The sequence below is a fragment of the Homo sapiens genome, chromosome 2, assembly GCF_000001405.40.
Source record: "Homo sapiens chromosome 2, GRCh38.p14 Primary Assembly".
Taxonomy (NCBI): domain Eukaryota; kingdom Metazoa; phylum Chordata; class Mammalia; order Primates; family Hominidae; genus Homo; species Homo sapiens.
In genome coordinates this window covers 212,786,270-213,273,652 of record NC_000002.12, presented here as the reverse complement: position 1 = coordinate 213,273,652, position 487,383 = coordinate 212,786,270, and the positions used below count along the sequence as shown (strand labels likewise).

The following is a 487,383-nucleotide window of genomic DNA, read 5'->3' as shown; positions in this document are numbered from 1 at the left end:
CGGGCACAAGATAAAGTCTTAAATTAGGAGCAATTTCATGATTTTTGCTAGTTTTCCAGGGCTGAGACTATTAGAACAATGACAGCTAAAACATACTGGATGCTGTATCTGGAATGTTTTATTTGATCCCACAATATAATCCTTTGAAGCAGTTGCTGAGGGAGCAGTGAGAAAACTCAGATGCAGACAGAATACATATCCTGCACAAACTACCTTGTTTAGGCAGTGCTGACTAAGATGTCTTCACCCCTAGGGCAAGCAATTGTCTCTGATGCGAGAGGATTAGCCTGGTAATGAAGCTCACCAATATCCCTCCTCACCCTTTCCATCTTGGAAACACTTTTCCTCTTACTTTTGGTCTTTGCATACAGTAGAGAAAACCGCTCCCTTGGAAATAACCTGTTCCTTTGGGGTTAGGATGTTCTATCACATTAATCTACACTAAACTCTAAACGAATAAGAGAGTGGTGATTCAGTTTTTCTCCCTCTCAAGAAATTATCTCTTTTCTTCATAAAAAACATGTTTCCCATTTTTCATTTGGCTTTTCAAATATATTTTGCTATAAAGTATGTATAGTAGACCACCAATTGTGTAAAGCAAAGTAATATGCATGCTTGTATAGTCTTGTATACTTTTTCTTTTTTCTTTTTTCTTTTTTTTTTTTTTTTTTGAGACAGAGTCTCGCTCCATCGCCCAGGCTGGAGTGCTGTGGTGCGCTCTCTGCTCACTGCAACCTCCGCCTCCCAGGTTCAAGCAATTCTCCTGTCTCAGCCTCTCAAGTAGCTGGGACTACAGGTGCGTGCCACCACGCCCAGCTAATTTTTTGTATCTTTAGTAGAGACGGGGTTTCACTATGTTGGTCAGGCTGGTCTCGAACTACTGACCTTGTGATCCACCCATGTTGGCCTCCGAAAGTTCTGGGATTGAAGGCGTGAGCCACCGCACCCGCCTCTTTCTTTCTAATTGAAGCTGATCAGAGTGGAAGGGTCAAGAATGTACCACACACTCTGCAGGAAATGCTCCTCCTCAAATTTTCTGTGTCTGGAATACCTTAACCCAAATTATTGTTGATTATTAAAACTTCTCTTACACACATACTAAAATATTTACCATTTAGAGTTTTATAATTAGATTAGGTTTTAAAATGTTAAAAATTTAAATGTAACACAATTAAAGTTTCAGAGAGAATTCTGAAATACTCTGTAGAAAAACTTGTCTTCTTGTTTACTTACTGTTAGTATACATGGATGCACTTCTTCAAAGTAACAAAAAATCATTACCTTTTAAAAAACAAATGCTTAGATTGTAGTGATTGACCAACATTAATTAACATAAGTGTAAAAATTATTTATACCTTTAGCAGAACTCTTTTTGTACCTACCATTCTTTGGAGCAGCAATGAAACTCCAAAACTGTAATAAGGGAAGACATGTATCTTTTCAATACTGTCACATTTCTAAACCAACTGTTATATCACTGAAGGTAAGCATCAATGAGTCGGCATAATTTTTCCTGCTTTGTGATCTTTGGCATAGTCACAATATGCAGAATGTCTGGTGTAGAACAATGGCTGCAGCTAAAGGTGAGGATCAACAATCAAGCAGGAATTATATGTGGAAGTCACTGCAAGTCATATTTAGGCACTACATATAGACCTTATCCTAAAATCAATAGGAAGCCACTGAAGTATTTAATTTACAGATTAAAATGGCCAAATACCAGGGGTTGTAACCTTAAAAAAATTATTCATAACTTATACTTTGAATTAAAAACATAATTATACATAAATGTATATACATATATACATATATTTGTGATTATGTGTTTATTAAATGCAGTTTTTTTATTTCTTTTTTGTTTGCTTCATTCTTCTACATCTTCTCACCCTTCCCCCTACATCAACTCATTCCCTGCAAAGTCAATTGTTTTGAAAATATGATACATGTTCTATATTTTTCTCCATGCTCCTTTGCAGCTCACCATGGCCCCTAAATATCACTTCGTGTTCTTACTAAGTAGGCTAGATTGCAAGGCTTATCAGTTTTCTCACACCAAGCAGTTTCTCTTGTCACATTTGTAACAACATAGGTCAAGGAGACCACGGTTTGACTCCCTATCACAACTTGACTATCTATTGGGTAACTTTTTGCTCCCAGCAAAAGGGGGACTAGCTTCTTTGCTGCATACTATGGTTTTTGGTTTGCTCAAAAAGTACAGGACTCTTGGCTCTATCCATTCTACAATGCAACCCTCTTCTTCTGCAGATGTCAGGTGGCTTTCCATGTCACCCCTGTAAGACTCCAGGGCAAAGGGAACTATTACAAATATGAAAATGATCATTCTGTTTTCTGTGCCATGAGTAATAAACCTCTTAGTTTCTGACCCAGGAGTCTCATGTTTTCTATCAACATCTGTAAAACATAAGAAGGCTAACTTGTTAGTTTGCAAATAGAATAAAATCTCAGACCCTTTGCAGTATTGATATTCATATAATTCAAATATGCCTATTCAGATAGAAATAAAGGGCTTCTTGGTTATTTTATGTTTTACAAAAATGGATGACATTATATTTATCTTTTCTCCTCTTGCTTTTCTTACTCAAAAATGCCTTATAGAAAAGCATCTAAGTCAACTTGCATTAATACAGTTTATTTTTGGTGGCTATATTTTATTCTTTGATGTACATATAATGGAATGTATTTAATCTTCCCTGTATAATGCCACCATGAGCACTATCACAATAAAATTCATGTACATGTAGTTTTAATTAATGATGCTTTGCTTTTTATAGTAAAGTTTCTGAGAATTACAGAAGAGCTGGATCAAAGTATGTGTTTGTTTTTAATTTCAATGGCTATTGCCAGATTGCTTTCCCCAAAAAACTATAAAACCTCACATTTTTATCTGTAATATATACACGTACAGCTTTCTCTTTAATTTTTCACTCTTCTTTGGGGATAACCTGATATCTCAATATTACTTTAGTTTTCATTCCTCAACAAATAGTGAACTACAGTGTCATTTTTATGCTTGTCATTTCAATTTACAATATTGTAAAATGTCTTCTATCATTTTCCTATTTTCTTTCTTTTTTTTGTTCTCTCCACTATTCAGTAGGGAATTCCCAAAACATAGACTTTCTTCAATTCCTCCAAGTAAAATCACAGAATTTTAAGAAATCTATATATATTTCATTTATTCACAAATTTTATACTGACTTTATACACACTGTAAAACTCAGAATTGTTTTCAAAAGCTAGTTACCCATTATTGTAATTACTCTGTGTATATATTTTTTTTTTTTGAGACGGAGTTTCGCTCTAGTTGCCCAGACTGGAGTGCAGTCATGCAATCTCCACACACTGCCACCTCCGCCTCCTGGGTTCAAGCAATTCTCCTGCCTCAGCCTCCCAAGTAGCTGAGATTCCAGGCATGCACCACCACACCTGGCTAATGTTTGTATTTTTAGTAGAGATGGGGTTTCACCATGTTGACCAGGCTGGTCTCGAACTCTTGACTTCTTGATCCTCCCGCCTTGGCCTTCCAAAGTGCTGGGATTACAGGTGTGCCACTGCGCCTGGCCTATTTTCTATAATATTCTTGTCAATTTGTAAATATTGATATTAGGCCTTGGCCTATCAATTCTGTTACAAATATTTCTACAATTACCATCTTGTTATTGACTTTATTTCTAATATTTTGTGAAAAGAAATAGCTTTCAAATTTCCTGTGGTCAATTGTGGCTATTTTTTAAAAATGTATACTGAGTTTACAATCTTGATTAAGAATATTTTGTTAAACCTTAGATTGTATAAACACATTCCTTGATATTCTTGCAAGGTTCTTGTATTTTATTTTTCCATATTTATGTCTTTAATTCATCTGGAATTCATTTTTGTGTAAAAGACAAAATAGATTCCAATTTCTTCCAGGTGGATAGACAATAATACCAGAAATGTTTTTAAAATAATTTCTTCCTTCTCATTGACTATCTCATTGTGTACATTAAATTTTTAATTTTATGAGATTTGTTTATGAAATATTTGTTCTATTCTTATAATCTATTCATCTGTTTCTCAACAGTAATACCATATTGATTTGTGTTTAGTGGTTTTCAGTTTTGATATTCTGATAACTGGAAAGTCAAGATCCTTTTCTTGGTCCTTTTGCATACCCTCTTCAGCTCTTTCAGGCAATAAACATTAATATTATTGTATACATTTCCCCCCCTAATGAAACATTTTGGGATTCTATTAATAACTTAATTAAGTTATTAATTTTAGAAGGAGTGACTTCCAAATGATAGTAAACCTTCCTAAGACATATTAGGCCTTCCTATTTATTCAATCTTGTTTTATGTCTTTCAATAAGATTTCATATTTTTATATCATGAAATATTTCCATTTCAAACATATATTAGAATAATAAAAATCACTTACTATATACCTTTTACAGAGATTAAACAAGGATTCTCTCACTTGAGAAAATATATATAACTGCCAGTTATTTTCATGAGTTCCTTGATATAAATCAATTAATTTTGTCCTATGAAGTATTCTCTACTACTTCATTTCATTTGACTTGTTTAATAGTGACTGGATTTAGCCAGTGTCCTCTAAAAACTATTTTCAGGTAAAATTCTATTTAATTTTTAAACTCATTTCTAATCAATATATCTGGATTGGTTGCTTCCTCTTGATATATTGTGCTATAAAACACCAAATAAATAACAAAGAAACATGGTACATTCAAATAAAGGAATTAATAATTTAAGATCCTGATTGATTCAGGTTTAATCATTTCATACTACCTTCTCTTCCTACAGACCCCTATAGGCTTCCATTCCTCTCTTCCTACTTTCTTCATCTCCCCGTATTTAAATTTCAGATGATTTAAACTCTATATGTGTTTTTTATGGTCTTCAGAAAAAAGAAATAGAGTCAAAAATGTAATAATATTTATTCAATACCTATGTGTTTATTTTATGTACAATACTCAGTGCTACGCATTAGTTATAAGAGGGAGGTGGGGATTTAAAGATGAACGGTATATGGTTCCTTGTGTCAGAAAGCTTACATTCTAATGATTACTTATCCGAAAAATTACTCCAGGAAGTTGCCGTTTTAGTAATATATAGTAACCATAAAATCAGACAAATGTTACCAAAACAATGACGGAGAGGGGAGACACAGCTTGGGTTGAGAACAAAATGAAGACTAACAAGGAGGAAAACAATCCCAAAAATTAAAAGAAGAAAAGCGAATTCTACAATATATAATGACATGCAGCTATATAGAATACATTTTGAAAATAAATTTTAAACTTTATGATATCATAGTTTAGTTTCTATTTAAAACTGTAATACTGATTTTATAATTTCAAGGTCAACTATCTTTCTCTCAAGTGGCTCTGGAAAGTTCTGTAAGTTTAGTGCTCAGACCAGCAGCAGCAAGATCACTTGGAAACTTGATAGAAATGCAAAATTTTATGTTTATTTCACTAAAATCATTCCTGTATTTTTATTTATATCTGTTTTAAAATAGAAGATAATTCTTCCCAATAGATCTGAAATCTTAGCAAGGAAATAGTTTAAAAACAGAAGGTTATCCAGGAAAATGATAGTTCCATACTTCACAAATAAGTATATGCAAATTCAGTGAAACTGTCAGTGATTTAGCAAATATACTAGTTTAACATGCATTTAATCATTCTCAAAATATTTGAAAACCCTTGATTATCTAATCATTAAATCAGAATTGTGAATGATAATTTGCAGTTCATCAGCTTATAGTCTAGAATTTTTGAGACCACAGGAGGTATCCATTTATCTTCCTGAGAGTCAAATTTTTAAAAATTTTAAAAATTTTAAAGTTTTTAAAATTTTAGATTTTTAAAAATAGTATTATTTCTACTTCATTTCCATTTGATATTTAAATAAATGTGTGAGCATAAACAATATGTGGTAGTAAAAGGCAAATGTACTTAAGTAAAACAAAAAATGGAGTATGACATCACCAAATGGGAATTAGTGGTTGGTTTTGTAGAAGTTAGTATGCTGTTTTATTTATTTTAAAATATGTTTGTTCTCAAACTATAACAGCAAAACAGCAAAAGAATTAACAGGCCAGGCGCGGTGGCTCACACCTGTAATCCCAGCACTTTGAGAGGCTGAGGCAGGCGGATCACCTGAGGTCGGGAGTTTGAGACCAGCCTGAACAACATGGAGAAACCCCGTCTCTACTAAAAATACAAAATTAGCCAGGTGTGGTGGCGCATGCCTGTAATCCCAGCTACTCAGGAGGCTGAGGCAGGAGAATCACTTGAACCCAGGAGGCGGAGGTTGTGGTGAGCCGAGATCGTGCCATTGCACTCCAGCCTCGGCAACAAGAGTGAAACTTCATCTCAAAAAAAAAAATAGCTAACTTCATTTTTGTTTAAGGGGCCTTTATCTATTCCTGTACATAGGCAAGGATAACTTAACTTTAGAGCACTGAGATACTACACAAAAACAACAAAATATAGTTTTTTAAAACTAACCCTGGAATTAAAGGGTAAGTATGTAAACAACTATGTTTTGTTAAATATTTATAGGAACACTGTGACCCGATCAAGGACGAAATGATTCCCAACCTCCTTAGAGCCTTGCTGGTGCCGAGATGTCTGTGATCATCAGTCACCTCTTCATCCCAACTCCCTTCTATTCCCCCCACCCTTAACATAAAAAGAGCCTGAAATGTGTACTGACTTATTTTAGGATGCAAGTCCACCATCTTCTTGGTTTACTGGCTTTCCAAATAAACTGGTTGTTTCTCCCACCAACTCATGTCTCTCGTGTTTAGCTTTTGAGCAGTGAGTAGCTGAATCTGGGTTTGGTTACAGTTTTATGGCACCCAATGTGGGGCTGTGTGCCTTGGGTGTCCTAGCCTGCGGGATTTCCAATGGATGGAGCAATCGGCCACAGCAGTGTCCCAGGAATTACCATTCACACTATCAGGCAGATCAACAACCAGTCAAGAGTGCCAGTTGCTCATGGCTAGCTGACACCATGACTGGAATTCCAGAGACATCCCAGCAGCTGCCAATAATGCTTTTGTCTCAGAGATTCTCCCTTCTTTCTTCCTTCTTCTTGGTATCAGCTGCCTGTAAAGCTTTGCTGGTGCCAGGAAAAGAAGTATTGACAGGCTCCAAGACTGGTAAGTCACTCCAGTGTGTGCAACCAAGAACTGCCTTCCCTTCCATGTGGGCTTTTCCTCAGAATTCACTGCTTTGTTTTTGTATTTGATCGGGGTATCCTGTGGGAGAGGGAAATAGTTGTTGGACTTTTACCCAATCTGAGAACCAGGTCATTTGAATTTGTCTGTTGTTTTTTGTGGGCCCTGGGCTTACACTTCAAAGGCATGCCAGGTTTTCTGGGACTTCAGCGGGTTACATATTGTGGACTGTTTTGTGCACATTTTAAAACTAATGGGCAAATTGCAGTAAGAAAAATTCAGAGCTCAAATTGTCAATCTACAACTATAAAGTTAAGCAGTGTCTTCTAAAATTCTATTTTTCTCTTTTCTGCCTAATTTGAATCTGCTGTTATTAAGCTACTGATGTTGATATAAAACTCACAAATTTAAGGTTACTTGGAGATTTTGGTTTTCTTATAGTGTTCAACCAGTTCTAGCTAAAATGGAATCATTAACTCATTTAACTGCTCTGCCCAGTAATGCAAACAGTTAAGTCCTGGGACTCTGCCGTGGCTAATTGCTCCACTGCTGTCGGAAATGGGGCAAGCTAGAACATCCAAGACACACAGCCCCATGCTGGGCACTATCAAATTGTAACCAAAACCAGATTTGGCTACTTGCTAGTCAAAAGCCAAACACGAGAGACAAGAGTTGGTAGGAGAAAAAGCAGGGTTATTAGGAGAGCCAGCAAACTGAGAATATGGTGGACTTGTGTCCTAAAATACCATCTTAAGTCAGTACAAATTTCAGGCTCTTCTTATGTTAAGAGTGGGCAGAAGAGAACACGGTTGGGATCAAGAAGTGACTGGTGATCGCAGAAATCTGGGCACCAGTGAGGGTCCGAGGAGGGTGGGAACTTCTTTGGCCTTGAACAGGTCATAGTGTCCTATAAATCTTTACCAAAACATAGTTGTATATGTCCTTACCTTTTCATGCCAGAATTAGTTTTTTAAAACTACATTCTTGTGGGGGCCGGGCGCGGTGGCTCATGCCGGTAATCCTAGCACTTTGGGAGGCCAAGGTGGGCGGATTGCCTGAGCTCAGGAGCTGGAGACCAGCCTGGGCAACGCGGCGAAACCCCGTCTCTACTAAAATACAAACAATTAGCCGGGCGTGGCAGCGTGTGCCTGTAGTTCCAGCTACTCGGGAGGCCGAGGCAGGAGAATTGCTTGAACCTGGGAGGCAGAGGTTGCAGTGAGCCGAGATCACACCACTGCACTCCAGCCTCGGCGACAGAGCGAGACTCTGTCTCAAAAATAAACAAACAAACAAAAAAACAAAAACTATTATTGTTAGTTTTGCATATCATGTTAGTCTTTAAAATTATCCTTGCCTATGTCCAGAAAAGTGTAAAAGCCCCTTAAACAAAAATGTAGTTTTACTAGTTCTTTTGTTGTTTCACTGTTACAAATCTAACTCAACACTAGATCTATAGAGCTACTCTAATGGTACTTATAAGGTAGTACTGTTATTAATCAGCTTGTCAGAAAATATTTTATAATTATAATGAACTCGAAAAATAAATTGTTCAAACTATTGTTAATTGAAATAAATCAATGTTATGTTAGAAATATATCAACCTTTTTCTGGTTGATGAATTTTTCCTTTGGACACAGCCGTTATTATTGTGCTAAGAAATTTTAATTTGTAAATTCTAAATATAAATTTTTTCCTTCTTCATCCATTTTGTCCATCATCTATTTGAGGGTTATAAGTTGTTTTCTTTACCTCTTCTTTTTTATTGTTTATGTATTCATAGTGCTAAGTGGAGCAATAGAAGTTTGAACTCTTACTATTTAACAGTTTCTTATAAGTTGTTTAAACACCCTAGTTATTTCACATATGAAAGATATTGCAGTTAAACTGCCAAAAATATTAAAAGAGTGCAAAGCCTCACTTCAAAGTGATGTTCTAATGTGACCTTCCTCCAAAAGACCAGACTATTTTCTGCTAAGGCTATGGAATCATTACAACTGGATCACAAGGTGTAATTAATCTGTATTTTATTTATAAGAAATGAAAGTTTTTTACTTAGAAGAAAAAAATCTCTTTCAATTGAATTTACTTCCATAGCAAACATAGATTCAATTAAAAATGTAACATTTTCCTATTTAGAGTTGACCTTTGCTAGTGAATAAGATTCTCCTGATATATTTGAAATAATGAGTTTCGAAAGAAAAAGAGGAAGGTGGAACTAAAAATAAAAGACAAAATTTTATTCTTACCAATATAAAAATATTAACTGCTTATAAAATAGTAAAGAAATCTATATGTAATAAAATCTTGAATCAAAAAAGTTGGGTTTAAAACCAAGAGAGAGCAAATCAGGAAAACATTAGAGAACATTTCAGAAAGCTAAAAATTGTAAAACTCCAGCTGTCTAGAATTCTTTGAATAACATTATTTTGCATAGTCAGATTTTATAGACATATGATGTTTTACCTCTAAAAGTTAAAAAGCAAAATTTTGGTTTGTAAATGTTTCTAAAATATATTATACGTTTATCTGAATCCTTAAATAAAAAATTCTGCTGAGAATGTAAGTCTGCATCCAGATGGTGAAACATGATTATTATGAACATCTGCTATTTCACTATCTGTATATAAAAAGTGCATAAGACTGACCATTTTAAATGTCTCCAGACTTTGTACTTTGTGATCATAATAGCTACTTTTCATAATTATGTGGTTTCCTCCATTGTGGATAATCTGCTCTCTTACTTCTACATTTATCACTGTACCTGCATATAGCATCACTCTACAGTTTATTTTGTTGTTTCTAGTCTATATAAGACATGTTAATATTGTGTGCAAAATAATATTAAATATCCTCTGAGAGAAGACCTAATGAAACAAGTTGTCATCAACTTATGTGGAATTTCTTTGGCAGGAGGCTTTTTTGCTTACCTCCTGATGGTAGGTAGAACTTCTATTCAGGATAGACAATATTGCTTGCCGGTGAATTCTAAATAGTTGAAATGTTATTATATGAAAATACAATTAACATAAGGGAAATAATATATTTAGATTCAGACTCTTAGTGTAAACCACTTTGTGTAACCAAAAAAACCCTTTAATTTAAAGCATTCATTATAACAGTGTTTTTAAAGACATGCTATCATAGATTCCTTAAAGGAGCCATAATAAAATAATCTTATTTAAATTTTTACAATTTGTGCACTTCCTATTAAGAGATATTTAAAAAACAACAAACTGTTCCAGTAATTTTTTTACATGTGTGTTTGAAAACTTCAGAATCTTAGAATCATAGAGTTTTAGACCAGGAAACTTTCAAGATAATCTTTCTGATCCTTTTCCTTTATAGATGATAGCCTGATAAATAGACCAATTGTGCCAGTTCATAGTAGAACAAAAAGAACTGGAAGCCAATAAGTGCACATTCAGGATTTTGCTATTCTTACTAACACATGCATTTATTAATGCTCAACAAAATAATTCTAAGGTATGTCAGCTGTCAATTCTTACACGAAGACCACCAAAAAACTGTTGATCAAGTAAAGCTGAGTGATCTTTTTTTTATTTTTATTTTGAGATGGTGTCTTGCTCGGTCACCAGGCCGGAGTACAGTGGTGTGATTTCGGCTCACTGCAACCTCCACCTCCCGGGTTCAAGCAATTCTTGTGCCCTAGCCTCCTGAGTAGCTGGGACTACAGGCACGTGCCACCACGCCCGGCTAATTTTTGTATTTTTTCAGTAGAGTAGGAGTTTCACCATATTGCCCAGGCTGGTCTCAAACTCCCGACCTCGTGATCCACCCGCCTCAGCCTCCCAAAGTACTGGGATTACAGGTGTGAGCCACTGCAACTGGCCAAAGCTGAGTGATTAAATTTACTTCAGCAGGAAAGAATATCAATTTGACAGTTTGAGTCATCTCTCAAAGGTAGAGAGGTTAGGGAAGAACAGGAAGTTTTAGAGTTTGTGCTCATGGGGTATAAACCAGGTCTTCAAGAGGGCAACTAGTTAGAATTGGCAAAAAGGGGAACTAGTTAGAATTGGCCAAGTTAATGCCCTAATAGTTTAGAATTTGAATTGAAAGTTTTAAAGTAAGTCTTAATAAATTAATTAATACCCTGATAGATGATGTTTGTTCAGGTGACCAAACTAATGTTCTTACTAGTTATTTGCCCAGATAAGAAAACTATTTGCCCAGAAAAATTGCTTTGCAAAAAATTTTCTGAAGCAAACAACCAAGATGTTTATTGGTGTAGAGTCTTATTTAAAATGCCCTGGCTCAAGGTAAAGTAATGTTGACACAGGTGGTCTCAGATTATTTTCTGATGTTTGGTCTGATCTCAGGCACATCACTTAATTAGTGTTTCATTTTTCTCATTAGCACAATGAAGCTAAAGCTGTTACTAAGCAAACAGAACATCTTTCATCCTTTATCAGTCATCTACTGCTACAAAAACGTGGTCTTACAAACCACTCCAAAATTCAGGGCAGACAACATATGCGTATGTGACTCAGCTGGGGTTCGGCTGATTTAGGCTAGGTTCAGCTGGCCTTGACTCCAAACTTCGAGTTGAATACAAGTATTTTCCATGTCTTTCGTCATCCTTGGACAAGGCTACACAAAGCATGTTCTTCTCTAGCAGAAAGCAACTGCACAAGAGAGCAAATATAACCACTCAAGCATATTTCAGGCCTCTGCACATGTCACACCTACTAAAATCCGCATTGACCAAAGTAAAATTCAAAAATCAAGTCTAAAAATCACCTGCCATGAGGCCATTTCAAGGACTGAAGAATTGGGGCCCAGGAATTCAATCTACCAAACCTTAGGAAAACATTCTTAAGTTTAGCCTTCCACCAGCCTGAGAGATATAAGAAGACTGACTAAGGCAATATGGTTTGGAAAATGAGAAAGACTCTATGCAGGCATAGAAAAGTGCTTGAATACAATTAACATGGACAGTTTCTCCCTGATATCATTCATTATATCATTTCCACAAATCAGTTTCTTGCCTGTTAGAACTAATGAAAATTTTGGCATTGTGCCAATCAAGAAAATAGAAAATATTGAAATTCTGATTTTGCATGAGATTGCTTCCATGTTAAATTACTTAAATGTACTCAATAAATCTATCAGTTTATAATGAATATGTAAGACTCTTACAGAGTTTACAGAACTTTTTCTATGAGATAAAACCGCTCCAGTGCCCTTTGATTATTCAAGTAGCCCCAAAAGAGCTATCACTGCTCAAGTTATATCCTTCCTTCTTTATTTCTAAATTCTCAATTGCTGTTCTCAGAACTACAATGTCCTTTTGTTCCCATGAGCACACACTATGTTTTTGCTATAACTACTATAAAAAATAATGAGTACAGGATGCATTATAAAATACAAAATAAGTATTCAAAATTCACATTAAAGTAATTATTCAAGTACAAAATATCAATGCACAGTTACCGTTTTTTTTTTTATTTTTGAGATGGAGTCTCGCTCTGTCACCCAGGCTGGATTGCAGTGGTGCAATCTCGGCTCACTGCAACCTCCACCTCCCAGGTTCACATCATTCTCCTGCCTCAGCTTCCCGAGTAGCTGGGACTACAGGCCCGTGCCACCACGCCCAGCTAAGTTTTTATATTTTTAGTAGAGACGGCGTTTCACTGTGTTAGCCAGGATGGTCTCAATCTCCCGACCTCTTGATCCGCCCGCTACAGCCTCCCAAAGTGCTGGGATTACAGGCATGAGCCACTGCGACTGGCCTATAGTTTAATTTTTATTTTTAAGGAAGGCAATCTTGTAGTGGTATTGGCCATAAGTCCAAATGTCAGCCTAAAAAGGATGAGGGTGTCAATATCGTACCCACAATCTACCTATGGTCGATACATAGAACAAGCACAACTCATGACCTGGTGACAAAGCACCATAAGCTTTTTTTTTTTTTTTTTTTTTTTTTTTTTGCCAGAGTCTCAGTCTCATTCTGTCACCCAGGCTGGAGTGTGGTGGTGAGATCTCAGCTCACTGAGATCCCAGCTCACTGCAACCTCTGCCTCCTGGGTTCAAGCAATTCTCCTGCCTCAGCCTCCTGAGTAGCTGGGATTATAGGCATGTACCACCACGCCCAGCTAATTTTTGTATTTTTAGTAGAGATGGAGTTTTACCATGTTGGCCAGGCTGATCTCAAACTGCTGACCTCCCAAAGTGCTGGATTACAGGCATGAGCCGCTGTGCCACCCAGCCACACCTTCAGCTTTCATGACAATGGCAGAAATTTATTAACCCCAGTTAATGAATAAATACAAAGAATAGATTGGAGAATAAGCAATATTGCTGAGATACAATCTCGTTTAAAAAAATAACTTCTGAAGTGACGTTAATTCTAAAAAGTTTAATGGAATTTGTTAGCCTTATAAAACAAATAACATCATTATTTCCACATTGTACCAGAATCTTATAAAAATTACTCATATCAAATGTGAAGACAGGAAAGGATGGTGTGTCATGACTACTTTTTATCCTCTTCACATGAGTTACTATTTTTAAACCTTATACAGTATTTCTATTACATGTTAATAATACTAATAATGAAATACTCCCTCATATGTTAGGATGGCTATTATCGAAAAGAAAAAAGATAGGTTCTGGCAAGGATGTGAAGAAATTGGAAACTTGTACACTGTTGGTGGGAATTAAAATGGTGTAGCCACACAGAGACAAATACTGAATGACCTGCCTTATAAGTGGAATCTAAAAAAGGTAGAACTCATAATGACAGACAGTAGAAGGATGATTACCAGAAGCAGGGGAATGGGGAAAATGGGGAGATGTTGGTCAAAGGCACAAACTTGCAGTCTTAGGATGAATAAGTTCTGGAAAACTTAGTATGGTGAATATAGTTAATAATAATGCATTTTATACCTGAAATTTGCAAAGAGAGTAGATTTTAAGCAGTCTCACCACAAAAAAAGGGAACTATGTGAGATGATAATATGTCAAACAGCTTGATTGTGGTAATTATTTCACAATGTGCATATATATATCAAAACATCATGTTGTACACATTAAATTTATATACCATTTTAATTTTTCAATTATACCTCAATAAAGCTGGGGAAAACAGAAATTACTCCAGAGTTACTTGGTATGTCATCAGCGACTGGATTTCTAAATAATACTCAATTAACTCTACATACGTCTGGTTGTATCTAACACACTTTATGAACTAACTTTACATGAAACTTTCCTTTATGTAAATACTCAGGTTACAGAGTATTGCTGTTTGCAAAACTACAATGTCCTTTTGCTCCCATGAGAATACACTGTGTTTTCACTATAACTACTATAAAATTACTAAATTTGTGCAACTAACTAAAATCAGGCCCCTACCTACTTATTGTACACTTGATAATAAAATGAAGAGAGAGACACTTTAGCTTGCAAAAATTAAGGATATTTTACTGACTTTGTGATTCCCAATAGTCTCCTGGAACCGGTTTCTGCAATGCCTCTGTTCTTGCTAAAAGAAATAATTTTCCATGGAAGCTTATATGAACAGGCCCTTTTTCTCCTAATCATAGTAGCTTCTTGGTTTCCCTCTCAACCCAGCCCCTTCCAGTACCATAACAACCTATTTTCAGGCAGTGTCATTACCAGGTGAGGCAGAATTGGAGCTTTTGGTGTTTTATGTTCTACAGCAATTAGGCTATAAAAACTCTAGATGCATCACAGCCCCAGATTGTTTTGTGTCTGAGTGTGCCATTACAATTCCATGTCTTCCCCCGGCTGTCGAGAACATCACAACAAAATTCTAAATTACATAAATCTCACAGAGTGGCTGAGGATAAAAAGATCTCCTTCAACGTATTCCCATAAACATCAACCAGGTTGTAAAAAAAAAAAAGAAAAATCTCCTTGAGGGATTTTGATCAAGTGAGACCACGAAAATTTTAGGTTACAGGGTAAAGTGTTCTTCAGCATAAAGGCATGGAGAAACAAAGAGAAACAATCCCATTCAGTTATAAAATACCTTGATTATGCAAGTCAGTTATCAAATGTAACTTGCCCTGTTCTGTTTGAATATCAGGCTACACAAAATCTGCTTAAACAATATGCTTCCCTCATATAAGCAATACTTTAAAAATATGAATATGATTTGGAAATAATGATAATAACGGCACCACTAGTAAAAGCAAACCCTATGAATTATAGGGTTTACCTCAGCTTTACAGGAGAGGAAACTTCACAGAGAAGTTAAGAACTTTCCTAAGGACATAAATCTACCAAGTGATGGTGCTGGAATTAGAGAAGATCAGGCACATTCAGGGTGGTATGGCTGGAAACAGTGCTGGGATTAGAAACCCAAGAGTTGGCTCCAAACAATGTGCTTCTTAGTTTGCATCTAGAAGGTGACCAATAATCCCAGTGACGACAGCTTCAATCTTCATCTGTCCTAGAGAATGTACTTGGCTAATGATAACTGTCTTTATTGGATGTATTGAATTCTTTCTGTGTATTGTACATCTGTATGGATTAGACTCATCATACCCTATAAATAGACAGTAATGTCTTCCATTGTACAGATTAGAAAATGGAGGCATAAAGAAATTAAGCAATTTACTTGTGATTCTTTTTTTTTTCTAGTTTAGGCTATCTCTTTTATTCATAGAACTATTAGAAAGTAAAAAACATGTCACATTTCTCAGGACTTAAACAATTTTGAAAAATAACCCAAACTTTTCCCCTTCCACATGTAACTAATATAAATTACCTCTTAGAAATGGAATGGCTATTTTTTTTAATACTTTAAGTTCCAGGATACATGTGCAGAACGTGCAGGTTTGTTACACAGGTATACATGTGCCATGGTGGTTTGCTGCACCCATCAACCCATCATCTACATTAGGTATTTCTCCTAATGCTATCCCTCCCCTAGCCCCCTACCGGCTGACAGGCCCCGGTGTGTGATGTTCCCCTCCCTGTGCCCATATGTTCTCATTGTTCAACTCCCACTTATGAGTGAGAACATGTGGTGTTTGGTTTTCTGTTCCTGTGTTAGTTTGCTGAGAATGATGGTTTCCATCTTCATCCATGTCCCTGCAAAGGATATGAACTCATTCTTTTTTGTGGCTGCATAGTATTCCATCGTGTATATGTGCCATATTTTCTTTATCCAGTCCAACATTGATGGCATTTGGGTTGGTTCCAAGTCTTTGCTATTGTGAATAGTGCTGCAATAAACATATGTGTGCATGTGTTTAGGGTAGAATGATTTATAATCCTTTGGGTATATGCCCAGTAATGGGATTGCTGGGTCAAATGGTATTTCTAGTTCTAGATCCTTGAGGAATCGCCACACTGTCTTTCACAATGGTTGAACTAATTTACACTCCCACCAACAGTGTAAAAGCATTCCTATACTCCACATTTTCTCCAGCATCTGTTGTTTCCTGACTTTTTAATGATTGCCGTTCTCACTGGCGTGAGAAGGTATCTCATTGTTGTTTTGATTTGCCTTTCTCTAATGACCAGTGATAATGAGCTTTTTTTCATGTTTGTTGGCTGCATAAATGTCTTCGTTTGAAAAGTGTCTGTTCATATCCTTTGCCCACTTTTTGATGAGGTTGTTTGTTTTTTTCTTGTAAATTTGTTTAAGTTCCTTGTAGATTCTGGATATTAGCCCTTTGTCAGATGGATAGATTGCAAAAATTTTCTCCCATTCTGTAGGTTGCCTGTTCAATCTGATGATAATTTATATTGCTGTGCAGAAGCTCTTTAGTTTAATTAGATCCCATTTGTCAATTTTGGCTTTTGTTGCAATTGCTTTTGCTGTTTTAATCATGAAGTGTTTGCCCATCAAAAAGTGGGTGCTCTTAATGCAGTGGGAATGTACCCTGTGTGTCATAAGGGCTACAAAATACTGTTTTTCTATGTAAGTTTTTGACGGGGGGGTTTATTAACTTTAAGGTAGAAAATAAAACTTCTTTGTTGACTAATGCTAGGAAATTTTCCCTCCCATTTTTTAGAAAATAAGAACCCATAATTCCCTGCTTGTTTCCTGTAACCCAATATAAATATCCTGCCTAGGTATTCTCTTATCCTCTATCTCCCCCATTGTTTCCCCCGTAGCAGCAGCTATGGTTAAACGTGTTTGCTTTAAATCATTAGTGTTAATGTTTCAGGGTTCCTCATTTACACGTCACTTCCATGGCCCTAGATGATACCTAGGAATGTATTTGTACTGAAATAAAGGTTTGAAAATTTTGCAAAAAATATGATGTTTTACTGTCAATTAAGATGTCTCTGTCCATTCTAATGTCCTCTCATGACAGTTCTATCTTGTATAATGGGATATTAAGGTGGTCACCAGCATTTTTGGTGTCCTATGCCCACTCCATTCCCTTGGTGACTTACCCAGGATTGTGCCAGCAATGTGAAAAGGTACAGGTTGAATTTCTATATGAATATGTCCTATGGTGCTGAGAACCAAAAGAATGTGTGGAGTGGAAGATGAAAATGGTTTGAAATGTGTGGACCCAGAAGCTAGCCCATAGAAAATTCTTCCAAATATCAAGCCTGTAAAACTGTGAGCAAAGAATTTTATTTTCATAGTTGACAAGTGAAAACAGAAATATTCTCCTGTTATGAATAAACTCGATAATGCAACATTTACTATTATAAACACTATAATAGGTAACTATAAATCACCTATTCCCTCTGTTTTGAAAATATTAAAAATTCATCACATACACAAAAAAGTTATTTTAAAAAATCATATAAATGTTTTTTAAACATACAAAATAACATTTTTATTGAAAAAATAGGCAGCTGAAAATGTAGGCCATAGGTGTGTTATAAACAGCTGAATTTTAAAAAATTGTATTTTTTCTGAATTTCGTGATAGTTGTGTTTGTCAGCTTTTCAAAATTTGTTATTTATTGTAATTTCTTTTTTATCATTCAAAATAATTATTAAATTTTATGCTCAGTTTTATTATCATAATTTTTTCTTTTTGTCTGACAGTACCCAGAATGATACAAATTTGAAGTCCTACAAAACTGGATTCTCAAGTAAAGAATAGAAATAATACTGGAGCAGTGAAATTACAGATAAAAATCCTATGCAGTATTTCTTAATGGGAGGTGGGTGATTTTGCCCTCCAGGAGACATTGGACAATGTCTGGAGACGTGTTTGGTTGGCCGGATTGGAGAAAGTACTACTGGCCTCTAGGAGGCAGAGGTCAGAGATGTTGCTAAAATACGCAAGACAGTCCTGCACGACCAAGAATCATCTGATCTAAAGTGTCAATAGCTCCAAGATTGAGAACCCTTGGTCTGTGTACTGAGAACGCCAGACAGAAGATATCAGTGCTGATACAGGATATAACCATTCTGACATGAACTGGAATAAATAAAAAAATTAGATGTAGATTATCCCTAATTGCAGGAGCAGATGATTGAGAACAGGTATGATGGCAGGAGACAACGAAACCAGAATTAGCAAATCTATTTTCCTAACATTTCTGCCTGAAATTTTGACTAATATCCCAGTAAGAGAAGACTGATAGGTAACATTGAATTTACACTGGCATCATGCTGCTCTGTAATATGCTGTTGCTACATCTTTGTCTTTCTAAGTCCACTTGGAAACAGGAGCTAATAATCCTTTATAGAGGTATTACAAAGATTTCAAAAGTCCCCAGTACTCGTTCCTTATAGAGTTCATTATACTGTGTTAAAACTGGGATGGGCCGGGCGTGGTGGCTCAGGCCTGTAATCCCAACACTTTGGGAGGCAGAGGCAGGCGGATCACGAGGTCAGGAGATCGAGACCATCCTGGACAAATGGTGAAACCCTGTCTCTACTAAAATGTACAAAATTAGCGGGGCATGGTGGCATGTGCTTGTAGTCCCAGCTACTTGGGAGGCTGAGGTAGGGGAATCACTTGAACCCAGGAGGCGGAGGTTGCAGTGAGCCAAGATCGTGCCACTGCACTCTAGCCTGGTGACACAGCAAGACTCCATCTCAAAATAAAAAAGCAAAAAACAAACAAACAAACAAAAAACAAAAAAAATACTGGGATGGTATGAGAGGCATTAGTTGAAGTGCCTCCTTCCCATCTCATACTTCCACACAAGTATGTTACCCTAGAAGGCTAACAATCAATGTCTGAAGGAGAGAAACTATGTAGAAGAGTGCCTATGGCGGAAGGTGTTTGCTTTGTTTTGCTTTGCTTTGCTTTTCACCTTCCTCTTAGATCAGGTAAGAGCTTCCAAGAGGAGTGGAAGAAGAGAACCTACGGAGTCAACATTGACAGAATGTCACCCTGGTATGGGAAGACTTGGGTCTTGTTCTCCTTTAGGTCAAGTGGGTGATGGAGCAAGGAAGGTAGAGAGAAAAGTAGTAGACCGCTACATAAGAGTGCTGATCCAAGACGAAAAAAGAATGGCCCACTGCACATCTGGAACTCCTAGAAGCAGTTGCCTCGCATGTGATCCTAGTGCCAGAGTGCAATGGAGCTGGAGAATAGAGATGGCAGCATGAGATGCAGGTCACAGTTGGGTAACCTGAGGCAACCCCAGAACTTTCTACAGCCTCATGATTTAAAATCCAATTCAGACAGAAGGGAGCAAGATGAAACCCTGAACTTAACTGAGTTTAAACCTCAAATGCTTGAGAGAAACTTCAGAAATAACTAAAATCACCTGAATGTAAATAAATCACATTTTCAAGTTTATAGATTGTAAAAATCACACACTACACATGTATGGTTTCTGTACTTCTCAGCTAATCTTTTGTATTGTCTTGCTGAAGTCTCAAATTAAAAAATAAATGTGACCCAGCAACAAGAATCTTCAGGTATTTTTCAAAGCAAGGCACAAGTAGAACAGAATAATATTTTTAGGAAACGTCTTGGTCCCTAGAGAAGGTGGAAGAGAGAATCAATGCCCTGCTTAAAAGACAAGCTGACTGAGTAGTCCCTGGCAGATTAAACTTTGAAGAGCAAATTGTCAGGCTTATATAGCCAGCTGTCCTATTTAAAGCTTTAACAAATAATTTGCTGAACGACATACTAGCCTGTATATGGCAGCATACCAGGAACAGGACACAAAGAGGTATAAGAATGTTGCTCCACTCCAAGGTACACACACGAACCTCTCCTATTTGAATTACAGTATAAAGCGCCTAAAACACCTACAGAGATAATATTCCTTGTCTTACATGGATTCTAATGAAAACAAAGAGGTCAAAGCCTTGAACTTGATAGACTTGAACCAATTTGAAATAGAAAGTAGAGATAATTTTATCTCAATAGCTCTAATAATAAGGCTGAGGCATTCAGCACCAGCTGCAAGCTATTTTGCCGCTAATACCAACCATAAATACAAAGAATAGCAATACCTATAGAATAGTAGAGTTGACTGATGCCAGGCACCTAGACAAAATGCAATGTCGGAACTCTTTTAATCTTCCTGTAAACATGTTCCACCTTTGTTTATACCATTTCAGTTTAAATACAAAATTTTCAAATCACTTATTTAAATTTGGCTTTTTCTTGGCTCTAGTAGTGGATTAAATATAATGTATAGAGGAATCATAGAGTGTACCCTTTATGCCCAAATTACTTGGACTAAAAATGTCTTTGTAACAGATAAAAGACACTCCTAGTATGTTGAAGAAAATCACAAACATGTACACAAGATCAAATATAATAATTATCTTTCACTTTTTTGAGTTAAAGGAAAGCACAATAGCAAATAAAACAAAAACAGATAATCACCCTAGAATTGCTTCCAAATAATTCCTCTATCAATGCATTATTTCACACCATTAATCAACTATGAAAATCCTTGAAAGGCAGACTAGATCCCCAAGATTGAAGCAAAATGAAAATCCTAGAATTGCAAACCCTATTTTTTTGATTGGAACAAAAACAAAAATTGCAAAAGAAGATTGACATGCCTAATTGCTCCCGTGAAAGGAACAATAGCAAGTAGTTTTAGAGAAATGCTTAGAAATCCATTTGTGCCTGTCAATAATATCCACCTTTTCAAGCTGCTAATCCATTAGTCACTAATGGCTGACTTGGTATTAAGCTGGACAATACAAACAGCCCATTCATTGCAGGGAAAAGTAAAGAACTAAATTTTTGTTGTTGTTGCTATTATTGTTTTGCTTTTTTTAGGATAAAAAGTAGCAGTAAATGGATTTGGGATTGACAAAAAGAGCTGAGGGAGGTAATTTCAACAATTTGCAAGAAAATGTAAACACAGATAATCTTCCCCATAAAAATTAAGTTGACTCTAACTTTCATGATCACCGTTACGTTATACATGCAATACTATTAAAGAGGGATAAGAAATATCAAAGGTGAGTAAAGAGTTTTAGTATCTTTACCATGAAGAGATAGATTTTTCTTAGCATCATTTATGTAAAATGTTGTTCTGTTGTGCCAGCAAAAGCAATACAATATTTAAAATCAAATTACACATCGAAGAATTTTAGACAACCACAAGAGAGCAATTAACAGTAGAGGTGTGAAGGAAATTTTGTTCTTTTAAATGAAAGAGTGGCGAAAGAATAAAACCTTGGTGTCATTTCCAATGAATAGTGACTTCCAAGATTGATTCTTGGATGGTAGTCCTGCTTTAAAAGAAAAAATGTGCGTCTTTTGAGCTGAGCCCACTCTGACTCAGCACATTGTTAGAGAATAACAATAGTGCCATCTACTGTCAAATTATGGTATCACTTATTTCAAACTGACTTAAATAGGGGGTTCCATCCAATACTGTAAAAGAAATCTTAAAATTATATAAGTAATATTTATCTAAAATATTCAAGAAAATGAAGAGACTCTTTCCACATAGGCAAGAATTTCGTTCTGTGCTTTCTTCCACTAGTTATTCTTCATGCTCTTATATATTACTTAAAGCACTGTTTTACAAGCGTTATAAAAAATAAATTGAAAATGTACCTTACATGGCAGCAGTAAAGATTTCATGGATAATTTTGAATTAATTGTCCCGTATTTCTAAGTTTATTTTTTCATTAGTTTCCGGGCTGTTTCCTAAATCTAATTAGCAATGTAATTTTCCTTGTTAAATTTGGAGAATTTGTTTTGGGAGACAACTGCACAAAGCAAGATAGTAAAAGAAACATATAGATGTGTTTATAACATTATGGTATTGCTGCTAAGCACTGTCAATAATGAGTTTTAAACGGTAATTGTGAATCCCTAATGTACTTTATATATTAACTATCCTATAGAAGAAAGTTTGAAGTCACAGAATAAATAGACCCCATACATGTAATTCTAATTAAAAGGCATACAGATTAATTGCATTTGTTATGGAAGTCACGAAGACCTTATAGACCTAGACAATGGCAAAAATTAAACAGGCATAGAAGAAAGTAATAGGCTTTAAGTCAAAGAATATTTTTTAAAAAATATACAATATGACCAGAAGCAGTATACATGTTTGCTAAAGCTATTGATAGCATCATTTTTACAGTTGGGCAATTGATAAGGAAATTGGTTGGTTGCAATAGTTAAGCTTGGTTTTTAATTTAGAATCAAGAATACTCTACCATAGTTTTTAAAATGCAGGATATTTTTATGGACACCAAGTTACCAAGTGATTGTGCTGAGATTAGATGCGACTAGGCACACTCAGGGTGGCATGGCCACAGGCAATGTGAGTATTAGACCCCTGAAGTGGGCTCCAAACAACTTGCTTCTCATTTTTCATCTAGGAAAGTAACCAACAGCCCCAGTGACTGGAACCCCAGTCTCAGTCTTTCCCCAGAATCTCTGTAGCTGATAATAACTCTCATTATTTCACGTATCAAATGCTTTCTATGTATCATGCTAAACAACCCTCTGTATGGTTTAGACTCATATCCTATAAATTAGACCTTAATATCTCCATTTTATAGACTAGGAAATGGAAACATAGAGAAGTTAAGTAATTTACCTGTGATATTCCCTTAAAAGTATGCTTGATACATGACTCAAGTACTTAAGTTAAATGAATATGGCCACAAAAGTTATAAACACACAGCTATGCTCCTTACTTTTTCTAGTTTGTTTTGTCTGTAAGGAGCCAGTAGGAACACCATAAGAAGCCATTATTATGAAAGATAAGACATTTTCTTACGGTGGTGCAGCAGATCTCGAGGTGAATGGGAGGGGCAGGGTGTAACTACATAGGGGTGTTGCTGACATGGAGTAGAATGTCCCATTTTTGCTCTCTAAAGATACGTTTTACTTGGATGCTCTAGGAATTATAAAACCTCTCCAACCATTTCAGACAGTTTTACCTTTCTCTAGGGATCCCTAAAGTTCATTTTCTTCCTTTATTTTACTCTGACTTCTTCAACCCCAAGCCAAACCATTACTCAGGAATGCTGGATTTGTGAAGACTAAAATTCATTTTCTTTGGGTTCCCTCAAGACTCTCCCCTAGTCCACCAGTCACGGAAGTCAACTTAAATTAGTGTGCTCGGTTAACTTTATTTCTTTCTCAAATTTTTCTGTTTACATTTTTGCTCCTTCAAATTATCTTCTGTGGTTGCATATATCTGTCCTGAACGACAATAGAAACTAAAATGCAATCCTATTTTTTGTTTCCTATCTAGTCAGTTTTTTTCCTACTACAAAGTGAAGTCTAGCTTATTTCTTGGTGCATTCACTGACTGTGAGCATCAGCACAGCAATTAACTTGTTTGAAATACACCTCATTTCAAAAAAATTCAAATGCGGACAGCAGACAGCGCAAACATGGATCGTAACTGGCTCCTGTTAAGTTAATAACCTGTACCCTCGATCAACGCTAAGGTCAGACTGTCAGCTTCAGAAAACAATGAAAGAAAGATCTGCCTCAAAACTGGGCAACAATGAAATAACCAGGATATGGAGAGGGGAATCTTTCAGATGACAGGGCATAAGAAAATTCTGTGGTTTACAGGAGAAAGATCCTGTGATATGTTTTGAAAGTGGAAGTAAACTGTTTTCAGAGTTGTGTTTTTGTTGTTGTTGTTGTTTTTGAGACAAAGTCTTGCTCTGTCGCCCAGGCTGGAGTGCAGTGGCGCCATCTCAGTTCACTGCAATCTCCACCTCCTGAGTTCAAGCGATTCTCCTGCCTCAGCCTCCCAAGCAGCTGGGACTACAGGCGCCTGCCACCATGCCTGTCTAATTTTTTGTATTTTTAGTAGAGACAGGGTTTCACCGTGTTAGCCAGGATGGTCTCAATCTCCTGACCTCGTGATTCTCCTGCCTCGGCCTCCCAAAGTGCCGGGATTACAGGCGTGAGCCACCGTGCCCGGCCAGAGTTATGTTTTTGATAGATGATGAAGTGGAAAAGAGGAATGTCAGGGTGTGAGCACAGATAAGAAAATAACCCCATGGTGTTTGTGGCAGAGCCCAGCATGGCCTGGGAAAGGTGAAGAGGCCACACTGAGAGACAAGCAGTAACAAGCTGGTTAGGTATCGGTGCCATGCACACGCTGTGGAAGTCACGTTAGTTCAACAAGATTGGGTAATCAAGGTACAGGTCAGGTATGGGAGTGGACTGGGAAGTGTCTGCATCCAAGGGAGTGATTCAAGTCAAAAAGTTTAGCAAGTATCAGAATCCACAGGCCCCAGTGAAACCAGATGACAAACAGGTTAGTGAAGTCAGAACATAGATCAGAAGGCTCAACAGTAAGTGAAAAGGCAGGGCGTCAAGGGTTCATATAACCTACATGATTCAGAAATGCTGGTGGCAGGCAAGACCAGGCAGCAGGAATCCTGAGCCCAAGTTGAGTCTAAACAGCAGAGTGATCAACATTTATGCAACTAACTCTGCAGTAGTCTATCCACAGCAAGAAAATTCTGAGTGGAAAAAAAAAATATTAACTATATTCAGCCTCATCTCTGACGACTTTAAGCCATTTTAACTTCCTGATGCATAAATCATGAGTGAATCCAGCCCAGGTTCCCATACATCAAAATGCATATAAATTTGTACATGATAATAAATGGACAGGTGTGGAGTGGAGATAAATGTTACCATAAAAGGAGTACATTCTGGAGGGCTTTGAAATCTCAGAGAGATCTTTGAAGGTCTTCAACAGGAAAGCAGGCTGGGCGTGGTTGCTCACGCCTGTAATCCTACCACTTTGGGAGGCCGAGGCTGGTGGATCACCTGAGGTCAGGAGTTCAAGACCAGCCTAGCCAATATAGTGAAACCCCATCTCTACTAAAAATACAAAAATTAGCCGGGCATGGTGGCGGGCGCTTGTAGTCTCAGCTACTTGGGATGCTGAGGCAGGAGAATCGCTTGAACCCAGGAGGCAGAGCTTGCAGCGAACCAAGATCATGCCACTACACTCCAGCCTGGGCAACAGAGTGAGATTCTGTCTCAAAAAAAAAAAAAAAAAAGAGAGAAAAAAAAGCAGTGGATGAGGAATTCAGTCTGACACCAGCAGGCTGAGCCACTGGAGAAAAAGAGTGCTAGGAAATTGTTCCTGAGTAAGAAAAAAAATAGGTTTTTAGAATACTAAAAAACAGTTTTCTGGTTTAGTTTGTAGGCTTCTCTCTGCTTCCTTCATAGTTGTCTTTCACAATAAAGTCAAAAATATCGCTTAAGTATTAATATTGGAAGACAGAATTCATGCTTGGCATATAAGCTCATCGTGCCACATGGGAATTCTATTGTTCAACAGGAGGGATACTTTGACTCTTGCCACGTGGGAACGTGTTTAATCCTGAGGCATAACAAGACTACACCAGGGACAGGGTGCAGGGGAGAGGGAATGATAACTCTCCTAATCTGCACTATTGTAACATTTTTAAATTCACTAAATTGCATGTCCCTTGAGAATAAGGGACATTTCTTCTTTATTCATGAAGTCCCAACACTTTCTGCCTGAAAATAAAAGATATTCATAATGTTTATTGGATTAAATACTATAGATGACTTCCATATTTGTATTTTAGAATACTCTTTCATTACAAAGAAATGGAAGTTTTGGAGAATAATTAACTATTTAAAATCTAAACTAAGTAAAATATGTATCTCCTCAAGTTCTGAAAGCTACCACAATTTCATTTTAATATTTGTCAACCTTGAGCACATTCTAAACTTGAGTTTTATAAGTAAGGAAACAAATGAAGAATTAAATCTGTTCAGACTCATTCACACTAATAAGAACAATAAATGTTATTTTTGTTCTGATAAAACTTTTTATAGAAAATAAACTATGCATCAGACATAGTTTTAAAATTAGACATTGGAAACATTTAATCTTTCCATTTAACTAATCTGCACTGTAAAAATAACCAATTGGAAAACTCAAGTGACCTCTCTAGAGAAAAATATTTTCAAAGGAAGAGAACTCCTTACTGTGTTGTGGGCATGCAAAAATTGCTTAGATGGCATAGAAAGCAGTTTCTATTACTATCACTATAAATCATAGCATTTATTTCTTTTTAAAAAATTGGCTGATAGCAAATGATTTCAGTATATATATGTATATATAATTGCCAATTTGACGTTAATTCTGAATTACACCATTTACAACCATGGATCACTTGCACCGCCTAGTGGTCATGCGTAAGTATTTCTTACTCAAGGTGTTGGCATACCTAAGATAATATTTTAAAGGTTTGAAGTACTTTGTTTTGAATATATTATTTTAAACCAAATTCGAATAAAATATTCATTCCTATGTAAATATGGAGTATAAGATAGACACCCAAGTATATAAGGACATGTCTATATTGTACAATATACATATGTAAATAGATCTCAAGAAATTATGTGGTTTATATAAATGTCCATAAAATTTGTGTAAGCCTGAAGCACATCTCTCAAGATTATCTCTTCTCTTTTCTATCACATGAAAAATTAAACAGAGGCTTTTCAGCTCTCAACAGCCATGATTTTAAGTGTGTTCTCAACCCTAACTCCATATTAGAACTGCAAGGGATATTAATAATAATAATACAATGTCTAGGTGTCAGCAAAGAGCATTAAATCAGAATTCTTGAGTATAGGTATGGGAACTTACAGTTTTATAGTTTTTATAGGTGACTCAAGATACACCCAATGTTTCACACCTCTGATCTAAAGGGTGCACATAAAGATTCTTCAGTTGAAAGAGAACACACAAAATGAAAAGATGAGTCCACGTTACCTGAAAGTGTGAGGATGGTGATGTGTTGAATCACTTAGCTCTGCCTGGTTCTGCACAGGGCCTATTATTGTAGAATTACAAGAAGAAGGACACTTGTTTCCTCTCCTAGAGATTTCAAAACTTTTTTTTTTTTTTTTTGAGACGTTATTGGCATACCTGAGGTAATATTTTAAAGGTTTGAAGTACTTTGTTGCCCAGGCTGGAGTGCAGTGGCGTGATCTCGGCTCACTGCAAGCTCCGCCTCCCAGGTTCACGCCATTCTCCTACCTCAGCCTCCCGAGTAGCTGGGACTACAGGTGCCCGCCATCACGCCCAGCTAATTTTTTAAAATTTTTTTAGTGGAGACGGGGTTTCACCATATTAACCAGGATGGTCTCGATCTCCTGACCTCGTGATCCGCCCGCCTCGGCCTACCAAAGTGCTGGGATTACAAGCATGAGCCACCACGCCTGGCCGAGATTTCAAAACTATTATACAAATGCACCAGATTCACTTATTATTTGATAAAATACATTATTGTGCAGTATACTGCCATTGTCCAAAATATATTTTGGAACTCACATTTGTGAACTGCTTTCTATGCTGGAATAAATAGAGATTATATAGAAAAAGATGTGGAAGGATTATTTTTTCATGGAAAAATCACTATCAGATTTGCGCAAGATCTTTTACCATATTTTAATCCATCCCTAGGCGTATGGACAGCTGTTTGTCTTTAAGATACTCAGGTAATTAGTCTATAGTTTGAAACATTGAAAAAAATCAGCATTAAAATCTTGGATGTTTAAAGGTGTAATATGAACTTTTGGGCCATGTGGGAAAGCCAAGCTTTTTAAATGAAAAAGCTAGTTTTACTACCAGTAGACACCTAAAAACATTCTACAGTTCATATTAATAAGACTGAATGTAATTGAATGTCAGCAGATATGGTGATTTATAAAGTATTTCATACCCTGTGTATAATAAAATCCCTGGCACTGAGTCCTAATATTTGATGAAACATGATAGTGGCTTTATTTCCAATAGAAAACTTGATCTAGAACCTTCTATCATTTTTATAGTGAAGTACTTTACCTGTTTCTATCTGTACTCAAGTTTTCATCTTAAATTAAAGAAAAAAATTACACAATATGGATTTTAGCCAATTTCCTTTTTGAGCTATTTCATACATCTTCAAGACAATAAAATAAATATTTTAACAAATATATCAGAATTACATATGTCTAAATGAGTGTAAACTTTTTGAAAACAGACGCTTGAGGAAATTGACATTTACTTCACTGATACTGACTGCCCTTGTCCAAAATATATTTTGGAACTCACATTTGTGAACTGCTTTCTATGCTGGTAGTACATTTTCGAATATCTGTTTTATGAGAAAACTTTGTTTTTGATGGTGGATTTGAATTTTTTAAACAGCATTAAATGACATTTGCAGCCAAGACTAATGGGTAATTGTGTTAAGGTGGATGATGAGTAAAACAAAACAAAATAGAATAAGATGTGTGGGACTATAAAGTAAGCACGGGGGGGTGACGGATGTCACACTAAAGACTATTTTGAAACTCTCCTTAAACCACCAATGAGACATTTCCCAAATAATATCAGCGATATCAGCACTTTGGGGATATGCATAAAGTCTCACAAAACACCTGCTTTAAGGGTAGTAGATGTGCTGTCTTGGTATAGGTTTCTTTTATCAGGGTAATGTTTACTGAACTATTTATTAAATGTTCATTAAGTTGAAATATTTATTGAATTGGAAAACAATTGTAATTAAAATGTTTTATATACACTCACAAAATTGTATATATATCATGAACATAGAGCTTGATTAATTAACACACAAACTGAACACACTCGTGTAACCAGATCAAGAAAAAGAACATTGTCAGGTTTGTAGAGTATTTAAAACAAGCTCAGTGCTTTGTATTCACACATTTATTTAAAATAATGTTGTAAAAGAACAGCATCATCCAGCCACAAAACTTAGGAAGAAATGTAATTTCAACTTAGAGAGCAGGCTCATAGTTCATTTTAATCAATTAAAAATTAAAATGTTTTAATATGATAAAACACATAATGGGGTGCTTTTAACTAAACATGCTTTATAAATACCTTGATAATTTTATAAGAAGAAAATTGAGAGAAGTAAAACAGATTTTGATAAGATTTCTAATATTTATTCATCATTTTAAAATGTGAAATTTGAACATTAAATAAAAATTTCCTAGTAATTTTGATAACTTTAAATGTATATTTCTATTCATGTTGATGTTAAAAAAAAAAAAAAAAGGTTCCCCAAACTTTACTCTCAAATCTGAATGTGCATTCTACCAGCCTGGAGGCTATTGTCAAAATGCAGATCTTGGTTTGATCTTTCTAGGTTGGGGCCCAGGAGTCTGCGTTTCTGACAAGTTCCCATCTGGTGCTGATGTTGCTAGTTCTTGTGCCACACTTTCAGTAGCAAGGGTGTAGACTTCAACTTGGATATATTTAATAGATATCATCACGTAATATTTTGTCGTCTTTCTAGCTCTTTCCCAGTCTCTGGACGTGCCATTTATTTTTGACCTTTTCTTTTCTTCCCTGTTTTTGGTTTGTAAAAAAAAGCAAAAAAACTCCTATTACTGTGAATTGTCTGACTTCATATTCTCAGTGGCGGAAATTCCCTCAAAAACCTCTCCCTTCCCCTTGCCTTGGCACATTCTCCTCCCACTCCCCACACCTGCAGCTTCCTGTAAGCACTTTGATTTTCAGAGGTTAGTTTCTACCTCCGTCTAAGGTTCACCTTAATTCTTCAGTGTGGTTCTGTGTAGTAAAATGAAACTGTAATATCAATGTCCTGGACCCATGAAGGCCAGAAAGCTCAATGATTCAACAGTTTAAAAAATCAATTCTGCTTAAAAACAAACAAAACCCAGAGATATCTAAGGCAGCTGGGCTGTAATACTACAGTTCATCAGCTGGTACCACTATCTGATAAATTTTGTACAATCCTGAAATATTACTGGTTTTTATGTTTTGATTAATGCAAAAAATTAGTTCCTTTATATCAATTCTGCAAGACTGAAGTGCAATAATTTCAAGAATGAAAACAACAGTTGGCGATTTCCAGTATGAAAAAAGGGTCTATGATGCTAACTTTAAAGGTTATAAGACAAAAACAGAACATAAAATTATAAATTTAATTATGACTGGATAAAGCATAAATAACTTTAGATAATGGTTGATTTTCAAATAATATAAGAATTTATCCCATATAGACTTTTAATTCAAAGACTTCGTAAATAAAGGCAATAAAAGATCAATAAAGTTTAAACCAAGACACAAAATCTCCAGAATTCTTTAATATCAACTTTGTATAATGAAAGAAAGAAAAAGAAAAACCTATCAGTAAGATGAATATATGAAATTATGTCTTATTCAGCAATTTGCTGGTAATGGAATTTTCTGACCTGAAAATCACATAATTATTAACCATCTATAATGAATCCATCTATATTCAACTCATTGAGATGTATAAATAATAATCAGAAAAATCAGTCAATTCTGAGCCTTTGCAAGACAAATGTATATATATTTTACAAGATAGGTCTATGAATTACTTCAATTTATCTGTTCCATAATCTGATCTAAATTTTTAATTCTCTTTGCAGTTATGAAACAGTAGTGACAAATGAACATATCAAAAACAATTAAATATATCTATCTGCATTTCTGATTCATTCAGATCATGTTCTAATGAGCCCTGGTGTGAGAATTGAAAACTTGGAATCTAATTTTGTCCCCAGCACTAATTAGCTTGTGATCTTGAACAGGTCAACTAAATTCTCTGACTTCTAGTATCTGATATTGGAACAGATCTTTGGTGCTAGACAGGAAGATTGTAAGAATCCCAGGAGTAAGCTCAGAATCAAGTCTCATTCTGACCTTAAACCCAGCTTCTAAAACTTAGCTTCTTGACACTTAAGACCAGATATTTTGTCCCCACTCCTGGTCGAGGATTCTGGTCTCTGCCTTTCTGCCCATACTTCTGCTTTGGTTCTCATCCAGGATTGTAGTTGCTCTAGGACTAAGATGCAGACTTATTCTTCTAACACTTGCTTAATACTTCAGATTTTCTTCTAAGCCCCAATGTCCATAGCTACCTTCTTCCCTTTGACTCTTACACTGCATAGATTTCTGGCTAATGTTTCTTGCCAAAACCCTCTTGATTCTGAGATTTGCCTATCTACCTGGTCTCCACTTGCTGCTGAATCTCTCCTCATCATACAGCCAGTGTTTTGTAGGGTCTCCACGTCCCGCCCTAGCCTTCGCGAACCATGCAGTTGTTGAAATAACATTGACTTCAAATATCAGGGTCTACGCATGGGATGATGGTCTGCGGGTATAAAACTGAAAATGTTGTTGCAACAAGGCAAACAGGTCAGATGGGGGGAAAAGTGATGAAGTGTTGCATCACTTCAATAGTATATTTTCTTGACCAAATATAGTTGTCATGAAAATTAGCAGATTCAGAGAAAAAATATAGCTTAGACAACTGCTTGCTAATATCAGTTCTAAAAGCATGGTAAAAGTTTATTTCCCATAGGTCATTCAATGACATGTGCTTCTAAGTTAAGTGCCAGTATCTGTAACCAATATCTGTTCTAGGAGCTCTCATTTAAACAAGTGAAAATACATCAAAAGAACTGAAACAAATCAGCAGTCACCATTCAGGATTTATTTGTATTAATCTACTTAACTCAAAACACTTTTTTTCTTGATCTCTACTGTTTACTGCACCTATATCTTAAAAAACCATAAGCCATATACAACAAATACAATAGATAGGAATGTGTATAGCTGGCCAATATTAAAACATCAGGATTGCTTCACATCTGATACCTCTTATTGCAGCAAACCCTGCATCTTCAGTCACTTGCCAGTCATTTCTGATTGATTATTTTTAAAGTATGTATCTGATTTTTTAATCGTTTGTATATTTTTAACAATAGATTCTTAGAAATATAAACTTGTCTGTGTCTAAAAATATGGGTTCCTGGGTCTACAGAGTTAGAATATCCAAGCATGGATGAGAATTTGCATTAACAAACTAACCAAGTCATTCTGTTCTTATCTTTCACAGAGGTCACTGTAGAACAACTGTTGTTTTCATTTAGCCCCTCTGCCTAAAATGTTAGGAAAGCAAAACACTGGTGAACAGTGTTTGAGAAAAATGTAGACTAAATTTAAATACCTGTAAGCAGAGTATACCAACCTCTCATCTCAATTCCCACACCAACTTAGCAACTGCAGAGGTTACTTACATGCCTGGCTGCAGAGGCACTGGAATTTGCTACTGTTGACCTCAGTTATTAGGGGAAAATTATCATTACCTGTTGTAGAAAGATGCTAAGCATATAAGGCAGACAAGGTACTGTGCTGACTTATATTATTTAATTAAAGTAAGCTTTCTTTTCTTTATGTTCTGGAGATCTCCATAAGTTGGAAAGGCCACTGGTCAATGTTGTTTAAGAACAAGGATCATCTTTCAATTAAAATGTTTTCAATTATAGATAGACTGAGCTACATTGGCACAATGGTTTTAAGATAAAAGTAACACAGTTTTAAACACTAATCCATGAGATCTGAAAATAAATAAAATCACTCTTAAATGTTAGGCACTATTTTAGTATGTCAAACTTAAGTATGTTTATTGAGTTTTGAATATTCAATAAACTTTTTTTAATATCTACTATTTTTAGAGATTCAATAACCAAATAGTGTGGCAAAACAAATTCAAATGAAAAATGCATGCTATTTTTAATTTCTCTTGGGTTGTTGGGAGCGTATATAAATATATAATATATGTGTGTGTACATGTGTGTATAAATATATGTTTCACTTTTAAATGACTATTGATTTTCACCTAACAAATATTTCTCCAATTATATATTTTTTACGATGTCTTGATGCATATCTGTATATTCTATGCAATATGTATAAATAGGAGCCTTACAAAAATAACGATATTTTAAAGTATAAGTGTCCAAAAAGAATAGCCTGTGAGTACTAAGCAATGCTCTCTCAAAGGAGAGTTTTTTGTCTGTTTGTTTGTTTGTTTTTTGAAACGTAGCTTTGCTCTTGTTGCCCAGGCTGGAGTGCAGTGGTGCGATCTCAGCTCACTGCAACCTCCACCTCCCAGGTTCAAGAGATTCTCCTGCCTCAGCCTCCTGAGTAGCTGGGATTACAGGCATGAGCCACCATGCCTGGCTAATTTTTGTATTTTTAGTAGAGACGGGGTTTCACTATGTTGGTCAGGCTGGTCTCGAACTTCTGACCTAGCAAACCACCCACCTCAGCCTCCCAAAGTGCTGGGGTGACAGGCGTGAGCCACCGCACCCAGCCTCAAAGGAGAGTTTTACCTTTGAACATTCACTTATTTTGCAGGCTTAGTATTTTTTTTAAGTTAAAGTTAAAGTTAACCGAATGTTATTACATAAAGTCATATAAAAATAGAGCCAACAACTAACTAATAGTATTTGTCTTTTTTATTCTATTTTAAAATATGTAATTATTCTTAAATCAAAACTAAAATCCTGGCAACTAATATTGTTCTGTTATAAAAATAAGCCTTCATACTTGTTCCTGATTTCAAAATATGTAGAGTAAGAAATCCACCTCGGTTTTGTACCTATGTGAGAACTTGGTGTTTACATCTGTTTCTTTCATTTATTGACAACACGCATACTAGGAACAAACTGCTTCTCTTCTTTATGTGGATAGTTCATTCTAATCTGTGTAATAAATATGACCATTTTGTCTCATTTCATAATATTCTGAAACAATCTCCATTTTTCTAGTGTGAGTTATTTCTGGCTGTCCTTGTGTCAATAAGGCACATGATGGCTTGGTTTTAGAAAAACTAAACTTTCCAGTTTGGTAACTATAGAAAAGTTTAAAATGGAGTTATCTCAGGAGAAGGAATTACTTGTGTATTTTTGCAGCTTATGAACCTTAAGTGTGAATGAATTTGATATTCTGCCTTTAATATTATGGCACTTAGTCTTGAATTCTTAACATGGCTTTGGCAACACCCCAAGTCCCAGTGCAAAGGGTATTACACGTTTATCTGTTCCGATTTTAGGTTGAGCAACAAGACTGCTTTTGTTCAAAGAATAACTAACAGATGAGTAATAAAGTCACTTACCCAAAACCAGATTCCATTGTCAATAAGAGGAGATTTGGATTGTACAGTTTCATCTGACAACTATGTTGGAATTCAACTTTTTAGCAGAAGTCAGAAAGCAACTGTTCTTTCAACCAAACTGTTTTTTTCTCAAGAATACACCAGCAATCTCTGAAGCATTTTCATTTGACCACTTTTTTTAGAAGGGGCTCGTAAGCTTGTGTTATACTAAAGCTTAGCTCCTCAAGCAAACTGGTGTTTTCCCTTTTTGTTATCAGTAGAGGACTTTCATTGTTGCTTTTTTTCTTCAGTAGAGTTTTTGAAATCTGCAGGGGCTTTTCTGTTTTTCTTTTGTTTTGCTCTTTTTTGCTTTTTTTTAAAGAAAGTTTTTAAATGTTCATTTAGTAATGGAGTCAAAGTGGAACCAGGAAGGCAATTCTTAAAAAAAAAAAAATTGTCCAAAACTAAAATTCCTGACCTTAATGGAAAATAAAAAATTTTACCATTAAATCATGAGACAAATGCAGTTAGGATATATCAGCTATCAAAGTGCAGAAATCAAGTCTCCATGAGAAATAAACCTTTGCTGCTGGGTATGTAATAATAAATTTATTTATATTATATATTTATTTCTCATGAAAATGCCTACTGCTTAGATAGGGGTACATTGATACTAATTTCTGTGTAGCACTCTTGGTGGGTTCCTCCCAATTCGGCAGACTTAGCACTTCTCCTCAATATAGGAATAAATTTTAAGATAAAATAGATTAAAATATTTTCAATTTTTCTTCTCTCATGGAGACATCTACAATGCTGCCCATGTAGGGCAGCTGGTTAGGAATACATGTTTACTAGACTTATATTTGTACAATTCTCAACTTCAGTTGTTACAGTAAATTAACAATTGCCCCAGCCAAAAAACTATTTTCTCTGTTATGATTTTTCTGTACTTTTTAAACAGATTTCTCTGCCTAATTTTATACACATTTTCTGTTGCCTTCCCAGTCATTTTTTCTTTTTTTCCCAGAAACAATTCTTTCTAATAAATTTTGACTTTCACATAATTATGCTGATTTGGGGTGTCATGTTTCTACAAGGTACCTTTCTCGTGAACTCCAGCATCCACGACAGCCTGCTGTCTTCTCTCCATGGTATTCTGAACAAGTCACCAACCTTGGTCTCTGATAAACAAAACTGAGGCTTAAACTGCCTTTTATTTCACTTTTATTTCACTTTTATTTCACAAAAGGCTCTTTTTAGCCTAATTCCTTATAGTCCATATTCTAATATTATTTCTCAATTTTAAACCTTTTCCTATAATCCAGAGTCAAAGTATTATTTCCAGTTTCTAACTATAAAGTAACTCTAATTGCTTTTTTGCATATGCAGTAATTAGGAAGTGTTTAGAACATGGTGTTTTAGCACATATGATGAAAATTTAAAAACAATCTTGACTTAAATCTAGAATGTTTTTCAAGACAAGTATAACAGAATAGTCACTAATAAATTTATGATGAGGGTCAGAAATGGTAGATCAATGTATGAGTAAGAACATATGCCTTTCCTTTTTTCCTATAACCACGGCACAGTTAATCTAATAGTTTTTCAGTATTCTTTGAACCCTCAGTTAATGACTATAGCTAAAGACAGCACATTAGGTCATCCAATTATCTGATTTATTTTTATATGTTCATGTTTATATTTTCAGATTCTTTCACTATGATGGCAGAAAATCAAGACTTGGAGGAGACTGTTATATAAAGTTTCTCTAACATTCATTACATTTATCTAAGGACTCTATCAGATACTTTCAGTGTGGTCTCTCCTAAGTTCATTGAAATTCAAAATAATTAATTGAAGTAAAGCCCTGCATTTGTGCATGCGTTCTGAGCAATTAAGTGGAGTGAAACACATGTATTGCTAATCTTGCATGCTGTGATTAAGATAGAAATGAAGACGTCCATCAAACGAGATTACTTCTTCATCAACAAGGCTCAGAAATGTTTCTACAGCTGTTTAGATCGTTTTAATTGTATCAGAGCCTCTCACATCATGGTTTAAGTGAGGCACTATTTCCCCCCATTAAAAAAGAGAATATGAAGATATGAGAGTATACTAATCCGCATGTGAAAGAAATCACAATGCATTTAAAGGTTTCTTTACCAATAAAATTAGATTAGCTAAAGAAACAAAAGGCATTTGTGTGTTTATGATCTATTTTCATACTTAACTGCACAAACACGGAGCTGAGAGGACCAGCTGGGTCCCACTTTTCATTATCAAATATTCCTGGATTATTCCCTCTGGCCACTCTAACTCCTTTATTTGAAAAAAGAACAGGGAATGGTACTACCTTCCCTATGTAAAAGTAAATCTAATTGATGACTCACACACAAAAAAACCATGATACTTGTTACCATTTCCTCAATTTCCATTCCTCCTTCCAATAGAAACATAGTTTTTTTAAAGCAACTAATTATTCCAAAAAGAAAAGAACTCACTTATTCTACCAATTTTTTGGTTAGTTACTCAGAATTATTCCTAGTAATATAGACTTGGATTTTGAGTCCCTCAATGGGACTGAAGAATAAGACCAAATGTTGTCTCAGAATAATGAATGATTTGACTCAAAGTGATTTCTTAAAAGCCAAAGTTACCATTTCAGAAAATTCTTTCTCTTGTGGTTCAGCGAGCTATGAAGGAGGTGAACTGAACAGAATGAGAATAAATCAAGATTGGACTTTTCATAGGTATAGAGCCCTTTCTTTGGCTATCTCAAAATACTACAAGTAGTACCACTGTCATATCTCTCATGTAATTAATATACTGAGTTTCATCTTAAAAACCAAGTGCAAAACCATGAACTTGAGTGATTTGAGACAGAAATATATGTATTTGTATTCATAAAAGCTTGAACCAGCAAAAATACCTTTCTATCTAATTATATTACTTTAGCAATTAGTTGTGAAAAGAAGTAGTTTTAATTAACATTTATTTTTTTCACTGTTGTATATTTTAGGATTTCAATTCATTTTGATAGATCTTCAAGTTGAACATAAAAGAAACTCTCAGACTTTAGGAACCTATAGGTCAGAGTGGTTCAACTGAAAAAGCAAAGAGAAACATGCAGACCCGTGGTGACAAATGGCTGAACCCTACACTTTACTGAAATTGGACAAGCAAATGTTTATATCACTAAAAAAAAAAAAAAGAAAAGGAAAAATAAAAAAGAAAAAACCTGGACAAAGTATTAAGTAGTGATAGTGAAAATGACATGCTCTTATAAACAGAATTCAAATATTAAAAATAATATTTTTATGCTTTACAACTTCAATTACAATCACTAAACCAAATGGCAGTGTTAATAACAAATACACTGAAAAAATATATGTTAAGTTAGGAAAAACAAAACAACAGGAAATTGGAATGTCCTATAATAACTAAAAATGCTGTTGTTAAAATGCACTTATTGACATAGAAAAACGTTTACGTTATGCTAAATGTTTAAAGTAAATTATAACAGTGTTTATATTGTATAATGTAACATAATACATAAATAACATACTACATATAATAATATTTAAATAGGTAATATCATCTATTATTCTATAAACTACATATTCCAGAAGAATATACGATAAAATTTTGTGGTAAGGATGTATTTATGACTTTGAATCATTTCTGTCTCCTAATTTTCTTCAATAAACATATGTTACTTATGTAAAAACACTTTTCCATTTAATTCTAGAGCCCTTAGGTTCACTCTAGCAGTTAGTTAACAATATGTGACTCAGTCTCCTCTGTCTTTCCAGTGAAATATTTTCCAATGAAATACTAATAGAAACAAAACAGTATAATTTCTCATCAGCAAAGAAATTAAAGAAGCTCCATCAGCTAACAGCAGGAATTACTTGAAGGAATTACTCCTAAGTACAGTATGAATGAAACCAATTGAGAAATTATGAGGATCAGCCAATCATAAGAAGATTTATCCCTCTGCATTCATTACCCCTGCCTCCAAACACACCTACAACAGAGATGCAGAGCCTCAGACCAGAAAAACCTAAATACTATATTATTCACAAATTGCCTGCTAAGATTGTCAGAATCATCTCCTATTCTTGCATCAGGTCTTCTTATTTTGTAAGTATTTGGCAGGCTGTGCTCACAGTGACCTGACAAGGCCAGACACACAAGAGGAACAGCAGGGAAAAGTAGGAAAGAAACAGGAAGAATACCTGGAGAGTAAGAAAAGGGAATATCAACAATGAATTAAAGAGAAATCCAGGCCAGTCAGAGCACTGTCCCTGCTCCTTGGGGGCAGAAGAAAGAGCGGAAGCTGTTTTCCCTTGGGAAGGGAAGGGAGCATAGAATTTTCCTCTCCTGCCCAGTACTCTTCATTGTTCTTAAAGCAAACCCAATGAGGTAGAAATAATTGTGTCTCTTTCACAGGGAGATCAACAAAGCTCAGAAAGATAAATACTTGGCCCCAAATCACATAAAGGAGATCTTAAAATTCTGAAGCTTCATAATCAACCTTAGTACTCCAAATAATAAAGTCAGTGTTTTTAATTACAAATGCCAAAGATGAAATTAATCCAATGGCAGCATCCATAACCAATATAAATTGAAAGAATATGTGCTTTTATTCAGTCTGTTTTCAAACTAGCAATTTCTTTATTTAACTAGTGGTTCTGATGTCTTTTAAACTAGTAAAAGTAACAAAATTATCATGATTATTACTTTTTATAGTCTCAATCATTTTTGAAGGCTTATGATTTATAACAATGTTATGATTTATTAGTAAGACAAACGACAAGTAAATAAATAAAGCCAATAACTTTCTGGATGTGCCTCATCACCATGACCTACCACTGTTTTCAAAATAAGTTGATGGTGGGATTTGATTTGTCTCTAACTTATAGTTTTTTAATGATTTAGGAAGACAAATAATACCTGTAACCACATAAACTTCTCATATCCTGTTTTGCATACAATGTGAACTTCAAAGTATTTTTAACAGAAATTTAATTAGTCCTGGGTAGATTAGAGATAATGGTTGTGGGATCCTTTTTATTTGCATGACTTTTAAATTCCTTCTGAAATTTCTACTATACATGGTAATTCTACTTAAACTCCTTTTGATAGAAAAATCAGTGCTGTCAACCAAGGACAACATCCTTTCAATTCATACCAAATAGAGATTTAAGTACTGCTAAATCCACTGCCAGCTAAGGACAACCATAGATAAGGCAAGGTTGATTTGAATCACTTTCCACTAACTAATGGAGAGCATTTTTATTTTACACAGGATAATCTTTGGCTGATAATCTAATATGCAAACTTAGTGTGCAATTTATGCAATTATGTCATTATTAAAGTGTAGCATCCTATATCTTCTGCAGATTACTAAATATGCCCCCTCATCTAGCAATCAGAGACCTGTAAAAAAGATGAAATTCGTTTCTATAAGATAGGTAGAAAAGTCAGTTAGCCTATGTTTTTCATCAAATAGCCTTTGATTTGATGCTTAATATTAATTGTTTTTAACTGTGTGAATGTTATGTTATTTAGTGTGTCTAAACCACAAATGGCTCCTGGCAAGACCTCATACCATTAACAATGAGATTAGCAGAGGAAAATTCAAAAACACTCATGGGGATTGTTTGTACTGTTTTTTGTTGGGTATGTTTTTGCTCTGTGGGATAGAAGACAGTTTAAAACAGCACTGCATGAAAAAAGAAGCGACTGACCGCAGGTTGCAAGTATGCTTCAGTGAAGCAGAAGTTTCTACAGCTCCGTCTCAGCAAAGGGGAGGTTTCTAACGGTCCCCTGCTGACTTCAAATGTGTTCACAGCCTGCACGCAGCAGCCACAGTGGAAACTTACCGGTGTGATAATAATCACTTAGAGTGAGACTGTGGTGCAGACCCTCTTCCCCCAACCAGAAATCCCCTGAGTAAAAGCTCTATCCCCTGGGGAGACACAGAGATGTAAAGACTTGAAAACAGGTGTACCTTTCCCTGACATTCAGAAAAATTGGGTATGAACAGCTTTTCACTCTTCATATCCTCAGAGTCCCAAAATTAGCCCAAGCACAGTGTTTCCTAATCTTTAGGCATCTAAGAAATGCCTTAAAACATTTGTTGGGACCATTTTTCACATGTAAAAAGGGACAATTTTTGTTAAAAGAAAAATAAGCCTCTGGTGAGAGAGACAGAGAGAGTGTGTGTGTTTGTGTGTGTGTGTGCATATGCATGTGTGTTTTTCTATATAAATACAGTCCTGGAGTGACACACAGTATATGTCTCTGTAACATGAGGTACAGGATAGAAGGGCAACTATTCCTTTTATTTTTCATATTTCTGCATTGCTTGCCTTTGTTACAATTACTGTTTGGTAGGTTTATAATTATTTTTAAAACTTGCTTTCACAGTTATTTTGAACCGTCTCCTCGGATGAAGGTGAACTATGTACACTTTCTAAAAAAGCGAACTTAACTTTTTGCAAAAGGTGTGGTATGCAAAATGTGTGCATAACAAACTGTTGTGCAAGGATCAACATCTTATGATTCATTAAATTCATGAAGGTGATTTTTAATTTGATTCCACTTTTTTTTTTATTATTTACAGATTACAGAGTGCTTTGCCCACTCCTGGCCGTATGTTAGGCAACCCCATCCCCTCTCAAGAACATATCATTTTTGTTACATTATAATAACACTTAAGATATTACAATGAGTTATTATATTTAAGGAGTAATATAATAAAAGCAAACCTAAAAATATCAAAGTTCAAGAAAATACTTCATAAAACACAAATATTTTTGCTACATTGAACTGAGATATCATGTACTGCTGTCAAACCATTTTCTAACAAGAACTCTAAATGCTCGCACTGGTGTATTAAAAATTCACTCAGCAGGTGGGCAAATGTTGTAAGGATCAAGCAGAACAAGAGAACACAAAAGCAGTTCTAGTTTGTACATAGGTGGACATGGTGATGGGCCCTCAGGAATCTAGATACTCTATTAATTATCTCCCACATTCTTATTTTTCTACTCTAGCCAAACTCACATAAGATTGGAAAACAGAATTTCTGGGGAATCAATAGCATGTTCTTTCTCCAGCTGTGCCTGCTAATACTAGAGAAAAGCTAACCTTACCTTTAGAATTAAAAGATCTATGAAAGCAAAAAGACAGCTTAATTAGGGACACATTTTAGAGTCACCTGGGGACCATTTTAAATGCATAGCTCCCAAGGCAGGCTAACTGAACAGAATTTGTGGGGACGAAGCCCTAACATGTATATACATATTAAATATATTTTATATTTAAACCTCCACAGATGATTAGAATGTCTGATTATCACATATTTGTAGAGGAACCTACAATATTTATCCTATATAATACAATTATTATATAGGATAATAATTATCCTATTATCCTAGGATAATAAAAAGTAAAAGAATCTAGTGGTAAAATAATGTAAAAATCTTTGCTCATTTATCTAATTCCAAAGTTGAGAATTAAGATCATTAACCATTAATAAAATGCATTTAATAAGACAAATGAAACAATTAATTTAAGTCCTTACATAATGTTAATCTAACTCATGTCTGCCTTAGCAACGTGAAGTCAACATGGTGATGTAAGGTAGGTATTTTCTAAATTTCTTTCATCAGTGTTCAATAATTTTTAATTTTAAAAAAGTTAAACATCATTTAAACAATATATTAAACATATTAAAAAACTCAAAAATTCACAAAAAAGTAAATTTCCATTAATAAACACGGTTTCCTGTTTATAAGCATAGCTTTTCTGTCACCAAAGCACTTTTTTAACTGAAACATATATGACCTAATAATATAAACCTTTCTTATATACACTGCTTACTTCAAGAGAACTCAGAGATCTATGGATGCTATATCATCACTTCAAAATTTCTATAAGGAGTTAGTTTTATACCTATATATAAGAAATTGAGGTATACACTTATTAATAAACTCACAGGAGCCTATAGCTAGACCAGAAATAGAATCCAGGTTACGTATTTTTAGACTAGTGCCTCTTTAATTTTCACACACAATATGATACCTACCCATATGCTTCAAAAGGACGCAGATTTTAACAAGGAGAATAGCAGGAAAGAGAGAATTTGAATAACCCTAGAAGTGAATAAAAATCTGCATGGTGTTGCCATAAGCATTATTGAAGTCTTCTCTTTAAACCACCCATGGCTTCCTTCAAATCGTTATTTTTTTATTCTAAGTTCAACTCGCCACTTTTCCTTACTCTAAGGACACATATAGCTCTCTCCAGGACATAACAACAATCATGGGAATAGCTGCTTATTCTATATTCCAGGCACCTCCTATATGCCAGACAGTTTCAGGCATCCACTGAGGCTCTTGGGACATACCCCCAGCAGATAAGTAGGGACTGCTGTACACATGTTAGAGAAGAAAACGTTAAGGAATTCATCAAGAGGCAATAGAGTATAGTATCAAAGTATTAACAGATACTCTGAGATTAGACTGCCAGTTTTAAATACTGGCTCTGCAATTTGTCACCTTTTTTTTTTTTTTTTTTTACCTTGGGCAAATTCCTTAAATCTCATTAGGTACTTGACACAAATTTTATTTAATGGTCGTAACAACTCTATAAGTTAGTTATTACTACCGTTAATAGGCGAGGAAATTGAGGCTCCATGTTTTACCAAATGAAAACTTGAGTTATTTGAACACATTCGTGGGGAAAATGAGAAACTGATATTTCAATTTTTTCTATTTGATTTTGTGTTTACTTCAATTTACTTCAGGTGAGCAGCCAGATAAGGAAGGGAAGGATAACTCAGTGGTGACCAATGGTCACCCTTAGGTTCACTCTTAATACAGTAGTTTCCCCTTCTTGGTGGTTTTGCTTTTCATGGTTTCATTTATCCATGGTTCAAAAATATTCAACTGAAAATTCCAGGAAAAAATAATTCATACGTTTTAAATCGTCCGTTCTGAGTAGTGTGATGAAATCTTGCATGGACCCATTCTGTCCCAGCTGGGACGTGAGTCATCTCTTTGTTCAGCATCTCCACATTGTTTATGCTATATGCCCGTCAGTCACTGTTTAACTGCCTCGGTGATCAGAACAACTGCTACGGTACCACAGTGCTTGGGTTTGGTACTATCCACAGTTTCAGGCATCCACTGGAACTCTTGGGACATATCCCCAGCAGATAAGGAGGGACTGCTGTACACACGTTAGAGAAGAAAATGTTAAAGAATTCATCAAGAGGAAATAGAGTATAGTATCAATGTATTAATAGATACTCTGAGGTTAGACTGCCAGTTTTAAATACTGGCTCTGCAATTTATCACCTTTTTTTTTTTTTAACCTTGGGCAAATTCCTTAAATCTCTGTTATTATTTCATCTTCTTTAAAAATGATACCAATTTTTCCTATCTCAAAGAGTTTTGTAAGGATAAAAAGAGACAATAATGCATTTCAATGTTTAGTTTTCCACGTGGCTCATAACCAGTGCTCAACAAATATCAGCCACTGCTCTTCCAGAAAGGCTAACACTGTTTGAGACCCTGGTGAGGGCCCCAGCACTACTGATTCTGATAATCTCTTTGTTATCAATAACAGCAGACAGCCAATCACAAAACTGTCTCTGGGCAATCACATTTCCCCAAATAGGATATTAATATTTGCGGTAGTAAAAACAGAGATTTTCTGCACATTTTATTTAGACCTAAGTTGGTTTGGAGTTGTTAAAATACCTACCATTTAAAAATACCACTTACTATTATCCAGGCTGTAAGTGTATTATTTCTTTTAATTCTCCAAATCTTGCTATGAGGAAAGACACTATCATCAGAGATACGAAGTAGATGCATAAAGAGGTTATATAACTTTATCATTTAACAAATGACAGATAACGGGTTGTGAAGCCAGGACTCAGATCCAGATATCTAGGCCATATAGTGCTCACTTATGCATTTTACTATAGTGCTTCTCACTATGCTATATATTTGATTATTTTATTCCCATAACTCTGCTTCACAGAAGTCATCTAAGACTTGCTTTATCACTCCCCATTCCCAGCATTTTAAATCCTTGAGTTCTTTTGTGATATGGATAGGCATCATCTAGGCTGAGTCATGAAAGAGGATGCAGGGTGATCTGATTTCTTATTACCTGACAGGACCTTTGCTTTGGGATTATAGCATTCCAGAGTTCCACACCTGATCCCACCATTTGCTGCTATGTGCTCCTTATGTCAAGTCAGCACATTACCAATGTCTTTTGAGTATTAAAAATTGAAAAACAGTGACCATAAAATGTGATACTGCTCATTAAATTAAATGTAAAATGAAAATCTTGCACAAATAAAATTTAGTGTTAATTCTTTCTGACTTGAAGGGTAATATATTAAGAATAGTGTGTGCATTTTAACACGGTGCAAGAATGTCGACATTACAAGTCAGGCTCCTGTTTGGATTGTATGGGGGCATCCTCACCAGGATTATCGTACAGGTTCTCCATGAAAGAGTGCTGCAACTTAATCCAAATTTCCAGCCACCTATATTATGTAGAAAAAGATTTGTTTCAAGACTTCCAATCTTATCTGCAGTTTGTTGATCATAGAGAGTAAGACTTTATCTGAATAAAGATTGTAATTATCACTTGAACCTGAGAGGTTAAAGTTGCAGTGAGCCGAGATCATACCACTGCACTCCAGCCTGGGTGACAGAGCAAAAAAAAAAAAAAAAAATTATAATTAAGTACTCTTTCTTATGAAGCATGCATGCATGTGCAGACACACACACACACACACACACAGAGAGAGCTAGAAAAGATTTCTTACACTGTGTTCTTTACATAAACACAAGGCCTTAGCCTAATTTTTTCCCCTCAAACTTAAAAGTATGTCTCATCCCTGGGACAGCCAGGAGGAGCTTATGGTGGCCTAAGTAGTCTAATCCCTTTACTCCACCGCGATATCTTATACATTGTTATTTTCAATATGTATCATATGTCCTAAGTTTGGGGAGTACCAGTGAAGACATTGTTCAGTGCTCTCAATGTATAGGTAGAGTCTATATTAATCACCAGTGCACATACTTTCAGTGAACAATTGGTATAGTTTATAATTAGGGCTTTATATTGTATGTCTAGATTTGCTGTTTATTTTTCAAATAATTCATTATTATTATTTTACAAAGGTATCTGCCCATGATGAAGTTGGGGAAAAATGGTCCTTTAAACATAGTTAGAGAGGGACATGCTCCAGGCTACATCTATCTCAATAAAAGTAAGGTCATTTCCTCTGCTCTTCTCCAGTGCTGGATTCCCTCCCAAATGCTTTTTTATACTCAAGAAGAATTGATTTTAGTTTCTCAACACTCAAGCCAGGACCCACACCTGCTCCCTTGAGGTTGGAGGAGTCATAATCACTTCCTGATGGCAAGTGCACTCTTGCATGAGACCATGATCCTGGTGTGGTCACCAACTGCAAAGGCCTGGTGTTTATGTGAAACCTAGCTAGTAGAAAACATACTTCATTTGCTTCCATATGGTTAGCACTAGGGTAAGTTTTCCTTGTCTGCTGAACTTTCCCAGGGCTGCCAATGGTAAATACCATTTCTGCCCATTATAGTTTTCTTAAACCTTGACTGTCATGCCCTTTTCTCATGTTACTTGGGTTGCAGTGTTTGAACTTACTAGACTGCCTCACATAACCTGTTCCCTGGTTAATAGGGACAGCATCTATTCTGTATCCTTCATGGATTATATTGCCTCATTAATTCAGAATCGTGATTCTCATTCACCAACATGACCTGGTGTAGGAGTCAGCCCAACAGCCCCATTTCTTCCTACGTTTATGGTAACTTTATCTTAGAGAGAAATTGCCTTTGTATGTTAAAAGACATAGGACAATGCTAATCCCAGCAATTGCCACAACTTTAAATCTAATGTGGAAGAAGTTTAGGGTCTTTATCCCTTTTCTACTAAATAGCAGCTGGGTTTGATCATCTCCTTCCCCAGCAGGCTTCAAGCTTTCCTCATTAGTAGTAGCTTTTGCCAAAGAATATACACCACATACACTAATTCCGCTTCCCCGGAAACTCCTTTACATATTTTTCCATTTTTGTTCACCTTAACATTTTTCATACATCACAGTTCATTTTAGACTTTAGTACCTTTGACATTATCCTGACAGTCAGTATCATTGTAATATTTAAGTAGGTAGCCTTTCTTCTTGTGTCTCACCAATTTAAAATCTGATCTTGTCAGCTGTTTCCTGGGGAGTTACACTGGTTTCGTTCAGTACATTGCCCTGTATTGTGTTTCTTCCAGACGATATGAAAATGTATAGGCCAACAGTACCAATTTCCCTAATAGCTTTCTTCACCTTTTACTGGATGAAAACTATCAGTGAGATAAAACAAGACCTTATCAAATGCTCAGCTTTCAAGAAATTAGATTTTCAGTTAAATGTGCACTTAAAGTCCAACTTGTCATTTGCACCAGGTGAATATTATCTATTCACTTTCTTTGGTCAAGTTCTCTCTAATACTCTTCTACAGTGATAATAATAATTAATTTTTATTGAGCACCTTCTTTATGCCTGGAGATTTGCGTTTAATCTTATTTAATCCTCACAATAACCCTATGTGGTAGGTATTATCATCACCCACATTCTACATATACGGAATTTGAAGGACAAAGAGATTAAATAAGTTGTCCAGGGTTCCACAGCTATAAGTGACATATTCAAGATAGGAGCCCAGGCAATCAACTTCAAAGTTCAGCCTGGTAACCACTGGGAGATACTGCCTAATTTTGTTTCTAATCTCTTTTTAGCCTCACACACATACCCTCCACAATTCTATAGATTTTCCTGAAGGAATATATCTTCACCGTACTGCTCTACCATACCTTTCTTAATAATAGTTCTGTTTCTTTTGAACCCAGGATCATCATATCCTATCATAGTGTATTCTAGTAGTGAATTTCCTCCTTCATGCCCTCTCGTGTCACGTGAACTTCCTTATGTCACAACCTCAGTTTCATTTTGTTTATTAATCATGTTTTTCAACTACTCTGGCCCCTAGGTAATACAAGTAAAACAGACGATCTGACCAGATGAATCTAATTTACTTCCCTCAAAAGTATATGAAATTTTGACAAATACAGAGAGGAGCATACCCTGATAGTTCCATTACTTATCTTAGATAGTTTTTAAGTGAGAACATTAAAAGAAGGGTTATTTATAAGGTTAAAGTTGGAAGAGATTTTGGAATTCATCTAATTCGACACCCGCTTTTACCTTTTAGAAAATGATGCTTTGGTATGTTAAATGATCTGCTTACAGTTAAAGCAGCTAGTTTATATATTATTTTTTCCATAGTAATACTTTCAGTAAGTTATCAACAGTGAAAAATATACTCCTTTTTAAATGTATTTATATTAACTTCATGATTATTTAACATCTTTTTCCCCAATTTAATATGTAGTAAACTTAAAATACACCCTTTTATCACTTTGTATTTTTAGTTAAGAAGGTTATAGTTATTTCAATTAATGTGTAGAAAACTAGATATTGTTATGTAAAAACTTCTACTTTAATTAGGCAACACATATTTTGGAAGACACATGTGATAGCCACGTACACAAAAATTTCATAGTATTTCTGATCAAAAAAAATTCTAAAACGTCAAATATAAAAAAATTGACCAGAAATTATAATGACAAGAACATGAAATGTCTTAATTAGTGACACTAATTAAGTGTCAAAATAATAAAAATAGTATACAAGTTATAAAAGTAATCTCAGAGAAATATACATTCAGTGGAGAAACATACAGCGACATTTTCTCTGTTTTCTTTCTCCCTCCTCAGAGATTTAACGGGTTGCTTCTCTCATCCTAGTAACACTGGATTTGATAAGTATATAGCAGTTACCTATGGTTGTTTATTTCATTATTTTGCCATAAATGTTATTTACTGACACATGTTATAAAACTATTCTGGTTTTAAACATAAGCATTATTTAAAAAATAGTGGAGCATTATGAAGAAAAAGTTTTCAAAATTTACAATTTGATGATAAAAATCTGCATGAATAGGTCAAACTGGATATGCAGGAAGTCTGAGAAAATTAAAAATTGTGGAAAAACTCAGAAGTTTCAAATGTGATTTAGCTTTAATTATAACCAAACTCATATCCTTTCATACATCTGATCTTCATATTAAAAATAAAATTCAAAGGTAATGTGGAAACTGAATTTCATTGAACATTATATACTTCATTTATGAGAATACAAGTTTGCAGACAAGGGCTTGTGGGGTGGTGTGACAATGATATAATGGAGAAGTAATGATCTCAACACAAAGGAGCGCATTTCTTTTCAGCTTTTATTCTCTGTGTGTGTGTGTGTCTGTGTGTGTGTGTGTGTTTTGTAATAGTAGTCAACCTCTCTACCAAGCTTCTCCTCCTTGTAGGTCACATGATATGTAGGATTCACCTCCTCCTCCTGTTCCACTAAAGGCTTATCCTTTGTAAGTAAGAGACTGGTAGCTGACTAAAGCGACTCACCTACATTTAAGACCTATGATTACAAAATTGGGAAGGGTTATGTTTCAAAAAGTGAATAGTTTACTTTTTCAAATACAGGATTAACACATTTAGTGTTCTGGTCACAACAAGCAACCTGGCTTCACAGCCATCCTCAGAAAAGTCGGGAGTTCCACTGAGAATAATATTTCCAAACTAGAAGTGCTTGAGCTCTAGGGCCTAAATTGTAACTTAAAAAAGTGCTAATAAATTGAGGAAAGTCACTTATCCTCCCTGTTCTACAGCATTCTTATCTATGAAAATGACATGATGCTAATTGTTGCACAGTCTTAATTGATCATTTGTATTAGTTTTATGTGTCTATTCATACCTCAATTTCATCTGAAAATAAATTTGGGACAGCTTCTAAAATAAAAGGAAAAAGATTAGGTTAAAAAGTTAAGTAGGAAGATCAGAACAAAAGGAAATATAAGGAGAGAAACAAAAAAATCAAGTCAAGGAAAGGATTGGTAGACAGTTTGCATGACTTTACATTTGAATATTAGCTTCTCCATAGCCAATGACTCTCATCTTAGTGTAAATTGATGTCCTCATTGTCAGAGATAAGCTGTTGATAGTGAGAAAGAGTAGAGAAAGCATAAAAACCCCAACTGCCTCAGGCACATAGGATAAATGTACATTTTTAAATTATATTACAGTTTTGCCTACACTAGAGCACACCCGAAAATAAATAAGATAATTTCTAAAATTTAAAGTGGGTCAGTATTGTTTGGCTCTGGCTATGTAACCAAACTGCTATATAATCTTTGGGAGGCCGAGGCAGGCAGATCACGAGGTCAGGAGATTGAGATCATCCTGGCTAACACGATGAAACCCCGTCTCCACTAAAAATACAAAAAAAAAAAAAAAAAAAAAAAAAAAAAAATTAGCCGGACGTGGTGGTGGGCGTCTGTAGTCCTAGCTACTCGGGAGGCTGAGGCAGGAGAATGGCGTGAACCTGGGAGGCGGAGCTTGCAGTGAGCTGAGATGGCAATACCGCACTCCAGCCTAGGCGACAGAGAGAGACTGTCTCAAAAATAAAATAGAATAAAAAATAAAATGAAAACATCATAATTCCGGAAGTTGAAAGATCTTTTAATTGATGCTGACATAGGAAACAATCCTATAAAATATTTGCTTTTCTGATACTATCATCACTAAAACATGTAAAATCGTCATGGGTAACTGACCCTTGCAAATATTTTCTTTCATTTTTTGCCACTCTCCAATTTTTGTCTTCCTCAACTCCAAATTATGGAAGCAGTTTTCGAGGTCTTACAGATGCATTTCCTTCCAATCCAAAATAAGCCTTAATGATGTTAATGTCAGAAATTAGTTCCATAGCAACTATTATAGGAGCTTTCACATGCACACACATTTCTAGAGAAATGATGTTTGTAATTCACAATAGTACAAAGAAACTTAAACTAAACTTATCTTTTGCCTCTGGTACAAGAAATAGGAGTACTTCAAAGATCTCGAGGAAGTTTCTTAAGAGCTCTCCCTAGGTCAAATAAGTTGTATTATTTTGCTCCCAAGCTCATGTTATTTTAAAGCAAGATCCAGAGCCTGGAAGTGACACTAACTCTTCTATCAAAGTGATTTAAATGATCATACTTTCCGAAGATTAAAAAACTAGAATAATTTTGCCACTGTATTTTACAATTTCCTTTCTCACATATAAAATAATTTTATTATTCTAAGAAAACCTGCTGAGTTAATATGGGAGACATTTCCACTACAAGTACTAAAAAATCAGTCACCCTTACAGTTCATAGAAAGAAAATCAAATTCTATTTTAGTGAAGTTTTCATAACAGCCTTTTGGTAATAATGTTGAAGAATCATGATATATTTAAGAGATATTAATTCTAGTAATAGTCATTTATCTTTGATGTCAGAGAGAGACAAAGGCTTGGGAAATAGAAGATTTACGATGACATATTATAGACTTACTTGGTAGATGTTGGATTTTTTACTCTTCCTCTGAAACGACAGATAATGAAGCTTTATCAACTTCCTTTTATTAAGGCTAAAAATATATCCTATAATAGGATCATAAACATTTGATGAAAATCACAGCTGTACTGAATTTTAAAATTAGGTGAGGATGGGCAAGTAGTTCATAGAAAAGTAAATCAGCATAACTCTCATACACTATGAGTTTACAACCCAGCTTGTTTTAATTTAATATATCTCTGGCTCTGACCTCTTTCCTGTAGTCCAGATATATATTGCCAATTTCCTGAATGAATCTGGATGTCCAAAATGAGTTGATTTTCCTCCCAAGCACATCTGAGACATGTCAGTGGAGAAAGCTCAAATTTAAGAAGATAGAACAGGATGACTGATCTTCCCTTTATTCTTCCCATTGCTTTCTGGGAAGAAGATTAAAATTCTTATTGTTATATCTCTGCCTTAAGTTGTATTCCCCAGAAACAGACTCTCGGAAGATGACTCATGTGAACACGATTAATAGAAAATTTTCCCAGGAAAATCAGGGGCATGGGGTGTGTAGCAAGGAAATAGGACTAGTAAGGTAAGAAGGCTAAGGAGGGGTATATTATAAAGCAAAGTTTCATGGAGGGTAACTTTGTCTCTGTCCCATAGAGGATATCTCTAAACAGTGTGGATCACACCTCAGACTTATCCTGATCAAGCCACAATGGCTGAAATATTTAAACCCCTGAACCTATCAGTGATTGGATAAGAACTACTCCTGGAAGGATATAAGTCCCCAAATACTTCTACCACAGTGGAAAAAAGTAGATTCCGGCAGTCAGGGGCCATCCCTGCAATAAAAAGACACAGTGCTGTCAATGTGAGAATAAAAACACACGTGGAGACAGAGAGCCTGGGAATGTAAAAAATTCAAGCAAGCTATGGCAGTGCACTGACTGTCTGCTTTAATCTACATACTGGTCACAATGTAATCTTATTTTCCTAATACCTACCCCTTTATCACTTTCCATTTATTTACTCATTATTTTCTTCTCCTTTATTCCTTCTATGTGCATCCTGCAGGTGGGGTGAGGTCCTGGGACATCAATGTCTAGCAGTAGAGTGCCACCATAGGTTGGCACCAAGGTTGCAATTCCTTCCTTCCTCTCTGTTCTACTGCTTAATAAAGTCAGGAGATATACATCGTTGGCCAGCTCAGTATTTTAAAAACTTGAATATGAATGCCTTCAGATGAGGTCTTTTTTTTCTAGTTCACCAGAATCTCCTAACACTATCAGTTAGGATTTGATTCAACTGCATGTAACAAAAAACCCAAAGTAACAGTCATTCTCAATGTAGGGTTCACGGACCAGTAGTATCAGCATCATGTGGCAGTCAACAGGTACTACAGTTCTTTTAAGTCATGAAGAACCCAGTCATCTCTCAGCTTCATGGCATAAGAACGCTGCTTTAGCAGCATCCATCACCTCCCCATTCCAAGCAGCAGGTGTGGAGGAAGATGCAGGGGAGAAGATGCAAGGGACTCATGCAAGATGTTTTTTGTTTGTTTGTTTGTTTTTAAAGAGGATAACACTTTCCAATTGGTTCATTGTGCAGAACCAATAGTGTGCTGGAAACATTTGACAAATAGGCCTCCAATCTTCATTGTGTAAATATACCTGCTATGGCTGATTTCAAGCTACCAACTCAACTTCACTGAACAGTGATGGAGAGAGATGTGCACAAGTGACTCTCCCAGCCAAGCCAGCTCCAGCAAATCACTGTCCATGACTAACATATAGCCATCCCTAAATACATGGCAAGTTTCAAAAAGAAGGCATTATTCCAAGGAGTTATGTGCTCAGAGTAAAATTTGAGTATACATTGTTAAAGTTGAAAGGAGGAATGGCTATTGTGCAGACATTGGCTCTTTCTGCTGCAAGATTGCTGTCCTATAGCCAACTTACATTTGTTTGTATCCATCCTTCTTGGACTCTGTAGAAATATATCTTTGTCTGAGATAGCGCCAAAATTCTAGTCAAATGGCTTTCAAAGACAAATACAGTTGAACCTCAAACAACATGGGTTTGAACCGTGCAGGTCCACTTATACACACATTTTTTTTCCAACCAAATTAGGATTGAAAATACAGTATATGCAGAATGCAAATCCCACACATAACCAAGCACTGCCTTTTCATATACTTGGGTTTAGCCTGCTGATTGCAGGACTTGAATATGCAGATTTTGGTATATGCAGGGGGTCCTAGAACCAATCCCTGTGTGTTCTGAGTAACGACTGTAACTGCTCACAGAAATTGCTAGGCAATATATTATAGATGCCAAAATAGCTCAAAATACATTGCATGTGATCACACATGAAAAGCAGCAAATATCTGTAGATAGATGAAGCTTATTCACTAACTAAAAGGTCATATTTTTGCAGTAGGAAAAAATAGAATATTAAATTGCCCATTTTGTGATGCTGTGATGATTCATGTGGTGTGCTAAGAAGCACCAGCTCTGTTGACTGGCAGACCTGGTTCAAACCACAACTCTTCCACTTAGACTGTACAATGTATTCATATTCTTGAAACTTGTGTCCTCATATGTAAGTAAATAACTACTTAAGCAGAGGAAGAAACATAGTATTGGGTACATATTTAGTTCACATATATATATATATAGATAAATTGCTTATAAGAAGGAGCAGCACTAAAAAGGGATGCTCGATACAGTTGCATAGTAACTTTCCAAACTAAAGTTTACTGCTGTTCTGTATATTTGTGAGGTCAGAGTATGTTATGTTAAAGGGCTTTCACTAGCTCACTCTAGTTCAAGAATTTCCTCATAGAAAATGAAGCTATTAGAGCTCTCCTGCCTCTTCCTCCTCAGAACATTTTTACTAGTTAACACTTGGAGCAATTTGTAGTCCTCTTTCCTGCTACCTGTCTTAGTGATGGTGGTTCCAAATCTCACAATCTATCTGAATTTCATCTTTTTTCTATGACTGTGGCTAAATTACTTCTGTCGTGGTTATACTACTGGGCTCTAAATTCAGTCTAGCTGAATTTGAAGTCAACTCTGCCACCTACTATTTAAATTCCTCTAGAAACCTTACTTAATTTCTTTTGTGTCTGTGTGTTCCAACGAAACTGTACCCTTTTTCAAAAACAGCGTTATTGAGATATAACTCACCTACCATTCAATTCACCTACTGTAAAATTCACCTACCCCACAATTCTTTTAACATTGAAAGAGTACGATTCAGTCTTCAAATATATTCACAGAGTTTTGTAGATCTGACAATCTAATTGTAAAACATTTTTTCACCCCAAAGACAATCTATTAGTAGTCAATCCCCATTTCTTCCCTCAACCCTCCCAATTTTTGCAGCCCTAAGCAACCACAAATCTACCTTCTGTCTCTGTAAGTTTGCCTATTACATACACCATACAAATGGAATCATATAATGTTTGCCTATTACATATGTCGTACACATTGAATCATATGTGACTTTTGTGTCTGGCTTCTTTCACTCAGCATAACATTTTCATGTTTCATCCAAATAGTAGCATTATCAATACTTCACTTTTTAAATTACTGAGTAATAGTTGTTTTTTATTACTAAGTAATAGTTGTTTTTCTGTCTAGTTGTTCTATTATTGAAAGTAGAATTCAAGTTTCTAACTATTATTGTTGAATTTTCTATTTTGTCCCTTCCAACCTATCAGTTTGCTACATATAATTTGGAGCTCTGTTATTAGGTACACACACATATATATGTACACATACATATATGTACACATACATACATATGTACACATATATATCTACACATACATTTATATATATGTACACATACATATATATATATATACACATACATATATATATATATACACACATACATATATTATATATATCCTTCTGATAGATTGGCCCTTTTATTATTTAGTGACAGTTTTTATGTCTAGTAAAATTTTTTGTTTTAAAGTCTATTTTCTCCAATATTGGCATAGCCACTCCAGCTCTTTTATGACTGCTATTTGCATGGAGTATCTTTCTCCATCCTTTTACCTTCAACCCATTTTTTAATCTTTGAATCTAAATGGTGTCTCCTGTAGACAACATATAATTTGATCTTGGTTTTGTTTTGTTTCTTTAAATCATAGCTCTACAAGTGATTACAGGGGCAGATGGTGGCTTCCCCTTGTCTTCTTGGTTTGATCTTCTCAATATGGAACTTCAACCCTATGAGTGAGCTGAGCCTGGGGAGGGGTATGCAATCAAGGCCTCGGTATGTCTATGTGTGTGTGGGTTAGGGCTTCTATGTCTAGTGTGCCTGGGTTAGAGCTTCTGCCCTACAGGTGGGGCCTGCATGGGGAGTAGACCCTCAGTCCACTCAGCCACACCTGCTTTTACAACATGAAGTTGAAAGGAATGAGAACTTCTGGTAGCCTACTCCTCATGGGAAGATATTGTAGCCCTGGACAGGGAGTTGGAGAAATAGGGAGTTCCTGTATTAGGTGCATATGCTGAGGTAGAGCTTCCACAACACCAAGCTGAATAATGAAGGAAGTCACAGTTCAAATGCCACATACTCTTATTGTTCTTACTTAGATTTAGTGCATTTTCTTAAATGAATATTTCTACATTTTTTGTATGTCTGTAAAACAATTTCCGGATATTTAAATGAATGCTTTTTATACTCTTCAGCAGTTAAACTGTTTCATGGTGAGACTTTCTTCCCTTATTGTGGAGATCCTGCTCTCTAACCTCTTTAAGCATCACTTTTCTCATCTGTAGCATTTAGCTGATAATAATATTGGTTATATGAAGATTAACTGATATGATGCTATAAATAATCAGAATATGCCACTCCAATCTATAAAATTTTGGCATAATAATTATTTTGAGCTGAAGGCAATTAAGAAAAGGCAACAGAAAAGCACTCTGCCCTTCCCCTACTTGCCTAAAATCTGAGTATATGTCTCCCTTGGGAAGGTGTCTCCTTCTCTCATACTAGGAAAGAAAGAACAATTTTATCACCAGAGATGGAAACAGAAACAAGAAAAATTTGCATAAACAAAATCTTATTAAATAGCCTTTGTCTTCCATTAATTTCTGCTATATATTTACTGCCTGTAAAAGTCCAAATTTATTTTCCTTTGTTTTATCACTTCTTCATAATTTATTGACTTTTGTTAGGATATTATGTAATCCTTTCCATTTCAACCACTTATTTGATCATTATTTCTTTCTATGAAGGCCTCTATGCATATCAAAATTAAAATGCTAACATCAAATAAAATTTGTATGCCTTCTCTCCTGTTAATCTGTGTTTTGTCAGATAAAATTAACGAGTCTCAGCTGCTTAATATTCTTCCTCTATTTTAACAAAATTATCTATCAATACTGTTTTTATTTACCAAAGAATCAACAGCAATGTATTACAGAATAGAAAAAAATAGAAGATCTGCTCCTCAAGCTATAGAATGTTCTATGTGTGTATATACTTGAATTTTAATTTCAGTTCTGTTTCAGGAACTCCTAATGAAATTTTGAATACTCTGTTTTACTGCACAAAATCACTCCATATTTGGTCTTGTTTTTTAACTTCACATTGTACAAAATGATCAAATATGGAACTTATTCTAATAAAGAAGCAGCTTTCTCAAGGGACAGTACTGTTTTCTTTATGTGAAAGGTAATAGAGAAAATAGTCTTGAAACAAATTCCTGGCACACGATTGAACTATATGCATCAACATATGTGACATCGAGACAAAATGTTCTACAACCAGGAGGTAGTTCCATCTCGCTTCTTGGAATGCTAAAACTCTATTTGACCCTGGAACGAGATGGAATGGAAAACAACCAGTTATTTTTTTAAAAAAAGATTCACATTGTAGCTTCTCGTGACTCATTTAGCAATTGAACTTGACCAAACTGGTTCTGGCTGTTCCTTTTTTTGCATTAGCAAATCACATCCAAAGTAAGCTGGTCTTGAGTTCTTTACTAGACTAAACTTGTTATTTTTAGTTATCTAAATGAATTTGTACTCATTCATCTGCAATTTCTTGCACAAACAACTTATATATGTTTGTAACAATACAATCTGAGCTAGAATGAGTTAGAAACATTCCATAAGAACTTTATGAAAATTATTTTTGTAGATGTACTCTCAACTTTTAAAACAATTTTCATGATGTTTTTGAGAAAATCTGTTTAAAAATCCTTCACCAATTTTACTGTGTTTGATACATAATTTATCTGACTTTAAACCATTTGCTCTTATTTCTATGCAAATAATAGTGGAAGAGGTATTGTATTAAGCTATGGTGAGTTGTGAACAATTTAGTTTATTGTATTATTTCCAATCATGCAATTGTTCAGAGAAGTCTTTGCTCAATTAAGGAAGTGATTAAGAGCAAAGGAAATTGAGAATAGTAGTCAATGGACTGGTCTTTCAATATAGGATAAATGGCATCATGGAAGATTATATAGACTCCAAAAAGAAAAGTAGGAATTTACCCTCTCACAACTGTCTTAGTTCAGGATGCTATAACATCCTCCACTCTCCACCAAATTCATATGTTGGAATTTCAACATATGAATTTGGTGGAGAGGGGAGGGCACAAACATTCAGTTCATAACAACAACTGTCCCTATATCAATATAGAATCTCAGCTATACCACATTAAAGTTTTGAAGTATATAAAGTATTTGAAGATATATCAAAATACCTCACTAATGTGTACGTCCAAAAAGCCTCTATGATAGTTTTTCAGGGGCATTGATGCAGTGCGATTTAAAGAGAACCTGACAGTTCTTTAAAGCTTCAAAACAAACATGAATAAAATGAGTAGCATCGAAGAACCTAGTATAAGACGTAGGATTATTTTTCAACGGTACCTTCATAGGTCAACAAACACACATAGGTCAACAAACACGCATCATTTATTTATTCTAGTTATGTCCCCATTTTTATTTCTAACACTGGTTATTTGTACCTCCTGTTTTTTGTTCTTAATAAACTTTGCCAGTCTCAACTAGTTTTTTGTTGTTGTTGTTAATCTTCATTTTTTATCATTCAATTCATCAGTTTGTACATTTGTACACTGTTTTCCACTTTCTTGATTTTATTCTACTGCTTTAAATCTAACTTTCTAAGTTCAATGCTTAACTCATATTTTTCTGTCTTGTTTTCTCTTAGATACGTATAATGAGCTAAAAATGTCTCATTAAGAAATTCTATAATGGGATCCCACAAATTTCTAGTGTAATGTATTCACTGAAATTCAATTCTAATGTCATAATTTACATTACTATTTCTTCTTTGATCCAAAGTTGTTTATAATTTAATTTTTTAGTTTGCCAAGATAAGAGTAAGATCTTTCTTTCCTTACTTATTTTATTTATTGGTTGCATTTTGGTCTAGAAAATCATTCTACATCATATCGATTTTTTATTATATATAGAGATTTCCCCTGAGGGTGATGGGTAGATTATTTTTGTAAATATTCTATATGCACTTGAAAGAATATGTATTCTCTATTTCTTTTGAGAGCCTATAGATTGACCATTAGAATAAGCTTTTAAGTGTGTTATTTAAAATTTCCTAATCATTACCACTTTTGTTTAGCATAATTTATTGATTTTGAGCAAGGTGTTAAGTTATCCAATTGTATTTTTTTCATATAAACCTGTCCATTTTTACTTTATATATTTTGAACCAACATTGTTATATGCCTACAGACTGAGAAATATTTTATATTTCTGGTGATTTGAAAGTTATTATAATTACCGGAGTCTCTGTGAATCTGCTGTGATTCTGGAATCTTCATTGCTCAATTAAACTCCTTTAAATTAATTTGGCTGAAGTTTTTTTTTTTTTTTTTTATCAGAGGGTGTCAGAAGCGGGATCTGAAGTGGAGCTTCTAGCGACCCCAGGAGCCCTGAGTGAATATGCAAGGCACCTGCAGGACCCACTGGTGTCCATTGATCTCTCAGAGCGCTGGAGATCGTGGGTAAGCTCCCTCGTGGATTTCGCAGCTCCACGGATTCCTGTTTTGAGCTCTCCGAGTTTCTTTAAGCAAATTTCTGATCCAAACTGGGTTTGGAGTAACGACAGAAACTGGACTGGATCCAGGAATGGATTTGATTTGGGAATTAACTGGCTTGGATCCAGTTAGAAGCCTCTTACGTCTGACTGGGTCAGAAAGGAGTTGGTAGTAAGCAGCAATATTGCAGGGATTATAACATTTGTCTTTTGAAAATTCACAGGGATTTTTGAGTTCTACCCCTTTGTTTCATTTTTCTTGCACGCTTAGGTAGGAAAAATAATTGGCTAAGTTAATTGAGAGAACCTGAGAGTAAAGCCAGTATTTCAGGTAAAAATGAGACCCTTAATTTCTGGAAAACTGAGTTCCTTCTGGCTTATACATTAGGCCTGGGAGGCAGTGAAGTCTTACAGAAACAGCAAAATCCTACTGAAGATAACTTACTGTGGAACATTCCAAATTAACAACAACGCATTAAAGTACATTTAAAAAATGAGGGCGCTCGGTAAAGTCCCTTTTGGCTAAGAATGAGTTTGGCACTACAGCATGTCAACTGCTATTCTGTTTGGAATAATCTGCCTTGCACTCTTTGCTGTCAGCTGTGGGTGACGGGATTAGGCATGTACAGGATCATGGGACATGGGGAGCTTTTTCATCCCTAAAAGGGGAAATCTGAGAGATGATGGGACTGCTGGAAAAGATCCCTTTGCTACCCAGAAGCAACCGCCTGAACTTTTCAGGGTCGCTGCAATGGGTGGGTCTTTCTTTGGCCTCCCTGATCATTTCGCCTTCCCCACCCTGCCACAGGTAATGCTTTTCTCTCTCACCTTTCCCTTTCTTAACTTTTCTATTACTTAGGGCAATCATCTTGTGTAGACACCACGTGTTGAAGCTCCTTGTCAGAGGTTGGGTTAACAATGATGGGGCCTAACTAGGGGCAAATTTAAGCCTTGCCAGTTTGATATTGGGTGCTAAGGAGAGTGGCTAATGTCTATGTTTTATCACACATATTTTACTCTGGCCAGAAGAAAAAGTTAATTTTCCTTTATGATGCGGTTGGCTCCAGCACGATAGTGTGGCAAGCTGAGTCACTGGGGCCGCTCGGGGAAAGGGAACCCAGAAGCCTGGCATGCCGGCAAAAGGGTAGGAATTTCTTGCCAGTCAGATTCTGGCTTCTCTCTCTGTGTGCAAATGGTTGAATGAATGGTAAAAATCACTGTTTATCTCTTCTGTAAAGTTTTGATTAATGCAAAAAGTAATTCTGAGGCGAGCCTTAAACTGATGTATTTGTGTTCTTTTTTCTGGGTCGAGGGGTACCTCAGGATAAAACATGGGCTTAGGACCACATAAGCTCACTGATCAATTTGGCACAGCAAGCTGGTCAATAATAAACTTTCCTGCAGGTCCCTGAAACAAACCAAAAAAACTGGATGGGGTCTCCATCTTGTTTTATGTCCTTGAGAACGTAACCTTGTAACCATGTGGCAGTATTTTCTCCTGGTCTCCACCTTCCATAGCACAGGAATTTTTGGGTTTATGTCATAGTTAGCTGTAAAAATTATCTTGAGTAGTTAAAAGCCTTCGCAAGCTCAAAATTAACTACTCTAGACTCCTTCTGGGAAAGACAATAGATATAACCCTGTGCTATAGCTCAGTAGCTATGATTTTGGCCTTGTACACTGGTGGTCCAGGTTTGGTTCCCTGCTTAGGAAGCAAGTCCATTTTGGTTTAATATCTGCATAGCCTTGTCTAGTCTCTTCTCCTCCACAGACTATCTTAAATTTTCCTTTCTCTGAGCACCTGGAAGGTTACATTTGGTAAAGTTCAAAAGCCAGAAATATCAGCTGTTTGGCCTGGCTAAAATCAGGTAATAAGAAATTTTGAAAGGACTTCATTAAAGAGTGCTATGGTTAAAAGTCAGCTTAATGAAAAGTGAATATTCAAGCTCTAACTTCCTGGAAGAACAGGAGGCAGCAGAAACCCCTTTCCTGGCCCTGTTCTTCCAAGGGCTCCACCCAAAAGCCAATAACCAATTAAGAAACTTAAAAATTGGCAAATGAAAAACCTTACAATTACTGTACTAATCTTCTTCTGTCTGTCTGGGTAACTATATATGTGTTGTGTGTAATGTTTATATAAAATAGCTCTAATTAATGAATTGACTTAAACAAAAATAAGCACTTAAATAAAATATCTTGCAAGCAAAATAAAACTGTAATGCCTTTTAGTTCATGTAACTTTAGTAATTTTGGGGAAATAAAAACAGATTTAAAGATTATTGATAAAATAAAGACATTTTTATCTAAATTATGCAGGTCAGATATGAGGTTTGCTAAATGCTCTAAGGTCATAAACTGCTTCAACTTTTGAAAATTGTTCAATTTATTTTGGAGACATTAAATTCTAAATAAGTCCTGGGGATATATGGAATTAGCCATGGCCCTAGCTATACAAAGAAGGTTATAAAGAAAAGAGATACTATATAAGAAAGGATGTTGTATGGTAAATTCTTGTCCTAAAGTAAAATGACTGATTGTTTAAGAAGAGGGATGTTTAGAGCAAGTCAGAAAGTCTAAACATGTCATACATTGTCTGTGTAAGTTATGAAAGAATTTATTAAAAGAAATGTATCCCAGAAATGTCGTACAAGTTAAAGGTGATTATGCTAAATGCTTCATAGAATGCCACTGTGACTCTTAACTATACAGCTTGCCTGTTTTACAGCTAGGTAAGGCCTGCAACACGTGGAGTTAGATGCTGGAAAGAGTCAGACCTTATCTGCATTTCTGCCTGGGTCCTAGGCTCCACACCTAGTACATAATAAAAATCCCTTATTTACCAAAGTTTTCACCAAAAGTAAAAGTCACTAAGAGTTAACATTGTAACATGTAATTGAGGCTACTGAAAAAATAAGTTTACATGCAAGGTGTGTAAGGAGAATGAACTGTGTTTTTTGTAAGAGATTATAAGAAAGTACAGAAATGTAAATGTTTGCCTGGGTTAGAGAGTTAAAGGATTGTTTTAAATTAAATAAAGTTTGAACAAGTTGTGGATGGCTTATAAAAATTAATTATAAGAGATTCTGTGTATGAACATTTTGGCTAAAGTTAAAATGGCATTATTCAGGTTTTTTCCCATAAATTGGAAATTGGAATAGAAGCACAACAGAGTTTTCTTAGAACATTGCTCTGCTCTGAGAAAAAAATTGTAAAGGGTTATAAAAGGTTTATAAAAATCTTACCTTATGGTCAAACGAATTAAAACTGAATAGATTTATAAAATGTTATTTAAAAACTAGCTTTAACATGAAAAATACACTAAATGGAAACACAAAATTTGGTTTTCTCTTTTAAAAAGGATTTGTATGTCATATTAAAAGATAATGAAAGATTTTTGTTTACCTTTTAAGTAAACTACAAAAGAAAAAGGGGGAAAGGGAAAGAAAGGAGACAGAGTCAGTTGGCTTCGTGCTATCTCCACTTGGTCTTATTTGGAAAGCTGAGTCTCCTCTCTATCTGAATAATGTTTTCTCCTTTTAAAAGTTTTCAAGTTATCATTTTGGTTAAATGAATGACTTTTGGTAACCTAAGATTATATTTTGTAATATCCAATGTTTTATACTTTTGGTATTTAACAAACCTTTCAAAATCAAGCTCTAGATTATCATGCTAAATCAGCCAATACTAAAATTGTTTAAATATACAATTTGAAGGAAGTTCATGGCCTGTCAAATTACCTGCAATAACCCATTAGTTAGCAGTGCTATGCACCTAAATTGGAGAAGCAACTGGTATTCAAGAGGATATAAGTCCAGTGTTAAGCATGGACTCATGAAGAATGAGGATGGCTGCCTTGTCCTTCCTGAGTCCTTAAAACTTTTGTTATTAAAGGTTCTACATTCCATGACCTGTCATGGAAAAGATAAAATAATCCAAATTGAATATATTGATGTGGTGACTTATAAATTGCAGAGATGGTTTAAAGCCAATGTTTGGTTCCATATTCCTGGGAAGACAATCAAAGCTTCAGGTACATTTAGCTATCTCATGGGCCATTTTAACATTTATAAAGGGATTTCATTCAATTATCATTTTCAGTGCATGTTTTCTGGTTGTATGAAAGCTTTCTCATGCAAGAGGGCTGATGTTATAACAGTAGATTATTATGATACAGTGTATTTTCACCAGGTAAAGAAAGCTTTCTATGGTACACTGAGGACAGTCCTTTCACAATCTATAACCCAAAAATTGGATCTTCTGAGAACATCAGAGAAAGACTGTCCTTGCCGCCCACACTACAGCAAAACTTTGGAGTTTTGAACCTTGGGTTCATAATCTCACAACTGAGGAGCGTCCCTCCACACTCCTGGAACTGTAAACCCATTGGAACCCCTAAGTTAAAACTAACCAGGAAAGTTTTTACCCAGAAGAAGATGGCATCCTTGATGTGAACAGCTTTTCCCAACATCACGGATCAAAACTTGTACTATCACAAGACTCTTATCTTTGAATATTTTTTCCTTGTTTATGTGTCTATGAACGATAGAAATGAAAAGGGGGTCTATTATGTGCACTTATAGGGCATACTTTTATTTGTGAAGAATTTTGCAGACAGCCTTATACATAAATAAACATATATATAAAAAACACTTACATTTAAGTTTATTCATGAATATATAAAGTTTATTCATATATATATATATATATATATATATATATATATATATATAAATTTTTTTTTCTTTTTTTGAGATGGAGCCTTGCTCTGTCACCCAGACTGGAGTGCAGCAGCATGATCTCAGCTCACTGCAAGCTCCGTCACCCGGGTTCAAGCGATTCTCCTGCCTCAGCCTCCCAAGTAGCTGGGACTACAGACACACACCACCACGCCCAGCTAATTTTTGTATTTTTAGTAAAGACAGGATTTCACCATGTTGGCTAGGATGGTCTTGATCTCTTGACCTCATGATCTGCCCACCTTGGCCTCCCAAAGTGTTGGGATTACAGACCTGAGCTACCATGCCTGGCTTAAACTTATATTTTAATAGATAAAGGATGAAGGCCCAATATGGGTGAGAAACAGGTGGCACAAGCATTGCCTCATAATCAGTCAAAAATCCTCTCAACCCACATCATGGATTAAAGAGAACATTGTCAGGAGGCCTTCACTCTTCTAAAGTACATCATTTGTTAGGTCCTTTTTCCATCGTTTAGAATAAAGGACGCAATAATAAGAAATGTCACCCTCACAATAGGTTCTACAGCAAATTCTACTTTAAAGGCTATAGATACACAATAGACTTTAAATTATCTTGTGAGAGTTATGCTAAATAATAGAATTGGCTAAACAGAAAAGTATCTGCGCAGCTGCTGACACTTGTGGCCTATGGAGAAATACATCAAATGTAGATGATAAAAATTCAGTTGAAGGGGATTAATGAAAAGAGCACTTAATCAAGTGAGTAGACTCTTCATCTGGCTCATTCTTTAATCTATTTAATTTTATATGGTTTGGTTTATGGGGAACCTGGCTAAGGAGCATACTCCAAACTCTTGGTATTATCCTCCCAATAGTCATAATAGTCTCCCTGGTGCGCTTTATTCTCTCAAAGGTTTTAAATGTTTGCATGCAGCCATCTGTAGAACGTCAAATGGTCTCCAACTGGAACAACAAAAGCTGAAAGAAAAGTGTGATCACAAATACACCATAACCTATGAATAATGTGCTGAGACTGGAAATCCAAAATGATGGTAACTGAGAGTGGGGCTAAGGCCCTAAATTTTGGTCAGACTTTCATCTGAGAACGTGGCCAAAAAGGGGGAATTTTTTAAAAAACAAAATTATGGGAGGCCTTTAATTTGGACTGAGCTCATGCACTAGTTCCCAACAAACTAAACAAAACTAAAATGGAGTCACTCATGCTAAATGTGATATTAATCAAACTAAGACTTTAAGAAAACACATAGATCCTAGAATAGACCAGGTTTTGTTTTTCTTTTCCTGTAAACAGAATGTTGCAGCGTAAGGAGCTACTCTCTACTCAGTCCTTATTCTCTCCTTGCAAAACCCACTGTTCTACTGTTTCCCAGTGAGTTTCAAAACCATGTAAGTACATTTACAATAGTGATAGTAACATCAATGACTAAAGTTTCAGTCAGTCTCTCAAAATTGAGAAAATGACCAAAAGGGGGGAATTGTTAAAGCAAACTAAATATGACCTGAAAAGGACTCCGTACTTCTATATTTGAGTCCTTGTCGATGTACTGTAAACTAGCTTAACAGTCAGACAAAATTGAAAACCTAAGTTAATAGTATGCACCTGTAACAATGGCTGAGTGTTGGCCACCAGCGGCCATACTTCAACCACTCATAGACTGCTGAATGCTCAACCTGCATTCAAATAAGGCAAACGCTGAGCTGTAACCAATCTCACTATTTCTGTACCTCACTTCCGATTCCTGTACATCACTTTACCTTTTCTGTCTATAAATTTGTTCTGACTATGAGGCACACCTGGAGTCTTCGTGAATCTGTTGTGTTTCAAGGGCTGCCCAATTTGCAAATCATTCATCGCTCAATTAAACTCCCTTAAATTATAAAAAAAGAAAGTTATTATAATTACATACCCTATTAACCCTAATAATTTCTTTTCTTAAGGTCTGTTTTCTCTGATATTAATATACCTGTGCCAGATTGTTTTTGATAATTACTTTGTGGTATCTCCTTTTCTATTCCTATACAATTATATTTTAAGTGAATGGTTTATGCAGTCAAAGTTTAAGTGTCTCTCTTATAAATATCATGAATATAGCTGGGCTTTCATGAAACTCTAGGTTGAGAATCTGTCATTTAGTGAAAAAATTTTACCAGCATACATTATCATGGTGCTATCCAGTGTATTTGGATTTATTTCTAATATATTATTTGAACTTTCCATTTACCATGCATTTTTGTGCCTCTTTTTTCCACCCTTCTTGCTTTCCAGTAGGCTGATAATTTTTATTTCTTCTTTTTTTACTCCACTTATTGTTTAGACGTGTATTCGTTCATTCTCATGCTGCTAATAAAGATATACCCAAGACTGAGTAACTTATAAAGAAAAGAGGTTTAATTGACTCACACTTCTGGGGAGGACTCAGGAAACTTACAATAATGGCAGAAGGGGAAGCAAATATGTCCTTCTTCACATGGCAGCTGCAAGAAGAAAGAGTGCCCAGCAAAGGGGTAGGCCCCTTATCAAACCATCAGATCTTGTGAGAACTCACTATCACAAGAACAAGATGGGGCAAACTGCCCCGATGATTCAATTATCTCCACCTGATCCCTCCCAAGACGTGGGAATTATGGGAACTACAATTGAAGATCAGATTTGGGTGGGGACACAGCCAAACCATATCAAGAGGTATATTATTTTTCTATACTTTTAATGTTTATTCTTAATATATAACACGTTTACTTGCTTAATAATGTTTAAAGGTAATCATTATACAGAGGGGATACTTAGTTCGTTTTTATTATTTCAAGCAATAGATTATTAGGTAGTTCTATATGTACTACACTTAAGCAGTCCTATATGTTCTGATACAGAACAATCTCTAATTATGGAGTTCAATAAGAAAATTCAAGGAACATTTGTGTGTGTGTGTAATATGTTACTTTTTTGCATAGATATATATACACACACATAACTATATGTGGAAATAAATGTATAGGAACAAAATATCTCTCTAAAAGTACACCTATGAAACTGGTAGCAGTGTTTCATTGGGAACAGTGTTTGCTTCTGGAGGGAAGAAATATGTGCATATGGGACCAGTGTAAGAAGGAAAATGCTTCTCACTGAATACCCTCTGTACACATTGAATTTTGTATAACATACATATATTACATTTACAAAAAAGGCAATAATAATTTTTTACGAGTTAATATTTCTTCTCCAGAATAATTCGGGGGACTTAAAATGTTTTAAGCTCAATTTTTCTTACTTTTACATCCTTCTTAGTATCTAATGTATCAGTTAGAGATTGCTGCTTATCTGCAAATCACAAAATCCCAGGAGCATTCAACAAGAAGCAATCATTTATCACTTTTTGGCTCAGCTGGGCTAGGCTAGACATGGCTGGACTGAACATTGGGTCCAAACTCTGCAATGGGTCCAGGTCTGTTTCCAATATCTCTCATCTTCCTTGAACTAGTGGTTACCTGAATCATACTCTTATTGCAGAAAGCTGAAGAGTAAGAACAAACGCAACAGATATGCACATTTCAAGCTTTTTTTCTCTCAGTACTTCTGTTAACATCCCATTGACCAAAGCAAGTTACAAATTCAAGTCCAATATTTATGAGTCAGAGAACTATATTCCTCCCATGGCTATGAAGGGTGGAGAGTGAGTGAATACTTGCTGAATAATAATCAAATCTATCACACCTGGTATTATAGCTCTTCTTTGCTTTGAAATATCCCCCAAATTAGTCTCTTTTCAACACTTGATATTTACTTTGATTTTTCTAAATCTTTACCAATCTATTTGCCCAGGATTGCTCCTTGCATTCTATTTTTTTTTTTACTTTATTCAATTTCCTTCTTAGTAAAATAAATATTTTAGTACAAAGCCTTTTCCTTGAATCCTTGAGTATTAAACTCTCACTGTATTTGTCTAGAACTATGTCTTGAATGATTACTTAGCTACAAAGCAGAAATGGCTAGAACTTAGACTTAAATAATTAGGTAGGTAGTTAATAGTACTAAAACATAACTTGAATTCATAACACTGCCAACTTCTTTGTGCGAAAGTTAGACGTAGGGAATGAATGAACCCTAGAACATGAAATAAACACATCTTGGTGTACTCAGACAAATCTGGGAACTTGAACCCTGTCAAATTTCTCCGAACCTCCCTTCCCAGCAGAAACACTCACTTCTCTCCTGTCTGAGAAGACAACCATTATTTTGTTTCTAGGCTTTAGTAACATCACTAGAGTAGTTACTTTGCAAAATAAAGCCCATTCTTCTCAACACTTACCTTCCAATAGTCTTCATTGCCTCCAGACCTATAACTAGAGGCAAATCCAAGCATGCCCCAGGGGAAAGTACAAAGTGTAACCACACCTAATAATGTCTGAAATTTTGCTAATTTATATTAACGAAGTTCTGAGGAATACAAATTCTAACAATGTCAGGCAAATGAAATGAAACAAAACACTGGACCAGACCGAAGTTATCAGTATAATTTATGTCTCAGAAATTCTGAGTGTAATGTACAAGCTTCAACAGCAGATTCTAAAAGTCAGATTTTTTTAATTTTTAATTTTAATTTTAATTTTTGCTTAACTGAAACTTGGATCCTTGACAGATTATGGTTAATGAGGGTGAGATTCTAGAACTTTTCTTTCATAATATAGAGGAAATAATTGAAAAGCTTAGGAAGATGGGATGTGGAAGTACATATGTTGTATGTGTCTTGCATACCCACCTTTCCGTGATTTCTCACAGGAGGGCCCAGAGCATGCTCCCTTCTTTAAGACATTGAGAAATGCAAGAGAGGAGATCAGTGGCATCTTTGAATAGCTCTGTAAAATCTGGCCTATGGAGGCCTTGGAAAATGGTGTAAATGCCATCACTGTAATGTACTTCCTGATTTCAAAGGGTATAGTGGGATCTCGAAGTGCCAGATAGGTACAAATGCCTCAGAGAAAGCAAAGATACAGATTGGGTGGCCAACACCAGACATGCATCTTATATTTCAAGACCCCTGAGAGTTTTCTTAACAAGGTACCATGACCCCAATACACACACACAGTCTGATTCTCGCTATTAAGATGGCATTCTTGACCCTGTTACTGATGTGAAAAATACCTCAAAGGAAATATTGAGACAATTTGGCAACTTGTAATAAGATCTTAAGTGGTACCCTCTCTGTTGCCCCAAAACTGGTAACGAGGACCCAAAATTTAGGGGAAAAAAGCCTTAAGTAACCTTATTCTCTAAATATCATAGCAATAATTGAGTCCATTGTAAGAACTAGATACCCATTTTGAAGATAAGAGGCAGCTGAACCAGCAATCCTCTCTCTTCTCCCCAACTGTTATCCCTGCTGCATCCTGCCTCATGATCTGTATAAACAGAAAACACAGGAGGATTGAAGCGTGGTGGCTTTCATGTATCCTCCCCCACCATAGGTGGAAGAAGACAGTGGGATGGGAGGGGCGTTTACCTTCCCAAAGGCCAACAAGAGAGGAATTCAAGAAAAATCACTCATGCAAAATTAGAAATACTTGCTGGAAGTAGAAAGTGACATCTTAACCAGTTTAGTCAATGGATTTGTTGTTTTTCCCTGAGCCTACCAGAATCAAGAAAAAATATTATTGGAAAATAATAATAATAGGTTAGAGACAAGGAGGCAACATATCAGCCAGCTTTTCATTTCATTTCTTTTCTTTTCTTTTTTCTTTTTTTTTTTTAACTGTTTTTCATGGCAGGGATGCCTAAATTTCCTGAATCAAGAAACACAAATAGAAGATAGCCAGGTTCGAACTATCTTACTGGTGTATAAGAAAACCTGCCAGATGGGGGGACTATTAGCTGAAAGCGGTCATAGGGGATAAACATGGGCACTGATCAATGTCAGTGCAAGGAGCTCCAGAAGGATGGAAACTTCTCCAAATGTCATTAACACTTAGCAAAGTTTTGACCATTAGTTGAAAGCAGTGATTCAAAAAGAAAACTTTTTTCTTTTTTTAATGTTTGTGCCAAATTGACTTCAGAAGCTTCTGCTAATACATTGTAAGTCTATAGAATGTTGAAAGTGAGTGAGATAGAAAAGAAGTAAAGAAGAGTCTGAGTATTCATATTTGAGTGATTTGGAGAATGATGATTCTCCTGACCAAAGGAGAGGGAGGGAGAGGCCTACTTAGGAGGGGACTGGAAAAAGTTGGGTTTTAGACATTTGACTTCAAGGAGTGCTGAGATATCTCCTAGTGGAAATATCCAGAAAGTAATTGGAAATGTACTTTTAAAAGGGGTAAAAAAGAGGTCAAGAAGGACAGATATGGTAGACATTCAGAAAGAGATGATCACCAAAAATATAAAAGAGAATAAAATCTTCATGGTAAGGTGCTCATTAAGCACACACAGACATCTCTCCAAGTCATAATACAGGGTTCCTTTTGTCTCCTTTAGGACATAACAGAAAATTAAAATATTTAAATAATGCATTAATGATGGAAAAATCAAAACAGAGTGGCCTGTACCCTTTAGCTATTCTGATTACTTCATTAATGAAACAATAAACTATTAATGTTTGATGATGGGTATTGTGTTCATAATAAAATCTCCCGCTTGTTATGAAAAGGACATGCCTTTCTTTTCAAGAAAGCCAAACTTTGTTGAAAGATCCTGTCACTTGATAACTCCAGTTTTGCTATTTAAACAGCCTGGATTTGTCCTTAATGACCAGACAAAGGTCTATCACTGTAAAATTAGGCAAGTCAAACTTTTAACTTTTGGAAAGTTCAAGTTAACTTCCCGAGAACCATGCTTCACAGGACTGAGGGGACAAAATGGATAAGGGCCTAATTTCCTAGACATATAATTTCTCTCCACCAAAGATGTTGTATTTATTTTCTTCTGTAAATTTGGCTTATATGACTTGAACTTCATTCATAAAAACTAAAAAAGATTAGGGTGTCCATTCCAAACAGGACAAGTGTGTGCATCTGGATGTTCATGAGATTTAACAAAGCATGCCCTAATGTGAATAAAGAAAAAAAAATCATCTTTAGTCTGAAAGCATGGGTGTTTTCCCCCCTGTGGCACTTTATGACACTTGGCAGCTCATTATCACACTTCACAGAGTCTCGTGTCAGCGTGTCAGATTTCTCTAAATTTTGACAGAATTAAAGTAGTGCCGTTTGATATAATTGATATTGTACAGTTAATCAGGCAGTGGCTCCATCACAGAGTAACATTCTCAAAAGGCTTAATTACTGAACTGTGAAGATTTACTGCCATCTGGAAGTTCCTTCCCAAAGTTCTGTTCCTGAATTTTATGTAGAGTTCACAAAAATAACTTGGTCCATTTAGAAATCATGCCCTCGATTTGGAAATTAAAATTGTTATTTTTGGAATCTCATTTGGCCTAGAGATCATAGAAGCCTTATGAAAAATAAAGGAGCAATGGCAAATGAGAAAAAAGGAAAGAAAAGTGGAAGCTCTGGAAATTATTTTCTTTATGTAACGTTTAAAAGGGCAGACACTGGAGCCAGATGGCTTGATTTCAAACCCCATTTCTGCTACTTACTAATCATGTGACCTTGGGCAAGTTAGTTAAACTGTCTGTAAAATAAGGATATGAATAGTGCCTACATGATAGCATTAGAGTCACAATTAAACGTATTAACAATTGAAAAGTAATCAGAACTGTGCCTGGCACGCTGTAAGAGCAATGTTAAGTGTTTGCTGTCATTATTATTAAGGCTTTTAAATTACTTTGTCCTCAAGATTGTTCTCACTTTAAGAGACAAACATATCATTTGAAAAACTTCTCCTGAGATAGTAAACTTCTTGTGACTGAAGACTAATAAATTAAGTGTAAAGCAGCACCATCATTTGTCAGGAATCTTATAGCTGGGGTTTCTTTTGAGTAAAAGGTTGAATTGGATTCCCTCTAAATTCATCCTAATCTAAGAGTTTTTGATTTTATAGACTCTGTAAAATCAATTATAAGAAATAAGGTAACTGATAAGAAATTTCAGAAATAGAGGCTTTAATCCAGAAGAAACATTTATTCATCATCTTCTATTCTGTGAATCAATACCTATAAAGAAGGAGGAGGAGGGGGGAGGAAAAGGAGGAGGAAGAGAGAAGAGGAAGGAGAAAAAAAGGAAGAATCAGTGTTATGATGGGAGTTCTCTATTGGTAGGAAGGTAGAAATAATCCCTAGAGAGGAAATGATGTCTTTTATAGCCTGAGTAGAACCCCAGTAGAATATAGTGAGACATACAGAAAAAAAGAAAAGATAAAAAGAGGTATATAAAATTTATTCATTCCCAATAATGAGGAAAATATTGATTTAGACAAAAAAGAATTGGTTTTATAAAATCAGGTCATATATTGACAATATCGCCAGATTTGTCCATTTAAAATGCACTGTGAATATTTTGGTATCATTATATATTCTTCTATTGTATTATTATTATTATTTTGGTTAGGGATTCATAGTGTTTCATTGAACAGACATACCACAACTTATTTAACAAATCCTGAATTGATGAAAATTTGCATCATTTTTATTAGTTTAGTGAGATGAATGTTCTTATGACTATAATACCGGACACCTTTTAAGTACTCCTTTAGATCCTCTTGACCTTACATGTCTTTATTTCAGACACTTTGTGACAATCAATACTGCAAAAGCTCTGACCAGCTTCTTGGCTCAGGCACCTATGATTAACCTCTTTCCCCTCATCCCAGGAATTCTCCATTGACTCAAAGACATTAGATTCTAGGGAACCAGTAGGTGTCCACAGCCCATGGGGTGGAACTTTGACCAATGGGAATGAAAACTGAGCGATACATGCTTATTACCTTTCTCTCCTGGGATGGACAGACCTGATATGCATTTTATATGGTTTCTCAGATGGTCCCACTGGATTTAGCAACATATGCATAAAGCCCTTGTTTCAGGTTCTTCTCTCTGGGGAAAACAGATCATGAAAGATGGTACCAGGAATAGCCTTGGAAAGCAGACCCTCAGAAAAGGGTTTTGAAGCTGGATTACTTAATGGTTAGACATTAATAAGAACTCCCTCCTCCCCTACTGGTGGTAAGAACCTCTGTTATTCAATAGCATCACAATTATTAAGACTTTCTCCTTCAGCTGATTAATATGAGGTATAGGTAGAAGGTGAGACATCTGAATGGTATGGGAGCCATGATAACTAGAGTGATTATAAGGATTTTGGTATAGGCTAGTTTTTGTTAAGTGTGTTGGAAGCCTTGAAAAAAAAGAAAATGAAGTCTCAGAAGAGCCAATCATCAAGGCTAAACAAACTGTGAAACCCAGAGGGCCTATGTGGAAGCTTTGAAGGAGAAAGTCATCTCCTTCAGCTACAGGGCAGAGTTGACTGAAAATTGGGTTTGGAACACAATCATAAGAATGGCAGAGCTTAAACTGGATTAAGATGCAGCATCTGGATAGATCTTCTAGATCAGAGTCAGATGCCATATAGGTAAAGGGTTGGACTTGAGAACTGAAATGAGGACTTTAGGGTGGACAAGCCCAAGAATCACAAACTCCAACATTCTCCTGAATCTTTCATTTTGCTGAAGTAGGCTCTTTGCCAGAAGAGAGGAGGTTCCCTTGCATGGAGAACTTGCAATGACCTCATCTGAGGCTAGTGCCTTGCAAGATGATGCAAGACTTACCCTTGAAATACCTCATTGCCTCCAGGCCAATGACCAAGGTCAAATCTCTGAATAATTACTATGTGCAGTCTCTGCTCTTGGAAGAAATACCTTAAATAGCATGGAATTGCAAGAACTAACTAATAGTATTAGCAGGATTTAGGAGGCCATGTATGAATGGACAGTTAGTGTAGATAATGAGAATGTTGGAATAAAAGTCTAGATAGGGGAGAATTTTTTGATCTGGGATTTCTCAACTATAACTCAGGATTCAATGCCATGTCAGAACTTATGGACATGATCCTAATACTCTTCTGGGATGACTCCTTGAAACTTGACCTAGAGCAAAAGAGATAATTGTAGAAGCCGGAACTTCTTGGAATAGATTGAGAAAGTGGTCCAAAGGTTCATGGAGGTGGGACTGTAAGAATGGATATTTACTATGAGTCCAGAGAATGCATGTGATGATTATATTTTTCAAAGATAGCCACAACATCATATCTTACCTCACAAGTTATTCTACAAACTTACCACTCTCTCATCAAGAAGTGGAGTCTAATTCTTCTCCCATTGCTGGCATTTGCCTATTTCTATTAATAGAACGCAGAAGAATTGACGCTATAAGATTTCTGAGGTTAGGTCACTGGCTGATCTACTATAGAGATGACATCACATTAATTGGACCAGGTGAGCAGCAAATGGCAAGTGACTTGGACTTCTTAGAAAGAACCATGGATTGGGAGGCCGAGGCGGGCGGATCACGAGGTCAGGAGATCGAGACCATCCTGGCTAACACGGTGAAACCCCGTCTCTACTAAAAATACAAAAAATTAGCCGGGCGTGGTAGCGGGCGCCTGTAGTCCCAGCTACTCGGGAGGCTGAGGCAGGAGAATGGCGTGAACCCGGGAGGCGGAGCTTGCAGTGAGCCGAGATCGCGCCACTGCACTCTAGCCTGGGCGACAGAGCGAGACTCCGTCTCAAAAAAAAAAAAAAAAAAAGAAAGAACCATGGATGTCAAAGGTTGCCAAAAAAACTCCACAAAAATTCAGAAGGCTACCACATCAGTAAAGTTTGTAGGGGCCCATTGACCTGGGCATGGTGGAGCATCCTCTTGAAATAAAGATATGAACATGTGGCCCAGACACTCCATCTCAACCACTCTGTTGTACCAATACCCTTTATCGTTAGGTTAGAGTGATATTTTAGGGTTAGTTAAGAATGCACTGGTGCTGCATTATAGCATGGCTTGGGGATGACCCAAATTTCCCAGTGGTAAAGGGAAATTATCCAAACGGGAAGGCTGTGAATGGTACATTTGGCATTCAATTCATATGGAAGGAAAAGAGATCTAGGATAAGGATATATATATGGAGCCCTAAGCATTGGCAAATGGCGAGGCTGGTTTTTGGTGATCTAAAAAGAACAAGATTATAAAACCAATGACAAATCTGTGAAAAAGGTATGTGATTGGACCTGTCACACTGGGCACAAAGCATGAGGATTTGTGTCTAACACCTGTGCATACCAGAGCATATCCACTACAAAGAACAGTATGACTTTTCCTGTGGATGTCAACTGACCGACTCTCTCTTCTTAGCCATAGTAGTGCAAAAATGATAATTGTCATGGTGGAGTCTGTACATGCACTCAACCGTATAGCCTCCCTCTCAGCAAGGATGAGGATAACTACTGCCACTGCTGAATGATCAACCTGCCAGCAGCAGACATCAACACTTGATACAGCATCATTCTTTGGGGAGATAAGAAAGCCATTCTTGATAGGTTGATTACATTGGATCTCCTCCATTCTGGGGGCCAAGTGCTGGCCAAGAGTAAGGAAAATCTTGAATTGATATTGAAGGAGGCAAACCGTAAATAGTAATTACAATCTCAGGAGCAGCTGTATCTGTGGAGATGGTAGGTTTCTGTTTTGTTTTGCTTTTATTTCTCACTCATCATCTTATGTTAAGTCTTTGCAGAGACTGTGGCTGTCCTCCATCTTGAAGGAGACTCTGGCACATTTGACTTGTACCTCTCCTCTTTCAGGGAAGAAGTGAAGGAAACTTATTCTGACCAAAAATGAAGGCTCCATTACATAGTAAGGGAGATGCACGCAAATGAGGGACACAAACCGATCATTGTGTTGCAAGGGATGGACTTTATTGGATACCTCATATGCACCACTTCAGATCCTCTCAGTCTTGTATTTCAGACACCTCAAGGGCATTGATGCATTCTAGACATGTGCAAACTGACAGCACCTCACATCAGACTCAGAATGACCCTCAAGCAGACACGTGGGATACTGTGAAGTGAGGGATAGGGAGGAGCTGTTCCTGTGTAACCAGGAAATGTACTAACTTTTGTCCAATGGGGATGAGAAGAGGTACATAAATGTGCCCCTTTCTCCTTCAGATGGAAAGCCTGAGACACATTTCCTATGACTTCCTGGACCATCCTGCAATAACAGGCAACCTCTTGCCTATGATGGTGACTGAAGTGATAATGCACCCTTTCTGGCTCTCTCCTTCCTCATTTTGCTTCCCTGTCCTAGTGCTTGCTCCTTGGGGTTGACATTCCAATATAGGACTCACCCATGTGGCTTCGTTTCAGGTTTGGCTTTTGGAGGACACAGGCTAAGAAACTAAATTTCTTCACAAATGTATGTTTCTTAGGATAAATTCCCTAGATCTGGAATTGCTGAGTCAAAGCACATTTTTAAGGCTTTGATGCATATTGCCAAAATTGCTCTCCAGAAAGATTTTGCAGTTCCCTCTCATGTGTTTGCTATCATGAGGAATATATAAAGTGGCCATTTCCCCACATACTCGTTAATGATTGGTGTCATTTTTTTACTGTTCTTTAATTCAGGATGTTTTAAAATGGTGTAATCTTGTGGTAATATTTATAATTCTGCATAAGAATGAATTTGAACTTTATTCAGTATGCTTATTGCCCACTTGTTTATATTTAGAAAAGTTTATATGCTTGGTCATTGTTATATCCAGTTTTCATGTAATTTCAAAAGATCTTTTTAAATTAAAGTTATGAATAAACCCATTATCTTTCCTACATGTTGAATGTGTTTTTCCAGTTGTTTGCCTTTTAATTTTGCTTATGATGTTTTTAGACATACAAAAACATATTATTGTTGCTGTTGTTTTGGAGATCTGACCCATAAAGCTGGCTCTTTCTACATGAGAATCATATTATTTTATTATGATAGTGGTATGGTCATTATATTTTAATATAATGCAGGCTTCCAATATGCTTTGTTCATTTTAAGAAATATTGATGGCTATTCTTATACAGTTACGGTCATCTGATATGCTTTGTTTGTTTTAAGAAATATTCAAGGCTATTCTTATACAGTCATCCTTTTTTAAATCCCATTAGTTTGTTGAAGTTTAGCAATTACTTTGGATATCTGACATAAGTGTTCACATGTCATTTTCATTTTGACTTATTTACATTGTGAATTATAGAAATATATCTCCAGATTAAATAACATTTTAATCTCTTGTATAAGCCCAACAGAGTCTCTTTCTATTTCTACTGCTGCTACTTTCGTTTGGAACTTTAGCATCTTGTTTATTTGGAATTTTAATATCTGGTTTATTACACTATCATCTCTAAAAGGCTGAATACCCACAATGCCCCCTCTCCAAACCATTCAAATAGTCAAATATGATGTGTCTGATGTGTTTTTCTGGTTCTTGATATTCTTCAGTGTGAGGTCCATTTAATATAGCACCCAAGGGTCTTCATTATCTAGCCTTTTCGATATCTCTGGTACCTCATCCCTTGCCATTTCTCCTGCACTTTCCAACCCCAACTCCAAGTGTTGTTCCCAGGATGGGCAATATAGCCTGTCTCTGGTGCCATGCCCAGGCTGCTCTGCAAACACTATCACATCCTTTTACTGCTCATCTTTACCTGTCTAATATCTATTTATGATACTTGACTCAGGCCTCACCTTCTCTGAGATGCCTTTCTTGACCCCATTTTGCATGTGTTTTCTTTCATATGTACTCTCTGTACACCTCATATTTACTGCTATCTTTACAATGCTCATACTCCGTAGCCACTGTTAATGAATCTTTAAAGTCTGTCATATAATAAAAAATCAGTTGAGGCCTGGCACAGAGGTTCACACATGTCATCCCAACACTTTGGGAGGCTGAGGATCACTTGAGATTATCCTAGGCAATGTAGTGAAACCCCGTGTCTACAAAAAATACAAAAATAAGCCGGGTGTGGTGGTGCGCACCTGTAGTCCCAGCTACTTGAGATGCTCAGGTGGGAGGATCACTTGAGCCTGGGAGGCTGAGGCTGCAGTGAGCAGTGATTGTGCCACTGTGCTCCAGTCTGGGTGACAGAAGAAAAATCTTGTCTCAAAAAAAAAAAATAATAATAAAAGGTCAGTTAATACATGGTGATAGATGGAATGAATAACTCAGCATCCACACATAAAAAATGAGGATAATATTTCAAATGAACATTATATAATCCTAAAATCAGATAAATATATGAGAGGGCTTTAAACACTGTAAATTGGTATATAAATACAAAGTGAGAACCAAAGAGGAAAAGTTATATTCCCAAATGATTGGAGTAATGGAGCTTTTACTTCATAGATTGAAGAAGAAAATGTAGTGATTTACATATTGAATTCTGTTTAACCCAGTGATACTCAGGAACAACTTTGAGTTTTTAAATATTTCATTTGGGATTTTTTTCATTGGTACTTGGAAATGTGCTTATGATACATAATCACAGTTATTTCTACCTAACCTTTATATTTTGTGACATTCTCAAGTTTAAAATTTTTCTTTTGTTAAAAGGTTATATTTTACCCTTTTTATAAAGCAGTTTTATCAACTATCTTAAAGGAAGAAATCATAATTTTTTTTTACAGTCTAAAAATTGTAGATATCTATATTCACTTGAGAATGCCTTTAAAGGGCAAGTGTGCATCCTAAATAACAAGTTAGGTATATTAAATGAGTATAGTAAAAGTCAGAAAGACCAATCATAAATGTCTAAAGTTGCTGACATTCTTACCACATAAAAAAAGAGCATTCAGTGGAAAGCTTTTTAAGTGACTCATTAAAAAGCAGTTTATAAATGGATTCGGAAACTGTGATCTTCTGTAACTTAAAGACAAATTTTTATGTTAAAAAATGTACCAAACTGATCTATGAAGGCCATTCCATTTAAATGTTTTTATTTAAAAATATGTTTAGCTAGGTGCAGTGGCTCATGCCTGTAATCCCAACTACTTGGAAACCTGAGGCGGGAGGATCACTTAAGCCCAGGAGTTTGAGTCCAGCCTGGGCAGCATAGCAAGACCTCATTTCAGATATATATAAATGTATATCTTAATATATATACCTTTACATATGTATATTTTTATATATCTTTATATACCTTTATATATAATATTTATATACCTTTATAAGTATATATATATTTATCAGTTTATCAGTTTTGAAACTGATATACATATTAGGAATAGACTTCCACTTTAAGAGATACATATAAAGATATATAAAGATACATAAATATATATAAATGTATCTCTTTACATTTGTCTTAATATAATATAAATTTTATTTTATAATTTTCAGTTATTTTAATGCAAAATGGTTGTAATAAATTTACCAGCGGTGAGGTTTATTTAAACACTAATATGTATCTTAAGAAATAGGCAGAGTAATCTGAATCTTGTGCTCATTTAACTCATATTCAATTTATTGACTAAACGTATATCTAAATATTCACAAAATTTTTGTAAGTGCTCACTTCCAATTTTATTCAATTATAATCTAAAAGTATGCATGTTTTAGCATATTAAATTATTTTTGGATTGCTTAAATTACTGTTCTAATTCTGCATCCTTTTTAATTTCTTAATACTGACACTTAAAAAGCCAACATTGCTTTGATTTCTCCTGAATACTTTTACTAATTTTAAATCTATATAAAATATATTTAAAGACAACTTTTTTCTTTCTTAAAAGTAATATAAATATATAATGGAAATTTTCAGTACAGTGCTTGACTCATAATATCATGAATTAAATAACACATTCCATAAAAAAAAGCACTTCTGTTGGATGTTTGTTAGGGAAAAAAAATGGCAGTAGTTGCCTTTAAGAAGCGTTTGAATACAAAACTTCCCTTGTACTTAGCAATTTTCACCTTTAAAACATTTTTTCCATTTTTTGTTTGTTTTTATTCTTCCGGCTTCCAGGGCTGGAAGTTCACCTTCCACAGAGCCTATACTCCCTTCGCACTTCATTCTCTCTCTTACAAAGTTCTCAGCTCTTTCTTTCTGTACCCTTAGTGCCAAAACTCTTCATTCAACAGATACAAAAGCAAAGTGAAGGTGAGGCTCCATACCTGCATATACCATGTTTATAAAGGAAAACAAAACAGATGGGATGGTATGGAGTAGGACATGTGACCAAAATCCAATAATCATCCCTTACTTGTTGATATTGTTCTTGACACTAAATGCTAAAGTCATACATGTTGGTGCTTAAATGGACTCATGATAAATGAAAATATATTTTTTCATCTTTTGGCACTAGGCTTGTTGAAAGTTGTGCAGTATGCTGTTTCACTCCCATTTGAAATGCCAGCCTAGAATTTTTAGCATCATGAGTATGTTGTGGGATCAACACAACAGACTGAGTATTGAGTTTGTAAAAATTGAACTTTGCGTATTTTAAAATACACTTTTTACTTGGTAGGAAGTAAAAAGACAAAAAATAAAATTAAAAAAATCACATCATATTAGGTATAATACAGATTGTCAGCAAAGAACTTCCTATGCCATAAGTAGTATGAACATATTTAATCTTTTAAATATGTCCATTAAAGTGTCCATTAAAAAATTAAATGTCTATTTTAAAAAACTAAACAATTCAGAAGCAATGCTTTATGTAGTGAGAAAACAATACTTCATGCATAATGAAAGAGAGAAATTACTTAAAACTTTCTTTAATCCTAAATTGTTTATCAGTTTTGAAACTCTGCACATAGTAGGGATAGACTTCCACTTTAAGAGATACATTTTGGGGACAAAATTTTAGTTTGGCAGGGTGTTCCTCTTCCACTATCCACATGTTTCTTAAACTCTTTTTCGTCAAGTGTCGAGGGGCCCTTCTTACTTACGACATTCCATCTTCAGACAGCTTAAAACTTTCCCAGGAAAGCTCTAAGTCCATGTTTCCCAAATGTTTAAGCTGATAGATATTATAAGACTTCTTTTCCTCTATTTTCTGAGCCCCCTCATCAAGCAAATGTATTTTATCTATTCCCATTTTATGTTATTTTTTAAATATGTATTTCTATATATGGAATATGCTTTTCATTTCTACAAATGGTTGTTTTTAAAAATGAAAATAGCTTGCCTTTCTGATTAGCAAAATATTCTATGCTCAGTGTAAGTAATTCAGATCATATATTACTACTTTTCATCATGTATACTTCTATTTATATTTTTTACATAAATGGGAACATACTATAATTTATTTTTTTCACTTAACATAACATGTTAAAGATTCTAGGTCCATTCCCGGAAAACTGATTTACTATGTATTTCCCTAATGACTAAAAAGTATTCTACTGGGTAACTGGTATCTTAATTGGCTGATCTAATCCCCTATTTACTAACACCAAATTTGTTTCCTATTTTCATTATCTGATACAATTTTACATTCTTGCACATATATTTTTACTCACCCGTTGGACTACTCCTTTAGGATACAAATCTAAGAAATGGAGAGGAAACACATTCTTTTAGTATGTTACAAAACCCAAATTGCCCTGCACAGTATTTATATCCATGTTCTGTCCCACCAACAGTGTGGGAGAGTACTTATACTGCCCTGTATCCCCATAATCTTACTTATGCTAAGACATCAATTTTTTAAAAATCAAATCAATAAAAAATGAGATTTGTATTATTTTAAACACCTTTGATTTCTAGTAAGATCAATGACTGGTCTGTCTTTGAGGTGATACTTAGAAAATACTTCCTGTTACAGACTGAATTGCATCCCCCAAAATGTGTATGTTGAAAGCTGAATGCCAGTGTGGCTTATTTAAAGATAGGGGCTTTAAAGAGGTAATTACAGTTAAACGAAGTCTTAAGGGTGAGGCCCTAATCCAGTGACTGGTGTCCTTATAAGAAGAGGAAGAGCCACCAGGAATGCATATGCTCAGGGAAAAGGCCACCTGAAGACATAGGGAGAAGGTAAAAGGCCTCAGGAGAAACCAACCCTGCTGACACCTTGACCTTGGACTTCCAGCCTCCAGAACTGAGAAAATAAATTTCTGTTAAGCCACAGGTTTTTTTTTATATTAATAGCAGACCTGGCAGACTAATACACTTCCCCATTTCAAGATTGTAGCATCGTTAATCTGAATTTTCTCCTCATATTTTATAATCTTATTCTTTTCATTCAAATCTCTGTTCTGTTTTGTTTTGTTTTGTTTTTCTTAAAGACAGGATCTGGGGCCGGGCGCGGTGGCTCACGCCTGTAATCCCAGCACTTTGGGAGGCCGAGGCGGGTGGATCATGAGGTCAGGAGATCGAGACCATCCTGGCTAACAAGGTGAAACCCCGTCTCTACTAAAAATACAAAAAAAAATTAGCCGGGCGCGGTGGCGGGCGCCTGTAGTCCCAGCTACTCGGGAGGCTGAGGCAGGAGAATGGCGTGAACCCGGGAAGCGGAGCTTGCAGTGAGCCGAGATTGTGCCACTGCAGTCCGCAGTCTGACCTGGGCGACAGAGCGAGACTCCGTCTCAAAAAAAAAAAAAAACAAAGACAGGATCTGGCTCTGCTGCCCAGGCTCTAGTCTAGTGGGTGATTATAACTCATTGCAGCCTAGAACTCCTGGGCTCAAGGGATCCTTCCTCCTCAGCCTCTCAAGTACCTAGGACTACAGACGGCACCATCCCCCTGGCAAATTAAAAAAAAAAATTTTTGTAGACACAGGGTCTTGCTATGTTACCCAGACTAGTCTTGAACTCCTGGCCTCAAGTGATCCTCCTACCTTGGCCTCCCAAAGTGCTGGCTTTTCTGGTTTACAGGTGTGAGCCACCGTGCCCAGCCTTAAATTTCAAAATATAATTAAGTGGGAGGCAGGGTTCTCTTATATTTTTGCAAACACTAGCCATTTGTTCCAAAACATTTTTTTGGAAAACCCATTCAGTACATTGATTTGAAATATCACCTCTAAATTCCCAGGGACTTACAGCTATGTTTGCTTCTTTACTTTTTAATCTCTTCCATTGATCTGCCTGTTTACTCCGATGCTGTTACTCAAACACTATCACAGTTTCAATTGTCACACCTTAAAAATATGGCTTAAGGCCAGGCGCGGTGGCTCACGCCTGTAATCCCAGCACTTTGGGAGGCCGAGGCGGGCGGATCACGAGGTCAGGAGATGGAGAACATCTTGGCTAACGCGGTGAAACCCCGTCTCTACTAAAAATACAAAAAATTAGCCGGGCGTGGTGGTGGGCGCCTGTAGTCCCAGCTACTCGGGAGGCTGAGGCAGGAGAATGGCGTGAACCCGGGAGGCGGAGCTTGCAGTGAGCCAAGATCGCGCCACTGCACTCTAGCCTGGGCGACAGAGCGAGACTCTGCCTCAAAAAAAAAAAAAAAAAAAAAAAAAAGGTTTACTACACCACAGGCAAATTCCTACTTGTTTCTCTTTTTTTCTCAGAATGTTTCTGGATATTCCTACATTTAGTCTTCCAAATAAATGAGAGTTATGTTGTCATGTCAAATACAAAATGGATCTCTGTGTTATACTTACAAATAGTTTGCAGAAAATTTACATCTTTACAGTATCTGTCTTTCCAAAAAGACATGTCATGACTCTCCATTCATTCTATTAGTTTAGGCCCTTCATTTCGTTGGTTGGTTTGTGTTTTTTCCTTCATACAGGTTGTGTATATTTTTTGTTAAATTTATTCTTAGCATCCTTTGTATCGGGCCTGGACTTTGCAGAGGAAGATAAGATGCCCTGCTGTGTTGGTTTAAGCCTGAAACTCATCCCTCCTTCTAAGGCTTGGCTTATTTCTAAAAACACCATTCTCGAACTTTGATAGGCTTCCAATCAATTTTGTTCTTGCGAACTCCATGGTTTAAAATACAGAACCAGAAATCTTGAAATGAGAGGCTTCTCCCCGCATCGCTACATCCACCTTGTCACTGATTCTCAATAGCTGCAAACGTGACCCGAGAAAGCTTTAGTCGCTTAGCAACAAATGGGACTAGCTCCTCCCCTCCCCATTCTTCTAGAAAGAAAGGCTTAAGCCTCAAGGCCCTGAAGGGAAATATCAGTCAGAACTCACAGTAAAGGATCTTTCTTCCTTAATCTGCCTTTGCTTATTTCCAAAAGCCAGCGCTGCATTCCAAGCTTTGGTCACAGGATGGACTTAAAAAGGGATGTCTCCTCACGTGTGGGAGGGAGCTTGCATTGGTAACTGCCTCAGAGAGGCTCGAGTGCCAAGAATTCTCAGCTCCCCATCCTGCAGGATAACCTTATTCACTGTCAGGATCCCAACCTTATCCTTAGAAACATAGCTTAGTAGAAGACTCTACTGCTGTCATTGAGGGCTCTGAGGGCCGAAATCAGGGGCAGAGACGGCTTCCTCTGCACAGATACCTAACACCTTTGCAGATCCGGGTCTGTTTCCCACCAGGCAGCCCAGGGCAAGCTTGAGTTCCTGTGTTCCTTTTCCCGCTGTACTTCATTTAAGGCTACAAAGAGTTACTGATTCACACTTCCGTTCAGCTCATTTATTTAATTACCCAAATTAAAAAAAAATTTGATCCTCACCAGAGCCTTTTTCTGCCGGGACATAAAGCACAGCGTGACTGTCCTTGGTCAGGTGTCTGTCCTTGATCCAATCAGCTGTAGCCAGAGGTGGGGTAGAGTCAGAGGAAAAAGAATGTGGCCTTTATTCCTGTCTTTGGATACTATTACAAGGAGAGAATGTGACTAGGCAATAGTGATTAGCGTTTCTAGCATAATGTCCTTTGCTATTACCTTTTGAGTTGCATTATTTCAGCTCTCTTTTACATATCATATGGACGACTTTTGATGTCATTGGAGTTTTTGTCTATTAAATAAGTTGTTTAATCTCACTTTTATGTAGATTTAGTAATAGCGATATTTAATTTAATAACAAAGTAAATGTATTAAATGACTTAATTTAATAAAAGCAATCAGCATTTACAGAACTCTTGGTATGTGCCAGGTATTGCCATAATCCCTTGTTATATAAATAACATATTATCTTTTAATTCTTACATGCATGTTATTATCCCCATTTTATAGATGAGAAAACTGAGGCACAAACAGGTCAAGAAACTTGCTCGGTAGCACATACCAAGTAAGTAAACAGTGCACTAGGACTGGAACCTGGGCTAACTGCTTGCAGAGTGCAAGCTTTCCCCGCTCACCTTAGTTTCAGTCTTCTGTTATTTATGCTGTTTCTTCAACTTTTAATGTTTTGCCTCCTGTGGTCTCCTTGATACTGTTCCTGTCCACTTCAGACCTCCCCTCTTCAGATTAGGGTTCTCCCTTCCTTCATCTGAGGGAACTTGGTAACTACGAAAATGTCAGATCAGAGAAGCAAAGTGAGGAGGGGCAGAGTGCTCACTTTACATTCCAGAGATGCCAGCATGGCCTAGGAATGTTGTTGAACTCTGGTGGGAAAGAGGCTCAAGGCCCCGTCATTCCTCAGAGCCTGCCTGCAGCGCCAACCTTTGTCTCTCTAATATTAGGATTTCCCAGAATTTCCTCACTTTCCTATAAGTCTGTGCTACCCTGGAAAAAAAAAATGGTATATGGGTTCTAAATGCTGCCATATTTGGAAGAACTTCTTTAAGATTTGTGGTCTGTGTTTGGTATCATTCCCGACATCAGTATTACTCCCCTGTGCACCCTGCATCCCACTGCACTGTACCTGTCATTGATTTACTTCCAATCAAAGAAGTACATTTTTGTTCGGGGGTGGAATATGTGCCCTCATGCTGCCATCTTTCTGGAATTGTTAACTTCCTTTTGATTCATCCTACATTCCAACAACATGAGGAAAATTTTTCAGCTATCCACTATAGCCATTGAAACTAGGCCTAAATATTTTAAGAATAAACAACCAGCAAAAATTTATTGTTTCTGTACATAGGCTGCACTTAACTGGGGTGCATAAAAAGTAAATTTAAAGGAAACTAAAAATAATGATAATAATAAGCAGTAATGTTAATATTTTATGTAAGAAAATCATTTAGCATATGTCTCTAGTGTAAGTGAATAGCTATCTACCAGGAATCTAAATGTCATTATAAATGCTATTTATTTATAAAAGAAATCTTATTGAAACCAGGAAAAACATTAAAAGAACATTACCCTGCTACCTGGTACAAAGTTCATCAGTTTCTCGTTTGTAGTTTGTATTCTGGGATGTAGCAATGAATTAGATTCTGGATGTCTGACAAAATTTCACAGACTCGAGTAAAGTCAATGGAAGTTTTTCATGAGTCAGATCATGTTCCTTAAGTTATTTAAACCCGAAGTATGGATTTGGACTAATAGATGGATGAGAAATCAATTAAGGTCAAGCAGTTTATAATTAATGTCTAGGCCAATGAACATTGCAGAAAGCTCATTCCAAAAATTATGCCAAAGTAAGACAAAATAATTTTTCAAATAACTGAGAGAATGCTCATTGAGTCTTACATTTTATTGGGAAAGGTAAACAAAATGGAGCAGTAATGTCTCCTTTTAAAAGTAATTTAAAGTTCCCATGCTGGGATTATTACACATTGTACGCCTGTACCAAAATATCTCATGTACCCCGTAAATATAATATACCTACTATGTACCCACAAAAATTAAAAATGAAAGTAATTTAAAGATTAGCTGAAAAATCTTTATATTCCATGAGAATCATCTGTCACATCTTTCTTGAAATCTTACCAATAAAAGTAAAAATGTGTGTGTTTGTCTTTCATTAATATTCCACAAACTAGTATAAGAAAAAATTTCTGAAGTATTTTTTCTGCTACAGAAAAAAGTCTAAATATAATACCTACTAAAACTCATGAAATACAAAATCCTTTCTCACTGCCAGAGTCCTATAAGGGGGATGCAATATGATCAGAATTATTTCTGGTTTTGCAAACATCAATTATGAAAACCATTAGGATTGTGTTTTTACCAGTAACTGCTTACCACATATCTGGGAATTTGGTATACTTTTCACAAATGAGGGAGCTAATGCAGTTTTATGTTATAACTTACCTCAAAATAGTACCATACCTCTCAAGGCACATCCTAGGTCTTGGAGATACTGAGTGCCCCACAGGAAATTGTATCTATGCTCTGAGGGAAAAAGAAAAATATCACAAGACATGTAAACTCATGCAAAGGAAGGGGGTAGAGCAGAGAGAACAAAGAGAACAGAGAAAGGGATAAAAATTTTAAAAGAGGAAATTATGACTGCTATTTCACTACAAAGTAATGATTCTGGTTTTAATGTGAAAATTTTTATTGCTTTTTAGTTATACTACATACATCTTCTAGAAAAGAAAAAAAATCGTTTAAAAAATTATGGCATATGGTTGAAAGCTAACCTTATGCCCTCAGTGAGGGGGCAATTAATTCAGTCAGTGTTTAGCATCCAGTTGTAACCCTGTGACCCTTACAATCCCTTCCTGACAATTCTGGTTCGTGGGCTATTCAGTGTATAATCTTTCTACATTCAATCATTTCTGTAATAAATTTTGTGGCTCTTTTTATTATATATGAAATTATCACTTTACTTTAAAAAATTAAGATAAAATGAGTCTTCTTTACCATATTTTGAAAAAAAAGGATTTTGAAAATGTTTTGACCTTTTGCTCTCAACTTTGAGGACTGATCAAAACTAATATACTGATATTCATTGCATACTGACATTGCCTTCTCTAAGAAGATGCCAAAAACATGTATATTATTATTCAAGGCAACCTGGTAATTTTCCCTTGAAAACACAATTCCTGAGCACCCACAACCCAGCAGCTACATGCAGTGTGCCAGCTTCACAGTTCAACAAGAAGAAATTTTAAAATTTCAAGCAGATGAAGAATAATCTTTATTTGCATTGAGAAATATCTTTAGAAAGTAGAGTATTTTCCAGCTTGTCCTTTCTCTGCCGTGACTGACGTTGGCCTGGATCTAAGGAAGCTGGGACTAATGATACATGATTTCATCTGCCATGTGACATTTGAGACAAATAGCTTGTAATAGAGCATGGAGTAAATAAATAAAATGGAAAGAACCTAGAAAGAAGGACTACTGCTGATTAACAAACTCCAATGTCAAAGAAACAGACCAGTAATGTAGATGAGTGACAAGGGCCCATGTGAGTGCAGATGGATAGCTGAGTGGGTAGAGGGGACCCTGGCAAATTACAGTGAGTGAGTCCTGTCTAGAGGGATAGAATAATCTGCTGATATATATACATATGTATGTATGTATGTGTGTGTATGTTTGTGTGTATGTATACATATTTTTAGAAGAGAGCAATTCCTTAAACATTTATTAGCATACCCTGATCAACACTTGTTCCTGAGTATCCTCACTCAGCCCACGGCTTTAAAACCATATGCAAATAACGGACAACACCAAACTATTCAGCTGAACTCTATACTTTCATACCCAGCTTCCTGTCTGATATTTTCACTTGGACATGTACCAGCCATCTGAAATAGCACAGGTTCTTGATTCGCTCCATTGAAATCCAAATATTAATAGGATCTTCTCTCATTCTTTCCCCTCTCAATGAATAATGCCAGCAGGTGCAGTTTCTCAGGTCAAAACCTTGAAGTCATCTTTCTCTTTTTCCTATCTTCAAATCCATTAGGATGACCTGTGGCTCTACATTCGAAATATGCTCATTCAGGCAACTCCTCACCATGTCCACTACTACAACTTTAGTTTTATATCTGCCCTAAAGAATTGCAAATCATTCTCTTAACTGCTCCCTTGCTTCCACTCTAGCTTCCCCATAGTCTCTTCCACAAAGCAACTAGAGATTCTTTTAGATAATAAAAATTAATACATTTTTCAAACATAAAGTGCCCCAGAAATATTTAGCTTTGAGATGATACTACTGCAGAAAATAAAAGGCTATTTAATACACCTCCACCTTGAAGACTTACCCCCTTTTTTCCGTATCTCTGAATACTACTAAATATGCACATCAATTTCATCACAACCATCACTCCAGAGCATTTTATCATCATCTGAAGTACTATACTTCTTCTTTTGTTAATTATTTTGTGCCTCTAAAATAAAAGTTCCAGAAGGGAGGCTTTGTCAGTGTTCACTGCTGTATCCACAGAGGCAAGAACTATGCCAGGCACAAAGTGGTTACTCAAAAATGAATGGATGGATGGATGGATGGATGGATGGATGGATGGATGGATGAATGAAGAGTTCAGATTTAAATGCAGGCATATAATCTCAAAACTTATGCTTTTGCCAGTAAATAAGTTGACTCCTAGGATGGTGCTAGGTCAAGAAAGGCAGTAGGAGTCACAACAAAGAGTTTCAATTCTATTCTCAGAGCAAGCAGTTATTGAAGGGTTTCAAATGAAATAATGGTGCAATTATATTCACACTTAGGAAAGATTGCTTTGACAGCATCCAGGAGAATATTTTGGATGAAGGAAAACCAATAATTCAGATTTGCAATAGCCTAAGAAAGAGATGCTGGGGACTGGAATTGGATTGTGGCAGTAGAGATTAGAAAGACGGACCACTAAAAAGTTATTTATAAAATAGATTCATCAAGGACTGGTGACTGACTAACTGTGGGGAACAAGCAGACTGGAGTTAATGGTAATTCACAGGTGCCATTCTCTGCTCTAAGTACTAGCAGGTTTGGAGAGATGATTAGTTCAGTGTAGACAGGTTGAGTTTGGATGTTAGTAAGACATCCACTTGGAAGTATCCTAAGGCCAGCTGGATACACTCAATATAGAGATCTAAAGTCTTGTGCCTTATGTTTTTTATTCAGTAGATAACTTATAGTTGGAGATATTGAAGAAGAGTTCATCTAAGCAGACCATGAAGATTAGGAATTGAAAAGAACGTAAGATAGAATCATAAAGAAAACAAGTAAGAGATAGGCAGAGGAAGAAAATCTTGCAAAAGGCAGTAAGAAGGAGTAATTAGTGCATAAAAGCAAAATCTACTGTTGTCTGCCCAGAAAAAACTAAAGCAGCTTACTGAAGTGCCTAACATATTCTCAAGAAGTAGTATGCACCAGGAGACTCTGAATCCAATTACAATATCATTCAAAAGAGCTAATGTGTAAAGCCATCAGAATCGAGTAGATGGACAAGCTGGAAAGACATAATGGGTTGATCAATACAATGTCATGCTTGGTATTAAATATGGTATATGATAAATAAGCAATAACAATAACAGATAGCGAGGTGCTGGGAAATGTCTAGTAGAGGAATGTTGACAGAGGAGATAAAAGAGAAATGAAATACCATACAAAGCTAACAGCTTATATACCCATTCTACCTCAATTTTCCCTCTATACTCAACATTTACTTGTAAAATTTAGCAAAACTCTGAAATCTCTGTAGATTGCCCTTCTCAGCATATATTTTAAAAACTCACTTTAGTTAGCAAACTTTTATGAGTTTCATTCTATTGTACATAGCCAGCCATGTTAATCACTGTTAATTCTCATGATAAAGAAGTAATTCTAATGACAAAACCAGCTAATTGTCCATGGTTATCTCTGAGTATTATAGCAAGATCTCTTATATTGCTGTTTTAACAATTATGAAAGATTTTTTTCAATATAATTTTATATATCAGGGTGGGTACTCAGAATAAAAGTTGAGATTGCGACTGAAAATATGTCTTATTTAGTAATAGCTGACATTTATTGAAATAATTATTATATACTTGGGAACCTTTTAAGTGAATTATGCATATCAGATAATTTAACCCACACAACAACTAGAAAGTAGATTCTATTATTATTGTCATTTTGCACATGTGGAAGCCAACGCCCAGAGAGTTTGAATGTTTTGCTCATCAGAGCCAGGAGCTCTTGCCTTCTGACTCCAACACCTAAGATTGTTTTCTTTTCAGTTATTTTGCTTCCAATATTTTATCATGTTGGCCATTCACTTAACATTTATTTTGTGGTTAGAGCTAAATCTCATACAAAGACTCATCTCTGTCATTTTATATGATGTAGTACTAATTTTTCACAATTTACAATAGAAGCAAATTCTATTGTGTTGCTATTTGAACTGAACAATCATACAGAAATTGAACTCAATAATGAAGCACTTACATATAGATTTTGATATGAAATAAATATAAAATTCTGATCAATATTTAATCTCTTGCAAATAATGGGCTTATTTCCATTTCCTGGTGAGAAAACCTCAAGAGATCTGATCAGCTGACAGAGCAGATGACTGGGAAGGGAACACAGCTAGGTCAAGTATCTTCAAAGTAGTTCCTGAATACCTAGTCCCTTTGCACTGAGATTATTTAAAGCACGCACAGCACACCTTCTGAGTTCATCTTGCCACATTTACCCTTTGTTATCATAAATTTCCAGTTTTCTGTAATTTCTTATACCTTCATCAATATACTTGTTGACTGATAGGCATTTCTGACTAATTTTACTCTTAGAAGACATTAACAATCTAGAAATAATTTTATTTTTAATACTTATATTTATTTTAGCATTTTATATTTAAAATACAAATAAACACCACGTGTTTATATTCTAATATTTTCCATAAATGGACTTTAATGTCATATACATCTGATGAACATAGGTAAAATGCTATATATAAATGGTGAAATTAAATCTTGGAGTGACCGAACCAGACAGCAAAGTCACGAGTTTGATTTAATAATAATGAATAGATTCTTATAATTCAAATAAATGACAATGGAGCATGGAGTAAGTAAATTAATGAGACTTTGTATTCTCAATTGCATTCTAGACAGAAAGATAAATAAGTATACAGATGCTACAGTAATATATATACAGGCACAAAGATACACAGTCAGTAGGGCATGTTAATGAGTGTTGCTCAGGGAAATTTACATCAGAAGTGTATGACCATTAGCAAATGAACCTGGACCTTTGTAAGCTAGCAGTGGAAATAGCAAGCAACAAGAGTGCTTGATTCATAAGGATTTTTTTGGTTTGTTTTTTATTTTTTTAAAAAACACAACTAATTTTTAGTTCAAAAAGTAAGTACAGAAAGGATGAGAGGTGGGTGTTGTGTTGGAACTGTTCAGTATCTTGACTGGCAGATACAGGCATAAACGCAGGAAACGAAATTGTAAAGAACTTCACACACGTATGTACACAATACACTCATGCATACGCATGAACTCACAAATGAGTACAAATAAAAATGGGAAGTCTGAATAAGATTGCTGGATTGCATCAATATGGTTGTAATATTATATTACGGTTTTACAAAATGTTAACATTGGAAGAAACCAAACAAAGTATACAAGGAATATTTATGTATTATTTCTCACAGTGTCATGTGAGTACATGTACAATTATCTCAATGAAAATTTCAATAAAAAGTAATTATATAATTCTAAATTAACTTTATTAAACAGTGAGTTAAAATGAAAATCAAATTAATTTTTTAAAAAACTACTTTTTTAACATGAAAAACACTACAAGTATTTCTCAACTTGGATGATAATAATAATAATATCACAACAATATCATAGAAGAACAAGAAAAATTGCCAGCTCTTGTTAAGTATTTAGTATATCTGACATTGATGTAAGTGTTTTGGTTTTATTAACTCATTTAAACCTTATAACAATCTTATAAGATTGATATTATTTTTATCACCATTTTATAGATAAGAAAACTGAGAACAAGAGAAATGAATAATTCTACCCAGATCAAATATACTAAGATGCATATATATGATATATAAGGTAAATATGGTAAGATATAGTATATCAAGATCAAATATAAGTGTCAAGACTTGAATTAAAAGCAAGACAAATTTCTTTCTTTATTTTTATTTTTTTTTTTTGAGACTGAGTCTTGCTCTGTCGCCTAGGCAGGAGTGCAGTGGCGTGATCTCGGCTCACTGCAACCTCCGCCTCCTGAGTTCAAGTGATCCTTCTGCCTCAGCCTCCCCAGTTGCTGAGACTACAGGCGCCTGTCACCACACCTGGCTAATTTTTGTATTTTTAGTAGTGATGGGATTTCACCATATTGGCCAGGCTGGTCTTGAACTCCTGACCTTGTTATCCGCCCACCTCGGCCTCCCAAACTACTGGGATTACAGGTGTGAGCCACTGCGTCCGGCCGGCAAATTTCTTTTGGCCTTTGACTATCTTCAATGTACCCAAATCTTAATGCAAATCCCCCCTTACTCAAGATAACAAAATTAAACAATAAAACAATAATGTTTTTATATTCAGTTTATTCAACAGTTTTAAATTATTAATATGTGTTAACTACAACATGGTGGTAGTGAGATCAAATGCACAAGTTCACAAGTTTGATTTACTCATTCTACAAATGTTCATTAAGCATGGCTATACACAAAGCAACATCACGAAAGCTAGGAGAAATATGAAAATATGTAAACTACAGTCCTTGCCCTCAAGGAGCTCAAAGTGTGTGAGAAAAGATAAGAAATATAAGTAAATAGATTTAATGCAAGACAACATGTGGTAAGATTGAAATAAATGGGAAAAATAAAATATTTAGAAAAATAAAATAAAATATGAGTACAAAGGTAATTCAGAAAGGTGTCTCAGTTATGATATTTAACTGGTTTCAAGTCAATAAAAGGTAATTTATGAACTTATAAACTTAAAAGGTCACTAGTGGTGGAAGCTGCAGGCAAGGCTTGATCCAGCAGCTCTATGATATTCACCAAGGAGCAGTTTTGTTTCTCTAAGTTTCTTTCTATTGTGGCAAGTTTATTCCAAGGCTGGTTAACCTTGTCGTTGTAGAATGACTAGCATTTTGGAATACGCAATTTTGCAATGACATATTGGAATGACAACCATGATAAGAGGGTAGGTGGGCATGAGAGAATGAGAAAATGGTTGATAGATTAAATTTCTTACCCAAAGCATCAACTAAAGTCTTGGGCTTCCTTCTAACTTGACCACATAAGCCCTGTGCTGACCCTTGACTAATCTCTTTAACCAGGAGAATTCTGTGTATTAAGTTGGCTTACACCCTGATTCACATGTCCTGTCTATGAACGTATCTCTACTGTAAGGGGGCCTGTGACTGTGTCAGTCAGATTGGCATCAGCTAATCAGGATTCATCTTAGGGTAACTGGATGGCTTAATTCCACCCAAAATATGCGGCTGTTTGACAGTGAGGGTGGTGTAGAAGGGATACTAGTGGGCAACCAACTATGTCCGCTGCAGCTCTCTCCATGCATCCATACATACCCTCCTTCCCATATGAAGGCCTTCTTGGAAGAGGTGGCATTTGAGGTGACTGTTGAACAGGAAATAAATATACAATTCACACTTTTCTCGGTGATTTCAAGAAGCATTTCAAGATCTTTTAGTAAATTAAGGACATAATTATATTAAATTTATTGAAGTGAAGAAACAATGAAATGTTGGTTATTCAAATCTCCCAGATGAGTATCCTGTTTCAAATAGAGAAAGCTGTTTCTAGAGGCAAAGTTGTTTTGGCTCCTACATTCTATGAAGAATCTCCCCTTCCTCTTGCCCTTTCCCCAACTAACATCTGAAAGTCAAGTTTTCAAAACTGAAACATGATCAGTTTCATGGATGAAGGTGGGTGCTTAATTCATGGGGAGACAGTCTATTCCAAATATTGAAATGGATTTATATGTTCATGTTTGTGGAGAGGCTTGATATCCCTTGCCTGGAAATGTCTTTGATGTTCTGCAGAGGCCTCTCAACCAGCTTCTCCTAAATTCCTGTTATTCATTCTTTCTAGCTGAGGTCTGAAGTTCCCCTGCTACTGCTTCCCAACTCCTAAGTTTGAGTTTACCCTTCTATGTTTCTGTTTCCCACAGTGAGTCCAGTTTTTCTAGTATGTCTTGTAAAACTTTTATTTCACTTACTTAAACTCCCAGCATAGTTCCTTATTTATAATTGTCACAAAATAAATGTTAAGTAGATTGGAGTCATCATTTTCTGATCTTATTTCATTACTCACTCTCCTTAAATGAGACTGGATTTCCTCAGAAAATACCACAGTACATATCTAGTCTGATAGAAACTATACCTTTGCTTGCCTTTCTCATGCCTACTTGATGGGGAAAAGAGAAAATAACTGATTCTTGGATCTCCAGATTTTTCACTCACACTTACTATTCCATTTTTTTCCTTTGATGTTTAGATATCACAATATACCACTTTTTAGCCCTTTTGCATTTCTACTTTTCTCTCTGTCTCCACCCCCCGGGAAAGATTGGCTCTTCCTCGTTATTTTCAGAATTTCATAATCTGCCTCATGTTTTTCTCCTGTTATTTAAAATTTGGTTGCTATCCTCAACAATGTCAAATCATTGGTTGAATCTTCACATGATATAAATAATTTAAAATTCTTGGCTTTCCTTAAATCCACCAGGCTATGTGTCTTCTCCATAACGTCTCTCCAGCAATCTGACCAACTCCTTGCAAATGGTATCCTCACAAGGTTCAGATTCACTAAGATTTAAGCCTTAATCTCTTTCCTCTTTGACCATAAACTTGCCTACTGCCTGTCTCTCTTCCACTGTACTGTTCTCCCTCTCCATACAGAGCTTCCATCATTTCATCCTTTCCACATAAAACTTAAATATTCAGTTGACACTTCTTGCTACAACTTCCTAAGTCTGGAAACTACTCCTCAATGCTTCAATCTCAAAGAAACTAGGTTTCCACAGTGCAGCCCCCTACCTTAAAATCCCTTCTGTTTTTCTTTTTCCCATCTCAATTTCTTGACCCCATCTTATATACAAAACCTGTTTCATGGGGAGTACTGCTTAATTTAAGGCTTTGCTCATCCAAAGTCTACAGTGATTTTCCATTACCTAAAATGATACTAGGTTTGTTGAGCAATCACTCAGTGAGTGCCACACTATGCATATTATTGATAATGCACAAGTCTGACACACAAGTATGAGGAAACCACAGCTTTGGGAGAGGTTTAAAAGTTTGCCTAGTGTTCCATATCTAGTGAATGCGGCTGCTGAAAATCAGCCCCAGGTCCTGTCCTTTGTTCCACAGAGGGAAAGCTTTGGCTGACCCTTCCAGGCTTTCTGTAATCTGTTTTGAATTTTTAATTTCTCCCTCATTACTCCTCAGTATGAATTATACATTCAAGTTAAACTGGTTTACTTGCAACCCCATGGACAAATCAGTGATTATTTTCACCTTGTATTCTTTGTTCACCCTCTTTCCGATAGAAAAAGTAGGTGTAGAAACAGTTTACTCTTACTTCTGTATTTACTCAAATCCTTCTGAATTTCTAAGGATTCACTCAGCTTTCACCTCCAGAAGACTTTCTGCACACAGTGGTTCCTCTCTCTTCTGAATTCTCACAGCACTTGTCTGTATAACTCACTTGGAACTTTATCATGTAGGTTTTATATTCAAGTTGTCATATGCATATATGGGCTCTTATTGTTAAGAATATATGATCCCTGAGAACAGAGTCTGTGTCTTATGTCTTTGTGTCTTCCATACAGTGCTAAGTATATGAGAAGGTCATAGCACAGAATGTTGAATAAAGTAAACTTAAAAAAAAAACAAACTTGGGTCTAAGGTGTTTTGCTTCTTGGCCTGTGTATGTATTTTCCCTGCAGAAACACAAGTTTAAAAATAGGGTGCTTGTGATGATTAATTTTATGGGTTAACTTGACTGGGCTAAAGGATGCCCAGATAGCTGGTAAAACTTTATTTTTGTGTGTGTCTGTGAGGGTATTTCCAGAAGAGATTAGCATTTTTGTAAGTAGACCAAGTAAAGAAGACCACCCTCACCAGCCTGTTGAGGGCCTAAATAGAACAATAAGGCAGAGGAAGGGTAAATTCTCTCTCTCTCTTTTTGAGCTGGGACATCCATCTTCTTCTGCCCTGGGATATTGGAACTTCTGGTCCCTAGGCCTTTGGACTCTAGGACTTACACCAGCCTTTCCTCCTATCCCCAGTTCTCAGTCCTTCAGACTCAGACTAAATTATAGTCATCCCTTGGTATCTGCAGAGGATTGGTTCCAGGACTCATAGAAAGTACCAAAATCCACAGATGCTCAAGTCTCTTACATAAAATGGAGTAGTATTTGCATATAACCTGTGCACATCCTTTTGAATATTTTAAATCACTTATAGATTACTTATAATACCTAATAAAATGTAAATGTTATGTAAATAGTTGCTATACTGTATTTTTTAAATTTGTATTTTTTAAAATACTTTTCTTTTCTGAATATTTTCTATCCATGGTGGATTGCATCCATGGAACCCACAGATACAGTGGGCTGACTACACCACCAGCTTTCCTGGTTCTCCAGCTTGCAAACAGTAGATGGAGGGACTTCTTGGCCTCCATAATCAAGTGAGCCAATTCCCATAATAAATCAATATATCGATGTCCTATTGATTCTGTTTCTCTGGAGAACCCTGACTAGTAAATTCAGTGCTAGAGCATAAATTTCTTCTTCCTAAGCCTTCTCTGTTTTCTTGGCAACTCAGTGGCCACTTCTCACTCTTTATGCAGAGTAAAAATTACCAAATTTCTTCAGAGTCAATTAGTTAACAAATATTTGTTGAGCACCAATGTAGTTTCTTTGTGGAGTTTTAGGACTTCTGCTTCCAAGGGCATGGAGTTTAAGTGTTAAAGGGGCAGTCACACTCCCTCATTTTGAGTTTGTTCATTCTCCTCTTTGGGTTATTGGGCAACAAGCTTCTAAGTTACTATAGACTCATCCAAAGACTGGTGACCTTCTTAGACTTTAAAATGTTGTTCTACTTGCTCATCAAGATGTACCTCCTTTTTTGTCCTGGAGTTGACAAGGAACTTCAGTGGATTCTGGGTTCATTTTTATTAAACAGTAAATAGAAATTGTCAGTCACTTGGGTATATTGATGACAAGCTATATCTTAAGTGAAGGTAAATGCTCATCAGCCCCTAAAATATTTGCCCAGAGGGCAGCTTTAAATTCTCCTGTATTTACTTAAGAAGACCGGAGGTCATGGCTCTGAATTCTTATTCTAACTAAGCAGGGTGTTTTTATTACCCTAAATCCCTGGAATATGGCAGTGTTATCTCCCTACACAAATCTTGGGATTATTGCCCTGAAGTAACATTAAATGCATGTGGTTTCAAAAAATGAAAAGCAAACCAATCCCAACAACCAAACAAGTAAAAAAAAAAAAAAACTTTGAAGGTGGTTTTGGAACTGAGAGTGAATTGTAGAGTTCAGTTGTACAGTTTTTGCAACTTTTTTCCTGTAAATCTAAAACTAATCTAAAAGTAAAAGTTTATTTAAAAAAATAGATTCTAACAACAAAAAAAGGATAGAAGACAGCGTAAATGTCATTAGTCTCCCATTTTAGTCTTTCAAGTTTCAAATTTCAAATTCAAGTTTCAAATTCTTTTCTTACTATGACGACATTGGAGTAGGAACAGAAAATTCTATCCATTGTATCAATTGAATTGTAAGATATTTCTACTTTTTCTTTTTAAGACCTCTTGCTTGATTTGCTGAGAGTCAATCAGATAAAAAATAAAAGCCATTCCAACCTTCATGAGAGATAAAGACTTAAGTGAATTGACATAATATATTGTCCTTCATATATAATCATAAGGCTGACACACTGTCAATAGCAGTCAGTTTCGAATTAAGCAGTGATGACATGTTGCTGCTGAGCTATTCACAAAGAGCTAGAGGACATATTCAGTGGAAGATGGGCCTGGAGCTTGGTTGGAAGTGGTACTGGGACTAAGTCAGATTCCAGGACACCTGGATGAAAGTCAAAATAGTGCCTGAGGCAAATTTTGCCCACAGCATGAAATTCTTCCCACCTTTGGCCAGGATTATTACCAGGAACTGGGCTAGAACAAAACTTGCCAATAGTGGTCCAATAGTGCACATTTCAGCCCAACAGCCTCAAAAGTGGTATACCCTAAGAGGTCTGCAGAAAAATCCCTCAGGTTAAAGAAAGAAAACATTAGAACTTGTACTTCTATTTATTTTTATCTAAAAAGAAATACATTACACTTTATTGATATTTACTATATGAGTTGACCCTGGTATCCTCACTAGATCTGCTCGTTAGCCAATCTTCAGTAGAAGGGAACATGGTTTTCACAAGCCTTGTTTCTATTAGAAGGGACTTTACTAGGCAAAGTCTTGGTCTTTCTACCCCTCCAACCCGATACTGTCAGTCCTCTCCTTGGACTACTGGAATTCTGTCCTCTCCCTGGGGGACACCTGCCTCTCTATAGCAACACCTAAATGGATTGGGTAAATTTGCTATATCTGGGGTCTTTGTAGCAGGCCCATCTGGTACTTATATTAAGCTACATTCTTTAATCTAGATTTCATAATACTAAACATGAGAATTTGCCTTCATATGTTACATGTTGCTTCATTTCTCAGTTTGTTTAGAAAAGAGGCCCCATTAGAGACCCTAACAGTCTTTTCTCACATGTGATTATATGAGGTTTTTTGAGGGAAATGGAGGAGTTCCATAACTGGAGGGCTTGACAAGGGTAACTTCATTCATTTATTTACTTTCAGTCTCTTACAGTTCACCCATGTGTGACTGATTTTATGTGTGTCAGATATCTTTCATTGGCCCCTCTAGATTTATTTTTCACTCCTTCTTCTTAGCCCTGAGAAAGGGCTCTCTTGATTGTCAGCTTCTGGTTGGTGACATTTTCTGTCATAGCCAGTGGCTATACTGCCTAATAGATACCTGCAAAAATATAAATAAGCAATTCCTTAATGGTAGAGGTAATATTTTAACAATAAGTGAAACAGTAATTACTTTCAAAAAGAATATACATTTTGAAAAGGGATTTTGGGGATGGTGTCTACTAGAACATTCTTTTACAGCTGAAGCAATGTAAGTAAATCTGCCATCTTTAAAAACACTTTTCATATTCTGATAGCTAAAAAATTTAAATACAAAATTTTCTGACATGCCAAAAATATTACAGTATGTTTGAAGTACATTTGTCAAAAACAAACTAGCCAATCCTTTGATTACTTTGTAAGAACTACTAACATTAAGATGGAAATTGAAATTTATAAGTAAAATTTCAAAATCATCTTTGTATAAATTGGTGAGTAGGACTGAAAACAGAGTATTATGATGTTTTCAGTGCAGACAAATATATATTTCTTCCATTTAGTTCTGCCTCTGATTGTAAGGAGTCTTTAACTATGACAAGCACTAAATCTAAGCATTACAATAAACCAAATTACTTGTTTATTTGTTTTGAGACAAGGTCTAGCTCTGTCACCCAGACTGGAGTACAGTGGCGTGATCCTGGCTCACTGCAACCTCCACCTTCTGGACTCAAGCGATCCTCCTACCTCAGCCTCCCTATAGCTGGGACCACAGACGCACATCACCACACCTGGCTAATTTTTGTATTCTTTGTAGAGACCAGGTTTTGCCATGTTGCCCAGGCTGGTCTTGAACTCCTGAGCTCAAGTGATCCATCCACCTCAGTCTCCCAAAGTGCTGGGATTTCAGGATTGAGCCACCATACCCAGCCAAACCAAACTTCTAAACAGGTCTTTTAATTGCTGCAACTAAAAGTTTTAAACCAAGATTTTCAAAAATATAAGTTTTGGTCATTCAAAATAAAATAAAGATGGAAGGAGCCTGGTATTATAAACTCACAGTAATATGTTATGTCAATAGAAATTAACTATTAGTATATTAAGGCATTGAGATTTTGGTGTTTGGTTACAGTAGCTATTCCACCTTGCTAAGTACAGAAATTGGTACTTTGACATGTGCTACTATAATCACAATATCCAAAAATAAGTGGCATTAATTTAGTGGCTGGCCAACAGAAAGTGAGGCTATGATAGAGCAGCCTGGCTGTTTGGAGAGTTCTGCTGTGTCTCAGCAGGTTTTCAGTAAAGCTGTCATGGGAGAGCTTGGAAAGCAGACCACACATCTACTGAATCTGTGGCTCTAGGGCAAGTAGTTGGAACTGTCAGAGGGTTAGTGAGTTGGCCAGAACTTAAGCAAGAAAGATATGCACTCAGGTGAGCTCGAGCTGATTTCCAAGCAGAGAATGGACAGAAGAAAGTTCAGAGATCAAGGGCCTTACATGGTTGAAAAGTTGATAGCTTTTGGACCCCAAATAAAAAATGGTCCTGAGTGACAAAGAGCCGGTGAGATTTCTCAAACAACTCAGCCCTTCAGTAAACATCAGATTAAGAGAGATACTTTTCCACTGTAGCATATTGTTTCAGATAGCCTCAAGGTACCTGCCATCAAGCTGAAGAAGAAACAGGACTAGGAAACAAAGAGTAAGGAGAGTTGAATAACTACATCTAATAAAAACCTTGGCACATGGAATTAACTGGAAGCAAATAGATCAGAAGCTTACTAAGAAATTTTTGAAGAAATTGTAGTGCCAAAGAAATCATGTGTTAGGCTAAAAAGGCCTTAAAAATAACCCATGGGAAGGAAGAGAGATATGAAAGCTGTGCAAGCCCCAAGAAGATAATATTCCCCAACAATTATTTCAGATATTGCCATGGAGGGCAGTAATGGTTAAGAAAGAAACTGAGAGACAGTAGCCAAGAGCCATGGGAAGAAGAATCATGAACAGACAAGAAACTACCTCACATTTTGGGTAGTTGCAGTGCCTACACAGAAGGATTTAATAATTTCTATGGGTCATTGACTGCTCTGTGTATCCTATTCTTCCTTTTTCTGAATGGAAGCTTTTATTACAGTTATGCCAGGGAGACAACATAGATCACCCAATCGAGGTCTGGCTAAATAATTTGCAGTTCAAATTGAAAATGTAAGAACTCTAGTTCAAAGAAGCAAAGAAAATGTGCCATTAAAAGTACTAAAATATAAAACTTTCTCTTATCTTCTGTTGTATGTTTTGAGTGGTAATGGTGTTTTATATTTGTTACTTATTGCCATTCTAAATCAGGGAAAATCTGATTTTAATGTTCATCTTTATCTTGTGCAATGCCAGTTTTAAATACAAACACAATAGCACTAACTTGCATGTAGAATTACTGAACTTATACAATTTGTATTTCTTGAGCTTATACATGCCTACACATTTTGTTTTTCCCGGAACAGTGGAGATGCTGCACACAACTAATTTGGCTATTTTCATTTTGCTTCACAATGTGTGCATAGTCTAGCAATGCTCTCTACCTTTGGCTTACGTTATTCCTTCCTAAGGCAGGAATAAAAGGAGAAGGAACTATGATTGCTCTATCATTCCCTTTCTTTCCATGACATCATTTTAGTGTAAATGGTTGGCAAATACAGGGAAATATAGCAAAAGATTATTTGGACTTTTGTGCTTCTTAGAATGCTACTGCCTTCTTTTTGTGTCTGAAGCATGTTTTCGTCCCAATGGAAAAATGTGGTTTCTCGAAGCTGTCAGTGTCCTGCTCACTCAGTCGTAGAAGTCACATGGCTACCTTGTACTCCTTTTTTTTTTTTTGAGACAGGGCAGTGGCATGATCACAGCTCACTGCAACTGCCACCTTCCTGGTTCAAGCAATCCTCCCACCTCAGCCTCCCAAGTAGCTGGGACTACAGGCGCACACCACCACCCCTGGCTAATTTTTGAATTTTTTTTTTGTAGAGATGGGGTTTCACCATGTTACCCAAACTGGTCTCAAACTCCTGAGCTCAAATGATCCTCCTATCTCCACCTCCCAAAGTGCTGGGATGACAGGCATGAGTGACCGTGGTTTTCATTTGCTAAACTCCCTAGCATCATAGGTCTACTGGAATTCTGTGCTCATGGGACATTAAAAATGCTAATATATGAATGGGACAGCAAGGAACAGCGGACATACTTATTGCAGATATCTTTTCTCACATGCATACTCCGTTATCCCATCAGATTTGATTAAAAAAAAAATGAAAAACAAAAAACAAACAAAAAACCCCACAAGCTTAAAGATAAAATTATTGGCCAGGCACGGTGGCTCACACCTGTAATCCTGGCACTTTGGGAGGCCAAGACAGGTGGATCACCTGAGGTCAGGAGTTCGTGACCAGCCTGACCAATATGGTGAAACCCCGTCTCTACTAAAATTACAAAAATTAGCCAGGCATGGTGGCAAGCGCCTGTAGTCCCAGCTATTCAGAAGCACAGGCAGGAGAAATTTGGAACCTGGGAGGTGGAGGTTGCAGTGAGCTGAGATCCGTGCCACTGCACTCCATCCTGGGTGACAGAACGAGACTCCATCTCAAAAAAAAAAAAAAGATAAAATTATTAGTAATTTCAAGACATTGATAACAGAGCATTAAACCAATTCCAAGGACCCACCTAAGTAGGCCCACCTGATGATTTCACTTGGGTTGAGGATAAGTAAATTCTTTGTGTGGACAAAAGAGTAAAACGGATGTTTTAGGTGAATAAAAAGATTAAGACTTTTGACTCACCAAAACCTATTTCTTTTTTTCCTTCAGAGCACACACACCTATTTGCCAGTCCCCCTGACCCTTCTCTTACTGTTAGGTATGCCATGTGACTGATGCACGGCAGTTCCGTGCTGGACCCCTAGAAACTCCCCCTATGATTCTCTGCTCCCTTCCCTCCTTTGTCTGACAAGTTTATGCAGAGGGGCCAGGGGAGGATTCAAATCTTCCGAAGAGACGATTGATCAACAGTTCAGAAAGGTCCTGAATCTCTCTAAAAGCTTTGGGCACTATATTAAGAGATTTAGGGGCTTATTTGTAACAAATACTAGTTCTCTCCTTACTAGAAGAAACCCCCACCCTCCTAATATGTGATTTGCAACTCAGGAACTTATCACTGAGGGCTTAACTGGCAACAAGGCAAATCAGATTAAGGATGTCAGCTAACCTTGGAAACTGGACAGACATATGAGGTAATTCAGGAGTGTAAAGGAGATTTTGGTGGTGAGAATCACTTGGTGCAGGGGGTGTCACTGGTTGATAACAAAACCTGGGAATGGGGCTAACCCTGGATATATGTGTTAAGTAGCTGTAGTTTTAAATTTGGTGGGCCACAGAGCTGTGGGTGGAGGGTGAGGTAAAGAATATTTTTTAACCAATGTTATATTCTCCAAGTGGCCTTAGCATCCTCCATAGCATCCTCCACCCCATTGCTTTATTCCTTTTCATGTCATATTTGATCCATGACACATAATACACATTGTGATTGTACATGCATTTGTTGAATTAATTATTCATTTTCTGTTTAACCCAGTTTAATGTGTTTCATAAGGTTAACTTCGTCAGTTTTATTCAATCCCTGTGTCTAATAGAGTGTTTATCACTGAATGACCAAATAAATTAAAAAAAAAAACTGGCCCTCCGTATTTATGGGTTCCATATCTGTGGGTTCTGCATCTGTGCGTTCAACCAAACATGGATTGAAAATATTCAAAAAAAATAGAATGTTTGTGTCTATAATGAACATGTACAGACACTTTTGTTGTTGTCATTATTCCTTAAACAATTATTTACATAGAATTTACATTGTATTAGATTTTTTTTAGTAATGTAGAGATAATTTAATGTATCTGGGATGATATGCACAAGTTACATTCAACTACTACAACATTCTATATCAGGGACTTGACCATCGATGAATTTTGGTATTCCTGGGGAGGTCCTAGAATACCAGGATACTGAGGGACACCTGTATATGAATATATGCACATACTACGCTCACCCATTGGGACGTTTACTAATTTAGACTGTTGTCAATTGATTCCTGTCTTGTCCCTTGCTACCACGGTGAATGGATACTCTACTTCTGAGCTCAATTTTCCTTGACTGGGGCCCTGATTCCTGCAACTGGACTTTCCAACACTGAACACCCCACTGCTTAGATCTCTTTCATTTGCCTGCCATTTTGACCATTGCACAACACCTGCCCCACCTCTCCTTAGATAGATCACCTGGGCTTTCTTCCCTTGATTTGGATGGTTTGTCCTTGTTCCTCATGCTGATCCTCTCATTTCTGACCTTTCTTGAGACTCACAATTCCGTGTGTTTGTTACCTCTATCACCGATATTGGCTTCATACTCAGGTCCAAGATCACATATCCAATTGCTGCCATTCTGAATGCAAGTAAACCCAGTCAACATCTGCCTCTGAGTTCTGTATCTCCAGTTGTTCTTAGTATTCAACACAAAAGAGCTTACTTAGGCCCAGCTAACCAACTCTCCTGAACTAATTGTGGTTCATATCAAACATGTACACTTTTAAAAATAAAATGAAACAATTTAAAGGAATAAGGATTTAATTAAAAATATTTTGGTAGTGCTGGAAAAAAAATAGTGACAGGAATAATTAGACATTAATCTCAAAGAAAGGCTTAGGAGGTCAGATATTGTGTCTATACTACTGTTATTTCACACATGACCCCCAATACAAGTACTCAATAAATACTTCTTTATGGATTGCTTGACTATTGTATCTAAAAATTCATAATTTTAACAAATACTGATGTAGTAGAACATGCTACAAAGTCTATTCCTAGTTCCGGTGCTTTTTACCAGCCTTGGCTGTCTGGCTATCCAAATGATTATGTTCTCAGGTCTTTCACAGCCACATTTCATCACACTAGTGACACTACTAAAGTGGTTGAGTGAATGTAGTGCCTGTTCATAAAATCATTTCAAGTAAAGGGCTTCAAGATTTTTCCAGATGTTATTCAAATCGATATAATTATTTACAGTAGGACATAAAACACCAAGGTCTCACACATTTTTTTTCCCTTAGTGAACTAAGCAAAGCCATGTGACAGGGCATTAAGGTACAATAAAATTGGTCACTTCAAAATTTGTTTCCTCAAGCATTCTAATTTTTCTCTAAATTGTGGATAACAGGAATTGACAGTCACATGAACTTTAAGGGAATTAAACACAATAGGCTAAAGCTTTGGTGCCTTGTAATGAATGGGCCACACACAGTGGGTGCAGATCACTAAGAAGTTATTATGTATCTGTTTTGAGATAACCACTTTGCTGCTGCTAATGTTCTCTAACTTTTTATTACATTTTCAAAGCAAGTAAGCCAAACTGGTTGCCATGGAAATGATTATGATGTCACAGAGGATGATGACTTCTCCTAATCTATAAGCAGCAAGAGCAGATGTGCTTGTAAGAAACAAAGATCTTGTTTTCATACAAATGCGCTCAAAATAAAACACAAAGGAAGAAAAATACCCAGAGCACATAATGCAAAGAACAAGAATTGCTTCTAAATAGAATGTTTTACAAAGTTTTCCATAAAGCCTCAGCTGCTCCTCAAGCCACAACCGGCTTGAACATGGATGGCAGACATGAAATTACAGTATTCACAAAATTAGTATTCAGTTTGCAGAATCTCTCTTTCCAAAGCCTTCAGGCATACTTTATGCATGCACAATTACAGAAGCAGGTAATGAGAGAGATTCTGATTTCTTCCTATTGTAGTTATTGTACTTAGCTAGATAAGTCTTGATAAAAAATTGCTTTGTTAAAAAGAAATCTAAGCAATAATTTATTAATTCTATTGAAAATATCTTTTGGCTCTTAGTACAAGATATACTGGATGATTTCTCTAAAACACACATTACTGTGTCCATGGAGACGGGTGGTGACATATCAACTTTTAGTAACGCATCAAAAAGTTCCATAACAATTAATAATCTGCAAGCTACACTAATTTTTTTTATAATTTTATTATTTCATATCACAATTAATTTCACTTCAATTATTAGAGATTTTAAAAAAGGACATTCACAGTTTATGACTATGACCTCCTGAAATACATAGATATGATAAACAATATATCAAATGAATGGGTTGTGTCAAAATATATTACAATGTTTTCATTACATCACATTGAATTTAATCTTATATGCCTTCTAGGTCATTGAGACTCTCCTAAATTAATTCTTTAGATTCTCAAATATTTCTCACAGTAACTTCAACTATTCTTAGAATTAATCAAAGTTTAAATGACAAAAATGAATGACTTATAATAAAATTCTCACTCCCTGCAATGAAAAATAAACTTCCATCCAGTTTGCAACATGGATTTGCAAATAAGAATTTTAAGTTCTGCTATAACTAAATGAGAGATTTGAACTGAGTGAAAATGAGATAAGTTAACTATTTTGATGGCTCCTAAGATCCTGCTCCTAAAGAAATCTACCACCAAATAACCTTTTACATGAAAACATTAAACATTAAGACCAAGATACATTGTGCTACAATTCTGCGTTACTGTTAAGTGTATGTATGTCCAATTTTACATTCAATTTACTGTCAAAATTAATTTTTTATTTAGAAATAAAAAATATTATGAGAATTATATGATAGAAAAACAAGTAAAAATAAACAAGAAAAAAGTAAAAGTTCACTATGTTCTGTAGCCTGAGTTAAAAGAAATTGAGAATAAGTTAACAGGTGTTTCTGAATGCTAGACTTTAATCCTAGTTTTAGTTCTGCTATCATATTGAAGTCATATACTATTTTAAGACATAAGCTCACTTTTTTTAAAGTACATAGTATGAAGATAGTACTCTAAATGAACACCAGTGTTTGAGTTGTATATTAGGAACTGAAAGACTATGATAATATAAATTCTGAAAAGAGGCTAAAAACACTTGACAGCCTTTTTATAAACACTGAAAAGATTTAAGAGACACCAAAGAGATGTTTGTTTAAGAACTACAGAAGACCATAATAGCTTGGTCAATTTAGACAAAGTGCAAAGGCCTAAATTTAAAAAGAACGTCGGTATTTGAATTTAGAAAAAGAGAAAGGAAACTGCATTGAAAGTGCTTTTTAATGAATGAATGATTAGACAGCAGTGGAATATTTTATAACACTTTATTGATGAAGGGTTTTATCTCTATGATAATTTTTATTACAAATATAGTACCAAATCTGTTTAAAGCACTGTATTAAGAAATAAGAGCACTATAAAAACAGTTGACTGAGTCTTTCTCTAAAATTGCTCTAACATAGCAGTGTAGATAAGATACACATACAAGAAAAAATATATTTTATTGAGATAAATGATAACATTATTGATGTAGATAGTAGGTGCTAAATAAGTTAACCTAAAGGGAATCACAAAGCATTCATTTATAACATATGGTATCAGCATAGTTCAGGGGCAAAAATAAAAATGTGGTGTAGCAATTTAACAGAATTAAAGCTGTATATAAATAAAGTGTAACAGACTATATTGTCTTTCCATATACATAGGTTTTTGTCTATAGTTTTTTTGAGCATATTTGATCTGATTTCATTTAAAAATGCTTAAGCAAAAATTTTTCATTTTAAAGACTCCCAATGAGGGCAAACAAACAAAAACTAGGCAATTTTTAGTCCTTGGAGGAGAAAACTTAGTTGGCAGGTTGTCCTAAACTTTGCACTCCCTATGTAAGCATAGGTTAGTTCAGCTGATTGTTGCTATGTGAGGTTTTTCTAGGCACTTACATTATACAAATGCTCTAATTTAGAGTTGACCAAGGTCTGGATAGAAAAATTTGAATCTGATATATGTTATTTGGGGTACTACATTTTGAAGAGCAAGCGTAAGAAATAGGCACTCTGATGTGGAAGAAAATATGTTTTTCATTAGTTTGATTTGTTCGTTTAAAAAAATGACATCAGACATTTGGGAAAAGGTTTTTAAATATTGGGAAGGAAATCAATATAAAGTTAAGGTACAAGCCTGAGCAACATAGAGAGACCCCCATCTCTAAAAGAGTTTTTTTAGAAATTAGTCAGATGTGGTGGTGCACATCTGTAGTCCCAGTTACTCGGGAGGCTGAGGTGGGATTATTGCTCAAGCCCAGGAGTTCGAGGCTGCAGTGAACTATATAGTCACAACACTGTACCCCAGCCTGGGCAACAGAGAGCTATCCTGACTCTCTTAAAAAAAAAAAAAGAAAAGAAAAGAAAATTAAGTTACAAAACAATGATCAGCTTTTATGTCACTGCAATAATTAACTGTAATAATTTCAATCACACTAATTTAAGAATGTTCTTTGTAAAACTGCTATTTAGAATATTCATTTGCTTATCAAAGAAATGCAAATAAAACCCTTAGCCATGAATGAGGCATTGCTCTAAGACTTGATTTGATCAACTATAAATATTAACTCATGTAAACCATATTAAAAACAAAACTTAGGTAAGTTTTATTATTTTCATCTACTATTAACAGATGAGAAAACTGAGACTATTAAGAAACTTGTCCAACTGTTAAGTAACAGAGTAAATCATAGGAGCCTGGATTTGACAGCAGGCCTTCTGGATTGAAAGATCTTGATAATTATATAGCCAATGGTACTTTTGCCAGTATCCCCTGGGTCAAATTCCTCTTGGAGTACTGACCTGGAATTTTTTTTTTTTTTTTAATCTGGGCTGATGATTTCACAGCCTTCCCAGACAATATGAGCTATGTAACCAACACTGTGTTTCCTCTTTTATCTGATTACTATGTTTGCAGAAGTAAGTTTTGTGTTCAATTGTGGCTTTTTCATAACCAAGATTTCTTGATATTTTTCTTTCCCCTTTGCATCTTAGTTTCTCTTATTATTTTCTGAATTTACCCTGAATTCGAATTCTTGTAGGAAGTACTGGTGGATAAATCAATCAACCAGCTTCAAAAGTAGCCATAAATCACTCTTAAAAATAACTATTTCATGTTTTCCCATTTATAAATCAAAGGACTAGAGGCTACTATCAATTATTTAAGATAAAACATAGCTAAACTAAAGGTTCACTTGACAGTGATCTTCACTGCTTTTAAAATTTAACGGGGAAAACATATACACATTCGATTATATTTGGCCTTTTCAAAATATTCATTCTCTCCTTCAGTAGCATAGGTCACAAGGCCCACTTCATATAGTAAGATGAGGATAATGGTAATCTCTTGATTTTACCATCCTACATAAAATGATGCCATGTCCTTTTATCTTTCATCAAAGGCATAATTACAGGGTAGAGAATGAAACACTATGATTCCAGATGACTTCTCTCTATCTAGCCTGAGTTCTACCATTAGCTAGCTGGTTAACTTTGAGTAATCATTTAAATTCTATGAGTTAAATATTAGATGAGTAAATATTTTCATTACACAAATCCACTTCTCCTTCCAGCCTGACTCTTTGATCATTCTCTGGTATTATCCCTTCATTTCACATAGGAAGAAACAAGGACAAGAGCAATGAAGTCACCCAATCAGAGTAAAACAGTCAGGTAATGGCAGAGTCAGAATTAGAATAAAGGTCTCCTGTCTTCTAGAATTGTGTTTATTAAGAAATCAAACGTTGCAGATGCATCTCATCCTCCTCTCTTTCACCCTGGAGGTTACTGCTATTCCAAAAGTGGTGTCTTTCTTTTATAATACTTTTACTACATATACATATGTACAAAAACAATACATATTGTTTTCTATGTTTTTAAGTATTAACAATTTATATGAGAATCCTTTAACAATTCACTTATCTTACCCTGTATAATATTTTAGGGATTTTTGTGGTGGTATTTATGTATTTATATATGTATTGATTTATGTAGTACATATATATGTATGTGTGTATATATATGTATTTGTTGTAGTATTTAGTTGCTGTGCAATATTTCAATGAAATGATACACTTCAATTTGTTTATCCATTCTCTTGGCCAGTAGCTTTCAGTCTTCTTTTGACCCTGTAATCCATAGGGAGTAAAAATAGCTTTTACATGGTGAGCCAATTGATAGATAGATAGATATACCTCTGATACAAAAAGTTACCTTTTATTTATCTTTGTTGTGTGTGATAAACGTACTGTATTCGATTCTATTTTGTTTTTAGATGCTGGTTATGACTGACTAAATACACACAGCCTGCTAATGGGTTACAACCAGGCATTTGAAAAATACTGTTCTAGGGGGATAGTTTTCAAACTGCTATAACATTTCCAATACTCTGATATTCCTGCAGAACATAGTGGGAAGCTAGTGGGGGGTGACTCCAGCTTAGAATTTTTTCTGTCAATGAAAGATGGAATTAAATAGGAATATCTTTAGCATGTGGATCATTTAGGTACAGAAAACAAGTTTGAACCATGGTTTTAAGCAGTGAGGCTTATTATGAGGTAATTCTAAAAAAATGTGTGCAGATTTTTAAACAAATGATTCACATTTTGAATTCATGCTGCTAGCTTACTACTTTAAGAATTCCTATGGACAGTCTATTTGGAAACTGGAAAGAATATTTTTTAGAAAGTGAATAAAAATCCCCCGTTTTAATTTATTTGCCACGGTCATTGAAGAATATCCCTAACTCAGAGAAATGGCTTTACCTACATTTCCATAAAGTACATCAATAAGCTTTATGCCTTCATTGCATTACAGTAATATATTATTTGCAGACTAAAATACAAATGACCTCATTGACTTAAAGGTCTCCTGTGATGATGTTGTAATGAAGATTTCTGTGTTTAGTGAGTTGGGATCATTTCGTTTTAAAAAAGGAATCTTCAATTACAATTTGGTTACATGTTATACTGCTCTTTGAAGGTGCATTTTAGCCTATGGTTGTGACTAGAGACATAAGAATATTTTGCTTTTAGCAAGGGTGGTTAATTTCTGCTTCCTTTTTGGCATTGGCATCTGACTTGAGTACTCTAATCCTTTCGTCATCAGCTCTCAGTGTACAATGCTTGGCAAAATCTAGTGACTTCGATGAATAAACCAGTCTTCATATGATCCAGAGGCCTTAAGCTGCCTTGTTTTTTTACCCTGATTTTGAAGCAAGTAATGGAGTTGGCAGAGACAGAGCTGAATCTGCCAAAGCTCAGAATAAAGAACACTCAAAACATAAGTGCAAAAGAAAGCAAATAGTAGGAGGTTATCATCTCAATTAGGAGTCATTGTACGGCAGTGATCTGGAGGAACTTGGACTCTGGTAAACGTTTATAAAGTTTTCTTACCTGTATCTGTCAGTTTGCAGTACAATAACTGCTGCAATCACTTGCAACAATGCAAAGATATAAATAATAGTAGGCATATTTCACCTATGAAGGCTTGATTGTCCACTTGACTCCAGATGGAAAGAATGAGAAAGTTGACACAAAGATTGAAATGGAAGATGGGAGCTAAAGCTGAGGTTAACCCCTTTCTTCTGCACTTTCAATTACAACACTGCTTAGAACCTCCTTTCTCCTGAATCAATATCTCACTGCTCAATATGCTCTCAAAGCTTTTTCATTATGGCCCCTGGAACTCCTCTTTTAAGAAAAAAAAAACCAAAAACAAACAGGTAAATCCATCTATAGCCTCCTACCTCTTTAAAAAAAAACCATTGCCTAGGCTGGGTGCGGTGGCTCATGTCTGTAATCCCAGCACTTTGGGAGGCCGAGGAAGGTGGATCACTTGAGGTCAGGAGTTCAAGACCAGCCTGGCCAACATGGTGAAACCCTGTCACCACAAAAATTACAAAAATTAACTGGGATTACATGCCTGTAATCCCAGTTACTCAGGAGGCTAAGACAGGAGAATCGCTTGAACCCTGAAGGCGGAGGTTGCAGTGAGCCAAGATTGCGCCACTGCACTCCACCCTGGGTGGCAAAGTGAGACTCTGTCTCAAAAACAAAAACAACAAACATAAAAACAACATTGCCTAAATGAAAAAGGTCTTCTTTGAGGTCATTACTCCTTCTCATCTAGGATGAATATGTAATGTCACATAGAAACCAAGACACTTAAGAATAAAAGGGGGTACTATTAATAATGATGCCAGGACCACAGGTGTAAACTGAGACAGTTCTTGGCAAACCAGCTCATATGGTCAACTTACCCATAGTCCTCTCAAGTGAAGGCTTTTCATTTTCTACTGATTCACCTTGCTCAAGTTTAGACTAAGGAGTCAGCATCCCCTATGTAGTCCAAAGACATTTTCAGAACATATACACTTTCATGTAAAATCCCGGTTCCTCTGATGTTCATGCTTTCCAGCTACCACCTCACAATTCTTCCTCCTCGCTTTTATTTATCAGTTTTCCAGGGATTCATTCTTCATAGACTTTTGCACCTAGTTCAGTATTTCCCTCTCTTCCCCAAGAGCTACATCTCCCGATTATCCTTTCATGTTTCTGATATTCCACCCCCTAGAGGCCATGACTTCTCAACCTCCATTCCGGATTCTGGCACCTTGTTCTCCATCAGAAATTTCTGTTCACAATCTTCTATACCTTCCTATCTCTCACTATTCCCTCTTATGCAAATTATTTAACCTCACTGGGACCCAATTGAGGTCTCTGTACCCCTCTACTTCTATCTGTCAGTACCCTCTCTGTTTTGTATAGCTTACTTGATGATCCATTACTCCAATCCATTTCTTTAAGTCAAGCTCAACTTCTTTGATTCAATGTCTTCCAGCTCCGCAGCCAGTGGAATTTTTTACACTGGATCAATCCTGTGGTTCATTCTTTTCAAGATTCTATCTGGGCTGTGAGCCCAGTTACAGTTATAGCATTGAGCTTATTGATGGTTTATTTGTGGTCACCAGCCTCAACTGGGTCCTCTATTCGGCTTGCCTATTTTTCTACATTTTTTTTCAGTTAGCCTCTCTCTATTTTTATAAAAGCAACTATTTCAAACTTATTCACTCTTCTTACATTTTCAATCCAGTGGCTTTTCAACCTTAATAAATAACATTGATACCTTCTTCATATCTTTCCTAAACTTCCCACCATGACAACGCACAAAATTACTTACATCTTCAACCTTCCTTTCTTACTTATCCTAAGCACATGAGGTATGTCCTCTTCTAGCTGAAGCTACTCCTGCCAGTTGCGCAATAGATTCTTTTCTTTCCTATTCCCTCAGGGACCCCACTTTACCAATTTTCTCATTAGCACTGAGATATGTCAAGGTCTTACTTAAAAGACAAAAGAAAACAAACAAGAAACTTCCCTCAATCCCACATCTTCCTGTAGCTACTAGCTTCTACCTCTCCTTTTACAGCAAAACTTCTTGAAATTACCATCTATACTGACAGCCTCCATTCCCTCACTTATTCTTTTCTCAACAACTCTGCTGTCATTATTACAGGCAGAATTTGATGGTGTTAATCTCTCCTTTTCTCATTCTTAGATCTTTTGGGTTTCCTCTCAGATCTCTGCGGGGCTCCATTGAGTCAGGCTGTTTCAAAAATACTGCTGTCCCTCATGAATCAACTTAAGAAGGCTGTCTTGCTTATGAATCCACTGACATTCTAAAGCAGGTAGAAGGATGGTGGCCATATTCTCGAGGGTCAGGAGAGAAGTCTGGCCAGGTGACAGGGACAGTGCCGAATGGCATGACCTTAGTGAGCTCCACTTTCAAGAGACTGGCTATTAGCCTTCAACTCAAGTTTACAGATGCAGTACTGTACTGTTCTTAGAAAGGAAAACCATGCATTTCTAAACTCATAAGAAATAGGTGGAAAAAAACCAGAAATATCATTTGTTTTTAAATAAAAATATAATGATCATGTATATTCCCTTCACATAGGAAAATCACATGGAGAGTGAAAATATCAGAAAGTCGCTAATGTTGGGCTTAGAACTGATCAAAGAGTTTTGTGTACGATAGACTGCCTAATGGTACCAGGCCTGACAGCCTGCAGTGTCCCCCTCACATCAAGAATGACCTCTGAAGGCAATATTTCCAAAGACTTGCGGGTAAGGTACTCCTCTGTCTTCCATATTACGTTGTGAAGGAACATCATTCCTTCCTTTTTAAATATTCAACCAGTCTGATGCCAAACATTCATCTAACATAAATATGGGAAAATGTTAAACAATATATTTTGAACATACCAGATACCATATTCATTTTATTTGTTGGCTACTACCTGATGTTTTAGGAAGCTCTTCTGGGTTAGGTTATTCAAAATACCCTTAAGCAGAGTTCCCCTAAAATCACTGATTGGCTTTTCAAGTAAATAGTGTCTTTGTTATCAAATAAAAGCATTATTTCTTTTTGTTCTTAGAAAAAATAACCTGTAATGAGAGAGCAAATATGTAACTTCTACACGCATGGGATAGGAAATCCTAATTAAAATAATATAGTTACGTTTCTCTACTCCAGTATTCACTGTATTTGTAAATTAAAAACAAGAGAAACATTCTAATTTCACAAGCTTCATGTATAAACCCTAGCAAAATGTTCAACTTGACTTTTACTATAAACTGAGAGCTGTTCTCCACTGGAAAAAAAATCTGTTTCCTGAGAAATATCGTTTAAGAAGCCGTAACCATTTACAATTACAGTGTTTATCACAGAAAGCCATGCACTCATTATTTACACATGTAGGTGAAGTATGTCTACAAAAGGCAGCCGTATGATCCATCTGTTTCTGGGAGTAATAAATCTGAAATGGTCCCCTTTGAAATAAAATGTGCAAATATGCTTGGTGACCCAGACTTTAAAGTTATGTTCTTATCTGGATCTCTGTGTCACCATTGATTGTTACTCAACTCTTCATAGGGTGACTTTCTTTCAATTCACTCTCAGTGATTCTCTCATGTCATTCACTTATTGAGAAGAGCTCTAGATATTAATAAACATCTGATATTAACATACTAAATGCCAAATAGGTAATGTTTCACACATAGATAAGTTCTGGGTTTGGTAAAAAGTTCTATGTTGATACCACATTCAATTAACCTTCTTAAAACACCCTGGACATTCAGTATGCTTTCAAGAGATACAACAGTGGACTGCGTATTACTCATAAGGCTGGATTTAACTACAGTAAGACGTCTGTATGATTGATGAAAATAATTGGCAATTTAGAGAGACTATAGTATGATGGTTATGAATATGGGCTTTCTAGAACTTAAAATATGTGTTTGACACTGTCTAGCTCTGAAACTGTGGGACCAGGGACAAGTTAATACTGTCTCCAAGCTTTCTTCATGTGAAAAATGGGGTAGTATTACCTCTCTTAAAATGACAGTGGGTGTTAAATGAGATAATGCATGTAACATGCTTACCATGGTATCTGGCACGAAATAAATGGATATAATTATAAAAATGATATATGTGACTTTCCTAGTCCCACTGATACTCTAACTTCATTGAAATCAGTTATATCATCAATTTAAAATGCTATAGATTCTTCGTATGGATTTATTTCTCAATAATAGTACACTTCAAAAGTACAGTCTTCCAATGTGGCCATTTCTGCAATATAGTTTACAGGACTTAGAGTGATATTCTTAGTCTACTGAGTGGGACTTTCCCAGGTGTCTAGTACCTCACCATGACGTCAGGTTTTAAATACTTTTGTGAAGCTTTGGCACAGCTGCTGGGGGAGATACACTGATGGTGTTACTCTCTCCTTTATCATGTCTTACGACAGTTCAGAATGCCACACTAAGTTCTATATTAAGCTAACCTTTTTCTAAACCACAGTCATGAAAATTGGGGGAGATGACATTTGACTTTACTACTTGTAAATGACCTTTCTTTGATTCAATTCCCTTTTCCATAGCTCACGCCCTCTTTCAGAGTTATAAAACAGAAAATGGCTCCCCAGTTCTATCCCTATATGGTTCTCAATTCCCTAGGTTGTAACCATCTGGCTATAAAAATGGGGAAGGTGAATTCTCTGGATTATTTCCTTTACTATCTGTTGGTAATGTGTTCCTCTATTTTTTTTTTTTTTCAGCTTAACAGGATTGTTAAGCAAGTGATTAGACTTTGCTTTACTGTGAAAGAATTTTGGTTTATAAAGAGTTGAAGCTTCTCACAAACACTGGGTATGTACTTCCACAAGCTTTTCACAGGATTAAAAAGACAGTATCATACTGCTATTGGCACTGGTTTAACCACCAAATGTTTCCCTTGAGATGCAACCTGTCATCACTCTGCTTTAGAGTATGGATCTCTCTTGCAGAATCCAACCTTTGATATCACAGATCGTTAGGTTAATCTGTCCTATTTTCACCTCCCAATTCCAAAGTCAAATGATTATGTTTGGTTTTCCTGCTGGTCCCCAGCAAAATAAGTTTCTTTTTAATCTCTTGCATGTAGCTGCGGAAAAATATTCCAAATAATGAGTTTTTTTTTTGTCCTGTATCTAAATTAATGCTCACCAGGCGTCTTCTCCTTTGTTACCCTCTTTTGGTAAGTTATTTCTTTACAAAGTTGAATCATATCTTTTTCATTTCTTGAATTAACACTTCATTGAGGATTCCAATAACTTCCCTGTACTTTTTGTGCTCTAAAATTTTAGGGTTTCTTCTCAATCCTTTTTAGAGTTGACTTTGAGCATCACCACTTGACCCAGTTCAAAATTCCCTTGTTTTTGCATTAATGGAACTCATTTTATCAAATGCTGAACAAATCTGCATTTTAAAAGCAATTATGGTGGGTTTTAATGACATCTTTAAAAATGTGTGCTTTCATTTTTTTCAGGAACCTCTCTGGTCCTCACCCCACTGGTTTAACTCCCGTAATTTATCATTCTCATTTGGGATAGAGTTAGCTTATCACCTGCTCTACAGCAAAACACTCTCTCTGGAAGAAATCTGATAGTATTCTATCAACGTGTGAATTTAAGTCATAATGTTACCTTTTTTAGGGACATGAGTATTTGCATAAGAGCCTTATCTCTAATTGCAAAGTGACACTCTTAAGACTGTTAAAAGAAACTATTGTTCAAGGTAGATGGAATTAGAAGACCCTCAGCATGTGGGACTTATATGCCAGCTGAATAGACCCCAGACTATCAGTGCACTCAGGGAAGTAAAGTTTGACAGTATTTATATGCTTTACTTATGAACTGGATTTGGTATCTTAGAATATTTTCTTTGAAAAGGTAGTTCCATTTTTGGCTTTCTTGCTTCTTCATAGTGCCAATCTAGGTCAACAGGAGTAAGTGAGACCATTGTTCCATATCCCGCTTAAAAAGAGAACACTACTTCAAAGACAAGAACAACATCACCTGACAAAAATAAAAGAAGTTATCGGTTTTAAAACATTGTGCTTATGTGTGCCTGTTATTCTTAACTTTTTCAGGGATTCAAGTTATTTTAGGGTACCTATTCTGGTTGATTATATATCTAGCACAATAAAGCCATTTAAATAAAAAAATATAGAATTCATTTCCAAAAATTTCTTCTTTGATTTTAGGAAAGAATTATAATTTTCCAAATTGTCCCCTCCCACCTTCTGCTAAAAAGACCCCCAAAACTTAAAAACGTACAATTAATTCCTTGAGCAAACAAAAGGGGATTTTACCCAAATTCCTTTAAAGGGTACTTAGGGCTTTTAAATCTAAAATAGATAAAACAAACTACCCAAAGAAAACAAAACCAATACTCCACAATGTACCTTTTAGCTATATTGCCTTGTAAAATTTTTCTTTTGCTGATTACACTTAGTGATTACAAAATTAAACCTGCTGCATTTCTTGATAGTCACCCTGGTTCATGAATTGTCAGGTGGTAACAGGAAATAATTCATTTTTGAAACAGAGGCATTACATAAATGTATTTTATTCCAAATTGCATTTTATATACAATGTTAGCCACTTTTCATATTTATATTTGCAAAATTAATATATAAATGTTAAAAATATATATTTATATATAATTTTATTTTTAATTTATGTAACATTTTATTTTATATACATTTTGTAAATATAACTGTTATCTACCAAGAGGTTCAGATCCTTTGTGTGGCTTGTAAGCCAGAGCTGACCTGTTAAAGATATTTGTAATATGACTTATGAGCCAAGATCTGACCAAATTCTTTATGAAATCAGCATGTATCTTGGAAATGGGACCCTTTTCGTCCTTTGAAAATAGAGTTTAATACATGAAAGCCAGCTGAGTACATCATTTCCTCCATATTCATTCATTTAATAAATGTTTATTGAGTACCAACTTGTACCAAATACTATTCTACTTCTGAGAAAACAATGTTATGAAGGAAATATTCAAGGTGCTACAATAGAAGTTGGTGCAGGAAAATGTTTGGGTAGGATGGGACAGAAAGGATGAGAAAGAACCAGCTACGTGAAAAATGGTAAGGGCTGAGGGGTCTGTTTCCTCCCCACCCTGCCACTTCTTCCCTAAAGTAAAAACTTAACTCTCCAAACTGGATACAGTGGCCAAAGAACATGGTACTCCACTTCCCTAGTGGTATATTTTAATGTACAGTATAGTTATATAAGTACCTTAAAAAAATGTGTACAGTCTATGTCTTCTGGCAAAGGACAGAAATAAATGCACCCTCTAACTATCAAAATACTACCCAGAGAGGCCAGGCGCAATTGCTCACGCCTGTAATCCCAGCACTTTGGGAGACCCAGCACTTTGGGAGATCACCTGAGGTCAGGAGTTCGAGGCCACCCTGGCCAGCATGGTGAAACCCTGTCTCTACTAAAAAATACAAAAATTAGCCAGGTGTGGTGGTGGGCGCCTGTGATCCCAGCTACTCAGAAGGCTGAGGCAGGAGAATCGCATGAACCCAGGAAGCAGAGATTGTAGTGAGCCGAGACGGCGCCACTGCACTCCAGCCTGGGTGACAGAGTGAGACTCTGTCTCAACAAAAACAAAACCAAAACGAACAAACAAACAAAACTACCCAGAGAAATTCTGAACAAAGTGAATTACAGTTTATGCAAGGGTTCTTTCCCATGAGTGGATTGCATTGTGAATCTTAGGACTATAGACTCCACAGGCATGAAATAAAACCCCCAATCTTGGTATGAAAACATAATCTTGATTTCTCTGGATGAGTTAGATACACCATAACCTGCAAATAAGAAAGGAATGTAGGATGTTAAAAAGAGGGAAACATTTGCCAAGATGGTCCAATTCTCCCAGGTGGTCATGAGATCTTTGTTATTCTAAAATCTGGGATCCATTCAGGGGGAGGCAGGGTGACAGAATGTAGTGTCTGAAGCCTTAGCCACTAGAGGGAGAAAGTGTGCCTCTGGTGACTAGGCAGCCAGTGAAAGTTAACTCTTGAAAAGGACCAGCTTCAAGGAAGCTAAATTAAGCTTCAATAAACCAGGGGCAAGGACTACATCAACTTGGTAACTGTGAGGATGTATCTTTAAGATTTCACAATGGATCCTCTTCTACCAAATAATTACATTGTGTAAACTATCAGACATTTCATCTTAATTTCGATTATCTTTATTTCATATTTTCAAGGATCTCTGTAACAGTACAGATACCTAAACACTTAGGTTCAGTTTTTAGGAAGGACTTATGACAATTTCGAGAACTTATGTTATCCTTTACATATTGTGCATTTACATATTATAAACGACATACAGATTTTTTGAGGTAATTTAAGACTAAAATATTTGCTCTCTGTTGGGATGATTAGAGTGACTTACTGGTTCTCTACTCAGACTTTCCCAAATACGACTTTAGGAAAACTAATTTTAGCAACTAAGTGTTTAAAAATCTGCCTTATCAATATATAACTCACAGGAACTGCAATTTTTCTTAAAATCATCATAATGTTATTGCAAGCCTGAGCCCAAATAATTTCTCTCCAACGAAAATTTGTTAATCTTGTTTGCTGTACCACACTATCTACCATTTTCTATAGTTAAACAAAAAGAGACTATCGTTACAATTGTTTAATAATACATTGTATAGGAAAAAAAACTTTCAAGAAGTAATTCATTATAAAAGCTACAGTATCACACAAGTTATATGGTATCCATTACTTCGTTTGTGTCGATGTGAATTAATTCCTTCCCTATATCAAAATGTAAAGAAAAGACACTATCCAAAATTACCTACAGAGTGGTGCTTAAGGTACTGTTGATGACTTAATTTCCAATATATCTTTTTTTCTCAGCAGAAAAAAAAAACCTCAACAACTATTTCTGGGATTCTTCAAAGGAGTAAGAGTACGGTGCCTGTTCCGACTCTTCTAGCATTGATTTTCTTCACAATCTGTGATATGGTTTCTCAGGAACACCGTTTGGCAGTCCTGATAATTTCATGTGTTTTCAAATTTCAGCCATCCAGACTACACAGTTCACTATTTTCAGCTCCTTTCATTTTCCTTTTCCCTTTAATTATAGAAGTCTCTATTCCCTCTTTTCGCAAATGTGGTCAGGAAAGATACTAAATGCTACTATTTGTAGAAAGAATATGCATTTGTTTTTCTCTTGACGGTTCACTTAAGTTCTTTCCAAATAAACAAGCTGTGGTTGATAGTGATAGGTAACACTTCAAGGGTAGCAACTTTTTGTACTCATCCGTTCCTTTGACTTTGGAAGACGTGGCACATGCCCCGGGGGAGAAAAAGCAAGTCAACACTTTAGTTTTTAAACTTGCACTGTTAAAGCACTTTCAAAATAGTAATAGTTGAGCTTCATCTCAGACATGAATGTCTTTCTCAGTCTATTCCCCAGGACCCCTCTTATCCCGCTTCAGGTCCCGGTCAATGCGGTGCGCTTTCCGAAATGGGGCCGCAGAGTTGCCGGCGGAGACCAGTAGGTGGGAGGCTCCACGCACACTCCCCGACTCGGCCGGGACGCGGCTCCCGGACTCCGCGCAGGGCGCCAAGATCGCCGCCCCGCTCCCTTCCCCCGGCCTCCCCACCAATCCCAGTTTGAAAGAAAACTTCACGCGGCCGAAATGAACGTCACCTCACCGCTCCAAGCCTCCAGCCGGCAGAAAACGTGAGATTTATTATGACACGGGGAGGGGAGATGGGGGTCGCCGTGGCACACTCGGAAGCGGGTTACCTGGCCCCCGTCGGGGGCGGGGTCCGCAGTCCGGGGACCAACGGGCTGGGGGCGACGCGGCCGGGCGCGCGGGTGGGCGCGAGGGAGTGCGCGCGTCGCGGAGCCTCCGGGGCAGCACTTGTCCTGTAATCGATTGCCGAGCGCGCCGAGCGGCTTAGCGCGCAGACACGCGCACACGCGCCCGCCAGCCCGCGCGCGCGCGCACACGCGCTCTCATACACACACGCACAGGCGCTCGGGCCCCGCACACACGCACGCGCGCGCACGCACGTCCGCTCGCCCGCGCCCGGGGCTCCGCTGCCCGCCGCCAGCCGCCCGCCGCCGCCGCCGCCGCAGCCGCCGCCAGCCCGCCCTCCGCCCGCGGGCGTCTGCGCGAGCCCGGCCGGCGGGGGAGATGTGCTCGGGCTCCACCGGATCGGTTTCTCGGGGTTTGACCAGCTGTCCCGGGCTAACCCTGCTCCTCGCTGAAGATGGAGGAAGTAAAAACAGGATTACCCTTAGCTACAGATCCACTGCCTTAGTTTCCACCACCAACTGCAGTGCACAAACACACGTTAGGCACAGGAAAGAAAGAAAGACAGAGGACACATTAACAGTAAACACAAACAAAAGGGTGATGGGATTATTTTACTGCATGCACTGCTGAGGTAAATCTCCGCTTGGCTTTTGCGTGGTGAAGAACAGCTCTTGTTTTGTCTTCTGATTCATAGATTATATATAAATATGTGTATGATTTGCAAAGGGGGGAGTGTTTTCAAAGTTAAGTGTAATTATATAGCATCTCGTTTTGCACTGTGATGTGATCAAATGACTTGTTGCTGTTAACCAGTAATAATAATAATAATATAGGTATTTTTCTCTGGGAGGGATGGATTGTGGTTCTGATTAGGGTAATGATTTTTGTAAAGGACGCTCAGGGAATCGGGTTGAAGATGATGTCCTCTGCCTTAATTTATCGTCCCCTCCTTGTAATCTGTTTCTGGGATGTTAATCGATTAATCAGTTCTCATCTCTATAGCTGTCATGAATTTGGACTTGTTTTGCTTTGTTTTAACTTGAATTCCAAGAAGAAAGATTGGGTAGGCTGGAATAAATTGAAGCTGTCCAGATAGAAGGTAATATCCAGATCCTGTTGGAATTAAAAAAAAAAAAAAACCAAAAACCCTGGTATGACACATGTAAACAGGCAGCAGTTAAATCACTTTGACAGGTTCTAGTATGGGCGAAAGAGATGGAATTAAGATTTATTTATTTTTTTTCTTTTTTGCCAAGGGCCAAAAACAGTCCTGTGAAGTTGGCCTGGGTTCCTAGCTGGGTTCTGCCTGACTGTCCCTCCCCTCTACCCGCCCCCCCCCCCTTTTCTTTCAGTTTTCTTGTCTTAGCTTTTGGTCGATTCTTAAGGAACCGGTGGATCAAGTTTTTTCTCTTGTTAATCGCATTGCTATAGCACTGACTGACCTCTCTCTCTCTCTTTTTTTTCCTCTTTCCTGAAAGTACGTGGTGCCATTCCTGAGTGACTTTTCCTACTAGACCATCCCTAAGGGACGAGGGGGAGGGGTGGAAGGAGGAGGAGGAGGAGGACGAGGAGGAGGAGGAGGAGGAGGGGGGTGTTCTTCTCTCTCATTTCTTGGTTTTGTTTATCAGCCGATCTGTTTGCTGGATTTGGGCTTGGAATGACCCACCTGTAAAGTGCTTTTCCTTCCTCCTCCCCTTGAACTCTGCAGGGGGCTTGGCTTGGAGGGGGCAAGGGAGGGAAAGAGAGAAGGGGGAAACACAAAAAACTTCTTTCTTTCTCCCTCCGTTTATCTTCAGCCCGACATTGTCACCTCCTCTTTGAGGGGTTAGAAGAAGCTGAGATCTCCCGACAGAGCTGGAAATGGTGATGAATCTTTTTTAATCAAAGGACAATTTCTTTTGTATGTACATTTCGTTTCTCTTTCTCCTTTTTCTTTTTCCTTCTTTCCTTCTCTGAGGGTTAATAACCATTTCATTGATGGGGCAGCCTTCTTTCGCTTCTCCCTGACGTTTCTTTCTTTTTAATATGTGTGTGTTAAATGTGTACATTTTTAAAGAGATAAGCTCATTTGTAAAATATCCGAAGAAACTGCTCCTCTTTTAAACTTTACGGATCTCTTTCTTTAAAGCCTTATGTAATCATAATTTAAAAGAATGTGATAACAGTACAGCAGGTTGAAATTTAAGTGCTATGTAGTGACTGAGTTGGGAATTTGATCTGATTATTCCATAAAGAAAGAAATAAAAGTTTTTTTTTGGGGGGGGGGTAAGGGAGTGTGGTGGTGAAGAAGGGGAGGGGAGGGAGAAGGGAAGTGGTTTTGGAGACAAGAAGTGAAGCTGCCTGTTTTCCAGTAAGTAATGGAGAAATTCCAGGAGCCAGGGCTAAATATACTTGGCGATCAATACAGAAATGGCTCATTGTGAATAATTTAGCTGCTGGTGCAGTGAGAGTTTTGAAACTAAAGGCAAAAAGGACCAAGGCCAAAGGGGGAAAAAAAAGTAAAAATCTTCTCAGGACTTGTCAATTCTTAAACTTTTTTCCCCACAGAATACAGTTAGATTATCGATCTTTTCATTATGTGAATCAAAGCTAGGGGGTGTCATCTCATACAGTTTACTTTTGTTTCTGAGAATTATGTTCTGTTGTGTGGCGTTTGTGCATGAGAATAATTGCCCAAAGTTTTTTTTTTTTTTAAATGATTCTCTCTAGCACAACCAAAGTTTATGAAATTTTCAAAATCAGACTGTATTAAGTAGGCTTGGCATTTGTGTCCAAGCATGGTCTGGCAGGAAATTAAGGTTACATTGAACAGGTGCTTACACAGAACTTGGGGTAGGTTAAAATGTCAATACAAGTCAGGGAGTTGGCCAACTGCTGTAGAAATCTTCAAGACACCGTTGGGCACTAAGTTTTTTGTTTTGTTTTGTTTTCTTATGTTTGTTTGTCCTCCCCCTCCCTATTAGAACATGATGAACCAACTTGCAACAATTGTGAATAGAGCTATCTGTATACTGGGGAAGTCCTCAAACTGCAGTGTGATTGTGGGAAGTAGTGAATGGTAAAACACTTAAATCCCAGTTAAAGCTGACACATTTGAGCTATACCCCCTATTTTTTCTTAAACCCAATAAATTTTGATTAAGAGAGTCATTCCCTTTTTGCTCTAGCCCATCTCACAGCACACTTATCTTTCCTATCCTATCTCCAGCAGGAATCAGATCATTTGCAGAAAGAGTTCAGTGACTTGCAAATGAGCACATACAGTACACTGTGTATGTTTCTGGGCACAGGTGGCAGCAGCAACATGGACTAACTGCTTGGAGCTTCAAATAAGTTAAGAATTTAATGGCAGATACTGAAAGGAATCATTGTATTAAGGGTATAATCTTTTGTTTTGCAGCATTGCACTTTGACTATGGAAACAGAGGCTATTGATGGCTATATAACGTGTAAGTATTAGTTTTCATTGATTTGTTATTGGTAATAAAGTTGCCTTTGTATTACCTGTGTTTTAATTCCTGGATTATGAAACTTTATTGAGAATTCTGTACTCTTTTTTCTCTCTGTTCACAATTTCACCTTTGAATGAGTTTGAGAAAATGACAGCACTGAAGTGAAATAAGAAGGAAATATAGAAACATACTAAGTTAAGTAGTGTACTTAAATCAATAGTAGCTAGCAGTTCAACACTTTCCTACTTTTTATAATTTACTTTGTTGTAAGTTGAGAATAGGCCAGGTTTCATATATGTCTATTAATATGGTGTGTACTAAATATTTACTTCTCTGTAACCTAATTTTTCAGACATATTATGTGAAAGAGAATTAGCTTTCCTAACTTGACATTTCTTTAGCTACCTGTCTTTTCCATCCTCTCTCTGATAGCCAGCATTTTGGAAAATGCTCATTATAAATTCTGTGTGCTTAACAATTAAATTAGATGTTAAAAGAAAAGTTATTTCTTTCAACTGAAAGATACTTTAGAAATCAACAACTTATGTATTGAGATAATAAAGTTTTGTTAATTTTTTTTATTGTGGGTTGATTATGGCTTCTCATCATTTCATTCAACTGTATATTTCTAAATGATATTTCCTTATAGTTTCTAAGGGAAAAATGTATTACCTTACAGTTTGAAGGCTATGCATGCCATTGCGTGTATAAAGCAAAGTTAGTAATTACATCTTATGTGACAATGAATAGAAACCAAAAGATTATATTTTGTGAAAGCAGGTGACAATGAGCTTTCACCCGAAAGGGAGCACTCCAATATGGCAATTGACCTCACCTCAAGCACACCCAATGGACAGCATGCCTCACCAAGTCACATGACAAGCAGTAAGTCTTCATTTTATGATTTTTTTTTGTGTGTGTGTGTCTCTCCAGCAACAGACTTTAATTTGTTAGGTCTGTGGGGTCCTCTCACATTGTGGTATAGCTACTGTTATAGATTTTGCTAAAGAAAGAACAACACAGATTTATTCCTGTTCATTCTAGTATTATAAAACATGAGCCTGCTTACTAGTCTGAACTATCCCAAGGTGGCATTTGGGAGCTGGTGCTTACCTGTATCAGGTAAGAAAGGTTAGAATTTGCTGGTTGTTGTTTTGACTTGCCAGGTTTATGACTGGATTTTTTGTTGTTGTTGGGTAAAAAATGTGGAAACGTCACTTCCAAAGGACTCTTCACAGTTAAAAAATGAAATAATTTTATGTTGCCTTGGTAGAAAGCTAAACCGTCAGTGATAAAATTACAGTGTTACTTGCTTTTAAAAAATGTGAAAGTTTCTTCTCCAAAGCATTGGAAGTGAAGTGTAATTGAAAATTTATAGAACTCATTTATATCCATTTCTGTAGCAAAGTTGAAAGGCTTTTGTCCAGAGAAGAACTGATAAAATTTGGAAAGATGTTTTGAATTTGTAGGAAAAGACAGTTTTGGCTACTGTTTTTGATAAAGGGTCATTTACTGATGTAATATACATTGTTTTTATGTAATAAGATGCAACTTACATGCTGTCAGTGACAGAAGACAAAATACTTTATTAAGAATATGGTTGCTTTTTTCTTAATTATAATATTTTATCAGTTTAGTTATCAAGTGCAAGTGCTTTATTACTCTTACTCAAAAGTAATTTGAAATCTTGTTTTCTTTATACTTTAGATTTATATTTTATTCTTACATGTTATAGAAAGGACATTGGACTTACATGTAAATATAATTAAATTTACAAGTTTTCTGTTTTGGCAATATGTGAAGGAAAGGCATTCTCTTTCCTTCCCCCCCCCCGAAGATTTAATAACTAAGAAAAGTGAATCATGTACTTAATTATGAGCATATTTGTAAATGTATTCTGACTATCCAGAGAGAGCAACTTTTTCTTTTTACTTCTAACAGCTCTCGAAACTGTAAGTTATTATAAAACTGCAAGCTTAGTAATTAGTAAATACTACTGAAATTTAAGCAATTTATATAGAATACCATTGAATACATTTTGCAATTTATTAACTTTAAGTAATTTTAGCTATTGACTTGAAATTATGATTGAGTTTGAATTTGCTTTATTTATTTAAAAGTTGTAATTCTTTTAAGTAATGAGCACTTCCTAAGAAAATTTAATTATAGAAGCAGTCCTTACAATTCCCGTATCATTTAGAAAGAAAAAACTAGTAAAGTTAGCAGGTGAATGTATACTAAATTATCATACTAATCTCATAATGAATCTTTTGCATTCATGTTTTTTGCTAGTTGATTTGATAAAAAATATACTATGACTACAATTTAGGCAATAGAATTTTTACATTTCAATATACTAGTTATTTGGTGTAATGTTTTTATTTCTCAGATAACTCACACAATTTCCTAAAGAGTAAAAAGAGATAATATGTAGTTTCTATTAGTTAGCTATTGGCTTTAGAAACATTGCATGTATAGGGTAGGGAGTAACTGTTAATCAGAGACTTGACTGTCATCCCCTAGACACAACCACAGGAAAATGCTTGTCAAGTGGTTAATTGGCTGCTTTATTTCTGAATTTGATTCTGGTTTTGCAAGTACTTGCTTCAGAAAGGCAGTTCACTCATCTTTTTAAATAAACAGTGCAGAGTGTAGGCATGATCAATTTGAACAAATAAGAACTGTGCTTTTGACATTTGAGCTTTTCTCACCCAACAACAGTAAACTTATGTTTGGTAGAGAGTTTTTTAACTTACTAGCCTGTGGCAATTCCATGTTAGTACAGGTTTTGGCTAAGATGCACGTGTTTTCAGGTTCTTTTCCAAAGAGTTGCAGGTTAAATATTTTGGCTCTCACTTCAGAGCTGTCTCTTGCATCCTTTATGTAGCCTCTATTTACAGTATCTAGGTTACCCACTTAGGTGTTAGATGGAGAAGATACCCATTTTTCCTCTCTGTTAGATCTAGGAGAATATCAGCATTTTAGATTGCCAAAGCAAATAGTGATAGAGAGGAACTCTCGTCTATTAATTAGAACAAGAGACCTAGAATTGGTCACTCTGATGTTTTTCTGTGACTTGGAATAATTTTTTGTGTGCATCTGGCCTGTCAAATCACTTGTGTCTGAGATCACCGGTTTTCCTAAATCCCTTTACATGCATTGTTGACTTTGTTTAATGAAAAGAACTTATTTATTTTCTGCATTTTTTAATATCTTCAAATATACTTCCTGGAGGGTGCCTGCTTCCAAAAACAGAATTGCAATTTTGATTGAAAGTGTTAAAGCTAAAAGTAAATGTGAAAACCTTTAAGACAGTTTCTAGTAGCAGGAAGGAGAGGATGGGAATATATGTGTAAGGAGGAAAAAAGTTATTTTTAAACAGTTAAAAAAATAAAATAAGTAAATTTTTTTTTTTTTTTTAGTAAAACAGCTAACATTCTGGCCAGAAAAGTATCAATAAGGCATGAGAGCTCACTTATTTTGGCTTTAGGAAGGTGGTCAGTACTACTGTAAGGTCCCAGCATTTGTTTAAGCTATTTGGTAACTCTTCTAAGATGAAGGGTTTCTGTGCAACTTGCTGCCAGCTATTGTATAAAAATAATGACGGCAGCTATCATTATTTGACAGTGCTAGAATAGAGCACTGGTGACTTGGGAGGGAGAGAACTAAAAATGTTATAATGCCTGACAGTTTTTGGTTTTAAAATTTAGCATCTAAGATAAACTTAAGAAGAAGTAAGAGGTATTAGTGATCCTAACATTTTATAATGACTACTTCCTATGGTTTTGAATGAATTTTCTTAGAGAACTTTAAACTTTTTCTTCTGGAATGAGGATGTCTTTGTTAAGAAGATGGACATTGTTGCCTGAGATCATTAGTGTACATATTGAGTCTGCTGACAATCTTCGGTGTCAGGGATGACAGTATATGCCTTGATGGCTATTGGAAATACACAGTGTTAAGTGATTTTTAAAAATAGAATCTGGGACTTAAGAATCTGAGACAGACATCTCAGACAGAACAATATAAAAATAATCCATATTGTATTTCGGCCCATCAGATGAAACTTACTTTGTGATTCCTTCTGTTTCTTGGTTAGCTCATTTCCAATTCTTGCATAGTTGTTCAGTATTGGTTTCAGACTGTTCTATACTGGCAGGTGACTATTTTGAAAATTGTTTAAAGTTCAAAATTTTTAAATTAATTTTATTTTTCTTATCTATTTTTTTATAATGTTTATGTATAAATTTACTTTGCAGGTAGTTACTTAAATGGGTATGAAAATACATCATGATGCAAAATTTGTTTCTATTACTTTAAAGCTGTTAAGTGGATCAACTGTACAGTCAATGCTATTTATCAGTCTGATGGCCAGGTGGCATGTATGGAATCGGAAGAAGTAGTAAGTCTAGTTTTACAAGGCTCTGACCAATAATCAGGTCAGGGAATCTAGTTTATTCTTTTCAGAGTACTTCACATTAATTTTTTTCTTAGCTAGTTTCCATTTTTAGAACCTAGCGAAGCAGAAGTATATTATGATTTCTATTTTTCATATGTGGAAATTGAGGCTTGAAGAAATCAATTTACCTCTTAGAGAACTTAGCAGAAAGATGAAGTTATCAGGATTGGGACATAAAATTGTGATATTACCTTGTGGGTTAGTTAGATAACTGCTATCTCTACAATGTCACCTTCTCAGGGTGTCTGCCGTGTCCAATACTGGCCCATATTTTTGTGACAAATATCTCAGAAATAGAAGAGTTATTATGAGGGTGGAGTGATATCAGATTATCTTTTCAGGCGGGTGTTCTAATGCACTTTTTGAAATAGAGCCTATATTATGGGACTTACCAGCTTTCTGAGTTTTCTTCTGTAGCTTAGTTTGGCAGTCACCCTTGCTTGGATTTCTGTAGGACACACCCTAATATAACACCAGATGGGCTTGATAGAAAATCTTCTGTTTTAAGTCGCCATACTTAGGTTTGTGTATATACCCAATGTACTTTACATTTAGTTCTTGTTTATTAGGGAATTAAATAAAAATAGTTCTGATTTAATTTCTTTACAGGTATCAGAGATAAATGTCATAACTATGTACCAAAAGAGAAAAAAAGGGAAAAAAAAGGAAAGTAAAAGAGGTATAGATTTGTTGGTAATCAACAGCAAAAGTGCTGTAACTTTTTCTTTGCACCTCATTCCGCTCCCAACTCCCTATCTTTTTAGTCTGCTTAGTACTGAGAATTAAAGTCCGTTTTCAAAAAACAAAACAACGTATGGCAGAAAGATTATCCTTATCATCTCTATCTTTGTTCAAAATCTGTCTTTCCCACTAGAAGTACTTTTTTAAAAAAAGGTAACACCATTGATTGTGTTCTATTGAGAGTCTTCCTGTAAGCCATAATGAATTTTCATCTCTGGGTTCCGTGCTCTTCTCTCCTAACTTTTGACATGTTGATATATTTTGAATATTTACATATTTTTATCATATTTGGAAATATCAATAGCAGAGTTCCAGTCCTAAAATGAGGTAGAATATGTTGTTTTTCTTTACTTTTTTCCCTTCTTATCTGTTTATGTTAAATGTATTTGTTGGCCTGTTGGTATTTTCCTTTTGCGAATTAATTGAGACCCAATATACCTCTGTTTTGATATAGGTAAGGAATATTTAGGGATGGTTTCCTTTATTATAAATGTTATAATCACCACTAGAGCGAGAGAAGGTAGAGGGGCATCCTTTATTGAGTGCACTTAGTATGCTAGATGCTTTACTTATTATTTCACTTTGTCTCCACATCAATTCTGTGAGGTAGGCATGTAATTACTCTATTTTATAACACTTAAAACTGAGGCTCAGAAGCAGTAGACTGTGAGTGGTTAAAAATATGGGCTTTGCAATTATGCTGGCCTGGGTTAGAATTCCTGCTTTGCTGTGTGACCTTGGCCATGTCACTTCACATCTCTGAGCTCCAGTTTCCTTATCCGTAGAATAGGGATAAGCAATACCTACCTCAATGGGCTGTTGTGAGATTTCAATAAGGCAATACATGCAAAATGCTCAGCACAACTTCTGGCACATGCTAAGACTCAATAAATAATCACTGCTGCTATTACTCAGAGCAGTCAAGTTACTTTTTTATGGACCTATGACTTGTAAGAAAAAGGGTTTGTTTTCAAATCCAAGTCTATTTGAAATCTGGGTCTTTTGCTCTTTTCTGTATATTGCACAGGTCCAGGGAAGAAAGATAGGGATTTCTGATAATTTAGGGTAAAAATTGAAGCAGGAACCCTCCGTTATTTAAAGCATCTATGAAGATTTTGGTTAAGAAAGAAATAGAGTTTGTCTATATGTCAGAATTGGGGAGGGGGGTGGCGCTCAACATTCCTGAGTATAGTTTTGTGGTTTTGATGATATGTAAAGCAAATCACTGCATATTATTGGTGTTCCAGATATACCAGTCATTACAAATAACAAAAGAAAAAAATTCCCTTAATAGAGTAACCTATTCCTACAGAGAATCAATTCTTAGAGAGTCCTCATCTAAAATCTAACCTCATTTGATGCTTCTGGTAGTACCATAAATTCTCACTTGATGATACCTAATAAAATTGTTGGTTTAATTGTTGATTGTGCACTTCGGGGGTAGTAGTTTAGATGTTCTAAATTTGAAGTAGGCTTAAATGCAATTATTAATTATAAGCATTTGACATTTTGCTGTTCAATTCTAGTTGATCAATTCAATAAATATTTGTGGGATACCTCATATGTGCCAGGTATTGTAAGGTGAATCCAAAGGTGAATAAAGAGTATAGAGTCCTTTTCCTCCAGGAACTCATACTCTAGTGGGACAGACAGACATTAAATAGGGCATTTTACTGTAGTAAGCTTAGTGTCTTGATTATTACGGGGGATGAGAGGTGGTGCTCATTTGGAAATATTTTTTAGAGGGGGAGACTGCTTGAGCCGAGACTTATTAAATGAATAGGATTTAGGAGTAACTGGAAGGCCTTTTCAATAAATAATATATCCACAATAAGAGGTGAGAAATAGCATGCAATATTCTGGGAAATACAAGCAGATTGGTATTTCTAGACTATAAAGTTGGAGTCTAGGAATTCGAGGCCAGGAATGACTTTGGAGAGTTAATCAAGGCAGGATAATGGAACATCTTGTATGAGAGGAAACTTGGCTTTTATTTTCATGGAAGTCAATGGTTTTAACGAAGTAGGTGACTTCAGTCTTTTGACTGACATGGATCGATTTGATTACAATGTGGGGAAAAAGATTGTGGATGGGGACCAGTCTCTAGGCAGGTGCATATTTAACAGGCTGTTTCAATGATTGAGTGAGAAGTCATGCAAGCTAGCAGTAGTGGGATAAAAAGGAAGGAGAAGGATCTAGGTAATATTTAGCATCTTAAAGTAGACAGTACTTGGGTAGTAGAATTAAGGAGACAATAGAGTCAAGGATGGCAACCTTTAAATTACGGGATAGATGGTGGTGGTAGGTTCTGTCAGTGAAGATAGCAAATACTGGAGCAGGTTTCCGGGAAAAGATTTAGCTTAGTTCAATTCTGGTTTGAAGCACCCACAGGGTACAATTTGGGAGAGGGATAGCAATTAGGCACATGGATATAGACTGAAGTATGAATTTTCCTAATTAGTGAAAACTAATATTAGCCCATGGTTTGGTTACTTTTCTGCCCATATTACTTTAACAGTAGTTTAATACCATATTTTGAAAACATTCATGTCTAAGTAATTCTCAGTATTTGATCAGTGGCCTTATTTCCTCAATTGCCCCATTAAATCAAAATTCTATATTGAGTTTTATGTGCACAGGCTTTAATAAACTCTTTGCTTAATGGAATCCTTTATACTGGTCTCAGAAGTTGAATTAATTGATGTGATTGACCCACTGATTTTTAAACAAAAAGCTCTTCAACATTTTGTGGTATATCTAATATCATAACTTCTGTTTTTTAAAAAAAATCATAAGATTAATGTATGCCATATACTCCAGTGCCTCTATTCTAATGATCTGTCTTTATTCTGTAACCTGTTTCCTTATAAATAAATATGCTATTGAAAATATTACATACTTATTACAGGTTGTTAGCTAAACATTGGCCAGTTCTGCCACATTAATAGCTAAGGAATTTAATACTCCTCACCAGAGCCTTTTTGAAGACTTTGAGATAAATATGCAGATACAATATATATTATTTTAAAATGATTTTGTATAGAATTAATATTTTAAAAATATAATATCATACCCCTTGGGATGAGGTTACCTAGATGGGACAGTATAGCATAGATAACATCTTAATCAGCATAATTATTCTGAAATATTTATTACAGAATTCCATCTTAAAAATGTAAGCGCTGACTACCCAAGACACCATAGAATTCCAAATGAATGTTAATGCTAGAAACACTTCTTCTGAGATTTCCTGTATGTGGAGATTCAGAACTCCTTAGAGAGATATTTTTCATCTTTCGATCATTGATCCAGCAAACATTTATTAAGCACTTACTGTGTATGATGCATTGCTGGTGCTGGGGCTCAAAAAATAGGTTTGGGGTGTTTTCTAGAGAAGGATGGTATCTTCAAGGGTCCAAATGAATTGATATTTTGTGTGAGATCGTAATACTGCTTATTGCATTTAGAAGTAAATGAGTGTGATGTGCTAACTGTGACTTACATCCATTATAGATTAATGAGCTGCTTCTCACCTTTTACCTCCAAGAGTTTTTCAAATGTGTGTAAATTTGAGGATGTACAGTGAAACAGACAAAAGGGCAACAAGCCACTTAGATAGGTTCTCAGAGGATAACATTTCCCCACAAAATTATTTATAATGCAGGATTTGGCACTCATCCTTGCAAGTTCTGAAACTAGATTTGTGGCACACTTAGAGTGGATCTGTATCTCAAGGTTGACTGACATTAAACAGGTTTACAAAACTGATATTTAAAATCAGAATGCCAATTTATGTTTAGATATTGATTAAAAATAAAGCACACACACACACACATGCAACCAACAAACATAGGAGCTGGATCACTCCAGTTGGCTTGACTAGATCATTTTGTTCTTGTGAACTGACCTATATGGGTAATCAGTAAAGGTCATTTACTGAGCAAGGAATCTGAATAAAGGGAGTTAGTTATATAATTCAAATGTTTAATGGCATTAGACTAAGAGAACCTAATATATTCAGCATCACAATAGAGATAGCATTGCTATTTGGATAATTATGGTTGAAGTCCTTTGTCCAGTTCCCTCTCCTTTTAATGGACATGGATTTAGATTCCCTAGTTCAACCAAAATACTTCTGAGATTCATTTTTTTTTCCCCTTGGCTTCCTAGGCTAAATCCCCCAGATTCAGTCTGTAACCTATATTAATACATACAATCAGGTTACGACGAGTTCTTTCTGGCCTGAGATCCATTCATTTTCTTTAGTGTGATTTATATTTCTGCTTTAATTTGTAAAATGTTGATTTTATAGCCTAACTTTATGAAGACAATCTTATAGTGCCCATAAAGGATACTTCCTTCAACTACTATTGCCATAAATTCGAACTTCCATTCACAGAAATCTCGACAGCTGATGTGGTCAGCAGTTTAAGAGTTCTTAATATCTATTTTAGATGAAGATGGAAAATAGCACTACCACCTAGGAAAGATCCTTAAGTTAGCTGGTGATATAGAGGCACTTCCAGTTTATAGGTCAGAAGGAAAAAAAACACCAAACCAGTCTCATGAAATTATTGAAGTGATCTGACCGCATCAAATGAGATTTTATAGCAAACTGTTGTATTTCATGTTAGTTAGTAGGAAAGCTGTCTTAATTACTGAGTGTGAATTAAGTAACTTTTCAAAGCATATAGATTTATTTGTGGGCCACACCTTGATTATAAAGAAATTAATCAGGTTTTCCAGATGTGAATCTTTGGGGAAAATGGTCATATCTCTTCATCCCTAGCATATGCATTGTATGCATTGTAGGAGCCCTGTAAATATTTGTTGAATGAAGAAAATACTTAAGATTAGCATATTACATATGTCTGTTTAAATAGTATGCTTCTGATCTACTTGAAAAAATTTGGAAACTTGATTTCTTAGTTGTTGAAATAATCCAAAAATCCTAATTTACTTGTGATTTTCTCTGTTTGGGGATGTGTTATTTTTATAATGTCTCACTCTGAAAAAGATTTTGTAATCTTCAAATTGGTCCCAAAAGCTGATCTCTAAGTTTCTAAACAGTTCTTATGTTTTCTGATTCTATACAACCATGTTCAGTGGAATCCACATGAATGTTAATGTAGATGTTTCCATGACACCACCATCATCATCTTCATTACTACTATTAATATCTTGATATAGCACATTTAAGGTTACAGATTTAATTCCATATACTTGTAATTTTAAAGCCAGTTCTCCATCACTTAAACTGTTTTTAGTAGCATGTACAAGATGGAATGCTTCAATTAGCTTTTCTTATGCACTCCAGATATTTTGATGAGTGTATAATTAATCAGTGTGAAGTCACGTTCTAATAAATTAACATTCTGGGTGTCTACACTTTTGACGTTTTTGTCATTGCTCTCATTATCATTGAAGCTGTAGTTCTCCTTACCCTTGTCTATGTCAGCTCTACCTACTTCTTACTAAGACATTCAACATGCAGGACTTGATCTTATTTTGAAGTGCTAGGGTACTACGTTGCTGTGTTTTCAGTTGAATTAACAGTGAGAATTTCTGGTTGAGTTCTAAATAGGCATAATTTCTTCTACAAGTATATAAAACATTTTCTTTCATGGCCATTTTCATAAATATCCTTGTTTTGTTGTTTAAAAATACACATTTTAACAAGTAATATTTACATATGGAAATATCTTATAGGTCTTCTAATCAGACTTATGCCAATATGCTTATTATTCAGATGGTCTGAAGTAGATGACTTTATTTTCAATACATCTGTTACTTTTTAGACTGAAAAGTGGCATTTCTATAGTTTTTAGGGCTGAGGATGTATATTTAATTCGTGATTGTAAAAGGTCTATTTCTATTAGAAATGCTTGCTCAGATCACCCAAATATCATCTAAAGCTTGAAAATTGAGCTATTCAATAATTTTTAGGTACTAAAAATAGGTGGTACCTAATCATTTTTGTGTACTGCTTTAAAATGACTTACGCCTTAAAAACACTGACTCGAATGTAGTATTTGGAAATGTAAAATGACTTCTATTACATTATTACATTTTTGAAAACTACTTGAAAGCAGCAATAGATTGTGTCTGGACATAACTGAGAATTATAAAAAGAAATATGAGATTTTTCTGTGAGTCTGCTGTTTTTAAGTTCTCGAAGCATGAATTTACACACTGCCATCTGTCTGAATTATGACACATTAATGACCTAATGATAGTTTTAGATTTAATTTTTTTTTGGAAATAAAAACAAAAAGAAACACCCCCGTACCTCAACAAAACACAATTTAAAATAAATTATTTTTTACATAAATAAATCATAGTAATGCTGTTTGCATAAAGTTTTGGGGATGCATTTGAATAGTTTTAGTTGGTGTTACATTTTGAGTACAATACCTGTAACAAATTTGAAGAGATATTTTTTCAGCCAGAGAAGCTATAGTTAACTAGACAATTGATTTCATACAACTCTATGTATATGATAATACCATTTATGTTTTTAAAAGCATATATGTGCATGTGTATGCGTGTGAATGTGTGAAAACAAATAATAAGAACAAGAAGGAAACGTCAAAACTTGATATAGTTGACTTTGGGATATCGGAGGGTAAACAGGGTGTTTTATATTTTATTCTAAATAGTTCTACATTCTTTAAGTCTCTTACAAAAAATAAATTCATATATTATTTGTGTAATTTAAAGAAAAGACCAATGAATTCAGTCAACCATCCTCTAAAAGAAAGTATGGAGCCAGAAAACTGATAGTAGCTCTGATTACATCCATTTAACTTTGAAATTTCAATAAAATTATAGACTCATAAAAATGATCAGCTGTCATCAATGATAAATACTGAAATCAGGCATTTTCATGTACAAATGATATCTTCAGATTTATTGAATACTATTTTACTATAGATTTAGTCAAAATATAAGGTATTTTCTTTTTCTTTTATTCTTTCTTTTTTCTTTTCTTTTTCTTTTTCTTTTTTTTTTTTTTTTTTTTTGAGACAGTGTCCCGCTCTGTCACCCAGGCTGGAGTGCAGTGGCGCGATCTTGGCTCACTGCAACCCTTCACTCCCAGGTTCAAGCAATTCTCCTGCCTCAGTCTCCCGAGTAGCTGGGATTACAGGCGCCCATCACCACGTCCAGCTAATTTTTTTATTTTTTAGTGTAGACAGGGTTTCACTAAGTTGGTCAGGCTGGTCTCAAACTCTTGACCTCGGGCTATCCACCTGCCTCAGCCTCCCAAAGTGCTGGATTACAGGCATAAAGCCACTGCCCCCGGCTCTTTCTTTTCTTTTTTCTTTCTTTCTTTTTTTTTTTTTTGAAACGGAGTCTCGCTCTGTAGCCCAGGCTGGAGTGCCGTGGCGCGATCTGGCTCACTGCAACCTCCGCCTCCTGGGTTCAAGCAATTCTCCTGCCTCAGCCTCCTGAGTAGCTGGGATTACAGGCATGCCACCATGCCCGGCTAATTTTTTTTTGCATTTTTAGTGGAGACGGGGTTTCACCATGTTGGTCAGGCGCTCTCGTACTCCTGAGCTTGTGAGCCACCGTGCCCGGCATTGTATTCTTTTCTTTTCTTTTCATCTCTTGTCTTGTCTTCTCTTCTCTTTTCTTTCCTTTTCCTTTCTTCTTTCTCTCTTTCTTTTCTTCCTTTCCTTTTTTCCTTTTTCTTTCCTTTTCCTTTCCTGAGATGGGGTCTTGTTCTGTTGTTCAGGCTGGAGTACGGTGTCACGATTATAGCTCAGTGCAGCCTGGAACTCCTGGGCTCAAGCAATCTTCTCAAGTATCTGGGGCTACAGGTGCATGCCACCATGCCCAGCTAATTTTTAACAATTTTTTTTTAGAGTCAGGGTCTCACTATCTTACTGTGTTGTCCAGGCTGGTCTTGAACTCCTGGCCTCAAGTGATTCTCCCGCCTCAGCCTCCTGAGTAGCTGAGTTTACAGGTGTGAGCCACCACACTTGGCTAGGTTGTTTACAGTGGCATTTCCAAATAATGTTATATACTCTGAATTGTTTTATGAGTAATATTCATTCATAGCATGAAGTGTCATACACTAAATAATGTACATATAAATATTAAAATGACATATCAATATTAAGGAGACATTGTGGCATCTGATGGCAAAAGAAATCTGAGTAGAATGAGTTAAAACATAGATTTTCAATTCTATCTTGCATGTAACAAACAAGTTTACTTTTAAAAAAGAGCCTTAGTCTCTTTTTCATATTCATCAATTTAAAATTCCCTCGAATGTTGCTAATTTTTTACATTAAAACTATTAAAGAGAAACTATTTTTAGCAAGACAATTCTGGTATGTTGCTAATGGAGGTAGGACCTGCGAAAATAACTTAAGGCCTATAAAAGAAAGAGCAGAGCTGTGAAGTATAGAGAGCATAGAAGAAAGCTGGCAAGAAGAAAGAAAGAATAAAAATAACAGATTCAGAAGTGGAGGACAAGCCACAGACTCCACTTGAGTTAGTAGATCCACTGGAGAGAGCAATAGAGCAAATGAAAAATAGCGTCTTTTCCTCCCCTTTTTCTTTCTTCACAAAAAAATAAATAAAGAGAAATCAGAATTTATAAGTGAATCAAGGAAGCTGCCTGCTTAAGTGATGAGGAATGTGGCAATAAGATTAGAATGGTTTCTGGTAGAAGCTAAATGAATAAGCATTTAGATTCGGGAGAAAGAAGCATACTTCTTCAGATATTTGAAAGCCAGGGAGTAGGAGATGGGGGTAGATTGGTTAAAAGAACTGGGTCCTAAGGGATTGATTCTAGAACAATTAGCCAATTAAAGCAGGATAAAAGTTAGTGGTGCCTAGTTATTAAGTTATATTAGTTATAAACCAGTGCTATTATCAGTGGCCATCTTGGACTAATCTATTGCTTTTATCTTTTGCAAAAATGATTGTGTACTATACTGTGTGTGTAAGAGATATCCTAACTGGTCGTATTCCTAAATTATCGTGGATGCGGTAAACTTTGATCTTGCCCCTCAGTTGTCTTTTTACTTTAGTTTAGTGGGAAAGGAGATTGGAAGGGGGTTAGGGAGACTGTAAGGCTGCCAGAAAGAACTTTCTCTGCTTTTTTTCCCCCTCTTGGGAGATGGCAATGAAGAAGGAACTTGATATTGAGCAGATGAGATGAGGTTTTGCATCCAGTTTTTGTCCTCTGATCGCTGGTTTTTCCATTTTCCTCTCGAAGTGTCTAAGACACAGGCACTGAGGGTTCCAGAAGACTTTCTTGAGATCATACTCTGTTATTTAGAAGGCTCAGGTTGGCTTTTACCCATTGAGACATTTTTAAAAAATTAATCTGCTTTAATACTGTAGTAAAAATTTATCAGTTGTGAGATAAACTTTACATGTGTATCATTGTTGAAGAAAAGGTTTACTAAGCCCATAAATAACAATAATAAAAAGATCAGGGTATATGTTTAACTTGCTTAAAAAAACAAATTTTAAGTCTACTAAGAATACCATTTTATTTGTAAGGTACTTTTTTCAAAATGCTTTTACATCTAGCATAGAATGTGCTGATCAAAACTTGAGCTTAATATTTATGCAACCAGTGTCAGAGTAATCTACTCTTTTTGATAGTACTTAGCATTACTGGAAAATAGTGAATATTTATTTTATTTATTTATTTATTTATTTATTTATTTTTTCGAGACGGAGTCTATCTTTGTCGCCCAGGCTAGAGTGCGGTGGTGCGATCTCGGCTCCACTGCAACCTTCGCCTCCCGAGAAGCTGAGATTACAGGTACCTGCCACCATGCCTAGCAAATTTTTGTATTTTTAGTAGAGACTGGGTTTTACCATGTTGGTCAGGCTAGTCTTGAACTTCTGACCTCAAGTAATCTGCCTACCTCAGCCTCCCAAAGTGCTGGGATCACAGGCGTGAGCCACCGTGCCTGGCCAGTAAACATGTTTTTAAAAATTACAGAATTGAGCAAGTTTTCCTGTTTCTCTCCCTCTGTGGTATATAAAGAAGTGGGACCTAATATATGTCAAATGTGAGGCCCCTAGACAGATATTTTATCTCTTGGAAGCTCAGCTTTATTTGTAAAAAGGGGATATTGCTCTCTGTCAGAGGAGTGGTAAGCATTAGACACAATATATGTAAAGCTTCCAGAACAGTGACTGGCTCATGGTAAGTTAGCCAGAATGATAGCTCCTATTTTATTGTTAGATAAAAAGAATATGAGAAAAAAGTTGAATTACATAATAACTAAGAAACAGGTCCCACAAACATATATCAAATAGTCTTCTAGGAAGGACATGCTTTTAGTCCGCTTTTAATCAACAATAATTTTAAAAATTAGTCCAAAGCATTGCATGGAACATAACATATCTGGATCACTTACTGAATATTTCTGCTTTTCATCTGTTTGAGTGCTGTCAGGTAGACAGACTCAGAATTTTTGTTTGAAAAGAAATGTGTATGCAGATATGAGACAATTATTAATTCTGTTGTATTCAAATCAATTACTGAAGAAATGAAAGTAAAATTACCTAATTAAATTGAATCACACATAAACCTACTCTGTTTGTGACGGGTATAATTGAAATGGTAATTAAGTGGTAGTAATGCATTTCATTTGAGGATGGCAATTCAGAAGATGTGTTTGCTGGCAGGTCTTGGCTGCTTGGTGTACCTCCCTAGGTGACCTTGTCCAGAGTGAGTTTTTAGGATGGACTTATTTACTTGTATAACTAGATGTGTTGGTGAATGAATTCCTAGTATAGCTCTGAAATTTTATTAATTTCCATACTTATGGTGCTCTATGTGTTATATTAAATTCATGTCTCTGTTGCATATCTGGAATTCTCAGAACCACATATACATACCCCAGCAGTGTTCTTTTTTTCTCTCTTGTGTAGAATCAAGGAGAAAACAGAATATTCAGTTTAAAAGGATTTCACATTAGAGTACACATAAACAGACATTTTCCTGAGTGAAGTTTCACCTTTTTTGGGTCAGAGTTACTATTGTCATAGGCACAGGACAGTCGATCCCTAATTCCAAATGATCTTTTTTTTTTTTTTGGATGCCTTTATCACCTCCTATCCTGTTTTATCATTGCTTAATTTCTTGAGTACATCTTATCTCCTTTGTGTGACTGGAAACTCCTTGAGGGCAGGGAAAATGACTTTGTAATCTCTGCAGCCTGAGGGTAGCAGACAGAATATGACTTTTAGCACCTAACCGACTGGGATAGTATCTTTCCTATGCTGTGTTTTAGTTACCTCATTTGTAAAATAGGGAAAGTTAGTGCTTGTCTCTTGGAGTTGTTGTGAGGGTTAATAAACTTAGTAAAGCTTTTATCACAGGGCCTAATACATTTTAAGAAATAATTTAAGAAATATTCATTTATCTTTTCCACAGAAGCTAACACAGTGCCTTATACATAGTAGTCTCTCAATTAAGAAGATTTGCTGTTTATTTTAAAATATATTGTGAGTTAATATCCCTATGTGTTGGTTATCTGATTGACTGAATGCATTAGAGACGTCTCTCAGTTATTCCAGACATTATTATTCAGATTAACCCCACAGGTTACTTCAGTTATGCTATCTGTGTTGAGGATACCAGAGACCAAATCACCCAGCTAGTCTTACCCAGAAGGCAGTTTTAAAATAAATGCTCTAACGATGGCTCTAGCTTAGACAACTTTTAACTCTTTTCTCAACACTCATTCAAACAATACTACATTGGACTAAAAGCTTCTCAAGTACATGACTTCAAAAGCTTCACATGGCTTCAAAATATACATCTTTTCAGCCAGTGTCACTCTAGAATTTAGAGATGGATTTTATAAAACACTTTAAGGGATACCTAGAGAATCTTGAAATGTATATACAAACAGGTCAGAGGTATTATTGGAAAATCTTAAAGATACAATTTAAAAGTTAGTGTTACTATTATTATTTTGAGTAATGAATATTTCTGATCTTTATGATCCAAATCTTTCAAGTCATAAATCAGTCATTTAGTAGATATACATGAAAATGACATGTAATTCTAATGTTGTTTTTAATAAACTTTAATCCAGTAGCTAAATCTCAAAGATCATTTAGAATCCTATGAATCAAATGGCTCTCCCTTAAAACTGTTAAGACAGTTCTGTTGATTCCAGATTGTGAGCCAGACCTCCATTTTCTTAGAGGAGTTGTGATAATTATCACATTTGTCTACAATTATTGTAACAGTACTTGGGTTCATATACACAATCTTTACAAAAGATATTTCCCCCAGTTTTATCCCAACATTTACATTCCCCCTCAGTTGAATTCTTACTAGAAATATTTGCTTAAATATGTCCAAGCAATTTGTTACATGAGCAATCATTATCTAGTTTTACAAGCATTTGTTTGTAATCATTCCTATAGCTGCAAGAAATAAGGCAGTATATTTAATAGCTTGAAGAATACCATGTATTCTCTTTGTTTACATTGTAACAGATCATCTTCTTAAGAAGTAATCTTTTATTGTATCTCTTTCACTGTTTTCTTTAACGTTACAAAAAAATTTTGTGTTATTTGGAAGCTCATGAAATATAATTTGCTTGGCGTATGGTTCTGTGAATTAAGCCCATAATATCTAACTGGCATATATAGGAAAGCAATGTACTTAATCCTAACTGAACTGAAAATTCAAGCTTGTATCCATATATTTTTAGTAGCAATTTAATGATAATCAAGTCATATGCATTTATGTGCCAAAAAGAACTGTTTGTGGTAATCAATCTGTAATTTTCTGTTTGACATTTTTTTCCTTTGAATTACTGTAAAATACTTTCAGCTACTAGTAAGATTATTTTAAATCACAATTAAAATTGATTTTTCCCTGCTTGGGTGGGTCTTAAGGTTGGTGGGGAACTTCAGTGCTCCCCCAAATGCTTCCTTTTCAAGTGTGAAGTTTACGGATATTTTGGATCTTACTGTGTTCTCAGGATCATGTCTCTAGGTAGGCACAGCTTTGATGACTGATGTCTATTAATTGTGTTTGTCAGTTTATAACAAAGCATTTATTGCTCTAAAATGCTCTCATGCTTTGGTATTTTGACTTCTTTCCTGCCTGTGAGAGACCCTAGCTTAGTGATTAGTTTTTGTTTCTGAGTTTCTGTTTTTACCAAGTGTTTTTATTTTCTAGATTACTGGCTATTGGGATAAAGGAAATGATCCAGTTAGAGGACATCAGAAAACTAGAAGCTTTTGATAGAACAACAAGATCTAGTGTCCCTATCTAAAGAGAAGAAATAGAGAAGGTGTGCCTTCATTAGAAGTGTTACAATCAATAGCTGCCAATTACTTAGTGAGCAGAAAACATCTGGTACTCACCTTCATCTATTTGCAGCCTGTATATCTTTATGTACAGGTCCTCTTCTCTCTTTCTCAGTTTATTTCTTTAGATACTGTAGATGCTTTCATGACTTTCAACTCTGCATCTAGCACTGTTTCTTTCCTCAAAGGAAATCCCACATCCAGTCTATCAGAAATCCTTGGCTCTGCTTCTAAAATACATCCTGAATTTAAACAATTCTCACCAGGCCCGCTACTGTAACTTTAGTCTATCATCATTTCCTAGTACCTTAAGCCTAAAATATTGCAACAGTTTAACCGGTCTTCCTGCTTCCATTCTTGCTTCTCTGTAGTTTGTTTTCCACACAATAGACAGAGCCTGACTTTCTAAAACCCAAATCAGATCATAACAATTCATTGCTTTAAACACAAAAGCTTTCCACTGAAACTAGAATACAACTAAAATTCCTTTCCAAAGTCTGTAAGGTCCTAAAGGCTGTGGCCCTGCCTCCATCTCTGACTTCCTCTTCTCTATTCTTTCCCTGTTCACTGAACTTTTAATACCTCTTCCCTTTTTCTTTTCCGGGACATGGCAAGTTCGTTCCTGTCTAAGGACCTCTGTACTTGCTGTTTCTTTGGTTTGGGACACGTTTTCTTCCTTGTTTTGCATGAAAGCCTCCTTCTTTTCTTATTTCCATTTAACTGTCGCCTCCTTGGCGAGGCTTTGCCTGAGCATCCTAGATAAATAAGCCCCTCTCCAGGCATTCTATGACATTATCCTGTTTTATTTTCTTTATTATACTTAATAGTATCTGAATTTACTTAATTTGTGTATTTATCTCTTCTCCCAACACACAGTTGAGGAACATTTGGCTTGTTCATTCATGTAGTAGGGCCAGGAATGTAATAGACAATAAATGTGAACTCACAGATGAACTGACTCCTTGTTCTTTCCCTTCCATAAATAGAATTCTCTGTGTGTGTCTATAAAGCAAACAAAGTGTTTTACACTGTAGTGTTCATTCTAAACCCTCTATTTTAGAAACCTGTACATTGAGGCGAAAGTCACATGGGGAGAGAGTAGTACAACAACGATTAAAAAACCTTATCTTGGCCAGATGTGGTGGCTCACGCCTGTAATCCCAGCACTTTGGGAGGCCGAGACGGGTGGATCACCTGAGGTCAGAAGTTCGAGACCAGCCTGGCCAAAATGGTGAAACTCCGTCTCTACTAAAAATACAAAAAAAAAAAAAAAAAAAGAAAAAAAAATTAGTGTGGTGTGGTGGCCTGCACCTGTAATCCCAGCTACTCTGGAGGCTGAGGCAGGAGAATAGTTTGAACTTGGCGGGTGGAGGTTGCAGTGAGCTGAGATCATGCCACTGTACTCCATCCTGGGCGACAGAAAGTGAGACTCTGTCTGAAAAACAACAACAACAACAACAAAACCTTATCTTCTGACTCTTGGCTTGGTGTTCCTTGCTTTACATGATACACTCTTATGTTTTGGGGTGAGGCCCTGTAGAAGTAGTTAAGAGTACTGATTTTCATATTACATAGACCTGGTTTGGAGTCCTGGCTGTGCACCCTACTTTTGGGTTAAGCCGTAAGGGATTACTGACACTCCATTGTTTTTCAACCTAATAGCTGTGTGACCTTAGGAATGTTCCTTAGATTTCCTAAATTTAGTTCCTTCAGCTGTAAAATGGTATAATAATAATAATACTTGCCTTAAGTTTTGAAGAAATAAATGTAACAATTGCATAGAGCACTTAGCTCATTTTTTGGCACGTTTGCTGTTGTGATTTATAGACTGCAAATATTTGCATATAGCTTTTTAATATTTATTAGATAAGGCTTCTAGGGTTTGAAAATTAATGAATACCAACCCCATTCTAAAGTTACCACTTGCATTCTAGGAAATACATTTGTTTTGCCTTGTTTTAAGATTTAGAATACCTTTTTTATTAAACAGACAAACAAAACAAGTTTGCATCCTCACATTTCACCATTTCACAAATCTATTGTGGTATTTCACAAATCTATTTTATTTTATAATGGTAACTTTATTTAGCTTTTTCTATTTGCTTTTATATTATACTTAATAGTATTTTAATTATTATGGTTGATCATCATGGTAATTTAATAGCCTCTTAGGAAGGGAAATGCTTTATAAAAACAATCAAATCTAATTTCTTTAGTTCCTAGGATATTTTGGAAATACATGTATTCTTAAGTTAGTTAATTGGGTGGAAAAATTGCAGTTATAATTCTTTAGAAAAGAATGTTGACATATCTAACCAAAAATTCTGATGATAGATAGGACTTAAAGAGAAAATGTAAACAAGTGTGTTATTGATTTCAAATTACTTTTATTTGGGTTGGATTAGCTGTCTTTATGCTAGGACTATTTGTGTGTAATATAGATCAAATAAGGTGTTCAGAATGGGATGAACTATCTGGAAGGAAGTGGTGTTATCTATACTACTACAGCTGGAAAATATGACAATTACAAACTTAATTGATCAATACCGTATCACATCATTATTCAATGATTAAGGACTGCTAGGTGAAACTGACATAATGGGGTTTTCTTTTTGGAAAATAGTATCTTAGTTGTATTGGTATTCCACTGGATATTTAGTAAAAGTGCTATTTACTGAGAACATCCTTAGGATTTAGAAAGAGAACTATGTAGTTTTATAGTTACAGAGATTCTGGTGCAGATTTGGGAAGAGGTTTGAAATTAGTATGTAAAGTCAGAACAGCATGACCTCAACTAATGTACTGTTTGCCCTTGACCCCTTCTCCACAACCTGCCACTAATGAAAGGTCTTTGATAAGTGTAACTGCCTTATACCCATTTTATTTACAGTTTTCATAGCTAATGAATAATAAGAAAATTCCACCAGGACCTGATTGTTTACCTCTCTAATAGCAATTTACAAATGGTGTATGCTGTGGCTGTTACAAACCGTGTCCTGTAATAGCATTTGATGTAAGTAGCTGCTCACCATTCCATATTGTGGTTGGAGCTGGAGAAATAGAAAATTGGTCATTTCCCGGCAGATAGCAGTAACTTTCAATTCAGTCAGAATGCTGTATGGGCTGTGATAGGTTTATAATTATTACCCAAAGATTGATGGTTTTTTGGTGTGTGTAAATTTGTGCAGCAGTAATCCATTAAGAAATCAATAATCATTCCATTCTGATGTGTAGTTCCTATTCACTGTTATAAATGTGTACCGTGAGCTGAAACCAATGTGTTTTGCTTTGTTTTTTGAAATTGTATTTGACAGTATTGGAAATGAGGAAATTATTATAATATTTTTTCTTCAATCAAATTTCTTTTTCTTTGTGTTCCCTTGTACCATATGACGTACCTATTGCAAGTCTGCATTTTTCTTTGAAAAATTTTATTTAAAACTATTTCAAATGTTTCTGTCTCCTTTTTACCATCATTTACTTTGTTGTTTAATAATTACAAATTATTTATAAGCTTAAAGCATCTCAGTGTTTCTTTCTGTAATCTGGAGGTGATTTATTACCAACTCTATATGGTCAGGAAAGTAGGAAATTCTTCTCTTGTAAAATACAATTTTAACCTTAAAACGATAATCTCATAAAAAACAACTCTAATGTTTATTTATTACCGGTACCTCCTAGGATGCCATTGTGGGAAGCTAGGATTAAGGCAGCATTGACCCTACTCTCAAAGGAGCTTAGATTTTAGAGAAAGAAAGGCAGAAATCAACACACATAACATAAGGGTGTGAAGAAATGGGAAAAGTGGTAGGGGAAATGTCAACCCTGAAACCATCCATTACGTAAGTTCTGAACTGGAACTTTGGTGTTATGGCATGATAGTGCTAGGGATGATGGGGTGTGGGTGATAAACTTCATCCCACAGGGGATGTGGCCAGCATTACAAAATTCTGACATAGTGTGGGGCTAAAGAGCAGTCTAAATAGAGATTCTAGGTAAAAATGATATAGGAACATAGTATAAAGTTAAAACGGTAGAGAAAGATATAACATGAAAAGTAAAAGCTCCACCACTCAAGTACCCTAGTCCTCAGTTTCCTGTGCTACCAATTCCTTAATTATCTTTCCATAATTTTTTGGTATATACTAGTACAAATCATGTGTCTACATATTTTGTTTCCTTTCCTATTAATAGTACAAATAGGGTTGCATGGTACATACTTGCCCTATGACTCAATTTTTCATTTAGGATTTTTTTTTAATACCAACGTTGTTCTTGGGTGCATATAATACCTTTATACACTGATGATACATGGTGATTTAATTTGCTCCTCATTCACTGTTGGACATTTAGGTTGTTTCTATGTTTTTGTTATTATGTAGACATTGTTTCAGTGATATTCTTGTTCATTCATTTACCTTCTTTACATCCTTAGGATAACTTAGCTGTGTATTTGCTATGTCAAGAAGTCTGTGCAATGAATATTTTAGTAGATAAAGTGTGGCCAAATTGCTCTTTGGAAAGTATAACAATTTACACTACAACTAGTAATATGTGAGTGTCTGTTTTCTCCCCTTGACAAAAATGCATTTTATCCATTTTGGTTCATCTGAATGGGGGAAGATGGTATCTACGTATGTTTGACATTTCTTAATTACGGTTTTTTAAACATAATTTCAAATGTTTGTTGGTTGGAAATTCTGTATTTAATTTTTGTTCCTGAAGAATATTTCTGCTTCAGTGTCTGGGAGAAATTATAATTAAAAACTCTATTAGGAACTAGGAGAAAGAGAGAAAAAAGATTTTATTCGTGATTCATGATTTGAGGCATATTTATTAAAGGATAATGGCAGGGAATGGATGATTTGATGTTAAGTAGAAATTTTCAAATGTTATACACTCTAGAACAGAAGATGTGACTTTTATTTCTGTATCTGCTCTAATTTCACTAGTTATCTTGGTAAATCACATAAGAAACCCTTCCAAAGTATTTAGCATAGCAGTTCAATGAAGTTCAGGGGTTAATGAAATCTGAATTCTTATATCAAGAAACCTTGTCATCCATATAGCCATTCTATTAGGGGAAAAGATTGTGTATCTAATAAGAAGTAGCAAACAAAGAATACAGAAAGAAAAATAAACCTTTACTTAAAAATTATACAATTAATTACATTTAAGTTGCTAGGTGAGGTATAAGGGAATAGATACCTTGTGCAGGATGTAAGGAATAAGGACCTGATTTCTTTTTCTTTCCTATTTCAAGACTGGTAGAGAACTCTGAGTTTGTCAATTGATTAGCAAGTTGAATTCCTTGGAAACACATAGGCAAAGCCTACCCTTGAGAAAAGATGAAACCTGGTACTTTGTTGTTGTTGTATACTTATTCAGGAAATAAGTTGTATACTTATTCAGGTTTAGACTCACCCTGTACTTTCTACACATGGGAAACTGAAATACTCTTGAGAGCAGAGAAAGTTCATTGCATGACATATCCACTTGTACGTGAAAAATTATGCATCCAAGTGTGTCGTGTAGTTTTGTAGCTCCTGGTCTGTCCCGGGAACGGGATGGTTTGCAGACTGTTAGAGAGTATGCTGAAGGTTACCTAGGACCTGGGTTTGTTCTTTGACCTAAAGATAATCCCTAGGCAGAAGGCTTGTACCTGTATCCCTTTCCCCCTTCTGCACAATGGCAGTTTCATGACAGAGCTGATTGATCTTCTTTGCTTTTTGCCTGTAAAATCACATTTAAAAATATCAGGCTTCCAAGTTCTTTTGTGTGGCTGTGTGTGTGTGTGTGTGTGTGTGTGTGTGTGTGTGTGTGTGTGTGCGCGCGCGCGCGAGCGCATGTGTGCGTGCACACAAGGACATGCACCCATGCCATTCATCTCACTGAAAATAATCCTTGAATCAGTTACTTAAAAGTGACCCCAAAGGTCATTTAGAACAACTTCCTTAACAAAGCAAGAATATCCTTGACAGCATGCATGACAGGTGGTCTCTGGGATTTTGCTTGACTGCTTCAAGTGCTAGAGGAAAGGAAGTTTACTGTTCCATTGCTGATCAGCTCTAATTCTTAGAAAGTTCTTCCTTATATTGAGCCCTCATCTGCCTGTCTGAAATGTCACTGCTTTTTTTTTTCACTAAGACTCAAGCTAAATATCTCACAAGTTTTAGATGCTTTGTTATGTATTAGTGCTTGTAGAGCAGGCTTTCATGTAGGTTTTTAGAGTGTTTTGCATTGGCCCTTGTATTTAGAATACTATCATCATTTCTTCTGAGGAATGATGCTCTAGGTGTAGTGCTTAACATATATATTATGTCTTTTTCCACCTTTGTACCAACAGCTGCAAGTAAAGCATGTTAAGTATGGTAAATAACAAAACCAAACCAAACCAAACCCTGAATTTATTTTCAATAACTTGTATCTTATTGTTACTTTTAAGCACTTTACTCTTTTAATTTATTTATTTATTTTATTATTATACTTTAAGTTCTAGGGTACATGTGCACAACAAGCAGGTTTGTTACATATGTTTACATGTGCCATGTTGGTGTGCTGCACCTATTAACTTGTCATTTACATTAGGTATATCCTTTTAAGTCTTTTATTCGACAATTCAAATAACTTATGGTTAAAATAAAATTTTGTACAAAAACTATGCCTATTTTGGAAACAGAAATCCATTGCTTATGTTTCCATTTACATATACAATTTTGACTTTGTGCATAGAATTTTGAGCAGATACTATAAAACCTGATGCTTTGAGGCTTAAAAGTAGGACATAAAGTGAAGAAGGCTATAGGGAGATGTTACAAAACTCACATGAAGGAAGTATGATCATCTTTCAGGATTTTACTTTGCTTAGGTTGTGGAAATTCATCACGGTTTTCCAGCTGACATTTCTTAAGAAAGATTCCTAGGTGAAAAAGATAATATGGAGTCTACTGAAAGTGGTTGTAGGCATCCACATTTCTTCCTCTGAGGATATTAGCAACACTTGAATTAGCTTATGACTTCTTATTTCTCCCTTGCCTGAGTGGCAGTTTTACTGTGCCTTTATTGGATTTACTGTTGTAATTGGATATGGAATTGTGCCGGGAAGCATATATTTCAATATGTGCACCTTAGCAATCTAAATCGTTAGGATGGTGACTCACTCACATTTAACAGGGAAATTAGCTGGCTTCGTCTTTGTGTGAACATTTGAGGAGGAGCTGACCCTAGCTGCAGAAATATCACGTGTTCCAGGTCACCTGTGGCAAAATCTAGCCATGTGAAGGATTGGAGTTTCTTTTGATTATCTAGGCTAGATTTTGTCATCCACCTCTTTACTTTAGTTTGGAGAATTATTTAAGTAGGAGAATCACTGGCTGAGAAATGATTGGATATAAATTTAAGAGCTATGTTAGCCCATTTAATTATGTCACTGCAGATTTGGTAAGAGTGTTTCAGCAAGGTCACGTAGTACTTTTCTGGTCTGCCATCATGGCAAGAGACATTATGAAATTCTTAGGAAAGAATAATCCTTAAAACCAATTTATTTTTAAAATAGTTATGTCATAGGGTCTTTTTCTCAAACTTGCTTGATCGTAAGAATCATCTAAGATACTTGAAAAAAATAAACAGTCCCAGACCTCAACTCAAGTATACTGAATCAAACAAAGTGTTCAAGGGAGGAGGAGCCTGCGACTCTAATTCTGATAATCAGGCAAGTTTAGGAAATACTGTCAGATAGTATATGTGCAGGGACTTGGGAAAGAAAATAGTGGTTGCTCCAAGGAGCTAAGATATTACAGCATTTTACCATCAATCACTAAAATAGTCTCTGCTTTTCAGAAGATGGTAGAAGAACGTGACTGAACTGCATCTTTAGGGTTGGGTGGTAGGCAGGGAGAGTTGTAGCTCTTCTCAAGAAAAAACTAAAAATGTAAGCATATATGCATAATTTTATTATTGTGGTTTGCCCTCTCTCTCTGTCTCTCTGTCTGTCTTTTCTTTTCCTCTACCTGCCTTTGATAATTTTTCCTTTGCTTGGCTTTCTAGGTCTTTTTGATTGAGATGTTTTATAAAATCATGTGAATATTTTCACACTGTATTTTATTACACTCTCTATTATTTATTTCTGCACTTCTCTCTCAGTTGTATTCCTTCAGCCTGTTGACACAAAATAGACACATGTTCCTGTTTCAGCCAGGGAGTTTGTGCATCTGTTGACACTTCAGAAATAATCAGTTTAGATTTCAACAGCTGATTAGTGTGCTGTTCTAACCAAACTGAGAAGGAACTCTTCAGAATGGAAACAGATATTATTCTATTTAGTTTTTTGTACAAATATGTAATAATGGCCATTTTAAACCAATGCTGTGGTTATAAAAGGCCTTTGCTGAAGTTTTGTTTTTCTTTATTGTACCTCAAAGAGGCTATCAAAATGTTTAGTGACCAGTATTCCACAAGTTGTAATATGCCAGGGGTAATCACAAACATTTCATAATGGTCCTTGTATTTATAGCAACTCAATGAATGTTAGAAAGAATATTGGTAGAATTCCAGGAATATCATACATGATCTGCTAACAGTTTCAGAACTCCAGCTTCCACATTGAATTACTACTGAATGTAAGAAATATAGCTAATGGTATCAGTGTAGCACCCAAGTACTGATTTGCCTAAGATAGGAAGCCATATCTCCATGAGCTGGAGCCAAAAGGAAAGAAGAGCTCAACATTTTAAATGCGCTTGTACAAATACTTACCTGGTTGACCTTATATTTCTCCAACAGTCTGAAGAAATAGATCAGAAATAGGATCAGGGAGCATAATAGAATCAGTAGAAATATTATATAATAGAAACGGAATCAGAAAGCATAAAACTAGTTTCTAGAAAAGATCCTATAGGATAACTATTATGCATCTTGATCAGTCAGCAAGTATCTATTTAGTACTTTATGAAAAATATTGTGTATAGGACAGAGAAGAAGAATGCATTTTTTCCTTTAAAGAGAATCAGATTTCACAGTTACATCATACATAAATAAAAAAATTAAATAGCAGTTTAATATTTTAGATGGGAGTTTGAGACATTAGGCAAACATAGTAAAATTATTTTCATATAATTAAAGTACAGCAGCTTGGGCAACATGGCAAAACCCTGTCTCTACAAAAAATACAAAAAATTAGCTGGGCGTTGTGGCACGTACCCGTAGTCCCAGCTACTTGAGGGGCTGAGGTGAGAGGATCCCTTGAACCCAGGAGGTTGAGGCTGCAGTGAGCCAAGATCTTGCAACTGCACTCCAGCCTGGGTTACTACGAGACTGTCTCAAAAATAAATAAATATATAAAGTGCAGGATAAAGTGATTTCTTAGGACTAATTGTAGGTCATCTGCCTTCCAGTTAGAGTTATAGAATTAATCATTGCCTTTCTGTAGTTTTGTCACCTACTTCTATTACAAAAATTTGTTTGCCATTCTTTTTTCTGAATGACTCCCCTTACCTGAGGAATGCAGTCTAATAAGCTCTTTAGCATTTTATACTACAGCCTTTACTAAACAGCCCAATCTATCTTTTTGTCTTCATCTCCTGAAATTCCTTTTCACATATACTGTGCTTCAGCCACAGATACTTGCCATGTCTTGAATATAACATATTCTTTCAAATTGCCTTTTCTTTGCATGAATCCTTCTCCTTTCCTTGGATTTCTGTACTTTTTCTCAACCAGGAAAACTCTCAATCCTTTTCAAAGGTCCAGTGTAACTGCTTATTTGAATTTTTAGTTATTCCCCATATTTCTATAGCACTGAGTATGTACATGTATCTATTATAGTATTCACCACATTGTATTGCTATTGTTTTATGTCTTTGTCTCCCATATTAGATTTTGAGCTCCTCTGGGGCAGACTATGTCTTGTTCATCTGTGTACTTATAATTTTGCCACTGTACCTGGCAGAGAATAGGTGTACCACTTCCCATTGTTTTATGAACAAATGACTAAAAGGAGAGTGAATGAACTTTCATGAAGTGGATGGGAGTAGGAACTGGCCTTGAAGAAAGAGAGATGGAGTTGGCTGCTTTACCTGGGGAATGAAAAGAGGGAGAGACCTGGGCTCACATAACATGTAGTCTGCCTTCAACAGCAAATTCTTTTCTCCAAACAAACAGATACTATCTCACTAAAGTCGAATAAGTGAGACTGCTTCTTTCTTTGCCAGGTACTTACTGACTACTAACTAATTATTTTTCTTCTCCTTCAAGATTGCTAGTAAAGGCCAATTTTAATCTGATATCACATGCCCTTATGCACACAGGATGTGGTAGGGATCCATATATGATGGTGACCTCTGAACCCGAGTCTGTAGAGAAAGCCTTGCATTCAGTACCCAAGTCCATTCATCTTGGCTTCAGGCATATTCTTATAACTCAGAGCTGACTAAGATGGATATGTCTGTAGCTGTGCCTCATCATAGGGTAGAGTATTAATACACAAAATTACTAGGGACTTCCTTATGTGTGTCATCTGTAACAGAATAACAACAGAACAGTGGTACATCCTTTCTTTTTTTTCCTCCTTCTCATGTTTCTTGTCTCCCACACTTTCATCTCTTGTTTATGCTGGCTCGCAGCATTAGATTTTTTATGAAACTTCCTCTGACTAAAGTTAGGGAAATTTGTTTCATCTCAGTCATTTGCTCTTTGTCGAGCTGACCTATTTCATTAAAAAAAATGAGGTTGTGGTAGGATGAGTACTTAGAATGCAGGAAGGGGGCATGCCACCAGTGCCCTAGCAAAGGTTATACAGATAGGGCTGGCTTTAGAGAATTACCTATGAATTGTTTTGGGGCCCCTTTTACTATTCTTTTTTTCTTTCTTAGCACTTCCATTTGCAAACCCACTTCCCTTGTGGTACTTGCTTGTTGCTTCACTGTCCTGCTCAGTCCTGCCTGCCTTTCAGGGTTGCGTGATTCTGATACGTGTCTTCACAATCTTTCTTTATTCAAACCAAAACCTGTCTGTGGACACTAGGAACCCTTTCCCCAGCTTTCCATCCTGTCATAGAACAATTCAAGTAAATGAATTCAAGCTAAGGTTTTTGAGACTGACATAGTTTAATAGATTACTGTTGTTTTATAGTGGCATAAATGCTTTAATAGAGATGTCTCTAGAAATTGGTTCCCAAGCCATAGTAGTAAATTTCTGATAATGGAGATTTCAGGTACCAGATTATGCTGGAGGGTATGGAGAAGAAGTTTGGGAGAGTGATTATTTTTCTTTTGTTTTCTGTCAAATTAATACCATTAAAGTAACTGTCTTTGCAGCCCAAAGGTAGTACCAGACCTGAGTAGAGACTCTTTTTTCACAAGCACAAAATATTAGCACTGATGACTGACTTTGTAGTTACAAAAGTGTTAGAGAATATTAGAATCTGAAAGTGACTCTTTGGCCATTCGTTGACCCTGTTCCAAAAATTTTTCTGGGAAAAAAAGTTTTAGGTGGCATCTGTAAAGCTAAACAAGAACTTTGATTAATATTCTTTCAACTGCCTTTTCAGTTTGTTAGAGTTAGTGTTTTTTACTTTTGTTTTGTTTTAATATAAGGAACTTCTAGTTATAGTTTTACAAATATAGAACACATTTACAAATGTCTTTAAATACCACATAACATATACTCGATAGTCTTAGAACAGAGCCCTCCACCTAGCTAGTCTCTTCTGGATAAGCAGTTCTCAGTCATGTGTAGTGTTGAAAAGGTGTGCTCATTTAATTATTTCCACAGTTGTCAAACCTCTGCCATGGAAAAGAATTTCAACCATTTTGATAAAGCCCCTATAAAACCACAGCTTCTAAATATCCTTAAAAATGGAAAGCCACAGGTATACAAAATATATTTTGCAAAAATATACCAAGTGTTTCTATTGTGGTGTCCAATTCACTTATTCTAGAATAGAAGGAAAGCCTGGTGTGTTGGAAGACAGAGTAAAAAGTCATTAATGTAACAGAGATTGTCTTTTAAGTCCATTTATAAGCCGTCTCTCTTTTTTTAATGAGAATGCCTTTTTGTTCTGTATCCTGATTATGGTAGTGGTTATAAGAATCTATGCATGTTGTAGAACTGAATGCTAAAAGGAAAAAAATGCTCATGTTTTTTGTATGACAACTTTAAAAATAAAATGAAGGGGTTAAAGAATGTCCTTTTCACTTGAAACACTGCTAAAAATGGTGGTTAAATTCCATTGAAAGAAACAACAATAAAAAGGCTTAGTTAATGTGGCAATTGTAGTAGGGTTAATAGTATTATACAAACTAACACTATGAGGAAATACATTTTAAATCACAAATCAGAACTTGGGAAATACACTTTCCCCTGTTCATTGTCAAGAGTGGGAAACGGAAGTATTGTAATTAGCCTTCTGGTGCAAGTGGCAATAAATGCAGTTGCAGTGACTGCAGTGATGGATGTAGGGACTCAGGATCAGAATTTGAAGAGGGTAGACCTAGAGTAATTGTTAGAGCCCCTGCCCTTAGCAGAGCATGTCTTGACTGTTGTGCAGTTAGCAGCTCCTTGTGCCTAGCATTTTTTCTGGAGTAGGTGTTCAATAACTACTGATTAAATTCTGGGGCCTAGGTTCAAATCTTGGCTCTACTTACCAGCTATGTGATCTTGGATATGTTACTTAACCTCTCCATGCCTCATTCCTCTCAGCCCTAAAGGGTTGAAGAACATCTCTCTCATAAGGCTGTTGGGAGAATTAAATGATATTAAGCTTTTAAATCTCTTAGCAAAGTATGGAGCATATAATAAGTGTTCCAATAAATGTGAGATATGATTATTCAGTAACTGTGGGTTGAATGGCAGTATCTCGTAAGGCTTGTGTTGGAGAGGCAGTGTTGAATGACAGTTGCTCCTTTCAGTGCTGGTCTGTTTATTGGGGTCAGGAGTTTTTGTGAAATTAATTTCTTTCGCTGTTCAGCACAGAATACTCAGATGCCTAATATTTTAATATTTGTTTCTTCTCTTCCTTATGTACCTCAAATTCTGGGCTTTTTACCTACGGAATTTTACCCTAAGTGCTGTTGAGTACAAATTACGAGGTACAACAGTTAGATGAATTTTTTATAATATGGGTTACTTTTTCCAAATTGTGATTATTGGATGTGAAAATTGTGATTTTTATAAATTATATTTTAATGATATATGTTTTTTAATAAACATTTTTGATAGAATGAATGCAGGTTAATTAAGGAGAAGGGGAACATGCACAAGTAAAAGGAAGTCAGGGCTAAAGCAGTCATAATTGTACATTCAGAGCCAATTACCATACAAAATGATAATAGCAGATTTTTGTGTGTGAGACAGGGTCTCACTCTGTCACCCAGGCTTGAGTGCAGTGATGCGATCATGGCTCAGTGTCAACTTCGACCTCACAGCCTCAGGTGATCATCCCACCTCAGCCTTCCAAGTAGCTGGGACTACAGGCACAGGCCACCCTGCCTGTATAATTTTTTAAATGTTTTTTGTACAGACAAGATCCCACTGTGTTTCCCAGGCTGGTCTTGAACTCCTGGACTCAAGCAATCCACCCGCCTTGGCCTCCCAAAATGCTGGGATTACAGATGTGAGCCACTGTGCCCCCAGCCTGCAGAAATTCTTAAAGAGCATTTACTGTGTATTAGGCATTGTTCTAAGTGCTTTGCATATAATTCACTTAGCAACTCAAAGTATATCTGTTTAGATTATTTTCTATGACCATGTAAACATGGAAATGGATGGGATTGTATAATAGAAATTATTTATGACATAATTAATTTTCCTTTAACATTGTACGTCCTCAACACTGTTTCATGTTTCTAAGCACATACATACATTATAATTATTAACAGCTACAGAGTAATTCTTTCTGTGGTAATGGACTAACTGGTATCTCTTTTTTGTGTTCCTGTAACGAAGAAAGAGTTTAACATTTAAGATGGTAATAATATGATTTTTGTTTTTCTAAAAATAGTGTTATTAACTAGAAGGTCAATAAAGTATAATCTGTTATCCCTTTACATTAAAAGAGGTTCAAACAGTGCTTTGCTATATTTAAGAGTTTAACCTTGTTTTTGCCTTGTTTTCCTTGTTTTACCCATACACAAAATAAGAAAGCTCTGATGTTACACAGCTTTTTTTTTTTCTGTCATACACCCATACATTGTAATAATGGGGTGGCTAATTATTTGCTAAATGCTTTAAAGTAAAATAAAATCCAAGTATTTATTACACCATGTGAATATTTTGACTTTTTTGGTTTACTGACATTTGGTGTTTAGCATTTCCATTGTCTTTTGGTTTTGACGGGAAAAACTTGGTCTAATACCAATTATGACTGTTCCAAGATAGTAAATGGAACATACTTGTTGAGATTCACATGGTTTGAGTCATGCATTGCCTTTACCTATCCTTTTAATTTATTGTTAAGGCAGGAGTTCAAATTATGGACTGGTTTCAGGGTGTGAACATCAGTCTCTGATTATAATTCAGGAGATATGTGGATCTGAAGTTGATGGACAGGCTGCCTGGTTAGCCAGGCAAGCTCCCATTATCTCAAGAACCTCTGCTGATTAGTTTGCTATCATTTTGAGAGACCTCACTATGAAAACAGACATTTTCCCAGGGTGGCAGAGAGATAAAGGAAATATTCGCTATGTGGTTAAATTCTTCCATTGTTTTATGCCTATGGAATTTTATTTAATAGTATAGCATATTTATTCAGGAGGAGACTAGTGTTGTTTACTCTCTAGTCACTGTTTTCCTTCCTCATACCTCAAATTAGGATCGTTTCATATTTAAGACATTGTAAGACATGATACTATTTTCTTAGACCAGTGCCTGACATTGATTAAAACTTCAGTAAACGTATCGAATACTGAATGAATGGAATTAGGTTTAGACCTGTGTAGGAACATGCAGTATGCTTTATTATAATGTATGCGATTGTATATATTTATTATCCAGCTTTTTCACAGCTGCCATCATCCAGCATTACCTACTATAACTGTGATTCCGCCTTCTTTGAGCCAGATGTAAAACTACACTGTTGTAACTTTTAAGGGTTAACGTGCATTTGCCTTCATTCTAGAAATAGGTTTATGCTTTTGTTTCTTTGATTTTTTTTTTTTTTGAGATGGAGTCTCACTCTGTCACCAGGCTGGAGTGCAGTGGCACCATCTGGGCTCACTACAGTTGCCTCCCGGGTTCAAGTGATTTTCCTGCCTCAGCCTCCTGAGTAGCTGGGACTACAGGCGCGCGCTACCATGCCCAGCTAATTTTTGTATTTTTAGTAGAGATGAGGTTTCACCATGTTGGCCAGGATGGTCTCGATCTCTTGACCTCGTGATCCGCCCAGGTTGCCCTCCCAAAGTGCTGGGATTATAGGAGTGAGCCACCGCACCTAGCCTGTGCTTTTGTTTCTTAAGAGGTTTTTGCATTGATCAAAATCATATTAAATCAGTTACTGTTCAGGTTCACATTTTCACACTTTTTGGAAGACTTTTGGAAAAATCTCTTACCCTGAGTTTCACATTCATTTTCATACACTTTATTTTGGGAAGGCATTTGGTTCATTCAGTGTCATACATCACATGGCCAATTAAATAATCACTATTAATTCCATTTCTCAAGTCCATCCAACAGTAAATAAATGGAAGAAATAGGAAAGGAAGAAAAAACTTGGTCTTTTTAAATATTTGATTTAATTCAAAATAACGTTTTAGATGTTTCTGTAACAATTTACATTTAGGATCTCTCAAAGTCAAACTATCAGAATACTTGTCAGAGTAAAAAAAAACCCGTTGCACCTTTGCCCCTATAACACACACACATCCACACCTTTTTATTATAGAGGAAGATTTGATTTTAGATTACTCTGAGGAAGAAAATTTTTTTTCAGGAAAACCTATTATCCTTAGCAAATATAAACACTGAAAATATATTGAAAACTTTCAGTCAGCTATTATTTGAACTCAAAATTTGGAGTTGGGTGTCAATGTTAGAGATTTTAGGAAGACATTTAAGGCAGAGAACCAGGCTCAAGAGATGTATTAGACGTAACTGATTATTACAGGTATATTAGGAGGAGTTTGGGATTGCAGTTGCAGTGGGAGATAGGCATTCTGGCCATTGCTAGCACTTGTCATCCTTGTGATGAGTATAAAAATAGCTATTTACCTTTATTTCTGTCAAACTTGTGTATCCTTGCCCCTCCTTGCTCAATAGATGCCAACTTTAAGAATATAATCCCAGGCACATTTAGAAACATGCTAAAACAAAACAAACAAACACCTCTCTCCACTCCTTCCCTAAAACAATTAGAAAAAACGTATGTGCCAAGTATCAATAGGTACAGCTGAAGAAAGAGAGATAAGGGGAAAAAAACCAAGCAACAACCAAACTTCTTACCTCCAAAGTAAATTAACTTTGAAACATGGTTCTTTGTTTTTTAGAGAAACAGACATTTGCAGAGTTAGGGGATTTCTTGAGATTGTACCTGAAAGTAGGTAGTATATTTACTAGAGGTTTTAATACCATTTGTTTTGTACAATGGATAAATCCCAGCAAGCTTATGTAATAGTAAAATTATGTGTAAGAAAAAGCTATTCTCCATGGGCTCTAAAGTTAACTTTGAAGAGGCCCCAAAAAAACTGAGTTAAGGAAGAGATAAGATCATTCTTTCCTCCAGGCTGATTTTAAGATGTTTAAACTCCTAAATACTGTAAAGATTAGGCTACTCTCTGCATACCATTTCAGAATGAGTTGGAGTTGTACCATTATAGATCTCCACTAAGTCTCTTAGTGTTATCAACTTCTTTGATAGTCATTGGAGCAAGGGACATCCATATAAAGTAGGAATAAAAGAGACAACTTAATGATTATTTAACTTAGCTAATATTTACTGGTTATCTCAAGGCCTTGAAAGAGAAGATCCAGTTCAGATTCACTTTAAAAAACAATCAGATATTTAGATTATATTGGCATGCTCATAATTATTTTTTTTAGATGATAGGAAGTCTGTATATCTAATGATTTCTCCACAGTTTTTGTATTTTGGGGATGCAAGTTTTTGCTTTTTTTAGCAACTGTAGGATCAAGGGAAATGTTTTGTCAAACAAATCAAATATAATATTTCAAACATATATTTATATGTATTAATTCATTTAATCTCAATAAAACCCTATGAGGTAGATGCTAGTATTGCCCCGCTGTTATAGATGAAAAACTGAGGTGCAATTAAAAGCCATTAAGAGGTAAAGCTGTGATTCAAACCTTGGTTGCCTAGTTCCAGAATCCTTCGTCTTAGCTAATATGATATTTCTAACACTGTAAATTTTAATTTATTATGGGTTGGGGAATCGGTGTAATGTATAGAAACCAACACTTTAGTAAAAATGATATGGAATAGAAAACGTTAGAATATGGAATATTGAGCTGGGCCCAGTGGCTTGCACCTGTAATTTTAGCTATGCAGAAGGCTGAGGCAAGAGGATCACTTGAGCCCTGGAGTTCATGGCTAGTGAGCTGTGATCGTGCCACTGCACAATCTGTCACTGGGAGACAGGGTGAGACCCTGTCTTAAAAAAAAAAGAAAGAAGGAAAGAACTATGATTATGTGTAGTATTGTTTCATTAAGCCATTTTCATAAACATTAATATGTATTTAGACATACATAGACATATGTATATAGTGAGTTGCAATAAAAATATATTTTTTATTGTCTGTCTGGGTCAAAAAAAAGTTTGCAAGCCACTGAACTACACAATCTCAATACCTTGAAAATAGTTGATGTTCAGTAAATCTGTACTAAGTTGAATTAATGTATTGTTAAATAAAAAATAACCCATAAACAGTGTTAGGATAAAATACTTCTGCTGAGCATATAATTTCCCTATGGAGTAGGACTGAAAATGTTAGTCTCACAGTTCTTAACCAATGAAACTGTAATTATCAAACATAATCTATTAGTTTATACCTGCTCCTCAACCTAAAGTTCTCCTCTGCAAATCTTTCTGGTTGGTAATTTTTTATTGCTTTAAGGCTTGGCCTCTTGTCCTTTAACAATATCAAGTAATAATAGTCCAAAAAGAAGAGGCAGTTTCTAAAAAAATAAATTACAATTTGAATTCCCTGAAAGTAATAATTTGTTATTAACAAAAGAAATTTATTTCAGCAGTGCAAGGATGGATCAATAATAGGAAATCTAATATTTATCATATTAAACTAAAGAGAACAATCATATGATTTTCTCTATAGACAGTGAAAAAACATAGGACAAAAATTAACAACCATTCTCTACACCCAGTAAACAGAAATAAAGGGAAACTTCTTCATAGTGATCAAATGTATGTATGTGAGTCCAAAAGCCATTATGATTCATAGGAAAACACATACGCATGCTCAGTAATTTCAGAAACTAGGTAGATTTTGTTTGTTCTCTTTACTCTTTTTTAATATTGTGCTGGACGAAACTGCCAATGGATTTAGATAATAAAAAATAAGATTATAAAAATTTGATAGGTAGAGATAAAATAATCACTTTTTGCAGATGGTATGTTTTGTATCCATAAACTGCAGAGAATCAGCTGAAAGACAAATAATTCATAAACAATAAAATAATTTAGTAATAGGGCAGTTTAAATTAACATGCCAATATTTAAATGTGTAATATTTGTATTAAAGAACATGCAGAAGCGTACTTAAAATGGGGAAGATATACTGTGAAGTATTCTTTCACAGGTAGATGCAATATTGCTTATATCTTATACTGAACTTCAGGATAAACTCTGAATTGGAACAAAGATATATACATGAAAGTTAACCATATAAGTAATAGAAGAAAATGTGAAAGTCTTATTATGGTCTTACTATGGGAAGCTCTTTTTAATAAAATTCAATATCTAAAAGTCAATTTCAAAGGATTAATTCATTTAAAATAATAAAAATTTCTACATGGCAAAAAATAGCATAAATAAAACCAAAAGGTAAACAACAAGCTGGAGGTAAAATTTGCAACTCATATGATGACTTAAACGGTTAATCTCTAATACATAACAGCTCCTAGTAATTCCTGAAGTACAGTAAGTATCTAATAGAAATTTGGTTAAATTATTCTAACACACAGTTCACAGAAAAATACCATTGGCTCCTACACATATAAAGTTTTTCTTAACTTCACCCAAAATAGGAGGTATATAAAACTATACTGACATAGCATGTCTAATTCATTATATTAGCAAAAAACTGAAAATTTTGTGTCATGCTGTGTTGGCAAGGCTGCAAGGAAACAGGGCCTTTTATGTATTGTTGATGGGAGTATAAATTTATATAAATGTGAATTGGAACAAATGCTTATAAACTTTGACTCAGTACTCCTGTTTCTACAAATTTATCTTATAATAATTTGTCAAATGTTGAGTGCACAGATTTATTCATTGCAGCATTGTTTTTCATATCAAAAGATGGGAAACATTGTGCAAACAATGCCCATCAGTAGTGGATTGATTAAATAAATTAGGTATATCCAATAATTGAATATTATGCAAGTATATAAAAAATAAGAATCATGAATATGGAAAGATTTCGAAAATATATTGCTAAGATTAAAAAAAAGGAAGGGGCAGAAGAAAATAAGTTGGGTAAAAAAAACCCCAGAAATGTTTACTAATAATTATATTTAAAAACTCATAGGATAAACAAGAAGGTAATGAAATAATTAATTGTTTGGGAGTGTATAGATAGAGGGATGACAGCTGAGCAGATGAGGGGCTGGGATGGAACAAGACTCTTCACTAGATATACTTTTATACTTTTTGATTTTTGAACCATTCAAATATCTACCTATTTGACAACATCAAAACAAAAGGAAAAAAACACTAATAATAACAACTAAACCACAGTAAATATTAGTTTTTTTGAGAAAATATTTCTATAGGGTGAGACTGAAAGTGTCAGCCCTTCAACTGTTTGCCAGTGGAACTGTAAGAAACTGGTGTAATCCATTAATTTGCTTCCCCAACACCCAATTTAGATGTAGATTCCTTACACTCAGATCATTTGTTGATGGTTTTATTTATTGTGTATATTTAATAATTTTAATTGCATTTTATATCTTTGTTTCCTACACATTAACTCCATCAAGCAATTAATATTGAACAGTGTAATTAAGTGGTAGTTTTAAAACACCAGTTGTACAAAAATCAAGACCAGTGTTCATTTTAGAATTTACCATTTTTATACAATATGCAACTTTAGAAATGATAATATTATTTAAAATTTCTATAGATATTTTACCTTGCTTATGTTTTTCTTCTTGAAATATAGTATTGCCAAATTGCTGTACTGTAACATCATGATAATAATGGTAGTGTTAGGAATTTATTTTCATTAGTGGTCATAGTACAGTTAATATAAATATATAGCACATAAATATAAATGAGAACACTAAATATCTGTTTGGAAATGGGATTCAAGAGCTGTGTCTTAAGTTTTGGTAGGATTCATTTAATAGCTGTGTGAATTACTTAACCTTTCAGAAAGTTAATTTCTTAATCTGTTAAAAAAAAGTGATACTAATACATGCCTTACAGGGTTGTGGTCAAGGTTGGAGTGAATGTCTTTATAATACCTAGTATAGTATCTTCAATGCAAGCATCTATTATTCCTGTGGTTGTGTTACTTATGATATGTAGCCCTAAAATTGCAAGATGAATATTAACAAGACAATATGCACAGTTTGCCACTACCTGTAAGATTTGATTTATTTGAGTAAAATAAAGGGGAGGTGGATTATAAAATTTTCACTGCTATAATTTTGTGTCTGCTTGCATGTTTTACTTGCTGAGAATTTGGTAGGGTCAAGTGTTAAAATCACTTCTAAAATAAGTCTCCTCAAAGTGATTATTTAATACGGAGAATTAATTACTAATTTGAAATATTTTAAATAGTGGTCAGTTATTTAAAAAATAATATATTAATTGGATAGAATAAAATGGAGCTGTTAAAAACCATGTGCTTTAAGAATGATTATGGCATAGACATTTTTTGAAATACATACATTAAAAAGATTATACAAGTTTATATAGTAGGATCTCAAATATGTAAAGAAAAGCGTGCCATATATAAATAGATGTATATTTCATAGAGGAAAGATGAGATGAATATACACCAAATGTGAATAGTGGTCATTTTTGAGTGTTGGGATTCTTTGTGATTTTTGTTTGATTTATACTTTTATAGATTTTACATTTTTTTTTACAATAAGCATATATTACTTTTATATTAGCAAAAAAAGCAATATGTTGTATTGCTTTTTTATGTTTATGTATTCTTCGAGATTGAATTGTAGGATGAGTAGAACCTAAATATATGTACCTTCTTTTAAAGAAAAGCACTTTAAAGCTATATCAACTTTGTTAGTGGAATTTTATTCCAGAAGAGTAGAAGTTGGCACCTGGAAGCACTCTTGGACCGTTTTCCTATTGAGGAGGGGTTTATTTTGGTAAAGTAACACTACCACTGTAGCCCGATGGCTACTGCAGTGGGATCAGATCTCAGGTCATATCAGTTCAGTAGCTCAGCTTGTAGCTCTGATCTCTCAAACTGTGGGGCACAGTGAGAAGGGTTTTTTAGAAGCTGGCCCCTCTGTCTTTTCATGCACACAAATCTGCTTATTATGACCACAGTTCATTGGGGATGGCAGAAGTAGTACATAAAGCTAATGTAAGCATAATATTTTATATTATGTAAAATATTTACGTCATGTAGAAGAAATTTTTTAAAATTTGTAAAATTTTGTCAGAAAAACTTTTTTTCCTCAATAAAAATCACCTACTTTCCAATGGATAATTCTACATCTTATATAGTCCTTATTTCATTTTTTCACAGGTTATCCTAGTTGACATCAAAGCATGCACCCATTTTGAATATTTCGGGAAATCTCATTAAACACTGAAAAGGATAATGCCTTGTGGGTTGCTCCATAGTAATTTCAATCGTTTTTTTCCCAAGTTTACATTGACCCCATTCTCCTATCAACTCAGTAGGGTTTCACGGCCGTTGTTGCTTCCTTTTGCCTAATTTAGCATCATGCCTGATGGTTTACATTTCACTTAATCATAGCTTTCGAGATGTAGCATACCTCTCTTTGTTCTAGAGATATGAAAACTAACCTACACAGTTAGAACACAGGTAAACTTCAGGTCTTTTGATTTCGAATTCAGCATGCATTGTGTTCTGTCGTGTTCCAGTATTCTTGATAGTTCTCTAAAATGTTGTCAAGAAGGGCCTAAGATCTTTGTGATCTCGCCAAAGAGTTTAGAAGTATGTATGTGTGTTGTTTGTTTTTCCTCCTGCAAGAATTCCTGAGATAAATTATCTAAATTTTCACTGAAAACAAGAATTCCTGAGATAAATTATCTAAATTTTCACTGAAAACTCTAATACATGAAGGTAGTTACACAGTTCCAGCAATGACTGAACTTGAACCATGATTTACATACCTTCCCTATTAAGTGCCAGTCAGGTTCTCGCTACAGATGAGCAAATCTGCTTTTTCCACAGTGAGAAAAACATTTAGAGACAATTCTACAATTAGAATTTTGTGATACTAATGGAAAGTGCGTGTATGTACACGTACTTAAAATGAGCTATACAATTTGTTGGGAGTTCAGTGATCCCTCCTTTAAAAACTACAACTGTGAAGCTATAAGACCTCACAGTGATCATCTCTTTGTTGACATAAATGTGATAAACCTTGCCCAAGAAATATATAATTCTTTGTTTGTCTTGCTAAGCCTTAAAGTTCTCATGGGCAAGGGATGAGAAAGGGTCTTCTGAGGACTATTATTTTTTTTGTCTTGTGTTAACAGCCTGAGTGCTTTGTGATGGTCTTTCACTGTGTGTCTGAGGGAACCCTAAGTGTTGTTTCTGACTCTGAGCAGGCTAATTTGCTCATCATAGACAATGGACCTGTTGACAAACAGGTACATTCTCCTTACCGTGTCCTTCTATATGTGATATAGTTGATTTCTAGGTTTATGATTTTCCCCATTATAATTAATCAGCAGCATGATATATCTGCTGTTTATCATATAATGGCTTTCTTGATGGGTGGCATAAGGAATATTTTAAATTAAAATTAAAATTTTTTTGACTTTTGCTCTGAATTGGAGAGATACTTTTTGGTACCTTTGCTCAAGATTACATATTAATCACATGTTAAATATATGTATTACTTAATGTGTTCATCATAGTACAAAATATGAAGAATAGAGTTATGAGTGAGACTTGAGATGTTTCACTTTTAGATTTTTCAAGTGGCAAGAAACTTTTAGATATTTAGTCTCAGAAATGGAAAACCTACTTAAAAAACATTTTTTTTCTTCTTTTCTTTTCTTTTTTCTTTTTTTTTTTTTTAGACAGGGTTTCCCTCACTCTGTCGCCCAGGTTGGAGTGCAGTGGCACCATGATCATGGCTTATGTGGCAGCCTCGAACTCCTGGGCTCAAGAGATCCTCTCACCTCAGCCTCTGGACTAGCTGGGGCTAGGGACATGCGCCACCACCATGCCTGGCTAATATCTCTCTAGATCCGAGGTCTCACTATGTCTCACAGGCTGGTCTCAAACACTTGGGCTCAAGCGATTCTCCAGCCGCGGCCTCCCAAAGTGTTGGGATTATAGACGTGAACCATTGTGCCTAGCCATTTTTTTTTTTCGTAAGAGTAGTTAGACCAACTCTTCCTTTAAAAAACAGGCGCAAGGATCTCTTAAACAGAAAAATAGATTGGTGCCGTCTTTCCATAATTTTCTTTTCAACCACAAAAGAGATTTTTTTAAAAAAAGATTGATTTTAAAGATATGTAAATACTAATTATTTGGATTATAATTATTGGTCATTATGGTAATGCCTTTTTTAAAAAGAGAAATAGCTAATCATGAAGTCTGACAATTTAAATAAAGACAGTTTAGGTAAATTTATATCTTAAAGTGAAAAATGGAATCACTTAATTTTGTTACTATATTTTAGGTCATAAAAATATACTGATTGAAGAAAACGTTTTCAAACAAATTGTACATTTATCTTTTGCCCAAGAAATCTATTTTTATCTGAGCTAGGTAAAACTTAAGTCAGTGTAAAACAAGTTGTTTGGAAACTCTTAAATCTTTTTGAAAACATTACAGCGAAATAACAAAAGTTTTCCAGAAGAGTCTGGTTAAGCATTGAGCTAGAGCACAGCATTTTCACAAGAGAAGTTTTAAGCATGATGTTACCCTATCAATAGTCGTGGCTGAAGAAGTTCTTTGATTTTTGTTTGTTTGCAGAATTCTGATTTGTAGCATTTGATAATCACAAATTTAAAAAGGATCTTTGCACTTGTGTTTTGATTTTGGTCACAATTTTATAAATTGGTATGTTTCGATGTTTTTGTTAGGAAAAAAATGTAATATACTGACATACCACCCCCCCCTTCCCCCCCCACACACTACACTTCTTTAAATACGCCAGATAAAATCATTTAATCAAGCTTTTTGGGAATGTTTGAGTGTGTCAGAGGTGACGTATTGTGTATAGACAAAGGTAAGAGAAAACCAGTCCAGGAATGAGAACATCATTCCTGCACTGTATGTGCATGTGTGTTTTTCCTTTGCTCTAATGGTATTCCTCCCTTCCCCCAAAACCTCTGGTGTATTTTCACTAATAATGATGTCAGGTTAGGTACTTTTGGGAACAGTTGGAAAGGAAAACAGCAAGGGAGAAGAGGATTGGATCTTCGGGCTATGATTGGGAGGGAAGGCAGTCTAGGGAACTGGTTTCTGTGGGTAGCTCATGAGGGAGAGCTTTGCAGTAGAAGAGGAGTCAAACCTTTTGGGAGGGTCAGGGGAATAAATTGGACATTTCAGGGAGTCCCTGGAATTGAAAGAAGCAGTCAAAGCATTAAGGGAAGTCTTTTTGACACTACTCAAAGGAAGCCAGTGAGGGAAAGCAATGAGCTCCTTTGAGAAAATTCTGGGATAGGAGCATGGGGGCCTGGGAGGGGAGGGAATCTCTGGAGTACCTTTGTTGTTGGCTCCACATAGGTCCCTGGTGTGTGAAAGGATCTAGATAGGTGTAGTTATAAATGGGTTGGCCCTGTAAATCTGTTCATATATGTGAATGTCTTTCTGATTTCCTCTTCTTTTTACATTCTTATCTGAGTATGGGAATGGCTGAAGGCTTTATTGCTATCTGTGTGTTGCATGCTATGTGGATCTTTTAAGGCGTGACCTTATCAAAGTTGGCATCTAAATGCAAAAGAAAATGCAGGGCAAGCTTGTTCTAGTTGGGGTTCCTGTCACCAGACCATAGCAATTTGGAACAATGGATACATTACCTGAATTCACTGGCAGCAAGCAGAGTCCCTGCTTCTATGCGTGCCCTTATCAGTGTTTAAAATAGTGCCTCGTACTCTGCGTACTATCTAGAAGAGAACACCTCCTTCCCATTCTCTTCCTTTCCCTATTCTTTATTAATATTTTGGGGGGAATGCTTTCATTTCAATAGTTAGAAAATGTGGAAAAACAAGATTGCAAGGTTGAGGTGAAAGTAGTACAAGATTGGAAGAATGAAACTCTTTTTTCTTCACTCAGTAAAATGATACTTTTGGCTCAGTGCCTGGGGAACATAGGCGAGTTAGGATGGTGCAGACAGGACTAGCAACAAGTTTGTTAAGGAATGGGCTGAGAACCCCTTGCCTCTGCCCTGTGGTTTACTACAGAATTTGAGTTGTAACTTTTTCTTTTTCTTTTTTTTTTTTTTTGTCCGTTAGAAGCAGTGGTAGAGAGATTACACACTAAGCTTTAAAACCACAGCAAAACAAAACTTTTAAAACACTTGTGCGGTAACCTCAGAAGACAGGTTAACACATTCTGTTTTAACTGTACTATTAATGTGTTTTGCAAGTTTGCAATACCTCTAGACATGGAGGTCTTTTTCCCCCTTACATTTTATGTATACTGCAAATCGAATCCGAGGTGTGTCTTGTGAGCATTAAAATAATGAAAACAAAACACAGTTTTATCCAGGAAATATATAATTCTGAATACTAAAAATCTTTTTAATTGATCATTTATGTAATATATCATCACTTTTATTCAATACATTTCAAAATATACTACTCTTTTTAGCAAATTCAAAGTCCTTTTAACATTTTCTTATAAATCTGATATCACTATATTTGTAACTAAGGAATTTTATGGTGAGATTATTTGAGCTTTATTTCTGTAACAGTTGTTCTAAGTTATAAAAATGAACATCTTTAACACATCTATATAGACTTTAAAATAGCTTATTTGTAATTTAAACTATCTTCAAATATTTTGCTATATTCCTGTTTCCCCTAATTATTCAAAGTTTACAAAACAAACATTTATTGACGATCAGTGATGTCACAGTTTTATTGTAAGAAGACATTTCCTTTCAGAGAATTAACGTAGAAATAAGGAAGGTTAAAGAGATTTCCTATCCTTTCCTTAAAGAAAAAAAGGCTATTTATCACTTGCCATCTTATACTCATTCATTCATTCTCTCATTCACTATACATTCAGTAAGTGCCCACTAAACTTTTATTAAGCCTTTCTTTTCGTTCAGTCTGTTGATTTGATAAATCAGAAGATTATCTTTGATAAGTATTCATATAATACTTTTTATTATCCTTTTGTGATTGTTTATTAAGCTATCTGTCCAAGCTTTGAAGACAGTCTGCAATGGTTCAAATCTAAGCATTGCCATTAGTTGTGATATGTGTGTATACATGTCTGTTGGTCTCTCTATCATCATTTATCACAATTTATCATTGTTTACCCAAAGGAATAACTAGCTACTGACTGAGTGACCTTGTATGAATAAATTAATATCTCTGAGCCTCAGTTGACTTACCTGTACAAAGTGAGAATACTTATATTTTTTAAGATTGTTAGATTAGTTGTATATTTAAGCCCCCTCTACGGTATTTAGAACATGTGAGTAACGTGGTTACTTATTATTGTTTATATTGCCATTATCCTGACCACTATATGGACTTGATCCTCCAGTTATTTCCTTGGGTCCATGCCATCTTACCTCTCTTATTTTTCCATTACTGCTTATCTCACAATATTCGAGAGTAAAAAGGAACCTTTTTACAATGAAAGGCTGCCCATTTCTCACATGTGCTTTCCTCTTGATGCCTTCATGCTTGCTGTTTTGCTTACTGTTGTAGAGCAGCAGAATATTACTGAGGAAGCACTTCTTTTTAAAAAAATTTTCTGGTACAGCTGGAAATATGACAAGAAGAATAGAACAATTGATTATTAGTTAAATCAACATATTATTCTATAAATTCAATAGAATTGAGACCCCCCCCCTTCCTTTAAATGTTATATTTGGTCTTATTAAAATTCATTTTGCTATATGCTGTGGATTTTTATGCATTATTTTTGTTTAATTTCTAATGAAGAGTTATTGAGATTTTATGAGATTGACGTCTTATTTACTTAAAAAATTTCCTATTGCTTGTACATTGGGAGCAAACCAAGAACAGGTGTAAAAACAACCTCCCAACTTGTCTTGGTGAATTGTGAATTGCTCTGGTTTATTCTTGTTTGTATTACATTTAATGGACAAGTCCTGTATGGTACTATACATTTTAATTCAGTTTTGAAAATTATCAATTTGCAAATTTTGTCTTTTTCCACTTTCTTTTTCTATTTCAAGAGCTTATTACCTTTGCTCCAGCTGGATAAAAGTTGGGCAAACAGATACCCTGACAACTGCCAACAGCACCACGCCTTGGTTTTCCCGGGTACAGAAAGTAGTCAATATTTCTGGGACTATGCATCTGTCCCATCTCAAAGATGCCGCTCACAAATTCTAGTTTAAATACAGAATTATTGAAAACATGAAAATCACCACTTCTTTAAAAATATGTATTGTATGTGCTTCTTTCCTGGTTTTACCAAAACAAGTAAAAAAGATCCATGTAGCAGATTTAGGTCTACAGCCTGCAAATTGCTTCCTGTTTGCTTGCATGGTGACAATGTTCTAAGTGCCAGTTTTGAATACTAGTAACCTGTCATGGATCAGTTATCTGAAATGGCAGGTTTATTTGTTATGGGAGGAATGACATTATTTCCTGTCCTTTAGACAGAGCTAAAGTGAGAATAAAGTAGTAAGAAAGAATGTTTCTTTGCACTCTAGGTGTGAGTGTACTATCGTTCGTGCTACTGATTTGATTGCCACAGCTACTATCATTAGCATCTTGGACCAAACATGGAACAAGCTGTACTATATTTCATGTATGATGGAATACAGAGACTGATTAAAAATACTCTTAAGGTGCTGGATTATTCATTTGATAGCTGATTGTTATAAGACGTTAGGGTCGTACTTTCCTTTGTGGACATAAACATTTTTAATAATTGCTTTTTAAAATTAAATTTAATTTGGAGCCTAGGTAAGGATTTCCTTCATTTGAACTAATTTTTTTTTTGTAATCTCAGAATTATCTTAATAGTAGGTAGTGTCAGTTGCCAGAAAAACATCAATGTGAAGGAAATTTGTATATCATAATTCTTTCCTAGTGTTTTCTTTAGGCAGACTACAGTGAACGTATCTATTCTAATTCTCATTCCTTTTCTGGATAACCATAGGTAAAGGTACTTTTAATTTGACCTCTGAAAGAAGAAAAAGTTTTTCCAGGTTGGAGAAATAATGAGTAATGCTGGTTAGAGACTGCCTCTCATCTTCTTCTCAAATCTTAGTCACTACCTATTCTAGTGTTTAAATAACTAATGAAAACATTTTTATGGTTTCTGAGATTTTTTTTAAAGCAGGCTTGAAAGATATGAAGTAATTTACTGATAAACCAAATTTTAACATTATAGACATAAGAATGTTGTCTGTCCATCTCATTTTGTTTCATTGTAATATTTTTCCTCATAGGTATAGGGAAAATAGGTGATTTTGTTTAGTCAACAAAGGGTTGTCTCTTCTCTCTCTCTCTCTTTCTTTCTCTCTCTCTTTCTACCATGGCAGCCCAAGTAGGGTTCAACCGTGTAGGTAGGATCTGTATTATTAATTTTCATTATGCCAAAACTGACAAAACATTACGTTGAAATCATAAAGCACTAGAAAAGCAAATACCTAGAAAGTATTATCTGTTCTGTAAGAAAAACAACAAGCTAAACATTTTAATATATTATTGAGTTTGTTGGATTTATAATATTGGGACTTCTCTTTATACAAGTACCTGGCCTTTAAAAAGAAATACTACCTAGAGTAGCCACAGGTACTGTTAATGTTGCCAAGTATTCCTAAGTATATTGTAGTTAGATTAGTGTGAGGAACTTCCTTAAAAAATTTAAGTGTAAACCTGTAAGGTTACTCTTATTGGTTGTTTTTCATAGTTTATTTAGTGACTATTGCACGGTAATGCTTTGTATTAGATCAACATTAAGTTAGAATTCAGTGGCTGTATTAAATAGCCTTTTAAGACAGTATGTTAAATACGTGGCTTTCACCAAGGGGCCCCTATGGTATTTTGGCAATTTTACTATTTTTTAAAATTCATACCTAGTTTGAATTGAGATTCATGTAAGTGAAACACCATTAATAAGGATTTTTAGTTTTAAATTTTAGTTTGTTTTATTATAAAATAGTCAATATCTATCATTCTTAAAATCAAGTATTCTTTATAGTAGTCCTACTTAATATGCAGTCTGTAGGCTGGAAAGCATTTGTTACCAGTCTGCCTTGAAATTAAATATAGAAGTTGAGTAAATGCTTAAAACTGTCACCAAAGTTTGATAGAGTAATAAAAATAGGGGGCTTGTATTTTGTTTTTGTCAAATTTGACTTGATTATACAAATGTGATGAATTAGAAATTTAAAAAACCAATTGGTCCTTCCCACAGAAGGATATTTCATTTGAGAAATATCACTTTAGATGACATTAGAAGAGTTATCCATGTGCTTAGTGTCAGTTAGCTTAAATGCCATACATTAAAATATAAACATATCAAAAACCCACTTATATTAGTAACTTATGTGGATAACCATATGATTTTTATAAAGTAATCTCAAATGAAAATGAAAGCCAATTCTTTAATGAATCTAAAGCAGTAGAGCCTTTACTCATATACCTAGTAATAACTATCATTAAGTGCTTACAATGTGCAATAGGGTGTCTTTTATCTTATTTAATCCTCTAAAAGCACAACGGGATAGGTTCCTTATTACCCTCATTTTAGAGATGCCGAGCTAAGGGTCAGAGAGGTTAAAAATGTGCTGATGGTCACTGAGCTAACTAAAAAAGCTAACATTAAAACATGCTTTTGTTCATAATATGATTACACATCTTGTGCTTCACGTTTTTTCTTTTAAATGAGGAGGTAATAACATGTACTGGGTAAAGAATGTTGTTTTGTGCTTGTAGGTAAAGCTGTGTACCATGCTGTATATGAGGAATTATTTAGAGCTAGAAGAGGAAAGCTCAAGCATGCAAATCTTCAGTGCTGAGTTGGTATAGGGAGTAAGATGAGGCTTCATCACGTACGTTGCTCTTGATCTCAGAGTCTGTTACTACAAATTGTTGATGATCACAAAAATTTAAGGACATCATGTTCAAGTTACACTTGATACAGCTTATAAGAAAGAATCCCTTTTCAAAAAAAGCAGATGAGATGTGATTTTTAAATGGCATCTCTCTACTCTTCATATGTACATAGATACTCAACTTTCAGGAATCATGTATATAATATTGGCATCTTACAGTAATATTTACAATATTTGTTTCCTTCAATCTCTTCAGTTATCTTTATAAAAGAAAGGAGGATGGGGGGAGGAGGCTGACTTTTGTCATGTAGCTTCCTCAACTAAAGCCTTCAGATCTTCATCAGTATATGAATAAACTCAGTTTACTAGATGCTTCCCTTCTGTAAAATTCTGTAAATCAACTAGCTAATATTTAATTGAATTTTTATCTTGTTTTCTTCATTTGGTCCATTTGATTGCTGATCATTGATGTTCATCTGCCTAATAACCTTTGCACAGTGTTTAAGGATTGAGGATAAAAACTATCAAGGGCAAGATTAGAAGAGGTGACTGACTCCCTGATTCTCTGCTGCCCTTGAAGGCACTGGATAATGGAGAAACAAGTGCCTGCATGTGTTGGATTTTGTTAGTTGGATCTAGCTCCAGCAGAATGACAACTGAGGTCACGTCAGCACCTTGGAAGGCCGGGAAGCTGGAACTGGAGCAGCTGAGCCAATCCCCAGACAAACAGGTTTTAACCGGGACAGAGTGAGAGAATGCTTTGCTTTGGAAACTGTCTGCCCATCACCTAAGGCGGTGATTCTATTCCTATATATTTTTTTTCCTGCTGTCTGTTCATTTTTGTATAGAAAAGATTAGTTATGAGGACTTCTTTCTCTTTATATATGGCAAAAAGTAATTGCAAAGTAGTTATGTTAGACTTTGAGATTTTTTTGTTTTCTTCAGATTCAGAAGCAAAGAAAATGTTACTTTTGAAATTAAGATGGTGTGATGGAAGGACCATTTATGGCATTAGTAAGGGTGATCATTTGTTGATTACCATCATTTTGTGTAAGGTTGAATGCCAATTAAATGTCATGGGTGCCTCAATATGTTTAAATATCTTCATATTATATAATGTACATTCAAACCTCTTTTGATTCCAGGAGGAGATTTTCTTGTAAGTCCTAAAATTGGAAACTTGGATTCTAGTCTCATTTTGCGAGTTGCTCTACTCTGTAATTTATTTCTTCTCAATATGTAGAATGGTGGTTCTCAACTTTGGCTGCACATTAGAATCATCTGGATATGTTTAAAAAATACTGGTATTTTTACCCCATCCCATACCAATTTAATAAAAATAGGGGTAGGGCTCAGGCATTGATAATGATTTATTAATTTCCCCAGATAATTCTGATGCACAGTGAAGGTCTAGAGCCATGGATATAGAATGATATCACTGACCTAACTTCTGTGACTTTTTTGAGATTGATTAATTCATGTTAACTGTTTTAATCACTCTTGTAAAAAAAGCTTTCTCTAATTTATAGGGTCTTTTTCAAAAATATAGAATTAGAAGTGTCCTTTGATATACTTCTGTTCCTTGCCAGATTACATTCAACCATTAATTTAAGGTAAGGATGTTTGACAATAGATATTGTAAATATGTAATTATATTTTTTCACCTTTTAATTACAAATAAAATTTGATTTGTCAACAAGTACATATTGATAGAGAGCAGAGGGGGAGAGCTGGAAGTTAGGGGAAAGGGAATGGCATTTATTGAACACTTCCGTGTGCTGTGTGTCAGGTTCTATGATACAATCACCCGTAATATAGGAGTCACAATTTCTGCTTATATATGATGAAATCAGTTCTTAAAGAGTTATTAATTAAGTTTAATTATATTTTGTAAGTCATAGAATCTCAAGGGTATGACTGATCTTAAAAGTCATTTGAATAACTCATCTACTGGACATAAAGGCTAAATGTGAAGGTTTCTGAATACTTTAACATATGAAATCAAGAGTGAATGTTAGGATTTTAAAAGTATGTCATCAAGAAATATGGGGAAAAAATAGCCCAGAGAGAGATATTTGGTAATATGTTATACAGGTTATACAGTGTAACTGTTTGCTTCATGGTGTTGAGTTTTATTTTTATTTTATTTTTCAATTATGGCAGAGATAGAAGTTTAATTCTTTAGATATGATTATTAACTAATAAAACATTTTGAAATATTTTATATCAATTTATATTATTATAAATCTGATTATTTCCAACTATTGCATATTTTTTAGAATCACCATAGTTAACTAGAATGATTCCCAGTTGTACTAATTAGCATAAAAAGCTAATTAATTATCTCATTAAACTGCATGCCATTAGCCTTGATTTTACTGCACATTTGATGTATTATCTCTTGGTCTTTAAAAATATAGAAAATAATAGTTTAGTCTTTCAATAATTGATTTTAAATTGGCGTTTTTCAAAAAAACTTTTGTAATCTCAGGAATTAATAATTAACGCGACAAATTTATTTCCAATCAATGAAATAAATACACTTTAAAATAATAAAATACCATGTTTTACTCACCATATTATAAATGATGAAAGCTACTGAGATTGTTTAACATCAATAACATTGTATTGGTTTTATTGATAGCATTACATTGGTAATGTTGTTTTGACACAGTACTCATGCAAGTTTAAATTGACACCTCATTTTGGACGGCAGTTTTATATATGGGAACTTTATAATGCGCTTGCCTCTCTTTTCACCTAATAATGCCTTCTTTGAGACTTCAATTTTAAGAAACCTGTTAGAAATGCAGACAGATTTATCCACAAAAGTAGACACTGGAGTATTATTATTGGAAATTACTTTCGGTACAGTGCTTAGGTAAATCATGGTTATTCCATAAGCTGAAGTATATATAGTCTTAAAAATTATGCTGTTGAAGAATTTCTTAATGACATGGAAATGCTTAGGTTATTATAGAGAGGTAAATACTTTATAGTATATTATATATACATCCATACATTATCTGTTTATCGATAGATAAAATCTCAAATTTTTTTGAAAAGAAACATGCTAAAATGTTAAAAATAGGGGTAGGTTTAGGTACTGGTTTAAATATCTCTGTAAATACCTGTTTTTATATAATGAGGCATTGTTACTTTCATAATCAGAAAAAGAATAGAAAACAAAGTTTTTACCTATAGTTAGCAGCTTTATTTTGGTGGGGCCATGCTTGATTTGCTATTCTTAGACATTCTAAGACATCTTTAGAGTCAATATTTCCTATTCTCTGGCTATTAAGTTTCTTTCATGTGAAATTCGCATCAAGTTTAGAGTATGATGCTCTCTTGATCAAGTAACATATCCTTAGTGAATGGGTGCTATTTTTTTGAGACTTCAGCTATACCCTCTTCTCCAGTACCTCTTCTAGGCTCTTTTGGACATATCTTCTGGGTTACCTTCTATAAGCTGTATAATATTTAGTGGTTACTGTAACCCAGAGATGGGTTACTTATGACTATCAATTATTGTTAAAGATACTACAAATGGGAATTTTTTTTTCTCCAAGTCATACTACTTAAATTTGATTTCAAATATCTATAATTACCTCGTTAGTAGATAGAAACAATATCCTTAGATGAGCTACAAATACCAAATTAGGAATTTCCCCTGAATTTTGCTTCTGCAGAAATACTTAACAATAACTTATTTTTCTTTAGTTCTAGTGAAATAGTGAAGTGTGCTTCTTAGCATGAACTGAAATGTTAATTTGTTCAACTTTTCATTAACACACATTTCTACCATAAGAAACTTCAGTAAAACTAGATTTAAAAAATTTGAAAGACATATTTTTACAAAAACATATTTTAATCTTTAAAATGTTTATGGTATACCTGTGGTTAAATAACATATGCATGGTTTTAAATTTTTGATTCTTCTATGTTTAAACTCTTTTCAGTGTCTAGATAAATCTTTATTTTTTAAAGCTCTTCATTGAAGATTATTCAAATCTTTTTCTAAGACATTTGACTTTACATATGTTCATTTTACAGACTATTTTAATTCAGTGATTCCCATCTAATTGGTCAACCACCAGTATGATGGTAAAAGTTACCCAAAGAGTCTAATATGCACCCCAGTTTGGGGATCACGTTTTAAAATGAATCTTGGATATTTAAAAATGATTTATTTAGTATATTTTATAACATTCTAATTTTTAATTTAATGATATGTTTTGGCCAATTTTAATTTACTTTATCCTAAAAGAAAGCTATCTATATGCACATTTATTCAGGATTCATTTTAATGTTCACTTACTTAAAGAGTTTATTTACCATTATCACATTTATACTGATATTTGCATAGTTTTCCCCAAAGTCTGTAACTTTGAGTTCAGATCTGAACTTAAGGTTTGTACTTTTAGTTGCCTTTATGGATGTTTATGAACAACTATGAATAACATTTTCAAGTCAATAATTTAAAAACTCATAATTCTCATATACCACTTCACTCAAATTTATTCTGTTTCCAAAATACCTTATGTCTGTCATTAATATAACACTCTCCCCTATATGGTTCTTCAGACTTGAAATCTTGGAATCAGATTACTTAATATTCTTGGCTTCTCCTAGTCTGTCATCTGGTATCTTGTTCTTTTTCCGTTAAGATTTCTTTTGATTCTGTCCTCTCTCCTCTTGCCAGTCCACATCTTATCTAGCCTTTCTTTACCTGTGGCTGATATGCACCCAGCACTTACAGATATGATTATACTGGTTGCTAAAATATTAAAATGCTTTTGTACAGGTTTGAGAAAGAGACTTTTCCTCAAGTCCATTGAGTACCTGTACTCCCTTCATCCCAAGAGCTTTGTGGGTACCCTGCTTAATATGCTGTCAACTGGCTAACCAGCCTGTGTCCCAGCCTGCGCATCTCAGCCTCAGTGTGCCCATGGATGTTCTCTCCCAGGCTAGGGGGGTCTCAGATTCTTCCAGGAAAGATGGTACCCTGGTGTCAGTGCTGGTACACCAGCAAATAGTACTTACATGGGCCCCTGAAGCTATGGTAGTCTCTTGCCAGCTCTCTCTTGCTATTGCTTGTGGGAACTGCAGCCTCTCTGCTGTTGCCAGTTTATAGAATTGTTAAATACGTAGCTATCACCCTATCTTTACTCCAAGCTTCATAGCTGTTATGGTAGATTAGTAGCCCCTTAGTTACTCTTTACCTCTAGCTACTTATCCTTCTGACATACTCAGCATAGTCAGATGAATCTCCCTAATTTTATCACTCCCCTAAGAGATGGAAATTTGAACCCAGTTCAAACTTTTTATCAACTCACTTTACCATGTCTGCTTAACCTGTTAATCCATACCTTTCTCAGATGAACTCAGGTTTACCTTTTCCCACAAGATGTTCTTATTTACCTTTTTATGTTTCCCTTTTCACATGTTCACATCTCTGGAGTTCTCTCTTGTGCAGTTTCAAATCAAACATTTCCTCTAAGTTATATCTCGATTATATTTCAAGTAATTCCTCCTTGAAACTTTTACTAACTTCCCAAATAAGAATGACCTTCTGTTCTTAGAATCCACATAGCAGCTTATGTCTTATAATGTATTAGTTCCCGAACTAGAAAGTTCAAGGTCATGTAGTTGATCTTTCTTCCCAACTTAGGAAACCTTTGTGCAAAGCATGCGATGTACAATGAAGATTTCTTCCAAGACAATAAAGCTAGTGGTTCTGTTATTGGGTATTTCTAGTTATTCCTTCAATTATCTAATAAAATATTTCTTGAGGCTTACTTTGGGTCAGGCACTAAGCTTGCTCTACAGCAGTGAACAAAACAGACAAGGCTCTATCCTTATAGAGCTTACAGTTGAAAGAAGACATTAAAAATGTAAGCACATATATAAGTATGTAATAATTTATATTAGATGCTGTAAAATAAAAATAATAGGACATTATAATTAAAAAGAACATCGGGTCCTTAGTTTATATTGACGATTTAGAGTAAGTGAAATTTAAACTATAGAGGAGGTAAGGAGTGGGGGCCACTCAGATAGCAGTAGAGTATGAGAGACCATTGTATATGTGCAAAGGCCCCGCAGCAGGAAAAAGTTGGCTTTTATAATATGTTCACCAAAGAACTGAAAGAAGGCCTGTGAGCCTGCTATGGAGGGAGATGGAGTGGCTCATGATGTATCTGGAGAGGTGAGAAGGAGCCATGTAATATACTTTATTTTTTTGAGGATTTGGGGAAGAATTTTGGATTTTTATCCTAAAAGCAACAAACAACTATTGAAATAGTGTTGAACACTGACTTGGTAGAATTTGATTTATGATTTTTTTAGGTGTTGGGTGGGGAGAAGAGCAGATATTTAAATCTAGAAGTGCTTATCTTCTGTATTACTTGAATAACTTTCTTAGTTTAGCAAATATAGAGCAGGTACACAATCATTGTCATAGAGCAGAAAACTTTCTGACTTCATTAATAGAAGTCTGCCACTCCCTGAGAATGCACTTGTATTCTGCTCTGTAAAGCTGGTTCCTGGGGAGGAGATCAGTTTACACAAGATGTCCAGCGCCTTCTGGGAGAGAAAGAACTAATACCTAGTCTCTGCTGACATAGAGCTGTGTGGCACTGACTCAATCCCAGTCTCTGGAAAGGGCAATGAGATTCCTGAAATGAAGTTACATTGAGGACAGAAAGGGGTACCCCACCTGGCAACCAACATTCAAGAGAAACCCTTTTGAACTCATGGGGCTGATGATAGAAAATTTTGTATATGCTGTCATCAGTGTAGTTAGTACCTTAGGGAAGAACAGCTGGTAATGGTAGTTGCAAACACAGAAGTAGAGCACCCTTGACTGAGCTGGGCACCAAAGGAAACAGGATCATCACTGTGGCTCGAACAGGGCGGTGGGATGGTACCATCACAGGGGGGACTAACATTGTTGGGTGATAAAAGACCAGTAGCCTTGTGAATAGCAGATTAATTATGGTTTACCAACTCTCTGCGTGGCATGGTATGTAGACTGAAGTTCTGGGGCAAGTGAGAACTCTAGCCAGCTATATTTGAAGTAAAAATTTAAATATGACCATAACTGTACATTGAAATGGTAGAGGAGGTTATTATGGTTACAGTTTATAAAAGATAGCTTATAGGCCAGGCACAGTGGCTCACACTGTAATCTCAGCATTTTGGGAGGCCAAGGCAGGAGAACTGCTTTAGTCTCAAAGTTCAAAACTAGTCTGGGCAACATAGGGAGATCTCATCTCTACAAAATAATTATTTTAAATTAGCTAGGTGTGGTGGTGTGCATATGTGGTTCCAGCGACTCAGGAGACTGAGGAGGGAAGATCACTTAAGCCCAGGAAGTCGATGCTGCAGTGAGCCTTGATTGTGCTACTGCACTCCAGCCTGGGCAACAGAGTGAGACCCTGTCTCAAAAATAGTATGTGCATGTATACAAATACTAGTATAATAAATAAAATAGATAAATTAATAAAAATATAATAAACAAAAAATAATAAGTAAATAAATTAAATAAAAATAGTATGAGTACACACACACATACACACACACACACGCACACACACACACACAGCTTATACTCTCTTTCACAGAATGGATTGGAAAATGTAAGGGAAGAAATGGGGAAGCTAGTGGCCATGGAGAGGACCAGCAATAATTAAGTAAAATATATTAGCACTAGAGTGACAGTTACACAGAGAAATAGAATATTCTTTCTTTTATTAAATTTTCACATCTTTTCTGCATAAGCTACTTTGATCCCACATCTTTCATAAATCCAGCCTTGATCTCATATCTACCTTTCCCTGTTGTTTTTCTCTTGGTTAACATCTCTAATTCCTTTCTTCTTCAGACGGATGATTTCTGGAATCAAAACTCAGCCATTGAGGGGATCAGGTATCCTTGTCAGCTGTGTGTCATGCACAGGTTTGATAAACATGCCTTGCAAGTTTCTTTTCAATCTTGTGAAAATAGCCCTATGGCACACAACCTGAGATCTGTTTTCAAGTTAACATCTTGTCATTAATCAATACTGTTTGGGTGTGGTTGTTCAACCTGTTATGAATGTACCTCTCATATTATTTCCTACATATTTCTCCATTTCGACCTCAAGAACATTATGAGAGCTTTCTTCAGATATGGAATTAAGTTCAGAATGAACAAAGTCCACATTTTTAAACTACCAGTTTAATAATTCCATCAACAATAAAAATATTATTTTTAGTGAACCCATATTGGATCATACTTTTTAAAAAGTTGTTACACAAACACTTACCTTCCAATTTTAATTGGTTCATTGTAAGCATATTTATCTTAGATTGACAAAATTCACATCCTTTGCCTTTAAAAATCGTAAAATTAGCCCGTCTCTGGTCCTCTGGCACCTTTCCTTTCCTCTGAAGGACTTCAAAATGTTCTTGCTGTAGTGTCCCAATCACTTCTGCATCTCCTTTCTGGTTCCTAAAATATATCTCATCTGAGCCTGTATTAATTTCCTTGGTTTGCTGTAACGAACTACCACAGACTGGGTGGCTTAAACAACAGAAGTTTATTGCCTCACAGTTCTGGAGGCTGGAAGTCTGAGATTAAGGTGTAAGCAGTATTGGTTTCATGTGAGGGCTGTGAGGGAGAATCTGCTATGTCCCTCTCCCCTGGCTGCTGATGGCTGCTGATATTCCTTGGTGTTCCTGGCTTATATCTGCATCACCCTCATCTTTGCCTTCATGTTCACAGCATTCACCCCATATGCATGTCTCTGTCTAAACTTTCCCTTTTTGTAAGGACACCAGTCACAATAGATTAAGGGCTCACCCTACTCTAGTACGACTTCATCTTACCTTAATTCATTACATCTGCAATTTTTAAAGAAACTTAGTTTTTAAATTGGCTTGTTTTTTGGTGAAAAGAGTATGATATAAAACCATTTTATTGTATAATTGTCTTCTGTCTGTGTATAGCCAAAGCATCAAATAGAAATGTGAATGCCAAAGTAAGTGAGCCTGGAGTTAGTGACAGAAAAGACCATGTTTGTTTAGTCTCCTTTAGAAATGTTAGAGGAAAAGAAAAAAAATTGGACTTAACCTAAAGGCAGAACCAAGATGTTTACAGACCTTACCAGCCTTGACTTCTGCATAAAGACACATATACTTTAGTGAGCAGATTGAGATAGTTCTGACTCTCTACTACTGGCCGCACTGGCCTGATTCATATAAATTCACCTTCTTCACCATGTACCTGTGACCCTCTAGGAATCCACTGTCACCTCACATATGTCCAGAAACCATTCTCTCAGCTGTCACTAACACACACTGCCCACATTTCTCCCCTAGTTCCCAAATGTTTGCATCCACAGCTCAGGAGGTCCATTGGCAAAGACCCTTTGTTGTTACTTCCTATCAGGAGAAAATCAGTGCTTGAGTCAAGGATGCTTCTGGGTGTTTTGGCAGGAGGTCTCTCCCCAGCTGTGAGTGATATTGTATTGTCTGGGCCTTAAAGAAGCTCTGCTAGTGCCCAGAGTATCAGGAAGTGTCTCTTGATCAATTTCTGGTCATAATCTTTTTTCCAGAATTTCATTTCAGTTCCATCATTTTTTGGCTGTCATTCCTTTACTGTAAGCATTTAATCTCAGGCAAGGAGTCCAATGAAGAACAGATGCTAGGCTCTACTTTTTTCTCTATACTTACCTTTTACTAACCCTTCTCCCCCTTACAGAATTCTCCCAATTTCCTCCTCCTTCTCCCCGTAACAGAATAAGGGTTGCCATGCATGTACATGGTTACAAACCAGATTGGGCCTGGAGAGTGGAGGTTAAATTTTTGGCCCATGATCTGTCAGCCAAAAATGTTCTATTACAAAAGCAGTGGATTTTCTAGTTAGAATCATTCTTGGGAATTGTGACACTTTGCATATTTGGTGTACTTGAGGAACAGCAAGGGTACCAGTTTGGTTTGGTTACAGTGGTCTGAAAGAGGGGAGAGATCTGTATGGGGTGATCATATATTTCATAAATTATCTGGGTCCCATGTGGAGAGTGGACAAAGGGAGAGGACTGCAAGCAAGGTGCCCTGTGAGGAGGCCTGCACAAAAGTGAAGAGGCCTGAGCTGAAGTGAGAAGGTCTGCGTGAAAGTGATTTGTGTGAAAGATGGTGGTGTATCCAACTAGAGCAGGAGCAGTGGGGGTGGTGAGAAGTGGTCTTTTGTAAGTAGAGCCTGTTGGACTTGCTGATGGATTGGAAGCGGCATGTGAGGGAAAAAGAGGTCTAAGGAGTGACTGCTAGTGTTTGGCTTAAGTAGCCTGGTGAATAGTGATGTCACTTACTGACTTGGGGAAATGAAGAGCTCTGTTTTGAACAGGTGAAGCTTGAGAGTCATTCCTAGAATCTCAAATCAAGATGAGTCTTAATCAAAATGTCTTAGCCAAAGGATTCGAGAGCCAGGATGCTCCTGCAGAGTAGTGCAATTATGGTTTCCCTTACAATGCAGCAGAGAACCAAAGCTACCCAACAGTTTTTTAAGACTTAGTGTCCTCACTTATAGGTGGGGATATATTACTTATTTCACTGGGTTCTTTGAAGGTAACATTAGATAATGTTTGTGAAACTCAGTGTAATTCTTGACAAGTAATTAGCACCTAATAAATATCTTCCATTATTGTTGTTATTAATTTTGGTAAAATGAACTTTATTTATTTATTTATTTTGAGACAGAGTCTCGCTCTGTTGCCCAGACTGGAGTGCAGTGGCGCAATCTTGGCTCACTGCAACCTCCGCCTTCTGGGTTCAAGCGATTCTCCTGCCTCAGATTCCCAAGTGGTGTGATTACAGCCGCCCACCACTATGACTGGCTAATTTTTATGTTTTTACTAGAGAGGAGGTTTCACCATGTTGGCCAGGCTGGTTTCAAACTCTTGACTTCAAATGATCCCCCTGCCTCAGCCTCTCAAATTGCTAAGATTACAGGTGTGAGCCACTGTGCCAGGCCAGGAAAATTATTTTTAAAGCTGTTTTTAAATATCAGCTTTGGAATGAAATTGGATATAAATTAATACTTAGTATATCCAGAATCTACAAAGAACTTAAACAAATTTACAAGAAAAAAATCAAACAACCCCATCAAAAAGTGGGCAAAGGATATGAACAGACACTTCTCGAAAGAAGACATTTATGTAGCTGACAGACACATGGAAAAATGCTCATCATCACTGGCCATCAGAGAAATGCAAATCAAAACCACAATGAGATACCATCTCACACCAGTTAGAATGGCGATCATTAACAAGTCAGGAAACAGCAGGTGCTGGAGAGGATGTGGAGAAATGGGAACACTTTTACACTGTTGCTGGGACTGTAAACTAGTTCAACCATTGTGGAAGACAGTGTGGCAATTCCTCAGGGATCTAGAACTAGAAATATCATTTGACCCAGCCATCCCATTACTGGGTATATACCCAAAGGATTATAAATCATGCTGCTATAAAGACACATGCACACGTGTGTTTATTGAGGCACTATTCACAATAGCAAAGACTTGGAACCAACCCAAATGTCCATCAGTGATAGACTGGATTAAGAAAATGTGGCACATATACACCATGGAATAAATACTATGCAGCCACGAAAAAGGATGAGTTCATGTCCTTTGTAGGGACATGGATGAAGCTGGAAACCATCATTATGAGCAAACTATCGCAAGGACAGAAAACCAAACACCGCATGTTCTCACTCATAGGTGGGAACTGAACAATGAGAACACTTGGACACAGGGTGGGGAACATCACACACTGGGGCCTGTCATGGGGTGCAGGGAGTGGGGAGGGTAGAGGGATAGCATTAGGAGATATACCTAATGTAAATGATGAGTTAACGGGTGCAGCACACCAACATGGCACATGTATACATGTGTAACAAACCTGCATGTTGTGCACATGTACCCTAGAACTTAAAGTATAATTAAAAAATAAATTAGTAATGGATAGTCATTTCACATGTGTAGTATACATATATACACACACACTAATGTAAATAAAACAACTTTTTCTTTTTAAATGAGTTGCATTTTTTTCCTCAGAACTACAAAGTATTAAAATCAGGATTTTGAATTTTATGCGTACGTGTGAGGAACTTTCTGAATTATAAATGTGATTAGTGACATGAGTAAATGTTTGCTGCCTCTTAAGATCTGCCATGCCTTTATGCAAATCAAAGTTCCCACAGAAATAATGAGTCAAATACAGCAACAGGCAGTGTTTAAATTAGCATTTTTTTTCCTCTGCTCTGCTTGGGTCAATTTTACTATACATTGCATATCAAGACCTTTGATTTGCTCGGGTTTTCCACTGATTTGACTTCCCCTACCTTTTGTTTCAAAACCTAAGATTACCACTTTAAGTGTACTGGTATTGTGGAAGGTGTTTTATTCAGAATAGAGTAAATATATATTAGAGAATATTATATTGATATTCTCCCTATTGCATTAACAGGGAGATCTTTATGGAGCAAAGGCCAGATCACTTAATAAAACCACAGTCTGTTTTTTGGCAATAGTGTTGAACCTGGAGGAAAGCCAGTCTTAGCCAGTATAACGTTAGATTCCATTCCATCAGCATAATAGTTAATAATAGTTGATTGACAGGGATGTGAAGGGTGCCCTCTTTTCCTCCCCCCTCCACTCCCATTCCACACTAAACTCTCTAGGGAATGTGCCATTCCTTTACCCATTCCTAAAATTCTTTGCTTGAGCACAGCCAAGGGCTGCTGGACTAGTGCCTGACTGTTTGGAGGCTGGAGAGTAGGGGGTCTCTCTGAAAGAGTTCCTAGTCCCTGTAGTCGTTGCTGAGGAAGCCTAGCAATCTCTGGACATCTTTAGGGATATGCAGTAAAGGTGAGCTTCCGGGCTAGTGTTTATGTGTGAAAAATAATCATACTCACCTGAACTACCTTAATACCATGGGATCAGGATCACTTTTGCTTCCCTTCAGCCACACACATTCATCTTGTCCACAGAAATTTAGAGCTTATTTTAGTCTGTTTTTTGTAAATCATACATCATATCATATATTATTTTGCATTGTTAAAACTATATTTTGTTGGTATTTAGTACTGGTAAATTAGTAACATTTGCAGCTTTCTTCCAACTCTTTTTTCTTTTTGGATGTAGGTATTTGCAGGATATGAACTATTCAAACAGTTACAGCATTCCAGGGATTCTTTCCCTGGATTCTACATGCTCACATGGAGTTATATTTGAATACCAAGAAGTATTGTTGAATATTGCTGAACATAAGGTTCACTAGTACAGTGTTTTAGGTGAAAATTCAAAAGTTTTTTTCCAAGTCCAAGTAATTTATGTTTTTAGTGGAGTAATGATTCCTATACTAAGCAGTTTTGTTTTCTTTAATTTGGTGAAGTTAGCATTTGGTGTTGCCCTCAGTTTGGGTTAGCAATTATTCTTTACCCCACGTCTCACCACTGCAGAACCACTTGCTAACTTTTAATCACCACCTTCTCAAGTTTAAGAACTTGGCCAGAGTGATCCCGGAAAGTCTCAACATTTTCCAGTGAGTAAAGTCCATCTCTTTTGGAGATCTTGACACCTATCATTAACAAGGCTGCAACCTCCTTAAGGATAATCGAGAAAGGAGACCTGCTCTTCTGTATGTATAGCAAAACATAAAGAGGTTATACAGCAGGATGCGATAGTTCTTAAATAGAGTGCATGCATTGTCTGGCAGGCTGACCCAACATCGTGTTGCCTCCTTCATTCTACAGATTATGTTATGGGTTTCAGGTGTTTTTCTCAGGTCAGTTTCCCTATCATTAATGCTGCAACACCTTCACTGAGTAGATATCCACTCTCTCATTCTTTTATTACACCATGGTGAAACCAGCACTGCCAACTCTCATGAGTTGATGAATAAACTCTAATTTTACTGCATTTATAAATGAAACTTTAAAAATAGTTTCTGGAATAAGATCATGGTGAATAAAGTCCTAACTAGATTTTTTAAACAAAGCCATGTTTAAATGAATCATATTGAAATACATTAATATATTTAGTGTTGGTATGTTAATATATAAGCCATTTATACCCTAAGATGTCAATAGTGTCACTTGCCTTGCTGGCAAATTTGGCTCATAATAAGAACATGTGTCCAAAAGGCTTTTTGTTTAAAAACATACATAATTTGAAAAATATTTAATTGCTCTTTAGTGCCTTTTAATAAAAGAAGGAGCTCACCTTTCGATTTTAAAAATGCTTACTAAAAATTGCTTTTAACATCATCTGTTTCTAAGTGTTTCTAAGTGTTTTAAAAGAGAAAGATGACTTGGGGAAGAATTCAACTTGATTCTGTAAATATTTTTTGAACATTATTGTGTGCCAGCCACTGTGTTAAGTGCCTGGAATGCAGAGATGAATAAGATTGTTCTTGGGTCATAGCGTACAGCGTAATAGAAGTGACAGTTAAATTATATTTGCGGTGTAGATTCACTATTCTGTTAGGAGCCATTAATTTCACCAAAATTGGACAGAAAGGGATATTCTTTTAGGAAATCACATTGAAACTGGACCTTGAATCATGAAAGCTAGAAAATGAGGACAAATGAGGACATCCAATGCAAAGGGATACTACATGAGCAAAGAGAGTTGTAAGTATGTGATGGGCTCTAAAGGTTACAAAGTACAACTTCAACAAGGCTTAATGTTATTTTATTCTTTCAGATTAGAGAAGGCATGATAATATTTTTTCATGTGTAAAAGGCCTTCAGATAATGCTCATCACCTGATATTGGGACTTAATAGTAACAGAAAATACTTAAGAAAGGGAGAGTTGAAGGAACCTGTTTTTTTTTTCAATTTCTTTTTTAGAGTGACATAGATACATTTTATCATCTTATGATTTTTTTCAGAAACCTTTTTGTAGACCTTGTTACTTCTGTAAGATTTCATATATGTTCATTTCCTTACCCCAAAGCCATAATAAAAATGATTACTAAGCACTTTTCTAACACTGACCATAAGAATGAAATTAACATTGCTGTGAGTAAACTGTAGTTTAGGAGAATCTTTTGTAGTGAGGAACAGAACTATTATTTATTGAGTATCCCTATATGTTAGGTACTGTGTGAGGTACTTTCATACAGTCTATACAATTTACTCCTTAAAACTTCCCTGGAAAGTTATTATCTCAAATTTCTAAGCCAGGGAAGCATTCCAGGGAAACTGAGGCTGACTAATATGCTCTGTGATATACAGCTGGTAAGTGACAGGTTTGGGATGCAAAATCAAGGTGGTTGAATTCCACATCATATGCTCACTTTACTGTAGTTTAGACAGGTGTACTTGAATAATTGGCAGGTGACAAGTGTCAGTTTGGGTATTTAAACTGAGGCCTGACTTACTCCAAATAATCTGTATTCTATCCCCAACCTTTTTGGCACCAAGTACTGGTTTTGTGGAAGACAATTTTTCCACAGCCTGAGGGTTAGTGGGGGATGGTTTCGGGATGATTCAAGAGCATTACATTTATTGTGCACTTTGTTTCTATTATTACATTGTTATATATAATGAAATAATTCTATAACTCATCATAATGTAGAATCTGTGGAGTCCTAAGCTTGTTTTCCTGCAACTAGATAGTCCCAGATAGTCTGGGGGTGATGGGAGACAGTGACAGATCATCAGGCGTTAGATTCTCATAAGGAGCACACAAGCTAGATCTCTGGCATGTGCAGTTCACAATAAAGTTCGCCATCTGAGGCTGGGCGCAGTGCTTCACACTTGTAATCCTAGTACTTTGGGAGGCCGAGGTGGGCGGATCACCTGAGGTTGAGAGTTTGAGACCAGCCTGACCAACATAGAGAAACTCCATCTCTACTAAAAATACAAAAAAAAAAAAAAAAAAAAAAGTTAGCCTGGTGTGGTGGCGCATGTCTGTAATCCCAGCTAGGCTGAGGCAGGAGAATCGCTTGAAACTGGGAGGCAGAGGTTGTGGTGAGCCAAGATTGCGCCATTGCACTCCAGCCTGGGCAACAAGAGCGAAACTCCGTCTCAAAAAAAAAAAAAAAAAAAAAAAGGTTCGCCGTCCTATGAGAATCTAGTGCCATAGCTGATCTGACAGGAGGTGGAGCTCAAGCAGTAGTATGAGAGATGGGAAGTGCTGTAAATACAGATGGAGCTCACCTCCTGCTATGTGACCAGTTTCCTACTGGTTCCTACTGGTCCCTGGCCTGGGGTTTGGGGATGCCTGGCACTAGAACTTATAGAAGTTATTTGAACTTCAAACATTGCAAAAGCAGAGTGTTTTCATTACTTAAAGTAGTGTTTAATTTTAGCATGTCTTACTTTCTGGCTATAGTTTTTAATAGACTTTTCAACTATATGGCTCATTTTAACTGAAGGTTTAAAAAGTCATTTTGTTGTCTCAGAGGTATAAAATTACCATCAAATAAGCAGACATATGAAGGAAAAGAAATATAAAATGCTTTTCTGGACCTCTAAATGAATTGTTAAAAACCCTGCAAACCAAAGCAACATTTCTCCTCTGAAATTATATTTTGCAAACATATTTTAGAAGGAAAACTTGAACTGTCAAAAGTAGTGAAATGTCTCCAGTGTTTATGGATGTAATAAGTGAATTAGCTGAAACCCCATCCAAAAAAATTGTCAGTGAAATTTATGAGTCTTTTTGCTATCTGTATGGAGTTGGCAGCAGGTGTTTCTTACTCACACACTCACCAAACTTTGAAGAAGAGTATTTTTAACCCTTGCTTTATAATAGGCAAGTTCCGATGATCTAAATATTTCTTCATATTCTGTATACTGAGTGCCTTGAGTAATTTGAATGATATGGGATATTGACTATATATGTGTTAAGTTCTAAATCCAATAAACTTAGAGTTTTAAAGTTGACTTAGTCAGAGGGTTTGCTTCATTGCTAACATTAGCACAGATTCTTTTGTGCAAATGTACCTTTTCTTCCTTTTATCTATGTTTTTATCATTATAAATCTTATTTCTTGCATTAATATAACATCACAGGATAAGCTAGTAAAAAGTACATTGGTTTATAAAAGAAGGGACCTATTGACATTTGCTGTACCTTGTATATTTGCTCATATTTCTAGATAGCTGTTTTATTTCCTTAATTTGGCTGTAAACTTCTTGAGAGTAAGGATCATTCTTTATCGTTGTATTTATTCCTCAAACTTAGCACAATAGTTTTTCTATTGCAAGCCTTAAGTATACATTTATTGCTGCTTGATTTCATGAAAAACTGTTTTAACATATAGCACATAACAATGTATAGAACAAAACTAGAAAAATTTCTGTTTGACATGTTATCAAAATCCTAGATATTTCATCACTATTGGGTAACTTGTAGTCAGCCTCACTTGCCTTTAACTTGATCATGAGTCCCACTTGCTCTTCAGAGACCTTTCTTTAGGTCTATAAAGTTCTTATTAAAATATAACTAGTTTAGTTCTTATTTAAACTTATTTAAGGACCTCCCTGACTTTGCAGCCAGACCTCTGACCTTTACAATTGAATATCCTTAATGGACTCAGATTCTGGACCCTACCCCCAGAGGATATTAGGAGGGGTGTAGTAGCTCACTAGTTTAGTACACAGTCACATTTAATGTCAGTTCTGGTCTGACCTTGGTACCTCGGTTCCTCAGGGCATGATTTTATGGTTTGCTCTCAGGGTCTTGAGTTTCTTGCCCTGAAAACCCACTTTCCCCATGACTGGTACCTGATGATCACTCCATTTTTCATACTCCATTGCATTCGCACATGTTATTCCCCCTTCTGGGATATCTTCCCACCAAGTGTGACTGGTGAAACTTCATGTTTCAAGGTGGAATTCAGTCATCTTCTTTGAGAAACCTTCCCCAGCCTACCCAAACTTCTTTGATCATCCCCTCTTTTATATCTTCTCCTTATACCTGAGTCCACACATCTATTAGTGTACTCATCATGCCATATTCTCATTATTTGTTGACTTTCTGTCTATATTGGACTTTGAGCTCATTGTAGTTCAATAAATGTTTAAAAGAGTGAATTACTTCTGTGACTTTGTTTTGGATCATTGCCAATCACCTGTCCTGCATCTACTTGGAGGATATTATAGATACTGGATTTAATTGAATCTACTAATGACATACTTACATACCTATTCTTTTTTTTTTTTCTTCTGTTCTGGCTAATATCCTGATTTCAGTGTACCTACCTTTGGGCCATGCTCCAGTTTGTTGATTGCTGGGATAACCACTGGCTAGCTCTATATGCTGTAAGTCTTTCTGAACTACCTCCTATACTCTTCCCAGGCCTGGTATGTTTCCACTTGACCCTCATGGGCCTTACTCATCTTCCTAGACTCTAGGCCTTCACAGACCTAACTTAATACATGTTGGACATATAAATAGAAACTCTAATTGCTTTTTTATTAGTTGTAATAGATTTATACTAAAAAAACTCAACCTAACACCAAATTTTTTTTTCTTTATGAAAGGGATATTTAATGATTAGGACTAATTTAACAATAGGTCAAGATGGTGCCAAACATTTCATCCCTTATTAAATGGATTAGAGAAGGAGCTTAGTAAATAGCTTTTTTTTTCCTTCCATATGTGTTGCAATTGTCAAACCTATTAGAATTAGTTAGGATTTTGAGTCAGTGATATGTGTGGTATCATTAAACCATTTCTTGCCATGGCTAGCCCATGTCCTTTATCTTAAATTTGTCAGTGATTTAAAGATTAATGTTGTTCCTTTAAAAATATTCACTAGATACATGAAAATTTACTAGTTGTAAGAAAATATTTAAAAGTCTTTTCTGAACATTTAGTTCTCATTTATTTTGAACTAGTCTTAATCACTTGCATTTTACCCATGTCTCTTACAGTCATACATTATTAGAGGGTTTTTTCACTTATTTTCTATTTCAACCATTTTCAAAGTTTTCTGAATTATAATAGTTGCAGTTTCATAACTGTTGCTCCCCCATTCATTGATTGATTTGTTCTCCTCGTTTTCTCTTTCCTTTAATGTTGAAAATTTGGATATATAGAGAAGTAGATATTTAATGAACCTTTGTGCCTCCATATCCCAAAATACTTTCCCTCCCAAATTATTTTAAAGTAATTTCCAACTTTAGAAGTTCACTGACACAGTATTTGTAAATTATGGGTGGGCAAAAGAATCTCCCTTTCCATATTATCACATCATAACAGAATATGACAAGATATCCATATCTATCTATCTATCTATCTATCTATCTCTATATAGATTTTTTAAATATATACTTCAGGGTAAATAGAAGCTCAGGCTTATCTCTTTTTCTCTTAGGAGAGTGTTTTTATTTCTTTTGTTCCTTTGAACTTTGTAGTTGTAAGTTGTGGGAACTGGAATTGGGTACATGTGTTTTTAAGTGTTAGTCAAATTTCTTGCTAAATATTGCTCAGCAGTTTATCAGATTAGGTAATTGGTTTCCTAAAAAGCTTTTGGCAGGGTTCCAGGTGATAGGAGAAATGAAAAGTGAATTTTGATTGGGGGCAGGTGATAGGAAAGCAAATACAAAGTGTGGTTCATTTAGGGTATGTCATAGAAAGCTGGGCATCAAACTGGAGGGTGGAAAAACAGTGGGCACTAATTAGATGCCTTAAGGTGGGTAGCACTTTGGGAAAAATGGAAGTTGCTGCTAGGAAAACATAGAGAAAGTAAAAATCAGGAGATGACAAGCTTTGCCTATTTTAATCATATTTTTACTTGGGCTGGCAAATGTATCCTGCCCAACTGTGGTGGGACAACACAAGCTTTCTCTCTTGGTAGTATACAAGAAATTTATGGAGATGGTTTATAGATGGAGATCTTTTCTTTTCTCTTTCTCTGTCTCTCTCTCTCCCCTTTCTCCTTCCTTCCCTCCCTCCCTTCCTGCCTTCCTTCCTTTCTTCTCTCTCTCTCTTTCTTTTTTTCTCTCTCCCCCTCCCTCCTTTCCTTCCTTCCACCCTCCCTCCCTCCTTTCCTTCCTTCCTTCCTTCCATGCTTCCTTCCTTCCTTCTTTCTTCCTTTCCTTTCCTTCTTTTTTCTTTTCTATTGTGTCACCTAGGCTTCAGTACAGTGGCACAATCATGGCTTACTCCAGCCTTGAACTCCTGGGCTGAAGCAATACTCCTGTCCCAGTCCCCCAAGTAGTTGGGACTACAAACACGCACTACCACACCTGGCTACATTTTAAATTTTTTGTATAGATGGGATCCCACTATGTTGCCCAGGCTCGTCTTGAACCAGTGGGCTCAAGTGATCTACCCAGGCTCCCAAACTGTTGGGACTACAGGCATGAGCCATGACACCCAACCAAGACTCTTCTTTATAGACCTTCTCCCCCTTCTCCCTCAACAAAAAAGAGAAAATTAGACAGCAACAACAATAGCAGCAACAACAAATGCTGTATTTAAGGTTTATTTTTCAATAGATTTAACGTCACAATGATGGGCTAGTACTACTGTCATATCAACCTGACATATCAGAAGTTAGTACTCACCATGCCACTATTGTTTCTCATAGGTTTGGAAACAGAAAACTCAGAGAGCAGTTTGGTTGTGAACACAGTTGGTTAACATGGGAGAGAAGAATCACTTTGGTTTGGCAGGAAATGACAGCAGAATTTCTTTCTATATGGTGGGTTGTCCATCTGGTCTGTCCATGCTAATGAGACAGATAAATGAGAACTGTCAAAATTAGGTAGCCACTCACTCTATTTCACTAAAATGTAAAATTACCCTTCTGGACTCACTTTTCAAAGGGATGAAGAAACACAGTATTTAGAGGGCAAAGCAAAAAACAAAACCTAAGCCCTGCTCTTCAACTTACTTATTAGCTGTGTGATTTTGCTCAAATAATTCTGTTTTCTGCGATTCAGTTTTCTTGTACGTTTACTGGGGATAATAATAGCACCTACTTCATATTCTAGTGTGAAGATCTATTGAGATGGAAGATTTGAAAACACTCTGAACTAAATAAACTGTTTAAGTATGAGTTACATTATAATATAACTCATAAAGAAAAGAGTTTCTCATAACCTCTGTAGGATACTGATTTTGTTTCTGGAAAGAATATAGTAATTGTTGCTGTGAATTGAGAACTAATTTAATGTTAAGAAAAGGGAAGAAAAACCTTTGTTAAAAATAGAAAGTACATTTTTAACATTTTCAACAGAAGATAAAATATTACTGTCTACATTTTTAAGTTTTCTTAGCAATTTCAGCCAATTTCTCTACCCTTCTAAAATAATATAGCAAAACATAAATCTTTGTATTCATGAATTGTTTTTTTTAAAGGACACATAATCTGTTTACACTTGAAGAGTTGAGGATACAGGAATATGTGCGTTTATCAGTGGGATCCTTAGTAGGATCATAAAGCTCTTAAGACGGAAAGGAATATGCAATCTTCTACTCTAACCCACTTGTGTTATAGATTAAACAAAGCTAGATTTTAGAGAGAAATATAGATAGAATTTTATCTTCCAAACTAATGTAAACATGATTAAAAAAAATAAGTACATAGAATAGGCCGGGTGCGGTGGCTCACACCTGTAATCCCAGTACTTTGGGAGGCCGAGGAGGGTGGATCACGAGGTCAGGAGATCGAGACCATCCTGGCTAACACGGTGAAACCCCGTCTCTACTAAAAATACACAAAAATTAGCCGGACATGGTGGCGGGCGCCTGTAGTCCCAGCTACTTGGGAGGCTGGGGCAGGAGAATGGCGTGAACCTGGGAGGTGGAGCTTGCAGTGAGCCGAAATTGCACCACTGCACTCCAGCCTGGGCGAGAGAGCAAGACTCTGTCTCAAAAAAAAAAAAAAAAAAAAAAAAAGTACATAGAATAGTATCAGAACTGGAAGCCCAAAGGTCAATTAAAAAAATTTAAAAAACAAATTGCAAAGATGTTAAGATTGTTTCCCATTTTTATAGTTCATACTTACTTACTATTTTCATTCATTTTGTTGATTGACAGCATTCACTATAGATAAGAGGTAGTTCATGGCAGTGGTTTAATATAAATTATTAGAGAAAATTTAAATACAGAAAGTTCAAGAAATTCATATTTCTGTGATGGAAAAAAGACTAGTATTATTTTACTTGAGCTATGGAATACTACAATTTAATATCTATAACACTTGTGCTTTTCATGGATACATTTTAAGAACCACTGATTTAAACAAGTGACACATTAATACACTTATTTGTTCACTATTATCATATTCATTTGGTGTTAGAATTCTGTAAATGTAGAATTAAGTCACTAGAAAATCCTTAAAATAAGCCTTCTCTATACCAGATTCAGTGAATTTCATGTATATAAGATGGATAATTATTAAGCAGCTTGCATAAAGATATTCCACAGTCCTTTTGGTAAACTTGTACCTGTGTGTAACAATCTTTTATTCTGAGGAAACCAAAATTTTCCTTGAAATGATTTATATATTAGTTGTATGTCTTCAGACTCACTAAGTTCATATACTTTTATTTCTTTTATTTATTTATTTTTTTTGGAGACGGAGTCTGGCTTTGTCGCCCAGGCTGGAGTGCAGTGGCGCGATCTCCGCTCACGCAAGCTCCGCCTCCTGGGTTCACGCCCTTCTCCTGCCTCAGCCTCCGGAGTAGCTGGACTTTCATTTCTTAATAGTGAATTGTAGAATTTGGATGTAGAATTTGGAAGTTGGACATCTCTCAAGCTTCTTTTAAATTAAAATATCATAATTTATCCTAAACAATTGAAGATAAATATTCCATGGTATTAAGTATAGGGAAATGACATATCTCATTTATTCTCTTTTCTATATTAAACATTTAATTCCAAAAATATTATAATAACTAGCAGTGAATATATGAATTTACGTTTGGAGTTAAAAAGCACTTCACATACATATTTCATTTAATTTAAATAAAGTACAACTGCTGAAGATAGATCGATAGATGTTATATCAGTATAACTGTATCGCAAACCACCATGTTTAATTTTTGTGTTGGGATTCTATGCCTACTACACATTATTTGTGTTTAAATAGTTCTCTGTCTTATTCTTCTCTTGTTTATATTACATGTTTAGGAATTTTGTGTTTATTATTTTAGAAAATGAGATTATATAGTAGTTTTGTTTCGGTGTTTTAGAATAAATGGAATTTCTATAAAAAGAGTTTTCTATTTTTTTTTCTAGTGGAAAACTAGGTGATGGTGCATATGACTTTATCCCTAGGAAAAGCATTAGTTTTGTAATGGGGTTTCATGAAGTTTACTTCCGTTCACTTTTTTCCCTGCCTGTTTAAAAAAAATCCTGTTTAGTTTACATGATGTGTAGGAAAGCGTTGGGAAAACATTATTTGTTTTTTTACAATCAGTGATTTAAAAACATAGTCATTAGTGTGTCTGTGTGTTTTAAATTTGTATATGAATTTCTGTGATGCCTTATCTGCTCTGCTCTTTGCTATGTGCCATTAACCTAAATTTGGTAGAGTGTGGTGGTGGTGTATTCTTAGTATTTGCTTATGATTATTTTATGAGTTCTTTGATAATATTATTCCCAGGCAGAGAAAAATCAAAAATCTTCTTTCCATATTCTTTAGTTTGAATGTCAGTGCTTGTATAATATCAAGATAGAGGTCACATGAAAATATTTTATCTTCATTTCTCACCCAAACGAGGATGGTTAAAATACACTGGGTGTGTTTAACATAAACTACTTAATGGTTATTGTGTCAGTATATATCAATTAATGAAAAATTAATCAAATGTTTCCTTTGAGGATTCTAGTTTTGTTAAAAGAAAACTTCTGTGTGACCTCAGAAAATTAATACTTGTATTCAGATTCTCAAATGAGAGTTGATAAATAATATTTATTTAGGTGACATTTGGAGCAAACTGTCACTTTAAAAAATAAACTTCTACTAATGACATTATGACAACATCCACATTGGGGGAACTCAAATATAGGATAAGATATATATTTTTTCTACTGAGTATAACTTGAAAGTACTTGGAATTTGTATTTATTTCTTGGTTCATTTTAAATATTATGGCAAAAACCACAGTTACTTTGGCATCAACCTAATATTTCAGCTGATACCCTAATTTGAAGTATTGCAATGGCCAGTTTGCTAATGAACATAAACACATACAGCATGTGCCAATAGATTGTTTCTCTAAAGCAGCGATTAGCTTTTAGAAAACTTTTCCCAGTGAGATTTACTATTTCATATTTAATGTTAATAAATGGGAATGGGACATGTGTTGAAATAACGATAAGGCCATATTAAGCCAGCAGAACAGAACAAAACTTTAACTGAATGAAATAAGGTAGTATAGACTTCAGCATTTCTCTTTTATTGAGACTGTCTCAGTATCTGTATAGTGTATAGCCAAGGAACAGTTTGAAAGCCACTTTAGAATTGTCTTCTAGAAAAGTACACACATAGTTGAAATCTGAAATAACTGGAAGTTAGTTTTAAGAAAACAAACCGCCTTTTCAGGATCCATGCTTGTCTGTCTAGCCTGAATAATTTAGGCTTACGTTTAATAACCATTTAAATACAATTGTAATAAATTCATCATCATATTAATAAGGTTTGATGAATCAAATTTTTATAGAATGTTTAAGAGAAGGTTTTTTCCTAAATGAAATAATTGCAGAAAATTTGGCATTCTATTACTGTAGCAAAACTTGGCAAAGACCAAAGTACAGAACAGAATCTAGATTCTTAGTGAAATTTGAATCACAGCTTCTATGTGGTAATGCAATGTCAGTCTTCTAAAAAATATGTATGTAAGCAAAATCCATTGATTGGATTTAAGAGTTTTGTTAGGCTTTTGTTATTCTAACTAATGTTCCATCTGGATTTTAATATTTGACATAAATATGTACAGTCATGTGCATGCCTGATAACTTTTCAATGATAGACCACATATACAACATATACAGCGGTGATGCCATAATATTATAAATAGGGTATTTTTAAGATACATTTTCTGTGTATATGTAGATACCATTGGGTTACAATTGCCTACGTATTCAGTACAGTAACATGCTGTGCAGGTTTGTAGCTTAGGAACAACAGGCAATATATACCATACGGCCTAGGTATGAAGTAGGCTATCCTATCTAGATTTGTGATGTACACTTGATAGTGTTCACAGCTAAGGACACATTTCTCAGAGCACATTCCTGTAGTTAGGTGATAGTTGATTTTATGTAATAGTTATAAACATGTCAGAATAATATATTTTCCTTGACTTAGTTTTATATGGGGTTAAAAAGTAAAGGGCAAAATACTGCTACTCTGTTCATGTTTTTAGTTAGAGATGGATGTGTCTCTTCAAAGTTTTTTCTTTTCAATCTTTTTCATTTGTATGATATTTAAATCAGTGCTCTGGATATTTGCAACAAAATAATGAATATTGTCACTTTCTCAGTTTGAGAGGATAGTAAAATACATTCAAGGGACCAGGGAAATATGATTATAGGAGCTGGGTCAAATAGGTACAAGTTTCTGGATCCCAGGGATTGTGAAATGGAAATTTATCTTTTTCTACTTCTGGATGTTACTTTAGAGATAATTCTTCACATCATTCTGAATTTTTAAAATTTAGGTTATTTAGAGATGTGGAGGTTGCAGTGAGCCAAGATCGTGCCACTGCACTCCAGACCTGGCGACAGAGCAAGACTCCATCTCAAAGAAAACAAAAATTATGTTATTCATAAGTTTTTATGGACTTCTGATTCGTTGGAAGTTAACATGGCTTTCACTTCCCTGATTTTCATTTAATTTGTTTAATATATGCTTTACATTTTGGAAAGGTGAAGTGTACATTGATTTTTCTGTTGTTTTTCTTGTAGTGTTACCTCTTTCAAAGGTGTAACATGCTATTAAACATTTGAATAACTGTCATACTCTAAAACCTTTTTATATTTATGAAACATAGATCATGTCAATAATGGATTACTATCATTTGTTTAATATTTTCCTGGCAGTGTTTTCTGTTTAATTTTTGTATACTTCTTCTGTGGTAAATATGGAGTTAGTTTATTTCTGGTTACTTATTGGGAAACTGAGACACTAACATTTACCTCCACTCTTACTCACTGAACTCCATCACTAACCAGCAGTAGAACCTAGGAATCTTACTTCTAGTTCAGTGATTGGTTTATTGTATCTCAGTTTCTAGTACCAGATTAACTATATTAGCTCCTCGTATTAACTTTTATTTGTGATGTTTTTCAAGGAGTGGAAAACAGTCTTCATTTTCCACTTCCCCCAAATCACAAAGAATATGGACTTATGACGTATTAAGTAGACCTTAAGGTTTTTAAGTAAAATATTTACATCTATTCCTGTAAACCTTCTGCTTTCTTGCATCCGAGACAATACTGTACTTATACTGGATAAGTATTCTGTCTGAATATTTACTGAATTTATGCATTATTAAATGAATGAAAAAGGGAAACATTGATTGACCATCATTTGAGAGTATTGAAGAAGCTTAAGCAGAATAAAATTTATAAAACAGCATAAATTCAGTCTCTAACTGAATGGGTTCCAGTGCCTTAGATTTCGTGTTCATGTGTCATTTTCGTTGAATTTTTATTTCTTCTTCTAGGCCATACTTAATTTTTATTGAGTTGCTGTGTTTAACAGTTTTCAGCAAAAGCTTAAAATAAAAACACTAGAAAAATATAAAGTTTAATGTACCTAATATGCAAGGCTTGATAAGGTGCCCTATAAATGGGGAAACAAATAAATATGGTCCTTTCTCTTAACAGACTTAACTTTCAAGAGTGCTGAAATTCACTAAGGCTTATAAAAGTTTGTAACTAAAGTCAGTATGTAGAAAGGTATCTTTGCCTTGTCTATCTTTGAATGAGCTGCTTGGTGACATTATTCCACTACAGGGATAAGTTCAATACCCAGTGAGCGATAATGATAATAAAATCTGCAGATTGTAGACTGTCTACTGCATTATTCCTTACTATTGTATAACACTGTGTATTTTCAGCAAGTTTTACTCAATATATTTGCTGGCGACAAAATGAGTTTTTAAAGAAAAGAATTAGCTGACTAGTAACATTTAGGGAGATCATCAGTCGAAACAGAAAAAAAAAAAAACAAAGGAAAGGAATCTGAAAACTAATCTTTTTTTTGACCAATTAGTGACAGAAATTTCCGAGTTACTCCTTTCTTATATTTCATCGTTAGCTGATTTGATTGGGAAGAGAAAAGAGATTTTAATTTTACCCCTGTCATGCTGGGCGAGAATTCACTGTTTCAAAACAGAACTGACAAGTGAATTTCATTAAGACTGATAATATGGCAACATAGTGAAAGCTTGCAACTATTATCAGCATGAAGAAATTTTAACCAAGCTATTATTTTTGACCAATGTTCTATTACTTGTCATAGCGATCTTGTATCTAATGATGGTGAATATAATGGGTTGAAGAGGTTTCATTTTAGGTTTTCATTCAAAAATTGTGTGTGTGTATGTGTGTGTTTCATTTTAATATTTTTAGGTTTTGCTTGCATTGTAGGGCTAAGTTCATAGTGAAAAAAGACAATTATATAATTTTGTTTATATTTGTCGTGGAAACAGGCTAGGAAGTATTAGTGAGAACTACCTGTTGATACTGACATGTATCTTCAACAGTAAATATTCTGCTTTCTGATAAAGGGATATATGGTAGGGCTACAAGTCCTTAGTTCAGGAATTTAAGTGAATTGCTGTGAGCCTTTCTTCTTCCCAATTCTGTGCCTTTATACTTCTCCTTCCACACAGACAGACACTTGTAGTGGGATTGTGATCTCTTCTTGTCTCCACCTAATATAAACAGAATATGAAGTTAGGACTATGGCTTGATTGTTACTGTATCTTTAGTGCTTAGCAGTGTGTCCGGTACAAAAGTCTTACCCCATAAATATTTGTTGAGTGAAGGAATGAACACTCACATTTTATCACCTTGAAACCGGGCGTAAAAGCCCAGTTCTTAAACTCACTCGTTACATTCAATTCCTTTTCTCTGCAGATTCTTTGCATTTTTCTGTTTATTTTGTTGCATTTCACTTGTTTGCCTATTACTTAGTAAATGAGCTTGTGTTTTTAAATGTTGTATATTTTTATTCCGTAATATTCAGATATCAGTTACTAATAAATATTTGTTTGTATAGTATCTAGTAAAATATAAATGGCCCCATTAATGGAAAAAGACTTTGAATTCCCATATTTGTAGAAACATTTTCCCCCAACTTGGTTTCTTTTATAGCCAGTGATATACATAATGAGGGTATTTGGCTGGTTCAGACACACAGTATTATTCAACATTGTGATGTGGTCCTGATCCTCAGCTTCCTTTTGTATAAAATGAAACTAATACTTATTGGAAAGATTTGTTTGGTAATTAAATGGCTAATGTTGAAGGACGCCCAACTAAATGCACCTTCACTAGATGTTAGTACTTTTCCCTCTCTGTTCATTTGTTCCTTCCATTGCTACCAATTTCACAAAACTAGCCCACAGAATAATAAATTCCTGTGGCCCTATTGGCCCTGGATTTTAACCTTTAAGGGCCTTAAACCTTTCTTTTCCAGCAGTATTATTTTGAGAGACCTGGACACCGTCGTTGACTCTCCTGTCTTTTCCTTTTAGTTCCTCTCAAACACTGTATTTTGCACTGAGACCGTGCTCCCATGTGGCGTTCTGTACTGTCCTTGTCTGAGAACTGCTTACCTTGTTAGGTTTGTCTGTATCCCCAACCAGACTATAAGCCTGTCTTGTCTAGTCCTATAGATCCAATACTTAACAGTGTCTAGTGTGTATACTGTACTCTATAAATTGGTATTTGATAAATTGATTTGCTTATTTGTTTTTCTGTTATTATGGGAAAGTGATGATGGCAAGAGGGAATCCTGAAAATCAGTGAATTCCCTGATCCTGGAATACAATCCAGTGACTTCCCAAGTCCACACTCTTTATATATTAGATGTAAGTAGTAACAGGAGTTTTAATATGTAAAGGAAGAAGCTAAGTTTTCTATCTGTAAAAGCTATTCTTCAGGATTCTATTCCTTAATTTAATTTTGCTATGTAGTTAAAGATAATGGCATTTAAAGCTTAACTTGATCTCTTAATAATGGGCATCTCTTTCCCATAACTAAGCATAGTTAAAATATGTCCTGTGTTTTCCATATTATTTGAAAAACTATCAGGATTTTACTGTATTCATATGAACCTTGTAAACTGATAATTCTTGTGTCAGCTGGAAGTTTAAAGCTTCCTGAGTTTAAGGAAGTTAGTTCAAATTTCTGAAAGGAATTTTTTTTTCCTCTGAGTGTGAAAGTCAAACCAGACATTTGAATATAAACTTAATCTCAAAATGCATGAAAATAATGGAGTGTGTTAGGTGTTTATGGTTAAAAATATCGCACAATTAAAGGCAGGCTACCTTGCCACTAGGTAAATTAGTCATGCAATAGGTTTAATCTACTTAGAAATAGCACTGTGAGGAAGAAAATAAAATTAATTCAGCTGATAGTGTCAGATCATGGAAAGAAAAGAAAAAAACAGCTTACTCTTGCCAAAAACATATTGCTAACTTTGTTCAGGTTGCAGCTTTTGTGTTTCATTTAGGTTTCAGCTTGTCCCAGGAGGTGTTGCTATACTGTGAAGGTGTTAGGCAGTGTAGTAATGGAACAGGAGATAAAATGGAAGGCACATAAAATGTCTCATCATTTGGACCTTCCTGGAGAAACATAGCTTGAATTTCTGAGTGGTCAGCTTGACATTTTAAAGCAGTGAGAAGTTGTGTCATTATTTCTAGAATACTACAGTAGTTAGAGGAAAAAGATTTAAAGTTCATTGCGGTAATTGCTGTCAGGTGCTTTTAGTAAGCATGTGCTGCCTTGAACAAAGGCAACCTGCTAGGAGTGTGAAAGAAGACAGTGGGCTTTGGAAGATGAGAGTGACAAAAACGTAGATTCGGGAATTCTTGTGCTCCTGAAATAATTGCATTCATTTTAAAGGTGGAAGAAGATTAAAATAACTTTTAATGGTTATTCATATGTTTATAGCCTTTGAGAAAACAAAGACTTTAGGCTTCTAAAACTAATACCTTACATAATTTCAGTAACAAAGAGTACAAAACCTGGTGGCTAGCTTGTCACAGGGATCAAGGTAGCTGGTATCACTAGGCTAGGCACAATCCATGTGAAGTGCTGAGGTGATCCCTACTGTAACAGCATTCCCCTCCCTGGAAACCTGCAATTTGCCTCTTAGTCCCAGATGGGGAGGAAACTCCCAAACAGCCGCAAGCCATACATAATGGCAGGGTTCACATCCTGACGGGGACAAAGTAGAGAAAAAGAGAAATTCAGAAGAGTCTTCATAACATTATTTGAGTCAAGGACTTTATGCTTTTTGTGAAGGTTGTAGCACTTCTTTTTTCTTTTTAAAGTTTTGAGTATGTTGTGTGTGTGTGTGTGTGTGTGTGTGTGTGTGTGTTTTCTCCCTCCTGGATACTAGCCAACATTCAACTGAAGGAAACACATGGGGATGGCACATTTATCACATTGCACTATCTTTTGCTTAAGTAGCTAACATTTATTGCTTAATAAAGAACATCCTGCACACATACCAACTAGGTTTCCAGTATATTACTATGCATATGTATAAATGTACATTCACATTTAAACATGCTTTTACCTATGACCCTCAGAAACACCTGAACACATAGAATTAGGCATGCCCAGACGTTTCAAATATGTGATCTAAAAGGTAGATCTTTACCCCAGATTTTGTATAAATAAATTTATACTATTACTTATAATAGTGACCAATAACTATTACCAATTACACAAATTGTTATTTATGGAAAACTTAAAGAATAGTCTGGTTGTATTCTGTAATCATAGATAGATACCATAGATTGAAGGGACCTTAAGATCCTTAACCTCAGGCAGGTAGGCTTTTAAGCATTTTACCTGCACAAATCGGTAGCATTACCTTTATTTCACAGAAAAGGAAGCTAAGCCCCTTAGAAGGTAACTTGTACAATTCCAGGTGACATAGATGTGATCTTCAGTGCTAAATCACCAGTTAATAGAAGAAATAAAACCCAGTTTGTATAAATTTTGATCTACTTACCTGACCAGAAAGCATCAAGTATTCTAAAAGAAGTATTTTTAAATGGATAAGGAACTCTCTTACATCTGATTAATGTAATATCATACATACACAAGTGTTAAAAGAAAGCCATTTATATGCCCTTTAACTATACCTTATATGTCTGTCTACTTTGCTTTCTATGGTGCATAGTCATCACTTTAATATGTTTCACATACTTTAGTTATGAGCTTTAGAAAGCTGTTTAAATGGTGATTTAGAAATGGAGATAACTCATTGAATAACCAAGACTTCAGTTCACAAATACAAGGATGGCATGCTTAAAGTAACTACTTACAATGAGAAGTTATCTTTTTGAATTAGTGATCTTATGAGAATATTTGTTGATTATTTATGCTCTATATTTTGCACTGAGGTTTTATAGTAGCTGAATATTCTGGCATGGTGGTGTGGGGCTTATGAATCCTTGTATTGCTCATTAAATATTTTACAGTGCATAGTTGCTTATATATATAAAAAGACAGACACATATATCTATATGCATACCTTTCACTAGTGCCATAAAAGCAGGGAATGTATCTGTCTTGTTCACTACTGCTTCGTGGTGCCTGGTACAGAGCAGGTGCTCAGTGAGTAATTTTGAATGATTTCTTAAGAGTTCTTCATACTTGGTTGTCCTATTAATAAGTTAACAGCATTTGTCTTTTGAAATTACTGCCATTCAAGCATTAATTCTCTTGTACTTTGCTCAATTTTAAATGCTCTGTGGTTTTAGGATATGTTCTATTGTATATTATCCATTGAGTGTATCCATTCTGGAAAAAATGGTGTCATTCACAACCAACATGTACTCATGCCTTTTTCCTCTCTTCATGCTTGCCCCTATCTTGAGTGCCATCTAGTTCTTCTTTTATATAAGTCATATCCAACTTTTAGTACTATTTTACATGCCATTTCCTTCATAAAGCCTTCTGCATCTTCCCTGTACTTCCATGTAGTAAACATAACCCCAGATTTATGTTTGTTTGATGTTGATACTTATGAAATGCTTTCACATAGATATATTAATAAGAAGCAAGTAGTTCCAAGTGTATTGTTTATACAATTTTATTTAATACTCAGGACAACCCTAGGAGGCAGCTGTTGTCATTATTTTGATTTTATAGATGAGAAAATTGAAACTTAGGTTTCCTAAGGTCATGTGACTTATAAATGAACGAACCTGGCCTTAAACTCCAGGGTGCTGGACCTAGAGCCCTTGCTCTTTAACCACAGGGCTATGTTGCTTGCTTTAAGTGATTGCATGCTTTTCCAGTCTTCACAGTTTTAATGTAGAGGATATTATCTTCACTTCATACAGTAGGAAGCAGGGAGCTAGCAAGTGGCTTCCAACATTTATATAAGTAAGCATTTAAACATAGATGTTATAATCTGGTATTTCCATGATTTAAATACTTCATAGGATGCTTTGTAAATGTTTTTGCCTTTAATTATATGCATTCTGTAATCCTACTTAAAATGCTCATTCATTCATTAGGAGTAGAAAACTAGGTATGAGCATTGTAAAGAAGAAGAACAACAACAACAACAACAAACTGCTGCTGCTACATTGTGGAAAATAAGTATCTGGCACTGATCTGTCAAAAATTGCTTTAATTCCCCTTAATCACCACAAGTTTTCTCTTTCTCACTACTTGATAGATCTTACTGGTTATTAATTTCTAACTGACCAATCCTGCATCTGAGGGCCAAATGCAGACTCTGTTTATTTGACTCAGACCAGTAGTACAGTGTTTATGGAAGAACAGCAGGGAAAGAACTTTTGTAGCCTCGATGTCAATGTGTATGACCCAGGGATGTTTGAACCTGGGGTATGGAAACCTGTTGGGTTCCCCTGTTGCTTCACTTCAGAGACCCGGTAAAGCTGCTGAAGTGTGTTGCACTGCTTTGGCTCCTCCCTCCCTCTGTTGCCGTTGCCCAGTGATAGAAATCCTGCTCTCTTCCTTATCTCTTTCTGTTGAGCCGCCAGCAGCCTTGCCTTCTGACCTTGTTTAAGCGTCCTTAGTGACCTCTGGGAATCCTTGTGGGTCCCTTTGGGAACATACCCACTCAGCTGGATTTTACTTCTTACAGAAGTTAGGTTAAGAATTTTGTACTGCTCTTATTAAAAAGATAATTTCACAATGTAATTTGCTTCACAAGCCTCTTACAGTTACGTTAAGCAGATGGTTGCCAAACACCAGTTCAAAGTAGATTGCTCTTATATGAAATAAAATCCACGCTCAGGAAATTTGGCAGTGTAAGCTGGTCTTCTTCCAAAACAGGCTTACTCAGACAACTTTCTCTTTACCTCAGACTGGCAATCTGCTACACCTGTATTCCACTGTGGAGTAAAAAACATATCAGATTGTATACACTGATTCAAAGGTATCATTCTTTAACATATTGACATCTGTTTTTTTTCTTTACTATTACTAGCTACTTTGCTTTTGGCATCATAGGGAAATAGCAAGAATTTGGTCATCAGTTCTGAGTTCCAGTCACAGCTCTGACTCTCAATATTTGTATGAATTGAATGTGTTACTTCACTGATTTTAAGCTTCAGTTTCCTCATTTGTAAAATGAGGATAAAATTACGTACTTCATGGAGTGGCTATTTTGATTAATTCAGTTGATATATATAACGCACCTAAATTCTTTCCTGTCATTAATGGTTCTTTAATTAATGTTATTTTGATATTGATGATTTGTGTTTAAAACCTAAATCTGTATTGTTATATTTATTCATCATGTGTATTTGATTTATGTGAGGTCTTCGTAATTTAAAAACAGAAATATCATACGTAAATCAGCAGCACTGGTTCAACAAATACATATTGGGTGCTTTGTATGTGTAAGGATAGAATGATTTTACAACTATGAATAAAGGCAGTATTTCCTCTCAAGGACCTTACACTATAGGCAGTGTAGAGGTAAGGCAAATGTTCTGATGAAATCACTGTAATGTAAAGTGAAGTAAATTTCATAGGAGAAGAACTTTTTGCTCAGAAAACACTCATGAAAAAAGGTAGCAGATAAGTGATCCTTTAATGATGTGCTAATTTTTATAGAAATAGGGGAAGTATCCCAGAAAATAAAAGCAGGTGCTTGAGAAAAAACAAAAAAACCTAGTAAGTAGAGATGTATAAATGTGTTTCTGGAAAACTGAGGACAGTGGTTTCACTGGAAAAGGCATGAGTAACTAAAAGACTCATAGGACATATGGCTGAAGGATATGATGGGACTACACTTTGGATATTCTTAAATTCCATACCAATACCTTTGTATTTAATGTGTAGGCAGTAGGCAGTTCTTGAAGACATTTAGAAGAGTAATATGAACTCTGCAATAGGAAGATTAATCTAACAACTGAATATAGATGAATTGGGGGAGAAGAGTGTGGCAAAAGTTTGAAGGAAAGAGACCAGTTAGAAAGTTTCTGATATTGTTCCAGGTGAGAGGTCATGGGGATCTTAAAGTAGTTGTATTGCCCAAGAAGATGCAAAAACAGATGTGCAAGACATAGAAGATATTGAACCTTTAGGACTTGGCAAATGAAATCATTCATCGAAAGGTTGGATAAAGGGATAGACTGCTGTTTGGCTGAGGCATTTCTATTTAAAGTAGGTTTATTTTCTCTGCATTGTATAATTCTCATGAACTAGTTGTCCGCCAAAAAATAGAAACTCCGTCTGTGGGCCACAATGGTGCTACTGTGTTAGCTAATAAAGGTGTGTATTTTGATGATGTGCACGCTATACAAGGTTTCATGGAGTGTGCAGGATCATCAGGAAGTTAGATATTTTGCCCTCCATTCGTTTACATTTTTTTTCCATGAAAGTAGGGAGGAAACTTTTTGGTCTTTATTTTGTTGCCAAGATCTGTTTAAATGTAGATAAAATTCTACATTACCAACTCACAGGTGTGATTTATCTTTATATCAATAATTGACACAAGACTGTCAAAACTTGACCACAAAGGAAATCCTGAAATGCTATCCTTCATAAACTATTGGTTTAGAGATTAAAATTGATAATATTGACTTACTGCTCAAATTGCTGCCTTAACCTACCACCGATAATTCATAGCAGGACAAGGAGTATAGAAATTAATGTTAAAAAAATAGAGAGGAGGAGGAAAAGATTGAATATTGACAGATTCTTCAGCAACTAGGTGTACTGCATGGACATACCCTTGACAACAGCAAAGCAAATTTTAAAATTATGAGGTAGTTGTTTTGAGTGAGACATGCATCCCAGTTTTGATAGAAAGTCATAATTCAATAGTTTGGTTTATGGAAACTTAACATTTCTTTATCTGACCATTCGGGACTTAAGTTTCTGGTATCCTCTTCAACTGGTGGACATAGTTTTACAGCTACCGTAAGAACTGTTTGCCTATGACTGATTTTTGTCCTAAATATAATACTAATGTAAGTTACTTGTTTCATTGGAGAGCCAGTATCATGTCATAGAAGGATGGATAGGCTACGAGTCAAAAGATCTTGAATTGATATCAAGTTCACATTTACTAACTTGTATCCTTTCAATAGCCACTTAACAACCATGCTTCAGTGTTTATCTGTGGCTACCCTTCCTACAATGCAGTCATTCTGAGTATCAAAAAAGAATATGTCAGTATTTTATAAATCATAAAAACTGTTTTATTTTTCTATTATTATTATCATTACTATTATCATTAAAAGGATTCTAAATCTGTAGTCTACCAGAGATTATTTTATCTAGCCTGCTGTTTTCAGAAACATCAAGTGTTATTTCCCCCCATATTTTAGATGGTACTAGTGGCTGAGTCAGGATAAACAAATTTCCCAAGGTCCCATAACAAGTTAAATGGCAGAAGAGGTGGTAGAGACCCTGGTTTTCTGCCTTCAGGTGCAGGGTAACTTTACTACACTATTGTTGGAATAATAACAGTATTTCAGAAATCAGTACTGTCTTGATCTGGAGTAACTCCAGTGGGTTTAAGAAATACATAATATAGCTATATTGAACAGAGAAGAAAGAGGATGGAGAGAAAAGTGAGGTGATGTGATATACAGATTTAGAATGCTACCCAGAAGTGGCTCAGCTGCAGCTCAGTGACACCAGTGTCTGGACATGTCCCACCGTTTATAAAACAAATTCTTTAAGGATGTTGTGAAGAAACTGTTTTTCAAGACTCATCCATTTATTTATCCACAGTCAAAAGGAACAAATACATTGCATGAAATTTTGCTGAGGATATTAAAAAATGATTGCATATACCTTTGTTGTGGTTTTACTTTAATTGTTTAGACTGTTGGTAAATTCTTAGTAAATAATTGGGCTTTACATCACAGTTTTGAAGGCACTTTGTTTTCCTAACACATTATTTAAACAGCTGTTGGGATATTAACATGGATTTAATCATGTTTGGTGTTTCTGTTTAGAAAGTTTACGTGAGAGAGAGTTATATTAGTGTAGAAGCAACTTCAATAAATTATTAGATAGCCATATTGGTTCAATTAGTGTATATAACACCATTTCAAGTGTCTGGCATAGACTGGGAAATGTTCATGCTTATAAGTTATAAAATCCCTTAAGTGCCCACTTGAATTGCCAGGGAACAGAAACCAACCATATAAAAAGTCCACTTACACATCACACCTGAAATACACTTTTTTTCATTTGGTAAGTAAGAATGGTATTTTACTATCTTCTGTTCCACACTGTGAAAAAAATATTTAATTCCCATAATATTTACTTCCTTGAAAAATTAAAAATTAAAATTAAAATATACACTTTGGCAACTAAACAAAAATAAGTCACCAATTTCATAGAAATTAAACTAGAAAGCTTATTTTATACTCTATAAGATCAATAAATACATCACTTTAAATAGAGAAAATAAATCATAATCCCTCTGCATTATTTTCCTGGTTAGGAAACTTGACTAACTTGTTTGTAGATTAGTAGAATCAGGTCATATTAATAATAAAGTTTTAACTTGTAGAAAGTTTAATATGTATATTTAAAAATGTCTTAAATTGATATTTTCAGTTCTCATTACTATGTATGGTGTTTCCAGAACTTGACATTTAAAAATTATAGCAGTTTGTGAAAATAAAATTCTAATGATGAGGGTAGAATTTATTATCTTAATTTGAAAATTTAAAATTAATATATTTATCATGCATATAAAGTGATCTTTTTCTTAAAAATTTTAAAAATTGAGAATTCATATTATTGAAGAAATAAATTTCCAGACTGCAAAATCATATGCTGTCTTGCACAAATGGGTGACTTTGTGAAGTTATAGCATAAAAAGTAGTAAAGTAAAATGTCCAGGTTTTAAAGAAGTGCCTTTTTACATTTATATATTGTTCAGTTCAATAAATTTATTATGTAACCAAATTACATATGTTTGTAAAATATTTCCTGTATTCTAACTCATGAACTCTTTTATGGCCATTTTTGGAGTACATACTCTTGTGTTAATATGGGTTACTTATTTAAGTTAATAGTATTTTTTTTGCTTTAGCTTTAAACCTTTACTATTATTATTGACAAAGTATTAGGCAAGTAGTAGATACTTAATAAATATTTACTGGTTTAATGATTTTTTAAGAGAATTCAGTGCTGTCTTTGTTCTTTATTGGCTAAGGTAGATGAGTTCTATAAATGAATGTAAGGTCTACAAATGTATGTAATGACTGTTGTGCATTTTATTATCCTTTTCATTCTTATGTGAGTAAAATTTGAGTTTTGATTTTTTTTTTTTACTTTTTCAAGTACAATGGTGGCAAAGAAAATGTCCATTATGACATTGATTGGATTAAATTAATTTGTTTTTAATAGATTCACAAAATAACATGATTTTGCTCCATTTGGTTTTAGATTCTACTTTTTTTTCACAATGATCTATACCTGTTTACCTGTGTAAAGGCCTTTATTCAGTTATCCTTTTATTATCATATTAGTGAATTAAAGGCAAGTCTAGTGTAACTGTCCATTCACTATTATGTATCTGGAAGCAATGACTATTGTGAAGCCTTTGATTGTAGAGAGCCTAGAATGGTTACTGAAGGAACTTTTATAATTGAAAATTGTTTGGCTTGAAATTCACTTTAAAAAAGAGTATCTGTGCAAGTGTCTTTACTTCTTGTAATTTGTAAGTGGAATTGCTTAAACTAGGTGTTTTTATGGCATCAAGATTACATTCTAGTGTTTATAAATAGTATTTTGAAAGCATAAAGAAGAAGAGGGGAAAAGCTTGAATTCATGAAAATGTTTATATCCTGAAGCTTTTTTTTGTTTGGAAAAATATGTGGCACTTTTTATCATGAAATATCTTCAAAGCTTTTTCTACATAAACTTGACCATAACAGTTTTTTTCTATTAACTTATTCTTTCCTTGTGTTCACAAACCTGAGTCTACTAAAATATGGATGTAACAGTTATAAATATAAATGCTAAATAGAAGTGCCATTACAACTGAAGTATAAGAAACATCTTTATCATCAAAACTAAAATCTTGTCTCATATCCCCTTTTCATTGCTAACAGTTTGTTCTGGCAAAATTCTTTTTAAATTAAACCATTATTGCTTATTAGCATATGATAACGTGTGTACATTTCCACAGATATGCCCAAGTTTTACATTCTTTATTTCATATCAGAGAAACAAGCTTGAAAAATAACTCTTGGTATTGAGAATTGTAACAGTGATTTTTCATTTTACTCAAATGAACAAGTTTTCATCTTTATAGCCCATTTATGAGGATGTCTTTGTGTTACCAAATTGTAAAATAAATTTCATATAAATCTAATTTCAAATATTTGAAAAGTAAAGCACTCTGAATATTATTGTACAGTGGTTAATAGTTGTAATTCAATAGTTGTGGCATCATATAGTGTAGCTACGAATATTATAACAAAAGTCTTATATATATATAAGTTATAATTTAGAATACACTTAAGTTTACTACTTACATTTAATCATTAATAAGTTAAAATATTAGGTGTTCTACATTAATTGCAAACATCTTAAATAGTGAAAATAAACCATGGGAGAGTTTCTATGAGTGGAGAAAACTTTTCTATGTAATAGTTAAGATTCAAAGAATAATTGCTTTTATTCTAGAATTTCAACCTAATTGTAGTGAGATGGGTGAAAGATTAGTTACACTGGGATTTTGTTTGTATATATGCATCATGTAAATGCAAAATTTAATGTATGACATGCGTATATTAAAATGTGTTGCACTTTATTGATTTACTGTATAAATACAGCAAAATTATATACATTCATATATTCTAAACATACTTCTTTATAGTATTGTTAGAGAATAGATTACTACGGCTTTACTATTTCTTGTCTATTTCGGTTTTAGCAAAATATACATTTTTTCTGTATTTATTTGTAGTATATTCTTCTATAGATAAAAAGTTCTAACTATATTTGTAATATCTCACACTTTTAAAAATCACATTTTTATCTGTTTCATGTTATGTTTTAATTTCCCAATTAAACTTAGTAGTGTAATGTCAGTCATATTCTTCATAATTCTGAGCTATTTTGAAATTTAAAAGACTCATAGTTTCAGGTTCTAAAACTACACTTTCAGTTATGTATTTCTTCATTCCTGAAATGGAATTCTGATACACTTTATGCACACTAAGTGGTATAAAGTCATGCTGTATAAAGTTACACTTTTCAGTGATTTTCTTTCTTAATTTTAATTTTAAATGGCAATTATGAATGGAATATAACACTATATGGGATAACCAATAGCATTTCGCATTGATTTTAAAAGTCTCCCTTACCAGAAAAAATACCATGGAAGAATTACTTAGATTATGGAAAAACCTGTTGATGCAAGATATAGAATCCAGGAGCCATAACTGAAGACTTTAAAAATTCAACATGTGAAATTAGCATATATGCCAAAAAATGCCCTTGAGTAAAGAGATAAACCAAAATGTTTGCAAAAGATATCATAAACACTGGGCTAAGTTCCTTAATATATAAAGAGCATTTAAATTCAGTGAGAAAAGACTGACAACCTGATAGAAAAATGGGCAGACAACTTTGATAAATAATTCTGAGAAAAAATAAAGAACGTTTCAACATGGAAAAAGATGTCTAACTTCACTCATAATTTTAAAATGCTTTTTAAAAACCATAATAAAATACCAGTTTTAATCTGTCAGATTGACAGAACTATGTGGTATTGTAAAATAATGTCTGTAATAGCAAGAAACAAGAAATAATTTCAAATTTCCAATGATTAACTGGATGAACAAATGATGCTAGATTTATAAAATGGATTCAGACTATTTGGAATTTGAAAATTATGATACTGGTTGCTTTTGAGATAGGGCCTGAAAGATAGTGAGCTTGGTTACAAAAGAACTTCATATGTAATTTTTATTCTTTATGTTTTTTGTTTTTTCTTTGCCATGTTTATGGGTTCTTTAAACATACAAAGCAAGTTTAAAGCAATAAAACTCTTAAGTTAGTAAAACATCTCAGTGAATACTACTTGAACATCTCCTATATACCACAACATTCTTGAGCATGCTGGCAATATAAAGATGGATAAAATACTGTCCCAACTCTTTTTAAAAACTAGTAAGGGAGTAACAATTTGTAAATAGGGTAAAACTCAATATAGTTGGTACTCTGTTAGAAATGGGTCCAGGAAGGATGCATATCACTTTGTAGATCTCAGAGTAGTTTATGTACCATAAGTTGATTGATCTTCATAAAAACCCTATGAAATAGAGCACTATATATCCAGGAAAAAAAAGATAAGCACATTTCCTGTATTTACTCATTTAATGCTCACAGCAACCATAGGAAGTCGGTACCATTATCATCCCCGTTTTATAAAGGACATGGTGAAATTAAACCTAAGTTCCTCACTATCCTCGTTCTTAATACCTAAACTGTTCTGCTCGAACTTTATTCAGTAATCTGAGTTCATCTGTACTTTGCAAACATGAGACTCAGTTTAAATAATTAGTTCAAGATTATAATGCCAGTACTTTTCTACCACAGAGCCATTTTGATAGTGCACCCTCTTGTGATAAGTACTAATGACAAATCACAGACTGTGTGGTTTCTCTAAGAAAACAACGGCAATGAAAAGAACTTACTTCCTTTTTATGAAAATATTTCCTCTAATCAAGTAGTACCAAATAAGTTGTTTTGCTTAGTAACTTTGATATGACTTCTTAAGAAATTTTCTATATTACTGGATAAAAAACTGATACTCACTTAAAGCTTGTTTCTGCTTTATGAAAAGACTCTGTCAGCAATCCAGAATGAAGGCTGTGCTAACAAAATTCCAACTTTTCTGTGGGATGATCCAAAAACAGCAAACAGAAGGCATTAAATTTCTTAACAGTGGCAAGTGTGTACATGCATGCTATGCCATTACTGTGATTAGCTGCTTTTTGGTGTGCATAGATTAGAGTTGGAATACTTTGATTTTCAAACAACATGTTCCATAGGTAATTTTTTAGATAGAAAAAATAGGCAGAGTAACTTAAGAGCATGTGAGGTCTGTGTACTACATTTATATAGCTCGAAACTGAATATATGTGTTTAGTTTGATTTTAGAACATTGCCTTGACAGTGTATCTTCATATGTCAAAGACATTTGCTGGATTAAGATCCTGAATTGTTTCTCTTGCCCTGTTCAGAAGCAGGTTTATACAAGTACTCTGATGTGAAACAGAGAATATGAAGTATACATAATGATCATTAAATTAAGAGGAGGCATAGTTCAGTGTGTTAAGCAATATTTAATCTTGTTTCTTCCATAATCCTATCTCAGTCCTAGGAGTCTTAGTGACAGACTCAAAAGCCAATACCAGGATTATTAAAAAAACTTGTTTAAAAAGCAAATGTCTAAGTGAAAGAAACAAATATGTGAGGAAATAGTCATTCTGTTTACCTAGAGTTTTCCTGAGCTATCTTCACTTCCATGACATTTCACTAAAATATCATAGAACACAGTATGTATTAACATGGCATTCGATGATGAACTCTATTCTACTTTATATATCATTTTCATCCATTTAGTAGGATGACAATGAGTAGAAAAGAGATGTAGGTGAGAATACATAACATGTATTTAAAATTTATTTTCTTCTTTTCAAATTACAGCAAATTCAGTAAAGCTAGAAATGCAGAGTGATGAAGAGTGTGACAGGAAACCCCTGAGCCGTGAAGATGAGATCAGGGGCCATGATGAGGGTAGCAGCCTAGAAGAACCCCTAATTGAGAGCAGCGAGGTGGCTGACAACAGGAAAGTCCAGGAGCTTCAAGGCGAGGGAGGAATCCGGCTTCCGAATGGTAAACTGAAATGTGACGTCTGTGGCATGGTTTGCATTGGGCCCAATGTGCTTATGGTACATAAAAGGAGTCACACTGGTAAGCAGCTGAAAGAATAACCTGATGACTGCCTGTGACATCTGATGTTGATATTACCTGACATCTATTCTCTTTCCTTTTTATTCAGGGGTGGCAGTGGTGAAAACTACCTTTTCAGAATTCTGCTAGTATTGGATTGCAGAAAAACAGAGAGTAGCCTGGGTCTTGACTTCCAGCCTTCAAATCTGAATAGCATATCAGAAAAGAAGTTTGGGATTCAGTTTCCACAGTTCTTAATATAGCAATAATATGATAAGGGTTCAAAAGGTATAGGAGAATTTCATTGTGTAACTTAATCTTTTTGTATTTCTATACATATTTTACCATACCCATGGGCAGGTAATATAGTTTGCTAGATAAGAGTTTATACTACAAAATGGCACTCATGCATTTATGTAAGTGAATAATTTTCACTTTATCCAGTTAACTCCTTGAAATACAATTTCTGATTGATCTCTGCCTATCCTACCACAGGTCTCAGTAGCAGGCAGGTGCTTTTGTAGTTCAGGGATGCTGCCATCTTTCTGTAATTGTTGGTTATAACTCCTGCAAGGATATATGTAGGATTGAATATGACAAATAGTGGCTGGTGTGTAGGTTGGAATATGTAATTCTGGGATAGAGTGAGGAAAAAGCCCACAGATTAATTCATACTATATTTTTAAACATTTGAGAGGTGAAAAGTTTTTTGTGAAAACTAACCAAATGAGAAGGTCTTATTTAAATCTTTTTAAACCCTTTGCCAATTTTTTTTTCTTAAAAAGCAACAGAAATGAGATAGTAAGTGGTAAGCTAGGAGGATCGTTGACTCTTAACAAAAAAGATTCAAGTTCATATGAAAATTGGTTTAATGGTAATGATGGCTTTCACTATAATGCAAAGTAGTGTAGTGTACAGTAAAATATTAATAACTAATATTCTCAGAGTTTTAAAATATACTTTTTTGGAAGAAATATAAATCACAATAAATTTATTTAAAAGTTTTATTTCTAAATAGTTTAACAATTACGTGCTTAAAACATTAAAGATACAAGGTAGGTCAAAGTCTTTTTTAATACGAACCTTTCATAATACACATGAAGAAATAGTCAAGTGATTTGTCCATTATCCCTTATGTAGGTAAAGGCATTGCTGAAGCTAGAACCAGGGTTTTCTGATGCCCATACTGGTTTTGTTCAGACACACTATTGCTTGGTATGTCAGTATACCAAGAATTTATTATAAGGTATGACTGTAAACTAAGGCTGATATCTTAAAAATTACAGTGAGAAGTTATACATTAAAATCAGTGTTATCATAATCAAAATCATCAGCTTTAGAACATATATACTTATTCCAATCATACAGTCAATTACATTTTGCTTTTTCGTTTTTTATCTCCTTTTTAAACAGCACGATGTTTTAAAAATATTTATATTACTAGTGTAACTTTTTTCTTTAATTTTTAAGTGTCTTAGAAAAGGTTGAAAGATCAAGCTTGGTATCTATTTGATAAAAAGTAAAGGGAAAAGACTATAAAATAATCTACTTTTCATCTACGCTCATGAACTAATTCTAACGACAGTTCTAAAAACAAGTTCCACAAAGTTATAATATATTCATTATGTAAGAGTGATTGTATTAAGGAAGATAACACTCATTCAAATGTGTAACTTCTCCTATCTAGTAAAATACAAACAAAACACAGTCAGTCTAATGGCTTTTCAGTTGAATTGCATGCAATGTTAAATTTTAAGCTAAAAAATAAACTAAAAACAGTATTTAGAAGATTTTTAATTGATCTTTTATGTTCTGAATTAAGAAAATTCAAAGAACCAGAGTACAGTTTTTAGAAAATTTAGGTTAATCAGTGATTCACTGTAGCTACAATAATATTCATGAGGATTGTTAATTTGTAAATAAAATAATAATTATATACCTACTCTACTGTCCTTTTGTTATTTACTAGTGTGGTAGAGTTGAATTATTTTATTTTTGAAAATAATCTAATTGGCATAATAAAGTTTATAAACAGTTATACAGATTTCCACAAATCCTAGGAATACGAGACTCACTCAACTCATAACAGCAAGGAGTATGTTAAAGTACACTTGCAACACTATCTTTTTTTGTCAATCAGTGTTTATTGGAGCATTGTGCAAATTATTATACTTTCTTCAGATCTAGATTTTTCTTAAAGTTAATAGCCATTTACGGAGAAGCTGTGATACCTGTCATGCTTTGTCAACTTTGAAATTGTGGACATGATATCATTAAACTAGACACTTCAACATATTTCTGATGATCCAGTTTATACATCTGAGTGTGTCCTGCCATTTTCAACACCACTTTAATACCATTTTGAGACTAGAAAGTCTATTTGCATTTCTTTAATTTAAACTAGATTGAGAAAAATGTAGTCAGAATCTAGTCATTAGCCAAATGTTTTCTCCTTAATACCATGAACTAGTCTGCATTTTAGAACTTCCCACTCTTATCAATTGTTTATCTCTCATATTAAAGATACTGTCTTAAAACCTTATAATGCCTTTGAGAAACATATATTTTAGTGTTTTTAGTTCATAGAATATCTAATATAATTTTTTTTTTGAGTTGGAGTCTTGCTCTGTCGCCCAGGCTGGAGTGTAGTGGTGCAATCTTGGATCACTGCACCCTCCACCTCCTGGGTTCAAGCGATCCTCCTGCCTCAGCCTCCAAAGTAGCTGGAATTACATGTGCCCACCACCAGGCCCAGCTAATTTCTGTATTTTTAGTAGAGACAGGGTTTCACCATGTTGGTCTCAAACTCCTGACCTCAGTTGTTCCACCCACCCTAGCCTCTCAAAGTGCTGGGATTACAGGCGTGAGCCACCGTGCCCAGCCTCTAATATAAAATTGATAGTGAAAAAAGATGCACAACCATCCAATTCATTACAATATCATGGAGCATCAGATCGAATCCACTCTTCTTCTTTCTCTGTCATACTCTACTAAAGTACCAATTGCAGTGTCTTATTAATGGTTTCATTTTATTGATTTGGTATTGCTACTTTAGTAAGTAATCAGGTAATATTGTCATCGGATACTCCAGGCACTCTTCACTGGGAATATAGAGAGAAGAGTAAACAAATAGGGAAAGTAAATCAATTCATGCATGAACACATATCGATTGGACATTATACATATAGAATTCCCTAATTTTGCCTCTCCTTAATCTACTCCCATCTTGTAACTCAGTTTTCAGCACCGTATTTTGTACATTGCAGCTTTGTGCAGCCATCCTCTTGCTCAAAGGCACTCAGCAGATGCTTGAGATTCTGCATATTTGTAGGTTGTTCCACCCAACATAGGAGCACCCTCTGTCTTTGATTCACCAAAGCAAGTTGATGCATATATATTTGCATTTTAATTGAATATTTAAATGCAGGTCTAGAAATAGGTGTTTATGAAGGTACATAAAATATTGAAATATAAGATATTCCATAATAAAAATAATATATAATCTCACCCAGTCAATAAATAAAAATGGACCAGTAGATTGTTCTATTGTATTTAAAAATAAAAACAAAACAACAGATTGAGATATGGACATGAAGGACACATGACCATATCTTAATTATTTTCCTCGATCCAGTTTTGTTAGTCTAGATTTTTGTGCCTACCAGGGGAAAGATTAGTCATTATGGTTATAACAAACTACTTAATGTTTTCAGCTTGGATTGCTCCATTAATGTAGTTAGTAAATTTGTGAGATTTTCTTAAAATTTGCTTTGATATACATATGAAGAACATGATTAATATTTTTTTCAGACAAAGTCTAAACTGACTCAAAAAGGGCACATTGATGCAGTCCATTTAAAGAACAAATTATTTACAAGAAATAATTGAGATATGTTGTTTTAAAGTTTCATAGACAGTATGGAGTTTTTGCATATGTACCATTTGCATAGAGAAAAGATAGTTAACTGAATCTTTTACTTAATTATCAGATAATTTTACACTTATTCTGTAATGCCTAGGCCAGGAAATACCCCACGACATTCAATAAAAGGGTTGCTAATGTTTTATAGAAATAACTTTATCAAAAATTGAGTCAATTCACTTTTTATTTGTTATTAGACAGATATGGATATTACTTCTATATTTGGATTATTCCTGGAATATAACTATGTATACTTTTAGAAATCTCATAAATTACCCTCTGTTTTAATCCTTGTTTCTAACAGTATTGTCTTTGAGGGTTTCATTATGATTCCAACTAACTTTAGTTTGGAACACAATAAAACAAGTGGACTCTTGAAATGATAATTATCTTTTCATATAATCAAGACATCAACAGGAGTTAGGCAAATAAAATGAGGAAAGCCATAAAATTAGTATCCAAATGTAAAAAGCATCTATCAAGACTTATTCATAATTCAAATCAATATCTCCCAAAGCCTTATCTTATTGAAATTAAAATGTATTATTTTCAATGCCCCTTTTCTCTTACCAAAAAAAGGAAGAAAACTATTTACCTTCATCATGCCTTGTTCTTCTTTACTTCCCATGTCCTTGGGAACTTACCAAAGACTTCCATAGTATGACTTCCACACTCAGCAACAGGACAATATTTCCAGATATACCTAGACTACCTTTTGTTTATTCTACGCCATTTGGGGATGATCATATAAATTCAGAAGTAATTTCTTATTAAAAAGATTTGAAGATATCTAGAGTATTTTGTAAATGTAAAAACTAAATTACCCTTTCATTAATCGCATAAAACTCAATTAGGTGAATTTTAAAATTCTTTTTAAAAAAGATATTGTTTCATTTTTAGACTAGCATTATTTTTGAAGAATGAACTACTCTAAATTAAGGATTTTGAAATATTTCAACTCAAACATTGTAGGAGGTTTAAAGGAAATTGGAGTCAGCATGCTATAGGAGTATTATCTAAAGGCAGACATGACTTCAAATTGTTCACCACACTTAGTAATTTAACTCTTGTAAAGTTATTGTTAACGAATTTGTTACTTGCTTGGGAAACCTTACGTAGACATATTTTAAAAGTAAAATCAAATTTTTGGAGTGAAAAGTATAATATATATTTGCTATTTTCCTTTTTCTTTAAAAATTTAATTTGTGAAAGAAGTGCCTCCATCTTTCCTTTTATTACTATGGCAGGGGTTGGGAGTGGAAAATTCTTGATTTAAAAAGTTGCAGCCTGTGATTCCATTAGGAAAGAGAATCAAATAATCAAGTTGTATATTGTGTGTAAAAGTAAAAAAGATCTGCCAAAATTCAATTTATTTTAAAACCTTATGTTGGAAGACTTTATATGAGGAGATATAGATCTTACCAGGTTAATCAAACTAAGAAGATACCACTTAAGGGAACTTTAACATTACAGATTTTTTTCAATCCAATATTATCAATATAGGACCTCTTGTACATGTAGCTCATAAGAGCTCCAGATTTCTTAAGAAAAAACCTTAACCCCCACCACACCCACAGATTACACCTTTTTGGTATGTACCTCATTAACTCCCAAAACACTAAATACTACAGAATTTGAGATATACTTGATCTACCAATTTTTAAATTTATCTAGGTTTTATAACAAATCTATATGATAGAATTTTCAATAGCTGCTGCCAGAAAGTGACCATAGTTTATCTTATTTATACCTCTTAGCTTTCTTTAATAAAAGAATCATTGAGTTTGCATTATGTCAAAGGGCCAAAAAACCTTGAGTTTTTATTATTCATTATTATGTGTGTTTCAGTTAAAGATATATGAAACATGACATTTCAATGTAAGCTTTTTGAAAAACTATTAAAATTAGAATCATCATCTAACTGCAGGTAAAGAAATGGTCCAGTTCAACCAAAAGGGAATTGTTTTGTAATGTTCTTTTTATTCTAAACTTAGAGCTTTAGTATGATACATTTTTACTGTTTACTTATATTTGAATTTTTATTTTATTTCATGTATATCTTTAGTGATAGGTGAATTTAAAATAATAGCATTTTCTTTATGGTTTGATAAGGCTATCAATTTGATCCTACTTGCCAGTTGTACTGCTTCATTGCGTACATGTTTTTATATTTGATGACATTGGTGAGTCAGTTGATGGCAACAGACCAAACTTATAATTGAGGCTTAAAAACTTCATAGCAATATCAGTAATAGAAAAACGGGGAGAAAAGATTCCTTTCAAATAATAAGTTTCACAAAAAACATGTACAGGACATGTCTGGATGAATAATTTTATTTGGAAATTTTGCTAAAGGTTTTACTATTAGTGACCAGGAGAATCAAGAAACCTGGCCCGTATTTGAAAATCTTGTACTAATGAGCTTTGTAAGCTGGTTCATTTGCTGTACCTTTTAGTTGCCCCTTTCCATATCAGCTAAATGAGGGAATTAGACTGAAGGTCTCTTTCAGCTCAAATTTTCTGCCAATTTTAAAGAGATAGCATGGTAAAAGAAAGAGAACAAGATTTTGTAGCCAAACTGACCAGGTTCATTTCTCACCTTGACTACTTTCTAGCTCTGTGTAACAAAATAGTTTGATCTATGGACTTTAATTTCTTCATTTGTTAATTAAAATTAAAACAACCTAATTATTGTCATTGTAAGAAAGGATTGAAATATTCTATGGAAAGCATCCAATTGTGTGTAAGGCCCTAAAGTGACAGCACCTCATTGTTCAACCAATGATAAATGCTATTATTGTTATTCTTCTGAGTCAATGATAGGACTTTTGTCACATTTATACATAAAAGGGGAAAGATCATTTGATGTAAAACTTAAGACTTTGGTAACTGTATTGACAAAGCAAATTCTGGGCAGATAAATGTTTAAAAGACTTATGAGGGAGATGAACATTTTTAGCATAGAGAACTGGCTTTGGTTAACAGTGGATGGCAAATTAGTCACTTGCACATACCCTAGTTGATACTTCCCATTTCTTCTCCTTACTGCAGGTGAACGCCCCTTCCACTGTAACCAGTGTGGAGCTTCTTTTACTCAGAAGGGCAACCTTCTGAGACACATAAAGTTACACTCTGGAGAGAAGCCGTTCAAATGTCCTTTCTGTAGCTACGCCTGTAGAAGAAGGGACGCCCTCACAGGACACCTCAGGACCCATTCTGGTAAGTGTCACCAACTCCTTGAGAAGAAAAGTAAAACAGGAAAACTTAGAAGAGTACTATTGAATGATAGTAACATGGCTTTGTTATGTAGTCGGTAATGACCAAGACAATCTTGTTATTGGTGTACATTAAATAATTGATAAATCTTGCAGGATGCATGTATCTTTCATTTTTAGACTTTACGGCTTGGCAGAAAGGAGCACTGTCAACTGAAGAGTATCTTACTTCAATATATTAGAATAAGAAAACAGCTGTTATATATTTTCTATAATTTTAAAATTTTACAATTAAGAATGCAGTCATTATGGTTAATCCAAGATAAGTGAAGATCCAGTATAATATCAGTTATGTTTCGAGTTACTGTAGAGGAAATGAAAACTGATTTTTTTTGACTGATACAGTGCTCAGGCTGGGATCTCTGTGGAAAATAAAATTGTTTCTTTTAAACTTGAAAATATACTCAGAAAATTGGCTTTTCGAGTATTTTATATTCTAATTTTAACTCTCCTTGTATCTTTAGCTCTCAAACAATAGTCATTGGGTACTCTGAAACTTTGCTGTGTTTCATAAATCATTTAAAAAATGTAGAATATGACAAATTCTTGGGAATAAAAGAAAAAAATAAATTTAATGTTTTTAAGAAATGCCAGAATATAACACATAAAAGAGAAAAGAATGATCAGAAATCCAAATGAATCTCATTTGACTTTTAGCATAAATTTTCATAACCAAGAAGTTAAAGGTGGAAAATTAATATAGAATACTCTCAAGCTAGTTTTATTTGTTTCTTCTGTTCATAATGACATACTAAATTTTAATTTTAATATGAAGATATGATGGAAGTGATATTTTAATCTACATTGACAAATCGTATTAGAGAGTGCTGAGGTTGTGAGATAATGCTTATTGTATTATCTCTCTTTACATTTTTCCTTTTTATCCTTAAGGCTGTACTAAGTTTTTAAACATGAATGTGAATCGTGTAAAACTATTTTAAACATTAACTCTTAAATTTGGGGCAGTTACAAAAAAATTAAATTAATGCAAACACGAAAACAAAATATTTTAAGTATATATTTTTCTTTCCTCCCTGAGTTAAAGGAATTCACTTACTTCCAACTACAACATTTTATGTTTTATTTTAAAATTGTGCTATCAAAATTATATCTTAAAGCAGTGTTTTCTTATGAAAAGTTCTTTATTGAAATATACTTCTAGGACATGATAGGCATTTCCATTAGCTTGTCATGTACTCTAGCCAGAGTTAAATTATTATTGAGTTGTCCAAACATTATATAACAAATAGATCTTCGTGAACATATAGTTTTGCCTCAACTTCATGTAATAAATAACTTTAAACATCCATCTTATTTTTGTTGAAATCATGTTGTTTTTAATATCATGGTTTTGTGTGTACATATTATGTTATCTGTCTTCATAAACAAAGACATGGTCCTTATAACTGCCATCGTGCTCATTTTGCAATTTAGTATATCAAGTTATGATTTTTGCAGATATATAAATAGATATATTCAAATTGGGTAATTCAAGAGAGTTTAATGGAGTCCCTATTGGAGAGGGGGCATCCAGCTACTGCATCACCAAGAGCTGATACCAATTCAATCATGCTTCCAATTGGAATCTAAAATACTAGCCATCCCTAATTTTCTTCATAATAGATAGAACATAAAACAGAGTTGCTACAGTTTTTGCTCCTCTAAGTTGCCAGAAAGCTCAAAATTGATCATTATAGTGTTCTTCTTCCAATCAAATACATCTTCCCCTTACTCTTACTCTGTTTAGCACATCGGCTAAATAAGGTTCTTTATCTGATAGGTGACTAAAATTTTATAGGTTCTGAGTCTTCGGTGGTCCTGTCTTTCTTATATTACTATAATTTTTCAATAACCAAAATTATGAGGTAAGTATTTCTAAAGAGATGCCCCAGTAAATCCCCTGAGTTCCAAGCATAGTTCTTCTTGTCCTCATTGTATAGCAACAGCTCCAAATCATTCTGGTAGTCTGGAAAAATTATAAGCCAGTCCCTGTTTATTTAGCAGCTTGACATGCCCAAAATAGCTAGTGAGTATTCTCAGCTTCCAATACAACAGGACCAGATCTCTGAAACCTGGAGAAAACATTCTTCTTTTGGGAACTGAGATCTCCAAAACCACCAATCTGAAGGTTTCAGGACACAGAGTAAAAAGCCTTTAAATGGGTTATTTGATGTTATTAGAGTGGCCACCTCTACCTTAACCTCTTTGTTCTCAGACTCATGCCTTCTGGCTATGGAGGAGATGATGTTGGCCATATATAATATCCTGTAGAACACACCCAAACTCCTCCCAGCTGGCAACCATACATGAACCACTCCTTTGGTAGGCCATTTCACCACTCCATGTAGCCAGCTGATTCTGTGTGGTGATACATGGGGTATGTATGACCCATGCATTCTATAGATTTGCGCTAATTGTATTTGTCTTGCCATAAAAAGGAGTTTCCTGGTTGAAGGCAGTATAGCAAGGAATACAAGGGTAATTGGTAAGGCATTCTGTTAAATCCATATTTGAGGGAGCTTGCAAAAATATTGAAGAGAAAGGGAAGGCATATCCTATTAGGATATATTTCTGCCTCTTCCATGTTGGAAAGAGTCAAATGTAACCTGCCTGCCACTACTTGCTTGGTTGATCTCTCTCAGGAATGGTGCCATATCAGGGTCTCAGCACTGGAAAATTGTGAGCTCAGCAGTGGTGGTAGTTAAATCAGTCATAGAGAAGAGGAAGTCCATGTAATTGAATCTGTTCATAGTTTCTGTGTCCCTACTCCCATTGTCACTTTGTACATTGGCCCACTGAGAAAGTACCAGGTAAGCCTGGTAAAGAGTCTGAGATTCATGAGATTACCCCCTTCAGATTACTAACAGCCTTCACTACAGTGAATGCCCTCTGGAGAGAATTTACATAGAATACCATATCATTACATTTTGTACCAATTCTGAAGGATATATCCTCATAACTCTTCCCTAGACTTTCTGTCACCAGTCGTCCAATTTTGTTCTTTGAAGTCCTTGACCATATGGCCATGCCATATGTCATTACCTCAACTATCTCTTCTTCCATGCAAAGTGTGCAGTTAAATGTACTAGCTGAATGAAATTCTGGCTGCTGGTGGGATAGCCACTGTATTTCAGGGCCCTCTCCCTTAAGTGGACCTGTAAACACCATAGTCATAGCTGGTATTGAATTCCAGACATTCTATTTACAAACCAGATCCACACTGTTTCATCCTCATCAACTAGTCACTGAGAATACCCCATGAGGCCATACATACGGGTTGAAGCAAAAAGATTGAGAAGCAGTAGTAGCAGGTATTAGGGACCTCTGAGCTACTTGCTCATACAGTATACTTGGGCTTCCTCAACTAGCATAAGAAGGCTGCAGGGAAGGAAAATATACCAAGGAAATGCTGTTGTGTACATTTTTGATATGTTGAATTAGATAACACCTAGTTCATGATGCACGGTTTGGGCTACATTGTCATTCCGAGTCCTATGGCCCAGTACACAGTCTTAACCAAAGTTCATTAGCAAGTAAGGAGTGGCTTTTCAAATGGAGATTAGTTATTGTTAGAAAACTGCATGTCTTTACTATAAAACCACGAGGGATCTACACACTGAGGCTTCCATTGACAGAGATGTCATACAGCATCTCCATTTGCCACAGACATTTCCAAAAATCATTGCATCTGCTGAATCTTAGAGTCAAAAGTAGAGGGAGCTTTCATCATGGCAGGGTATGATGTAGATCCTTTTCTTGCCCCAGGCTGCTCTCAAAATGGACAGCCTGTGGATTACCTAGTATATGCACCACAGAAGTATACCCAAATATGGTCTATGTTGCTTCTAAAATCTAGAGAGGCCACCACATTTTGTGCTTCATTTTCACGAAGGAAGGTGCAGGGTGCAGCAATTTCTCACTTACAATGGAGGATCTATTTCAGCATGCACAGATCAGTGGCCTGTAAAATTTTACCAATGCTGAAAGTCCCTGAACTTTCTTGGAGTTTATCTCCTATTCTATAGCATATATCTCTTACTGAGGCATCTCAGGTATTTACTATATCCTGCTCCCAAGTTCACTCAGTGTAATGTCATGAATATAATATTCCAGCTTGATGTTTTTTGGAATGTCAAGATGAACAAGATTTCTCCAGACTATGTTATGACAAAGAGAGCAGAGTTGACCTAGCCTTAAGGTAAGAGAGTAAAAGTATGTTGCTCCTCTAGTGTGAAGGGAAAAAACTGCTTCTGATTATCTTTGTTATACAAATTACCTTAAACAGAAATCAAGTTCATTGCTTCATACCTAGTGTCAGTGGCTATGTTAATATGCTCCAGTAAAGATTGTACAGCTAAAACTGCATCTACAGTTAGCATTATGAAATGATTAAGTCTGCATCAATGCCATGCCTTAGCCTAATAAACAGTTTAAATGGGTGTATAGTGTGAATTATCACCCCTAACATCTTTCAGTTTTCTGATGGTTTCACTACTGTCTGTTATTCATCCATAGAATTATTATTTCTTTTAGTTTGCTGTCTTGGGAGAGGTGATAGTTGTAGGGCTACGCTGTCCAATATGGTAGCCACTAGCCTCATGTGGTTACTAAACACCTAAATATGGCTAGTGCTACATGTTGAAATAATATTTTTTATTTTTCTTGTTTTTTTACTACAGTTTTATGTATATTAACTATACCTCAATGAAGTTGTTGAGGGGGAGGGAGAAGATACTACCATCCCATGTTTCTCTGCTTTCTCATCATTGCCCCACTACCAAAAACTAATGGTCTTAGTATTGTCCATTGTATTTAGCATTGCAATTCTATAACCCTTCAAATCAGATTCTGGAGTTGGTCTTCAGCCTTATTTGCCTTGAGGCTTAAGTGGATAAGGGACCCTTTTAAAGCTGACATAAACTTTCTTGTATTTTGCCTGTATTCTGACTTGAGTATTCCAGGCACTCAGTTTGTCTTCCACCTTTGTGTGCTCCTTAGGGCCATCAGCCATATCATGCTGTAATCTTTATACACTACCATTGCTGCTTTAGCAAGTAATGCCATGGCTCCCAAAGCCTTACCCTGCGTCGTACATCCTTCCATGCTACCACCAGTGACAATTTGAATAATCATCTTGCCAGCACATGCCTTGGATCACTACTGTCCCATTAACTCTGTGATAAGGAGGCTATCCTGCTATCCTTGAATTCCATTTTGACTGGAGCTTTGGGCCATTTCTGATATCAGTAACTCTTTATCAGTCAGGATCCTGACAAGAAAACAGTAAGACACTCAAGTGGGGAAAATTTGGGGACATGCATGAAAGACAAATATTCACAAAAGAATGGTTAGGAATAAGGGTAGTCTACAAAAAGATGGCTGGGTTTACAGTAGTAGGAAGCCATTTACTAGCTCTAGCCTGAAAGAGAAAGGGGATCTAGAGGTCACTGGAATTAAGAGAAATAGGAAAGGGTCTTGAGCACTGACCTTCGGTAGAAGAATGTAGCCTTTGCTAACCTGTGACTTGGGGAATAAACACCCTGACCTCACTCTTTCCACCCTTCAGTCTCTTACTGGTGCCTCACATTGACTAAACTTAACCAGAAGCCAGAGGACAACGGAGCCAATTGATTAAAGCCAATAAAAATTAGCTTTTGCGGGAGCAGAGCAAAGAAGTGTGGAAAATGGCTATGGCAGCCAAACAGAGAATGTGCCACAGATTAACTAAAATTTAAGAACTAGTGCTTAAAATTACTAGTATAGAGCAGGGGTCCTCAACCTCCTGGCTGCAGACCAGTACCAGTCACTGGGTGGCCTCTTACAAATTGAGCCGCATAGCAGGAGGTGAGCAGCAGTGAGCAAGCATTACTGCCTGAGCTCCTCTTCCTGTCAGATCAGTGACAGCATTAGATTCTCATAGGCACGCACCCTATTGTGAACTGCGCATGCAAGGGACCTACTTGGTGTGCTCCTTATGAGAATCTAATGCCTGATGATCTGAGGTGGAATAGTTTCATTCTGAAATCATTCCCCCACCACCTGTCATTTGTGGAAAAACTGTCTTCCATGAAACTGGTCCCTGGTGGTGAAAAGGTTGGGAACTGCTGATATAGAGTATTAAGGGGAATATAATGATTTTAAATTTAATCTCTGTTTTTATGAATATTATTATTGGTAGAAAGTATTAGCCTCCCTTTTTCCTCCAGGTAATAACTGTCCATTGTTTTATTGTATTGTTATTTATCATGTTGGATATTAATACCACATTTCTGCTTCCTATATTGTAGACTTAAAAATTTCTCATCTTGATTTTCATTTAGTAGGTTGGTAACAACAAGCCCAGCACAGATGTGCATGAATACATTACTGTGATAGATGTTACAGTTTAAGAAATGAAAAATACTTTGAAAAATATCTGGAATACAATATGTATTAAGTAAATACTAGGGGTGTGTGTGTGTGTGTGTGTGTGTATTTCATTTACCTTGCATGATCCCTGTACAAGGTGGTATTTTTCTGCTTAGGAACTCTTCTTGTCCTCTAGAGGACACCAAGTAGTGTCTTGGTTTTTATTGCATAGGCCTGGTAGTTAGGTTATTTATCTGGAATTTCTTGAGCTTTCCCTAGACAGTAGACACTGTACTAAGCATTTTCCATGGTTTCTTTAATAAAAAACCTTTTTATCTAACATAAGCAAAAAGAGATTGTAGATTAATAGCAATAAGTCTAGTAACATGGAAAATGCAGTTTTGAAAAGTTTTTACTTTAAAAAATATAAATGTAATATATATTTTGTTATTTATTTTTTTATTTAAGGCCAAGCTCTTTTCTTTCAGTGAGAAATTTGGTTGTTGAATAGCATGTAATTTTTCTGGTCTAAACCATACCCATAACACATTATCTTTAGTTACATTTTCAGTGTCTTTAAGAACTTAAAGATCCTGTGAAGCAGTCAGACTTCTATTCATTTTTAAAGATTTTTTCACTAATTTTTATGATTATTTTTGCCCACATTCACTTCTTTAGAAATATTTTTATCAGCTTATCTTTATTGAATCTTTTCAAAGTGGTAAAATTTGGTTTCATAGAAACAGTATTCTTTTTGTAATTATTTCGTTGGAAATAATTATAGCAGGTAAACTGGCATAAATAGGTTTTGCTACAGTCATACCTGACTCTTAGTGACTACACATACAGCTCAACTGCTAGAAGTATACTCGGACGTACCAAAGAAGAACGTATGAGCTCCAAGAATTCAGTGTTTTTGGTTATCCATTAGTATGTTTTACAAAGAGAATGGAGAGGCAGGTTCATTATGAGAACCTCTCACTTTGGTTATTCCTATTGTACACTGAGGCAGAAAAGAAGTCACACAGGCAGACCCTGGATTTAAACTAAGGCAGCAAACTCCACAATTTGTGCTCATCACACCCTGCTAAGTGATAAATGACACAGCTCGTATGTTTATTCTATAAAGCTTTAACTCTACTGAAGTAACTCCTAATGATTGAAAAAAAAAATGTGCTGTCTAGAAGTCAGGAGATCAAGGCATGTGGGTTTTAGGGTGGCCTTGCTGCAAATTAGCTATGGGACGTTGTCAAGTCACTTAATTTACTCTTTAAATCTCCTGGTGCTGCTATTATATGATGCGAACTACAATGTGTTATCTTTTCTCCCTGGATTTTGCTAATCAGTCACTACTACCACACCTTAAAGAGTAGTCTCCACTCCCTCCAAATTACTTCTTTTTGTTTGTTTGTTTGTTTGTTTTAGTATTTTGCCCTAGTTTATTTTAAAATAAGTTTTCATGAAACCGAATTAACATCTTAAGGTTTATATTGAGTCTTCACAGTGCCAATATTTCTTGTCTACTAATGTCTGATATCCTACATCTGATAGCCTTGAAGTGTCTAAGAAAGAAAAAAATAATAACTTTTTTTATGTGAAATGTAAATGACATTTTAAGAAGGGGAAGGAGAAGAGGGAAAGGGGAGACAAATAAATAATTGAAATGTTTTATGAACAAAGATCAGCTAAAGATTACAGTCAAGTTGTGGCCGGGCACGGTGGCTCACACCTGTAATCCTAACACTTTGGGAGGCCGAGGTGGGCGGATCATGAGGTCAGGAGATCGAGACCATTCTGGTTAACATGGTGAAACCGTGTTTCTACTAAAAATACAAAAAATTATCTGGGCGTGATAGCACACGCCTGTAGTCCCAGCTACTCGGGAGGCTGAGGCAGGAGGATTGCTTGATCCCGGGAGGCGGACACCAGCCTGGGTGACAGAGCGAAACTCCATCCTCCCACCCCCCCCAAAAAAAGATTACAGTCAAGTTATTAGCCCACTGAGAAAGTGAACTGCACTTTTAAAAACATGTCCCAGAGATACATTACATAAAGTTATAGGAAAATAAAAGGTATTAGTCTATACTTGAAACTCTTGCTATTCAGTAATCTTGAGATTTACTATACAAATCATCTACTTTGCTTCATGTGAACTTTTAACATAGTATTTAAGTGACTTTTTTTTTTTTCTGAGACAGGGTCTCACTCTGTGGCCCAGGCTGGAGTGCAGTGGCGTGATCTCGGCTCACTGCAACCTCCGCCTCCTGGGTTTAAGTGGTTCCCCCGCCTCAGCCTCCCAAGTAGCTGGAATTACAGGCGTGCACCACCACGCCCAACTAATTTTTGTATTTTTAGTAGAGACGGGGTTTCACCGTGTTGGCCAGGCTGGTCTTGAACTCCTGACCTCAGGTGATTCGCCTGCCTCAGCCTCCCAAAGTGCTGGGATTACAGGCGTGAGCCACTGCGCCCACCCTTAAGTGACTATTTAATGATGAATCAATGCTTCTGCTACAAAAATGATTTTTATTAGTTTTGTCTCAGATTTTTCAGTTTTATAGGTGATTATAGTTCTTTCATTCTTATAAATTTGATTACTATATTTTGTACATTATATATATTACACCTTTTACTTTCTTTATTATACCTAATACTCTGAGGGGATAGTGTTTAAATTAAGCCCTGGACCCCTATTAGTCAAAATAATATTTAGCATACTTGTTATTTTAAAAATTCTAGGAGGAAATAGAATTACATGTTTTTTCTAATTAGCATTTCAGGTATATTTTGTATATACTCTTATGCTGTACCCAAATTAAAGGTTTAAAACAGAAGAGTGTATAATTTTAATATATGAGAAACATATATGTGTGTTAAACATTTCTTTTTATAAATTATAAAGAGAAAAATGATGAGTAAGAATGTGTCTCCATAGAGGGGAACAACACATACTGGGGCCTATTGGAGAGTAGAGGGTGGGACGAAGGAGAGAATCAGGAGAAAATAACTAATGGTGCTAGCCTTAATACCTGGATGACAAAATAATTTATACCAAAAAAAAAAAAAAACCCATGACACAAGTTTACCTATATAACAAACCTGCACATGTACCTCTGAACTTAAAATAAAAGTTAAAAAAACAGAATGCATCTCATAGAGTCTCAAAATATTTTTCTACCAGATGAAAAATTCAATTTTGGCTAAGAATTATACTGGTTCAGATTACTATGAAAATTATGTATTGCTCAAAAACGGAATCATCCAAATACATTTGAAAATTAAAAATCTTAATTTCCCAAAGACATTTATTCATTGTCTCTTATAAATCTAAAAAAGCCAAATACTTATTAAGAGAACCATATATTTAAGATACTTGTTCTAAAACTAAGTTATTTTTCAAAGATTTATAAGTAAAATGTCCTTAAGTAAGAAAATAAGTAAAGGAATTGTTTTCTAATATTTTTGTTCATCCTCATTTTAAGAAAATAATTATTTCATATTTTCAATAATGCTATTAAATTCTAAGTAAAACCTCAGCTTTCAATTGAACCAGCATTGAGCATATGATATAATTATTTATTTGTGTATATCACTTAAAAATAACTACTTTGTAAAATTAGTTATCTGTATCACATAACTTTGGAGTAAGAGAGATTTGAGGAACCTTACAATGTCAAAGTTCTTTTGACTTAGGGTTGATATGCCTAAACTATTCTGAACATGTATCTATCTTACTTCCAAACACTTTAGGAATGTTGATTTTTACAACACTACTTTGTGACCTACTCAGTGTTTGACAATTTTCAGCTTATGAAGTTTGTTGTTTATGTCTAATTGTCAGTTTAAAGCTATTCTGTTCCATAAAAAGGAACTGGACCAGATGTACCATATAAATCCCCATCTGTTAAAACAACAACTTCCTCCCAACTAAAAAACATTTTTAGTATATATATATATATGGACTATCTTTATTTTTCAAGTCCCTATAGTTCCAAGGACTATATTTTATCCACAAAAATAGCTCAGAAATATTGAATGCTTATACTAGTTCCTAATATTGACTTTTAAAAATCCCAATTAAATAGCCTAGTTTATATTTTGTTCAGTTATGCCTTCACCTATTATGAGAAAATTCCTGTAAAGTATTATGACTCATCCTATGTTTAAATATATTTCCACATTTATCTTTAATAGAATTTCAAACTAACATGCATTTTTAAGGTATATGCTACATGCCCTCAGAGAAACTGGTAAGACAAGATGGTCTTCTTCATATCTTCAAATTTCTTAAAAATAAAAAAAAAAAATTACCATGTGGCTTGGATCAAGATGGAGCTCATCTTTGACCATATTGTTTAAAGAAACAACATAATGTTAGTTGCTCTAGTTTTAAATCTCATAGAAATAGTCTCTTAATTTGTCATGAGAGTAGTGTACCCTCAAACGCATTGTTGTCTCTTACTAAGGAATTTATTATCACAATCACATCGTTTCTTTAAATTGACAACTGATCAGTGATTTCATAAGCTAAAGTATTTTCTAATGTACTGTAGCATTTGTCATCACTTACTCTCTTTTATAATACACCAGTTTCTATTTTGTTTTATTTAAATTATCTTCCCTTCTTCTTTTGAGTGTTGTGGTCTGCTCTTTCTTGTCTTTCTTATAATTCTTTTTCCCTCAATCCTTCATCCATTTGCTTCCATATTACTTCACTTTTTTTTTTTGTAATGACTTCCAGAAAAAAAGTACATAAATAACTTCTTCAGTGTATGTATCATGCAAAATGTTTTGTATAAGATGGGATAGCTGCAAGTTATACACCTTTGGATATTAATAGTAGTGATAGTTTTGTGGAATGATTGAGGACAAAAATTTCTGAAAATTAGGTACTTGGCCAGAAGATTATGATAATCGGTTGTTTTCCTATTTACATTATTTTAAAACCAGACCAGCTGGACACGGTGGCTCACGCCTGTAGTCTCAGCACTTTGGGAGGCCGAGACGGGCAGATCACGAGGCCAGGAGATCGAGACCATCCTGGCTAACACGGTGAAACCCCGTCTCTACTCAAAATACAAAAAAATTAGCTGGGCGTGGTGGCAGGCCCCTGTAGTTCCAGCTACGGGAGGCTGAGGCAGGAGAACGGCGTGCATCTGGGAGGCGGAGCTTGTAGTGAACAGAGATCCTGCCACTGCACTCCAGCCTGGGTGACAGAGTGAGACTCTGTCTCAAAAAAGAAAAGAAAAGAAAAGAAAACAAAACAAAACAGACCACCATGACTTTTTTTTTTTTTTTAAGGATAGAAACATTGAATTAAATTATGCTGGTTTAGAAATTGAATCCAGTGCAGCTCATTCATAATAGTGATGGTGCATTAAATGTAGTATAATTTGTCTTGCAGGCTTCTCATGAGAAGGAACTATTTTAAACTGATTGTAGACCTGGCACCTGGCCCACTTTCTGGGTGATCTCCCAAGTGTGAACTTTCCCTACCCTTAGCCCCTCCTTTCCTTCCTGGAGGTGGCTGATAGAGGTGGATTATACTGATAATTACACAAGCAGTGTCAGTTGCACACATGATTTGCATAACTGTGCTGTGCTGATTTCATCCATCAAATTCTGATACTGATGCCTTTGGTGCCTCACTGTATGCTTTGCAATAAACACTGAAGAAAGGAGATGGGATTAATATTTTCATTCTTGACTCTTAAAACACACACTTGAGGTCCTACTCATTGAAATTTACCTAGAAGGTAAAAGCCACTTTCAGTCAGGCCGGCTGTAAGACAGCCCATTTGATTTCCACCAGGTAGAACGCCTCTTTCCCCCTACCCCAGACCAATAACCATTATGTATCTACTCTTCGTTATTGTTTCTAATAAAAGAAAGTAAAACTTTTAATAGCATATACAATCACATCTTTTATGAATTGTAGTAGTCATGCTTCTTTCAGACCCTATTTCTAGAAGGAATTAATAAGCCTTTCTTTTATAATTCTATGCAGCTCTTTTCACTTTGGTGCAAGTCATTTAGAAGATCAATTTATTGTAGGAAGCTTTCCTTCCTCCTTTATTATCAGGAGTTCTAAAGAAATGGACAAGATTCTTAGCTGCTTTCTCATTGTTCTGAATAATCTACACTGTCCTCATTCCAAAGCTTGCTACCACAGTTTTGTACCCTGCATGGATTTAGTGTGGACAGTCTTAACTTTGGCCATTTCACATTTTCCCTTCCACACCATGAGTCTGCAGGCCTGGCATGTTTGGAACTCCACAACAGAAGTGGAGAGGCTGCACGCAAACTTTATTACTCACCTAGTATCCAGAAGGGCATGACACACTGGGACTTGTGTGTGTGTGTGTGTGGTGTGTTTTGTTTGGATGTTTTTTTCTAACCTAACCTTTACCATTTCTTTCAATTTTTCCTACTTGATCTGTGTATGTGAGTCAAAGAAACCTGTTCATCCACAGCCTATACTATCTTGCCAAATACTGTAAGAAAACTCTCAAATGGTAGAAAATCAGACAAATAAGAAAGATAAAAACCAAGTATCATTCATCATAAGCATGTAAAATATATTTAGAATATAATTAAAGTTTTATGTAAGGTATCAGAAATCTATCAGAGTGGAGTCCTTTTAAATTGTATAGAAATATGATGATAATGATTATAAGCAACTGGATAAGAATAAAAGGTCCTAGATCCAGCATCTCAAAGAAGAGATTTTGCATCTTCATCCCTTATATACCATATTGATTGAATGAATTAATGGACAGATTATTTTATTTGAATATTCTTATATTAACTAGAAAGGTTTTAAAGATTCATGGAGGTCAATGGTGGTTGAGTATGTTTCCTAGTACATGATAAGTATTAGTCTATTACAAAAATTAAAAATTATGGGTATATTTAATAAGTTCTTATTTTGTGACAAGCATTATGTTAAGGGCCTTATTTTGCAGATAAGTAGAGTCAAGTTTAAAGAAAGAGATGTTACCTAATGTCCTCACGCAGTCATTTTACATATTACATGTATGCCTCCTCAGCTTATACAGATTATACTTTCACCTTATTTTTCTTTTATTTTCCATGGTTTGGCAACAATGTATTATTGGATTAGATTTCAAACACACACATACACACCCACAGCACAATAAAACAAGAATTGTATCATGCTCTTATAAACAAAAATCTATCATGAGGCTTGAAGACATATAGCAGCTTAGAACAAAATAAATCTAACAATAGTATAAATTATATTTGTGAGAGTACTTTAAAAATTATGATCTGATATAGCAAAAAAAATCATACCTTGATAACTATATGTTTACATTTTATCCAACTTCCAATATACTCATGAAAGCTGAGATATAAGCTCTGGTCTGTCTGAATCTAGGGTCTCTGCTCTCAGCCACTATACTCCTGCTTCCCAATCTATTCTCCAGATAGCAACCAGAATGTTACTTTAAAATCTGATTTAAACCATGTCACTCCTCTTCTTAAAATATTTTAATGGTTTTCCATTGCTTTTATAATAAAATCAAACTACTAATCATGGCCATTGGTGGTTCTGCCCACTTCTACTGTCTGATCTTCTACTACTTTACGCCTCACTCTGGGTTCTTTGCAACCCGAGGTTTCTTTATTCTTTCCTACTGTTTTTGAACTAATGGATGATCCTAGAAGTCAACACCTTCAGCGTTTTCCCAAGATCTTGGCATAGTTGCCTTATTATCTTTCAGATGTTAGTTTAAATGTCATCTCTTTGAAAATAGTGGCATCCATAAGCAACCTACCAGAAGCATCCCCTTAGTTCTATTTTGCTATCTCTATCTTAATAAAAAGCTTGAATCAGAATCTGTGGTTATGTTGGTGTTTAGTTTATACACATGTTGTCTGTGCCATCCCACCTCACTCGAATGTAAGCTCTGTGAGATTGTGGACTGCAAGACTGTCTTTGTGGAGCTTACATTTTAATAAGGGGAGACGGGCAAGAATCAGTTAAAAAATCATATAATATGTTAGAAGATGTTGACTGCTACAGGGAAAAAAAAAGATTTTCCACTTATTGATCATTTATTGTGTGTTAAGTACCTTGAGTTTTCCATATGGATTAAAAAAAATATATACTCACAGAAATGCTGTGAGTTAGGTACAACTATTTCCTAATTTAACGTAACCTAGGCTTCACACACAACTGGCATTAGGGTTAGAATTTGAGATCCAAGTAAGAAACCACATTCTGGATATACAAATACATATTCTTTATATGAATATTCCATAAGTTAGAGCAAGCTATTTGCTTCTGAATTGATTATTTTGGGAGCTGTTTGCTATCCAAATTATTTGCTTACTCATAAGCCTGAGTTCTTGTAATATAGAAAGTCAGATGAAAGGAAATACAAGCATAACTTCCTTTATTGTGCCTTACTTTATTGCACTTCACAGATAACTGCGTTTTTTACAAATTGAAAGTTTGTGGTAACCCTAATTCCAAGCAAGTCGGTTGATACCATTTTTCCAATGACACATGCTCACCTCATGTCTCTCTGTCACATTTAAATAATTCTTGCAATATTTCACATTTGCTCATTATTATGTCTGTTTTGTGATCTGTGATCTTTCTTGTTATTATTATAACTGTTTTAGGATACCACGAACCACACCTATACAGGCTGGCAAACTTGAATTTTTGTGTTGATAAATGTTGTGTAAGCTCTGACTGCTTCACCAACTGGCCAGTTTCTCTGTCCCTCTGTCCCTCACCTGGCCTCTATATTCCTGAAATGCAAAAATACTGAAATTAGGCCACTTAATAACTGTACAATGGCCTCTAAGTGTTCAAGTTAAAGGAAGACTCACATTTCTCACTTTAAATCAAAAGCTAGAAATGATGAGGCTTAGTGAGGAAGGTATGTCAACAGGCAAAACATGCCAAAAGATAGGCCTCCTGTGCCAAACAGCCACATTGTGAATGCAAAGGAAATGTTATTGAAGAAAATTTAAAATGCTACTCCAGTGAACACACAAGTGATAAGAAAGCAAAACTGCCTTACTTCTGATTATGGAGAAAGTTTCAGTGGTCTGGATAGAAGATCAAACCAGCCACAACATTCTCTTAAATCAAAGCCTAATCCTGAGGAAGACCCTAACAATATTCAATTTTCTGAAGGCCACGAGATGTGAGGAAACTGCAGAAGAAAAGTTGGAAGCTAGCAGAGGTTGGTTCATGAGGTTTAAGGAAAGAAGCCATCTCTATAACATAAAAGTGCAAGGTGAGGCAGCAAGTGCTGATGTAGAGGCTACAGTAATTCATCCAGAAGAACTAGCTAAGCTAATTAATGAAGGTGGTTGTGATAAATGGCAGAGTTTCAGTGTAGACAAAACAGCCTTCTATTAGAAGAAGAGGCCATCTAGAGAGGAGAAGTCAGTGCCTGGGTTAAAAGCTTCAAAGGACAGGCTGACTCTCTTGGTAGGACAATGCAGCTGGTGACTTAAAGTTGTAGCCAATGCTCATTGACCATTCCAAAAATTCTAAGGTCCTTAAGAATTATGCTATATCTACTCTGCCTGTGCTCTATAAATGGAACAGCAAAGTCTGGGTGACAGCACATTTGTTTACAATATGGTTTAGTGAATAAGCCTATTGTTTAGACACTGCTCAGAAACAAAAATTCCTTTCAAAATATTACAGTTCATTGACAATGTACCTTGTCACCCAAAACTTCTGATGGAGATGTACAAGCAGATTAATGTTGTTTTCATGGCTGTTAATACAGCATATATTCTTCAGCCCACGCTCAAGGGTTAATTTAAACTTTCAAGTCTTATTACTTAAGACATACATTTTATAAGGCTAGAGGTGCCATAGACAGTGATTTCTATGATGGATGTGGGCAAAGTAAACTGAAAACCTTCTGGAAAGGATTCAGAATTCTAGATGTCATTGAGAACATTTGTGATTCATCTGAGAAGGTCAAGATATTAACAGGAGTTGGGAAAAAGTTGATTTCAACCTCATGGATGACTTTCAGGAGGTTCAGGACTTCAGTGGATAAAGGAACTGCAGATGTGATAGAAACAGCAACATAACTAGAGTTAGAAGTGGAGCCTGAAGATGTGACTGAATTACTGCAGTCTCGTTATAAAATGTGAATGGATGAAGAGTTGCTTCTTACAATGGGCAAAGAAAGTGGTTTCTTGAGATCGAATCTTCTAGTGTAGATCCTGTGAATATTGTTGAAATGACAACAGAGGATTTGGAATATTACATAAACTTAGTTGACAAAGCAGTAGCAGAGTTTGAGAGAGTTGAATCCAATTTTGAAAGAAATTCTACTCTGGGTAAAATCGTATCAAATAGCATCACATGCTACAGAGAAGTCCTTTGTGAAAGGAAGTGTTGACTGATGTGGCAAACTTCATTGTTGCCTTATGTTAAGGAATTGCCACATCCATCCCAGCCTTCAACAACCACCAGCCTTATCAATCAGTAGCCATCGACATCAAGGCAACACCCTCCTCCACCAGTGGAAAGATGATGAGTCTGAAGGCTCAGATTATCTTTACAGTGTATGTGTATGTATGTGCAGTGCAGTGGTGCAATCACAACTGACTGTAGCCTTGACTGTCTGGGCTCAAGTGATCCTCCCACCTCAGCCTCTCAGCCTCCCGAGTAACTGGGACCACTGGTGCATGCTACCACACCCTGGCTAATTTTGCTAGTTTTGTATTGTTTATAGAGATGAGATTTCATCATGTTGCCCAGGCTGGTCTAGAACTCCTGGGCTTTAGTGATCCTCCTGCCTCCACTTCCCAAAGTGCTTGTATTACAGGTGTGAGCCACTGCACCTGGCCTCTTTAGCATTTTTTAGCAGCAAAGTATTTTTAAAATTAAGGTATATACATTGTTTTTATACACAATTCTGTTGCACACTTAATAGATTATGGTATGATATAAACATAACTTCTATCTGAGTGACCCACTTTATCAGGATATATTCTTTATTGTGATGGGGTGGAACTCAACCTGCAATATCTCCAAGATATGCCAGTGGTTTGATTAATTGAAATCTCATTAAAAGGAAGAGTCTATATAATTTGGATTATTCATTTAATCTGTATGCCTAGTAAATTCTTACTAGCCTTTCTGTTTACTTTTTATTCCCCATAATGAATATTTTGCACATTTGTAATAATGAAACAGTATCAAATATATCTGCTGTTTCCCTTGTGTCTTAGATTTTACTGTACCATCTCCTGGCCACATTAAAACTTTTTGCACCTTTATACTTTCTCTAGCTCTTTTTCCTAAATTCATCAACCAATCTGTTAAATGACTTATGTTACACTTACAGTGAAAGAAGTGAGCATCCCTAGGGGTTAAATGGTTTTTGAATATAATGTTTATTATTATGATTATATATGCCACATTTTAGGCAGCTGGTAAATACATGTTGTATGAATAAACAATTGATATGTATATATTTTTAACAGAAGTGTAAAAATTTAGAGAGATTAAGCATCTACTTCCATTTATTGTTTAATTATTTTATTAGCAATGTTCAAAATAAGCAATAAAATATTTTATGTGGTAAGGAAATGCTGGGGAAGCATAACTGTTACACTGCCAAAATATGTTACAATGTATATTTTGCTTCGTCCCATTTTGCTTCCTTATTTTAGGTGTTAAGTTCAAGAAATCTGAGGAAATGTGTTAACTTAAAGTGATAGAAAAGTAGATGCCAACAACTTAGACTCTTATAAAAATAATCTTACATAAGACATTTTCTTGTTTGAATTGTGACTATTTTTCTTCCAGAGTGCCCAAAACAATAAAAAGCAGTTTTCTTTTGCTTTCAAATGTCTGTGATTTTACTTTAAAGGTCCCATACATACTTTTTTATATACAATTTTTCCTGGTGTTTGTGTCCTGTATAAGATTTTCAGTTTACTTTGAACATTGTTATTACATTATAAAACAAATGGCAATATTTGGATGGTTAATAATGTTAGCTCTGTGGATGCAGGAATGACATTTGTCTCGTTCAGTGCTGTATCTACAGCACCTAGAACGTGGACATGGAATACTGGAGGTGCTCAAGAAATTTATGTTAAAGGAACTAGATGTCTTTGCTCAACACCTGGCACATCCTGTTAAAGAAGAGTAAACAGTATTAACACAGCCTGGCGCAGTGGCACACGCCTGTAATCCCAGCACTTTGGGAGGCTGAGGCGGGCGGATCACTTGAGGTCAGGAGTTCAAGACCAGCCTGGCCAACGTGGTGAAACCCCGTCTCTACTAAAAATACAAAAATTAGCCAGACGTGGTGGCACGTGCCTGTAGTCCCAGCTACTCAGGAGGCTGAGGCTGGAGAATCATTTGAACCCAGGAGGTGGAGGTTGCAGTGATCCGAGGTGGCACCAGTGCACTCCTGCCCTCCAGTCTGGGCGACAGAGCGAGACTCCATCTCACCAAACAAAAAAAAAAAAAAAAGAAAAATAGTACTAATGCTGGCTTTTTTTTTGCCTCTTTTATTGTCATAATGCAGTGTTCTTCACAGTATGTTCACAAAAAAATATTTACTTGCGAAATTAATAGTTGCTAAAATAAAAAATTGTACTATATTTAGTTTTTTTGGAAAACGTTGGGTTAAATAAGTTTTGTCTGTTTGCTTTTTTGTTATTGAAGCTAAACATCCAAAAGAACCTCTGATAATGCTCATATACATTGTAAATCTCTAAGAAATCTGCATTAAATATACTGTCTCACAGACTTGTTTAAACATTTAACATTCATCCCCCCACCCTCAACTACTTTAGTAAACTGTCCTTAGAGAGATAAAAGTTATTTTACTGTAATGATTTTTGACAGACACCTAATTATCCTGAAATGATTTCATATAAAGAGATTCTCTTTGAAAGATATCTCACTTTTCAGGTAGAGATCTGTTTCCTTTCTAAAATATTCTTTTCCCACTTAATCATTTCATTAAAAAAATAAACCTAGAGTCATTAAGACTTCTAAAGATTTAGAAAAAAAAAGTAGGTGTGGATATTTCTAAAAAATTCCATATCAGGCAGAATTTTAAAACTTAAAACAGTAAAGAAATCACAACGTGGGAAACTACCAACAATTTTGACCACAAGAAAATGTAAAACCTCTAAACCTCAAAAAAAGCATAAGTCAAATAGGTAAGTCAAGAAATAAGTCAAAGGCGTTAATATATACAGAGATCAATTTCTGATCAATTTATTCAGAAAGACAAAAGCAGTAAGACCATAATTTAAAAATAGGTGAAGGCATGAAATAGATCATTTGAAAGGACAGCAAACAAATGTCTAATGATTTTTTTGTTTAATATTTCGTTTCACTAATGCAAGTGTAAAAGAAATACAAATTACATTTTATTACCTAGCTCAGTGTTTCCCAAACTTTCTTGGTTCATTGTGACTGTAGTGTCTTAATAATTTTGTCAAAGTTCATTTAGGGCTAAAAGTAATACTGAAAAGTTTCATTTTATTAAGTAGTAAGGTCCAAACAACTTAATAATGATTTGTGCCCTAACAACTTTTTATCCATTTGGGAAAATTATAATATATAAATTGAAACCCAAAACAGGGTTTTGTTTTGTTTTTTCATCTTAGATGGCCACAGTTACTTACTAATGGGATGGTATGCCTTGTTGGGCATACCATTAGTAAGTGAAATCGAAGACTGATTATATGAGAAGATCAATAAAATAGATAAACCTCTAGCAAGATCAATCAATATTAAAAGAACACATAATTTGGCATCATCTAGAATAAAAACCGGAAATCACTAAAAATCCTGTAGCCATTGGAGGCATAATATGGGGATATTTTGAACAACTTTATGTCAAATTCAGCTAGATGAAATAAAAAATAGAAATTATTGACTCTCATTCAGGAAGAAATATACACTCTGAATAGCCCACATTTATTCCAGGAATTGAAATTGAAGTTAAAAACCTTCCCACAAAGAAAACTCCAGATGACTTCACTGGTAAATTCTGTCAAATATTTAAGGAAAATGTAATTTAAGAAAAACACTAAAGGAACAAATTCCTCCAGACAATAGAAAAGGGAGGAGGGAGGCCTCCAAACAAATTATTATATTCAGCATTACTCTGACACCAAAATCAAAGACATTACAAGAAAAAAATACTGCATAACGGTATTCTTCATGATGCAGATGCAAAAGTCCTTAAAATTTTAACACATTGAATCTGGAATATATAAAAAGGATAATATATCATGACCAAGTGGGATTTATCTTAGGAATTTAAAGTTGGTTTAACATTGGGTGAAAAAACATCACAATGTAATTTTCCATATTAACAGACTAAAAAAGAAAAGATTTTAGTCTGTCTTTAAAGTTTCAGAAAAAGTATTTGACATAATTCAGCTTTCACATATTATAAAAATTCTCTGCAACTGAGTAGAAAAGAACTTCCTCATCATGATGGTTATCATTTGATGAGTGTAATAAGAAAATATGGACACTTAGGTTGATGCCATATCTTGGCTATTGTGAAATGATGTAATAAACATGGTAATGCAAATATTTCTTTGACATACTGAGATTAAATCAAATGTATTTCTATATGCTAGGAATGAACAGTTGGACATTGGAATTTAGAAAGCAATGCCATTGATTATAACATCCCAAAATGTATGAAATACTTAGAGTTAAATTAAGTAATATGTGTAAGAACTGTGTACGTAAAATCATAACACATTGCTGAGATAAATTAAAGACTTCAATAAATGCAGAGATGAGACATTATCATGATTTAAAAGATTCAGTATTGTTAAGATGTTGGTTTCTCCTGAAATCGAGTCTGTCAGTTCAGGGCAATTTCAGTCAAAATCCCAACAAGCTTTTTAACAGAAATTGGCAAACTGATTACAAACTTTGTTTGGAAATGTAGACCTAAAATAGCCAAAATAATTTTGAAAAGCCAAATTTGGATGACTTGCACTGCCTGATTCCAAATCTATTCCTAAGACTTGCTCTGTTGGTTTAAGTATAGACATAGAGGTTAATGGAATGGAATAGAGTCCAGAAATAGAACCCAAATTGGTCAGTTGATTTTCAACAAAGGTACTGAGATAATTTAAGGGGGGAAAGGATAATATTTTCTATAAATGGGTCTAGAACAACTGAATACCCATATTTTTGAAAAAAATGGTCTAAGACTCTTATGCCATATATAAAAATTAAGTTGAAATAGCCATAGACTTTTGACAACTATAGTAATTATGTGAATCGATGTTAAACACATATTTATTTGTTTTATCTGTATATATGTAAATATTCTGCAATATGTGAACTAGTATATACTTATTATATATAGTACAGACACATATTTCTTGAGAGGTAAGGGACAAACATCCAAATTAGAGACTTTAGACCAGAGACATACGCTCATATTTCAGAATTTCAGAACATCAAGGACAAACTGAAGTTACTAAGAGCTTTCAGACAAACAGGCCACATATAAAGCTATATTTATATAATACTTTTAAAAAGAAACTTTGGAGGTTAGTAGCCCAGTGAAAAAAAGGCTTCAAAATGTTAAGAGAAAATGAGTTTCAACCTGGAAATTCTAAACCCAACGAAGAGGAAAACATGGGATTCAGGCAGCAGAAGACTAATCATGAGGGGGACAAAGGAAAGTTCTGGATAACAACTCTGTAATAAACCCAGGGTACCATCAGTTCCAACTGGAGAAAGGGGTGCCAATGGTTGTGAGAAGGCAAGAGGAAAGTGAGACTGGCAAGGACCTATGACATTGTTCTGGACTCTGAGTTATCAGTAAGGTGTGAGAACCTCAGAGGAAGGGGTAAGTGGCACTGGATACAGAAACACAAGCAAAATAAAAAGTGAGACGATTATTAACTCTAGGAAAAATTAAAAGCTGCACAAAAAAGGAAATGTAATCACTGTTGAGCCAAATAGTATGTTATGATTAATATTTCTATGACTACTGGAAATTTCCATTTCTATACTATTAATCAGAAATGATTATGTAACTATTGAAAGACCACAGAAGTGAGAATTGAGAGGGTGTTTGTAAGAGAGCTGAATCCTTAACTACCAGGACAGAGAAGCAATAGATTATCTCTAAACCTGATGAATAAAAATAACCCACATATTATTTAGAAATATGAATATAATCACCAAAAGAAGGAGCTGAAAATGGTTGCTTTTTGGGATTTTGATTAGATTGCTTGGGGGCAGGTAGGGCAGCATGGGGAAGAGACTATGTATTTCATTAAATGCCACTTGGGACTATTTGATTTTTTTTATGGGCATATCTAACTATGGTAAAAAGAAAAATAATCATTAACGTAATAAAAGAAAAGGACTCAGAATGCTGAGCAAACTGAATAATTCAGCATTACCATAAATCTAGAATCTGGGAGAAAGTGTTACCTAACAGCAGCAACAAAAATATCATTTCATAATAATGGGGAAATGTTCAAAATATATTGTTCAGTAAAATAAGCAGGTTATAAAATAACAGTGTATAAAATAACTCATTTTCATACCAAAATTTATCTTTGCATGCATTAAAAAAATGCAAGAGGATAATACAGAAATACCAAAGACAGTTATTTCTAAATGATATAATTATGGATTTTACTGGTGATTAAAAAAATTTTATATGAATATTTTACATTTGAAATTAGAAAGAGATTTAAGAAAAACTAATGAGAAAAAGCTATTTAAAGAGTTTGGAAATTATATCATTCATAAAAACTCCACTTATTAGTTCTTTCTATGAGCAAAGCACCCTGCTAAACTCTTCGGAAGTTACAAAGACACATAAGATATTGTTATAATTTCTCAAAAAGGTCAAGATCTAACATGGAGATGAAAATTAGTGTGTAAATACCAGTATAAAAGTCACAGATAATATAAGATAGAATGATAGAGTGTTGGAAGTGTTCTAAGCATGAGGGTCAATACAGGAATAGTTCTTTAGTGAGAAAGATCACGTTAAAATGGAACAGAGTTAAGGAGGTTGGAAGTGGAGGGATGTGGAGGATTTCAAGAGGTAGAAATCATGTGAGGCAATTACAGCAACAAACAAAACTCAGAAGTGTAGGTGTAAAGTAATTTTGACTGGGGCCTGGGGTAGGAGTGGGATGTGTGCTTTGGGACCAGATGGTATAGGGTGCTGAATGCCAGGTAAAGGGATTTCAACTTAGTTCAATAAAACTTAACAGTTATTGAAAGTTGTTGGAGAGAGGAATAAAATAATTACACACGGGAAGAGAAAGCCTATTTGAAGTCTATTATGCCAGGCCCAGGTGAGCAATAATGAAGGCCTGAACTAGGACGTTGATTGTGAGAATGAAAAGAAGGGATCAACTTGAGAATCATTTTACGAGTCCAGTATATAGAATTTAGCAGCTATTTGGAAGTAGGAAAAGAGGTAGAAGGTAACAGAAGTGGGTGCATTGTTGTGAATCTTGAGTATTAGAACAGTGGTAACACTAGCAAAGAAGGGCAGTCAGAACAAAGAGGGAGTTTTGTGGAGGAAGATAGTTTTGGGTATCTTGAATGTTTGATTTGGTTTTGGGGGAATATCCATGAGGCAAGACTCAAAAGGCAGTTGCAAGTATGGATTTGAAGTAGTCATTCAGCAAATATATATTGTCTCCTGTGTTTAATAACTCGATATGTATTATCAATTTAAAATTGAGTAAAACAAGATCTCTCTCCTCATGAAGCTCATCGTTTGGACTAGGGAAATAAATAGGTATCCGATGGTTAATTACAACACAGTTGTTATAAGTAATGCATCAACAGAGTACGAACAGAGTTCTGTGAGAGCAGAGGAGACAGCTATGTCCTGATGCTCTTCGTTTTGGTTGTAGGGAAGGGATTCACTCAGACATTGAAAGATGTACATGGCCAGTTGGAGCTTACAAACATGGGAAATTATTCTTGACCTGATGTGGATGTTTCATAAAAATGAGCACTTCATTTAGAGAGCAAAGAGGGAGAACATTGTACTGAGAACAATATCTGAAGGGATGCATATAACATATTTGCAAGTTAGGAAAAAACTGAGAAGCAGTGAGGGCGAATGTAGGATCTGATCTCAGACGCTAAAACAGGAGACCCAAGACACAAGAAAGCTTGATAGTGGCCAAGAGATTAGGAAGACAGAGGATTAATAAAAGCCTATGGATTTAGTGATTCAGAGACCACTGACTTTTCAAAAATGTTTCAATAATAGCAGAAAAAGTCCGCTTCAGTTGGTAACAATATGAAGTAATAATAATAATAACTATTATAAAAATAAAGGTAGTGAAATATTGGTCCTTTTATATGAATATATATGTTATATGTATTAATTATGTATTACTTTAAAGATAAACTCATGTACAGATAAACACATGTATAGGGAGTAAGTATAAACAATATTTTTATGAACTTTATTTTTAAGAAATAGTATGAAATGGATAGAAAATGGTCTTGTGGAGATAGCAGAGCCATTGAATTTGCAGGGATTGTTGGCAATGTCTGAAAACAATTTTCAAAGGAGTAGTAAGGGCAGAATGTAGACTTTGAAGGAGCTAAGTATATAGAGGAAAATAAATGACTACAGGTCTCAGAAATCCTGAAATCCTGCCTTTCCACCCTCACTCCCCAATTATATAATGACTACTTTTTCTTCAGTTGTCACCTGAAATGTTCCTACTTCAAACAGACCTTCTTGTTCAACCTTTTCAAACTAGTTTCCCCATGTTATACTACACCACCATTCTTTTGCTCCATGCAACTGCCCACAATTTGTAATACATTGCTTGTGTATTTTTTAAATGTCTGTCTGCCTCACCAGACTGTCAGTTGCATACGGATAGGCACCATGGGAATTTGTTTTCCACTTTACATTTTAGCCTCATGAGCATTGGTACATAGTAGTCTGTTATTGAATGAATGAGAGAGGTAAAAGGATAGATTGTCTCCAGAGCAAATTTATTGGAAATAGAATAGTTTTAAGAAATGTCCAAATCCAACATGTCACCTAATAATTGGGTTGCTGGAATAGAATGGAGATGAAGAGTTGGGAAAATTAGGGTTATACATTTAGAACAAAGCCCAACTCAGATCCCTGTTGGACTCAATGATGGGATGAAGAGGAAGGAGTGATGCTTTAAAATAGAGGACAAAATGGGAGAAGCTGAAATAAAGCAGATGGGATAGTAATGAGAGTAGTAAAAAGTGAGTAGAAAACATAAAAACTACATGTCTCTTCCTTCTTATCAGGTGAGTTGGGACTTTTAGAGGGTTGTGAGCCAAGGGGAATAGAATGAAAAACCATGTTTCAATTAAATTGAGAAGGTATAATGATTGCTTACAGAAATAAGGGGAAGAAAGTATAGGAGAATATGCTCATAGTACAACAGAGGCATCATAATGTGATGGGACTAATACCAGGGAAGACCCGGAAATGACTGAAGTAGTTTACAGCGGGCTATTAGCTTCAATGTAAGTGCTTAATAAGTATTAATTGGTTAATAAACTTGTTCAGTATAAATTCATTACTATTTCTAGAGAAATATTACAGAAGAACCCAAAACTGAGTAATGCTAATAGTAAACAGATACTTTTTGTTATGTAGTCCCATATCTTGGAACATAATTACATGTAAATTTATTTATAGTATTTACACTAGATGATTTCAGCAAAACTTATTTTTTGTATTTTTAATGCTGTCACATGGTGATACAAGTTCTGCACAGTATTCTCAGCTACTTCCCAGAAATCCATGGTTCCAAAAAATAGAAGCTGGTTTGCCAAGCATTTTTAAAAAAATGAATAATCACTCCATAAATAACTTTTATGATAGTTTACAAACAATTATGATTATGAAATAACTGATCTTAATTTATGTGTACCTCAATTACAATCTAAAGGTTTGGTGTAGCTTTCTTTTTCATCAGTACAGTGAAACTTTCAGGCAGCCATGAATACCTTGCCTTGTTATAGTATTTCAGTTCCTCTTGTGACCAGTGTCATAGCATGGGTTTATAAGTTAACTGGAGTTAGGGATGCTATCTTTGGTCATGAAAAAGAGTTGTCTGTTATTCTCTGAGCAAAACTAAATAATTCCTCTGGGAGTCAAATAGAGACACGGGCCTGGATCACACGGTGCTTTACTATTGAGGGCTTTGGCACAGACCACCTGGGGTTTTATGTTGTTCTGTATTCATTCAAAACCAAGAGTCAAAGTGCTCTGTGATGTCCTTATGAAGAGTCATGCATTAAAACATGCTTCTTTCCATAGAGATTATATTTTTCTTCTTTGTTTTTTAAGGTTTTTTTTAACTGAACATCTTAGTATTTTAACAGATGTATTGAGATAATGACACTGAGATAATGGCTCCCTAGCTATTAGGGAATAATTCATTTCCTTAATGTGAGATGTTTTGGAAAATATTACTGTCATTTTGTAACTACATATTGTGTAATAATCCTGACTCAAAGCACCTAGTAGGTTAATTCTTGGTATTATAAAAGCTGATGAGGGAGAATATACTTACCTGCCACAAAATTTTGCATGTGTGAATAGTTGTTACCAAGGTGAAAGGAAAGGAAACTCTACTTTCATCTGTACTTTTTCTCACCACTTGAGTTCTTTTTAATCTTCTTGGTACCCAAGAATAATCTCTTTATTAAACTGTGACATTTCAAGTTGTTGCATTTTAAGTTTTCTTCTGTAAAATTCTCTGCCCTTACCCGAAAAGAAAACAAACAAAAAAAAACCACAACTCTTGATGTATCTAGGATACTCCTGATTTGTCTTGAATGAGTCAAAGCTGAGAGTCAGTGTATTAAGAGTGAGATAATTTGAAGACTGATCACCAGGCCCTCAAGGTCTAGAATACAGTCAGAGCAAGAATTTGATTCAGTATTTCCCCTGTTGCCAGAGGTACGATCCACCTGTCTTCTTGTCTTTGTCTTGGTAGAAATGTATTATCTTTTCTTACCAAAATTGGAATGTAAAGGAGGAAGAGATTTAAGTCTGAAAATTATATGAGTGCTTCCTCCAGACTATCAAAAGTTAGCTATTGATTTTGCTTTGAATGTTGATGAGACTAACAGCACACTGACCTTGAGTTCTCTTCACAGTGGGTAAACCTCACAAGTGCAACTACTGTGGACGAAGCTACAAGCAGCGCAGTTCACTGGAGGAGCACAAGGAACGCTGCCACAACTATCTCCAGAATGTCAGCATGGAGGCTGCTGGGCAGGTCATGAGTCACCATGGTGGGTAGAAACTGGATTCATCATTTTTATTTCCCCCTACTGCTTTTGTAGTTCAACATGAAGATAAAATCTTATGCTGTTTAAAACTATTTTAGATCACTTTAACTTAAATGAGTTGAGCTTTGGGATACATTGCAAATAATCTGTATTGAAATTTTGCAATACTCCCAAATTATTTCTGATAATGTTTGAATTAGCATAATAATGACAACCAACCTTTCATATACCAAAGGAAGGTACTATTTACTCTTCTTTTTCATTTTTCTAACCAGATAGTTAGAGCTGATTCCACATTAGTCTGTAGGCTGCCTAAAAGAATGAATTGGTTATTTGAATATTTTCATCTCAGGTAAGTGATCAGTCATATAATTTGAAATTTCTCCAATCGGCCCTTTAATTTTTATGAGAAATTACTGATTTTGCTTTCTACAATGTGCAAAACAATCTAGACCAACATTAGACACCATCTCTCTCCACAAAAAACATTCTCCAAGCAAAACATCCTGATCTCTAAATACACTACGGCAGGTAGGAAGGCAATCCCTAAGGTTTATCAATGAATAATTCTCTGTTCCTGAAAAGTTAATTTTAATAATCAGCCTTATATAGGAAAATAATGAATTTCAGTTCTTAAGATTTGTAATGTCTATCTTGTCTTACTAATTAGATTTGTCTACTGATAAGTTTTATTTATACAAAGACAAAAATCTCAACTTATTAGTACATGTATATCTTTTATTTATTTTTTTAAATTATTTTTTATTTTATTTTATTTTTTTTGAGATGGACTCTCACTTTGCCACCCAGGCTGGAGTGCAGTGGCACGATCTCAGCTCACCACAACCTCTGCCTCCCCGGTTCAAGCGATTCTCCTGCTTCAGCCTGCCAAGTAACTGGGATTACAGGCATGTACCACCAGGCCTGGCTAGTTTTTGTATTTTTAGTAGAGACGGGGTTTCGCCATGTTGGCCAGGCTGGTCTCAAACTCCTGACCTCAGGTGAGCTGCCCGCCTTGCCTTCCCAAAGTTCTGGGATTACAGGTGTGAACCATTGCACCTGGCCACTTGTATATCTTTTATTTAAAAAAGGTTTGCCCAGTATTAAATGGTATAGTTGGGGATTGCGACAGTCACTTTTAAAATATAAATATCTATGTATTGGCTTATACATAGCCAGGTCAAGGATTATTTCTGGGGTTTTCTGTTTGTTTTATAGAGTATATACTATGGAACTGTGTTTGTTGGACAGCTAGTGATTATGTGTTGTTGAGTTGGGAATTTTTTTAATTTAAAATTTTCTTGTTATCCTGAACAACTGAAGCATTTCCTTCTAGTTTCTATAATCTAAAGAATCTAATTCTATTGATTTGTGATCAAGTCCATTTATTTTTATATTATCATCATTAACATTTTTTACAAACCTATCTGTGTATCAAGTCTTGGTAAATTTGATATTTCAAGCTTGCATTACCTGGGCTGATGATGATAGCATAGGATCTGGAACATAGAGATTACAAAATGGTGCGTCTCGGAGTCTGCCAAACCTGCTCTGGCTACTTCGTGTCTGGGTGTGTCACTCATAGGCTGGGTTTGAGGATTAAATGTGACTGGATATGTAATAAATGCCCAATAAATGGTTTGCTTTACTGTTAACATTTGAGAACATTAAATAACTGAATAACAGTAAATGTGCTATTCCCTATAAATTTGTTATTTACCAGCAGTAACTTAAGCATTAGAAGTTTCATTTGCTGACCAAATACACTGTTACTATTTAAATTGATGGATTTAAGGGTAAATTGAGGCTGGAAGCTGATGGAAGCTTGGGGGAATACCAAATCTTCCCCAAAACACCTTATGGCATTGCTACTAGTTTTTCTATATTATATTCTCCCATTGCAGTTCTGACATTTGATGGCGTTATGCATTTCCAACTTTATTTATTATTTTTGCATTCCTAGTTATTTATGGAATTCTGTATTGCATACATACTCCTAAAAGACTATATGGTAATAGGGAGGTAAAATGTAAATAAATTATTATAATCAACATTGAATTATCTGTTGGCAGATTGAACTTTTAGAGAATCAAATGCTAACGAAAAATTTAAACAAGTATATTTTGAGAGAAGCAAAGATATGTCCCCTAAACAACTGGGGCCTCAGTCTTACCCCCTATTCCCCAGATTGCTTAGCCCTCCGTAGGCACAGGCCCTTTACAGGTGGTGCTGAAGCTGGAACCAAGTGGGGGAAAGTGGGAAAGGGGTAGGGGCACTGGGTAGGTAGAGCAGAGGGTAAAACCAAAGAGGAGAAGGGATTGAGGGTAGCTTCTGATACCATTTATAGAAACAAATATTCTTAAATACTGGATATCATTTTAACCACATAAGTTTACATTCATGCCATTTCATACCATACTTTTTCTGGGTTTGTTATAACAATAATTTGAGATTATCCTTAATCTCCTCTATCTGTTGTTAACATGCCTAATGGGAAATTGGCCATACGAGGTAGGAGTTGATAAATACTGTAAGAGAAAAACATGGTTCTGTAAAATGCTGCTAGAGTTCATCATTAACATACGTCTCATATAAATAGCTTGGCATATGTCTCTTTTTAAACAGAACCATGATGAAACTTATATCTATTCCCTTCTCTTGCTGTATGTTATTTATTTGTTTTCCTTTTTTGTGGTAGATATGAGAGTTGCTGTCATTTTGGTTGCCATTAGCTCCATGAAATGATTTAACTATTACTTGTTTTTAAAAAATATCTGACATAGTTATATTTCCTAGTCTTTCTTTTCTAAAACATGTTTTTCCCTGTGTTGTTCTTCTAGTATGGAATTTTTTAAAGGAAAAGAGGCATTTTCACTTTACTCAGAAAACATTTATCAAGAGCTTACTATGTGCCAAGTTATATAGAACATTCTGGGGTATAAAAATAAATGGACCCAGTCTTTTAATACACTTACTTTATAGTCTGGTAGGAAATACATACTTTAAAAAAATAAAATAAAATGAAACAAAAGCTCTAATAAGGATGCATACACAGTTCTCTGGGAACATAGATGTAGAATTAACCTAACTCTGGAAAAGTCAAGAGAGGCTTCTTACATGCAGGAGTGTTCAATCCAAACATGAGGGATGAGTAAAAATTGCATATATCAGGCAGGATACAGAGAATGTATATTCAAGGAGAAAAAGAGGCTTGGAGATATAAAAGATAATTAACAGCTTCCCTGATGTTGAGTGTAACTGCAGTTTAAGGAGTGGTAGGAAATGAAGCTTCTGAATTAGTAGGTTGTGATGCAAAGACAGAGTCTTCTCTGCTAAGCTAGTGTTTGAATTTCATTGTGTAACTGATGGGGGGCCACTAGGGTAACCAAATTTGTTATTAATGAGGTAATCAAATCAAGAAAAATGTCTCCAATGAGGATACATGATAAATGCCTACCTGGGGCAGGGGGTATGGTGTGAGGAGAGACTGGAAATGACAATGCCAAAAAGAAAAAGATGAAGAGGCAACTGCAGAAGAGAACAAGGTGAAATATTGAAGACATATTTAGGAGGTAGAATAAAATGGTCTTAGAAAAGTTGATTGAGTTTGAGGAAAAAGGAGGAATATCATGACTCATAGTTTTGGAAATAATAATTGAGTTTTATGACAGATTATTTATATAATTAAATTATTTAATTGGGTTTGATGAGCTTATTTATTTTATTGGGTTTTAGGGCAGATTATTTATCTTATTTAATTAGGTTTTATGGCAGATTATCTTGTTCAATATTATCTTTATGTTGCTTTTTCAAGTCTGCTTAGCTTGAAGGAAAAGCTTTAAAATCAAACTATGTTATTACCTGTTTTACCTAAACCTAAAGACAAAAATGAAAGTGCAAAGCAGAAGGATAGCCAGCTTAAAATCTATATATATTGTTAGGTTTATGCTTTGAATTGTTTAGGAAAGGGAGGTTCTTTTTCACAGTATAGAGGCATTATTGGGCACCCCCAAACTTTGGAATAAGCTTTTTTGACTTATTTCTATTGGGTGACATCATTCAGTGAACATCCATTGAATATTATATCTCTCTTGTATCATAAAAGGTATTAGAGACACAAATACAACAGAATGCAACCCCTGAGGTTATTTACCAGCTATTGGAAGATAGACCAGTAAAACAACAATTATAGTACTATGTGATAAGCATTATGGAGACAGAGAGGACATACCTAAATCAGCAGAACATCCAAGAGGAATTTCCCGGGATTGAGCTTAGTTTTAAAAAGCAAAAATGTGAACTAATAAATGGAGAAGGGTGTTTCCTGCAGAAAGAACAACATATGTGAACAACTACCAATGTAGCATCTAAAACACTTGGGGTACCTCCATGTGTGTTTGTAAAGAGATGTGGTAGGGAGGAGGAGAGGCAGAAGACTGGATGAAAGGAAGAAATCTAGGATTTTCCACAGGTGACCAGCATGGCTGATGGAGTAAATAGTAGTGTCATTCAGTGATATGGTAATTAGTAGTGTCATTCAGTGATATGGTAATTAGGAAAATAGAAGAAAGAAAGGTAAATGGAGATTTTACTTCTTTTACTATATTCTTTTATGTCTCCATGAAATAGGCAAATAAAACTGTCTAGGAAGATGTTAAATATATAGATCTCAAGCTCTTGAGAGGGGTCTGAGTAGGAAACAAAGATGCAGGATCCATCATAATTTATGTAGTGGCCCAACGTAGTAGTTTTTAATAAGGCAATACGGATAAGTACAGAGTGAGACATCAAGAAGGCCAAGAACACACTAGCAGGAAAAAAATTTCATGAAGATGAGTAAGAGCAGAGTAGGAACATGGAAAGAGTGATTTCACAGAAGCCAAAGCAAGTGTCAGCACTGCCAAATGCTGTCAAGAAAATAACTAAGATAACTGTAAAGTTTTTTTTTTAGATCGGGTAACACGGAGAAAATTTGCAACAATATAGAAGACATCTGTTGTTTTTGCCTGCCTGACATCCCTTCCTCCTTCTCTTGATAACAAGAGTGCCCATTTACCTTTAGAGAACTTTCCTGTTGCATGTAGCTGTGGTGGGACCCTCAGTCCAGGTACTCTGCCCTCTCCTGCTCAGGAGCTAGACATGTGATCTAACCTAGGTCCCTCAGACTTGGAATTTGAATTTGGGTGAACTGTTTGGTTTTTCAAAAGAATACATTGGGAATACACTTATGGTTTTGCCGTTATGGTTATCAACGTGATGAAACAGTGATCTAATGGAATTATGTTTTTATCTTGGTTATAACCTCAAATATAAGGTCAAAGAGGATGTTTGGTTATAAAGTTTGTTCAAACAGGGGAAGTTACCTTATTGGTATATCTTTAGCCCAGATTAATGTCTATGTGATTAATGCATTATTGAGATATCTAGAGAATTTGTTTTATGTTTCTAGCAATGTATACACAGAAATATTTTGATGAGTTGCACCCAGATCCATGAAGCAAAACAAAATCAGATTGGTTACATAATTAAGGAAAAATGTATCAGGTCTTTACCCAATGGCAGACCTTACAAATATGTCTGACTGGTTTACAAAAAGTCAATGCTCAAAATACCTCTACAAAGAGTAGTATAGCGTAATGGTTGAGCCAGGCTCTGGAGCCAGACTCCTAGTAGTAATAACATTCTCTACTAACTAGATGTAAACCCTGAGGAAATTACTTAACATCTCTGGGTCTTTCTGTTCTCATCTGTACAGTGAAGATGGTATTACACCTATTTCATGGAGTTTCTGGATGAATTAAATTAATTATTAAATGCAAAGCCTTAAAACAGCACACAGCACATAGTATACGTCAGTTATTATTATTGCCGATGTGGTAGAAACAAGATCAATTTTTGACATGAAAAGGGCTATTGTAAAGTAGAAATTAGATCAGAACTCTGCCAAAATCATCATTTTCAGTTCACATGAGCTTCATTGAACTCGGGACAAATCATCTGAATTGAGGTGGATGTGGTGTGGGACAGTTCCCACACCCAGGTTTCGTTTTGAGTGTTAAATGCGTTCAAATATGAAAATTCAGGGTGAAACTTAGAGCAAAACTGCCAGGTTTTGGACTACTCATTTCAGAACAAATTAGCATATTTAATTTTGGGGGCAAACCCGTTAACCAGTTTTGCTAGTTTTTTAGCAAAATTTACAACAACATTTTTTTTTTCTTGCCAAATTCTTTCATTTTGGATCTTGGTCTGACATATTTTCATCTTTGGTCCATACTTGGACTGCTTTTTAGTTTTATTGTTATTTCTAATAATGTAGTAAGTGCTTGTAAATCCATCATCCAAACAAAAAGTTAAGATTTTGACCACAATTTGTATCTCATTACCTGGTTCTCCACCACACCACCACCACTGTGCCATTCTTCTGACTCCCCTTACGTGAATTGGTCATCCTTGAATGTTTTTGAAATTCTTTGCTTTTTTGTTGACTCTTTTACTTTTGTGTCACTTTTTTAGTTGTTACTAAAAGAGAATATAATGTTTTATACATAATATCTTGGGACATACTTTTTCAATGTGATAACATCATTAATGATATAGTGCAGACAATGATCTGTTTCCTTGTTCCTCAGTCTCACCTTGAAACTTTTTTCCAAATTAACATCTAATAATTGCACAATCCCTTGCTATTCATAGCCAGAGGACTTCTTATTAAATGTAGATTACAATTCAATTTTTTTGACCCATCTATAGGTTAATCAAAACTTGGATGGAATGTTGATTTCTTTAAACATGTCCAAATCATGAAAACATTTTTTCACACTATGTTTCATTTTCTTCAAAATTGGTAACCTATTGGTTATTAAATACATCAACTGAATTGTGCACTGAATTTTCCTACCTTTCATCTCTTGCTTTCTCACTTATTTTTGTGTCTGCCAAGAGGATCCCCTTATAAATGAGACTACATTTTTTTGTACACAGTGGGACTATCTTATACAAATGAAAGGATCAGAGTAAATCATTTTTACAGGGCATACTGAACAAGTAAAGTTATTCTAAGAAATGAAAGCTTTAGGTTTCCAAACAGTACTGGCACAAGTGCAACTGGAGAAAGCAACAATAAACAACAAGTAATAAGTTATGTTCTTTCCTGAGAACACTGTTTTTAATCAACTGATTCGCCTTGTCTGAGTTGTTACCCTATCCTTAATTAAACATCCTTGGGCAGTATTTCTACTCAAAAAACAACTGTTTTAAGTTCTTTGTCTGCACTATGAATGTCAGTGTCTAAGGGCTAACAGATTAGTCCATAGCAACTTAGAAAAAAGGGATGAATAGGGAACAGCATTGGAGAGTATATGTCAAATGAATTAGGGCAGTAGTTTAGTGAGCCAATGTGCCAATTTAGAAATGGATTCTTCTTCCTGCTGAAGAGCTCTTTTTAAAATAAATTACAATCATAAAGCTGCCACAGTTTACTGTGCATAGACATGTTCAGAATTGGCTCTTCTTCATGAGGGCTGCTTGGTGCAGGTATTTAAGCTACTGCCAATAAGGCTAACAGCTCATCAAATAGAAAATACGCTGCAGGAAAATACATGGGTTAAGAAAAACAGTTAAATACCGTGCTGTTATTTTGTATGTCTGTTTAAGCTTTTCTCTCAAACAAGTTGACTTACTTAAATTGTTTTTTAAAAATAAACTCTAAAAGCCTTGAAAATAGTGCAGTCTTAAAAGTAGTATTGATTTTAGTCAATGCTAAAAACACTTTCAGGGGAATAAGATGAGAAACCACATGAACAAGTTTGCCACCAATAGTGGCAACAGTGTATGTATGTCATGGATTTAAGAGAGACTCAAATAAAAACAAATCCTCTGGTGTATATGTGTGTGTGCAAATTTAAAGAGTATACTTTCACACTAGAGGGTATTCTTTCTACTTGCTTCTACTGAAGCATACTAGCTTTTATAACACATATCGAGATGGCATATCCAGCTTTGTATCATCCAAAATGTTGAAGAAATTATCAGATTGCATTTTTCTATGGTTTTGTATAGTACCTCCTATGGAAGATTGTAAGGAACAAGAGCCTATTATGGACAACAATATTTCTCTGGTGCCTTTTGAGAGACCTGCTGTCATAGAGAAGCTCACGGGGAATATGGGAAAACGTAAAAGCTCCACTCCACAAAAGTTTGTGGGTAAGCATTACAAATGCTTTTGTTTCTTTGCAAGGTGATGTTAATAGGAAAAGGCAAGTTCCCATGTATTAGAAATATATATGGTGTGTTTCAGTTCATGAAATAAATACCCATCTCTTTTCTTCATTATTCTTTTTTACTCTCTGACATTCTGTGTACACCACACTTACACCAACACACACAAATACATATGAGAGATAAAGACTGATAGTGGTCACCATCTCAAAATATGATGATATATAAAGTGAAATAACATGTAAAATAGAAAATATTAATTTCTTTAAAAAATAGTCATACAGAAGAGAAACGGTCCAGCCTATTGGCCAGTTTTGTAATCTGTTTTAAAATTTTCATTAGTGTCAGGTTTTTAGCTGTTTTTTTTTTAACCTATTAACATTTATGCCTAGTGTCCCATTATTGGAACGCTAAGCATGTGGGAGTTATTTATATCCTACTGCTCAAGGTCATCGCCAAGGTCTGATTGCAAAAATTAAAACAAAATTTCAACCTCAGGCATAAATGGGTTAATTATTTTCGTATTTTATCTGGAATGAAGATAATTTTTCTTTTTTTCAAAATTCTGCATTGGAAAAATAATGCAGCAACCTACATTCAAGATGTTTCATATTTGGATCTTTATTTCATATTTTAATCTTTGTTTTTTCATCCAGCCTATGATTTTGAACTGAAAAGATTAAATATCATATATTTAGACTTTCCCTTTTCATTTCCGAACCCTTAGATATTCTTTGATACGCCCAATGTTGGCATCATTCTGGATGCATGCTGTAAGTCATAGATTGTCTCTGAGGATACAAAAAGCATGGACTTTTTAAAAGAAATATGAATAATAGAGATTCAATAAAAAGAATTGTTAAAGAATTGTTATTCATTGTATATATATCTATTAGGATAAAAATATTCAAACAGATTCTGACATTCTAGTGTCAGCATTGTGGGACATCCTGATTAAATGGTGATTGAGACAAAAATCTTTGCTTTGGTTATTTCAGGGAGGAGAGGATAACACAATTCCATTACTTCAATAAACACTTAAAGAAGGTTTCCTTTCAATCTGAAATTGAAGAACTAACACATCACCAAAATAGCACTCTAAGACTAGCTGGAGGGATTTATTGAGAACTCATTGAAAGAAGGCCTAAGGGTGACTATAAGGGCCATAGTTTATATTATGTCAGTTGAAGCCCCTGAGTTATACACAAAGGACTGCCTCAGGCCTTTGGTAACTTTTTTTCTGTTCTTGTGGGTAACTATGAAAAAAAAGAAATAAAGAGCCAGTTTACTTATTTTTAATATTGATTTTTTTGTTGGATGTCATTAAATGCTTAAATCTAACTAGACTCTAATGTAGTTGGAAAAAATAAAATATATTATTATTCTTTCTGTCTTCTGAATTTATATAGTCTACTCTTTGTAACGTTTTTTGTCATGTTTCCTGACTTAGAGATGTTACTCTCAATTTTATTTCACTGCATTCCTTAGAAAAGAGGGACAGCTTTTTAGAAAATTACATTATGATTCTAAAATATTTATATTATATTTTTAATTAAGAATTTGAGAGAATATTTTTCTTTATTTGGATTCTATCCTAGTAATATATAACAAACAGTAGCCATAGTAACTACTTCTGTTATTGTTCTTGAAACAAAAAATTTCATCATTCCACACTTATTATAAATTGCCTTCTCCATGTGCCTCAGTTAAATACTATTCTTTGACCTTATCAAATTCTCCAGACCAATGATCCCTGAACTTCCTGCATATCTACTTGTCTCTCCCTCTCTTTTCTTATTCAGCTTAGATTCCATGGCTCATCACTTCTACATCTCTCTTGCCAATATTCTTGCCTTTCTTGCCTTGTTGGCTGATCTATCATCCCCTTCTCCTGATGAAACCCTACTGTCTTGTAAAGCTGACTGAGCATCCTTTCCATACTTATATCTCACTAGATGTGCACCCCAGCCTGCACATCTGGTACTTTTGGAGAAAATTCCACAGGCTGATGAGTTGGCATCAATATATATGAATGAATAACTGATCCCAAATATCAGCTGGCCTATCCATCCTATGGAGCAGCATCCCTGAAGAATCATCTCTCCTGCTCTCCACCATGACAGTGCCAACCTTCTGTACTCTCTGCAAACATGCTGTCTCACTCCTTGGTGATCTTATATCTATATTCACAGGGGATAAAATCGCTGGAACTGATTTCAACATAATATTACCAATTCTATAGGATTGTATGCATCCATGTAAATGCTTTTATCTTTTTTCCTTATTTCAATGAAACAACTATCCCTCTTTCTAATTAAAGTTCATTCCCCCTCTTGTGCACAGGAATTCTCCTATCCTGGCCCCCCAGATACCTCACGCTATTATTTTTTCCTCTTTCTCACTTACATTTTTAACCTCTCCCCTCTATTGGGCATTTCCTATCAGCATTTAATGCAATAAATTCTCATAATTAAAAAAAATCTTCCTTTAAGCCCCATCTCCTTCCAGGTACACCTGTAGTCTCCTTTTCTTCAAAGATGAAATTGTTGAAAGAATCTCTGTGCTTGTTTTCAATGATTTTTTTTTTCTATTCATTTCCAAGTCCATGCAACCTGTTTTTCTTTCCCACACTCCATTAAAATTATTCTCACTGAGGTCACAACTAGCTTCTGTAGTGCCAAATCGAGTAGACTCTTTTAAGACAGTATCTTACACAGCTCCTAGAGAGTATCTGCCACTATTGAATAGTCAATTCCTTTGGAAACACACTCTTTTCTTGGTTTTTATGACATTGTTCTCTCTCTCTGACTGTGTTCAGTATTCTTTCAGACTTATCCTTAACAGCTATGCAAGTTGGCCAAAGTACAAATGGAGGCCCCCATTCATATGCCTAAATATTTTTATATTATAAATCTAACTGTAAAACTTATTTTCTACCCTTCCAACTTGACTAAGTTCAAATAAATATGCAATTCTCAGATTTCCTGTAGCTCTACACTACACCTTGGCAGCACGAGCAGAACCACCCACTGGCTTACAGCTAGGCTCCTCTCTTAGACCCACTCCTAGTTCTCTCCATTACCAAAGGGGGTCTCACACACACATGTATGGACACCCCAGCCTGCATATCCAGGTTCTTTTTACATTGCACATAAAGACCAGTGCCTTGGCCATCAGGCCTAGGTGTGTGCTTACCAGTAGCACAGTTGGTATGAAGTATTATGGACCCTATGAAGAGGACTGTGTAGTCCCTAGAAGCAGGCTCAGAACCATTTGGGCAAGGAATTCTGGGGTCTGAGTGAGCTTCAGATCAGCACATTCCCTTGGCCCTAGAAGCTCCTCATTTCCTGAGAAGAAAGGCCCAGGGCTCCCTAAACATGGGGCCCAGTGCAAACCCCACTTTCCCTGATCTATGAGTAGGCAGACAAATCTTAGTGTTATTCCAGGTTCTATTTTTGACCCATCCCCTTCACACTCTACCTGGGTGATATCAGTTATTTCCTTGGCTTCAGAAGTTGCTTTCTATCAACTGATGACTCATTTCTACATCTCAAGCCCAGGTCTCTCTTCTGAATTTGAGACTAAACTTACTGGACATTATTATTACTCATAGTCCTCCCAAACTGAATTCATCATCTTTTCTATCTCATTGTCATCTACTAAATTTCCTAGGCCAGAAACCTAGAGCAGCAATTTCCTAAACCCCTTTGCTAAATGAATACCTTCAGGGCACTTCCTTGTTTATCCCCTTCAATCTGTATTCCTTTAGGGAAATATTCAAATTTTTAGCATATTTAGCCTTATATTATCTAACTTGTCTTTCGCACTTGTTTCTACTCTCAGCCTTATTGAAGTATAAGTAATTCCTCCTTTATAAGTGATGCCCTCTTGCCTCTGATCCTTTCTACCAGCTACTCCACCTCATGTTTCTTCACTTGGCTATGTTTACAATCACATTATTGTCCTTGATTCCATTTCCTTCAAGAAGTGTTCCTTTAGTCCCCTGGTATGAGCTAAATATTCCTCTTATTTGACCCCATCACACATACCACACTATGTTGTAAATGATCCTTAAATTGCTATTGTTCCTTCCAAACTGTAAGTTCTTTAAGAATATAGATCAGGTTTGTCTAGCTTAATTTGGAAATGTTTGACATTGCATATATCTTAAGTTGAGTGCCATGAAATAATTTCTCCTCGTTTTGTGTTTCCATTTTTGTTACTCTAATCATTACACTGATCTCACGTAGGGGCCATTTCTTCCAATCTGAGAGTATCTGCCAAAATTACAAGTTAAGCATCCATCCACAACAACATATTAACCATTTATGGGAAACCCACATATGTTTTTAAGAAGCATTTATCTGTAAGATTTACCTATGAAAGTAACTGGTAAATAGAGACCACATTGTCTTAGGGACAGAATTTGTAAAAGACTAAATATTCTGTTCAAAACCAGCAATATCTGGCTAAAAATCAAAACTACTTTTCCCGTTGCAAGCACCAAAACTCTTTTATAGTTAACAGTCAGACATTATGTTGATGTAAAATATTGGAGTAAAATTATATTTGTTGAGGTGTATATTTAAGGAAAAACTGCAAACATGCTTCAATCAAGAAAAAGTATGGGAAGCTAGCAATGGGTGTACGTACCAGCACTATCACATACACATGTCTAAATAAGAAAGGATGATATAAAAATGAATATTAATTTCAAGAAGCAAAACAATGAGACAAGATTTTCCGAGTTTATGAGCAAATACTTTTTGAAATAACTCTTAATTTTATTTTTAAATAACCCTACATTTCATTCATTTTTATTAGGTGGTACTACTTTTAAAAGTATTTTAATAATGACTTTTAAAAAATCTCCAGAATGACATATATGGGTTATATATATTTTTTCTGAAATAGTGGCCGAATCAACCAACTTAACCCTACACAACAGTGAGGTGCCATATGTTATAACCAGATCACTCTCACTTTTATGATCTTTGTAGCTTGGTCACTAATGTTTAAAATATGCAAAATCAAGCATAGTCTCTGACTTGTTTTTACTGGGTATTCTTCCTCCTATTCTCCTTGAGCTCTATTCAAGTGAGAATTTTAAAAGAAAATGAAAATATGATAAACTCAATCATATCTTTCAGACTAGATGCATTCTCATGATGGCATCAGAACAAATGCAAATGGCTTACAAAATTTTTATTGCTTTTATATTTTTTTCATGTCAAGAATATTTGTGGCCAGACCCAGTGTCTCATGCCTGTAATCGTAACACTTTGGGAGGCCAAGGTGGGTGGATCACTTGAGGCCAGGAGTTCTAGACCAGCCTGGCTAACAGGGCAAAACCCTATCTCTACTAAAAATACAAAAATTAGCCAGGTATGGGGGCGCATGCCTGTAATTCCAGCTACTCAGGTGGCTGAGGCATGAGAATCCCTTGAACTGGAGAGGTGGAGGTTGCAGTGAGCAGAGATCACACCCTGAGACTCTGTCTCAAAAAAAAAAAAAATGTGTGTGAGCATCAGCAGAATTGCCCAAATACTTGACTTATAGAGTAATATATACCAAATTATGAAAAATGGAGGCAATCAGTCAACTTCGTACCCTTTCATATTTTTAATCTGATACTAATGTTGTTGTATTTTTTTTTTTTTTTTACTTCTTTCACCTCCCACTCCCTTCCAGGGGAAAAGCTCATGCGATTCAGCTACCCAGATATTCACTTTGATATGAACTTAACATATGAGAAGGAGGCTGAGCTGATGCAGTCTCATATGATGGACCAAGCCATCAACAATGCAATCACCTACCTTGGAGCTGAGGCCCTTCACCCTCTGATGCAGCACCCGCCAAGCACAATCGCTGAAGTGGCCCCAGTTATAAGCTCAGCTTATTCTCAGGTCTATCATCCAAATAGGATAGAAAGACCCATTAGCAGGGAAACTGCTGATAGTCATGAAAACAACATGGATGGCCCCATCTCTCTCATCAGACCAAAGAGTCGACCCCAGGAAAGAGAGGCCTCTCCCAGCAATAGCTGCCTGGATTCCACTGACTCAGAAAGCAGCCATGATGACCACCAGTCCTACCAAGGACACCCTGCCTTAAATCCCAAGAGGAAACAAAGCCCAGCTTACATGAAGGAGGATGTCAAAGCTTTGGATACTACCAAGGCTCCTAAGGGCTCTCTGAAGGACATCTACAAGGTCTTCAATGGAGAAGGAGAACAGATTAGGGCCTTCAAGTGTGAGCACTGCCGAGTCCTTTTCCTAGACCATGTCATGTACACCATTCACATGGGTTGCCATGGCTACCGGGACCCACTGGAATGCAACATCTGTGGCTACAGAAGCCAGGACCGTTATGAGTTTTCATCACACATTGTTCGAGGGGAGCACACATTCCACTAGGCCTTTTCATTCCAAAGGGGACCCCTATGAAGTAAAGAACTGCACATGAAGAAATACTGCACTTACAATCCCACCTTTCCTCAAATGTTGACATACCTTTTATTTTTTTTAATATTATTACTGTTGATAATTCTTATTTTGTGGAGGCAGTGTCATTTGCTCTGCCTAATTACGATAAGGAAGAAACAGAAGAGAGAAGGGGCGGGAATATTGTTTCTTTATCACCTGGCTTGTTTATTTTGTGGGAATTTAAGAGCAGTCCATTTCTACCAAGGCATATCATGCTTTGAAAAATCACTTGATTCATAAAGATTCACCTAAGAGATTCTGATTTGCCACTGATATTCAGAATTATGATGGAAGACAGGAAAGTTCAGAGTTTTCTGGGTAGGACTTTGGTGGTTTAAAAATGGTATAAGTAACTTTATTCTTGAAAGAAGAATGTGTTTCAAACTGTAAACCAATTTTTTGTTCTTCAGAGATCATGGAACACAAACACATTGTTATTTTCAGTGATAACTCCTAAGAGGAGCTGAGTTGTTGTGGGTTCTATGTTTACTTCCCCTATGGAATTTATAATTCAGTATGTTTTACACTGTACCATATAGCAAAACTTTTAAACTACAGGTAGTTAAGGGCCACCTACAATACATCTGAGGTCCTGTGATCTTATTTTTCTAAACGTAAGCACTGTTTTTCCATAGTTTTGATGACTGGCATTTTATAGACACCCTGGCAGCCTTACTTTTAACACCTTTAAGGAATAGTATTTTTATGTAGTTTTCAGAATAACATATGGTCTAAGAGTGGATAAAAGGCAGTCAATAATTTCTGGGAGGGACTTCTACTTTCATAAATTTGTTTGAGAGGTTTTCTTTTAAAGTTGTAATGTGATGGCAGCATAGTATATGTATTTGTTTCTAAAAGTATGCTTACGATTGTCACTTTATCAGCATTTAATCAGTGTTAACCAGTCAGCAGAAAAATATAATTATGCTAACAGTAGGGGGAGAAAACCCACTTAGAAATCCCTTTTCTGGTATTTCTCTTTTCACTAGTTTTTTTCAAGATGTGACCTCCCGGTGTTCTGTCCATAGTTCATTCATCCTTTACTCTTCGAGTAGAAGGTCTTAAAAGTCTTCCTGTCGGCTGTTTCTTTCAAAATCTCCTCAGAGCAATTGCTAATTTGGCCTGAATCTGGTAACTTGAACCCTGTAAGGTTACAGAACTAGGGCTATTTATTTTAGCATTTCTTCAGTAGTATTTACTACTCTTGTTGCAAAGAAAAGGGAATGGGACTTCTTTGTAACCTGTACCTTGGACAACAGATAAAAGAAACAAAAAAATAAGAAAGTTTACTTTTACCCTTCTTGGAGTCTAGAATGTGACAGAACCCCCAAAGGAAAGTCCTGCACATTTTTCTGTTTCCAAAACATTTAATTGTGTAAGTCCTTGTCAGAAATGAATCTCAATCCCTTAGTATAGAATTCCCCTTACATGGTATAGGTTGCCATATTTCATGTGCAGATTTTAATTTCATTTATGTGGGCGCTCTGTTTTTTCTTTGCAGTCCAGCCACATTAGAGGGGAGGAACCGAGTGATATTGATTCAAGTCATTTTAGGGGGACATACTTGGAAGGCAGAACTTGCTGCTTCTGTTTGGGGAGGACAGACCTGACTGTGACTGGATTATCTGATAACCATTTGTGAATACTGAAATTCTGTTAGGCAGTAACTGATAACTGCTCTAAAGGATCATTAAATAGGATGCTGAAATTATGTATCTTAATACAGTGTGGTATGAGAATTACCAAGTCAAGAGAATTGTGGACATAAGCAAGTTTGGCCCCAATACTGCTCTTAACTCATTTTCCAGCTTACTATTTGCTATTTAAATGGTAGGCACCAGCTAAGCACTTCTAAGCACTAACACAGCTAGAACTAGGCAAAAATGGTTAGAACTCAGCTCTCTTCTACTAGTCCCTGTCATAATTATTTTTGGGAAAATGTCCAAACTGCCCCCTTTAAATCTAAGGGAATGCACCAAAACAGAGATATATAGAATGTCAACCATTTCATTTTTTTTTTTCTGCATGCCTTGGTACATAGTGAACATACAACCTATTTAAAGATAAAGCATGTTTTTGAGACTCGCTCACCCCCCCCCACCCAACCACTCCCAAATAATAATTGGGATGCCATTTTTTTTCCTTTTGGATGAGGTAAATAATTTTAAGGTTCACAATTTTGTCTTTTACTGCAATTTAAGGAAACATTTGGATGTCAGTCAATATGTTCATAATTTTGGCTGTGTGCGAATTTCTGCTGGCATTATCTATGAATTTTCTTCCTACTTATTTTTTTTTCAGTATATGAACAATCATGTATCTACCTGCCCCAGGATGAAACTAAATTTAGGTGGACCCTAAACCTTATGAAGACAGTGCTGAGGCACTTTCCTTTTCTGATTTCATCTTTTTGGGAATCTGTTTTATTGAAGGTAGTTAGTAGTTGAGAGTGCATTTGCTACAAGCATATACTTGTATCTTCCTAGCTTCATGAGGAACAGAAAGAGGTGGATATGGCTCAGGGTGTGGCAGGGACAATTGAGGACAAAGTCAATTCAAATTTGTGGGTCAGAAAGAATTTTTGTGGACGTAGTGTTTTTGGAGAAACTCTGGATGGTTATATGTGCATGCCTTTTCTTCAAAAGGAAATACGCAAGGTTGTAGCATCTAAAAATAAACATAAGAGTCAGACACCAAATAAATCAAGTTTTACATAACAGTTGTATGCCCAGTTTGTTTAGGTGAGATTTCACATTACAGAAAGTATTTGAGGAGCATGAAAATGGGTTATCTTCTGTATTTTCCAGTTTGGCAAAAGTTCAGAATTTCATCACATTGCTTTGCCCTAATTTTGCCCAGAATTTTATCTTAGCCTCTCTCTGACAGTGATGAATCATGCTCAAAAGCCATTCTAATTGGACCTTTTTAAGACAGGGAAAGGGATCAGTAGGCGGATTGGAAGAAATTTCAAGTCATTGAAATATTCCATTGAGATTTCCTAAAGGGACAAAATTGGGAAAATAAGAAACTACGACTTAGATTTGGCTACGTAGTAGAAAGTATCTCCCCTACATACATACAGGCAATTGTATGTATGAATCATAGGGTATATGTGTGTGTATACTACACACACATTCTTTTAAAGAGAATTCATGGAAAAAAAAGCAGTTGGAGTGATCAGATGTATTGCAAAAACATACAGAGAATTTAAATGACAGTTAATACCAAGAAATTAGTTGGGTTTACTTTATCAGGTCGTAATAGGAATCACTAAAGAAGTTACTAGTGTGTCTTTAGGACCAGTGGCAACTCTTAAACTAAAACTTTGGGTCCTTATTATCTACTTACAGAACAAAGTGAAACAAACAATGATTAAGCTGATTGGATATACATTCAAAGATATTTAATGTAAAGTTTTTTGGAATACGAAGAAAATTCAGAAAATAAATATTATCAACAGTTACTTATTGGCAAATAGAGAAAGACAAGAATAGTTTAGTGAGCCCGGTATTTTGTTTTTATAGTTTTTATCTCAGTTGTACAACTCACAAAACCATGAAGTCTTTGGTATTTTATAAATGTTTAACAAAATTTACATCAGATTAAGGCATTTAGATGAAAATTATTATGTTCTCACTATCTTCCAAATTTTATTTCATCCTATCTCCAAAATGATTTCTTAGGGTACAAAAAGAGCAGACGGGGCTGTAAAAATACAAGCAAAAAACTGTGTGCCCCTAGTTTCAGGCAGAACTTAAACTGTCAGAGGTACTAGCTACATGATTTGTTTTTTAACTTTGGATTGTTCACGTCCAAAAATGGATAAATTACATTTGTGTTTATCATCAGTTGCATTTTATGTATTATTTTAATAAATACTATCTGAATGAAGACTATTCTAAACCAGAAAATTCCCCAAATCCAAAAGAAAAAAAAAGTGGGAAGAGGTGAAATTGAAGTTTGTGTATATGAAAGTTATCTTAGACATATTTTTAATTCTCCAGTTTCTGCAAAATAATTAAAATATACAGTAACTGGTCTCCTAAATCCTGAATTTAATGTATTAAATACTTATGTTCTTTATATTGGTGCCTTTTTAAAATGCATTGAGAGTGTTGGTTAGCTGTTGCAGCTGTACAACACTTTTAATATGCATTTTTAAAAATCACTTAAAATTGAGTACTATATAATTCATCTCTGCATTTTTAGTGCAAATCTTTAGAGCAATTTCTAATAGAGAAATTTTCAGCTCAGCTGTTAAAAGGAAAAGGAAACTTTGAAACTAGACTTTACTACCTTTTTAGTTTCATAGTATTTCTGAATATGATTACAAGATTATGCAGGTAAAATATAGAGTGAAACTTTACCTGTGAATTGAATTATAATTTGTGTTTTTGTTTTGTTTTTAAGGAAGAATAAGTTCTGTATCAAACAAGAATTTATTAGATAATTTTTTGGTCAATAAAATACAGTATTCATTTGGATTTTCATCTCCAGACTAGTATTGTTCTAGTCTTGGAATCTGTATTTTCTAATCTGTTAGAAAATAGAGATTGAAAATTGATGGAATAATGTGAAAAAGCAGGTAATTAATTCTCCTTGAACAAAGCAAAACTGAACAGTCATATCACATTGCTATTCTCCAAAGCATAATCTCAAATGGTTTCATATCATGGTTGTGTATTACTTGCAATGGGTGTGTTAGGATATGACAGCTTTTTAAAAAAATGAGCTGCTGGTTATACAAAGCAAATGGCATATGACCAAGAAGCTGTGATATGCTAGTGTTTCTTTTTATCATAGTGTATTACTAGGCCAAATAATGACACCTTGAATATTTTTACATTTATTGCAGAAACCTTAAACTTTGGAATTTCCATAAGGTTTTTATGTAATATTCTATTTCTAGCTTTTTAGTTTTATCTTGCTGTACTGTAAGTTTGAGGATATTTTTCACCTGCACTCTTAGGAATAAGTTCATAATTCTGTTTATGGGGCTTTCCTCCCATAACACTGCATTTGTATATTTTCTGTATAAAATATGTGTTGTGTATTAACCTTTATCCCATACAGAGAGTGGTACATGAATGACTAGTTTTCTAAGATGTCCTTTTTATTGTGAATAAAATATAAAAGTTAAAGGCCCTCTGCTAAGTCACATAAAGTACAGCATATAAGTTCATATAGGTACAAATAAATGAGTTTGCAGTGAATTGGGCCTTCAAATTACCTCAAGTGACAGATAGTAAGAAAAGCTTCTTGAGCAGGTGGAGGTCACTGAATCCCCTACTATGCACTTACCAAGATTTTACTTACTTTAATTTACTGGAAATTGATTTTTTAAAAAATGACTACACTGTAACAAGGGAAGGGATCTGGGTTTTTTTGTTGTTTTATTCTTGTTTTTTTTAAGTAGTTCAAATTCTGAAACTGTGATTTAAAAATTTTTTACAGTCAAGCATTCTGATTTTGAACATAACTCCCTTCCCTTTCTGTGTAACAAAGGTCTCTCTGTTATCTCTTAAATTTTGTTACATCTCCCTCAGCCTCTTTCTTTGTCCGTCTCCCTTCTGTCATTGTCTATGGATGTTTACCTCTCTGTTCTCCTAAAAGTTTGAAGATTAGGTCAACTCTTATTTCTAGTTCATTGGTAATTTAATCTTAATTTTTTTTTCGTGATTTTTGTTGGTTGTATAATCTGCTGACGTATTTTTATACTCAAGTGTAGTTTTCTATTAAAAAGAAAAGTGGTTGGATTAAAAATAGTAAGCTATGTAACCCTCATGTTACTTTCACTTTCAAATATTGGGTACCTAAAACATTACTTCAGAGATTATGTAATCCTATTATAGTATGTTTGCTTTCCTTTATTGTTGGATTTTACATTCTGATTTGGCTTTCCTCCAAAAAATGTATATCATGAAAGACTAGACAGTTATTTGCAAGTGTTTAGAAAGGTGTTAAAAATGTAAAGCAAAGAGTCTTAACTTTCTCCTAATTGGGAGAAAAATGCTTTAACATTACTATAATAATATTCCAGGTTTGGAGGGGGTCTCCAGGCCCCATATTTGCTGTTAATAGTTGGACCTTTTAGACCATGTGTTATTTGCAATCCCAGAATGATTGCTTCTGCTATTAGTTAAAAAGATACTATTCTTTTCTTTCTGTACAAGTGCAATACTCCCCTTGAAGTCTTAAAAACTATGGTGATTTTTTTTTCTTTTCTGACCTATTCTTCCTTTAGCTAATGACAAAAAGAAACTCATAAAAGTCATAGTATGTTAAAGGACACAACAAGCAAAGAGAAAAACACTCCACAATCAAAAGATTACAGAATGTGGAAACCACTAGTCTGATCTCATGGTATCTTTATTTAAGCTAAATTTCCATGGAAATTAGTAATCTTTTGCTTGAAAAATGTGTCCTAAAGTTGAACTTTTTACAGATTGAATCTTCTTAGACCCTCGCCCAATGCTCTAAATTAAGAACCTAATACTTAATATTTTTATTTTACTTCTCCCCTTTTAGAAATAAACTTTTAAATAAAAGCAAAGCACTTAGCTGAGTTTTAAACACTTACATATCACCTATTGGAGAAATTTTTTTTAAAAATATTTGGAGCAGTCCTGTTTTCATACAAATTTAAGTAAGAGGTATTTTTCTTATACATATTTATATGTAGTGTGCTAATTTTCTTTTTTTATACCTGTGTCCCTGTAGTAAAACTGCTGTAATATAAATACATGTTTTGTTAAAAGATAACATTTCTTTGGCATTTCTTTTAAAGGCAGTTACTGCATTTCTGCATTTGTACAGTATGTGTCTTGGCCATTTTAGATATTCTTTCTTTAACAATACCAAAGGTAATTAGACTATTTTAAAGACTAATTGCTTGACAGTTTCTAGGGTATTTTGTGTTTTAGAAGCAAAAAAAGAAAAAAAAATAGGTCAAACCAGTAAACCTCATTTTTTTTCAAACTAATAATTTGGGGAAATAAAAACTATTGTTTAAAAAAGAAATATATATATATATATATAAATATATATGTAAAGTTAAAATTCCATACCTTGTATGTCAGGTTTGCTAAGTGTAATGTAGTTTTTTTAAGGCTCAAATACCATACCTCAGAAAATGAGGTTTACTATGGAAATACTGAAACAGTCTTTGCAGCTGTGTGACAAGTCACTCTACTACATACTGATTTGGAGACCTCCGCTAAATAGTTTTATCACTGCAGACTAAAATGTGGGACTTGTATCTTCTTTGTTTTTAATGCACACACATACATGTTCTGTGCATGTATGTGGTTACTGTGTATATGTGTATGAGTGTTGTATATGCATGTGTGAGTGTGTGTCTGTATGTGTGTACAACTAAAGAAGCTGCAGAAACTTTGTAATACTTTGTGAAAAGGATTATATTATAAAGGTTTGTACTGTCTGAGTGCACAGCTACTGGAATAAATTTAGGGAATCTCAGGAACAAGCATATAATTTGTCCAAGATTTATTTCTTCTCAGAAGTGTAAGTGCAGTTTTTAATTCTGTATATTATTTAATATTTTACCAATAAAATAAACTTCTGACATAAAAAGTTTGCTATAAAAACTTTCTGGTGAAAATTCTGTACACAAACATGTCTTCCAAATACAGAAGACTAAATTGTTGACTATACCAGGCTTAAATTATCATTGCCATTGTGTATTTGTCACACTTCCAGTTCCAGAGGTTTGGATACATGTGATATCTGCAATCTACATCTCAATCGTTAGTCATCTCCATCATTACTATATAGTCCACCAGAGCAGAAAACAAAGTATTACATGATTTGTTAAGAATGACATCTCTGCTCTTTAGACAGCTTTCATACATATCTTATTTCACTTTTAAAAAAGAGGAGTGTACATCAGAGCCTATCCCCTTTCTATATAAGAAAATAGACCTTAGGAAAGAAAATTGTGACTTACTCCAAAGAGCATAGTAGTGCACTTAAATTACACAAGAGGTCTGAGTGCTCTGATCTGGTCAATAACACTACTAGAATACACTACTGCTATAGAAACCAGTATTTCTTAGAAGTCAAAGATAAAATTAAGAAGTCATAGCGATTGTTCAATCACACTGGCAAAAACTGGTTGCCAGTTCTGCTTCATGTTGTACAATCACTACGTGAGTCATACACATCTCTTTGTTTCTTAGATTTTACAAATGTAATTTATCTTTTGCCATGAGAAGTTTGTTCTGTTATAAACATCTTCATAACCAGAAATGCAAAAGGGCATATATGACTGCAAATTCATTTTATTGAGTGTTAGCTAGCCACTATCCTTCAGGCCAGTTTGAACTCCACCATCACATTTGAGATAGCTGTTAGAGTTTTTCCTCACTGATATGTATTTATAGAATTTCATGGATACTTACCACATTCCCCAGTAATTTCACTTCCATGTGTCACACAGAATGAAAAATACCATAAATTCAAATGAAATTTTCCTGCCTTGACTGTATCATAATTCAAAATACTAACCTAATTTGGGCAGGGGAGGTTGTGAAGCAAGTGAAATAGCAAAGCAAAAAGAAGAAAAACTTACCAAATCATCCTCCAGTATTAAATTTATAAAGGATTCCTTCAAGATCAGCAAGGAATGTCAAATTCCCCTGGTGTATTATATCAACAGGAGCCAAATGAAAAGGATTTCTTGAAAAATGTGCCATATGCTCTTGACTTTTCAATTGCAATATGGTCAGAGAAATTATAAATAATTTAAATCTTGATATGATTGTAAGACTTTTTATCAGCATGCTCAAGCCAGAAGACTGTTCTTGGGGTGTGAACCACATGGTGAAAGCATTTCATCTAGCATTTTAGCAACCCTCCCTCCTGCTATTAGGGGGTTCCAAATGGACCCGTTAAACTTCCAGGAAAATCCCCTTTTTTGTTAACACCCCTACTGAAATTTCCTGGTGTGTTTATTTAACTTCTCACTAGAGGTTCCAGTGAAGGTAACAATTGGTGAATTTGAATTTTCCTACTTTTCTCCTGTTTGGCACAATACCCAAGGGAGAGGTTTCAATAAAATAGCCTAACTGGCAAATGGGAGAAATCGACAAAGAAGACAAACTTATTTGGACATCCATAATCCCGTATAAAAATGGGTAAAACCTGGGGGAGATCCTGGAAAATAAAGATGTGTTCAGTCTGATAAATATGAATGTGGTAGCCTTTTTCTTCTTGCTCTTATTGCTGCTTTATAATCCTAAACTGTCTTGTATCAGACCAAGTGCTTCTAACTTGAAATTTGTGAGGCAAAGGACAAATCCCTCAAAGCAGTGCAAATGGATACTGCCCATATTGGTGTTGAGTTGTTTGTTCTAGAAATCCTTAGAAGAGCTGTATGAAGCTGATCATCAAACCAAATGGAATGTCTGTGAAGAAGCAAGAGGAAGAACCAAAGGTAAAAAGGAAGTAACCTAAGGGTATTTGTGTTGGGTTTCATTGGGCCTTTGGTAAGCCTGTGGTAGAAGAGGGAGGAGTCACTGTGTTGTCATTTCACCTCACCAGACGGAATCAACTGTCTCCACCGGGATCAGAATCAACTGTCTCCACCGGGAGGGAGTACTTAGTGAAATCCCTTGATCAGGAAGTAGGAGAATTTGGCTAAGAGGGAATGGCAACAGAGTTCATTTTGTATCAATGCCCTGGGCCCACATATTGGTTCTGGTTTTGTGGACATAAAAGCTTAAAAGACTTTGATTAACATCTATCTGTTCTCCTTGACCCTGTCACAATTCTGATTACTCTAAATAAAACACAGCCTTTTTCAATGTGAGAAATTCGATGCAACCACAATATGTGAGTTTTAACCATACCCCTCTTTTTTACAAGTACTTTGCAAATGAGCACGATTGTTCCTGACTTTATCTAATTCACTCTCAAAACACTCATGGAAAATGTAGGGTGTCTGATACTTTATCTTCATTTTATTGGCAAGGAAACAGATTCAGGTTGGTTGTGATTTTGTTCATAAGCACCCCAATCAGTGAAAAAGCTAAAACTAGACTCTAATTCCACATATTCTTAGTTCAGTGTTTTAATTTCTAAACCAGTTTATTCACCATTTTATTGATAAACCCAATTAATAAGAGAATCAGCAGGCATACTTTAAAAGTAATGTTTTGCTTTTCTAATTTTTAAACAGAATTATCCCAAATGAACTCACTGGCACAGTCATTAAGACTGAGAAATACAGTATTAAGTAGCAAGGCAAAAATCATTTGAAATTAAAATATTGTTGCAGAAATTTTTTTAATGAATAAATTATCCTAGCTTGGTTCTTCTAAAGACCCCTTTGTGACCTAATTTAAATAAATGTGGGCTTTTGATTACTTACAAAATTTCCTTCAGAGTTGATCGAATTCTTTGCCGCTTTTTAAATCACTAGATCTATATCCCCATACTAATTTTCCTTAGTTCTTTCATTGCAGAATCTACTTTCTAATATTTATACTTTGTTTTTTGCCTCCTCTGCATTTGAAAACCTTCACCTGACTCATCATTAAATCTATGAATTTATCGGTACTGGAAGTTCTGTCAATGATATCCTAGTGTTTTCAGTGATATCATTGTCATTATGTCTTCCAAATTCAATGAGCAGCCTGGAGATTGTGCTTATTCTTCTTAGGTGCTAAAACCTATTACTAATTTATCTCTTTGATGTCAATTCTGTAGCATAGAGCAATATCAAGATTCACCTCAACCCCAACTCTGTTCTTGTGAAATGAGTGATATATTTATGGTAAAATCCAACCTTATGTTGTCTATCCTTAGGAATGAGACATGTACTACCATTTGGTCAAAGCCAAGACAAGTTTCCCCAGTCTTCAAGGGATGGTTGCTGTAGTGACACCTAGCACTATGTTCTCCTTCTCTTACTTCTCCAATGTAAGTAAATAACATTTTTTTGGCCTTCAAACAGTCTATTCTTTGTCTCCCCACTCCTCCTCACCCCACCCCTCTGCACAGCCCCTCCCCACCCCACCTCCCTTCGCTGTTTGTTTCTTTATTTGTATCAGATTGTAACATGCATATATGTTACTATCATTTGATGACACTCAAGGGGAAAAAAGAAACTGGGGCAGCAAATGACTCATGTTTTTCCAAGCTCTTAGCCAAATTACTTTTTAGTCATCCTAACAAATATGGGAGTTTGGCTATACCATAACACTAATACGTTTTCCAAGCTGCAAGTAGAAGCCCAGAGTCTGCTGCTTTCTTCTTTAATGTCTTGACAAGTCTGATTATAGCTAAGAAAGTGATCACTTGATCACATAACAAGCATGAGAAAAATTCTGCTACAGGCAAGGGTAAAGGAAAGAATTTATTCTTTATTTGCCTTGAAGAATTCAAGTAGCTTTCTTGGGTCTTTAAGATATGAAATGGGTCATGACCTAATTCTTCTGAAATACAGATGAGCTCTGTATTAGATCCCTTATGCTTTTTCTTGTTTTTACTTGAAATTCCAAAAATGAGTGCACAATAATATAGTCAATTCGAACTACAGTATGCTGACACATTGTCTGCTCTAATTAGAAAAAAAGTCTTTTTGACTCTTAAAAATTATGATTAAGCATCATATTGAGAGACTAGCCACCATATTCAATATGATATCTCTCAGCTTTAACTAAATGCCCATTTGTGTTAACATATTTTGAATGATTAATTTATCCTGGTTCATAGTTTCTAATCTATAGAAAACAAAATCTTAACACTAAAGAGCTTGATATGGTGTGGTGAGTTTGAGCTATATAAAAAAAGTACTAACATGTCCTTCCATCAGTGTAGATTATCTTAATGATGTGGGATTTTTTAATGAGCAATCTGTCATAAGTATGTTAGGATACTCTGTATGTTTGGGTTAATTATATTATACTCCTTTATCTGACTCTTAGAATATAAACATGGCATGTTCAGCCCAGTTCAAAAAAAAGAAGCACTTGAGAACTCCCAGAAATGAACAAGATAATGAAGGGTATGTATTTTCCTTTCTGTACTCACATGGTTCATATGAGTATCAGTAGGTCTTGCCAGCCACATTTCCAATGTGTGTATAACCCAAGTACAATTATTAGTCATCACATGGAAGTTTAGAAGTAGCTTTGGGCAATACTAGTGTCCCATGGTAATTAGGCACATCCAAGTATCATGTATTAGTAATGGCAACCTGTCAACCTGCCACTGGACAGCAAGTGTCACCTATAATAATACACCATCACAGGGTTAGGGAAAAAGTAGTATAATTTATTTACTTGCTATGTTTTTATTTATTTATTTATTTATTTATTTATTTATTTATTTATTTATTTATTTAGAGAGTCTTGCTCTGTCACCCAGGCTGGAGTGCAATGACACGATCTTGGCTCACTGCAACCTCCATCTCCCAGGTTGAAGTGATTCTCTTGCCTCAGCCTCCTGAGTAGCTGGGATTACAGGCTCCCGTCACCACACCCAGGTAACTTTTGTATTTTTAGTAGAGACGGTGTTTTGCCATGTTGGCTAGGCTGGTCTCAAACTCCTGACCTCATGTGATCCACCTGCCTCTGCCTCCCAAAGTGCTGGGATTACAGGCGTGAGCCACCACGCCTGGCCACTTGCTATGTTTTAAATCTGCAGACTTTTCATTTCTATTTATCTGCTGTTTGTTCTTTAGTTCTCTGTATGCTGGGTTATAAGTAACCCTCGTATTTCTTAGAAGCAAAGCCTTTTTTTTGTACTTTTTTTTTATTTGTAAGACTAATTTTCAATATTTTGAGACCATGTAAATTACAAATGCCATAGTTGGGAGAATTGGCCCAGTGACTGTTTTACACTTCTAAATTTGTTTTGGTCTATGAGACCTAAATTCATTCTGTTTGTCCAGACTATTATGGCAGAACTCCATAATAAAACTTATTTGGAGAAACAAGGACAGCTCCATCATTGGCCATCTGAATGACAGTAAGAGTGAATGACTTATCTTACCACATTTATCACTATGTACCAAGCAGGCCTGATTTATGTGTAGCAAAACCTTTCATGACAGCAAGGCCTTTGAATATTTTACTATAAAACTATAATGGGCCTAAGTGTAAAAAATAACCTTATCATTTTATTGAGTAATATAAAACAGAGTATCTCAAGATTATGAAAGAATGTACACATTTTAAAACCTAAATTTAAATCTAAATTCAACCTAATTTTAATTTAAACCTAAGTTCAAGGTGAAGGGAGTAAAATATTATCCTTTAAAGATATAAGGTTTTTGCTTTTTTTCTTTTGAGAACCCTGAAAACGTTACCTGATAAATAGTACTAGAGGAATAAAAGACAAGTAGGAAAGGACGTATCCACATATTCTTTCTAGGATTCTGGCTCAGCGACATTATTTATTTTGGGATTCCTAGCAAGGCCACTTTGTGTTCTTGGAGAAATTTAAGTAAAGTCTGCAGAATTAGCCTGTAGGATGAGACAAGGATAGAATGTGCAGATGATTTATATCTCAACATTAAATTTGAGTCTACTTGGAAAATTGGGTAGATCATAAGTTTTGTCCTTTCTTTCGATACTACCTCTTTCTTTCTGAATGACTGGTTCCTGTTACAGTGTCCACAAAAAAAATTATCTAAAATTTAGGAAGTAGAGTATTTATTGCATGCAAGCCCCTTGACTAAATACTGTAGGAAGTTCATTCATTTATTCGGTACTTCCAATGTGCTGGTCTAGGTGCTTAGCACATAATATTGAATAAGACACAATCCCTGTATTCAAGGATACAAAAATCTTACAGTGAGGAAGCAAACAAATAATTAGGCATCATAAAACACGGTAATTATTACCATAAATATGAAAGAAATATACTGTGGAAACAAATGGGTGGGGAACCTAATTCAGCCTGAGACTAAGAAAAATATGTCCTGGTAGAAGTCACAACTAAGCTGAGTTCAAAAAGATAAACAAAAGTAAATTTCACAAAGAGGGAAAGATGAAATGGGAAAATGGAAAACATGTTCTAAGCAGAGGAAAGACATCTACAAAGTCCTGGAAGAGACAGTGGGGCAGACAGGGAAAGACAAGAAGAGTCCAAGAGAAACAATGACAGAAACAGAGAGTGAATAAATATGAATGGTTCCATTCAGAGAATTGAGTGTTCAGTATGGCTTGAGTGTAAGATGGGAACAAGAGATGAAATTGGAGAGTTGAGTAGAGTTGCATGTTAGGGCTTTGTTTTTCAAAATCAAGGAATTTGAATTTATACCAAGGGAAACAAGGACCAATGGAGGCTCTATTTGGAAGTGATATGATTAGATTTGCAAAATTGTTTGGGCTTCAATATGAGATGAGATTGGAGGGATGCCAGACTGGAAGTAGAAGCTGCTGCAGAAATCCTAGAAAAAGATAATCGTGGTTTGTGCTATGGGAGTGGTCTGGAAATGGAGAGATACAGATTCCAAAGATATTCAAAAGGTGGAAAGTACTGGACTGCTCTGTGCTGGATGTATGTCGGTAGTGAGGAAGGGGGGTTAATTAAGGATGATATCCTGGTTTCTGACTGGGAAGGTTAGGTGCATGGTGGTGCCATTTACTCACATCAAAAAACACAAGGGGAAACATAGATTTAAGGAGTAGAAAGGTGATGAACATGCTGAACCTGTTGAGTGTGAAATACCAGTATCACATTCAAGTAAAGATATCTAGTAGGAAATTAGAGATACCAGGTTAATATCAGGAGAAAGATCTGGGCTTAGATCACACACACACACACACACACACACACACACACACACACACATAAATGCATATACAGTCATGTGTTGCTTAACGACAGGGATGTTGTTAGGCAATTTCAGTGTAAACAGTACAGAGTATGTATGTAGTTCTCATGCAAACCTAGATACTATAACCTACTGCTCCTAGGCTACAAAATTGTACAAAATAGTGGTCCTAGAGATGCCTATATAAATAAAAGAGATTGTCTAAAAGCTGTGTGGGGATATAGGGTTGTTCTATAACTGTATAACCTGCCTCTTAGTGAGAACTTAAGCATTACTATATGGAATACAGTGGTCAATTGTGATACAGATCACTAGGCAATAGGAATTTTTCAGCTCTATTATAATCTTATGAGACCACCATCCTATATGTGGTCTGTTGTTGACTAAAATGCTGTTATACAAGGTATGACTATATATACATATGTATATTTATGGTAATTGAAGCTACAGATTTGAGGAGATCAACTAGGGAGAGTACACCAAAATAGAAAACGTTAAAGTCAAACTCATGGCGTTTGTAAAGTATAAGAAAAGTTATACCAAGGAATTCCTTCAGTAGAAGGAATAAGATTCATATGAAAATTAGTATAAAGAAAAGCTGTCACCGAGGGTCAAAATATAGGTACTGGCAGTATGAGGTGGCTCACAACTGTAATCCTAGCACTTTAGGAGGCCAAGGTGGGAGGATCACTTGAGGCCAGGAGTTCAAGACCAGCCTGGGCAACAAAGCGAGAACCCATCTCTACAAACAATTTTAAAAATTAGCCAGGTGCAGTGGTGCTCACCTGTAGTCCTAGCTACAGCAGAGGCTGAGGCAGGAGAATCGCTTTCATCTGGGAATTTGAGGCTACAGTGAGCTAAGATTGTGCCACTGCACTCCAGTCTGGGAGACAGAGTGGTACCCCATCTCTAAAAAAAACAACAAAAACAAACAAAAAAACCAGAGGTACAAGTTACCTGGGACTCCTAGTAGGAGAAGGTTTGGGTGGTAAAGAATAGACTCATGGAAACAGGGGTATTGAAGAGAGATTCTAAAATTGTACTGGGAAGTTTTCAGAAAGACAACTAAAGACTTAGGTGGAAATCAGGGTACAGAGTAATTTTAAGAGAACTGTACCTCAATTTTCAGTTCCTTTTAGTATGAATGTGTATTAGAAACAGAAACAAAGACCAGAACCAGAGAGCCCAAACTTCCGCTGAGCACAGCTTTGTCCAGAGAGTCCCTGAATACCTCAGCAGGGGTCTGAGGAATCTAGGCATATGTCTTTTCTGTCATAAATGTTCAGACAGTTTCTTGTTTTTTTTTTTGTGAGGTATAGGGTAAAGTAATACTTAAAGTTATTCTCTTTATAAATGTGGCATATACAAATGTAAAAAGTAGGGATATATTTCCACTTACCTGTTTGAATGTGTCATGTATTATCATCTCCTTTTGAGCTGGAGGTTATCAGAGAGCATCTCAATTTATAGAAATGGAATCTGAGGCCTTCAGCATGAATCTTTGGGTGAATTTATTTATACAAGCCTGTTTTCTTAACAACTAGTTGGTCACATGGCTAGAAACTAGGGTTTCGTCATAGTCCATGATGCTCAAGGTCACACTGAGAGGCAGGATGTACAGTTATAGAACAACCCTATATCCCCACACAGCTTTTAGACAATGTCTTTTACTTACACAGGCTTCTCTAGGACCACTTTTTAACCACAATCTATTACTGATCTTCTGGTAAACTGCATTCCTTTTAGCAAAATTAACTAAGTTTTCCCATCTATTATCATACAGGTCTTCAGTTACCCTCACATTTGTAAATTAACTGGGTGTATAAATATATGATACCCAAGTAAATCTTTATTTTTTTCACAGCCTACATAAGGAAGACATCTTGCAAATATGATATAAAAAGAGCCTTTATATCAAATTATAATATATTAATATGTCATTACAAATTAATAATCCTGAGAATATTTTCTATATATCCTATAATAAAATATTTCAAAATATTTTACATGTCTATATAAGAATTTATAAGAGTTCATTATGGGTGACAACATTTCACATGAGAGAAAATTTATGACAAGATTTCTAAGTAAAACTAAACCCACTCATGGGTTTATAATTATTATTATTTATAGCAGTACTGTACAGTAGAAATATAATGTGTACCACAAATACAAGCTGCATGTGTAATTAATTTTTCTAGTGGCCATTTTAAAAATATTTAAAACATACAAAATTAATTTTAACATATTTAATTTAATCCAATATATCTAAAATATCATTTCAACATGTATGCATGTAAAAACTTATTAGTGATATACTTTACCTTCTTTGTTTTTTATACTAGGTCTTTGAAACCCAGTGTGTATTTTACATTTATAGCATATCTCAATTTGGGCTACATTTCAAGGGCTCAAAAGCAGATCTATGGTCTATCCTAATAATTACATTGAACTATATAAATACTCCTGCTTTATAACAATAACCACAGCTACCTTTTATTGCCTTGTTATGTGGTAGTCACTATAATAATTTCCATGTTTTTCTTATTTCATCTTCAAAGCTATGATGGAAATTCCATTGTCACCCATATTTTCTAGATGGAATAACAAGAGACTTCAAAGGGTTTAACGGCCTTGCCTAAAGCTGTGGAGTTAACAAGTGATGGACCAGGGATTCAAATACAAAGATTTATATGTACATTGAAATAAGGTATATAAATTATTTATATTATAAATTATTATAATATATAATTATAAAATATCATTTAAATTATTATTTTTTATGTTTTTATATGATTTCATATTTATAATTTTTCAGTAAAGATAGCCAATTCAGTTGTAGGAGAAAGTAAGTTTGTGTTAAAGTGATTTGATAGTTGGAAAAGTTAGACCACTGCCCCACTGAACTTGTGGAACAGTAAGAGAATTTATAAATACTAAAATAAGAAAAATAAACAAAAGAAATTATGTTGCAGAGATAATGATTTTGAATAAAGTAGCTATAGGGCCTTATTTCCTTGCCAAATAAAACCAAAAAAAATGAATAGAGGTGGGAAGAATAATAGTATGTCCTGGATGCATTTCAATGAGATGATATAGAAGACAATTAATATGTGATGCAACGCACTAAGTTGTTGAACCTCTACATTATTAAGTGTATGGAAAGAAAATCAGTAACAAGTGTTTGGAAAACTAGAGAATTGATTTTGGTCTGAATTTTCTAAAATAGGAAGTTAGGAATTTGAGAGCTAAGATATTCGGCACAAGATATGATGTCTGAAGAACTCAGATGAAAATTAGCCAATCTAATTTGGATAAAACTAAAGATGAATGTGATGGTCAGTGGTATGGAGTTGGAGGTCCAGGAAAATAATTAACAAAAAGATGTTCTGTCCTTCTCATGATTCTATGGGGTTTCTCTACTCTTCACTATAACATCACAATGGCTTGTTCTTGCTTCAAGTATGCCTATTTTTTATTTGAATCAGCTCCTTCAATCTCACTGGCCTTGAAGTCTGCAAATTAGATCCCTTTTTCCAAACACTAAGCCATATTTTCCCTACCATTCAAGATACACTTGGAATCGATCTACTCCAGGAAGTCTCTCCAAACCACGTATGGGAAATATGATATCTTATATGGAGGAAAACAATGGCATGGATAATTCATACAAATGTTCTCATTCCATGGGTTAAGTATTGCCATAAGATAAACCAATATCCTTGGGTCTGGTTTGCTTTACCATCACTTTCCCACCTCAGCTTCCACATACCTCTGCTTCAGACCATATAATCCTTATTGCGCCAGTTTGTATCCTTTTTTCTGAGCATTCTGGCCTCTGCCTCTCTTGTTTGCTGTTTACCTAGGAGTCTACTTTTTAAAATCCAGCGAAAGCAATATTAATATTCACAAGCAGGTGGCAAGTAAAAAGAATTGATTGGGGCCAGGAAGTCTTTACTTCCTAGAAGAGGTTTCATCTTACTATCTGATTCAAAGAGATGTAATGGAGTTGAAAGAGAGCATGAGCTTTGACATACACAGAGCAAGGAGGTCCCAAGAGTTATTTGCTTTGTTAATATTACTTAAGCTGTTTAATCTTTCCAGCCTCAGTTTCCTCATCTAGAGTGATATCAAGGATAACTATATGGCACAGCTATTTTATTTATTCATGTATTTATCAATTAATTTGGGAATGGAAATAGCATGTGTCATTTAAATATTGAAAACAAGATATAAAAATACAAATGATTTCTTGTCTTCAAGAGATATGTAATAGATATGTAATGGGAAATAAAAAAATCAGATGTTAGAGTATTTTAAAGTGGTATGTTGGCAGTAAGTGCAGGAACATTGGAGTCGGAAAAAGGGAAATTACACATTTTACTTTGGGGGATAGAGAAATCATTCAGGAAAATCAAGCAGTATTAAGCATTGACACTTGAGCTACAGTGGAGGAAGGATGTAATTATTTTAGATATTTCTTAATATATTCATTCACTCATTTCTTTATTCCTTCAGCAAATATTTATTGTGTGCCCAGTACATGGTAGTGAAAGTAGGGATGAATACAAAAGAGATGGTTGTTTCTAAGACATGCGTATTTCTTCTGTTATCACAGTGCTTATAGTCAATGTGAAAGAGAGGCAGCTATGTTAAGAGAAGTGCTCTTAATAGATCTCCATTTAACTGACTTGGCAAATTAACCAATATTATCAATTTCCTTTGCAAAACACTCTGATTAATATTCAGGGCTCAGTGAAAGCTCACAGCCAGTAGATGACGCTCCAGTAAGCCTACACATTTTTCTCATTGGTGCCGTTGCATGCTTGCCAAGAATTAGTTGTGTTTATTCCCAAACCATTGCCAGTTGACTTCGTATTATAACCATGTAATAAAAATAACATTGCTTCCATAATTCAATGAAATAGAGTATAAAATGAGAGAGTTGCTTCTTTGAAAATTAACTTGAATTTTTTGGAAAGACTCAATAAAGGAGAATTGCTAAAAACTTTCCTATGAAATTAGGTGGAGGAAATACAATGAGCAAAGACTCAGAAAAAAAAAACACTTAATAATCCAGAAAGTTCATATTTAGATTGGCTTGCAAATGTGTTTTTTTAGTTTAAAGATAGTGAAATTAGAAATTATGGATGGTACACTATAGTAAAGAAAGATTGTATGGATCTTCAGTCAATGGACCTGTTTCCAAATTAAAGGCTATATCCTTAAATTAAAAAATAGGGGAATGAATGTATAACTGTATTATATTAAAATAAATGTTTAAGAAATGTAAATATCTTATGCTTCTTAGATTTGAGTCTATTTTAATATTAGCAATCATATGAGATAAGAGGGCTTCTAGTAAAGAAATATATGTTATGGTATGGAAAGTATTAAGACCTTGGAAATCTACAGTGGAGTATACGATCAATCCTAGAGAATAGGAACTCTGAAATAGATTGAGCCAGGCATAGAAAAAGGGGTAGGGACAAGAGAGCATTCAATGTGAGCAAAACAGAGACAAAAAGAGACACAAGAGGCCAGGCGCGGTGGCTCACGCTGTAATCCCAGCACTTTGGGAGGCCGAGGCGGGCAGATCACGAGGTCAGGAAATCGAGACCATCCTGGCTAACACGGTGAAGCCTCGACTCTACTAAAAATACAAAAAAATTAGCCGGGCGTCGTGGCTCATGCCTGTAGCCCCAGCTACTCGGGAGGCTGAAGCAGGAGAATGGCGTGAACCTGGGAGGCGGAGCTTGCAGTGAGCCGAGATTGCGCCACTGCACTCCAGCCTGGGCAACAGAGCAAGACGCCATCTCAAAAAGAAAAAAAAAAAAAAGAGAGAGACACAAGAGGTCCAGATACAAGCTGGACCATATAGTGTGAAAGTACACATGGTACATCATCTGGGCTGGTAGTGGGGGCCAGAACTAGATCTTAGAAAGCCTTAAAAGTGATAATCAAAGTTCAAGATAATTGAACTTTATCTTGAAGGGTTTTAAGTTAGGGGGTTAAATTATCAGATTTGAAGAAAAATAGATGAGCCTAGAGCAGGATGGGTTCATGTGGGACAACATTGGAGCCAAGTGATTAATTAATTTAGGTAAGAGATGATGGCAGTCTGGGGTAAGATGGCTGCAATGGATTGTCATTATGTGATGAATTTTAGAGATATTTGTGAGATATAATCAACAAGATATGGTAACTAGTTGTAGGGGTCAAAAATAGTGGGAGAGGTCAAATATATCTCCTCAATTCTCACTGAAGAAATTGGGTGAGTGGTGTCATTTATACAGGTGTGCAACTTTAATGAAAAAGAGGTTGACTAGGGAGGGTTGGAGGATGAGGAATTCCCTTCTGAAAACACTATGTTTATATCATGCACAAGACCCTTAAGTTGGAAAGTCTTATGAGCAATTGTATATATAGGGTTCAGGAAAGAGGTAAGCTTAGAAATAGAGGATTATTTGGCACTTGCACATAGATAGTAATTGGAACCGTAAAGAGTAGTGTGGATTTCCCAAAGAGAGTTTGTAGAACGTAAAGAGAATTGAAGAAAAGAAAACTGCTCAGGAAAGAGTCCTGGGGGCAGAATATTGAACTATAAATAGAAGAAAAATCGCCAGAAAAGGAGATTAATAAAGGAGAAGCCAAAGAATTAGGAGGAAAGGAAGTGCTCAACGTGTTCATTGCTACTAAGTGAAAAATGCCCAATGGATTTAGGAGTATATAGGTCGTGGGTGCCCATATTTGAGGGTACATTCAGGGGAGGGTCTGGAGCTTAAGGCAGACTCTTGTGGAGTGAGGAGAGACAGGAAAGGGAGAAATGGGAGGTGGAAAATACCATTATTTTGTTGTTTCAAGAGACGTATGTCTGGTGGAGTATATAAAAAGGAAAGCCTGAAAAAGCTGAAAAGGATAGGTCTAAAAGATCTTGAACGCCAAGCTAATGGGAGTTGTATTTTGTCTCATAGAAAATTCAGGGCACAGGGTAAAGTCTATATAATAGAAACCACTTACTATGACAATAGTGTAGGGAATGGAATTAGTGTGGGGTGAGAGGGTTAGTAAAGGAAGTTAGCTAAGGCAAAGCTCGCTCACCCATGGTATACTGGCACACAGGTATGCTGCAAGCAGTTTGCTACTAGAAATGCAGTACTCACATTTGCACAAGACAAAAAAACTGGAGTGGATTCAAGTTTCCCTCTTTGCTAATTCTACTCTTACTTTTTTCCCCAGTATATTTTAGTATATTTCCTATTGGAATGAGAAACAAGGGGGTGGAGTTATAGCCTAAACTTCTAGAATTGTACTTAACATGGAGTATGCCTGACGGAGCATCATGCATGTGAACTTCATCCATTCTGTATGTTGACATCAGGAATAAAAAAGAGGTTGAGAACCACTGAATTAGAGAAAATTGCAACCCTTAAAGCAGAGATGACAAGATCTTAATTAGGCATTATCAGCAGGGAAAGTAAAGAGAGAAAGATTATTGGAGTGAGGTTACAGAGTTAGAAACAATAGGACTCAGAAGCTGATTGGATGTGAGAGGTGAAACATCACTGCCAAAATAGCAATACTCTTTATTGAATGCTTTTAATATGTCAAGCACTCCCAAAAGAACATACACAGTATAACATACATCATCCCATTTCAATTTCCCAACAGTGTTGCAAAGTAGGTATTTTTATTCTGATTTTATAGATAACAAAAATAAAGTTTAGAGAGTTTGAGCAACTTTCTCAAGGCCATCCAGATTTTAAGTGGCATACCTTGGGTTCAAACCCAGGGTTGTTAGATTCAAAACCTTTGTTATCATCATTACTCAAATCTAAAATGACTCTCTTATTAGGTGTCTGGCTGTATGATGGTAAAATCAAATTCAGATGATAAATCCAGATGAAGATCAGGTGTAGGAGAAAAGTGGCCAGTTCAATTTTAAACATATTCGGTTTTTGAAAGCCTGGAGAATATCCCTGGTGAAGACGTCTAATAGACAGTTACATATATAAGTCTAGAGTTAACGGAGATGTCTGGAAGGGGATAAAGATTTATGAGGCATTAGCATTTAAATTGTGGTGAAAGTCATGGGAATGGATGAGATTTCCCAGGGAGATTGCAACATGAGGCGAGGATAAAGTGGAGAGCGAAGAAACACCAAAATGTAAAAGGAGGTCAGAGGGAAGTATCAGCGAGGGAGTCAGGGGAGGAATGTTAATACAAGTTAGAGGGAAGTAGCCAAGGGCGATATCACACTGAAGCAGTAAAGAACAGCAAGAGAAAGGAGTGATCAGTCATCCCATGCTATGGAGTGGTCATGAAAGATGAAGACTGAAAAAATTTCAGTAGATTCAGAGAATTGTGAGTGAGAAATACAAGTTGAAACAGTGTGAGATTTAATTTTAATAATGCACAGTATCATCTAAGGTCTGTCAATCTAAGGTGCATTTTCATTCTAAGTGTTTTTCTAAGGAAACAATAAGAAATTAAGACATTCATTGCAGCATTGTTTCTGATAGCAACCATATCACAGTAGTTAAGGGCACCTACTCTAGAGCCAGCCTGAGTTGAAACCTCAGTTCTGCTACTTATTAGCTCTGTGAACTTGGGCAAGTTACTTTTCTGTGCCTTAGTTCCTTTATCTGTAAAATAGGGACAGTAAGAGGATTACTACTATTAATAAGGTTGTTGCAGCCTGGTTGGTTTTTTATTGTTACATAATAAAAAATCAGGGCAATTGGGGTAGCCATCACCTCAAACGCTAATTATTTCTTTGTGTTTGGAACATTCCAAATCTTCTCTTCTAGCTATTTTGAAATATACAATAAATTATTGTTAATTATATATAGCCTATTGTGCTATCAAACACTAGAACTTAATGCTTCTATCTAACTGTATCTTTGTACCCATTAACCAACCTCTCTTCATCCCCCACTCAGTTGTTCCCAGCCTCTAGGAACTATGAATCTACTCTCTACCTCCCTGAGATAAACCTTCTTAGCTCCCACATATGAGTGAAAACATGCAATATTTGTCTTTCTGTGCCTGGCTTATTTCACTTAACATAATGACTTCCAGTACCATCCATGTTGCTTCAAATGATATGACATTTTTACAGCCAAATAGTATTTCATTGTGTCTATATAAAACATATTTTGTTTATTCATTCATCTATTGATAGACACTAAGTTTGGTGCCATATATTGGCTATTGTGAATAGTGCCACAATAAACATGGAGGTGCAGCTATTTCTCTGATATACTGATTTCCTTTCTTTTGGAGAATACCCAGTAGTGGAGTTTCTGGATTGTATGGCAGTTCTATTTTTAGTTTTCTTAAGGAACCTCCATACTATTCTTCATAATGGCTGTACTAATTGACATTCCGACCAACAGTGTTCAAGAGCTTCCTTTTCTGCACATCCCCACCAGCATTTGTTGTGCAATCTGTTAGCCTACAATACTTATTTGTCCTGATTGGTTTTTACAGTAATTAAATGTGTAAATACCATAAAGTGTTCATTACAGTGCCTAGAACCTAGTAAGAGTGAATTCTTTGTTAAATGAATAGAGATAAAAGTAATCAAAATGCTCAATGGTGAGGTTGATTAAAATAAATTACATATCCATGCACTGGGATATAATGCAACTGTGAAAAATTATGTAGTTAACTATTTAACAATATGGAAAGATACCAATGGACTATTAATTAGAAAAAAGTTATAAATCATATGAGTAGAATGATTCCATATGTGAATAAACAATATGTACCTATGTGTTAGATATGTATGATGATTTTTAGAAAGAGTTGTACCAAGATGCTTATATGTATAGACGGTTGGATTATGAGTTTTTTAATTTTAAATTTTTACACATTTAAAAATTACATAGAAAAGATTATTTTTATGATAAACATTTTTTAACATCCTGGAGGTCAGGATATTGAATAGCAAGTGATAATTATTCTTTGGCAAAACTTTTCTGTGGAAGAAAGTGGACTGAAAGCATAGGAGCTACAGCATATTTATAACCAATGGAGTAGCACACTGTGTAAAATGCTGTGCAGAGTCCTGCTACCTGGGAGGCTTCTAATAAACGGGGGTTGCTATTATTATTATTATTACCACTAAAATGCCTTCAGGTCTCGTAGACTTTCAGCACCAGCACAACTCTACTGAGTAGCCAAGGAGCGGGAAATAAGAGAAGAAACTTTAAAAAAGGAGAGCGTTCTAGAAAGAGAATTCTTCTTGAGAACATTCTGGACAGTGCTCCTGGACAGTGTGCTGGTGCTGAAAGTCTATGAGAACTGAAGACATTTTAATGACAATAATAATAATAGCAACCCTCGTTTATCAGAAGCTTCCCAGGTAGCAGGACTCTGTACAGCATTTGACATGTCCTGCTTCTCGATTGGTTATAAATGAGCTGTAGCTTCTATGCTTTCAGTCCATTTCCTTTCACAGACAAGTTTTACCAAAGAATAATTATCACTTGCTATTTCTATATCCTCACCTTTAGGATGTTAAAAAAAATTATCATAAAAACAATCTTTTCTATATATATGTGTGTGTGTGTGTGTGTGTGTGTGTGTGTGTGTGTGTATGTGTATATATATATATTTTTTAAATGTGTGAAAGTTTTAAAGTAAAATTTAAAAAAAACTCATAATCCAGCTGGCTGTGGTGGCTCATGCCTGTAATCCCAGCACTTCAGGAGGCTGAGGTGAGTGGATCACTTGAGGTCAGGAGTTTGAGACCAGCCTGGCCAACATGGCAAAAACCCATCTCAACTAAAAATACAGAAATTAGCCGGGCATGGTGGCGGGGGCCTGTAATCCCAGCTACTCAGGAGGCTGAGGCTGAGGAGAATCACTTGAACCCAGGAGGCGGAGGTTGCAATGAGCCTAGATCATGCCACTGCACTCCAGACTGGGCAATAGAGTGAGAGTCTGTCTCAAAAAAAAAAAAAAAAAGAAAAAAAATCCCCTCATAATCCAACCATTTACATATAAGCATATTGGTATGTATCTTTCTAAAAATTATCATACATATCTAATACATAGGTACATATTGTTTATTCACATATGGAATCATTCTACTCATATGATTTATAACTTTTTTCTAATTAATAATCTGTCATTGTCTTTCCATGTTATTAAATAGTTAACTACATAATTTTCACAGTTGCATAGTATCCCAGTGCATGGATATATAATTTATTTTAATCAATCTCACCAATGAGCATTTTGATTATTCTTATCTGTATTCATTTAACAAACACTCAATTCACTCTTCCTATGTGCCAGGCACTGTAATGAACACATTCTAGACATTGCTCCTGGAGGTCAGGCCAGGTCCAGAGCTAATTATATATAGGGACTGCCTCAGGACCACAGAGAAGATAAGACTCAAGGTACCAGACAATCTATACAGTGGCCAAGATAATAAGAAAAAATATATTGTTTCAAGATGCTTTCTTCCCACCTGTTATTTTTACAAATTTGTTTTGGTATCTAATCATTTGGGCTAAAAATGCCCTGGTTTATTTCTCATAGAGGCTATAAACCCCTAAAGGTTTATGAACTATATTAATCCTATAATGCTTCCTCCTCTGCTAATCATCTTGTGTATTCAACAAACTCTACTTGAACAACTAAGGTCATGAGCAACATAAACCTACCATGATTAAGAATCATTTCAAATAGCTACAAATAATTTTATAGGCTTATTTTTTTAAAAAGATAACCCGTTTCATTTTGAAATTCTGATTTCTTGGTTCTATTATGGACTAAAATTCTAAGGGTAAAAGCAAATAAAATCCCAGGGAAACCTGCTGTTTTTACAGTCATGGCCATAATCAGAACAAATTTTGGTGAACTTAGGACTTTACAAATTTTAATAATTATATTGTAAAACATAATTCTAAATCAGTTGTATCATCAAATCAGAGCAGTAAGAAAGTGGAAGCTGCTATAATTGTAATGTATTTTTAAAAACTTGAAATGAAAACACAACTTTAAAAAGCAAGTCAGAGTATATCGTGCATATGCTTCAGAATAAAGATAAACACACCATTTAAAGAGCTGCTTAAATTAAAATGTCATTTCTTTCAAGTTCTCTGTTAATAGCCCATCCAGTTAGCTATTGTCCTGAAATTTTAGACTTAGGCAATTAGCCTGTTCAGGTCACCTAAACTTTCTAGATATTTAAGTCTCCATATTTGAAAGAAACACAGCCATGTTATCTAAATAGACAAGTCTAGCAATTTCAAAGTTCAGGTAGACATAGAACATAGAAGAGGGAATTATCACTACATTAGTGGTTTGCCACTACTCCATAACTCAGCCCCTGACTTCCCTGTCCCCTTCCTTCAGCCCCGACACCCCTCCACCCCATCCTAGTCTATAGACAAACAAGCTCTCCAATCTAATTCTTATCAAGATAGAAACAAGGCCAGACCTGCTCTTCTAGATAAAATGCCTTGGCTTCTAACTGCCTGGCTGCTTATCTTTCATCTTGCAGTGTTAACCATAACCCCTTTCCTGACCTGCTCTACTTCTTGTTTTCAGATGAGCAGTAAGGACTGGGGGAAAAACATGCTTAAATGAACAAGTTCACTCTCTCACATCCCTCTCCATTCCCTTTAAAGTCAATTCAAAATATCTTTCCAAAATTATCAGAAATCACATTGTGTGCATTACATGTAACTCGGTATATTTCTAAATCTCTCTTTTCCAACTTTTACTCTTTCTACGCTATACTGCCACATATATCTTTTCCTAAAAATTAAAAATGTTATGTTTTTTTTTTTTGGTTGTGGGATTAGGTTTTCTGAGGAATGGTAGGTTTTGTAAGGGTTTTTTTTTTTCCCCTCCTTTTATTTTTTCTCATTTGTTTGCCTAGATCTGAATAAGCTGAATCATCTTCTCACCTAAGCTGTTTGGTTTGGATACCCGAATTTTTTTGCTTTCATCCAAACAAAGTATTGCACTTGTCTTTCCTGAGCAGGTGAAAGTTAATGCAATATAGACCTTGAGCAGTCAGGCAATGTAACTGCTATGTTTGGACTAGCTTGCTGTGTGAGGTTAGCCTTCCTTGACCCTTGTTCCTTATACATGAAGTGGGAAAAAGAAAAATAAGCTAGGTTCCTTCTGTATGTGAGAATCCTAGGAAACTCTATTGTCCTATATTTTGAAGCAGCTATTAAGTTGAATGGTGTGAGATTACACAGGGTGCTTGCTGGTGTTGTAAACACCACGATCTGGTTTATGACACCTTTATCCCACAAACACTCTTGCACTTGAACCTGCATGTCCTTGAAAATATGGGAGTCTTTTCAAAAGAGTTTGAGCTTCTTGTAAGAAAACCATTCTACTAATATAAGGTGTAACTTTTACTTTTTAGCATTTAAAACTAAGTCTACATTACACATCAGAAAATGATCTGATAGATACCCTGTTTTGATTCGGGTCTTCCATTTTATTTTCTTAGCCTAAAAAAGATCGAATCCAGAATTATACGGCTTCTTTTCATTTTTCATTTTCTTCTTGCAAATTAGATTTCTAATTGACCCTTAGAGACCAATTGCTTAACTGTCAAAATATTATCAATATTGGGAAAATAGTGTCACTGAATTTAATTTATAAATACATATGACATGCTTAACTGTGTATGAGGGATTTCCTTAGATACTAATGGGTGAAAAATAAATACCTGCCTTTAAAGAAATGAGTTCTTTGCCAGAATAATGAACTGTGTAATATTTTACCGTTAACATTGACATTCTCATAATATTAATGATTCCATTTTAAGGATACTACATTCTCAAAAAGCAGAACATACATTTCTTAGTTTTATGTCACCCAGTGTCCATAAACAAGGTTCTAAAGTTTATTTTATTATCAAAACAATTGATCTTCAAATATTACTTTCCTTAAAGGAGATTTATATTTAAAAGCAAATATGATGTTTCATTTCTTATCTTTTCTCCAAAAGATCATAGGCAAGTAAATCTTTAAAGCTTGTTTCGTTTGTGATAAATGCATCTTTCCCGTGACTCTGTTAGGGCTGGGAACTCACAGGGGTAATTGAACTTGTTGCACTTGTAGTTGAAGGAGGGGGATTTCTAATAATCTGTCATTTCTGAAAATTCTTAGTTGCCTATGGTCACAGGAATTTGTCCCCATTTTTATAGGACACTATTAAAACTGGTCTACTTGTGTTAGAGACATGGAGGGAATTCATTTTCACTGGATCTTGTCTTGGTTAGGTATTTAGGTACTGTTTGTTTGGTTTGTTAGGTTTGTCTTTAACCTATAGTAGATCCTTATATGACTATAAAGCAAGGGTTAGGTTTAAATAAATAAAATTATTCAGTGTCAAATGATGGAGTATCTTTCAAGTTCAGTGAAAATGTGGAAAGTACAGTTTAAATTACAGCAGTGGGATTGGGAAACAAATTATATGATAGTACATAGATTTTATAGCCTTTCTAAAAAGGCTTTAAATAAATGTTATTTAAAATTCTCTTCTACTTAGAAAATGTTAAAACTAGTCAGATTAATGTGCAAATGAGAGTGAAAGAAAAAATCACAGACTAGAGCAAATTACAAAGAGGGAGGGAGGAGTAAACCTAACTAGAATGGAAAACTTTCGGGCTGACTTGAGCATAATTTGCTTTAGGAAGATAAATCTAAGGATTGCCTTGGGTCTGGGAAAGGAAAGTCAGGAAGTGTCTGGAAGTAGGAAGGCCAATTGGGCTTTCAGTCAGCCATTCACACATGAGAAAATGGTAGTACGAATTTAGTAACAGTGACAATGGGAGAATGGAGAAAACATACATGAAACATGTTTTGAATGAAAAATAAAAGGCCAGGATATAGTGATGTATTGGATCAGAAAAAGAAAGAAAGAGCTAAATCAAAGATGAGGTTTCAAGTCTGGGCGACAGAAAAACGGTGGTGGGGCTGACATCATGAAGTTAGGAGGGAAAGTTGATGGGAAGTGTCAGAAGAGAATTATATAAAAGTTCAGGGGTTGAAGAAATGAGATTTCTGATAGCTGTCTGTAAATTAGTGGAGCCACAGGCCTGGAACTCAAAGGAGAAGCTGGGGCTAGCAGTTCTGCTTTTTTTTTTTTTTTACAGCCTTTATCATAAAATTGTTTATGAAAATTGTAGGAGTTTCCAGAGTTCACTAAGGCCAGTCATGTTTATAGAGAAAAGCTCAAGTCAACAATAGTACCTACAGTAATAACCACAGTTGGGGGATTTATAAAGGAAGGGAAAGGAAAGGAAAGTTGGAGGGCTACCACAGCTTAATTTCAAGACTTATTGGAAAGCTACAGTCATGAAGACAGCATGATATCGGTGTAATATCACCTATATTACACCTATATTGCAACTGATTTTTGACAGAGTTGCAAGGGCAATTCAATGGAGAAAGGACAGTCTTTTCAACAAAGGATGCTGGAATAATTGGATATACATATGTCATAAAATGAATGCTGATTCATATCTCATACCATGTATAAAAATTAACTATTAATGGTTCACAGACCTAACTACAAAACCTAAAACTAAAATTTCTAAAAGGAAACATAATTTTTTACTCTTGAATTAGGTAGAAATTTCTTAGATATAACACCAAGAACATGATCAAAGAAGAAAATAAGTAAGATTTCATCAAAATTAAAAACATTTTTCTGAAAGATATTGTTAAGAAGAAAGTCAAAAACTGGAAGAAAAATATTTGAAAATCATATTTCTGATAAAGGGACTTGCCTCCAGAATAAATAAAGTACTTTCAAACTCAGTGTAAGAAAACAAATAATCCAATTAAAAAAAAACTGGCAAAAACTTTGAAGACACTTTGCCAGGGAAGTAATATACATGACAAATTAACACATGAAAAGATGGTCAACATCACGAGTTATTAGAGAAATACAAATTAAAACCACAGTGAGATATCACTACACATATATTAGAATGGCTAAACTTAAAATACTGACCATACAAAGCATTAGTAAGGATATGAAGAAACTGAAACTCTCATACATTTGCTGGTGGGAATGTAAAATGTACACCACTTTGGAAATGTTTGTCAATTTTTTAAAAGATATACTACCATATGATCTATGCATTCCACCCAATAGAAATGAAAGCATTTGTTCAATAGAAAATTTGCACACAAATGTTCATAGAAACTTTATATGCAATAACCCTAAACTGGAAATAACATAAATTTCCATTAAGAGGTAGACAGAATTGAAAGCCTGGACAAATTGTATAGGATATAATGAATTCAAATTCAGCAATAAAAGGAAGAAACTATTGATACAGGAAATAGCATGATGAATCCCCAAATTATTATGCTGAGTGAAAAAACCGAGACCAAAGAAGAGTGAATACTGTGTCACTTCATTTACAAAACTTCTAGAAAATGAAAACTAATCTATAGTGACAAACCAGATTAATGATTGCTTAGGGATGAAAGCAGGGGATTGGGGAGAGGGAGGAGAGAGTGATTACAAGGAGTCATGAGGAAACCTTTGGGGGTGATGGATATGTTCCCTATCTTGACTGTAGTCATGGTTTCATGGGTGTGTAAATATATCAAAACACCAAATTGTATACTTTAAGTACATTCGATTTATTATATGTTAACTACTTCTCAATAAATCTGTTAAAAAATTAAACACATTAAACCACCCCTCAAGAGAATCCCTAAAATAAAAATTTAAAGAGGGGGAAAAAAGGAAGGGAAGCTACTGAAAGTTGTAAGAAGAGACAAAAAGTTACCAATAATGAAGCCAGTGTTTCAAGGAGTGTGCAGTTAAAATAACATGACACACAGATATCAAAACTGGCAACTGAGAGAAGTCCAAGGTCCTTGGCAAAGAGAAAGCCACTGACCATCCGTGGAAGTGTAGTAGGGTGACAGCCAGAATGTCAGAGGCTGAAGGGAAGCTATGTGAAACAGAGAGGATGGCAGTGAGCTTAGACCACTTGTTTAAGCAGCTCAGAAATGAAAATGAGAGAAGTAAGACAGTAGCTAGAGGGGACAGACAAGTAAACTAAAGCTTTTTGGTGAAGTTTGAAAGCATAAAAAAAGTAAAAGAGGAATGAAAAAGAAACTGAAGATTCCAGAGATGAAGGTAAAACATGTAGGAACAAGATTCTTGAGGAATTGGAAGTGATGGGATCTAAGGCACAGGTGCCAGAGTGAGCCTTGGAAAGGAGAAATCTGTAATTGTTAACTCCTGACAGTCCTCCCAAAAGGAAGCCTTACAGAGCCCTTGCATGGATTATTTTAAACACTGAGACAAAAATAATAATAATTTTTTTGACGGCAGACTTCATGGAAAACCTGGATAATCCGACATTCTGACATTTCTTAAAACTGATCTCTGACAAAAGAACACATATTAATCATCACGTCTAACCCCCCAAATGTGATTTTTCCCTGCTGTAATCTGCTGACCACAGACCATAGGTCTTTGTCCCAAGCCCAGTGCACAATAGCACTTCTGCTTTGCTGATTGCAGTTTCTTGCTGTTTCAGGAAGATTACTCTGAGTCAGACATTTCACAAGGAAAAGAGGGCAGGAGAAGAGTCAGGGATAAGCTGTGGGTTTATGTGTACAAGGTAATGAGAGACATCTCCATGGAGAAACAAAACAACCATAACTGGAAGGCACTGCTAAGGCTTACAAAATAATGAAAAGGGTATGAAGTTTGGAATTAGACTTGATCTTAAGTCCAGCCTCCCCTTCCTACGTATGCTATGCCCATTCATCTCCTTGCTTCGTCCATGCACTGGGTATACTGTTTACCTCACATGGTTGTTCAAAGAATTAAATAACCTCATGGATTTAAGTATCTGTTAGAACATAGGCAAGGAATATAGGGTAGCTATACTTATTATTTTAATGTGAATATATAGATGTTCTTCATCCATAAAAATACCCCCAAGGTGTTGTAATTCCATGATTGTGTACCGTGTATGTTCAATTAATGCCTGTTAACATTTCAGTGATTAATCTAGCAGTCGTTTTTGTACAACATTGGCAAACTGACTAAAGGTCAGATAACACATCAGCACGCAAGGTTGAAGTGAAAATGCAAACAATTGGCCTTTCTCCACATCAGCATATTGCTTTCTCTTTGGTGCCTACTGGGACTTAATACCACCATTCTCCCTTCTTGTCACCAGTGAAGGCCCACAATGATGGGTCAGTAACTGAGAGGGGCCCTGTGACCCTAGAAGATGAATCCTCAAGGAAGAATCTCCAGTGGAATCCCTGAAGTGCAGGATATTTTGTAAGGCCATAAAATAGGGCTGATCTTCCAGAATATGATTATACTTTTACATTTCTGAATATAAATCCTTATCAAGAAGTGAAATAAAGTAACTCAACTATTTTCTGAAATCAAAGAGAACATGTGTTTTAAGTAAATTAATCCTTTAAAATGCATACCCCGTAGTACCATGAGTCAAATTTAATTATAGTATTAGGCCCACTGCTGAATTATTATGGTTTTTCTGATACATTTAAACTGAGGCTTTTTAGACCAACTTGTAATATATTTCAGGCATCCTCTGTCTAGCAATTTAAAGGATCTAGAATTTGTGGGTTATATATGCTGTTCATTTATCAAGGCAAAACAGAAATTTCTTGATCAGTTCTTAGAATGAATGCATAAACTCAGTAATAAGATCTAGTTATCACGACTGGAAATTCAAATATGTAGTATGAACAACATATCCCGATGACCCTAATCATTAGTGATTTGATGGTAGGTAGGTCAGCTTGTCTCAAGCTTTACACTACAATCAAGAATTAGTTCAAGTGCAAAAATGGAATGTGGTCTTAGTTATCAGGATACATTTGCTAAAGATAGCACACTTCTCGCCCATCTGATCCTCCTGGTGGCAGTTCACTGCATACTGAGTCCTATGACTTAAGAGCTATAAAGGGTCTGGCATGAGTTTTTTTCCTGCTTTATATCATGGCTGGAATTCGTTGATAACCCAATCCTTGGTTATGGTTTGGCTCTAAGCACTACTAAATTAATTCATATATTAAGTCTGAAGAATCTGCACAGATTTTTTTTTCATTTCCTAGGTCTTTGGAGAGTATATGATTAGGCAGAATATCATTGAAGCAAATATTTTCTTTGAGTTAAAAGAGGGAGAAGCATGTACCTGAGTCAAAACCTACAAAAACTGTCCAAACTTGAACTAAGCTAATAATGCTAAGTTAACATTGTAAAGTTAATATTGTAAAGTTAATTTGGCACATGTTTAATGATACACATTATTGTGCTACATGGTAATTAGGCATAAATGGTAAGCAACTAATATATATGACTGAAATTAGAAGTTTTACACAGCCAAACCAAGTTCAAATTGATCATTTCTTCTTGCTTTGTTAATTTTCCATTTTCTATAGACAGCATTAGTGTTGACAGCTTCTCTGATGCCTTGCCTTCGGAAGCTCAGCAGAAAATTATGGTACTGTTTTAAAAATGTACTTGAAATCACTCATTCGTTACAGGTTTGTGCAGTTTAACCAACCCACGCTGACTGCTTACTTAGAAAGTTCTAAAGGGATGCTGAATTAAGTTGCTATGGAATGTAGATCTATGCTCCACTCTTCCCCATGCTGCTCTGTAGCCTGAGTGGCTAAAATATTAATATATGGACCACATACCATACATAGAGTTTCCTCACTGTCTGACTTCCAAGCAGGCAGAGAAGGGAGTGCAGAGAGTGGGGGATATGCATTCCTCAGGCTTCATTCTTTTGGGGTCTCAAGAGGTTCTGCTCTATCCAAGTACCCTTCCTGTCTGTGAGTTCCAGTAACTACCCTGTCCCCCATTGCTCCTTCAGGCCTAAGGGCTATGTAGAAACCTCCTTTCACACTGGTACCCTGCACTGGCCTGAAGTTTCCTTCTACTCAGCTTGTAAAAGGGACATTCAACTTTTCTCACAGTTTTCTAATGTGAATATGCTGTTTGCTTCCTGCTTGGACCCTGACTGATTCAAAAGGTATGATTTCACCCATAAGCATTTATTTTGTCATGGTTAACAAAAAGCAATGTTATTGTAACATCCCAGTATTTCTTGTTTTGCTTGTGTTGTATTTTATCAGTCTTGGTGTGTGGAATGTAGTAGGCACTGAATATCTGCTTTTTGAAAGAATGCGTGAATCTATCTATGTAATGTATAATATTTCCTGAATTACAGTTTTCAACATCAACAGTTTTCCAGTAAGACAATTAGTGATCAAGTCATAAATTGTATGTAGATAAAAAACATTTATTTTGCCATGGTTGCAGGGTCACCTTTGAATTTAGAAACCACCTGCATACATTGTACCAAACTTTGCTTTCTGAGTTTCTTGCTGATTAAATTGCCAAAGTTGTGCCTTTTCACTCACAACATAGCATTGATATAATTGCTTGAATCACCAAAGTAACTGTTTTTTTTTACTTGCACAAAATATATGTTTAATAAATTCAGTTAACAAACCAATTATTGGGTGCCTAATGTAGATAAGATCATTTGATCACTTGTGTGGAGAATGGATTGGACAGGAGAGATTGGAGGCAAAGAGATTAGTTAGGACTCTATTGGAATAGTTTAGAAGAAGCTAAATATTTACTGAGCTTTGTTATGGCTTTGCTTTGGCTGTTTCAGTCCTGCTTAGTTTTGGGGTGTAGCTTTGGAGTGAAGCTGATATTTGAGTTGTTGGGGCAAATTCTTCTGAGTTACAGTGTTTGCTTTCTTTTTCTGCATTACCTTTTCCTTTTCTTTCTTTGGTCAACTAATTTTAAAAGAAAAGACATCTTCCAGGCACTTCAAGTTACTTACAATCTAATTAGGAAACAAAATATAAACACAAGAAATATAATGGCAAAACATGAAAGCAGCAGAAGAGTTAGAGTATGGCTTGGGATTAACATCCATACAAGTGGGTAGAGAGACAGGTGCCAGAAGATTATGGGACTAAGAGGAGGCTATGGGCTGGGAACCTTGGGAAAATTTGGGGATAAGCTTGTCCTTGATGGATAGGCAGAGAACTAGAAAGAGAAAGAAAGATATTCATGGTCAGAGAAGTTCTAAGAAGAATGGTAGAGTTGCAGGAAAGTCTTATTTTTCTTACCTGTTCCTTGTATGTGCCCCCTCCCCTTACCTTTAAAGTGCAGTGCTGTCTGAGTTATGAGCATGGTGGGGAGGTGCTATCTCTGAATGGGGAAAGCCATTCCATTTCCTTTTTTTCCCATTCCTCAAGGCTTAGTGAGACCCGAAACGCTTGTCCAACATGTTGAGGTACTACATGTCTCAAGCCTGGCCTAAGTTCACACTAAAGATCCATGTATAAATTAATTTACCCATTAATTTCAAGAATTAACATTGAATATATTTTATATTTTAATTATAAAATTCATAGGAATACTATTTTTCCAGGAATGGTATGTAAATGGAACATATCAATATATTCTTTAAATTATTCTAAAGTCATGGTGGATAATTTAAAAACCTAGAGCAGATGAAAAGTTGTGAAAAGAAATTTATCATTTATTGGGTGCACGTCAGTTGTAAATACTGATTTGAGTGGTTTATATGTATAAGCAGATTTATTTGTTCCTTGAAACAACTTATTAGTTTAGTGCTGCACAATCATCCCAATATCATAGATGAAACTAGCAAAGGGAGGTAAAATAACATACTTAATGCCCCACAGCCAGTAATTGCTGGACCAGTAATCAAACTGAAGTAGTATTGACTCCCAAGCTTTTGCTATGGAATGTCTTAAGACATCATGTCATTTATCTGATTCCTTGTCTGTAAAAATCTAGGAGGTGGACTTAAATAATCACCAAGGTTTCCATCTGGCCCTAACATTCCCTATTTCGTGATGGTGTGTTCCTCATCTCTCTCACATATGCACCTTGACATTTGCCTTTATGTTAAAAATTAAGTGTTGGGTTCATATCTTCAATTCCCACTCTTTTTACATGGCTTAAATCTGAGCTATTTGTCCTCACTTCTAAATGAATGCTCCCTTTAGAGAAACTCTGACACCAACTGTTCTGTGTTTTGAATAACTTAGAGAGAATAAGATTCCAGGTCAGTAATGAGCAACCCATGACTCAGTTTTGCAATCTTCCCATATTTTCCATGTGATGAAGAACCTATTTTCAGGATACAATTAGAAAATTGCTCTGGATTATTACAAACCTTAACATATTGGTGACTAAGAAGTGCCTGCAATTTTTTTCACTGACACTAAATGGATAATCTAGGTTGAATGAATATATCCACTCTCACAAAAGCCCAAATAAAGCTATCCCCATGTTGAATTTTTTAAGGTGGCCTGTAAACAAGTTTATTTTTCTCGAATTGGTCTAAATAAAAAAGAAAATTGCCCTTTCTGGCACTGGCTCATGACATACAGCCTTGTAGGACACATGCATATTCCAGATCTTACCCAGCTGCCTCATACTGAGGTAAGACCTTTAACCACTGATGGTGCCTAGGGTCTGTTGGGTGAAATGTTGCTTGCAGCTTTTTTTGGAAAATGGTGGGATATATCTGACATTGTTTGAAAAACTGATGGTTATTAAATTAGGGAATTTTTTTGTCTGGGAGACTTCTAGGTAGTGGGTGAACATATTTACTACACGTTACAGCACTTTAGTCTTCACTGAAAGGCCAAGAAGCAAAGTATAAATATATTGGCAAAATGTAAATTAGTGCTAAGTATTCCATATAGGAAAGGGATAGGATAGTGGCTATGCATATCTTTGAGAAATTAAAGAAAGGTAAGAGAGCAAAGAAATATTTAAATAGATTGTTTAAAGATAACAGCTGGAAGAAAGTGCAAGTTCCAAGCCGATTTATTAATATTAACAATAGCTGGGTTATTTTAGTTTTAATACCTATCTCCATCATTCTAAATAGTCTGACTTGCAGCCAGACTACGAAATACCTTTAATGAGTTAAATCCAAAATAAAAATCCATCTGTTCCCACCATGCACATTTGTTTTTTTAGCTAATATTACATGGTGAGTATCTTCCTCTTCACTTATTAGCATAGGCTAAGATTCTCCTGTGGTTTTTTTCTCTAGAAGCTTGTCTTCTAAGGATTAAATACATATAAATAGATGCCGTATTCACTTTATTTAGCTTTTTGCTGTTGGGTACTTTTCATTTCCTAAATTTCTGATAGTTTCATCTAAGCTGAAGTCTGCATTTTAGGCCCAAATGAGACCCAGACAAATAATTTGAAGAAAAGTTTCCACTTCAGTAGTAACAACTTGACTGGAGAATATAGATCACTGAAGAGCCCACCCTGTCTCCTCTGCTAAAACCAGGAAGATTTAAGATCTCAGTGTATCACTTCTTAAACAAGAAGAAACATATTCTCTCTAGAGATGTAAACCACAAAGAAATTCAGTTCTGTTAGCTTAAGTGTCATATATAGCAGGATGAACACATAAAGTCTAAGGGCAACTCCGGGTTCTTTTATAGAAAGACGTGTCTCCCCTAATCTCAAAGTTAGTTTTAGTCAATCTGCATGATGTCGTACTGACATGAATCAACTTTTTCTAAATCTTGAGCGATAAGGAAAATGAGCAAGTTGGGTGGAGCTCAGAAATGAACAGAAAATACATAGCATGTACAGGCATGATTTAGACCAATATCAGTGAATATGACTTCTGAGTGAGAGAGGGGCATATTTGTAAACAATTTGCAAGTGAAATGAAAGAGGTACTGTGATACAAGTAAGCAGTGTTGAATTAACATTTTTGTGTTAAAGAAAAAAAGAAAGCAGAATTGTTTGGTTTCTTATGAGTTCACAGTTTTCTCTGTCATCTCTAGAGTAATTCAAATTGTCTGTCCACACCAGAATTCTGTATACTAAGGGTGGAATGCAGGCTTTTGTACTTTGCAGAGTTCTCTTCTGGCTTTCTACTTGACATGGTATTTTGACTCACTCTGTGAATTCTGACTAATTGCTCAGTACCTGCAGGCCACTGGTTTCCCCACCAGCAGCACAGTAAGTGCTTACTTGCAAAAATGTTCATGTATGAAAATTAGTGTGAAAGACCTACTTAAAGATAATTCATAAACATAATATATCTTAGGATTATAGGTGGTCTTGATAATAAGAGATGTCTTTAAAATTTTGGTTGTCACCTGGACTGTTAAAGGAAGGCCCTCAGCCTTCCTTTCCTTCTCTTCTTCCTAGTAGTTAAATTTATGATAATCACATGTAGAGTCACAGTCAGAATCCGAATAGATTTTTGCAAACTCTCTACTGATTCCTACAGGAGAAGATAACCTCACTCCCACATTTACAGTACTATGATGTTTTCACTGATCTGTTTTGTGATTCCAGATTTATTGCCCTAATTATGAGCTAATGAGCACAGAGCTTTGCAAGGAAATTTGCATTACTTGCTTAAGTAGGACAAATTATCAGCTTAACCAAGATAAAACATACTTTATTGCTTGAGACCCTTTAACTTACCCAAAGAGATGCCTATCATCTAGCCAAGTTAAATCAGCTTTCAGAGAAGGACGCTGACTATTACCTTGAAAACAACTCTACTGCAACTTTACAGAGTTTGCCTGGCAGGTCCAAATACCTTTAAGAGCCCTTTCTTTAATGTTCTCATTTAGCCACTTTTACACCCATCCCCTACTATTTTTAAAGTAGAAGAATATGAAGAAAGCCATTTACAAGTCTCCTTACAACCAAAACAAGAATTCAGAAATAATTTAACAAAGAAAATACAGTGTTGCAAGCATGCAGACTTTTAAGATCTCAAATGATAAGGTTGTTGTCTTAAAGTGCAAATTACAGGTATTCTTTTCTTTTTTTCTCTTGGAGCCAGAAAAAAATAGTAGTGCACATTTTACTTCATTTTTCTTTCTTTCGTATTTTCTCATTGAGAGAAACAACTCTGGGCTTTGTTTTGGAGTTAGATGATCATCACTTTATTAAACAAATTAAAGCTCTTCTTTTTAGCATTTACTTCCTCTTTTTAAGTGTATCTTTCTAATATTAAGTAGCAGTTTGAATATTCTTTGATACATGATATAAAATATAATACAAGGAGACCACCAGGGTCTCCCTAAGGGATTAAAAAGAAAAACTGAGTTAGCAAATTAATCAGCTAAATTAACTAGTTGCTTTGGAAGACATGAGATCTTTAGCACCATCACGTTATACCTCATTAGCTCCATTAGTTGCTTGACATTGTCATTATTCTACCCATTTCTTTCTGTGCAGTTTCACTGTGTCAGCTTTGATTTCCCCCTGTACTTATTTTTTTTCCAGCTTAGAGCTATTGTATCACCTTCCAGGAGCATTGATTTTAAGTCAGGTGTCACAAATTTCCCACTCATCATTTCCTTGCAAGCATGAAACTGACTGTTGCTGCTACTGCTGCACCCATTCATTATTTCAGTATTCATCACTTGTTCCTGTGGGCCAGTTCTTGCATTCTCCTTCCCTGTTAAGCTCAATGTTTAATTATTAAATATTTTAATTGAAAAACATTGAAATAACTTCCCACCAGTGTGCTTTGCCAAAAATAAACCAGAGGGCAAAGGAGAGGTGAATGATACACGCATTTTTGTTAAACAATCAGACATTTGTAAAACATCTATTATTTGGCCAGAACACTAATAGATGACATTGGAAGGTTCATAGAAATATAAGATATCACCACCCATGAGCCTTAAAGTACTTACAGTCTTGCTATTGAAGTGATTTTGAAAAATGGTTTAGAACTTGAACTATAAAGTTCACTTTTTGTTTAGCTTAGATTTAACTTGCCTGGATTACTTTAACGTTTTGGAAATAGTAAGTAAATAACCAGGAAAGGAAGTTTTTTTCCCCCAAACAATGTAAGTAGCAGTAATTATTAAAATTTCAAACAATGAATGGAAATTTTGAAACAGAAGTAACAAGCATTGCCAATTGAAATTTTAGTCTCTCACTAGAGGAGCTTACATACCCATACCAAAAGTGTAATACATGTCTTAACAATTGCTAAGATCCACCACTGCCTCATCATTTTAAATTTTAAAAATTTTGGCCGGGCGTGGTGGCTCATGCCTGTAATCCCAGCACTTTGGGAGGCCGAGGAGGGCAGATCACAAGGTCAGAAGATTGAGACCATCCTGGCTAACACGGTGAAACCCCGTCTCTACTGAAAATACAAAAAATTAGCCGGGCGTGGTGGCGGGCACCTGTAGTCGCAGCTAGTCGGGAGGCTGAGGCAGGAGAATGGTGTAAACCCGGGAGGTGGAGGTTGCAGTGAGCCGAGATCGCGGCACTGCGCTCAGCCTGGGCGACAGAGCCAGACTCCGTCTCAGAAAAAAAAAAAGTAACATACAGGTCATTTTCTTCCTCCAGATAAATAAAAACAAAAATGGCCTTTAGCAAAAACTACTACAGCTATTTAACAATGCAGTATCTGTCCTATGTGGCATAAAGACCTTAACATTTTAAGACAGGAAGGTTCAAATTCACACTATACAGCACATAGAAGTTATGTCATCTATGAACAATATTTCTAAAGTGGGCAGAGGAGATATTACAAATATGGTCATCTCATTTGTCAAATGTTACACTTCCAGATTGGAAGTGATAAAAATTGTGATTTTAGGGAAAGAATGAGGGTGGGGTCAGGAGGAATTTGTATCATCCATGGCAATTTAGATATTTTAAAGCTCCTTTTTGAGCTATGTGGTGTAGAATAATTTTGAAAGCAAGTAATGTATGTAAAAAATACCATAAGATAAAATGTTATTTTACCAAGGCTTAAGCAAGGGGTGAGATTACAAATGTTGACCAAACCAACTCCAAGGGATTATAATGCTGCATTATCTTCATCTGCCAAGCCATCTTTTAAAAAATTATTATTATTCTTTCTTCTTTTCAGCGTTATTTCCAACTTTCGGTTGAAGTCCATCCTGCTTCTCTTTTTGACAGGCAACAATTTTTCTTGGAAAGAACATCATGGTGATAGAATTTTAATCTGAATATAAATTCCATATCTGCATTCCTTGGGCAGGTAATAAGCTCATTTCCCACAGTAAAATATGAGTAATTCTAAAGACCAAATTCACCTATATCATAAGAATGCTGTTAAAATAAAATAAGGGGTTAATGGGTTTGAAAGTACGCAGAGGGAAAACATTTCATCCAAATGCCAAATGTTATTCTGTTTTTTTCACAATTTGTAAACTTCTGCTTCTGTACATTTTCAAGTCACAAATTGTATGCTTACATGTTGAATACTTATGCTTAATTAAATTTGAAGGGATCATAGGCAATATCATTGAAAAGGTAATGGGATATATTGTAGTGAAGAGAAATTTAAAGGACTTTTCATCCAACTGCCAAGCATCAATAATGCCCAATCAAACTTTTCTGGAGAAGTTTTCTGTAGTCACTCCCATTTGGGATGCCATTTGTAGTTTGAGTATCTTGAGTTAAGGTTTTACTTTTGACTGAACGATGTTGGTTGTAAATATGCCTGTAAATTAGATAGATAGATAGATAGATAGATAGATAGATAGATAGATAGATAGACATATATATATATATATATTTTTTTTTTTTTTTGAGATGGAGTCTTGCTCTGTCGCCCAGGCTGGAGTGCAGTGTTGCCATCTCGGCTCACTACAACCTCTGCCTCCTGGGTTCAAGTGATTCTCCTGCCTCAAGCTCCCGAGTAGCTGGGATTACAGGTGTGCACCACCATGCCTGGCTAATTTTTGTATTTTTTGTTGAGATGGGGCTTCACCATGTTGGCCAGGCTAGTCTTGAACTCCTGATCTCAAGTGATCCACCCATCTCAGCCTCCCAAAGTGCTGGGATTATAGGTGTGAGCCACCTTGCCCAGCTGATATATTGTTATAAATACACTCTGTCATCCTCAAGGCAATGTATCATTTGATGTTACATGAAATAACTACACAATTTTCTTGTATTTTGTTTCCATTGATTCTAATATATGAGGTAGAATACTTTGGTAAACACCTATGTCTCTGCAGCCTTTCCTTCGGAGAATTTCCTACTTATACACATATTATTACACCATTTATTCTGCTTTATAAAATGAGCAATGTATAAAAAGTTACTGCTTTACAAATATTAACACAATACTATAATATCAAATACCTATAGTTGATTTTTTAAATAATTATTCTTAACAATTTAGAAATTTCAATTCATTTTGTCCTATTACTTAAGACAGAATAAAGTATTATATTGGGCAGGCATTGAGATATTCTGTATTTATCTCACCTGCAATACCTGACAAAGTAGTTATATTATTTAATTTGAAAGACAGCAAACATTTCATTCTCACTTAGCCTGACTTGGAATTACTGTCTTATCTAATTCTATGGTACTACATAGAGAGACTCCACCAAAAGGGCTAATGAACATAGAGTAAGTTATACATATGGCATTTCTCTTCTGAAACAGCTATCTTTAAATTTAATACGAAGCACCTTAGAGAAACTGCATTTTCAGGGCTTTCAACTTTATGCTTTCTTGAGAATGTATTTAGAAACCTACTCGCTATAAATACTGAGTATTTGTGGGCTCAAAATAAAATGACTTTATAACCAGTAAATCTTCCAAACGGGCTATCTTAAGATAAAGGCCTAGCTTTGCCAGTGATGTACAGAAATATGAGCCTTGCCTAAGGTTATCTTGTACCTATGCTAATATTGCTCAAGATTCCTAATTGTTTGCAAAATTTGCTCATCATCCACATGGAAACAGGAGTAAATTAAAATCATTGCAATAATGCCTCAGAAATGCAACAAATGATTCAAAATATTAGCTTTTTTTGTCTTAATATTTCCCCTGAAATTCAGCCATGCATACATGTCTACACAACTTTCTGGTTTTAACAGTATAAGATTGTTTCTTTGCTGGATCTTTTTCTTTTTTAGTAACACCTCTATCTAGAGACCTATGTATATATTCATGTTAAACTTGCAAAAAAATAATCATAAAGTTCTTAATTTTTCTCAACACACCTATTCTCACGTGGCTGCCATTACACACTGTATTTTTGTCCTAATCATTTCTTTCTTCAAACAATTAAGCTGATGAAAAATATATACAATGTGCAGTAAAGTTGATTATTTAAAACAGAGAGATTCCTCGGAATGCCTGTAGAGAATACTATTTTAGCATGTAGGAAAACATATATAAAACCCTTAACAGCATACCCAATGTAGAAGATCCCCAATAATTGTTAACTATTCATCCTTGCCAACATTTGTAATAATAACTTAAGGCATTATAAGAAATTGAATTTCCTTTTGAGTCAGAAAAAAAGATAGGATTGTATTTCATAACATGTAATTTCATAGGTTACACTTTCCTCATTTAAAATCATTTAAAAATCCATTTTCAATGGTGTAAATGAGAGGAAAAAAAGGGGGGAAGAACACACTACTCCGTTTCCTGTAGATAGAACCTGCCTTTGACTTCCATAAAAGCAGTCTTTCCTGTTCCAAGAAAATTCAGTGTAGTCTGGCCCCAGCAAATTCCATTCCCCAATAATGCCAGCATTTACTGTAAGAATGACATTTTGTTACTTCATATTTTGAGTTACATTCTTCATGTGAGTTCTGAATATCTTTGGTTTTAGCTACTATTTCTTGGTTTACCATTTATATTTAAGATCCTCTTCTCCACTGGTAAGTTCACCTAAATACTACTAACTAGTTTTCATTGCTGGGATCACATAATTCTTTTCTGAAAATCCCTCAAGTGCCTAAATGGGGTTTAATCATCTGTCAACATTCTCATGGTCGTACCTAGCTATTGCTCGATTTTTCTCTGCGTCTTCATGATTTACCCACAAACTCATCTGCATTTCATTTCTGAAGTTTCTTCAATAGTGAGCTCAAAATCCACTCTATTCACAAAGCCTTTCCCATCCTAGTAAAGGCAAATGGAGTCCTTCGGCCATTTTCAGAGATATCATTGCATACTTGGTTTCAATTTGACCAATGTATCCTTTACCCTATAATAGATCTTATATCCAATCATATGAATTTGATCACATGTATTTCATCTGGTTTTTGTCTTATCAGATTCTCTCAAATGTAGAGACTGCCCTACATATTCCTTAAACTGCTCCCCACAGCTCAAATGCATGGATATAAGCAACATATACTTGATTCAACATATTTTTGGTGGTTCACAATAAAACATATGTTGATTTATGACCAGGTGCATACATCTGTAGTTGAGATAGCAAATATTTACCTCCTGTTTATCTATGGCTGTCTAATCACCACTACAAGTGGCAACAATTCTGTCACCTATCTTTCTAAAGGACTGGTAAGAATTACCAGATGAGTAGGAGTCTGTATTTTTGCATTGACAAAGGGGGCAGTAAAATTACAGTCTTTGGGAAAACTATTTTTCTATGTTCTTTTGTATCCTCTTAGTTGTTATTTCTGTGCTAGGTGATGGTGTTATAGCTTGTAGTGTTTGGTTTACTTTTTCCATAGTCCTCCTAATCTTTGGTAGCAAAGTCACATCTGCTTGATCAACAGTTTATTAGTTTAGCCAAGGGCATCTTGACACCAGAGCCTAGCTTGGAATAAAAGCACAAGTCTGAAGTCTTATTAGAAGACATCCCTTGATTCACAGAGAAGCATGCTAGAGATGACATTGTTGTTACCAGTTCATCTTTGCACATGAGGAAGTCTCTCTATCTATCCTTTGTACACCACAGGATGAGTGCTTTAAATCCCTGTTTCATTTTTCCAGGTAGGAAATCATTTCAAATAATGTAACTTCAGGTGTTCAAATGAATAAACAAGTAAGATGACTGTGGAATTGGGAAATAAGATGCCACAGTGGAGTAATTTAAAATGGCATGAAGACGCTGGATAAGATCAAAGAGAGTTCCCTTTTCAGTTGATACCACTTCTGGGGTGGGAAATCCACCTTACTGTGGTCAGTAGTTATTGTCTGCAAAAGCCTGAGACAATTCTTATCTCTGGTACCACAGTGTGAAAGCCTTTGAAACAGACTTGGGTTACCCAAGAGAGCACTGGAACAGAGCAGATAGCAGAGGACAGTGGCAGGCATGCTAGTCAGTAGCTCTTTAGTTAGGTGTATTTCAGGATTATGTATAGATAGTATTAATCTGTAGTAGGAATGTTGGTTCTGGCTCTTGTTTCTGAATTAAAAAATGATTTCTTACATTTTTTTTTTCTAATTCTATGTACAGGGAATGGTTTATTTCTTTAAAAACTGGTGTCTAATAGCTTAGCAGATGTCAAAAGTCTCCTCACCAAATATAATTCAGAACTTTGTATATATGGATTCTTTTTATTCTTTCATTCAGTCAGTTGCACTTCTGAAAAATATAGTCCCTTACTTTGGAGATTGCCCATGCAGTGTCCTAGTGGAAATAGCCTTCCTCCCTCTTCCTTGTCTCTACAGTAGGTCCGGGTTATGCTTTAAAACTTCCCATATCATTTACTTCATATCTTCTTCTCTACTTCGGTGTCTGTCTTTGTTTCTTAATAGTAGATACTAAAAGCATTGAGGAAAAGTAACTCTCCCCTGTAAAAATGAAAACTTATAGGCAAGAAATTGGAGACTTGGAACTTTAATACTCATGGAAAGAAAAGGTAATATCCTTTTAATAAAAATATTCAGTGTGATATTTATTGAAAATTCACAGAACAACAACAAATATGGATGCTATCTATGTCATAGGTTTAGATTTTATGAAAATCCAGTGTCTCCTAGACTTCAGAGTTGGAAGAGACCCTCAATATCAATGAAACCAATCTCTATTTCGTAAGTGATAAAACTGAGGATCAGAAATGTCAAGGGCCTACCCCCAGGCCTCACAGCTAGTGAGATCTTCCTCCTCACACTGTTCTTGGTTTAGTTCCGTTTCTATTCTAACACATTGTCTCCCCTAGAGTAGTGAAAGAATGAAAAGAAATTGCTGTGCAGCAAAACTAGTCATTTGGGAATAAAAAGGCAAAGGTAAATACAGTAAAAAAGAAATGGAGAATGGCAATGTATTTAATAGTAATCTTACCTAGATTCCAGTTATCCTATAATATGATTTTTTAAAGAGCATTATAGAATGTTTTGAAATAAGTAAAAACAGATCTGTGGTTTTGATTCCCTACAATCATATACAGTTAAAAACCTCTAAAAGACATTATAGATTAGAATTGACTTAGCCAGTTTTTACAATATATTCTTTTTCTCATGTAAGATTGTCCCCAAATGATTATTTTTCAGTCCTTATAACCTACTTTAGACTGTTTGAAATGTAGGGCTTCCTTCCTTTCTTTGAAAAGATAATTCCAGTGTAATCTATCTTGGGAATCAAGATAGGATACTTGGGAAACTGTTGTGACCCACAGAAAACATTTTGCATGGCATCTGATAAGGAGGCCACAAATTACAGTCTTCAGATGTGAAATCACCTGGGAATCTCCTAACATCATTTAACAAGTGACAAATAGCCAGGGCAAGGAACAGGATTGCATTCCTCATTAACCAATCAGGGCCATTTGGTAACTGGGATATCATCTGGAAGGAACAGATATCCAAGATGCCTGAAATGTAAAGTGCATTCAGACTTGCTTGCCTGGACAAAGCCCCAGTAGAAGAAAATGTATAGTACAGATACTTGGATGCCATGTAAGGAGTTACTAGCCAGCTGGGCAGAGTGAGTGACATTTGGTTGAGGCAGGGTGTGGGCACAGTACTCCAGGCAATCTGGCTTTCATCTTCCCTCGTATTTATTTGGCAAACTCAGCCATCATTCCTCACTACTCCCCCTCATATCTGAAGCAGTCATCTTGGGGTGAGAGGATTTATTATAAATTTCACATAGTGTTACTTAAAGAGCTTTCCAAGGGAAATAGATCCTCCTGGAAAACATGCCCAGGTCAAAGAGGAATATAGTATGGCAGCACCAACCCTAACCTGGCCTGATTGACCTCAACTATTTCTGGCTTCCTTGTGTCCCTGAGATCTTCCTTTGTACTTCTAGACGAGCCCTAATCATGTTGCAGCCTCTTTAGGTAGGGAAGAGAGAACACACTCACTATGAGATAGAAGCTCCATTTTCCTTGGTAAGCTGAGGTGCTATGAAGGCTAGACAGAAGAAAAGCATTCAGTCATCTTCACTGTTTACTGCCTCTATTTGGGGGGAAGGCATCATTTCCTCATTCTGATAAAGGGTAGTAAAGAGAACATCTATTCCCAGATGACTCATTGGTTTTTAGCTTTCTTTGTCCCTCCCATGTCTGACCGGCTTTATTCAGGACAAAGTTGGGGAATCAGCTGTAAGGAATTGCCTGGTGCAACTTAGTTCAAAGAAGGAAAGATGTGTGCTCACACACGCACACAAATAAGTGGGAGCTGCTTCGTTCCCTCAGAGTCACAGTCTTATGATTTCCTTTGTGCTTTAATCAGGACCATAAGTAGGGCATGTGACTAGGACAAGGAGGTTACCGTTTGAAGGTGGTAATGGAATAGGGTTACATTTGTTCCATTTCCTATGCTCTTTACATTCACGAGATCATTATCATGAAAACGGATTTGTGCTGTGCCATTTCCTGTTCTTGTTACAATCTTTATCATGACAAGAAGGTACTAGGTTTTAACGCCTGGTGTTACATTTAACTGTTTTTAATAACTGCTATGTAGTATGACTTTTCTTCCCATATTGTGTTGTCTGCACAAAAAGTAAAGGTGATGCAGTCCAGGAATTTGAGTGTTGGTTTACTGAGTGTCTTGAGGCTCTGAAATATCAGGGTAGGGGACACATCTTCTTCTTTCGATATCCCAACCTAACCAACAGAACTTTCACAAGAGGCTCTGACTTGCTACTGCATCTTCCACGTAGATTTCAGATGCCCACTTTTCTTATCCCTGACTCTTTATAGTCCAAATGACACTTCTAGTGACAGTCAGATTGTATAACTTAAGGGGCAAGGCAGTACAGTTTCCAATTATCATCAAAGAATTTCCCCAGCATTACCATGCTGAGACTTCAGGCTGTTGATACGGATTAGATCAAAAATAGAACATGGTATAATAAGAACCTTTGCTTCCTGGCATGGGCTAGAATCAGAATAGCTAATGGTACAACACTTTCAAGCTCTCCTTTCTTTAAAAGTAGGTTTAGTCCTTGTGAAAGCTGCTGAGTTGACAGCTCAGGATACTATGGATAGAAAAATGATAAGCTTTCCCTCCCTGCTTTTCCCAATATACCTTCGGCCTGCCCTGGAGGGAATGTCTCAAGAAGAGAAAGGTTAGTTCTTTTTCCAGGTACTTTTAATCTTTGAATTTGGGAGTAGGAGGATTATCCAAGCTGATTATAAAGAATGTTTCAAGATGGGGCTATGTTTCTCCTAAGAACAAAGCTAAAATTGACAGATCATTTCATTCAGGCAACTACAAAACCACCCAGCTAGAATCAGTTTTGAAATCATGTGTGTCTTCTCATAAGGGACCTCCAGAGCTCTCCAAGTGAGTTTTGCAATGGCTTGTGTGTGGTTGAAGTTTTAAGAACTCAACCTTTTGAGGAAGATAGGGTACAGCATTTGCTTCATAGCTAGTGCTAATGAAGAACCAGTCATTGCTAATGCTGACCCACCTGCATTTCTTCATAGCCACCAAGCTCAGAGCAATGGAGCTGACTAGGAGGAACTAAAGACTTCAGTGATAGGTTGGGGTTGGCAGGGTAGACAAAGTCTCCCAAAACTTGGTGGAATAGAGCTGAGAATTCCACCCCTTCCTTACACAAGCCTTATTCATAAACTTTGGGGTGGGGATCCATTGATGCATTTCAGGGGAGTTATGAAATTCCTGAAATTCTATATAAATTTCATTGTAAGCTAATGAACTATTTTTTTTCTCTCCTGAGGGTGTGCCTTCCTAGCTTTTATCTAATTTTCAAGGAGCTCTATGACGTCCCACTTTTTAAGAGCCACTGCTTTAGATAGTCAAGTCTCTTTCCTCCAGTCCTGGGACCAATTGTCACCCGACCCACTCAGAAGACACTTAGAGAAAAAAAGGCGTTAGATTACTGATAACACTTAAGTTGATTTCTCATTTCCAAAAACTTGACTCCCTCTCATTCAGGCTGTTTTCTTATTTGCTAAATATATTTTTATCTTTGACTTTGAACTTTTTGAAATGACATGTGTATAATGTATTTGATGTCTAGAATAACATCTTATAAAGCAAACTCTTTGACTACATGCATAATCGTGGCTTGTTCATCTGCCAGCACCACCCACCATAAGGAAAGGAAGGGTTCCCTTAATAAGTACTACCTTTTTAAGAAAGTGAAACTAAGAAAAATTTCACCCAACTTATAAAGGATAAAAATCCATTTTTAAATATAGCAATTCTCCTCTCAGAAATAATCTTGAGTGCCAATAAAAACATAACCACATTGCTTGCTCTTATTTAAAAAAAAAAATAGAAAAGAAGCTAAAGAGAACAGCTCCTCCTTTTCCACCGAATATTGTTCTGGGGAGTTCATAAGGTCAGGAACTTGACACTGGTTTCGGGTGGAAGCCAGTCAAGCAGGATTTCTTTGCCCTCTGGACAAATGGTTGGCCTACTTCAGGAATTTTGAGTAATTATTGCTGCTCTCTTCAGCCAGGAGAAATGTACTTTTCACAAAGAGAAGAGCTTGTGGCATTAACTTAATCCCACTGCCTGAGTGCACAAAATCAGTTTTGCTCTGCAGAATTATAGTTCCTAATTTATGAATATGAGAATTATTTCATCTCACCCCTTGGGTCTTTGTGAAAATGAAGCACTCATGGTGTTGCCTAGAGCATGATGTGATGCCCAGCATCATGTACTTCCTGGAGGATATCACTTCATAAATGCAAGGTACTAAGAGGAGCAGATTGCTGTTCCTGGTATGTCCAATGCTGTTTTTCACTAAGAAGTATAGAGGCAGCAGTTTTGTGCCTTCAACCATGCCAGTCAAGAATTTTGAATTTTCACTCTTTCCCATTAGAATTACTCCTAATCATTCCCATAAAGACACATTTGCAGTAGCTGAACTCTGGAGCATCACAGTCAGACATTTGCAATGAGATTATTATGGTATTGTTTTGAAACAAGTAGTTGTATAAACTAAGTGTTTCTATGATCAAGTTCTTGAACAAAATTATCATCTAAATTAATTTGAAGAGGACACGGTTTTGGCAACCACTGGCCACAATTGCCGGTAGCCCTATTTTCATCAGAAAAGCAAAGGTCTCTTCATATTTAACTCCCTCTTAATATCCCTTGGTGGTTTCTATTGTTTTGGAATCATTCTCTACCATACATAACAAGTCCTATGAACCATATGGGATTACCTGTCCAAATTCCCAGGGAACAGGGTAGCTGTGAGTATTTTTGTATGCCCCTATAGCATTGCCATAATGCCACCTCAGATTACTAGAGTAATCCTCACCAAAAACCCTCCAGGCAACTAACATGTCAGGAATTATTCTACTTATAATAGGAGGCCCATTAACACTGAAAAATAATATATTATTTTTTCACATGCACACAAATATATTGATTCAAATGTGTGTACATTTTGATCTAGTATTAACAATCTTGCCTATGTTTTTTTGGTAATCTGAGAGTTTTTGTATTTTTTTTAATTTGAGAGAGGGAGTATTGTGTATTTTTTTTTTTTGAATTACAATCAATCCATAGCATTTAGTTGGTCTTTCAGCCCAAGTGAAACAAACACAACACCAATTCCTAACTTTTACGCAGCCTATGCAAATGACCTTCTATCCAATTAAGCAGGCAGCAAGCCTAGTATTTTAAGTAGAGGTAGTTTCTCAATACTTTTTGACCCATGTTTGTGGATTGCTTTAATGTCATTTCACTACTAAAAAAGAGTTTCTAGATTAAAAAATAGTTTATAGTTTAATTCTGTGATATTACACAATTTGGCTTGGTGTCTAGTCACTCAAGCTTTTCACTTGTATTTTTAAATTACCATTTTAGGGACACAGTAAGAAAAAACAGCTTTAATGGCATTTAGTTATTTTGAGCTCATTAGATATAATTAAAAGTCTACAAGGAAGCTTTTCAAGTCAGTACCCAATTATGGGATTTAGCTAAACTTTTGAAATATGACAGTTAAGTTTGTGGGCATGCTGTACGTCAGAATTTTGCTTCTTATACCCTATTTGGGCCATGTGAATTCAGACAGGCCCAAACTGAGGAATCCCAATTTATGAACCTTCACTTTGTTTGCTCAAACTTGAGTGTCCAGATTTTTTAAACAGCTTATCATAGAAGAAGATTTAACAATGAGATCTGTTCTCTTAACAAATTTTAAAGTGTTCAATACAGTATTGTTAACTACGGGCACAATGTTGTACAGCAGATCTCTAGAGCTTCATCTTTCATAACAAACCTTATACCAACTAAACTTTCCATTTCTCCCTCTCCCCAGCCCCTGGCAATCACCATTCTACTCTCTTCTTCAATGGTTTTGACTATTTTCAATACCTCATATAAGTAGAATTATACAGTATTAGTTCTTCTGTGATTGGCTTATTTTACTTAGCATAATGTCCTCAGAGTTCACCTATGTCATGACATATGGCAGGATTTTCTTTTTTCAAGGCTAAGTAATATTCCATTGTATGTATATACCACAATATCTTTATTCCTTCATCCTTTGATGGACATTAAGAGTTTTTCCATATCTTGGTTATTGTGAATAATGCTAGAGTGAACATGGGAGTGTGAATATCTCTTTGAGATCTTGATTTTAATTCTTTTGGATAAATACCTAGAGTAGGATTGCTGGATTATATGGTAGTTTTGTTTTTAATTTTTTCAGGAATCTCCATACTGTTTTCTATAGTGGCTGTACTATTTTACATTCCCACCAAGAGTATAATAGATGAGGGTTCCAATTTCTCCACATCTTTGTCAATATTTTTAATAACACCCACCCTAACAGGTATGAAGTGATATTTTATTGTGGTTTTGATTTGCATTTCCCTGACGATTAGCAATGTTGAGCACTTTTTCATATACCTGTTGGCCATTTGTATGTCTTTATGGAATTTATAGAATAGACATTTAAAGAAATGTCTATTCAAGTCCTTTGCCCATTTTTAAAATCAGGTTATTTGGTTTTCTGTTTGTTTTGTTTTTGCTACTGAATTATAGAAGTTAAGTGTCTAGATTTGATATTCAATGAGATATCTTCTAGGAAAATGATTTTTATCTGTTTAAAAATACTTTTGTTGGCACCATTTAAATGAATATTGGGAAATATTTTTCTTCTGTCAAGAAATGTTGGTATTAGAAGTATCAATAAAACAAAATTAAGTTCTTTGCTAATTTTTGTAAATTAAGTGATGGTGTTAGCTCCATTATACCTCCTTGATTCCATGAGCATACCAACATTATAGAGCCCTCATATAGAAAATGTATAACCCTCCTATGGTGGCCAGGGAGTGTGCTACCTGAGCCTCTCTCTAACAAAGGCCTTGCTGATCAGCTGCCAGGAATGCAATTAGGTGACGGCCTCCAGCTATAGCACCTTTGGGATCCACCACAGCATTTAAGCTAAGGCCAGGCTTTTCCTGACATAACTCCTAGGTAAGGACTGAGCACAATCACTACAACGCTCCTGATTCCCAGCCATTCCAACTCACAGGCTCCCCTGTGGGCAGTCTTTATGACAGAGCTCCCTGGTTGGGCTGGCTGAGACTTTCTCAGAGCTGCACCCTAATCACAGGCTTTTCCTACTTAATCCTCCTTCCTGCCCCTCACCTTTCACACATGTCATGATCTGAAGGCTTTCCCTGTCTACTCCTGCTCCTTCTCTCCCTTATATTTCAAAATCATTATCCCAATAAATCTCTTGTACTTCTGGTTTCCATCTTGAGGTCTGCCTTCCTGAGGTCCTAACCAGCACACCTCCCCTGAGTCCCAAATGCCTTTCTAGCTATAGTGCCATTTCTTTTTCTGCTCTACAATAGAACTTCTCACGAGAGTGGTCTAATCTGTGGCTTTCACTTTCTACTCCCTGCTCACTTGTTAACCCCCATCTATCTGTCTTTCATTAGTAATACTCCACTGAGAAACTACCATGAAAGTCACCACCTTACTTACCTCCATATTATAAATCCAACAGGTATTTTCCTATCATCTTATTTTGTCTCTCAGTGACACTTGATATATTTTTTCTGTACCCTCAGAAAAACAAAACAAATTTTTCACTGTCAAATCAGAGAGGTGATATCAGGTTGTTGTTAAGAACATAGCCTCTGGATTTAGATAGCTTTGATTTGAATCCTACATCTGCCACTTTTGAGCTGTATAAAGTTGGGAAAATTGTTTAACCCCACTGTGCCTCAGTTTTCCTGTCTGTAAAATGGGGGTAATAATAGTACCTACCTTTTGAAATTGAGGGGATTGAATGTAAGGCAATCACAGCAGTATTTGGCACCGTGATTGCTAGTCGTCGTCGTCGTCGTCATCATCATCATCATCATCATCATTATCATCATTCAAGGACACATGTTTTTGGTTTTTCTCCCCCTTCTCTGTGTGCTCCATCCCTATCTTCTTTGCTAGTTGCTTCTTACAAATGAGACCTCTAAATGTTGAAGTGCTCCAGAGCTTGATCTCTAGCCATACTTTTTCCTAGCCCTGTGAATTTGTATACCACCAGATGCCAATTCCTCCTAAATGCGTCTCCTCAGCCTTGACCCAAATCCAACAGCATATTTGACATTTTTACTTGTATAAAAATGTTTTAACATACCAAAAACAAGACTCATGATAATTCCCCATCTTGTCAAAATCTGTGCTAAGATTCCCCCATCCCCAATTTTCCTTACTTGCTCAAGTTGAAAATCCAGGGGTCTTTGATTTTTCCACTTTTATCTGTCAGATTTGATCCTTCTGTAACTCTATTTCTCCTACTACCTCCTTGGTCTAAACCAGCAAGTTTTCCCCCATCTCTAGCCTGGATTACTGAAATGACCACCAATCTGAGCTTCTAGCTCTCACTTTTTTTCCTGTCTGCAGTGGATTAAGCACCCAATTGCCAAGTTTATCTTTTGAACAGGCAGTGAAATTATGTTTGTGTTGTTTTGTTTTGTTTCGAGACAGGGTCTCACTCTGTCACCCAGGCTGGAGTGCAATGGTGCAATCATGGCTCACTGCAGCCTTGATCTCCTAGGCTTTAGTGATTTTCCCATCTCAGCCTGCTGAGTAGCTGGGACCACAGGCACACACCACTAACCCTTTATTTATTTATTTATTTATTTATTTATTTTGTAGAGACGGTGTCTTGCTATGTTGTCCAGGCTGGTCTAGAATTCCTGGGCTCAAGGGATCCACCTGCCTTGGCCTCCCAAAGTAAAAGTATCTTTATTTTCCTATTTAAAATGCTCTTTCAGCTTCTGATTGAATTTAGAATGAAATCTGAACACTCTTCTTTGGACTACATGATGCTATAAGTCCTGGTGACAGTCTCCCACTGTCTCTTTCTGCAGTGGATTAAGCACCCAATTGCCAAGTTTATCTTTTTCAACAGGTAGTGAAATTATGTTTGTGTTGTTGTTTTGTTTTGTTTTGTTTGTTTTGAGACAGGGTCTCACTCTGTCACCCAGGCTGGAGTGCAGTGGTACACTCACTGTCTCTTGTCAGTGCCCCTCACTGTGCTCAGCCAGACTGGTGCACCCACTGGCCTTTAAACACCCTAAACTCCTATCTGCTTCAGGGGCCTTGGGTTTGCTCTTCCCTCTAAATTCAGTGCTTTTCCTTGACTCTCCCAGGCTGGCTACTTTAACTCAAATTTCAGGTTTTGACTCAGAGGGCACCACCTCTGGGAGGCTGCCTCTGACCAGTTATCTAAAGGAACATCCCTATCCTTGATTATTCAGCCTTTTCTACCATTCATGAAAAATTTGAAATTATCTTGGTTGTTTATTTCTTTGCTTGTTTATGATCTATCATTCCACATTAGAATTTAACCCTCTTGAAAGAGAAAGACCTTGTCTTTCTTGTTCATACTTGTATGCCCACCACCTAGAGCAGTACCTGGTACACAGCAGGCACTTAATAAATATTGGCTGCATTAATACATGAATGGCTGAATCTTGGCAGACAGCAGACAGTTTTACAAAGCAATGACAAGATAATGATTCACAATTTAAAGAGACCACTCTGGATAATAAAATATAGACACAACTCTTATTTTCTGCACTAGAAATTGTAGATGTCAGATAGCCAAGTGGCAATATTAAAAATAGAAACTATTTTAATATTCAAAACATTAAAAAACTAATATCTTTGTCATGGACTGCTATATGAAGTTCAGGTTATGTTAAAGTTTATGTAGATGTTGGGATGAGGGGACATCAACATTTCTTAAATATCTATTATGTGCCCTGAACTCAGCTAGGGTATTCACATTAAAAATTTTCTACATGTACATATTTGTTAGAATATGCTCATTTTCTACATTTATCTTAAATTGATTAAAATAAGCCATAATATTTATATATAAATAGAAAATAGAAATTTCACATTAATTCTTTTTATGATTATAAAATGACACTTGAAATCTAAGTAACATAGATTATGGCACCTTAAGATAATTTAGGAAACTATAAAGTTACTTTTAATTGGGATGTAATGCATTTTACATTTTAGCACATCATAAATCAGGAATAAAAATTATGCTATATTTTAAGTAGAATACTTTCCTGAATACTTTTAGTGATTATGTAAGGCAAAGGAAGGTATTTAAAAGATAAAAATGACAGCAACCAGCTAAGCCAGGTGATTTACTAAGTACTTGGCCAGTAGGGTTTCAGTGAGATAGCCAACTGATCATTTAACCAATTTAAACAACTGAAAAAGTTTAGGTAACTTGTCTAAATTCACTCAGGTAGTAATCATCTTAGCAAAGATTTGCACCCAGATCACTCTGATTTCAAGCTCTTAACCCATTGCTAGGCAATGGTTCAATAGCCTGTAAAGGTAAATCACCCTAATGAGAAAAAGCCAAGTTCTTTACTGCCGTAGCTGCAGCAGTAAAACCCACAAGGGATTTTTCTCTTGGTTCAAATAATATTTTATTAGAACTTCAGTTATAAAAGTCTGTGATGAGACCTGGATCTCTGCAGAGTTGTGGGTGAAGTTCTATGGGAATCCTTTGGTGTATTAGACGGCAGCAGACTCCCTTGGGTGTCTCACTTTCATGAGCACTAGAAATTCACACAAGTGCCAGTGGGAAGATTTGAAAGGCTCCCAGAGCTGACCCAGAGTCTGAATGCCCCTTGCCTGTACTTCCTAGTAGGAGATTCTGACTTGATCAATTCCACAGTTTTGATCATAGCCAGCAGTGACTATACATGGTGTGCGGGCAGTACTTAAAGCTCCCTGAGGGATGAAATGCCTCATCACTCAGCAACCACTTTGGCAAACTAAAGGGTAACATTCATTGGCTCTGAACAAGTGAATAAGAGAAACAGCTCCCAAATCTCTGGAGGAAAACATGATAGAATAAAAAAAAAAAAAAAAAAAAAAAAAAAACTACTGACTTAAAAAAGCCCTTCTAATCCAATCTTAAAATTTTCACAAATCCATGTAATAACTACAAATCTATTTGCAGTTGGAAATCCAGACACTTTAAGGAGGGTCTCAACAAAGTCATGTTTCAAAACATACCAGTTATTTTATTCATTCATTTATTCAATATTTACTAAGTCCCTATTATGTGTCAGATACAGTTCTAGGCCCCAAGGATACAGCCTGAACAAAAAGTCCCTGATCTCAAGGAGAAAGAGAGATAAATAGATAACATATCAGGTGGTGATCAGTGTGAGGAAGAAAAATAAAATAAAGTAAGAAACAGAGGACTGGGAGGAGGGAAATGGATACTGTTTCCTCATGGTAGTCAGGGAAGGAAGGTCTATTTGATAAAAGACATGAAGAAAATAAAGGAGCAAAACTTTCTGACCATTTGTGGAAGGAATAGCAAGAGCAGGATGGTGCATGAGCCATTTATAGAAATCAATGTGGCTGAAGCAGAGTCAAGTTGGGGAAGAGGAGGAGCAAGAAGTACCGTGGAACCAAGGCAGATGCCACTGTGTGGGCTTCCCTAGGACTAAAGCTTTTACTATGAGTGAGATGAAAAGTGATTAGAGGGTCTTGAGCAAAGGAGAAACATGATGATGGTTCATAATGTAAAGGGATCATTCTGGATAAAAGATTATAGGAGTTAAGGTGGACGCTGAGAAATCAGTAGGAAGCTACTCCGATTGTTCAGGAAAGAGTCAATGGTTTGAATCAAGGTAAATGCTATGATGGTCATGAGAAATGGTCAGATCTAGATGTATTTTGAAGGCATAGCTGCCAGACTTTGCTGATAGCTTAACTGTGGAACGTGGCAGATAAAGAGAGTGGTTTACGGATGATCTGGGGCCATTTATGCAGATTGGGAAAATTGGAGGAGAAACCGTTTAATGAAGGTAAAAAAAAATTGAGTTCTTTTAGAGACCTGTTAATTTTGAGACAACTTTAGATAGCCAAATGGAGTAAACAGTTGGATATAGACACCTGGATTTCAGGGGATAGGCCCATGCTGAAGATAGCATTTTAGGAGTCATTCACAATATGAGGATGTAGTTAAACAGGGATCTAAAGAGATCACCAAGGAAGTGAGGCACAATGGTAACAGCTAAAGTTGAGAGAATATTTAGTATGTGCCAGGCATTATTCTAAGGCCTTACTTATATTAAACTCAACCCTCATAGCAGCACTATGAGGTAGATACCATTATTCAGCACTTGAAGAAACTGAGGCACAGAGAGGCTAAAGTTAATCTTTTCCAGATCGCAAAGCTAGATAAGTGGAAGTGGCAAGATTCAGACACAGACAGGTACCAGAGTCCTCCACAGAGGAGCAAGGTCCACATTGCCACTTTCAGACCTTGTTTCTGCTTCAGTGTCCTGTACTCCCCTCAGTAATGGTCAGAACAAAGAATAAAAACAAAAATCAGAGTTTTGTACCATTTAAATTCTAGGCTCACACAATCATTAACGCTAGAAAAGGGAAGATTCATAAACAAGCTGTTAAAAACAAAACACAACAGTCAAACAAACCTTCCCTTAAAAGAAAGGCAAACAACCCAAGGAAAGAAACTAAGATACTTTTTATCTTATTCTATTTACTAGATTTCATCTATAGGTTGTAAGATGCCTTTCAATTTGAGAGATCTAAAAGCAGGAGGAAATGTGTCTTAGAATTAATGAAATATGACATTTAAACTTTTTTCAGCAGCCTGCTTATTTTGTTGACTATGCTCTAAGCATTATTTCACCAGGAATGCATTGTTTTTAATATGCTTGCCATTATAGTAGACCACAATGCCTCCTCTATAATAGAAATGACTTTCTTTTCTAAAAATAATATTCAACGTGAGCAGTAAAACCTTCATTTTTAACCCTCTAGTTATCTTATTGTGCATAACAGTTCAGAGTGATGTTCATAACGATGGCTGATGATGGGCACAAGAAACATGTATAATTTTATATTTTTATTGAGAGTGGGATCTTTATCTCATTATCTTGATATTGCTAATATAGCAGGGGCTTGCCAAATCTTTACTAAATTAAAATATAGACATTTCAACTTAAAATATTGTTCCTAGTGTCAAAATATTACCATGTACATATGCAAAATTCATATACAATGCTCACCTTTTATCACTTTTGAATTTTGCTGATGTGCCCAAGTGCAATATTCATGAAAATAACCATGTTATTTTTGCTGAGTTAATGTGTATATTTATCAAACTTCTTTATCTTGGGTATCTCTGGACATGACCAAACAGAGCATGCAGCATGCCACTAAAGAAGTTGTTGCCATTATCCAGGGTTGGCAAAGAGGAACTGCAAAGAGGCAAACAATTAAAACAGTAGCACAAACCTTGAAAACATTATGCTAAGTTAAATAGTGGTGATGGCTGCACAACAATGTGAATATATGTAATGCCACTCAATTGTGTACTCAGAAATTAATTTTGCATTTTATATATATATATTTTACTGCAATAAACAAAATGAACACAAACTGTAGGGAAGCTACAATGCTACATTTCTCCATTCTTACTTAAGTGGTTTTCTAAAGACTTGGCAGGAAAAGTGGGAATGCATGTACCCACTTATAGAAGCATATGTGCACACATCTACCGGCATAACATGCTTCTTGTCTCCAAACAAATGATTTTCCCATCTCCTCCAAAGCCAGCATCAACCCTGAAATTTGGTTTTTAGTTTACTTCAAACATGCAATTTACCGATTGATTTTAGGATATCTCTTCACTCAGTACTTGCTTACAGACCCCTGGAATGAAGGCCTGAATTTGCCCTGGGTTGAAGAGGCCTCCTTTGAAGTCATGAGCTGTTTGTCCTTGGGTCATTTACAATGGGACCTCATCACCTGCTGGGAGAATATGAGAGGCTGTTTGAGAAAGTCTTAAAAACAAAGTTTCCCAGGGTTGGGAGATCAAATACTTTGGAAAATACAGCTTAACGTCTTTTTCTCCTAGAACCAGGATATGATGGAAAGGGCACACAGCCTTGCCAGCTGGCAGATCTCGGTTCCACATCTGTCCAAGCTCCCATTTCCCATGTAATTTTATGCAAGTTATTTCTCTGACCTCAGTCTCCTTATCTATAAAATAGGGAACATTAGTACTTATTTTGCTTGGTTGTTATGAATATAGGTGTATCATGTGGGCACAAAGTAAATTACAGTATGCTGACATGACCAATGAAAGTTTAAGTCTTGAGGCTGTCTCCAAGCCTGTCCGTATGGAGAAGGCTTTGCTTGTGATCCCGTGGCAGGCAAAACAAAATCTGTAATACTGAAGGCCATTTAGTATAATGGAAATAAATCAAATGGTTATTTTAAACCCAAAGGAACTATAGCTACTTTGCTTTATATGGGGAGTGACAAACTCATATCAAGAGAAGTCAATCAATACCATTCCCTTCTCTGGAGAGTCTAATTGGGGCTGACTAAAGCAAAGACCTGGATTTCAGTGGCTCTCTCTAGTACCACTACAGGGAAAGAGCAATACTAGATAGCCCCTTGTTTACACCAGCCTGTTGATGTGTCTGTGGTTATGCAAGGGTGGAGAGCATAACTCTTCTGTCTAATAAAGTGAAAGGAATAGAAATTTGAGGAAAGCTCTGAAGCAGCAGCACCAGTGGGATAACTGTATAAATTACCTTGTTATCCCCAGACCTTTAATAGAAAGTGCTACACACTCACCTGATGTTTTTGGAGGGCTGGGGGAATCAAGGAGAAAGTTCTTTATTCAGCTTCAGGGGTTATGTGGCACAGTACAGACACAGCTCTTGTGGGAAGGCATCACAATTAATAACGTAACCTTAGAAGAAGCAATTCAGAGTCAGAATTGGCCAGGAAAAGCACATACCATCCTCACCTTCCCCTTCCCTGTTAGAATTTATGGTAAGAATGAGGAATATGGGGTTACCACCACGTGTGGGATAAGGCTCAAGTCCATTCCACTGAGTTGAAAAAGACAAGGCACCTCAGCTGATGCCTAAGGTACTCTAGTAATGGGCTGAGAAATTGGTAGGAAGACGGGTGCCCTTGCAGGCTCAGATACTGTTACATGCCCCTGAGCAAAATTCAGGATTGCAGAGCAGGAATGCACTCTACTCTCTACTTCTTGCAAAGAAAGGATCTCGTTAACTCTGGAGAAGAGATTTATTTTTTTCTATAGAATTGTTGTTATGTAATTACACATAAAACATATGTCTAGCTTCTTAAAGGGAACTGGCTTCAAATGAGAAAATTTATCAAAATTTCCTTTCAAAGTGTTTATCACTTGCTAACATGCATATTTCATACTCGAGCTCGCTGTTTGGATAAGAGATTCATAACTTCATTGAAAACACTGTCTTATTTCTTGAAAGCAGAGAAAAGGTGTGCAAGGAGACAGGCTCGCTCTTAGATATAGCTTAAATGTAGAGATAGATAAATTACCCGTATTCATTGTACTCTGTTTCACTGTTTGGTTTTGTTGTTTTTCTTTTTAACTGCCTAGAAGCTTGTTTCTCTGCTACAATTAGAATTTAATCACTGGTAATTTAAGACTAATAGACCCACAGATGGACATCTGTAATTAGGAAAGTATTTTTGCTTTTCGTTGCACCACTCAGTTTTTTTCCCTTTTTTAAAAAATACATTTTTGTGTTAGTGAAGCAAACTACTAAAAGTACTGAAAATACTACAAGTTGTTATTTGAGTTATTTCCTCTGTAAAATTACAGCAACTCATTTTCAGCTGGCTAGTTAGCTATCTGAAAGGAGGATAGCTGTGCTAGCTCAATGCTTGCAACACAGTAGGTTCTCAGGAAATATGTTACATGAAATAAATTAAAGATGGAATGAATCAATGAGTGAACCCATGAATGAATAAACTAATGAGAGTTGCCCCAATTTCTCTCCATCTCTAGGTAACAGTTCTGCTCTCTGCCCACCTTTTGTACCATTTCCCCATCAACAACATCCCCAACAACAGCACACGCACACTGGCACCAACCAGTGTGATTATATGAATGTTTGTCTAGGCAAGTGGGTACATAAACATTTTAGAGGTCTAGTCTTATGAAGTAGAAAGGTTGAAGTCTAGGGAAAGGAAAGGAATCTCTCTTCTCCTTCAAGTGCTTTCCATTTGTTCAGTGAGTACCGGTTAAATGAATGACAAGCAAATGCTCGATTCTGGCTATTACTCTTTCATCTGAGCTCTCTTGATTATCCCAAATAATTTTTACAAATGGCATAAAATAGAGATTTTGGTGTTTATTAAGACTGTATATTTAATTATGCTATTGTTTTCTCACAGAAGTGATACGAAATATATTTTTATTACATTATTCAAGATCAAATGGAAGTGCTCTCTTCCTCTCTCCCTCTCTCTCTTAACAAACTGTTTCTTCATGGGTCTGTGTGTTTGTGATTAAACAATTACAGAACTCCATCCAAAACTGGAATTTACATGGTGCTGTGAATTCATAATATTTCATCTTGCAGTGATTAAAAGAAGATGCTATACATAGTATTATTGGAATTATAACAGGTAATATTATGTTGCCTGAATAAAAGATTATTAAGGTTATTAATACCCAGAGATTACCAAGGTTTCTGTTCAGGTTTATAACTCTCAGACCTGAGTGACTTTGCCTTTTTCTTTCACTATTGGTACAATGAGAATATCTGCAATTAGATAATTTGCAATTATGTAGGACAGGTATGTAACACCACAGGAGAGCAGAAGCTGCAGCCGGCATGGCACATGAGGAGGAAGACTCAGAGACGCCTGACATATGTAACACTAGAATGTATAATACAAAAACATACATAGGCTGGAAGTTGATAAATAAAACAAAAATTCTAAATGTGTTCGTGTATTTTAAAGGACTTAATCTTTTTACGGTAAAATGATTAGTGCGTATTGACATAAATTTTAAACAGAAAAAAACGGAGAATACAAGAAAATATGTTGGCATTTGTAGGTTGGCTCCAGTACGTTTCAAGTGCCAGCAACTGAAGGTGAACTCTGGTTGCTTCCAGGCCTCCCTTGCATGATTTGGGGTTAGAATTGTCCAAATACCATGAGTAATATGGAAGTTCTCTGAAGGGTAAGTTCATGCTCTGATTTCACATTTACTTTCTGATAATTCGACTGGAAACATAACTGAGAGCCCTTGCTGTGGCAGCTTCCTGGAGATGGGAGTGATATGCAGAGTCACTCTGCTTGGAACTTCATCAGTTTATTCCCAAATCCTGGCAGAATGAATTCAACACTTGCTCCGTCATTGCTGTTGCCATTTCATGCTTAAGAAATAAGACCTAGTTCTTAAATAGCCACTGTCAACCACTTCTTCGATGCTTTCTATTTCAAATGCTATGGCTATGGAATATTCAAATTATGAATATCTAAAATATAAGTGATGTACTATGCTGTGCTTCTTTTCTGAAATACACTTTTACAGTTTTGAGTTTATAGTTCATAAATATCCACTGATATTTCTGTACTTTCTGTCTCTTTTGAAGACAGCCTTTAGATGAGGTTTTATCCTATGGGCTTTGGTGATTAACAGCAAAACAAATTATGTTGTTATAATACTTAATATTTATCATATCCTTTTGAAGAGATGTTCAAAATATGTTAGACATTTTCTCCTTTATGTCAAATGCTTTTATATACTACTACCACTGACTTATTTTCAAATGGTTTATTCTCATTATTGAAATACCTAAATGGTCATGTAAAATTAAAATAATTTATCTCATAAAATGAAAATTATGAAAATAAAAAGGATAAAGTCCACTTCTTTCATTTAATATCTTTGGATTCGTTTAATAGAGTGCTTAAATCAGGGGCTCTGGTAAATTTTACCATGGCTTTACGTTATGTCAGTGGACATTGTGTTTTAATCCAAGACTATGAAAAACTAATTGTAGATAAACAACAATTGAATAAATTACTAATTAGCAAAAAAGATGCCAAATTGAGATCACCTATTAGCATGATTTAGAGCTAATTTTATGCTTCTTTTTAGCTTTTCCTTGGCAATATCTTTTTTTTTTTTTTTTTGAGACAGTCTTGCTCTTGTCGCCCAGGCTGGAATGCAGTGGCATGATCTCAGCTCACTGCAACCTTTGCCTCCCAGGTTCAAGCGATCCTCCTGCCTCAGCCTCCTGAGTAGCTGGGATTACAGGTACCCACCACCATGCCTGGCTAATTTTTGTATTTTTAGTAGAGACAGGGTTTCACCATGTTGGCCAGGCTGGTCTCGAACTCCTGACCTCATGATCTGCCTGCCTCAGCCTCCCAAAGTGATGGAATTATAGGCATGAGCCACCAGGCCTGGCCTGGAAATATCCATATATTTTTATAGTGCTTCTTAAATCACTCTTTCTGTATCTATGAGCACAAAACACCAAAATAATAGTTATATTGAAGGTGTCTTATTTCTACAATTTCCAAGATAGTGACATCTGAGATAATCATTTAACAATTTAAATGAACTTTAAATATACAGACCACAGATCCATTTTTCTTGATTCAATAATATTAATGACATTCCAATACACAAAGTTCCTTATTAAACAGCAGAAAACTTCCCAGAAGTCTTTCCCCTACTTTTGTGTGATATTAAAAAACTTTGGAAAGTGTTCTATAAGAGTTAAGATTTATATATATTAACAATACAGCCAAGGTGCCCCTTTCTTTTTACTGCAGGTTTCTAGACCTTCAGCTCCTTAGATAAAGTTTATGAGAATATTAGAATCTAATAATGATTAGATTCCACTTAAAATTCGTTCTCAATTTATAACTAGAAGTAATTAGAAGTCCCTATCTTAAATCATTCTAGAGATGTACAAATAATATAATAACATTTCTAAGGACTTTCTGTTTCAATAAGAAGAACAGTATAGATTATGTCATTTTCTTGACAATTTGTAGTGGTAAAAACCACTTCACTGTGTCTATTGTTTTTGGTTTTCTGCAGACATGGCTATAGAAAGGGTGATTAGAATGTACTTTTTAAAAAAAGTTCCTAACCCAAGAAAAAGCTAAAAAGAGCCTTCCATGGGGAATAAAGCACTAAAATTAGTTGTCAATCATGCCAATACCTGCTTACAATTTGGTGTCTTTTCCACTAAGTTGCAGCTTCTTCAGTTGTTCTTAATCAGCATTGGTTTTTCATTGCAGTACCTCTTGCATCCATTTCTCTATTTTCAGTGTCCCCGAACTAGTCCTCAGGGACTCCATAACCTATTAGGTTTGACATCAAGTATAGGATCCTAGGTAAGTCATATAGTGACATAGAAGCTCTGTGAACCCGAGTTTCCTCATATGCAAGATGCAAGAGTGAGGGGAAAATGAAATATCTAATATGCCTCTGTCCTCTAAAATTTCATTATACTGCAATTTCAATTCAGGCTCCTCTCACATAGCAGAGCCCTGTCTTTGCTGATCTTTCTGCCTCCAATCTGAATTCTGGCATTTAAGATTTATTCTAGCAGTTTAAATCACTTTTGACTTTGGGAAATCTTTTTGTTAACTTCATTTGCTGTTCAAAGTTAAAACTGTCACCTGACTTTTTCCAGATATTCCTGCCTGTTTTCCAAACTTGAGTAAAACCACTGTGAAAGCTGGAGTTAGTCTAATACTTCTTGGCAGAACCTCATGCAGGTAACTTGGCTTGTTGGCCATAAGTCTCTTAGTCACAGCCACAGGTAATCCATTTCCTTCTTGGCTGTTAGGAAAGGGCCTAATTAGCGAATCCAACAAATTCCATTCCCCACCCCCTTCTTCCATGGGTTAGTTCTGTGCTCCTTTAGGCTTCTTGCCAGGCTGCTGCTCTGAGAGCGATCAAATTACCATTAGAGCCAGCCAGCAACAGCACAATGCTGTTTATCTACCTTCTACCCCACAATTCTTTTTCTTCATCAAAAGTTCTGCTCCATTCTTTTTCTTCCTAAGGAAACCTACCACTTCTCCCATTTGCTTATGATGAATCTATGATTTTGTTATAATTTTTAATGAAATAAAACAACTTACCCTTTTTGTTCCCAGTAACACATCACTGAATTTCACATGATTTCATGAGATTTAACTTCAGGAGCAAATGAAATAAATCCCTCCTCCTACCAAAAAAAAAAATCTTTTTTCATTTATCAAATATGCTACACATACTAGAGAAATGCAAACCCAAATGATTCAGAAAAGTTAGGCGTTTACAATTTTCACAAATAGGGACATTTTATTCTTTATATCATTTCAGTCATAGATTTCTACTTAAATTGACTTTCTTCTTACAATCGTCTTTGTGAGATTAGTGTATGAAATGATAGCATGAAGAAGTAAAAGCTATAATACATCAAGGTACATTTGGCAGAAGAATGACTCATCTTCATGAATTCTGTGTGTATTCATGAAAGAGCTCAGCTGGGCGGCCAGGTGACCGGTAGGAGTGGGTTATTTACCTGGGAGGACCTGGAAAGCTTTTTACACAGTGTCAACAGGATTGTTGTTAAGCAGCAAGTTGGCAAATATGGCAGGGTTGTCATTAAACAATGTTGGGATTCAGATCCACTGACGTTTATTTGCTTTTCAACTGTTCAACAACTCATAGAAAGAACCAAGCTGTCTTTTTTAAAAAAGCACATGCATCACTGCACTCCTTCTCTCTTTTTAAAGCTCTTGGCAACCCCAAAACAGGGTGAAATAATCCTTTAAGGTGAGGGCTTTTTTTTTTTTACATGGTCCTCTGTAAATGAACTTTGGGGGAATTCGTGAACTTATGCAAATATATGTTGCACTTGGTGTATAAGTATTTGCATACACACAATCTCCTGTCTAGGGGAGGAGGATGTATGCACATCTTTTATTAGAATTTAAAAGGGGTCTGTGAATCAATATAGTTTACAAACTACTAATTCAGGGTCTAAATTGAGCAGCTTTAATATCGGGGGCGGGGGGAGGGAAGAGAGACGTCACTGGAATGATGCATGTTCCTCTCATGCACAATTTTTAAAAGCCTCACCAGCTAGGTAGACATGAAAGTAAGAGATGGAGAACGCTGGTCACTGCTGCAAAGGTAAGAATGGTCTGTTGGGAGCAGCTGAGTGGAGACAGAGAAATTAATGTAATGATTTTCCCTCCCTACCACTTCAAAAATAAAACCAAAAATAAGGCAGGGCCATGTGCCAGGTAAGGTGCCAGGGTGTGCAGGGGAGGGGACAGCCCAATAGTCACTGGCTCATAAACGGTGGTGAGTGAAGCTGCTGGGGTACCAGCAGAGCAATCTCTTCAGAAGCAGGCAGATGAGGCTCGATCCTACAAATGAGCCCTAAGCCAAAGACTATGGGTTTTCACAAACTTGTCTCTCACCTTAGAAACCATGAGACCAAATGAGACCAAAAACAAACATCAAAAAAACAAAAACGAACAAGCCTTTCCACACAAGGGCATCAGTACAGCCTTGCCTTATTCATCCAGACAGGAGTTTCTAGCTTTTGGTACTCTTTGGAAAACTATCAGCGAGTACTGCTTTTCTAAGGGTCTTACTCACCAATTCCAGGCCAAGTGGATATGGGTCAGGACTTACTGCTATTGCACGTGGCTCAATGCACAGTCCTGAGGCTCACATCCAGAGTTCCCTAAATAACCCTCTAATTGCTAAATAAAGGGAAACTGGTGACTCAGAGTTTGTGATGCTTTGTCCCCCAATCCAGATACTTTCCCCACATCCCGTCAAGGTAGCAGGCTTCAGAAATGGCCATCTAACATCTCATTACCTTAATTTTGGTAAGTACATGAACATCAGAGATGCTTTTTTCCACGGGGTTGCCACCTTTCACTATGCCTTCCACATTCAGCCCAGTGCATCTACATCCGTCCGCCATATGTAAACAGTAACAAAGAGAAGTTTGCGGCAGCTGGCTAGAGCTTCTCTCCAAAATAAGCCTCAGAGAATTGTGGGGGCTTTTTGTTTTTGTTTTTTTGATGTTTGTTTTTGGTCTCACTTGGTCTCATGGTTTCTAAGGTAAGAGACAAATTTGTGAAAACCCATAGTCTTTGGCTTAGGGCCCATTTGTAGGATCGAGCCTCAACTGCCTGCTTCTGAAGAGATTGCTCTGCTGGTACCCCATCAGCTTCACTCACCACTGTTTATGAGCCAGTGACTATTGGGCTGTCCCCTCCCCTGCACACCTTGGCACCTTACCTGCCACATGGCCCTGCCTTATTTTTGGTTTTATTTTTGAGGTGGTAGGGAGTGAAAATCAAACTTCGACTTCCCTTGAAGTTTTAGAGAACATTCTTAAAATAGGCTCGTTTGCTTCCTACAATCTTTCCAGTTAACTGCACACATGCACGCAAACTCCATTTCCACAGAAGGTGAGATTTTACTCATCAAAAAGTCAAGTTATCAGAATTAACTGGCAACCTGTTTACTTCAGCAGTGCTGAATCTGCGTTCATATTCTAAATATGTCTATGTGTACTGATGGTATGGTATGTTTCTCAACTCTAAAACGTATCCTCTAGCATTAAAATGAAAACACTGTTGTTGAAACACAAACACCTTGAGTATAACCTCGTGCATAGTCATTTGCATATAATTGTGACAGTGTATGGTGAAATGTAATCATATGGTCCCTAATTTTGTGAATTTTGGATACAATTTCCTCCATAAAAGTTAAACAGACTTTTAGGTCTTGCTTCGTAAATGTATTAGTTCCCTACTTCTGATATATCACATTCGTGGCTTAAAACAACACCGATTTATTTTTGTACAGTTCCGGAGGTCAGAAGTCCACAGTGGCTTTCACTGGGTTAAAATCACGGTCTCTGTAGGGCTGTGTTCCTCTGGAGGTTTTATGGGTAAATCCACTTAATTGCCTTTTCCACCTTTTAGAAGCTACCTGTATTCCTGGTCTCCAGACGTCTTGCTCTATCTTTTTTTTTTTTTTTTGAGACGCAAGCTCCGCCTCCCAGGTTCACGCCATTCTCCTGCTTCAGCCTCCCGAGTAGCTGGGACTACAGGCGCCTGCCACGACGCCCGGCTAAGTTTTTGTATTTTTAGTAGAGACGGGGTTTCACCGTGTTAGCCAGGATGGCCTGGATCTCCTGACCTCGTGATCCGCCCGCCTTGGCCTCCCAGAGTGCTGGATTCCAGGCGTGAGCCACCGCGCCCGGCCCCTCTTTCTCCATCTTTAAAGACAGCAGGGTAATGTTTTCAAATCTCTGCTTATCTCACTCTAGCCCTCCCACCTCCCTCTTACAAGGGTGCTTGTGATTACATTGGGCGCAGCTGGATATCCAGGACCCTCTTCCCCCGCCCCTCAACTTAGCCACAGCTGCAAAGTCCTTCTAGCCGAGTAACAGAACACATTCACAGGTTCTGGGGATTAGGACTTGGCTATCTTTGGGGGCTCAGGACTTGGCTATCTTTGGGGGCTCATTCTTAAACCTACCAATTACAGTCAATTAATGGGTGCCTACATTATAATGCTTACTCTAAACATATTTATCCTTTAAAATTTGGTTAGGAATGAAAGTATTTACTTTTTGTTAGACAAATTAACCCCAGCCAGGTCAGAACTCGTAAATTCAAATGAGAAACTTTCCAGTGCAACATCTCAAATGTGTTTTTGGAGCAAGTCTAGACTAGAGCATTGAGAAAATACAACAGCTCTTTGGGCAAAAGAAGTTGTCAAGGTAATTTCCTTCTAGCCCGTGGTTTTCTCCGCAGATGGTGTAAATAAGTTAGCACAAGAATGGAGTGATGGCACGTGTGGTTAGTATTCTCCCAACCTGCTGAAAGCTGACAAGCCATAAAAACTGTTTTCCATCTTTATTTCCAGTAAAGGAATTAAGTAGCTAGCTTGCTCTGCATTTCTGACTTTTCCAAATGTTGTGACTTTCCGCCACCAGACATGGAGAACAACCACGGCTGTGCCCGGTTCTTCAGGTGGCTGCCAGTCCCCCCGTGCCTGCTCCCTGTCCCTGCCTGCCTTCCCGCTGATGATGACTGACGTTCTGGGACGGAGGAGCAGGTGTGTGGTGTCTGCCCTTGGCGTGTTGAAGCATGACTTGAAAGAGGAAATTTGAATTTTTCTTATTCTTAGAAGAGAGGAGAACCAGAGGGATGACAGATTCCCATAGGAAATGCACACACCTGTTTTTTTTTTTGTTTTTTTTTTTTTGGATTTGGTGCTCTAGGCAGTTTCAGAAAACAAACCCCAGAGTGAAACCATCAACATGAGAATGCCTTTGTGCCCTTCAAAATTATTCTCAAAAGCTAAATAGCACTTTCTGACCAGGTGCAGGAGAATTTTTTCCTCCATTTTTCTAACTCAGAACTAATTTTTATTGCCTTTCTGGGCAATAAATCATTTTTTAAAACCATGTTTGGATAAAATTATCTAGGAGATAACATCAACAATTTTTAAACACTGATATTTTGGTTTATAACCTTTAAAAACAAAATCTAAAGTATTTTGGACAACTATATATTCAAATAAGATTTAGATATGAATATATAAATTGTGTTTGTGGATGATAAATATGTAGCCTACCCAGAAATTAGCCTTATTAATTAAGAGAACTATTATCTGATATTTTTTCCCAGGTTAGGCCTAGGTACAGTTGTGTGCTGGTAAATTTGTAACAAAAGGCTCTCCAGGGGAAGAAAAGCCCTGATTTTCAGTGTTTGCCAATTTCCACGGTATTAAAAGTACTCACACCAAGGCCGGTTTTAAGCAGTGCTCCTGAAGTCCCTGAAGACAGAGTTGAAAAGCATCGTGCACAGTTGACTCTTCTAAGCTAGTCCGAGCTGGCTCCAACACACTACTGCCTATGTAAGTATCTATAAATAATACAACTTAGAGGGTTCATAAGCATAACAATGGGATATATTCAGAATGATTGAATACTGACTCAGAAAGAAAACTATACAATTTTGCTATACCATAAACCATAAAAGTGTATCATAGGAACTGTGACCAAGAATGTAATTGTTGACCTCAGATGGTCCTGATTCTTCCTTTTCTAGCTTCTGGGAACACTCTTTTTTGTGTCCTGTCCTGGTTATGCTGAGAGTCTGCATCTTGCTTCAGAGAATTTACTAAAATCACAGGAAGGTCTGAATTCTCATTTGTACATTCGACACCAAGTATATGGAGGCTTTCCCAATTGCTCTGTGTGAAGGACTTGAGTTTTCTTCCAGCATCAGCTGAAAATACCAAATGCCTGTTTGTGTGGAAATTTCCTGAGACTACAGCTCTTAACTCTCTGACCTGAGTAGTATATGTGTGAATTTTCCATCAGGTTGTATTCTCTGCATTTTTCTCTGCCGTATGGTGGCAAATGATTGTCCTAATGTATAAGATCCCCTTTCAGCCTCCTACCCCCAGCCTCAGTACTGCCCCTGAGCTCGGGAAGAGAACCCCTTGCCCTGGGCTCCTCCTACATTTGAGATTTGACTCTAGATATCTGTTGGCTATGTCCCTTTCCACTAAGTCTGTGGACCCCACTTCTAAGACTATTGTCTGGATTCTGGAGAGTCCAGAATTCTCTGCCTGAAAGGCTCTGAACCTATTGGACCTGTAGTGGCCTCTTTGCCTTATCCATTCTCCAAAGGGTAGACTATGCCAAATCCCAAGATTTTGATTAAGAACAGCTAGCTTGTGTGTTTTTTTGTTTTTGTTTGGTGAGGGTGGTTGTGGATGGTACTACACCTAAAGGCCACCATGGATGTTCACATAGCACTCATGCTTGTTGTGCAGACCATATGGAGCCAATAGCAAGAATGTTAAGGGATCCAGCAAAATCAGAAGGCCTGGGGGCAATGGCTGGGTCTCCCCTACCTGTTGTCACATTTCAGTGTGGACCTCTGAAGATTGCAAGCATCCTGAATTTGAACCTTCCTTTGTAGTGAAGGATGGAATCTATTTCATTTAAGAGCTCGTTGGCTTAATTTAAACTTTTAAATATTTAGACAGATAGTATATGAACCTCCATTTATACTCTTGCACCAGACTCTGCAAATATTGGCCAGGCCTTCCCAAAACACAGTTTTTTTTTTCTTTTCTTTTTTTTTTTTTAGTGTCCTCTTTTCTCTTTCAAGTGTACAGTCTAGGTGAGTAAGGATTAGGTTTTTAAGAGGGAAAAGTCCCAGAGAAAGTGTCATAAGCATGGGAATGAGTCCACCAAAGACTAGGAAGCTGATGATCCAATGTAATTGCCAGAGAGAATGTGGTGGATCTAACCCTTGGAGCTGCTAAGAGGACAAACACTGATGCCCAGACCAGCAGCAGGTCTGGCAATGGCAACTGTCTGGTCTCATGGACAGGAATACAGACTGGGTTAAACCGAGATCTACTTGTTTCTCCTATTTCCTAACTCTCCCCTACAAGGCCATCACTTTCCTCCTTGTGTGCTCAAGAAACCTAATAAATGTCCTGCAGGAAGAGTTACAGGTGCCTCAGAGTTCTGGACTCTCCTGCAATTGCTGTGTCACCTTAATCTTTTCTCTTTGACCATGGTCAGTTTGTGATTTGCTGAAGTGAACCAATGAGCATTTTAAACCCCATTGGGTAGGAAGAGTCATTTTCTGCTTGGACTCTGGACTGGAAACAAACCTTCCCATTGTGCAGCACTATGGTCCTTTCTGTGTGCTGTCATTAATCTTTTCTCAACTGCCCAGCTGCAGTGACTCTAGGACATTACAACATAATTCCTTCCTACTCAATATCATGTAGGCCACATATATGAACAGACCATTTCCTGACATTTTTTTCAGAAAAATCAGTATCAGTGTGGGAATTCAATGACACTCTAGACTTGTGTCATTTTTATGTACTAAACAAAATGGTACTATAAAAATTCAACATAGTCTCAAGAAGGTCCCAGTTAGTGCACATGTAATAACAATACTCAAGTTTCACTGGCAATTCTTGCAGGAAGGATATTCTGGTATCTTCTAATTAGTAAAAAAAAAAAAATACTAAGATAAATATTTTTGTGAACTTAATTGGGAAAATAAATGAAACTATCAATTAGCCAGGATTTGGGGAGCATCTGAGAACTATGAGGTATGCAGTAAACATGTGACTGAACTGCCTTTGCATGGATGCTATCATAAAATACATTACCAATTGGGTAGAGATAAATCTAACACACCAAAAGCAAGAGTAGAAAATAAAAACAAATCACCCTGCTGCTATTCCAAGGACCAGATTTTTTACCACAATTAGTACTGACTCTCTGAGTGCTATAGGCTATTGAGACAAGGAAGAAATCTATGAAGGGGAGTTAGGGAAAGCTTCCTGGAAAAAAAAAAAAAAAGGCTTGAGCTGTGCTTTAGGAAGATGTGCAGTGGAAGGAGGAGATTTCCATGGGATGGGGACATTATAAATATTTATATGCCACAGTCAAATACCTTGACTATGCCACAAGGTAACTAGATTTTTGGGCAGACATTATTCTGGGTATGCCTATGAGGATGTTTGGAAGAGATTAACATTGTGTAGAAGGAGTAAAACAGGTTGCCCTCCCTAATGTAAGTGGGTCTCATCCAATCAGTTGAAGGTCTGAATAGAACGGAAATGCTGACTCTCCCCTAAGAGAGAATTCTTTGTGTCTAGTGGCCTTTGAACTAGGACATGGTGTTTTTTTCCTGCCTTCACACTCAAATTGAAGCATCAGTTCTTTCTTAGTCTTGAGCCTGCTGGCCTTTGGAATGGACCACACCATCAACTGTCCTGGTTGTCAGGCCTTTGGACTTGGGGTGGAACTAAACTATCAGCTCTCCTGGGTCAACAGCTTGCCGACTCATCCTGCAAATCTTAGGACTTGCCAGCCTCCTTGATTGCATGACCAATTCCTTATAATAAATCTCTTCATATATGTGTGACCACATCCTATTACTTGTGTTCTTTTGGAGAACTCTGACTACTACACTAAGTAAAGACGCACAACATTTGCAAGACAATGCAAAGTTTGACCTGACTAAATTAGAAAGATTATGTTGTGGGGAAATTTAAGATAGTTGGTTTGATAGAGTCAGAGAAGATGAAGGAGAGTTGAGATGGATTTAGATTGGTGATGCAATTAAAATACTTACTCCTAAAGTCATCACTATCTCACTAGTCAGTGTTATCCTATTTTCCATTGAGCCTGAATTTGAGGATTTTGTCTCAATAGTGTATCTCCAAACATTCCCTAACAATCATATAGAGTAAGTGCACTAGATTAAACCTTTTGCAAATCACATAGGGATCTAGTTAAAATGCAGATAATGATTTAATAGACCCAGGGTAGAACCTGAGTTCTGTTGCTACTCCAAGGACCAGGTTTTTGAGTAAGAAACATTCCTTGTATAGTTATTGCTGCTTGAATCAGGGAGCCACTGAGGAAATACTACCTGGCCTCTGAAGGAATAAGGGCTGGTCCCGGAAAAAGACAGTATATTCTGGACTTTTTAAAAATTGTACAGTGCATATTACCTCACAAATATTGTCCTGGGAATGCATTTTCAAGAATTTGCAACATCAAAGAACAAAAATTAAGAGGAAATAAATATTCATCCAGAATATGTCATTTGAGGTGAGCATCATGAGTTTGTCAGAGACAATTTGAATCATCATTTTGCTAATATTAAAAGAGATGGCATTTTAAAATTTGAACTCTGAAAAGCATTTGCTGGAATCATTTATAAAATGGCAATATTAGCCATAATTGGCCTGGGTAAAAACTTGATAGGAGGAGATGGAGGGATTTAGGTAATTCAAATGGATCTTTCAGTTCGGTTTTCTCAGGGGAACAAGGCAGCATGTTGGTGGAAACTCTAAGGAAACCAAGTGGCAAGCCTTCTGAAAGCAAGGACTTGGATTTTCCTTTCAAGACATTTGCCAGAAGAGAAAAAAGCACAAGTGAAGAGATGGATTACGAACCTCTGATTTAGACTGTACCTTAGTCACTTAATGGCAACTCAAGCTGCCAGATCTCTTGTTCCTCCTGTTTTATGCCTTTTCTGTCACCCTACTCAACTAGTGACACTTGCTTTCCCACCAAGGCTCAGCACACCACTTCCAAGAAGATCTGGGCTAGGTGGGTGCCAGTCTGAATCTGAATCGCCCCCGTCCTGGGCTCTCCTTATCAAAAACACTTAGCAAATTGTATTAAACTGTTTTACTGTTTTCCCTTCTCCGACTCTAAGCTACTTGAAAACAATTATGGGTCACATATTTATTTTCATTCATTCATTCGTCATCAGTTATTTATTAAGTGACCTACCACATGCCTGGGCATGGTGATACAGTGGAAATAAGGTACACTCCATGTCCTTAATGAGTTTTGTGCATGAGTGCTGGTGCATGGGTGAGTTCTGGGCAAAGAGATCAAAGAGGGATAAGTGCTTTCTTAGGGATAAGGACAATGACTAAGGGTCATCATACGACAGGCATGGAACTTTGGCCATGGTAGTCTTGGGAAGCTTTCAGTAGGTGATGTAAAATGCTGAATATAATAAATGAAAAATCAATATTGATTGTATTTACTTTATCATCATTCTTAAACTGTCCATATGCTTTAGACACTTCTCTGTATATATACTTCATCAAACAAACAGATATGATGTGTGCTGTTTTTGAACATAATAAGAGATCTGGGGTAGTCTCAGCTGAGTTAGTATGTTGGCTCTAGGAGAGGCAGTCCCCACACCTGGCCTGGTAACTGTCACTCCTCAGTGAATGGCTGGATCTATGTTCAATTGATCTAATCAATTCAAACCTCAAGCTGCTAACCATTTCAACTCCAAGTGGCCAGATAATTGAAAACTAAGTGAATTTTACTGAATGGTCTAAAAAAAAAATGCTTTCATTCTTTAGAGTATATCTTTAGGACATACATTTAGCCTAACCCAGAAATACAGCTTATCTATTTTTAGTACCTGGAAAGAGAGCTTTCAACAACCTCTCACTGACTCTAACAACATACTAGAAGACAGACTTTGAAAAATTTCAAGTAGAAAAGAGTTAAATTTCCCCACCCCCACCCCCATGCGGTGATGATAACTCAGAATGATAAGAGTTTAGAAGAAATGAAGAATAAAAGAGATAACTCTTTTGTTTTTACTATGTGTAGTTACTTGTATCTATTATGACATGGAGGTTAAATTCTGGTAATTTTTGTTTTCATCTAGAAGAGTTGATCATACACTGAAAATGTTCTATTTTTTTTAAGAACATTCTCAGGAAAGGTTTGATCTCATTTAGATGTAAAAGCATTTAAGATTTTCAGTAAAAATGAAAGGACATTGTACTATACCAGTTAATGCGTTTTCTTTGCAAGCAACAGACAGAAACTGGCCAGCTTAAAGAAAAGTGGGATTTAGTGGAAGACTGTGGAGCAGCTTTCAATACCTAAGAAATAGAAGCACAGCCAGACCTCCAGGGAGATAGATGCAGAGCAGTGGTGGGGATCTGGGTGAAGAAATAGATACAATCTCTTTGGGAAGATATAATAAAAATAAAAAATAAAAAACTCAGCTCCAACCATGTTCTGTCCTTGGGCCAGATTCCTGGGACTTCTATCTGATCGGTCTTGGCAAGTGAGAGTAGGGATGGGGAGGAAGTGCCAACTCGCCCCTTTGCACTTTGATCCATAGTTTGACAGTTCCATGAAGATGGTTCATAATGGCGATGGGCAGATCCCCAGAAAATCAGAGGGACACTCTCAAAACAAGGGGAGGGGATACAGGACTGGCAAAAAACAACAAATGGTCACCACAGACATTTTTGTTCTATCAAGGGAAAAAAAGTTTTCTCTCCAAGTTAGTCCATCTGATCTAGTGTTGCTGACATCTTTCTGCATACCTGCATCAGGGGTTCATATACTACCCAGCTTTAATGAAAGGCCATGGCACACTTTATTAATGAAACATTAGTAACAATTTTAGAAGTTGTAGCTGTTCATTGTAAGTCATTTTGCAATTTTACAATGAGTTATTTAATAGAAAGGCAGCATATTTTAAGTAGATACTACCTTGCTCATCTCACTTCTTAGGATGATCACATAAACACCATTTTTTTGTATATAAAAGCATCTAATTTATATTATGTGATCCATGCACAACATTAACATCAGACATTGTGAAAAATTCATGTTCTTTTTTACCTTATGAAATGAAAGATGTTTTATGTTTTGCTTCACGGGATGTTGAATCCATTCAATTTTTACTTTATTTAATTCACTAATGCTCAATTATTATTTTAATCATAACCTGAGTTTGCCTTACCTTATTTTCTCCGTAGTATTCAGTGATGTGGAGAGAGGTAAAGAAGATGTCAGATGTTAAATATAATTAATGTTAAAAACAGATCTGATGAATCAGGGTGTTACTTCTGAAGAGAGTGACTCAACAAAGACTTGCCGGTCATAATTACTAAAAATTAGTCATTCTGTGAGATCTTTTTGCTGATACTAATAGATGAAACACCTTTGAGGGAAACCCTTTTGAAAGTGCTGCAATGTGACCTCAGAGAAACATGCCTTTCCAGACATTATACTAGTTATCAATTCATTCAAGAAGATGTGAGCAAAGTTTTCTTAGAATTTAAATATCACTGACAAGTGTATTTATGAACACACTTCTTTTCCTAGCTAAGTTCTGGGTAAGTGATCTTTGCTCTGTACTTTGCATTCCATGAATTACTTAAGACTAAAGACTTAACCTCTGTAAATCTCAATTTTCCGGTCTGCATGATGGGGACAATATTAGTGCCTACCCCTTAGGGCTAGATTGAGTATTAACTGAAGCAAAGCATGTCAAACTTAGCATAGTACTGGACACATACCAGAAACAAGTTAATATTAGTTAATCTAATTCTTATGAAACAACTTTGCAATGGTTTGAAAATTCCACTGATTTTCCCAGCATATTTGGGAAGTCTCTTTAATTTCATCACACCAGTGGATTTCATCTGCTTTCCAGTTTATGTTGCAACTCCTCTTCCCTAGGACTGTCAAGTTCCTTTTCCAAGTTATCTTTAGTGTGCAATCGGCTAGATCCTTCCTTCTCCGCTTTTCGTGAGGGAATGAACAGGCACATACCCCTCATGGCCAGGCCTCAAAGTGCCAAGAAGAGAGGCCAATTCCCTTGACATTTCTCCGTGTTCCTCAGGGCCATCTGCTTCCCTTTTCTGCCTCATCACCTTTAGAAAAATCCTCTTTTGTTCTCTCGGTTGCCAATGAAGACTGTTGTCACAGTTTGCCAGAAGATGTACTGGCATGCCCAGTGATAATGGACTCCATAGATAGGACTTGGAGTCCTCACGAATGAAATTCCCACTTACCTGGACAAAGTAATAACAGGAGAGATGGCCTCTCAAAGAATACTTTGAAAAATAATAAATTCTAGAGAATTGTATATTCTTAGCATATGATACATCTCATATAAAAGAAAACACTGAGATATTCCTATGGACCTTTTTTCTATTAATACATTATTTGAACTATGTCTTTTTATAGTATTTATTTCCTTAAGATCTTAGACATAAACCTAAGTTTGCAGGGAAATACTCATGTCTGAAAGGAGATGTTCTTAAATTGACATTTTACATATATCAGTTGTCACAACTTAAGATCCCACCTTTACTCAATAGTGCTTAAGGGGTCATGGAGGAAGATTTGATTGATTGTTTTTTATGTATACAAGGGGCAGGCCGGGTGCAGTGGCTCACGCCTGTAATCCTAGCACTTTGAGAGGCTGAAGCAGGTGGATTGCCTGAGCTCAGGAGTTCAAGACCAGCCTGGGCAGCATGGTGAAACCCCATTTCTACTTAGATACAAAAAAAACCAGCCAGGCATGATGGCTCCCGCCTGTAGTCCTAGTCCAGCTACTCGAGAGGCTGAGGCAGGAGAATTGTTTAAACTGGGAGGCAGAGGTTGTAGTGAGCCGAGATCGTACCACTGCACTTCAGCCTGGATGACAGAGTGAGTCTCTGTCTCCAAAAAAAGACAGAGTGAGACTCTGTCTCCAAAAAATGAAAGTATACAAAGGACAGTTGTTTTACCCAGAAAGGAAGAAATAAGAAAGTCAATTATTAGAAATTTGTTTAACTGGCATGTGTTGAGTTCCTATACCTTATTAGATACATTTGAACATTCTTTCATTAAGTTCTTAAAAAATATGAATTAGGTATTATTTTCATCTCCCATCTTACAGATAAGGAAACTAAGATTTAGAGAGTATAGGTCACTTGCCCAAGGTCACGGACTACTGGGAAGCAGGGACATGAATTGAATCAAACTCTTTTCAAATCTAAATTCAGTGCACTTAATTTCTGTGTCATGCCATCACACTTTCTCTCCATGAAAGCTAATTTCTCTTTTAACATTAGGTTTTATAGGTAGTTCTACTAATTATGTTTGTGAAGTTTTGTTTTCTTTTCCCTTCACAAGGGCTGGACACAGATCAGCATTCTCATGTTATGAATGATTTAGCTTCGGATTACTCTTCTGCAAATGGAGGGAGGAGGCAAACCTCAAATTAAAGGCAGGGTTGGAATATAAAAGTCTCAGCTCCTCAAGAGTCCAGAAAAACCTCCTCCCAAGAGTGCTGTGGCCTCTTGGCGCCTCTCCAGGCCCAGCCTGCCTGCAGGACTTGCTTGCTCCATCTTGCCGGTTCTCAACGGAGAACTCTTTGTTTTGGACCCTGTTCTTGTATTCTGCTCAGTGGACTTGAAAATTGGAAGTTTCCTTGCTTCCTGGTCCTTCCTGTGCCTGGGAAACAGACTTGGAATTCTTCTTTTCTTCTCTTCATTCAGCAAAAAGACAACCCCACCAGTTACCATTCCTTGTATTAGTTCTTGGAACCCAGCCTGGGCCAACAGTTAGGCCCCCTGAGAAAAGAAGCCTAACTTCATTTGCCTAGTCCTTCCCTCAATAGATTAAGAAATGAAGAGAAAAAAACCTTCTTAACATATACTACATAATACTAATATTTACTTTAAAAAAAAAATAAAGGCTTAACCCCTGCATTTTCATCACTTGAGAAAATTGATATAAGCTAATATTTTCAATAATTTAAAGAAAATAAACCATTTCTTTCCTGCTCCCCTCCCCTTCTGAATATTCGGCATAAATAGTTGCTTGGGTAGAATAAATTCTCACTATTCATTGGTTTGAATGCTTGTGTATATCCCAAGGGTATACACAATGACCTCTACACACATGACCTCTGTTTTACATAGTCAACTTTTATTTTGCTGAGGCAGAAATAATGCATGCAGCAAAGACTGCCAGCTGTTTACCAAAATCCCTTCTCCTCTTCTTCCTGAGCACACAGCTAGACTATACTTCCCAGTCTCCATTGCAATTCTGTGTGGCCACATACTAGAGCTCTTGCACTGCTGTGTTTTTGCATCCCCTTCTACCTTCTGGCTTCCTGAGATGGAGCAGACTATATGCAGTGGACCAGGATGGCAAGGGCTCTACTGTCCTTTCAGGAGAGCCCTTGCCATCCTGGTCCACTGCATATAGCCGAGCTCCCACTGACCTGGAACCCTCATCCTGGACTGTTGTCCAAAAGAGAGATAGATGTGTTTTTCCCTCAAACATGAGAAGCTGAATTTGGCGGTCTATTTGTTACGATATCATAGCCTGTCCTAACTGAAACAGGGCACATGTAGTATGTAGCACAAGTTTCTTAGCTAGTGAGAGTGCTTAGCAGAAGCTCAGTGCCTGCCCTTCACCAAGATTTGAGGTTTCCTACTCATGGAGTGTCATCAGTAACTCTTGCCAAGTGATAAATCTTTTGAATATTGGTGGAATATGATAACACAAAGTAAACTAACCCCTAAATGTTGGTAGCAAAAGTAAAATACAATTGAGTGTGTCTTAGAGGGCAAAGGTTCTTGGCTAAAAGGTGGTTGTTTTCTAGAGTTTAACAATAAAATACCAAACTCATATTAGAAATAGGAATAATTTTACCATATGCTCCACATATAGAAAGAATAAAAAACTCAATTCTGGAACTGTTTCACCAAATGCTTCAACCAGAATTTTAAAAATAAATATATAAATAACTATGGTCCTGAATTTATAATATTAATGATATGTAGGAATAATTTACATTTTTTGATTTAACTCACAACATTTCAGGTAGAAAATTATATGGTATATATATGGAAATTTAATGATTTACACACACCCACACTTACATATATACCGACATACAAAGTTATCACCTTATGATATATTCCTTCTAAATATTATTTGTTTGATCCAAACTCTAGGATGAATTTACCTTCTTAATTCTCTAAAACTATGATATTAGACCACATATTTTTGCATCTTAAATTGTAAAATTTCAGAACATAGAGAAAAGAAGAAAAGAGATATAAATGATATTTATTCAAGACTATTGAACTCATGTGGAAAAATAGTCCCCCGAGGACGTCAGGTCCTAATCCTTAGAATCTGTAAATACTACCTGATACAGAAAAAAGGTTTCTGTCTGTAGGAACCTAAGAAAAGACATTTTTAAATTAAAAACAATTAAAACATTAAAAATTTAAGGTCTTTATAGGTATGATTAAGTTAAGGATATTGTGATGAAGAGGTTATCACAGCTTATTAGAATGGGCCCTAGATGCAGTCACGTATATCCTTATGAGAGAGAGGCAGAGGGAGAGCTGACAACGAGGAGAAGGCAATGTGATCAGGGAGGCAGATGGGAGTGATGCAGCCACAAGCCAAGAAGTGCTGGCAGTCCCATGAGCAGGAAGAGGAAAGGCCAGATTCTCTCTTAGAGTTCCCAGAGGGAGCATGGCCTGGCTAACTCCTGGATGTAGGCCTAGTGAAACTGATTTTGGAGTTTTGTCCCCTAGAACTGTGAGAGGATAAGTTTATGTGGTTTTAAGCCATTGAGTTTGTGGTGATTTGTTATAGCAGCCACAGGAAACTAATCCAATTCCATTTTCTAACAGCTGAGTTCAACTTTGCTAAGTTTATATCTGTGATATTTTATCCTAAGTCTTTGGGGACCTAAGTTTGTTTTCCTTTTCCTTGGCCTGGAAAAGACAAATGTCCCACCCATTGTATTACATGTTGTTGAATGTCTTTAGTGAGCTCAAGAGAGGGAACATCTCTCTTCTCCAGCTGAGTCTGAGTCATTGAAAAACAGAGTAAGATAGATAGAGAGGAAATTATCAATTTTATCATTGTTAAAGTTGATTTTGGAGGATCGCCTTACTATCACTGAATCTCAGATTTAGAGAGACTTACCTACCTTATTTCCAACATTAGACAATGTACTCTAAAATGTAGGGTCTGAAATAGCAGAGCAGAAAGTATGCTTTCTCTATGCACATAGCTCTCAAGAGAATGAGGAGGTAAAGGGACTCAATAACATTAAATGATTCCCTCTTCTCCTGAGAACAGAGATGTCAGGACTGCTGTGCTAGTGGAAATCTTTTTATATGGAAAGAAGTGCTGGGAGTGGAGATGAAACATTTCCTATGGTTCCATCTCCTTATGGGCCAAGATTGACAGCTATCTGTGGGCAGAAACAGTGACACTCTAGGCTTTACAAGCCGAGTGGAAGACAACTTAAACCATAGATAGATAGTAAAGTCCTAGCTGCTCTCAGCTTAAATGTGAATTTTGGACTTGGGACAGTGTTTAAGATCCTAAATGAGTCTGCTGAAGTCTAGTTAAGTCCTGAATATCCCCCGATTCACACATGGACCTTTGTTTGTTAGCATATTCCACCCACCTCTTCTTTTAATCTGTTAAAGGAGACTTCTGCTTTATACAATCAGGTAATAAAATCTGTCTTTATAAATATACTTGTTAGTATGCATTTAGAAATCTAAGTCCTCACTCTTTTATAGACAGGCACTAATAGGTTACCTACTTTTTTCACCAAATGATTCTTACTTGAAAATTAAAAGAACATTGCATTTAGTGTTAAAAGCCTGTAACCTCAACATGAGGTCTCAATAACCCAGCTGCTATCTATTTATCTTGGTAGATTCATTTATTCTCTCTTTCCTAAGGTTATTTTAACAATGTTGTGTTATTTGTAATAAAAGTTGCTTTTGTTTCCACACTGGGCCAGAATGGATTGAGTAATAACATTAACAAATACCTTGAGCTCACATCCGCACCTTTCACCCTGAATTGTTTTCCAATGCTAACTCATTGTCTCCTCAACATTCCAGTGGCTCAGTGACAGGGGGTATTATTCCCATATTTCAGAGAGAAAAAGGAAAGCATGAAAAAGTCAGAGCACACCTGTATCTAGAAATCAGAGCCTTTGATAATGCTATTCTACTTTTTTTTCCTAAGGGCATACATTGTGTTAAGTATCTCTCCTGGTTGTTCTGAGTGAGATTGCTGAATGTGCCTTGGGCTGCACTGAGGGAAGCATTAGTTGGAGTCCTGTGATTGTGCTTGATGATTAAAGTGTGACATAAACGTTGAAGTACCTACTGTGTGCAGGGCACAGTGTACTTCTACTCTAAATCTTTGGGAATTCCTGAAACCTTGAGGTTTGAATAAGGGTCAAAGTGGGGGCATTGACTTCCTCTCCTATCCTTGCAAGTTTGCTCAGGTAAGGGAGCATTATAAGACCAGGAAAATATGATTATGTCATTTTCAACTAAGGTCCAAAACCACAGAATACTGATCATTTTCAAGGGGTTGACCATTTTCAGTTCTCCATACAATGCTTTCTATCATCCCAATGGGACTTCTTAAAACTGAAACCTTCTCTTTTTGGTGTTATCTAAAATTAAAAGACTTCTTATTTTTTCAAGAGCAATTGCTGTGAACCAGAGGAATTGTGAGCCAGAAATACCAATCAGCAAACGACATTGATGATTCACAGCATTTGATGAAGCACAAAATCTTAATATCGCAATCTCTAAAGGTACTGAAAGTTCTATCTTAACTTCATGTTTTTAATACATTGGAGTTTCTCAAAAGAAATACATTCTTATCAACTGCATTTTTAAACAAAATATTTTCATAATATTGAGCAAGAAATTTGCTGTGAATCATTCAAAGTTATTCATTCATTCTTTTAAAATTTACTTAGTGAACAGGTAAAAACCCATTGATGATCTAGTAACATATTATTTGGTTGTATTTTTTCTTTGTCTTTAAAGGTAACATACTTTACAGACACAACTTTTCATAATGATTTCCAAAGGAAGGTAATTTTGTTTTTGTTTTTTTTTTTTTCAAAAGAAAAATTCACTTTGCTTTCCTAATTTAAAATTTGTCATTTATTATACGGGTTAAAAGAACATAGTTGAGTTCTAAACCTCGTAATGGCCTACAAAGTCAGGAACTGATTGCCTACATCCCAGTAAATGACAGACCTGCATTCTTACTTGCTAATTTGTTCTAGAATGCATCTTCTTATGCAATATTCATTAAATCAATAATATTTTGGAAGAGTCATCTATGGGTCCAGTGCCATCCTAGAAGCCATGGAATCTTTGAAAAGCAAGCTTCTAACTTTAGAAAACAAGAAATATAATTGGGAAATTAGGAAACAAACAAACAAAGAAAACCCCAAGACAAGAGTAAAGCAATACAGGAAACAGACCTCAGACTGTGTAAATGACAAAGACTTCATGGAAGGTAAAGAAAGACCTTTCTCATTGGATGAGTGTCTTATCTGGGAAGACTTTGTAAAGGAAGTGAATCCTGAAGACATAGTGAAATGTAGATTTCCTGAGAGGGTTATAGGCATATTTCATCCTCATTAATTTTTTAAAATTATGTCATTAATGTGTGGGCATTACAGCACATTTGACTGTATATAAAAATATGATGTAATAAAAAAACCTAGAAATGACTAATTCAAATCTTCCTGTTTCTCTCTACTATTCATCATGTGTATTAATATGTATACATATATTTATGTGGTTATAACCATACCATAAATACAGTACACATGTTTAATTATTAAATTTATATAATCAACTCCTTCTACTGATTAAACCTGTTTCTCCAAGATTGACCTCTGGGGAGAAAGCATCTTAACCATTTTCCTGCCAATCTGTAAGTTTTCCCACAACAATTAAGCTTCTTACCTAATCCATATGCTCCTTTCCTATTAGAACAGAGAGTAGTAAGTAGGAAAGAAACAGAAAACTCATATCTTTCTCATGGCTGCATGAAGCTATGTAACTGGCCACATGGAAAAATGGACAATGAAGATTAGACCTTCATTTATTTGTCTACCATGAATTATTTAGTGGTTGCCATGGTATGTGCCAGGGATGGTGCTAACCTATGGTAAGCGAACAAGACAGACACAATCCAGCTCTCAATGAACTCACAGTATAAGGGAGATATAGACATTGCAGTAGAAAATCCTAGAAAAGTGTGGTAAATACTATGATAGAGGATATACAGGATGTTATGGTAACCCATAATCTGGGCTTGTTCAGGAAGTCTTTTGAAGGCATTGAATGTAGTAGTGACTAAACAAAGCTGAGTGGTGACTTGGAGTTAGCTGTAGGCCAAGGAGGGAAAGCGTGAGTTTCAGGAAGAAATAATAGCATGAGGTTTCTCAGATTATGATACAGCAGCAACCACAATAAAGCCCTCAATACGGTTGGAGCGTGGAGGCAATGGGAGGTGCTGGAATGTTAATGTGATTGGGGAGGTTAGAACTGGAGCAGGAAGGACCTTGTAAGCTCTATGAGGAAGACTTTAAGAACAAGGGGGAATCATTAAAATTTAAAAGGAAAGTGACATGATTAGTTTATAATTTCACTCAAAGATTCTATCAAAGGTAGTTACCTTCTAAATTCTTGCTGTAATTAATTTATAAATGCCCCTATGATGCCAAATGCTTCACTCACAATATATTACTGATTATTTACAATAATCTTTAGAGAAGATACCATCAGTATTCCAATTATGTAGCTGGAAAACTGAACTCAGAGACGTTAAGTAATTCGCCCAAAGTCATCTAACTGGTAAATGGTAGAGAACTCAAGGAAAGATCTATTTTACTACAAAGCTTATGTTCTTTCCAGTGGACCAGGCTGCCTTCCAATTATGTTCAGAACTGGCTGTTGAATGAAAATGCCAAAATATATTTGAAATTTAACTAGAACCTAAGGAGCTTCAAAAACAGGTGAAAAGGTGTGGCAAGCATAGGAGGTAAACAGGGCGGGGGTGAAAGGGTTGAGTGAATCAATTCCTTTTAGTAACAGACTCTACTCTATTTCGGTCTGCTTAAGTGAGTTCTCATGCTCAGGAACTTGTCAGCCAACCGATGTAATCCTTTCAGAATAGGCAAGTTTTCTTTTACAAAGGGGGGTTTCATTACCTTGGAAACTCCAAGTAGTCCCCTTTACTTAGATTGTTTGAGTTTCTGGGCTCACCTTAAACAGGGGAAATGAAAGTGTTCTATTATCAATAAATGATGATAGTGACTTTTTTTTTTACAGTAGCCTGCAATTTATATGAGACCTTCTAAAAGATCAGTAAGTTTTAGTAAAGCATCAAAGACAGATAGGCAGTGTAGAACTTCACCAAAAGTTTTGTTATCTATCTTCCATTGCTCATTGAACCTCCTGTAGTTCAACCATATGCACTTAGTATTTGAAATACCTTATTCCCATGTTTATCTGTAAGCCAAGGATAGGTATTCGTAGCAGTTTTTAGTGAAATATAAATAACACACTTCAATTGTTTTGTTCATAATGACTAAGTGTATAGTGTATGTTTACAAATTAAGGAATGCCCAGATACAATCAAAGAGTTCTCAGAGCAAGAATTGTTCTTAGAGAATATCTGATCCACTCCCCTATTTTGTAGATTAAGGAACTGAGACTTAAATTGACCTAGAGACCTGTTGAACATTATTCCCCGTTTCTCTGGACAGTTGTTTCCCCCAAATATGTTTTAGTTGACTTTATACCATCAGTGGTTGATAAAGCAATCTGATTTTAAAAAACCAAAACCCCATCATCTATGTTATTTCTTTATTATACTAAGCTTCAAATCTCTACTTCATGGAAGCCCAGATGGTGGATCAAAAATAACAAAATATAGTATCTCTTTTGTAGACAACATAAAATTTCTTTTTGCCATTTTCTTTTTTGGAGGTGTTTTGACTGTCTCAATTCTCCTATAATTGGCAGCAGCAATGAAAGCTCCAGAAAGGGAATAAGAATTGTTGAGGAAGTGTTTGATAAAAATGCATTAGCTCTGTGGAGAAGCATATCCAGTTATTTCAGCTCACCTGGTTTGACTGCAGAGTGTTACCTCACAGTGAGGAAATGGAGCATTTAATGTCTTGCTCACCTTCTAAGTGACCCCTTCATACCACGCCTGTGTTGGGAGACAAAAACAAACACAGAGCTGAGAATTCCCAAGGGCTGAGGGCCAGGTAATCCTCTCAGAACTACTCTAACCTGATACTCCCTGACTGAGGTGGGACTCTGGTAATCTTTGAGGAAACTAAAATCTCCCTTTCTTTTCTTCTTTGCCTTTCCTATTCATTTTGCTTAAAATAGCCATCACGCAATTCCAAATATTGTAAATGCTCTTATAATAACTCTCTCACCTACTTTCTGTTGGTAATTACTATCTAAAAAGAAAAGCAAGTGCCAACCAAAGATTTTACAGTGGGACAGGGTTGTTGATCTAGGAATAATCAAACAGCTTTAAGTAAAAGGATTGCCTTACCTTACAAAGAAGCATTTGACTGAGACTCACCAAGCACCTCACAAGCACCACGATGCCTTAAAATCCAGCGTGTGAATGAGGCCTCCTGGCAAAGGCTTAAACCATCTGCTCTCTCCTACCTGGAGAAGACCATGCAGATGTTGGTCCACTTTTTTGTGCTGGGAACAAGAGGCAATCCAGTCATTAAGCGAGTCCCCAACTCTCAGCACTTAATTAAACAGGAGGACTTTGTGGCTCCAGAATGAATATAACTGTCAGCGAGAGCCTAAACTTCTTGGCCCTGGTTTCCCAGAATGCCCAATGCAATGTTAATTTTTCCAATTTTTCCGAATTTGTTTGGTGAGTGACTTTCTGGGGTATCTATAGCAGCCAGACATCTCCATGGTCTTTTGGAAGGGAGAAGTTTCTTTCTTTCTGCTCTCTAAGATTCTATCAAAAAATCTCACACTCAATCTACTTAATCAGGAAATGTCATCAAACACAATGGCCATGTATACCATGTTGCCCTGGCATGCTCTGGGGACTGATAAATCCAGGAGTATTGCAGAACCTGAGAAAACCACATGCATTTGAACTCTAGCTCCACTACTTACTACCTGTATAACCTTTGGTGAGTTACTTTTCTGGCTTCAGTTTCCTCATCTATGTGATAAGCATTAGGGTACTTATCTCATAGGGGTTTATAAAATCAAATGAATTAATATATAGAAAGTACTGAGAGCAATGCTGGGCACATAGCAAGTACTCAAAAAATGTTGGCTCTAATCATTTTAAACATGATCAGCCCCAGATGAACACTGAGGAGCAGAAGAATGAATGAACTATTTCTGACCATAAAGAAAATCACTTAAAATTTTACACATCAAAGGTATTCTTCACAGCTACATTTTAAAGAACTCCAGGGGATGCATCACTTGTTTTGTGCAAATGGTGCACCCGGAGTTCTGCAGCTTGGTGATCCTGGTGTGCTTGTACTTGCCCTTTTTGGTTCCCTAGCATTTTGTTTTATGTTGTTGTTGTTGTTTTGGGATTTTTGGGGAGAGGGTTTTTGGTTTTTTTTTTTTTTTTGCTTCTTTCTCCTCCATAAATAATGAATATTTTTACAGTTATGCTCTGTATTGATTTCTTCTGTCACCAGTGACTAGAGTACAATTTATCCTAGGATATTTGAAAATAAGAACAAGTATGTTCTTCTCTGGCGGTTTACTCCCAGATCTAAGACTCCTGTGTGGTGAGATGTGCAGCAAATTAACATACGAACCCAAGTGGTTAAGTCCCTCCAGAATTCTATGGAAAACTTCTTTAAGTTGCCGTTATTGCTGCTGCTGCTAAACCTGGATAGTAGTTGCCAATCTTTTAAAACAAGCTTCTCGGTGTTATTTTTAAAGGATGGAAAACCAAACCTACCCACAATTATTGAGTATGTACTGTATGCAAAGAAATATATAGATATGAAATTACAAGAGAGGCATTCTTCAGAGAGAAACTGAATTATGCTAAGTCTAAATAAGCATTCATACTTTAAATTTTTCCTTCCAAGAGATTTTTAAGTACCTCTTTGCTCAGAAAATGAAAGAATATTCCATTAGAGGAATAGAAATCCACTTCAGTTGAAACTGGGGCCCACTTCGGTGAAAACACCCAAATTCTCTCATATATCAAAGACTTGTTTATTCGGGGCGGGGGGGCGCGGGGCAGGGGGAAAGCCCTGATGTGAAATACTGAGGCGAAGAGACCCCTTGATTTTCTTCACAATTTCAACCTGCAAAAGTTTAGAGACAAAAGATCTACCAAAAGGACCCATTCCTGAGTGGAGTTTTCCGAACTCTTGGAATTGTAACATCAACCATCTCTTCTGCCTCCCATGGGGAAAACTTCTGCCAAAAGCATTCCTGTTTGCTGCCTGTCTGTGCTCTACACAGCCCTTGCCCTAGTCTTTTGTTACTTGGCCAAGTTAAAACAAAGCTAGATAACACACATAGGTGCCAAACACTTTTCAAAAGGTTCCATACGTATTCAGTCATGTAATCCATCCAAAAACTTTTTAAAGTGTGTTCTACTATTTTCAAGTGAGAAAACTGAGGCACCCAGAGATGAAGGCAATTGCCCAGAGTTGTACAAATGCAAGCACAGAATCGGGATTCAGACATAGGCCATCCAGCTGCAGAGCTTCCAGTCTGTCAACCCTCCTTCCTACACTGCTCCAAGGCAGTGAGTGGTCTCCACGTGGGTAATAGATTCACCCCTGGGGCAAACTTTCTTATTCTGATTTTCTCATCAAATTCAACAAAGTCCCCAAATTTTACAATAGAAAAACTCCTCCTAATCATGCACCTGAATTTGCTGAATAAGTTTTCACAAAGCTGGTCTCTAAGTGACATTGCCTCTGAGAGAGAAGCAGCCCTGAGTGGCCTTGGGCAAAATTGTCACATGGATGAAATTCTGTCTGTAAAGAAGTGGCCCTAGAATCCTGCTGTTTAGGGAAAACCCATTACATTTAGCAATTGCTTGGGAACAAAAGTGAGAGCCAGAGGGGGCTTTATGGTTCTGCTTAAGAAAGTCAAAAGTAGTTGTTATTACTTATGAGAAGGGGCGAGAATAGGATGAGGCTAGTGTAAAAACAAAACCAACAACTAGAAACAGTAACATAGTAACAGTCTGGGAACTACATGGCCAAAAGGGCGGTGAAAATGCCACCATGATTTCAGGGACGCAGTGGGGCAAGGGAGAGGAGGTTATCTACATACAATATAGGATATTTTCAATATTTAAGAATGGGGCTTCTTAGGTTTGATTTGAAGGTGTTGGCATTGCTTCAAGGTAAACCCTATTAAGCCACTCCCCCAACCCCACTCCTACACTAGGACCCATCCATACATCTGTTATGATGGAAGGAGGTGGTAGTGGAAATCTGGGAAGGGTTGGTATCACCATTGTGTTCAGCAGCAGGGAAGCAGGAACCCAGAAACAGAGGGAGCTCCTGGGAGCTTTTGCCCAGTGGAAATTTGCAGAAATCACAGAAACAGCTCTGAATGTACCCAAGTCTTGGAATTAGGGCATTTTGCACAAGCATCACCTACATTCAAGGAGCAGGGTGGCCCTAGCCATCATAGAGATGAAATGTCTCCTAGGCTGAGTACACTCCCTCTCCCTAAGAACCCAGATTTGTCATGGAGCCACTTATTTAGTGACCTCGAAATTCAGCTTTACAACTTTCTTGACTGAATGGGAAATGGATTCCTTGTCTGTTTTTCATATTCTATATTCTCTTGACTCCTTATCATAGTTACTTCTTTTTCTTTGTCACTGATAAAAAGAGAGCTGTCACTTTCATTGCTAAGGCTTTCCTCAGAATCTTTCATTTTTTTTTTTTTGAAATGACCTCAGGCTCCTTGTGCACAAACACTGAAACCAAATAGTCATATTATCACTGTGTTCCTAACCCTAGAGCCCTAGAGACACTTAGCATGGGTGTGGGTTTGCATAACAGGGAAACTAGTATTGACCCGGTACAAATGCTAACTTAATGTTTAAAAAGTTCAGGGATAATGCTTCAATGATGCCAAGGTAGGGGTGTATATGTGTGAGTGTGTGTGTGCGTGTGTGTGTGTGTTTCTCTCTATCACCTAAATGTATTTGATGGGGATACAAAGTTCAAGCAAAAGCAGAAAGAAAAAAAGGTTTGCATGAATGGTTAGGGAGAATGGGTCCCTCTTCCAGGAAGGTTAGTGACTCACCGTGTGAGAATACATAAGTCATCTAGTCTCCATTTTCTATCCTCTACCTTTAAAATGGGGACTGCGACACTTGAGAATGTGAGCACTCAAACAGAGTATCTCCAAGGTACATGAGACTCACTCAGGTACTCAAGTGTATGCATCCTTGGAAGGAAAGATTTGAGTTGTGGGGAGAAAAATGTCTATGAAAGTAAGCCTTTCAAGACTTTATGATACTATGATGATATCTGAGAAAGTGGAGGCAAAATCATACTTACCAGAAAAGCTAAAAAGAGAAACTCAGATTACATGGAAACAGGGAGAGAGTGGAATTGGGGGGAAGGCATAGAGAAAATGAAAACAAAAATCCTAATATTCACCAAGGAAAGTATTATGAACTTTGTATACTTTTATTTTTGTTTTCTTCAAGCGAACTGTTCAACGACATTCCAGCATCTGCTGCCTAAACTCATTTCTAATTCACATCTTTAGACACCTGTGCAGTTGGAACAGTTCAGCATTCAAAGGACTTGGACTGGCAGATAAACATGTGATAAACAGATAAAACACCTCACTGTCCGTCCATCTTTTTATCGTTGGCAGGTGCTCTTGAAACAGAATACATAAAAGAAAAGAAAAAATAATCAAACCAACTCTTTATTTTTGCCCTTTTGAATATATTGTAGGAAACAGAAGTTTCTGACATTAGTCTACTCTGATTCAATTAAACAAATACCTTATGCTTGCTCACCACCAAAATGAGGAAGCTGCTTGCCCACAAATTCTCTAAAGGAAGATTCAGAAGAAAAAGGAATTGCAGTTAATCCTTTCCCAGGTCACACCTAAAATAGGTCTCTGCTAATAGGGAAGTTAGTTGTGTTTAAAATATAAATATACATTTTAGAATATGTCGAAGGAATCATTGATAAAAGAGTAGAGTCAGAACTTCAAGTCCCCATTAAAGGGGCTGGAAAATACAAGTACAGTATAGTATTTTCCAAACTGTGTCTTAGGGTCTGAGAACTTCTGTTAGATATTCTCCCAAAAAATAAATCTATAAAGAGTGTTTCTTTGGTTAAGTAATTCTGGGGAAGACTGAGTAAAGAAATTACTGCTTTCTGCAAAATTTGGCAAATGTATATTATGAGTTTCTGAGAGAGAGATGTATATAGTAAGCAGCAACTCTCAAACGTGAAACTATTTTGGCAATGGCAAATAATATCTCATGTTTTAAGGAAAGCAGGCTAGAAAATGCTGACATGGAACAAAATTGTACTTGAAGCTTTGTCTAAGTGTTCTGAGTAGATTATACAATGTATCAGTAAATAAACATTTTGATATCATACCCAATCCACACTAGCCTTCCCATTTTATTTACTTCTAGTTGTATACTGATTTACGGTTTATGCTGAGACATCCAGACTTGACACTCGAATGTGAACGTTAATGTCTCTTCTGATGTGCAGTGATGGGCAGTAAAACCAAAGAAAAAGATCCAACTATCACTTAACAGAGGAGGGCAGTCACTGAGCGCTGAAAGCAGTGGCAATAAATCGCAGCTCCATACAAAGTTAGAAAGTGTCCTTTTGTGTTTAAATGGACACATGGTGTTTGAGAAAAGTCACATTATTTTTTCCTCTCAAAGTGTTTACATTTAGAAAAACATGCTTTGTTTTCTCAATGCAAAATCTCAGTTGTTTTCCAACTAGCCCTGTTCCTCCTCACCCCTTCTCAATTTGGAGTCCTGTTTTTCTCCAGTCCTGCGTGTCAGCTCCATTGCCCTTTTTTTGGGTGTGGATCTTATAACGATTCTGGTAGAAGGAGAACTTTAGCAAAAACAGAGTCATGTAGTTTGATACTGCCTGCTTGTTAAATCTTTGCTGTAATAACATTCTGTTCCTACCTGGTTAAGGTATATTGGAATTTGTCACATGAAAGCACAGCTCCATATCAGCAATAGATGACATTAGAAGAAAGCCATTTGAAGTGACACAGAGACTTTAGTTTAATAGCTGTAATTATTGCCACTGATGAGAATAATGGGGAAAGATATTCATATGTCAAGCAACAGATATTGAAAGAGCCTGAGTCAATCATCTTACATAACTATCCTTAAAAAAAATGTATAAGGATGGGAAGAAGATAATAAGCAAAGCATAAGAAAGGAAACGGAGATGTTTTCCCTTAATTATGGTATCCAGAATATGAGGGAAACAGAACAGTTGTATCTTGTGGCAGGAAGACCGCAAATGAAAGGAGCTCTTTCGTCTTTTTAGTCATATATTCCAGGATCAAAATTCAGGGAGAAAGTGTATTCCCACTGTATGGATCTTTTTCCTTCTGTTGACTCTTGTCTTCCCTGACAACCAGGCAGAAAGCACTCTGGCACGGGCGGGTGATACATCCTGCATAATGCAGCCTATCAGTCATGTAGAACACACCCCACGGCGATCACAATTCTGATTCAAGGCGGGATAAAAAGAGTTCAGTGCACAATGTGGTGTTTAGGGAGGTGATCTGGAAGCATTAACCATACAACTTTGGCAGAAACTGCTTTGTGAATGTGTCAGTGATATCTCAAGTACATGAAAAACCAGCTTTACTGTCCCTTGATACAAGATTAATTTTTTTTTATTTCCAGAGCATTTACCATTGTATGGTAGACAAATATTATCCCTGTTTTTCAGCTGCAGAAACTGGAATGCTAAAAGGTTAAGCAACATTTACAAAGTTACACAGTGAGTCATTTCTTGAATCAGGAAATAAACTGGAGGCCATGATTCCCTTTTCCCTGATTTTGCTGGCCCCACGTGTCATTTAACACTATTTACAGAAGTGTTTTTCTTTATTGTCTTGCAGTGAGCTCTGAGAAGATTTTCTAAGACCTAAAAATCATGAAATGTGACATGTTTTAGGGAGCAGTAAAATTCAGTCAATAACATTAATTCGTCCAACCAGTTTTATTAGCACTGAGTGTGTATAGGAGCCAAAACTTTCCAGTCTTAGTTTTAAATCTACCCATGATTTAAAAATATACACATGACATCTCTTTGCCTTCAGTAAAACAGGGGCAATTATTCCTACTATAGATTTCATAAGAAAATTATGTGATTATATTACATGATATGCTTTGGGTTGAATAAGTGGAATTACTGAATACAATTTTTAAAAATGAGCACATCACTCTTCCTTTACTAGTAAAACTTTGGTAAGTTTCTTATAAAAAAGTTTAAAAAATATTATCTAATTTTAGCATGTGTGTTTGTAGTTGTCAAAATATAAAACAGCCCCTTCTGGAGGTATTTTGTTACGACATAGTTAATATATTGTCATAGTCAGCCCTTGTGCCAACCACTTTGGTATTCTTCCTATGGGGGATTAAGCCTGACCAAATAACCAAACTCTATTTCTCCAAATATCCTGGGTGTTGCTCATTAGTTTTTCTACCCTTGATACTATATTTACATCCCATCTCTAGCTATACACCTTTTAAAACTAGGGCTAAAACGTAGTCAGAAATCCCAAATTGAGTTCCTTAGTACAACTGAACTGTGCTTTTTATAGGTTGCTGCTTTTAAAACGACTTTATTAAATGATAAAAACAGCAAGGATGCAAATATAGGAAAGACAGAAAGAATAACAGAAGTCTGGTTTACACACTGCAGATTTCTGATTCAACTACTCCTGAGTAGAACTCTGCCCTGATAAAATCTGCCTTTCTTACTCCAAATGCCGTTTTGAAGAGTATAGTGCAGGCCTTGCATGCCTATTCTATTTCCCTGGACTTTTTACATTCTAGTTTCTAGCCTTGTTCCACATGGGAGATGCCATCAAATGAACCACCCCAGAGGGGCTTCCTCCACAATGTCCTGACACTTTGTCTCCCTTAATAGTTAGTGAAGGCCTCTGGGAGATTTCTGCCTGCCTTGGTTGTGCTAAAGAGAAACAAGGGGGAGTAACGGTCTTTAAATCAGTTAAGGAGAACAGCCAGACTGGAGGACCCCTCACAATGCTAGCACTGGTAGTAAAAGTGTGACAGCCCCACAGAAAGATAAAATTGGGGGAAATGCCAAAGCAGCTGGATTTCGCACCTATCTTACCACAAAGCTTTTTCTTTCATGACTACATTTTGAGTTTCTAGATTTGGTTTTAGTAAAGAAAAAGGTTGCCTTGGTAAGTTGGTTTCAGTATCTTCATTTTACAGATTAAGAGAGACAGAAAAGCTCAGAAAGGTAAACAACTCATTCTCGGTTATATGAGCCTGAATTGGTAAAGCTGGAATTTGGATGCATTTACCTTTAAAGGGCATCCTCTTCTTTCTGTGGCATGAAGTTGTGCTGTCATCCGATAAGTCATGAGCCCCTCTTGGAGCACTGCAGAGTAGTCATATGTGGGCAGGTGGGCGCAGCCACCAACTAACTTCCCAGGACTTCTGAGAAAGCCCCTTTCCTTTGAGATTTATGTTAAGAAATATTGTTAGTGGCACCCTATCAATAGTAAGAAATAATTATTAATACTAACTAAAAAGTCTCTCTAACTAGGAGAAAGATTTTTTAAAAAAGGAATTAAAAATCATCATAAGAAAAGGATATGGTGAGCATAATATATATGGTAATAATATAGTATTTCATTTTTAAAGAAACCCTACATATTAATGTCTTCTAAACTTTCCATCTGATCCTTTCTGAAGATGATGAAAATATCAAATATGAAATATACAATCAATTCTCATAATTTGCAATTGTTACATCCTATAAAATTGCTGCAAATACTAAACCATTCCCCCTAAGGGAAATACAGGGTCAGGTTCTTCTGTGCCTTGTCACAATTTCATTAACTGATGAATACATAACCTTCTTTTATGTGTGTTTCCATTTAAAGACACATTTAGTATTATTGTTGATTCATTAACATTGAACTTAGAGCTGACAGCACTGTAATTTATGGGTGATTGAAGCTTATCTAATACATATATTTTCTCCCTAAGGCACATCACAGCCTTAGGAACTCTAGACAGCACTTCAGCACCGTGCTTGGGGTTCATTTTAAACTGTGAAACACAACAAAAAGCACAAAAATGCAGAAACAGGTGACAATAAATAGACTGAAAAAAGGCCACTTGTTTACAATATGAGAGCTGAACCAGGAAGGCAGAGCATGGTTTTGTTCTACCTCAGCTGGGACGTGATTAAATTTGTCCCTGCTCTATGCATGTTCGTGAAAGAACACAAAACACTGCTAGTATTGATTCTGGGGTTACAAATAGATTTTTGTGAGTAGGTGAATTCACAAACACAGAACCTGCAAATAATGAGAATCAATTATAAATGCAATAAACAAGTTGAAATGAGTTTTAATCATGTGGCTACTTACTTTCATATCCACATTGACAAATTAGTGGACTTAATCTTTTTTTTTTCAACTTTTATTTTAGATTCTGGGAAGGCATGTGCAGGTTTGTTACAAACCTTTATTGTGTAATGTGAGGTTTGGAGTGTAATTGAACCCGTCACCCAGGAAGTGAGCATAGCACCCAGTAGGTAGTTTTTCAACCCTCCCTTTCCGCTCTTGTGTCCCCAGTTTCTATTGTTCCCATCTTTCTGTCCTTGTGTACACAATGTTTAGCTCCCACTTATAAGCGGGAACACGTGATATTTGGTTTTCTGTTTCTGCATTAGTTCACTTAGGATAATGGCCTCCAGCTGCATCTACATTGCTGCAAAGAACATGATTTTGTTCTTTTTTATGGCTGCATAGTATTCCATGGTGTATATGTGCCACATTTTCTTTATCCATTCCACCACTGATAAGCACCTGGGTTGATTCCACGTCTTTGCTTTTGTGAATAGTGTGCGATGAACATATGGGTGCATGTGTCTTTGTGGCAGAATGATTTATTTTTCTTTGGGCATATACCCAGTAGTGGGATTGCTGGGTTGAATGGTAGTTCAACTCTTAGTCCTTTGAGAAATCTCTGAACTGCTATCTACAGTGGTTGAACAAATTTCATCCCCACCAGCAGTGTATAAGCATTCGCCTCTCTCCACAGCCCTGCCAATGTCTGTTATTTTTTGACTTTTAAGAAAAGCCATTCTAACTGGCGTGAGATGGTATCTCATTGTGGGTTTTGATTTGCATTCCTCTGGTGAGGACTACACCAGGAAGTCTGTTGACCAGTTCTTACCATAATTATCAATCTTGCTTCAGTCTATGACATTTGAAAGCTGATGATGCATTTTTGACTAAAGTTCTAAGGATAAACCAATTCAAATATAATAAATTTAAAAATGATTTTGTCTCAAAATTAAATCACTCAGAGGGATAACAACATAAAATAAATGTTAGTGATAACATGTGATCGTAGGGCCTAAATTGAAAAAGGGAAAGAATTGGAAGATGGTTTTGCATGTATGCCAGACTTTCATTTCAACATAACTGTTGCTGTAATATCCTCCCACTACCTTTTTCATACCAAGTGCTATAATCCCACGCAGTCCACATGATGCTCTGTGCTATTAAGTGAAGTGACAGAAAAATAGGTGACAGAACAGCAGGGTTATATCACCCAATGCCTTGGAATTCATATCTAGAAAACAAGTAGTACAAATCACATAATGGAGGAGTCACTATCACTGATTAGTGATAAATGGTGGTCTTCACAGTATGGTTTTATTATTAGCAACTTGTTTTTTCATCAAAAGTCTACACAAAATGAACAGTGCCACAAATTATACATTTTGGCTCTCTTAGACATTCTATGGATTATAACATACTTGTTTTATTTTGTAGGGTTTTGGTATAAGTTTTAAAAGGTATTAATATGAGTGTGTGTTGAGGGGTTGGGGAATGGTAGCGATAAAATTAAAAATATTGTATAGTTACAGACTGATTGCCATGTGTGTGAAGAATGTTTGAAACAGTTCAGATTAGTACTGGGATTGTGATCGACTTTGAGTTGCTTCGGGTCTAGTAGAAATCCGGTTATTTCCAAGCCTGTGAAATGTGAAGTTCAAGAAAATTGAATCCGTGTATAGCAAAACCATTTTTTCTCACAATTTTTTAACCAATGAACATTGTGTGGGAAATTGATTCCATATGTTTTCAAGTCATTTATGCAACTTGAATAATTAAAATATTCATTGGTAAGAGCTGCCTGATGTCTTTAAAGTCAGGAAATTGTCTTATGCCAAAAGTAGACAAACTCAAACACCAAAAGGTCAAGCTAAGTTTGAAATTTCACAACATCCCAAAATGTAATTATTCTAAAAAAATTTAAGTGTTTGCTAATCCCTCATGCTTATTATCACACGGTAGAAAAATAATAAATTCCTTTAACTTCACAGTATTTATTGTTCCTTTTTTACATTTGAAAAATCTTTGCCTATGTGTCTTTCTCTTGCTAAAGTTACCTCCAAATTATGTTGGGGAAAAGCCTGGACTATTAAGGACATTGGCAACAAAATCTTGTCATCTCTTTTTGTAAAAAATAAACATTAATAAATGCTTCCAGTTCTTTTCTAATTAAAAATAAAGCATAATGATGAAGATACATTTTGCTTCAATTATATCTAAATATTTCTAAGAGTTGTGATTATTATTCCCATTTTTTAGATGTAGAAATCAAAGTCCTGATAGAATAGACAGACTGGGAAACCACATCTTAACTAAATATGTTAAACTTTGCCTGAAATACTTTAGAAATACTTAATGAGAAGCATGCACAAAGGAGATAACGGATACATTTGGCCCTAGTGAAATACTCAAGATTAATCTGTTTACTTCTATGTAAGAGGATGAGATGAAGAAAATGTGAAAATAAGGAATGCTGAAAATGCTACCATGTTTATAGCATAAAGATGACAAAATTAGGAGCTGAAAGATCTACTTTCAAATTCAGACTCTTCTATTTTTTAGCTCTATGAGCTTGGGCAAGTCACTTGATCTCTGAGTCTCTATTCCCTCATCCCTTTAGTGGGAATAATGACACCTTATAGATTTGTGAGAATAAAGTAAGATGTTATTGAATGAGTATTTCATAAATTAAAAATTACTATATATAAATAAAATATTCACAATAGTATGGAAATATAGGGGTAGTCCCTACATATAATGAAATTAGAAACATTTAAATTTGACCCATGTTATTTATTTTGTTTCATACTACAGATTTAATTTTCCCTCATCCTTACTGTGACATAGAATCTTATGAAAACATAACATGTAACTTATTTAAATAAATTATTGCAAAAAACTATAAAAAATCTACTTATTTTCCCATCTTTGCATCATTTTTACAAAAAGAGCCCTTTCTTTGCTTTGTTTATTCTAAACTTAAAACATCTTTAATGTCTTGGAAAATTAATCAATTTAATTTAACATGGACATTTAATTTAAGATGGACAATGGCGTTTCAAATAAGACGTTCTTTCAGGAAAAAGAGGATCAGAGGGCTTGGGGCCCAGGATCTGGGTGGCTGGTGGGGGCGGAAAAAGAAAACAAATCATTCAGTTGGAAACAAGCTGATACCTGCCAGAACAATCCATGGAAGTCACCCATTGCTGTACATGTTGTGTTTATAGTATAATTAAAAATGGATTAAAGAGAACTAGAGCATAGCACCTCTGATTGCTGCTCGCCTTCACACTCAAGAACGAGAAAGCCATACTGTTAAATTTAGCCAGTGGCACTCAACTAAGCCCAAGCTGTCTAGCCTGGCCTGTGGGTTAGGAGTGCTTTAACAAAGGATGAACAGTTAGTTTTCCTCTCTGAGATGTTTCCAGTAAAATAGCAAAGAAAAAAAAAATTAAAAAGTTGATTTTTTTTTTTAAGCCAGAAATGCCATAACTAAGGAACATGAGACATTCTCTTCTCTCTCCTTCTCTTAATGTGATTCCTTGAGCTTTAGAATTGGTAATTCTGAATATATTGGGCCTTTTTATGTGCCTTATTGAGGTTTCAGATATGACATTTTCATTCTCTCAAAGAACATATGACTCTGTACAGGGGCCTTGCTAACCTGTAAATCCTGGGGAATTTAAAACCTTCTTTTTTGTTTTTTCAGTCTACGAGGTGCTAGTTACCTACCCTTTTCCCTGAATAAGGAAGCTGCTTCCTCTGTTCTTTGCCCTTTCCCTCTCCTCCTTTCAAAATGAGTTTCATTGTGTTTACCCAGAAATGGGGCTTTGTGGCAATTAAAAGATTCCAGAGTGGCAGAGGCTAACGTACCAGTAGAGCTGGATTCCAGCTTTCCATGGTAACACCCAGCTTCCCTTCTCTAACCACCTCCTTCTAGTCCACACAGACAATTCTAATCCTACCTCTGTGGTTGCTCTGAAAAGGCATCCAGTTTGGTTATCAGAAAAGATCTTTCTTAAACAAATATTTACCAGCGTCTGTTTTACTCTTTGGAGGAGTGAGTAGAGGAAGGGCTTGATTCTCTTAATCCTTTTGGATCACACATTGTGTAGATGATGATAGAATGTAGTCGAGTGTACTAGCACTGGAGCCCAACCTGCAAGGAGAATGACGCTTTATTGCCTCAATGATCACAAACCTTAAGTGGCTTGATTGGCTACTCATCTCCTGGGTGACTATTATTCCTATCGCCTTCCACTACAAGTCCCTTCCTCTGCATGGCAGAAATCCAGGAACATTCCATGAGGGTTACGATATTTTCCTTTTACAATAATGGGCCTTACCTTTCTCTTGGTTCCATGAACCCTTTAAATGTCAAAGTGATTCACATGGGAGGAACTGATCCTACACTCTTCATTGAAATGCTTAAGGATGTAAGATCTTTTCTCTCATGAAATGGTGTGATGCTTATCTTTTTGCTAATAATGCACTGCAGGTTTGTCACCCTAACATTATCAGTCTGCACGTAGCCAGGAAGTCTGTTGGATAAAAAGGCACAAGGAATGTACAGTATTTGGGGAAATATATTTTCTAGAGCCCTCACTTTTCCTATAGGCTTTAGGACCCCCTAACTACTGTGAAGATTATCCCAAGAAAGGATTGGTTCTCCATGTCCTTATGTTGTTGGATATTTCATTTTTATTAGCCACGTCTTAGTTTGAGGATGGTTCCCATCAGTAGTAACCCAAATTAATTTGTCTTTCATGTAATCTGACTGTATTTCCCACAAATGTTAATAGACGAAAGTTTATTCAAGTTGTTCATTTACCTCACGTTTATTCTGAATTAGATTTCAAGTTCTTTTACAAAAGAACAAGTCAGAAAAAGAAGAGTGAGATATTAAAATCTCAAGAAAGAACACACTAAGCATTTTAAAATTCATTCACAACAACATATTGAGAGCCTTTTCTGCTATAGTTGGACTCTAGCAGGGACCAATTCCTCCACTTAGGACCTAGATCCTATCCACTCCTGCCTACTCAGGGATATCACTGTGGTGGTTTTTTTCTCTCCTGTCTATGTCATCAATTGTTTCACCTCTTCTGAATCTTTCTCATCTGCATACAAATGCGCTGGTATACTCCCATCTTAGAAAGCCCTCTTTTGACCTGACTCACCCTGGCTACTTCTTCATTCCTCTCCTTCCCTTTTTAGACAAAGTCCCTGGAGGTGTTGAGTCCACTTACAGTCTCTAAGTTCTCTATTTTCTCTTGAACTTACTCCAATAAGGCCCCCAGTACTCCAGTGAAATGACTACTCTTGTCAAAGTCACGAATGAGCCTCACAACACCACATACAACGGTCAGTTCTCCATCCTCATGTTACTTAATCTATAGTAGCGTTTAACACTATCATATCTAAAATGTATCTAAGTTGACATTACAGTGCACTATTTCTAGGATCCACAGCTTCAACTTTCTCTTATTGGCTGATGACCTTCAAGTTTACTTCTCGAATCCAGATCTGATAATTGTCAGAGGCATGGATGAATGATGAATGAATTTCCTTTACTACACTTTATCTTAGGTGTTCTGACAATAATATTATTAAACGGAATGCTCATTTTAATACCTTCAGAAGTATTAACTTGTTACAACTTTACTGATGAGACTCTGAAATGTGGTCTTCTTTTTCCAAGGGAAGTTACTTTAGTAACAATCATAAAGCACTGCAGCTTTATCCTTATGTTTTTTTATTTATTATTATTATTATTATTATTATTTTTTTTTGAGAGCAAGTCTTGCTCTGTCACCCAGGCTGGAGTGCAGTGGTGTGATCTCGGCTCACCACAAGCTCCGCCTCCCGGGTTCACGCCATTCTCCTGCCTCAGCCTCCCGAGTAGCTAGGACTATAGGCCCCTGCCACCACGCCCGGCTAATTTTTTGTATTTTTAGTAGAGACGGGGTTTCACTGTGTTAGCCAGGATGGTCTCGATTTCCTGCCCTTGTGATCTGCCCGCCTCGGCCTCCCAAAGTGCTGGGATTACAGGCGTGAGCCACTGCACCCGGCCTATCCTTATGTTTTATAAACAGTGAAAGTTGTACATGTATAGATAGTCTGTCATGCCAATTCTGTGATTTTTTTCAATCTATGAGAAGAATTAACTTTGATGCTAATCCTCACCAATAATTAATTGGAATCTGATCTGTGGTCTCATAAAAACATCATGGATAAAATATTATTTTCATGCTCTTGTCTTCCAGCTTGGCCCCTGCCTCTACTGTGCATTCATACTGCTCTGGACTCAGCTCTGAGTCCCTATGATTGACCTGTATTCTCACAACCAGGAAGCACAATGCCCAGCAGGTTTCTAGCCTGTCTGATCCTGTCCCAAAGCTTGGTAACCAAGTCCTGTTTTACTGATTGTGGTCTACTTAATTCCATGCTTCCTGGTTCTTGACCTTGGCTACAAACTGGTTTATGAAATATTCCTAATAGAAGTGAACTTCCTGTAATAAGAGGACCCTTACAGTAAGATTTTAATTTCCTTACTAATGCAGGAATGAAACTGTTGATCAGAGTTGCAGTATTGATTCTTCCTGTGGCCATGGATACACATATGGGTAAGACATAGAGTTTCTTATGTATTTTATTATAATAACTCCCTCACCACCACCTTTACCATGTGGAACTTACACTAGCCTAGAATGATTTAGATTGGCTTGGATAATCCCAGCATTATAGAGGAATTTTTATCTGTGTTGTAATGTGCTTTTTTCTTGATTAAGAATGAGACAGCAGAAAGGGTATGAGTAGGGATATGAGGGAAGGAATTTATGTTATTCTATATGGGGCAACTAAGCTAAGCTATAAGGATGCAAAGACATAAGAATGACACAATGGACTTTGGGGACTCAAGGAGAAAGGGTGGGAAGGGGGTGAGATATAAAAGACTACGAATAGGGTGCAGTCTCTATTGCTTGGGTGATGGGGGCACCAATATCTTACAAATCACCACTGGAGAACTTACTCATGTAACAAAATACCACTTGCTCCCCAATAACCTATGGAAATAAAAAATAAAATAGTGTAGTTTGATGTGACAATCACTTTTTACAAATGTAACGAGATTCCCCCTCTCAATAAACAATAAACCAAAAAGGAGGAGGAGAAGGAAGGAAGGAAGGAAGGAAGGAAGGAAGGAAGGAAGGAAGGAAGGAAGGAAGGAAGGAAGGAAAGAAGGAAGGAAGGAAAGAAGGAAGGAAGGAAGGAAGGACCCATAAGATCCACTAGTCAAACATGCCAGATAATCTAGAAATTTATTTAGAGAATTTAGTACTCTCCCTGTAGTGATGGCTTAATTCCAGGGGTCGTAATGCAGTGTCAACTGAAAGTGAGCTTGTAGTTGTTTCATGGAACATAGAGATGCTTAAACGGAGAAATTAAGCTCCGGAGAACTCTTAATAAGATAATCACATCAGACCTTGAGTTCAAGTCCTATTTTATAACAGTGTTTTCAAAAAGATGTAGTTTATTGTGGTCAGTTTAGAATAATGGAGTAAGCATTTTTTTCTTTTTGGTTCTTCCTGCCAGTAAACTCTATGACCTTAAGCTATCTATCTAAGGAATAAGACCTAAGCTCTTATTCCTACTTATGAAAAAAAAGGAATCCCATAATTTATTTTATAAAACCTTGGGGCTACTTTTGAAGCACCACATTATTTCAATTCATAAATATTAATGGCAATGAGACCCAGAAAATTGCTGATTTAAAGAAGGAAATTGAACATTTTCACTGGAATCACTGGCAAGATATGCATCAAAAGCTATCATTGCACGTAGTGCTGGTTGATGCCCATATATCAGAAACCTCAGAAGAGAAGCCAACATTTGACTCAGCAGAAAGATTGATCCCTATTGCTGGATCCTCCCATTTGGAATAATGTTCCAGGAAGTTTGTACTACCACTCCCTATGCTGAATAAATACACAGTTTCTGTTTTAATTATGCATCAATCTTTCCTTCATATGAAATTCCCAGATAGGTAGGATGGAAGGTCTTTGATAGTTATTTTACAGGAGTCAAGGATTAGTCTCTGTAGTTTAATTCTTAGAAGCCACTCTTGTGTCTAATATTTCACGTGTGCAGCACAGCAAGGTGCCTCTAATGGACAGCTGACGTAGTGAAAGAAAGTGTGACCACAGAAATCATACTCACTAAAACTAGGTCCAAAGGTTACTTGTTTCAGGCCTCAGGCTTCTGCTTGCCAAGTCTGAGGATGGGGAGGAAACACTAGCATGGTGAGAGTTAAGTATTGGCCTTTCCAGGTCTGGCCATGACCCTTCCATTAGGGCCTCTGTATCCCAGGCAATTAATTGTAAAATGTTGAAGGATCAAGGACCAATGAAACTATTTTGTTACTGAACACTGTGTGTGCGTATGCGTAAAAATCCTGACGTGGCATTGGTTACACTTGAATCTTAAGCAGCAGACTTTTTATGTCAGTCAGTAACTAAATTGGTATATTTTGTGAGTTACATTTGTATTCATTCTCCCTCCTTGGTCTTCAAATAGTTCCTCATATTTAACACTCAAGTAAGGGAAGTGTCCCTAGACTCTTAATAATGATACAATATCAACTTCTTGATGCCTTGAGAATTCAGTGGCCCTTGTTTTAACACACTCAGATATGCACTACATGGATTTTCGTGTCACTGCTGTCTTTCATGGTGTTTTTTGGATTCCTTACTGAAAAGAATCAGTGCTTTTAATACAGAGCTTCAGAAATCAGGTGCCTGGATTAATCTGTCATCAGAGCATCGACACCCTTTGCAGCAAAAAGTTTAGAAACTCAATTTTCCTGGCTTCTGAACAACGCTTTGGCTAAGGAAGGAAAGACAGGAAAAGTTAGGCCCCTAGGTTACATCTTTCTGAGAAAATACACAAGTTTATCAGATAAACTTAAATCAGAGAAAGTTAAAATTATTTTAAAAGAAATATGTCTTGGAAAGTTTCTGTAAGAATAACACAGATCTCTGTCATCAACAAGGTGTAAGTCATTCATAATTAGGATTCTGTGAGAGATGACTCATGTCTCTTGGATAAGTGAACATAAAAGCAATTAGTAGGGTGTGAATTATTTGGTTTCTAAATGGCCTGACAGTTACGACAACCAAATTTAGGTTTTTATCTGTCCAACACTGGTTCAATGTATTCAGCATTTAATTAACTCTTTTATTTCTTAGAGTCAGTGAGCAGCTTTCTTCAAAAACTTATTTTTAATATTTATGATTATACTTTCCTGTTGAAGGAAAGGGAACATGACAAAAAGATGTGATTCCAATAAGCAGCCACCAAATTGGATGTGTCATCCCAGTGAGCATGTCCAATATAATGTGGAACTTCAAATCTCATGATGGACAGCCAAGCACCTGCTCAGCGTACACCATGCACATGATAAACTGAGTGAGCTGGTAAACTTAATTGCACTGAATTCTGTAAAGGACGCTTCACATACTCAAGGCTGTCTCATTTCCATGCTCAAGTGAAATTTATAACCTAACATGTACACATTGATATAAGCATAGGGAACTGAGGACCATGAAGAGATTAAGAAATTGATCATATTCCAGTGATTTATTCCTTGGGTTTATCTGGGTGTTTACATAACAGCGTGGGAGGCAGACAGAATACTGCTTAAAAGCAATGTCTTGGGAATATGACAGAGTCCAAATACTGATTGCAAAAATTTCTAGTAAAATGACTTCATGCAATTTACTCCCTCTATGCCTCAGTTTCCTATTTCATAGAACCTACTGTGAGGATTAAATGCAACATGTTTACTAGATCATGAACTTCTTGAAAATAGTGTCTACGTGTCTCTTGTTTGTTATTGAATCTCTGGTACCCAGCATACTCTCTAGCATATAGTAGGTGCTCAATAATGTTAGGGGAATAATTATGTAAAATATTTACTGTAGTCTCTGACAGATTGAAGGAAATATGATGGTAGTGATAATTTCATTCTTAGGAGCTTTAAGAATCCCTTTAGTGGTTTCCCAATACACTTAGAACAATTTGTAAATTCCCATAAGGCCCTGAATGATCTGACTTCTTTCTGTTCCAATTTTATCTTGAGTGAATCTTCTATTCCTTTTACCTGTAGCCACACTGCTCTTCTTCACTGTCTCAAATAATCCAAACTATTTCCTTCCTCGGGACCCTTGCACATGCTTCTTTCTTTGTATTTTTGCCATTTCACATTCTGCATCCAGTTCTCTTTCCTAACACCTGGTCCTTGTAACTGAGAGCTATATCAGGCACACTACCAGATGCTTTGCTGTGAAATCATAGAAGCAATAACCATGAGGGACTACAAACGTCTCATAGATTTCTATACTAGCCTATTTCCTTATACACTCCAGCAGGTGAACAAGCTTAGTCTCCTGAAAACTCAACAGGTTCACTTATGCCATGGCTGGTTAGTAACCTTTTTCTGATCACTTTTAGACCTTTACTTCCTCAGCTTCTTCCACAGTTGTACAAGGTGAAATTCCTACAATAAATTATGTATTCTGTAACATTGTAGTTATTCTGCTTTCCTTATTAAACACTGATTGCTAAAGTTATTGGTAATAGAACCTTAAAGATCAGTATCTGTAGTTGGTTCTTATCTTATTGGATTTAAAGGCATCCATGTTCCCATGGCCAGTAGCAAAGGAGGCACCAATAATACACTGACAAAACAGTTATTTAAATACTCGCATTTTGGCACCTGTAATAAAGTGCCTATAGAGACAAGGCTTTGGAATGATCAAATTTTTCCATGGAACATTCCAATAAAAATAAGGTGCATTATGTGGTTGATTGGTTGCTTTTAAATATAATAGAAAACTTGGAAAAATAAAATAATATTTTTGGGATTTCAAAATCCCAGCTAAGTATATTGGATCAGGGTGGAAGGAAATACGATTAGATCAAGCTGAATTTGATAAAGGTGCACTATGCAAAGATTCTGGATTCATAACGTCACCTTGAGCAACAAAGAGAGGCTCTAACAGTTTGGTTGGTTGATTGACTGAAGCCTAGACCCAAAGGTAACCTATGCTAAATCAAGCTGTAATATTAATGCTTTCCTGGTGTACTAAAAAGGAAGACATCCAAAGGCTCAGGGAGATTTGAATGTTGGAGTAAATTTATGCTGTAAGATCTTTTTACCTACTCCTTTTTTTTTTTTCCGAGACGGAGTCTTGCTCTGTTGCCCAAACTGGAGTGCAGTGGCGCAATCTCGGCTCACTGCATGCTCTGCCTCCCGGGTTCACGCCATTCTCCTGCCCCAGCCTCCTCAGTAGCTGGGACTACAGGCTTCCGCCACCGGGCCCAGCTAATTTTTTTTGTATTTTTTAGTAGAGATGGGGTTTCACCCTGTTAGCCAGGATGGTCTCGATCTCCTGACCTCGCGATCCGCCTGCCTCGGCCTCCCAAAGTGCTGGGATTACAGGAGTGAGCCACCGCGCCCGGCCCTTTTTACCTACTCATTAATCTTGAGGAGGTCTAGAAGACAACCCATTTACCAAGGCTGTGGAAGGCTGAAAGAAATTCATTCCTGAGGAGAGCTTGTGGCATCTTTGAAGAGCACTGTGGTGGCTAGTTTTATAGGCCAGGAATGATAGGGAAACTCTTGCCATAAAACGGAACCCCTGGAATTCACTGGAGATAATGAGAATTGCTAAATGTCAACAGCTAAATGGTAGCATATCATCATCAAAAACAATGTGAACATGATGATCATCATCGGCAGCAGAGCCAAGGCAGTAATTAGGATGACTTGACCAACAGATCTGACATTGGCCAGATGATAGTGATGTACCCAGAAGTGGAATCGATTGACAGCCTACTAAAATCTTAATTAAGTGGAAAAGCTCTGAGTCTTATGAGCAGGAGTTTACTTGAGTCATCACAATAGAGAGATGTGACCAATCCAACTAATTTTCAGACTTGAGCAAGTGAACAGATTCAGACTACCTTGAATGAATTGAAGGTCGGATTCCCTTGAGGAAAGACCCTGCTACATAGTCAACAATTGATGCAACATCCTCCTCCTATCCTTCCCCAGAGGGACCTGAGGTCACTCACCAGCATGACTATGCATTGGAAAATAGTAAATAATCACATTTTTTAAAGGGATTGTTAGGCACTGTCTCTAAAATGACATTAATTCCTGGAGATGCAAACAGCACTGTGGTCTAACACCTGAAATAGGGGCTTATTAAGGTCAGGTGATTGATGGACTATTGCCTTGGGTTCTGAGTGTCCTCAAATGCTCTTTGTAATTTTTTCCTCCAGTTTTTGAATTATATAGTTGGAGTAGATAAACTTAGCAATTTTCATAATCCTCATATTGGCTATTATGATAGGAAAGGCTGTAATATGTGGAAACCACCAGAACTGGCTTTGCATGCAAAGATAATAAACCCAAAGTAATACTGCATTCCTGGAGGGATTGTAGAGATTAGTAATACTATCAAGTACTTGAAGATGCAGAAGTAGTAATTCCCACCATATGCCTACTTAACTTGTCTATTTCTCTTGTGCAAAAGACGGATGAATCTCAAGAAATGACAGTGGATTATAATAAATTTAATTATCTGGTGACTACAATTGCAGCTATTGTACCAGATGTGATTTTTGCTCCTGGAGTAAAGGAACACATTACCTGGCACAATACATAGACAGGTAGGTAGGTAGGTAGGTAGATAGATAGATAGATAGATAGATAGATAGATAGATAGATAGATCTCAATAGATAGATATTGACTTGGCAACAGCTGTATTATCTGCAGATATAGTCTGCTATTACCAGAGCAGTTTGCCTTCAATGGGCAGGACCAAAAACATACTATCATTGTATATCAATGGTTATATCAACTCAAAAATTCTTGTTTATAATTTCATCTTCAGGAACTTTGAACACTTTTCCATGCTAGGGAACATCACATTTGTCCATTACATTGATGATATCATACTGCTTGGACATGGAGAACATGAAACAGGAGCTACTTAATACCCTTTGGTAAGATGCATATACCAGAAAATGGGAAATTCCACAAAAATTCAGAACCCTGACATCTTGGAGAAATTTCTAGGGATCTTTGGAGAGAGGTATAGCAAGTTTTTGGTTGTATGATTGATGGTTGCATTGTGTTAGATGGAAATATAATTTGCTTTTATCTTTTCTGAGAAATTAAGTATTTGTTTAATGTGAATGCTAAATTGACAAGAGGTAGATTGTGGTGCTTTCGTACTGTCATTTTAGCTAAATTGAAAGTATATTTCTATATGTTTCAGATTAGGGTTGTCTACTAGAGACATTTTACGTGAAATTTGGGAGGCAGAAGTGAAGCAACCATTATACTCTGAAGGCTGTTGTTTCAAGGTGATAAAGAACAAATCCAGAGATGCCAAGAGGTTCCAACTGGTCCTTATCTTGCCCTACTGTGAATGTCTTCTTCTTCCCAAATGCCTATTCTATTTGTGGCTAAGGATTTAAAAATAGGCTAAGTTCCTTGAGGGCAAGATCCAGGTTAAATTCATTGTTAAATCACAGGGACAGGCAGTCAATAAATGCTTGTCGATTTTCTATCAATCAATCAATCACCCTTCTGTTTTCCCTATCATCTTCTATTAATGTGATAAGAATTGCAATTTGAGACCAGAAAAAATCAGATATTTTAATTCTCTTATTTTACATATAAACAAACATTTTGCATTTACCAAAATTTAAATGACTAGTTTATAGAAGAAAAAGTACTAGGATTCCGGTCTCTTGACTCCTAGTTCCCTGCTTTGTCTTCTCCAGTAGATGACTAAATTACAGTGAAAACAACTTGCCTTTGTAAAGTAACTTATATATTTCAAAGAGTCATACATGTTATCTTAGTTAATCCTTTTCACTAACTCTCTGAGGTAAACAGGACAATTATTTTTAATAACAGAGATGAAAATAAATTAAGCTACTTACATAAAGTCATTTTTAATATAAAACTAAAACAATTTTTTCCTTTTATACTTTTTAAGGGATATTACAAAAACTAATTGATTTGTATTGTCTTGCACATGTCTAAATTTGTAGAATCTGTAAATTAGTACATTTGTGGAATATAGACTAGGAATCATTTCTTTCTACTATATTCATGATTAATGTGTATTATCATAATACCCACCTGACTCTGGTGGCTGGGTTGGTGAGAACAGTGACCCAAAAGTTAATATTGTGAAATACATTTGAAATGGGAGAGAAAAAGATCACTGCGTATTCCTTCAATCTGGTTGTAGTCTAGCAGACTCTCTGGGGATTGTCTGATTCTATGAGGGTGTGCACTTTGTCTTTGGTCAGTCTATTTAGCAACTTCGTGGGATGAAAGTTAACTTGTGGAATGGTGTAGATGTTTTCTGTCCGTCGTAAAGCAAATGACTCCTGTTCATCACAAAGCAAATGAATTTTATCTGGTAGAGAATACAAATCTCATTGCAGTATGCATGTGGTAAGAAGGCAGGGCGTCTTTATTAATAGTGCCATCAGACTATCAGATGGGGAAGAGAAAATTATCCAAAAGGAAATCAGGCTGTTCATGTGATGGGACACTTATGTCACTATTAATCAGATGGATGCAAATTACGTGACAATGAAATATTATTTTTTGCCATCAGATTACAAACATTAAAAGGATGGCAATCACATGCAAGGCTGCTCACAGCATAAGATGATAGGGTAAAGCTTTTTGGAGGGTAATTTCAGTAATCAAAATGCCATTTGTAAAGATATTGACCTGCAGCTTTACTCCTAGGCATCTATTGTGCAGTAATGCTTATATATGTGCACAGAAACATGAGCAGAGGTATTTGTTATGACGTGGGAAATCAAGAAGCTGTAAATTGCTGAAAGTACATCAATGGAAATAGTTAATACAAATTATAGTATATAAATACTATGAAATACTCAATATTTATTAAAATGTGGACAATCTACGTGTATGAACATAAAAATATGTTCACATGTACTGTTGGGTGAGCATAGAAAGGCAAATTGGTATCATATATAGAGTCATCACCATAGGTTAAAAAATTAGCACATAAAATGAACTTCTGGAATAATCTACACTAAATAGTGTTTACCTGTTTAACAGGATTAACAATATTTATGTCAGGTGAATTGGACCAGGTGAAGTAGGCCGGGTAAAGAGATACAATCATGTTTTTCTTTTTCTTTCTTTTCTTTGCTTTTTTTGTTTTTTTAAGACAGAGTTTCACTCATCACCTGTCACCCAGGCTGGAGTGCAGTGGCATGATTTTGGCTCACTGCAATTCCGCCTTCCAAGTTCAAGCGATTCTTGTGCCTCAGCCTCTCAAGTAGCCAGGAATACAGGTGTGTGCCACCATGCCCAACTAATTTTTGTATTTTTAGTAGAGACAGGGTTTCAGTATGTTGGCCAGACTGGTCTCAAACTCCTGATCTCAAGTGATCCACCTGCCTCAGCCTCCCAAAGTCTTGGAATTACAGGCAGGAGCCAACGCACCTGGCCTCAATCATGTTTTCCCTAGATCACTTTCCATAGTTTGAATGCATTACCAAAAAATCAGGTGTATATTTATTGCTTTTGTAGCATAAGAACCTTAAAATAAGAAAATAACTTCCCATTCCTAGTTCAGATTTGAGGCAATGAAATTCTCTAGTTCTACTTGTAATATTTAATCAACATGATTATTTCCATGTGTTTCACTGCTGGGAAAGAAAAGAGCAGAATAACTCAGAAGTTATTTCTTGCAAAAGTGTTAGTTATGGAGCTCTCTGAAAATACTGAAACAGGAAGACATTTATACCCAGCTTACCATTATTTTTAGATTGAAAAGAGCGGGGCAACTCTAGGCAAGTGACTTAAATTTTAGAAACCTATGTTAATGAAGTGCCAGTTTCATTTATGTGCTGAAGACTTGCTGTGTGGGACAACCAATATAATAGACTATTTTTCAAATATTCCACTTTCAAAAGTGGCTGCATTGAAATGTCAGGGGGTATGATATGAGGAAGAGGGAATTGAAAGAAAGACCTGAGTCCTATTCCTGGCACTGTGTCCTACTAGTTATGTGACCTTCATCTATAAAATGATATTAATAACCACGCTTCCTTTTTCACAGGGTTGTCCTTTAAGCTTACTGAAATTTCATGTTAGAAAGCGTTTCATAAACCAAATAAAAACATAACGTATTACCATATCAGATCCCGCTTTATAGTTCTGCCTTCTTTTTTATTTTTCATTAGTTTTCAGTTACTTAGCAAAGTACTTGGCACTCAGTATCTGTTTAATAAATAGTTGAATGAAAGAATAAAATCAGGTTAGTTTCACTCCTCTGAGCCCTCATGCTTTTCTGACATTGTACAAGTTAACTGAAACAGGTGAAAGAGTTTGTTTAGGAAATAAAAAATTACCGCATTCCGCAGACTTAGAGCAGTTAATTTCTTGGGAGCAGAAAATCGTTCCCCATCTCCCACTGGGCTCAGAGGAATTCCATTAGGGCAGCCAGACAATAATCCACCAAAGCCACCACATCTCTGCTGGGCAGTAAAACACTCACAGGATTAGCTCAGTCAGTCCTGTCACATAATGGGTTTCTGAAGAGTCAGGAGCATCTCTTTCAGAATTTTTTATTTGGGGTCAGCAGGACAATTTCAAAAAGCTATTGACTTTAAAGGGACAGAACAGGCAAAAAGCCTCTTTTGAAGCACAAAATTCATTGTTCTTTTCTGAAACAGCAAACTAAATGAGATACCCATAGGATGGCAGGACAGTTTGTAGTAGCAAACTAAACCAAATCAAAACCAAAAAGCCTTTTCTTGCCCTTGCTTCATATTGATGAAATGGTTTGTGAATGGATCTATACTCTAACCATGACTGTATTTGGCATCTTTGGAAGGTAGTTTGAGTCTTAGTGGATTCGTCTGGAAGGTTCTTTGGTATAACTAAATTTATCCAATTCCATTGCATTTCTTTGACTTCCTAGGCATCTTTCTCTGTAATACATATTAAGGGTTATACAGGCAATTATAAAATTAAATAACAAATAAGTTCTAAAAACAAGTTTTAGCTCCAGTTGGTAAAAATCTTTAAAATATTAGATTTTATTTTCTTTCTCTTAGAAAAAGAGGAAGTATTCTAGAGAATATAAAAAGACTTCTTGAGTACTAAGAGGTCGTGAAGACAGCTTTGGAAATGTTATAAGCGTCAAGATTCGCTCAAGATACACCTGCTTCTCTTGCAAAAGGTAAACAGACCTGATTTTTTTTTTTTTTCAATTGGAAACAGACCTGATTTTTTTTTCCGTTGGATGTTCCAAAAATATGGAGATGTGTAGAAAGTTAATTTGGAAGAGGGTTGTTAGGATTCAATGTGAGTGACAGAGAAATATGAGGGAGTGTACATGCCTTTACCTTAGTTCCCTGACTCCTGCTTCCCCATCTTTGAGTATGGAATTCATGCCGATTTAATCAGCTTTTCTCGTGTGTGTGGTTTTTATTCATTCTGTCACCAGGTGGTGCTGCACTGTATGATGATCCTATGTGTAGCCCTCCTGTTTCGGCAATCAACAAGTTGTGGTCTTACTAGACCTCACAATTAAGAGCATAATAGAGCTGTAAGTGAAAAGCATAAGTAGATGGTGGGCTGTTACTCTCCATAAGCTTGTCTATATTTGTGCTTCTCTTTGCAGTGTAGTGTTGTTTTTTCTTAATCCCCCAAGGCAGTTTCCTTTATTTTGTCCCAATGTATTATTAAACATCACTTTATGATTTTAAAAAGTAGCTTAACTAGTTTTAAAAATCATTTGTTTTACGTTTTTCAAATTGTAATATGTCACCTTTAATTTTTGCACTCTGGTGAGATATTGTTTATTAGGCAATTCCAAACTAAAACTTACGCCATGTTGGATGTGTCATGAGAATTCTGTTAGTCTCTACCTCTATAGATATTAAGGATAAATATGGGAAAATGAAACCTGCATGAGATAATAGCATATCAGAGTTGATTAGGGCTATCGAAACTTAAAGAACTCATTATACTGGTAAGTTTTGTTGCCACCATAGAATACAGGGCATACTCATTAGAAAAAATTAATACAATTTTAGAAATCAATAAAATTTAATAATTAATTTAAATAAGCTATTATTTAAATTAATAAATTAAATAATTTTTTATTAAACAAAAATTTAAAAAACTCTGTTAGTCTGTTATGTGTTGCTATAAAGAAATACCTGAGGCTGGGTAATTTGTGAAGACAAGAGGTTTATTTGGCTCACAGTTCTGCAGGCTGTACAAGCATGGCATCAGCATCTGCCTAGCTTCTGGTAAGTCCTCAGGAAACGTCTAATCATGGAGGAAGGCAAAAGGGGAGCTGGTGTATCACATGGCAGGAGTGAACAAGAGAGAGAAGGGGGAACGTGCCCCACTCTTAAAATACCAGATGTCATGTGAAGTCAGAGTGAGAACTCACTCATTACTGTGAGGAGGGCACCAAGCTGTTCATGAGGGATCTGCCCCATGGGACCCAATCAACTCCCACCAGGCCCCACCGTCAACCCTGGGGATTATATTCAACTTGAGATTTGGAGGGTACAAATACCCAATATATATCAGAAAACAAAATTTATTTTGCTAGTAATTTATTAATAAGGTAAATTTCAAAGAGAGCATTCCAGACCAGATAAATTATCAGATTTTGATGTAGATCTCCCTTAAAGTATATTTTCAAATACTACTTAAAGGGACACTGGTCTCTGAACTACTGTAGTTTAATATTCTGATATCTCTGTCAAAGCTACATGTTGTAGATAATAACAACAGGTCCCAGATGTTTTAAGTTAATTCTTATTTTAGATATGCCCGTTGTCTCTTAAGCATGTACAGTTGTAAACAGTAAGCTATCTATCTACAGTTTTTTCTTTTTCATACAAAAGCCTCTTGACAAGCTCTTTTCCTTTCTTGCTTTATATGTTCTCTTGTTCTCCTCTTTCTTTTCTCTGCAAAAATCCCATCTGGTAAATTCCACTTACCATTATTGCCTTTTCTGACTATATAGTTTTCTTTTTTTTTTGCTTTGCCTTGCACGGTCTTAAACAATTCTTTTAAGTTTATAGTAATAGCTTAGGTTGTGTTAGTGGAACTTCTTGTTCTTCTAATATTCAGCAGTAGCTGGTAAAGCAATCATCAAACCTCCAGTGTGTCTTGGTGGGCCACAGTCATTTCCTGTTACTCTTCCTACATTCCATCAGCTGGACCCTCAAACCTCACTCTAATCCCCCTGCTAAACCCTATCCCAATCGCTCAATTTTTAGATAATTTTTAATTGTAGTAATCAAAGTATCTATGAATTCTAAATTTTCAAAAGATAAGAAGTATCAGTTTGGCCATTTATTTTCCGGAAAACTTTTATCAGTTGTGTCCTGTAAAGAAAATGGGCACATGAAAGAAACAGTAACTTCTCCTTAATTTTCTTCCTTTGAGGGGAAGGGTGTGGTTCCTGTGATCAACCATTATCTTTTGACATCATGAAATAGTATGTAATGTAAGAGCTTCCCCTCCTTAATATAGATTAAATTAGATCAATGGCTAGTGAAGGAATCACCAAATTTTGAGTGTACTTTGAATATGTACTAGATGATGATTATATTGCCAAAGTCTCATTTAGGGATGAGGTTAAAATGAATAACAAATAAAAAAGAACTGTTTTAGGTTACATTATTTTTAATCTTTCTCAATAGAATAAAAGGCCAAGAGAAGGCTTTATGAAACTGCCTGTGAATAAATTTAAAAATAATGACTGAATATGTTTTGGTAGTATTGAATAATGTACAGAAATCACTCATTTAGGAGATAATTTTAACAAGTAATTTACCAAGGCTTAAAGGATTAAACAGTTTTGTGAGCATTAATGACATACCTGTTGCTGATAGAAGAAAAACAAAAGGATATAGAGCACATATGCTCCATCATGAGTTGCTGTCATTCTAACATATTATTCCAAGGATGTGGGGGTAGGGAGTTGGGAGGGTGTCCTTCTGACAAAGGAAAGAATTTTGACAGCCCAAGTGTTATTAAATAGTAGCTGTACTGACAGGCTTCCCAGTAAAGGCCAGTTAGGCCGGTAAGGAGGCCACATGAAGTCACACAATGGGGAAAGGCACAGAAGGATTAAATAAATCCAAATAGCCTGCATATTCCCAAACTGTGACTTACAACATGGAGAAACAATGACTGCGATCATGGCCCTACAATAATAATAATAATTAAATTATTATAAATTAAATTAGTTTTTAGTAATATTAATATTAAATTATTATACATAATAATAACCAAATCATTACTCTATAACAAATGACAGATTCTAACCTCATCTAAATTTTATAAAACTGGATTACTGGGGAAGTGAGAGAGGAAGGAGTTAAAGCTGTTGATAGTATAGTTCAAAATCCAGGTTCAAGATTCCCTAATCACTCAGACTTCAACTGGTGAACATTAAAAAACAAACAAACAAAAAACACAACAAAAACCTAGCATGTTTGCTGATCTAACTTTTGTTGTTGTTATTGTTGTTTGAGACAGGGCCTTGCTCTGTCACCCAAGCTGGAGTGAAGTGGCTTGATTAAGATTCACTGCAACCTCTGCCTCAGGGGCTCAAGTGATCCTCCCACCCCAGCCACTGGAGTAGATGGTACTACAGGCGCGTGCCACCAAGCCCAACTACTTGCTTTTTGTGGGTAAATTTTGTATATTTTGTAGAGACTTGGTTTCACCATGTTGCCCTGGCTAGTCTCAAACTCCTGGGCTCAAGCCATCTGCTCACCTTGGCATTGCGAAGTACTGGAATTACAGCTGTGAGCCATCGTGACGGCCTGATCTAACTTCTATATGATCACTTTATTTTCAAACGTATGTTTCTCTTTCTGACTTTAAGATATAATATAAAAATGTTTGTAGTTTAGTGCATCCAAAGGTAAAAATCAAGTTTTCCTGGCACATTTGTAGGCTTGAAGATTGCTTCCATAGATAAATGAAAATTTGTTAAAAGTAAAACATACATGCTAGAAAAGATAATATATATGTATATATGTTTTTAAAAGTCAAAAACAACAGTGAGTTTACTATAAAAAGCAGCAGAACCCTGACACATCCAATCCCATTTCACTTCCCTATAAGCTAAGACAACCATTTGCAACACTTTGAGCTACACATTCTGGTATTTAATTCTATATTTCCAAGTAACATGCTTTATTGCTATGTCTTTGCTCTTTAGTTTTATACGTTACCTATAAATTCCTTATTATGAAAGATGAGAATTTATCCTTTTTTAAAAAAATTATACTTTAAGTTCTGGGATACATGTGCAGAACGTGCATGTTTGTTACATAGGTATACACGTGCCATGGTGGTTTGCTGCACCCATCAACCCGTCATTTACATTAATATTTCTCCTAATGCTATCACTTCCCTGTCCCCCCACCCACTGACAGGCCCCGGTGTGTGATGTTCCCCTCCCTGTGTCCATGTGTTCTCATTGTTCAACTCCCACTTATGAGTCAGAACATGCAGGGTTTGGCTTTCTGTTCCTGTGTTAGTTTGCTGAGAATGATGTTTTCCAGCTTTAACCATGTCCCTGCAAAGGACATGAACTCACCCTTTTTTATGCTGCATAGTATTCCATGTTGTATATGTGCCACCTTTTCTTTATCCAGGCTATCATTCATGGGCATTTGGGTTGGTTCCAAGTCTTTGCTATTATGAACAGTGCTGCAATAAATATATGTGTGCATGTGTCTTTATAGTAGAATGATTTATAATCCTTTGGGTATATAGCCAGTAATGGGATTGCTGGGTCAAATGGTATTTCTGGTTCTAGATCCTTGAGGAATCGCCACACTGTCTTCCACAGTGGTTGAACTAATTTACACTCCCACCAACAGTGTAAAAGCATTCCTATTTCTCCACATCCTCTCCAGCATCTGTTGTTTCCTGACTTTTTAATGATTGCCATTCTAACTGGCATGAGATGGTATCTCATTGTGGCTTTGATTTGCATTTCTCTAATGACTAGTGGTGATGAGGTTTTTTTCATATATGTGTTGGCTAAATAAATGTCTTCTTTTGGGAAGTGTCTGTTCATATCCTTTGCCCACTTTTTGATGGGGTTGTTTGGTTACTCTTGTAAATTTGTTTAAGTTCCTTGTAGATTCTGGATATTAGCCCTTTGTCAGATGCATAGATTGCAGAAATTTTCTCCCATTCTGTAGGTTGCCTGTTCACTCTGATGATAGTTTCTATTGCTGTGCAGAAGCTCTTTAGTTTAATTAGCTACCATTTGTCAATTTTGGCTTTTGTTGTCTTTGCTTTTGATGTTTTAGTCATGAAGTCTTTGCCCATGCCTACGTCCTGAATGGTATTGTCTAGGTTTCTTTCTAGGGTTTTTATGGTTTTAGGTCTTACATTTAAGTCTTAAATCCAAGTTGAGTTAATTTTTGTATAAGCTGTAAGGAAGGGGTACAGTTTCAGTTTGCTGCATATGACTAGTCACTTTTCCCAGCACCATTTATTAAATAGGGAATCCTTTCCCCATTGTTTGTTTTTGTCAGGTTTGTCAAAGATCAGATGGTTGTAGATGTGTGGCATTATTTCTGAGGCCTCTGTTCTGTTCCACTGGTCTATATATCTGTTTTGGTACCAGTACCATGCTGTTTCAGTTACTGTTGCCTTGCAGTATTGTTTGAAGTCAGGTAGTGTGATGCCTCCAGTTTGTTCTTTTTGCTTAGGATTGTCTTGGCTATACGGGCTCTTTTTTGGTTCCATATGAAATTTAAAGTAGGTTTTACTAATTCTGTGAAGAAAGTCAGTGGTAGCTTGATGGGGATAGCATTGAATGTATAAATTACTTTGTGCAGTATGGCCATTTTCACGATATTGCTTCTTCCTATCCATGAGCATGAAATGTTTTTCTATTTGTTTGTGTCCTCTCTTATTTCCTTGACCAGTCATTTGCAGTTCTCCTTGAAGACATTCTTCACATCCCTTGTAAGTTGTATTCCTAGGTATTTTATTCTCTTTGTAGCAATGGTGAATGGTAGTTCACTCATGATTTGGCTCTTGGTTTGTCTATTATTGGTGTATAGGAATGCTTGTGATGTTTGCACATTGATTTTGTATCCTGAGACTTTGCTGAAGTTGCTTATCAGGTTAAGGAGATTTTGGGCTGAGACAATGGGGTTTCTAAATATACAATGATGTCATCTGCAAACAGAAACATTTTGTTTTCCTCTCTTCGTATTTAAATACACTTTATTTCTTTCTCTTGCCTGATAGCCCTGGCCAGAACTTCCAATACTGTGTTGAATAGGAGTAGTGGGAGAGGGCATCCTTTTCTTGTGCTGGTTTTCAAAGAGAATGCTTCCAGCTTTTGCCCATTCAGTACCATATTGGCTGTTGGTCTGTCATAAATAGCTCTTATTATTTTGAGATATGTTCCTTCAATACCAAATTTATTGAGTTTTTAGGATAAAGGTCTGTTGAATTTTCTTGAAGGCCTTTCTGCATCTATTGAGATAATCATGCGTTTTTTTGTCATTGGTTCTGTTTATGTGATGGATTACATTTATTGATTTGCGTATGTTGAACCAGCCTTGCATTCCAGGGATGAAGCTGACTTGATCGTGGTGGATAAGCTTTTGATATGCTGCTGGATTCAGTTTGCCAGTATTTTATTGAGGATTTTCGCAACGATGTTCATCAGGGATATTGGCCTGAAATTTTCCTTTTTTGTTGTGTCTTTGCCAGGTTTTGGAATCAGGATGATGCTGGCCTTATAAAAAGAGTTAGGGAGGAGTCCCTCTTTTTCTTTTGTTTGGAATAGTTTCAGAAGGAATGGTACCATCTCCTCTTTGTACCTCTGGTAGAATTCGGCTGTGAATCCGTCTGGTCCTGGGTTTTTTTTGGTTGGTAGGCTATTAATTACTGCCTCAATTTCAGAACTTGTTATTGGTCTATTCAGGGATTTGACTTCTTCCTGGTTTAGTCTTGGGAGGGTGTTATGTGTCCAGGAATTTGTCCATTTCTTCTAGATTTTCTAGTTTATTTGTGTAGAGATGTTTATAGTATTCTTTGATGGTAGCTTGTATTTCTGTGGGATCAGTGGTGATATCCCCTTTATCATTTTTTATTGTGTCTATTTTATTCTTCTCTCTTTTCTTCTTTATTAGTCTGGCTAGCAGTCTATTTTGTTATGTTTTCAAAACACCAGTTCCAGGATTCATTGATTTTTTTGGAGGGTTTTTCATGTCTCTATCTCATTCAGCTGTGCTCTGGTCTTAGTTATTTCTTGTCTTCTGCTAACTTTTAAATTGGTTTGCTCTTGCTTCTCTAGTTCTCTTAATTGTGCTTTCAGGATGTCTATTTTAGATCTTTCCCACTTTCTCCTGTGGGCATTTAGTGCTATAAATTTCCCTCTACACACTGCTTTAGCTGTATCCCAGAGATTCTAGTGCATTGTGTCTTTTTTCTTATCGGTTTCAAAGAACTTATTCATTTCTGCTATATTTCGTTATTTACCCAATAGTCATTCAGGAGCAGGTTGTTCAGTTTCCATGTAGTTGTGTGGTTTTGAGTGAGTTCTAATTTGATTGCACTGTGTTCTAATTTGATTGCACTGTGGTCTAAGAGACTGTTTGTTATGATTTCCATTCTTTTGCATTTGCTGAGGAGTGTTTTACTTCCAATTATGTGGTCAGTTTTAGAATAAGTGCAATGTGGTGCTGAAAAGAATGCATATTCTGTTGATTTGGGGTGGAGAGTTCTGTAGATGTCTATTAGGTCTGGTTGGTCCAGAGTTGAGTTCAAGTCCTGATTATCCTTGTTAATTTTCTGTCTCATTGATCTAATATTGACAGTGGGGTGTTAAAGTCTCCCACTATTATTGTGTGGTCTTGTGTAGGTCTCTACACACAAGAGTGTGTAGGTCTCTAAGAACTTGCTTTATGAATCTGGTGCTCCTGTATTGGGTGCATATATATTTAGGATAGTTAGCTCTTCTTGTTGCATTGATCCCTTTACCATGATGTAATGCCCTTCTTTGTCTCTTTTGATCTTTGTTGCTTTAAAGCCTGTTTTATCAGAGACTAGGATTATAACCCGTGCTTTTTTTTGCTCTCCATTTGCTTAGTAAATATTCCTCCATCCCTTTATTTTGAGCCTACGTGTGTCTTTGCAACTGAGATGGGTCTCCTGAATACAGCACACCAATGGGTCTTGAATCTTTATGCAATTTGCCAGTCTGTGTCTTTTAATTGGTGCATTTAGCCCATTTACATTTAAGGTTAATATTGTTATGTGTGAATTTGATCCTGTCATTATGATGCTAGCTGGTAATTTTGCCCATTAGTTGATGCAGTTTCTTCCTAGCATTGATGCTCTTTACAATTTGGTATTTTTTTGCAGTGGCTGGTACCGGCTTTTCCTTTCCATATTTAGTGCTTCCCTCAGGAGTTCTTGTAAGGTAGGCCTGGTGGTGACAAAATCTCTCAGCATTTGCTTGTCTATAAAGGATTTTATTTCTCCTTCACTTATGAAGACTAGTTTGGCTAGATATGAAATTCTGGGCTGAAAATTCTTTTCTTTCAGAATGTTGAATATTGGTCTCCACTCTCTTCTGGCTTATAGGGTTTCTGCAGAGAGATCTGCTGTTATTCTGATCGGCTTCCCTTTATGGGTAACCCGACCTTTCTCTCTGGCTGAGAGAGAATTTTTCTTTTTACACCCCTTCCCTGTCAGCCCCACCAGCCTTTGCCAACACACACACACACACACACACACACACACACACACACATTGTTTAGCCAGTTCTGTTTTTCACTATATCCTGCAGTTTTAGAAGTATTTGGAGTGAGCAATTCCTAAGTCTTTCCAAAGTTGTGCAACGGGTATTAACTTGTTTCTTGTTCCTCTTACCTGCCTCTGTCTAGTATTTTGTTAAGTCAGTTACCATTCATACATCCACTTCCCACTCTCCAACATTTTGACTTCTGTTTTCTGTTGTTTCTCCCCCTGTTATTTTTATAGTGGTATTTCTTTTTTAAAAAAATTCCTGTCTGTTGTGCATTTTGGAGCAAAAGCAGAGAAAAATGCATGTGTTCGATAAATGTGTTGGGATCATTTAGTTTCATTATCCACTTTGTAGGAATACAAAATTCCAGAAAAGTGGTTTGACCAAGACATTTAGGGTTCCATGGCAGAGCCAGGACTAGACTCCATGACCCTGATTACCAGTATAATTTTCTGCTGCACCACTATCTCTTATAATAGACTGTTAGTCTTTCCTCTTCATCACACAGATGATTGAATTTTTATGTAAGGAACTTACCTCTACCTGTTTAATAATTTAATATCCACAAGACTACTGCAATTCATTATTTGGCACACTGTTTCTGTAAAGTGCTTTTCTATCATTATCCCGATATATATGTGTGCCACACTAGTGAATGATGAAGTATTTACATTTTCACAAGTAGTGCAGCTAAAAGTAGACAGTCATTACATTTATGTATAGAATTAATACTTGAAACCTAGAGAATAGATTTTGGGGGATTGTAGATAACAGGGTTTTTCTTTTTTAAACAATTGTAAGAACAGAATGAATGACCCTCATGATTGGTATAATCTTATAATCCTCATCCCCACTTCAGCATTTTTCTTTTATTATAATAATCACTTTGTAGTTTTTTATTGACATGATACATGTTCCCTAATTTAAAAATTAATCACTATAGAAAAGTACAAAGAAAAAATAGCAACAAATTATTCCAAAACAAAAACACAAATGTAAACCTAATTCCAGGTATCACTTTCACATATATAGAGAAAGAAATTTGTAGAGAGGAAAGGAGGTTTGTCAAAATAATTTTATAACAATGGGCTATTTTAAAAAATCCACTTAATTATACTTCAAGGAAATTTAATAGAAAAAAGGAAATCAGATTTAAACTGCATGCGTTATTGAAGTTCAGATAAACATGGCTTCATCATATAAAGAAAGCATTTGGAAGTAGTCCTTTTAACTTGTGTTTCAGTTTCACTCTGAATAAGTTGACTCCCAGCTATAAAGATTCGTATGTTGTTCAGAGACTAGCTCTCTGGATAATAGTTAAAAGTTGTGGACTCTGAAACATTCAAATCCTATCTCTACAACTCAATAGTGCTATGAAGTCAGGCACATTTCTTAAGCTCTCCATGCCTCAGTCTCCTTATCTGTTATGGCAAGAATAATAGCAGATGCCTCAAAAGAGCTCTGTGATGATTAAATGAGTCCTTAAAACACTTAAGAAAAACTAGGAGCCTCTACAAGTGTTAGAAACTATTATTCACTCTCCCCTTTCAAACTCCTTCAATGTGGTTTGTGTTGACTATATTATTTTTGATTTATCATACTGTATAATATTTACATCCTATTTTGTAACCTTAATGTTACCTATTGTTTAGTTTGTAAACAATAGGTTAGTTTCAATTCCTCTCCAGCCTAAAGAATCTAGTTCAATCTTAGTGAGATAGCTCCTGGCAACATCCTCCACTCCACCTGTCAACCTTCCCTGTCCTCATCTAGTATTCTCCATGTCTTTAATTTCAAACATGTTCTCCTTCCATGGACATGCCAGGCTCCTTAAAACCTTTAGGCCTTGGCTTACGATGGTGGCTTTGGAATACCATTTGTCTCCAGCCTACTTGGCGGATATCTACTTAGCTTGCAACATGAACTTTCCCCATTTCCATAAGTGACACCACAGTCCTTCCAGTCACTTTGACCCCAAACCTAGGACTTACCCTCTACTTATTTTTCTACCTCATACCCCATATCTCATCTAATAGTAAGTTCTATCAGTTTACCTCTGAACTATTTTCCAAATCCAACCACTTTTCATCCTCCTCCCTGCTACCATCCTGATTCAAGTCATCATCATGTCTTGCTTGAATGACCCCAAGGATTTCCTAAGCCATCTCCCTTCCTCTACTCTTGTTCCTTTACAGTCTATTCTTTTTTTTTTCTATTATTATACTTTAAGTTATAGGGTACATGTGCACAACATTTGTACATATGCATACATATGTACAAAAAAGGTTTGTTACATATGCATACATGTGCCATGTTGGTGTGCTGCACCCATTAACTCATCATTTGTATTAGGTATATCTCCTAATGCTATCCCTCCCCTCTCCCCCCACCCCACGACAGGCCCCAGTTTGTGATGTTCCCCATCCTGTGTCCAAGTGTTCTCATTGTTCAGTTCCCACCTATGAGTGAGAACATGCGGTGTTTGGTTTTCTGTCCTTGTGATAGTTTGCTCAGAATGATGGTTTCCAGCTTCATCCATGTCCCTACAAAGGACATGAACTCATCCTTTTTTATGGCTGCATAGTATTTCATGGTGTATTTGTGCCACATTTTCTTAATCCAGTCTATCATTGATGGACATTTGGGTTGGTTCCAAGTCTTTGCTATTGTGAATAGTGCCGCATACATACGTGTGCATGTGTCTTTATGGCAGCATGATTTATAATCCTTTGGGTATATACTCAGTAATGGGATGACTGAGTCAAATGGTATTTCTAGTTCTAGATCCTTGAGGAATCACCACACTGTCTTCCACAATGGTTGAACTAGTTTACAGTCCCAACAACAGTGTAAAAGTGTTCCAATTTCTCCACATCCTCTCCAGCACCTGTTGTTTCCTGACTTGTTAATGATCGCCATTCTAACTGGTGTGAGATGGTATCTCATTGTGGTTTTGATTTGCATTTCTCTGATGGCAAGAGATCATGAGCATTTTTTTCATGTGTCTGTTGGCTGCATAAATGTCTTCTTTTGAGAAGTGTCTATTCATATCCTTTGCCCACTTTTTGATGGGGTTGTTTGATTTTTTCTTGTAAATTTGTTTAAGTTCTTTGTAGATTCTGGATATTAGCCCTTTGTCAGATGGGTAGATTGTAAAAATTTTCTCCCATTCTGTAGGTTGCTTGTTCACTCTGATGGTAGTTTCTTTTGCTGTGAAGAAGCTCTTTAGTTTAATTAGATCCCATTTGTCAATTTTGGCTTTTGTTGCCATTGCTTTTGGTGTTTTAGTCATGAAGTCTTTGCCCATGCCTACATCCTGAATGGTATTGCCGAGGTTTTCTTCTAGGCTTTTTATGGTTTTAGGTCTAACATTTAAGTCTTTAATCCATCTTGAATTACTTTTTGTATAAGGTGTAAGGAAGGGATCCAGTTTCAGCTGTCTACATATGGCTAGCCAGTTTTCCCAGCACCATTTATTAAATAGGGAATCCTTTCCCCATTTCTTGTTTTTGTCAAGTTTGTCAAAGATCAGATAGTTGTAGATGTGTGGTATTATTTCTGAGGGCTCTGTTCTGTTCCATTGGTCTATATCTTTGTTTTGGTACCAGTACCATGCTGTTTTGGTTACTGTAGCCTTGTAGTATAGTTTGAAGTCAGGTAGCATGATGCCTCTAGCTTTATTCTTTTGGCTTAGGATTGTCTTGGCAATGTGGGCTCTTTCTTGGTTCCATGTGAACTTTAAAGTAGTTTTTTCCAATTCTGTGAAGAAAGTCATTGGTAGCTTGATGGGGATGGCATTGAATCTATAAATTACCTTGGGCAGTATGGCCATTTTCACGATATTGATTCTTCCTATCCATAAGCATGGAATGTTCTAATGTTCTTCCATTTGTCTGTGTCCTCTTTTATTTCGTTGAGCAGTGGTTTGTAGTTCTCCTTGAAGAGGTCCTTCACATCCCTTGTAAGTTGGATTCCTAGGTATTTTATTCTCTTTGAAGCAATTGTGAATGGGAGTTCACTCATGATCTGGCTCTCTGCTTGACTGTTATTGGTGTATAGGAATGCTTGTGATTTTTGCATATTGATTTTGTATCCTGAGACTTTGCTGAAGTTGCTTATCAGCTTAAGGATATTTTGGGCTGAGACTATGGGGTTTTCTAAATGTACAATCATGTCATCTGCAAACAAGGACAATTTGACTTCCTCTTTTCCTAATTGAATACCCTTTATTTGTTTCTTCTGCCTGATTGCCCTGGCCAGAACTTCCAACACTATGTTGAATAGGAGTGGTGAGAGAGGGCATCCCTATCCTGTGCCAGTTTTCAAAGGGAATGCTTCCAGTTTTTGCCCATTCAGTATGATATTGGCTGTGAGTTTGTCATAAATAGCTCTTATTATTTGAGATACGTCCCATCAATACCTAGTTTATTGAGAGTTTTTATCATGAAGGGCTGTTGAATTTTGTCGAAGGCCTTTTCTGCATCTATTGAGATAATCATGTGGTTTTTGTCTTCGGTTCTGTTTATATGATGGATTACGTTGATTGATCTGGGTATGTTGAACTAGCCTTGCATCCCAGGGATGAAGCCAACTTGATCATGATGGAGAAACTTTTTGATGTGCTGCTGGATTCGGTTTGCCAGTATTTTACTGAGGATTTTTGCATCGATATTCATCAGGGATATTGGTCTAAAATTCTCTCTTTATGTTGTGTCTCTGCTAGACTTTGGTATCAGGATGATGCTGGCCTCACAAAATGAGTTAGGGAGGATTCCCTCTTTTTCTATTGAGTGGAATCGTTTCAGAAGGAATGGTACCAGCTCCTCTTTGTACCTCTGGTAGAATTTGGCTGTGAATCTGTCTGGTCCTGGACTTTTTGTGGTTGGTAGGCTATTAATTATTGCCTCAATTTCAGAGCCTGTTATTGGTCTATTGAGGGATTCAACTTCTTCCTGGTTTAGTCTTGGGAGGTTGTATGTGTCTAGGAATTTATCCATTTCTTCTAGATTTTCTAGTTTATTTCCATAGAGCTGTTTATAGTATTCTCTGATGGTATTTTGTATTTCTGTGGGATCGGTGGTGATATCCCCTTTATCGTTTTTTACTGCATCTATTTGATTCTTCTCTCTTTTCTTCTTTATTAGTCTTGCTAGTGGTCTATCAATTTTGTTGATCTTTTCAAAAAACCAGCTCCTGGATTCAATGATGTTTTGAAGGGTTTTTTGTGTCTCTATCTCCTTCAGTTCTGCTCTGATCTTAGTTATTTCTTGCCTTCTGCTAGCTTTTGAATGTGTTTGCTCTTGCTTCTCTTGTTCTTTTAGTTGTGATATTAGGGTGTCAATTTTAGATCTTTCCTGCTTTCTCTTGTGGGCATTTAGTGCTCTAAATTTCCCTCTACACACTGCTTTAAATGTTTCCCAGAGATTCTGGTATATTGTGTCTTTGTTCTCATTGGTTTCAAAGAACATCTTTATTTCTGCCTTCATTTCGTTATGTACCCAGTAGTCCTTCAGGAGCAGATTGTTCAGTTTCCATCTAGTTGAGCAGTTCTGAGTGAGTTTCTTAATCCTGAGTTCTAGTTTGATTGCACTGTGGTCTGAGAGACAGTTTGTTACAATTTCTGTTGTTTTGCATTTGCTGGGGAGTGCTTTACTTCCAACTATGTGGTCAATTTTGGAATAAGTGCAATGTGGTGCTGAGAAGAATGTATATTCTGTTGATTTAGGGTGGAGAGTTCTGTGGATGTCAATTAGGGTCACTTGGTGCAGAGCTGAGTTCAAGTCCTGGATATCCTTGTTAATTTTCTATCTCGTTGATATGTCTAATGTTGACAGTGGGGTGTTAAAGTCTCCCATTATTATTGTGTGGGAGTCTAAGTCTCTTTGTAGGTCTCTAAGAACTTGCTTTATGAATCTGGGTGTTCCTGCATTGGGTGCATATATATTTAGGACAGTTAGCTCTTCCTGTTGAATTGATCACTTTAGTATTATGTAATGGCCTTCTTTGTCTCTTTCGATCTTTGTTGGTTTAAAGTCTGTTTTATCAGAGACTAGGATTGCAACCCCTGCTTTTTTTTGTTTTCCATTTGCTTGGTAGATCTTCCTCTATCCCTTTATTTTGAGCCTATGTGTGTCTCTGCAACTGAGATGGGTCTCCTGAATACAACACACTGATGGGTCTTGAATCTTTATGCAATTTGCCACTCTGTGTCTTTTAATTGGAGCATTTAGCCCATTTACATTTAGGGTTAATGTTGTTATGTGTGAATGTGATCCTGTCATTATGATGTTTGCTGGTTATTTTGCTCGTTAGTTGATGCAGTTTCTTCCTAGCATCGATGGTCTTTACAATTTGGTATGTTTTTGCAGTGGCTGGTACCGGTTATTCCTTTCCATGTTTAGTGCTTCCTTCAGGAGCTCTTGTAAGGCAGGCCTGGTGGTGACAAAATCTCCCAGCATTTGCTTGTCTGTAAAGGATTTTATTTCTCCTTCACTTAGAAAGCTTAGTTTGGCTGGATATGAAATTCCTGGTTGAAAATTCTTTTCTTTCAGAATGTTGAATATTGGCCCCCACTCTCTTCTGGCTTGTAGAGTTTCTGCTGAGAGATCAGCTGTTAGTCTGATGGGCTTCCCTTTGTGGGTAACCGGACCTGTCTCTCTGGCTGCCCTTAACATTTTTTCCTTCATTTCAGCTTTGGTGAATCTGACAATTATGTGTCTTGGAGTTGCTCTTCTCGAGGAGTATCTTTGTGGCATTCTCTGTATTTCCTGAATTTGAATGTTGGCCTGCCTCGCGAGGTTGGGGAAGTTCTCCTGGATAATATCCTGAAGAGTGTTTTCCAAATTGGTTCCATTCTCCCCATCACTTTCAGATACACTAATCAGACGTAGATTTGGTCTTTTCACATAGTCCCATATTTCTTGGAGGCTTTATTCGTTTCTTTTTACTCTTTTTTCCCTAAACTTCTCTCCTTGCTTCATTTCATTCATTTGATCTTCAATCACTGATACTCTTTCTTCCACTTGATCAAATTGGCTACTGAAGCTTGTCCATACGTCATGAAGCTCTCGTGCCATGGTTTTCGGCTCCATCAGGTCATTTAAGGTCTTCTCTATGCTGTTTATTCTAGTTAGCCATTCAACTAATCTTTTTTCAAGGTTTTTAGCTTGTTTGTGATGGGTTCGAACATCCTCCTTTAGCTCAGAGAAATTTGTTATTACTGTTCTTGTGAAGCCTTCTTCTCTGAACTCATCAAAGTCATTATCCATCCAGCTTTGTTCTGTTGCTGGCGAGGAGCTGCGTTTCTTTGGAGGAGAAGAGGCGCTTTGATTTTTAGAATTTTCAGCTTTTCTGCTGTGGTTTCTCCCCATCTCTGTGGTTTTATCTACCTTTGGTCTTTGATGATGGTAACGTATAGATGGGGTTTTGGTGCGGATGTTCTTTCTGTTTGTTAGTTTTCCTTCTAACAGTCAGGACCCTCAGCTGCAGGTCTGTTGGAGTTTGCTGGAGGTCCACTCCAGACCCTGTTTGCCTGGGTATCACCAGTGGAGGCTGCAGAACAGCAAATATTGCAGAATGGCAAATGTTGCTGCCTGATCCTTTCTCTGGAAGCTTCATCTCAGAGGGGCACCCAGCCATATGAGGTGTCAGTTGGCCTCTACTGGAAGTTACCTCCCAGTTAGGCTACTCGGGGTCAGGGACCCACTTGAGAAGGCAGTCTGTTCGTTCTTAGATCTCAAATTCCGTGCTGGGAGAACCACTACTCTCTTCAAAGCTGTCAGACAGGGACGTTTAAGTCTGCAGAAGTTTCTGCTGCCTTTTGTTCAGCTATGCCCTGCCCCAAAGGTGGAGTCTACAGAGGCAGGCAGGCCTCCCTGAGCTGCAGTGGGCTCCATGCAGTTTGAGCTTCCCAGCCACTTTGTTTACCTACTCAAGCCTCAGCAATGGTGGACGCCCCTCCCCTAGCCTCACTGCTGCCTTGCAGTTTGATCTCAGACTGCTGTGCTAGCAGTGAGTGAGGCTCTGTGGGCATGGGACCCTCTGAGCCAGGCGTGGGATATAATCTCCTGGTGTGCTGCTTGCTAAGATTGTTGGAAAAGCATAGTATTAGGGTGGGGATGTCCCGATTTTCCAGGTACTGTCTGTCTTCCCTTGGCTAGGAAAGGGAATTCCGTGACCCCTTCTGTTTCCCGGGTGAGGCAATACCCCACCCTGTTTCAGCTCACGCTCCAAGGGCTGCACCCACTGTCCAACAAACCCCAGTGAGATGAACCCAGTACCTCAGTTGGAAATGCAGAAATCACCTGTCTTTCTGTGTCGCTCACACTGGGAGCTGTAGACTGGAGCTGTTCCTATTCGGCCATCTTGGAACCTTCTTCCTACAGTCTATTCTTTGTACAATCAGAACAATTCTGTCCTTTCCTCTGTTGCAAACTTGTCCTGGTTTTATGAGAACTCTGAGGTCTTGCCAGTGTTATTTTTGTTGGATGCTGCTATAAAATGTTTTTTTTTTTTTAAAGTTAGAATGTTCACTAAATGTGGAGTAAAAGTTGAAGATAATCCTTAGATATTGCATGTCTTCTTTAACCAAAAATCTTTGTTTTATAGTCCTGAAATACTGTCTTTTGTTAACAGCAGGAAACAACTTCTGTACCCTTTCCCCCAAAATTTAAGGTCAAATTTAAAACACATTTTTATTTGCTCTTGAAGTTTTAAAGATTTTGCATGCTATGAATCAATGACTATGAGGTGATAAATTTACCTTAGATTCTCAGATGTGTGAGTTATTGTGCACAATTATATTTCTGAAAAAAATCCCTGGGCATTTAAAAGTTGTCTTGTTCCTTGTGAAATAAGGTCCTGCTCTTTCTACTAGTCTTAAGATTTCTCCTAGAAAAGTTTCATTTTTGGTATTTTCAACTGATAAGAAAAAAAAAGAAGGACAGAAGAAAGGAAGGCAGGGAGGGAGGGCAGAAGGAAAAAATATAATGCATGCCAAAATTCCGCATCACTGAAACAAAAGTGAATGGCTAATATTCTACTAGTACAGGTTAAATATTCTTTATCTATAATGCTTGGGACCAGAAGTGTTTTCAATTTTGGGTTTTGGAATATTTGCATATATATATATATATAATATGTATATATGTAGATATCTTGGGGATGGGACCCAAATCTAAACATGAAATTTATTTATGTTTCAGATACCCTTATACACATAACCTGAAAGTAATCTTAGACAATCATTTAAAGTAATTTTTTGTGTGAAACAGTTTGTGTACATTGAATCATCAGAAGCAAAGGTGTCACTATCTCAGCCACCCACATGGGCAATCTGGTTGTCTAGCATCACCATCATTCCTTACTGAATTATATGCTACTGATAAGCCATCATTTTTTACAGTTATTTACACATAAGTACTTAACAGTAAAAAATACGACACACCACTGATACAGTGAAAAAATAATGTGTTCAGGGGAACTAAGCAGCACAGTAGCATCACCAGAACACCCATCTCAGCTGTTAACAGCAACAACGAACAATAGCAGGCTCTTCGTCTCTACCTGTGATGCTGTGTTTTGATTAAAAGATTACTGTACAGTGTATTTTATTTCTGTAAGAAAAATCATCAGAAGCAGTGAAGGATCAGGAAGTGGGTCCTCTGGGGATAAGGAGGCATTCTGCTGGGTGTTTTTTTTTAAATGTTTCCTCTGAAGTAATCTGCCTTGTTAACAACACCTTTTGTCTTACAAGGCTTTCCTTGATTTTATAAACATACATGATTTCTTGTTCTGTTATGAATGCATGCTACTCTAGTCCTTCAAAAAGCTCCTCACACATTTTCGCCTTGTTGTCTTTACATACCTTTTCTGCAGTGCTAATAACGTCATCTTCATTATCACTATTATCAGGATTTCCTTAAATCAGAACCATGTTGGCTATTTTACCATCAGTCAGTGAATGAAAAACTGAAGCCTTACTATCAATGTCAAAAACTTCTTCAGTGTCCACTTTTTCCAGCTGACTAATGGACTCTGAAGGTATATTTTTGCATATGTAAGGAGATCAGGCATTTTTTTTCTCACTTGATATGAGAACCCTTCAAAGTCACCATCTTGTTCATCATCATCTATGAACCTAGTTACAGGCCAGGGGTTGCACCATGCTTATACAACTGTGTCTGTAGTCACTGTGTTCCAAGTATTGGCAACAGCATATATGGTATCCTTCATGCTAAACTCTGTTGGAAAACCTTCTATGCCACCACCTGTGTTCATTGCTGTTAGCATGCTGTTCAAGAAAGTGTTTTCATATTTACTCTTCATTCATGTAAGGATACCCTGGGCATATGGCTGAATTAATAAAGTCAAATTTGGGAAAAAACCCATGGCATAAGCATTACTTTGATGATGATTTCAGCTGGAGGATGAGCAGAACCGTTGCCAAGGGATAACAAAATTTTGCAGTTGTCATTTAGTACAACTTCCCTGCAATGAGTATGAACTGCTGATAGAAAATGTTTGTGAAGCCAATCAGAAAAGATTTCTCTGGTGATCCATCCCTTTTTGTCAGCATAACAATTAACTGGTAAAAAATATATTCCTTGAAAACAGTAAGGATACAAGCTTTGGCCTGTCACAGCAAGTTTATTCTTAATGCATGCCTGCTGCATTAGCCCATCCCAGCACAGTTATTCTGTCCTTGGAATTCTTAATTCCTGTAGGAGTTGTCTCATCAGGTGTAATCAAGGCCTTCTGGGGGCAATAACACCAAAACAGTGATGTTTCATCAATATCATAGATTTGTTTTGGTGTCAGATTTTCATCAGCGATGACCTCAGCAAACTTGTGAATGAATTTCTCTACTGCTTCATTACCACAAATCTTTAAAAAATTTAATGTTGTGGTTTTTCTTACATTTCTGCAAGGAGCCTATTGAATATTAACAGTTCCCTTCAATTTTCAGTTGATCAAGGTAGATCTTTATTTGTTTTATACTCAGCATACTATTATGTGGCACTGTTCACTGCAATGCTAATGAATCCATTTTTCATTACATGACGGAGATCTTCATTTTTAGATTTATTGAGTGTTTTCTACTTTTCATTAATTTCTGTGCATCATTTTCAGCACAGAACTTCAACATTTTATCCTTCTGTCTCTTCAGGTCATATATGTTGGTAATGCCCATACCATTCTCTTCTATAATACATTTCACACACCACTGTGCAGTTTCTCCAACAGCTTAAATTTCTGTGCTACAGATAAACATAAATGCCTCCTTTTTTTGCCACTGTTACTCATAGGGGTATTTACAGGTTTTGTTGACATTTTCAACAGTATATTTATACCACAGAGCAGAGAATAAGCAAAAAACAAACAAACAAACATACAAAAACCCACAGTGAGGAATACATTTAGGTCTTGGCCCTATGCGGGGCATTGCTGGTGTGTCTGGCCCACATGCATGCCATTTTATTACCCTTTGTGGGTGTGATTGCATAGGGGAATTTCAGCATGCATAGAAAAGATATAGTACAGCTGAAAGGGGCTAGAAGGCTCTTTTTCCCTTGGAAACACTAAATAAGCTGTGTGTTACACACCTATCACTTGAGGTCAGGTGTGGAATTTCTACTTGTGGCATTATGTCAGCATACAAAAATTTCAGATTTTAGAGCATTCCAGATTTTTTTTTTTTTGCATTAAGGATGCTCAATCTATAGTAATACTACTTTTCCTAGCATTACTACCAATGATAGTAATAGCAACAATAGCCATTTGTTGAATATTCTCTATGTTCCAGGCCAGAACAAAACATTTTACAAGCATCATCTCATTTAGTATCCATGCTACAATTTAATACTGGTGCAACAAGATGTTAAATAACTTACCCCTGGTTACCCAGATAGTGGGTATCATTGCTAAAACTTGAACCCAGGTCTCTTAATCTGATGCTCTGATGCTATCTAACGCTACTTTACAATATCCCTCATCATTAAATAATGAATACAAATTTTAAAATATACTTCAAGGTTATGTTAAGAAACTGAAGATATTTCTGGTTAGGGTTTCTGTTTCCTCCATTGAAAAGTAGATTGTGTTTCACAGTTTTAAATCACAACAATTCCATTAGCATTCAGCTTTTGCTGTGAAAGGGTTTGGATCTTTGCCATAAAATCCTCTTTAAAGTAAAATTTGGCCAGGCTGTAGCCTAGAAGCAATAGTGGGGCACAATTGATCTACTAAAATAAAATTGCCAGACTTGAGTGGTCTAGCAACCATAATGTAGAATGCTGACTACACAGATTTCAAAGGTCTTTTTTTTAATGTCAATGAAGTACTAATTTTTCATGTTCCAAGATGTTCACAAGTAGTCTACATATATATATTTACTTATTTTGGAATCAGGCAATCAATTATAGAATGGTAATTCTATAAACCATAGCTAGAAAAAGAGGCTTTCTTCACATTTCCCAATTCTCTACCCAACTCAAATTTGTGGGAATTTAGGGTAAGGAACATGTAGCCTGCACTGTAGCTTACAGGATTGATATCTTACTGGCATTTTAGAACTATTGGTCCTAAGTGACAGAAATTCAAAAGAGCTTTAGCAAAAAATAAATTTTGGATTTCTGTAAATGTGAAGTTTGGGACTGTTTGCCTTCAGGTGTATCTGTCCAGTTGGTCTAACAATGTCATTGTTAGATGACAACTTTGCTTCCTTTATATGTCCTCAATTCCCAGGCAGGCAATATTCGAATGGGGGCAAAGATGGAAAATATTTTGTATTTAGTTTAGTACCAATATAAGAATACAGGTGCCTCTGTCCCTGTCACTTCAGCCAAAGCTCCTGGAATGGCTACCAGTGCCTCCTATTGTGTCATGTACTCACCCCTGAGTAATTACCAAGGCCAAGTACAATAGAGTGCTCCGAATGACCACTCAAGCTTGGTACTTGTATTGTAATAGATTGATTTTGTTCCATTTTTGATCCTAGGCTACAATTCTGCCGAATTTCACTTTAAAGGACATCTATCCACTCCTGAAGCTGAGGACTCAAGTCAGTCCCAATCAAATGCCACCGTGGTGGGAAAAATGGAAGAGAAGCTGTTTCTGTTACTAGAAGAAGGACAAATAGATGTTGGTCAGACAAAACAAAAGTCTAGTATACCTGGATATGTTTTTGTCAAGTGACAGAGAAATACAGTAATCTTTCATCAACATCTCATTTTTTGACATGAAATTCTACTTTACCCCAGTTTACTTTAGTTTAACCTTTCTATGCCCTGGCAGATTTAGGACTTGACATAAACCTGTATTTCCAGTCACTTATCTTGGTGATAATTGGAGAGATAATTAAACACCAGCATAGAAAAATGGGGATAAAGTGTGCTGTAGAGCAGGAACTGAACTATTTAGGAAAAACTTATGAAACATAAGAAATGCTAAACTCTACCTTAGAGATCTTCCAACGTCATTAAAAGCAAGTGGTGTATCAAAAAGATTGATGATGTCTGCTTTGGGGTGACTTGACCTTAGATAAAACCAGAGTTTTATGCCTCACTATATATTAACAGGGAGTTTTAAAAATTAGCATCTCAGCTAAGCTGTTTCCATGGCGAGCCTCAAAGTTACTGTCTGTCTCCAGGACTGTGGTGAAATGTAGGAGGTGAGAATAAACGAATACAAATAATATCAGAAAGATATTAAACATTTAGTAGAAGAAATAGGTACACAGAATAAATTTTAACATTCCTATTATAAGCAGCAAAGAAAAGCTAATCAGTGAGTATCTGGTTGAAATTGTAGGAAAGAAAACTGTTAAATGTTTATAATGAACAATGAAATGCAACTACAAATTAATTGTACAGTGCTTATTATTATGAGCTAGGAGTAATAATAGTATCTAACACATAAAGCTATTGTTAGAATTAAATGAGACCATAGTGCACAGTGCTAAGCTCAGATGAACTCCTCAAAAATCGTTAGATATTATATTGAATTTAAATATCCTTCCATATTATTTCATTTAAATTACAGTAAAAACATTGATAACAACTTTCATCATTTCCCTGATGATCTTCTTCCTTGAGTTTAATTTTCCCTGAAGCTCTTAAAAGTTTCTCAATCATGCATTTTCCAAGTAGTTTTATGAACCAAGCTAGTAAAGCTACTGTGGATAATACATTGAGTGTATGCCATGGGCTATGTGGGAAAATTGTAGATGAGTGAGCTGAAAGGACCTCAGAGGAAACCTTCCCTTCATTGCAGCCACACAGATTTTGGGAAAATGAAAAGAGAGAGGGTTTGGGCTCTGTGATGCTGCAGTTTTGCTCAGATGGAAGAGTTATTGGGCCAGTTCCTTGGCAGCATTTACAGAACTACAGCAGGTGCCTAGGGAGGCTTTGGTATTTACAGAAAACACCCTGTTAAGCAACCCTTTATTCTTTCACCCCCTTTTGGTCCCACACCAATCTATTATTAGTTCTGTAGCCAGAGTCATCTTTTTTTTTTTTTTTTTTTTTTTTTTTTGAGACGGAGTCTCGCTCTGTCGCCCAGGCTGGAGTGCAGTGGCGGGATCTCGGCTCACTGCAAGCTCCGCCTCCCGGATTCACGCCATTCTCCTGCCTCAGCCTCCCAAGTAGCTGGGACTACAGGCGCCCGCCACTACGCCGGGCTAATTTTTTGTATTTTTAGTAGAGACGGGGTTTCACCGTTTTAGCCGGGATGGTCTCGATCTCCTGACCTCGTGATCCGCCTGCCTCGGCCTCCCAAAGTGCTGGGATTACAGGCGTGAGCCACCGCGCCCGGCCCAGAGTCATCTTTTTAAGACACATCTGTTAGTCTTGATGAATGTACTGCTTAAGCAAGAAAAGCAGTCATCTGAGGGATTCCAGGTTTTTCTCTCTCCCTATTTCTCACCCTTCACAGCCCATCAGACTTGTGAATTCTTCCTCACAAATGTTCTAGGTATCTTCCTCATTTTCCATCCTCACTTCCACGAGACAGGTACAGGTTTCTATTGTCAAGTCCTGGGACTATTGTGGGAGTACTTTATTGTCTCTCTCTGCTTCTTGGCTTGTTCTTTTCCAAGCTTTCTTCCAGAGAATAACCAGAAGGATATTTATCAAATATAAATTTGGCATTTCACTCCCTTATTTAACATTCTACAGGGGCTATCCCCTGACTTACAGGACAAAGCCTAAAATCCTTCATATGGCTTTCAAGGATATCAGTGATGTCTCCGGCCAAGTGTCCAGCCTCAATTCTTAGGCCCTGCTCCTCCCAATAGTTGGATCTTTAACTTCCAGCCATTTAAATTATGCAAAGCTCCCTTACTGTGCCATGATTTTTACCCTCTGAAGTTGCATCTGCCTTTCCTTCTATCTAGGACCCTCTCCTCCTGCATTTCCAGAAAATTCTTGCTTTTATAAGCTTCAATTCAAAAGTTTTTTCCTATGAAACCTTCATTATCATTGAAGGTCTTTAATTCATTTACTCATTCACTTTTGTTTTTGTTCAATTTTATTGAGTCCTGATTATGCACTGGGCCCATAAATGCTCCTTCTGTTCTGTTCCCACTAAACTTTTCTATTCAGTTATAACAGTGTTCTTATTATGCCATAATTTGTGTTTTTTTTTCCTGTCTTCTTTTTAAAAATACTTAAAGACCTTTAAGGACAAGAGCTATATCTTTTAATCAAATCCTCACAGCTTAGACTAGTGCCTGGCACATAATAGGTACATATTCAATAAGTAATTGAATGTGTGAACTTACCTAGAAGAGTAGGAAAAATTAAAGAGGCACTTGGGTTGGGATTATTCTAATAGGGGTTACCTATGCTATGCTCCTGCCAAGACCCAACCCTGTATACTCTTTGCCTGTTCCTCTGTAGAGAAGCACTGAGCAATCATACTGAGTAGTTGTTGTTTTGTCCTCTTCCTTCCATGTGAGATAGCTCTTCATTTCATCTGATTGGTACTGCCCACTTAACACTCAGAACAGTAGAGGAGCTAGTTGTCTAGAATCCTTATTAGTAAAGAGAAACTTGGGATGAAATAATATCAGAAGATACTCAGTAGTAGTTGTGCAGATCCAGATAACTTTTGAGAACCATTTTTCTCTTCCCATTTTTGGGAAAATAAGATTCATGCCACTTTTTGCATTGTTACTTTGCCTTCCCACAGCCAATAAATAGGTAACTGGTTGCCGTGAGGAGTAACTATTTTCCTGATTAATTGGATGCATTAGGAGATGCTGATGTGTAGTGGGAATCTTAAAACATACTACATATTCCTGTTGCCAAAATATATTCATAGATGGTTTATTTTCTTTATTTTAAAGGAGACTCATGGAATGCTGAAGCACATATGGAACTTTGCACAGTGCTTTCATTCATTTCCAGCTATGTTTATGCACTTTTGTTTTTGTGGTAACATTTGGGTGGCTCCCAAACATAATTATTATACCATTGTTTGAAGTTTTGATTCAAGAATGAATTTGAAAAATAGCTGTAATACCTGGTGCCATTTATATAATATACTAATATGCTCTTATTGTGGCATTCTGGTTAATGAAAAGCATTAAATTAATGTATAAATCAAAGGGAAAAACAAAACTGAAATTACAAGCTCACCATAATGTAATTAAAAGCAGTATGTCTCATATCAAGTTATGGTAAATAGCAAAATTTACCAAGAAGACAATTTACAGCCTTAAATGCCTTTATTGTTAATAAAAACAATTAAAGAGTAAGAGATAGTGACCATCTTAAGAAATGTGCAGAATAACAACAAAAAAGAACAAAAGAATTTAGAGAAAGAGAATTAGTAATATTAAGGTGAAATTAATTTTAAACACTTTAAAAATTAATAGAAAAGACCAACATATCAAAAAATATTTATTTCAAGACTATCAAATAAATTATTTGACTGTTATTAAAAGTGAAAAACAAAATGAAACAAAAAGTGAAAATAAAATTGAGAAAGGAGACATAACTCTAAGTGCAGAATAAACTTAATTAATTATACATTACTAAATACAAATTAATATTCAAAACTTTAAAAGCCAAAGATGTTGATCTCTTAACAAAATGTAAATGACCAAGATTGATTCAAGAAAAAGTGAAAAAAATGGAATGACCCAAATAAATATAATAGAAGCAATAAAAAGATTTGCCATGTAGAAAGGCAACAAAACCAGTTTCACAAATAAGTTCTTTCTGACCTTTACAGAAAATAAAATTTCAAAGATTCTTAAATTCTTCCAAGTAATGAGAAGAAAGTGGAAATCTTTCTAATTCATTTTTAAAGCTAGTATAACATATAGTTTGGACATTTGTCCCCGCCCAAATCTTATGTTGAATTATAATCCCCAATGCTGGAGGTGGGTCCTGGTGGGAGCTGTTTGGATTATGTGGGCAGATCCCCCCGACTTGGTCCTAGCTTCATGATAGTGAGTCCTCATGAGATCTGGTTATTTAAAACTGTGTGGCACCTCCCCTCCACCCCACTTTCTCTCTCTTGCTCCCACTTTTGCCATGTGATGCGCCTGCTCCCCTTCATCTTCCGCCATATTATAAACTTCCTGAGACCTCCCTAAAAGCCAAGCAGATGCCAGAACCATGCTTCCTGTACAGCCTGCAGTACCATGAGTCAATTAAACATATTTTCTTATAAATTACCCAGTCTCAGGTATTTTACAGTAATGTAAGAATGGCCTAATAAAATAGCAACAATGTTAAAGCTGACAAATATACTATAAAAAGAAAAATATAAAATATAGTTTGCAAATATAGATGCAAAAATTCTAAAGAAAATATTTACAAATAGAATCTAGAAATATATTGAAAACTAAGTAGATTTTATTTTAAGAATACAAGGATGGTTCAATATCTGGAAATCAATCAACATCATTTATTACATAATTTTGTTTAAAGGGAACCATATGACTAAACCATTAAATGCTAATAAGTATTTCAGACAATCAAATAGCCATTTCTAACAAAAATATAAGTGAAATAAGAAGGAAACTGCATAAATAAGATATTGGTTTCCCCAAATCCAATATCTAGTGATTATTCTGAGTTGTTAAACAAGAAAAGTATTTCAATTAAAATCAGATATTACACAGGGATACCTGTTATTACCACTGCAACATTGGGAGATTCGAGGGAATGCAATAAGTTAATAAAGTGAAGTAATTGATATAAAGGCTATTGGTGGAAAAATTGTGCATTTGAAAATTCAAATTATATGTAAAAGCTTCTTAGAAAAAATGTGGCATGGTATCTGCATAAGAAACAAATATAAAAAAAGTGTTTTCTTAGAAATAGAAATATGTAATTTCCTCATAATATGACTATTCCTTCACAACAGTAATTAGACCTATAAAAATCTTAAAAATAAACTTAAGATCAACCCCCCAAAATAGAGAAAACTAAAAAAAAAATTGACAAAGGACATAAAAGACAAATGATAACCTTGACTATATTCTAAGATGAGAAGAGTTAATATCTTTAAAATGTCAATCTCCACAAAAGTGATGCATAAATTTAATGCATTTTCATCCCATCAGAATAACATTAGCATTTGGTTTGTTCATTTTCAAATTGAATATAATGAGCTTAAGATTCCTATATAACAATACATTTGATGACAGCCAAGAAAGAGTGAAGAATGGTGGGAAAACATTTGACTTACATGAAAATAAAAATATTTTAAAGTAAATAAAATAAATAATGAATTAGCCCATGATATAAAATCAGGCCAGGAGAAGGGAGGACTCAAAATCCTCCAGAATACACAAACATTAAATAGATGACAATGCTGGTATTTTTCTTCAGTGAGGAAAGCCGGTTTATTTAATAAAGAGTGCAGACAAAACTGGCTTTACTCCTGAAGGAAAACAAAATTAAATTTCTTTGAATTTTTTTATCCAAATGATATAAGAAATAAATTTTAGATAGAACAGAGACCTAAATATAAAACATAAGACAACGAAAAATTGGGAGATTAAATGTACTATCTATAGGTAGAAGAAACCCTTTTAAATAATGTAAGAAATCTAGAAGCTATGAAGAAAAGTATGTATTTGGCTGTGGAAAACACATGGCTCATCCAAGGGCTATTCCCTTCTTTTGTAAGGAGAACTTTCTTGGGCAGGGTGTGGTGGCTTACATCTGTAATTCCAGCACTTTGGGAGGCCAAGGTGGGCAGATCATTTCAGGCCAGGAGTTTGAGACCAGCCTAGCCAACACGGTGAAACCCTGTCTCTACTAAAAATTCAAAAAAAAAATAGCCCGATGTGGTGGCACACGCCTGTAGTCCCAGCTACTAAGGAGACTGAGGCAGGAGAATCACTGGAACCTGGGAGGAGGAGGTTGCAGTGAGCCGAGATCATGCCACTGCACTTCAGCCTGGGTGAGAGAGTGTGACTCCGTCTCAAAAAAAAAAAAAAAAAAATAGCCGTATGTGAGGGCACACACACCTATGTAATCCCAGCTACTCTGGAGGCTGAGGCGCACAAGAATTTCTCGAACCCAGGAGGTAGAGGTTGCAGTGAGCTGAGATTGTACCACTATACTCTAGGCTGCATAGCAGAGAGAGACTCTGACTCAAAAATAAGATAAAATAAATAAAATAAAATAAAATAAAATAAAATAAATAAAATAAAATAAATAAAATAAAATAAAATAAAATAAAATATAAAATAAAATAAAATAAAATAAGAGAAAGAGAGAGCTTTCTCACTGCCCCAGTACCTCTGCTTTCTACCTTTGAACACAACCATGTGAAAACACCATGTTTGTATCTTAGAAGCTATCTTATGTCTAACAGTCAATATTTAGGCTTAGGATAAAAAGCTAAAACACTTAGATGAAAGAGCAAAAGGATGAATGGAAAGGGGATGAATCCATGATGTTCCCTCTAAGCCAAGGAACTATCTTAGAATTTCACATCCAAATATCTTGTTGGTAAGATTTTTTTAAAAAATTCTTTTTTGGAAACTGTTATTCAATTACTTGAGTAAACTTTTTTGTAGTTGATTTGGCTAATATAAGCACTTAAAATGTACAGCAAATAGCTTAAAGTCAGTTTTTGTTTTCAAAATGGCAGCACAGAATCAATCTGGCTTCACTACGCACCCCCACCCACAACAGAAAAACCAAAACCAAATAAACAGCACTGAGATTATCACCAGCATTATCCCAGAATTCAAATATAAAGATGAGACAGTTTCCAGGGCCACAAGTAAGTGAAAAAACGTTGAGCAAATGATAAGGGAATTGGACTTCCATACCTGTGATGCCCCTCCCATCAGTCAGCTTGGCACCAAGCACATGGGAAGTCTGCCTCTAACTCATGGTTTCTACACTAGAAAAAGTGAGGTCATGGCAGATGGCCAGTTTCCCCATCATCTTGGGTTCCCTGGCAGGATATCTGTCCCTGCTTCAACACAGCAAAGCTTTCCTAGTGCCTGAAAGGAAAAATATTCCTTAGGATAGGCAGAGACAAAATGTGGAGATGGGACTACCATCCTCAGCCAGGGAAACTCTGCTCTGTAGCTCAGCCAAAGGAGACGCCAAAGCAGAGTGGTTGTTCAGCAGCATCACCCTGTAGGAAGTACTTTACACAGGTCCTCTGCGCATGAACCAGTCTTCCCACACAGCCAGGATACTATCTGTTTGGGACCCACCCGATTCAGGTCAGGCAGCGTTCTGTTTGCTAGAGCACAGGCAAAGCTGGCTTTCAGGCGCCATCTAGTGCCAAAAAAGAGGCAGCAACCTAGTGGGGAAAAAAGAAAAGGAATTCATCAGGTAAATTACAAAGACTCTAACAAAATGTGTCCAATTATAAAACAAAACAAGCCAGACAGAAAAGACTGGAATCAGTAACTAATCATTCAATGCAAATACATAAATGTACACCCACAAGAAACAACAGCAAACAAGGAGGAACTATGACCTCTCCAAATAGATAAAACAAGGAACCAGTGAATGACCCTAATGAGCACTATATGAGCTCTCTGAGCAAGAATTCAACATAAAGTAAAAGTCAAGTGATAGATTTGGGAAAATTGAGCCATAATAGAAAAAGAATTCTTAAAAAGTAATAAAAGTGGAAAATATATAAATAACTAGGTGGAAATATGAGCAAAATATATGACTAGAGTTTTTACAAAAGGGCAAGTGCCAGTGACCTGTTAACATATGAAAAGGTTCCTAGACTTCCAAGTAAACAGGGAAATTAAAATTAAAATGACAATTATATGATTTTATACACAGCCAACTGGAACATTTAAAAATGTATTAGCCATTTTTCATAGAGATTTGCAGAAAAGTATTCTTCTATGCATTGATAGTGAAAGTGTTGCTATAACCTCTTTGAAATAACAATCTGGGAAAATCTATGAAAATTTAAAATTCCCTTTGATCTAGTAATATAACCCATAGGAAACTCACCCATAAATATGAAAGGGTAGATGTAGAAGAATGTTTAAAACAGCATTATTCAAAATAGTAAAGTTCTCAAACCAAAACTTCACACCTTGGAATATCATGCAGCCACCAAGAGAAATGAATTAGAACGGTTACAGTTTACTCAGAGTTTTCCATGATCAGAGACAAAAACAAGGTGTCAAGTCACATTACATTATAATAGGTTTGAATTTTCTTTTAAACAACACCACAAACAAGTAAATGCCCTGTATTTTCAACTCCAGTATTTAAGATTGTTCTTTACAGGCACCCCAGGGCCTGTTCCATCACTCTTAATATATAACTAAATGATTAGAGCATTAATGATATAAAACATCCACCTGAATTATTAACTACTTATCTTGGTTTTGCCAGAGCAGATGCAGATTAGAGGATACGGCAGTGTACAGGTTGACAGAAGGATAAGAGGACAGTGGAGTGAAGAATAAAGAAAATGACTACCTTTTAAAATAATACAATATAGTTCTATTTATATATAATATTATATGTGTGCATATGAGGATATGTTATTTTGTGTTCACATATTATTTATTAGAAAAAACAGAGTTTAGTTAATTCCTACATATTTTTGGGTGGCCATAATATATTGTTAACTGAATAAAAGGACACCCAGGGTAAGAGAATATGATGCCATTTTGATGTTTTATTTAAAGGAAACCAAAGCCTTCTGTGTGTATATGTGGCTGTATATGCACAGGTGTATATGGGTGAGTGCGTGTATAGGGTGTGTATGTGTGTGTAGGAGAGGAAATTAAGTGAGAAAAGATAAAAATAATTTTATAAACCCTCTTTATATTGTTTATCTTGTTACCACAGTTAGATATTGGTTTTATAATTTGGAAAACGTCAAATGAATAAATTAGAATAAAAACTTTATTTATTATTTACTTTTACTATACTTTAAGTTCTAGGGTACATGTGTAAAATGTGTAGGTTTGTTATATATGTATACATGTGCCATGTTGGTGTGCTGCACCCATTAACTCATCATTTACATTAGCTATATCTCCTAATGCTATCCCTCCCTACTCTCCCCACCCCACGACAGGCCCCGGTGTGTGATGTTACCCTTCCTGTGTCCAAGTGTTCTCATTGTTCAATTCCCACCTATGAGTGAGAACATGCGGTGTTTGGTTTTCTGTCCTTGTGATAGTTTGCTGAGAATGATGGTTTCCAGCTTCATCCATGTCCCTACATAGGACACAAACTCATCCTTTTTTATGGCTGCATAGTATTCCGTGGTGTATATGTGCCACATTTTCCTAATCCAGTCTATCATTGATGGACATTTGGGTTGGTTCCAAGTCTTTGCTGTTGTGAATAGTGCTGCAATAAACATATGTGTGCATGTGTCTTTATAGCAGCATGATTTATAATCCTTTGGGTATATACCCAGTAATGACGTGGCTGGGTCAAATGGTATTTCTAGTTCTAGATCCTTGAGGAATCGCCACACTGTCTTCCACATTGGTTGAACTAGTTTACAGTCCCACCAACAGTGTAAAAGTGTTCCTATTTCTCCACATCCTTTCCAGCACCTGTTGTTTCCTGACTTGTTAATGATCGCTATTCTAACTGGTGTGAGATGGTATCTTATTGTGGTTTTGATTTGCATTTCTCTGATGGCCAGTGATGATGAGCATTTTTTCATGTGTCTTTGGCTGCATAAATGTCTTCTTTTGAGAAGTGTCTGTTCATATCCTTTGCCCACTTTTTGATGGGGTTGATTTTTTCTTGTAAATTTGTTTGAGTTCTTTGTAGATTCTGGATATTAGCCCTTTGTCAGATGGGTAGATTGTAAAAATTTTCTCCCATTCTGTAGGTTGCCTGTTCATGCTGATGGTAGTTTCTTTTGCTGTGCAGAAGCTCTTTGGTTTAATCAGATTCCATTTGTCAATTTTGGCTTTTGTTGCCATGCTTTTGGTGTTTTAGTCATGAAGTCCTTGCCTATGCCTACATCCTGAATGGTATTGCCTAGGTTTTCTTCTAGGCTTTTTATGGTTTTAGGTCTAACTTTAAGTCTTTAATCCATCTTGAATTAATTTTTGTATAAGGTATAAGGAAGGGATCCAGTTTCAGTTTTCTACATATGGCTAGCCAGTTTTCCCAGCACCATTTATTAAATAGGGAATCCTTTCCCCATTTCTTGTTTTTGTCAGGTTTGTCAAAGATCAAATGGTTGTAGATTTGTGGTATTATTTCTGGGGCCTCTGTTCTGTTCCATTGGTCTACATCTCTGTTTTGGTACCAGTACCATGCTGTTTTGGTTACTGTAGCCTTGTAGTATAGTTTGAAGTCAGGTAGCATGATGCCTCCAGCTTTGTTCTTTTGGCTTAGGATTGTCTTGGCAATGCGGGCTCTTTTTTGGTTCCATATGAACTTTAAAGTAGTTTTTTCCAATTCTGTGAAGAAAGTCATTGGTAGCTTGATGGGGATGGCACTGAATCTATAAATTACCTTGGGCAGTATGGCCATTTTCATGATATTGATTCTTTCTATCCATGAGCATGGAATGTTCTTCCGTTTGTTTGTGTCCTCTTTTATTTCAATGAGCAGTGGTTTGTAGTTCTCCTTGAAGAGGTCCTTCACATCCCTTGTAAGTTGGGTTCCTAGGGTTTTTTTAATTCTCTTTGAAGCAACTGTGAATGGGAGTTCACTCATGATTTGGCTCTCTGATTGTCTGTTATTGGTGTATAGGAATGCTTGTGATTTTTGCATATTGATTTTGTATCCTGAGACTTTGCTGAAGTTGCTTATCAGCTTAATGATATTTTGGGCTGACATGATGGGGTTTTCTAAATATACAATCACGTCGTCTGCAAACAGGTACAATTTGACTACCTCTTTTCCTAATTGAACACCCTTTATTTGTTTCTCCTGCCTGATTGCCCTGGCCAGAACTTCCAACACTATGTTGAATAGGAGTGGTGAGAGAGGGCATCCCTGTCTTGTGCCCGTTTTCACAGGGAATGCTTCCAGTTTTTGCCCATTCCATATGATATTGGCTCTGGGTTTGTCATAGATAGCTCTTATTATTTTGAGATACGTGCCATCAATACCTAGTTTATTGAGAGTTTTTAGCATGAAGGGCTGTTGAATTTTGTTGAAGGCCGTTTCTGCATCTATTGAGATAATCACATGGTTTTTGTCTTTGGCTCTGTTTATATGCTGGATTACATTTATTGATTTGCATACATTGAACCTGCCTTGCATCCCAGGGATGAAGCCAACTTGATCATGATGGAGAAGCTTTTTGATGTGCTGTTGGATTCGGTTTGCCAGTATTTTATTGAGGATTTTTGCATCGATGTTCATCAGGGATATTGGTCTAAAATTCTCTTTTTTTGTTGTGTCTCTGCCAGGCTTTAGTATCAGGATGATGCTGGCCTCATAAAATGAGTTAGGGAGGATTCCCTCTTTTTCTATTGATTGGAATAGTTTCAGAAGGAATGGTACCAGCTCCTCTTTGTACCTCTGGTAGAATTTGGCTGTGAATCCGTCTGGTCCTGGACTTTTTTTGGTTGGTAGGCTATTAATTATTGCCTCAATTTCAGAGCCTGTCATTGGTCTATTGAGGGATTCAACTTCTTCCTGGTTTAGTCTTGGGAGGTTGTATGTGTCTAGGAATTTATCGATTTCTTCTAGATTTTCTAGTTTATTTCCATAGAGGTGTTTATAGTATTCTCTGATGGTAGTTTGAATAGAAAGTTTAAGTGCTAATATCTGAGTATGTTAATAGGAATGAGGTTCCTAATGTGTAATAGAGATAATATTTAGGAGATAAGAAGTCAATGTATTTTCAGCCTCAGAAATCCTTAACTGTTGTTGTCCAGAGCCTGGCATCACCTAACATGCATGTCTTCTTGGGCATGTTAGGGAAGCTGCCAGTCAGTATCTAGGACAATTCCCACACCCAGCATGGCCAGGAGCTAGAGAGCTGGACTGGTGCTAGGAGCAGGATAGGGAGAGAAGCCTGAGTCAGTCGTCCTTCTGCTTCTCCACTTCCTGTCTGAGGGAATATGGAGCTGCTGAGAGAGCCAATGAATTTGTACAGAGATCTAATGTTAGAGAAAGGAGGGGCAGCAGGCAGGAAGTTGAGACACAGACCCCAGCAGTAGGTACCACTCATCATCCCCAGCCAAAGGCAGATGGGCCTGTCAAACTCAACAGTTACCAACCCAAAGAACAGAACAAGGGAGTTACTCTGATGTCAGAAAATGTGAAAATGCAGAGAAAAATGCTAGGATTGGGTTCCTCTTCACCCCTTAGGTCATGGGGTCACAAACACCTCCATGCCAAGGAGGAAGAAAATATGAGACTGGGCACTTTACCTGCAGACACTGAGTATGTATGTGAAATACTACTTAAAGATACTGGGTTGGCCTGAGCCTCCTGGGCTGGATTCAGTCTATTCTGCCTTGCTTCAGTGGAAACATCAAATCAGTTAATTAAAAAAAAATCTGACATTGTTTTTATTATTTAAATGCAGTAAAAGTGAAATTGAAACCTGGCTACAGAGATAAATATTGTAAAACATGCTTTCTATTTCTGATAGAAGAGAGATTTTAGAGCAGGTGAGTACTGGGCACTAAGGGTGGAGGTGGGTGGGTATCTCTAAGTCAGGAGAGAGCAGGGAAAAGGGAATGTCCAGACATAAGCCAAGTTTTTCCACTTGACAATTTGCCTTTGGCCTATCCTGTTTGTCTTTATCTGGGCTCAAATAACTAGAAGCTGAAGCTAAGAGGCTTGTCCTTTGTTTTGCATGACAGAGCACAGTCCGGCCCAAGCAATAATTATATTAGAATATCTTACGGAGAAAACAGAGGGAGAGAGAAGGTGCACTTTTGTGGAGGTGTTTTCTTTCGAAATTCTTCTGCATGATCTTCTTTTCCCAAATATAGTTCCAAGGTGTGTATGAGTTCCTTTAAAATGTTTTCTTCTTTTATTATCTCTTTTTTTCTTCTTTCCTGCTCTAAGCATGCTTATTTTTATTGATTTTGGACTTCAACCACCCTGCATTTTGTGGGAAATGAAGAGAGTTAGAAAAGTGAGTCAATAAATTGAGTGCTAGGACAGAGGAAAGGCATTCAACAGAGGATTATTGCCAACCTATTTGCCTAAATTCTCAATTTATTATGCTAGGGATTTGGTTTAAGTAGTGGATCAAAGTGTTCAGTGATTTTAGGAATGCATATGCAGATGCTGCTCACTGTGGACATTTAAAAGATGGGTTTATTTATTCAACAAATATTTATTGAGCAATAAATATAGCCAGCTACTAATGAAATAGCAGTGAAAAGAGAAAAACAACAACAAAGAACAGATACTGTGTACCTGGTCCCATGGAGCTTTACTTTTATGTGGGGAAGAAAAAGAATAATCAAATAAATGATACATAATGTGGCAGGTGGTATTAACCATTATGAAGGAAAAACAAAGCAGATTAATGGATTAGATAGTGACTACCAAGGAGGAGAGAGAGGCTGTAACCATTTTTAAGAACTCCTCTTCTGGGCCAGGTGCAGTGGCTCACACCTGTAATCCCAGCACTTTGGGAACCGAGAGGGGTAGATCACTTCAGGTCAGGAGTTCGAGACCAGCCCTGGCTAACATGGTGAAACTCCATCTCTACTAAAAATACAAAAATTAGCTGGGCATGGTGGCACGTGCCTGTAATCCCAGCTACTTGGGAGGCTGAGGCAGGAGGAGAATTACTTGAAGCCAGGAGGTGGAGGGTGCAGTGAGCCGAGATGGCACCACTGCACTCTAGCCCAGGTGATGGAGCAAGACTCCACCTCAAAAAAAAAAAAAAAAAAAAAAAAAGGTAGTTCTCTTCTGAGAAGGTCACTATTTATTTATTTATTTATTTTTAGAGATGCAGCCTCAAATTCCTGGGCTCAAGTGATCTTCCTGCCTCAGTCTCCTGAGTAGCTGCAGCTACAAGCGGGCACTATCATACGTGGCTAATTTTTTACTCTGTTTTATTTTTACATTTTGTAGAGACGGGATCTCACTATGTTGCCCAGTCTGGGTAGGTGACATTTTAGAAGAGACCAAAATATAGTAGGGAACCAACCGCTGTGATGTTTAGAGGAGCACCTTTTCAGGCAGAGAGACCAGCAAGTACAAAGGCCCTGAGGCGAGTGTGCCTGGCAGGAGTGGTTGGAGCAGTGTAATCATTGGGGAGTGGTTTCTCAGTTGGCCATGGGCAGGTCAGAGCAGAATCTTTGAAGCCACTAGGACTTTTTTTCCCAAGTGATATAGGATGCCATGAAGTTTTGTTGAGCAGAACAGTGAAATAAACTGATCTATGTTTTAACCAAATTGACTTTGCTGTTGTGTTGAGAATAGATTAACAAAAAACCCAGAAATTAGATTTTGAGGAGAAAGGATAAATATTGAAATAGTCATTTTGGAAAGTGGGGAGGCCAATTGAGTTGCAATGTGTAATAGGATTGTTGGAGCACCATGAACCCACTTCAGGTGGTGGTCACACATTTCAAGTCACAGAAGTCAGGATGGTTACGTGTTTTGTCAATTCATGTCCAGCTTCTCATAGCCAAGCACAAAACAAACAAAAGTTGAATTCAATGAAGGTGGCGTTTTGTCAGGCAAGTATACAATAAAGAAGAGAGGCAGCAGTGTTAGGGGACTGTGTGAGGCTGTCAATATCACGATGGATCATATTTTAATACATTGGGTGAGCAGGGAAGTGAGAATGTGAAAAGGATGAAAGACAGGCTAAAGTTGCTAGGATCTCTTTCACCACTAGAATGACGCGTCTTTGGATGGTGTATGAAAGAGATGAAACTGAAAATAAACAAAAAGAGGTGGTCACAAAGTGGGATATTTCAAATGGAGGTTGTTGAGATCTGCACTAGGCAACAGTAGGATCTAGGATATAACCTGGGAGAAGGTGGCTGAAGGAGGTGGAAACAAAATCACTGGACATCAGGAGGTCAAGGCACTGAGCATGAGGATAATAAAAGGATTTTCCACAGTGTCAATCGACATGGATATCACAGTCACCAAGAATGATCGCAGAGTACTGGTGAAGGGTCAGTGAGCTACTTGCTACATTTTCACAGAATGAGGAGATGTGACCTCAGTGTCCGCAGATGATTTCAATAAGATGGGGGTATTGATAGGAGTTTGCCACATGGCATGAACTTCAAAGAGCAAGGATTTTTGTGTGTGTGTGTGGAAAGAGGTAATACTAACTTGGAAATATCAACAAGCAACAAAGGAGAGTGTCTACCACATCTTCTGATTTGTGAGATAAAAAAAAGAAACATTTCACCATGTTTAGAGACTACAAGGAAAGCACTATTGGAAGTGCAACCAGGTTTTAATTATAGGAAGAAGGTAATGGACACACTTAAAGAAGAATTAAGATGAGTTATCAGGAATTCCAGAGAGCCCACTGGAAGGATTTGAGGGAGAGGGGAGGAGTGGAAGGTGGTTCCAGATTAGGGGATGTTCAAAGCAATATGAAAGAGTTCAGGTGACGGGAGACGAATTGTAGCTCTTGGGAGTGAATGAAGTAAACAGGAATGTCGGGCATGATGGGTTTAGTCCTGAAATAAGATTTTGCTATCTGCAGAAAGGATTACTCAGCCCCCTCACATGTCGGGAAGCCTCCAGGGAAGTATGGAAAGGTGAGAAGGAGGATTTAAGAGTTGGTCATAAAAATGCCAAACAGGAAAGGTTTAGATTTACTCAAAATGCCTGATTACTTAACACAGAGCTGCATTTTCAGTACTGCAATTTACTAGTAGAACCCTGGAGTAAATGGTCCAAATAAACTTACCATAATTATGATGACCTTCATATTATCACCAGGTATTGAGTGTTCATCATGCTAAGTTATTTATATCTACTATTTCATTTAATTTCACAAACAGCATTGTAAGTTGGTACAATATAATCTCTATTTCGTAGTTGAAAACAAAAAGTCAGCCAAGGTTTGAACTTAGAGCTCTCTGACTCCAAAGTTAATGTTGAACAATGGTGAGGGTATGGAATTTTGGAAGAGTTTTGGGTAGAGATGAAGTGAAAGTCTGGTTTTGGCACTAAATTCAACTCCACAAATATCAAGTGTCCATATTTCAGCAGTGCACTGAAATGAGAAAGATAAAAAAATCTTGGTCTTAGAGAATCTTGAAATCTATTGGACAGAATGAATACAACAAAATTACAGTCCATTATGACTTATGCAAAGACAAAAATGCTCCTGTCCAGACAGAGTTAATACAGAGGAAGAAATGCCTAACCCTGTATCAGGAAGGTTTTCAGGGATGAATCAGAGTTGTCTAGGCAGACAAAGTGTTAACATGATTAAAGACACAGGTGGATTCCTTAGGCTTGAATAGAAAGAGAGGCCCAACATTTTCAACATTTCAGAGGGAAAAAGGAAGAATTAGTGAAGATATAGTCATGTGTATGGAGGGGGCAATGAAAAAGCTAAAGAAAAACTGTACCTTGGATTTATATAAATTGTATAATCTTTCACATAAAAGCAGTGACTGATAAGAAAAAAATTAGAACTGTCCAGAGCTTCTCATATCTGTAATCATCACAAGTAGGTCTTATCCCCATTATATAAATGACAAGGAAAGAGACAGACGTCCAAATATATTTGACTCAAAAGTCCATGTGCACTCTGCCTCCCACAAAGGAGAATCACAAATATATACCACATTGCGTATAATTCATTTGGCCAAGTTAGGAACAGTATCAACAGAGAAGAAGCTGGGAAAGAAAAAAAATAAAAACAAAAAATGAGTCACATAAGGATACAGAAGGATTCTATAGGTAAAGACACAGATTGCCAAAAATTCTCATTCATCATCATGAACACTTAGCCTAATTTGCTTAAGTGCCAAGAATACAAACAGGCTTAGAACATCCTCTATATCTTGTGTTAGAAATCGACTATGTATGTGAAAATAATTTGTTTATTCATTCATTATTTCACAAAAATATATATGTATATGTTTATTTAGGAGTTAATATGTGCTGGACCAGCTGCTGGTCACTGTGAAATATAAAAATGAATAAGACAGATTGCCTGCCCTGCAGGAACTCACAGTTAAGTAAAGGAGACACAAACAAACAAGTCATAGATATATGGAAAATACTCTAAGAAAGTTCTTAGCTTGAGGGACACTTCATACAGGCTTCAGAGAGAGAGAAAAAAATGTGAGTTTTCTGGCAAATGGTAGATGCTCCAAAAGGCTATGGCTCTAAGTGTTGCCCAGTGGATGTGTGTAGAAGGGAGAGTGTCTGGTAACTTTTTGGTTTCTGAGTTTTGGCCTAGTCAACTAGAACGTCAAAAAGGAGGGATGTGGGTATGTTTATGTTTACCTACCCCAAGTGATCTTCTGAAGAGACAAAATTGGGAACCATGAGTTAAGACAGTGGCTTTTAACCACAGGTACACATTAGAATCATTCAGGGAGCTTGGAAAAAGTGCTGCCTTGGCTCCATTCCAGTCCCATTCAGCTAGAATCTCTGGAGGTGGGTCTCATGCACTAATATTTTTAAAACACAGCCTAGGTAATTCTAATGGTCAAAATGGAAACCCTTGAGTTAACAGGATTCACAGGGAAAAGGATAGTCAAAACAGGAGGCTAAGAAACAGCACAAATGAAAGAGGAGCCCTAGACCTGATGGGAGATGCAAGAAAAAATGTGTTGTAACACTACAGAGCCCTCTTAAAAACATGTGGTCAACTGTTAAATGTCAGAGAAACATCAACACGGTCACTGGACTTGAGAATCAGAAAGTAGCTAGTGACCCTGATGAAAAGAGATTCAAAAGATAGTGGGACAGAAGCCAGATTACAATGGATTGAGACCTGAATGAAGGAGAGAAAGTGAAGAAAGAGTATAGATTATTCTTTCAAGAAACTTGCTTTGAAAGGAAGAAAGAGAAGGTGAGAGTTTGAAAAGGATGAAAAGTTGGTTAATAAAAGATAATTGGTAAAAGCTGGAGAACCTGAGACCTAGAGCAAGTTAGGAGAAAACTAAGTTCTTCCCCTAGGAAAAGGCTTATAGAAGGTTGTGGATATAGAGAAGTTTATACCTTAGGGGCAGGAGGGAAACCTGAAGGAACTCATGACCTATGAAGCCAAAAAGTGGTTGATAATTCAAAGAAGCTAAGGAGAAGGGAACTGAACTAAAGGGGAGATACAAAGGCCTGCTGAGTGCAATTAAGGACATCACCTTACTAAGAGACATTAAAATGAACTAATTGTGCATCTTTATTCAATACATTTCTGAAATATGGGTATAGAAGCTAAACACTGGATAAATGAATTGGTTTGAGATAGGTGAATTATGGGATAAGTAGAGCAGACAAAAGTTAGTACTATCAGCATTCTTCTCTTGTAATATTAGGTACCATATGAATGATAACAGAAGTAATCTTCCCAGAGCCAGCGCAAGAGGGAAAGTCTTCCTGGGAAAACATGATATGGAGAAAAGGAGAGTTAAAATTTTAGGCTTAAGAGAAAGCAGCTCACCCCTGTAATCCCAGCACTTTGGGAGGCCAAGGCCGGAGGATTGCTTGAGCCCAAGAGGTTAAGCCTGCAGTGAGCCATGTTTGCGTCACTGCACTCCAGCCTGGGTGAGAGAGTGAGGGACTCTGTCTCCAAAAAAGAAAGAAAGACATAAAAAATTGTCAACTTCAGTGCCAATGGTGGTAGTGCTCAGACCACAAACACATCAGTTAAGCTGGCAACAGTGACCATTTTGATTAGAGTAGTCCACTTATGAGCATAGAAGAGAGGAAATAGGCAAGGCCCAATTGTTGAAGGGCCTTGGGTGATGGAAAAAGGAGAGCTATACTGAATTCTACCCTAATGAAGAACCACTGTTTGTTTTTGATAATGGAAGGTGGTGTGCAAAGGTGCATTTTAAGGGGGTTAATTTGGCAGCAACCTGTATTGTGCATCTGCATTTTAGAGTTGGCCTAAGTTTAGTTTTTTGGTTTTTTTTTCTGGCTTTCATTATTGAGCTTCTCTTATAATTTATTCCCCCATTTTCCACAATTTTCATTATTTAGCACCTCATAGATTGTTCTCAAACTTAATTCCCTTTGCCTTCTCTGCCTCATTCCACAACTATGGAAATTTTCTCCTCCTTAGGCATTGGTCCTGCTTCCATTTCTATTTATCAGCTGGGATTTTTTCTATCCTTTTAAAACTCCCTCTTCCCTCCTTCATCCTCCTAATGCAGGTTTCCACCTGGACCCTCCACTCCTCTTTGTCTTCTTCAGTGGGCATTTTCCCTCTATGACTCAACCACCACCTCTATACAGGTGACCTGCATGTCTATACCTCCAGCCATTACTGCTATCCTGAGTTCCAGACCCAAATTTTCAAATTCCTATGATAAACCTGCACATGCATTCCCCATGTACCTGAAACTCAGTGTTTCAAAAATGGAATTATCATATTACCCACAACGTAATAGTTTCTTTTCATCTCCAGGAAATTTTTCTCTCTTCTTAAAATTTTGTGTCTCCTAATAACATTGTATCTGTGTTGTTATAGTAGTCTCTTAATTGACTTTCTTGATTCTGGTTTCTCATTGCTTTGATTTGAGCTATACACCTTTGTATAGGAAAAAAACAACTGTTTTTCTCTATATTCACACTCCATGCATCAGTGACCAAATGTGGGATTTTCCCCACACCGAGCAATTCTCCAATTCTCTGCAGACACCAACTCTATGTCTTATAATCCAATTCAATTCTGACACCAACCAGAGTTAGCACAGACCCTATGGTTTACGAACTCAGTTTCACAAGACTTTCTTCTACTCTTCAGGTGCCAACTGCAGTTAGTAAGTCCCCAGGTTACCTACGACTTCTATCTGACTTGGCTACAAATTGGATGTTCCCATGACCCTCTCCTCAGATTTGATAATTTGCCAGAGCATCATTTCACAGAACCCAGGAAAACAGTTTACTTACTAGTGTTAATTTATTGCAAAGGGTATTTTAAGGATACAGTTAAACAGCCAGAGGAAGAGATATTTAGGTCAAGGTCTGGAAGGGCCCCAAACATAGAAGCCTCTGTGCCACACTCTCCCAGCAGGCAGATGTGTTCTCCAACATGTAAGCTCTCTGAACCCCATAGTTTAGTGATTTCTATGTCGACTTCATCACATAGGCATGTTTGATTTTTAATCTCCAGCCCTTCTCTTCTTCCCAGAGGTTCGGGTGCAAGAGCTGAATGTTTCAAGCTTCTAATTATAGTTTGGTGTTTCTGGTGATCAGCCCATATCTAGGAGCCCACAAAAATTGCCTCATTATAATAAATGATGCTCCTATCAACCAAAAAATCCTAAAGGATAGAAGCTCTGTGTCAGGAACCGGGTCAAAGACCAAATATTAGGACAAAAGATACATCCAGCACCCCTACTGGTCAGGAAATTACAAAGGTTTTAGACACTGTATGCCAGAAGCCAGGGGCAGAGACCAAACATTTAATTTTTGTTATGTCACAAGCTTACCAGATAAATCTTCCTGAATCGGAATTTGATTCATATTCTCCAGCTGGCCCTATCCTTAGCCTTCCTGGCCTCTCAAGCTTTAATGGACCTTCCATTGCTCATTGATTCAAGTCCAAAAGCTTAAACTTCTTGACCTTTGCAATCTGTCCCCATCTATTCCTCAAATCATTTGTTCTTCAGTAGCAATAATATTTCTGTTGATCTTCATGATTTTCTGCACTGTTTTTGTGTCCTGAATTGAGTTCTATTAACCCCTCATCTTCATTTTATTTGCTTGTTTATTTAGTAAGTAAATAGTTTTCAACATCTCCTGTAGTTCTAACAGGAGGTAAGTGATTCCCACTTGATAATTTACCTGCCTTACAGGTAATGCATTCTTTGTCTACCCCAAACACAAGCTGCTCCATCTCCACACCCAACTCCCAAACATGACAGTTTCCTGAAGGTAAATGTGACCTTGCTCATAAAAGTGCACTTCTTTTTATTTATAAAAATATTTTTTTATAAGAGACTATGCTCTACTAGTACTTTTTGGTCAACTTTTTTTTTTTTTTTTTTTTTCCTTTCTTTAACATAGGCTTTCTGGGCGGGTAATCTGTGAGGCAGACAAGCATGTCACTACCTTCTTACAGAAATTACTGCACACATAGTGAATGGTATACTCTGGGGCCTCTCCTGGCTTCTTACCCTTTCTGCTTGCACAATAGTTCAGTCTCTACTTTCCTAAGTATGAAAGAACTTCCTTATGTGTGCATGTATTTGATGCCCAAGGCCCTATTCTTTAGCTAGAATTTTAAAGCTGGCTCATGCTTCTGTGTTATGTGAAGAAATAATTAAGGATGCACCTACGAGGATTTTGTACTCTGCAGGGTCCGGAAAGAAAGGAAGTGCTCTGATGGAAGCCCTCCTGGGTCTGGACACCTTTCATTGCACCAAGGCTGTTGTCCTCCAAGAGTTTTATATTAAACTTTCTTTTATCCAGCTCCGCTGGTTGCTTTTCTAATCATCTGAGTTTTAATAAATATAATTTCCCTTGTTTGTTCTGCCTGTAAAATACATTTTTAACAATTGTTTGAATTTTACACTTAAATATTTATTTTGGCCTAATTCTTTCTACTAAATTTTAAACATTGTTTAAATTATCACCTTTTCTAGAAATTACATGTAGCTTCCTGAGAATTTTAAAAGAGAATAAGAACAAAGTAAATATGAACTAATTTGCAAAACACCAGTTGATATTGTAACTTTTTATGCATAAGTGTCTTTTTCTTCCTTTCTAACATGATTGAAAGCTTCATGTGGGTAATCACCAATCATATTTTATATATTTTTTTGTATCCATCACTAGCACCTAATAGGGCCATGGAGATAGTAGACACTCAGTAAATATTTGTTGGCTTTTTGGTTCAGAAACACAATCAACCAGTGTTTTGAAAATGGACTTTTCATAACCTTCAGCTTCAAATAAATCATACTAATTTATTGATCTTAGAATTTAACCAAACCTCATTTTTTTTATTGCTTCCTAGAACAAACTTTTGGTTCTCTCCAACTCTCCAAATTTGAATGAAATTCTGTTGGTTTGATCTTGACTGTTATCTAGATCTCCACATGTTAATAGGAACGAAGTGTTAACTTGCCCGAATTATGAATGATTTCATCTAGTACCATACAGCTAGGAAATCATGAATAATCTTGTCCCTTGAATTTATAATAAATACATTTCAACTATCTTCTATATAGAGGCTTATCTGCAATTTTTAGAGATCAGACTAAAGCTACAGGCTCTTTGGGGTGTATCTGTGTACTTTTAAAATGTTTGATTAGGGAAGTTACTCAAAAAATGTATCTCTTTGCTAATAAATAAAAGTATAATAATGAATCCTGAAGGGAAAAATTGGAGATGAATTTAGAATGTTGTATATGCAATTGAAATTTTGAGTTAATAATTTAGGTAATATTTTAAGGCAAATCACTTGAAAAGTCCACATGAAATCCATGTCAAATAATTGTTAGGAAATAGAAAATGTATGTTAATATGCATGACATCTTCATGAAACCAAGTCATTTTTTTCTGATCTACTCTGAGCTTCAGAATGGGGACAAGATTTAAACTTCAGAATCTGAAGAAGCTTTTTAAAAAGCAAAAAAAGTTTGCATGAAAATTTTATTTAACTTAAAGTTCAATCAATATGAAATAATATTCATTGCAAGTAAGTCAAATCATAAATATTGTAAAGCCTCTGCTAATCCTGTGCTTGCTGCCATAAAGCAGACATGAAAAATAAAATAAAAAGGCAAATATTTGTTCTCATAGTTTATTCCTATTAAAGGAAAAAAATTTTTAAACAATAAAAAGTGAAATAATAAAAAATATCCCTCAAGATTAAAAACAGAAGACATATCACAGGGCAATATTTATTTGCAAGCATATTCTTTGATCTAGTCCTGTGTTTAACCATATGTCATTCCCTTCTTTTTTACCTCCCTCCCTTCTCTCCCAAAACATGGCTGAGCATCTTCTGCATGTCAGGCTCTGCGCAGGGTATAGGGTGACAAGGAAGAACAAAGCCCAGCTTCTGACCTCAAATGCAAAGCATAATTAAAATCTCCAAGAATCCTCATTTGACAGCTCAAACATCCAAACACCAAGAGCTGGAGGAAGGGGGTTGTCTCTCCTCACTAATGATCATTGGGTTCTTAGAGGACTTTTAGCCCCACCCATGGTGTCTCCCAGTCATCAAACCTGTTGATTATGGGATTGTAGCCTGCCCTATACATCTATACTGGACATCTTCATGGAAGCAAGTCAATTTTTCTAATCCAGCCTCAGCTTCAGAACGGGGACAAGATTAAAATGAAATGAACTATTTAGGAGGCAATAGGGGCATTACTTATGTAGCATTACTAAATAAGACTAAGAGGTTAAGTCAGAACTCAAACTTTAGATTATGTTGTCTCAAGGTCATTTTCATTAGTCTAAAATATTTTGAACTTCACCACTCAAGTGTTGTTACTCTCGAAGTCTTGGGAAAACAATGTGGATCAACAAGACTTAGAATTAAATGAAGGAAAATCTACTGTGGGTAAGGAATGTGTATCTTAAGGGAAATAATGGTACTCCCTAAAGTTACCATGACCTACAAGTAAAGAAATCATATAATTCCTGGCACACAATAAGTGATCAATAAAAATTATCATTAAGGAAAATATCTATGTATAGCTTTCAGAAGACAGATGTGGGGAACTACCTTCAAAGATATTTCCATGCCAGTGTCTGTGGCCCAGTCTGAGGAGACAGGTGTCCTCTTATTTCCACGCCCAGGTCAGTGTTTATATGTGGGAGGGGTTTCAAGAGATTATTGTGTTTCCATTTTTTGACTTTTATTTCAGGAATGGTACGTCTGGCTGCCTTGTTCCTCTTGGCCCTTCTGGTTCTGGTATCATAAGTTGTATGAAAGGGAACTGAGGACTCTGCTTCTACTTTCTTCCTTATTGGAAAGATTTGCCAGGTTTACTCATTAAGGGGATGGTGATGTTCCAGGTGGGCTGCAAGGCTAAGTTTCTTTTCTTTATCTGAAATGCTTTTAACCCCTTCCTCAGATCCAGATTGTAAGACCACATCCATGGGAGGTTTGACATTGACACTGGAATCTAGAGTATTACCATTCTTTTGATTCCAGTTCCTGAAATGTTATTAAACAGATGAAATTATATAGTACTTTCTAAGCCTCTCCATAACCATCCTGTGCTGAAATAATTAAGACTTTAAAGCAATGGTGCCAGCCTAGTTCAACTCCCAAACATGGAGCTCAGATTAGAGACTGTTTGAAAAGGTGAGTAATCTTAGTGCTGGTGACTTTAAATTCTGAAGTTGCCTATGAGGAGTGTCGAGTCTGACTAAACCTGACAGTTTGCTTATTCCTTATGAAAATATTAGGTGTCAGGGCAATGGCTCAACAGAAATGACTCTCACACATTCCTTCGAGTAGGAAAAGGAAAGACAAACTGGTTCCTTTTATGTCTTAGGGATATGCGTAAGAGTCCCTGGGAGGCAAAAAGGGGTCACACAGAACAGACGAGTCTCAGCTCACAGTATTATTAATTTGAGGAAGAATGGGTTGGTAGAAAAACTTAAAACTTCGAGGAATCAAGAGTCTTAGGGAAAAAAGGCACACTTCACCCAGAAAACCGGGGCTTATTGGATGCGTGGTAAAGGGAATTGGCAAGGAAGAGACAGGCTCTGCAGGCAGGGAAGTGGACAATTGTGTATTCTTTATGGCCCCAAACCTGGTGAATGACCTTTCTTCTCTCATTCTGTAGTGTTTGTCCCTGATATACCTTCGGGCTGGCACCAGCCTACTTTAGCAAATTGTGTTAATTCTGGATTTGTGGGGCTTAAGCAATTATTACAGTTTGGGTGGAGCATCTGAGGAAACATGTTCCTTGATTTGAAGTTCTGGAATTCAAGCAATTTAGCTTGTTCTTTCAGCTAGAAACAGAAGTAGGGAATATTTCCTAGGTTCTATGTCTTCCTACTATTTTTCACTTCTATTTGTTTGTGTTTTTATTTCTATTCCAACTGTTTGACTTTATTTAGGTTTTAATGTTGTAAATGACCTCAACTTCTGTTAGGGAGTGGAGGCTAGATATAATGTGATAGAATTTCTTTTTCTTTTTTTGTGTGTGATAAGTTGTGTGGTGTCATAACTAATCTGAAAAGTTAAACAGATGTCTTTGAGGAAAGAAAACTGAGATTATGCTATAATCATTTAGTTAATATTCTGGTTGCTCAGGCAAAAATCTTAGTCATGTTTGCATCCTTTCTTTTCCTCACATCCCATATCCAAATCATCAGCAAAGCTCCAGGCTTTAATCCCAAATGTCTCCCAAATCAACCTTTTCTCACCACCTCCAGCAAAATCATCCTTGCCCAAGCCTTGAAAGAAAGTTGGGATTTGCAATGGTCTTCTAACTTATCACCTTCATTTCACTCTGCCTCCTCCCCATTCTCAACCCATAGCCAGAATGGTCCTTTTAAAACCTAAAGGATCATACGATTTTTTCATGTTTCTCATCTCTCTTAGAATAAAAACCGAAATGCTTATTATGGCCTATAAGGCTAAGGATGAAACCTGATTGATCTGAGCTAACCAGCTACCCTTTCCCAGCTTGACCCTTCTGCTACTTAAAACTCATTGAATATGACAACATACATCTACCTTGAAACATCAGGGTTTCACCCTTTTCCCTAAGTATCTTCATGACTTGGTCCTTCACCTCCTTCAGCTCTGTGCTAAATGTAATTTCCGCAGTGCCTTTCATGATCATCTGATATCTGATATCACCATACTCCTTGCCAAGCCACACTGCCTCCTTTACGTTTCTCCTAGCACTTATTAGTGCTTCACTATATTTGTTAGTCTCCCTTGTTAGCAATGTTTGTAGAGACCTTTCTCACTAGATTTATCCCCAGATACTAGTCAGTTTCTGACACATTGTATGTTTCAACAAACATCTGTTGACTAAACATCGAATAAGTTAATAATCAGGGTTAGTCTTCTACATAGGAGAAGTAGATATAACCACTGAGGCGTTCAAAAGTTGGGTCTACTCTCTGTTTACTCACCTATTTTATCTAAGTCTTATTAACATGAGGTTGCATTCCACAGTTAAGAGGAAAAATTAAATACTAGTGAGCTACCATGGTTGCTGTTCAGGAAGGGGTCCTGGACCTCTGTCAGGACAGCCATGGGACTTGTGACCAGTTGGTAAAAGTCATAATTCATATCCAGATCTGATATATAAGCCCATTACTCCATCATAGTCTACAATTTTGCCTAGGGCTAGCCATGGAAAAAAAATGCCCTTTTGTATACAAAATTATTGGCCTATTTAATTCTCTAGTGCATCAAAAGTTACGAATATACACATATCCTAATCACTGGGATTATACATAGTGAGATCATACCCAATGGGACAGATAAAATCTTTCTCCAACTGTGGCTATGGTAATTGTTTCTTTTCCTGGCCACATCATTTTGGACTTCTGGTTTGCTGACTCATTTCCTGTGTTTCATATTGTTCTTTTCTATAATGCTTTCTCACATCATGGAGTTTTACATTAATTGGAGAATATTTTTATTTGTATAGTGGTAGACCACTAGAAGTTCAGATTTTAAATACAGAGCTATCTATAGTGACTATTGCTACAGAGTCAGTCATCTGTCTTCTAAATTGCCCAGACTTTGAGGTTTTTCAAAACACTGGTGCATGTTTTTCCTTAACTATAATATAAAATGGCAATAACAATGTCTACCTAAGAGGACTGTAGTGAGATTTAAATTAGATAATACCCATAGAGCTTTTGGAAGAGTAGCTGGCACAAGGTAAGCCATCTATTGTTAATTACTATTGTTTACTTCAGTAGTAAGGTGACATTGTCTGTGTCCTTTGCCTTACTTCTCTGTATTTGAGGATGTATTTGTGTTGGGAGGAAGGGTGGGACCCTACTCTGCTTTTTGGCTGGAAAAGCAAATTCTGGATTGAATCCAATCAGCGAAATGATTCCTTTTTTGGGAGATTATGATTTTCGTGGCATTTCTGTTATAACACTATTGACTAGAGGGCTCATTTTGAGTGCTGCCTCAGCCTTCTTGGATTTTCATTTTAGACAGTTTACATTTTTTGTCTGCTATGCTGCATTTGTTTATGGGATTCAGTTTAGCTCCACAGATGTTCACTGATCAACTGCTATTGATTGGATGCTAGGGATACAATGGCAATTGATGCAATACCGCCACCTCAGAGATCTTTGCCCAATTAATTACATATGTGCCCAAATTATAATCTATAGTATCCTGGGGTTTTGCTTTTTGCCACATCTTTCTCAAGTCTGTGAACCAGGAAGCAACATCATTCTAACCTGGAAAAATCAGTGCCAGCTCACTGCTGGATTTGACTCAAATCAGCAACGCATACTCATCTAATCCCACATAGTTCCTAATGACATCAGTGGGAATTTTGAGGGTGTATCTGAGAAGAATTTTGTTCACTCTTTGCATTCTTTCTAAGTATAAGCATATGTACCCAGGAAGTTTGATGCTTATCTGTTCTTCCTCAGGCTTCAACATGCCAGCCACCCACTGCTGTGGAACTGTTGAGAACACTTGAGACACATGGTTCTTCAGAATGAGATAAACAGCTAGAAGTAATTTATAAATTATTAGATCTAAAAGGAACCCATGGAGATTATCCTGCTGCCAGGTTCTGGAATCTAGCTCAAACTATGCATTTGACTGATGAGTTACATTACCGAGGTTATAACAGATTACTCAAGGATGCCCTGTGACATCTCAAGGGTCACCCAGCTGGTTGTGGTTTAGGCAGGACTAAGAGTTGCATCTTCTTTTAACACAGTTTTCCATAACTGTGGAGTATCTGAGTACTTCAGTTCTCAACTTTTGTGATGCTGTCAGCTATTACTCTATTTATCTTAAAAGTCTCAATATTGGCAATATGACTTCCTTAAAGGCCAGAGTTGCTAAAGAATTAGGAAAATGATTTAATTTGCTATAGGTGTCTCTATGCAGTGCTTGGACTCTATGCAGTCTTTGGTGGAGAGAGAAGAGATGGGAGTTATGGAATGGTTAGTGTGTGAAGAGCTAGTTCTTTTGCAATTAAGATTCAAAAAAAGCCAAGATGGAACTGCTTCCTGATTTATATTTTGCCCAGTTAATTACATATATGCCCAAATTATAATCCAACATAACCTACAGAATTTTTCAGAAAGGAGGGACCCTTAGAGACCATTAAGTCAAAAGCTGGAAGAAAGGAGACTAACTGAATATCATCCCCTGTAGGAAGATAAGATGCTAATTTTTAGAGGCACTCAGCCTCTAAAATCAATTTTTCTTAACATTGAGAATTATTGAGTGGCTGGAAAAGCATCTTACTCTATGAAATATAGTCACTGTTTAGTGCCTTTCCATTTTATTTACTATTTAAAGCATACAACAGCTAGTTAACCAACTACTTATAAAATATATTTAATGTTTAGAGGCACTCAGTGTGGTTATAAAATGATTTTAAGGGTATACAAACATGGTACATTAACCACATTTCATGAACTATGGTTCCCTCTGGAAAAACAAAAATGTTTTCCCTGGCATCCTGCAACATCTCATCCTGAAGTTTGTAAATGGCCCATACTGCTCAAACTGGCTGCCTCACTGGCTTTTGATGCCAGCCACTTTAGAGCACACACCAGAAAGATCAATATAACCCCTACATAAGTGATAGAGCACCGTGCACTCAAAGGCTGTTAGACTCTTCGATAAAGAACGGCTTGACAGATGCAGTGAAATTAAGCAGCATGCACAAAACCCGAGTAAAGAGGTTGTAGGGCTGTAGTCTTTTTTCAGTGCACAGTGGATTGATGGGTACACCGTGACACAAGATGCACTGAGATGAGACTTGGTCCCTGCCATGTGTATGCATTAGCGAGTTTACGGTCTATGAAAACATGGAGAGAGTGTAACAAAGGATGGGATAAGAATGGAGCCTTTTTCAAAGGAACCTGCTTCAGAGAATTATGATAAGCGAGACATAAGAGGACCTAGCATAAACTTAACAGTGAGGAAATGTTCAATGCTATTTATTTTCAGGCAATATCCTAGTTCCCTGAAAACACTCTACATCACAATGTACTAATCTCTATCTTTCATTATTAAAATTCCATGGCATTGATTATTGAGAAAATGTGATGGAAATGTTGCTTTCAATTTCCCGTTCATGTAATGAAGCTGAATGTGTGATGATGTTCATTTTGTCTTGTTTACTTTGCATGTACCTCCTGCAGCATGCAGCCTGGCAGAAGGGCTTCTACCCCAGGAATATGCCACACTATAGCTGGGGAAAGGATGCAAAGACAGAGAGTCAGGGCAGCCTGGAGTAAACCCATACTTTGATTTGTCATATGGGGGGCAGTATTACCAGAAGGGGTAGTCAATGTAAAGTTCTAACCAAAGATAGTTGATGGGAAAGTAGACCAATTTCTTAACCAAAAGTTTTTTAAAAAGCATAAACTATAAAGAGTAGATAATGTTAAGGAATAAAAATAGACAATAAAAATTGTTTAGTGGGAGCTGTAGCTTACAGTGCAATGTGTTTCAGTTCTCTGGGCCACTTCAAAACGTGCTAGACGGGAGTTCCAGTTTTGGTTCAGCACGTAAGAAGCTTGGAAGTCATCACTCCATTCTAACAGTTAAAATACTGAATAAACTGAAAGGCAACAAATCTTAGATCCCTCAGAGAATTGAGAACACAGGGCAAACCATTATCCCCCGAATTGGGAACAGACTGGCAAATACAGAGAAGCACAACTTAAAGGAGAATAAACCTTGTGGGAGCTGGGTCAAGAGAGGAAAACTTAAACTGTAATTGGCTAATTGCTGAAGGCTCAGTATGAACAAACCTGAATGCTAAAAACTCCAGGAGAGCCCAGTTTTAGGTGAGCCCCATGTTTTCTAGGTTCTACTTTCAGGAGCTCTACCAGGTTCTCACAGTAAAAAGGAAAGAAATATTCCCTATCCTTTCTGCATGGAGAGGGAAAAAGCAGCCATTGTGAAATATGCTCAGATAATTCTGTTATTCCTAACACATGCTGCCCTCAAGAGAAACTATTTTGCTGGAACCTAATCTACTGGGGTTTTATCAGCACCTAACTGACATCAAAGAAGGGAAGTACCCAACTCCAGCCCCCTCTAAGCCATCCTGTCCCACTAAGTGGGGGCAAAACTTAGAAGCACTTGTGAAGATTACAGCCCAGCAATACAGCCTCATTATATGACTGAGACCTAATCACAGGACTATAGTATGCTTCTCCTCCCACCATACCTTACTACCATATAACTAAAAGATTATTTACTACAGTTCCTTTTACCTAGTACATCATGTCCCGCTTTCAACAAAAAACTACAAGGCATAATAAAAGGAAAAAAAAAAAAAACACAGTTTGCAGAGACAGAACAAGCTCAGAACCAGACTCAGATATAGCAGGGATTTTGAAATTATCAAACCAGTAATTTAAAACAACTATTATTAATATGCTACAGCTTCTAATAGAAAAAGGTAGACAACACTCAAGAACAGATTAGGTAATTCAGCAGAGAGATGGAATTCTAAGAATCAAAAAGAATTGTAGAAGCCAATAACACTGTAACAGAAATGAAGAATGCCTTTGATGGTGTGGTTAGTACATTAGACATATCTGAGGAAAGAATTAATGAGCTTGAGGATATGTCCATAGAAACTTCCACAACTAAAAAGCAGAGAGTGGAGTGATATATTTAAAATGTTCAGAAAAAAGGAAAAAAAATACCAACCTAGAATTTTGTATCTTTTATTCTTCAAAGTGAAGGAGAAGTACAGATATAGCTGACTGTATTATGCTTCACTTTATAGCACTTTGCAGATATTATGATTCTTACAAATTAAAGGTTTGTGGCAATCCTGCATTGAGCAAGTCTATCCATGGTATTTTCCCAACATGTGCTCAATTTGTGTCTCTGTGTGATATATTGGTGATTCTCACAATAATTCATACTTTTATTATTATTATTATATCTGTTATGGTGATTTATGGTCAGCAATCTTTGATTTTACTACTGTAATTGTTTTGTGATGCCATGAACTGCACTTATATAAGAGGGCAAGCTTAACTGATAAATGTCGTGTGTGCTCTGCCTGCTCCACTGACTCGCCATTCCCCCATCCCTCTGCCTCGTCTCAGGCCTCCATTTTCTCTGAAGCACAACAATATTTAAATTAGGCCAATTAATAACCCTATGATAGCCTCTAAGTGTTCAAGTAGAAGGAAGAGTTGCAGGTCTCTCACTTAAAATCAAAAGTTAGAAATAATTAAACAGTGAGAAAGGCAGGTCAAAATGCGAGATAAGTTGGAAGATAGGCCTCTTGTGTTAAACAGTTTAGCCAAGTTGTGAATGCAAAAGTTCTTGAAGAAAATAAAAAGCGCTACTCCAGTGAACACATGAATGATAAGAAAGCAAAAGAGCCTTATTGCAAATATGGAGAAAGTCTAAGTGATCTGGATAGAAGATCAAACCAGCTACAACATTCCATTAAGCCAAAGCCCGATCCAGAGCAAGGCTGTAACTCTCTTCAATTTTTTGAAGGCCAAGAGAGGTGAGGAAGCTGCAGAAGAAAAGGAGAAAGCTAGTGGATCTAGCAAAGACAATGATGAAGGTGGACATATTAAACAACAGATTTCCATTGTAGAGGTAAGAGCCTTATATTGGAAGATGCCATCTAGGATTTTCATAGCTAGAGAAGTCAATGTCTGGCTTCAAGCCTACAAAGGACGGGAGAATCTCTTGTTAGGGACTAATGCTGGTGGCTTGAAGTTGAAGCCAATGATTACCATTCTGAAAATCCTAGAACCCTTAAGAATTATGCTAAATTTACTCTGTCTGTGTTCTGTAAATGGAACAACAAAACCTGGATGACAGCACATCTGTTTACAGCATGGTTTTCTTAATATATATTTTAAGCCCACTGATGAGACCTATTGCTCCAAAAAAAAAGATTCCTGTCAAAATATTACTGCTCATTGACAATGCACCTGATCATCCAAAAGCTACAATGAAGATATATAAACAGATTAATGTTGTTTTCATGACAGCTAACATAACATCCATTCTGCAGCTCATGGATCAAGAAGCAATTTCAACTTTTAATTATTATTTAAGAAATACATTTCATAAAGCTAGAGCTGCCATACATAGTGATTCCTCTGATGGATCTGGGCAAAATAAATTGAAAATGTTCTGGAAAGAATTCACTTTTGATGCCCATTAAGAACATTCTTTATTCATGGGAAGATGTCAAAATATCAACATTAACAGAGGTCTAGAAGAAGCTGATTCTAACCCTTATCGATGACTTTGAGGGGTTTAAAACTTTAGTGGAGGAAGCAACTGCAGATGTGGTCGAAATAGCAAGGGAACTAGAATTAGAAGTGGAGCCTAAAGATGAGACTACATTGCTATAATCTCATGATAAAACTTGAACGAATGAGGAGTTGGTTCTTATAAATGAGCACAGAAAATAGTTTCCTGAGATGGAAACTTCTCCGGTGAAGATGCTCTGAACATTGCTGAAATGACAATAAAAGATCTAAAATTTTACATAAACTTAGTTTATAAAGCAGTATGCAGGGTCTGAGAGTATTGATTCAATTTTGAAAGAAGTTCTACTGTGAGTAAAATGCTGTCAAACAGCACTGCATGCTACAGATAAATATTTTGTGAAACAAAGAGTCAATTGATACAGCAACTTCAACGTTATATTTTAAGAAACTGACACAGCCACCTCAACCTTCAGCAACTACTACCCTGATCAGTCAGTAGCCATCAATATGGAGGCAAGACCTTCCACCAACAAAAAGATTACAACTTGCTAAAGGCTCGGATGATAGCTAGCATTTTTTGGCAATAAAAATTTTTAAATTAACTTATGTCCATTGGGTTCTTTAGACTTACTTCTGTTGCACACTTACTGGACTATAGTAGCGTGTAAATCTAACTTTTGTATGCACTGAGAAACCAAAAAATCCATGACTTGCTTTGAGACATTCGCTTTATTGTGGTGGTCTGGAACCAAACCCACAGTATCTCTGAGGTATGCCTATTAAGACCTTCCCAAACAAACAAAAATAGGAGAAAATTTGTTGCCAGTAAACCTGCCTTGCAAAAAATGTTAAAAGAAGTTTTTCAGAGAGGATAATAATATAGGTCAGAAATTTTGCTTCACATAAAGAAGAGCATCAGAGAAGGAATAAGTGAAGGTAAACAAAAAAGAACTTATTTTTCTCTACTTAATTGGTTGAATATACAACAGTTTGTTAAAAATAATAATAGCAGGCTGGGCACAGTGGCTCACGCCTGTAATCCCAGCACTTTGGGAGGCCAAGGTGGGCGGATCACGAGGTCAGGAGATTGAGACCATCCTGGCTAACACAGTGAAACCCCAGATCTACTAAAAATACAAAAAATTAGTGGGGCGTGGTGGCGGGCGCCTGTAATCCCAGCTACTCAGGAGGCTGAGGCAGAAGAATGGCGTGAACCCAGGAGGCAGAGGTTGCAGTGAGCTGAGATCGCACCACTGCACTCCAGCCTGGGCTACAGAGTGAGACTCCGTCTCAAATAAATAAATAAATAAATAAAAATAATGGCAATAATGTATTTAGTGATTGTAACTTATGGATAACCTTGCACTATCCATGAGGCAGTATAGTGTTATTCAAAAGTAGATTTGGATTAGATGCAAATGTATATTGAAAATGCCAGAGCAACCACTAAAAAAAAGTAAGTAAATAAATAAGTATACTATAGGTGATATGCTAAGGAGAAAAAAAATGGAACCACACAAAATGCTCAGTTAAACCACAGAAGAGTGGAAGAATAAAAAACAATGAATAGAATGCAGTAATATGGAAGATATTAATCCAACAATATCAATAATTAAACATCAATTGTCATTAACACAAAAAGAGATTGTCAGAGTGGATCAAAAGACCCAACTATATATTGTCTACAAGAAACGCACTTTAAATATAAAGACATATCAAGATTAAACATAAAGGGATGGAGAAAGATATAATAACTCGAATCAAAAGAAAACTCAGTAGCTACATTAATTTTAGATACAGCAGACTTCAAAGCAAGGAATGTTATCACAGATAAAGACGGACTTTACATAATGATAAAAGGAGTCAATTCTTCAAGAAGACAGAACAATCCTTAAAGCGTATGCACCGAACAACAGAGCATTAAAATACACGAGGCACAAACTTATAAAACTCCAAGGAGAAATAGAGGAATACACTATTATAGTTGGAAACTTCAACACTTATCAGTAATGGACAGATTCAGCAGCCAGAAAATCAGTAAAGACATAGTTGAACTCAACAGCACTATCAATCAACTGGATATAAATGGCATCTATAAAATACTTCATCCAACAACAGCAGACGACACATTCTTCTCAAGCTCACATGGAACATTCACCAAGACAGACCACATTCTTGGCCATAAAACACACCTCAACAAATTTAAAAATAAAAATCATACAATGTCTGCTCTCAAATCCCTCAGTAAAATTAAACTAGATACCAGTAACAGAAAGGTAGTTTGAAGATCCCCAAGTACTGGGAGATTAAACAACACACTTGTAAATAACACTTGGATCAAAGAAGAAATCTTGAGAGATCTCAAAGACAATATTGTCAATATGTTAGTTCTTCCTAACTTCATCTATAGATTCAATGTAATCTCAAGGGAACTTGCAGCAAACTCTCTGTGAACATTGACAGATTGATACTAACATTTACATGGGGAGGCAAAAGACCCAGAGTAGCCAACACAATATTGAAGGAAAACTAAGTCAGAGTACTGACACTACTTGACTTCATGCCTTACTATAAACTTCCAGTAATCAAGATAGTGCAGTATTGGCAAAAGAACAGACAGGTCAATAGAACGGAATAGTGAACACAGAAATAGATAGCCACAAATATAGTCAACTGATCTTTGACAAAGGAGCAAAGGCAACATAATGGAGAAAAGACAGTCTTTTCAACAAACAGTGCTGAAGCAACTGGACATCTGCATGCAAAAATAATCTGCATGCAAAAATAAATACATAAATCTAGACACTACCTTATACTTTTCAGAAAAACTCCAAAACACTGATAACAGCAAATGATTCCAAGGATGTGGATGGGAATGCAATATGGTATAGCCACATTGAAAGACAGGCTGGCAGCTTCTTACAAAACTAAACATACTCTTACCACATGATCCAGCAGTTATATTCCTTGATAATTATTCAAATTATATTTTATTTACAAAAAACCTGCACACAAATGTTCATAACAGTTTTATTTATAATTGCCAAAACTTGGAAACAACCATAATGTCCTTCAGTAGGTGAATAGATAAACAGTGGTACATCCAGACAATGGAATATTATTCAGCCCTAAAAATAAATGAGTTATTGGGTACAAAAAAAACAGAAAGAATGAATAATACCTACTATTTGATAGCATATCAGGGTGACTACAGTCAATAATAACAATTGTACACTTTACAATAACCAAAAGAGTGTAACTGGATTGTTTGTAACACAAAGCATAAATGCATAAAGGGATGGATACCCCCATTCTCCATGATGTGATTATTTCACATTGCGTGCCTGTATAAAAACATCTCATGTACCCCATAAATATATACTCACAAAAATTAAAAATAAAAAAACATAAATGAGTTCTCAAGCCATGAAAAGACATGTTGGGAACTTAAATTCCTAATCAGAAGAGCTCAATCTGAAAAGGCTACATATTGTATGTCTAACTATATAGCATTTTGGGAAAAACAAAACTATAGAGACAGTTATAGATCCATGGTTTCCAGGAAGGATGCAGAGACAGAGCAGAGAGGATTTTCAAGACAGTGGAACTATTCTGTATGATACTATAATGATGGACGATACATGCCATTATACATTTGTCAAAACCCATAGAATGGAGAACATCAAGAATGAACTCTAATGAACTATGGTGTTGGGGTGATAATGATGTGTTAACGTAGCTTCATCAAAGATAACAAATGTACCATTTGATGTGGGATATTGATAGTGGGGGAGGCTTTGCCTGTGTGAAATCAAAAAAGTATACGGAAACTCCCTGTACTGTCCACTCAATTTTGCTGTGAACCTAAAATTGCTCTAAAAATTAAATTCTAGGTCAGGTGCCCTGCTGTGGGAGGCCAGGCATTCCCAACAGTGTGGGAGGCTTAAGCAGGAGGACTGCTTGAGTCCAGGACTTTGACGACAGCCTGGGCAATATGGCGAGACCCCATCTCTACAAAAAATTTAAAAAGTTAGCCAGGCATGGTAGTGCACGCCTGTGGTCCCACTTACTTGAGGGGCTGAGGCAACAGGATCGCTTGAGCCAGTGCACTCCAGCCTGGGCAACAGAGTGAGACCCTATCTTAAAAAAAAAAAAAAGTAAAAAGTCTATTTTTAAAAATGTGCTAGGCATTCGATGAACTTTAAAGATTATGTTTCTAACAGAAAATAAACAACCTTGCATTAGTGAATGGAATTTTTTTAGGACAAATGCTATGTTGAAGCACAGAGAAATGTAAAGAATATGTAAGACAACTTAGGTGAAAGCTTTAGATATCAGGTTCTATGAACATACTCAAAAACGAACGGTGAAATGGAAATCTTAATTGAAACGTTTAAGTTCTAAGGATCAAAATTTTTACCTTTTTTTGGAATAATGTCAATGGAAAATACTGCCTGAAGACTTACATTCGGGTATGGCTGCTTTTTTTTTTTTTTTTTTTTTTTAAGGCGGGGAGCACTTTTATGTAGACTTCATTTCTCCCTAAATGCTTAGAGGAGAACGGCCTGGTGGTCTGGGTCCCTGCTCCCTTCCCAAAAAGTGGCGTGGAAGCTCTGGCAAAGACGAGTGATGTGGAAAGCGGTTCACTGATTGGAGTAGGAAGCGTAAAAATACCCCCACCTCGGAAGAGCTGCTGAAGGCCAGGCCCGTGTGATAGTGGTCAGGCAGCCCATTGACCATGCTGGGGAAGACAGGACGTTCTCCCAGGTCTGGCTACTACTGAGTCCTGGGTGTTCTCGGGACCCCTCTGTGTGTGCGTGTGCGGCTTCGCTGGCTTAGGGGTGGCTCGCTGGGGCGCCACGGAAGGTAAGGGGAATGCCTCCTCTCTCGGCGCAGAGCAGAGCTTGTGCGGATGGGGAACGGCCGCGACTCGCGGCCAACCCTGGCGTTTTCTTCGCCGCTGTGTCGGATGTGGCGCGTGGAGGAGTCGCTGGAGAAATGCCGGTCAGAGGACAGAAAGGCGACCTGACGGCGGGGAGGGAAAGGCGGTCGAGCCCAGAAGAACGAAGCGAGCGATCGAGGGGCACGGAGGTCTCCTCGGCCCGCTCGGTCCCCTCGGCCGTGTGGGTCCGGTCGGTCGTCTCGGGGCTGCCTTCTGCCCGCCGGGGCTGCACGTCTGTTGGCGTGGTCATGCCTGAGCCACCCGTCCACGGCTTCGCGGCGGGGCAGGTCCACGCCCCAGGCGTCTGCCAGGTGGGCCAGCAGCAGCTGGGAAAGGTGGCGGTGCGCGCGCTCGTCCCAGTGCACGCCGTCGGGGAGCCGGTGCCGCGTGGCGTGGCGGAAGTGGAAATGCAGGTCCAGCACGTCAAAGCCGCGCCTCGCCGCCTCGGCGGAGCTGTAGAAGTTGGCCTCCATCACGTCTTCGCGCAGGCGGGCGCGGCGGAGCTGGCGCGCGCATGGGAGGCAGCTTCCCGAGATGGTCTCGGCCACGGGCATGGCCGTGTTCCACAACAGAAGGCAGGACGTGGGCAGCGCCCAGTCCAACCGCACGAACAGGCTCTCCACGTCACGCCGGTAGCTCCTGGGGAAGCCCCGGCCATCCCTGGCGAGGTCCCAGAGGCAGGAGTTCATGACCACCACGTCCGGGGCGGGCTCGGCCCTACGCAGCTCCTCCACGACGCGCTCCGCGTAGTGCGAATACACGCGCGTGAGGAAGTAGAAGCGCACCAGGTGGTGGCCCGAGCGGAACTGGCGCACCTCGCGGTAGTGGCGGTCGTAGTGCATGCGGCCACTGCTGCAGCCCACCAGCAGCATGTCGCGCTCGAAGCTCAGTTCGCCCTTGGCCTTCAGCTGACTGGAGGACAGCAGGCAGTCCTTCTGAAGCAGGAGCACCAGGTCCTTGTACACGGCCAGCTGGACCGAGTCCCCCATGACCACCACGAACTTGTTGTGCAGCAGCTGCCGGACTTCGCAGGCTCGCAGCTGGGCCATGGCGGCGGAGGCAGGGCGCGCGGCCGCACTCCCGCCTTTCCTCAGCGCTGATCCAAAGAGGATTCAGGGACCTGCAGGACCGCTAGGTGTAGGACCGCTAAGGTCGTCTCTGCTCGGCGCCGGGGCTTGGGCCGAGGAAAGACGCTGGGGTCGCGCCCCTGAAGGCCGCCTGAGCGCGGTTTACTTCAGCCGGTATGTGACCTCTGAACCGCGGACGCCCCCTTGCGAGTACTGGCTCCACCTGGCGGAGGGGAGGCGCGGAACCCCCGCGGGAGCGCCCCGCTAGCTGTGGGGAGGCGAGGGCTCCATTTGGGTGGATCTGTGCTGGCTTTCAGGTACCGCCGCCGCGGACTGCGTTTAGTCTGCACTCAGCGCCGCCTGCCCACGGCCTTCTCTTTGTTTTACCAGCAGCAGCTGGCTAATGGAGGCCGCCGTCCAGTGTGGAGGCCGCTTCTTAGCGTTGGCTCTTGGCGTTCCTGTGTCCAGCGGAGAATGTCTTCATCGCCGGCTTGGCTCTCCTTCCGCGCCAACTCCTATCCTGGGGCATTTGGGAAATGCTTCCTCTGGAGGAGGGGTGCCATTCCCAGGGGTAGAGCCCGGCCTGGGGACTGACCTGCTAGGTCAGTCTGTTGGCAGAATACTCAGGTCAACCTGTACTGATAGAATACTCAGGTCAGTCTGTGCTGGAGGGTTCAACTCTATTTTAGTTAAAATCTTTTTTACCAGCTCACGGAGGATTCACCTGCACTTATAACAAATAATACAAAGATCGCAGTGTACCCTTTACCTATTTCCCCCACCGGTGGCATCTTGGACAGCTGTAGTACCTCGGCGCACTCAACATACAGACCCTTTCCTCTGCACAAGGATGCCTCCCATTGTCCTTCCAGTGCCAACCACCTTCTTCCCTCTCCATTGCCCTGATGCCTGGCAACCACTAAGCTGTTCCCCACTTACAGAATGTTGCCATTTCAAGAATTCTATTTAAATGGAATGGCGTAATATGTAAGCTTAGGGGACTGGCTTTTTCCCCCTGCAGCATTGTTCTCTGCAAATTCGTTCAGTGTGTTTACTTTGTAAACCCTGACCACCTGTTTTCTGTACTAGGAAGTGAGTTTCCAGTGGTACCAAGGTGTCAATACTTTGTTCCCTTTTTATTGCTGAGTACTATTCGATGGTATGGATGTACCATAGTCGGTTTAACCAATCACCTGTTGAAAGGACTGTAGGGTTGTTTCCACTTTGGGGCTATTACACATCACATTGTTACGAGCATTCCTGGGCAGGTTTTTCTACAAACCTAGGTTTTCATTTCTCCAGGATAAACCCCAAACTGCAGTTGCTGGGTGGTATAATGGTTATGTATTTATCTAGGGCTTTAGGAAATGCCCAGACTCTTCTCCAGAGTGGTTGTACCATTTTATATTCCCACTAGTAATGAATTTAGTGGCTAATTTCTTTGTTTCTGAGATGTAGATATGCATGTCCTGGATTTGTAAACCCTGGAATCCTTTTCTATATGGAGATGAATATGACTTTCCTGGTTGTATGAACCCTGGTTTCCTTCTTCCTTGGATATGGGCATTTAAGTGTCAAGCTGTGTAACGCAGGTCTCCTTCATCTTTCGGTATGGATGTGAGCTTCTAGCCTGTGTAACCCTAGCCTCTTCATCCTCATTTAGGAATATGAGCTTTCTGCTGAATAAATCTGGACTTCTTTCTCTCCATCCTTGGTTCTGAGTGCAAAATTCTTGAACCTGTTTTTAACAGAGGTTAATAAACAATCACCTTTTAAAATATTCCTTATTATTGTCCTATTTATCAGTTAACACCTTTGTGTGAAACAGCTAATTTTGGAGCCAGTTATTGTAATTTTTAGTTATGACCTAAACATTGTGAAAATTGTCAAAATCAAAATGCAGTCACTTGTGTTAAAAATCTCTGACAAATAGAGGTAAGGAAAGCCATGAAGGGAGAATTCTCATGCATAAATGCCTCATAAGAAGTATCACAAAAGTGTCCACAAAAACCACAATCTTGAACAAAGGCCATCACAACCTTACAATCTTACACCTCTGTAGAACATCTGCCCAGCAACTGCCTGTCCAACCTTGGACTGGCACCACCTTTGTTGTTACTGATCCTTGTAGCCAGAATAATTATCTAAAAACAGTGACACAATCCTCATTTTTCCTTTAAAAACCTCTGTCTTCCTTTACTTTCCTGAATACTCACATAGTTGCTATGGCACGTACGTTTTCACTGAAATACCTATTTCTGAATAAACATAATTTTCTTTTGCACAATCTCCTTCTGTGTTTTGTATTTAGGTTGACAGTATAAATTCATGAAAACCATAAAATTCATAAATAGACCATTATCAAGAATTGTACTTATCTATACATTAAGGGGACTTTATATGCTTCCATCCTTACCTATTTTATACATCTATATATATTACTGGATATAAATGAATTGGTTTGGTAATTTCTTCTCATATTTTACATATTTCTAATTAGTGGGAGCGTCAAAGCCTTTTGCCTTCACTACAAACGAAAGCACGATTTATATTGGTTTAACGACTACTTTTTGGCCCCTAAAATCAATTGTTTGTCCTTATTGCCAAGAAAGAAAGTTGAAATTATTCACTAGTGTATGTAAGAATTATCTGAAATTTTATATTATTTTGTGAAAACAAAATGATTTATTTGTATGTTGCATTTTAAAGGTAATAACTGAATAAAACAAGTCAGTTTGTAATAACCTACACAATCACCTTTTGTTCAGACTACCTTCATGGACATGCTACCCTCTCTTGGGGAGATTTTCTCACTTTCAGGATAAAATGAAGAAAAATGTTTTAAATCCAAGTTATGGTGATATAGAAGCCTCATACTACATCTTTTTTTTTTTTTTTTTTTTTTTTGATATGGAGTCTTGCTCTGTCACCCAGGCTGGAGTACAGTGGCACTATCTCAGCTCGCTGCAGCTTCCGCCTCCCAGGTTCAAGCGATTCTCCTGCCTCAGCCTCCTGAGTCGCTGAGACTACAGGTGCCCACCACCATGCCCGGCTATTTTTTGTATTTTTAGTAGTGGTAGGGTTTTGCCATGTTGGCCAGGCTGGTCTTGAACTCCTGACCTTAGGTGATCTGCCCGCCTCAGCCTCCCAAAGTGCTGGGATTACACACATGCGCCATCGTGTCCAGCCTCATACTACATCTTAAAAATGAACATGTATGGCTAAAGAAGCATTATATTTATTAGAATACTATTATAATATTGAAGTTGAAACTTCAATATGATTAAAGGGAAGAAACCAATTTTAATTTCTCTTAAGGAGCTATTTTTTTTTTGCAAAGATAAAGAGGTCTGTCTTGAGAGCACAGTGAATAAATACTGTCATTTAACCAGTTAATTTTTACAGTTTTTATCTACTTGTTTATCCATATTGATTTTTTTTAAATCAGTTGATTTATAGATTTGTGGGTTTTTTTTTGTGTTGTATAAATACAACCTTAAAAGACATTGTTTTGTGTTGTAATTCCACTCTACGTACAAGGACATTTCACTTTAGGACCAGTAAATGTTAAAGCTAATAGAAAACCACGTCAACATTTACTTTGTTTAACTCATTTTCCAATATTATCATTTTTTAATTGTTTATTTCCAATGCCTAAAATTTGTTATTAATGATATAAAAATATGCAATATGTTCAATTTAAAGTATAACATAATATGAACTTACTTTATGATATTTTAAAATATTTTTTCAGTATTTTTTTCAGTATTTTTCAGTATTTTTTTAAAGTTTTTTTTCAGTATTTAAAAAAATTGCAAATGTAATACATGACCTTAAAAATTCTAGAGAAGAATAAATAAATATTCAATCTTTTATTTACTCCTACCTGTTCTCAAAGATGTGTACCATCCAGTCCTCTTTTACAATGTCACAAATAATTAAATGTGTATATGCTTTTATATTTTTACATAAAATTCATTATTTTCCATAGTATTCTGTAACTTACTTTTTCATGTAACATTATATGACAAACATTTACCTTGAGTCAAGTACCCTAGAAAACAGATCTTAAAGAAAAAGCTGATATGCTCACTTATTTGCAGGTAAATCCCAGAGAAATAGGAATAAGGGAAGAAAAGAGAACAAATACGATGGGATACATTACTGGGCTGACTACTGTGGGTGTCAATTGCAACTGACGGCATGATCTCATGGGATCATCTTCCCAGATGTTGAGTAAACTGTTTCCTCTCAGGACAGTTAATCTCTGAAATGAAGGGAGAAAAGTGTATCTATTACCTCAATCTCCCACATGTCAAAAGTTCATTCACCGTCCAGGGCATTCAGTTCCCCTGTGATTCCAGATTACCAGTGTGTGAGAACCAAATGGATCCCCCTGCCACTGATAGCTCAGCAGCAACAGAAAAGCCCTGGGGCCTAAGGTGGACAGTATAGTAAGGTCTGAGAAAGTGAATTGTCACCGTAACACCTGGGTAAAACTAGTAGCCTGTCTCTTTTTTCGTGAGGACACCAGTCATATTGGATAAAGGCCTGGACACAGGTACTATCAAAAGGATCTGATGTGCTAGTATGTATTGATGACTGAAACATGCTTTTCCGTGTTTCTTATGTCTTACAGGTATAGCTCATACCTTTAAATGGCTGAATAGTACTTCATTGAAGGAATATACTACAAGTTATTTAAATAATCTAATAATATTTGTGATGATAATAAAGGAAAAAGGAAATAAAGCAAGGAAGGATGGGAAAGGGCAAAATAGTGCCTTTGGTCTTTGGTCAGGAAGTTGTCAATGAATTCTTTCATCCAAAACTCCAACCTCCATTTCCTACCTCTAACTCACTCAAGATCCAATCCCATATGCATTCTTCCAATTCCTGCTGATACTTATTAGCTAGGTCATGAAATGCCTTTAGCATGGAAGCTGGGATTTTACTTCCGTGCACAAGTTGTGTTAAGACATGATCTGGCTATTGGCCTAGAAGCAGTGAGAGATGATAATGTCACGCCCTGAGATCTTGCAAATTTACAATTTCAGTGTAATCATTACACAGTCTCTAGGCAAGCAGAGACTGTTCTTCGCTGGTGAGAAGGATGAGGCTGCTTCTATCCGCCAGGAAATCTCAGGAGAATCCAGGGGTTCAAGATTACAATGCTCATCCCCCTAAATGTCGTTATCCAAGATACTAATGGTCTCCATATTTTCTATCTGGGTTCTGACAATGACTTGGGAGAACGCTTGCAACTGTACATTTAGTTTCATTTACATCTCTAACAATGCCATAAATGGATTCCAGTCTTAATTTTTCACCACAGTCTGTCCTGAGTTTCCATTAATGCTGCCATAGCAATCCTCTGGGAATCAGAGCATGCCTTGTTAGCAATTAACTGCTTTGAGCCTATGATTTTCTTTTTACAAGTTATTTAGGCCTATCAAAAGTAGCTACCTTACTCCATTATCTTTTTATTTATCATGTACCCATACTGATTACCACAGATACTTGGGCTCCTTCTTTTAGCTTTACCTTAAGATTAATTGTGATACCATTGTGTGCCATGGGTTATTAGCATCCTACTTAACACAGTAATGATGTCCCTCTTGCCTTCCAACAAGTGGGCATCCAACTCCAAAATCCCATTGTAAAGGTCTGTGTTCTAGAACAATTTCTAGTGCCAATTGCTTGACCCCTTGTATTAGTTTCCTGGGGATATCATAATAAATTACCACAAATTGGGTGGCTTAAAACAACAGAAATGTATAATCTCCTTTTTGGAGAGATGAGAAGTGCAAAATGAAGGTGGGTGTCGTCAAGGCCATCTTTCCTCTGAAATCTCTAGGGGAAGATCCTTCCTTGCTTTTTCCAGTAAGTGGTAGCTCTATGAGTTCCTTGGTTTATGGCAGCATAAGTCCAATTTCTATGTCAGTCTTAACATGGTTTTCTCCCTGTATGTTTTTGTCTCTTTTTTCCTGAAGAGGACACCAGTCATATTGGATAAGGGCCAACCCCACTCCAGTATGACCTCATCTTCACTAATTACATCTATAATGATGCTATTTCCAATAAGGTCACACATTCTGAGATATTGAAGGTTAGGACTTCAACACATCCTTTGGTGAGGCACAATTTAACTTATAATAGCCCTCACTCCTTAGAAAAAGAGCCTGAGCCAAGGATTAAATGTTGATGGAGAAGTGTAATCCCATTGGTGAGAGAATGAGGGAAATGGGAAATGTTGGAGGGAAGACCAGGAAGCAATTCACAGTGAAATATTATCATTTTAGCCACATTTCTCAACAAGCCACAGCAAAGCACAGTTGTTTACAAAGCAGATGTGCTTATTTATTCATGTATGATATTTTCAGATAAAGAATAAAGAGAAAATCAGTCTCAAGCAAGTCCATCCCAGGGAGTCAGGAATAGAGGATAACTTTTCTGCTTGGTGCTCTTCTGAATCCTGTCTCCCGTTGGTTAGAATTTGTCCATTAGGGATTTAACTCCTCTATAACTGGGTTATAATATCTAGACCCTTTAGCAGCAGCTTGGTAAATCCAGCTGTGTGGTGCTTTATCCATGTCTGGAAGCAGTGAGAAGAGTGAGAGACTTCAGGTATGTGACCAGGCAGTCATGTGAAGGGGTGTTACATGTTTAGGTCTACAATTTCAGCTCCCATCACCATTTGCTTGATATTCATGAGGGAGAGGAGTAAGAGGAGAAGTCTTCCCCTTTCAGGTATGATTCTCTAAATAATTACTCTGATATTTTTGCACAATCTACTCTTGCTGTTTGTACTTATTAACTCTGAGCGTGGAAAACCTTTGAGAATTCCTTTAATATTCAGACTTCTTCTACTTAGGGCATTTGGGGCCATAGTTTCCCTGCTCTATTTCCCCCAGTGATCAGACCCTGTCTACTTCTAATATCTTCTCAAATTGTCATCATCATCTCTTATTTTCCAAAACTGCAATTTTTATTTAAAAATTATTTTTCTATGATTTCATAGTAACTAGGAACAAGAGGAAAATAGAAAACTGTGCTTGTTCTGCCATCTTAAACTGAATGATACCCACTTAGTTTTTTGATTGTGGAAATAAGTATACCACTGTTCTAGTTTCACTAATAGTTCTATTGGATTTATAAGTTAGAGTTATTCTGGGTTTAAGAGTTAAAGAGTAAACTGCATAGATGGTAATTAACATAAGGAGGAAAAATAAGGGCCTTAGGAAGCTACCAGACTGAAAATTTAGAGAAATTGATTATGATAAACAGATGAGCTCATTGGCCCAAGAGGCTTTTCTGACCATTCTATTCATGTCTCTTCCCTTTCTCCATCACTCAAGATCCATACCCTGCTTGATTTTTCTCCACAATCTTTATTGCTGCTTGAGATTTTATTAATTATTTGTTTATTTTCTACCTATTCCATCAGATTTCATGAGGAAATGGCTTGTTTCTGTTTGTTGCAGTATCCTCAGTTCTTAGGATGATGTTGGGTACATGTCTGGTTCTTAATAAATACTTACTTAATGAAAGAAAGAATGAGCCATGGAAGTTCATTATTGGAAGAGATCTTTAAAAACTACTTTAAATACCCATTGAAAGCTTGAATTGCTTAAATAACATGTCAACTAAGCAGTAATTCAGACATGATACTATGTTTGTTTATGCTTGGTTTTGGGAAACTTTCTGCTTTCCATGGCAGTCCATTAGTCCTCAGAAAGTTGGACCATAATGAAGTATCTCTCTGATATTTTTAAGGATCCTTTTTTATTCCTTGAGATAATAGAGGACAGTGATAATTATTCTTCCATGTGGTAGCATTTAATATATTTGGATACCATTTGGATGCCATGGTTCTCCTGAGTAGTCTCTTATACTGGCCCCGGATCTCTTCAATTATTACTTCCTAGGCATGATTTCTGTTCTGTGTTATTGCATGGCTCTATATACAAATAGGTATAATGACAGAATAAGAAAGAGAATTCACAAGTATGTAACCATGACACAGCAAGAATTTCTTTATATGGTGATAAAGTTGATTCCTGTGGGGTAATGTCCCCCTTCCCTTCCAAAAGGTAGTGAGATTTGGTTATGGATCATCTGTCCTGGTGAATTCTTAACTCTGCAAGTTTCAGGGGGAAGAACTAGGGAAGCAAGAGTTGCCTCTTCCACTCATAAGTCTCTATGTTTCTTTTATCTCATGTATATCCTATGCTCTTCTTTGGTTTGCTGACTGAGCAGTAATCTCAACACTGTCATGTTCACATTGTCATTTACATCAGTTATTAAAGCTGCACCAGCTTTTGTGGTTGGTCCTAGTCTATAAGTGTCTTCTCCAATCCTAGTTATTCTTTTCAGAATGCATTGCAAGTCAGATATGGCATTCAAAAGTAACCCAAATTTTCCAGGTATGGTCTGATCAACACAACATAGGTTTGGATTATTACCTCCTTTGTTCAATTAATACTGCCTAAAACTTAATCCGCTTTTTTGGAGGATCTGCCATGCTCATGATTCACATTGCCTTTACCTTCCACTAAACTCCCTGAGTCATTTTAATAGCTGATAAGTATGGTCTTCCCTGTCCCAAACTTATGCCTCTGGCTTTTTGAATTTGAGAACAATTCTCAAGACTTATTACTGCTAGATTTATTCTATTGTTCCAGTTAGGCAAGATCTTTTTATACCATTGCTACAGCCTGTCAAGATCTTTCTGGATTCTAATTCTTTCATCCCAGTTAGACAATGTCCTTCTCAGCAATCTGCAAACCATGCTTTAATACATGTTCTTTTTATGTCTGCAAGTCAATAATAAAAATTCTGAGCTAGATAGGACAGGGTAAAGGAATTGAGATACATATGCAACTCCCTTCAGTTTTACATTGATCCAGTTTTCAGTAGACTTTGGATATAGTTGTTTAGCCTATTATTGATCCACATAATTATTTTGCTTCTAGTACATATTTCTCCATCTTATACAAAGGAAAATTGTGAAATTGTGTCAAACATCTTTCTGAATTCCTTATAGATTGGTTTCACAGATTTAACAGCATAACCTCACAAAGATGTGCAGGATGATGTCTGTTATCTTCTTCCTGCTTCTCCTAATCCACTATCCACCCTGATTTGTGTCCCTGGAAGCTGTCTTCCATGCACTGCATTAACTTGATTCCTTTGTCCTGCACTGGCAAGAGATTGCAGGAGGACATGAGGAGAATGAGATCAAAATATGTATTTCCCCAGATTGCTCTCTTCATAGCCAGAGATAATCAGTAGTTTAGTGTAAGTGGCTTAGTTCTTCTACCGAAGTCCACAATGTCCCTCCAATGGACTCTGCTTCAGCTGAAGATACAGCTACAACCCTCTCCAGGTTCCCATACATATTTTCCTCCTTGCCTCTTCAAACCTAAAGACCAGGGCAGGCTGCATAGTCTTGCAGCTTGTGTGATCATATAGGGTCTCATGCTTGGTTTAATGCTAGGCTATCCCTGTCATGAAATTCTTAATCATTTTTTTAGTGGGGTGGGGGTGCCTGCAAATTATGCAGACAGTCCTTCTGTGGTTGGTACTGGTTCTCCCCAGTTGCTTTACTGTCCCTCTAAGCTTCCTTTAACCCTGACCCATGTTTTTATGAGGATTCTCTTTTCTAAACTCTCCTCTAGTACGTTAATTTGTTATGTGTGCATCTGTTCCCTGCCTAGACCTTGACTAATACAGAAGGAAATGAGGCGAGTCTAATATTGTTTATGGAAGTCTTTGTTGGCTCCTAGTGATCATTGCTTCTTTAGGTTCTCTACACCTATTCCTTTATATAAACGATTCTAAAATCTTAGCTGAAATCAATGTAACTTTTACTTGTCTTAATTTGCCAAATCTTTCTTTGTCCCATTTGTCAAAGATTGGCTGGTATTTGCCTGTCTCCAGTTTTATTCCTCTTTACTGTTTTTGATCGTCCCTCAAAGGTCACTGGCAATGTTTGGTTTAATGATTTAATTTGAAGATTCTTTAGAGACCTTTAGAAATAATTCAGGACCAGAAGTTTAACTATGCTTCCCCAGCTAAAGCTACAGTTTCCTCTTATCAACATGTCTTGTCTTTTTTTCAGTCCAAAGAGAGGTTTGCTTTTTCCTTGTCATTAGTCAATATATCATTGGCCCCCAACAGAGAACATTCCCTTCCTTTCCTTCTACTTGCACTCATAGAAGACTTAAAATACTTTTTTTTTTTTTTAAAAAAAACCTTCCTCTATTTGGTGCTACAAACATCCTGAAACTTAATTCTGTGCCACCATCTAATATTAATTGTTTCCTCACTGTTTCTTTCATCAGATAGATCTTTTGAACCTATAGAGAGGACACAGATATTAACATACAAATTCAGAGACTGAAGTCAACCTCCACTCCCTTCCAGCTCTAAGAAGGAAGGATCCTTTATTGTTTCTGCCTCCTTAGGGCTGGCATCCTGTCATTCTGATTGGAATCCTAGGAACGGGAAAATATCAGATTGATTTTCAACAGAAAAGGCCTGGAAATAGAAATGATTATGGGGATTCAAGTTTGGACTACAAAGCAGAAAGGTTTCAGGTAAGAGTTTAAGGAAGAATCCAGAAAGATGGTAGGTGTTAGGGAGGTACTGTCATGAGGATGGCTGAGGCCTAAAGAAAAGGCACATTTTGTTTCGCTACAAAGTGTCTGTTCAAGAGACTATAAGTTTATTGTCTATACTCTGCACTAACAAGAGTTTACTATTTTTTTATCTTGTTTTACATGATTTTACTATTCAAGAAACTTAGGAAACTAAAGTTGTAAATATCTTTATTGTTAATTTCAGGACCTCACAGAAAATCTATTTATCTAAACATTCCATTTACCATTGTAGGGGCCATAGAAAAAAATTTATTTTCCTCTGAAATTTTGCAGAAAATCAACTTAGAAATGTAGGTGAATAGGAGAAAAGCATATAAAATTTATTTTACTGTGCATAACATAAGGAAATCACAGGAGAATGATTACCCAATGACCCAGTGGGGTACAGATGCTTATATACCCTTCTTCATAGGGCAAAGGGAGATGGGGTGAGTGTGGCAATTTGAGACATAATAAATGATTTTTAGGTGAAAATAAATGGATTTGAAGAAGATACAATGGCCTAGGACAAAGTATTTTGATCCCACAAAACAGACAGTGACTGGTAAATGATTCTCTTTGAAATACTGAGTGGACCAAAAAGGAAGACAATGGTTTGGACAAAAGTCTGTCCAGGTCTTTTAGTCTTTGTTCTTGCCATATGAATTAAGTTAATGCAAATTCAAGGAAGGGAACAGAGGTAATTGTTTTCTTCTTTGGTGGGTCTGGACTTCAGGCAGATAAAGGAACTTCAGAGACCAGCTTCATCAAGTGCTTTGATAGAGACAGAGGATTGAGAGACAGGAAGGGGTAGGGGAAGGTCAAAGAGACCTTGAGGTTGCTTCTTTAGTTCAGTATGTCAAAGCTGCTGGGGTACCAGTTTCTGAGCCCCAATAACTTCATCAGAGAAAATACCTTTTCTCAGGACAATATAGCACGAAAAGAGTGTTTCCTCTTCAAAAATTCTCTTTGAAACCATATCCATGCCATGTTCACCAATCCTAAACAATAACATTGTGAATCTTCTGCAGTCCTAGTCTAGCTCCCACTTTGAAGGATCCGCTGACCACCCCCTACATCTTATTAATACCTGCAACTTTTTTCTCTCGAATTCAGATGTGACTAAGACTGTCAAAATAACAATCTCCCTTAGCACAGTAAACAATAAAATTAGCTTTGCTTTATCAACAGATTATTTTCGGGCTGGTGTCAGCATTTAAGGATCTGATCACAGAATACTCTTTTCACGTAAACTTATTTACATCCTGGAGAACAAGTGTTTGAAGGAATACACTTGAGGGGATGTAGGCTTACAGGATTGTGCAGGAGGATTCAGTCCCTAAGAAGACCTGGATTCAAGCTATCAAAAATCATCTTTTCAGCCTGGCACAGTGGCTCACGCCTATAATTCCGGCACTTTGGGAGGCCAAGGCGAGCAGATGACAATGTCAGGAGATGGAGACCATCCTATCTAACACGGTGAAACCCCGTCTCTACTAAAAATACAAAAAATTAGCCAGGCTTGGGGGGCACGCGCCTATAGTCCCAGCTACTCAGGAGGCTGAGGCAGGAGAATCGCTTGAACCTGGGAGGCAGAGGTGGCAGTGAACCGAGATTGTGCCACTGCACTTTAGCCTGGGTGACAGAGTGAGACTCCGTCTCAAAAAAAAAAAAAAAAAAAAAAAAGAAAAGAAAAGAAAAAGAAAAAAATCATCTTACCTTCAAATTACATGATATTTCTTAAGGAAAGCATCTCTGTCAACATGTTTGTATACACTAAGAGGAGTTAGTCCTTCCTTCATGTATTTCTTCTATGGATAATTTAATACCAGGTGTTATGGTCTGAATGTTTTCCCCAAAATTCATGCATTGAAACTTAATCGCCAATATGATAAGAGGTGGGGTATTTAGATGCTGTGAAGTCATAAGGGTAGAGCCCTCAGGGATGAGATTGGGGCCCTTATAAAAGAACTTGAGGGAGTGGGTTCATTCTGTCTCACTCTTCTGCTATGTGAGAACACAGTGTTCATCTCTTTTTCTCTTTCCGTCTCTTCCACCATATGAGAACACCTAGACAGTACCATCTATGAGGAACAGGCTCTCACCAGACAGCATACTTGCAGTGCCTTAATCTTCCTAGGCTCCAGAACTGTGAAAAATGAATTTCTATTGTTTATAAATTAGGCGCCTCAGGTATTTTGTTATAGTAACACAAATGAACTAAGACACCAGTATGAAGAATTTTATTTTCAATTTTCTTGAAATGAAATCCAATTTGTCTTTCTTCTGCATTTTTTTTCTTACGAAGGGTGGGTCTCAAAAGTTTGTATCTGGAATTTTAAAGAGAATGGACTGAGATAAAGAACTCTTAAAAGGTCCTCCAGATGGAACTTTAAAATTTCCATTAACTAATGCAATCTAGTACGCCTCATCTCGGTAAGGACAAGTCTTTGTCCCACAGCTGTCTGGGGTTTCTAGGAAAGCTACACAATTTTAGGAATCTCTCAGTAATCTGCTCAGTAGGCTTTATACAGGGAGATGAATCTGGGAGAATATAGCCGATGAGGGATATTCCCTGTGTCTTATACCCTCATCTCTCCAGATAGCATTACCTGTCGTCTGCTGTTTTGTCACCTGCTCATGTCCTCTCCTCTCTGCCATTTCCTTCTCCACTGCACCTCCTACCCCAAGCTGACCCCATCAGGTGAGGTCGGCAGAAAACAGAAGCCTAATTCAAACCATTGCACTATGTTACTGTATCTCATAACTAAAAATATTAACATTAAAAAAGTTAGACATCTTTAACTACCTGAACCTCACATTTTTCATTTGACCGATGACTATTATAGCAACAGTCCTTAGTACCTCAAAGTTTGTTATTGTGACTAGAACATGAAAGAACTAAAAAAGTAAAACTTTAAATGAATGTAAACCATTATTGAGATGTAAGGGTGGTAATAGGTATAGGTACTATTTCACATTAAAGTAAAAGTACAGTAATAGGAAAAATGATGTACTATCCTGGCCACTCTAAATATTTTTACTATATTAATATGGTTTTCAGAAAAATTTTAGTATAAGATAACGGCTGTCATTTTTGCCTATCAGCTCAGCTTTAGTTTTGAGTTTAATTCATTCAGGCTAGAAAACCACGGCAATGATCAAAGATATAATTATAACATATTTATAGCCTATTATTATTGTAACATTCTGAAGCAAAGGGCAAAAATTCCACCCAGTGAACTTGTTCTTCCTGTTACTGACACAAGATTGAGACATTTAAATGCTAAGACATGGATCCCTGAGGCAGAACATAAAATATTTATAATGAAGGGAGTATGAGCCAATAAATTTCAGTTATGAATGTTTTTAGCTAGAAGAAATAATAAATAACTTTCCACAGGCAATATTTCAGTTTGCATTTATTGTACCTCATCATACCAGATTTTCAGGAAACAATAATGATTGCATAGTAGGACACTAAATTACTCTCATGTTTAATGAACGATTAAACTGTTAAGCTTTGATTAAGATACAAGAGCCTCCCTAATTTGACTGTGAGAAGTGGTTTCCTTGGAAAGGTATAGATCGTGATAATACCAATAAAGAGATTTTAATTTATATACTTTCTATTGAATAAAAGTAATTTCAGATATAAGTAAGCCATGTAAAAGGATTACCAAACTCATAGGTTTAGGGAAGAAGGGAAAGGAGAGCATTTAAGTAATAGGGAAATGAATTATGTACTTGGGATGTCTTATCTCTAATCCATTTAAACAGTTTTAAAATTGGGTTGGGAAAATGGCCTAAATTACACACAATGATACATAAAAATTGCTAGGACAAGTCAGGCGCAGTGGCTCTTGCTTGTAAACCTAGCACTTTGGAAGGCCAAGGCAGGAGGATCACTTGAGCTCAAGAGTTTGAGATTAGCCTGAGCAACATAGTGAGCCCTTGTCTCTACAAAAAATTTAAAAGTTAGCTGGGCATGGTTACACGTGCCTGTAGTCCCGGTGACTCCAGAGGCTGAGGTGGGAGGATTGCTTGATCCCAGGAGGTAGAGGCTGAAGTGAGCCATGATTGCATCACTGCACTCCAACCTGGGTGACAGAGAAAGACACTGTTTCAAAAAAATTAAAATTAAGAAAATAAAAATTGCTAGGAGATATTGTGGTACCTGGGAAATAATGCAAGATGAGAGGCAGAAGACTTAAATCAGAGTTCTGCCTTTGTAACTTACTAGCTGTGTGACTCTGTACAAGTCAGTTATCTTGTTAGACTCTCCCGTTTCTTTATTTATGAGACAACAACAAGAAGACATATCTTGCATAGTTGTTGTAAATATGAAGTGAGATATCAGCCTGGGCTCTCCAGGAAGCAGAACCTGAGTGCAAGCTTGTTATCGGCTTTTGTGATCCTGGAAAAAGGTAGGAATGAGGGACAGGGAAACCAGGCCAAGAAGGAGAGAGAGCCAATGACTTGCCAGTAGATGGTGGTTATAAGTGCCACTTTCCCAATCACGAAGAGATTGAGAACTGTCACATGAAATGTCAATCAGGATCATCCATCTAGGGGAATAAAAAGATAATTTATTAACTCTTATTTCCTTCCCGCATTGATCACCCATGCAGTGTGTTATGGGCTGAATTGTTTCTGTCCCCGTCCTTGATTTATATGTTGAAGTCTTAACTTTCAATACCTCAGAATGTAACTCTATAGGGTAACTATGTTGGATATAAGGTCTTTAAAGTGGTGATTAAGTTAACATGAGGCCCTTAGGGTAAGCCCTAATCTAATATGACTGGTGTCCCTATATAAAAAGAGGAAATGTGGACACACAGAGGGACACCATGGGGTTTGTATGCAAGAGGGAAAGACCAGGTGGCCATCTGCAAACTAAGGAGAGAAGCCTCAGAAGAAACCAAACCTGCTGACACCTTAATCTTGGACTTCTCGCCTCCAAAACTGTGAGAAAATACATTTCTGATAGTGAAGCCACCCAGCCTGTGGTCTTTTGTTACGGCAGCCTTAACAAACTGATAGAGGGTGTTAACTTTCCCACACTCTGGGTGGTACATGTGTAAATGGAGAGTGGATTTTATTCCTGGTCCCAAGCTGAGGTGTCAACAGAATAGCCCCAAGTGGGAAATGAGAGGTAGATTCTTGGGGTGAAGTGCTGTCATGCTGCACCTAAGCCCTCACAGATCAGGTGGTCAAGTTGGTGTCTGGAACAGGACAGATACAACTAAGAAAACCTGAAAAGGTGCACAAAAGGTATTAATACAATATACAACAGTATTTTTAAATGGCAAGTTTGTTACTAATAATCAAAACTACCTTTTACTACTTTATGGATTTATGTAGGATTCTTTAGGAATGCTTATGGCTCATGAAAGCGTAATTACATCACTCAATTTCATTTTAAATCATGTACACGTACAACTTTCTGAGACCAGAAAGTTGTACCAAATAGCCACATGTTTATTTCAAAGAGAAAGCAAAATTTAGCGTCTTTATAAAAAAGTAAACAAACTATATATACCTAAAAAGATAAAGCATTAGACAAAATGTAGCATTGCTTTCATTGTTTTTGTATATGTGCCTGCTTCCCTTGAAATCCATAGCACCAGGATTTGGCCTTCAAATTCCATGTACCATGGTCTATTGCAAAGAATCTTGAATTGGACACACTAGAAAGATGAGTGATTTTCTTGGTCAAAGAAGGCGTGCATATGGTTATAAGTTTGGTTACATGAGACCACAAAAGCTTTCTGTTATATTTGTGGAGATGTTGGGAAATATCTCCGTATTTCAGGGGTAGTTAAAGGGTTTGTGGATTGGTGAAGTGAGAAGGACTGAGAGGAAATGTGGTTTCTGTGGGTGCAGAAATGGAGTCAGGAGTCCTGAGTGCTATGACATGAACAAGTGCGGAGGGATGTGCCCACGCAGAAATATCAGCGACTGAAAACTTACCAGTGACAAAGTTTGCATTTCAACAAACTTGGCATCTGACATGCTTCTTATGTACATTCTAGTCTAAGAAGACAACAGGCTGAAATCCCTCCTCAAAGATGGCACTGAGTAGGAAGTCAAACTGGTTTTCATACAGATATTATAAAAATGTTGCTTGCTGAGAAGACTGGTCAGTGTTGGTAAGATGAAATGTGAACACTAAAATTGCAGGCTTTGCAGAAGTCATCATTTAATAACTACCTTATTTACCTAATAACTACCTTATTTACCTAATAGTTGAAAAACGGGAAAATAAGAAAAGACATATGTACTTGCTCACCCACTGTTTAGCTTTGTGTTCATCTCTGGCTGGATGCCATTTCCAGGTGTTTGGCATTGAGCCAAAGACTAAAATTAAACATTTGGTACAGCTCTGGGTGAGACACAGGGGTGATGTAGGAAAGCTTGTTCAATTCTTGGCCCCTGACACTACTATTAGTGCCTCACTTTTCAGGGCTGTCAAGTGTACCCACCCATTTAAAGGAAAATGGAATAAGATAGAAATGTGATTAGAAAAAATCTATTAACCCCCATATATTAAAGCAAAGTCTCCCTTATAGTACACTGTTTACTTAAAAATTTTAAGTACATTTTCATTTCTTTGGAAAAAACACATAGGATGAGTAATGCTTTTATTCTTTTCAGGGGTTGGTCCAAAGCATATTCTAACAGTGCTCATAGGTATATGACATTGTGAAAATAAAATTTGGAAAAGCAAAAACCAGAAATTCAGACATCAAAAAATATATAGGAGTTTTCCTGTAGATGAATTCATCAGGTTGTATAATTTAATTCTCAGTTTTATAGATATGAAAACTCTATTTCGGTAGTACTACAGAGGTGACTACAGATTGGTGCCACAATCAAAGGCACAATAGAATGATATCTAATGTAAGTTAGAATGAATCTGGATTAATTTGTCACTAACATGGAGAGGTCTGCTTGATTTGCTATCCATATATTATAGGACAATAGGGCCTTAGCAAGTGCTTATCTTCTGGATAGGTATACTTCATTGCTTTGAATGCTTTGTTGTGTATTGAGGAAAAACAAAGAAAGGTTGAGAAATGACATAAACATAACATTAAAGAAAAGTGAAAATAGTTCAAAAGTAAAGGATCAGTGGATTTCTAATCGTGGCTGACCATTCCTTCATTTTTGTTATCAGAAAGTAGAGAGTACAGATCTTTGTCAATCAGATAAGTGAAGCCATACTGACTGGCCTCTCTCCACGACTACAGAGACCCCAGGGACAGACCTGACACGGTTTTCTATGCTAACATTCTATAAAAAAGCTGTAAGAGCTCAGCAATAGCCATCAGGTGTATTGGTCATGGGTGGAATGGTCAGAGAAGCATTTGCCCTAGTATAGGTAACTTTTCTTGCATCAGAGATGAAGCCTGGGTACTGCCTACTTACTCTTTTTGATCTCCAATGTTTATAAAATGCCCAATGTCTAGGGTTCAAAGAAAGGAAAAGGGTACAGGAGGATATGCATGTTTAACATTTTGATACCTGTATCACAATTAATGGTGGCTCTGCTTTAAGATCCTCAATATGGACTATGCTTACTTTGGTCTCACACACATTAGAAAGGAAAATTGAAGGGCTGAGAGACATAAATCCTTTCTGTGGATTTATGGCCTAAAATTATAACCAAAGTATGCCCTTTCCCTGGCTTGAGATACCTGGAAAGCAGGAATTTGCAATCATGAAGGTTCCTCAAAGAACAAGGACTTAAGGCAAGGGGAGATGGTTCACCTTGACACAGGTGATGTTTTTGTCTCAGCCATGGGGGAGCCTGATAATGCACTTGACCCAATATGCCCATAGAGTGAGCAGAATTCCCATCCCTAAATTCATCTCTCAAGCTCCATACAGTCATTTTTTTTACTTTATTGATTACTATGTTACCCTCCTATAATCACACCTTCGTTTCTTTCCACACACACAGCCCTCTTCTGCAGCTTTGTTAAAATAATTGATTGAATCTAGTTAAGCCCTTTCTTTTATTTTTTGGGCATGAGCAACATTGGATCGTTCACTATTCTACAGGTTGTCCAAAAGAGTCTGGAATCATTGTCAAACAGTATGTTGGTTATATTTTCAAACAATATATGAAATATGTTTTCTTGCAACCTCCTGACACATTTTCAGATGAAATGTTTTAAAATTTAAAGCATATATCTAAATACTTAGGTATTAGTTTTAAAAAATACAGTAAGTACAGTACTTTCCTTAGGTTTCTAGACTTTTTGGATACTCAGTTCTATATTCATTGTACTTTTCCAGAGTAAAAATTAAACCCATTGCTTGATATATCAACAGATCATAACCAACAATATTTTGAACATATAATTTTGAAAATATAATTACCAAATAATTTAAAAATAGGTTTATCCATGTTTCCCAACTTTTTAGATACCTCGTGATTCTTTTAGACAAACGCTCAGGGTCACACTGTTTAAAGCTTCAAATAGAACAGGACCTAATGGTATTTACTGTCACTTAATCTTAGCTACTGACTGATTTATTACTGAGGCTCTGTCTTTTTTATTTTTTCCATGTCACATAATCAGATTTTTTAGATAGGAATTTCAGAATTCTATTCCCTGAATAAATAATGAATGCTCACAAAGAATCCCAAATGTTCTACCCTTGACTTTGTATAGTTTGCTCCAGAACAATTATTGTAGCATCTAAATCAGCAGGAACTGTTCATTAGAGATGTGAACTCTGGAAAACAAATCCACCATGCCTCACTTGGCAAGGCTGTTGTCAGCCTTGCATGCAGCTTGTCCTTATAATAAATAAAGAAGTAAGTAATAATAATGGCACAGATTAAAGTTATGCCCCACAAAGTTAAAAATATTGCCAACATTACTCACGACATCTGGGTGCAGGGAAAGACTTACTATGACAAGAGAAATTAATAGTAATAATAATCAGAAGAAGAAGAAGAAATAATAATAAGGGGAACAGATAGTATGTAGCATTGAGAACCACTCCAAAAGTATTTTAACACCTCAGCTGAATTCATACTTGCAGCTTCTCTCAAGTGTGATATTAAGTCTTAACCAGAGTCTGGCTAGATCTGTAGGCCTCTAGGGCAAGCCTTGGAGCTTCAGTGACTTGTGCAGGGACAACATGTGGTTGAAAGCCATGGTAATCTCTGTCTGGGAATCAGGGTCAGACAGTCTCCCGAAGCTGGTGAGCTGCTTCTGTTTGAAATCTCCTTTCTGAATGTTCTTGGGCCTGTGATGCTTACCTTCTGAAACCTGAATCCAGGGTCTGACAAGTCCTAACATACTGTAGCTCCTGATACCTACAAAGTCTTTACTCAGTCTAGCCTATTGATTCCCTGAACTTGTTGCCTGAGGCAGAGAGGGAGCTAATTAAAAGAAAATGGAGCTTTGAAAATCTCTCTCAGATGCTGCCACAAACCTTGGGAATTTGAATCACTGCCCTACCTAGGAGCTGACAACAAATCTTTCTCCATGCTGCTGAACTAGGAGTGAGATGCCTTTAAAATGGGGGAAAAAAAAATTACAAACCTCCCTGTTCCCATCTTATTTTCTCTCTAAGATTTTAAATGAAGTAAAAGATATTTTAGAGTCAAAAAAAAAGATATGTGCATGCATGCATGTGTGTGTGTGTGTGTGTGTGTGTGTGTGTGTGTGTGTGTGTGTGTATTTTGGATCACCATAGCATATATTTCCTGGGTATTTATAAATATCAGTTAAATTTTTAAAAAATTCTTTCTGTGCTATAAGGGTGGTTTATTTCATTGTATAGGTAGGAAAAATGAGACAGAGAGAAGTTAGGTAATTTTTCTTAAGTAATCTGAGTCAGCCAGAAAGACAGTTGGATGAGATTACAGTTGGATGAGAGTTGCTGACACTGAAATACATGTGTAAACCACTAGACCACATCGTTATCTTTCTTTTTTGAATTGACTATAACAAAACAGCACTTCTGTGCTTACAAAATCCTTGACTGTTTTTTTCTGAAGCAGTTTCTAGGTAGACAGAACAAATAAATCCTAAAATTGTCACTTACCACCAGCCATAATGACCCATCCCTTCCTTTTTGAACATATCATGACCATCAGAGAGTGGGGAAAATATTTAACACTGAGACCCTAATATTCGTTGTTTACACTTATGGCCATGTTCAGATTGTATCACTTCCAAAAAGCTGCAAAGGCATTTTGCCAGGATGGCTCCTTCTTCTGAGGCAAGGGCCAGAAAGATGAAAATAGACCACAAGGCTATCATTAGATGAAAACAATAGACTGGGACTCACCGTTCAGAAATCCTGAACCTGCTTCCCACATCAGATAATTTGCTAGCTGTCCATGGGAATTCATCATCCTACATTTTGAATAAAATTACAGGTAAAGAAAAATCAGAAGACAGAAGTTTATTCCTGAACAACCAAAATAGGCCTTTTCTAATGACCAAGAATGATTCACATTCAAGATTCAAAACTCAAAATATAGAGTACATGTCTTGGTAGCATAGGGTAGGCCTGTAAAAGTTAACAACTATGGATCAATCCAGGTTCAGACTCTTGTATTCTCATTTTCTCCAGAACTAGAGAGGTGAGAAGCATAAGCTACTATTCCAGATATAGCAGAAAACCAGAACCACCTGGAGGAAATGGGACTTTCATGTAAGATACACCAGTTATCTACAGCTGTGTAACAAATCATCCCCACACTTCCTTTGTGAAAACAAACAAATTTATTATTTATCATGGTTCCATGGGTTGGCAGGGTGGTTTGTCTGCTGATTTGCCTTCTTGGCTCATTCAGGCAGCTGCATTCTACTAGCTAGTCAGCTGGACTGTCCAAGGTGGCCTCATTATCATGTTGGTGTTGGCTGTCAGCTGGGTCACATCAGGTCTCCCTGTCTTCTGCTGCTTCAGTAGAGTAGATTGGCTTCCTTACCTGGAAGTTTTAGGGCAGTTTTCCAACAGGGCAATAATAGTGCTTAAAAGTTCCAAACAGAAACTCTAAATAGTGTTTTTTAAGGAGTCACTTTTAATGAGTACATGACAAAAGACAGGAGAGTATGATGACAATTTTTTAAAAAGTACAATGAATAAAGCTGTTGTTTTAGGGCTACAACTTGTCTCAGTGCTTTTGGGAGAGACTAATTCTGTGGTGATTGAGGTTTTACATTTCCACGCAGTTTCCATTTAAAGAATACTTGAGAAAAACATGCGAAGACCTATACTTTTGTTTTTAGAAACTTCATTGTTGAATTCCAGTTATTGGACTAATGTCATTAGAGAACTTTCAATGTGACCCTTCTGTTTGAGTGATTCAATTCATATCTGTATCAATTTCTTTTTCTAAATCTTGGATTTATGCAACCTAAAACACTGCTGGAAGGAATAAAAATGGTGGTGAAACAAGGAATACAATCTAATATAATGGTTTTGTCAGGGAAAAAAATACAGGTTGTTTCTGTGAGAGTTTCTATGTGTCCATGGTTAGATACATTATTATCTGGGAAAGAGAGTGATGGCCGTGGGGGATGGGGTGCTGGATAACATGGAGAATTGGAAAAAATAGTGCTTGTTTCCAGACCAAACTTCAGGGGTTAGCCTTAGTGAAATGTTGTTTAGTTTTTCTTTATGGGGCAGACAGGCTCTTGTGAAATGAATGAGAATTTAGGACTTTGTTATGCCTTCTTATGGCTTTAAAACTTCCTTTTCTCCAGCATCTCTCCACCTGTGCCCATGGAAGTCTAAGTGGCAATATTATGACCCTCCAGTATGTGTCATCCAGACCAGTGGTCCCCAACCTTTTTGATACCAGGGACTGGTTTCGTTCAATTTTTCCATGGCCAGGGTTGCGGGATGGTTTCAGGATGAAATTATTCCACTTCAGATCATCAGGCATTAGTTAGATTCTCATAAGGAGCGCACAACCTATATCCCTCATGTGCACAGTTGACAATAGGGTTTGCACTCCTATGAGAATCTAATACAACTGCTGATCTGAAGAAGGCAGAGCCAGATGATAATGTTTGCTTGCCTGCCACTCACCTCCTGCTGTGTGGCCCAGTTCCTAACAGGCCACTGACCAGTACTGGTACCATGGCCTGGTGGTTGTGGACCCCGATCTAGATCATGAAGCTCAGGAATGGTCTCAGCTGAGGAATAATATTGGCAGTAAGAAAGTTTGTGCGTGTGTTCTAAGTGTTAAGGTTCTAGCAAGCCTTTACTAATGTCTTCTTCAGCTGAATAATTGTTTGTTATCTAGTTGGAGGAGATGCTAAAGAAAGTGTTAAAGGTCAAAGTTTTCATTCTCTTTCATTTCTTTTAGTTTCCTACTTCTGGAAGGGAAAAAAAGTTTAAATTTTAAGGGTTTTGATGTGGTTAAATAAAGACATGATGTACATATTGGCATGTGCTATCACAATGTGGTGCTGGAGTAGTCATGGAATCAGAATATATTAGAATTTTTTAAAAATCTCGACTACATTCCAGTGTAGATAACCACTGCTTGGTTGGATGGTTTGACTTCCAGTAGTATAATGTTTACTATTGTGAGACAGCTAGTTTCACTGTTGGATAGCACAAATTGTCAAAAGTCATTTTCATATTGAATCCAAATATGCTAATACTTTCATTCGTTGGACCTGCTTTGGCCTAGTGGGTTGAATAAAATGGCTGTATTATAACGATCATCTGTGTAGCACGTATTGTTTTAAATGTTTTACATATGATAATTTATTTAACCCTCACAACCCTGTAAAGTAGATACTTTTATTAAACCCACTTTACAGATGTGAAAACTGAGGCATTGAAATATTACTTTGAATTTCCCAAGGTTGTGTAGCTATTAAAAAGCAGGATTGGTATTTGAACCCAGGCAGCTAGATCCCAAAGCCTTTGCTATTAACAAGTACAGATACATATCAAACTGCTAACAACTGCCAACAGCAATATTTGGTAATTGATATAAGAAACTACACACATCAGCAGCTGTTGCAACCAATAAGCATTTTGTTTTACATTCCCAAGCATCTAATTCTGCAAACTCAGAAAGCAATTAACCATAATCCATTGAGAAAAACACCGAAGTTTTTAATGCTTATTCCTGTAGGTAGCCCTTGAATACTTGAGACAAATACCCTGCATTCCGTAAGACTTCTTTCCAGGCTAAACGTCACTAGTTCTTAATAATATTAATACTTCATGTTCATCTTCAGCCAGAAAATACTTGTTGAGCACATAATTTTCCCCCAGACACTGTACTAGGCACTTCATAAAAATAAAACACCTGCAGATTCATTTCTTGAGCAGCTTATGGGTTTGGGGGGAAAGAAAAATAAGTTTCAATTGTTTTAAAATGTTAGAAAGAATTATAATAGAATTATGCTCAAGGTTCTTTGGGAACAGAGAGACCTCTAAATATTACTGAGGTATTAAGGAAGGATTTCCAGAGACGGTTATACTTTAATTGAGACTTGAAGGATTGGTAGGAATAAGATAGGAGGGAAATACTATAACAGCAGAAGAAACAAATGGGCAAAGCCTTGGCAATATGACAATACGATTTGTGCAGAGAACTGCAATTTAATAAATAAAATAAAATGTACATCTAGCAAGATGGCTGGAGATGAGAAGACAACTGGGTTTTCTATTCTACACTGAGATGGAAGGAAGCCATTGTGATAAGTTTAGTTTGCAAGTGATTTCATTCAACAAATATTTGTTGGGTTTATACTATATTTAAGCTGTGCTAGACATTTGCTATTTGTTGTGAGCAGGATAGAAATCATCCCTGTCTTCTTAATACTTATAGTCAATTGGAAAATGACAAGTGATAACAATAAATGTGGTGCTATGACAAGGGACATATAGAAAGTGATAAGAATACACATTTCCAGAATCTAATTTGTCCTGGGATAAGGATCCCTCTTTCTAAGGAAGTGAAAGTAGTTCATTTGGAAGGTGATTAGGGAAGAGTGGAAAAAAAGATTAAGAAAGTAGGAAACCCAATATGGAATGCATTAATGACCAGGTCACTTATTTGAACAATGGGGGATCAGTCCCACTGTGGAACTCTGGAAGACTGTGTAGAGCATGCCTCGGAATTTTTATATCTGAGGGGTGAAGAAGCCAGGATATTTATCTATCAAATCCAAACTATAATTGATTGAAGATCGTTCTTAAAGATGTCAACTCCACAACATTTCCAGGTTTGCCAGCATGTAGGGTGAGTGTAGGTTTGCAAGCTCCTGTAGCCAGAGAAAGCTCTCATGCAGAGTCACGGTGCTTGCAGTAAAATGTATTCAGGTATAGTGTCCCATACAGAGTCTTTTGTTTTGTCAGTGGCTAGGTGGTTGGTCACAATCTAATAAAATATAATGGGATTGATAATGAGATGAGCTATTATCTCTGTTGCTCTAACTGGTTCCAAGGCCAAATTTGAAACATATCATTTGTGTTTTCTACCAATCATTCTGGATTTCCCTCACCTTGTCAACACTTTCACTGATCTAAATTGTTTGCCTGGTGAGATTACGCAGAACATCATCTTTTCATCCCTAAGTGGTCTGAACTTTTAGTTCTCCCTTCACAGGAAGCTGATGACCAGGTGTACTGTCCAGTTTGCCCTTGCCATCATCTTTCATGGCCACCCATGAGTTGGGCTGTAGTGCAAGAGCAGTCACCTGATTAATGTCTTGCCCCAACATATAGAACAAACCTATCAGGATATAGGAATGCACCATGGGACTATATGTGTGACCTGAAGAAGAAAGGTTGATGACTTGGGGTGAAGAGGGGTCTGGGCCACCTCTTCACATTAACTTATCTGATCTGGACCTTTTAGAACACAATCCCCATTTCCACTGTACTCTGAATTTTTACTGTTTTAGGATAGAAAGGGAAGGATCTGAAGGTGGCTATTTCCTGATGGGCATTTTCAGTTTCATTGTCAATTGATATCTCATGGCCTTGCATTTAGCATCTACCAGGGCCCATGCAACTAGTTTCTACTGGTAGCTTGCCAGAATTTCTCTTTTATTTGTTTTCTTCTGCATATGAGATGGCCTTGCTCAGAAATCTTAGATTCCGCCAAACAGTTTCATTTGCCTTATATATCTCTACCAAAATGAAATTTGATGGGTCAGATGGCCAAATGGCAGATCTTTAATCTGCTGCAGAGTCCTTTCTTTATCTAGTCTTTAACAAATTTGGGAACTGTCAGTATTACCCTATAAATGTGTAAAAACAGTAGTTCCAAGTATAGTATATGCTATATCTAAACTATAAGGAGGTCTATTAAGGGTTATGCTTTTTTTCTTAGTGGCAGAAGGGGCAAGGTATGTGAATTTGTCCTGTAACTTTGAGGGTATATCCAAGCATTCCTCCAGGCAATAAACCTCTAAAACTTTACCAATATGGCAGGATTTTGATTAATTTTTGGGGTTGTCACCAGCGTACATATGGATATTACTAGTGGCACATATATTTGCATTTCTTGCTCTCCAGCAATATCAATATGATGCAGAAGTGCGATGTTTATGAAAATTTTAAGATTATCCAGAACTATATTATGACAGAGGGCAGAAGAATTCCCTTAGCTAGAAGCAAAACTGTAAATATGTACTGATATCCACCCCAGGTAAAAGCAAACTGCTCTTAGTCCCTCTTTTTTTGATGGAGATGGAAAAGAATGCTATCTCTAGATGAGTAATCTCATATTAAGTTCTAGAGCCCATGCTGATCTGTTTTAGTTAAGACACTTCATCTGACTAAATGTCTGCAGTTCAGTCTTTTACCTTCAGACCTTCTTACGTCCATCTGGTTGTGTAGGCTAATGCCAGTGAATTAAATGGAGATAAGGTGAGCACCATTATGTCTGCATTGTTTAATCTTTGAGAGTGCTACAATTCTTTGCTATTCTGTCCAGAATGTAATATTGCTTTTAATTTACTATCTTGACCTGGGGCATGAATAGTTTCAAGCGTTTTCACTAGGCCTTTATTATCCAAAATGGCTCTAACTCCATATGTCAGGGAACTATTGTGAGGATTCTGCCAGCAAGCAAATATATCCAAAAAGATTATGCACACAAGGTTCTAGTAAATGATCACAGGGTCAATGGGCTCACAGTGAGATGGACTTTGACCAGGACTTATTTATTGCCTGACCTCTGTATGCTTTCACTTTAACAGGGGACCATGAAGGCATGTTGGGTCCTGTATTAGTCTATTTTCATGCTGCTAATAAAGACATACTCAAGATTGGATAATTTATAAAGGAAAGGGGTTTAATTCAGCATGGCTGGAAAGGCCTCAGGAAACTTACAATCATGGTGAGAAGGGAAGCAAACACGTCCTTCTTCCCATGGCAGCATCAAGGAGAAGGGCCAAGCAAAAGGGGAAAATCCCCTTATGAAACTGTCAGATCTTGTGAGAACTCACTATCACGAGAACAGTATGAGGGTAACCACCCCCATGATTCAATTATCTCCCACTGGGTTCCTCCTGTGAAACATGGGGATTATGGGAACTACAATTCAAGATGAGATTTGGGTGGGGACCCAGGAAAACCATGTCAGGTTACCTCTTATCAGTATCAGTTTAGACCTTGTATTCAGTGGCTCTCATAAAATTTAAGTATTTTCCTTTCCCAAACTTATAGAGACTTTAGTAAATGGCCTTAGGTCATTGTGAGAAAGAATTAGGGTGATGGCTATGGTATATATTTGCTGTAACCTTCTGGAGTCCTTCTTAAGTGCAACAATCATGTCATTCATTTAAGGAGTCCTGTGTCTGAAAACTGACTCAATCATAGAAACTGCATGAGAGATTATAATCTTCCATTGCAGTAATTGACATTAGCTTTTCCCTTACCAGTTCTAGATCTTTTTGTTGTTGTTGTGATCATGTTACATACTCATTGGCTAACCATTAATGTCCTCCCTAGAAACACCAATAATCGATTTGCCATTACCTCAAATATCTGTAGGTCAAGCCCCATGGTTGTTGATATGATTTGACTCCGTGTCCCCACCCAAATCTCATCTTGTAGCACCCATAATTCCCACATGTTGTCAGAGGGGCCCAGTGGGAGATAATTGAATTGAATCATGGGGGTGGGTCTTTTTTGTGCTGTTCTGTGATAGTGAATACATCTCACAACATCTGATGGCTTTAAAAATGGGAGTTTACCTGCACAAGCTCTCTCTTTGCCTGCCACCATCCCTGTAAGATGTAACTTTCCCCTCCTTGCCTTCCCCCGTGATTGTGAGGCTTCCCTAGCCATGTGAAACTGTGAGTTTTCCATTAAACATCTTTCATTTGTAAATTGCCCAGTCCTGGGTATGTCTTTATCAGCAGCATGAAAACAGCCTTGATGTTATTCACTGTAACTGTCAATATCTGACTTGCTATTACAGAATCCTAATGTCTCCATGGACACTCAGTCCAGATCCATTGCAATATCTCCTTCCTTTGTAAACACTGTGCAATAGAGAACAGCCATCCGTGAGCTTTTCAATGATGCTGCTGCCCCATTCACTACCGCATTTCCTATTCACTACTGTTTCAATGAAAAGAGTGTCTTCTGCTCTACTTCTGCCCTCAGAGGGGAACACAGAAAACTGCTGGGCTTTCTCATGTTATGCAGTAAATTCATCCCAGCATACGCACATCTTTAAGACCTTTGACATCCTCCTCAGTACTTTATCAAGACTGTTTTAGCAACTCTACTTCATTTACTATAGGCCATTGTTATTTCTTAGCTTCAAACAGACATTGTGGTGCAATATTTACACTGTCTCCAGGCACTCTTATCAGGATATTAAACTAGAGGCACAGAAGAGGTCTCTATTATTCAGCTTATCCTTCCCCCAATTCCCATCATTACCCTCAATATCCATCCCAGGTATATTCTCCTAGTTCCTGCTTTAGCCAGATCCTCCCATTCTTTTGGTGAATACTTGCTTTGCTCCTGTGGTAGGAACAGTATTTCCCTGCTCTGATGATACTGAGATGTGACCCTAATTGCTTGTCCAGAAACGGTGAGTTGAGGCAAATACAGCTCCTGAGAAATGAGCATTCTCTTGCAAATCCTTTGCCTTACAGCAGGGGAGAGTTTTTCATAGACTTCAGGCAATAGGAGCCTGCCCTCCTATAACAAGTGAAGTCACTTTTGGCATCCGACAGGATTCTAGAGGTTCAAAATTCTCAAACATATTTACTCAGATGTCTGCATCCTACATCATATAATCTAATTCCTTTCCTGACAGAGGCTTTTAATTCAGCCTCCTTCGTAACTCTTTCACCCCTCCAATCAAATTTTGGGGCTGATTTAAAGCAATGTGTGCTCCCTGGCAACAAGTGATAAAGATTTTTTTTTTAATATTGCCATGAAGACATTCTGACTGTCACCCCCAGTCCTGTTGACAATTGTTGACCTAAGAGTGTCATTTTCTTCCGTCGGGGGTTTAATGGCTGTTAACCATACCCAACCAATTTCACAGACTTTAAGATCATGTGTTGCCTTCTTACTTCTACCTGATCCCAGTTCATCAAAGATGAAATCTAAGAATTTGCTTAGTAATAGTGATGCTATTACCTACAGCATGCTACAACTTATCACCAGCCCATGTGTTACCAGCAATGGGACCTGTTGCTATCCGACTGGTGAATAATCAGTTCAAAAATACAGTCCGAAGTTTTGTTTTTTAGGTCTATTTTAGCACTAATTGTCTTAAGTTCAGTTCTTTCAAAAGCAGAACTTGAGATAAAAGATTTGAGTGAAAGCAGTTTGAGAGGTGGGTCTGCAAAAACTTTTGTAGGTAAGGGAGGAAGAAAGACAGAAGATAACAAAGTCAACACAGGGTACATTAACAGAGAAAATTACAACTTAGGAAACTAGTACCTAACCCCACCAGAGACCTCTGAAAGACTGTGCAGAGCATTCTTCAAAATTGTTCCCCTCAAAGTGTGAGGAAACTGGAAGTTTATTTACAAATTCCCATTCATGGTTTGTCAATTGCTGCTCCTGAGTATGCTAACCCCCCAGCATGTCTGGCCTGCCCTACATGCTAGCCAGGCATACTCTCGTAACTAGAGAAGGTGATCGGGCATAGTCACAGGTGTTTACACTATGACTATGTCAGCCTGTACAGAAATGGTGAAAACTGACCAGACATGGAAGAGGAGCGAGCATCTGCTATAATGCATCAAATGTTAGTAGCAGTATGGGGAAAGATGAGACAGAATAGGTAAATATTAATAATTACACAAGGCCAGTTATAAACTATTTTAAAAATGGATACTATTTTTATGTTTTTTAAGAACACAAGTGTTTTCTTCTCCTTTTTCTGGAATCAAGTATATTCCAACTAGGACAAAGAAAAGAGACAGACACTCTTAAAATAATAAAAGATAATGGAAGTCCACAGCACTGTGAAAATTCTGACGATCTTGCAGGTACCATTCAAGGAGAGTTGGCCAGTGTGAGATTGCTTTTCCCTGTATCTCTTCTCCATCTCCATCTAGAAAAAACTTAACAGAACTGACAACTAACATGAGAAGAGGTATGACCCTGGGAATGAGGAAAAAGGGGCAAAAAAAAACTTGTTAAGGGAAAAGAGGACACAATATTCAAGAGCTAAACATTCTTGAGGCTGGCTATTTTGACGGTGAAGAGGTTAGTAGAATGGAATAAAGGGGCTGCTCTTGAATTTCCATACCTCCCTTGTGGACCTTCTAATACTTTCGAGTAACTACAACTTTAGCCTGAAGTAAAAGATTGTTTTATAAAGGCTCCTGGATCCTTTTGTGTTCTTGACCCAGAAAAATAAGAGCTTTGGGGATCATGAAGTCTACTCCTCCTTCCCACCCCCATTTTACTTCATATTAGGGAAGTAGTACTGAGGTTACCAAGGGATTCTAACAGGGGACATGAACATATTTGCATGTCTGGAAAATGACTCCTTGCTACCATGCCTTGTGAAACTATGTTAAAAAAAGAAAGAAAAAATGGGGAAAGGGAAATTCATCAGAAGGCTGTCACTATAGATCAGGCAAGGACGTATAATGGTTTGATTTAGGATGGTGGCATGAGGACAAAAGTAAGGGTGGCGTTTTGAGATATATTTGGGAGGTGGTGACTCAATGATTGATTTAATTTAAAGCAAATAGGAGGAAATAATGGCTCCTTTGGCAACTGGGTAGATACTAGTGCTATTTCATGAGATATTACGTAATTTGAGGAAGAGAAGGATAATTGGAGATAGATGCATATAATGAATTTAGTTTTGAGTTCAAAGTGTTTAGGACACATTCAAATGGAGATGTCTAGTAGGAGTTAGATGCGGAGCTCAAGATATGAGTTTGGCTGGAGACAGAGTTTTGGTAGGAATTATAAGATAGAAAGTACTTGGAGTCATGTAAGAGCACAAGATGGCTTGGAAGTAAAATGTAGTGGGAGGAGTAGGAGACCTAACTTGGAGGTTACTAGGGATTAGGTCAAGCAATGAGCAGCCAAGATTTGCATGTTTTGTCTTGAAACACTACAACAAATAAATATTATTTGGTAAAGAATTTAGAATTTCCAAAATATTTGGTTGTGGAAAGAGATATTCAGAGATCATAGCTGAAGGCCAAGAAGGGATTTCAAATGTGGTTATTTGGCTGAAGGAAAAAGGAGTTGAGGTAAGAATTCATACTCTGGTGGTAGCTGGGTGGGCTAAGAACTAACTAAAGTAACAACTGGTGGGTGGCAAAGCATTCGCCTTAATCTACAGGTGGCAGCTCAGTGGAAATTCTGCGTTGGTAACTGCAGGAGGATTGGCGACCATCTCTGAGTAGAGTAATGGGCTTGGCACTGTGGCCTGGAGCAGTGTGAGCGTTGAGAAGTGTAGGAATATTGTATACATGAGGATAGCACCCTACCTGTCTTATGATGAGATTTGCATTTTATAAAGATTACTCTGAAAGGTGCAGATGATAGATTCTGGAGGTACAGCCTGGCTCCAGGGGGACAATTTAAAAGGCTACTGCAAATGCCCAACAGAAAAATAATGGGTCCTTGAACTAAGGCAGCAGCAGAGGGAGTGAAGAGGAATCTGCACACATGAGAGATACTCATATAAATTAATCTCTATGACAAACTGGCTGATGAGATGCAGAGGATGAAGGGCAGTGATGGCAAGGGAGGAGTGTAGGATGGCTTTCTATTTCTGACTTGCTGACCAAGTAGAGGGTGGTGTCAACATCTGGGGTAAGTCATGAAGCAAGAGGAGCAGATTTTGGAAGGAGGGGGAGTAGAAGAAAGATTCTCTTTTAAAGTTGTTGATTTTGAGATGCCCTTAGGAAATCTTGCCAACAATGCCAAGTAGTCATTTGGCTCCAGAGATCTAGTATTATAGCTGGAGACATGGGTTTGAGTTAATGGATGTATGAATCGTTAGAATATAGATGTCTACTAAACAATGGTTATGGGAAGGACACTGGGTAAGACTAAGTATATGAGAAGAGGAGTGGTTGAAGATGGAGCACTGGGTCACATCAGCATTATGGGGACAGATGGAGGAGGCAATGAAAGCTAGAGAGATCAGAGCAAAAGGTAAAAGGAAAGTCAAGAGAGTAATGTCACAGATGAAATGAAAGACAGTTTCAAGAAGGGAAGAGTTGTCTAGATTCTCAAATACTGCCAAAAAAAATCACGAAATTGCTCACTGACTTTGATAACATGAAGCTCAGTCATGACCTGAAGCAGAACAAATTTTGAGGAGAACTGCAACACAATTAAAAATGCGTGGATTGAAAAGTGATAGGAGGACCATATCGTGCTCAGAAATCAATTGGAGATGTATTAAGGGATTAAATGTGAAATCTTTAAAACTTTTAGAAAAAAAATATAGGAGACTATCTCAGGTGTTTTGAGTAATGAAGAACTCCTTCAAAAAAGAAACGAATAGTGTTAACATAGAACAAAAGTCTTAAATTTAACTACTTTGGATTGGAAAGCTTCTGTTCATCAAAAGGTATATAAATAAAGTTAAAAGTTTCCAAGTAACTGAGACAAAATTTGCAACACATTTAACCAATAAAGGGTTAGTTTCACAAACACACACACACACACATTTTTAAAACCCTTATAAATCATTAAGAAAAACAAGTAACAAAATAGAAAAATAAACAAATAACATGAATACACATAAAACCAAATGAGTAATAAGTGGGGAAGAAAAGGTATTTAACCTCTTTAATAATCAGAAAAATGTAGATTAAAAGCATAATCGAATATAATTTTATAGCCACAAAAATCAAGAAATCTGACTATATCAAGTGTAGAGAAAGATGAGGAACTATGTTAAAGTTTATACACTGCCGGTGGGGTGACAAATTTGTACAATAACTTCAGAAGACAATTTGACATTTCCTTGAAAAGTTGGGCATTTGCATTTCTTTCTTTTATTTTTTGTTCTTTCTCTTTCTTTCTTTCTTTCTTTCTTTCTTTTCTTTCTTTCTTTCTTTCTTTCTTTCTTTCTTTCTTTCTTTCTTTCTTTCTTTCTTTCTCTTTCTTTCTTTCTTTCTTTTCTTTCTTTCTTTTTTTTGAGACAGACTCTCGCTTTGTCACCCAGGCTGGAGTGCAACAGCATGATCTCTGCTCACTGTAACCTCCACCTCCCGGGTTCAAGCAATTCTCCTGCCTCAGCCTCCTGAGTACCTGGGATTACAGGTGGCCACCACCACGCCTGGCTAATTTTTTTGTTTTTAGCAGAGATGGGATTTCTCCATGTTGGCCAGGCTGGTTTTGAATGCCTGACCTCAGGTGATCCACCCACCTCGGCCTCCCAGAGTGCTGGGATTACAGGCGTGAGCCACCGTGCCCGGCCTGCATTTCTTATAATGAAAAAATTGCAGTTTTCAATATATACTCTAGTTTGTGGTATTTCCAAACTGATAATTTCCTTTTATATGTACCTAATGTTGTAATACATTTTTCAGTGAATAGGAGGATTGTCGACCAATGTAGACTATGCCTTTTAAATGCTTAAGTATGAAGGGAAAGAAATAGATAACTTGTGGGTTTCTAGTTGTATTTCTCTGGTCTTTCTTGAACATATTCCTTTTCAACCATGACCCCAGAATTGGTACATGGCTCTCTTGCTCCCAGTTTGTTTTCAATCTTGTATAGTGTTCACTGTCAATGCAGTCAGTAATTACCTTGGCTTTCTGAGCAGCCCCTTCCTATTTGTCTCATATTGAATTTGCGGTCAGTTTTTGGGCCAGCCTGAGAATCTGATCAGCATAGAAAGCGTAGTTTCTATGGATAACAGGAATTCTGGACTTTCATAGCAACTGATAATTGCAATAATAGAATAGCGAGTAGTGAGGCCCAATTTACTGATTTCTAGAGCTTTCTGACATTCCTGGAAAATGACTCAGTTTATTTAAGGCCTTATGGAATTAGAAAAATAATCCTAGATAAGGATGATGCTGTTATCTATAGAACTTTATAGGCAGCATTCCAAGTGTTTCTCAGATGTTACAGCTGTCTGGAAGAGACTCCACAAAGAGTATTGCCAACATTATTTTTTATTTTTAGTAAATAAAATTCAGTATGGGCCGAATCAATGTCCCATTAAAAACACTTTGAGAATTGGGTCTGAGTCATCTTGGTTTTTTCTTCTCTAATTCATTTGTTTTCTAGACAGGGTGATTGAGTGGTTTCTTGATTGAGTGATTTCCAAACTTGACTCAAACCAACTATCATATGCTAAGCCTGTAGCTTGATTCTATCAAGTACAGTGAGCAAAGTGCGCACAGCTCTAGAGATGGGAATCCTTCAAAGCTCATCATCATCAAAAGGCTCAGGTTGAATCTATAGCCATCCATGGCACTATGCTATGTTAGTAGTGTGCAGTTTCAGAAAGGCTGCTGATTCTTCAGAGTAGGTAATGAGTAAATATCCTAAGGAAAAATAACTTCAAGAACACGTTACAGAATATGCAGTCTGAAGTTTCCACCGTTTGTGTTCACTGAAATTTTTATTATTTTCCTTTCATGTATGCTGCATATTTCAATGCATAAAAGGCTTTTGTATATACTTTGACTTTAGAATTAATCTGTGAGATAAGCAAAAGGCTAAATTATCACTCCCATTTTAAAGATAAAAAGATTGAGATTTAGAGGCAGTAAATGACTTGCACAAAGTTACAGACATAATGAATAATGGAGAAGGGGCTTGATGTCAGCTACATCTTTTGATTCCAAGTTTAATGTTTTCTCAATTATACAACACTACAGAGTTGTCCACCAGATATGGTAAAATGCAGTAAGATGACCATGTTCTTAAATTCTAACTAAATTTGTTTTCCTTTCTTTCTCCATGTAGCTGTGTTTACGTAGCTGGTCATTAATTCCAAATGACGGTTATCATAAATTTAATGACATAAAGTTATTATATTTAGCTTTTTAAAAGTAACTCATAAGAAGATCACTTATATATTTAGCTCTGAGCTATTTTTTGAATTGCAGGTTAAGTTTTCTATGCTCAATGGCAGGTGTATTACAAAATTTCATTTCTGCAATCTCTTATAGTCCTAAAATTCTATGATATGATTTTTAAAACTTGACTGTATATTTTGCACTAGCAGCATTAATATAAATAAAGCACATTTGTTACATGACTAAGCTGTATTGGTATTTGTTAAATGTTGTACAATTTGTGAATAGGTACTATTATTGCCTTTTACAAATACTAATACAGAATTTAGGATCTGAGTAATCTTAGTTCACCAAACTAATAAATGTGCTAAGGTTTGAACAATCTGCCTTATTTTGCAATTTTTACTCATACCCCCATGTTCTACTGAAGTACTTTGAAATTCATAAAAGTTTGAAGTCTGGGAAACAGGTATCAGTCAAAACTAGATGCAATGCTTGATGATGCATATGAAAATTTTGGGTCAAGACTTCTGACCTCATGGGGGAAAATTCAGGCTTTTTGGGTTGTACTCCTCTTTAAATGGAGATCAAATATGAACTTCATAAGGTGGTTATAAAAATTAAGCCAAATAATGGATGCAAAATATTTGTTATGTAGTATGACCTCAATAAAGTCAGTTTTTCTCAGCCTTTTCTTTTACAGTATGTCACTTAGAATCTTTTTTAAGAAACAGAAAGCCCAATGAAACATATTTGAGAAAACAACTTATATAACAAGAAAACCAAAGGTAGGCAATTCTGGGTACCACTAACTAACACAGTGGTTTGACAATATTCCATGCACCCAGGTTCTCTCCTTTTTGCTCGGCAGCTCTGTCTTGTTCTTTCATGGTTGCTGGATGAGTCCATTTGCCAGGTATTCCATGTAGACACAGCTATATCCAGTAGAAAAAGTGGAAATCTTTCTTCCAGGACTTCAGACTGCCATCAGATAAGAATTTTGAAACATCCTTTTCCAGAACCAATTACTGTCCAGGGAAATAGAATTTACATAACTAGCTTTGACTAAGTAAATTCCCCTCCCAGGGTGGGAAGGGGCTGACCATCCCTTAAAGTATATTGTCACTGGAGATCTGAACAGAATTGGGGTTATATTAACCAGGAAGAAGAAGGTGGGAAATGGCTGCGACGTAGGCAGTTATAAGTGTATAATACCATACCTAAGAAGAAAGTGAAGTGTGAGGCAAAAACCTCATTTCTAGAGAGTTCAACAAGAATTCTCAGAAATGAATCAAATTGAGAACTTGAAATAGAATAATTGGAATGAATTGAGGCTTAAGTCAAGGGCTTGGCCACAAGGGATAGAGCCAGAACCCAAGAACTAGGACCTGTAACAAAGTCAGCAAGTAGCAGAAAGCAATGAGGGTGACTTGAGGCTCTGACACTAGCCTAGAGCTTTTGGCATTTTCTTTGGACAAAGAATTAGTCGAAGAATCTAGGGTGATAACTGAGCATATAGATAGGATCCAAAATGGACCCAGCACTCAGCTCTCTCAGCTATGCCTTCAATCTGTTTTCTTCTACTGGTTCCTTCCTTTCAGACAGTGAATATGCTCCTTTCTCCAACCCTTAAAAAAATCTTTCTTTACCTTATTTCAGTAGAATTCTTTTCTTGACTGCCCCTATCAATATCCTGGCTGCTCATACCCGCATTTCTACTTAGAATCCAGATTTTCATTATCCATACTGCCTCACAATGTACTTTATCTACCTTCACAACTCTGTCATAGTTGCTCTGTGAGGTAATTAATGTTATCCTAATTGTCAATGCCAATGGTCACTTTCAGGCCTTTTTCATATTCAACTTCTTTGTTGAGCAAGTTCTCTCAACCTTATTTAATATACTTTATAAGGGAAAAATCCACAACCCTTTGGCTTCCATGACAAAGCTCTCTATGGCTCTTTCTGAGCTTTTCAGACGAACCTTTCTCTATGCCTTTGTGAGCCCCCCTTCCTTAGCTCACCCTGTGATGTTTCTGAAGTGTCTGATCCTAAATCCACTTAAAAATTGTTTTTTACTTAATGTGATATAGAAAACCGTGTGTTAAAGTTAATAGAGCAAGATAAGGGGATAGAACTAAATTGTTGAAGCAAGAAAAGCTATCCTTCCCCCCAACTTTTATTTTATTTTGCCAATGTAGAAATGACTGTCTTATCTTGTGTCAGCCCAGCATCTATCATTTTATAATGAGTGCCAACTTAAATCAATTGAAACTCATCAAACTCCTGTGGTAGTGTGGTGATGTAACATGCAGGAGTAGTAGGCCAGAAGGCTTCTCTTTGTTAAAACAAAAAATGAAACAAGCAATGATTGTTGGCTGTCAACCTGACATGTTCTGGCACCAAACCAAACCAACCCTGGGGCCTTTAGAGGATTTCAAGGCTGTGAAAACTGTCTTAATTATAATATGCTGTGCTTCCACAGATATGTTTTTAAGAGGATCTCATGTAGCTTAATCCACAATCTCATGATTAGCTCCTGCATTGTTATGTAGTATAGAAGAGTCAACATTAGGGCAGAGTGACAAAATAAGGTTATCTAACATACTCAGAAGCAAACAATGCTAGCAAAAATGAGAAAAAAAAATCTGCATTCTTCACTCTAACTGTGGTGCAGTAGTGGAGTAATCATTTCTTTCCCTTAACCCTCCTACCTACTCATCCCTGACCCCAACACTAGGTTATAAAATAGGCATTTCATGTGTCAGATGATAGCATTTAATGCTTTGCTTTGTGAAAAATTACTCAGAAAAATTTAACTGAAAAAGTTCTTGGTTATAGAGGAAATAATTACTATTCAGTTCATGCTGGATTATGGATGATTTCTAAGTGAGAAGACATTTATATACAAAGATGCTCGCATGCTTTTGGGGGAGAAACTTTAAGCAGGGAAATAAGGCAAATACTATATATATATATAGAGAGAGAGACAGAGGCAGCAATATTCATTCTATATATATTTTTGAGACAAAGTTTTGCCCTTTGTTTCCCAGGTTGGTGTGCAATGTTGTGATATCGGCTCACTGTAGCCTCTGCCTCCTGTGTTCAAGCAATTTTCACGTCTCAGCATCCTGAGTAGCCGGGATTACAGGTGCCCGCTACCACGCCCAGCTAATTTTTTTGTATTTTTAGTAGAGATGGGGTTTCACCATGTTGGCCAGGGGGTTCTTGAACTCCTGACCTCAGGTGATCCACCTGCCTTGGCCTCCCAAAGTGCTGGTATTACAGGCATGAGCCACCATGCCCAGCCAAGGCAAATACATTATATATTTAAGAACATAATGGTTATGAAAGTTAATGGTGAGTGTTAAGTAAAAGTTTGTAGCTCTCTGCCTGTTATAACTATTGACAAAAATGTCTTTATAATGTGGATTAATTTTGCAAAGCAGTCAAGGTTACCTTCACCAAGAAGGACATTTGAACTGGCATATGAGATACCCTGTTCTTGCCCTAGGATCATTCACATATTCAGTTTATTTCTGTTTGGGTTTTTTGTTTATACCATACAAATATGACTTTTTAAATTTTTATTTTATTTTATTTTTGTTTTCTCACTCTACATCCTATCCAGCACTCCATCCTGCCCATACTATGTATTTTAATCTGGATCTCTGACCACCTCTAGCCTGTTTCTACATGCCTTACTTGCATCTGTGTCCATACTTAACCTCAGCCTGCTAACTTAAACCCTCTCATGCATGAGTCTCTTCTGGCTGGATCTAAGGCCCTCAGATTCTTCCTGAATGAATTAATTGTACCCATGGCTCCTGTCTATGTGGACCTCTCAGGACATGACCTCTTATGCCACATTTGCCCTCACAACCTGTAGCCTAGCTTTCCTGTTCTGGCCTAGCCTTCCTCACTTCTCTTGTGACTCAGCAGTGAAGTGACAGGAGAGTTGAGGGAGGGGTTGGTTTGGGGAATGGAACATTAGAAATAGAGTAAGATTGTTCTGAAGTCTAAAGGAAGGGAGCCATAACTAGCCAAGAGATGGATGAACAAAACCAGGCAAATCTCAGGCCAATAGTCAAGACAGTGCCCAAAAAGGAGAGTAAGGTCAGGGATAGGTTATCTAAGAAATTACTCAGGAGCTCACATCTAGAATGAGTTTATGCTTAGAGATTAATCCATGGGAAAAGGGAGATCAGGATATTATTATGTTTAGTAATATTTGTTAGAGATTTTATCTTGCATGCCTTTTCTTAAACCTTTGCTAGAGTATAGGTTCTAGTCTAAGAATCTGAATCCGTTGTTGATGGTAATCATGGCAAAACCCGAGCAAAGAGAAGAAAGCTAGCTCCTTAGGAAATGAGATGTAAAGAAACAAAATTTGGTTCCTAAAATATGAAGGCAGAGGAGAATCAGAAACAACTTTGGTTTTTCCCTAGAGCCATAGATCTAGTATTTCTTACATGCATTCTAAATAAGGGCAGACTTAGAACTAAAATTTGGGGGATGGTGGGGAGGGAGATTGAAAGTAGGACTATGGAACCTGAGGCAGGCAACTTTTTCTGAGACTGCCATTCTCAATCCTCAATTTCTCATTTCTACAGTTTTCCCTCTCTGTGGATTATTTATATTGTTTAAAAACCATCATGGTAGATCATTCTAAATGCTGTGGCATGCTCCACGAAAGTTATATTCAACTGTGTTCCTGCTAATTATACCTCCACCACATTGTCACCCCCTTAAAAATTAGGATTGCAGAACATGAATGAGTACTATTATAAGGATATCCATGAATCTGATATCATTTCCAAATAAAAGGAAATTTATTTTTAAACTTTAGTATTTTAATGATAAATAGAAACAGACTGAATGAACCATATTTCAGAATTGGCATGACATATATATACTTCAGCATGTATATAAAACATTGAGGCTGATTTGTCTAAGCATATCCTAACTACCAAGGCAGTGCATCTGTAGTTAAGAAAAATTCAATCTCCCAAAGTCTTTAAATGTAATGTGTTCCTTCCCTAAATGTTTCTTGAGACCATTAAAGGTGGGATTACACAGCACATCACAGAGCAAAATTTCTTTACATTTTTCTCCTGAACGTCTCTCCTTCCGCAAAGTGCCCCTTCTCCAGCAGCATAAATGGCTTAATCTCTCCTCTCTTCTTGCGAAGATTCCAGCATGTACCAACTCTGTTCTCAGTCCTTACTCACTTCTCCATTCCAGCCCTCAGAAACCTGTTTCTTCTTCAGGGGGCAGCTCCATGCCACTTCCTGTGTAGAATGAGTTTGTCTTAGTGCCGTCCAATTCTTCTCTCCATCCGCTTCCCCTAATCAGCACAAAGAGTCTAAGTAGCTGAGCAGCAGGAATGTAAAATTTCTCTGGATGTTTATATGTTTTTCTTTTTCTCTGTCCTGTAGAATTTCATACCTAAAAATCCGGTGTCTAAGCATCTAATGCAGAGGTTGGCACATGGTAGATGCTCAGTAGATATTGATCATATTTGAATAAAAGATTTGAAGATTTCATTTTGATAAGTAGGTAGGACAAATTCTGTAAGCTCTGTGGTCTTCAGGATGAAGTAATTATGATTATTTCACATGTGATTTTGACTAAATAGTCATGCTACAAACTCTGACTTGCTGCAGAGTTGAGTTCAAATTCTGGCTTAATATTGCTTAAGTGATCTAATTTTCAATTTTCTCACTTGTAAAAGGGGGATAATAACTATACGTACCTATAGTTTTTTAAATTTATTATTATTATACTTTAAGTTTTAGGGTACATGTGCACAATGTGCAGGTTTGTTATATATGTATACATGTGCCACGTTGGTGTGCTGAACCCATTAACTCGTCATTTAGCATTAGGTATATCTCCTAATGCTATCCCTCCCCCCTCCCCCCACCCCACAACAGACCCCGGTGTGTGATGTTCCCCTTCCTGTGTTCATGTGTTCTCATTGTTCAATTGCCACCTATGAGTGAGAACACGCGGTGTTTGGTTTTTTGTCCTTGTGATTGTTTGCTGAGAATGATGGTTTCCAGCTTCATCCATGTCCCTACAAAGGACATGAACTCAACATTTTTTATGGCTGCATAGTATTCCATGGTGTATATGTGCCACATTTTCTTAATCCAGTCTATCATTGTTGGACATTTGGGTTGGTTCCAAGTCTTTGCTATTGTGAATAGTGCCGCAAAAAACATACGTGTGCATGTGTCTTTATAGCAGCACGATTTATAATCCTTTGGGTATATACCCAGTAATGGGATGGCTGGATCAAATGGTATTTCTAGTTTGAGATCCCTGAGGAATCGCCACACTGATTTCCAGAATGGCTGAACTAGTTTACAGTCCCACCAACAGTGTAGAAGTGTTCCTATTTCTCCACATCCTCTCCAGCACCTGTTGTTTCCTGACTTTTTAATGATTGCCATTCTAACTGGTGTGAGACGGTATCTCACTGTGGTTTTGGTTTGCATTTCTCTGATGCCCAGTGATGATGAGCATTTTTTCATGTGTCTTTTGGCTGCATAAAGGTCTTCTTTTGAGAAGTGTCTATTCATATCCTTTGCCCACTTTTTGATGGGGTTGTTTGTTTTATTCTTGTAAATTTGTTGGAGTTCATTGTAGATTCTGGATATTAGCCCTTTGTCAGATGAGTAGGTTGCAAAAATTTTCTCCCATTCTGTAGGTTGCCTGATCACTCTGATGTTGGTTTCTTTTGCTGTGCAGAAGCTCTTTAGTTCAATTAGATCCCATTTGTCAATTTTGGCTTTTGTTGCCATTGCTTTTGGTGTTTTAGACATGAAGTCCTTCCCATGCCTATGTCCTGAATGGTATTGCCTAGGTTTTCTTCTAGGGTTTTTATGGTTTTAGGTCTGACATGTAAGTCTTTAATCCATCTTGAATTAATTTTTGTATAAGGTGTAAAGAAGGGCTCTAGTTTCAGCTTTCTACATATGGCTAGCCAGTTTTCCCAGCACCATTTATTAAATAGGGAATCCTTTCCCCATTGCTTGTTTTTCTCAGGTTTGTCAAAGATCAGATAGTTGTAGATATGCAGCATTATTTCTGAGGGCTCTGTTCTGTTCCCTTGGTCTATATCTCTGTTTTGGTACCAGTACCATGCTGTTTTGGTTACTGTAGCCTTGTAGTATAGTTTGAAGTCAGGTAGCATGATGCCTCCAGCTTTGTTCTTTTGGCTTAGGATTGACTTGGCAATGCAGGCTCTTTTTTGGTTACGTATGAACTTTAAAGTAGTTTTTTCCAATTCTGTGAAGAAAGTCGTTGGTAGCTTGATGGGGATGGCATTGAATCTATAAACTACCTTAGGCAGTATGGCCATTTTCACGATATTGATTCTTCCTACCCATGAGCATGGAATAGTCTTCCATTTGTTTGTATCCTTTTTTATTTCATTGAGCAGTGGTTCGTAGTTCTCCTTGAAGAGGTCCTTCACATCCCTTGTAAGTTGGATTCCTAGGTATTTTATTCTCTTTGAAGCAATTGTGAATGGGAGTTCACTCAGGATTTGGCTCTCTGTTTGTCTGTTATTGGTGTATAAGAATGCTTGTGATTGTTGCACATTGATTTTGTATCCTGAGACTTTGCTGAAGTTGCTTCTCAGCTTAAGGAGATTTTGGGCTGAGACGATGGGGTTTTCTAGATATACAATCATGTCATCTGCAAACAGGGACAATTTGACTTCCTCTTTTCTAAATGAATGCCCTTTATTCCCTTCTCCTGCCTGATTGCCCTGGCCAGAACTTCCAACACTATGTTGAATTGGAGTGGTGAGAGAGGGAACCCCTGTCTTGTGCCCATTTTCAAAGGGAATGCTTCCAGTTTTTGTCCATTCAGTATGATATTGGCTGTGGGTTTGTCATAGATAGCTCTTATTATTTTGAGATACATCCCATCAATAACTAATTTATTGAGAGTTTTTAGCATGAAGTGTTGTTGAATTTTGTCAAAGGCCTTTTCCGCATCTATTGAGATAATCACATGGTTTTTGTGTTTGGTTCTGTCTATATGCTGGATTACGTTTATTGATTTTCATATGTTGAAACAGCCTGGCATCCCAGGGATGAAGCCCACTTGATCATGGTGGATAAGCTTTTTGATGTGTTGCTGGATTCGGTTTGCCAGTATTGTATTGAGGATTTTTGCATCAATGTTCATCAAGGATATTGGTCTAAAATTCTCTTTTTTTGTTGTGTATCTGCCAGACTTTGGTATCAGGATGATGCTGGCCTCATAAAATGAGTTAGGGAGGATTCCCTCTTTTTCTATTGATTGGAATTGTTTCAGAAGGAATGGTATCAGCTCCTTCTTATAGCTCTGGTAGAATTCGGCTGTGAATCCATCTGGTCCTGGACTTTTTTTGGTTGGTAAGCTATTAATTATTGCCTCAATTTCAGAGCCTGCTATTGGTCTATTCAGAGATTCAACTTCTTCCTGGTTTAATCTTGGGAGACTGTATGTGTCGAGGAATTTATCCATTTCTTCTAGATTTTCTAGTTTATTTGCGTAGAGGTGTTTGTAGTATTCTCTGATGGTAGTTTGTATTTCTGTGGGATCAGTGGTGATATCCCCTTTGTCATTTTTTATTGCGTCTATTTTATTCTTCTCTCTTTTCTTCTTTATTAGTCTTGCTAGTGGTCTATCAATTTTGTTGGTCTTTTAAAAAAACCAGCTCCTGGATTCATTGATTTTTTGAAGGGTTTTTTGTGTCTCTATTTCCTTCAGTTCTGCTCTGATCTTAGTTATTTCTTGCCTTCTGCTAGCTTTTGAATGTGTTTGTTCTTTCTTCTCTAGTTCTTTTAATTGTAATGTTAGGGTGTCAATTTTATATATTTCCTGCTTTCTCTTGTGGGCATTTAGTGCTATAAATTTCCCTCTACACACTGCTTTGAACGTGTCCCAGAGATTCTGATATGTTGTGTCTTTGTTGTCATTGGTTTCAAAGAACATCTTTATTTCTGCCTTCATTTCGTTATGTACCAAGTAGTCATTCAGGAGCAGTTTGTTCAGTTTCCATGTAGTTGAGTGGTTTTGAGTGAGTTTCTTAATCCTGAGTTCTAGTTTGATTGCACTGTGGTCTGAGAGACAGTTTGTTATAATTTCTGTTCTTTTACATTTGCTGAGGAGTGCTTTACTTCCAACTATGTGGTCAATTTTGGAATAGGTGTGGTGTGGTGCTGAAAAGAATGTATATTCTGCTGATTTGGGGTGGAGAGTTCTGTAGATGTCTATTAGTTCTGCTTGGTGCAGAGCCGAGTTCAATTCCTGGATATCCTTGTTAACTTTCTGTCTCGTTGATCTGTCTAATGTTGACAGTGGGGTGTTAAAGTCTCCCATTATTATTGTGTGGGAGTCTACGTCTCTTTATAGGTCACTAAGGACTTGCTTTATAAATTGGGTGCTCCTGTATTGGGTGGAAATATATTTAGGATAGTTAGTTCTTCTTGTTGAATTGATCCCTTTACCATTATGTAATGGCCTTCTTTGTCTCTTTTGATCTTTGTTGGTTTAAAGTCTGTTTTATCCGAGACTAGGATTGCAACCCCTGCCTTTTTTTGTTTTCCATTTGCTTGGTAGATCTTCCTCCATCCCTTTATTTGGAGCCTATATGTGTCTCTGCACATGTGTTGGGTTTCCTGAATACAGCACACTGATGGGTCTTGACTCTTTATCCAATTTGCCAGTCTGTGCCTTTTAATTGGAGTATTTTGCCCATTTATATTTAAGGGTAGTATTGTTATGTGTGAATTTGATCCTGTCATTACGATGTTAGCTGGTTATTTTGCTCGTTAGTTGATGCAGTTTCTTCCTAGCCTTGATGGTCTTTACAATTTGGCATGTTTTTGCAGTGGCTGGTACCGGTTGTTCCTTTCCATGTTTAGTGCTTCCTTCAGGAGGTCTTGTAAGGCAGACCTGGTGGTGACAAAATCTCCCAGCATTTGCTTGTCTGTAAAGTATTTTATTTCTCCTTATGAAGCTTAATTTGGCTGGATATGAAATTCTGGGTTGAAAATTCTTTTCTTTCAGAATGTTGAATATTGGCCCCCACTCTCTTCTGGCTTGTAGAGTTTCTGCTGAGAGATCAGCTGTTAGTCTGATGGGCTTCCCTTTGTGGGTAACCCAACCTTTCTCTCTGGCTGCCCTTAACATTTTTTCCTTCATTTCAACTTTGGTGAATCTGACAATTATGTGTCTTGTAGTTGCTCTTCTCGAGGAGTATCTTTGTGGCATTCTCTATATTTCCTGAATTTGAATGTGGGCCTGCCTTGCTAGATTGGGGAAGTTCTCCTGGATAATCTCCTGCAGAGTGTTTTCCAACTTGGTTCCATTCTCCCCATCACTTTCAGGTACACCAATTAGATGTAGATTGGGTCTTTTCACATAGTGCTATATTTCTAGGAGGCTTTGTTTGTTTCTTTTTATTCTTTTTTCTCTAAACTTCTTTTCATGCTTCATTTCATTCATTTCATCTTCCATTGCTGATACCGTTTCTTCCAGTCGATTGCCTCGGTTACTAAGGCTTGTGCATTAGTCACGTAGTTCTCATGCCGTGGTTTTCAGCTCCATCAGGTCCTTTAAGGACTTCTCTGCACTGATTATTCTAGTTATCCCTGCATCTAATTTTTTTTCAAAGTTTTTAACTTCTTTGCCATTGGTTTGAACTTCCTCCTTTAGCTCAGAGAAGTTTGATCTTCTGAAGACTTCCTCTCTCAACTTGTCAA

At 36.4% G+C, this 487,383-nt stretch overlaps 1 protein-coding gene, 6 long non-coding RNA genes, 2 other non-coding genes and 1 pseudogene across 42 annotated transcripts, besides 19 other annotated features; 4 read left to right on the top strand and 6 right to left on the bottom strand.

Moving 5' to 3' along the window:
• Positions 21,977-22,026: an enhancer, noted in NCBI's record as "active region_17063". NCBI's record gives its function as "activates an Ori minimal core promoter by ATAC-STARR-seq in GM12878 lymphoblastoid cells {active_cell/tissue: GM12878}" and the evidence as "EXISTENCE:reporter gene assay evidence [ECO:0000049][PMID:35858748]".
• Positions 70,980-85,214, bottom strand: LOC107985981 (uncharacterized). Of its 4 annotated transcripts, none has more exons than XR_007088069.1 (5): positions 85,063-85,214; positions 84,437-84,511; positions 81,324-81,352; positions 72,754-74,162; positions 70,980-71,983 (listed from the first exon to the last, which is right to left on the bottom strand). It is a non-coding gene; the product is annotated as an uncharacterized LOC107985981 (long non-coding RNA). The 4 variants fall into 4 exon arrangements; XR_007088070.1 differs by lacking the exon at positions 70,980-71,983 and having other exon boundaries at positions 72,012-72,862; positions 74,104-74,162; XR_007088068.1 differs by lacking the exon at positions 70,980-71,983 and having other exon boundaries at positions 72,012-74,162.
• Positions 82,617-83,477: an enhancer, noted in NCBI's record as "H3K4me1 hESC enhancer chr2:214054900-214055760 (GRCh37/hg19 assembly coordinates)". NCBI's record gives its function as "activates a minimal SCP1, AML or CMV promoter by ChIP-STARR-seq in primed H9 embryonic stem cells {active_cell/tissue: H9 hESC(primed)}" and the evidence as "EXISTENCE:reporter gene assay evidence [ECO:0000049][PMID:30033119]".
• Positions 84,340-85,200: an enhancer, noted in NCBI's record as "OCT4-NANOG-H3K27ac hESC enhancer chr2:214053177-214054037 (GRCh37/hg19 assembly coordinates)". NCBI's record gives its function as "activates a minimal SCP1, AML or CMV promoter by ChIP-STARR-seq in naive and primed H9 embryonic stem cells {active_cell/tissue: H9 hESC(naive and primed)}" and the evidence as "EXISTENCE:reporter gene assay evidence [ECO:0000049][PMID:30033119]".
• Positions 85,201-86,063: an enhancer, noted in NCBI's record as "OCT4-NANOG-H3K27ac hESC enhancer chr2:214052314-214053176 (GRCh37/hg19 assembly coordinates)". NCBI's record gives its function as "activates a minimal SCP1, AML or CMV promoter by ChIP-STARR-seq in naive and primed H9 embryonic stem cells {active_cell/tissue: H9 hESC(naive and primed)}" and the evidence as "EXISTENCE:reporter gene assay evidence [ECO:0000049][PMID:30033119]".
• LOC105373864 (uncharacterized) lies at positions 99,383-105,866 on the bottom strand. Its single transcript, XR_923851.3, has 3 exons — positions 105,790-105,866; positions 104,774-104,936; positions 99,383-99,587 (listed from the first exon to the last, which is right to left on the bottom strand). It is a non-coding gene; the product is annotated as an uncharacterized LOC105373864 (long non-coding RNA).
• Positions 105,867-105,942: 76 nt separating this feature from the next.
• On the top strand, positions 105,943-117,837 carry LINC01953 (long intergenic non-protein coding RNA 1953). Its single transcript, NR_146974.1, has 4 exons — positions 105,943-106,260; positions 114,372-114,541; positions 116,536-116,626; positions 117,723-117,837. It is a non-coding gene; the product is annotated as a long intergenic non-protein coding RNA 1953 (long non-coding RNA).
• Positions 116,297-116,366: an enhancer, noted in NCBI's record as "active region_17062". NCBI's record gives its function as "activates an Ori minimal core promoter by ATAC-STARR-seq in GM12878 lymphoblastoid cells {active_cell/tissue: GM12878}" and the evidence as "EXISTENCE:reporter gene assay evidence [ECO:0000049][PMID:35858748]".
• Positions 117,838-121,196: 3,359 nt separating the features above from the next.
• IKZF2 (IKAROS family zinc finger 2) lies at positions 121,197-273,955 on the top strand. 30 transcript variants are annotated; one of them, XM_047443723.1, is made up of 9 exons: positions 121,197-121,527; positions 123,406-123,472; positions 125,009-125,057; positions 125,841-125,945; positions 216,554-216,820; positions 223,773-223,940; positions 251,523-251,660; positions 259,719-259,862; positions 265,569-273,955. In XM_047443723.1, the coding sequence occupies exons 2-9, from the start codon at positions 123,470-123,472 to the stop codon at positions 266,291-266,293; spliced, it is 1,599 nt and encodes a 532-aa protein (XP_047299679.1). In that variant the 5' UTR covers positions 121,197-121,527; positions 123,406-123,469; the 3' UTR covers positions 266,294-273,955. The 30 variants fall into 30 exon arrangements, with proteins under 30 accessions (XP_047299679.1, XP_011509107.1, XP_011509111.1 ...); XM_011510805.4 differs by having other exon boundaries at positions 125,838-125,945; XM_011510809.4 differs by having other exon boundaries at positions 123,406-123,509; positions 125,838-125,945.
• Positions 121,451-121,810: a silencer, noted in NCBI's record as "silent region_12295". NCBI's record gives its function as "represses an Ori minimal core promoter by ATAC-STARR-seq in GM12878 lymphoblastoid cells {active_cell/tissue: GM12878}" and the evidence as "EXISTENCE:reporter gene assay evidence [ECO:0000049][PMID:35858748]".
• Positions 121,891-121,950: a silencer, noted in NCBI's record as "silent region_12294". NCBI's record gives its function as "represses an Ori minimal core promoter by ATAC-STARR-seq in GM12878 lymphoblastoid cells {active_cell/tissue: GM12878}" and the evidence as "EXISTENCE:reporter gene assay evidence [ECO:0000049][PMID:35858748]".
• Positions 124,317-124,416: an enhancer, noted in NCBI's record as "active region_17061". NCBI's record gives its function as "activates an Ori minimal core promoter by ATAC-STARR-seq in GM12878 lymphoblastoid cells {active_cell/tissue: GM12878}" and the evidence as "EXISTENCE:reporter gene assay evidence [ECO:0000049][PMID:35858748]".
• Positions 126,118-126,167: an enhancer, noted in NCBI's record as "active region_17060". NCBI's record gives its function as "activates an Ori minimal core promoter by ATAC-STARR-seq in GM12878 lymphoblastoid cells {active_cell/tissue: GM12878}" and the evidence as "EXISTENCE:reporter gene assay evidence [ECO:0000049][PMID:35858748]".
• Positions 235,501-235,770: an enhancer, noted in NCBI's record as "active region_17059". NCBI's record gives its function as "activates an Ori minimal core promoter by ATAC-STARR-seq in GM12878 lymphoblastoid cells {active_cell/tissue: GM12878}" and the evidence as "EXISTENCE:reporter gene assay evidence [ECO:0000049][PMID:35858748]".
• Positions 240,761-240,961: a silencer, noted in NCBI's record as "peak4035 fragment used in MPRA reporter construct". NCBI's record gives its function as "represses an SCP1 promoter by STARR-seq MPRAs in K562 erythroleukemia cells {active_cell/tissue: K562}" and the evidence as "EXISTENCE:reporter gene assay evidence [ECO:0000049][PMID:32103011]".
• Positions 282,363-282,422: an enhancer, noted in NCBI's record as "active region_17058". NCBI's record gives its function as "activates an Ori minimal core promoter by ATAC-STARR-seq in GM12878 lymphoblastoid cells {active_cell/tissue: GM12878}" and the evidence as "EXISTENCE:reporter gene assay evidence [ECO:0000049][PMID:35858748]".
• Positions 283,942-340,767, top strand: LOC102725082 (uncharacterized). The gene is made up of 4 exons (XR_007088066.1): positions 283,942-301,219; positions 308,138-308,269; positions 329,849-332,538; positions 336,786-340,767. It is a non-coding gene; the product is annotated as an uncharacterized LOC102725082 (long non-coding RNA).
• Positions 292,421-292,621: a silencer, noted in NCBI's record as "peak4034 fragment used in MPRA reporter construct". NCBI's record gives its function as "represses an SCP1 promoter by STARR-seq MPRAs in K562 erythroleukemia cells {active_cell/tissue: K562}" and the evidence as "EXISTENCE:reporter gene assay evidence [ECO:0000049][PMID:32103011]".
• Positions 320,060-320,159: an enhancer, noted in NCBI's record as "active region_17057". NCBI's record gives its function as "activates an Ori minimal core promoter by ATAC-STARR-seq in GM12878 lymphoblastoid cells {active_cell/tissue: GM12878}" and the evidence as "EXISTENCE:reporter gene assay evidence [ECO:0000049][PMID:35858748]".
• On the bottom strand, positions 326,004-337,662 carry LOC107985980 (uncharacterized). The gene is made up of 5 exons (XR_007088067.1): positions 337,596-337,662; positions 332,908-332,993; positions 327,577-327,694; positions 326,597-326,742; positions 326,004-326,189 (listed from the first exon to the last, which is right to left on the bottom strand). It is a non-coding gene; the product is annotated as an uncharacterized LOC107985980 (long non-coding RNA).
• Positions 343,686-344,885: an enhancer, noted in NCBI's record as "CDK7 strongly-dependent group 2 enhancer chr2:213793492-213794691 (GRCh37/hg19 assembly coordinates)". NCBI's record gives its function as "activates an origin of replication core promoter dependent on BRD2, BRD4, P300/CBP, MED14 and CDK7 cofactors, with strong dependence on CDK7, by STARR-seq in HCT116 cells {active_cell/tissue: HCT116}" and the evidence as "EXISTENCE:reporter gene assay evidence [ECO:0000049][PMID:35650434]".
• MIR4776-2 (microRNA 4776-2) lies at positions 347,317-347,396 on the top strand. The gene has a single exon (NR_039936.1). It is a non-coding gene; the product is annotated as a microRNA 4776-2 (primary transcript).
• Positions 347,317-347,396, bottom strand: MIR4776-1 (microRNA 4776-1). Its single transcript, NR_039935.1, has one exon. It is a non-coding gene; the product is annotated as a microRNA 4776-1 (primary transcript).
• Positions 355,155-355,735: an enhancer, noted in NCBI's record as "OCT4-NANOG hESC enhancer chr2:213782642-213783222 (GRCh37/hg19 assembly coordinates)". NCBI's record gives its function as "activates a minimal SCP1, AML or CMV promoter by ChIP-STARR-seq in primed H9 embryonic stem cells {active_cell/tissue: H9 hESC(primed)}" and the evidence as "EXISTENCE:reporter gene assay evidence [ECO:0000049][PMID:30033119]".
• Positions 410,174-410,468: an enhancer, noted in NCBI's record as "tiled region #5653; HepG2 Activating non-DNase unmatched - State 12:CtcfO, and K562 Activating DNase matched - State 13:Ctcf". NCBI's record gives its function as "activates a minimal TATA promoter and a strong SV40 promoter by Sharpr-MPRA in HepG2 and K562 cells {active_cell/tissue: HepG2 | K562}" and the evidence as "EXISTENCE:reporter gene assay evidence [ECO:0000049][PMID:27701403]".
• Positions 429,022-430,221: an enhancer, noted in NCBI's record as "MED14-independent group 3 enhancer chr2:213708156-213709355 (GRCh37/hg19 assembly coordinates)". NCBI's record gives its function as "activates an origin of replication core promoter dependent on BRD2, BRD4, P300/CBP and CDK7 cofactors, and independent of MED14, by STARR-seq in HCT116 cells {active_cell/tissue: HCT116}" and the evidence as "EXISTENCE:reporter gene assay evidence [ECO:0000049][PMID:35650434]".
• Positions 429,494-429,788: an enhancer, noted in NCBI's record as "tiled region #6440; K562 Activating non-DNase unmatched - State 24:Quies". NCBI's record gives its function as "activates a minimal TATA promoter and a strong SV40 promoter by Sharpr-MPRA in K562 cells {active_cell/tissue: K562}" and the evidence as "EXISTENCE:reporter gene assay evidence [ECO:0000049][PMID:27701403]".
• Positions 440,728-441,492, bottom strand: PCED1CP (PC-esterase domain containing 1C, pseudogene; annotated as a pseudogene).
• LINC01878 (long intergenic non-protein coding RNA 1878) lies at positions 454,390-478,322 on the bottom strand. 2 transcript variants are annotated; one of them, NR_131941.1, is made up of 5 exons: positions 478,264-478,322; positions 462,480-462,547; positions 456,646-456,730; positions 456,165-456,262; positions 454,390-454,492 (listed from the first exon to the last, which is right to left on the bottom strand). It is a non-coding gene; the product is annotated as a long intergenic non-protein coding RNA 1878 (long non-coding RNA). The 2 variants fall into 2 exon arrangements; NR_131942.1 differs by lacking the exons at positions 454,390-454,492; positions 456,165-456,262; positions 456,646-456,730; positions 462,480-462,547 and adding an exon at positions 476,933-477,642.
• Positions 478,323-487,383: the final 9,061 nt, after the last annotated feature.

Bases quoted from the DNA above. Each gene is read 5' to 3' on its own strand.
- IKZF2 (XM_011510805.4), top strand. The intron at 125,058-125,837 runs GTAAGTATTAGT...ATTTTGTGAAAG, and splicing joins TATTGATGGCTATATAACGT to CAGGTGACAATGAGCTTTCA. The intron at 251,661-259,718 runs GTGGGTAGAAAC...GGTTTTGTATAG, and splicing joins GCAGGTCATGAGTCACCATG to TACCTCCTATGGAAGATTGT.